Source organism: Mauremys reevesii, linkage group 5 (assembly GCF_016161935.1).
Source record: "Mauremys reevesii isolate NIE-2019 linkage group 5, ASM1616193v1, whole genome shotgun sequence".
In the NCBI taxonomy this organism is placed as follows: Eukaryota; Metazoa; Chordata; order Testudines; family Geoemydidae; genus Mauremys; species Mauremys reevesii.
Genome location: NC_052627.1, coordinates 34148220 through 34633758, shown reverse-complemented (window position 1 = coordinate 34633758; position 485539 = coordinate 34148220). Strand labels below are relative to the sequence as shown.

Below are 485539 nucleotides of genomic sequence, written 5' to 3'. Positions count from 1 at the left end.
GGGATGGATCACATGATGATCACCTGTTCTGTTCATTCCCTCTGGGGCACTTGGCATTAGCCACTGTCAGAAGACAGGATACTGGGCTAGATGGACCTTTAATCTGACCCAGTATAGCCGTTCTTATGTTCTCTAGTAGTGTGGGTCTTATTGATTTGGGGATGGGGCTTCCTGGTACATTAAATAAAAAAAAACATTAAAACTATGCCAATATTGGACAATTGCTGGGCCTGACCCTCACTTTTTTTTTTTTTGGTAAAGTGAAGGCCAAGGAGAGAGCACTACTTTAAGAGACTCTTTAACTGATACAATGAATCCTGTACATCCAGATAGTCATACAAAAATTATTTGAAAATGATAATGTCTAAGGAATTTGTAATGCATCAATGAATGCATTCAGGAAACTCCATATGCATAGCCATACACTTTATCACTATCTCTGAAACTACTGGTAAAATTAGCACAACCTATGAAAAATTACAGCAACTTCTCTGTAAGTACAAATATGCATGTCCCTTATACACAGAGCCTGGACAAAATGATCTGCCCCTAGATACTTGTATATTTATTTCACAGCTGTTAAATTCTCTCAACCATTCCTGCAGAACCCCAAAGGTGAAATATCTAAAATCTATTTCAAGCAATATAATGCTGATATGCCTTTTCCTGGAGATGAGTGACATAATGGAGCCATTAGTGCTGCATTTGAATTTATATTCAAGTTTTCAAGACATGTGCGTTCAGAGTTCATTGAATGGAACTCTACAGTGTCCTGCGGTACTGTATGTCTAAAAGTTACTCAACTGCAACGTAATAAAGCTTAATAGGCCAGTGAAGCATAAATGTTTGCTTTGTTAAAATTAGCTCTTTAAAGCAGGATAAAATAAATGGCTAGTTGCTCAAAGAAACTCACCTACAGTGTCGGAGGATCTGTTCAGCTGTAAATTGATTGAAGGAGATTGTCTTAGACATCAGTATATTACAGTGATTCTATTCAACAGCTGAATTCTTCAATTTTATTTCACTGGGGATGTTAATCAGTTCCTTGACGTGATATTAGTTACATTTAAACTGAAAGGAGATGGATTCAGTCAGACTTACATGGCTAACTCTGTTAAGACCTCACTGAAAGAACAGAAAAATGAACAGCTAGATGTTAATTGGATCACACAACTAGCAAAGGCCATGCTTTTAGATAGACTTTATTATAGATATTTTTGGACCATGAATTAATGTTAAGGCTGTGAACAATAAAAGCCAGGAAATGGAAGGATGACACTTCTCTTAACTTACACTTAATGAAAAAGGGGAAAAAAAGACACAGTACCCTTTATTACATTTCAGTCCAGTATTCTGGTAGCTAGCTACCACATAAATCTCAGTGATATCTAAACAACTTCAAACTTTACCATAAGCAAGGACCTGTATATTCCACAAATTCATGGATGCATAATTTGTCACATATTTTACCAGCACTGCTCTTCTGAATCTCAGCTTCATCATATTGTTATTATTATGGGAAGAATGTGACAAAGAGTCATTGCAGTTTGTCTTGAAAGCTGTGAAGTAGAAAACCATTCCTTACTCTAAGAAGAAGGCTCTGTCTCACCTCCATCACTGAAAGTTCCATTGTTCTTGAGTAGAGTGACCAGATGTCCTTATTTTATAGGAACAGACCGATATTTTGGGGATTTTTTTCTATAGGCGCCTATTACCCTCCTCCCCCGTCCTGATTTTTCTCAACTTGCTGTCTGGTCACCCTATTCTTGAGATCATGGAGGGAGAGACAGTTTCTGATATAGTCTGGAGCTGTACAGATTAACACAACAAGATTTTAAACTTCATGCAATGGGCAGCCAGGGATGTGGTCAGAACACCAGAATGATGTGCTGTTCTTCATCCATAACTGTCAGCAAAAGCCTGCTGCATTCTGTACCAAGTGGAGTTTCATAAGGGTTGATAGCTTCAATCGTAGGATGGTGCATTTATACAATTAAGCCTGGAGATAAAAAATGCATGGATCACTATGACCAAAACTGCACTTGACAGGATAAAGCATAACCCTCTTTAAGGCTTAAGATGGAAAGCAAATTTGTCTGCCATTGCTTCTTCAGAACCAAAAATAAGGATTTCAGTCATAGTACATACCTTGAAAATAATGCAGTTTTGCATCTGATACATCTACTAGTCAGCCAAAATTACTTGCCTGCAGTTTGCTTTCAATATCTATCCCTTAGTCAGTTTGCAATTATTATTATTATAGTAAACGTGAATTCTATCAATCCAATTTAACACTTGTTTGTCTGGAAATTTAGCAACATTCAAGACTGGAAGGTGGAGGTAGGGGGGAGGGAGAGAAGGGGAAACTACCTGGACTGCTAACCCAGATCAGTACAGTGAAAAACAGGCAAATAAAAACATTCTGTTCTACTCAAATAGCTCACTTTCCTGTTACCTACATTGGTATTCAGTATTTCATTGCATGTTCATTTCTAGTTTTAAGTTTGCTCAGAATATGTAACTCTGGGACTCCACCTCTTGGATAGTATTCTACACTATGGTCAGACAACTGTAAGAGTTCTCCCTCCGCTTTTGTTATAAAGGAAGGCACATCACAGAGTACTTTTATAGCTGCACTACAGTGTATGCCATCACAATGCATTTATTTTTTTTTAATGTCTTCCCTGATATGATGTGAAAAACTATCTTTAGAGAGGTACTCCATATGCTGTGCTCAGTAGCCATTTTTTTGCCATTGAGGATTCAATAATGCTATCAGAGGTTTTCTGTCTATTTTCTTTTCCTCTCTTTCTTCTACTAAGAAGCTGCACAGAAGCTGAGCTCCCAGGAAGCTATAGAATATCGTCATTACTAGAGCTGAAGCAAAAGAGGGGAGGTATTTTTGGGGAGCCAACTGAAAACAGCTGCCACAGCATAGCATATTGTCCATATGCGGGAGCAGGATCTGTACCAAAAACAGAAGACTGAGACTTCCTCCCTCTCTCAAGCTGCTGACAGCAAACAGTGAGTGATCAAGCTGCTAAAACTCCATCTAACTACTTAAGAGGCACTGTCAAAGAGGAGTTATTTTATATTCTTGAAGCCTATAAATTTCATCTGCTCTGCAAGGTGAATTTTAAGAACATTGAGTTAGTGTAAAAGAGACTCTCCCTTCCTATACTAAGTTTATATTTGTTTAAATAACTTGAACCAGAGAAGATATTATGATGCTTTCAGCCCTTTAATTTAAATAGGGGATTGCAACTTTGTATAAACTGGCATTTTAACCGGAGTTTAAGGAAAAGAACTGTTGAAAACTTGAAGCTTGAGCTGGGCTTTGATTGAAAATTGCCAAGGGAAAGAAAAGCCTGAACTTAATCAATGTATAATATTTTTTTTTAGGCCAGAGCCAAGGGAGTTTCTTCACCAAAGTGCAATTCCACTGCAGTTACTAGAATTACACTGATATAAAACTCAGAGTAACAGAGTGATGAATCAATCTCGTGAAATGGGAAAATATTGCTAACAGATGCAGGGGACACTCCACTAATCAAACTACTAGGACACTGGGTGCTTGCAATGACACCTGGGTTGACTTGCCTCTACTCAAAGGACCCCTGGAACTTTATAATGAAGTGACTTTGGATGAAGATCAATGTCCGCTATCTGACAGACACATCTACTTGCTGTAAACAGATGAAAACCAGCCAAATATGAGAAAAGTGATAGTACAATGTGTAACCCTTCTGCCAGTTGGATCCAGCAGCAACAAGTGTCATGTTTAGTATCTAGGGGTTCCTTTTCAGCAATACAACAAAACCAGCTAACCCAGTCACCTCTAAGAGGCAGTACTTCCCTTCTCGCAAGCACAGGGTTTGAGTGTAGAAAATAAACTTTTAATAAAAGGATGGAAGTAACCCAGTATTAATTTGGGAAAATGCCACCAGCAGGATTCATAAACATAAAACCATGAGCAAAAGACCAATCCCAGAGTACGTTGGACTGTGTCCTTTTGCCTCAGGTTCTTAAATCTAGGAACCAAAAGTTTGCTCCACCGCAACCCGTTCACAGTTGTCCTTGGCCATTGAAGACCCAGAGTTCAGAGGTGCATCTGCATGAGCTTGCCTCCCACCCTGTGGTGGTGGTGGTGGGGCACCTGGCATGCTCTGCTGTCCAGGCATTTGCTTTAGCATCAGTTGTCTTGACGGTCACTCACCACTCCACTCTGCTGGCTGGTCACCACTCTGTTCCACTTCCTGCCCTGCCGGCGGCTCACCTCCACTCTGTTGACTGCCCTGCCGGCGGTTCACCTCCACTCTGCACCCTCTGGTATGTCTTGAGGTCCCACCAATTCATACAGCTCTCAGTGATTTCAGCAGTTAGTGGGGGAGCCTCACTGCTAGTGCAGACTGGGCAGTCTCTTACATCAAAGACACTCCCCTAAAGCACAGGGCTGCCTGAAGGATTCAGGGGGCCTGGGGCAAAGCAATTTTGGGGGCCCCTTCCATAAAAAAAAAGTTGCAATACTATAGAATACTATATTCTTTGTGGGGGCCCCTATGGGACCTGGGGCAAATTGCCCCACTTACCCCCCCTCTGGGTGGCCCTGCCAAAGCAGGCCTCAAAGGCCTAGTTACCAGTGATTTCAGCTCTATTAGTGTGCAACAAGACTCTGAATTGAATCTTAACCAGCTCTCTTATTACACAGTGGAGAGAGAAGGGGTCAAATGGTGTCTAGGACTCTTAGGCAGGGCCCACAGCACCAAATACACATACCTGTCCCCACCTTCTCTCAACTCCACTGGACTTTGGCACCCATGTCTCCTGCTTAGCAAGTGCACTTTAGTTGAGGGTGAGTCCCTCAGTCAAGGTATGCGAAGCACAGTTCTGCTTCCCTTGATTCACACAACAAGGATACACAACCCTTTAGTACCATTGCCCCAATAACAAAATAACTTGTGAGCCAACACCAGCCAAAAGTGATAATTTGGGCAAAGCAGTCCCATCATGGTGAGCACCCAGGAAGGGTGGGTGTGCCCATGCAAACAAGGTCGGCTCCTGAAGTCCTCTTCCACAGCTCATCACTAACTCTTTACATTTGTAAGCAGGGTCTGAATGAGCTCTTGCCCTCCCCGGGAAAGCTCATTCAGACCCTGCTTACAAATGTAAAGAGTAAGCCCAGATGATGCAGGGTTTATCATTGTAAGAGTTAGATAAATCTTATAACAGTATGTGTCTTGGTAAGGAATGGGGAGAAAACTGCTAAGGGCTGATTTTTTTAAAATAAAGTTACTCATTTTTCTCACCCACTTCTTTGATAAAAGAAAATGTCGATTTTTATTCTGCACTTCTATCATCTTTCCTGAGATCTGAACAAACCTGTGGAAAGGGAAATAAAGATTATGAACATTCCACTTAAATCTAAAGTTCAGGAAATTCCTAACTATTCCACAAGTCTGGAACTATTTATTTAAGTCTTGTATTTCTTCCCACAGTGGATGGTATCCCTTCATCTGGCTAGTAACCAGCCAGGCTTCCTATGGCCCAAATCTTGGTGTAAGCAACTATTATAACTCTTATCTGTGTATTATTATTTATATTACAGTAGCACCTAGAGGCCCCAACTGTGTGCTGGGTGTTATACATATAAGAACCACTCTCTAACTAGACATGATGGAGTGGGAGGACTCCCCATTTTACACCTGAGGAACCGAGATACAAAGGGATTAAGTGATTTGCCTAATTATGTCTATGGCAGAACTGGGAACTGAACACAGGCTGCCTGAGTCCACATTTTTCCAGACTTCTGAAAGTCGGGGCCCCTTCAGGAAAGAGAGAGAGAGACACACACACACACCCCTACCTACCTACCTACCTCCTCTCTTTCCCTCCCTCCCTCCAATCATACACTTGTTCTTTTCTTCTTTTCCTTAATTTAAAATAAGACATCCACACCGACTTCCATCTGTGGGAGCTGCTCTGGGGAAAACACTGAATCAGGGCATCTGGCTCTGCCGACCCTTATCATAGCCACACATGCTTCCTAGTCAGGAGTGAGCTTTTATGGGTACTGGCGGCCTTTTCTGAACGCCCAAGCAGAGAGAAGATTATAATCACTTTGTACCACTACTGTCTTCTGCCTGGTGGACTTTGTAGCTTGGGGGACTATGCAGTTTGGTTCACTCTGGTAGCTTGGGTAAACTTGAGCTGAATCTGAACCATCATCTACACCATAACTTTTGTGTGTGTTATTTCTTGAACTGAATAAATAAAGTTACTGCTACTAATGTCCATTGCAATAGATCTGTAGATCACCATGCTTGGTATCTGCTTACGCCAGTGATATTATTTGAATACCTCTGTTGAGACGTGTGAGCAAGTTCTGAGACATTGTTGCTAAGGAACCAACCTTCTTTGTGTTCAGTATTTCAGTATCACATTAGATGTAATTGTAAGTGTGCCCTGGGCAAGTCAGTATGCCCAGGAAGTATGTGTAATGCAGACATGCACACACTTGCAAGTCCAAAGAAACTGATTTTTCTTCAAAGATTGTATCAGTACTGTCTATTTTGTGGCTGTTTTCATGTCCCCATACATATTTGTGAAAGCAGCTACCCTGCAATCATGTGTCATATCATTATATGTCTCTACAACCATACAATTTTACACCAATCAGTGAGCTGTGCTTTGATTTTCTAGCCATTTTCAAAAATGAGTATAAATGGACTGATACTCAATCCCTGGTTCTGAATTCTCACCAAGCTGTAAGCAAAGATTAGATGCAGGCTAAGAGCTAATGCAAACTTCACAACCCCCTAATACTTCTATATCAGGTCAAACAAAAAGACTGAATTTAAAAAATCCCTGAATTTTGGGATAGTTCTGCTCTGGAACTAATCTCTCCAAGTCTGGCCCATCTGGTATGCTGTTCTATTAGCATATACATTTAATGGGACTACTCATGCTCTGATGAAGAGAGAGTTATGGATGAATCCTTAAATATGATTTATGACTTTTTACTTTTTTGTTGGTCTAAATCAAAGTTCTAGTCTCAAACATGCCATGGCTGCAATTTCCCCTTGCTCTGGCCTCCAAACACTACTTTGGCTGTGCATAGGGGCCACAAAGGAATTGCAAGAAGCCAGGAGGGAATACCCTGGCACAGAAGCTGAGTAGGGCTGACAGAAGAGGCCACACAATGTGATTGGAGTGGAAGGAATATGTTGGAAGAGTATAACATAGCACTGAGAACGACGTGGGTTTCTGGGCTGTTGGACATTCCATAGGCATTTCTGTGAAGTCTGGTATATATTACTCGTAAGCACCCCATATGGTAAAACTGTCCTTGGCTTCACTAGGAGTATAGTCTGATCACCACTGAGCACTTCTGAAAATCCTTCCTATTGGCTACAGTGGGGCTCCATGTGGATGTACGAGTCTGTCTGCATGGAGTTCTTTGCAGGATCGGGCCCGTACTTTGCAAATCCAGACTTCTTCTGATTTTAATTGTGCAGCCTTATGACCTTAACATCTTTTTTGTATTTAATTTGTCAAATGTTATTTCTTCACATTTCACATTACGTAACAGCAATAGTGCACATACTCAAAAATACTAGTTTTATAGATTTTGAGTAGCCTCTCCCTGCAGCCATGCTGATGTAAAAAGGAATACAAGCAAAGTAATAAAGTCATAATAAACACGAGTCAGGCACTTTAAGAAGGTACTTAAGAATTTATTGCCCCAATCTTGCAAACAGATACTATAGTAACACAGGTGCTTAACTTTATACATGTGAGTACTCCAATTGAACTCAATTAGACTACTCACCTGTATAAAGTTAAGCAGCTGTGTTTACAGGATCTGGTCCTTAGTTGGGTCTTTGTATTTGAAATTTGTAAAAATATAATTTTCTAGATCCACACACATCAAGGGCAAACCAGTAAGAAGTGTGCAAGCTGAAAAAATGTGATTTATAGTAATAGACTGCAGCTACCTGCTGTTTGTGTTAAATATGAATCATTACACAGCAGCACCATTGGTTATGGAACCAGATGAGAAACTGATTTTTTCTGATCTCCAGAGCAGGCATAAATGACCAAAACATATGATATATTTGTTAATTAAAGTAGTGGCAGAATTCCGGTAGGACTACTCTGATGTTTATTATAAGCTGTGTTTTGCAGTCTAGTAATGAACGGTAACTCATGTCTCTTTACCCAGTTTGTTTAAAATATTTTTTCTTTTATTACTGAAATATGAGAACATTTTCTGGTGTTTAATATTTATGGATAAAGAATGAACAAATCTTCTGTATCTTGTCTGCTTGTTTATGAAATATAAATTGAAATTTTAAAGCTTGTTACTGTTTATGATGAATTGTCCTTTTTTGTATACTTATTCAGACCCTTGTGTATGTAAGTATAGTTCAGTGTACGTGAAACCTTTTAAGGATTCACTGAGGCTGTAAATTCATTTCTGTGCATGGAAAAAAGACTAGAGTAACAAAGATGCACATTGGGTAGCTGTCCGTGTACACTTCAGATATAAAACATGCCTTCATTAAGCAACTGTTTAACAGATTACCCATACAGCTTTTCTGGGGGGTCGTTTAAGTTTGTTTTCTTAACTAAAGAGAAAGGACTCGAGCTGAAACTGTTTTTTTGAATTGATCGAATAACCTTACAGCAGCCATCAATAGTGTAGGATACAAGAAAGCAAAAATGGTATTGCCGATGGTTTAGTTACGTACATTAGAAAAGTGGTCAATATAACCATTTAGGCTTTGACTCAAATTACGCAGCCACAATAGAAAATACTTATACTCTGTTACGATCTCAGGAAGGTGAGTTTGTTTAGAGTGTTGACTAAGAATCCCTCTGAACAGGGCCTCACTAGTGACAATATCAGCTATGGTGTTGCTAACACAGGGGAAAAAACAATTCAAAGCCGGATCATAAAACAATTTGATCAGTTACCTACATGCCAGTTTTACAAGGTTTCCTTCGCAATAGATCTATAGCCGTCAACCCTTTTAACCTACTTCCCAATGAATAATGTTAGCCCCAGGATCTAACACTCCTAACTACCTAAAAATAAATGCCTACATTCATGACAGACTGTATAGAAAGAGTGCAGTAGAAAAAGCTTGACACTTGGTCTCATTTTCTGACTGTAGAACTTGAAAGGCAGTATGAAACCATTAACTATTGTACAGTTCTACAATCTTAGTTAACCACAGTAACTTGGTTGGTTTTAAAGCTACTGTACAACAATTTTGACCAGAATCTGTTCCAAAATAGAGACACAAACAGCAACTCTGACAATATTTAGAACACATATACAAGTGTGTACACTTCCTTACTAATTAGGTATTCAGTTTCAGGAAGTGGTGAATTGACTGATTTGGATGGTCTGCCAAGAGCAAATTTGTGTGTTACTTATCAGCTCAGCCATCAGCTTACAGCTCAGCTATGTTTCATAGCAGGAATTGCACTGCAAACACAGGTAGAGTGAAGGACGGACACACTTTCCCCAGCAGGTTTGTATAATTTTTGATGGTGCCCAGAAAGGGTCCAAGTCCCCCCGCCCCAATACACACCTGCCTAAGGCCGCTGGGAGGGAGTTTGGGTGCAGGAGGGGGTTTCGGGTGCAGGCTGTGGGAGGAAGTTTGGGTGCGGGGGCTCTGGGATGGAGTTTGGGTGCTGGGTGCAGGCTCTGGGCTGAGACAGAGGGTTGGGTTGCAGGGCATGGGGCTGGGTCAGGGATGTGGAGTTTGTGGTGCAGCAAGCAGGCTGCCCCAGGGCTGGGGGCCAGAAAGAAGGACTCCCAGTCCTCCCAGTCCTCTCCTCCCTGGCAGCAGCGAGCTCGAGGGGAGGGGGCCCCCTCCCCAGCCCCCCTAGCATTACACTCACCCAACCTCCCTGAAGTTGCTGCTCAGGAGGTCCAGCCAGGAAAAGGCCCCTCCCCTGCTCAGAGTCAACTTGGAGTCGCCTGCCTGGAGGATGGGGGAAGGGCTGCCATGTGCCTCCCCTCCCGTCCTCCCTCTGCAGGTGCAGCAGCTGCCTCAGCCTGCCCCCGGCACCCCTCCCTTGCAGCCGGCTATGGCAGCAGCTGGTGAGGGAGCACAGTGCAGAGCTGCAGGGGGCAGCTGCCCAGTGCCTAGGGCAGGCAGGGACGTTCGGGGGAGGCGTGCAGGAGTGGCAGACGAGGCCAGAGGAGAGACCCAGCCCCAAACATTGGCGGAGCCGGGCCCCCCGGGCCCTGAATTTGTTGGAGCCCAAGCTCCACGGAACCATATAACTTGCCGCCTCTGTTTCCTAGCAGGCAATCCAAGTTTCTGGAAAACAGAAAGAAATAGACACTTGCTATTACCAGAGGACTCCCAGATGGTCAGCCCAGGACCTCAATCTTCTCCCTTTCAGGTGTCTTTGGCTTTCAGGAATTATTGTGCTGAAGGAGATAGGCCATTTTATTCTGTTTCTGCTGGCTGGTCCAATTCGGTTCCTCAATCAGAGAGTGACCCATACTTCTTCCAAAGATTTGAAATGTACAGCCAAAATGATAGCTGTCTTCTTTCACTATTCAATCAGAGAATGAAACAGCAGCTTTTCAGTTTATAGATTCCAAAGCCAGAAGGGACCATTGTGATCATCTTGTCTGACCTCCTGTAGAGCACAGGCCATAGAACTTCCCCAAAATAATTGCAAAAGCAGATCTTTTAGAAAAAAATCCTATCTTGATTTAAAATCTTGAGTTCTTGCAACTGGGACTAGAATTTTTCATTCTCTTTGTGTAACACATCCTGCCACATCAGCTTGTGTAAGACAAGTTGTGTGATAACTGCTGGTACAATCATCATGGGACATACTTTAAACACTAGTTGGTTTGCACGGGTCAGAAACTTACCTCTGCTAGTTGCTTTCTACAGGTCCCTTTGTCATGCATCCCTTGGCCAATTTTGCATTTATGCTGGCTCAAATTGCAGTTCCTGTATCAATACCCTGGTAGGTGCTGAAATGGCCACTTTAAAGTTCATATAATTTATACAAAGTTCATCCATATTCTTTGATACTCTTGAAATTTGTTTTAACAGTCTGTTATACAATGCAAAGTCACTTCAAGAACTATTGTTCTCCAGCAAGGCAGAACTGCTATCTAACTCTTCTATTTTTGTTCTCCTTGATTTAACAATGGTAGGACCTTAGTACATCTCACTGAGCTGAGTCTGTGCATTATTAATCAAAGAGTTACATTTCCAATTATTCCACTCAGTGGTCAAGTGTCCTTATAAACACACTGTTTGATTTCAGTTCCTTTTATTTACAACCTCTTTCAGCTCAGGTGTATTTCATTAACTTATACCATATGAATGCTTGATTGCAAAACGTAGCCTGACTCCACTTTATCGCTTAGACTAAAAGAAATCAATATGAATGCAACTTCTTTCTTTCCTAACTGGATTGCCTATGATGTAAACCCTGTCACTAAAGTTTATAAAATTTTGCCCAGTGCTGTATCATTTATAGTTAACTTCCCTTTCACGCATTTTAATTACAATATTAGATTCCATCAAGTTTGCCATTTTACAACTGTATCTGGTAAACTTTATAATATCAATGTTTGATATTAATTTAATAGTATTTTTTATTAATTCACAGACAAGGAAAAAGGGGAAGTCTCTTTAGGTCAGTGGTTCTCAACCCACGACCTGTGGGCTGCTTGCGGCCCAATCAGCACACAGCTGTGGCCCATGTGACATCCTCAGGCTTATACAGGTAGTATATATAGTGTGTGGATGTGGTCCATAGAGAGCTGCATATGCAGCCCACAATGGTAAATAGGTTGAGAACCACTGCCTTAGGTGCACCAGAAGTAGTTTCTCACAAAAGGCTGCAACAGCTGTGAGTTTCCTCAGACTATTGAAAAAAATCCAGCAGATAGACCTTGGGTTTTTATTCTCGCAGCCTCTGTCCTATTTTTTTTAAAAGGCAATGCTGGCTTGGCAATTGTTAAGTAGTCATAACTCAGACTTTTAGGGCCTTAGTTACTACATCAGGTATGAAGCTGAAGGCTCAGTGCTTTAACCACTCAAAAAGTGCCCCAGTTTTACAAGTAGTAATGCAGGTGTACACTTGCAATTGATGATTGCTACCAAAGTATGGATCATTCATTTTCAATTTAATTGCCCTGGACACTTCAGGAAGACAAGACACTGATTGTGGTTTAACTTGGCTGCAGCTTTCTTAACACATGGGGAAAGGTATCAGGCAGTAACTTGTCCAGTGCAGGCCATCCTTCTAATTTATTCATGCCACCTTTGGGAAAAGCTGCCCTCAGCCTTGCTCCCTTTCACACCATTAATCTGGACCCAGCACCATTGCTGGAAACCCACCACCCTCCCATCATACAAGGCTTAAGGGTATTTAGAAAATAGGTTGGCCACCTCATTATACCAGACATCAGGAACCTCTCTGTCTTCCCCCGCCTTCTTTATTTATTACAGCTGCATTAAGATGTTGTGGTGGCAGTCTCTCCTTATGTGTTTTGGGAGGTGTATTTTTCCATCTTCTCAGTGCTGTGTAAGCTGTCAGGCTAACTTGCTGGTCAGGGCACCAAAGAACTTTCCAGCCACACAATTCCCCTCTGTTATTCAGAGCTTAGTTTTATTTTTTCAAAATAAAACTATGTAACAGGAGATCAGCATACTAGTCATGTCCTTTCCCCTTGATCTCAGGTTGTCTGCAGGAGACTATCTACTCCCTACTGGATTACTCTCTGTCTGGGATTCAAGGCAAGCATCTCTTCTCCCTTCTTTCTAGGTTGTTCCCTGCAGTATTACACTCTACAGACCATTGGCCTGAGAATTATAAGCTGAGTTTTCCCTTGTTCTAGGGCAGCAGTCCTCAAACTTCTTTGCACTTCTGGCAACAAAAATTACATGACCCCAGGGAGGGGCCAAAGCTGCACCATCTTGGTGGGGAAGCCGAAGCGGTTCAGCCCCAGGTGGGGGGCCTGTAAACTGAGCCCTGTCACACACAGCTGAAACCCTAGGGTTTGACTTCAGCCCTGGGCAGTGGGGCTCAGGCTTTGGCACTGGGGCCCAGAAAATCTAACACCAGCCCTGGCGACCCCATTAAATCCACTTTAGGGTCCCAAACCACAATTTGAGAACCACTGTTCTAGGGTCTCCTGGAGGAGCTTTTCTACTCCCTGCAGTTCTCCAGTTCAACTGAGCTACTTACTGGCTGAAGACCAGGTGATTTTCAATCTAACATCTGATCTGTGGCCTCACAGCATCAACTGAGAGGCAGATGATTAGGTTACAAGTGTGGTTGGGCCCAGCTCCTCTTAAAGGGACAGTAACCCAGAGACATGCTGATTTAAGAGTTCTCTCAGTTCATTTTATATGTTTCCACAAAACAAAAGAAACGGAATCCACACACCCCATCACTTGCTGAACATCACTCACATACCCTCCATGGTATTGCTCAGGAAACTTGTACTCAGACAAGTTGCGTGAAGTAAACAGACCGTGTGCCTGGTAAGAAATACATCTGACCTGCCAGTCATGCTGGTTGGTCCTTAGTGTACTATTATACAAAAAACCTAAAAGCCACCTTTTGTGACCATAATCTTTCCATTCGTGCTTGGACACGTGAGTTTTGAATTGGTGTTGGACATTTCCAAATCAGTTCAGCAAGATAAAGGTTTTCAATCATTTTCTAGTTTCATTAATACCTTATAAAGGTATTATGACTGTGATTGACAAAATACTACATGCCAACTATTTGCTGAAAGTAAATGCTTAAGCTTCCAGGCTTTTATTGATTGTTTTCAAAGGCAAGTTATTTAACAAGTTATTTAAACACATCTAGGGCATGTAACTCGAAAAATTAGACCATCTACTGTGTATTAAGAGTTGATTCATAACCAGGGAGCTTTTACATTATGCCACCTGTTAACTATCTAGCTGGATACTTACATGGCCCTTACCATTATTTGAGCACCTTCCAGGTATTAAATCTTTATCTCCTCAGAACAGCACTGTAAGATAAAGAAGTATTCTCCTCCTCGCTCTACAGATACAGAATTGAGGGACAGAGGAATTAAGTGACTTGCACAAGAAGTCTATTGCAGAGCCAAGAACTGAACCCATATATCCTGAGTTCCAGTCCAGCACCTTACCTTCTTAATCACTTGATTAGCACTTAATCAGCTCTTTGAAAGAGATGTAGATATTACAGTGCTGACCTTTGTGGCACCTAGAAAAGTCACAGGAACAACACTTCAATCCACATAGCCTGAGTTAAGCTCCACAGAAAGCGATTCACACAGCCAAGTATGCTAGGCAGGAAGCAGCCTAGCATACTGTGCACTATCACAGTTTTATATCCCTACATCTTTCAGCCCTTATTTTCTAAGACCCCAGGAGGAAGAGAGATCTCCCTCTCTAGGGAGCTCTTTCATTCTTAGCTCAGCAGCAGCAAGTTGTTGTTATGGGGAAAGCAGTGGACACAATATATTTTGACTTTAGCAAAGCTTTTGATACAGTCTCCCACAGTATTCTTGCCAGCAAGTTAAAAAAAGTATGGATTTGATGATTGGACTATAAAGTGGATAAAAAGCTGGCTAGATTGTTGGGCTCAATGGATAACGATCAATGGCTCGATGTTTAGTTGGCAGCCAGTATCAAGAGGAGTGCCCCAGATTTTCATTAATGAGCTGGATGATGGGATGGATTGCACCTTCAGCAAGTTTGCAGATGACACTAAGCTGGGGGGAGAGGTAGATACATTGGAGGGTAGGGATAGGGTCTAGAGTGACCTAGACAAATTGGAGGATCTGGCCAAAATAAATCTGATGGGGTTCAACAAGGACAAGTGCAGAATTCTGAATTTAGGATTGAAGAATTCCATGCACCGCTACAGACTGGGGACCGATTGGCTAAGTGGCAGTTCCCCAGAAAAGGATCTGGGGATTACAGTGGACGAGAGCTGGATATGAGTCAACAGTGTGCCCTTGTTGCCAAGAAGGCTAATAGCATATTGGACTGTATTAGTAGCAGCATTGCCAGCAGATCAGGGGGAAGTGATTATTACCCTCTGTTTGCACTGGTGAGGCCACATCTGGAGTATTGCATCCAGTTTTGGGCCCCACACTTATGGAAAGGATGTGGACAAATTGGAGAGAGTCTAGCAGAGGGCAACAAAAATTATTAGGGTGCTGGGGCACATGACTTACGAGAAGAGGCTGAGGGAACTGGGCTTATTTAGTCTGCAGAAGAGAAGAGTGAGGGGGGATTTTATAGCAGCCTTCAACTACCTGAAGGGGGGTTCCAAAGAGAATGGAGCTCAGCTGTTCTCAGTGGTGGCAGATGACAGAACAAGGAGCAATAGTCTCACGTTGCAGTGGGGGTGGTCTAGGTTGGATATTAGGAAAAACTATTTCTCTAGGAGGGTGGTGAAGCACTAGAATGGGATACCTAGAGAGGTGGTGGAATCTCAATCATTGGAGGTTTTTAAGGTCAGGCTTGACAAAGCCCTGACTGGGATGATTTAGTTGGTGTTGGTCCTGCTTTGAGCAGGGGATTAGACTAGATCAGTGATCCTAGAGGATCTCCCAGTCAATCGTGATCTCTGGTTGTGTAATGAGGCTGCTGCTAAGGCAGGCTCCCTGCCTGCTCGAGCTCCACACCGCTCCTGTAAGCAGCCAGCACGGCCCCATGGCTCTGGGTGGGCAGGGGTCTCTCTCTGCGTGCTGCTCCTGCCTGCAAGCCCTGCCCCCACAGCTCCCATTGGCTGGGAACAGGGAGCTGTGGCCAATGGGAGCTGCAGGGGCAGTGTTTACAGAGAGGGGCAGTGCATAGAGTCACATACCCCCACCCCCCTCCTCCGGGGCCCATTGGCCCCTTCTGGGAGCAGCATGGGGCTGGAGTAGGCAGGGAGACCACTTTAGTGGCAGCCCTGTTGCACCGCCAACCGGGAGCCACCGGAGGTAAGTGCTGCCTCTCCTGCAACCCAAGCCCCAGCCCTGACCCCCTCTCAGAGCCAGTACCCTGTATCCCCTCCTGCACCCCAACCTCCTGCCCCAGCCCAGGGTCCCCTCCTGCACCCAAACTCCCTCCCAGAGCTTGCACCTCTCACTCCCTCCTGCATCCCAACCCCCTGCCCCAGGCTCAGCCTAGAGTCCTCTCCCACACTGCAAACCCCTCAGCCACAGTGGGGCTTTGGGGAAGGGGCAGGGTAGAGCCTGTGTTGCCCTTAAATTCAAAAAGTGATTTTGGGTATAAAAGGGTTGGAGACTATTAGACTAGATAACAGCCTGAGGTCTCTTCCAATTCTATGATCATGTGCCCCTTATAATACTTCCTTCCCAGCTTTTATCAAGTTAGTCAGCTGAGCGCTAATTAGTTCCTTACCTCCCCAGCCTCTCCTTCTGATGACCCACCTGTCACATCTCAGCACTCTGTCACAATAATCTACCCTTGCAACTCCCACAAATCAGACCACTCCCTGTACATAAGCTCCCACAGCTGCTAGGGCATTAAGGATTTTCTGCTGCCACTGTCCAGTAAGCAGAGGTCAGTTGCAAGAAGCTAGAGTATCTATTGGTCAGTTACAGGGCATAGGCTCTGATCTCACTGAGATTGGGGGCTGAGAAACTGCTGCTGGATCTGCCTATCCCAAAAGGCCAACTCCACAAAACAGCTCAGAGTCTGGAACTGCATTCTTTTGTGGAGCACCATAAACTGCAAATTTTGAAGTTTGAATAGCAAACCTTTAAAACTCATAATTCCTTGCTATTCTCTTCCTAGTGCCCAAATACGTTGATGTATTACAGCTGCAAAATACATGCAATGGATTATATGCTGACTTAAAGCTTTTCAGTCTACAACATGGACTCTTGAAAAGATCAAAGCAATTAGTTTTGAAACTGCTTGCAAGCGTTCATTTATTTTTCTATCTCAGTTTTCCTGCTGTTACTGATACTTTTGATGTGGCTTTTCCCTCCTCTCTCTCCTTTCTACCACTTCTCCCCTCTGAGTGAATAGAAATGGCCACACAGTGTTTCCTTTAAAAAAGCTTTTACATAATCCAGATAAGAAGAGAGCTTTCTTCAGTCTAACTTTTATACAGGTTTTCTAATCTCCACTGAGAATTAGTTTAATATTAGATTATTAAGGAAAACATGCTCAGTATACCTGGAGACTCCAGTTTGAATTTGATTTAAGTCACAAGTGCAGTAAAATGAATATATTGTTTCTGACTGAGCTGGAGTTGATAGCATTCTCTCTCTCTCAAACAATATGAATTAGATACAGTTCTTTCACAATAATATTTTTTTCTGTTAGAAAGAAGAGGAGATTTGAAAGTTTACTAAAAAATATCAACTCTTCAATTGAATATGAAGACCTTGGGATGATTGACAGAAGTCAGATTTCTGTAGTTTTGGCTCTGGCAAACTGGTGTTTGTTTTCCTACACAAGAGGCTTCATGGAGCCAAACAAAACTGGGAACAGAAGGAACCACAGTTGAGCTTTTCAAAGTTGATAACCATTTTTTTCTTAGGCCTTCTAAAAGCTAAATGTGTGGGATTCTTCCTTCCAAATTTTATTTTAGGCTAAACATTAATGAGTTTGTTGATATGAAAATGCAAATCTCATTGACAGAGCTGTGGGTTTGATGCAAAGGCCATTGAAATCAATGGGAATCTTTTCATTGATTTTTATTGATCTTTGGGCCAGGCTCTATGTGGGCGTGTAGCTAGGGTATCGAGTAGGGAATTGAGGGTCCTAATAATTGTTCATATTCCCTTCTTCATTTTAAGGAAAGGAAAAGTTGCAGGTAAATGAACTAGAAAAGAAAGGATACTCAAAATTGAGGAAAAACATCTATACACAACCCATCACACTGTACCTAGGTATTGCATTGGTTTCCAAACAGTTTGTGAGCTGACAGATTCACAGTTCAGCCCAAAATCTATGACACCTTGCTAGGTTTCTTGTGAACAAAAATCTCATAGACAGTATGTTATAAAATGATTATAATGTTTCAAAATTGTATATTGCCATGATATATCATAATATACAGTACATGGGAATTATTTTGCTTGAATATGAATCATAGACCAAAGAGCAGACTACAATCCTGAGTTTTTCATAGCTCAGATACTATTTTGATATTAAGAAGAATTCTTGTAAATTATATCTGATTGCATAATCTGACAGAATTGAAACCATTTAAACCACTTAACAAATATGGAAAATAATATCAGAGAGAGAGTATATTGCATTGTATCTAGCAGTCTGGGCTTTCTTTTCATACACATCCCATGACCTTAATTTGATACACTGGGCCAAATTCAGTCCTGGTTTAAGAGGGTGCATCTCCACTGAAGTCAGTGAAGTTCCCTCTATTTATATTAGTGCTGAATTTGTTTCCAGATAACTCACACATGATGTAATATATCATATTAAATAAATGTATTCAGTACTCCAGATGAATGAAAGAAGAAATTAACACCAGTCTTTGCTCTTCTAGACAGAGTAGTAGTGTCTCCTTCACTCTTATTTGCTGCATAGGGAAAAAGAGCCAAATCACCGGGATTCTTTGCAGGTGTCAGAACAGCAGGATTGAGCTTGCAAATCCTGAACTGCTGTGTTGGTATAGTAGAATTCTAAACAGTGTAAAAGCTGCATTTTTAGCATGGAGGCGGACCAAGTAGAACCATGTCCTTTAAAAGTACTTCATAGATCCTGCTTGCAGTGGATCTGATCTCTTTGTCAGCCAATACATAGGTATTAGATATAATATACAGAACATTAATGGCTATTATGTGCACAGTGTGTGTATATGTATATTTATCTATCTATATATTAGGCAGTATGAAAGGGGAGGATTTATTACATTATACATCAAGAAAATATACACTTATTCTAAGGTCCAGCTGATTGCCGCAGGCAGGAGGCTGGGGAGGAAGAGGGGAGGAGCAAGGACGTGGTGTGTGGAGTAAAGGAGGAAGGGGGAGAAGAGGCGGGTTAAGGGTGAGGACTTGGGGGAAGGGATGGTGTGGGTGGGCCAAGGGTGGAGCCGCCCCGCCCCTGGTGCTTGCAGAGTAGGGGAAGCTGCCACTGCTGCTGTGCAACATGCTTCTCCAAGCCTACAGCACCTTCAGCCTCCTTGCCTACCTCATTGTCTCCAGTGCCAGTGGGCTGTGCCTGTGTGGGGTAAGGCAGGGGCACCTCCCGCTATAGTACTGTACTGTATGGCAAACAAAAAAAAATTCCCTTGAATCTAACCCCCTCATTTACATTCATTCTTATGGGGAAATTGGATTAGCTTAACATCGTTTCACTTAAAGTCGCATTTTTCAGGAACATAACTACAGTGAGGACTTACTGTACTGTATCCAGGTCTGGATGCTACACTTTAGGAAAGATGTGGACAAACTGGAGAGAGCCCAGAGAAGAGCAATAAAAATGACAAAAGGTTTAGAAAACCTGTGAGGAAATGTTTAAAACACGCAACTTGTTTAGTCTTGGGAAAAGAAGACTGAGGGGAGAACATGATAACAGTCTTCAAATATGATTAGGACTGTTATAAAGAGGATGGTGATCAGTTGTTCTCCATGTCCACTGAAGGTAGGACAAGAACTAACAGGCTGAATCTGCAGCAAGGAAGATTTAGGTTAGATATTAGGGAAAACTTTCTAACTATAGGGATAGTTGAGCTCTGGAATAGGTTACCAATGGAGGTAGGGGAATCCCTGTCATTGGAGGTTTTTAAGAACAGGTTGGACAAACATCTGCCAGGACTGGTCTAGGTTTAGTTGGTCCTACCTGAGCACAGGGTATCTCTTCCTCCACCAGTCAGTAGCTGTTGCCACTCCTCCCTCTTCTTGACCACCCCCTTGTTTTGTGGTGCGGGGGGGAGGAGGGCGAATCAGCTGTAATGATGAAAGTACACTCAAGTGGTGGCAAAAGGCTGAACTGCACTGAGAGCTGGCAGCTGAGGATCTGAGCCTGAGAGTACAAGTGCAGCAGCCTAGTAGTGTCTCAAGCTCCTTGTCCATGGAAGCACATAACTCCTAGGGTGCATTTTACCTCTCCAATCCTTCATGTAGGGCCATTCTTGTCCCTGGTGCAAAATACTACAATGTTTAGAAGAGATAAGTCTGTCGGTCTCTCCATGTGATAACAAAATGCAGAGTGTTCGCCTAGCTGTAAGGATAGATTCAATCTTGTGGGCTGCAGAGAACCGAGAGGGGAAGATGGATTGACTAAGAAAAGGGAATAGTACAGCATGGGAAAGTCGTCTACCCAAGGGCAGCTTGTGACAGCTCCTTGGGGTACTTTATTCTTTAAGCTCCTGCAGCAGATTGAGATTCCTTGTGAATTGTTTGGAAAACTGCAAAGCCAATATACGTGGCCTGTGTGGATTACACATTGGAAATTATTAATTTATATGGATTGACGCACAGACAATAGGTCAAAAGGCTATGGAGATCTTCAAAGGTACTTAGACACCTAACGTCCCTGTGCCTAACTATCTGAATACCTTTGAGGATCTGGGCCCTGCTGCTTGATAGGCCCCTTATGCTGCATAATCATAAAAATTATGAGCATCAATTTTGCGAGTAGAAAAGAAACAAGATGGTTTATCCCAGTTAAATTACTTTTCTTCATATCTGAACAATTTATTGGCATGGATAGAAAGTTTTATAGGTTTTTGCTTGTAAGACTGAATATTCTTCCTGTTATGCCAGCCAAGACAGTATTTACAGTGATTAAAAAGTATCCCTAGGTAGGATTCATTCTTAAAATAGGTACAGGGCCTAAACAATTATTGGATTTCAGTGCATCATTTTTATATATATAGTAAATCTAAATTATGGTTTGAAAAAGATATTACCCATTTTGGAACTGTAATAACAGAAAGAGAGATGGTCTGATTTTTCTGACTATAAGTAATAACAATAGCATAATCCAGCACCCATTGAAGTCAGAGGAGAGGCTTTCATTGTCTTAAGTGGGAATTGATTAGGCCTTAAGAAGAAGAATATAAGAAATGAATCATGCTTTGCTTTTGATCCTTGATGAATTAATTTGTTAAATTACCAAATGCTAGAGATGAATAGCACAATACTAGAAGTAGAAAATATCTTGTAAAAATGAAAGAAGCAACCAAGAAGGTATTTTGGACCAGGACTGAAATAGCTAATGCTTACAAAGCACTTTTCACCTCTAAGTTTCTAAATACTATACAACTGAGAATAAGTATCATCCTACTTTTCACTTTAAAGAATACTGAGGCAGAAGGAAGCGAAATGGCCACGAAGCTAGTCTGTGGCAGGAATAAGATGAAAAGCCAAGTCTCTCAATTTCTGGTGCCACGCCCTATCTACTGGGCCAGGCTGCCAAATTCAGGGTAAATTGATTTCTAACTTGCAATTTTGTACAAAAAAGAAAGATGCAATTAAGTTGAATTCAGAACTATATTATCTTCTATGAATTCTGTACAGAGTGGGCTTTACAGAAGATCCAGAGTTTTGGGGGAACTGTGACAACTATGGTGCTGTCTAATATTACAGGATTGTTGGATCACTGTAAGAGAGAACAGGTCTGATCCTGTAATACCTTCAAATTGACACCGCCTCTGAAATCAACTGGAATTTAGTACAGGTAAGGTTTGCTGGATTTGGACAAAATAATTGCTTCTAAGGTAAGAATATTAAAATACATACTTTTACATGTATTTGTAAATAGCATAAAAATGTGATCTACAGTCCCTGAAGATCGTTTTCTAATGAAGGATATTTTCACAGATTTACCTATGTACAGTCTTAACCTAGAGAAGAAAATAGCTTTTCAATACTAATTTCTCTTGAACAGCCCATGGTTTTAAAAGACGCAGACTTATCTGTTACAGATGGAAAACACCCATTATTTTAATTTTGAGCACATAGGCAAATATATAAATTCTAGAAATAAGGAACAATAATTAAAACAAAAAGAAGTTGTGAGCCTGATGAAGAAGTTATTGGCTGAGGTCCTTTTGCTTGCATTATGCAGGTCAGACCAGATGATCATAATGGACCTTTCTGGTCTTAAAAATATATTAATTTGTCCATCTAAATATGAACAATGCACTATGAAGGATTGGCGTCATCTGCAGTATCTGGAACTGGATGTGGAGTAGCGGAGTCAATGGCAGGATGGTTTTTGAAAGGGGCTGTTGATGGAAAAGGGTCAAGTAGCTCCATGATGTGCCAGAACGGAAGCAGATTTTCCTGCAGATCCGTAGGCTGTGTGCTTTGATGGAGCTTACCCATCCTACTTCTCCATTGCTGCATAATATTTCCCCCACAGGGAACAAGTAGCCTCCATTAACATAGTACACTGCTCTACAGCCAAAATGCTTCTGAAATAAATGTAGTCAAACTTTACTAATTCTGGGTCACTGAGAACGAAAATGATGCTTAAAATTGTTGATTGGCTCTAGTTTTCAAGTTATGCTATTGGGTCAGTATATACGACCCTTGACTTGGGAATAGCGGAGGATAAGTGCGTTATAAAGGGAAGGGATCTCAATTTAAACCAGAAATGACTAAAATACATCTTTGACTGGATCTATGAATAAATCTATGACTGGGTTTGGACAGTACTTGCTTTTTAGGCAAAACAATGAATGATATAATCTGAAGCTGGTATTGCATCATACATGATATGAATTGCATCACGTTATTCCTAGAAGTCATGGATGATGCAATCATAACGAAGCTTACATCACTCTGCTGAACAAATTGCCCTATATCAGCTCTAGAAATCATACAGTGTCGTGCTCTCTTATTTGTCAGTGTTTGATTTTGCAAAGGGACACATTTCTGTTTAGCCAAAGTGAGCAGAGATGCCTCGTACTTGTGTGAACAGTGCAGATAACTTCTGCTATGTTTGTGGTGAAGTGACTTTTGCATCACAAAAGCGCAGTATAACCACTATGGTTAAGAAAGCCTATCACCTTTATTTTGGCTGCAAAATTGGAGATCAGGACAAGAGATGGGCCCCACACATATGCTGCAACACTTGTGCAACAAATCTTCGCCAGTGGTTGAACAGGAAAAGGAAATCTATGCCTTTTGCAGTGCCAATGATTTGGAGAGAGCCAACAGATCATACCAGCAATTGTTACTTCTGCATGGTGCCTCCAGTTGGGAAAGGTGTGTCAAAGAAGAAAAAGTGGACTGTGCATTATCCAAACATTCCATCAGCTATACGCCCAGTACCCCACGGAGAAGGACTGCCGGTTCTGATGCACCAGAATCATTCTCACTTGAGTCAGACGAGGAAGAGGATGAAACTTCTGGTCCTGAACCATCAATGTCACAGGACCCACATTTTCTCCCATCCTCCTCCTCTGAACCACACCTCATAACACAAGGTGAACTGAATGACCTTGTCAGGGATTTGGAACTACCCAAGAGTAAGGCAGAGCTGTTGGGCTCCAGACTACAGCAGTGGAATCTCCTGGCAGGTGATGTTAGGGTTTCCATGTTCCGTGACTGTCAAAAGGATCTTGTCCCATTCTTCTTCATGGAAGGTGATCTTGTAGCCTGCAACAACATTGATGGTGTGATGGCAGCCCTCAACATCGTTCACGATCCAGATGAGTGGAGACTGTTCATTGATTCATCGAAGACGAGTCTTAAAGCTGTTTTACTGCATAATGGCAATGTTTTGCCATCAATTCCAGTTGGTCATGCAGTCCATATGAAGGAAACCTATGACAACATGAAACAACTTTTGAGGTGCATAAACTACCCACAGTCATTGGAGCCTGGGAGGAAAAGTGTTCAGCATCCACCACTTGTTGAATCAAGGAAGATTTTGTTACCACCCTTACACATCAAGCTGGGTCTGATGAAGAACTTTGTCAAGGCCATTGACAAAACACAAGCAGCTTTCAAGTACCTCCGTGGAAAATTTCCAAGGTTCAGTGAAGCTAAGATAAAGGAAGGTGTCTTTGTTGGTCCTCAGATTCGTGAACTTCTTCGAGATGATGCATTTGACCATGCACTGCGTGGCAAGGAAAAGACGGCATGGAAAGCCTTCCAGTTAGTGGCAATAAATTTTCTCGGAAACAACAAGGCAGACAACTACAGGTTGTTGGTGGAAAACCTCCTCAAGGCATACAAAAGCCTTGGTTGCAACATGTCACTAAAGATACATTTTTTGCACTCTCATCTAGATTTTTTTCCACCGAACTGCGGAGCAGTGAGCGGCGAGCGATTTCACCAGGACATTGCAACAATGGAGAAATGCTATCAGGGCAAATGGAGCCCATCAATGCTTGCAGACTATTGCTGGACAGTGACAAGAGATGCTCCATTTAATGAATACAAGAGACAAGCCAAGAAGCGCCGAGTAGACACGGAATAGGACTAAACTATGTACATAATAGTTTTTTGCCTTTTGTTTCATAATACATTTTATTTATATAACCCTTTTGCTGATTTTTAAAGTGTTACATAAACAGGACAGGTGAAATATTATCATGTAAAGCAACCATAAACACATGAAAAGACCTAGGTTTACAATTTATGATTAAAACTCTACTATCTACACAATATACATAGACATAAAATGTAAAAACTTACATAACTTAGAAACAGTAGCCAATCAGTTGTTTTAATTGTCATATTTGAATTCAGCACATCAAAATACATAATAAATAGCACATTTTATCTCTGAAGCAGACGACTTCTCAAAAATTGTAGACCAGTGGTATCTGACCAGTTCAACCATTAATGAATTTATCTTTAAAACCACCTTGTGATGGAGGGAAGCATCATTATCTGTGTTTTATAGACAGAGCACAAAGTTTCTTATTCCATGATTTGCCTAAAGACACACAGAAAGTAAGGAGCAAAACTGTGAACTGAACACATTTCCTGAGCCCCAATCCTGTGCCTTAAGTGCAAGGCTATGCAGTAGGCCTGCTAGCTCAGACCTGTGGATTTTGGGAATACTTTTTGCTCACCCATTCTATTTTTCTGACAGAAGAGAAGGTTTAACCCCAGGTGATTAATTAGTTTCCTCAGTGGGGATGGTGGTTGGGAGATGAGAGAGTGGGGAGAGAAGACTGAGAGATAATGTCACAATCCTACAGCTCCACGATAAACTGTGGAGTGACTGGAAAGGGAGAAAGATAAGAACAACATTTGACTGTGTGGTCCAGTGGAGCTGCAACCTGACTGGGAGTCAGGAGACCTGCATTCATTTTACAGCTCTGCTATTGGAGTAGATGATCATATTAGTCCTTTACCATTTCTGAAGGAAGGAAAGCAAGAGAGAACTACTAACTGTGCAAGTGTTCAATTGGGCTAATGGCCAGTATATCCAATGATATCCAGCTGAAGTGGGGAAAAAACTAGGCATTTTTTTTAAAGAACAACATTCTCCTTTTGTTCGCTGATGTAGCTGCTAGGTTCCACCTAGGTTTGTGAAAATCTGTCTATTATTGCCAGGTGTTAAAGTTCACCACCCAAAGAAGCCCATACTTTCTTGTGAGTTTTAGAAAGACCATGAGATTGACAAAGGAAAAATTATTTAAATATTTATGTATGGACTGTGGACCACAAGAAAAGTGCCTTGTGTATTTGTGATGTTCCCCTGGTGTTATCTGGACCGGTGATCTGCTATGTCACTCCAATCCTCAACTCTGGGAGCCAGCCTTACCCTGCTCTGCTGTGAGAACCCCCCACTCCCGCTCTGTTCACACACAGCCTCTAGCATGTAAGCTGCTCCCAGCTACGTGAGTGAGCACTTTTGGCCAGCCATTGCTTGGATTGTGCAACCGAATGACACTAGCCAATATCTCCGGTCCCAGACACAACCCCAGAAACCTCCGTCTTGCAGTGTCCAGTTATGCCCGCTGGATGCTGCAAGCTTATATGAGTTCATCAGTTTAACAAAGAAATTGATATGTACCAGGCTTGTTATCCCAAGGGAAGTCGCTGACATGCTTCAAACCAAACGCACTGCTTCAGGTAGAATAAACAAACAAATTTATTAACTACGAAAGATAGACTTTAAGTGATTATAAATCAAAGCACAACAAGTCAGATTTGGTCAAATGAAATAAAAGCAAAACACATTCTAAGCTGAGTTTAACACTTTCAGTGCCCTTCCAAACTTGGATGCTTCTCACCACAGGCTGGCTGGTTGCCCTTCAGCCAGGCTCTTCCCTTTGATCAGTGCTTCAGTCGCTTGGTGGTGGTGTTTGTAGATAGAGGTGGAAGAGATAGGATGAGCATGACAAACGTCTCTCCCTTTTATCATGTCCTTTCTTTTCTCTTGGCTTTGTCCTCCTGCCCTTCAGAGTCACGTGAGCATTACCTCATCATAGTCCCAAACTGACCAAGGGAAGGGAGGTGACTCACTCGAGAGTCCAACAGATCCTTTGTTGCTGACTAGGCCAGTGTCCTTTGTTACTGTGAGGCTGGGCTGGATTTGTCCCATACATGCCCTGATGTGGTGTGAACACCCCTCTGTTCCTGGAGTGTTTTCCCTGAGCTTGTTTTAAACCACAAGGCACATTTTCAGCCTCATAACTATATACATGAAATTACAACCTATAACCTTACTACAGCTCAGTGCATCATGAGCCTTCCAAATACACCCAACATGACAAACTTTGCATTGGATACCACACAATCATTTTATAAGGATGAACATGGGGGTGTTCCCCCGAGGTACAGAGTGTCACAGTATTTCATAGCAAGTTTTTACATGAAGCTGCATGACAATCAGGCTTGATTTTCTGTTTGTTTTATTTCTTGAACATGGAGAAGAGAGAGAGAAATATAAGGATAAAGTGCATGGAGGCAGCAAGACAAGTGCTAAATTACAATAATCAGGTAACTAGTCAGAATTAATATAACAAGATTAAAAAGGGTAAATAGTATAAAATAGTAATGGCTGATTCATTCCACCACTTTGTTTTTATATTGTGCCTGATCTAACTCCCATTGACCACAGTAGGATTTAGATAAGGTGCTTAGATTAGAAATTCTTTGGGAAAGAGACTGGTCTTATTTTATGTCTGCATGCTATATAAACAAATAAAAAAGTGGAACTTTGAACCATGTCCTACAAACAGGTCTGTGAAATGTCAAGCTGAAATTTATTAAATGGATAAGATTTATGAAACTCTTCTTCAGAACAAATTATAAAATTTCCTCAGGTAACTATATTGGAAAAAGATCAAGGAAGCATCTTGCTAATCATATAAACTTAAACATTGTTATTCTAGTAACCGTAGACTTTTATCCAAAAGTCATAATGGGGAAAAAATGGGACCTGGATTCTGTACCTGAGCCTATGGGGATTCTGGAGAACAAAAAGACACCTGGGCCATCTATACAGACCACAGGTCACCTGTACTGTTAATAAACAGGTACCTATCAGGGATCCCATATCCAGCCTGTGGCTTCTGTGCAGTCATATGAAGTCTAGTGTGTAGAATTTCTTCAAGTCTAGAAAAATAACCAGTGGCTACTAGATAAGTATGTCCCTTTTCTTCACACACATCTTGTGCTATTCTTTTCCAAGGCCTCTCAGTGAATGCTGTGGGTATGAGAGGTTTGTTGAGTTGTGTCATGGACTTGCATGTTTTCACCTGGCACTTTAGGACCCGCCCTATGCTAGTTCATCACAATCACATTCAGGCTCACTCCCAGAATTTTGTGAGGTCCTGAGGTCCTTCATTTATATTTTCTAATATTTCATCCTTCAGGAACTGTGGGATGACAATAGAACTGTCACAGATAATCAGAAAAATTGTCACAGGTCATAGAAACATTATAAGGCATGGTTTCTCAATTTAGAAGAAATACCCACTGAAATGGACCAGTTTGCCAGTTATGAATTCCAAGCTTTTGGGATACTATATAATTTAAAGCATATGTCTTCTGGTTCCTACCAGCTACAAAAGAATAGACTAAAAGAGCAGTACTAAGTGCTAAGAGAAGTCTACCCCCCCAAAAAAATTCCTACACTACCTCTTACTAGCTATAGAACAACTCCCGTTTGAGTATGACCCCCATGTGAGTGACTGGAGTAGGCTCAGCTTAATTGCTTATGCAGCATTGCTAACTCATGAGTTTATTGCAAGTCTTGCTATACTTGGGGTTTTTCTTAAAGCTTCAACTCCTAGTATTTGTAGACTGCATAAGAATAGCAGCTTTTTTTAAAGTATGTTTCTAATACTTATGGTGGCACCCTAAAGGTTCAGAAGCCAAGAATCCAGCTGTGACAGGGTTTCCACCCTACATTCACCCTGAAGGGGTTAATGGAGGCCAGATGGGCCAATTAATCTATTAGGCTGAAGGCTGAGAGGAAAGTCTTTATTAGGGGAAGCAGGAAAAGGCAGGGCTTCTATAAAATTAGGGAGGTAGTCTGCAGTCACTCCCTGGGAGAAGGGAGCTGTGTTTGGGAGCTACAGCAACAAATAGCCTATGGTTGCTCACTGGACGGAGGGAGTAGAAAGGCTGGCAAACCCCAGAGAGGAGTGAGTGCTGAGCTAGGAAGCGACCTAGGGAGTAAGCAGCACGGTTGGGGACCGAACAGATCCTGGCTGTATGTTGTAGGGTTCCTGGACTGGAATCTGGAGTGTAAAGGGCAGGGCCTGGTTCCCCTACCCACCACTGAGGTAGTGGCACTGGTGGGGCAGTGAACTGAATAACTGCTTGGGTCATTGTGGGAGCGACAGAGATTTTGAAAGACTACACCCTGGAATGGGGGAACACCACAAAGAGGATGCTGTGGTTCCTGGAGCACGAAAGGGGCTGCAGACCAGAGAGTGAGAGAGATGGAGTGATGGTGTGCAACCGCAGGAAGGGTTTGTTGATCTCATTAGCTAATCCCAAGAGCGGTCTGGAAGAGGTGCCAGCCTAGCAGTGAGTGGCGTACTCTGTGACACCAACATTTATTGATATTATTTTTTAATTTCACAATTTTTAAGTCAGTCTCATGATTTTTGAACGTTGGGGCTGGTGATACTGCTTATGGGTCAACATATCAGAACAATGCTGACAGCCTCACAGATAAATATTCATTCTCACAGGGCCCTAGTAAGGATGTGATGCTGAGAGATGCCAAATCTAAGATGTCTCAGGGTTTCTTCTTTAACTATGGGAATGAAGCCCTATGGCATCACAAGCATAAACATGGAGACCAAGTCTTCTTAAAACTGCATGAGGAAAAATATCGATACCATCGGTTGTCAATGGATGTAGTTCCATGTGAAGTCCTTTCATGGCCGAGATGAATTCAAGTACTGTGTACAGAAGAGACAAGTGGCATCTTCAGCTGTTGATAAATCCTAGTAATAAAAGTACTCACAGCAGCTTTGGTGAAGGAACACGATCCTGTTGAAAAGAGTCTTAAACCTGTTGAATACAAGTCTATATCTTTGGGGTCTGACAACATGGCCCTGTAGTCCCATTATACAGTGAAGAACTAATGAGTTGCATAGTTTGGTGTCTGTGTGGCCACATGAATAGATGTACATGTACATACAGGATGCAAGCAACAACCTCTCATCTACATGCTCCTTTGTGCAGCTGCTGTGTACCACAAAATCCCTCTATTCGCTCCTCTGTATCAAACAGACCATTGAAGTGTTTGCCCTCTATTTATTTATTTTTCCCCAACACAAAACATTGTAAGTGAAGCTCTCTTGATCCCTACTATGTAATATAGGTTTTGGAGCCTACTTGCTTCACAGCTGTCTTGATAAAGCAGTGCAATCCACTTATAATAAAAGCAACAGCTTTAAATGAAAAAAAAGGCAAGAAGTTAATTGAAAAACTTATTAACTCAGCGCTTCAATTTCATATTCGTTGGCACTTGTCATGTTTGTATAATCAGATTATCTCTTGGGCCCTCCAGCATTTTCACATTATGAATTTTATTGGTAGCTTGAGGTTCAGAATGGAGTTTTTAACTTGAGTGCTTGACTTTGCAACTTTCTGATCCTTAACACTGTATTGCCTAATATTGTATGGTTTTGTTTATTGATGAAGTAACCTTAACTAACATTAAATTATTATTATTTTTATTTATTTGTTTTTTGTGAATGTATCTGTAAGAGAATTGCACATTTGTGAGGAGAGAAGTAAACTTTTCTAACAGGAGTGAGATTTTTGGAGGGGAGGGATGGTTCTGTTTAGTTTTTTAATGGCAAGTCTTTGAAGCTCCTCCAGAGGTTTAGTATGTTATAGGTAGCCAAAGATGCATTATAAATACAATTTGTCATATGGCTCTGATAAATATTGTCTCAGAATATGTGGCCTGTAAATACATGATGGTGTATTGTGATATGAAGGTTTTTTGGTATGAAATGGGGATTGCAACATTACTCATGCATAGTTAGGTTATCACAAATGACTGCTAATAAAACTATTACACTATATATGCCATGTATTTTGCTAAACTACTTCAGAAATGTTTTAAACTTAAAGAATTTAAAAAAGATGTATTAGTCCTTTTTTATTTTGCATCCTTCTGCCGCTAAAGCCAGGTGGTTCAGTTATCATAGGACCAAGGGTCTGATACAAAATCCACTGCAGTTAATGAGTGTCTTTCCACTGATTTAATTTGGGCTTGGCCAAATGCGATGGCCTCAGAGGGAGAGAAGAATGACTGACAAAAATTTTACAAGCCTCTAAAAGTGATCCACAATAGCATTTTCATACATACTGTCATGATTTTAGGTCTGCTATCTGTAGGTCTTCCAGAGCTAGAGACTCTGTGTCCCATTGAAGAGGTGGGACTCGTCCCTTTCCAATGGTATTAGCCAACCACTAGCTCATGAGAACTGGATGAAGAAGCTTCACCTGTAGGCAGGCTATTCCATTACATTGTTTCTTGCACCTTCCTCTGACGCAACTTATTCCTGATCAGTCAGAGGCAGGATATTGAATTAAAGGGATCACTGATGTGATCTGGTACGGCCAGTGTCTAGCCTAGATGGTTCACAAGAGATCAGTTTGTACAGTAGTCACTGCTCAGATCTACATATTCCCCATTCTGGATCTCAGAGTTGTAGAACTGGGGTGAGGATGGAGGAAAGGGAGCAAAGGGGAGGAAAAAAATCTATAGCTGATTAATAATAAAAAGTGGTAGGTGTTTAAAGTTGCTCAGAGTCATCCCAGTGGAAGTGGATTAGAAGTAGAATGCCATTGCGGTGGTCATGAGGCATAAGAAATACATATTACCCTTTGGCTGTGTATTTTATCATATTCCTTCAACATACGTTGACATCTAGCTATCTGTCTTTATACTGAAATGTATACACAATACATATATGATCATGATATCGATGGAACAAACTCCTTTATTTCGTCAACTGTTATAAACGGTAGAAGCAAATAATGGACTGCATTTACTTTGCAACTTTTACTACATCACTTGCATTATAACCACTAATCCATGTGAGCTGGGACTGCCTCTAGTATTCTGAGCTCTGAGCCCCTTTTGCACAGCTGCAGCTGAGAAGCATTCTGCTGCAGTAGTATTTCCAAAATCTGTTTTCAAAATGAATTTTTAGAAAACCAACTCTAAAGAGCTGCAGTATGCTAATTTGTGCGACATCACTAGTGAGCAGTACAGAATATATTCTGAGCATGGGAACACATCTAAGAAAAGTCATTAGTGCCTGTGTACTCTGATTTCAGATCTGCATATGCTCCAAAAAATTGAATAATTTAGGGATTTAAGGGAATATTGGAACTGGTGTGTGAGGAGTCAATAGGGAATGAACAGAATCATAGCTCCATTCCTACTACTTTCTGGCCAGCACATGTTAGCTGGGTGCATCACGATTTGCTGCTGGTATAGGAGCAGCAAATTACTATCCCTACCATGGAGCAAGTAGGGGTGGAATATAGAAACTGCCATTCTGGAACAGACCAGTGATCCATCTAGTCTGTTATGTTCTCTCCAACGGTGGTCAGCATTATAGCTTTTAAATGAAAGTGAAAGAAACTCAACAGCAGTGGGTTAAACTGTTACCATTAAGGTATCATCCTAAATTCTAATCGTTCTGTTTAAATCCCGAGTCATAACTTTGATATCCCTTCCACAATTTGTTAGAATTCACTATTATAACTCTGGATATTCTTGTTATCCATACAGATGTCCATGTGGACGAGTGGACTCATGGCTAGAACTCCTCTTCACAGCTGGGCACAGCATAGCCAATCTGTCCTGCCTAGTACTCCCTTGCCAATGGTCACTTCAGTCCTGCAGTGGTCCACTCATTTTGTAATTCACCTCTCTGGCCAGGTCACAGATTAGTTCCATCCCTTGCGGGGTAACAAATTCCCACAAATAAGCTCTCCAGTGCCCGTACAACAAGTCTTTGATCTTCTTCCTTGTGCCCTCTTAGTTTAAGGCTTTGATGTCCTTGTCCCCTTTATCAGGGCTTCACACCACCTTCTCCGGTGGCTGGTAGGGGAGCCGGAGCCCACTTTCTATACTGGATTCCAGCCCAAGGACCCTGTAGTGAGCAGGCAAGGTCTGTCTATTCCGCTCATCCCTCCTACCTCCCTGGGCTTCTTCCTACCGTGGCCTTTTCACTAGGTTCACTGTTCTCTCAGGAGCAGGACTCACAGGGCTCTCCCCTGAAATCCTCCAACAAAATCTCAGACTGAAAGTAGAAGCATAAACCCAACTTTTGCCCTCCTCACGATTGACCTCTCATCCATCTCTGCTGCTCTGTTTCACCTGCTTTGTTCCTCAACTTGAACACATCCCAGGGCTCTTTCCCTGGAAGAGAAAATTCTGCCCTTTTATCAGGCCTCACCACCAGAGGCTGCTCCACCCCAGTGACTGTTCTGTGTCACTTCTGGCCACCTGACAGCCTTCTCTACTCATCTGAGGAGCCCAGAGTTTGTTCCCTCAGGCTTCTTCCTTGATCTTTCCCATCTGTCAGCTCTCCAATCCCATAGAGTGACTGTAGAGTTCCAGTCCATTCTCTTCTGTTCCTCACCTGCCTGCAACTCCCTCTGCTCTAAACTTTCCTTCTTTATAGTCACCACCCAGCTCCTTCCCCAGATGGGGCTTCACCTTTAATTAAGCCTGGCCCACCATCCAAGTGCACCTAGGCAGCATCATTAACCTCTCAAGTCCACATTAACTCTATCCTTGCCTGTGTGGGGGGACAGTGGTGGGGTACTGTGTGACAGTACCCCACCACTGTCCAAGCAATCTTTGAGTCTTGCTAAGTTCTTTGCCTCAATAACATCTTGTGGCAATGAACTGCACAGTCTAATTATATGTGTTTGAAAAGTATTTCAGTTAATTGTAAATTAACAGTGTGTCCAAATCACAATGGTACTACTGGCTTGTGCTGTTATTGTTTGTTATTAGTATAGCAACAACTGAGATCATGGCTCCATTGTGCTGAGCACTGTATGAACACATAGTAAGAAACAGTCCCTGCTGGGCCTTGATTGGTAGCTTACACACATACTCTTATTCAGGGCTGTGCCTAAAATCAAAATGTAGCCCTATATATACACTTCATATGAATATATATATTTTATAACTATATAAGCTGGAATCTCATCCTATTTTTGTGCACTATAAGTATGCATTTTGGTTTTTCCTGGGCAGAAAAAATAATAGCACTAACAAGCTGATAGCTAACTAAGTATAGTATCATTTATATGCCACAAAATTACAAAGCTTCCTTTTGGAAACTTTTTGTCATTGTCACTTTATATTCAAATGATTCACATGCACCTACACTGCTCACAATATGGGGACCAAGTTTAGCATCTCCCAGACTTCTGAAGAAATAAACATGGTTAAATAAAAAATATATAATCAGTCTGGACAATGGATGTTTTAGGACTACTGAGCTTTATATCATTAGTGGATAATCCTACTGGCTTTAAACTAATTATGACTATTTGGAAAACATGATTTTACAAATCTCAACAGAAGTATTTAAATAATTTCTAATAGAATCCTTGGCTGTGAGGAGACCAGATGGCACAAAGGATTGGTAACAGGTAAAGGCTGAATTTTGTCATAATTTCTGAGAGAACTAGATTTTTAATATAATATATGGAGATATACCTATCTCATAGAACTTGAAAGCTCATCAAGTCCAGTCCCCTGTCTTCACTAGCAGAACCAAGTACTGTACATGGCACTTATTTTTTTTTTTAATCCTAGATCCCTAAATGGCTGCCTCAAGGATTGAGCTCATAATGCTGAGATTAGTAGGCCAATGCTCAAACCACTGAGCTATCCCTCCTGGCAGATTAATTACAGATTTAATTGAATATGAGTTTGTTTTTTAACTCTTTGACCTTTGCTGTTTTAGGATTTCTGAGTGAGAGAATGACTGATGGGTGAATGTGTTGTAAAAAAGTTGATCAGAGATCACTGAACGCTGCAAAGTTAAATGCTGGGCTGCATAGGTTAACAGAGAGATGAGGCTCACTAATGACTGTACAGCAACACAAAAGAAGACAAGAGGCCCCAATTGGTTTCATGCAGACAGATACTATATCCTGAGCTCCACAAGGGTCTTTCATTGCAGATATGGTTGCAGGACTGGGGCCGTAACAGGAATTGAATTCCCTATAAGGAGTTAAGTTTCACTTGTCATAAAGAAGGTATCATGTGTACTGTGGAAGAATTTTATTCCATGTTCAAGGCCTTTCATATTATGAAAAATTACTCATTTATTGTTTTTAATTTCCTTTTTTCCATGACTTTTCTATGCAGACATAGACCAGCAGACATGTATCCTTATAGAAACAGACCCCTAAGCACTATCTTGACTATGTGCATTACAGATGAGTGGGAGAAGCAGTTTGCCTTTCTCTAAAACCTCAGACTAGAAAGGCCAGAGAGCTGCTCAAACATATCAACTCCACTTTTCAAAACTGGCCATTGTTTATAAAAGCACACACACTTTTTTATTTATTTGTCCTTGCATGGGATTAATAAAGATTATTTTGGAGGAAATTTGTTTTTTACATTTTTATAGTATTTCCAGGGATTTTGTTATATTTCTCTTTAAAATGGTCATAATCAACCATATCTTTAGGAATGCAATACACAGCCTTTTCATCTCTTGGTCTTTAGTTTGAAACCAGTCCAACTCAATAGTGATTTGGAAGTATATGACAACCGTTTGGTAGCCCTAGAGTATGTGAAATGAGTTGGTTATCTCAGTCGGCTTCCTAACTCAGGTGCCCCACCACAGTGATCATTATTACAGTAAGTGCTAAGAGGCATTTTTGTTGGCAGGCTCAGCAGAGAGGCCAAGGCCATAAGTTCAATCAGGGTCAGTGTTAGGTGCATTTACACAGCATTCTGGGATGATTCTAACATTGCTACTTTTACTGTGCCTGTTTTGAGGACAAGAGGACCGCCATAGCTGTCAGTGCAGCACTTTTAGCAACCTCTAAATCAACTTTCTCTAAGAAAATAAAAATTCTACAGACTTGCATCCTAGCAGCCATCCCAGCATGGTTTGACACAGTAAAAAAGTCCTTTTCTTCTTCACATGGTTTTCAAGAAGTCGTGATGGGCTTATTCAGCTAGAAGAGAATTAATTTGGATATTCCTGTGATGACCATTCATACACACAGGAGCCAATTCACTACAATGTGTCCGCATATAATGAGTGATTCGGTGAGACAGTTACTTCCAGGACAGAGAGCATTACAAAACACAACAGTACTCTTTTTATTTATTTGAATCTTCACTTATTCATAATTGCACATCATACTATAATGGTTATTTTAAAAACCAATTTACTGACTAACCTCAAAACAGATGGCACTCATTTTACCTTCTCACCACTAATACAAAATTAATGGAAATCATTCACATTTGCCGGAAGCAGATTCCATGGAGTGAAGTATTTATTATAAATGGGTCAAGATGCTACTAAGCATACAGATCCTATGTCCTTCCCTCTGCTGGAAGACGAGTATTGAAATGTCCTTTGCCTTTTTTAACTAATAAATACTTAATACTGTTTTATTAGTTTTATTTTTTAGACCTCTGTCATTTCAATCAAACTTGCAAAAAAATCTACACAAAGAGTTTTTCCCTTTTTCATCTGCAACTTAATTGCAAAAGTCGTACACAATGCTTAGAGCGAAGCTTAAATTTCCATGCTGTAGCAAAATCCAGTAAAGAAAAAGTTGCAAGGTACTGTAAACTCTTCACATACACAAGAACAATTCTTGCCTCCTCCTTTAATCTAAATCTTTCTTCTCTTTTCTCTTTTTTTAGGTGCATTTTATGGACTTGATCTTGATTCTTCCTCTGGCAAATTTCCCACTTGAGTCAGTGGGCGTTTTGCCTGAGTAAGGAAGGTGGGATCAGATCAATTTTGAGACATAAATAACTTCTAAAACAACCTCCCTAATTCTAAACAGAATTTTGGGCTCATTCCTCTGAGACACAGAGCACCCTAAACGTCTGCTGAATTTTGCAGGGTTTGAGGGTGCTGAGCCCCTCAAAGAATCATGTTCCTGGCTCCAGAGGAACAGCTTTGGCTATGTCTGATGGTTAACTCCCAACTTAGTCTGCAAAGTGTTATTTTGTGTTTTGCATTTGCTTGTATCTGGCAATATCTGCCATTCTTTTTGTGTGTGGTTCATACCCCTTTGTAGGAGATGCATAGCATGAATGAGTCCAACAGTAAAAACAAAGTTTCTATGTGATAGAAAGAGTTTTTGTACTAAAAAATAATACATGATATATACTACATCAGCAGGTTTGGGAGCCTCTGTACTCTGAATACTTAAGGAGTTCAATATGTGTTTAAACAAGTATACATTGAAGAAATGGGCAGCATATTTGCAGATTGTTAAAATGTGACTATTTGCTTTAATTATATCTTCTTTTACATGATGAATTTAATGCTGCCTGATGATTTGAGCACATCCTCTTCAGATTACAGTACAAAAAACCCCACTGGCAGTCGGCATTCCCTTAGTACACACTTTAATACTGCTCTATAATCACTAACCAACATCTTAGCCAGCAATGAAAGTCTGTTGACATCTTAACATAAAAGAGCATAGTAGCTGACTGTGGCTTGCAGGTTTGTATGCTTTGTTATGTATCTCTTTAATTTTTACTTCAGAAGCTCAGCTATAAGGAATATCAGATAATTATGATTGTCTTCATCAGCTGTCCTCTGAACCCCTACGTAGGAAAGGATCTAATGGGGAGCCACAGAATCCATAAAATACATTAAAATCTATTGTAAAGAAAAAATATCTCCTAGAGCAGTATATGACATTTGAGAAATTATATAATGCAGAGACAATGTGATACAAATGTTTCTTCTTTTCCTTGGTAAGAAAATTAAAATATCAATTTCACTCTTGTCCAGTCCTCAAAAGCAAGCAACTGCTGTCCACTGTGGTGAAAGGAGGTGCTGGACATGTCATATATTGAAATACGGCCAAAAGTGACAAAGCACAGTTTTATCGCATTCTGTCAACTGCTATTTAATTCCCACCGTTACAACATGTACTCAAGTGGCCTAGATATCTGGGTGTATCTTGAGCATAGATGAAGATCTTTAGCTTTTAATTAATAATACATAGCTGCAGAATCTAAAAGGCTATGTATAATTTATATATCAGTGTCTCAAAACTAGTCATTCATGCATTATATATTCTGACAGAAAATTCTTTTTCTTTTATTCTAAGTTATTTTTTAACAGAAAATGTATTAAGATGTTATCATGCATCCTCTCAAACTGAACAGAGCTACCCGCAGTTTCACACTTCTCAAAGATGTCTGCTTGCATCGCATACTCAGCTAAATGTTGCAGAAAGAAATCTCTGTCAGTGCTCTTTCTTTTTCTTGAAGGGTTTTTAAAAGTGATGAGACCATTTCTTGTGTGGGTGTTAATTTACTTCCAGAAGTAAAAATAATTGAAAGAAAGAGAGTTTAAAAAATATGGACAGACACATTCTTCAATTATTTACCTGGGAGGTTTCTGAACTGTGCTGGTGAAAATGGAGCAGGATTTTATAACACTGAGGTCTTGTGAAAAAAATCCATTTTCATGCAGCACTTTATGTAAAATGCTTATAAATTATGTGTGCAGTGGCATTGTAGTTGTGTTGGTCCCAGGATATTAGAGAGACAAGGGGTGTGGACCAACTTCTGTTGGTGAGAGACACAAGCTTTCGAGCCACACAGAGCTCTTCTTAAGGTCTGGGAAAGGTACTGTGAGTGTCATAGGTAAATACAAGGTGGAACAGATTGTTTAGCATAAGTAGTTAGCACGTATTCTATGGGACCATTAAAGATAGAGTGGGCAGTTAACATCTCTGCAGTCATAGCACATAAAAAAAAGTGTGTGGGGGGGTGCGAGTGTATTACAGATTGTTGTAATAAACCATAAATCCAGTGTCTCTTAGTCCATGATTTGCAGTGTCTAGCAGAGTTATGAATTTAACCTCTCAGGCTCATCTTTTGAAAGTCTTGTGTAGGTTTCCTTTGAGGAGCAACAGATCAGATATAGAGCAATTGCTCTGTGAAAAGTGTTCACCCACAGGTTATAGCAGTGGTTCTCAAATTTTTGTACTAGGGACCCCTTTCACATAGCAAGCCTCTGAGTGCGACCTTCTCCTTATAAATTAAAAACATTTAATATATTTAACACCATTATAATTAAATAATAATTATTAATTATAATGGTGTTAAATATATTAAATGTTTTTAATATATTTAAAAACAGCTCATGACCCCCATATAATAACCTCACGACCACCTGAGGGGTCCTGACCCCCAGTTTGAGAACCCCTGGGTTATAGGGTGTTTTTGTCTTTTAGCATTTTCCTGTGTGAAGTTAAATACTACTGTGGTGGGTTCTTTGGAATTTCCCCCCCTGCAAGGATGTTAAATTTAATTACATGATGGTTGCTGTGTCCAAGTGGTTTAGCTATATTCACTTGTTGATCCAAACGCTGTGCTTCACTTAGGACTAAATCAAGAATTGCCTCCAGAACAAGCAGTTCCAGGTCCAGCTGCTCCAAGAAGCAGACATTTAAGTTGTCTAGACATTTTATCTCTGCATCCCATCCTGAGGTGATGTATAACCAGTCAATATGAGAATAGTTGAAATTCCTCATTATTATGTCATTATCTGCCTTTGTAGCCTCTCTAATCTCCCTGAGCATTTCACAATAACCATATCATCCTGGTGTGGTGGTTGGTAGTATATTCCTAGTGTTATACTCTTTTTATTCAAGCATGGAATTTCTATCCATAGATAATCTAGTGTACTTTTTGATTCATTTAAGATTTTTTACTATATTTTTATTCTATATTTTTCTTTCACATATAGTGCCACTCCCCCACTAGCACAGCTTATTTTGTCATTCCTATATAAATTTGCAACCTGGTATTACTGTGTCCCATTGATTATCCTCATTCCACCAAGTTTCTGTGATGCCTTATTATATCAATATCCCAATTTAATTACAGGCACTCTATCTAGTTCACCAATCTCAGTATTTAGACTTCTAGCATTTGTATATAAGCACTTGTACATTTTGTCAATATTTAGTTGCTTGCCTTCGTGTTATATTTAAATGGAACACTTTTATGATTGATTTGTTTCTCACTAGCTTTTACCTGTACTTTACCAACTTCTTTCTTATCCTCTTTACTAAGAATAGAGTTTTCCCTTCAATAAATTCATCCCTAAGTGTTGCCTCCGCCCATACTGAGTGCTCCTTGGCACCTGTCAGCTTTCTCCCAGCCATTCATTTAAAAAATCTTCTGCATTTTTTTTAAATTTACATGCCAGCAGTTTGACTTCAGTTTGGTTTCTTCCTGTTATACGATCCTCCTTTCCCAAAAGGTTCCCTAGTTCCTAATAAGCCTAAAACCTTCCTCTCTACAGCATCATCTCATAAACGCATTGAAACCCTGCAGTTCTGCCTAACTTTTTGGCTCTGCACATGGAACTGGAAGCATTTCAGGGAATGTTACCATGGAAGTCCTGGACTTAAATCTCTTATCTGGCAGCCTAAATTTGGCCTCCAGGACTACTCTCCTACCTTTCCCTATGTCATTGACACCTACATGTACCATGACCATCAGCTCCTCCCCAGCACCGCACAGACATCTGTCTAGATGTCTAGTGAGATCTGCAACTTTTGCACCCAGCAGGCACTTCACCATGCAGTTTTCCCAGTCATCACAAAACCAATTAGGAGCAGAGATGTTATTTTACCTCTATATTTAGCACTGGTGCAGCTGCTGCTGGAATAGTTTGTCCAGTTCTGGTGCCCACAATTCAAAAAGGATGTTGATAAATTGGAGAAGATTCAGAGAACAGCCACATGAATGACTAAAGGATTAGAAAACAGGCCTTAGAGAGAGTGACTCAAGGAACAAAATCTATTTAGTTTAACAAGAAGGTTGAGGGTGACTTGATTACAGTCTATGAGTATGTATGTGGAGAACTAATATTTAATAATGGGTTCTTCAATCTAGCAGAGAAAGGTATAACATGATCCAGTGACTAAAAGTTGAAGTTATACAAATTCACACAGGAAATAAGATATGCATTTTTGACAGTGAGGGCGATTAACCATTTGAACAATTTAAAAGTCATTTCCAGCATGTGCTAATTTCAGAGTGCCCACCTGTTTCTGTAACAATTTACCAAAGGCCAAGGTGGATTCTCCATCACTGATAATTTTTAAAACAAGATGGGATGTTTTTCCAAGAGATGTGCTCTAGGAATTATTTTGGGGAAGTTCTGTGGCCTGTATTATACATAAGGTCAGAGTATATGATCACGTTGGTCCCTTCTGGCCTTGGATTCTGTGATGGAGCAGATCTTGAATACAGTAGAAATAAAAATGCTAAGATGGATGCTTGACTTTATAAGGATAGACCATGTTTGGAATGAATGAATTAGGGGAAGTGTGAAGATGGTACCAATTATAGAAAAGCCAAAGGAATCCAGGCTTCAGTAGTTTGGGCATGTGAAAAGAAGATAGGAAGAATATATAGGAAACAGGGTATTAAACTTAGAAGTGGGGGAGGGGGTAAGAGAAGTGTTGGAAGACCCAAATCTAGATGAATGAATGTTATACAAAAGGATTTGATAGCTGCAAAGTTTCTGAGGAACTGCTTAAAACAGAGTGGAATGGAGGAGGAGGACTAAAAGAGCCAAGCCCATATAGATGGAACTAAGTCTAGAAGAAGAAGATCTGCAGGGATCAGGCTATACATCTGGGGAGGGAACAAGCTGGAAGTTTGGCCAGGAAGACAGCCATACTTCATGTCATTGCCCCTTCCTTCAGCCAGTGGTGACCTGTTGATGCTTACTAGACCAGCATTATATTATGCCATTCTACCACAGACACTGAATTATGTTCTCCCCATATTGAACTAAATACATCATGGATTATTCATTTGTAGAGGCAAGGGAATGCTGCCAATCTACACTGGTGATATTACCTGGACTGCTTTTTTGGGGGGATGAGTTCCCCCACCTCAGAACAGGAAGAGAGATCAACCCAAAGAATCTGAAGATCCTTTTAGATCTCTGTGCTTCTTGCAGGATTCAGCATAGGTGAGGGCCATCAGTTTGAAAGCCATTTTTCTGCCCTACCTGCCTGTTTTCTCTGGCCCATAGCTGTCTCCATGACAGCTCTGCTGCCCTTGGAATCTCTCACAGGATGGGGAGCACAATCATGTATTGTGGGAAATCCTTCCCTGGATGAATTCTGAAATATTTTATCTCAGTATAAATTGGTTGTCTCTAGTTACCTGCTCATGGTATCTTTGGTACTAATTTCTTGTTCCTGTTCTGTATATTTGCCCTGGTAGTTATTTAAAAACATCCTCCCATGTTTTTTCTCTTGTCACTCTAATGACAACTTGTAATATATGTGAAATTATCTTTGTCTATTATGAAATTAATGAGAATCCCAAGAGAATTATTGGCCTGGGTATTAGTCATTCTGATCTGGAAAACACTGAGTGTACTCAGGTTGAGGCAGATTATTGAAATATGATTTTAAACTGGTAATTGCAATTATTTGGCAATATAATATTCCAACATGCTTTCACAACTAGATCATAATATTTTGTGCATCTGTTGAGAAAAGTAAAATACTGGCAAAGTAGATTATAAAATTACAAACAGCATAGCAAAGACCTCTTAGGTTATCCAATCCATTCCCCTGCCATATGGTGGTTTATACTGCTCATTCTGAAATGTTTTGTCCAGTCTAGTTTTGCGTAATTCTAGTAAGAGAATAGTAACAGGATAATTTGTTTATAGTTTATCAGCCACTTATTAACAACTTCTATTTGAAAACTATTCCATATACTTTTTGTTATTTGAAAACATTCCCTAAAGTATAAATGTTTTCATGTGATCCTATCTTATTGCTTAATAATAACTGTGTACTGGCCTAAATACATTCCAAAGTATACCCTCAACCATTGGCTTATTACTGAATTAAAAGGGAGTGTCTGTATATACTTGTTCTACTGAAATGTGTAATCAATAATCTTGCTATGAAAATTTCCCTTTTCTTTGATTGGCTACTGCTCACACCAAAAATGGCTACCATTCTTTCCTTTCAGTAAGAGTAATTTCTTTTTGATAACTGTACTACTTCATTGTACAGTGGTCAACCTTAAAAGAATGAAAACTTTGCCTTATTCAGATAAGCCTTCACATACCTAGAAAATTATTTAGAAAATACTAAAAATAGTGTAGTAACCTTAAGGAATACTGCATCTATTTATTAAGAAAAAAATTGCAGTTTTTTAAGAGCAACCACTAGTTTTAATATCTGGGGTTTGGTGTCATAAGAGGATGAAGAGGTGGGCACAAGCTGCGACTGACATGTTTCTATACATAGTGGATGCAAAATTCTGAAGGCAAAAGAGTGATTTGATTTGTATGGTTAAGGAATAATAGTACAATGATTATAACAATCTCTGTCTGGAGTGGCTAAAAATGGTCCTCAACAAATCGAAGTTTAGAGACTTATATGCAGTATGGCTACTGAGAAGAAACATACGTATTGATGACAAATCAATCAGACCTCTCAACCAATCAGAATTCAGGGGCTTTCATAACTGAGAAATAAGTGGTGGTTATAGTTCAGTACTGAACAGCATCCCTGCTTTCTGGCTGAAACAATTACATTTCATTTACAATTCTGGTTCTCTCGTTATGCCATCCCAAACATTACTCCTCATTGTTGTTTATTTCTGTCTGTTGTTCCACTCCTAATAAGGGAGGGAGGAAGGGAGGGAGAGCTCAGTGATTTTGAGTTTGGGCCTGCTAAACCCAAGGTTGTGAGTTCAATCCTCAAGGGGGCCATTTAGGGATCTGGGGCAAAAATCTGTCTGGGGAATGGTCCTGTTTTGAGCAGCAAGTTGGACTAGATGATCTCCTGAGGTCCCTTCCAACCCTGGTATTTTATGTGCTCTTGCATTTTCTTTTTCTGTCTTCCCTGTCTCTTCAAGCTGCAGGAATGGATCCCTGAACTGTTGACCAGTATGCTGCTCGCTCTGACCAACACATCACAAGTGGCAGTGGAGTCATTCCTTAAACTACAAAGGCAAGAGGAGTGCATCATTGATCTTGCCACGTGTACTAGCTATGACACAAGATTGCTTGTGGCATTCACAGAGGTGCTGACCACAGTGGAATGCCGCTTTTGGTCTCAGGAAAGAAGCACTGAGTGGTGGGATCACATCATCATGCACATCTGGGATGATGAGCAGTCACTGAAGAACTTTCGGGTGAGGAAAGCCACATTCATGGGACTGTGTGATGAGCTCACCCCAGTCCTGCAGCACAAGGACACAAGAATGAGAGCTTCTCTGTCACTGGAGAAGCACGTGGCGATTGCACTGTGGAAGCTGGCTGCTCCAGACTGCTACCAATCAGTCGCTAACAGTTCAGAGTGCAAAAGTGGATGGCTTTGCACAAATGGGCTTCCCTAACTGTGGAGGGGCAAAAGATGACACGCACATTCTAATTCTGGCACCAGACCACCTAGCCACTGAGTACATTAATCGCAAGGGATCGTTCTCAATAGTTCTCCAGACTCTTGTGGATCACTGGGTGTTTCACAAACATTGACACAAGCTGGTCCGGAAAGGTACATGACACATGCATCTTTCAGAACACTGGCCTGTTCAAGAAGCTGCAAGCAGGGACTTTCTTCCCAGACTAGAAGATCACCGTAGGGGAAGTCGAAATGCCCATTGTGATCCTGGGAGACCCTGCCTACCCCTTAATGCCATGGCTTATGAAGCCATACACAGGACAACTTGACAGCAGCAAGGAGTGGTTCAACAACAGGCTGAGCAAGTGCAGAATGACTGTTGAGTTTGCTTTTGGCCGTTTAAAAGCCTGATGGCAATGCCTTTATGTGAAGCTGGACCTAGCTGATGACAATATTCCCTTGCTTATAGCCGTGTGCTGTACGCTCTATAATATTTGTGAAGGTGGAAGGGTGAAAGCTTCACTCAGGGCTGGACTGCAGATGCTCAGTGCCTGGAGGCTGAGTTTGAACAGTTGGAGACCAGGGCTATTAGAGGGGCCCAGCGCGGGGCCATAAGGATCAGGGATGCCTTGAGGCAGCAATTTGAAGCTGAAAGCCACTAATATTTGTTGCTATGCTCAGGACTGCAGTGCTTGTAATGCTAGGTGGTGATTGGTGCACATGATGCAATAAGGGGGTTTAACATAATTGTATGTTGCTTTGCAGAACTCTTTTTGTTTTCAATTAATAGAATAAAGATTGCTTTCAAACCAACACAATTCTTTTATTAAAAGACAACAACCGGAGGAGAGAGTCAAACCAAAAAATACGTCAGCAGGGAGGGGGATGGGTGAAGGAAATGTCCCTGGAGGAGAAGGGGTCCTGGGATGGCTAAAGATTTGTGTATGTCTAGGGATCATATCCAGCCTTCTCCTTTGGAGTACAATGCAGCGGGTACTGTACTTCAGCAGGGCAAACAGCAGAGAGATGGGTGTTGAATGCAGTGGCTAGTGGGAGTCCACAGTGCTGGACTGTGATGGGGAGGAGTGGAATGCTGCGGGTAGAGACTGGAGCCAGGAGGTTGATAAGTGTGTGTTGGCGGTGTCTGGCCTGGGGAGCACATGGGAAAGAGTTTTGCGACAACAGCTGCAGGGGAGGGCAGGCACGGAGCTGATCAGTTTGAAGAGTTAGTAGTGCCTGGAGCATGTCTGTTTGGTGCTTCATAACATTTAAGAGCCACTCCATGGATTCTTTCTGGCGTACTGCATTCTCCTTTCAGTCTCTCTTCTTGCTGTCCTGGTACTCCTTCAATTCCTGTTTTTCGGCGGTGGAGCACATCTAACCTCATGCAGAAAGTCCTCCTTAGTTCTTCTTGGCTGCCTTTTATTTCTGCGAGGATGTTCTGACGCCAATAACAAAGAGGGAGGCTGGGCTCCCAAGCTCATCTCTGTGAAGTTTAAATGCAACATTTTACAGAAGCAGTATTGTTTGCAACACACACAATACTGATTCAGTGCTTTAAAACACAGCCAGTACTCACACACCTGTCACTAGCTGGCAAGCACACATGAGCCACAAGCAGGGGCGGCTCTAGACACCAGCGCGCCAAGCAGGCGCTTGGGGCGGCCGTTTCCCGGGGGGGCGGCATTTGGCTCCGGTGGAGCTCCCGCCGGCATGCCAGCGGCAGGTCCACCGGAGCCCGGGACGAGCGGACCTGCCGCAGGCATGACTGCGGCGGGTCCCGTCTTCCCGCGGCTCCGGTTGAGCTCCCGCAGGCATAACTGCGGCAGGTCCGCTCGTCCTGGGCTCCGGTGGACCTGCCGCAGGCATGCCGGCAGGAGCTCAACCGGAGCCGCGGGAAGAGGGGACCCGCCGCGGGACCGGGGAAGGGCGGCGCAGCGCTCCGCGCTGCTTGGGGCAGCCCGATTTCTAGAGCCGCCCCTGGCCACAAGACCCCCAAAATTGTGAGTTTCCGCAGGGGCAGGGTAAATCAGTGTTCCTGGACCCTGCTGTACACTGGGCACATGGCTCTTGGGGAGAGCCAGCACTGGGGCAGAGGGGAGGCTTATAATCATTCCTGTCCCCACAATTTCCACAGGCTGTGTTAATTATAGAAGATATCTCGCTGTTGAGGGTGAGCAGGGAATCAAGGGAGGGTCTTCTCCAAGACTGCGGCTTCCACCCTGACTCCTATGCGGCTCGACTGTGTGCAACAATTGTCCCTCCCCACCGTGACAGCGCAGTGGCATGGGAAAGTTACCATTAATGGGGAAAGAAACAAAGCAGCTCTGCTGAAGAACCTGAGTCAGTGGATTACCCAGGATCTCCACAAGAGTTTCCTGGAGATCTCTGAGGGAGATTCCTGTGAAGTGAGGGAGTCAATCAACAGCCTGTTCCACCACTCAGACTAGGCATGCAGTGGGAGACGAGCCTGCTTTCTGCAACCCTACTGCCCCCAACAACTCACTTCAGCAATTTCCAAAATCAGATCCACTTACTAGGGGCCTCCTCTCCTGTTTGCGCTTCACCAAGATCCGACTGCTGTGACTGACTAGGTTCCTCCGGGGTAGAAAAGAGCTCCTGGCTGCATGCATCTCTGACCTCCGAGTCATCCTCTGCCTCTGGGTCCCCCTCCCACTCGACATCCTCCTCCAAGATTTCCTTCTCCTGGCTCAGTCCACTCTCAACTGGCACGTAAGCCAACGAAGTATCCACAGGGGCCTTTGCAGTGGAGGTGGGGTCGCCACCGAGTATCACGTCCAGCTCTTTGTAGAACCGGCAGCTCATAGGTGCAGCACCAGAACGGCGGTTTGTCTCTCACACCTTGTGGTAGGCATTTCGCAGCTCCTTCACTTTGACCTTGCATGGCAGTGTGTCCCAGTCATGGTCCCTTTCTATCATGTATAGTGAAATCTGTCTGTCATAATTCCTATGGCTGGAGCGCAGCTGGGACTGGACAGCCTACTCTCCCCAAATGCTGATGAGGGCCAGCAGCTTGGTGTTGCTCCAAGCGGGGGAGCTCCTGGTGCGTGGAGCAGGCATGGCCATCTGGAAAGATGCGCTGAGACCACTGCATGCATCACTGAGCAAACAGGAAGAGGACTTTCAAATTTGCAAAGGAATGTATGGGGTGGGGCTAATGGTTAGTCACCTGAGGGCAGGGCAGTACAGTTCAAACCAAAGTCCAGAGAGGTGAGAACAGGCATTGTGGGACACCTCCTGGAGGCCAGTCGCAGCGCTGTAATCGCCACAGTGTCTACACTGGCACCGCAGCGCTGTAGCCTTGGTGCAGAAAGCTCTATGCCTCTCGGAGTGGTTTTCTTAAAGCACTACAACTGCACAGTTTCTGTGCACTAATTGGCTTGGCAGTGTGTACACCTCGGGAGTTACAGCGCAGAAAGCTGCTTTACCGCACAGAAACTTGCCAGTGTAAACATGGCCTTAGATGCATTGCCACATATCTATATCTATTTTATGAGCTTTTCATATATGTGATGCATAATAATAATTAGCCTGTCAATTAATCGCAGTTAACTCACGCAATTAACTCAAAAATTTTTAATTGCGATTAATTGCAGTTTTAATCACACTGTTAAACAACAGAATACCAATTGAAATTTATTAAATATTTTGTATTTTGTATTCTGGGTTATAACTGATATTATTTTTTATTACAAATATTTGCACCTTAACGACAGCCCCGCTGCACCGCCAGAGATCGTGTTCGACTGGGAGATCCTCTAGGATCGACCAATAAATCGCAATTTACCAGTTGGTGACCACTACTTGTACCAGATAATCTGATCTAGATTGTCAGATAAATGCATAAAGCAACAGAGATGGCAGCCATATAAAGTTAATATTTACCAACATTTACTGTGTCAGCATCTGAACTACAAAAGATATTACCTTTTCTGAGGATATGGAAATACTTTGCTATATCACATTCCATACTGCACTAACTGTCTTTTTAATAGTCACTACAGTGTTTCTGTATTTACCTAGTGGTACTATGTTACTCACAATTAGAACTGTGAAAATAGGGGATTTTTCTGTTTATTGGCAATTCCAGAAAAATCAAAAAATTGATTCAGGTCAAAACCAATAACAAGATTTTCAAAATGTTCAGACAACTGGTAAGTTGAAAAATTGTTTTGGATTAAACAAAACTTTTTTTTTTGGACCCAAAATGTGTTTTCTATTTTTAACATATTTAACAATTAAAAAAAAATAAAGACATTTCTAAATAAAATGTCATTTTGAGCCAATAAATATAAATATTTTATTTCAAAAGAGACGGTTACTCACCGTAGTAACTGTTGTTCTTCGAGATGTGTTGCTCCCATCCATTCCAGTCAGGTGTGCGCGCTGCATGTGCACGGCTCTTTGGAACATTTTTACCCTAGCAACTCCGGCAGGCCGGCTGGCGCCCCCTGGAGTGGCACCGCTATGGCGCCTGTTATATACCCCAGCCGGCCCGTCCGCTCTTCAGTTCCTTCTTGCTGGCTACTCCGACAGTGGGGAAGGAGGGCGGGTCTGGAATGGATGGGAGCAACACATCTCGAAGAACAACAGTTACTACGGTGAGTAACCGTCTCTTCTTCTTCGAGTGATTGCTCCTATGCATTCCAGTCAGGTAATTCCCAAGCCTTACCTAGGCGGTGGGGTCGGAGTGAGACATGGCGGAGTGTAATACCGCGGAGCCGAAGGCTGCGTCGTCTCGAGACTGCTGCACCAACGCGTAGTGGGAAACGAAGGTGTGTACAGAAGACCAGGTGGCCGCTCTACAGATGTCCTGGATGGGGACATGGGCCAGGAAGGCAGCCGACGAGGCTTGTGCTCTCGTGGAGTGAGCGGTGAGGTGGCATGGTGGCACGCGAGCAAGCTCATAGCAGGTCCAGATACATGCTGTGACCCAGGAAGAAATCCATTGGGAGGAGATCGGCTCGCCTTTCATGCGGTCAGCAACCGCTACGAACAGCTGGGGCGAACGCCGGAAGGGCTTCGTCCGCTCGATGTAAAAAGCGAGCGCCCTGCGGACGTCGAGGGTGTGAAGCTCTTGCTTCCGAGGCGAGGCATGCGGCTTCGGGAAGAAGACCGGGAGGAAGATCTCCTGGTTGAGGTGGAAGGCCGACACCACCTTGGGGAGGAAGGCCGGATGTGGTCGAAGCTGCACCTTGTCTCGATGGAAGACGGTGTATGGTGGACCAACCGTTAGAGCACGGAGCTCCGAGACTCGTCTCGCTGATGTAATTGTGACGAGGAAGGCTGTCTTCCAGGAGAGGTAGAGCAGGGAGCACGTGGCCAAGGGCTCAAAGGGGGGACCCATCAGCTTGGCCAGGACGAGGTTCAAATCCCAGGTCGGAGTAGGACGCCGCACCGGCGGGTACAAGCGGTCCAGGCCTCTAAGGAAGCGGGAAACCAGCTGGTTGGAGAAGATGGAGCGACCTTCCACAGATGGGCGAAAGGCGGACAGTGCTGCCAGGTGCACCCTCAAGGAGGAGACTGCAAGACCTTGCTCCTTAAGGTACCAGAGGTAGTCCAGGATGGTAGGGACAGGGACTACGAATGGATTGAGTTCTCGTTGGTCACACCAGAGCGCGAACCGCTTCCATTTTGCAAGGTAGGTGGAGCGAGTGGAAGGCTTTCTGCTCTCTAGCAGGACTTGCTGTACTGCTGCCGAACAGCCCCTCTCTGCGTGGGTCAACCACGCAGGTACCAAGCTGTAAGATGAAGGGACTGCAGGTTCGGATGGCGGAGTCTGCCGAAGTCCTGGGTGATGAGGTCCGGCCATAACAGAAGGGGGATGGGATCCTGAATGGAGAGCTCGAGCAGCAGGGTGTACCAATGCTGCCTCGGCCAGGCCGGAGCCACGAGTATGACGCTGGCCCTGTCCCTCCGAAGCTTCTGTAGTACTCTGTGCACGAGTGGGAACGGAGGGAAGGCGTAGAGGAGGCGATCCGTCCAGGGGTAAAGGAAGGCGTCCGACAGGGAGCCTGGCGAGCGACCCTGGTACGAGCAAAACAGGTGGCACTTCCTGTTCTCCCTGGAGGCGAATAGGTCTATCTGGGGAAACCCCCACCTCTGGAAGATTGTGTGGACGACATCTGGACGGAGGGACCACTCGTGGGAGAGGAACGACCTGCTGAGATGGTTGGCCAGCGTGTTCTGCACTCCCGGAAGAAAGGATGCTTCTAGGTGAATCGAGTGGGTCACGCAGAAGTCCCACAGGAGCATCGCTTCCTTGCAGAGGAGGGTGGAGCGGGCCCCGCCCTGCTTGTTCACGTAGAACATTGCCGTTGTGTTGTCCGTGAACACTGTCACACAGCGGCCTTGCAGGCGGGTGCGGAAGGTGTGACACGCCAAACGGATCGCTCGCAGCTCGCGGACATTGATGTGGAGAGCGAGCTCTTGGGGCGACCAAAGGCCTTGGATGTGAAGGTCGCCGAGGTGAGCTCCCCAACCGAGCGCTGAGGCATCCGTGGTCAGAGTGGCGGATGGGCGAGGAGGGTGGAACGGGACTCCCGCACACACGACCTCCGGGTCGAGCCACCAGCGGAGGGACTCGAGGGTCGGCTTGGTGACCGTGACCACCATGTCGATGGGATCTCGATGCGGCCGGTACACCGACGCGAGCCAAGACTGGAACGGGCGGAGGTGGAGCCGCGCGTACGCGGTGACATACGTGCATGATGCCATGTGGCCCAGGAGGCGGAGGCAGGAGCGCACCGTTGTGGTCGGGAAGGTGACGAGGTCCTGGATGATGGAGACCATCGTCTGATGCCGAGATTGCGGTAGGCAGGCTCGGGCCAACGAGGAGTCGAGGACCGCTCCAATGAACTCCACCCGCTGCGATGGAATCAAGGTGGACTTCTCGGCATTGATGAGAAGACCGAGTCGCTGAAAGAGGGACAGGATTTCTGTCATCTGGCCCATTACCAGCTGTTGAGACTGTCCGCGAACCAGCCAGTCGTCGAGATACGGGTAGACGTGTATATGATGACGGCGGAGGGCTGCGGCAACCACTGCCATGCATTTGGTAAACACCCTCGGTGCGGTGGAGAGCCCGAATGGTAACACGGCAAACTGGTAGTGGGCGTTGTTGACCACAAAACGGAGGTAACGTCGATGAGGAGGGTAGATCGCGACATGGAAGTAGGCGTCCTTCATGTTGAGGGCGGCAAACCAGTCTCCTGGATCCAGAGAGGGAATGATGGTCCCCAGGGTGACCATGCGAAACTTGGGCTTGAGCAGGTATTTGTTCAGCTCGCGAAGGTCCAGGATAGGACGTAGCCCTCCTTTCGCTTTGGGGATGAGAAAATATCGGGAATAGAATCCCCTGCCCCGCCTGCCTTGAGGCACTGCCTCTATGGCACCCACGCTCAACAGAGTCTGGACCTCTTGTAAGAGGAATTGCTCGTGAGAGGGGTCCCTGAAGAGGGACAGGGAGGGTGGGTGGGAAGGTGGGGGCGAAACAAATTGAAGGCAGTATCCCGACTGGACTGTTTGAAGCACCCAGTTGTCTGTTGTTATTTGGGACCACGCCGAAAAGAAATAGGAGAGGCGGTTGTAGAAGAGAAGGGTAGGGAGAGTGATGGGCCGTCCTCGGGCGTCCCATCAAAAGGCCTGCTTGGACCCCTGAGGAGCCTTGGAAGGGGCCTGGGCCTGGTTGCGCCTGTTGCCGGATGGTCGACGGCGATTCGGGCCTGGTCGCCTGCTGTTGTACGGGCGGTACCGTTGTTGAGGGAAAGACCGGGAGGGTTGTTGCCGGAAGGACCTGCGCTGAGGAGCTGGTGTGTGCATCCCGAGGGTGCAGATGGCGATGCGACCGTCCTTCAGGGTCTGGATCCGGGAATCAGTTTTCTCGGAGAAAAGACCCTGAGTGTCAAAGGGCAGGTCCTGCAACATATACTGCACCTCCGGTGGCAGGGTGGAGGACTGCAGCCAGGAGATGCGCCGCATCGTCACCCCTGAGGCCAAGGTCCGAGCTCCTGAGTCCGCAGAGTCAACGATTTCTTCCCCTCCTGGACGATTTCTTCCCCTCCTCCAACAACGCGGAGAACTCCTGGTGGGAGGCTGTTGGTAGGAGCTCTGTAAATTTCGCCAGGGACGCCATGATGTCATACACGTACCTGGCGAGGAGGACCATCTGGTTGGCGATGCGAAGTTGCAAGCCGCCAGCCGAGTAGACCTTGCGGCCTAACAGGTCCATTCGCCATGCGTCCTTTGACTTTGGCGCAGGGGCAGGTTGACCATGCCTCTCCCTGTCGTTGACCGACTAAACGACCAACGAGTCCGGGGTCGGGTGAGTATACAGATACTCGTAGCCCGTGTGGGGGACTGAGTACTTGCGCTCAACCCCACGGGCCGTAGGAGGGATGGACGCAGGCGTCTGCCAGAGTGTGGTGGCGTTCTTTTGTATCGTCCGAACGAACGGTAATGCCACGCGCACTGGAGCCTCCGCTCCAACGACATTTGTTATGGGGTCCTCGTCCTCCTGGACCTCCGCCACGGGGAGAGCCATGGCCGTCGCCACACGGCGAAGCAGGTCTTGGTGCGCCCTTAGGTCTATCGGCGGAGGATCCTTGGCAGATGCTCCGGCCACCGCCTCGTCAGGTGAGGACGACGAGGACAAGCCCTGGACGACAGCCTCCATCGATGGACCTGCTGACTGCTCGTCGGCTGGGCCGGGCTGCGTGTGCCTCTGGGGGTCAGGCGGTATGGAAACCGCGCCCGGTGGCGAAGGGGCCGGTGGGCTGACGGTCGCCTCTGGTACCCTGCGCTCGGAGGCAGGGGCTCTTGGAGGGAACGGCACCCCCTGAGTCTCATACTGGGCCCAGGGAACCCAGAAGCCCCACTGCTGTGCCCCCTGAGGTTGGCCTTGTGGGGTAGGTGGCAGGTGGCCGTTACTGTCTGCCCCGGAAGCAACCGACGCGGGGCGGGATGGCCATGGAGGTGCCGAGGCGCTGACGGATTGCGCCGTCGAATGAGGCAGTCTGTCCCCGGACGGTGCCAAGGATCGGTGCCGGTCTGCACGGTACCGGGATGGTGACGGAGACCAACATCCGCTGCAGTGCCGGGAGCTCGACCAGTGCCGGGAGCTCGACCGGGATCCGGACCTGCAGCGCCGGGAGCGGCTACGTGAGTCGCGGTGCCGGGAACGGTGCCGGGAAGCAGACCTCCGTCGGTGCCAACGCGAAAGCGATCGGGACCTGGAGCGACGCCGGGAGTGCGACCGGTACCGCGATGTTGAACGGTACCGGGACTGTGACCGGCGTCGGGACGGCGACCGGTACCGCGATGGCGAGCGGTGCCGAGATCTCGAGCGACGGGACGATGACCTGCGGCGGGACCGGGAACGTGACTGGACCGGAGCGTCCCGCGTGCCTGTCCGGAGAGGGGGGCCGTATCATCATTGCCGGCTTTCCCGCCGAAACGACAGCCCGCACTGGCGGTGCCGGGGGCCGGAGGGTCGGTGCCTCTGTGAGCTCTATGAGCTTGCGCGCCGTGGAGAAAGTCTCTGGCGTCGATGGCAGCCGGAGCTCAACCGCGGTCGGTGCCGGGGAGCATGGCGGTGCCGGACTCGACGGCCCTTGCGGCGCCGGAGTCAACAGCCCGGTGCACGTCCTGTGCACAGCCACAGCGGGGACCGCAGGTGGCGCAATTGTCTTGGCTGCTGGGCCCTCAGCGTGGGACTTGGCACCCGCTTTCGCCGGATTGCGCTTCCTTGATGGCGACAGGGAGCGGTGCCGGGCCTTCGGTGCCGGTGGCTGAGGTCGCGGAGTCTCGGTGCCGGAATGGCCCGGGGCCAGCAGTGCGCTCCGTACCGATGAAGCCTTCGGCACCGGCGCGGACGGTGCCGGGGGCTGGAGCGAAGCCTCCATGAGGAGCTGCTTTAATCTTATGTCCCGCTCCTTATGCGTCCGGGGTTTGAACGCGGAACAGATAGGGCACTTATCTGCCCTGTGACTCTCACCGAGGCAACGGAGGCAGGAGTCGTGCGGATCCCCTACTGGCATAGGCCGCTGGCAAGATGCACAGGGCTTAAAGCCCGGTGCCTTGGGCATGAGCCTGCACCGGGGGAGGAAAGGGAGGGGAACCCCCCCTTAACCTTATCCTAAAAACTGTCTAACTAACAGAAACTATCTATACTAATCACTAAACAAACTATATACACGAAAAAGTAGCGAGAGCTAGGGTTGTGGAGGACAGAGAGCACTCCACAGTTCCAACTGGCCGTCACGGGCGGTAAGAAGGAACTGAGGAGCGGACGGGCCAGCTGGGGTATATAACAGGCGCCATAGCGGCGCCACTCCAGGGGGCGCCAGCCGGCTCGCCGGAGTTGCTAGGGTAAAAATGTTCCGAAGAGCCGTGCACGCGTGGCGCGCACACCTGACTGGAATGCATAGGAGCAATCACTCGAAGAAGAATGAAATGTTATGACTTTGGTTTTTTCCACACAAACAATTCAGCAAAACCAACCTGAATTCAAGAAACATTTTGGTGTTGCCAAATCTGCATTTTGTCAATAAGGTTTGGGCTGCAAAATTTCACCCAGCTCTACTCATATTATTAATTCATATTGTAGTTGTAATTCATGTTCATTTGTTATTGATGGTTTAGATTTCAGCCACTTTGAGGATTATAGTTATCTGAAGTCTACTAAAGGGTGAGTCACAATGACATGCAACTCTAAAACATTAATATCCCATGGATGAGGGGTAGCTGCAATGAAGAAAAAAATCTATGTTTCTATCGTATCTTCTGAGGGACTGAAGATGTTTACCTATCTTTTGGGTTCTGTTTTTACTAATATGGATGTATGTTTGAAGTAAAACTGTTGCAACTATTTATTATGAAAGTTTACTTGCTGTGACTAAGAAGAGCTCTGCAGGTTATAATAAGGAGGAAGTGAATAATGCTTTGTTGGAAGAATGAAACTGAAGACTGATGCAAATCTTTTTTTGTTGCAGTCCATCTATATGATATCTGTTGGATTCCTGGCATTCTCTAATTTTATTGTATTTGTACTGAAAGAGGCTAATAGGTTTGTCTGGTGTGGACTACTTTCCATAAACTTATGTTGCTTATTGTTTATGGTATTATTATACACTTGGTGTTTGCAGATTTTTCCCTTAATATTTATTCCATTATTTTAGTAAGCATGATGTTAAACAAGATGATAGTCACAAAGACCAAGTTCCTCCTTTTTAAAAACTGTTACATTAATTCATTAGTGCTTCTCCAATCCTTTGGTATCATCTGTCAGCTATCTGTCTCTCAGATACTTACATGGTCTCCACTACCATAGTATCTGAGCACCTCACAATTTTTAATGTACTTGTCCTCACAACACTCCTGTGAGGTAGGAAAGTACAGTATTATTATCTTATTTTAGGGATGGGAAGCTGAGAAACAGAGGCTAAGTGACTTGCCCAAGGTCATACAAGATGTTTGTGGCAAAGCAGGGACTTGAACACTGTTTTTTTCACAGTCCAAGCTCGTGCCCTAATCACTGGACCATCCTTCCCATCCTCTTTACATGGGACCTGAACAAAATCTAAAAATAGATAATCCATTTCTATTTCTCCTAACTTCCACTACAAACATGCAGACTGAACACACAGTGTCACCAGTTTTATCTTCTATTATAGCATTAGAATATGTTGTGGTATCTGATATCACAATGAGATAAGCATGAATAGATGTAGACATACTAATAGTGACTGTTGTATGCATCTAAAACCAAAAAATAAACCTGCATAATTTCAAACCAAGTCCTTCCAACGTTGTGTCAATTGTTTGAACTGTACCTGTGTGATTTTTACAATGAAGGCTCTTTGAGGCAGGTACTGTCTTATTCTAGGTTTGTACAGTCAAGCACACTTTTGTCTCATAGTAACAATAATACCTGGAAAGCTATGGCTTCAAGATAAGAAATGCAGTATAAACAATAAAATGTGGAGAATTTTCAGAAACATTTGTAGATCTAAAATATTCTACAAGTTCAGACTATTAGCAGAAAATCTTGTTTTGAACTTACTGGACTTCTAGTAGGATACACAAACTTAATATGTTCAGTAATATAAATACTGAAATCATGGGTAATTAAGGCAATCCAGTGCATATTTATTATTATTATTATTTTATTAAATACTTTACATGTCTAAAGCACCCATCTCAATAGTGTCTAGGCACTGTATAGTATATATTGGGGCAGGAGGGAGGGAAAAGTTAGGATGAAGTTAAGGTTCAGAGCATATATCAGTAGTTAAGGATAAAAAATATTTCAAGGATATGTAATAGGAAATTTAGAGTTGATGTTACACTTAGAAGAAATCCAAGCAAGTTAAGGTAAGAAATAGACAGTCAAGGCACTGGAACCACTTTAACTCTTCACACTAGTGATGTTATGCAATAACCCTATGATGATCATTATGACATTTTAATGTTTGTGGTCCTAATTTAATATGTCTTTATCAGTTTCATCTAGATTTTTCCACATTATTCCCCCTCATGCCATTAACACAGGGAAGAGTTAAGGTTGGTGACATAACTGTTTTTTTATGCAACATTTCTGAATTTCTTTTAAGCATAACTTTAAATTTCTTGGGCTTATAATAAACTCAAGGTTTGACCACCAGGCCAACCAGATTTCCCTGCAGTTGTGCTTCCATAAGAGAACAAGCACTGGAGGCACAGCTAGCAACCTAATTTCACAGTATGAGTTCCTAGAAGGGAATACTAGTAGTATGAAATAACTAGTCAAACTGACCTTTTACATTTGATTCCTGGAAGAGTTTGCAAGTGTGGTGAGAGGCTAAGACTGGATAATATAATTGAAAAAGGAAATAACAGGCAGGAAACTCAACTTTTTTGTTCCTGGAACGACTGGCTTCTGGATGTCCAACTCATTTTTGCTCTTTGACTCACGGCTGCAGCTAGATCTTTCTTTTTCCCTGGATGCGAATGGTACCTGGGAGGCAACATACAATTTTGTTGTTCTTACTGGGACTATGGAGGTCTGAACTGATCTTCCTCATTCATTATTGAATTATTTAACAACATAATTTGGCTTTTATTCTTTGTGATGTGGTCTTCCCATGATTTAGCTCACAATCATAGTGTGGACTACCCCATCGTCTTAACCATTTTGTCTAATGTTTTAGTTTATAAGATGAAGTAAATGTTGCTGCTATTTACAGAAAATAAACTGGACAAATTATGTTAATTTCTATCACTGACATGTTCCTCCCCTCTTATGTGATATTATCCTCTCCTTCCATCTCCTCCCTGATTATTCCTTCTCTCACTCTAGATTATTTACCAATGCACTGAATCGTTGCCATTAGCTTGGACCTCCATTAGAATGCAGTGATCTTGTGGACTATGGTCACTCAAGAATGAAACACCTGCAATTTAGTGTTACCTGATACCTATGATTTCAGAAAATGGAAACAATTTAAAAACTGACACAAAGGAAAGGAAAACAGTAATATGAACCACATCCCAATCTCACAGATGTAAATCCATTGCCTTCAATAGTGGTGTTTTGGATTTTCACTATGTAAGATCAGAATTGGAACCCCCCGCCCTCCAAACGGCAAAAACAACCTCCCACCAAAACATTAATTTGAAAAACAGCTACACAAACAGTGGCAGCAGTAACAGCCCATGGTTCAGTTCTCCATTTGGTCTTTATAGCATGCAGAGAACACTTAAAAATGCTTTTTACTGACACTTCCCCCGCCCCCCAATGCTATCAATTGACCATTATCTATGAAGCTTTTCAATGGTTCCAGTTTAGGTCCCAGTCCTGCTCCTACTGATTTAAATGGGAGTTTGGCCTTTATTTTGGTAAGGTTCAGACCTGATCCAATGCCTATTGAAATCAATGGAAAATGCCCTCTTGATCGATGGGAGTTGGATTGACCCCTAAAACCATTTTTAACTGATGGTGCACTTAAGGAGAAATAGCATACACTACTGCCCGTACAGTCTGATATTTCCAACATTTTTCACATTTTTTGTCTGCCATGTCAATAATTAATATAAAGCATAATAGGGTGGGGAAGTTAAATCGTTGTGATTTTGAACACTTTCCAAGCAGGGAATTAAAACCGTATTGCTACATAAAGATTTCTGTATGAGGGGGCACATTTCCAAAGTTCCCTTCATTCAGTGTGTTCTTTAAATAATGTAACAGGCTGGATTCCTTGGATTCATGAAAGTTGGGCCCCTTTAAAAATAGATCTAAAACGTCTGCAGATCTAGAAATTATTTTGATTTTTTTCCCCCCTTGAAGGCCACAGCTAATGAACGTTGCTGCAGTTAAGGGGCTCTTCCCCAGCGGAGAGACACATTAATCCAGGTATCCTCCCCGACCTTTCCACCCTGCAGCACACTGCCACAGTCATTTGAATCTGGTCTACACACTCCTGTGGCCCCGTGTGTGTTCCCCGCGTGCCACAAGCTACCCCTTAAGCTGAATGGGAGTGCTGGGGTGTGAGGGATGGAAAGCAGGACCCGTTGCAAAAACCGGTGCAGCATCCCGTTGGCGGGGGCCGGCCAGGCTGCAGAGCACTTCGGCTGATGAAGGCGATTCTAAAAGGAACTCGCCTTTGTTTTACGAGGAGGCCAGCGTGCGCCGGGCCGAACCCCACCCCGGCCTCACCCTCTCCCCTTGCCCCCGGCGGGGAAGGCGAGCGGGGCGCACGGCCCTAGGAAGGGCGCCGTCTCCTCAGCTCGACAGGAGGAAGCAGGGCCCGTGTCCTGGCTTAGGCTGGCGCGAGAGGGGGGGGGGGGAGCAGTTTCACTTCTGCAGCGAGAGCAGGAGCCGAAGTTCCCCCAGAGGAAGAAGCGGGACCCGCGCCAGGGAGGGGGCGGGCGGGGGCTGCAGCGGCAGGTCGGCGCTTCCGGACCTGGCGGCAGCAGCTGTAGGCTCCGCGGTGGCGGTGGCTAAGGAGGGGGCGTCTCTGCTCCTCGGGCCGGAGCGACCCTGCCGGCTGCGCTCGTCCCCGGGCTCCACCTGCCCTGCGGAGAGGGAGGCAACGGGCCGCGCCCAGCAGGGGGACGATGACGAGCCCCTCAGGTGGGTCCATCGGGGCTGCTGCCGGGATGGGGTGGGGAGTGGGGAGGGAGCTGCAAAACGCCGTGGGCTCTTCCTTGCCCCGCCACCCAGCTTGTCTTCCCTGGGGCTGGGGGGGGGGTCCTTCCCTGCCCCCACACCGGCCTGAGAGAGGAGGGGGAGGGAGGGAACGAAGGTGCTGGAACTGGGGGTGCTGCTCCGGCTCTTCTTCGAGCCCCCCAGCCCAGGCTGTAGCCCACCTGACTGTGCCCTTTGGGTCTGGTGGACACCGAAGGGGAGAGAGGGACCCACTTCTCTTCATGCCCCCCCCCCCCCGCCACTTGCTATTCCTTAAAGTTACACTATTATGACCCCCCAGTCCTGCTAATGGAAACTAAAGAGCATGACCCAACCCATCAAATATTGCCGGGCTGGGGGTGATGCTACAAGAAGAGTGAAAATATGCGTCGCTGGGGATCTCTTACTTTGCTTCCTGAAGCAAAGGATGGGTAGAGGAAAGCCTACATTTTTATTTTGCAAAGTGTCTGATGTAGGAGTGAAAATGTTAGACAACTTTTTTTTTCTTTTTTCTTTTTTTAAACGGGATTTGTAGTAGAAGACTTTTGGAAGAGTTCTTGCATAGAGGAGTAGCTTAGCTGTAGGGACCATTGCTTATTTACAAAAGAGTAAGTTGTTTCCTTAAACAAAATGAATGCAACTGGTATATGCGTTGTTAAATGGTGAACAATAGTGTGATTATAACCTAGGATTTCTTTAGTGAAATATAATTGTAGACTTATGGTTTGGAAATATACAGCCCCTCCCATTTGAGCTCCTAACATCATATCTAGCTAAGTACAACGACTTTTAGGCAAAGCGGGTGAGATAATATCTTTTTTTGCACCAACTTCTGCTGGTAAAAGACAAGCTTTCGAGCTACACGGAGCTTTTCTTCAGGTTGTATTGAAATGAAAAACAAGATCTAATGCCTGTAAAAACTGGATAGGGTTGCCAGGCATCCAGTTTTTAACCAGAATGCCCCATCAAAAAAGGGACCCTGGCGGCTCCAGTCAGCACCGCCGACCAGGCTGTTAGAAGTCTGGTTGGTGATGCTGAGGGTCTAAGGCAGGCTAGTCCCTAACTATCCTGGCCCTGTGCTGCGCCCTGGAATCGGCCAACGGCAGGTTTGGCTCCTAGGTGCGGGGTCCACAGGGCACTGTGCAATGCCCCCATCCCGAGCACCGGCTCTGCACTCCTACTGGTCAGGAACCACAGCCAATGGGAGCTGGGGGTGGTGGTGCCTGCGGGCGAGAGCAGCACGCGGAGCCTCCTGCCCCCCACCCCCAGCTAGAAGCTGGACCTGCAGGCCGCTTCTGGGACACAGGGCGGAGCTAGGACAGGCAGGGAGCCTGCCTTAGCCCCACTGCGCCACTGACTGGGAGCTGCCCGAGATAAGCACATGCCCCAACCCCAAGCCCCCACCTCTTGCCCTCGTCCTGAGCCCCCCAAACCCAGAGCCCCCTCCTGCACCCAAACCCCTCATCCCCAGCCCACATCCTAACCCCCTGCCTCAACCTGCAGCCCTCTTCCATATTCCAAATCCCTCGGCCCCACCATCTAGCCCAGAGCCCCATCCTGCATCCCAAACCTCTCATCCCCACTCCCACCCCAGAGCCCTCAGCTGGTGGGGGAGAGCAAGCCACTGAGGGAGGGGGAATGTAGTGAGCAAGGGGCGGGACCTCAGGGGAGGTGTGGGGCAGGGGGTGGGACCTTGGGAAAGGGGTGGGTTTAGGGTGTTCGGTAGACTTCACCTTGTATTTCACTTGATTCCCATGAATATTTTATATATATTGTTTTGGACATTTTAATTTGTTAGTGCCATTTATCTGAGTGTTTTATATGACAAACTAAATTTTACTGATCACTTACTGAAGAGGACTACCATTATTATTCATAAGTGTTTAGCACCACAAGCCACACCTATAGTTTTATATAACTGCTCCCCCCAAAATATCCATCAATCATATGTTGGTTCAACTTTAAACCTATGTATAATTACATACCAAAAAATACATAAAAAATGTTATTTAAGGTTGCAAAGTCAAGCACTTGAAAGTTAGGAAAGGCTAGAATTAAGGTAGAATGGGCAATTTAAATTCTGGTCCTTTGGAATGTGGATTGTCACATACTTTTTAATTAGATGATCACATGCTATTTTTTCCATCTCATTCAATACACAGAATGGACTGTGTTCAGTGAACAAGGCAGCTAATTCAGTATTTCTTTTTATCTTCATAATTCAATGTGTGATCTTCAGCCTTATTTTCTGCACACCATCCAAACCCTGCACTGAATACAGAATTATTCATTTTTTCATGGTCTTTTTTATGGGGTACATTGCCATGGCATCCAAGTGCCTTACAAAAATTAATGCATTTTTCTCCCAAACTCCCTTGATATAAGAGTATTATTATTTCCATTTTACAGAAGAGGAAACTGACACAAAGAACATAGTAAATCAGGGTAAGATCCAGGATTAGAATTTAGGACCCCTGGACTCCCAACCTTGACCACACTGCTTTACTGAGGAAGGCACTGAGTATTTACATCTCCCATTGACTTCAGGTGGAGTTGAGTGTTCAGCTGCACTTCTGAAAATGAGGCTCCAGGTGTTTTAAATTGAGCACCCAGAAAATGAGAAACACATGATTAGTGACCACTTGCCAAAAACTGGGTTTAAGTGACTTGCTTGATATCACATAGTAAGTCTGTGGCAAAGGCAGGGATCTATTTTCATAACTCTAGGAGACAGAAAAGTATTTTTACCCTCATCTTACCTATGAGAAAATACATATGAAGGCCAGAATTTGTAAAAGTGTCACTATTTTCAGTGCCAACATGATTGGGCTCTGCGTGAGACACCTAGGACTTTTTATTTTCTTTTTTCCCCAGTATTTTTAGGATTTTATAGCACTTTCTATGTTCAATACACTAACTGATACTCACAACCCCCTTATGAGGTACAACAGAACCTCAAAGATATGAACATCAGAGTTACAGCCTTACTGATCAACCAGACACCATGTGGAACTGGAAGTAAGTGGAGACCAAAAAAAAAAAAGTCAGCAAATACTATATTGCAATGGTCATCAACCGGTCGATTGCGATCGACTTGTTGATCCTAGAGGATCTCCCAGTTGATGGCGATCTCTGACAGACTTCTTTATGCAAATTCCACTAAACATACTGTACCAACCGTAGATAAAGCATTCATGAATGGCCAGGGGTGAAAGTGAGCCAGTACGGGCCAGTACAGCATACCGGTAAGAACCTGAACTGGCCCATACGCAACCCACATTAAAGTGGTGCCGCTGCAGTGCTTTAATGTCCCCGCCCCTTTTGCCTCCCCTGTTGGCAGCCCTGCCGGAAGGGTCTGTACCGGCAGGGCCGCCGACAGGGGAAGCAAAAGGGGCAGGGATGTTAAAGCGCTGACATGGCAGCACTTTAAGGATGGTCCTTTGCCGTGGCAGTGCTTTAACGTTGCTGTGCCCCCCCATCGGCGGCCCTACCAGCTGGACCACCAATGGGGGCGGGGGAAGCAGCAATGTTAAAGTGCTGCCTTGGCAAAGGACCCTGCAGTGCTTTAATGTCCATGCCCCTTTGGCTCCCCGTCGGCTGCCGACAGGCTGGGGGGCAAAGGGAGCAGCTGCCCTGGGGCCAGCGATTTAAAAGGGCCCTGGGCTCTCCGGAGGCCCGGGCTCTTTAAATCGCCACTGGAGCCCTGGATGGTGCGGGCCAGGAGGCCTGGAAGGGCTGGCTGGGGGATGCTAACCCCCCTGCCCCATCCCTTCCACCCAAGGGCCCACTCCTTCCGGGGGCTGGAGCTGGCCCTGGCCTCGTACCGGTAAGTGTCTGGAGTTACTTTCACCCCTGTGAATGGCAGCTCTTTTATGACATCTGTCTTCACTTGTGGAATAATCCACTAATGGTGATGCCATACTTGAGTTATAACTCTTCTCCACATTCATGAAGATAAATGTCATAACAGAGATTAGCCATCATGTATTCTTTATTTATATAAAGTGCACTTCTTGTCTCCCACTTGACAGAAATAAGTCATTAAAATTGATTGTGTTTGAATTGAATGTGTTAATCCTACACGGGAATCTAGCCAATGACTAGACTTGGAAACATTTGATTTTTATATTTCATGAATCAGAGAAAACAGCAATATATATCCATTATTTTAATTTTTTTAAATTAATTTAAATGTTTGCATTAATAGGAAGTAAATAATCCTCAATGCTTGACTTAATTCAAAATATAATATGTAAAGAGTGAGCTTTAGAGAAGATTTAGAAATATGTGATAATCATATTTAATATCTTCTCAATATTCCTTTGACTATAAAGAAATACTAACTTTTTTACAAGATCCTGTGGTGTGCATTCACACATGCACACAATCGTGTTAGACAAAAAGGGTTTTTTGTGTATTAAAAATGCCCTTTCTATACATTTTGCTTATTAATGATGAAAACATTTTGATAGTTTTTTTGGATGAAAGGAAAATTCTAGTATTACTGAGATTTAAAGATTGAAATCTAATTATTCCAAGCTCAATACTGAAAGTCGAGGCTGACCATTTCATCTCCATCCAAGATGCCTTCCAGCTGCCAGTGTCTTCAAACCACCCCTACTGGCTGGAAACTTAACTTCCCTTTTTAAAAAACATTCATCATGGTCGTGGAAAGGAAAACATTTTCCATTAAACATTAAAATATCAGGGGTCATTCTCAGGCGACTATTAACAGCTTGATAGGAATGAAAGACAATAGGTAGGGTGGGGATTGACTATGAAGGGCCTTAAAAATAAATACAAGCAGCATATGTTTGATGCAATAGAGAAGGGGGAGTCAGTGGAGGGTTTCAATGAGAGGGTCCATGGTCAAGGCTATGGACTAGGAAAATTATCTTTGCAGCAGTATTCTGAATGGCTATGAGCAGGGCAAGCTTGCATTTCTCAAGGCCAGAGAGAAGAATGTTGCAGTAATCAAGATGTGAGATAATGAAAGCTTGGATGTAAGTTTTAGCTGTGTGGCTGATTTGGAAAAGCTGTATGTTAGATGTGATGCAGAAAGAATTGGCACAATTCAGACATAGCCTGGATGTGAGGACCTAGTGCAAGGGTGGGCAAACTATGACCTGGGGGCCACATCCGGCCCTTCAGATGTTTTAATCCGGCCCTCTTCTGCCGGGGAGTGAGGTCTGGGGCTTGGCATCATAAACTTTGAGCAGAAACAAAGGGGGGCTATTTTCAAAGATATTTGAAAATCATTGCTGAAAATCTTCCCTCCCATAATGATTTTTGTTTGTAACTTGCAGCTGAAAAAAGTAAGAGTTCTATCAGAATTGAACTCACCGAAAGCAGTTTCCTTTCCTTTCCTGAACTTTTATTCCTCTCTCCTGTCTCTGGGTGCGTGGTCATCTCATATGCTCACTTAAGCTTAAAATAAGCAGTAGATTACACACATATGTGTTTCATTGGCATTGAAAAATTATGTAACTGAAGCCACAGTACAGGCAAAAGAAAGGGCAACAGTCTCAATTTCTAAAAGGAGGAGCATCTGTGTCCAGGGGGATGGGAATCACAATATAAACACAGTTCTTCTACTCTCCTGTCTCTGTTTCTCTGGGTGCTTGTCTCTTGAGTACCTGGTAAGCTTACATACTCCTCTATTTTTACACGGACAGTAAAAAAACAAACAAAATTTAGAACATTTGAACATAGTGCTACAGTAGGCAGTACGAGGTCAGAATTTATATCTGTATAGGGGACCCATTCAATTCTGATTATATTACTAGATAATCTGTTTAATGTAAAAGTAGTAACAGATTTTAAATGACATCTGAAGTATTTAAGCATTTTCTAAACAAATCCACATTTGAAATATTCCAAATAGCCATGCAGTTAAGAAAGGAACAACGAATACGAGGTCTGAAAGTCAAATACAGATTCATATTATTTCCTAAGACAATATGGATCCTTATTTATCATCTGATACCTCCCTATTTAGAAATGAAACAAAGCTCTCTAATTATTCATAAAGTCACGCTTCCATTGGTTCTGATATTTAAGGCAAGCTAATTTTAGATTTTTTTTTCAAAAAGTCATAGTTATGTAGTTCTGCAAATTTTCTGAGACTGTATAATCTTAAAAAAATCAAAGACATATATAATATGGATATGTTTTGGTATGTGAGTATTTGCAATTGCATAGCTGAGTTTGGAAAGCACCCTTTTTGCTCTTAGATTACGTAGTTAGCAGCTGTAACTGACTTGAAACTTTATACAAGTACTTATTAATAGCAAGAATTTGTGGCTTTGATTCTCTCCTTATTAAAAGTTGGAGTGTGATGAATAGTCATTTTCATTATATGGCCAAATACCAAATACTGACTTCTTATGTTTAGCCATGTAATGAATATCGTCAAAGAACCAAATTGTATAAACTGTATTTTAGCAGTGCTAAGAAATAACTTTCATGATAAAATAACTCAGAGCATCCGTAGGAACTATTACATAGTTATCTACTGAATATAATCTATGTGAAAGATAAGTACAAATAATTGTACTACTTTTGTCATTCAATAATTACATATAATATTAGCACTCAATACAAGTTTGGATTCATAGCACTGTAATACTAAAGTAAGCAATACTCTGAATTTTCTCTTACATGGTAGGTTTTAATCTTTAATATAGTTTAAAAAATAAAGCCTTATTAAACAGTTATTTTAAACACTCTCTTAATAATAGTATGTCTGCACCTCACAAACAGAAAGAAACTGGATAGGTACTTAAATGAAGTGGACAGACTTTCAAAAAATGCTCAGTACACCATATCTGCTGAGCTCTTTTGAAAATCTGGTCCAGAGATTAAGGCCAAATTTTTCAAGTGGCGACTTGTTCTGTGTGACTGTGTGTCTGTGTTCCTAGCCTTGGACACCCTGGGCCCAATCTTCAGACGTGCTAACCAATCATTGCCCCCATTGACTTCAAATGGATTTGTGGATCCTTCTGAAAATCAGAGTCCGAAGTGGATTAAAAAAAGGCAGGGGAAGGAGGAGGGACAATAAGTGGCCACTTTGGATTCCAAGTTTGAGTTGACCTTTTATTTAAAATAAATAAATAAATAAATAAATACGGGCACAAGTTCAAAGGGCTGACTCCTTAAAGACTGCCACCTTTGCCTTTCTTTTCTTTCATTCAGATTCCCATCTCCTATAATGGAAAGAGAGAGAAAAGGACCTTTGTTTAGTTTGTCTTGCTTAGAGAACCCCTCATATGCTATGAACTCGGAGGGGGACATTATAAACAACTTGAAGTAGGATCTGGTGGGGACTCAGGAGAGCCCCTAACTCTCCCACATTTTGAAATGCTGAAAATGTGTTAATGTTCATGTAGGCATGAAATGTGTGCTTGCTATGTAATGAGAGTGCACAAAACAACTTATAGCAGTGTAACAAATTGTCTTGAACAAACATTATGTAAGTATATATATAAAAAAACCCAGATGTTTTAATTGGTGAAATGAAAAATTGGAACATTTCCGGCATCCTGAGAAAATAGTTATCAGGATAGTATAACACCTTGCGAAAAACTATGACTGTGCTGGTTTAAAAAAAGAAATGACATTCTTACCTAAATGATTTGTCCAAGATCACACAGGAAGCACGGGACAGCTAGGAAGAGGACCCAGAATTCCAGTGCAGCGCCTTAATCAGGAGACCATAATTCCTACAGATAATAATTAGAGTACAAACATATGCTGTAAAAATCATTCAGGGGTCTTACCACTCCTTGAATTTCTGTGCAGAATCCTGACACAGTGGCCATGATTGTGATCCCTTAGGGAGTGCCTACAACATGCTCATGTGAAGGCATGAGGCTACAGTGGAGGTGGCTCTGTGAGGGAGCTACATTGTACTTTTCCGATGGTGGTGACGCAGTGACTAATCACCTCTAGGCTGGGGTCATGGAAGGAGTGTATTTGCCTCAGGACTACTGCCTCTGGGGTCTCTAACTGGGTGTTTGTGTCTTCCTGCTGCTTCCTGCTGTGGTATGAAGCTTAATTCTACAGCTGAGCCTATAGTTTGTAGCAAATAAAGACCCAGACATTAATACTTGAAATTTGTTGGTAAATGGTACTTTAAAAATAAAGAAAACAAACCAAGAAAACCTCACAAAAACTCAGCTCATTGATGATTTGTCAATATTTTAAACACTTACTCAGCAGCATTTAACATTCTATGTACTGGTGGGGGCACATTGTGTGAATGCTCACAAAGAAAAGGGGTTAGGGACTGTGGAATCTGTAACTGTTTTTTCTTACTTAAACAATTGTACCAAATCTGCAGATCCAGACTGACAATAGTATGAAATTTACTGCTTACACCTCAGTGCTGAATGTTTTGATACATTAGCTACTTTGTGCTGATTGAGAATCCTGTGGTGACAATAAATTGCTTCTACTGAGGAATCAGGATGTTTTCCCTTTATCACAAGTCTGTCTGCATTGATTCACAGCTTCCCAACTTCCTTCAATATCAGAAAAACTCTAGCCACTCTATCCCCAGCTCACTCATTAGTTCCCAGACACATTTACTATTATTATTCCCTTTGTCTTTCATGGAACTGGCTCCACCACTTCCAAATGTTGCATAGGAGTTTGGGGAGGGATGTGCAAAGAGAGAGAGAGAAAGTTGCATATTGAGTCTTTGCTCTTGCTCACAGAGGATCTGATCAAATGGCTCCACAAAGAGAGACAAATTTTCTTGAACTGATTCTATTAAACAAAACCAGTTTCTCATAACTTTGGAGGAAGTAAACACCATCTAGCAAACAAAAAACGAACCAATATTAACATTAGCCAAGAACACTAACAATCTCTCCTATACCCAAAGACATAAAGCAGAAGACACTGAGCCTCTCCCCTCCCCACTCTACATTTTTTGTATCTGTCTGTTTACATCCATGATTCTGCAAACACTTACGCATGTTACTTTATGCCTATGGTTAATTGCCTTAAGTTCCTTGGTACAGGGACTGTGTGAACTTCTGTGTATAGTACAGAGCAAACACCGTGGTAGGCACAAATAATAATGATAGCTCCACTTGCTGGATACCTGTATGTTTAATTCCACAAAAAATAATACTGAATATCAGTATATCACAGCATTCAGCTTGAGTGCTCCATGGAATGGAGGAAGGTTAGTTGGTGTATTTAATAGTAATAGTACTCAAGTTGATTGCTAGTTAGTCAAAGGTAAATGTTTGAAAAATACTACTATTTGTTAACAAATAGAGTTCTCATAGGATATAGATCACATCCCTATCAACATTTAAAATATTAAAGTGATAATGTCTTTGTCAATGTTCAAACCTTTTAAAGATTTTACTAAATAGAAAATGAATCAATGGACTTAAATTTTATAGAATTGAAATATATGTAAATCATGTTTTCATATCATGTATGCTTATTATTGTTTTGATTTACCCATTAAACATTTTACACTTGGTTAGTTGAAGGATGAAAAAATACAATTGTATGTCTGCAACAAGTTCAACAAGAATAGCTGAAAACTATTTGAGGACTGAAGTCAAAAGACCCAACCTTTAAATAACATTAGTTTCTTCCTTAAAAATAGAAGCCTAAAAAGAGTACAGGACTCAATTAGTTTAACACTAAGGCAATACTGAGCGGTAAAAGCAAACAAATACTACTCCTATCAGCCAATACAAAATGTGGCATCCTGAAGATTGTACTGAGGTTTGTATTAATTCAAAGATCAGTCACAACTGTTCACTCGTTAAACAAGTCATAATATGCTTGAGTGACAGAAACTACATGTTAAGTTAACAAATCATACATACAGTAGAACTGTCAGATACCGACTTCTGGTTCTGTTGATCTTTCCTTTTAAAATGTATAATATGTGCTAAATCTGGTAAATACTGTACTCACTGTTAATCAGTCTCTACAAATATATTCAAATGTACCTGCCCTACTGTGCAATTTGGTGTAATTACCAGAAGTAACTCCTGATGGTGTTTTTTGTAGGAACAGAGCCAATGTGTTAGGGTTCCCTCCACCCTGAGGCTTTAACGTTGTTTTCAGTAATGTCCAAACAGCCAGGGCCAGATCCTCTTCTGTGGCCGAGGCACATGCAACATCAGTCAGGAGTGTGTGTATATGTGCATGCACACGGAAAGAAGCCCAATCAGTTAATCATAATCAAGTAGTATAGAACTCTCCAGAACACTTTCATCCTCATGTAGGGCCCAGTTTAGCCAAGTGCTTGAACATATACTTAGTTGAATTGGAGCTTTAATTTTTTATTCAACTGTGCAGTTGACTTGAACATAATTTTTAAAAAATCTATCTTTAGTCCATCCAAGTTCTGCTAAAAACAGAACTGAAGTATGGTACCCTAATGATTTAAGGTTTGATCCAAAGCTCATTGAAGTCAGTGGGAAGACTCCCATTTACTTCAGTGGATGTTCGTTATGTACCTAAGCAACACAAATGAACCAAAATCATATTTTATGAGCCTAAATGGCTTTACCTGCATCTAGAGAACTACATTTTGGGGCGTGCAGGCCAGAAACTTGGGGAGGGTATCATAATATTACGTTTTAATATCCAAACCCAATTTGTATCTCATTCACACACTTATATTGATCTGAAAGTCAAAATAAAATTTCTAGCACAAAAAATAGGGCTAGATACTGTAGAATTTAATAAAGATTTAATTAGAATACACAACAAATAAACCTAGCTTGGAATGGGATTTCAAATCTAGCAAATCCAATAAAAAAATGCAAAAAGCTCAATACCTCCCATATTTTCAGGAATCCCAATAATTCTACTATTATAGTCTTTCAGAAAATTTCCCATAGCTTCAAGTTTCCTGCATACAGAAGCACTGGGTCAGTTTCCCAGCTGCTGTAAATCATTATAGCTCTATTGAAGTCAATTGCAGAATGCCAAATCAGGATCTCGCCCACTATCTTTAATCAAAATTCCACTTAAAGATTTCATACTAGCATTCTGTGTTTGTAATTCGCTAATCTTATCAAAAGCTTCCAAAGGTTTTCTTCCCCCAAGAGATTCTGTTCACTGTTCAAGATTAACCATTTTAGAAGAGGCCAAATCTAATTTTGACTTGAATGCATCAAACCTAGTCTGTAATGATTGAATTGGAGAAAAAATATTTTCTGCAGAAGCTTTTGTAGTTGCTTTTACATTTGTCAGTTTAGAAACCAAACCCTTTCCTGCTAACACAAAACATTCAGGTCAATTTATTTTTAATTTTCTTGTAGAGGTCCTGCCCAATTATTGTCATCTAGTCTTCTACCAGAGCTTAAAACAACTCTATTTCATTGACAGACTCTTTGCCTATTTTTCGCCATCTGAGAAGGTGATATAGTTCATTAAAATGGCATTCCATATTCTTATATTTTAGCTTTTCAGATATATTGTATATATCTTACATTTTGTACTCCCACATGCCAGAAGGCCCTTGATCATGGTGACCCATATATATAATCCTTATTGTGAATCTCACACACGAGCCCTACCTAAATCATACTCTAGATCACATGCCCCCCTCACCCCCGAAAGTAGAACTGTACTCAACCTTACTATTGACTGGTGACCTGCACATTCATAATGTTTGAAACATAGAGCTTTTAGACAACAATTGATTAGAGAAACTTTGATATGAGCAGGAAGTTGGTATGATGTTTGAATTTAAGTTATGATCTGTCTTTCAGATAGAAGAAGGTGATAAGAAACTATGAGTCCCTTTAAATACTAAATATGAGGACAAGAGCTGTACATCTAATACACAATAGTGAAAAGTGGTCCAAAGTCTCATTTCACAAATCAAAACACTGATGAATTGACTCCTGATTTTTCAGCTCTTTTTGTAAAAGACTGATCATTTTTTCCAGGAGCCAAGGGGCAACTGTAGAGAATATGTGAGATATTTTTTAAAATAGAATTTTACTGGTTTTTTTCCCCATAATTATCACAGATTAAATTTCTGAAATTTAACTTCCCCAAATTCACATTCTCACAAGAATAAACTCTTATGTTTTGCCTCTGAAAATTGGCAAGGCAAAGACACAAGCAGAGTTTCACATCGTTCTAGAAGGGACATTACTGTACATTTAATAATCCAGAATTGGATAATTTAGTTAGGTTTCTAAAGCCATATTTAGAACTCTAAATGTTTAGAGGCCATAATATGGATGTACAAACCTTACTCATGGTACTCAGATGTGAAAATAGTGGCCTATGAATTTATTATTCTACCTTGTCTACAAACAATTCAGACATTAGTATTTTTATTAGGCAAAACTGAGGCTTTTAAAAACTATTATTAAAGTGGGGTTCTTTTCTGAAAATGAGTGTAAACTTGTTGCTTTCTTACTCTACACCTGTACATTAAGAGTCTTAGCTGTTAAATTTAGTTATAGGAGAAAACATAAATGTTACTGTTTCTATTATCCCTGCTGATCTAACTCAACTGAATATGAGTGAATTATATTCCTTGTTATGCCTCATGAACAGAATTATTTAAGTTCCAGTTATAACTGTGCAAGTTCATAAAACCAATGGGATTCCACAAGTGCCACTTGAGGACCTACTTTGGTTACATTGTGCTAAAATCTTGTAATGATGGCAATGAGTTAATAAAATATATTACTAAAAAGAAAAAAAAGTAGTAGAACTGATAGTCTCAAGATGTAACCTTTCCTTTTATCTTTCTAATTGGCTAACCATTCAAGGAGAAATGAAATGAGAAGCTTGTTTTAATATGCAACTACGGTGAGATGCAGAGTGTCACCTATGAGGTCATAAATGTTTTCCAGTGCCATTGACTTCAGTGGGAGGAGCAGACACTCAGTACCTCACAGGATTGGCTCTCTGGTGGTATTTAGACAAAGAGTCAGGGCCGCCCAGAGGGGGGGCAAGTGGGCAATTTGCCCCAGGCCCCGGGCCCCACAGGGGCCCTGTAGTGAGGTGGCTTGGATCCTAGCCACCCTGGAGGGGGACGAGCCCCTCCAGATGCCAAAGTGGGCGGAGCCCACCCCCGAGAGGTCAGGACACAGGACAGGAAGTACAAAAGCCCAACCCCAGAGCTCACTAGAGGCCTGGCCGCCGGAGAAGCCAGATGCCTGTGGCCTAGCTCCTGGTTGGGAGACTCCTGCAGCTTGCGGCCGATCCGAGGACTGGCTAGATGCCAACCAGACCCGGAGAAGCTGGTAAACCTGCTGCTGGCAAGTTCCCCAGAGGAGCTGCCAAGCCTACCGCTCGCCGGGTACCCAGAGCAGCCCATGGTGCTTGACTCCTTGGAAGACTCCGTCCAGACGCAGGTACCTATGGAGGGGGAGGTAGGAAGTAGCCCGGGGGCAGCTGACCCTAGTCTGGCTGCAGCACACCCAGAGCCAACGTCAGTGTGTTGCGGTCCAGTTCCCCGCTGACGCACCAGTGGGTCGTCTACCGCTGCTAGGGCCCTGGGCTGGGATGCAGTGGAGTGGGAGGGCCTGCGTCGCCCCGCCACCCAAAGTGCGGGTGGCAGTCTCCCCCTCTCGCTGGTCCTTCGGAGCTAGGGCCTGGGCCTGTTATTGAACTGTTTGCTCAGCCCCTGCCTGAGGGCCTGAAACACTGACTGTTTGTTGCCTTGCCCGATCCAGGGCCGGAGCCTTGCTAATATTAAACTGTTTGCCCACCAGGGCCTGAGCTGGTGACTGTTTGCCGCCCAGCCCGGCTAATTCCCCTGATTCAGTGGACCTAAGTAGTGAGGCGGCCTGGTTCCCAGCCGCCCTGGAGCCGGGGGGGGAGCCCTGGCCAAACCCCTACAGGCCCCCACAAAAATATAGTATTCTATAGTATTGCAACTTTTTTTTATGGAAGGGCCCCCCGAAATTGCTTTGCCCCATGCCCCCTGATTCCTCTGGGCAGCCCTGCAAAGAGTGCAAGTACTGGATTAAAATCTAATGTAGTACTGAAAGAGTTTGTTGTTTTACTTTTAATTCCTATACATTTCTGAATATGTATGTATGTATTTATGCCCCTAAACAAGCTATCCAGGCCTTCTTGGTACCTTGAAGCTCCTAGAATATTTTTTGTTTTTCCCCTCTCTGTTATTTGCCATTGATGGTTGTGGACTTTAGTGCAAAATATTTTCTTTTTTGCTTCTGTATGTTAAATAAATCCCATGAGTTGTTGAAACTTATTATTTCCTATCTCTGAAAAATACAGCTTTGTTTTGAGAGCATATTCCATGAATTGAGAATTAATATGATTTTAGTGCTATTAGTTGTAACTGATGCATACCTGGTATGGAGCATGGAAAGCAAGCCAGAGGTGTAGTGAGCTGAACTATTTCTAGATATAATATATGTCTAGAAATATATGTATATTATATATATATATAATATCTAGAAATAGTTCAGCTCACTACAACTTGTCAAGTAGTATGCAGCTGCAAAGAAAAATACAAGTTTAGAAAATCTAGACTGAGAAACAGAAAGTTCTTCTCTCTACATAGGAAAGTTGAGAACTAGTCAACTCAATACTTTGGGTTAGAGAAAAAGGTGTTTACATTTTAAGAGGATTATTTGGACAACAATGTGTTGTCCAATGATTTTTGCTGGTTCCAGTGACCACGTTCAGAGGGACAACCCTGAGACAGTGATAGAGAAGAGAGCTGAAAACCCTGCATCTCCAGTCACCGTGGCCGGTTCCTGGAAAGCAGCCAACCACACAAACTGTTTCCTTACATCTTGAAGTTTAGGACCTAGTTGGAATAAAAGTCTACTTTAATATCCAAGTCAGAATTTTTTTTGACAATTACATATAGATATTCAGGGTCATGTCCTGCAAATGCAGCAAAGAATCCTGTGGCACCTTATAGACTAACAGACGTTTTGGAGCATGAGCTTTCGTGGGTGAATACCCACTTCGTCGGATGCAAGTAGTGGAAATATCCAGGGGCAGGTATATATATGCAAGCAAGAAGCAAGCTAGAGATAGCGAGGTTAGTTCAATCAGGGAGGATGAGGCCCTGTTCTAGTAGTTGAGGTGTGAAAACCAAGGGAGGAGAAACTGGTTTTGTAGTTCGCAAGCCATTTACAGTCTTTGTTTAATCCTGAGCTGATGGTGTCAAATTTGCAGATGAACTGAAGCTCAGCAGTTTCTCTCTGAAGTCTGGTCCTGAAGGTTTTTTTGCTGCAGGATGGCCACCTTAAGATCTGCTATTTTGTGGCCAGGGAGATTGAAGTGTTCTCCTACAGGTTTTTGTATATTGCCATTCTTAATATCTGATTTGTGTCCATTTATCCTCTTCCGTAGAGACTGTCCAGTTTGGCCGATGTACATAGCAGAGGGGCATTGCTGGCATATGATGGCATATATTACATTGGTGGACGTGCAGGTGAATGAACCGGTGATGGTGTGACCTTCCAGAAAATACCATCCTAGCCACCATGGATGTAGAGGCTCTCTACACAAACATCCCACACACAGATGGAATACAAGCTGTCAGGAACAGCATCCCCGATAATGCCACAGCACAACTGGTTGCTGAGCTCTGTGCCTTTATCCTCACACACAACTGTTTCAAATTTGATGACAATATATATCTCCAGATCAGTGGCACCGCTATGGGCACCCGCATGGCCCCACAATATGCCAATATTTTTATGGCCGACCTGGAACAACGCTTCCTCAGCTCTCGTCCACTCATGCCCCTTCTCTACATTGATGACATCTTCATCATCTGGACCCATGGGAAGGAGACTCTGGAAAAATTCCACCATGATTTCAACAGCTTCCACCCCACCATCAACCTCAGCCTGGACCAATCTACATGGGAGCTCCACTTCCTAGACACCATGGTGCAAATAAGCGATGGTCACATTAACACCACCCTATACCGAAAACCTACCGACCGCTATGCCTACCTTCATGCCTCCAGCTTCCATCCCGGGCACACCACACGATCCATTGTGTACAGCCAAGCACTGAGGTACAACCGCATCTGCTCTAACCCCTCAGACAGAGACCAACACCTACAAAATCTCCACCAAGCATTCTCAAAACTACAATACCTGCACGAGGAAATAAGGAAACAGATCAACAGAGCCAGATGTGTACCCAGAAGCCTCCTACTGCAAGACAAACCCAAGAAAGAAACCAACAGCACTCCACTGGCCATCACATACAGTCCCCAGCTAAAACCCCTCCAACGCATCATCAGGGATCTACAACCCATCCTGGACAATGATCCCACACTTTCACAGGCCTTGGGTGGCAGGCCAGTCCTCGCCCACAGACAACCTGCCAACCTGAAGCATATTCTCACCAGTAACTGCACACCGCACCATAGTAACTCTAGCTCAGGAACCAATCCATGCAACAAACCTCGATGCCAACTCTGCCCACATATCTACACCAGCAACACCATCACAGGACCTAACCAGATCAGCCACACCATCACTGGTTCATTCACCTGCACGCCCACCAATGTAATATACGCCATCATATGCCAGCAATGCCCCTCTGCTATGTACATCGGCCAAATTGGACAGTCTCTACGGAAAAGGATAAATGGACACAAATCAGATATTAGGAATGGCAATATACAAAAACCTGTAGGAGAACACTTCAATCTCCCTAGCCACACAATAGCAGATCTTAAGGTGGCCATCCTGCAGCAAAAAAACTTCAGGACCAGACTTCAAAGAGAAACTGCTGAACTTCAGTTCATCTGCAAATTTGACACCATCAGCTCAGGATTAAACAAAGACTGTAAATGGCTTGCGAACTACAGAACCAGTTTCTCCTCCCTTGGTTTTCACACCTCAACTACTAGAACAGGGCCTCATCCTCCCTGATTAAACTAACCTCGTTATCTCTAGCTTGCTTCTTGCTTGCATATATATATCTGCCCCTGGATATTTCCACTACTTGCATCCGACGAAGTGGGTATTCACCCACGAAAGCTCATGCTCCAAAACGTCTGTTAGTCTATAAGGTGCCACAGGATTCTTTGCTGCTTTTACAGATCCAGACTAACATGGCTACCTCTCTGATACTTGACGTCCTGCAAACGGATCCTCACAGGTGCAGGTATGATGATATCACTGGATTAATAGCATAAGAATGATATACAATGGTCCGTCTAGCCCATTATCCTGTCTTCCAGCAATGGCCAGTGTTAACTACTTCAGAAGGAATGAAAAGAACAGGGCAATTATTGAGTGATACATCCCCTGTTGTCCAGTCCCACCTTCTGGCAGTCAGAGGCTTAGGGGCACCCAGAGCATGGGATTGCATCCGTGATCATCTTGGCTAACAGCTAAGATTAAGATTTTGTCACAGTTATTTTTAGTAGAAGTCGTGCACAGGTCGCAGGCAATAAACAAAAATTCATTGACGCCTGTAACCTATCTGTGACTTATATTTAAAAAAATAAATATATAATGGTGGGGGCCTAATGGGCAGAGTGGAGGACTGAATCCTGAGCCCTGCAGGTGGGGAGGGGAAGAAAGCCCAAGACTCACTGCAGCGGGTGAAGAGTCTAGCACCCCCCCACAGTGGCTGACAGCTCTGGGTGCCCCCACCGCACCCCAGTGACTCAGAGCTCTGGTTTCCCCAGCAGCAGACCAATGGCTCTGGGTGCCCCTGCCATCCCAGTGCTGAAGCAGGAAAATGTCCCTGAAGTCTCTGAAATTCATGGAATCCCTGACTTCCATGATCGCCATGACCTAACCTAATCCTTAGTAATAACCATTGATTAACCTGTCCTCCATGAACTTATCTAATTCTTTTTTTGAGCCCAGTTGTACTTCTGGCCTTCACAGCATTCACTGGCAATGAGTTCCATAGGTTGACTGTGTGTTGTGTAAAGAAATATTTCCTTTTGTTTGTTTTAAACCTGCTACCTATTAATTTCATTGGATGATCCATTGTTATGGTGTTATGTGAAGGGCCAAGTAATACTTCCCTATTCACTTTCTCCACAACATTCATTATTTTATTGACCTCTATTATATCTCCCCCTTAGTTGTCTCTTTTCTAAGATGAACAGTCCCAGTCTTTTTAATCTGTCCTCATATGGAAGCTGTTCTGTTCCATACCCCTATCATTTTTGTTGCCCTTCTGTATACCTTTTCAAGTTCCACAGTATTCAAGTTGTGGGTGGCATAGATTTGTTTAGCTGCATTATGATATTTTCAGTTTTATCTCTCTCTTTCCTAATGGTTACTAACATTGTATTAGCTTTTTAGACTGCTGCTGCTCACTGAGCAGATCTTTTCAGAGAACTATCCATGACTCCATGATCTCTTTCTTGAGTGGTAACAGCTAATTTAGACCCCATCATTTTGTATGTATCATTGGGGCTATTTTTTCTAATGTGCATTACTTTGCACTTACCAACATTGAATTTCATCTGCCATTTTGTCTTCCAGTCACCCAATTTTGTGAGACCCCTTTGTAACTCTTCGCAGACCATTTTGGACTTACTACTTTGAGTAATTTAGTATTGTCTGAAACCTTTGCCACCTCGCTGTTTACCTTGTTTTCCAGATCATTTATGAATAAGCTGAACAGCGTATGTCCCAGTACAGATCCTAGGGGGACCCCGCTATTTACCAATTTCCATTGTGAAAACTGACCATTTATTCCTACCCTTTGTTTCCTATCTTTAACCAGTTACTGTAGATCCATAAGAGAACTTTCACTTTTATTCCATGACTGCTTAGTTTGCTTAAGAGTCTTTGGTGAGGGACCTTGTCAAAGGCTTTCTGAAAGTCCAGATACACTATATCCACTGCATCACCCTTGTCCACATGCTTTTTGACACACTCAAAGAACAAGATAGATGTTTTCAAGTTACCAGGGCCTGATAAAATACATCCTAGAATACTCAAGGAGCTGATTGAAGAGGTATCTGAGCCTCCTTAGCGATTATCTTTAAAAAAAGAACAGGAGTACTTGTGGTACCTTAAAGACTAACAAATTTATTTCAGCATGAGCTTTCGTGAGCTACAGCTCACTTCTTTGGATGCAAAGCTCATGCTGAAATAAATTTGTTAGCTATGCATCCAAAGAAGTGAGCTGTAGCTCACGAAAGCTCATGCTGAAATAAATTTGTTAGTCTCTAAGGTGCCACAAGTACTCCTGTGCTTTTTGCGGATACAGACTAACATGGCTGCTACTCTGAAACCTATCTTTAAAAAGTCACAGAAGATGGAACAGATTCCAGAGGACTGGAAGAGGACAAACATAGTGTCCATCTATAAAAAGGAAAATAAGGACAATCCAAGGAATTACAGACCAGTCAGTTTAACTTCAGTATCCAGAAGGATAATAGAGCAAATCATTAAGCAATCAATATGCAAACACCTAGAAGATAATAAGGTGTTAAGTAATAGCATGGATTTGTCAAGAACAAATTGTGTCAAACCAACCTAATAGCTTTCTTTGACTGGATAACAAGTCTTGCGGATAGAGGAAAACAGTAGATTGGTATATCTTGACTTTAGTAAGACTTTTGATGCTGTCTCACATGAGTTTCTCATAAATAAACTAGGGAAACACAACATAGATGGACTACTCTAAGGTGGGTATATAACTGGTTGGAAAACCATTCCCAGAGAGTAGTTATCAGTGGTTCACAGTCAAGCTGGAAGGTTATATTGAATGGGGTCCCATAGGGTTCAGTTGTGGGTCCGGTTCTGTTCAATATATTCATTGGTGATTTAGATAATGGTATATAGAGTACACTTATAAACTTTGCGGACAAGAAAAGCAAACGTCATTTTGGGATGTATTAGCAGGAGTGTTGTAAGGAAGCCACAAGAACTGATTCTTCTGCTCTACTCCATGCTGATTAGCTTCAGCTGGAGTACTGTGTCCTGTTTTGGGTGCCACATTTCAGGAAAGATGTGGACAAATTGGAGAAAGAACAGAGAAGAGCAACAAAAATGATTAAAGGTTGAAAAAGACATGATTTATGAGGAAAGATTGAAAAAATTGGGTTTGTTTAGTATGAAGAAGAGAAGACTGATGAGGGACGTGATAACAGTTTTCAAGTATATAGAAGGTTGTTACAAGGAGGCGGGAGAAAAATTGTTCTTGTTAACCTCCCAGGATAGAACAAGAAGCAGTAGGTTTAAATTGCAGCAAGGGCGGTTTAGATTTAACATTAGGGAAAACATCCTAGCAGTCAGGGTTGTTAAGCACTGGAATAAATTGCCATGGGAGGTTGTGGAATCTCCTGTCAGGGATGGTATAGATAATACTGTACTTAGTCCTGCCATGAGTGCAGGGGACTGGACTAGATGATCTCTTAAAGTCTCTTCCAGTCCTACGATTCTGTGATTGATTAGGTCTTTGTTGGGGGGATGTGAGGTTTGCTGGCTGGTGGGCAGTAATAAAAATAATATCTAGGTTATTATATGGGTGGAATCCTGAGTCCACTGTCTTAAGTGACTGTGCGGGGACACTAATTAATTTGGGCTTTTGTGTAGGAAAGTCTGCTTTCTGATAAAACTGTTAAAAAGTTTAACAAAATGCTTGTTTAACTTGGTTTTCAAGTGAGCACTAGACTCATTATTGCAATTTTGTTAAACTGAGTTTTTGTTTTCTTTGGTTTACTGGTAAACAAGATTCTCCTGTCTCACTTACGTCCTTCTTTGTGCACGACTGTCATTGATGATGTCAATAGAGCGCAGCTGTAGGATAGGGTTTAGCTAACTTGTGCATCCTTCACTGGCAATAGAAACAGCATAGACTATTAGAGAGTCCTGTGGCACCTTATAGACTAACAGACATATTGGAGCATGAGCTTTTGTGGGCGAATACCCACTTCATCGGATGCATGCATGCATCCGACGAAGTGGATATTCACCCACGAAAGCTCATGCTCCAATACGTCTGTTAGTCTATAAGGTGCCACAGGACTCTCTGCTGCTTTTACAGATCCAGACTATTAGAAGTACTATACATAGACACTGACTAGTGGTTTGATTTCCCCCCGTCCTCTGTGCTAGTGGGACATTTGAATGAGGGAGTGGGGTGGGGAGGATATTTTGAATCCAGAGGATCTTCCCTACTACATTAAAGACGTATCATGTACTGAACATAAATTACTTTTCACTGTCCTTTTAAATGCTGATAGTGAAAATTAATAACATCTAAAAGAGGACAGACAAAACCAACAAATAAGGGTGGATTCAAAGCCAATGTACAGAAGTAGATGAAGATCATGCAAAAAGGTAGCCAGAGCCTTCTTGCCTACCCTGAGGATTCTCTATTGACTTCTGACAAAAATTAAAACATATTTGGCAAGAAGTTTTATGGCAGTGAGGACATAAGATTATTATATTAGAGGTTGTGACTGGACTAGTATGAATTCTTTTTCTAGGGGAGTTCTACTGTGTAGATGTCCTGTGTCAGTGATTGTGTCTTTATTTTTCTTCAGAATTGTTGTAGTGTTGTCATTGGTTAATACAGCACACTTGGCCCTACTTTATAATGAATTGAAAATAGAAATTGCTTTGAGCAGGAATCGCTGTAAGTAGGGGTTATTGCTGAAAAGTGAAGGATTTGTTTCTGGAGGTACTTAAGAGATCTCACTCTGCAGGAAGCAATGCACTGTTTTACTGTGATTTCTGGATTCTTTCAGTTTCTAACAATTCCACGCACACAGGAAATCTAACTGTTCAGTGATTAAGCCCCAATCACAGAATCCCACATGCAGCCCCATTTAAATTAATGGGGCTTCGTGGGATCACAGCAGGCTGCCTGGAAGCTGTCAATTTCTGGATTGGGGCCTTACATTGTATGTATGTATGTGCCATTTTCTTTGGGCATGTTCTCAACTGTGGGAGAGAAAAGCAATTTATTTTTTATGACAAAATTCCCATAAAAATGTGTGCGTTCTCACACTCTTGAACTTTATAGGTCAGATTCTCATATGAGATCTAGCCCCTTTGCACTACCCAAGCAGATAAAGGAGCTGCGTTCTGATTGTTACTGGCCAGGTGAGAATTCTGTGGGTAGGAGGATGATCTTCAGCTGCCACAGAGCCGGTGGTTCCAGCTCCTGCATTAACTGCTTCCTTGATCCCCACCCTGGCTCATGGGATGCATAGGGGATGGAGAGGGTGTAAACCCTTAGCTGTGAATCTGAGCAGCATGATATGTGGGTTTCACCTGCCTTCCCTTCCTGCTCCAGGATTTGAGGGTGGAAAGACAGTGTGGTTGAAGGAGGAAGAAGAGGAAGACTGTGCAAGATACTGGTGGCAGCATGACAGGAGACATGAAACTGAGGGTATGCAAAAGATAAAGGGAGTAATAAAGTGAAGAGATTGGAAGGAGTGCAGGGAGTGAGGTGGGAAGTAGGAGGAAATGAGATCAAAATTATACAGGGTCTTGAAGAGGATGAGTAGCTTGTATGTGATGCACTAAGATAGGCGGCTAAAGAAGAGCTTCATGGGAGGAGTGGTTTGGCTAGGGTTTTGGAAGGGGAAGATGCATTTCTGGTGGAATGTTGTAGGGAGATTTGAGAAATGGGAAGGTGAAAGATGAAAAGATTATAACATTTAAGGCAGGAAATGTCCAGCAGTGGACTTTGTGGTTTGAGTAATAGGGAGAGCAAGCAAGGGCAACTTGTGATGATATTGAACTTAGCAAAAGACTAGGTATGGGATGGGGTAAGAGGAGAGAAAAGACTCAAAGGTGACATTGAGGCTGCAAATCTTAGAGATGGGGATAGAGCCACAAAGGGACTTAAGCTCAGCACTACAACACCTAACTTTCTGCACTCTGAGTTAGGTACCCAGGCATCCTATACAATGCACTGGAAGAGTTAGGCACTTACAAATGGGATCTACAAAAGCCATGAAGCTGAGCTGGGGGCTACCTAAACTAGCCACAAGGAAACATCAAGGAGACGGATGTGGTCCAAGCCCCCACCATGAACCCTCCCCTGGCATTAGCCACCTAAGCCCTTTTTTGCAAAAAACATGGAGGAGGAGGAAGTTAAATAAATAAAAATAAAATAATAATAATTGGAGATATACCAATCTCCTAGAACTGGAAGGGACCTTGAAAGGTCATTGAGTCCAGCCCCCTGCCTTCACTAGCAGGACCAATTTTTTTGCCCCAGAACCCTAAGTGGCCTCCTCAAGGATTGAGCTCACAACCCTGGGTTTAGCAGGCCAATGCTCAAACCACTGAGCTATCCCTCCCCCGAGTTGTGTAGTGTGTCCTAACCCACTGAGCTGGTTGATATTTTCAGGTGTCTATCTCAGTCTCTCCTGTTGAAGCCCTTCCATTTTAAATATTCATTGGGCCAGAGAGAGTGACTCTATAGCCCAGTGGTTAGGACATCAACCTGTTCTAATGAATATTTAATTAAACCATTCCACTTTGTATAAGTAATTAACAGGAGAGATTGGGATGTTTTGGGGTGGGTCTCTCTCAAAGTCCAATGGTTAGGGCACTCCCCGGAGAGATGAGATGTCAGTTCAAATTCCTGTTCCAAATCAGGCAGAAGAGGGATTTGAACCCAGGACTCGTGCATCATAAGTGAGTGGGCTAACCATGAGGCTTATAGTTATAAGTCTCATACACAGCGGTGAAAGTAACTTAAAGGACTTATCGGTACTCCGGAGTCCTGAGCAGGGGGCGGGGCTCAACTGGAAGCAGCAGGGTCTTTAGAGGCTCTGGGCTCTGGCTGAAGTAGTGGCGGCTGGGGGCCATGGGCCCTTTAAATCACTGCCGGAGCTACCAGCTGCAGAGGCGGCTGGGAGCCCCAGGGCTCGGGGGCCATTTAAAGGGCCCAGGTTCCTGCCGCCGCTACCTCAACGGAGCCCTGGGCCCTTTAAATCGCTTCCTGAGCCCTACTGCCAGAGCCCCGGGGTAGCAGCGGTGGCTGGGGGCTGCAGCGGTGATTTCAAGGGCCTGGAGCTCCCAGCCGCCACTACCACAGTGGCGCCCTGGGCCCTTTAAATTGCCAATGGAGCTCCGGTGGTCCTGGCCACCTCTGCTACGCGGGGGCTCTGGCAGCAGGGCTCTGATGGAGATTTAAAGGGCCTGGGGCTCCAGCCACTGTTGGGAGCCCCAGGCCCTTTAAATTGCCGCCTGGGGAAGCCGGTCCGGTCCGGCGTACCGGCTTACTTTCACCTCTGCTCATAGACTTTAAATTCAGAAGGGACCATCGTGATCATCTAGTCTGACCTCCTGCACATTGCAGGCCACAGAACCTCATCCACCCACTCCTGTAATAAACCCCTGACCGCTGGCTGAGTTACTGAAGTCTTCAAATCATGCATTAAATACTTCAAGTTACAGAGAATTCACCATTTACATTAGTTTAAACCTGAAAATGACATGTGCCCTTGCTGCAGAGGAAGGCAAAAAACTCCCAGGGTCTCTGCCAATCTGACTTGTGTAGGAAGAAAAGTAAATATGGCAGGCAACCAGCTTGGCTTAACGGTGAAATCCTTGCTCGTCTTAAACACACAAAAAAACAGCTTACAAGAAGTGGAAGATTGGACAAATAACCAGGGAGGAGTATAAAAATATTGCTCAGGCATGCAGGAGTGAAATTAGGAAGGCCAAATCACACTTGGAGTTGCAGCTAGCCGGAGATGTTAGGAGTAACAAGAAGGGTTTCTTCAGGTATGTTAGCAACAAGAAGAAAGTCAAGGAAAGTGTGGGCCCCTTGCTGAATGAGGGAGGGAACCTAGTGACAGAGGATGTGGAGAAAGCTAGTGTACTCAATGCTTTTTTTGCCTCTGTCTTCACAGACAAGGTCAGCTCCCAGATAGCTGCACTCTGCAGCACGGTATGGAGAGGAGGTGACCAGCTCTCTGTGGAGAAAGAAGTAGTTCGGGACTATTTAGAAAAGCTGGACGAGCACAAGTCCATGGGGCCGGATGCACTGCATCCGAGGGTGCTAAAGGAGTTGGCCGATGAGATTGCAGAGCCATTGGCCATTATCTTTGAAAAATCATGGTGATCGGGGAAGGTCCGGGATGACTGGAAAAAAGCTAATGTAGTGCCCATCTTTAAAAAAGGGAAGAAGGAAGATCCAGGGAACTACAGGCCAGTCAGTCTCACCTCAGTCCCTGGAAAAATCATGGAACAGGTCCTCAAGGAATCAATTCTGAACCACTCAAAGGAGGGGAAAGTGATCAGGAACAGTCAGCATGGATTCACCAAGGGCAAGTCATGCCTGACTAACCTAATTGCCTTCTATGATGAGATAACTGGCTCTGTGGATGAGGGGAAAGCAGTGGATGTGCTATTTCTGGACTTTAGCAAAGCTTTTGATACAGTCGCCCACAGTATTCTTGCCAGCAAGTTAAAGAAGTCTGGGCTGGATGAATGGACGGTAAAGTGGATAGAAAACTGGCTAGATGGTCGGGCTCAACGGGTAGTGATCAATGGTTCCATGTCTAGTTGGCAGCCGGTATCAAGTGGAGTGCCCCAAGGGTCAGTGCTGGGGCCGGTTTTGTTCAATATCTTCATTACCGATCTGGAGGATGGTATGGACTGCACCCTTAGCAAGTTTGCAGATGACACTAAACTGGGAGGAGTGGTTGATACGCTGGAGGGTAGGGATAGGATACAGAGGGACCTAGACAAATTAAGGATTGGGCCAAAAGAAATATGATGAGGTTCAACAAGGACAAGTGCAGAGTCCTGCATTTATGATGGAAGAATCCCATGGACTGCTACAGACTAGGGACTGAATGGCTGGGCAGCAGTTCTGCAGAAAGGGACCTAGAGGTTACAGTGGACGAAAAGCTGAATATGAGTCAACAGTGTGCCCTTGTTGCCAAGAAGGCTAATGGCATTTTGGGTTGTATAAGTAGGGGCATTTCCAGCAGATCAAGGGATGTGATCATTCCCCTCTATTCAGCACTGGTGAGGCCTCATTTGGAGTACTGTGTCCAGTTTTGGGTCCCACACTACAAGAAGGATGTGGATAAATTGGAGAGAGTCCAGCGGAGGGCAACAAAAATTATTAGGGGGCTGGAGCACATGACTTACGAGGAGAGGCTGAGGGAACTGAGATTGTTTAGCCTGCAGAAGAGAAGATTGAGGGGGGATTTGATAGCTGCTTTCAACTACCTGAAAGGGGGTTCCAAAGAGGATGGATCTAGACTGTTCTCAGTGGTAGAAGATGACAGAACAAGGAGTAATGGTCTCAAGTTGCAGAGGGGGAGGTTTAGGTTGGACATTAAGAAAAACTTTTTCACTAGTAGGGTGGTGAAGCACTGGAATGGGTTACCTAGGGAGGTGGTGGAATCTCCTTCCTTAGAGGTTTTTAAGGTCAGGCTTGACAAAGCCCTGGCTGGGATGATTTAGTTGGGTTTGGTCCTGCTTTGAGCAGGGGGCTGGACTAGATGACCTCCTGAGGTCCCTTCCAACCCTGAGATTCTATGATTCTATGACTTGGGGGGAAATTCCTTCCTGATCCCAAATGGTCCTGGGCATGTGGGCAAGACATGTGGCTCTGTGAATATGGGGAAAGCAGTGGACATGATATATCTTGACTTTAGCAAAGCTTTTGATACGATCTCCCACAGTATTCTTGCCAGCAAGTTAAAAAAGTATTGATTGACTGAATGGACTATAAGATAGATTATCAGGCTCAATGGGTAGTGATCAACGGCTTGATGTCTAGTTGGCAGGTGGTATCAAGCGGAGTGCCCCAGGGGTCGGTCCTGGGGCTGGTTTTGTTCAACATCTTTATTAAAGAGCTTGATGATGGGATGGATTGCACCCTCAGCAAGTTCGCAGATGACATTAAGCTGAGGGGAGAGATAGATACACTGGAGGGTAGGAATAGGGTCCAGAGTGACCTAGACAAATTGGAGGATTGGGCCAAAACAAATCTAATGAGGTTCAACAAGGACAAGTGCAGAGTCCTGAACTTAGGATAGAAGAATCCCATGCACTGCTACAGACTGGGGACCGACTGGCTAAGTGGCAGTTCCCCAGAAAAGGATCTGGGGATTACAGTGGATGAGAAGCTGGATATGGGTCAACAGTGTGCCCTTGTTGCCAAGAAGGCTAACAGCATATTGGGCTGTATTAGTAGCAGCATTGCCAGCAGATCGAGGGAAGTGATTATTACCTTCTGTTTGGCACTGGTGAGGCCACATCTGGAGTATTGCATCCAGTTTTGGGCCCCACACTATGGAAAGGATGTGGACAAATTGGAGAGAGCCTAGCGGGGGGCAACAATAATGATTAGGGTGCTGTGGCACATGACTTACAAGGAGAGGCTGAGGGAACTGGGCTTATTTAGTCTGCAGAAGAGAAGAGTGAGGGGGGATTTGATAGCAGCCTTCAACTACCTGAAGGGGGGTTCCAAAGAGGATGGAGCTCAGCTGTTCTCAGTGGTGGCAGATGACAGAACAAGGAGCAATGGTCTCAAGTTGCAGTGGGGGAGGTCTAGACTGGATATTAGGAAAAACTATTTCACTAGGATGGTGAAGCATTGGAATGGGTTACGTAGGGAGGTGGTGGGATCTCCATCCTTAGAGGTTTTTAAGGCCCGGGTTGACAAAGCCCTGGCTGAAATGATTTAGTTGGTGTTGGTCCTGCTTTGAGCAGGGGTTGGAGTAGATGACCTCCTGAGGTCTCTTCCAACCCTAATCTTCTATGATTTTATGATTCTAATACCCACCAGGCAGATACTTGGGAAAGAATTCTCTGTAGTAACTCAGAGCCCTCCTCATCTAGTGTCCCATCTCCTGCCATTGGGGATTTTTGCTACATGCAGTAGCCAATAGGCCACATGCCATTGTAGGCAGTCCTGTCATACCATCCCCTCGATAAATTTATCAAACTCAGGGTTGAAGCCAGTTAGGTTTTTTGCCCCCCACTCCTCCCCTTGGAAAGCTGTTCCAGAACTTCATTCCTCTGGTTAGAAATTTTTAGCCTGAACTTGGTGATGGCCTATTTATATCCACTTGTTCTTGTGTCCACATTGGTGCTTAACTTAAATAACTCCTCTCCCTCCCTGGTATTTATCCCTCTGATGTATTTATAGAAAGCAATCATATCTCCCCTCAGCCTTCTTTGAGTCTTCCATTCCTCAGATCATACTTGTAGCTCTTCTCTGCACCTGTTTCAGTTTGAATTCTTCTTTCTTAAACAGCTCTAGCACCTATTCCTCTGGCACCTTTTTTGTGTGTGTGCCAGACCCAATCTGTTACGCAACCTCTGAGAATGTCTAGTGGATAAGGCCCCACAAGCTTGACAGATGGGGGAACACTTAGTTTGAAGATCCCCTCCCAGGTTTAAGCATAAGACAGGACTTATGTGGCTGTACACATTAGGCGGCTGCTCACTGGAAGATTTTTAGGTGCCTATGGGGACTTTAGCAGCTGAAACTTAGGCACCCAGGGATTTTAGATGGCATGCCCTTCCAGCTTGACTGTGAGCCACTGATAACTACTCTCTGGGGACGTTTTTTCAACCAGTTATGCACATACCTTATAGTAGCTCCATTTAGGTTGTATTTCCCTAACTTGGTTATGAGAAGGTCATGCGAGACAGTATCAAAAACCTTACTAAATATCACTGAATGCAACAGGCAAGAGGTGAAGGCTAATTATGTACAGTAAGAGAAGGCATTTACTTACACAAATATCATTGGAATTAGCAATTGAAGGCAAAGAAATGCAGACAATGTACCGTACGCATTACACAATAGTTTAATAGAAATTTGAGAATACAAATACAATCACCGAGCTAGTTTGTGTGGTGGTGGCAGAAATGCCCTTCCTCTAAGATAATTGCTTTAACTGAAACAGGTGTGCCCACTGCTTTGCCACATTTTAGGTACTTCATGATCTCACTCTAAAGCTTATAAGCAAATAGTTGTAATCTTCATTTCCATTAGTGGCAAATCTCTGAGAAGCAACATGGGAAAACATTTTCCATTATCCAAGCGTAGCTCTAAAGTGTTTTCTGGTGTCCCTCCCACACAAATCTATTTTGGCTTGCTTCAGGGGATTTGCCTTGAGGTCTAGCAGGTCAGAGATAGATGCATAGTGAGATATGTTACTGGATGTGTGCCAAGTACTTTGGTGAATTCACTTCTGATGTGGGAGGAGAGAGTTAATTATCTCAGGGACACTGATTAACATTACATTTAATAGTCTCATTCGTTTTTCACCAAAAAAATTACAGGGATTGCTTTGGTTTCTGGTGGAACTTTTCTAGAATTCCATAGTATATTATATTGTCACAGGAAGGCACATGTACAGATTAATGGCCATATGTTACTCTTTGTGGAGAGTTAGAGTCTACGTAGGGGCCAGGAGACTCCAGAGTTTCATCTTGTCAAGTTTCATCCTAATTGCTCTAACTAGGTGATCCTGGTGGTCAACCTTCTCCTCTCATCCTCCACACACACAGAACTGAGAGGGATTTTATACTGAGGAGAAATTCTATATCTGTGGTGAGCTGGGGCTTTCGCATGGAGACCAGTGCCTGTGCACATCTCTCCATCACACTCTTGTCTCATTATAACATGGTTCCTGACTAGTGACTAATTTCTCCTTGGTAGGCAGGATGGGCAGCATGCAGAAATGACAGGGTCAGCATTATTTTGCAACCTTTATCCCGGTAAGTTCAAGAGGGGATAAGGCAGCAGAGAGCACCCACTCCCAATAACACTCTTCAACCCCAAGCAGCTCTCCATTACTGCTGAGTCAGGACCCTGCAGACTAGGAGGGAGGGGTTTCAGTGGAATTGGGGATAGTGGGAGAGCATGCCACATCTTCACCTAAGATGGCATTCTGCTTAGCTTCTCTGCCAGTGGAAATCCAAGTTTAAGATAACAATATAGGTGCATATTTGACTATTAAAAGCCTAGCACTTCCCTGGCCCCATCGTTCTGTTCCGGAGAAAATATGTGGTTATTTTTTGTGATTTTTAGCATTGGCGAAAAGTACTGTATTGACAACTATGGAAAATGAAGTCCACTATCAACCAAAGAGTTATAGCCTAGGCGACATTCATCCAATCTTCCTCATTTCATTTAGAACTGTAAAAGATATTCTGCAACAATGTCCACTCTGTCCTTGGTGCCTCTGCTGAGACAGCAAACAAGACTGCTTGGTTTAGAGGTTTATGGGTCATGGACAGCTGTCTACTAGACACAGAGCACCAACTTGCTTCACACTGGTCACTGAGCAGAGAGGATGCTTTAAAATGGCTTATGGACCTGACTAGTGACTGCTCTAATTTTATCTATAGAGTGTTGCTCTGCAGATGCCATACATAAGAGGGAGAAACTGAGCAGCTGTCATAAGGCAGCATCTTGTCATTTAGATGACCAGTTTTTCAAAGTGAAAAACTAGGGACTCCTTGAGTGGGGGAGATTTGGACAGCTAAAGGGTTGGTAGCCGATCTCCCTTCCCCATTCCAGACTGAAAAAAGTGGGGCAAATATAGCAAATGCTAGTGTACCCAGAATGATATGCTGATCAGGATTCTTCTAAAATTGGGATAAAACCTTAGTTTTATTAAAACAGGATGAGAAAATGGAATTGTCCCAAGCCATTTTTAACATGGTTAGATCCTGTCTATGCTATCCATGGAAGCTCTGTTATGCCCTTTTTTTGGCAAATACCTTATTCAAAGGCAGCTGTCTAGAAAGTTGGAAACACCATTTCAAATTGCTGTGTAGAAAGAGCTAAATAAAACTGTGTATTCCTGTAGGTTGCCAAAGATCTCCTTTCATCAGGGAGAAGAGCTAAACATATCTTATTAAATTCTTTTTAAATTCAGGAAAATGTATATTGTAGAGAATATAATGGAATCTGTGCAAAGGCCCTGTTTTTGTGATTCTGTTTTGATGTTAACCTGAAGGATCAGTGACCCTGAAGCCTGGTCTACACTGGGGGGGGGGAATCAATCTAAGTTATGCAACTTCAGCTACGTGAATAACGTAGCTGAAGTCGATGTACTTAGATTGACTTACCGTGGTGTCTTCACTGTAGGGTGACCAGATGTCCCAATTTTATAGAGACAGTCCTGATATTTGGGGCTTTTTCTTATATAGGCTCCTATTACCTCCACCCCCGTTCCGATTTTTCACACTTGCTGTCTGGTCACCCTACTTCACTGCGGTGAGTCGACGCCTGCCACTCCCCTGTCGACTCCGCCTGCACCTCTCATGGCAGTGGAGTGCAGGAGTTGACAGGAGAGCGCTCGGAGGTGGATTTATCACGAGACGCGATAAATCGACCCCCGCAGGATTGATTGCTGCCCACCAATTCGGCGGGTTGTGTTTTTTGCTTAATTTGAAATGAAGAAGAAAGCAGAAGCTTGTTATAAATCAGATTAATAGAGAAACTGATTATCTAATGTACATGCTTAAAAGCAGTTAAAAAACACTAAACATTTTAGATCTTCCCCTGCCCAGATAAATTTGTTTGGTACACCACACACTTCTCTAAAGTAATTTTCTCTTCAGTTTTCCAATTATTTCCTACTCTCTTTTACTCTGTTTTTCTTCATAATCCCTTCTAATCCTTATCTTGGAAATTCCACCCTCCCGCCTGCAAAAGTTCCTGATTTTCCTCTCTACAAGCAAAAAAACATTTTTTTTGTTGTCTCTCCTGAAGCATACTAGATTAACATTTTTCTTTTCAAACCATGGTTTAGAGGGCACGTTTTATGGCAGTGTTGTGATATGCTTTTATGGGTGACCACACATCAGTAACCTACAGAATACTTTGGCTTGTCAGAAAAGTCCTTTCCTGCTATGGATGACTACATAAACTGTCCTACTGTTTCTCATTGCAGAATTAATAATACATTTTATTTCTACCTTTGACTCTGCTTCCAAGTATGAACAGTTGAACCATAGCTTAATTTTATCAGGTGGTGATAGTTTCTATTACATTAATTTTTGCAGGAACAAAATTCTTCTCAACTTGCATTATACACAAAATGCAATAACTTCAAAGAAAAATAGTGAGAGATAAAAACAGTAAAGGGAAAATTCTTGCTCAAAAGTGAAATACCTGCTATTCTGTATTCACCAGTGAGAGCTATTGAATTATATCTGGACTTCATCTTTTTCTGTACCCTGTAATAATTATTTTACTTTGGGGAGTGAGGGTGGAGATCGAAGTCTGGGTGTAATGTAGTTTTCAAGTAAGTTTCCTTAGAGAGTTGCATCTATATTTTAAAGAGAAATATTTCTACAGGGAAAAATAATATTGTGATATACAAAGATGAATGTTTGGGGCATACAGTAGGTTTTTGGCTTTGTAGAGGCTTTTAACTGTTGCTTGGTCTATAACTAGGGAGTTGGTGAACAGTTGCAGAACCTTTTATCTCTAAGAAACTGTGTCAAAACCAGCCTAGGTGAAAGAAACAAATAAATCCTATCTGTTGAGTGTTATATGTGAAATACTGGCTTCACTGAAGTTAATAGCAAAACTCCCTGCCTTACAAGAAATAGACTGGTGGTCTCTCCTTTTTTGAGTGATGGATGGTTGTGACAGCAGTACAGGGTGCAATGAGGAGTTGTGTCACTACTTGCCCTGCAACCCTGGGTGTCTCACAATGTTTATGCTGTAGCTGCCAACTTGGGATGTTCACAACAAGCCCACAAGCATGCAAGTCACACTCTGAGTGTCTGTGTGCTAGGCAGACCTGGTTCAGTAGCTTGAACCCCAGCAGCCTATTTACAGACCCACAGCCACCCACTGGCTTGCAGCAGCCTTGGTTACTACTTGCAGGGTAATACACACTCCCAATCCCAAATTTTCCCCAAACCAGGTGCTCTGTAATATCCTTCCCACCACTGGACAGTTCAGAGAAAAAAGGTTTGTTCTTGTAAAGAGACAAAAGCACATAACAGTTTAAATACACTCTTCCATTTAAACACAGAAGTGAGTTGGTTTATAATGGAAAAAATGAAACATATTTATTAGCAATTGGACATAGGCTAAGTGATGCCAAGTAAAAGAAATAGTTTGAAAGGTTTACAGGCAAATAAAAGTATAAACATGCATCAAAATGTCTAAAGCTTAATCTAGCAAGGTACATTCTTTGCGTAAGTAGGTTTCTCATCCATGTTCAGTTCCCGGAGACTGAAAAGTGAAATACTTGCTATACTGTATTCACTATTGAGTTCTATTGAATTATATTTGGACTTCATCTTTTTCTGTACCCGGTAATAATTATTTTACTTTGAGGAGTGAGGGTGGAGGTGGAAGTCTGTGTGTAATGTAGTTTTCAAGTAAGCTTTCTTAGAGAATTGCATCTATATTTTAAAGAGGAATATTTTTACAGGGAGTATCTATCAATCTTTGGTTGAAGGACCCATCTTTCTCAGCTTGCAAGAGTTCTGGCCTCTTGTGTCTGTTTAGTGATGGATGCCAAAGATGTCACCTGTCCTTGCTTATCTCTTCCAAATTTCAATGACCTTGCTTTAAGAGGCAGGAAGACTTCATGCTGTTTTTTTCCTTCCTGTTGGCTCCCCATCCCCTTGCATGTAAAGTGAGGCTTCTGTTGTTTTGATTCCACCATGCTTAATTTGCATAAGAGATAGGTGAATAGCTGCCTTCTCTCTCGTCTGGGAGAGCATTTGTTTCTTCATGTTTGGACACAGACTTTAAAACATAATATCACTAAGTATCCATATTTCCTCATATAGTGTTAACACAGACATTTCACAATGCTGTGACTTCACTCTATACACTTTATAATAGAGTAGTATTGTATAAATTAGTTGGTTCAATTGCTTATTCTTGAGGTTCAGACCCCTTGTCTTTATAGACCAATAAACCTTTGAAGCCCTTCAAAGTAAAGTTTATGAGAAAGGGAACCCTGAGTCTGATGAAGGAAGCTCCATGCTCTTTCTTCCCCCATTTGTATTTGCTGAAATGCAAATTGTTCTATTTCCTGCCATATCCTCCCGCAGCTGTCTTGATGTTCCTGTTTACTGCTTATCTGTAAATTGAAGTAAACAATAGACCTGTTTTAATAAGTCCCTGGCTATACCTGGCTTACACATACTTTAGTCATAATTCCAGAATATATTCATAACTCTTAATATACATCATGTACATGCATCAAGCAAGAATATTAATGACCAGAGAGTTGTTACTTTTCATATGATAACTTACAAGGCACATTTTGTACAAAGATTATTACAATAGCATGGAGGGTGTGAATACAGGAATACTTAGTGGCACAATGGGTCGTTGAATCTCACTGTGGCAGGGGAAGATATCTCACCTGATCACCTTCCTGTAGGCTCCTTGCAAATATTCGAAGTAACGGCAATTTTTTGCTCACAGTTTATATTGTAATTCTATAGTCATTTCACTGACTTTAATTAAGTTACTTTGGATAAGTAACTGTGAGTAGCAGTTAGCCCTACATTTGATCACCTATGCCACTTTAACAGTGATTCCTGCCAGCTTTATAATAAATGTAATGTGGAAAGGCACCAGTCTCACCAGCCTCAGCTGTTTTTTGCCTTGGTGAGATGGGCTTGGTCATCTCACCAAAACAGTCGCTCTTGGCTGCACAGGGGCAGTCCACCCTTCTCTCAGCCAGTGTTTTGGCCTGTTTTTCTCCCTTATGGGAGAAAATGCAGCCTCTCCTCCTGGAGAAGATTGCTCCCTTGCTGCTACTCCTATAGCTTGACACTCTCTCTCTCTCTCCAAAGGGGAGGGTTTAAAAAGGTCTCAGGCAGCCCTTAGTTAGAATCAGCTGATCCTAATTGACCTCAGGTAACTCCCTCTCTGCTGAGCCTGATTGACCTGTAGTCACCCCTCCTCAGCTTCTGGGACCGTTTTCTACCCCCTACAGCGGTCTGTCCTGAGTTTATCACAGTAATTAATAAACACAGCTCTTACATTTATTATTAACAAAAAAATGTTAAATCAAGACTGAGAAGAGTATCTTAGAAAGCAACAAATCAAATGGCACAAATTAAAAAAAAATAAGAGAAACACAATGCAAAACAAACCCACTTTGTCTCCCACCTCTAAATCAAAGACAGCTGTATGTAATTTAATAGCACTTGCCTTCTTATTTAAACAATAAACATTTCACCAAACTGCTGTAATGAAGTACCAATCCTATGAGTGTCCCCATAAATAAAAGATCAGGAAAGAAAAATGCCTTAAATTAAAGTTTATATGATACATGTCTTAGATCCCTTTCTCCAGCAAATGTATAATAGATACATCTCACTCACTCCCTTTCCTTACATAAATACACCATTGTGTGTTTTCTCCCTTTAAAAAACATCAATATTGCAAAAAAGAGATATAGCCCACCTCTCAGTAAACAACTTAAAACTTTGAATATTAATCTGATCCTTCATACATAATAAGTAATGTATGATGTAGTCTGTGAAAATTTTATTGTAATTTTGCCTTAATAAAAATCTTAAACCTTGCCCTCCCCCAAACCACTACCCTTTTCATCCTCACTCAACTGAGGACATAGTCACACACTCACAGTGGAATTTGGGATTTTGTATTCTGTCACGAGATCCCCGGGGTGCAGCCTGGGACAGTGGGACTGCTGTGCCCCCTTAATTCTCTCCAGTTCTTTCACAGTGCTTTGCTAGAGACCAGCAGCAAGCCCCTCCACGTGCTGTGATCACTCAGCACAACAGTATGCGGAGCCCCGCACGCAGCTAGATTGCATGAATGCTCCCAGAGACACTCATGAATCACACACAGAAAAGCACCAGCCTAATCCCCCCAACTCCCAGCACTGCACCTCAGGAATATACCATCTTGCACTGCTCAAGATGAGCAGTTCAAATTTATTAATTGGTTCAGCACTTCATCAATGGAAAGTGGATATACACCAGCCTTTGCAATATCTGAGCATATTTGCCACACACTTCATACAAACTCACTAGTAAAGATAAACTGTAAAACAGATTTATTGATTACAAAAGATAGATTTTTGCTATTAAGTGATAGGCAAAAAGTCAGTTAGTTACCAAAATAAAATAAAATATAAGCACGCAGTCTAAATGCTCAACCCTATTAGACTGGGCAACAACTAGACTAAACAGTTTTTCTCACCCCACTGGATATTGCAGCTCATAGTACTCAGATTTCCACCTCGAAATCTGGGCCAGTCCCCTTAGTTGGAGTCTTCAGAGTGGCCTTCTTGCTTGCAGCATAGATGGGTGAAGGAGAAAGGCCAAGTATGTGGCCACTGTGTCTGTTTTATACCCTCAGTCCTATGTGCTTGGGGAGCGCAAGTCCAGGCATGTCGGGGGGCATTGCTGAGTCTCCAGGCAAGGTTGAGCAATTCCTCTGGTGTGGCCTCATGCACGTGAGTCATTACATTGTAGCTCCCATGCTGGACAATGGCTGCTGATGGGTTGTTTGACACCTCTCCTGGGTGTTGGTTACTTTCCTGGCTATTGCCTCTGGGGAGCTAATATCTGGCAGATACCCCAATGTACAGCATGTTTTAGTGACAACCATACAACACAATTCTCATAACTTCATATGCATTAATGATATACACATATGGATAGAGAAATGACTTTCAGCAGATCATAACCTTTCCCCTGATACCTTACAAGGCATGCTTTATAGGTAAGATCACAATTATATTGAAATGAGGAATATGGGGATTACAGGATACTCCCCCAAGGTATAAAATGTCACATGTTCCCAAATCACTTAGGCTCTTTTGAGTATGAAATTTCTATCCAGGTATATCATATCCACATGTGGTCCAGTTGTTTGCACAATCTTTTAAAACAAAAACATGCATTTGGAAAAATATAAGGCTTTTTCATATTTCATACCTTCAAGGCAACTTTCCCACCATTCCTTCATCTTCAGACTACGACTTCTCTTAACTCTTGGACTGAGACAGTGCATAACCTTTCTGATGTCCCTCTGCACAGATGTGAATTTCACCTTTTGTGTATAAGATTTATATTTATGTAACACTAAAAGAATCAGAAGCACTTTGCAGACATTTCTAGCCATGGGTTCAATGCTGCATGTCTGCCATGCATAGAACTCTTGCTGAAACCAACTTCTCTTCTCTTCTCTTCTCCAATTACTGGAAGACTGTGTCCAGTTCTGATGTTCACAAAAAGGATGGTGAGAAACTGAAAGGGATTCAGAAAAAAGTTACAAGAATGATTTGAGGTCTGCAAAGTCTATCCAACAGCAGGCTGAGAAGTCACTTGATCACAGTCTAAAAGTACCTACATAGACTCATAGACTTTAAGGTCAGAAGGGACCATTATGATCATCTAGTCTGACCTCCTGCACAATGCAGGCCACAGAATCTCACCCACCCACCCACCCCTGTAATAAACCCCTAACCTATGTCTGAGTTATTGAAGTCCTCAAATTGTGGTTTGAAGACCTCAAGCTGCAGAGAATCCTCCAGCATGTGACCCATGCCTATGGGAAAGAGATTTCTGATAGTAAAGTGTTCTTTAAACTGCAGAAAAATGCAGTTTGGGAAACACTGGTCTCTCCCATGAAATCTGTATAGTATAGGGCAAAAGTACACAAAACAACAGATTTCATGGGGAGAGACCAGATTTCACTGTCTGTGACACGTTTTTCATGGCCGTTTATTTGGTAGGGCCCTACCTATAGCACTTAGTTTTAGCTCTAAGTAAAATGAGAAATATAGTATTATAAAACACTTTTTATTAGAATTGCATTTTAAAACAGGGATAGAGAGCTATCTTGCATAAGGTTGATTTCACATTTTGGCCATGTGGGGGCCTCTATTTGAAAATGTGGGGGCCTCTATTTCAAATATATTTTGAAAATTTTCAATCACCTCTGGTTTGAGAGTGAGCAGCAATTCATTGTCAACCATTCTGGGATGCATTATGTACTATCAGGGGCGGCTCTACCTTTTTGGCCGCCCCAAGCAGTCATGCGCGGGAGGCGCACTGGAGCCGCGGGAGCAGCGGACCTCCCGCAGGCATGACTGCAGAGGGACCGCTGGTCCCGCGTGGCTCGGCTGGACCTCCCGCGGCTGCGGACGGTTCGCGGGTCCGGCGGCTCCGCTTGAGCTGCCGCAGTCATGCCTGCGGGAGGTCCAGCCGAGCCGCGGGACGAGCGCCCCCTCCGCAGTCATGCCTGCGGCAGGCCCAGTCGTCCCGGGGCTCCGGTGGACCTCCCGCAGGCATGACTGCGGCAGGTCCGCCGGCCCAGCCTGCCGCCCCCCCCGGCAGGGGACGGGCCGCTCCTCGGCTCTCAGCGGCAGGATGAGCTGGGGCCCCAGCCTTTTGCCGCCCCCTAGATTTTGCCGCCCTAGGCACCAGCTTGTTTTGCTGGTGCCTAGAGCCGCCCCTGTGTACTATACTACACCTCTACCTTGATATAATGCTGTCCTTGGGAGCCAAAAAATCTTACCGCGTTACAGGTGAAGCCGCGTTATATCGAACTTATTTTGATCCACCAGAGTGCACAGCTCCGCTCCCCCCGGAGCACTGCTTTACCGTGTTATATCCGAATTTGAGTTATATTGAGTCATGTTATATTGGGGTAGAGGTGTATATATAAAGGATGAATGATTAGAGCAGGTTGGCAACCTTTGGCACATGGCCCATCAGGATAATCTGCTGGTGGGCCATGAGACATTTTGTTTACATTGACCATCCACAGGCACAGACCCCCACAGCTCCCAGTGGCTGCAGTTCGCTGTTCCCGGCCAATGGGAGCTGCGGGAAGTGGTGCAGGCTGGAACTGCAAACTGCGGCCACTGGGAGCTGCATTATTATGTATGACTGTGTTCTACTCCACAATGGAGGGTTAGCAAAGCTTCTCTAGGAACTACAAATGGTAGGAGGGAGTAAGGTGAATTACTAAGACTAACCAACTCTAGATGTACCATACCCTGGATTGCTTTGCATATACTGGTTTAAGGTGGGTTTTCCAGCGACCAGGGCTTTTGGCAGACAAAGGGCTTTTGGCAGAAAAAGACTGCAGGTAAACTGACTCAAAGCCTTTTTTTCTGATCCAGCAAACGGACAGAACCTTCTGTCCAAGGGAGAAAGGCCGATGCTTGCCAGAGTTGGAAGGACTTTGACCTACTAAGGCCCATAGATAATGCTGCGAGTCTGTCACAGAGGTCACAAGTCATCTCTGTGACTTCTGCAGCGGCTGGTGCGTCAGTCTCGGGCAACTACGCCTTTCCCCCCCCCCCAGCAGTAATGGGGGTTCCCGGGCTGCGTGCCACCCCCGCCACCAGCAGTAGCGGGGGTCCCGGACCATGCACTGCTGCCCCTCCCAGCAGCAGCAGGGGTCTCGGGCCGCAAGCTGCCAGCCCAGTCCCAGAGCACCCAGAGTGCCTCCGGGCCGCCCCCCAAGCACCCAAGATTTAGTCAGGAGTATATAATACAAATCATGGACAGCTCATAGGCCATGAATTTTTGTTTACTGCTCCTGATCTGTCCATGACTTTTACTAAAAATACCCGTGACTAAAATGTAGTTTTACAAGAATGATTTGAGGTCTGCAAAGTATGTCCAACAGCAGGCTGAGAAGTCACTTGATCACAGTCTAAAAGTACCTACATGGGAAAGAGACTTCTGATAGTAAAGTGTTCTTTAAACTAGCAGAAAAAGGCAAAAGGAGATACCATGAAGAGACAAGAAGGTGAAGATTTTAACAATGAATACTTAACCAGTGGAATAATTTACATAGGAGTATGGTGAATTCTCCTTCACTTGAAGTCCTTAAATCAAGACTGCATGTCTTTCTAAAAGAAATACTGTAGCTCAAACACAAATTATAGGCTTGATGCAGAAATTGCTGGGTGAGGTCCTTTGGTCTGTGGTATAGGAGATCAGACTAGATAATTATAAGGGTCTTTTTCTATCCCTACAATTTGTGAGCTTCCTCTTCTGATATTCCTTATGTAACTCTGTCTAATAACATTTTTTCTTTTATCCTTTTCTCCTGTACAATTTACCAAAATCAAGACAAGGATCTGGAAAAAAAAAAAAAGCCTCACAGCCACTCCTCTTTCTTAAACTACTGTAAAACTGAAACCATTTTGCTTAGCCCAGTGTCCTATAACTAGGGCCATACCAAATTCACGGTTCATTTTGGTCAATTTCACGGTCATAGGATTTTAAAAATAGTAAATTTCATGATTTCAGCTATTTAAATCTGATATTTCACAGTGTTGTAACTGCAGGGGGCCTGACCCAAAAGAGGAGTGTGGGGGAGTTGCAAGTTTATTGTAGGAGGGTTGCAGTATTGCCAATCTTATTTCTGCGCTGCTGCTGACGGCAGTGCTGCCTTCACAGCTGGGCTGCCGGAGAGTGGTGGCTGCTGGCATGGCACCTAGCTCTGAAGGCAGCAGTGCAAAAGTAAGGGTGGCAATACCATACCATGCCATCTTTACTTCTGCGCTGCTGCTTGCAGGGTGTTGCCTTCAGAGCTGAGCGCCTGTCCAGCAGCCACTGCTCTTTGTCCACCCAGCACTGAAGGCAATGCAGAAATAAGGGTGGCAATAGTGTAACCCCCCTACAATAACCTTGCAACTACCCTGCCTCTTCTTTTTGGGTTAGGACCCGTGACTAAAATGTAAGCTTTTTGCATGTGTATACGAATTTTTGTTGTGTCCTTATGTTTTCTCTTGTGTAATGCCTTTACCTTATGTAATGCCTTTACCTTAAGAATAAAGGTGCTTGCTTAGAAAAAGCAGTGTGGTAACTTGTAACTGCTGGCAGTATGCTGATCATAGCCCTTGGAGAGAAAGCAAAGCGCAGGTGCTGACCTTTCAGTAGGCTGGCTTGCTGGGGATATCACAGTGTAAGGCAGGGAACTGTGCAGGCTTAAAAAACCCTGGTCAGAAGACAGTGTATAAGGGTCCCTACACGGAGACAGGTGATTGTGGGAAACTGGAGACCTGACTGGGAACACCTGGAGTGTATCACAGAAGTGGGGACACAGCAGCAGTTACCCTGAAATGGTGATATTGCTAATCTAGGACTCTTTAGATCTGGGCTTTCTTCCCTGCTGTGCCCTGTGTGACTTTGGACAAGTCATTTAGTCTCTCTGTTCTTTAGATCCCGATCTGTAAAATGGGAATAATCTCAACAGGGTGTTGTGAGGCTCTCTCTTTCTCTGAGTGTATATAATAAAGATTGTGAGGTGCTCAGTAACTATGGTGATGGGGCCCTATAATTACCCAAGTTAGACTTTAAGATTTGACCTGAATAGACTCTGCAGAAAATCTTCATTACACAAGCATCATTTCTTGCACAAAGGGTCATGTACTTATGCCACTGTTCTACTGCACATGTAATATATAAATGACAGACGATGTTTGATTTATGAATTTTTAATTCTGTAATTGGTTAGTATTTATTGTTGGTGTGTGCTGTTGTGTGGTATATGTTTATATGCCTATATGAGCTATGCAGCTCCCATGGCTAAGCTTTGTTTGTTTACAGTATTTTAAAAAATCAAAATAACTAGTGTATAGTGGGATAGAAATGAACTTTCTATTCATTTGGTGCTTTCTAGTAAGAGAAATCTAAAACCGGAGCTTTTAAATTAATATAATTATCAAATGTGTTGGGCCAAATTCTGTTCACACTTAAAATGGCATAAAGCAGGTGTAATTTCGTCAGTGTTGTTACTTCAGACTTACATCATTATAACTGAGTGTCGACTATGATCCATAGCATACAAACCTGTATTACTAAGCTAAAACTATGTAGTCTGTGGATGCTGTTGCTTAGAACCAGCTGTGATTAACTTTGTGACAATTGCTATTAGAATATATTTCTATAATCCTTACAACATAAGAGAGCTTAAAGGGATAGAACTCTATTAATTCATTTGATGTCATATTGTATTTTGCTGCATACTGTTGTTGATCAATATATCAGTGGTGTCAATGGCATCCTATCATCTATAATGTCAGCATCATGGGTGTGCCTTTACCTACTTTATGTGACATTTCCTTTTGTTTCTCTAGCTGTAGCAACTTGCCAGATGCTGAACTATTCCCATTTTTATTAGATTAGCATTTACATTAATATTTTAAAATAAATATATAGAAAAAACAACCAACCCAGTTCCCAACATGTCAATTGTTGTAGTGCATAAAATGACATATCAATCATATATGTCAAGTCATGTCATAATATGGTATGTCATATTAGGAGGACAGAATATACTCAAAGTATTCTATTATTTTTTAGATCAAAACACTTTCTTATTTTCTAGATTAGTGTCTCCTATTCAAGTTGTAATTAAACAGTTTGACACTTTTAACAATTATTTTCTTGTTGAAAGTGTCAAACTACTTCATTACATCACAAACAAGAGACATTTTCAACAACAAAATAAGGTGCTTTAATCTGTATTAAGTAACAGCTGCCCCAATATTTTTTTGTAAATAAAACATAAAAATAAGAAAGTAATTGTTTTGAATATTATACTTTGTCTGCATAATATGACATGATCTGATATATGAGATGTACTACCACTTCTACTAATGAGACATAATGAAACATAAAGACAATAAATAATGTGAAAAGGAAAAAATTAAACATATTTTGTTTTGAAACAATTTCAAATAATTTCCAAACAAAAATTTCAAAAGGGATATTTATGTTCAGAATTTTATCAGAAATTTTATCAGAATTTCTATTCCATAGGAAATTTCAAAAATATTTATGTTCTAGTTTGGAACATAAATTTCATTTTTTTCTGAAAACAGTTGAAAATCCAAATGTCTATCTCTACCATTCTGTTTCAGATTACAAAGAGAAAAAAATCTAACATGGTAGCTGTGGATATTAGATAAAATGAAGGTTAAAAATGTTTTCTTTCCTACAGAAAATACAAAGGACATTCTGGTGATTTATGAAGAAGAGGCAGAAGAATGGGCTTTGTATTTAAAATCACTTTTCAAACACATTATAAAGGAAGAAGGAATCTTACTTTACAACCTAGAGACTTTATCTTTTCAGCATCTGGAGTCACACTCTCTATCATGTTATAGATGTAAACTGATCATACTATCAAATGGACTTCTAAAATGCCTGGATCAAAAGAGAAGATATTTCTTGGTCAGGGTCCTTGAGCCTCCAGGTAGGGTAGTGATTCTACTTTGTGGGGTGGAGAACTCAGACGTCCTACATGAGATACTGACTTTAGACCAAAGAAGCCAAGAGATCTCCACCGATCAGGATCCCGAGGAATATCTCTCCATTGTTGCTGGTGTTATTCAACAAGGTAATTTTAAATTTTAATCCTGCTGATGATATATTTGTCACGTAATTATGATTAAAGTTATCCTACTCTTAGATCCAGAGAAAGGAGTATGTAACTTTGGAAAGTCTAACACTTCAGTGAATGTTCTTCAGAAGCTGTCTGATGAGCTTAAAGGGATGATATACTCTTGTTTCTCTGACCCCTGGATTCAGATAATTATATCAATCTAATGCCTGCCATTAGTATGGCTGAAAAATGTGTATGCATGTCTCATAACTTTCAGTAAAAACAACAAGGAATCCTTGTGGCACCTCAGAGACTAACAAATTTATTTGGGCATAAGCTTATGTGAGATATAACCCACTTCATCAGATGCATGGAGTGGAAAATACAGTAAGCAGGAATAAATATATAGTACATGAAAAGATGGGAGTTGCCTTACCAAGTGCGGGGCTAGTGCTAACGAGGCCAATTCAATTAGGGTGAATGTGGCCCATTCCCAGCAGTTGACAAGAAGGTGTGAGTATCAACAGAGGGGAAATTATTTTTCCACTCCATGCATCTGATGAAGTGGGTCATATCCGACGAAAGCTTATGCCCAGATAAATTTGTTAGTCTCTAAGGTGCCACAAGGACTCCTCGTTGTTTTTACTGATACAGACTAACACAGCTACCCCTCTGAAACCTGTCATAATTTTCAAATTGTCTTAATTTCGTAGTTCAGAACTTCTTAGGCAATGAGCTAATATGGCAAATATGCCATCCACAAAGTTTGGGCTCACTTCAATCATTCTTTTTCTCTCCAACGCACACACAAGCTGAACAGTATGCTAATCTTCTGCACCAGCTGAAACAAGAAGTTTCTGCAAAATAGAATTGCATCCTGTATATGTTTGTTACATGACTGCTGAGGCAGATCAGCACTAGCAGGAGGTCAACATAAGAGTTATTTTAAGAGCTTAAGTAGTGAATAGTCTTGTGCTGGCCCATTGCACAGGGTTGAAATTCATTTTCTAGTACTTTACTGTGCTGTAGAAATGGAACTGAGGAGTCACGTTGTACCTAGCACCATCTGTAGTCAGTTTTGTAGGAAGACTGTATCACAATCAATTTGGGGAGGCCACTCCAGTAATATTATCACAGGCTCCACACACATCACCCGATGTGCACTCCTGACAGGCATTTGCTGCTGCTGCTTTTTCATAGCCTCTCAGTCCTCTGTCTGCTCCCAAACTCCTTCTGTTTTGTGTGGTTATATTACTCACACACACTCTTGCCCCCATATAAGTTAGTTTTTTGTTACAGCTGCTGTTCGAAAACTTTCATTCAGCATGCAAAGTGCATATTCAGTGAAGCAGGACATGAGCCTTGACCTCAGAAACTGCACATTATGTGCCGGGTAGAATGTTGTGTTGCTATCTAGCAAGTAGCTCCACATCAGAGTTTCTTTTCTTTTACTTTCCAAAAAAAAAAAAAGAGGAAGGAAAGTCCATCAAAAACTTGACATTAAACATTTGAAGGTTGGAAAATGAAGTACTCAAAAAGTCAGGGAATATGAATTAAAACATAGGGTCTGATTTTTTCCTCACTCTCTTGTCCCAGTCTTATGCTAGAGCAACTCCACCAAAGTGCTGTCATGAGGTGGAGTTGCACCAGCATAAAACTATGTCAGTGGTGTGGAGAAGTAGACCCACAGTCTTTAATTACATGAACATGGGGGTTTACTCTGCAGTAACGCTGGTGTGTAACTGAAAGTATGTTGAGACCCAAGTGAACAGACACGACTGTACTTACAAACAGAAGTCCTAGATCCCCTCCTCTGCATAAGCTTTCTGCACATTTCCTGACGATTAATATTTCTCCCTATAGGACAGGGGTAGCCAAACGGCATCTCACAAGCCACATGTGGCTCTTTTAGAGTAAAAGTGCAGCTCATGGAGCCTCCCCCCCATTCTCCACCTGCCAGATTGGGGTGGGGGGAAGAGGAAGAGCTTGGGGCTTCTGCCCTGTGGCAGGGTGGTGGGACTAGGGCCTTCTGCCCAGTGGGGTGGGGGTCTAGGTGCCTCAGCCCTGCATGAGGCACCTGCCCTCTTGCTGAAGGCCTAGGCCCCGGCAGGCGCCCCACCACCCTGTCGAAGGGCAGAAGCCCCAAGCAGGTGCGCCTGGCTATTGAACTTCTGAAGATTATCATATGCATCTTGGAGGATCAGTAAGTTCGGCCATCTCTGCGCTAGGAGCTCCTACCTTTCCCTCAAGGCCTCTCTTTCCTTTCATGTTCTGGAGTAAAGCTAATCAGAGTCACCCAAATTGGCTTCCAGAAGGAGTCATCAGAAAAGTTCTGCACCTTCCTACAGTGCATTACTGATGCTTGACTATTAAATAGGAAAGAGCTCTTTGGCTCAGTAACCTTGTCATTCATGGGAATGAAATCAATGGGATCACATGAGTATAGCTAAGAGGAGAATTTAGCACAGGGACTGTACTTCCACATCAGTGGAAACTGCAAACAGGAAACTGCAAACGTTTATTAAAAAAACAAATACAGTTTCTTAGAAGAAAGTTGTTTCTTCATTTTGGTCAGAGTCACAAAGCATTTGTTTACAGTATCAGACTGCAGACTATGACAACGTAAAGTGACAAGGCACCCACAATATCCTGTCTTTTAATAGTGACCAGTATCAACTGCTTCAGTGGAAGGTGCAAAAAAAAAAAAATGCTGTAGTGGACAAATATGAAAATCACTTGATTACAATGAAAGTTTCTTCCTAATCTGTATCAGTTAGTGGTATGCCCTGAAGTATAAAGATGTACATCTCTTATATTGTTTACTTCTGTCTAATGTAGCTGTGGATGTTTGCATTATCCATATAAATCTTTTATTTAGAATCCTGCTAAGCAGTCTCAATGATAACCTGTGGTAGTGATTTTCACAGATTATTTACGGATGTTGTAAAACCTTTTTTTCCTTTTATCAGTTTTAAATTGGTAGCTTTTCAATGAAAGGACAAGAAGTACCTTTTGTATACCAATGTTTTGTATGCCTCCATCATGTCTCCTCTTACTCTTCACTAAGCTAAATACTTTCAAGGTTTTCAGTCTCTCTTCATGTGGTAGCCTGCCCACACCTAGGTGACCAGACAGCAAGTGTGAAAAATCAGGACGGGAATATGGGGGGCGGGAGAGTAGGGTAATTGGCGCCTATATAAGACAAAGCTCCAAATAGCGGGACTGTCCCTATAAAATTGGGACATCTGGTCAGCCTACCCACATCTCATTTTAATCTTTACACAACTGCACAGTCAATCTGTGGAACTCTTTGCCAGAGGATGTTGTGAAGGCCAAGACTATAACAGGGTTCAAAAAAGAACTAGATAAATTCATGGAGGATAGGTCCATCAATGGCTATTAGCCAGGATGGGCAGGGTCCATCCATAGCCAGGATGGTGTCCCTAGTCTCTGTTTGCCAGAAGCTGGGAACGGATGACGGGGATGGATCACATGGTGATTACCTATTCTGTTCATACCCTCTGGGGCACCTGACAGTAATCACTGTCAGAAAACAGGATACTGGGCTAGATGGACTTTTGGTGTGACCCAGTATGGCCATTCTTATGTTCTTATTTTCATCACCTATCTCTTATCCCCTCTGTTTCTGCAACAACTTTTGACATAGTGACCAACAGAACACAAAATTGTATATATTTTACTCCTTTCTTTTCCATTTTCTCATAACATTATTAATTGCTGCTAATTTGTTCAGTCTGCACATTTGTACCACCTTGCACAATACCTCTTATGCCTCCTAATCAATATTGATAAAACTCTCCCATTCTTCTCCTTAAAACCCATGTATTCCATGGCACATTTCAGTATTAAATATCTGACACCACAGCATCAGTTCTCTGCAGCTGAGTTCCATTCATTTCAGGGCACAGGAGGCCATTTGGCAGCTGATTTTGGCTCCATGATTCAGTACTGGGCTAGTCCTAGCATTAGATAGAACAGAAGAGGGCCTGTTCTGGTTTATATCACTGGTTTACAAACTCTCAGACTTTACATCAATGTAGATTAGGTGTTAAGAAACTCTGCCGTGCCATGCCACTACGTCAGAGTGGGTGGCTGGCACAGAAGCAGGGTTTTCTGGCTTTACGCCTGGAGGGAGTTCTGGGCAAGGGGATTCTCTGCTAGTTAATTTCCAGCGGGACTCTATTCTCTTTGTGCTGTCTGAGCAGCATGAAATGGATAGAATGGACCAAGAAATCCAGCTCCATATCTCTTCATTTGGCTGAAATATCCTTTACCACACCAGATTGTGCCAACTTCAACCCTTTGGCACTGCTCTCCAGCTGTGTACTCTTATTGTGCTAGCTAAATAAATAATACTAATTAACATGCACACTTCAAATAAAGGTGTTAGTTGATAGTTAGATAATGTACCCACTAGAGATCCAGTTCACAGCATAGCATGATTCAAAGAAAACCTAAAATCAGGAGGGTTTGCTGTCTGTGGTTGAGAGCATACATAGGGGGAGCAAATGAGGAACTGAGACTCAGAGATTATGCTATGTAACATATGTTTCCTGGATGGTGGCAGATTTTACTATGTTCCTATTTAGTGCTAGGAAGAATGCAAATATTTTTGCTGTTAAGAGATTGGCATAGCAAGACTTCTTAAAAGGCGTGAGAATTTTTACAGTGATGTCTCTTGAGCAGCTCAATTAAACCTTTTCTTCTGTTTTTTTAACTGCCTGAATACGTGTCATTAGAAATATAGGCTGTACAGAAAACTTAGGACTTAGGAGGTTGTATTTTCCCAAGCTAGCAACTAAGATTCTATTTACTCTTCTATATAACCGTGTGTTCAATTTTAATGCAAAGTGACTCTACTAATTTAGTATTTTGACTTTTCTTTGCCTCACCTTTTCTTAATATTGATGAAAGTACAGATCAACACTGTGTTTTACTCTATGCCTTTCCCCCTTCTCTCTTCCCCTCCACCCCCCGCTTCTCACCACTCTAGAGTAGCTGTCAACCTGACACTGCAGACAGCCAAGATTCTAGGCATGTACTTTCTCCTAGATATTATGGTTACTATTATATATTCATTAAGAAAGAGATCCTATTGGCCTGGTTTTTCAGCCTAGACTTAATTGGGCCTCTGGTTTTATTCCCGCGATCATTTGTAGGCACAATTTAGACAGATGCTACAACTAAGTACAGTAATTGATTTGCATGTGCAGTTAGATACTTAGATCTCTAAATGCCATGAATTGTTTCTGCAGTTATTTCTGTCCTCATCTTGCAGATGCAAAAAGGGAGGGTAGATTTTGAAAATTTTAAGCTCTATAGATACCTCTCTGGTAATGTTTCTAAAATGAACTTATTATTTTATGAGACTGTTTGGTAGGACTTTGAATCTATCTAGGACTTGGGAATCTTAGCATCTAGCACTCTCTTTAATGGCTCTATTTTATTTGATGGTGTTGACAAAAATAAACACAGCAGTCCTTTTCTCTTCTTCTACCAGCCTGTTCCCAAAGAAAAAGAGAGCCCTTTTTTCATGATACAGGAGAAATCCATTTATTTAAAATTGAGCACTTAAATAATGATGCCTAAAGCTACATTTAGCCACTTACATCAGCCCCATAGATACCTAAACGAGGAATTAGGTGACCGTGATCAGACATGCCCCTATCCCAATGACAGCAAGTCTAACAACCATTCCTGCACTCAGGCAGTGCCAATTAGGCACACCTGCAGAGCATGTGCTACTTGGAGAAGGGGAGCTTTAAAAAGGTGAAGCTGGCCGCAAAGCAGTTGCCTAAGAGGAGAGGCTACTAGCATGTCTAGGCTGAGGCAGAGAGTAGACTTCCCTTTTTCCTCTCTTGTTTAGGGTAGACAGACAGGCACTGCAGCCCTGAGAGAGGGGCTCTGGAAGTCCGCGCTTTGACACTGTCCTGTAGCTGGACCTAAGGAGCAGTGCCAGGGACCAGAGGTAATTGGACTCAGAAAGGACTCCGAGAGTGAACTCAGCTCCTGTGGGGCAACAGTAAACTTGGCAGGTGCTGGGGTTCCAAAGGTGACCCAGCACAAGAGATGTGAAGAGATGACAGCTGAGCCAAGGCTGAGAGCAGGCAGACAGCAGTGATCAAGGTTGAAAATTGTACCCATACTCTCCATTGGCCTAGGCAGTGAGCCTCACAAAATGAAAACATATCTTCTGCCTGAAACAACAATATGCCATTGACTTCCAATCCTTGACTAAAATGTAATGAGTATACTACCACACATGTTGTCCGTGTAAGAACAACATTAGAAAAACTGCTTTTGCATCAGTTAACAGGATGCAGCTCTGAAACACTGCAGTATTGCAAATGTATGGTTGTCATATAACTAGTAGTCCAAAATGCAAACAAGCTGAGGCAAATAGAGCTTAAAATAGGCAAAGATTCACACCAAATTCAAGTTCATTGCTTACTACACTTTCTCAGGGCAGAGGAAAAAAATTAAACCCCTGTATTTCTACTGAGCCTCTTGTATCAGTTTCCTGATATAAAGATGGTAACATTCATTTATTGCTGGTGTAAAGACGCTGATTTCACTGGAATTGCACCAGGGATAAATTTGTCCCAAATGCTCAAATACCTATTCTACTGAGCATTTTGAATCCACTACGACATATATTATGTAGACCCTTCATAACATTATAAATCTTATTTGACTACAAAGTCCAATTCACACCAGTGCTGGACTATAAATAATTAGTAAAAATTTGAACTTTCTTAAGCAAACAGCAGGCCACTAGTGCTAAATAATTTTTAACAAGGGGGTGAAATCCTGGCCCCAGTGAAGTAAATAGGAGTTTTGCCATTGACATCACTGGGGCCAGGATTTCACCATGTTGACAATAGCAAGCAGTCTATCAAAAAAACAAAACCCCAAAACTGAAATGCTAAATGATACTAATATTCAGCTAGAAAGGATCCACAGTGAGAGAGCCCCTTTGTCTGAATGGAACGAGGCCTTGGGAAAACGCTGACCTTTCTTGTGGACACCACTCTAAGTGATTTAAGTCAATGAAACATTGTACTCAGTGAGTAATGTCTCAAATGCCAATTAAATTTTCTGTTTTAAAATAAAAACAAACTGGGTGAGTTTATTACTTGTGGAAGGGGCTTTTGGAGAACTGAAGTCCTCTCTTCATCCAGACTCAAACAGTAAGCTTTTCCATTTTGCCTGCCAATATATCTCAGAACTATTCTGAGGGGACAACTCCTAGGACTTCCGGAGATGTTCATCTCCATGATATGTCAAACTTTAGCTTCGCAGACTGATTACAAGGATGCCACTGTGATGGTGGCATTGTATTTGTGATGTGGATATTGTCTTGCTCACTGTCACTGACTCATTTCATATGGGGCATGATAATTTTTATGGATGTTTCTAACAAGGACTGGAATTGAGCTGGATGTGAAAAACTCTATAGCCAATAACCCAGCTCCTGAGCCTGCCAGTCTCTTGCTAATTAAACTTCTTGACTTCCCCCTTCTTTTCTTAATCCTGAAAAAGCCAGAGGCCTTTCCTCATCATATAATCTGATTTCTGTAACTTTTTTGGCAGTTTGGGTTTTGATGTGTCTAACCATTTGTGATGACCTGTGCCCTTGGATAATGAAGTATGTATAGAGTATGCAATGTTTTCCTCTTCTTTCAGACACTAATTGGATGAAAACTGCTTACACCTGGTAAAGTGAATACACTGACATTTTAAAAAAAAATTCTCAGCTAATAGGGCAAGTTTATAAAGAGTTTTACTGATGATATATCTCAAATGAATAGAAAATTAAACGTTGCTGTCTTATACTGTATGCACTAAATCTAATGAACAGATTTAGATTACTAACTGTTGTTTATATGGGTTTATGCATTTCTTACTTTTTAAATTAATTAGTGGTTTTATGATTATTTTCCCTCTAAGTCCAAGTTTGTTTGCATTTAGAAACGAACTGTATAGTGTAAAGGAGGACAGCCATTAGTTAATATTTAATTACAGACCTGAGAGGTTTTTAACTCTTCCAAATAGCAGGGGCTTAAGATTTCCAGCAAGTATTTTGAGAGGTTATAAATCTAGGGCTATACAATGGTGGTGTCTATCCTCCTTGTAAGATACTACTGACATTTTTCTGTATTATATTTTAATCATTTTTATTAATTAGCTAAGAATTATTAGCTCAGAAGAACATTTGAAATGCATTCTTTGTGTACTTTTGGCACACTATTTTGACTGCAACCTTAAACATCATTTGTAGTCTTCATGGGGAAATTAGGAAAAATAAATGTCATTATGTTTCATTTAATGAAAAAGTTGTCATGGGTGCTTAAGACAATACTAAAGACAATCAACCTTTAGGATACCAAAGTACTGGTGTAACTGAGAACAGAATTTCACTTCGTGTTCAGTGAAATTACTGCATCACACCCAACCACCACCACCCCCACACACCCTGTGTTAAAATAAACATTATTAAGGTTACAGAGTTAGGCAAATCAAAAGTAGGAAATGCCAGTATTAAGGGTGGAGTTGGGGGGAGGGGAGGGGCGCGAGCACCCACTGGTACCAGGGAAAGTTGACGTCTGTATGCCCACCATTTCTGCAAATTGGACCCCAGGATTTCAGGTTGGATACTCACCAAATGAGGAACACACAATTAGTTGACTGTCTCTGAAAAGCTTGGTTTAAGTGATTTGCCTAGTATCTCATAGGCACTATGTGGCAGAGGCAGGAATAGAATTAGAGCTAAGCAAATAACTGATTTTTTTTTTTGCTTCATTGGCAGTTTTGAGAAGTTGAAAAATAAAATACTTTTTGGGTCATACAAAATGTTCTTTTTGACCCAATATGAAACATTTAGTTTTAGATTTTGAGCATTTTAAAATATTTTTGATTTGTTAGAAAATAAAGAAAATTTTGAAATGAAAAGTCTTTTTGAACTGAAAAATTGAAATGTTTTGTTTTAAAAGGTCAAATCAAAATGTTTTGATTTTTTTCTCAGAATATTTTTGTTGTTTCTATGCAAACATTTTGGCAAAACTGACAGGAATTCATGAAATGTTTGGGGATCACCGAATCTGCATTTTTTAATTTTTTTTGCCAACAAATTTTGGTAGAAAAATGTCATTCCGCTCTGGATAGAATCCAGTTCTTCTGAACAGCACTCAACTGCCTTAACCACAAGAACTTAACTATGAGACTATTCTTTCTCTTTTTGCAATCCCAAGCCTCACTAACCGCACACCTTCCAACTTCTGTAACAAATGAGGCAGAGGTCCTACAGACAACAACCTCCTTCACTACACAGCCACAAATCACCTCCAGAGCACGTCCATCCTCCTAGGACATAAGGAAAAAATAGTATGTGATTTTTGTAATTAATGCACATGCACAAGAGGGCTAAATTAAAGTTGCACAGGCAATCTCAATTCTGGCATTTCCTAATTTTTGAGTGAGAGATTCCATCATGTGGCATCTAAGTAATGTCTTATTTTCCACCCTCCCTTTTTCCTCTCCAGCAGCCGCTGATTTTTTTCTTTTACCAAATGCTGCTCAGGACTTCTCCTGCTGCAGGGAGAAGCAAGGAGACCCTCCTCATAAAAGTTTACTTTCATTTGCAAATGAATAATCAAACTGTGAAACAAGCTTTGTATTGTGCCTGCCAGGCTCCTACAGCAGCATAGCTGGTACGCTACTCATTTTGGTGATGGAGTGCAGAAGAATTTTGGGGTTAAAGTGACAGGTAGAGACTGTGAAGACTGAACCACTGACCATATGGGCTTAGAGTGGCAAAGCTTTGCATTTCATAGTATAAACTGTGCCAGTATAGTTTTCTTTTCTCACTCATGCTATCTTATTACCTATTCCACATAGTAAAAAAAAAAATTACTAATTAACTAACATCTAATACATTACTCACTCCTAGTATGTAAGTTGAGGAATGTAGCTGAATAAGAAGCAGGGTTTAATATTTTTAGGAAGAAAACCTCTGTTGTAGCTTCAGTTAAAAGAAATCTGTAATATATACTGCTAAGTAAGTTGTTCCTACAGTAGTTCTCATCCCACCAATGGTCATCAGAACTGTCCTTGCTAGAGTACAGAATTAAACATTTAAAGAAACAACTTAAGAACCAGTGGGAGGCTGGCCAGGGAGATGCCCATTTCAAGATTTTTCAGGGAGATGTCATCCATTAAAGGATCTTTCTTTTCTTAGATGAACCACAGGATGAAGAAGTCGAGGAGTCACTGTCTTGCATCTATGAAACAGTTCTTGCAGATGGTGAGTTTGAAATTCCCTAAACTACATGAAAATAGAGCAAATAGAGTTAAGTGTTTTTATATCTTGTGTGTCCTGAAAGGAAGTGATCTAATCTTTCTAGAATGTGGAACTACATAGAGGAACTTGTCTTGCACTTACATATCTACCCGCCCATCCCTCCATGGGGTTCCAGAAGAGGAAAAGGAGTGACAGAACCATTCATAAAATATCAGGGTTGGAAGGGACCTCAGGAGGTCATCTAGTCCAACCCCCTACTCAAAGCAGGACCAATTCCCAAACAGTTTTTTATCCCAGTTCCCTAAATGGCCCCCTCAAGGATTGAACTCACACCCCTGGGTTGAGCAGGCCAATGTGCAAACTACTGAGCTATCCCTCCCCCGCATTGTGTCCCACCTGTAGGGCAGAGGAAGGACTTCCCTCTTCCATGCTGGTGGGGAGGGAAGGATCTTCCTGTAGAGAAAATGAAGTTAATATTAGTCTTCCAGTTTGTACAAGTACTTTTTCTTTGTCTTTGGGAATTCCTGGCTTAGCACCTCCATCTTGCTGGACTCATGGCAAGGTATGAGTTTCCCTGAGGTTAGTGGATCAACAGTTCTGCCTTGTTGGCATGATGTCAGAGCACAGGATGCTGTGAGCTCATTGGCTGTGAACTTCTAACTTGCTAGACTGTATTTAGGTCACATATCTGTGAGTTATCTAGTTCACCATTTCTGGTTTGCTGGGCTCGTGTCAAGATACAGGTATCTGTGATGTCACTAGCTCAACACCTCAATTTTCCTGGTCTGATGTCAAGCAGCAGACCCCTGATGTCACTCACCATCTTGGCACCTGTAGCTGACTGGGCTGATGTCAAGAAAAAGGGAATTCTGAATGACTATGGACCTCTGTCTTGCTGGTCAGGGAGAAGGCTTTTCTGAAGTCACTGGTTCAATATGTCCAGAACACTGGGCTGAAGTACAGTCTCTTTGAGGTTACTGCCTCATCCCCTGTAACTGAGTGAGCTAATGTGGAGTGGAAACATCCTGGGAACATACTGGCTAAGCACCTCTAACTTGCTGGCATGATAGGAGGAGGAATAGACAGGGGTGTGAGGAGGGAGAGCTGATCTCCCTGCTCAAGCCCAAGAGAAGAAAATAATTAGGAGCTGCACTTCCCTGTGCTCCCTCTTACTTTGCTCCCTGACTCTGCTATAGCCCTGCCTTCATCCTGCCCACTTTGGAAAGTCATTAGTCTCACACAGTCGTTGCATTCCTTCAGCAGCAGTGCAAAGGTGAGAGGTTTCTTGCACCATATTCTAACTTTGGTAGCTAGAAAAATCCTTGGGGAGTCACCTAGGATGTTGTATAATCCCTAATGTATGGCACTTGGGAATCCCCAGTGTTTCCCCAGTTACCTTGCTACGCAATCTATAAGGCTTCCCCTGTAATCAGTGTAGAAGCTGGCTGCAATGAAAGTGTTTCCGTTTCTCCTCTCCTGTTTGGGGAGCAGGCTGCTTCCTGAACACATTTTGGGGATCAGGGCTGCCTCCTTGATGTTGTTGCATTAGGAAATAGCCACTTGACATCCCTGGAGATCCATGGATGGGGGAACCTGGCCCAAGAAGGAAGAGGGAATGGGATGTTTGGCCACTAGCATGTCAGTGTCTCAGAAATCAGGCAAGATAAGGTGCCAAGGGGCAGCTGGTCATGCCCTTGAAGAAGTATGTGAACCTCACAAACTAACCAGCATGGTTTGGCTAAGTGGTGACAGTTGCAAAGTGAATCCTGTACCTTTGCTTATCTCTAATAAAAAGGGAGCTTATCCAGTCACAATTAATGTATAAAGCCTGTGCTACATAGGTGCCAAGGAGCTTCCAGTTTACCATAGACAAATATGATCTCTGGGATAAACAGCTAAAACACAAGTAGTTGTGGAGACGTTATCTGAGAGAGAAACCTGGGATGATATAATGAAAGAACTAACTTTTAGGGAAGGATTTAAAAGGAGGTAGTCTGGCCCACTGGAAGTTGGACTCTCTCTCTCTTTCTCTCTCTCTCAAGAGTACAGTCTGGCACAGAAAAGGCACAAACTAAGAGTAGGATAATTTAGGCTTTAGCTGGAATGAAAGGTGAATGGATCAAAAGTACAAAGCTTAAATGAGAACTATGAGGCAACAGTAGTGGAAAGAACAGCAAGCAGCTGACAAGACAAATGGAAAGAAAGCAAATCATGTATCTAATAAAGCAAAGATAGATGGGGAATGAGTGAGACCTAACAATCAATAAGAACTGATTGACTAAAGTGAATTGTGTAAGTCCTTAAGGGAAAAGGTGAGAGTGTACATTGGAAAATGGAAAAAAACAATATGATCTCCGAGATCCTTTAGGGAAATATGAGTTGCAAGCAGATGTGAAAACAACTGATTTGTTAGTACCTGGGAGTGATGGAAAATATCCAGTGGTAGAATGCTAATCATAATAATGTGAATTTATGAAGGTTCATTCCTGTATCTGATAATTATCAATATCAATGATTTTAGCCACTCACAACTATTCTTATATATTTACTTTGTTTCATTTCAGTGTTTTTATTCCATGTAAGAAAACAGACCAAGCTATATTTTAAAAAAAATTTCAAGATATCTTATAGTTCTTGGAAAAAATTTCCATTTTTTCCACCCTGCATAGCCATTATGGCAATTTATAAACTGAGTTGGAAAAAATGAAGTAATCTTGCTAGCTTCCAGGTATATTGGTTATAATAACCATTTAACCATGCAGTTGAAAATGTTTATGCATCATTGCTGAACTAAGACAAGGTGGGAGAGGTAATATCTTTTATTTGACCAACTTTTGTTGGTGAAAGAGACAAGCTTTCAAGCTACATGGAGTTCTTCTTCAGGCCATTGTTGAACTGACATTAATTAATTTACCCCAAAATTAGAGCTACCTAAAATTAAAGTACAGACGCTCCCCAACTTATGCAAGCGTTCCGTTCTGGAATCCCTTGTGTAAATCGAATTTTGCATAAGTCAGGAACGTATACCGACAATTACGTGCAAAAAAAAAAAAGCTTATGGAACTTACGGAACTTTTTGTTTAAGTCGGGTTTGCGTAACCCAGGGAGCGTCTGTACACATTCAGAATAATTAAACAGAGACTCTTCCAGTTTCATATTACAATTTTGCCTTTTTACCATTGACCTATTCGACCTGTATTGAGTAAATAAAGAGATTAGTTCTGGGAATGATGTTAAACTGCATCATCCTCTGCCTTGTGGATACTTGTTGGTGAAGAACGGCTAAAGGATCTCACCCTGACTGAATAGGTGCTCACACTGAAGTGATAGACAGCTAGCAGTTCTATCTGGGTTGGCTCTGGCAGACACTACAACCTTTGTGTCACTGAACATCCAGACTCACGCTGGCTTTTAGATTCTGGCTCAGTGATCTAAAGGGGGGACAACAGGTCTATGGCGGCCTCCGCTTCTCCATAATTTTGCCTAGGCATGTCCACTAAAGGTGTTAGCAAGATTGTTGCAAGGATCCGAGAGAGGCATAAGGGCCCTGGGGCAACTCCTAGGATTTCTAAGCAGCCTTGTTTAGGGATGGCCTGCTTGCCTCCTGTGAGGGTGTTTCTAGAAAAGTTGGATTAAATAAGCCCTGACTCATTGTTTAAATCCTGGCTCAACTGTTTTCCAGAATTGCTTGCTGAAGTATTTGGAGTTTGTCCTCTGTGTACAACTTTGATCTGAATTCAGAAAAAAGCAATGTTGAGTAATGAACTTGCATGTTTCAGAACTGATATTGCAGCTCTTTTTGGAAATTCAGGTTCTCAGATACAGGCTTCATAAAGGAGAAGGACTACACCATTTACTGGAATGGCAAACCTGGAGGAGTAAGGAGGAGTATGATGAAGGTTTTGCTATCAGAAATGAACTTATGTCATTTTGTGAAGCTCCGATTGCAGTGTCCTTACATATCATGACACTTTGAGTTAGTTTACAGAAGGGATTCATCAACCTGTTCAGTGTCTATGCTCCATCTCTGCAGGCTAGTGGTGAGGAGAAGAATAGCTTTTACCAACAGCTAGAAGAATTGATTGGCGGGAATCCATGGAAGGAACCCCTCCTAGTATTTGGAGACTTCAGTGCAAGTAGTGGGTCCAATGTTGAGATCTGGCCTGGGATTCTGGGTAGGCATGGCACTGCACATATAAATGACGATGGCCAGTGAGTTCTCGAGATCTGTGCCAGTCACGGCTTATCAGTGACCAATACCTTCTTTGCTGGTAACATCAGAAGAACATCATGGAGACACCTGAGGTCCAAGCACTAGCACCAGCTGGACTTGGTACTGAAAAAACATACATATTTGAAAGATATCTTACATATATGATCCTTCTAAAGCACAGACTGTGACACAGACCACTCTCTTGTCTGCTGCAAAGTGAAATTTCAAGCTAAGAAGATCCACTGTAACAAAACTGCTGTACAACCTTGTATTGACTTGTGTCATATCAATGATTCTGTCAAGAAATGGCTTTTTAATGAAGAAGTAGCAAAGATAGCTGGAACGAATGAAACTGCGTCAGATGCATGGGAAGTCATGAAGACAAATATGTACAATGCGGCAATCAAGAGCTTTGGAAAGAGTACTAGGAAAAATGTTGACCATTCAAAGATACTGCTGCCAGTCATTGAGAGGAAAAGATCTGCCCTGATTACCTACAAGTCTACTATTACTGCTTTGTTCAACAGCCTAAGAGAAGCTTGTAAGGTAGTTCAAATAGCTTCCAGGAAGTGTGCTCAAGAATTTTGGCTGGGTCTTTGTGTCACGGACTCACAGATCGTGCCCACTCTTGGCCCTGTGCAGTCCGTGGGGGATGCCCCTTTCAGTGAGACAGCCCTTCTCAGGGGTCCACTCTCTCTCGGGGTCAGGCCCCTCCACCTCCTGGAGCCACACCTCTCTGAGCCTTAGCACACCTGTTTCTCGCCATGGGCCCCCTCAGGGAGTCCACACGCTCTGGACCCCCTCGGGCCTTCTCACCCCCGAAGGGGTTGATGCAACCCTGTTCTCTAGACCGGAGTGACTCTCAGCCAGCATAAAACAGGCAGGTTTTTGAGAATTGAACACAGCACAGGAAACTCTCAGGGCCTCACGCCTGGCCTCCCTCAGCACAGCACATCCCAGTCCCCCTGCATCCAGGTGGGCTCTGCCTGCTCCCCCTCTCCAGCCCAGAGCCCCCCTGCTTCCCAGATGGGCCTCCGATATCCCCAGCCCCGAGCCCCCTCTGTCCATTGTCTTCTCTCCAGGTAAACAGTGTCGTAAACAGGAAGGCCTGGGTCTCCTCTCCTCTCAGCTGTCCTCTGGCCCCCTCTGGCTGGAACTGGCTGGTCAGGTCACCGGGGTCCTCTCTTCACAGCCCATTGTCCTCCCACTGGCCAGAACCGGCTGTGACTCTGGGTGCCTTGGAGATGCAGCTCAGGTCACCAGTCGCTGGGGTCTCCATTCTCCAGGCCCTCGGCCGGGGTCCCAAGTTCCCTCTCCGGTCCTCTGTAACAACAAACTCCCTCTCCCCTCACCTCGTTAAACCAGTAACACCCGGGGACACTGAGTCTCACTCCCTCTGCATGCAACCCACTGGAAAACACAGAAAACCCAAGAAAACCCCCCACTTCGTCACACTTTGCAACAGAATTCAACAGTCAGCTGACACAGCTGACAGTCAACAGTTGTATGAGGGCATTAGAAAGGCCATTGGGCCAATATAGAACAAGACCGCTCCACTGGAAGATCTGGATGGCAATATTATAACCGATAAAGGGAAGCAACTGGAGAGGTGGATTGAGCAATATGGAATGATATACTCAAGGGAGTCCGTAGTAGACCAATGTGCTGGACGAATTGCCTGAGTTTGAAGTTATGACTTTGCTGGATGCCAAATCTACAAAAGAGGAACTTGAACAAAGCATCAAAAAGATTTCCAACAAGAAAGCTTCAGGATCTGACTATTTACCTGCTGAAATCTACAAATGTGCAAAGACTCGCTGCAGATTGCATGAGGTATTGCTACTCTGTTGGAAGGAAGAAACTGTTCTGCAAGATTTTAAGGAAGCAAGTTTCATCCAACTCTATAAAAACAAAGGAGACATGTGACTGTAATAACCACAGAGATATCGCTCTTCGTAACATCTTGGAAAAAATCTTAAGTCATATTCTTTTACCTAGATTTCAAATTTAGCTGAGAGAATCTGTCCTGTGAGCCAGTGTGGCTTCTGCTTGGGAAGGACCACCATATACATGGTCTTCTCTGTAAAAAAAAACTGCAGGAAAAGTGAAGAGGGGAGTGTATTCCACTGTACATGGCTTTTATAGATTTAACAAAAGCCTGGTCAGTCGGGGCTTTACATTGTTCTGAAGAAGCTTGGTTGTCCACCTATATTGCTAAACCTTGTGGAATCCATACACGATGGCATGAAGGCAACTGTAATGTATGAAAACCAAGAGTCTGACTCATTTGACATCAAACAATGGAGTGAAGCAGGGTTGCATACTGGCTCCTACATTGTTTAATTTACTTCTTATTCCTGCTTCGGTAGGCATTCCATGATGTTCAAGAGGGTGTCTGTCTTAGCATGAGGCATGATGGAGGTTTGTTTAACATCACAAAGTTCAGAGCTAAGGTGAAGGAAGTCATTGTAAGGGACCTGTTGTTTGCAGATGATGCAACCCTTGTGGCTCATAATGTATACAAAATCTACAACATCTTATTACCAAGTTTTCTGATTCATGCAAAATCTTTGAGCTAGCAATAAGCTTAAAGAAGACTGCTATCATGCACCAAGGATCTTCAGAACCAGTTCCAGATATCAGCTTACATAATATTCCTCTAGATGTTGACCAGTTTTGCTACCTCGGCTCTACTGTTACCAGTAATTTAGATCTTGATGCTGAGCTTAATAGTAGAATTGGCAAGGCAGTCAGGAACAGAGCACTATATTGCAAGACAGTGCCTGGAACAATAACAAATTGTCAACTAACGTGAAAATCTGTATTTATGAGGCATATTTTATCCGCTTTTCTATATGGCTCAGAAACATGGATGACTTATACCAAACATACCAAAAGACTAAACAGTTTTCATATCAGATGTTTGCAAAAACTTCTTCTAAGAAAATGGCAAGACAGGGTGACAAATGTGGAAGTGTTAAATCATACTGGTATGTCATTCATGGGAACATTGATTTGTAAAAAAGACTCAGGTGGCTTGGACATATCAAGTGGATGCCAGATTACAGGATCCCCAAAAGTGTGCTGCTGTACTCTGAAACTCACAAAGGGTCTAAAAGGGGAGGCAGATGGCTGCGCAGATTTCAGGATATTTGCAAAATATGATTTAGTATCCGCTGAAACCTCTGAGGATGATTGAGAAAGGAGTGCGGAATGCCACTCTAGTTGGCAGAGTCATCTTGTAGATGGAGTGAGGCATTGTAGATGGAATGAGGCAGACTGGATCAAGCTTTGTGATGACCAGTGTTAGAGGAGGAAAGAATCTGTTGCTCGGATTCAGAGCATTGCTAGTGCATGGGAGTGTCCTAACTGTGGATGGAACTGTCACTCACGCATCTGACTCAGCAGCCATCAAAAAACTCATCCACGCATACACTATGCACTGTAAAGAGTGACGGTGCCATTGAAGTAAAGTGCTGGATAAACTGGGCATCACAGGATGACATTGATACCTAATGGCTGACCACTAGAAACTTTAACTTCAGATATATGTGTCTGCTCAGAAATCTGATCTAACCATGAGCAGCATGGTTTGTTCAAGGATAGGTCAGAGCTCCATAACAAAATTGATGGTGCAGCTTCTGAAGGTTAGGCAGAAGAGCTCCCAGACCACCTCTGATCAAAGTAGCCCACACTGTAGCCTGATGGGTTTTCTTTATAACCCCTTTTGATAAAAAATGCCTATCCCAGACTCCAGGCACTATTGGCATAATTAAAAATATGATGCCAAAAAAGCCTGCAGCTTACTTTCATCCCCAAACCAGAAAATAACTAACAATACTAACAAACAGTATTCTGTATGACCTAGAGACAGCAGTCCTTATTGTATCCCTAAGTAAAGTGATAGGTCTTGTAGCATACTGTACAAGTCAACAAGTTTGGGCTATTTCAAACCAAAGGTGAGAGTGAATTCCAACACTGTCCTCAGTCCTTCTGATGACAGCCGCTGTGGACAGTATAGCATGAGGAGAGATGGTCTCTCAGGTTGGCAATGGGTCCAAACCTGAAGACCTTACTCAGATAAAACTTCAGTGACTGTAATGCTGGTAGCTTATGGTTCCTTAATATTATATTTCAGCTGAATAGCTGGGCAGGTATCCCCTTCACGTAGAGAGGCTGGAAGATAAATTCTGACTTCTTGAAGTACTCCTCTCTCCCTACTCCAGGCTATGTCACCAAGTAGAGGAGGACCCAACATGGTTTAGTGGATAGGAAAAACTGGACTGGGACTCGGAATACATGGTTTTTATTACTAGTTCTGCTACTTACCTATGTGACCGTGGGCAATTAGTCACTTTACCTTACTGTGCCTCTGTTTCCTCTCCCACAATTGGTCTATCTTGTGTGTCTAGTTTGTAAGCTCTTTGGGAGAGGGGCTGTCTCTTACTATGTGTTTGGTACAGTGCATAGTATTTTGATCACATGATTAATATTAAATTAGTGCTTGGAGGCCCCAAGAGTGTTAAAGACTTGTGAGTGACTGTAATAATGTAGCCATGTGTACATGCATTTGGTAGTGCATGCACAAAGTATGTATGCAATTGTGTATGCAGACTTCAGAGCTGGAAATCTCACCCTTATTCTAAAGCCACAGTCTGGTTGGTAATTTCAGTCTTTTGATGTCACGCCCATAGACTGGTGTGTGATCCGTGTGTGGCTGGCAGTCAACAGTGAGAAACCGTATATAGTAAACTGTGTCTTGCTGGGAATTTTATGGCTTTTAAAGGAACTGTGTGTCTGATGCTTACTTTATTTTTGGTGAGCAACTTTTCTTTCAGACAACAGGACCATTTTGGATTCATAGACAATACTGACCAGTTCACAGATAACACACACAAACATTAATTTTTGATAGAAGAGCTCAAGCATGGAAGTAGAAAATGGGATTGAAAATGATTTTGAGCAAAACAAACCAACCCAGATAGTGTAACACAGGCATTCAAGTATGGCCTCTCCTTTGTTCACCTACACATCCGATAAATGTCAATGGAATTGTCATGTTGCTCAGATATCAGGACTGCTTCAAAGGAAGGTCAGTATTTTTGGCATAAGGATCATAAAGCTTTGGGGGAGGTTATTTTTTACAGATTAGGAATAATTTATGTTAATATGCAGCGCAGATTTGGATTTGCACTTGAAGTGCTTTAAAATGGAGAGTTTCTCAGGGCCTCTGACCATTAACAAAAGAAGTCTTCCTTCTCAACAGAGCAGAAAGAGTCAGGCTAGTGATAGTCCCAAAGAAGTGAAGGGATTGGCTTTGAAATGATGTGATTGCAAGAGACTTAGGTTACATATAGGAACCCCTCCTGCCTCCATGTCCCTCTCAGCCCTCCCCTCATCAGTAGCAAAATGGCTCACAGAGTTGCCATGTTGTCATTTGTTTCCACCTAGCAGATATACCCATGTGAGCCCTCTAAAGGGGCAGAGAACATTTAGAATTAGTTATCCCTGCTCCAAGCAGCACTAGCAGGCATATTTACCTGGCATAAATTTATGCTAGATTATAAAGGGAACACAAAGTGTATAGAAATGATTCCTTGATTCCTCCACACTCCAACAGGCTATGAATTATTTTTCCACAAAACTACACTGAGGGATTAAATTCCCAATCCTGAAAATCACTTGCATGTGTGCTTTAGGAGGCCTTTGGTGGATTCAGTAGCACATGTAAGCACATGCAGATCTTTACTCACATGAGTGATCCCATTGAATCTAGTTGTACCACTCACAAGCCTAAAGCTAAGTATTCGCTTAAGAACTTTGCCGAATCAATGCTAAATACAGTGGGGCTGAACACATCACAATCTGAAGGACCCGTATTGCATAAACACCTTTCCAATCTGTATTGCTTTCTTAGCCCAATGCATGATTAAGTCACTTCCAATCCTCTCCATTGCTACATGATGTAAGGGGACATAGGGACCTTGTTCAGTAGCTGAACATACACCTTTGCTCTTCAATTAAAATTGCTGTACCACTTTCAGTTCTCTACTGAGCACCACAAGGAGGTTCGTATGTGTAAAGGCTGAGTAAAAACTGAGTCGGGATCTCAGGCTTTGGCCATGAGCCTTTTACCATGGTAACCTTAGAAAACATATGCATGTTTCATTAAGTTGTTTTGCTGTTTTTAACACCCAGAGCCTATCACACACATTGTTGATTCAAAGTATATAATGAGCATCAAATATCAAAACAGAGATCATTTGTGAACCTTGTAGGCTGCAATAAGGATTAAATAGAGTACATTTGAAAGGTTAGAATTCATTTTGGGCAGGAAGTTGGATGTCAAGTATAGGTTGTCAGGAGCTGTGGTAAGGCATTCATCAAAAATTCTGTTTATGAAGAGGAATACAATTTCAAAGAAATTTCATAAGTTCACTTGAGAATGTGGAATTGAAAGCTATAATGCATTCCAAAAGGTTTTGCATAAAATATACTGGAATAATATGTCGCATAATATGAATTAGGAAGAAAGATTGAAATAAAATTGAAAGCATCAGTGCAGAATCCAACTAAACAAATAACTCTTAAAGTGTATGTAACAGATACATAGCTAATATTTGGTTACTGAGTTATGAAGCTAAATTTTTTATATTAATCCTTTTTAAGTATGAAAAACAGCAATAGATATTTGTCAAAGCGTGCCAAAGAAAGCAGCCTGTGAGATAGAGCATTACCTTCTATAATGGACTATAATTCTCAGGAGTAACTTAAATACCCAAAAAGAACAGGAATACTTGTGGCACCTTAGAGACTAACACATTTATTTGAGCATAAGCTTTCGTGGACTACGGCCCACTTCATCGGATGCATAGAATGGAACATATAGTAAGAAGATATATATACACATACAGAGAACATGAAAAGGTGGGAGTTGCCCTACCAACTCTAAGAGGCTAATTAATTAAGATGAGCAATTATCAGCAGGAGAAAAAAAACTTTTGTAGTGATAATCAAGATGGCCCATTTTGGACAGTTTGACAAGAAGGTGTGAGGATACTTAACATGGGGAAATAGATTCAGTGTGTAGTGGCTCAGCAATTCCCAGTCTCTATTAAAGCCTAAATTGATGGTATCTAGTTTGCATATTAATTCAGTCAGATTTGCATCTATTTATTCTTTTGCGTAGAGACTGTCCAGTTTGGCCAATGTACATGGCAGAGGGGCATTGCTGGCACATGATGGCATATATTACATTGGTAGATGTGCAGGTGAACGAGCCCCTGATGGCATGGCTGATGTGATTAGGTCTTATGATGATCCATCAGCTATGCCATCAGGGGCTCGTTCACCTGCACATCTACCAATGTGATATATGCCATCAGATGCCAGCAATGCCCCTCTGCAATGTACATTGGCCAAACTGGACAGTCTCTATGCAAAAAAATAAATGGACGCAAATCTGACATCAGGAATCACAACATTCAAAAACCAGTAAGAGAACACTTCAACCTCTCTGGTAACTCAGGGTACATCTACACTGCCCACCAGATCTATTGGGGATCGATTTATCGCGTGTAGTGTAGACACAGTAAATCGATCCCCGATCACTCTCCCTTCAACTGCTGAACTCCAGCTCGGTGAGAGGCGGAAGCAAAGTTGGCGGGGGAGGGATGGCTGTCGAACTTGGCGTCCTCACGGCGCGGGAAAGTGATTCTAAGTCGATCTAAGATACGTCAACTTCAGCTACGCTATTCTTGTAGCTGAAGTTGCGTATCTTAGACTGACACCCCACCCCTCCCCCAGACCAGGCCTCAGTAACTGACTTTAAGGTGGCAATCTTGCAATAGAAAAGCTTCTCCAATGAGAAACTGCTGAACTTGAATTAATATGCAAACTAGATGGCATCAATTTAGGCTTGAATAGTGACAGGGAATGGCTGAGCCATTACACACATTGAATCTATTTCCCATGTTATGTACACCTCTACCCTGATATAATGCGACCCGATATAAGGCGGGGTTCGCATACAAGGCGGTAAAAGTTCTGACACGCTGCTCTGAGCAGTGTGTTAAGGGTGCTGGGCCAGGCCGGGGGGCCGAGGGGTTCGATAAGGGGCAGAGGGTCTCAGGGGCGATCAGGGCCCCCTGCCAGGGTCTGGGGAGCAGGAGCTGTGGGAGGGCACTTTTGGGGACCCCGCAGTCTCAGAGTGGCCTGGGGGATTAGCAGGGGATCGGGAGCAGCCCGCTCTGCTTCCCTCGTCCCGGCCCCAACCGTGTCAGTCGGGGGAGGGGGCTTGGGGGAAGGGATCCCCCCCAGTACTCACCCGCAGTGGTGGAAGCAGAGCAGCCCAGCCCCAGCCCATTCCACTCCACCAGCTCGCAGCCGCAGTGCTCCGCCTCCTGACGCAGGTGAATATGGGGGAGCGTCCTTTACCCAACCTCCGCACACTCACCTGCGGCAGGAAGCGGAGCACCATGGCTGGGAGGTGGCAGAGTGGAGCAGGCGGGGACCACGTCGCTCCGCTTCCCACCGCAGGTGAATGCAGAGGGCATCCTTTCCCCAACCTCCCCGCACTCACCTGCCGCGGGAAGTGGAGCAGCCCAGCCCCAGCCAGCTCTACTCCACCAGCTCTACTTCCCACCTGGCAGGTGAGTGCAGGACCTTTCCCCAGCTGCCCCCCAGTGACACGGCTGGGGCCGGGTCAAGGAAAGCGGAGCGAGCTGCGGCCGCATCGCTCCGCTTCCCACCCCAGGTGAGTGCGGGGGGCATCCTTTCCCCAACCTCCCCGCACTCACTGGCAGTGGGAAGCAGAGCACCGCGGCTGGGAGCTGGCGGAGTGGAGTGGGCTGGATCCTGTCAGGGGGCGGGTGGTTGTGGTGGTGGTGGATAGGGGTCAGAGCAGTCAGAGTACAGGGGTTTGAGTAGGAGGTGGAGTCCTGGGGGTGATTAGGGCTGGGGATCTCTGGAGGGGGCGGTCAGGGAACAAGGAACGGGGGAGGCAAAGCAAGTTTGATATAACGCACTCTCACCAATAATGCGATGAGATTTTTTGTCTCCCGAGGACCACATTATATCGGGGTAGAGGTGTATCCTCACACCTTCTTGTCAAACTGTCTAAAATGGGCCATCTTGATTATCACTACAAAAGTTTTTTTTCTCCTGCTGATAATTGCTCATCTTAATTAATTAGTCTCTTAGAGTTGGTAGGGCACCTCCCACCTTTTCATATTCTCTGTATGTGTATATATATCTTCTTACTATATGTTCCATTCTATGCATCTGATGAAGTGGGCCATAGCCCACGAAAGCTTATGCTCAAATAAATGTGTTAGTCTCTAAGGTGCCGCAAGTACTCTTGTTCTTTTTTTGGATACAGACTAACATGGCTGCTACTCTGAAACCTGTCATTAAATACCCAAGGGAAATTTTTAGCTTTTTTTAACTAAGTAAGCATCATTAGATATTATTAATGATTTCTGATATTTAGATCCTTCAAGCAGGGACCCATTTTTATTGATCCATTATTTAAACCACTGTTCCTCCAATGCATACACTCACATAGGTCACTGCAAAAGAAAATATTTGAGTTCATTGAACAATAAATATTGGAAAACAGTACTTCTCCATTAGAAGCTCAGATATTATGGTGAAGAAGGGCTAAGGATATTTGGATGTTCTCTAGCTAGCAGAGTTATTTTTGATGGTATGCAATTATTTAAGTAATGTCAGGCATGATGAACAGTTTGGTTTGGGTGACATCGTTTTTAAAAGTGTTTACACTGATAGATCTCAGAGCAATGAAAAAGTGAATCCTGCCAAACATAGTCATCAAACGCATTTGTGTTTGAGGATCTGATGTTAGGATCATGTCACTTACATGCCAATATGCACCTACAATCGCAAAATCTTGTTAAAAGAGCTTAAACTCCTGCAAGGCTTGCAGAATAGCTGACTTCCTAACTGTGACTTCTCTGGTAGAGGCACAGCCATTTCAGCAAATGGGAATCACAATCAAGGGTTGAAAAAACCCAGTCCTCAAAAGACCTATATGACAAACACAGCCTAATCTCAATAGTTGGCATTATTGTAGTGGAAAACTCACAGAAAAGGAGCATCTCACATGTCAATGCATATTCTGTCTTTATTAGCAAAATTTCACCATTCTAAGAACATTGATGTTAATCCTTTACACATCACGTATTATAGCAAATGCCTAGAACAAAAGGTTTACTGAATCCATCCCCTATCACCCAATCTCATAAAGCAGGTAGGGTGATTGTTCAGAATACAGCAATAATGTGTTTGTTTCATGACATGTTAGGGACAGTGGTGTTGGCACTCATAGTGAAAATGTGAATATTGGGAATTATGGTTTTGGGGCTCGTTTAGAGGGAAGGAACACTATTAAATATAGGGTGATGGTACAGGCCACCGTTATCCTTGGATTGCAATGACAGATAACATCTTTTTAAATTAATAGCTATATAATGTGAACATGAAATTTATTGGGGGAATCTTACCCGTTGGCTTTCAGTAATTGGCATACAGCTACGTACCGCCACTGCTTTCCATTCACTATCAACAGGGAAATCTTTTATTCTTACTGTCATAGAGTATGCAGACCTCATACTTTTCAGCTGCTAAAGGGTTAACAGGGAAACTGACTGCTCAGCTGGGGCTAATTGGTGGCCTCAACCCTGTAGAGATAAAAGGGCTGTACAGCAAAAGAGCAGGGCAGCTGAGGAGCCAGTGGGAGCAGGAGCCTTCAGCAGTAGACTAGTTAGAAGCCACCCAGGAAGCTGGACTTCTAGGAAGCGAGGACTCCAGGGTGTGACTCTGAGGAACAGCCTGCAAGAGAGGCGTGATAAGAAGTAGGCAAGGAAAACACTAAGGAGAGTGGTACCAACCACATTATACAGAGTCCCTGGCCTCGACCCAGTGTAGCGGGCAGGTGGTTTGCCTACCAAAACCAGCAAGGGGGTTATTAAGGCCTTTTACAAGTGAAGCATTCTCCAGAAGACCTGTATGCCCTTTGTCTCAGGCAATTGGCCTCCTGACATATTGGGCTCTTTACCACACTCCCAGGAGAAAGGACTACCAAATGACTCAGCCAGTGGGCCAGGGTGGTTACAAAGAAACAAGTGTCTAGATGGCAATCAGTCCATCAAAGAAAGAAGGAAGCTGAAGCAGAGTCTTTGAATTGCCTAATTTTGCCACAAAGATTGGTGAATATTAGAAGATGGGCTCTGACACTTGGCTATTAAGTTCTTTAGATCAAGGACCATATTTTTTGAGTTTATACAGAGCCTAACACCATGAACTCTGGTCCTGATTCAGGTCCTCTAGGTGATACTGCACTATAAATAATAAATTAAAATAAAAAAATTAGCTGTTAAACTTCATGCTAATTTGTCAGTTGCATAGCTCTAACATGGACTATATTACTAGGCAAAATACTAGAGACACTACACGATGGCACCAACTACTCTAAGTGTTGATAAACAAAGTAGAGACTATGTAAATAAAGTTATGGTGAACTTCATATGGGTTGGCAAGTGTCCACAGAGCTCTCAAAGGATGATAACTAGAAACTGGCATCTGACAGGCCTTACCCTGACAGATTTTTTTATATAATCTCTCCTTTCCATTTTGTCTGATGGTGAAGTGGCTCTTGTCTTTGCAAGAATAAGGACTTCTCTTGAATTAATGCAGTGAAGGACATGACACCCCTTAATTCATTGTTTCAAAGCCTGTTATAAGTAAATTAAATGCTGTTTTCACTATAGAAGAAGGATACACTTAACACTGTTTGGAGTATTCTGAAATAAATTCCAGAAGTTTCTAGATAACATATATGCAGTGTCCCAGAACACTAATCTGGAATAATCCTAAAATTTGCCTCAGAACAAAGTAGATTGCTAATCTAGGTCTGAATGCAAGACCATAAATCCAGCAGAACCACAACTGATTTGTTGTATAATGGTTCAGGTCACATAAACCCCCTCCCTCGATGTTCTTTCTCAAGTGCAAAGGAAGGGTTTGGAGGGTGTAAGCTAGGGCGGCATGGGAAAGTGGAACTATTTAATTGCAAACACCTAAACCTCCTGCATAGAGGCTGCAGCTGCTTCCACATACCATGGGCTATAATGGCAGTGGAGCAGTTGTGCAGTTATGCTACATCAAGGTATCTAATTCTGGTTAAGGTTGTCTTCACCCAACATCTTGTAGATCCTCTGAGCAAAGGCTTTACCTATGTAGTCAGATGACAGAGCAGAATCTATTCTTTTTCCATTTTAGAGAATAACTTGCTTTATTTGAGTCATCCGATCAGTAACAAAGAACACAGAAGTCTAGAGAACCTCTGTTTAAAGTGTGTCCATACCTAGTCTCCAAGTTCCTGCACTATATTGTATAAGTAGTGATTTACTTTATTAAGCAAATATTATGTTAGGGATTGAAATGGGACAAAATTGTTTTGCATTTGAAAAACTATGATATTTAAAGCTCTCAAACATTTTGTAACTCAAAGTAAATTAAGTCCAAAGGAGGAGAATTAATTGGATACCTGATGCTGAATAAGAAAACATTTGGTCATGTGTTAGGAGTACATCCAACTCTCAACTCCTCAGCTTCTTCTAAAGCAAAATTTGTAACAAAAAATCTAGGAGTCTGAAAGATATTAATTTTTTTCTCATATAGAAAACATGCTGGTAGTACCAATCCCATACAAGCTTGGAGCATATAACAAACACTGTTCTTGTATAAAAGGGCAAGAAAGTGACATATGGATATTGCTCAGAGTGGAGAATATCATCTAAAAACTTGTTTTAATGGGTTTATCATGAGGCACTAGACATGTGACACTACCATTCATTTTGAGCAAAGTGTCATAAGAACATAAGAATGGCCATACTGGGTCAGACCAATGGTCCAGCTAGCTCAGTATCCTGTCTTCTGGTACTGGCTGGTGCCAGATGCTTCAGAAGGAATGAACAGAGCAGGGCAATCATCAAGTGATCCATTCCCTGTCTTCCAGTCCCAGCTTCTGGTAGTTAGAGATTTAGGGACACTCAGAGCATGAGGTTGCATGTCTGACCACTTTGACTAATAGTTGTTGATAGACCTATTTTCCATGAATGTATCTAATTCTGTTTTGAACCCATTTATACTATTGACCTTCACAACATCCCCTGGCAACAAGTTCCACAGATTGGCTGTGCGTTGTGTGAAGAAGTACTTCCTTTTGTGTTTTTTTAACCTTCTGCCAGTTAATTTTGTTGGGTGACCCCTGGTTCATGTGTTATGTAAGGGTAAATAATCCTCTTATTCACTATCTCCACGCCATTCATGATTTGTAGACCTCTATCATATCCCTCCTTAGTAGTCTCTTTTCTAAAATGAACTGTCCCAGTCTTTCTAATCTCTCCTCACATGGAAGCTGTTCTATACCCTTAATCATTTTGGTTCTCTGTACTTTTTTCCTATTCTAATATTTCTTTTTTGAGATGGGTCAACTAGAATTGCATGCAGTATTCCAGGTGTGGGCATGCCATTGGTTTATATTTTGGCATTATGATATTTTCTGTCTTATGTATCCCTTGCTTTATGATTCCTGACATTATTAGCTTTTTTGATTGCTGCTGCACATTGAGTGGATGTTTTCAGAGAACTATCCATAATGTGACTCCAAGAGCTCTTTCTTGAGTGGGGTAACAGCTAATTTAGGCCCCATCATTATGTATGTATAGTTGGGATTATGTTTTCCAATGTGTATTACTTTGCATTTATCAGCATTCAATTTCATCTACCATTTTGATGGGTGACTGGTCAGTTTTGTGAAATCCCTTTAACTGTTAGCCAAGTCCAAAGCTGATTGCTTTGACCTGAGTCATTTTCAAACTTTGTCACCTCACTGTTTACCCTTTTTTCCTAGATCACTTATGAATGTTGAATATCACTGGTCCAAGTAGAGATCCTTGGGGGACCCCATTATTTACCTCTCTCCATTGTGAAAACTGACTATTTATTCCTAGCCTTCTTTTAACCAGTTACTGATCCCAAGTGGACCTTCCCTCTCTTCCCATGACTACTTAGTTTGCTTAAGAGCCTTTGGTGAGGGACCTTCTCAAAGGCTTTCTGAAAATCCAGTTATGCTGGATCACCCTTGTCCACGTGTTTGTTGCCCCTACCAAAAGAATTCTAATAGCTTGGTGAAGCATGATTTCTCTTTACAAAAGACACGTTGACTCTTCCCAAATACACTGATTCATCTATGTGTCTGATAATTCTATTCTTACTGTAGTTGCCAACCACTTTGCTTGGTACAGGAGAAGGCTTACCAGCCTGTAATTGCCAGGATCGCTTTCAAAAAAAGTTCTCTAGTTGCTAATAAACTTTAATCTTTCCTCTGAACACCATCATCTCATCCATGCATTGAACCCCTACAGTTCTGCCTGCCTAACTGGCCCTGCTTGTGGAATGGGAAGCATTTCAGAGAATGCTACCACGGAGGTCCTGGACTTCAATCTGCTATCTAGCAGCCTAAATTTGGCCTCCAAGACCTCTCTCCTACTTTTCCCTATGTCACTGAACCACGACCACTGGCTCCTCCTCAGCATTGCACATAGATGTCTCGAGAGGCCCTCAGCCATCACACACAGCAGGCAATTCACCATGCGATTCTCTTGGTTATCACAAACCCAACTATCCATATTTCTAATAATTGAATCACCCATTACTATTACCTGTCTTCCTAATAACAGGGACCTCTCCAGGGGAGAGGTATCCTCAGTGAGAGAGGATACCTTGACATCATCTGGAAGCAGGGTCCCAATTATGGGATCTTTTCTGTCCTCTCCATCTTGATGTTTTCCTTCCAAAGACTCTCTTCCTCCTCATCAGTAGAGGCTGTCAGCCTGGGGGTGGGACTGCTCTACTGTGTCCCTGAACATCTCCAGTTCAGTCACTCTGGTCTTGAGAGCCCGTACATGGTCTCTGAGGGCCAAGTGCGACTTGCATCGAATGCATTGTGACAAAGTTCCTCCTCTACCTTGGTGGGTCCTGTGCTTATTGGCAGATTTGCTCACCTCACAGATTCATCATGTGGGTCAGGAAACAGCCCAGAGTCCTTCCCCTCTGGTAGAAGCCACAATCCAAGTCAATTCCTCCTGTGTCTGATCAGGAGTTGGGAGGTTTGGGGGTAACCCGGGCCTGCCCTCTACTCTGGGTTCCAGCCCAGGGCCCTGTGGACTACAGCTGTCTAGAGTGCCTCCTGGTACAGCTGCGCAACAGCTACAACTCCCTGGGCTACTTCCCCATGGCCTCCTCCCAACACCTTATTTTTCCTCACCACAGGACCTTCCTCCTGGTGCCTGATAATGCTTATACTCCTCAGTCTTCCAGCAATATGTCTTCTCACTCTCAGCTCCTCGTGCCTCCTTCTTCCAGCTCCTCGCATGCACGCCACAAACTGAAGTGAGGTCCTTTTTAAACTCAGGTGCCCTGATTAGCTAGCCTGTCCTAATTGATTCTAGCAGTTTCTTAATTGGCTCCAGGTGTCTTAATTATCCTGCCTGTCTTAATTAGCTCTAGCAAGTTCCTGATTACTCTAGTGAAGCCCCTGCTCTGGTCACTCAGGGAACAGAAAACTACTCATCCAGTGACCAGTATATTTGCCCTCTACCAGACTCCTGTACCACACTGGTCTGGGTCTGTCACAGCACACATATAGCACCTGCCCACAAGACAGATAATCATGCATATTGCATTCAGTGCAATAAGATGGGTAGCTCCCAGTCTGCTCCTGGACTTCCGCCTGTATTATTTTTACTCTTGCATGTGTGATGGTTTTTTTACAGGGTATGTGTGTGTGTGTGGGGGGGTTATTGGCCAAAGTTTAGAGAATATTTATTAGGTACATCTGGCTTTCACAATCCCTCGTTGAACTCCCCTACAAAAGTCCCCTGTTTGTTTGCTAGCTCCTGATAGCATCTGTGTTCATTTGACATCACTCCAAACACTGTTCATCACACTGAGTGGTCATTCACTGGCTTGTTTGTTCCTGGTAAACTCAGGGGAAATTCTACTTCGCATATAGCAATATGTCTTAAACAGACATTATGCAATTTACAAAAATCAAACATTTTGATTGATAACATGAAAAATCAGGGATACTTCACTTGGAATCATGGAATCATAGAACTGGAATCATAGAACTGGAAGGGACTTGAGAGGTCATCTAGTCCAGTCCCCAGCACTCATGGCAGGACTAAGTATTATCTAGGGGTATCTGGGGTAGGCAACCTATGGCACGCGTGCCGAACGCGGCACACGAGCTGCTTTTCAATGGCATTCACACTACCCAGGTCCTGGCCACCAGTCCGGAGGGCTCTGCATTTTAATTTAATTTTAAATGAAGGTTCTTAAACATTTTAAAAATCTTATTTACTTTACATACAACAATAGTTTAGTTATATATTATAGACTTACAGAAAAAGACCTTCTAAAACGTTAAAATGTATTACTGGCACAAAAAACCTTTAATTAGAGTGAATAAATGAAGACTCGGCACACTTTTTTGTTCAACCTACTCTTAAAAATCCCCAATGATGAAGATTCCACAACCTCCCTAGGCAATTTATTCCAGTGCTTAACCACTCTGACAGGAAGTTTTTCCTAATGTCCAACTTAAACTGCTCTTGCTGCAATTTAAGCCCATTGCTTCTTGTCCTATCCTCAGAGGTTAAGAAGGACAATTTTTCTCCCTCCTCCTTGTAACAATCTTTTATGTACTTGAAAACTGTTATCATGTCCCTTCTCAATCTTCACTTCTCCAGATTAAACAAACCCAGTTTTTTCAACCTACCCTCATAGGTCATGTTTTCTAGACCTTTAATTATTTTTGTTGCTCTTCTCTGGACTTTCTCAAATTTGTTCACATCTTTCCTGAAATGTGGCGCCCAGAACTGGACACAATACTCCAGTTGAGGCCTAATCAGTGGAGAGTAGAGTGGAAGAATTACTTCTTGTGTCTTACTTACAATACTCCTGCTAATACATTCCAGAATGATGTTTGCTGTTTTTGCAACAGCGTTACACTGTTGACACTATTTAGCTTGTGATCCACTATGACCCCCAGATCCCTTTCTGCAGTCCTCCTTTCTAGGCAGTCATTTCCCATTTTGTATGTGTGCAATTGATCATTCTTTCTTAAGTGGAATACTTTGCATTTGTCCTTATTGAATTTCATCCTATTTACTTCAGAATATTTCTCCAATTTGTCCAGGTCATTTTTAATTTTAGTCCTATCCTCCAAAGCACTTGCAACACCTCCCAGCTTGTTATTGTCCGCAAACTTTATAAGTGTACTCTCTATGCCATTATCTATATAATTGATGAAGATACTAAACAGTACTGGACCCAGAATCGATCCCTGTGGGACCCCACTCATTATGCCCTTCCAGCATGACTGTGAAACACTGATAACTACTCCCTGGGAATGATTTTCCAACCAGTTATACACCCCCTTTACAGTAGCTCCATCTAGGTTCTATTTCCTTAGTTTGTTTATGGGAAAGTCATGCAAGACAGTATCAAAAGTATTATACTAAAGTCAAGATATACCACATCTACCACTTCCCCCACATCCACAAAGCTTGTTACCCTGTCAAAGAAAGCTATCAGGTTGGTTTGACACGATTTGTTCTTGACAAATCCGTGCTGACTGTTACTTATCACCTCATTATCGTCTAGGTGTTTGCAAATTGATTTCTTAATTATTTGCTCCATTATCTTTCAGGGTACGGAAGTTAAGCTGTCTGGTCTGTAATTCCCCGGTTTGTCCTTATTTCCCTTTTTATAAATGGGCACTATATTTGCCTTTTTCCAGTCTTCTGGAATCTCTCCCGTCTTCCATGACTTTTCAAAGATAATTGCTAATGGCTCAGATATCTCCTCAGTCAGCACCTTGAGTATTCTAGGATGCATTTCATCAGGCCCTGGTGATTTGAAGACATCTAACTTGTCTAAGTAAATTTTAACTTGTTCTTTCCCCATTTTAGACTCTGATCCTACCTCATTTTCACTGGCATTCACTATGTTAGACGTCCAATTGCCACCAACCTTCTTGGTGAAAACTGAAACAAAGAAGTCATTAAGCACCTCTGCCATTTCCACATTTTCTATTCTCTTCCCCCCGCCCCCCATTGAGTAATGGGCCTACTCTGTCCTTGGTCTTCCTCTTGCTTCTAATGTATTTGTAGAATGTTTTCTTGTTACCTTTTATGTCTCTAGCTAGTTTGATATCATTTTGTGCATTGGCTTTGTAATTTGACCTAGTTTCCACTTTTTGTAGGACTCTTTTTTGAGTTTTAGATCATTGAAGATCTCCTGGAAGAAGATCTTCCTGAAAGAAGTTTGTGGGACACTGGGAAATCAAATGACTAACAAGGGTTGTCCCAGTAAAACCGGGATGATCTTTCTTATGTTTGTACAATTAGATTCTTTATATTATGAAGTCAGTGTATTTTTAATGGGCTTGTTTTGGTCAATTAAAATGCTTTTTCAGTTAAAAAAAATAAAAATAGGTGAGTTAACCTAAAATTTTGCATTGTTTGAATGGGAAATGAGTATCAGAATGTCTTGGTCTAAATCAGAAGGTGACTGTAGACTAAGTGTTAGTATTATTATGTAATCAGCTCACCATGACAAGAATAAAATACAGTAGAACCTCAGAGTTACAAACACCAAAATTACAAACTGACCACTCGACCACACACTTCATTTGGAACTGGACGTACACAATCAGGCAGAAGACAAAAAAAAGAGGCAAATACAGTACAGTACTGTGTTAAATGTAAACTACTAAAAAATAAAGGGAAAACAGCATTTTTCCATCTGTATAATAAAATTTCAAAGCTGTATTAAATCAATGTTCAGTTGTAAACTTTTGAAAGAACAACCATAATATTTGTTCAGAGTTACGAACATTTCAGAGTTATGAACAACCTCCATTCCTGAGGTGTTCGTAACTGAGGTTCTACTGTATTGAGATGAACAGGAAGGGATCTACTTCCAAGGGATTACTTTCTCACCCCTTCTATTCACTGTGTAGATTGACAAATTTTGGTCTGAAGTTTTCTTCATATACTGATAATAGCCAGCTCTGTCTCTTTGTAATTGAACCTTCTTTCTATACACTTTCCCAGTATCTCTCTCTGATATTCATTAGGTTAGGGATATTTCCAATACCAGTCAGCAATGTTAGGGGCTGTAGAGCAGGGCCGGCTTTAGGAAGTGCGGGGCCCGATTTAGATACCCAGCGGCAGTCCAGATCTTCGGTGGCACTTCGGTGGCGGGTCCTTCACTCGCTCCAGGTCTTCTGCGGCACTGAAGGACCCGCTGCCGAAATGCCGCCGAAGACCCAAAGCGAGTGAAGGACCCGCCGCTGAAGTGCCACTGAAGACCTGGACTGCTGCTGGGTGAGTAAAAATTAAAAAGTTAGGCGCTCTTCTTTAGCGTGCGGGGCCCTCTTAGGCACGGGCGCGGGGCCCTCTTAGGCACAGTGCCCGATTCAGGGGAATTGTGGGAATCAGCCTAAAGCCAGCCCTGCTGTAGAGTAGACAGCTTGCCACATTCCTTCACCCCTTAAAACTCCATATTGATTAGTTCTTGAATGACAAAAGTATATATTAATAATATAATCTGTCAGCTATAATCTGACTTGATAATAAATGTACAGTATTGTTTTACACAGTGGTAACATGTGCGCAAGTTGTTTTATGACTATCTGTTCACTGTGTCAGTCAGAATTCTCTGGGTCATTTATGATACAGGGGAAATCCTGCACCTGTTTTTGTAGTGAAACGCATGGCTGCCTGCAATGAAATCCATTGTGCAGAAGTTTGAGGAGTTTGATTTGGAAAGTCCTTGACGAGGTCTTGCACCCTGTACAGACTGTGGAGGATGGGAAAAGGGTAGGTCAGGGGAGGAGCTGGAGCTGGGTTTGTGATCTGAAATTATGTATATCCATTGGTCATCACTCCTTATCAAGCCAGGGCACAGCAGTAGCAAAAGCTCCTGCATCCACAGGGTTACAGTAGCAGCAGTGTTGTGGTACAGGGGGAAGACATCTCCTTTCCCATGGAAGTCTCTGCATGCAAGTCTGGCTACACAATTTGTGTGAGGAGAGAGGGGGCAGATTTTGCCCATGGTGAGGACCAATATTTGAGCTAAAACTGTATAATAATTACAAAAATAATTTCAATGTTGTCACAGGCTCAATGTCTCCCACTTTGAAAGCAATTATTTCGGATTCTCTCAACACAGATATTTATATAGCAGTAGTAGGGCTTTACAATGTGAAACTGACCCAAGAACTTTATTCTTATCTGTATGTAGAATGTTCTTTATCCACAGTACTCTCTTTCTTTTCTTTTTAATAAATCTTAGATTAGTTAATAAGAATTGGCTGTACATGTGTGTTTGGGTAAAATCTGAAATATTCATTGACCTGGTGGGTAATGTGTCCTATGCTTTGGGATTGGTAGAACTTTATATATGATGAATAAGGTTTTAGTAATCCTCATCATATTTGATTTGGCTGTCTGGGTGGGAGCCCAAGGCTAGATTAGTTAAGGGAGACTATTTTGGGGCTTCTTGGTAACCAGTAAGGAATTATAGAAGCTGTTTTGTTGCTGGCTTCGTGACTCTTATTATTAGAACAGACCACCAGTGTTGGGGATCATCTGCCCCATTCTTTGCAGTTTGCCCTGATTGAGCAATCTCAGCATGGCCCCTCTCCAGCAATCACGGTCACAGGCTACATGGACTTTCTGGCCTGCCTTAACCCTTTCTGGGCAAGTGTGAGGAGGACACCCCATCAAACACCTTTAAGTCTTATCTGAACCAAACTAAATTCCCAAAATGTTGAGGTCTGCCCATCACGAGTTTGCACCTCAGTGTTGTCTGGGTTCTTGACTATAATTGACTGAGTGTTCCATAATTTACAGTAATACAAAATATTTTGGTCCTCTGACTGCTCACAGAATCCTGACTGGCTGATGAGAAGCCTGAAATATCATTAGACTACATTAAATGTGCTGCAGAATATTGGATAATCCTGCATCATTACGAATGTGCCGCTATCCTGTGAGATGAGGTGGTGAGACTGTTTAACATTTCGTACTATGGCAGAGCTAGTCAGTAGAGTGGAGTAATAATGATAAAGCTGAGAAATAGCAGGTGTGAAGAACGGCTTTTTCTAAAACACAGTTCTGGAGAGGCAATTGCCAATTCTTCTATGTTTTCACATTAATATTCTGAGATGGGATGAAGGGCTCATGCTACAGCTCTTCTAGCTGTACTAGGATTGTGGAATGAAGAAGAAACCCATCACTGTAAATTGCACAGCAGACTAAATGGGATGGTATCTTATTTTAAAGTCAGAACATTATCTTGCATAGATAGTGTATATGTTTAGGATGCTGTGAGTCCAACTTGTTAGATGTGAATGACGGACGAAGGAGCACTAGCTCTGCTGCTCATTACATCCACTACATATTTATGGCAAAGACCTTTGTCATATGCCAGGGATTTTCCCTGGTTAGATCCATCAGTAGCAGCTCGCTAGTGTAGCTGCCCCGAGGCAAACCCCTACTGTAGCCAGACAAAGCTGCAATTGGTCAGGCCACACATGTGAATGAGAATAGGCACAGAGGTGGATTTAATGGCTGAACACAACTCCAGTGTCATCTGCCCTGTTTCCCCTGACTCATGTGTATCAGACATTTAAATGGGTCAAACAGGGCTCCCACCACAAAGAACATAACGCAGAGTAGACTAACCTCAGCCTATCCCTAGGTTTCAGCTCACTCTGGTGTATTTCCTCACCCTCCCCACTCTAATGGGGACAGACAGTACGAAAAGAGGGACCTCAGTCTGCAAAGACTTCAGGTCTCCCTTTCTCCCAAAAGCACAAGTCCACCAGAGAAATCCCAGGTCTCTTAACTTCAGGGAACTGGCCATTTTGGCCTTTTTATCCACACTGGACACCAGCCACAAGTTATGACAAACTAAACATTCACACAAGTTACTAATATTTATTTCTAAGTCCTACTGCTATTTAACATAACTGTCTCCATGGGTCTGTAAGGAAGGTGAAAAAACCCCAGCAGGCCCCTCTCCATTTTGCACCAATGGGAAAAGTTCCTTCCTAACATCCCGAAAGAGGCAATTGGTTAGACCCACAAATACTAAAATACACAGCTTGTATCCTAAAACTACAGAGGAGGAGAGGAGGATAGCTAAAATGGAGTGAGAAGCTCCAAAAGACCTGGGCAAAGGTTTATATTAATGGGGTGGGGAGAAGAAAGGAGCCAATCACCTCCCATCTCCCTCTGGCTGGCCAATGGGAGGCAGAGAAACCCTGGAGGAGAAAGGTCCCACCTTTTGTGTTCTGGTATGTGTTCCCTCCCGCTGCCCTTTCCCCGTGGCTGTCTGCCCCAGCAGGTCCTATAAAGTTTCCTACCTGTTGAGCCAGATGAGTGGCATTTGTATCAGTAAAGCTTAGCTCTGTTTGAAACAAGGATAGATTGCAGTGGTGAAAATCATTGCTTATCTCAGTTTACCCTGCATAGACTGGGGTTTGCTCTGTTGCAACTACACTGGTGGCAAATCCTCACTGTAGACAAAGCCAAATACTTTTGACCTCATGTGAGCAAAGACTATCAAGATGAATATGGGTTGTGGGATCTTTTGGACAAGGACACTGGATGAAATCCATTGACTTCAATGGGGCCAGGATTTCATCTACTTTATTTTATTTCTTCGCAAAACACCATGTACATTAGTAGCATTTTGTAAATAATAATTGTCTAGCCGTTTTCAGACCATCATGTTTTATTTGTGTGGGATGAATAACAATACATTTCACTCAATATTATATCCTGCAGATTACCGAGATAACTCTGAAGTTAACTTGCAGTTGGATGAAGGAGGAGTATCAGTGAAAACAGATGTGAGTTTGGAAACTGAGGTAGTTTCTGAAACGTTGGAAACTACAAGACCATCAGTATTGGTGCTACCAGGAAGGATATCATGTGAGGTAAGACGTTTCAATGCTAAAAAGTTAGGGATAAGTATCAATCCTCTCCCCTGCCCCTGCTACAAGCTTCTTCATAGCACATCAGTTCTGTGGGGCAGATCACTACTCCGGAGCACAAATGAGAGTTTACCTGCAGTGGGAGTTATGCTGCCTGTGTGTCACATTCAATACAAACATCTTCAGACTAATATGGATTTGGGACAATCACTGCAGGATTTTACTTCTATTAAAAATTGTTTGGCAAATTGGGTCAGATATAATTCTGCTTCAACATGTTTCATTGCAACGTAAAGGAAAACTGTAGTGAGGAACTTTTTCATAAGATATGAATTGCTTCTCAGTAAGAATCAGGTTTGGGGTGGTAGGGGTGTGTGTGTGTGAGAGAGAGAGAGTACGCAAACATATGAATGCTCATTTTTAAAAATCAACACCGTATCTGAGAAAACACAAAAGCATGAAAACTGTGTAAAGAGTGCAACATCCGAAGCCCAACCCAGTAGCCCTTAAACAAGTGAGTGGCCACAGTCATGTGAGGGCTGAAGAATCAGGCTAATAATGGCATGGCAGAGAAGTGGAAGGAATGTCGCACAGTTTTGTCTGCTATGTTACAAATAGGCTATTCCATGCCACTGAGTAGTAGTGGTTCAGCCACCCCTAGGTTACTGATTACAGCTGAAAATCAGATGAAAGACATGCGTATAGAATATATTTAGCTTAAAACTTTCATTGTGTTGGAAAACTCTTTCAGTAATCAGCACTGATGAAACCAATAGGACTCTAGACAAATTATGTTAAAATCTATAGAACTGAATAAAGAATTACAGTTAGTATGCTTTAAAATGTGTACTTCTGAGAAATACTGTTTTTCCTAACTGGAAAACCCCATTATGAAGATTGAGAGTATTATTCTAAACAGTAGAAACTTGCAATAGAATTTTAACCCAACACATTGAATTTAATAATGAATATTCCTTCTATAGAATTCGCTAGGTTAGTTCAGATTTTTTTTTTGGAAGAGTTGTCAGTGTCTGTTAAATTCTGTGGGACCTTTCCATAATATGAATTAGGAAATTATTATTTTGGGAAGGAGAGTATGCTAGAAAGTATAAAACTGCTTCTCTAAACAGTGAAAGGCTAGGACTATAACAGCGTTTAAAAGAGAACTGTATAAATTCATGGTGGTTAAGTCCATAAATGGCTATTAGCCAGGATGGGTAAGGAATGGTGTCCCTAGCCTGTTTGTCAGAGGATGGAGATGGATGGCAGAAGAGAGATCACTTGATCATTGCCTGTTAGGTTCACTCCCTCTGGGGCACCTGGCATTGGCCACTGTCGGTAGACAGATACTAGGCTAGATGGACCTTTGGTCTGACCCGGTATGGCCGTTCTTATGTTCTTATGTTATGAAACATATATGGTCCCTTTTGACTTTTGGGAAATCTTTCTGGTTAAAAGATAAGAAAAACAAGGACCTAGATTATCCCCCTGCCCCCAGATTTTTGTTCTGAAGGATCTCTTCATGCATGGATCACCCCATCACATTTAGAAGTGAGATTATGTAGTGATATAATGGTATACATTTTGTTTTGAAGGACTAATAAAGAGATTAAGGGTGAAATTTAGTTGGTTTTAGCTGATCTGAAGGGTGGCAAATATACCTCAGTGAATTGTTCATAATGAATGATTGTTCTGACTCTTGTTCTGTTATTCAAAGAAACTAGCATGTGTGTATATTTTCCCAGTGAAAATATATAAATTTGTCACAAATCAGTGGGCCAAGTTTAAAGGTGTTGAACAGTGCAACATTACAGACCAGTAAGACAGGGGAGTCAGCATGAGTGAGCATAAACTGGTGTCACTTGCATACAGAGACGGTTGAACAATGCATGGGGAACAACTCAGGGGTGGGTGCAGGAAGGTGTAAGATAAAGTAGTCAGCTTGTTTTATCTTGTACCCTCTTGTTAGCTCCTTGCCTTACTATAATTCTGCCTTTAGTATTTAAAATGCACCAGCGTACCCCTAAAACTGAGATGCAGTTTTACACCACCTCTGAGATGCAGCTTACTCCATCTAGGTCACCTTTGAATTTGGCCCATCATGTACTGTAGCTCACTAATGTTCTCTATGTTGAAATTCACCCTTGCTCAGAGGGTCTGTAGAAGACCATTATACCACTTAAGTTCCTTACCCATGAATCCAGTTCTGAGGGTTTAAGTGTGTCTTAAGTAGTGTAGGGGTCCCCTGCATGAGGGGAATTTCACTCTTTGTGTACTAAAAGTGAATATATGATCTTAGCCTCACAGTGAAAAGAATTTCATTATATATGGTTTTAGTAAACAGAGTTCAAACTATTATAGTAATCCTGTCAATTTTTTACTTAGAGAAACATAAAAGATAACTTAATGGAATAGCATCGCAGCTGTAATATAACAGTATTTCAGGATATAAAGCTATTGGTAAAAGAACTTTTCTTGCAACTTACATTAAAGCATATGATTTACATTTTATGGTTTCAGTATAATTTGGTGAAAGGCTAATGGGAGCATATTTCTAACTTTATAGAACCCTGGTGAAATATTCATTCTTTTGAGAGATGAAATAACTGAAACTGTAGAAATTGAATTCATAACAGACAATCAACGAATTAGGACACAGCCAGCCTTTTGGAATCAGAAGGTCAGATGCATGAAAGCTTTAGGTAAGAGAACATTGCTGTAGCTTTAAATAAATAGAAAATTTTGGTCCTGGACTCTCTTCACATGTCTTACAATAAGTATTTTCACTTCCCATCAGAATCTATTATTATTTTGTAAGTGTTTCCTGTGTATGGGTTTTGCATACAGAGCATTATCCTTTTTATTAATACACCAACACAAGGGCTTGTGATTTATGGGAAACTGGATTTTATTTGGTTGTTTTTGTGTGGTTAAATGGCAGGTGGCAGGCTTTAAAATGTCATTGATTAGTCACAGATTAACATTCTTAATAAATTCCTGCTATAAAATGCAAAGCTAATATTCTTATTACTGCGTTAGGTTTAACAAGATGTTTTGTCTCTTATTTTATTCAGTGAAGTTGTTTTTTCTTTTTGCCCATATGCCTGTCTATAATTCTTACTGACATCTGAGAACATTTCCTTTCTTTGCTGTGATTTCATATCCATCCCGTTTCTCTATATTACTCAGTCTCCCTTGGTTTTTCTGGGTTTTGTCAATCACTTTATCCATAATATTAGCTATTCTATTTTCTTATTTTGCCTGGAGCACGATAAACAATACAACAACATTTTTCATTGTATGAGCTTCAGAATGCAGAGGGAATAGCCATACCTCCCTCGCAGTTATTGGACTAGAGGTGTGATGGAAATATTCAGCTAAGAGTTCAGGATTCAATTTGCCTCTCTGTAGCATGTTGTGAATTCCCAAAGGGTAGTATATAATATTTTATTTTTAAAAACCATGGTAATACCACATCATTTAAGAGGAAAACACTTAAGCTACAGTTTTCAAACTTGGTCGCCTGAAGTTAGGCCCTAAAATCCTATTTTGGCATCTTTGTTTTGTCGATGAAAGCTGACTTTTGTCACCAAAACTGTGTAGTGTAGACAAGGCCTAAGTAAGTGGCTTAATTTTTTGGGGATGCTAAGCTCTAGCAAATCCCATTGTTCCTTCTTAGGCATGTGTGATCTGTGGGTGACAGAAGTGAACATCAGCTTCTCTTTACTCCCATGGGAGCAGCAGCTTTTTCTTGTATTAGTTTTTCTCAGATCATCTCCTGTGGGAGGCTGCATCTCTCTTTGCAGGGAAGAAGTTGATCACAATCACTGACCTCATTCCTCTTCCCTTAAAGGAGCCACCACTGGCTCCCTCTCACTGGGGATTATAGGTGGCTTTTATAGTAATAGTTGTACTTAACAATTCTATGGTGCATTCAAAGGACTATATGGACACTAATTGATCCTTATGATGCCATTGTGAGGTTAGATGAGTAGTATTATCCCCATGTTGCAGATGGGGAACTGAGGCAAGGAAGTTGTGATTTGACCAGGAAAACATGACAAGTCAGTGACAGATGGGATTAGAACAAGAGCTCCTGGGGTCCACCTCTCTATTAAGTCCATTCAAGTATGGAGGCACTCAAAGGTGAGGTTGCAAGTTGCCTGATTATCCATATGCTTGAGAGTTATTCATTACCAGGATGGCTCAGTGGGGAGGTAGGTGGTGATTTGAAATGGCTATGCTTGGCCAGAGGAAGATCTTGGTGATGAGGCATCTTTCAGAGAAGGCAAACTGAAATTCCCATTGACTCTGTTGTGGGGGCTCCTCCAGGCATATCTTCTGGGGACATTATTGGGCAGGGCAGATAGCCATAAGGGATATAGATTAGTAAACACAAAATACAAAGCATAACTAATAAGTTCAGTTTCTTTTTGTCCCAAACCAAGGATAGTTTTTTGTTCCATTGGAGCTTTTAAATAAAAAGTGTTTGGCATTCCAACAGAAGCACTGGTTTCCCCCCATCATTGTTAAATTTAGCTTCTTTGTTATTTGTCCCATTTCCACACACACCCCCAGCAAAAACCTAAAATAAGTAAAGTACAGGAATGCCCATTTGGACAAAGGATCCAGCTGATTTCATTTTAACAAAGAAAAGTAAAACTAGTTTGTGCTTGTTGTCATTTCAGTGAATTGAGATACTGATTTCTATTAATCTTAGTTTCATTGAGTCTCTATTTCTTCTCTGTCTTCAATTTTGTCCATTTTTAATTCTTTTGTGAGGAGAGCTAGAATTTTAGTTCTGCCACTGGTAGGTACAGCAGGATTCATGGCACAACGAATACTAATGAATTATAAAATGTACTCATAAAGAGGGCTCATGCTGCATACATGGAGCAAGTTGTTCTAAAGTAACAGAGTATACAAATACCTCCTTCCTCAGCTTTCAGTAGATAAACAACTGGAATGGAAGTAATTAAACTGTAATTTCTACAAAACTCAATTCTGAGAGGCTTGTCTGCAATTAAGAAAAATGTTTCAAAAGATGAATAGTAAATCTGTAACTTGTAATAAATGACTGAACCTTTACTTAATCTGTAGGCAGAAGGCAGCTGATTATAGAGCATCAATCCATCAAAGGGAAGGTTGAAATGTGAAGCATTCTGTTTTCATCTAGTTTCTAATTCATAGCTATATTTTATAAGAATTTACAGATATGTATTTTTGTTGCATTTTTGTTTTAAACTGAAGGACTTGGTTTAAAAATTATTGCATTGAAACATCTGTGAAATGAAAATCTTATTTGTTACTTTTTATGTGGTTTTTGTGATATTTCTTTGTTCTTTAACTTACTCCCTGAGATCTCCAGTCTGGCATTATAAAATGGTTTCAGCTGCCGTTTTTGTTTGTGTTTTATAAGATTTTCCTGCTGGCGCTGTAAATGTAAATGTCTACTGTGGGGGAGTCATTAAGGCCGTGACACAGATTGAATACTACACAGCAATAGAGGAGATTGAACGCATTTTTAAAAAAGTGGCTGATCCAATAGCTTTTGCTTGTCAGGTAAGTTAACATCTCCATTAAGTTAATAAAAAAGCATAAAAGTGCCAGTATAAGATAAGAGAACGTATACTGTGCTATAAAGGCTATTTTGATAGAATAATAACGAGCAATGGATCAACAAGAGTGGAAAGAAGCCAGTCTTTGAGATGTCTAGTTGTAAACAAATCAGACAAGTAAAAACTAATTATCTCCATTGAGCTATTATTAGTTGTGTTGTTATTTGTTGTTTATTGTTTACACGACATAAATTTGAATGATTCTCTACAGTCATAGACTAATGTCCCTGCCTCATAGATGAAAATAATAATAATTAATTTCTATCAATCGCAAAAAAGAAACTGATGAGTCTATTCTGAAACCAAGGGAAAATGTCCTTAAATCACACAAGTGTTTGGGGGTTGGGGAGGGAGAGATTTGGATCACAGTATATCCATTCAGCAGTAAATCCCTTCTTTTGGGTTGGTACTGAAAACTGAAAGCATTCTATGTATGGAAAACATTAGCTTACTATGCATATATAGACTGTACACAGCTATTCAGTTATAACTCATGAGGTCTGCTGGTTGCCATGCAGATATTTGCATGTGTTTAGAAGAATTCAGGCTTTGAAGCTAGACTTCATACTCAGCACTGCAGACTGCAGTATAAAGCCTCTGCAGCATGAAGTATCCTTTACCAGCAACATGTTAAAAACAGCAGAAAAAGAAAGCAGTCTTTAGAATGGACAGAATATCACTTGTCCAAGGATTGGTAGTTTGAGCATATTTGACATGTCTGTATTGTAATGACAAAGAAAGAACAACAACAAAAAAGTCTTTGTGTAACATAGACAAGTCTCATTTTCCTGTGACAAATATACCTTATCTACCACCTAAGGCATTACACTCATAACAAAAGGATTAATAAAAAATGATATATTTCATTATTAGTATTCTGTTTAAACATAGTGGTAGATTCCTTCCAAATACAATTCACGTTTGTTCCTGGAAAATAAAATAAAATAAAATAAAGTGTAGCTTATCCTGCCAGTGCACCTCCTGAAGTCTTTACAATATCTGATCATTCTTAAATCTCTAGATTAAAGGCCATCTAAAATGACCTTGATCTGGATTTAACAAAATTTTCTGTTGAAAGGTTATGGTGTGAGACTGAGTTTTAAAAAAAAATAGTGAGCTAGCAATACTATGTCTGTCTTAAATGTCTATAGGTTATTAGATTCTTTTGTTCATTAGGTTGGCCCCTCATCTCAACAATGTGACTAAAATTCAGTAAGTAGGACATATACAATTTTAAATAATATTCAAGTACAAATTGCAGAATTTTTCCATGCAGAACAGTATGTGCACTAGGAAATATAGTACTAGTGTTTTGAATGTCAGGCATATTTTAATGATCTCCTAACCTTTACTCACCTGAATAATAAATGGGGGTATAAATTTGGAGCCACTGTAGGTCTGGCTATTTAGTTTTATTTGCTCTGGGTTAGTATAGGAAACATAAGTCACTGCCAAGAGACTTTCTCATTATCAATTAAATGGTCCTATCCACACAGCATGATGGCTGTTCTGTGGGGAAGAATGGTAATGGGAAATCCATTTTGTGTTGTTATTTTTAATGATGAACACCAAGCCATGGAGCAATGTAACTGCACTAGCTAAGCTATTTCCCTCAATTTCAAACTCCTTTAACCTCTTATTTTAGCAGCAGAGCAACAGCCTTGTTATACTTAAGGTTGAGATGAGCTTTCTGTTTAAAGCTTGACTCTTGAGTTTTGATATGCCTAATGGGAGCGTGGGTTCTGTTAGCGGTCCAAATTTGAGGACATTTGAACAAGGGGTTCCTGAGATAAAGCCGCTGGAAAATAAAAACAGCTTTTCTTAAAGTTCAGAGATTCTGATAACCTTCTGAGCTCACACATAAAAGCCAATCTAGGGCTCAGACAATTGGACCAGGGTCTCAAATGCTCAAAGTTATCCCAACAGAGTGCATGGCACCAACCAACCCTTTGTGGGAAATCAGATGAAACCATTATTTGAAAAAGATGTTGCTTCTGCAGTTAGGCTTCCTGGAAGCCTCGTGTGCTTATTTTCACTCCTAATAGAGTTCACTGAACATGTGCAAACAGAGGTGTTAACAGGATTGTTAGCCACTGAAGTTTCATGCCAGTTGGTTAGTTCAAGGGGAAAAGTAGTGGTTCTTTGAATCTGGCCCACCATCTAGAGTCAGTTTGAGCCCTACCTAGGGCAGAAATCTGGAAAAGGGAGAGAGGCTTATTACTAAAATCTGTTTGTCAGGATTTTTTAAAAAATTATTATTTTTTAAAGTGAATGCTCGTTGGCAGGGCAGAGGTATTTGAAGGGGTGGAGGAGTGGGGGGAAATAGGATGAGAGGAGTTTGGGGCTGCAGCAAGGAGAGGGGGATAAATGGGGATGGGAAGTAGTGGAGGTGAGAGGGTTTGGGGGACTTAGGTGATGGAGAGGGACACTGGGAAAGAGATAGATGGGAGTGGCAGGTAAGGAGAGGGAGAAGCCTAGGAGCACCCATCAGCCCCATATTTTCCCTTTCTCTATATGGCAGGATCAGGGCCGGCTCCAAGTTTTTTGCTGCCCCAAGCAAAAAAAAATTTCCCGCATCCACCCCTTCCCCACCCCATTCCAACCCCTTCCCCAAATCCCCAGCCCTGCCTCCCCCCCAAGGCGTGCCGCATTTCCTGGGAGAAGTGGAGCGGCAGCGCACTCGGGGGAAGAGGCAGAGGTGAGCTGGGGGGGGAGCGGTTCCTGTGCCTTCCCCAGGGTTACTTCCTGCAGCCCTCCCCGTGCCCACCTCCACTCTGCCTGCTCCCCTGAGCGTGCTGCCGCCACTCCGCTTCTCCCTCCTTCCTCCCAGGCTTGCCACAAAACAACTGAATCACACGGCAAGAAGCAGAGCGGCGGTGTGCTCGGGGGAGCAGGCGGCAGTAGAGTGGTGGTGAGCTGGGAGGTGGGAGAAGTTCTCTGACTCCCACCTCCCCCGCCAGGTTACTTCCTGCCTTAGTTCTGCTGCACCACTGACAGGGAGCCGCCTGATGTAAGCGCCGCCCAGTCGGAGCCTGCACCCTGAACCCCTCCCACTCCCCAACCCCCTACCCCAGCCCTGAGCCCCTTCCCATACCCAAACTCCCTCCCATGCCCCCCCACACCACAGCTCACCTCTACTCAGGGCCGGCTCCCGGCTTTTTGTGCCCGAAGCAAAAAAAAAAAAAAAGAAGCCTTGGAAAGTGACTCCCCAAGCACATGCTTGGAGCGCTGGTGCCGAGAGCCGGCCCTGGGCAGGATCTGGGGATCTGAGCATCCTTCTCTGCCCTCCCACCCTCCATGTGGACTTGTAGTCCCTTCCCTCTGTTGGTGTCTGAGCCATAGTCCCTGTCCAACATGTGTGACAGGATGTGAGGGACCCCACTCTTCTGTGGAGGGAAGTTAGAACAGGTATGCTTGCAGCATGCACCAAGAACAAGTGGCTGATATTGGAATAGGGTCTGCGAAGGGGTATGCTTGACACACATCAGAAATTCTCCTCCTGCCCTGGGGAGAGGGGAAGGGAACACCCACTGATATGAATAGATCAGTTCACACATTTCAGGGCTATTGTTTTAGGCTATATTCATCCACATTGAGTAGCCTTTCATCTGAGAACATCGCATTGAGATGAATGGGCTACTGCACACCTCTTTGAGCATTCAACTTTTAAGAAATCTGGGCCGAAATCTGAGAATGAACTGTAAGCATTTGGGGAAAATCTGCTTTTGACAAGGTTTTTTTTTTAGTTAACCTCCTCCCCGCCCCCCCAAAAGAAACCATCATCTGAGTACAACAGAATATTCAGAAGGTGCTGAAACTATTTTTGAAAAGAAAATAAATTGCACATGTGAATTCTCATTGGAGGGGAGGAATGAAGAGGGGTTTGTATCTTCAGTGAGGGATGGGTGTATATGGGGTCCTAAATGGAAATGGGTATTAGGGGAGAGAAGAGGGGTTGGGAGGCTCAGGTGAGGGGGAGGAGAATATGAGGGGTAGCAGAGGAAGTTAGGGGGTTATGACTGGTGGGAAGACTACTGCCAGTTCTGAATTTTCCCCTCTGCAAGGGTCTGAGCCCCTCTCCCTGCCTATTATATGTTCTGAGATGTGGGGGATACAGCTTCTCTGGGGGGTCTCTAAGCCCCTACATGTGAGCTGCGATCTGGAGTGGGGGAACTGAAATTTAAATATCTGAAATCCAGAAAATGAATAGGTAAGATACACATCACCCCACTGGGGATTGGTCCTGAGATCTGGCCATTGTGTGGGGGAGGGGCAGACTGGATGGACCTGGGGCATGGCTGGGGAAGCAAGCTGAAGCAGTGACAGGATTCCCAGCTAAGGGTGGGTAGCAGGAGTGAGGAGCCCAGCCCCGTGTGCATCTCAGATCATGTAACCAAGGTAGCCTGTAGCTTTGAAGTAAATTGCTACCTGTGATGTGTACACACACAATAGGGTTGCCAACTCTCCTGGATTGGTGGGAGTCTACCGGAATTGGCATTGATCTCTCGGTGAGTACTGTAAGCAATCTGAGAGATTTTAATAGGCTGCTAAAAGTTGGTCAGTGGCGCAGCGGGGCTAAGGCAGGGTCCCTGACTGCCCTGGCTCCGCATAGCTCCTGGAAGTGGCTGGCATGTCTGGTTCCTAGGCATAGGGTGAGCCAGGGGGTCTCCATGCACTGCCCCCACCCCAAGTGCTGTCTCCGCAGCTCTCATTGGCCAGGAACTATGGCCAGTGGGAGCTGCAGGGGTGGTGCCTGCAGGCATAGGCAGTGCACAGAGCCCCCTGTCCCTTCCACCTAGGAGCAAGACATGCCAGCCGCTCCTGGGAGCCGCATGGAGCATGGGCAAGCAGGGAGCCTGCCTTAGTTCTGCTGCACCACTGACAGGGAGCCGCCTGATGTAAGCACCGCCCAGTCGGAGCCTGCACCCTGAACCCCTCCCACTCCCCAACCCCCTACCCCAGCCCTGAGCCCCTTCCCATACCCAAACTCCCTCCCAGAGCCCGTACCCTCTCCCGCACTCCGAACCCATCGGCCCCAGCCTAGAGCCCCCTCCTTCACCCTAAATCCCTCATACCTGGCCCCACCCCAGAGCCTGCACCCCCAGCCAGAGCCCTCACTCCCCTCATACCCTAACCCTCTGCCCCAGCCCAGTGAAAGTGAGCGAGGGTGGGGGAGAATGAACGACGGAGGGAGGGGCATGGAGTGAGTGAGAATGGGGCCTCGGAGAAGGGGCGGGACAGGGGCAAGGTTGTTCGGTTTTGTGCAATTAGAAAGTTGGCAACCCTAACACACAGCCGCATAGGAAAGAGACAGCAAGGAGAAACTTTTTTACATATTAATGGTTTCTGCAGTGACAACTAATGACTCAATGGGATGGGAAGGGGAGAGGGAACTGGAAATGTTGGCAGGGGAGCTACATGTTGCAGGAAGTGGTGTGGCAGAGGATGGAGAAGAAAGACACACCAGGATTCTCTCACACCCTTAAAGTTATTGTAACAACCATGTAATAAAATTGACAAGTTTTTGAGACATAGACCAGAGATTTCTCTCACTGGTTCTCTTAGCAACTACACATTGTAAGCATTTCAAAACCTGACCATTATTCCCATTTCACTGGAACAAAATGTCCATGAGGGGGCAGGAGCACTGAGAAATCCCATAGCAACCATGTGGCCTAATGGAAAGACTACTGGACTGAAACTATTTGTAGTTTTGCCACAGGCCTGCTGGGTGTCTTTGGGCAAGTTACATCACCTTTCTGTGCCTCAGTTTCCCATCTATAAAATGGGGATAATGTATAAGGCTAAAAAACACTATATAAGACTAGTTTTTTTTATTATCTAGCCACAGTATCATATGAACTGTAAACCTAGGTGAGAATTACAGCTGCCTAAATTGCCACTACCTCCTGTCAAAAAACATTTCTCTTTCTATTTAAAAAAAACCTAGGAAATTGAATGGCAAAATCTTTAACACAGAGTTAAGGTTGCCGAGTGATAGCTCATGCCCTTCCAGAATGTTGACTTAGCAAAACTGAAACTTCCGAAAACCAGGAAAAACAGAGTAAAGGTAAATGTCCATCCAACCTTAGCCCTCTTTGTGCCATGCCCTGCAATGCCCATAATACTCTGCCTTTTCACTGTGATGGACAGGCACTGTTTGCACTTGCTGTATGTTCAAACACTGAGCCCATCCCCCTAACAGAATCCTACACTTGTAAAATTCAGCAAAAACTTCATACAGTACCCTTCTGCAGCCCGTTCACACTTACACACAGGATGCCACCTAAACCCATGCTTTACCCTCCCCATCATTACATTCACAGATTGCTTTCATATTTCATATTTCACCTCACCACTGATAGTACCAATGGCAAGAAGACCCCATTCCCTGCTGCTGCTGATACAGTCTACACAATTCTATGTTGAAATGATGAAGACTGGAACCTCAAGGTACATATGCATCTCTTTCCTTTGATAACACACATGGGGATACTCAGAGGCAGATCTCCTCATATCACAATCACAGCTCTTCCAAGCTGTTCAAACCTATTCCTCCACCAATTCAATACAGCTAAACCTAACCCAATGAATGCTGCTGGAATGTGTGCAGATAATTTCCAGTGGCTATTGCCAGCTCTAGGGGGACAGTTATGGTTGCATGGGTGTTTACCATAACTCTGTATTTCCTGGTTTTCAGAAGTTTGAGTTTTGCTGAACTTGACATTCTGGAAGGGCACAAGCTGTTACTAGGTGACCTTAGCTCTCTGCTAACAAAGTATAGCAGCAGGATACATTGTAAAGGCTCAGTTAATGGAACATCATCTAAATGAGCCTTAAAAAGAGATTCACATAAGGAAAACCAAAACACAGTTTAGGAAGATCATTAGAATTCCCATTAAGTAGAAGGAATAGCAGTAACTTCTATTTAACCAGTATAATTAAAACCTTTGAGACTAGCATTTTATCTACAAAGGTATCCTGGGGCAACAGCAGTTTATGTAGAGTAACAATTAGACACAACATAAAACAAAATTAAAGTCAAATACAAATGCTTACAGCAATTATTGATCAAAGAAACAGCATTCTGTGATTTTAAAGAAAAGTTCAAGTTTCTTGCAATCTGAGATGCTTATTAAAATCTCTTAATGAATGCAAATTAGTCCAATAAGACATACCAAGAATGCCATGTGTGATGGGGCAAGGCCAGATGGCTACAATAAAGTAGTGAGGAACATGTTTGGATAATATACCTTTAAGAGATTGTATCCTCTGTTGTTGACCTTTCAAATTATTTGTTCATTATGTGCATTAATGTCCACTAAAAAAAATAGAGTTAGAGTGCTCAGTTCATTATTTTATTATTATTATTATTATTATTTTTTACTGTTGGCCAATTCAGGATGTAGTCGCCAGAGATGACAGGTTTTAGTAATACTGTACCTCTAAACCCAATTGATTCACTTCTTTAGACTGGGGTCAACAGCCAAAATTAGATTTGATCAAAAAAAATTTAACAAAACATTTTAAATCTTAAAATGATCATTTTTAAAAATAAAATGTTTTGTGCGAAAATGTGCCTTTTTCCATTTGTTTCTGAATTTTTTATCAAAACATCAAAATGTTTGCCACAGAGGTTGCGGAAAATCATGGATTCTGTGACTTTCCGCGACCTCCATGACTTCTGCAGGGGCCAGCTGGCTCGGGGACCAGCTGCTTAGGTGCCCCCAGGGACAGCCTCACCAGCTGCTGCCTGGTGGCCCTGGGCAGCTGGCTCCGGGGACTGCCTGAGCAGTGGCCAGTGTGGCTGGCCCTGGAGACTGGCTGAGCAGCGGTCCCCAGGTGGCTGGTGCAGCCGCTGCGGCCAGCCCCCTGTGGCGGTCCCCAGGCTGTCGGAGCAGCGGCTTCCGCAACAAGCCCTCAGCAGCAGTGCCTGGGTGGCCAATGCAGCCACTTCCCCTGGCAGCAGCTCCTGGCAGCTGGTGCCATGGCTGGTCCATGCCCCCCACCCCCCGCCCTGGGAACATCAGCCCCACCAAGGCGTGCCTCTCTCCCGGCTTGCCCCCCAGCAGCGGCCCCTCCAGGTGCCCCCCCAGCAGCAACCCCCTTAAGGTTTAGTCAAAGGTATTTATAGTATAAGTCATGGGCAGGTCACAGGCCCTGAATTTTTGTTTATTGCCCATGACCTGTCCTTTTACTGGAGTGCTGAAAGGACTTGGTATCGAGATATATGGGAGGTGAGGACTGCTAATGGTTTAATTATAAAAGTGGGAACAACAAATGCATATAAAACTACATCAAAAAAGCTCTCCTAGGAACATATTTTGTTATACTGACTCCTTATGTAGAGACAAGATCATATGGCTGTTATGCTTCATAATTAGAGTTTTGTTCCTATTTCATTATATACTTTTCTTTAATTTATGATTTCAACATTGTGTTATACAGCTTATTGGTTCTTCCTATGAGATTTTCCACTAATACAAATATTGATCTACTTATTTAGATATTTTATTTTAAGATTTCCTTTTGATTTCAGAATAAAGATGGAAACCAGTTGCAGGTGCTTAATATTAAAATTGTAATGCTCCTGTTAATTAGAGTGACTCTGAATATCTAGAGAGGTTTAGGGAATCTTCATATCAAACTCTTTTTGAATAATATTTTGAGACATTTGATATATCAAAAGATGTTTTTATCATACACATTAAACATGATTCCAGTTACAGTATGTAAAGTTTGGGGGGAGGGAAGAAGAGAATTAAATCCAGCCTTCTCTATAAAAAGTTATATGAAATAGATACCACGTACATGCTATTGTCTATATGATGAATCGCAGAGTCTCACATGCAGGCTGCCTATGAATCCATTTCCTTTGGGACTAATTTTATTATTTGGCCTATATAAACAACTTCAACAGCTACCATTTAAAAATGTTTCCTTCTCTTCCTCCAAATGTGGAATCTCTGCCCAAAATTATGATAGCCCAGAATGGACAATGGGTAAAATTTTCACAAGTGCATAAGTGATTTAGGAACCTAAATCCTATTTTCAAAAGTGACTCAGGCACTGAAGAGCCTAAGTCTCATTGAAAGTCAATGATACATAGCAGGGTGTAGCCATGTTAGTCTATATCCACAAAAACAACAAGGAGTCCGGTGGCACCTTAAAAACTAACAGATTTATTTGGGCATAAGCTTTTGTGGGTAAAAAACCTCACTTCTTCAGATGCATGGAGTGAAAGTTACAGATGCAGGCATTATATAATGACACATGAAGAGAGGGGAATACCTCACAAGTGGAGAACCAGTGTTGACAGGGCCAATTAGATCAGGGTGGATGTGGTCCACTCCCAATAATAGATGAGGAGGTGTCAATTCCAGGAGAGGCAAAGCTACTTTTATAATGAGCCAGCCAGTCCCTATTCAAGCCCAAATTAATGGTGTTAAATTTGCAAATGAATTTCAGTTCTGCTGTTTCTCTTTGAAGTCTGTTTCTGGAGTTTTTTTGTTCAAGAATAGTTACTTTTAAATCTGTTATAGAATGTCCAGGGAGATAGAAGTGTTCACCTACTGGCTTTTGTATGTTACTATTCCTGATTTCTGATTTGTTTCCATTTATTCTTTTGTGTAAGGACTGTCCAGTTTGGCCAATGTACATGGCAGAGGGGCATTGCTGGCACATGATGGCATATATAACATTAGTAGACGTGCAGGTGAATGAGCCCTTGATGGTGTGGCTCATGTGGTTGGGTCCTCTGATGGTGTTGTTAGAGTTGATATAGGGACAGAGTAAGCAACGAGGTTTGCTACAGGGATTGGTTCCTGGGTTGTTGTTTCTGTGGTGTGGTGTGTAGTTGCTGGTGAGTATTTGCTTCAGGTTGGGGGGCTGTCTGTAAGCGAGGACTGGCCTGCCTCCCAAGGTCTGTGAAAGTGAGGGATCGTTTTCCAGGATAGGTTGTAGATTGTTGATAATGCGCTGGAGAGGTTTTAGCTGGGGGCTGTATGTGATGACCAGTGGTGTTCTGTTATTTTCCTTGTTGGGCCTGTCCTGTAGTAGGTGATTTCTGGTACCCATCTCGCTCTGTCAATCTGTTTCCTCACTTCCCCAGGTGGGTACTGTAGTTTTAAGAGTGTTTGATAAAGATCTTGTAGGTGTTTGTCTCTGTCTGAGGGACTGGAGCAAATTTGGTTGTATCTTAGGGCTTGGCTATAGACAATGGATCGTGTGATGTATGCTGGATGGAAGCTGGAGGCATGTAGGTAAGTATAGAGGTCAGTAGGTTTCTGGTATAGGGTGGTGTTTGTGACCATCACTTATTTGCATGTTGTGTCCAGGAAGTGGATCTCTTGTGTGGACTGGTCCAGGCTGAGGTTGATGGTGGGGTGGAAATTGTTAAAATCCAGGTACAAATTAAGGGTCCAAATCTATTAACACTTATTACTGAGCACAGGCTGTGATTCAGGAAAACATGTATACATCCCTATTCCAAGAAATACTTAAGCACATCCTTAACTTTAAGTATGTGCTTAGCTTCCATTGACTTCAATCAGACTTGAAGTACACACTTAAGTTAAATATATGCTTAAGTGCTTTCTTGAATCAGGACCATAGTGCTATGGGATTTCACATGGTAGTAAGCCCTAAAAACCATATCCTGGGGCATAACTAATTGGTACACTATACATGGTAGAGGGCTCTGTGCAAAAGTGTCTGGCCAAGAGCTGCAATAAATCAAACTGGTAGCAGGGATTGGGAGTGAGGGGAGAGACCCTAAATTGAATCTTTGCCACTGGAAGGTGACCTTTACATTTGTTAGGTTGGCTTTGGAAACATATTCTGATAGCAGTGTAGTACTACTGGCCTCATCATACTATTGAAACTAGTCCTACCTTCAGAAGTATTTACAGACCCTAAGCAGTGGGTTTGGGCATGATGGAATGAGTTTTTAAAATATCTTTATAAAAATAAAACAGTTATTAAATGTACAATCCTAGTAAGTTATGTAAAGGGACAAATTCTACACATAAACATGTGGGGCTCAATAGACTTCAGTGAAGTGTTGCTAACTTGCTTTATTTTTTCAGTTGGTTTTGCAGCACATTAATTATCTTTTCTGCTATATTTTGGTTGTGTATTCCAACTTCTGATTCAGAACAGTTAATTGATACCTTATTTTCCATGTACAGGAATTAATTTGTAATAATTCAAAGCAGTAGCTTATAAATTCAAATATATCCTTATAGTTATATAGTTAAATTCTTTTTATCCGGTATTGTATGTGAGTTTTCCATTCTAAAACAAAAATCAGTGTCACTTTACAAGGAAACCCCCCTCCCCCCCAAAAAATGGCGGCACTGCATGGCCGTCATGATAAAGTATGGAGATCTCTCTGGACTAAGTACAGTATTTTGTAGGATCGTTTCGGAACTGCAAAAAGTTGGCTGCTACTTTAGTTTTGCTTCTTCTGAAGAGGTTATCTGTGTGGCTGGTCTGCAGTCAGTGTTTTCAATTTTTGTTTTCATTTATTAGTGCATATTTTTATGTACAGCAGGGCGTGCTCAGAAATGTTCCCTCAGTAAAAGATTCCTCAACTGCCATGAGTCTGCGGGTGTATCTGTACTACAGTCAGAGGTGTGATTGCAGAACAGGCTGGCATAACTTGCGCTAGCTTTAATTTAGCTGGCATGCTAAAAACAGCAGTGAAGCTGTAGCAGCACAGACTTTGCTTTGGGTTGTACAAGCACCCTGGGGACTTTTGCTACATAATCACCTTGCTAGCCTGCATTGAATCCTGTACTGCTACATCTTTACTTTTAGCCATGCTAACTAGATTAAAGCTAGTGTGGGTATGCCAGCTGGTGCTGCAATCACACCTCCAACTGCAGGGTAGACATATCCTGATAAACTTACAAAGTGATAGCTCAATATGTAAATGTCACCCTTCAAAACCTTTGTTGTGTTAAACATTATATCATATACTGTAAGCCTCTTTGTTTCAAACTCTTCTCTCAAGATCATTTTAGGATAGTAATACAGTCAAACCCATTTATCTCGACCTCGTTTAACTTGCCAATCCTATTAAGTCGACGTTTTAGAAGTGGAACCGCCAAACTCCCTCTTTGTCTTATCGGTTTCTCATCGGTTATGTCGATTCTTTAATCTCGCCGAACCCTAATATCTCGAGCACAGAAGAGCGCCGAATTTGCCACTTACCGGCAAACTACTAACTCCGGCGGCGGCCCTGCCCAGCTCCTGCCGCATCCCTCCCCGGCCACGCGGCTCCTGCCCTGGCCCCGCATCCCCGGCCGCCCGCTCAGCCCTGCGTCCCCAGCCGCCGGCCCCCCGGCCCCGGCTCCCCGCGTCCCCGACCCACCGTGTCCCCAGCCGCCCGCTCCCCGCGTCCCCAGCCGCCCGGTCCCGCGTCCCGACCCACCGTGTCCCCAGGCGCCCGCTCCCGGCTCCCAGCCGCGGTTCCCAGACGCCCGGCTCCCGCGCCCCTGGCCGCCCGGCTCCCACGTCCCGGCCGCCCGGCTCCCGGCCCGCGTCCCCAGCCCGCGGTTCCCGCGTACCGCCCGCCCGCCCCGCTTCCCGGTCCCGCCGCCGCCCGCCCGCCCCGCCGCCCGCCCGTCCGCCCGGCCCCGCTTCGCCGGTCCCCGCTTCGCCGCCCGCCCGCCCGGCCCCGCTTCCCCGGTCCTCGCTTCGCCTGCCGCCCGGCCCCGCTTACCCGGTCCCGCTTCGCCTGCCGCCCGGCCCGCTTACCGGGTCCCGCTTCTTTGGCTGCCCGGCTCCGGGTCCCCGTCCACGGCCGCCCGGCCCTGCTTCCCCATCCCGCTTCGCCGGATCCAGCCACGTGCAGGCACCGCGGTAAGGGGGCAGGGAGGGGGTGTTGGAGAGAGGGCAGGGGAGTTCAGGGGTGGGGGGGTGGATAGGGGTTTATCTCGATCATCAGTTATCTCGACGCTTTTTGGCAAACCCCTAGGCCGGCGACATAACAGGGTTCAACTGTAGTGACAAGCCGTTTTCTGGGGTTTGAGTTGATGGAGAGAACATGCAAGAAACTTTTGTGCAGCCCACTCTAGGGTTTGCCACAATTTCTTCTGCAGTCAGACTACTCTCCTTGGCACCTCAAAGGTGGCAGGGAGGAAATACTGCTATGGGACCTGCTGTTCCACCTGCTTTCCTAGCCCACAGAAGTATTAGCTGCATGGTGGAGAGCAGACTGCACAGTTCCCACTATGCACCAGGCTGCAATGAGGCACAGTTGCTTTTTCAGCCCTTTTGAGTGTGGTGCAGTGATTGGGACATTAGCTTGGATCATTGCAGCTAACATAACTTGGTTCTTGATATGATTCAGTGCAGTATGAGTGTCTTCTGTAGCTAATAAATGAGCCAATCAAATTGTTTTGCCATAAGACCACTAATACCTTCCACACAGTTACCCCTGATCCTCAGATATGTGTAGCTGCTTTACACTGTGTCACTGGTGCAAAGTAGACCTAAAAGGCGGCACGCGAGCTGATTTTCAGTGGCACTCACTCTGCCCGGGTCCCGGCCACTGGTCTGGGGGGGCTCTGCATTTTAATTTAATTTTAAAAGAAGCTTTAAAAAACCTTAGTTACTTTACATACAACAATAGTTTAGTTATATATTATAGACTTATAGAAAGAGACCTTCTAAAAACATTAAAATGTATTACTGGCACGCGAAACCTTAAATTAGAGTGAATAAATGAAGACTTGGCACACCACTTCTGAAAGGTTGCCAATCCCTAGTGTAGACCCAGGTAATGATACCATCCTCCTCACTTGGGTCAGCCTAGGTAACATCCTGCCTTGTGATCCCCAGCTGCAGTATTGGCCTCTTGGGTCGGTTGGCGGCTGGTATAAATTAGAATAATGCCCACACTGCTCTACATTAGGTCAGGATACTGGTCCAGTGCACTGCTGAGCCAAGAATAGGAGGAACACAAAGGTTTCTTAAAGGCCTTCCCCAATCCTTCTGAGTTTAGTCACAGCTAAGGCTTGGGGCCAAAATGTCCACTTTTCCTTATTTTGGTCAAATTATCTTGGTGGTCTTATGTCAGATTACTTCTCCTTTGTGGTCTTTCAAAAATAAACTAATCTTAATGAGACTGAGTTTATATTTATTTTGTTTAAATCCTTTGATTCACTGCCACTACAAGTACATGGTTAATAATACATAAGCACTACGTGATGTGAATTTTTCTCTTATCTGTCTTCTAAACAGGCTTTCAAGTTTTCTTCTGTGGAGAAGCTTGACAGTACTCTGACCTTCTTATTGAAAAGTAAGGAGTCTGCTTATGAATTCAGCGCTTTCCAAAATGAAGTGCACCATCAACAAGCTAGTGAGTACATTCTTATATGCATTTATTTGTACACTACTGTTGTAGCAATTGCCTATTTAAGACAAGTTTTGGATGTACATATAGTGGCTATTAGTGAAATGCAGAAGCCTACATTAAGGACACCAATAACCAGGAACATTTTAAAATAGCTTATAAACCACTGTCACATTGTTGACACATACATTATCTAAAAAATTGTGCATGTTGTTTGTGTTTGACCATGGCTGAGAGTTTAATTTCAAGCTATCGGTACTGTATATGTCATTGGAAAGACAGGCATTAAGAAATATACACCAATATTGAGGAGACAAAAGAGAGAGAGAGAAACTAGATATATATTTGCACTACTTTTTAATAATCATTCTCCTACATCCAGATTTTAATTTAATTTAATTATTGTTGGGATGCAACAGTTCAAAATGCAAAAAAGGTTGAGTGTCTGAAGAGGATAGATGTATTTGAATCTTAAAACTGTATTAAGTATCTATACTCTGTTGTAGGAAAATTGGGCTTAATAGTTTCCATTACTTTATTCTGGCAGAAAGGTAGTCCATAGAAAAAGCATCCAAACTCACCATAAAAGAGAAATATAAACTCTATGTAACTGGTTCATTGGGATATCAACACAAACTACTAATTAAAGCCCAAAATCAAAGTCTTGGTTGAATTCATTTAGCCATTTTATGTTCCTGACACATTTGAAAGTATATTGCAATAAACCGATGGTCTTTTCTCAGTTTATGCTTCTAAAGTGTCACGTGGGGCATTTGCAGGATGTCTGTCAGCCCTCAGTTTCTTCAGGGGCCTTGCTGCAAAGTTAGAAGCCCAGAAAATACAAGTTTTCCCTTTTCATATAACTGTCAGTTGTGTGGGGTATAAGTTTGAGACATCAAAATTACCCACAAGAAAGGAATGCACTTTGGAAAACATAATCCCAACTATACATATAAAATGATGGGGTCTAAATTAGCTGTTACCACTCAAGAAAGAGATCTTGGAGTCATTGTGGATAGTTCTCTGAAAACATCCACTCGATGTGCAGCGGCAGTCAAAAAAGCAAAAAGAATGTTGGGACTCATTAAGAAAGGGATAGATAATAAGATAGAAAATATCATATTGCCTCTATATAAATCCATGGTACGCCCACATCTTGAATACTGTGTGCAGATGTGGTCACCCCATCTCAAAAAAGATATATTGGACTTCAAAAAGGTTCAGAAAAGGATAACAAAAATGATTAGGGGTATGGAACAGCTGCCGTAGGAGGAGAGATTAATAAGAGTGGGACTTTTCAGCTTGGAAAAGACAACTAAGGGGGGATATGAAAGAGGTCTATAATATCATGACTGGTGTGGAAAAAGTAAATAAGAAAGTGTTATTTACTCCTCATAACACGAGAACTAGGGGCCACCAAATGAAATGAATAGGCAGCAGGTTTAAAACAAACAAAAGCAAGTATTTTTTCACACAACGCACAGTCAACCTTAATATATTTGAAGACAATTTTCTATTGTTTTTCATGTCCATTGAAGGTAGGACAGGAGGTAATTGGCTTAATTTGCAACAAGGAAGATTTAGGTTAAAATATTAGGAAAACTTTCATTCGCCCACGAAAGCTCATGCTGCAAAACATCTGTTAGTCTATAAGGTGCCACAGGATTCTTTGTTGCTTTTACAGAACCAGACTAACACGGCTACCTCTCTGATTTCTAACTATAAGGGTATTTAAGCTCTAGAAGAGATTCCAAATGAGGTAATGGAATTCCCCTCGCTGGAGGTTTTTAAGAACTGGTTAGATAAATGCCTGTCAGGGATGGTCTACATATACTTGGTTGTACCTCTGTGTAGGGGAAGAACTCAGTGACCTCTTGAAGTTCCTTCTAGCCCTACATTTCTTTGATTTTATGCCAGATCTCAGTCTACTCTATGCCATAATTGCTATTTTGCCTCCAAGGAAGAAAGAGAAGCACACATCCAACCTTAGTTTGGCGTGGAGAGAGTCCAGAGAATCTTTAATTGAGCCCTTCTGAGTCTGTTGCAGATCCCCCATCAGAGGAATGACTGAAGGGTATAAATGTGTTGAGGCCTGGGGCATTCAAATTGAGATCCTCATTTTGGAAAAAGTCAAATTTCTTTAATTATGGCTTTGTATTTTGCCATATCTATGTAATTTTATAGTAGCTTCTAGCTGCCACCGGCTCCTCCTAGGCACCCCCTCGTGGTCTCAGGGCAGCCCTGCAAGTGGTCCCTCACCTCAGTTTCCCCTTTGGATCCCTTGTAACTTCATGGAATCTTGTCCTCTAGTCCCAAAGCAGTTGCTTAACAAGTGTGTAAATATTCCATAACAAAAGTCCCCAAAACAGTCCATATCACCCCAGTGCATGTAGTCCTTAAGATCACAGATCCTCTTGGGCATTACCATAATACTTACCTAAGGCTGCGATGTTGGCATGGGTATTTTTAGTGAAAGTCATGGACAGAATGTGGGAAATAAACAATAAATCATGGAAACGTGCACAGGGCTGGCATTAGGGGATAGCAAGCAAACATATACACACCAATGAGTTACTATCTAAAACCTAAGAGAGACAGAGTTGTAATGATTGGTCTATTCAAAGTGTCTTTCAGCGCAGACCCAGAGGCAGCCCCTGGCGGTCTCTGGTTTCAGTTTAGAGTCTGGCCCTTTAGAGTTCAAACAGCCAAAAAAGATGAAGTTTCTTCTTGTCAGGGATTTTTATTCCTTTCCCCCAGAGTTCCAGATGATGGGACTAGTTCACATGCATGTTTCCTCTTCATGGGTGGTGGTGCTGATGAACAATCAACAGTTTTTTAGCTAATGCCTGCAGCCTTGGCAAGAGCTGGCATTTGGCCTGCCAGTGTTACAGCTTTACAGTTAGGAGTTATAAAGTGGTGGTGTGTATTGACTGTGGTAGGCAAGTAAATATACAGCAATAACTCACATATAGCCTTGCACATATCCATTAGAAGTTATTTTTAATCACAAGAAAGCACTGGGGACCAGATTTTCAAAGGTATTTAGGCCCTTAAAGAAGTAGATAAGCATCTAGTGGGATTTTTTAAAGAATCATCCTATTAGGTGTCTATGTGTATCTTTAGGTGTCTAAATATCTTTAAAAAACTCCCTTCCTTATACACTCTGTTTCCTACTCATGATCACTAGCTACCTAGTTAATACTCTACTAAGCTGGACATCTGCAATAGCTTTATGCTCTGATCACTGCACTGTTGCTTTTAACTTCCTTCATTGGGGAGTGATAATGGAAAGAATAAAGAGAGAGGCTTTCATCTCTAGGTTACCAAGTCAGGATTTACATTTTTAGTGACCAAAAATTGTTCCCATCCCGTCGATGTCCTAGCCTAACGTGGACACACAAGTAGTTCTTTCTGGCTCTACAGCTAGTAAAGATTTTAGAGATATTCCCTATACTTAGCTTCAGTATGACAAATCTGCAAGTTTAAAGATAGTTGTTTTCCTTCTAAAGCTTTTGTGTGTTCAAATAATTACAGTACTTTGCTAGCATATACAACATAAAACCTCTTTTGTCCCTCATTTTAATGTGTTAAATACAGTACAGTAGAACAATTCTTTACAGTAGAACATCTCTAATTTGAGCTAATAGGGAACCCATTGCAAATTACTGGATGTTGTGGATCAGCAATTAAGTGAACAATTACTATTTTAAAAAAGTAAGCTAAGAAGCAAAGTACATTTTGTGATGCATTATCCTTATTCACTTATTTTGACAGGTGAAGATTTAGTTTTTTATGATACTTCACAGTATAGCATATTTTATAACTATAAAAAATTCTCAGCACAAGAGATCTCACTATGGCACTCTGTTAAATCTCAGAGAAGGGAGAGTGCAGATTGTGTACATATTAGTGAAGTGCAGATAAGCAAGTGTCTACTGCACAGCATGTGATATACACATATATTTTAATAAAAATCTAGCTAAAATAGCATATTCAATGCAAGATGAAATCTCTAGATCATTTTAGCCAGCCAGTTGTTCTATATCATCTATATTATGACAACACACCATTAATGACATACCATAAGTGGTTGCTGATAGTCCTGTTCCCTCTTGCTTCAAGAACATTTGATCAGTCCAAAAATTCTCATTGTAGCATAATTTCTAATGGTCTAAGCAGAATCTTTGACTTCAAGAGAAGATTATCTTTATTTAAGGGGGAAAAACCCATATTTACTATTCAGATGTGGGTTTTCACCATGCCATTTAAATGAAAGGTGTGCGTAACAGGAGTTACTGGATACTGACTGTAGCAATGTGACATGGTATAAGCTTTTGTAACCCTGAACCAGTTCAGGAAGTCAAGACAGACCTTTTACCAGCACTCGTATGTGACGCACCTTTACTAAAGGTGGAGCTAAAATCATGCCCCCAAGAAAGTAGTTGGAGTCCTTTATAAACAGAATTTATTTTCCCTTCCTCACTGACTTTTGAACCAGATGCCATGAAAAACTAGGGAAGGTGGAAATATGGAAGACGCTTACTAGCACCTCTATAGTTCAGATCGCATGGAGATTTATATTTAAAGTGAGGATAAAATCCTCTAAATCACACTTTAACAATTGAATTAAATCGCTTTAACACAATAATGCTTCAAATTTTCTGCAGTATATTTTTGTGAGAGATTCAGTAATGATGGCAGAAATGAGCCTTTTCTGAAATTACTCAGAGAGTTCAAGGTGGTTTATTTTTTGGGCCCTGTATAGCTAAAACACCCATAGTCATTATAAACTGCAAACTTCATATACATGTATATTTTCATAAAATCTCACATATTAGTAGCACAGTTTTCAAAAGTTACATTAAACACAAACTCCTCTTAGTCATTATAATCCAATGTAGAGCCATAAACAGAGAAGCTGATGGAGCTGCCAGACGTGCCAGCTCCATCTGTTCTCTCATATAGGCCTGCTTGCCTCCTTGATTCCCCAGCTACATTCTGTGAATTCAGGATGTCATAGGATGGAGAGGAAGTGGGGCTGTGTCCAGGAGTGGGGAAGAATGATGTGATGAGAGAGGATTCTGCAGGGGGGACATGGTAAAGGGAAGATGCAGATGAGAGAAGAGCAATATTCCAACAAGTTGCTTATAATTTGTTGGGGGAAAAGCTGCATTCTTATGAATTGTAGGAAGTTTGTCAGATTGCAGCTCCTCCATAACCCAGTATGTCAAGTTAGCCCCTTCCCACCTCAGCCTCCCACTATGTGCAATCACTGCTAAAATGTGAAATGTAAATTCCTCATCCAGAGTTTCTGAAAGCTGAAGAATTAAGTTGTATGAGTGCTTTGCACCATGCTGAACTCTGTGTGTTCAAATAATTGCTGCATGTGTGTTCAATTTCTCTCAGTTGATACAGAAGATGTAGGTTTACAAGGTTAACAGTAGTAATTATCTGTAATCAAAATGTTGGGTTCTGGAAAAGGAATACATACTGCCCATTTAGTAAGTGATAACAGCAGGAAAACAGGCACGTCTATGTACATTCTATTTAATGAGTAAAACACGTGTTGGTTTTGAATTGATAAGCCAAAAATAGGTATAAAGGACATGTTTTGAATTGTAAACATGGGCATATGGCTCACAAGGCTTCCTGGAACTTGATATTTTTGAAACCTGAAAAGCATGGAGCCATGTACAAAAATGTGCATTAAATGTGTGTGCAGTTATCAGAGTTGCCAACACATTTCCTATCTGTGCACACAAATGGCACAGCATATCTGACAAGTGGCACATGCAAATACCTCATCGTTGCTATTGTTATCATCATCTATAAATAAAGCATACAGTTATTGCCCTTGCCCTGGCCTCAAATTTTCGAGTAGGCCCACACTATCTAAGGGTATGTCTCCACTGCAATCCAACGTGTGACTGCAGCTTGGATAAATGTATGTGTGCTAGCTTTACCTATGCTAGTTTGGCTAAATGCGTCACCACAGGCTTTAGCATGAGTTGCACAAGAAGGCTGGGATCCCTGTGTACCTGCTTGCATTGCTAGCCCACACTGAAATCTGTGCCCCACATTGTTAGCTATATTAGCATGGGTATGTCTATCTGGGCTTTAATCTCATCTCAAAGAAGATATAGTTTTAGTTGATCACCATACAGTGCCATCACTGGCTGTAAGAGAGATGAGCTCAGCGACAGACCAGCGTAAGGTTTTTTCACTCTGACGAGCTTGTTCATGTTTTGACAGGAAACTGTATATTACTTATTTATTATTTATAGTCAGATATATCTATTACGTTACATTACACTACATGCATGTGCACACAAAGTACATAGGGACATGTGGGTTTTGGTTCATTCTGAAATCTGGAGAGGGAAGCTTTTAAAATATTCATAACAATCTTGCTGAAATGCAGAACCACAACCACAAGTTGTAGTTCTTATTCCTTCTGCTTCCATTTTCCCATATAGTAGGTACACTTTTTCTAAACACTGCTGATGCCATTTGGATAACTTCTCTTATCTAGAATATAAACAAACAGAGCCTTGCCAAAGCATTTTGTTTTAAACTCCTAATCTGTACTGCTGTCTGGTTCTGCTGAAATTTAAATTTGGGTGGTGTTCAAATTAAGATGCTTTTTAACTTTCATTTTAGTTCTGATAACTCTAATCTTGTGTAATGTTAAGAAATGGTTTGTTCATAAAGTGTGATAATTTAAATCTGCACTGATTTCTGACAGGTTTTGACATTACAAATTTTTAATTTTAAGTAACCACGTTTCATCAAGATATGTGTATTTTTGGGAATTAACACTGGTTAGATTATTTTTCCCAAAGTACCTTCCAAGTTAATGACAACAGTCTAATAAAATGTGTAACAAATTTTTCCAATGCCTCTCTTTTCAACACACTGAATGATATTTTGGTGCGTTAAAATAGAATACCAGTTTGGGAAGGAGATGATGGACAGATGAATCTGAGGAACTGCTACAGACATTGGATTTTAGGAATTTTGCTTTGCTGGAACTGGAGTGTGTGAATGGAAGGGGAAGAAAAAATATTTTTACTTATGCTGGGCTACTGCATACTGTTGACAGGCTATAGAGTCAGAGAAACTGCAAATAGATATTGTGGGTGAAATCCTGGCCTCTTCTGGGTCAAGATTTCACCTCAGGGGCTAGATTCGCAAGCGGGACTGAACCACCCAGCTGCCCCTTTATATTTGTAAGTCCAACTTTTAGGTGCCACTGACATTCACAAACCCCAACTCAGATGCTGCCTGACCCTGTAGGTGGCTAAAGTCCCATAGTGCCCAAGTTCTGCCAGTAAAGTCCCAATGGCACCTACATTTCTTCTAGTAGGCATATGCAAATCTATGTCCTAAATGTGTTTAACTGCTTAGCACCTAAGCCCCAGTGAGATCCTCAAACCTATTCGTTCCCCTGCTTATGTCACCTTTGGGGCTTAATCCAGTAGGTGTGCTCTCAGCATGCTTAGCCTGTGGGGAGTTGCTGGTGCTGCCCCTGGGATGTGGGAAAACTAGGTTAATATCTCCACTCTCTCTGGTTTAGAGCAGGGACCCAAGTGAGTGCCTTAACCTCCTCCTCCTTGTTTTGTTTATTGCAAGGAAGGGCTGATCTGCCTTAGGTGCCTAACTCCAGGAGAGGGTTCATGGCTGTGAATCCCAAGCAGACAGAGGACCTCCTTGTGACCCAGAGTTAGAGGCTCTAACTCCCTTCTGAGAGGCTGGGCTTAAGTCAACCCTCTCCTTGTCATTTCCTACTGGTTGGTTCAGGCGGCTCCCTGCTCATCAAGCTGACTTCCATAAATCCCTTTTTAGGCACCCAATTCTCTGCAGGCATTGGCTAGGGAGCCTGGGCACCTAACTTGGGGTTGTGAATTCCACTGTGCAGCAAGGCACCTGAAAGTTAGGCGTTGCAACACTGAATAATGTAAGGCAAGTCCCCCCTGAGAAGCTAGTCCCTGGTGCCTGCATTCCTTCAGCACCCAAAACATCCCTTGAACTCAATGGCATTGTGCAGCAAATGTTAAGAATGATCCCTCGCCCCAAACAGCAGTGAAGGCACAACGGCATGGGCCTCAGTGCAGACTAGCAATGTGAGACATACCTAGTATTAGGGGAGGCTTGTACGCCCATGCAGAAGTCCATACTGCCCCAGCTTCACTGCTACTTTTAGTGTGCTAGCTAAAATAAAGCTAGTGCAGGTATGCAATCATATCTTCAATTGCAGTGTAACTATAACCTATATGTCATCAGTATAAAAGAATCATAAATAAATTTGCAGCATGAGTAACATGACTGATATACAGAATACACTATACTGAAACTTCAAAAGGCAGACTGGCCTGATTTACTATAGGTACCTTACAATCTCTCTCTTTATTCTGCCTTGTCTATCAGTGTTTTTAAATAACAAGACTCAAATAATCAAAGGGAATGAATGCCTTTACCATTGATAATCAGACACGTCACAGCACTTTAAAGTCTTTATTTCATCATTAATGTAAAACAATCAATAATCATTCAATTCCAAGTTGAATGAGATAGATGGGTTATGCAGCCTCGTTTTCAACTGTAAACAATTATTATGGTTTCTTTGTTAATGTTAATTGTTACAGATTTCATACATTAATATTAAACAAGAAACCCTTGGAGAATGCCACCTTGTGATATCACTAGCAAGCGGAATATATGTAATAATGATATGTACTATCAACTTTAATATTTTACAGTTTTTAACTTTTAAGGCCAGATACAGTCTCACTAATACAAGCTTGCTGCTTAAATTGACTCGGGTAGCACAAAGTTTCTGGATCATATTCTGGTCAATCTGTCCTTTAATTTAACATACAGCATAAGAATTTAATACCAGTATAAAGGTTGGATCCAATACAATGACCATTGGGAACTAAGTGACACTTTTTGTATAGTTTCCTTCACACACTGTCTCATTCCAACTACACCTCTACCCCGATATAACGCTGTCCTCGGGAGCCAAAAAATCTTATCATGTTATAGGTGAAACCGCGTTATATCGAACTTGCTTTGATCCACCGGAGTGCGCAGCCCCGCTCCCCCGGAGCACTGCTTTACTGTATTATATCCGAATTTGTGTTATATCGGGTCGCATTATAGCGAGGTAGAGGTGTAATAGAATTGTAGCAGGGAAAGTAGTTGGATAGAAATAGTAACGATTGGTTGTGTGACAAATGTACCTCTTTTGTCACATTAGGACTCAGTGTTTCTCACCTGGCATTGAGGAGCACCTGGGGTAAATCAGTCCTACTCTGCAGATTTAATACTTCACATTGGCTTATTTACAGGGTAGGGCTTAAGGTTGGCTCAAGAGCTTCTTTAAACAACGACAACAACAAAATTAAAATTTTAACTCCTTCTGGAGCACTGCCTCTTCTTCGGCTGGCTCCATCCTCTTTAAACTACTCTGGGCCCAGTTATGCTGGGAATCATAACAAACAAAGAAACAAAAATAAACACAAGATTTCCCCTTATAGGGTAAAACAGCTCTTGACCTAGCAGAAACATTTTTCCCTCACTGCACACAACCTTTCTGCAGCTTACTTCTCATTCCTCCTCTCCTTTCTCCCTCACTGGAAGAAGTTTTTAAAGATCACAGGCTGCCCTTAATTAGACTCAGGTGCCCCTAATTAACCTGAGATAACCTTTCAGTTAATAGAAAAAAGGGCTTTAACCAATCTAAGATGGATATACCTGCCTTCAACCACATCTCCAGGTCCGCTGGCTCCTTGGATGCTTGTGAGGAGCAGTGGGAGCTGTCCGGAATTCTCTGCTTGGTGTCCCCTTCTGGTTCCCTAGTTTTGGCCCTTTGACCCCCACGCTGGTTCCCATTATTGCCTTTGTTGTCCCCCAAACTTGGTTGGGTTCAGGGTTCAGTAGCTCCTCCCTAGGTTGGGGGAGGGACTTTTAGCAGTGGGTGAGCTAACGCCTGCCCACGTCCCGGTGCTCAAAAGGACCACACCTCCAGGTCCTCTGGCTCCTTGGATGCTTGTGAGGAGCAGTGGGCACTGTCTGGGATTCTCTGCTCAGTGTCCCCATCAGGTTCCCTAGTTTTGGCCCTTTGACCGCCACACCTGGTCCTGTTTTTTTTCTTCGTTGTCCCCTGACTTTAGTTGAGTTCTGGGCTCAGTAGCTCCTCTCCAGGCTGGGGGAAGGGCCTTTTGCGCCTGCCCACTTCCCAGCACCCAATAAGACCGCAACTCCAGAGTGGACAGGACTGCTCCAGTGCCTCTTTCTTCGGGGGAGGGCACTGGTGCTCAACCAACTGGTCCTGTCCATGCTCTCCCACCAGCTCAATGCCCTGTGCTTGACCTCAGGGTTCCTGGCCAGGCTCCTGAAGCTGAAACTGGAGTTCTTTTTGCCAGGACTGCACGGGGTCTCTGCAGGGGTTTGTTGTTCCCCGTAATCTGTTGAGTTTCCAGGCTCAGTGGATCCTCCCCAAAGGCTGGAGGAGAGTCCTTTAGCCATGGGCGGGCTTATGCCCGCCCACTTCCCTGGAATTTCAATAGGACAACACCTCCAGAACTGTCAGGTCTGACTTTTTGTCACAGTTGAGTTACCTATAATGTCACAATGGCTCCATTCAAGAGTGACATGAGCTAATAACCTGTCTCCAGTAGTCTATAATCATAACTACATGAAAAATGTGAAGATGTTATATTATTCCATAATTAAGATTGTTCAGGCTAAAATTAAAAATTCAACAACTATATAAGTTAAAATTCTTTAAAATATCAATTTTAAAATTTTTAACTAATAAACTTATTTATTTGTAAATTCTCAGAAATCATTTAATTACTCATCCTTTCTAATTGTGAGGATGTTCTATATTCTTTGTTCATGACAAAGAGATTGAAGTACTGCTTTGAGTGGAAAATTCAACCTTAACTTAGGAGTCTCAACCAGTGCCTCCATAAAATACTAAACTGTCACAGTTTGCATACATTATAGCATTTTGTTATGCGTATGTAGACAGTACTGTGACAAATGTGACACAAACATCTAAGTTCAGGTGCTGAGATTCCCTCACTTTCCTTTATGGCACTCTTTATGATGCATTTTGTCACTTCCTCCCATCTCAAGCAATGTGTGTGAGTGGAATTTATAAGATGATAGAATTAGGACTTATTTTGCATTCATGGCCAATTATATCTGGTTTAATTTGAAGGCATGGAGTTTTTCCTTAGAGCATGTTATTAACATGTTGTAAAAGTTTTTTGCATAAAATATTTGACCTCTTGAAGTATGCTTGCAAAACATAGGCTGGAAATTACATTTTTTTTGTTATCATATCCTCTCTAAAATTATCCTTGAACCTTTTTCAACTTTTATGTTGCTGCTAGACACCTCCAAAGGCAGATAGTTTAATATAGGCAACTCAGGGAAGAAATCTTTTTTGAGATGCTTTTGAAATACCAGTTATTTTTTAGACATTTTACTTGTAAAAGAATCCCACATAATGTGCAGAATTAGACCTAGCTTTGATGTTTTTGGTCTAGTTTTAAAAGTCCTTGCATATATTATACTGTTAGTGTGACATCTCCTGATAGTGTGTGTGTTTTCCCCAGAGATGTTTCTGCTGTGTGTGGAAATATAGAGAAATAACTAACTACATTATGGATTATGTTCACTTTTCTAGGGGAAAAACATTTATAGTTATTCTAATATAGAATCTAGACTATAGAGTTTAAATAAGAAGGCTGAGAAAAGGCAGAGTAAACATATACAGCAGCTATTTCTCACAAAGAAGCTTTAGATATTTTTGTTGCTGGAGCTATTTTAAAATTACAATTATTGTAGTTCTTAACAGACTTTTACTAAGAAGAATCAAAGAAATATAAAATTCAAAAAACCCCACATCTACTGTATGGATATACACAGGAAAACAAATATTTTCTTAACAGAGGCCCAAATTTTTGAAGCTGTGTGCCTATAAATAGATGCAAGGCTCCTGAATCTATTTAAATATTTATATTTAAGTGACTTGTTTTTTCAAAGGTGCTGAGCACTTAAAACCCCATTGTCCTCAGTTAGATTTGTGGGTGCTCCATACATGTGGAATTCAGGCCTTTTATATTTAGGTGCTCAATCTTAGGTGTTAGCATTGAAGTTTTTTGCCAGAGGTCTCTTTCTGTTTCTCTCTCTCTCTCTCACTCACACACACACACACACACACACACACACTTGCTTACTTATGGTGGTTGAAAACTTCAACATTATAGTCCACAGTACAAAGAGTGGTAACAGCTAGTTCTCCTCTCAGTATGGTATAGTACAAATATTTCTGGGTTTCTCTGTTCTTGCTTTCTTGTCCAAAAGGCAATCAAGTATTTAAGTAACTACCATACAAGTCCTTTTTGGGATCAGTAATTATTTTTTTCTATAGCAAGAACTTCCTATGTCTTTGCAATCCATCTTTCTAATGATGGTGAGCTGAGATTTTGCCATTCCATCACTACCATTGTATCATTGCTAATAATAAGTTCTGAAATAGTCGATTAATTTCAGTTTACCTCCCTCACTTATTCCTCAAAAGAGAAATACAAGAGACAATACAAATTAACGTCCCACTATTTCAGAACAATGGCTAAAAATCTGTTCCCCAAATGTAGCATTATTTTTAAAACAAAAAAGTGGGCCTGATTTTTAGTAAGTTGATAGGCACACATTTGCAGATACAATCTAGCTATATGAACATGCAAAACGGGTATTATATTACAGATATAGGAATATACTCCTCTAGAAATGTCATGTTCAGGACAGCTACAGAGATTAAAAAATGGCTTTAGAAAATTTTAGTAATAAATACTTATGAGACAGTATGCCTATACTGTAGAATTTTCTTTCCCTGGGGCAGTGTCCAGCTCTTATTTTTTATCAGTAGAAATAATTCAAGTGTTTTTTGAAATTCCATCTGTCAGAGAAAATGGGACTTCTCTGTTATGTTAAAGGAAGGTTAAGAGTCACCATTACTGAAATGTATGACGACTACTTGAATTATAAAACTTTTAGTTATAAGAATTTGCTCTCCGAGGACTAATTCTGCAAGGACAGCTTTCATAATAACACTACATATTATTGAACCCTGGAAGTTTGGTAAAGGAGGGTGATATGTTTTATCTATAAACCAGGGACTTTTATAAAAAACCTTTTCTTATTTCCATATACAGATTCCTATTGGGAAGAGCTTCCTACACTTCTCCACTGCGCAGCTAAATTTGGATTAAAGAACCTTGCTACTCTTCTACTCCAGTGTCCTAAGGCAAGTCAGGCTTGCAGAATAACCAACAAACATGGAGATAACCCAGCACATATTGCTGGAAAGCACGGGCACAACGAACTCCAAAAAATCATCCAAGAATTGTCAGTAAGTTTGTATACTTTTCCACAATTTATATAGAATATGTAAAACCAGCTGCCTACCAGTACTGTTACAGGATAGAATCTTCTTTGAAAGAGGTACTGATATTTGTCAAACCCTAATACTGTTGTCCTTCTCTTTAAAAACATTGTGTTGGATTCTGGCTGCCCCAGCATGGATGCATGACAGGTGGGGCAGGATACAAGAACCTTTCCCACTTTGTGCACTGATATAATGGGCAGCCAGAATGGCAGTGCTTTCAAATCCTTAGTGTAGTGGTATTGGAGGTGGAGATAAGATAGCACAGTGAGAAGTTGTGTCCATATGGTATGTCTAGGTATGTGCTGCCTGTAGAACAACAAGCAATCAGAGCTGTGGGACCTTGTACTGCTTCTCTAAAGAGAAAATAAGGAGATCTAAAAACTGCTTCCAAATTCTCCCCCCGGAGTCTTGAGAAGCATTCTGTCTGCCTTAACATTCCACAAGGAGAAATTCCTTTGGACACCTCTCTACTCTCACCTTGAGTATAGACCTGACTATAAAAGCCATTCCAGAGCCATAAACAAACAAATAGAGCCTGATTCTATCTCCCATACCCATACTAAGCAGCTCTTTATTCTACATGCTGTGCAGTGGAACTTCTTGTCAACAAGGCACTACTCCACATAAGCAAAAACGATACAAACTCCATGCTGGCCAAGAAACGGTTAATGAGAGGCTGTGATTATGTCTATATGTGCTGTACTCATACCTCTGACTGCAGTGTAGGCATACCCTAAAAGACGAAAAGCAGACTAAGAGTAGGCATAGGGATATGATACATAACCAGGTAAATATTGTGGAGAATTGGCTCAGCTTTGTGAGTTGTGTGGCTTTTTGTCATTGTTGATGCTTGTTCTGTTGGGAGGTAGATGTTGAGTGACAAATGGCAAAATTGGGAATGCTGGTGAGAAAGGAGATAAGAAAAGGAAGGAGGGACACTTGGGGCTTATCATCTGTCTAGCCATGATGATCAGGCAGGGTTTTATAGGCGTCACAGTAGATTCAAGTCTTAAAGAGGGATTTGAAGGAGGATCAGGTAGTGGCTCTGTGGATAATACCTGAGAGTTTTTTGCATGCATAAGAAACAGCATGGGAGAAAGCATGAAGGTAATTAAGGGAGCAGCTGACAGGTGGGTAATAAAGACTGGGAACACTGATGAAATGAAAGCATGGCTGAAGTCATGATAAGTTACTAGCAGTGGCGGCTCTAGGCATTTTGCCGCCCCAAGCACGGCAGGCAGGCTGCCTTCCGCGGCTTGCCTGCGGGAGGTCCCCGGTCCCGCGAATTCGGCGGCAGCCTGTGGGAGGTCTGCCGAAGCCGCGGGACCAGCGGACCCTCCGCAGGCATGCCGCCGAAGGCAGCCTGCCTGCCGCCCTTGCGGCGGCCGGCAGAGCGCCCCTCGTGGCTTGCCGCCCCAAGCACGCGCTTGGTGTGTTGGTGCCTGGAACCGCCCCGGTTACTAGTCTCATTTTCAAAAGTGACTAAGCACTTAGCAACCTAAGTCCTATTCAATTTCAATCTGGCCCTATGTGCCGAAGTCCCCTCTGAAAATGAGATTTAAGCTTCTTAGTCAGTTACACATAGCAACAGTGAGTGGAGCAATGCCTAAGTACCTTTACAAATCTGGGCCCAGCTCCTTAATTGATGTACACTGGCACAGCTCCCTTGACATCAGTGGAGCTGCATCCATTTACACCACCTGTGGATCTAGCTTATAATTTCAAATTCTGCAGCTGTGACTAGCAGTTTCAACCGTTCTCTCTCAGGGCCTCTCTTGAGATTAGGCGAGAAGTAGAATTTGACAATTCATAATATTCTGTCAGACCCTAGTTTTAGGACTTTATAATTTTGTACTATTCTATTCTGGATCACATTTTTGTTCTCATTTACCTCCTGTCATGCTGTCTGGGATGGCTCATGACTGTGAGTGCCTACATCAGGGCAGGCTATCAGAAACAGGGCAGACAGCCCAAACTGGTAGTGGGTTCTACAATTAGATTTCACCAAGCCAGTAACGCATGTGGACTCCTGGATCACTAGAACAGTCCTACCATGGAGTCACAGACAGTCCTCTTAGCCTCTCCAGTCTATCTTGCCAGCCAGGCAATCTGGACTTAGTGATAAATGGTCTCTTACACCAAAAAATCACACAATATTCAAAAAGAACGAGGAGTACTTGTGGCACCTTAGAGACTAACAAATGTATTTGGGCATAAGCTTTCATGGGCTAAAACCCACTTCACCCACTCCAGATCAACTGATATCCTAGATCTTACACCAAAGACAATGCCTGTAGCCAATCCTGTAATAAACTATCTAAAGTTTTATTAACTGGGAAAATGAAATAAGAGAGTTATTTACAGGTTAAAGCAAGCAAACATATGCACACAAATGAGTTACTGTCTAGATCCTAAGAGTGATCTATCAATTCAAAGTGTCTTTCAGAGCAAATCCAGGAGGTAACCCCTGGGGATCTCTGGCTTTGGCAATGTCTACCCTGCGCACCATACTGCTGCAGCCATGCCGTTGTAAGGTATGCTGTGAGGTCGCTCTTTATCCCCGGGAGAGCGCTCTCCTGGCAACAAAATAAAACCACCTCCAACAAGATACGGTAGCTTTGTTGCCGGGAGCGCGGCTCCCGCCAACATAGCGCTGTCCACACCAGCACTTTTTGTCGTTAAAACTTTTGTATTTGGGAGAATGTTTTTTTCACACCCCCGAGCAACCTTCAGTTTGGTTTCTCTGGCCCCTTTTGGTTCAAAAAGCAGAAGGGATGAAAAATCTTCACATCAACTGTTTTCATTTCCCTCCTCCAGCATTCACAATGTACTTCCCCATTGGTAGATGGGGGCAATTAACAAAACCTTTGTTTTATAATGGCCCAGTTAAATATTGATAGTCCTCCTGAATGGCTGAGGAGGAGCGGGGGTTTTGCGAGGTAGGGAAACATGGAGGAATGATTCCTTTGCCTGGGATCAGCAGTTCAGAGCAAACATTTTCAGTTATAAAGCAAAACTTACACATTTTCTTATAGCATGGAATACAGATATTACAAGTGAGATTAATATATGCAGCAACTTACAAGCATTTCATAGAATCTAAACACTAGCTACATTCTTATAAGACTAATACCTATTTTGAGCAAAACTAACATACAGGTGAACTGGTCTTGTCTCCACCTCTGAGTTTTTCGTTCTTAGCTAATGCCTTCAGTCTTGGCAAGAGCTGCACCTGCTCACACCTCCAGTATACATTAAATGTGGGCAAAACTACATTACAGCAACCATATGAATTAGTGAGACTTGCCAGTACCTGAGTGAGAGCTAGCTTGCAATTTATTCACAGTATCCCAGCTTTTTCTCCAAGAAGATAATTATGTGACAATGAGAAAATATTGCAGCTTACTGTGTTTGTTATAACAAGTTACAGCAATAAGAGTAAGCCAACTTTAATTGGTTATTGTACATTTCATTATGGATACTATATGTGGTATAAATTATTCTAGAAAATCAGCAAGGAACCTGATTTTAAATGTGTTATGAAAGATTTACATCATGGGATGCTCTTTTTTAAATTAAAGCAGCTAATGGAATACAGCCATATATCCCCCACGATCACTGTCAAAGTACTATATTGTATTTACACTCAATGTGGGACAGGAGATTTGAGAGGACTTATAGTGGGGGGGGGCGATGTCTTTCATCTTACAACACTGATTCAAATTCAACTCAGGTCAATAGGTTGCCGGTCTCATGTCAGTTATTAATATACAGATGCCCACTACCACAGTCTCAGTAAAGAGGCTCAGTGACTGAAAGGGACTGATTAGCTGTTTGATGAACACTGTCACCTGTACAAGTGGTCCCTATGGAATAAGGTTCAGAAATATCTGTGAAGTACTGGTGAGAAGCATATTCAATAGATATAAAATAGGCTTTGTCTGCACTAGCACTTTTGTTGGCATAACTTATTTTGCTCAGGGGTGTGAAAAAACAATACCCCTGAGTGACATAAATTACTATCCACACTGGACAGAAGTGCCAGTGTGGATAGCTCTCTCCTGTACATCGGTACAGCTATGCCACTGTAAGGTCTCTACTTTAGACATGGCCTTACAAGTGCTGTATGTGGAGACAATAAAATTGTCCTGCTGTATCTGTCTGTATACACCTTGCTAGAGTACCTTTTCTGGGGTGGGTAGTGGGAGGGGGGCATAATAACCCATAATAAGACATTTGCAAGGGTGTTTTATTTCACTATTCAGTAATCAATTTCTCTTTCCAAAAGAGATTTGTAGCTGTGATCCTTCTTGGTTGGTTTAGCAATTATCTGAATATAATTTTTCAGCTGATGCCACAACCTGAAAATGCAATTTTAATTAAAACCAGTGTGCAACACAACACCAGCAAGCATGAGCTCTGGTAGCATGTTGCTTTATGGAAATCAAACATGCATGTTATCTGATATCTCACTTGAGCAAAGTCCAAACCTAGTTTATCCCCTGATCCTCAGTATATACAGCAGCAGCTATATAGCTTCAGATCATAGTTTGAACAGAAAAGAAAATGGAGGACATAATTAGTGACCTTAAACATGCTCCAGATAAAAAAGATCACTGCATTACAGTAAACACAGAGACAGAAACAGGTGAATTTGACTCAGGCGGGAGAGGGGAGCATCTATGTGCCTGCTACAGAGAACTTAAGATCACCGTAATAGTGTCAAATGCATTTGAAAAGCAGGATGCTTTCTTCAATAGCCAATAGATCAGAGCCTCAGGTGCATCAGAAAAGTGTTTGGTGCACCTTGGAGTAAGAGCATAGGTAGCTTTTTAACACCTTTTCTCCCCACCCCCAAATCCTGAGGGCAAGCAGGCTATCATTGCAGCTGATCTGGCCTAGGGTGACCATACGTCCCGTTTTGGCCAGGACAGTCTCAACTGATCAGTTGGCAAGAACAAATCAGACAGATGCCTGCTTTTGCCGCCCCCCCCCCAACAAAAGAAATGGGGCACGTGTGGGGTGTGGGGAGGCCAGTGGTGGTGCCAGCCCTGCAGGGAGGCGGAGGGGGAAACAGGGCTCTGGTGAGCAGTGACACTAGTCAAACAGTGGGGAGGCAGGGTTTGGGCAAGCAGCAACAGCTGTGCAGGAGGCAGGTAGGATATGGATGAGCAGTGACACCAGCCACATTGGAGGAATGGGGGGCAGGGCTTGGACGAGTGGCTAGGCCAGCCCCATGCAGTGTCCTGTTTTCCCTTTGGGAATATGGTCACCCTAATCTGGCCCAAAGATTCACTAACACTTTTATCACACAGACCTTTCTGGTTCATTTGTCGCAAGCCTTGTGTTTGCTTTTTTTTGCTCACATGATTTAGTTGTTTTTTAAATGAGAAATGTATGAATAGAAATGAAATAGGGAAGGTCCAAATAAGTCACCGAGATAATGTGCAAGCCTAGAAAATGATAATGCAAAGACATTGGTTGTCATACTTTGCTGAAATGCTATCAAATTGAAATGTTCAGATCCAAAATCGTCAAGAAAAAATCCTTATGTGGTATCAACAATAGTTTCAGATAAAAAGCTCTGTATACCTCATTCACAGAATGTCCAGTTCTGAGGCTGGCAAAACTCCTCCTAAAAATTCAAATGGAGTTTTGCCTGCCTCAGCACATAGCTCCAGCCTGACTCATACTACATCTCCTGAATTCATAGTTGCTTTTCCACTTATTTTTATGACACATTCAGACTAAGGTCTCATGCAGGTCCCGTGTTACATTACATAGCTACATGCTTTTCAATTTGCAGCCAAGTACTCTATCAGACATATGATTTCTGGCTGCAAATTGAGATAGATATTTTAGTCACAAAAGGTATCGAGTGAAACAGTGGAGTTCGATAACAATCAAACATTGTACTTCCTAGTATATCAGGCACTGCAGGAAGAAAGATAAGACACCAGGAATGTGGTTTAACTCAGCTGCTACTTTATTAAGAAAGACATGTGGGAACTATCTGACAATAACTTCTCTGGTGCAGGTCATTTTGCCTATTGTAATCCCTTCCATCTATTGGAGAGCTACCATCAGCTCCCTACCCCATTAACCTGATCACGTATGGGATCCATGAAGTCTTGGTTGACATCTTTAATTCATTCTATTTGAAGAGCAAATGCTTTCAGTTGATTTCACAGCCTTGAAACTTTGCTATTACACACAGTCAGTGTTCAGATTAGCTGCTGTAACAGGAAAGGAAGTTTCAAAGCTGTTAAATCAAACTATGGGGATCTCACACCTTAGATGATGGGAATCCGAGATGCTATCTCCATACATGCTTTTTAAATCTTGATTTCCCAATTTCAAAAGTCAATTTGAACATTCAGTTTGCTCAAGGAAGTTTTTTAAACTGGAATAAAAGCATGGAAATTGATCTGTCTATCAATAAGAATGTGTAACTGAATTTTGTGACTATTATTATGAAATATCCCACAGGAGATGTCTCGCACTGAAAACTATGATACTGTATCACATGACACATTATTGTAGCAAAACCTCAATGCCTACCCCCTCTGAGCAATGGCCAGACAAAAGCTTTATATAAAAGACAGAATGACAGTGTGGATTTTTACCTTGTTGGGATAGAGAAAAAAGCTGTCTGTCATACAACGAAACAGCAAACATCTTAATGCATAAAATGCAGTGCTATTTACCACATTGTTAAAGAGATGGCACTATATTGAATGTTAAAGCCACCCTCATCCCAAATTTTCCCTGAAAGAAGCCAATCGCCATCAAATTTTACATATTAGTGTATCTCACGGTATGATTTTAGAGGATATTTATAAAAGCAATTAGAAAAGGAATATTAAAGTTATGACATCATTTAAACCATTTCTTCATCATTGGCATTTTGAAAAATTTCCCAACTTTTTTGGCTTGTCTGTATCTCCAGAATGGCTTTAAATTGTTGTTTCATTTTTCATCCTTGCTTAGATGTCATGTTTACTGTGGGTTTGTTTGGGTGCGGGGAATAAAGATAGTGATAGTGTGTGCATAACTCATATGGAAGTAGACAGAGAAGGGGTTAATTATGAGCTCATTAATAGAGCAGATTAGAAGCAGGGATACTTTTTGTGAGAATTGTGTCAACAGTTTCCTCCAGTTATTTTTCATATTTTGAAATTTCAACCAGTTCTATTCATTAGGACTTCACGGAGACTACTCACATGCTTCAAGCCAAGCATATAGATCAGGGCCATAGAGATTGGATTTACTCTTGCCTGGCCCAGCAAGGAATCAGAGCCATGAGGCTCCGGAGCATGATGGTTAAAGAGGAGTTTAGGTTATGTCTGCACTACAGAGCCTATGCTGGCATAGCTAGGCTGACATAGCAGATGCAGTGTACACTGACAGAAGGAGTTTTTCTGCCATTGCAGGAACACCATCTCCCCAAATGATGGTAGCTACATTAACAGAAACACTCATTTGTTGGCATAGCTGCATCTACTCTGGGGTTTTTGTCAGCACAGCTGTTTATCAGGGGTGTGTTTTTCACAACTCAAACCAACATAGCTATGCCAATATAACTTTCAAGTATAGACCAAGCCTTACATAGGACTATATTGCTTGCAAGAGACTTCATAATTAAAGGACTATTTGTTTCCTTTCTCCCCCACCTCCCTTACTGGAAGAAAAAGCCATTTTAGTTGGCTGTTTTGCTTTTGCTTTTTCTTTTTTTTTTTTTTCTGTGTCCAGGCTGAAGAAAGCCCTAGTTCCAGCTCTGGGCCATATTGAAGAAATGCTTTGTATAGAAGTGTGGGTGCCCTGGCGTGGCTGGACAGAGTATTTTAGCTGTTATTCCTTTATCTCTTCTCCCTTTTTCCTGTGACTCACAAGTACACCTGAGATACATATTCATACAACAGTACCAAAAGCAATGTTGAATAATTTTTGTTAATAAGAGGAGTTGAGCTTTTATAGAGAAAGTGTATGTTTTCTGGTAGAAGATGGAGAAGGAAGTTGAAAATTGTTGTTTATGTTCCACTGAAATAGAATTTCATCCTGGACCCTTTTTTTAAATAGGTGGCCAGATTCTGCCACCCCAAGTCATGTTGAGTAATAGTTTACTCCATGAGCAGCCCTGTTTAAGAAATGGAAACAAGACACTGTGCTGTGAAGGATGTGTGAAATCAAAGGAACTACTTGTGGAGTGAGATACTACTCAGTGTGAGGAAGGATGGCTGAATCTTGCCCAGAGTTTTGTTTGGGAATATATGGTTAAATATGTTGACTGTGGAGAATATTTCAATGTCCCAGCTGTCAAATCTTCCCTACTGGGCAGTGTACTCTCACAGGTTTTGGATGTTTACATTTTAGCAAATTGTGCAGCCAGTTTATCTACAACATCCTGTAGAAGATGCAGGGATGCAAATTGAAGTGTGGGAAGAGGGAGAATCAGGATAGCACTCCATGTCTGCTGAAAGATTTAATGTGTAATTTTAGAAGTATTAGATCAAACCCAAGAAAAAATGGCTAATTAATGCTATCGGTATTAGTGCATTTAGAACACAAAACACTCTTCTTTTACTGCACTTCTCTAATGGATGAAAATACAGTCCTATGAAAATAGTGGTTAAGTATGTTGATTGAGGAGCTTCCAAATTTTGCACAAAAGGAAACAGACTTCTCCTTGTATTTTGAATGGTCATTTCTGGGGTATTAAATACAACAGAAATAACACATACTTTCTAATCCTGCATGTCAACAAATGGGAACTGACTGTATTCTCTCTCAGCACATCACCTATGTATTTTTAAAGTTCCTTGAAGATCTTCTTTCATGTCTTGAGGAAATCTTAACATCATGTTTTGCTAAGATTTTATACTTTTTTTCACTTTTCTTAGGTGGATGTAGTCATTGTCCCTAAAAAGGCTTTCTTTAACAGCCTGAAATGATCATTATATAGCAGGGATCGGCAACCTCTGGCATGCGGCTCGCCAGGGTGCTTACCCTGGCAAGCCACGTGCCCGAGGTTGCCAACCCCTGTTCTATAGTTTAGTCCCAAGTATGCCAGCAATTTTAATAAGAATAAAGAATTTGTTATTTTAAGCAAAAAGTGAAACAAAATCACCTGAGAAACACTCTCTTACACTCCCTGCATATTTCATTATAATCTAGATAAAGAAACTTCCTCTTCTTCTAGTATAATGAGGTTATCACATAACATTATCTTTGCCCTGCATTATCACTTTGTTGCCAGTAGCCTCACTTCAGATGTGAATGGAGTGCCTGGGACTATCTGTTCAGACTCTAAACACTTACAACAACCAGGGATCCAGAGGCTTGGATTCCCTTTACAGCAGTCTGGTGGACTGCTGACAGAAGAACCTGACTGAATCACTGACACAAGGTACAAATTAAAACCAAAAAATAGACGAGGAGTAACATTTTTAGAAGCTCTTAACTTCCATTTCAAAAGTGGGTCTAAGTCTCACTGAGAGTCTTGGTCTTTTATGTCTTATTATGGACAAAATTCCTCCTTCCAGCATTAAGGGTGTTCTGCTGCTCCATCCATTTGTATTTAATAGTTGATACTGATTATTACATGGGCCATAATCAGAAAATATATATTATATCCCACTTGCATTATATTCCACAGATTCTGAGAAAATTCCAATTAAAAGGCTGTTTTATTGATTACTTAATGCAAATAGGCTTACTGATTGTTGGATTTAGCCCATTAGTTGTATGAGTGGCATCAGTACCATTTTATACAATAATTGCAATATTCATTTTTTTTGTGTTTTGTGTCTAGACTGTGTGGTGGCAAAATATTTTTGTTTTTAAAATATTAAAATGATTTTCATCATTTCAGGCTTGGTTGCCTAATTTTGATGAATAAAAAACAGGTTAATTGATCTTTTTTAATCCATCCAAATACCATTCTGAATAATGGAGTGTAAAAACATTTTGGATTTTTGTCTGCAAATATAATTTTATGTGTCTCCCTGCTTAATGAATCAGACAAGACTGAATTTATATATTGAGAGTGGTATACGTATGTGTTACTGAGCTGGTATAAGTCCTGAATGAATGTGATCTTTAGCAGCTATTGAAATGCAGTAGGGGCTTGATCCTTACCCATCTGCAAAATTCCTATTAACGTCAGTGAGATTAGAATCAGGCCTTAAGTGAATCTGTGACTGCATTTGTTCTCTACAAGACCCTTATTCATCAGCTAGGTACAGTCACATTAATTGATTATATCAATTGACATGCTAGAATCTAGAATATTGTTGCTAATTGCTGAGGTTGCAGTTGTTAACTACTCCAGATGTGTCCTGATTAGTGTATAGACATTGGGAACACATCTGTGTTTCCGCAATTATAGATGAGAATTGTTTTCTGAAGGAGGGTGTGTATATTTAAATGCCAGGAAAAATCTAAAATGATGGCATTTTTTCTGAAAGCAAGACCAGTTTCTTTAACTCTTTAACCAAGGATGAATCTAAAAGACAATGAATTGGCAAATTCTAATCAGTCCCTCCATTAGTTAATGTAAACACAGGGGATTCTGACATCCCTTTCACTAAAGCTGGTGCTCAGTTAAGCTTCTCTCTGGCTGCATTGGTCTGGGCCCATCCTTCCTGCCTGCCTGCTGGCCCAGCTCCACATTCTCATCTTACCCAGTTGGTCATCTCAGTGACTCCCTATCTGCTCATGATAGGCTACTCTCAAGTACTTCCCACCCCACTCATGCAGTTAAAGGAAGGAGAAAATCACCCCCTCTCCTCACTCTGAGGGCAAAATCAATCCCCTAACTCAGATTCAATATATATCACCCAGCTTCTTCTCTGGGAGCAAAATTGACTCTGCCCCCTCTATTGAGGCTGGAAATTGCCCAGCTATTGGAGATTAGGGATGCAGAAGAAACTTGAGGTTGGGGAAGAGAAAATTGAAAAGGGAAGAGAAACTCTCTTAAATTGAAGGAGGATGGAAATCCTACTCCCATATGCTGGCTTGAGATGTGGTGGAGGGCGGGGGGAGGGGAGGAAGAGAGTGAGAGACAGAGCGCAGTGGAGTCAGTGGAATAGTTACTGGGAAACAGACTGAGGATAAGAAAGGAAACAGACTATTAGAGAACACAAAGGAAGTACTGTAATGAAAGGCTCAGAGGGAAAGAACAGAGTGGGGTAGGAGAATACAGTGAGGGAATTGCGAGAAATTGTTAAGGCTACCATCCATTGCCTTCTATCATCTCCCTCTTTATTTGCTTACTATATCCCAACTCTTAAATCCACCCCTTTCCACAATTAATTAGCGGTGCATTCCACAATTAAAATCCTGTGAAGTATTCAAGTCCAGGACTGGGTGCTGCTGATCCTGCTTCCTTTTGGCTCAGTTGTGCAACTCAGGTTAGTGAAAAGTTACAAGAGAGTAGTCCCATTGACTTCAATGGGACCAGAGTAAATGCTCCCCAATGTAAGGGTTGCACAATCAGGCTCTTTATTTATTTGTAACTCCCGCTCAAGTCAATGAGACTTTTGCGTGTGGAAGAAATGTAGGATCAAGCTTGGTGAAGGGGAGAAATTCTGTCCTCAGATGCCATGTCCAGTTCCCATTTAAATTCAGTGGGAGCCAAATCTGTGCATCCAAGGGAAGAATTTGAAGCTCAGCTCTACATCTTACACTATCTGGTGCAGAGATGGGGAGTAGAGAGGTAGTCAAGAGAATCTTGTGCAATGGAAATTCTTCCAGTCTGGATGTTCTTTCTTACAAATAATTGTGCAGGAAGGCTTACTGAGATATGCTGCTTTCCCTCTGAGTAGGAGCAACCTTTTCTATACTGGGACTTCCCCAGCCCACCTCTCCCTCTTGCATTTAGTCAATATCTAGCTGAAATACCCCCTTAGCAATCTGAGAAGGGAAGGATGGTCATGAAGTGGGACTACCAAAAAAAGACACAGTCTGAGAATACCTGAAGGCTAGTGGATCACTTTTATATATTGTACCACCCTTCTACAGTCTAATTGTAGACTGTGTCTTTTCTTTTCAAGACTAATGTATTAATGTATTTATTTACCAGTATAAATTATATAGGCATCAGCCAGCTGCTGAGCCTGTGGAAAACAAAGTCATCTTCCTTTTTTTCATAATCATTTTGTTATTCCTGCATCTGACTGTATTGTAGCTCAGCCTTGTGCACCCCCAGAGGGATTCATTCCATTGCTCATATAATGGGAAGATCCCCAATTTAAACCCGTTGCTTCTTCAGTCAAGACATTATCTCCCTCCTAACATACAGTTACTTAGTGCTTGTGAGGAATCCATGCAAGAAGAGAAAGTGGAAAATATATTTTAAAAGAATTCTAAATGTGTTAAATTTGATTGCTATCAATATTTTGTTTAATTATCTTAAGTGCTGCTGCAATAACACTTTGGCCCATTGCTCATCAGCGTCAAGTAGCTGGGAGTGTATGTGAAAGAAAAGGATCAGTCAGATTTCTGGCATTTGTGCTATTACAACAGTGATAACTCAGCAAAACCTGCTGGGATTTTACTCTTTCAAAAAGATTTTAATATTCAGAACTGCTGTTGATGGTTACATGCATCCTACAGTACGTGGGAGTTACTAAGCTGACAGTGAATAAGATAATGTGATATTGTTAGATGTCTTTTAGTGGCTAGATATTTACAGCTCTTATGCAATTAAATCAGATTCTGAGCCCAGATTCACTGAGGATATTTGTACACTGCAATTAAACGTCCGCTGTTGGCCAGCTGACTCCAGCTTATGAGACTCAGGCTAAGGAACTGTTTAACTGTAGTGTAGGGCCCTGAGTGGTGGGAGGGTCCCAAATCTCAGGCTGCAGCCTGAGCCTCGAAGTTTCCACTGTAATTAAACAGCCCCGGAACCTGAGCCATGGGAGCCCAAGTCTGCTAGCACTGGCCAGCCATGAATTTTAAATGCAGTGTAGGCATAGCCTGAGAGATTTGTGAATTTGGGACAATGATTAGGCAACCTTGAGCCATGACTACACTAAAGAGCTTACAGCAGCACAGCTGTACCGATACAGCTGCGCCACTGTAAGATCTCCCGTATAGCCACTCTTATGTAGAGCTCTCTCCCATCAACATAATTATACCACCCCCAACAAGCGGCAGGAGAAGCTATACCTCTGACATAGCACTGTGTGCACACTATCACTTATGCCGGCTAAACTTATGTCAGTCAGGCAGGTGTTTTTTCACACCCCAGAGCAACAAAAGTTTTGCTGACATAAGTGCTAGTGTAGACATGGCCTTGATCCCATGATTTGGGTCATATATTCCATTCCACAGGATCTCTTTCTCCTAAACAGAATATAGAAGTGTTTTACTGATTCTGCCTTCCAGTGGCGCACTTGCTTACCCTTTCTCTCTCATAGAATCATAGAATATTAGGGTTGGAAGAGACCTCAGGAGGTCATCTACTCCAACCCCCTGCTCAAAGCAGGCCCAACACCAACTAAATCATCCCAGCCAAGGCTTTGTTAAGCCAGGCCTTAAAAACCTCTAAGGATGGAGATTCCACCACCTCCCTAGGTAACCCATTCCAGTGTTTCACCACCCTCCTAGTGAAATAGTTTTTCCTAATATCCAACCTAGACCTCCCCCACTGCAACTTGAGACCATTGCTTCTTGTTCTGTCATCTGCCACCACTAAGAACAGCCTAGCTCCATCCTCTTTGGAACCCCCCTTCAGGTGGTTGAAGGCTGCTATCAAATTCCGCCCCCCCCCCCCCACTCTTCTCTTCTGCAGACTAAATAAGCCCAGTTCCCTCAGCCTCTCCTCATAAGTCATGTGCCCCAGCCCCCTAATCATTTTTGTTGCCTTCCGTTGGACTCTCTCCAATTTGTCCACATCCCTTCTGTAGTGGGGGAACCAAAACTGGATGCAATACTCCAGGTGTGGCCTCACCAGTGTCGAATAGAGGGGACTAATCACTTCCCTAAATCTGCTGGCAATGCTCCTACTAATACAGCCCAATATGCCGTTGGCCTTCTTGGCAACGAGGGCACACAGATGACTCATATCCAGCTTCTCGTACACTGTAATCCCCAGGTCTTTTTCTGCAGAACTGCCGCTTAGACAGTCAGTCCCCACCCTGTAGCAGTGCATGGGATTCTTTCCTCCTAAGTGCAAAACTCTGCACTTATCCTTGTTGAACCTCATCAGATTTCTTTTGGCCCAGTCCTCCAATTTGTCTAGGTCACTCTGGATCCTGTCCCTACCCTCCAGCATATCTACCTCTCCCCCCAGCTTAGTGTCATCTGCGAACTTGCTGAGGGTGCAATCCATCCCATCATCCAGCTTTTTAATAAAGATGTTGAACAAAACCGGCCCCAAGACCAACCCCTGGGGCACTCCGCTTGATACCAGCTGCCAACTAGACATTGAGCCATTGATTACTACCCATTGAGCCCGACAATCTAGCCAGCTTTCTATCCACCTTATAGTCCATTCATTTTTAACTTGCTGGCAAGATTACTGTGGGAGATTGAATCAAAAGCTTTGCTACAGTCAAGATATATCACATCCACCACTTTCCCCATATGCACAGAGCCAGTTATCTCAACATAGAAGGCAATCGGGTTGGTCAGGCATGACTTGCCCTTGGTGAATCCATGTTGATTTGTTCCTGATCACCTTCTTCTCCTGCAAGTGCTTCAAAATCGATTCCGTGAGTACCTGCTCCATGATTTTCCCAGGGACTGAAGTGAGGCTGACCGGTCTGTAGTTCCCTAGGTTCTCTTTCTTCCCTTTATTAAAGATGGGCACTATATTTGCCTTTTTCCAGTCGTCCGGGACCTCTCCCGATTGCCACGAATTTTCAAAGATAATGGCCAATGGCTCTGCAGTCACATCAGCCAACTCCCTCAGCACCCTTGGATGTATTAGATCTGGACCCAGGGACTTGGGCACGTCTCACTCTCTCTCTCACACACACACACAAATACTCACTCTAATATCTTCCTGGAACACTCTGCCTTTTGTGGGATGGGCTGATGAATAACGCCTGTTCCTCCATACCTTTTAGTGTAAAGTGAGTCACTGACTGTAAGAACACAAGGGAGTTTGGACAGCATGGGAGTTAGGCTCAGAGGGGAGCAGACTGCTACATTAATTGTTAGCGGGCTAAAGTAAATAAAATCCATTAATTAAAGACAACTAAAAAAATTCTTAGCTGTCCACTTAAAGATAAAACCTTGTTCAACCTAATATCCAATCACAGATTAAAACCCCTCACATCAATTTTGGAGATTAAGTTTAACATCCTTGGAGAAGGAATTGTACCAAAAATTTGCAGTGTGAGACTAAAGTTTAAAAAGGGATATTTCACAGAAATGAGGGAGTAAGTAAAACACCAACAACAATCCTGAGATCAAAAGTGCAGAAATTAAAATCTTTACACTTATTCTGGAGGCTACTTACGCAACTAGGATAGGGTCATAAAAGCATGGACACATTTAAACAAAAGAGGAAGACAAACACAAATTAATAAATTATTCAAGAGGTTATTTAAGCCATACAGGTATCCTCAAGAAAAAGAAAAATCCAGCTGGAGTGAAAGGAACATAAACTATTGCAGATAATATGTAAGAAAATAACACTTCGTGGGCTAAGAGGGAAATTGAATGGCAATTAGCCAGAGACATTATAACAGTGAGAAATTCTTTAAGTCTGTCAGAAGCAGGAAGTGTCCAAAAGTATCAGTGGGTCCACTGGAGCACTTTGTGGAATAAAGGGAGCTATAAGGGCTGGATTCAAAGCTCAGTGAAATCAATGAAAAGACTCCCATCGACTTCAATGGGTTTGGGATCATGCTGTAAATGAAGATAAGGGAATTGTTGAGAAATTGAATGATTTCTTTGCATCAATCTTTGCCATGGAGTGTGAGGAGATACCTACTCTTTTCGGTGATAAAGATGAATTACTGTCAGAGAGCGAGATATCAAAAGAAGAGGTGTTTGAACACACTGATAAATGAGGACCTAATCCACAGGCCATTGAAGTCAATTGAGTCTTTTATTGACCATAATGGGCTTTGGATCATGCACTTAATTAGCTACAAGTCATCAGGCTTCTGAAGGAAGTTAGAATGAAGTGGCTGAGCTGCTAACACAAAATGCAGTCTCTCTTTTAGAACAGCTGCTGTTTCAAAGGACAGAACAGTAGAAAATACTGTGCCTAGCTTAAAAAAAGGCACTAGCAATGATACTGGGAATTACAGACCAGTACATGTAGTTTTGTTGTAGCTGTGTTGATCCCAGGATATTAAAGAGACAAGGTGGGTGACCTGAAGAGCTTTGTGTAGCTTGAAAGCTTGTCTCTCTCACCAACAGAAGTTTGTCCATTAAAAGATACTAACTCAACCCACATTGTCTCGCTAAGAGTACAACTTCTTACTTCTATACCAGGTAAATGAATTGAAATAATACTTAAAAATAAAATTATAAGTCACCTAGGAGATCTTGATTTGACAGTGACAAACCAGCATACTTTATGCAAAGGAAAATCATTCCTCTCTAGTCTACTAGTATTCAGTCAATGTTTCAGTAAAATTGTGGATAAAAAGAAATAACTGACAATTTATATGAACTTTCAAAAAGCCAAGTACCTCACAATGACTGTTAAGGAAACTAATTGTTTAAGGAGTTAGAAGTAAAATATTATCATGGGTTAGAAACTGGGGAAAAGACAAAAAGCAGAGAGTAGAAATAAAGGAAAAAATTTCAATATGGTAAAAGTTTAACAACAGGGTGCCCCTAGGTTCTGTACTAGGACTGGTGGTGTTTAATATGTTTGTTGTCAAGAGAGCAAGTAACTTCAGGAGGATCTAAAAAAATTTGGTGAATGGACAGCATGGAAGCAGATTAATCCCTCTGCTGAAAAATACAAAAGTATGCACGTTGAAAGGAATAATTTGAACCACTCATACGCATTTGCTGGGTTCTCAACTAATTGGAACCACTCAGGAAAAAAGACATATGCATCACTGTAGACTGTTCAATATTTAACATTGGTGAAAAAAGCAAATAAAATGTCAGTATGCATTTCAGTTCTGGAGACTCTATACCTAAGAAGATATAGCAAGAATAGCAGGTGTTCAGACTTGGATGGTGAAAATCATTAGCAGCATGGAGAGATTTTTCTACAAGGAGAGTCTGGAAATTTTGGGAACTGTTAAGGAGGAGGCAAATAATAGGAGACATGATAGTATCAAGTAGGCAAATCAGATGCTCCTGTTTATCCTGTCTTACAAGAACAAGGGGAGAATTAATGAAATTGAAGGGCAACAGATTTATAACTGATAAAAGGAAATACTTGTCCACACAAGCCATAATTAATCTGTCTAACTTGATTAATTCAAAATGTCACTGAAGCCGTGATCTTAGTAGGATTCAGTAAAGGATTAGATGTTTTCATAGATAATAGCAACATCTACATAAACCCTCATGCTTTAGGGTTTATGGCAGCCTACTAACTGAATGGCTAGGAAGAAACTTTCCCTGCAGGCGGTTATTTCATTATTGTCCATTAGGGGATCACCTGGCATCTTCCTCTGAAGCATCTGATACTGGCCACTGTCAGAGGAAGGATGCTGGACTACTAGTCTGATATAGTATGGCAATTTTTATGTACATATATTTTCTGATGATCAGGACACCCTCCTGACTAAGATGTAACTGCCTCAGAAGCATGTTAAATTGACAGAATGAGCAGCAGCAGGAAGATCCCAAACTATTCACTGGATCCTGCTTCTGCTGCAAAAGCCCCAGAATACACATTGCTGGAGAATCCCGGATTATGATCCTGCAGCAAGACAAGTTTACATTGCAAGGAACATTTTAGGCCTTCATTCCTGTCAAATGGGCCATGGGAAGCCTGTCTGAAGGAATTCTAGTGATTTTGAGAGGACAGACTTACCTCCTTGAATACAGGTGATGTGTGGAGTGTGCCAGCTGGTCATCTCCAAGAGATTTAGGAACCAGACATCTGCCACTCCTTACAAGGACATTGGATGTGAGTGGAGAAAGCACACCAATGTCATACCACTGCCTACAGAAAGCATCAAAGGAGCTGGGTCTTGTTGGGGGGGAGGAGAAGGGAAGCTAGGGAGAAAAGAGGTGGTCTGGTTTATGGTCCAGAGTATAAACCATGTAAAATTTTGAAGTTTTGGCTGAATTTCATTTTGGGGGTTCTTTGAACCCAAAACTCTAATAGAAACATGGGGGAGGAGATAAGAACCCATGCACGGCAAAGCCAGATAAAAGGCTTGCTGCAACCTCTCTGAATCAAAGGCCCAGAGTTCTGCACAGCTCTAGGAGTGACTTACCAGACTTTTCTACCAACTGTGATTTATTGCTTAATTAGGAAAATTGTCCGTAGGCACTACATCAATAGAATGACCATTAGAAAAAGACATTTTTTCAAAGCTACTGAGCCTATTATAAGAAACTGCTTTTTTAAAAATCTATTTCTGTCCTATATAGTGTTAGTTTGGTTTACCATAGCTAGTCGCATTTTCCTTTTATAATTCTGACAGTAGGCTGTGCACAGATGCCATGGTCACTTTTCTTTCCCCACCATTTGGTGGGTTGAATAATGGTAAATGATTCATTACTTCTTACAAAGTTTATAGAGTATTTAGCAATGATTGTTTGGCTTCCTCACGCCCTGTGCAGCCTGAAAAATGGTTTCTGGATTCTTGTACTTTTTAATACTCTGTCTAGCTCAAAAGAACAGAGTAGGAAGGCAGGATGCAGTAGAGTGACATGCATGCTCATTATCATGAAGAAACCTACTACCCTTGTTGAAGGGTTGCCTAGCAGGCTGCTTTCTAACTTAAGAATGCTGCAAATTTTGTTTAAAAAGAACAAATACAATAGTTTTTGATTCATTCTCTCTCTCCTTCCCTTCTCTCTCTCTCTCTCTCTCTCTCACCATCCACTCTCATTTTATAAAGAAAGGAATTTTTGAACTTCTTGATGACTTACTCCTGAAAGCTGACAGCATTATCACAGCTATGCAGCTAGAAGCATTACTGATGTTTCTACCCTGTATTGACTGGAAATGCTGCTTAATCAAACAAAAATTGGGAGTAGCGTAATAGCCATGTTCCACAAAGAGTAAGTTTGGACCAGTAGTTAGGATACTGCTTATGGTTTAAAATACCTTGTTTCAGTCCATATCTCTGTCACAGACTTTATATGGGTGAAGTAATAACTTTTATTGGACCAACTTCTGTTGGTGAGATAGACAAGCTTTCAAGACACACAGAGCTCTTCTTCAGGTCTGGGAAAGGTACTCCAATAGTCACAGCTAAATGCAAGGAGGAACAGATTGTTTAGCGTAAGTAAAACCAGACAACCATTGCGCTCTCCCAGACCTAAAGAAGAGCTCTGTGTAGCTTGAAAGCTTGTCTCTCCAGTCTCACCAATTGAAGTTGGTCCAATAAAAGTTATTACCTCATCCACCTTGTCTCTCTCATATCCTGGAATTGACAAGGCTACAACTACACTTCATACAGACTTCCTGTGTGAGTTTGGGCAAGACTCTTTGTACCTCAATTCACTCTGTTTAAAATAATATATGAGGCTGATAGCACTTCCCTACTACAGAGGGGCATTGTTAAGTTAAATACATTAAAGATTTTGAGGTGATCAGATGCTACAGTAATTGTGGCCATCTGATAGATAAAGTCCTCACCTTTTGCTTGTAAATGATAGGATCAAAATGGCTGGTGTGTATTCAATGAGCCATTTGCACACCTACAGCATGACAGCTGAATCAAGTTATGCTTGTGCTAAGTCAAAGTATCAAGAAGTGATAATGGTGTCCTTGAAGCTAAATTCTACTAGTTGGCTCAAGCATCAACATTTGGATCCAGATCTGGGCTTGGATTTAAAACAGCCCCAAAGTTTGGGAGTGTTTGAATTAGGGTTGCCAACTGTCTAATCACACAAACCCAAACACCCTTGCCCTGCCCCTTCCCTAAGGCCTCGCCCCTGCCCTTTCTTCGAGGCCCTGCCCCGCTCACTCCATCCCCCCTCCCTCCGTCGCTCACTCTCCTCTACCCTCACTCACTTTCACCGGGCTGGGGCCGGGGGTTGGGTTGCAGGAGGGGGTGTGGGCTCTGGGCTGGGGCTGAGGAGTTTGGAATGTGGGAGGGGATTCCGGGTTGAACCCGGAGCAGGAGATTGGGGTGCAAGAGGAGGTTCAGACTCTGGGAGGGAGTTTGGGTACAGGAGTGGGCTCAGGGCAGGGGGTTGGGGTGCAGGAGGGGATGCAGGGTGCAGGTTCTGGGAGGGAGTTTGGGTGTGTGAGGGGGCTCAGGGCTGGGGCAGGGGATTGGGGTGCAGGAGGGGTTGCGGTTGCAGGCTCTGGGAGGGAGTTTGGGTGTGGGAAGGGGTGCTGGAGGGGTGAGGGGAGCAGTCTCCAATTGGGTGGTGCTTACCTCAGGTGGCTCCCGGGCAGTGGCGCAGCAGGGCTAAAGCAGGCCCCGCGTCGCTCACGGAAGCAGCTGGCACGTCCCTACCTCAAAACACCACCCCCGCAGCTCTCATTGGCTTCAAAGGCAGAGTGTGGAGACCCCCGTCCCCTCCTACGGGCCACAGGTACGTGCTGGCCGCTTGCCGGAGCGGCTTGGGGCCAGGGCAGGCAGAGAGCCTGCCTTAGCCCCGCTGTGCTGCCGGACTTTACGTGGGCTAATATCTCCTGGATTGGCGTCAGAAGCCTCCGGGAGATAGAGCTGGATTCCAGGAGACTCCTGGTGAAACTGGGAGGGTTGGCAACCATAATTTGAATTCAGGGTTGTGGTTCAGACATATTTTTAGAGAAAGTTAATCAAATTTCTTATTTTGAAATTTTAAAAACCTCAGATTTACAAGGCTTTATGGAAAGAATTACCCTTCTTGGGGGATTACAGAGAGAAGTTACTTTCATGATATGTTGTTTTCAGGGCCGGCTCCAGACCCCAGCGCCAAGGAGGTCCACTGGAGGCCAGGCAGCTCCAGTGGACCTCCCACAGGCATGCCTGCGGGAGGTCCACTGGAGCCGCGGGACCAGCGGACCCTCCGCAGGCACGTCTGCAGGAGATCCACTGGAGCCGCGGGACCGGCAAACGCCAGAGCCCCCCCCCCGGCATGCTGCCCTGCTTGGGGCGGCACAAATCCTCGAGCCGCCCCTGGTTGTTTTGAGGCTGTGTTGGTTGCTTGCAGGCCCTCTGCTGCAAAAGAGGTTGTGGCCACAATTTTCCCCCAGTGGTGGACTTTCCATAAAGGGTACCCTCTGCCAGGCACTTGCACTGAATTTGGCCTAGAGTCTATTGCAGTTCTTCTCAGAATCATCTAAAAGCTAGTTGTCCCACTGCATTCTAATCCCAAAACACTAAAGCATCAGCAGAAGTCTGAAGAACAAAATCTAGTTTTTACTGTGATTCCTCCCAACCTAATTCCTGTATGTAATTCATTCTTCCTTTAACAGCTAAAAATGATTTCCCACACCAAAGAACAACACTCTTATCTAACTGCAATGCCAGACTCAATTCCTGTTTCAAAATAGTGTTTATTCTGAATTGTGCTACCCATCATACTGTTAGGAGTGTTATGTGAATTTGGGAGGTTAACAGAGGAAGGTTGTAGTTAGAGATAGGCGCTCTGCCATGAAGGCTACAGATGCAATAAATGAATTATCTTAAATGCATCTCAAAGATGGGAAAGAAATGTATCATAAATGTTTTTGTCACAAGACTCCAGATTCATGAATAATCAGTGAAAAAGCACTATTACTATATACACTGTATTGTATTATTTATAAGTTCAAATGATCAAATTCTGCCATCTTTGAATCTATTTGCTTCAGTCATCAAATCTTTGGGAATGTTTGCCAGCCTAACATTTCTAATTCCACACTTCTTTAAATATCATCAATTTGATTTTTCAGTACCCTACAATCATTTACACTCTCAGTTTAAACAATATTGGGGCATTTTAGTCATGACTTTCTGCCTTTAATTTTTTCTCAACTTTCTGCAGTCTTGAAACAAAGCTTTCAAGCTTATTATCCATTACAAACATTGCAGCCTGCCTATTGCCAATATCTGCTACGTTTAAATTTAATAAATCTCTTATTAAAAATATCATGTGTTTCTGGAAATTGTGAAGATGAAAGCAGGCAAGGATGTCTCCTACCAAGTGGATTCTAGAAAGAGAATTGTACAAGTAGGGTCTGTTTATTGTACTTACATGTGTTTCCAGGTATTGTATCTATATCATACATGTAAATAACACTAAACTTTCATTGTTAATTAGATCTCCTAAAGCCTCAATGATCTGTTTTGTGAAGCATGTGAAAAAAGCTGCCCATAGACAAAATCTTATTTTATTTTTAAAAAGGGCCAAAGAATGTGAATAAAATAATCTCGAGAGCAAATATGACACCTAGCAGCTTTTCAGATGCATAAAAGTCAAATATTGTGTGCAGTAAAGGTCAAAGTTGATGAAATCCCTCACCGATATACAGATCAGTTGCATGTAGCAAAGCCACAACCTAATCCTAGCCAAGTTGTTACTGACTCCTCCACACCAGCAACAGAGTTACAGCAGAGAAATGTAGTGATGTTTATAGATTCTACGCTATGTGAGGAAGTAAAGCAAGAAATAACTATGGACATCCCAGAACTGACAATAGTTGACACAGTTCATCAGGATCAAGAAATTACATCTCGGTTATACACACTTCTGCGTCTGATGAAGTGAGTATTCATCCACGAAAGCTTATGCTCCAGTACATCTGTTAGTCTTTAAGGTGCCACAGGACTCATTGTTGCTTTTTACAGATCCAGACTAACACCCTCTGATACTTGACACAAAAGATAATTCAGGGACTTTTTAAAACAAATGCTACCTAACTAGACAGAGAGAGAGAGATTTGCCCATCCACCTTTAAAGTTATATATTAGTTGAAAAGGGTTAGATTGTACTTCTAATGTTTTTATTCAATAAACTATTAAACTTTCATGCATGTGAAGTAATGTTATTAAAGAATTTGCTAATCATATTTAGTGCAAATATTTTGTTAAAATTAGTGGATTTTGGGGGAAGCGGCTGTAATGTATTGGACTGAGTAACAGAGCACCCTGTAATGGTGTCTATTGTTATTACAAAATGTTCTCATGTATTGTTCTTCCTGCTTGTTGTTGGTTCAGGACTGTACTCAATGAGTGTGCCTCAGACTGTATATTCCACCTTTAATTTCTATGATTTGAGCTCTTTGTAGTAGCTAAGATGCCTTAGTTTGTTTATTTTTTCACTTCAGGCATACCTCCTGAAATCTTGCAAGATTTTAATTAATTTATCAACAGCTTTTGTGCTGTGTGAGGAGATAAATATCAAAATCCGTGATAAGCTGAATTTTTGAGCAAAGGAGAGAAACAGGTTAATCAGTCAGACAATAGTGTCCATTTGGTGTAACATTTTAAACTTAATTTCTTGAGCCGAGTTGTTGGCTGTGATTTTCTTTCTAGTCGTATCTATCTTTATTGATGACTAATTTGCTTTCTCAGTACTGTTTTGTGTGTTTATTCAAATCTGGCTTTCCTTGAAACATAAGTGAGCCAATAAATCCATTCCCTAAGTGAGAATTCTCTATTCAACAACCTCAGTAAGTTTGTACATGGGTGGGTGCATATATATAATATGTTACAGAGGTATCAGTAGCAGCTTCATAGTTAAGTATGTGATTAGGTTTGCAGTGATAGTGAAGGTTAAATTCTTTTGTTATGTGTTACAAAAATATGTATTAACCCTGAACTTACCACATTTGCTCTTTGGGTAGGTTAGAAGAATATATAATCAGTAGTTCAAGAGTCACTGGAGGTTAAAAATAACTCATTTATGCTATGTATCCTTGTAATCTAAGCTCTCCCTTGGGTCCCTCTAGCTAACAAAAATTTTAATTCTAACACTTCAAATGTTAGACCTATATAACTCTAGGCTAATTACAGACATAGATTTGTTATTGGGTACAGATTTATATTGCAAGAGCCTGATCCATCAAAGTCTCATTGACTTTAGTGCTGCTGGATCAAGCTCATCATGTGGTGGCATGTAGGATGGGAATGTATATTATGTTGATTGTGAAGATTCACAGTTTATGAATGATTTGGATGCTAATGTTTTCATAACTTGTGATTTCCTCAATCTTCAGTAACTGCGGTGATGGGAAATGTACCCAAGCATACTTAATTCTAAGAGCACGTCTCCGCTACAAAATTAAGTCAAACCCATCTTTTGACTTTGAGCATCTCTCTTTTTTATATTTCTGTCTCTTACCTGCACATACTCTACTTTTCTTCTGGACAGGGAATAGGTTGCCAATGGGATGTGGGGAGGGGAAGTTGATGGTAAATTGTCTGATACAGAGTTAGTACAAATTTTGTTCCACAGATTAGTCAAACGTAGCTGTCATGAAAAATAGATGTCATGGCAATAGCTGCACCACAAATAAAAGATTAATTAGAGATGGATCTGAAATGGAACCTCTAATCTGAACCTTTTAAATGTTGGGAACTTTTGAATCCAGATTTGGATTCTGATCTTTGTGGCTAGGACTGTTATCTGAAATGGGCTAGAATCTAGGTCCCCAAACTAAGCATTCTTGAACTGGGGGAAAGTTCAGATCCAGTTCCAGATTTTGTGCCTTGGATTAATAGTTGGTGCTGGTTTGTGGGTGAGAGGCTTGGTTTTTTCATTATATATTTTTTCATTAATTCTGTAGCTTCAAATATATACATTGTAGATAAGGCACTCAACTTTTTTCTCTCCAGAAAACAGCCCCAGGAATGTACTATATATCTTTAAAGTATTATTAACCATTTGGCCTCAGTTTCTGTGGAACAAGATCTCATGATTAATGCTACATTTTAGTCACGAGTATTTTTAGTAAAAGTAATGGACAGGTCATGGGCAGTAAACTAAAATTCATGGCCCGTGACCTGTCCATGACTTGTACTATACACCGTGACTAAATCGTGGCCTGGGGATGCCGTGGGTGCTGGGGAAGGTGGTCTGGGAGGGCACCACGGGTGCTGGGGTGGTGACCTTGGGGCTGTCTAGGGTGCTGGAGGGGCTGACAACCCCATTGGTGCTGGGGGGGCGGGGAGCAGACGGTGGCGCACAGCTCGGGACCCCACTGGTGCTAGGGAAGTTGGGGGGTGGTGCGTGGCCCAGGACCCCCACTAGTGCTGGGGAAGAGGGGCCAGCAGCATGCGACCCAGAACTGCACTGGTGCTGGGGCAGGTGTGGGGGATGGCCGGGCTGACAGGCTCCCTACCTGGCTCTGCGCCTCTCGAGAAGTGGCAACATCACTCAGCTCTGCGTGCTTCCCCCTCCCCAAGCGCTGGTTTCCTGGCCAATGGGAGCTGTGGGGGTGGTGCCTGCAGATGGAGACAGTGTGAAGAGCCTCCTGGCTGCACCTCCCCCTAGGAGTCAAGGGATGTCGCCATTTCCGGGAAGGTAAGCACCACCCAGGGCCCTCACCCCCTCCCGCGTCCCAACCCCCAGCCCTGAGCCACCCCACCCAAACTCCTGCTGCTGCTGGGGAGGGGGGCCCAGCCCAGATGCACCAGCTGCTGCAGAAGTCATGGAGGTCATGGATAGTCATGGAATCTGTGACCTCCATGACAAACTTGAAGCCTTACTCATGATGGGTCTTTTGGGGCATCATGAATTCTTCTACCTGAGTCAGGAGATATGACTTTTCATCCATTCTGTAAAGCCAAGGATAGTTAGAAAAGGATTGGAGGAAAGACGATTGTGTGGTTAAAACATTGGACTGGGTCTCAGAAGGGGAGGGGAATGTGAGATCGCATACTTGGCAAGAAGGGGGCTCCACCTCCCCAACTTGACTGGGGGGAAGCAAACTAGCCAGTTGACTCCTGCATCCCCTCCCCATCCCCTGCAACTCCATCTATTTTCAAAAGTCTCTTGCCTCTGTTAGCTGCCGCTTGACTCTTGTATTAGTCATAGCAGAAGCTGTGTTTTTGGGATACTGTGGATCTAACCAACAACTTGGGATCAGAAAGGAAAGGTAGAACTATGGCTGGTAGAAAAGGTAAAAGGGCCAGCTTCCAGAGATAAATAAGACCCAGGATGTTCCTGGTGGACCTTGTACCTAGAGAAATGGGGAGATCTCAAGTCTTGATAGACTGAGGTCCCCCTTGATAAGCTCTACCCACAATATGTCTGGGGGAAGGAGAGAGGATTCAGAAAAGAGCTGAGTGCTAGGGGTGAACCTAGGTGGGTCCATCCTGAGTTACTGGTTTTATGGTGAGAGGCCTGTAACCCCACACTAGAACCAGTTACATGTGTGCTGGTGCATGGCACCTTTCCCCAATTTAAAATTAATAAACTTGTGGCCTGCTGCTTAAATCCATCTTGTGTGTCTGTTCATTTGCCTGCAGATCCTGGTCAATCTAATCTGCAGAAAATAGTTTTTAATTGGCTACCAAAACATAGAAAATAATTATTCTGAAATGTTTTTCCATTCTAACATCTCTAATATACGTACTGTCTGAATACGTATATGTGTCTGGTCCTACGCTCATTAAAGTAACAGAGTCTGATTTGCTGTTATGCACCTATTCATTTATTCTGTGCCGGTGATGCAAGGCAGCTGCAAAAATCCATTTTAACACTTAAACTGGGTTTACAGCTGCTTTGTCTTCTTAAGTAGTCGAACACACCAATGAATCTGTTCCAATGACTTCAGTGGGTCCAGAACCAGGCACCTACAGTATGCAGTTTTAAACAGGATAACACTGTATTGGGTTGTTTTTTGTTTTTTTTTAATGGTTTGCAGCGTAGTTATAAAATTTGCCACTGTAATTACAGAAAACATTGTGAGGCATCAAAGAATCCTGTGGCACCTTATAGACTAACAGACGTTCTGCAGCATGAGCTTTCGTGGGTGAATACCCACTTCTTCAGATGCAAGAGGCATTGTGAGGCATCTGACACTTGTGTCAAAATATATATCGGTCTTTGATCATATCTGTACTCAAAACAAACTATAATAACGAAAATGTTAAAGGTTAGAAAATACAATATTTAATAAGGATCACAATTAGATCTCTAATTATGGAATCACTTAACAGATTTAATTTTGTTAGACGCATGGCATTATTTTTCATTTGATGAGGATTTCACGTTTGCCTTCCTTTGATTTCTGAAATAGTTGAGGCACAGAATGGGGTTTGACTAAGATTGTATTCAGATGCTGCAGTTTTAGGGATCAGATTGAATTTATACTACATTTTCAATAGAGCAGCACTTTGAAAACTTGCTGACTATGACTTGTAAGCTTTACAGTAAATGTTTTATATTACAACCATCATCAACAACAGGAGAACATGTTGCTGCTGACTACATATGGTGCCTTTCAGTAAATTTGTTACTGACTTCCAAAGGCTGAGAAATTTGAATTTTACAACATGCTATGGTTTGTCACCTCTTCAGGAAAGGCCCCTGCTCTGTTTAGTGAGCGCCTGATATTGCAGCACTTCTATGATAACATTAGAAGGGGATATTAGTGACTGACATAAACTCCAACCTGTTAGATAATTAAATTTTTTGTTTTGTTCAGCATAGTCAAGCTCTCAGCAGGAAATCTATAACGTTTAACCTCATATTTAGGATCATTTTGAACTTCTAAATCTAATATGGATATGATAATTTGATCTGGAAAAGCCACTAAATCAGGATTTTCCCTTCTAATAGAAACGTCAAGGCTTCTGATATTTTTGGTGCAGATCTGTTTTTTTTTAAATTATTTAATCCACCTGTCTAGCACTGCATTACATTTTACACATGGTATATAGTGACTCAAAAAAACTCTCACAGTCTCCCTCTGCATTGATGAGCAAAGGAACACTGTGACTGATGCAATGAGCTCTGCGCGACTAATAGGATTTTAGGCTTGATCTTTTTTGCCCTTTGTTCTATGTTTTGGCCATTACTTCTTTGTCTGTATGATTCATACTGAATCACAAAGTTGCTGAAGAGCTTCAAAACTTGTCCTAACAGATGTCATCAGAATTGTTTGCTGAAGAGCTCACCAGAAGCATGTCTTTACTTGTGGCTTCTAGGGTCTGACCCTAATCTTTTCTTCTGTTTAGTATTAAAAGAAAAAATACTATCATACATATTAAAGGCACTATGCATGATATAAATATAATTATCCTAATAACATAACAATGTTTTAAAGCTTATAATATCAAATTGATATGCCTGGTAGAATAATGTGATGGTGTGTTGAACATCCAAGTGATGGATTAATATAGCAAGGAACAATGTGAATACATTTATCTTTCCAGACAGTGTGTGTGTGTGTGTGTGTGTGTGTGCGCACACACACGCGCATGCTTTTGTAAGATGAGTCACTCGTATTTTATCTCAAAGTATGATAGATTTAGGTGGTAAAATACTATAAAGAGGAGGTTTAAAAGTGTTAAATACAAAAATAATCCTATAAGTCATGCTTAACAGCCTGTGAAGTTAAGTAGTTTCACTATAACTATGCTGTTTGCAGTGTTGTATCTGTGTTGGTCACAGGATATTAGAGAGAGAAGGTGGGTGAGGTAATATCTTTTATTGAACCAACGTCTGTTCATGAAAGAGACAAGCTTTTTTGAACTTACACAAAGCTCTCCTTCAGTCTGTGCTATTATTTACTTTGTGCTGCCTGCTTGGTTGGGAGAAAAACTTCCTGGTGTGAAAATGTGGTCACTGCAACCTTTGGGGTGTGAAAAAAAATGCTTTCTGTGATCAGAGAGTCACATCCTAGGTTGATTTGAAAATAATATCTCACATCACACCCTCCTTACATTTCTTCTTCTGCATCAGAAATGTGTGCTTAATGTTTAAAAACACGTGAAAACGCCAGTGACTACAGTGGACTAAATTGTGTCATTTAAGTGCTGAGAAGACAAGGGTGATGCCACGCTGGACAGCATAGAGGCAGCTCAGGGAAACATTGTGCATCAGGAGTTACAACTATTCCCCAAACTCCCTAGTACATGGGGGTTATATAAGCAACAAAGAGTCCTGTGGCACCTTATAGACTAACAGATGTACTGGAGCATAAGCTTTCGTGGGTGAATACCCACTTCGTCACATGCATCCGACGAAGTGGTTATTCTCCCACGAAAGCTCATGCTCCAATACGTCTGTTAATCTATAAGGTGCCACAGGATTCTTTGTTGCTTTTACAGATCCAGACTAACACGGCTACTCCTCTGATACTTGACACCATGCGGGGGTTATATAGTGAGGGAAGCCTGCTCCTCTGCTACACCAGCTACTTCAGCTGGCCCATCTGAAGTAGGGAGAAAGATGACCCATCCACTCCCTTTTGGGTGTTATGTGACCATGAAGGGCACACAAAGACAGCAGTCACTATACACCCGTGAGCGGAGAGACACAGGGCATTGCTTGAACTTGCCCCATCTCCCTTTCCATGTCCTCGTCCTCCATACTAGAGCAAGGGACAGCCTGCCCTTATATTTGCTGTTGGGGAGAAGAGGACTTCCAAAGCCTCTCAGTAATAAAGAGCTGTTTCAATCAGGACTTTTAAATGTTGTTTACTGTAGCTGATGATTCATCCACAGCTGCTTCAGTAGCTGTTACTGTAGCATGTACACATTTGTTCCTAAACTGTTAAATGAAATTTGGAAGGGACCCATTTCTAGGAGCTGTTCTTCTAACAGGCTGCACCTTGTGCAAGGCTATAAATTGTGCAACTCTTATCACATTGGTGAACACCATACGCTGTACTGACTTCAAAGAATGGCTTCAGTTCTCTTCTTTGTGGACTAGATTGTAGCAAAGCCACATGCCCTGTGAATGGGGCAGTGCAGGAAAGAGATTCAGTCTCCTTCCTGCTTCCTCCTTGCTCTAGGAGTGAGGGTAGAAATATCTTGCTGGTCTATGCCAGGCAGAGGCTCACTCATCAGCCACACCTAGGGTAGTAGCAGGAATGTAGCATCCATTTACTTCTCTGCATTTAGATGTAAAGTCTGTGTAGCCCACACAGGAGGCTATGAGGCTGTTCTTACTCCCTCTTATGGCTCATCAGGTCCACACAGCCCAAGTTACAATTTGGCACCAAATGCTGTAGCAGTTTGGTACAGCTGGATGATTGAAATGCATGGCAGATTTACTAAGGAAATTGTAAGGAGAACTACATGGAATTGGCTAGTTTCAGTTCACATGGGCTAAAACAAACATTTTTGTTGGTTCCAGTATGTGTAATTTCCAGCCTTTTGCATTTGATTTTGAGCTTCAGGGTCATTCAAATCCATTGCAGTGAGGATAAAATTTACGATAAAACAAGACAAGTTTTGTTACGCAACATACTGTTGTCCCTTTTGACTTGAGTGGCCAGCCAAAAATTTGTAGTTGTGTAGATTGTTCCAACTGTGAGGAGAAGTTGGTGAAGGAATCTGGTACCTTACATGCAATATTGTTACGTACAAAGTCCTTTATTAAAACAAATTTCCAAAGATAGGATATTATCCACTATGCTGACTGTATTTCCTATTCTTGCATGTTACTTGGTTTGAACTTTGAGCAGAAGTGTATAAGAAATGACAAAGTTAAAGATTAAGTTGTATGTAAGAGAAGATCTCAAACAGACCTAGGGTGGGATTTTCTAAAGCACCAAAGTGTCTTAGGAGCACGAGTCCCATACGTGTGCTTCTAAGTCACTTTGGTGCTTTTGAAAACCTCACCCCTAATATTCACTACATAATTATTTAAATACCATCTTGTTAGTGTTTGTGTTTCCCTGAAATCTCTGTGCTAGTTAACTTTTTGTGCATTAACCGAACTATACATGTTAGATGGTGAATATCAGAATAATTCAAAAGAAGGACAAACTCATTTCTCCACTCACAGTGATGTTTTTTCAGCAGATGTTTCTAGTTTTTATATTATGGATCTCAAATGAAGTAAGACTGACACCACTAATACACTAAAAGCTATTTTGTTATTTCCTGTGCAAATATTTTCTGATGACATATGCATGTGGGAAGCAGTTTTGTCAGAATGTCTCAAGCGTGACTGTTGTAAAGACTTGCATAGCAGCAGGTCACTATTTAGCCATCATCATTCATGGCTAAAATATATTTTAGAGCATAGATGTAATTTGACTTGACACTTGGCAGAAACCATCTGTCCTCTGTTGTTTTTATTGCTTCCTCCTTCTTGTACATATTTATAATAATATAAAATAGGCAATCTATATATGTTAAAAATATTCTAGCAAGAAAATATTACTTTTAACCTCCAGACCTTAAGCTATTTCCACTGAACTTTAACTCTTGATTCTTTTCCTTTTTAATTTTACTGTGCCAAACATTATTTTACTAAAAAATAATTACATTGTTTGCAGATCAGTGCAATCAGGGCCACACACATTTTTATAAAGGAGACACAATGTCCATGGTCCAAAATATGAATATAGTTACATGTCTAAAATTCCTTAAGTGATTACCCTGGCCTAAATTGAAAAAAAACTAACTAGTGACTTTCAATGCCTCAATTTTTGGGTGCCTGACTAGAGACACATTGAAATGACCTGATTTTCAGAAGGTTGAAGTTGAACATTTTCTGAAAATCAGGTTCCTTTAAGGTGGCAAAACCAGAGGCGTCAAAATCACTAGATGTTTTTGAAAATTTAGGCCCACGATCTTGGACCCCATCCTGCAAGATACTGAATGCTTCCAAGAGATGTTGAGATCACAGTGAACAACTCTTGACATTCCCTTCAGGGGTGGCTTAAAACACATTTAAATGTATTATGAAGGCCATTTTTTTTTAATTAAGTCAGTCCAATGGTCTGTATGCAAAAAATTTTGTGAAATCATATGGCAACATTTTGCCATACTGGGAATTAAATGTGTTCTACCTGAAATACAAGTACTCAGTACCTTGTAGGATCAGGCCTGTTATATACAAGTTGAGTGATTGCACATTTCAATGGCTACTTTGGTATGTTAATATCCCATTCCATGCCACATCAACTGATTGCATGGGCAAGTTACACAAGCATTTTTGCATTCGCAACTTGACCTGTTTTAATAAAAGGGTTCTTTCTAGAATAAATTTCACTGTAGTCACAGATACAGTGAAAAGTAGTGTAAAGCTGTTGCAAACCAGCTCTTACTAATTACATTTATTTGTTTCTTGAAGGAAATTTATCTAGGATTTTAACATGGGAAGGGAAAGTGTTGATTAGTCTGATCATACAGCTTGGGATCAATGTTGCTAGTGCAATACCTCTCATTCCACCAGACTGACTGGAAGATTAGCATTACTGCATTCCATTTTTTATTATTCTAGTAAACCATTGGTCCTATTTTTAGAAATAGAATGAAAGAATTTCACAGAAATCTTTAATGTTAACTGAAGATATTTTTCTTTGGCAGCTGAGGAAGTGCCTGACTTGTGCCAGAAGCTATCAGAGTAATAAGATTGTTTCCCTTGACCTTTGCATTGGTTGTAATATAAAAAAACCTCATACATCTGGTGTAGTACATAATACAGTATTGAAATGTAGATAGGATGTCAGTTTCTAGTTTAATGGGATAAGAAGTGAATAAGATCTTTTTGTTCTACTATATATGCATATTTATTGTACATACTGTATGTGCACTGCTCAATACATGAGTGTATTTCTGCATTTACTATAGTATATATTATGGTAATGTGTATTGTTGGAGAAGAAACGGGCCAGTTTCTACCCTCCCTACACCCTCTGAGGGATCACAGGCCTCAGACCCTGGCCCATGGGTCCCCATGTAACACTTAAGCCTTGACTGCCACCCAGCAGCTGAGAGGGGGGTGCGGGGAGTAACTAGGTGTGGGTCCAGGGAAGAGCTAGCTCGCAGAGGACCATGCCCTCAAAGCTCCTTATTGGGAGAAACATCCAGCTCCCCGATTGGCTAAGGATACTATATGAACCAGGAAGTTGTCTGAGCATCTAATGGAATCCTTCGCTGGCAGCTGCTATGGACCCCTCCTGCCTACCTAACTCCTGCATTCCTGCCTGCTGCTGGTTCCTGTCCTCCCATCCTAGATCCCAGTCTGCTTCCAGTTCCTGTTATCATGCCCTTATCCAGGCCCCTGCTCCTTCGCCTTACCCCTGATGCCGTCACCAGCTTGGACTCCTGGCGTGGCACCCGACTCTGTCTCCAGCTCTGACCTTAAGCTTCGTACCTGACGCTGTCCTTGGTTTTGACCCTCTGCTCTGACCATTAGGCCCGATTCCTGGTTAGGGTGTCCAGTTTTTGACCAGAACGCCCGACTGAAAAGGGAACCTGGTGGCTCCAGTCAGCATCTCTGATCAGGCCGTTAAAAGTCTGGTGCGCTACTAATCCTGTCTGCAAGCATTACAATCTGCTTATTCTTTACAAGCTCACACTAAGCTATATACAGTGATATGAAATGCAACATATTTATATAACTTTACAGAAAAAGTTTCAGTTAAAACACTGAGGTATACAGTCTAATTTATTTACAATCACATTGGAAGAGAAGCACAGAGAAAAGTATAGCTCCATTCCATTATATTTTTTGTAGTACAAAGAGCAAGTGAATTCTGACAAGAATAAATATTGCAAACGGAGTGTGAATGGTCCCATTAATTTCAGTGGTATTACTCAAGTTTTGCATATGCATAATTGTTTGCGGATGTGATATGAGTAGATTCTCTGGAATCTCCCATTGCTTCAGCAGGTGAGCATTCAGCTAGAAGTGAGTCTGATCCAGGATTTGAAAATATGGTTGCATGTCTTGCAAGAGTAGTCATTGTTGGGGGAAGTGTTTGAGGTGTTGGCCTTGCAGGATACTCTTACCTGCAGAGACTTCACATCCTCAAAAATGGTCCTGGCTTCATGGCACAGACCTCTCCTTCTGGGTATGTTGAGTGCAATAAGTTCCCAGGTTTTAATGTGCATCTTGCATGCTTTGAGGTTGGCCTTAAAGGTGTCTTTATATCTGAGGATGGGCCAACCCTTAGGGCGACTTCCTGTGCTCAGTTCGCTGTAGAGTACCAATTTTGGTATATACAGGAGACCTCCTGTGGACCACATGTCCAACCCTGCTAAGTTGAGCCCTGATGAGCATGCTCTCAATGCCAGGGATTTGGCGCCTCTCAAGGACTTCAGTTTTGGGGATCCCCTCCTGTTACTTGAAGTTGCAAATGGGGCTTAGGCAGCGAAGGTGGAAGCTGTACAGATGTTTGATGCAGCATTGATAGAGAGGCCATGTCTTGCAGCCATAGAGGAGTGAGGTGAGTAGAACAGCATGATAGATTTTTATCTTGGTTCTGAGGCAGATTCCATGCTCCCTCCAGAGTCTGTGGGTGAGCCTGCCAAATGTCAAGTTGGCCTTTGCCAGGTGCTGAATGATCTCACCATCCAACATGGCACTGTGGGAAAGTATGCTACCCAGGTAGCAGAATTTCCTGATCTATTAGAGGTTGTGTTGTCAGCTGTGATGATGGGATTATGGTGCTAGCAATGCTGATGATCTGCTGCTGGATGGTATCTGACCTTCATCTTTTTCAGGCTGATTGTGAAACCGAAGCATTTTGAGGCATCGGCAAAGTGATCTGCAATAAGCTGAATGTCCTCAAGTGTTTGTGCCATGAGCACAGTCATCAGCAAACAGGAGCTCTCTTGGTAGCTGTTTGATTACCTTGATGGGGGGCCTGTAGGTTGAATAGACCCCAATCCAGTCTAAAATGGATGTGTATGCCTCTGTCAAAATCCTGGAATGCAACAAAAGCATGGCTGAAAAGACAGTAGCAAAGAGGGCTGGAGCCATTACTCACCCTTGCTTGGTGCCATTGGTGACAGAGAACGCTTCTGGTGAGTCACCACACTCCATTAGTTTGGCCATCATTCAGTGAGGGGATGACAACAATTGTCTTTTCTGGGCAGCCAGATTTACAAAGGAGTGTCCATAGGCCCTCACTATCCACTGTGTCGAAGGCCTTGGGCAGGTCAACACACACCATGTATGGGTCCTTGTTCTGTTCACAAGCCTTCTCTTGTATTTGTTGGACTGCAGAAATCATGTCCATTGTGCTATGGCTAACATAAAAAGCCACACTGTGACTCTGGGTTCATCAAGTCCGCTAGGTGAGAGATGAGCCTATTGAGTTCAACCCATGCATGGATCTTCCCTACTATAGACAGCAGTGAGATTTCATGATGGCTGTTGTAGCTAGATATGCTTCCCTTCCTTTTGTACAGATAGACTATGAAAGCATCCTTATACTCCTGGGGCATGGTATCCTGTTCCCATATAATTTTGGAAAGGCTGGTGTTTCCTGACCAGGTGGAAGCTCCACTTTTGTACACTTCAGGGGGATTGCCGTCAGGGCCTGGAGACTTGCCTGTGGATAGCTGGTTGATGGCTTTAATAACCTTGTCTAAAGAAGGGTCCATGGACAGCTCCTCCAGGACAGATTGCTGTGGGAGTGAGTCAATGCCTTCATTGGACATAGTCTCCTGAACTGACAATCCACTATCAAAGTGTCCTGCCCAGCGAGAAAGCATTGCCTTTGTCTGTGAGCAGCCAGTTACCATCTCCTGTAAGGACAGGGATTGTACCATACATACACTGCACAGAGACCTTCATAGAAGGCCTTCATATCATGCTTGTCAACTTCTTCTTGCAGCTCAGCAGCCTTCTGCTCCCACAAGTGGTTCTTCATTAGCCTTAATTAGGTTTGTAGTGTATGTCTGGCTTCATGGTACCTGGCCATCTTCATTACTGATTTTTTGTCCAAGATGGTCTGAACCTGACAGTCTTTCAGGGCTGGTTTCCCTTTGGAATTGTACAGCCAGTTCATAGAAGGAGCGAAGGAGTCAGATAATTAATTTTCAAAACAGCATCAATAACTCCCATATTTGGTGAGATAAATATTTAGGGCTGATATACATGCTATTCTAGTAATCTAAGTATTTAGCTCACCAAATATGGGAGCTATTAATGCTATTTTGTTAGGTTCAGACCATCCCTCTCCCAAATATATGAGATTGGAGAAAAATGTCTTGTAATGCAGATATCAAATTACTTAACCTCTCTGTCTGATTAAAATGGTAATGTATTTTGCACAATCAATGCATAGATTCTTTGGTGATTGGCCTCTTATAAATACCTTAGCTCCATTAATTAATAGAAAGGTTTGTAACTTTGTTATTTGAAAACCTGACATGCTGACTATATAGGTTAACCATTCAAATCCAGCCAAAGTCAGCAGTGACTGAAAAAGGTTGTTGTCTGATGGCTGGAGTGTATGAAACAAATTTGGAACTCAGCCCAGTTCCTAGTGGAGAAGTGAGGAGCACAACCTTTAATGGAACACCACCATTATTTGGCACCCTTGCTGGCAGTCTCAGAAGAGAGGCCCAGGTTAAAATGAGCAGAAAAAATGAAGTATCCTCTTAATTCCTAGAGGTGAACCCTCTAGGTCAGGGTTGAAATTTATTGGCAGACCAGTGTGGAAAGTCTGTGCTTTCTTCTTCTGCATTTATGGCGTGGATAAACAAAGGGCTTTAGCCTAGAAGACTGATGGTCCAGCATCTTTGATGAGCAATCAGTGCCCTGACAACAACAACAACAAAAGATGTAAAAGGAAGAAAAGCATAAACTCTTTGAACTGAGACTAAGCATTCAGGTTTCAGCCCCAAAGGAACATTTTCTGTCGGGAGAGTTATGGTGAATGACTGAAAAATAGGAAGGATTGAATAGAATGTAAGCAAAACTTCACCAGGACACGATAGCTATATCCTCTTTTTATTAATATTTTAAAATATTTTCTTAGGATCTTAACCCAGTGGTAAGGTGACTGAAAGAAAAACTAGACTCGTTGCAAGATGGCAGAATTGTAGGGATATGAGGCAGAGCTAAGCAGAAGATATAACACTAAATGACAAGGATATATGGGAGAGTCTAATTTAATGGCCTGTGATATATAGGAAGTCAGACGAGATTATCTAATGGTCCCTTCTGGTTTTAAAATCTATGAATCTGAGTTGTCTTCTATTGACTTTGATAGTAGATTGAATTGTGAGACTCCTCTTATCTTGCGAAGAAGACCTGTTCCCCTACACTAATATTATTCACTAGAAATTTTAGTAACATTTTAGATTTGGGACTTTTTAATACGCATAAAATAAGACAGGCTGACCCTTTTACTTCTGCTACAATGTATCAATTTTTAAAATATGTTAAAGGAATAATAAAAAGCAGATTGCACTTAGTTTCAAGTGAGTTTCATGTTTTAAAAACAAGAACAGGAAGCAAGACTTTCAAGCCGTTAGCCAATAAAGGAACAACCAGAAGGGAAGCAACTCTAATGTTGTAGTTTTGATTCACACATACAGCAGTAAAGGGTATCTCACGTGCATTAGACAACAGACAATTGTTGCTGATTAGTAAATTAATGAAAAAGTCTATGTTATCAGAATTTAGGCTGAATACCATTCTCAGAGAAGAGTGATGCTGCTTAAAGTGAACCAAGAACTTAATTAGCTGATTCCAGCGCAGAGTATTATATTATTTTGACAAATGGATGATTTAAGTTATTGAGATAAGTACTCACAGTGAAGCTCTTAGTAGAAAGGGTTTTGTCATAGGGAAGCCCCACCTGAAGCACTCTCCAGTAGCAGGCTGCAGCAGAATGGGCATATCTGCCTCAGTTTCCCTATTTCAAAGTCCCCAGTAACTGCACACAAGCTTTTTTTCCTCAATAATATCCCTCCTTGGGGCCTGTTTATTTCAAATACATAGTGCAAAACAGTCCATAACAGGATCAAAAATTTTTTACCCCCCGTGCATTTACCTTAAAATCCGATGGCTTCTAGTCCCTCCACACCCTACATACCACACTCCAGCATCTTCCACCATATCCAGGCTCTTCACTGGTCTTCTCACCAAGTCAGCCACCCTACTCTTTCCAACAGGACCTCCCAGTCTCTCGGCTGGGAGTTCATCCTCACCAGGGGAGCATCCATAACTTTCCCTTTTACGTTAGCCTACCATATCCAGATTAGCCAACAGGTAAGCCCCTCCACTGCCTCCCTGCCTGTAGCCCTCTGCAGACCTGGCTCTCTGTCATGTGGAGAAGAGTGAGCAAACCCTACGGCTGCCTTTAGCCCTGCCCTGCCCCATCCCAACCCCAGCAAATACCACTTCCTTCAGAAACCTACAATCTCATGGTCTCTGCCTCTCTCCCCCAGGTGCCCCCTTTTAAGCCCAGGTACACTGGCCTCTTCCCTCTTCATGGGCCAGTGTCACCCAGTGACATAGTTAAACACAGGACTTTGTCTACAGGACTCCATAAGGGAGAGCTCTGACAACTGCACCTGAATGGGGATTATGCAGGTTTCTCTTGTCTAGATGGAGATTATCAAAGAAGCCAGCTCTAGGGGACAGTAAGCATAGTCATAACTGATTGTGATTTCCTTTTGTTGTGAAGCAGCTGAGCAAAAGAAAGTTTTACCTCCAGACTTACTGAAGTAGACCATGCTTAGCTTTGTGAACATGGAGCTTCATGCCTTCACAATCTAGGGATTTAAGGCTAATGAGTTTCCCAGGTAAAAATTTCAAGAACAGACAGGACATGGGAAGAAATAGTGTGTTGAGAGCAAATGTGAAAGACCCAGGGCCAGAAAAAAAAGAAGCTGCTTTTGGCTGCATAGTTAAACACTGTGGGCTAGATCCACAAAGGTATTTAGGCAACAAACTGCCACCTTATGTGCCTGAGTCCAAAATGAAGATCTTCAAACTCCTGCCTAGCTGTTGCCTAACCCCGCAGGCACCTAACTTTCATAGGTGCCTAAATTACTGCTGGTGTGCATGCACCCAGCCACTGAAATCCTGATGCCTTGCACCTAGTTCACATCTAAGCCCCAGTGGGATCCTCAAACTGAGCATTTCCTTCCTTAATTTTTTGCAAGAAAGGATTGATCTGACTTAGGCATCTGATTCTAAGAGGGAGGTTCGTGGCTGTGAATCCAAGCAGAGGGAGGCACCTCCCTCTAGTTTGGAGTTAGGTGCCTAAGTCCTTTTGAGAGAGCGGGGCTTAGGGTACACTTCCTCCTCAGCATTTTCTATTGGCTAGAATAGCATTTTCTATTGCCTAAAGGCAGATGCCCGTAGAAACTGCTCAGTGTGCTGGCTGTTGAGACTCCCATTCTTAGGCACCTCACGCTCTCCATGCATTGTACAGGAAGCCCAGGCACTTAACTCATGTCCGTGAATTTCAATAAGGCAGAAGGATACCTAAATGTTAGGCATTGCAATGCTGATAATAAGAGTATATCTACATTGCAAATAAACAACCACACTGGTCTGTGTCAGCTGACTTGTGGGGTCCCAGAGGTTGGGCTTCAGCCCAAGCCCAAATGTATACACCAGAATTAAACAGCCACGTAGCCCGAGCTCTGCGAGTCCGAGTCAGCAACACAGGCCAGCCACTGGTGTTTAAGTGCAGTGTAGACATATCCTAAGGCCCCTTTGTGGATCTAGACTAGCTTGTCTTAGCTGGAGTTTCTGTATATAGAAGTGCCTTTGTGCAGTTTTCCTGCTTCCTGGGCCATCTCTGTTCAATGTAAATAGAATTCCATGTAGATTTTGAAAATAAATAATTTATACTAGACTATACCCTGTATAGTGAGTCTGTATCACTAACTTCTCTTCCAGTGGGAGACTCACATGCTGCAAAGCTCACAAATCTGCTACTTCTTGGCAAAGAGACAGCAATTTATCACTCACCACTTTTTACTATATCTGTGAACCTTTATGTTGATTATATTAATGTGCTTTAACATATTGAAACTAATGTTAATAAAATGAGAAGAATGGCAACAGAAATGATGCATAAGTCAGATTTAACATGATACATTTCACTTAGATACCATTGGGATTTAAACTTGTCAGGTTTGTCTCTCATTTTCTTTCCTACATCCTCAGAGGATTTTTGGTTTTCAGCATAGTCTGCACAGAGCACTTATCTCCAGGCACTGAACAATGAACAGGCTGCTAGCAACTGGGTACTTCTAACTGTTCTTGATCACTGACTAACAATAACCCAGTATGCCATAGTTCCACATGCCGGGTTGGATTTGATTAAAGTGATTTAAATAGCTACTGGCATGCTGCTTTAAAATTTTTCTTTTCACTAGTTATTCTGTATTGTTTGCATTAGTTCAACTGGCAAATGGCTAATCAGTTATAAAAACTGAAAGTGACCCTCTATGAAAATACAAGCTGCCAGCTACCCAATGTTCTGTTTGTTGCAGGATTTTTTTTCCTTGACTGACTTATTTTGCTTAATACTTGACTAGTATAGTTTGAGGTTTCAAAATTGTATTTTAACTGTTGTCAGCATTTAATAAGGAGATGAGAAATTTCCACCATCACCTCTTTGCAGACTGCTAATCAAAACCCAATTTAATCTTCAAACAACAAGAATTTATTCAATTGTGCACAGTGTATGTGCCCGTAAGTTAATAATATGGAAGTATGCAGTGGTCTGCTAAAAAGGGTCATCCTCTGATGAATAGCATTAGCTCACCCATGCTATCTGAATAGGGAATTCCAGGACTACTGCTATTAAGGCACAGTCACTAGCTATCAAATATACTCTAAAACCTATGTTCAGTTCCTTACCTTAGGCAGTCTTTTGTTGGCTGAGCTACCAGGATTTCTGGAAGCAGCACATTTAAAACAAGATTTTAAAACTTGGGTGCCTAAAGTTAAGTACCTGAATCTATACCTAAAAAGTGGCATGATTTTCAGAAGGGATGAGTTCCTGTATTTTGCATTAATTTCTCTGGGAGTTGTAGGTGCTCAGCACTTCTGAAAACCTGGCCACTTTTATTTATGTGCCTAATGATGGATTTAGGCCCCCGATTTGAGGCACTCAGAGTTGAAAATTTTGGATTTTGCTCCTAGAAGGGAATGTTCCCTTCTGAATAGTGCTGAATAATGACTCAATCTGATTAAGGTGCTGCTTTGATGGTTGAGAAGGACAAAGGAGTTGGTATGTGGGTCTGAATTAAGTTTAGGTGTGTGTTCACATTTGAGGCCAAATTAGGGCACAGATTCAGAGTCAGTTACACCAGGTTCACAAGCTGGTCTCTGAACTGGAAGCATAAAAATATTCCTTTTCTTTCTGTACTTGTGTATCTGCTCCAAAACTTAAAAGGCAGGTCAGATTCAGACCTGAAGATTGGAACCCAACCTACTTGCACCTTGCATCTTGTTTTCAAAATAGTTTGGTTTCTAGTTTAAACCCAACTCTCACTGATAGGACAGTTTTTCTTTTGGAGATAATCTATGGATATATACATAGGGTGGAATCCTGGCCCCACTGAAGTCAGTGGCAAAACTCCCATATGAGCAGAGTGAAGAAAGCAAGGGTTGATGGATGCCCCATGTAAAGCAATGGAGTGTGAGTATTGGTTAATAATGGTGATAGTTTAGTAACCTTGTAGATTAACATATTTAGCTTACAGAAGAGCACAGAATTTGCCTTATTAAATCAGACCTTTGATCCACTATGTCCTGTATCTTTGCCATAATGCATTAATTACCCTTAGAGAAGCAGGTTTTTGTTGAATGTTTGTCTTTAGATTGAAGTGAGATAGGGAAACACATGAATGTGTGTAATTATAACTAATCATTTCTTAGTCCACTGCTCAATTCTGTTTTATTTGTTAATTTAGATTTTTCTAACACCTATCTGGGAATTTAAACTCAAACACGACCACTCATAGAATACATAGAGATCTAGTAATTTCTGAATATCTAACAAGGCCAGTTCAGACACATCGGAGGGGCCCACAAACCCACTTGATTATGTTCTCCCGCTGTATATAATATATTTCTCACACACAAACTTATTTATATCTGATGCCAATACTCCTATTCGTACCTTGAGTACTACTTTGAGATTTTTATTTGTATTTACAGTAAGTTGTAAGTATTGTTTTTCTGAGCATTGACTTGACATGGCAGGTGAGCATATTTCATCAGAGGGTGACAAAAACAAAGTATTTCTTTTGTCAGGAAATAGCTACATCAGCAATATGTAGGCTTAAATCATACCGAGTCATGATTGAGAGATCCCATTGACCTACACATCTCTGAGAAATGCTCTTTTGAGGGACTCTTGCATTTTGCCACTAGCTGGATGATTTTGAGAGATTGGCTCCGTGACTATTGAATTGGTCATGTTTGCTCTGGTTTTTGCCTTTACATATTTTTGGTAACCAATAGATTTTCTAATGTTTAATTTCTGTTAAAATGTATAGAAAATTATATGAAAAACAAAGTAATGAAACCCATTTCAACATCAAAGAGACAGATTCTCCTTTTACTTACACTGGTGTAAATTAGTAGTAACTCCGCTGATGTTAGTGTAATTACATGTGTGCAAGACCTGGATCCAAGATCCTGATCTAGCAAAGCAGTTTAGGAGGAGATTTATTTCAAAGGCACACACCAAAAAACCCCAAGAAGTTTGGTGTCCAACTCTTTTTTGTGCCATTGAAAATCTGGCCCTCACATGAGTAGTCACATTGACTTCAATGGGACCGGTCCCTTGTGTACTTAAAGATATGCATGTGCATCCATTCCTGACCTTGAGCCTGTGGGAGAGGAGGAGCAAGTCCTCAGAATTTGTCTTTTGAAGAATAAAAAAAAAATTACTTTTTCAAAGAATATCTGTTGTGCAAAAATAGTAAACTTGTTGGCTAAAAGAAAAATTACCATTTTAAATGAATGTGTTCATAATTTTAGCTTCTGTATACTAAGCAGAAAGACATATCTTTTGAGTCTAAATATGTTAAAAATAAGTGCCCTATTATATATCTATAATCTGATGGAAAAGGTTAGAATCTATAATGAAATGGTGTTCTGTGTGCTCTGTATTTATGTGCTAAGCAGATTCCTTATATGATATCTAGGAGAAAAGCAGGACACCTCAGATTGTCATCATAAGTGCAAAGTAAAATGAAAGACTATGCTTTAGAACTACTATAATTAAGCTATATATTAGAGAAACAATGCTACATGGTATAATGTAATAACTTTTAAATTGCATCTTCCTTTTTAATATATCCTGGTCAGTGTCATGGATTAACTTTTGAGTAGAGTGGGGAAGGTTTCAGTGGCAGACTAATTCCTGAAACCCACAGCTGAAAGAGGAACTGTGGGATTTGTGTTTGTTTATTTTTTGACTGCTTGTGTGTGGTGTAATTGCTTGGTAAGCAGTGCTGCAGAGTACATAAACAACTCTGATTGGAATAAAGTGGATGTTACATGCAATGATATTAACCTTGGATGGTGCTAACGCTATTTTCCTCCTTTTAAAATGTAAGGCCTTATTAAAAAAAAGGGGGTGGGGGAGGTGGGAGGAAATGTCATGAAGGCAAAACCATGTGTAAATGCAGAAAAGACTTCCACCCCATTTTGTTAATGACTAATACCACCCCCATATAAGACAGTGGCTCATTGAAGTGGATTAAATGAATGAGCTATAGAGTAGCTTGTGCATTTACAGATATCTCAGACAATACACTTATTTAAAGCACCAGAAAACTATGCAACATTATTGAATCAAAGCTTTAATGCTGTGCAAGTGGATATCTAATTTAGGGACCCTCTTGAATTGGGTCAGAAAGAAGTGGCAGACTGAAGTCACTCTCATTACTTACCCTTTTTAAATGGCTTTAGAACACTGGACAAATACTGAGTTCTCTAATGGTTTACTAATCTGCCATTGTTGTAATAACATTGTCAGTAATTCCCCACTGAATGCATGGGCATGACCTTTTCTTTTAACATCACCATTTTGTATAGTTTGAGACACTCAAGGTAATGTATTTTTTTAGTTAATTATTGCCTCACAATACACCTGAGGTATGTAGTAATCCTCCAGAAATGCACTGCCTGCTTAGTCTTTGCCTTGTTGCTTAGTTATAACAAATCCAAGGCATTGGAAGAAATTGCCATAGGGAAAGGTTTGTTTTCACAGTGTGTATTTTCTGATGGAAATTCTTTCTTCAGTATTCACTCTTCTTTTTTTCACTCTTTCCTACCCATTCTATGTGTAAGAGGAAAAGAAATGTATTTTTCGGTCATTTGATCCATAAGGCTGTTCATACTGAGGGACGTCTTACCCTAAAAATAAGTTAAAACAAAAGAAATGAGCTGCATATATTCTGTCAAGCATTCAACCATAGTCCTCGCTTTTTTAGAAGTGAAATGGAAGAAATAGGCAGACTTCCTGAACTCATTAAAAACTGATTGGAAGCACCCTGACTCCTTGGAACATCTGCTTGACAACCTGTGAGAATCATCTCAGCCCTTCATCCTTCTGAGACAGATAAATTGCCGATCATGCAGTTGACTGCATGCAGTTTTCAAAGAACCTGCCAGAGTGTGCAAAAATGAAAGACTGCCTGGCCCTTTTATAAGGGTAAGGATTTTACTCCTCTAGATTTGACCAAAATTTCCCTTTCCTCCCCTGTTCCTTTTTGTGCAGTGTGCTGTACACTAATTGATTGCAGACCTGCTATCCAAGATGTGCATTTCAGTAGTGCTGTGTGTACTGGTATACAGAGCCTGATCCTGCATTACCGAAGTTTGTAGGAATTTTGCCATAGACTTCAATGGAAGCAGAATCCAGTTTCCATTGCGCTCAGTGGTCTTTGGATCAACCTCTGTGTGTCATGGTGCTGGCTAGTTAAGTTAATATCTAATATCCTGAGCCAAAAATATAGAAAACTTATTGTCACCTGGCAGGATTTCACAGTGGGCATTAACCGAATGCAGGAGCGTATGCTACTACAATTAAAGCTATTGCCATTTTGAGTATTTCAAGAGCAAAATAAGTTAATCAGAGAAATACTGTAAACATGCTCCCCATGAAATCTAGGTAATATCCTCTGGAGCAGATTTTATTGGTCAGAAGGTGGCAGTGGGCCTTACTGTCACAAAAAATAGGACATTTAGCTAGACAGCCATGGGAAGGTGTTGCAGGGAAAGCACACCCTGTCCCTTCTGGGGTGGGTGAGGGTTATTATTTCCCCATGGCTGAGTCTGTACAATCACTCCTTAGACTCATAGACTTTAAGGTCAGAAGGGACCGTTATGATCATCTAGTCTGACCTCCTGCACAATGCAGGCCACAGAATCTCACCCATTCACTCCTGTAATAAACCCCTAACCTATGTCTGAGTTATTGAAGTCCTCAACAGGGCCAGCTCCAGGCACCAGCATTCCAAGCTGGTGCTTGGGGTGGCAATTTTCAAGGGGCTGCAGTCCCTGTTTTTTTGCCCCCAGCAGCGCGCCAAATTGCCGCCGCGTACGGCGGGGGCAGTCCATGTGCCCTTAGGACGGCACATGCGTTTCCGCGGTGGCGGGAATTCGGCAGCAGCTTCTATATTTAGCTGTCCGCGGCGGCTTCAGCTAAACATAGAAGCTGCCGCCGAATTGCCGCTGCCGCAGAAACGCACCTGCCGCCCTAAGGGCACACGGACTGCCCCCGCCGTCCTCGGCGGCAATTCGGTGCGCTGCTTGGGGCGGCGAAAACCGTAGAGCCGGTCCTGGTCCTCAAATTGTGGTTTGAAGACCTCAAGCTGCAGAGAATCCTCCAGCAACTGACCCGTGCCCCATTCTGCAGAGGAAGGCAAAAAACCTCCAGGACCTGCCAATCTGCCCTGGAGAAAAATTCCTTCCCGACCCAAATATGGCGATCAGTTAAACCCTGAGCATGTGGGCAAGACTCACCAGCCAGCACCCAGGAAAGAATTCTTTGTAGTAACTCAGATCCCATCCCATCTAACATTTCATCGCAGACCGCTGGGCATACTTACCTGCTGATAATCAAAGATCAATTGCCAAATTAATTGCCAAAATTAGGCTATCCCATCATACCATCCCCTCTATAAACTTATCAAGCTTAGTCTTAAAGCCAGATATGTCTCTTGCCCCCACTACTCCCCTTGGAAGGCTGTTCCAGAACTTCACTCCTCCGATGGTTAGAAACCTTAGTCTAATTTCAAGTCTAAACGTCCTAGTGTCCAGTTTATATCCATTTGTTCTTGTGTCCACATTGTTACTAAGCTTGTCTTGGGATAGCATGACAAAAGTCAAAGTGGCTGCCCTCTCTCAGGGCTGGGCAGCCCAATGGCCAGAGTCAGTATAACCAACCTCTCCCACCAGGGATGTGTGGCCTAGTGGCCAGTCAGGTGAGTGGGCCATCATCTAGGGGTGAGTGGCAGCCAGGTAGGGGGATGCAGGCCCTCCCTGCTCTACCGTGTCCCAGCTCAGGGCCCTGACAGTGGCAAGTATGCTCACCACTGGGTCAGCAGAAAATCCACCCAAAACACACTGACACCACCCAGTACAATGACTAGTCCCGCTGAGCTACTTCCTACCCTGTCCCTGGTGCAGTGGTCCTGGCATCTCCAGGCTCCTCAATCCATGCAGCTCTCAGCTGCTCCATCACACCTTGGGAGTCCGCCTAGGTCTCGGTGTCTCTGGCTTCCACTGCCTGAGGCCTCAGCAGCTCCCAGGTTGGAACCTGCAAGCATGCATCCTCCCTCTTCAGTGGTCCTGAATGAGCCGAGCTGCTCCCTTTTATACCTAGTCTCTAGCTGGAGCATGCCCAGCAAGGCCAAAGGCATAAAGTAGAGTGGCTTGCTAGAAAGAGAGATATTCTACCAAAAGGAGAAGTGGGTATTCACCCACGAAAGCTCATGCTGCAGAACGTCTGTTAGTCTATAAGGTGCCACAGGATTCTTTATTGCTTTATTGCTTTTACAGATCCAGACTAACACGGCTACCCCTCTGATACTTGATACCAAAAGGAAGACATCTGGTCAGCATAGTGTCGATAGCCAGCTTTAGCTGAACTCATATTGTGCAACCTTTTGACTGGCAGGAATTTTTCACCTCTTGCTATCTCAAAACTTACCTTGCAAAGGAAGGAAATGTGGAGGATTTGACTAGTTTCATTTGTTTCATATTTCTTCAGTGATATTGAGTGTAAGGTAGTTATTGTTCAGTTAACAAAGTTGTGGTGACCTAGGTCACTGGGGGTATGTATACACTGCATTGTAAACCTAGGTCTGGGATTGTGGACTGTGTGTTTCCAAACCTGTGCTTGAGCATCCATACTGCCTTGTAAACCTGGGTTTACAATTGTTGGACCTGGGTCTTACGGCCATGCTAACATGTCCATACTTCACTATACAGACCTTCTGATTCAGGTGTGTGGCTTAACTTGCATCCACACTTCAGAATGACAGGGCTTGGACCCAGGTCATAATGGGACTTGAGCTGTTACCAACCCCAGTAGCAGGATCCTAGGATCTGGGTCTTGAGTGTTTGCTGACCTGAGTCAGACTGATTTGTGTGTGGACAGAAGGTGGGCTGGGCTCAAACCTGAGTCAGAACGCAAGTTTAGTGTGCAGAGTAGACATACCCTGGGAATTCCTTAATGGCTTGATTGTGTAAGTTGCTGAGCAGTAGGGTCCTTATCCAGCAAAGGCTTTTGTACCATGCTGAATCAGAGTCTTTGGGCTCAGCATCTTGCAGGATTGAGTCCTAAATCTTAACACTAAAACTCCATAGTGAGATGCACCATATACATTGGATTGGATTTTCAAAAGCATCTAGTTGTCTTAAGAGCACAAATAATTTCAATGGGACTTGTGCTCCTCAGTCACGTAAGCCACAACACTGAAAATCCCACCCCGTGTCTGCTTTGTCTCACCTTATTTTTGGTTCTCATGTTAGGATTCTGGATTCTAAGAAATAAAGTAGTGCTATGTTAAACCTTCCAGAAAGAGAATGTATGTTGTTCTCTAACTTCTCTGTGTGTATATTGTGAACATAAGAAGAAAGCCATCCCTACAAAGTTCCCACATTTTCTAGACTTATGAGATGCGGGGATAGAAGTCAATACAGTATGACAGCTCAATAATGCAAATGGTTAGGGCCCGTGTCTGATCTCAGGACACTGATCTTATACTGGTATAACTCCACTGTTTACTCTGGAGCACAGGAGTTACTCAGAATTTACACCAGTGTAACTGAACTGAGAATTGGGCTCACAGAATATAAACACAATAAAACCACCAGTTTTGTTCAATAATATAAGCACCTGAACTGATTTGTCTCTGGCACAGTATTTCCATAGCAAAAATGTCGGTGCCCTTAACAAGGCATAGGATGGCATCACCTTTCTTGTAGTTTTAATTTTTTCCTTCAGTGCAACCATGGAAACACTGAGAAATGAATTCCAAATAGGTCCTGTAGAAGTACACCAATCAAAGTAGTTCTCTGTGTTTGGATTGCTTCATACCACTTGTTAAAATAATGAGTACAGTTTTCTGAAAAGTGTATAATATAAGGCATTTGATTTGGTTGTGTATATAGTGTAAAAAAGGTCAGTTAATCATTGGTAAGATGTAGTAGTGAAGGAGTATCCATTCTGACAAAAGTTATACTGTGCTTTTCTTTTCACAAAGGTTAGAAATGTTCCTTTTTTTTTTCATCTGTCATCAGGAAGGGTTTTTTATTATTATTATATCTGTAAAATAAGAACCTTGAAAATGGATATAGTTGAAATATGCTTTCACGTCTGGATAACTCAAACAGCAAGAACAATTTTTATGAAACTTTATTTTAAAATACCCACATATATTCTAGCCTGCTATAAAGTAGAAGAAGATTGTGCTCCAAAGGTAACTTTTTAGTAAGTTATGCAGTTCTGGAGCCTTAAAATTCCACCTGTCATACCGGAAGGGATGGTGTTATTTTTTCACAGAACCTTATAACACCATCCTTTCCAACAAGTCTCTTTCAGAACAGGAGTAATTCTGCATAAATACTTTCTGCATATATTCATGCTGGAAAGGGAGGAAATGTAATTCAAGAAACACCAAGCCTGAGTCTGTGCTCAAATCAGTTTTACATCATATGCTGTGTATTTATACCTCTCTACTGTATTTTCCACTCCATGCATCTGATGAAGTGGGTTTTAGCCCACAAAAGCTTATGCCCAAATAAATTTGTTAGTCTCTAAGGTGCCACAAGGACTTCTTGTTGTTTTTGCTGATACAGACTAACAGGGCTACTACTCTGAAAGTGGTGGCACTGAAATCACACATAATCCTTGATCACTCTTGGGCCAAGGCTGGTGCAAATCTATTGGAATAAATTCCTTTTAAAAAACTGAGCTGTAACCCAGCACATCGAATAGTAATGTAAAAACATGTTGTAAATTGCAGTTTGCGCATCATGGAATTCCATGAGTAAATAAGTAATAACAGTGGCTAATTTCTCTTTGATATAGTAGTTTAAGGAGACCATGTCAAGCCCTCACAGAAGGAAGATGTAACTGTAAGCACTGGAGTCAATAGCAAATGACAGGGATATAACTTTTTGTAACCCTGACCAGGGGTACAGCAAGGGGAGAGGGGAAACAGAGGGAACAGCCCCCTCATCCCCAGTCTTGATTGAAGCTGGAAATCTGGCTAGGTCGTCCCTCTATCATGACAGAGGGGCAGCTGGGCTAAATTTGAGAGGTGCTGCAACTCCATGTGCCAGGTCGCAATGACACTTAGTCCCTCACTCATATGTGAGTGACATTGTGACCCTGTGCATGTGCTTGGGTTCTCCCCAACCTTTGCCCCCAGGAAGAACTGGAGCAGGGAGTACCAGGAAGCCCCAGTCCCAAGAGGGTCAGAGGCTTTTGATGCTTCCTAGGGAAGCAGAGACGCAGGAGGAGAATGGGATCTTGGGCTTCCAGAACTGCCTGTCCCTTGGTGGGAATGGTGCACTTCAGCCAACTGCCTCTCTGAGTAAGACATTGGGGCTGGATGTGTGATGGGGAGATCTCAGGGTTGGGTAAGGGGCAATGTGGGAGGAAGAACATGGTGCAGGGTGTGGGGCAGCAGATAAGGAGACTCTGTATACAGCTAGGGATAGGGGAAGAGAGAGCTCTCTGGGCCCCCTCCTTAGGAAAATTCTGATTGTGTCTCTGCTCCTTGACACAGCACTGGCTCCAGGAAATAAAGTAGAGTGGCTTACCAGCACCCTGTATGTTACACTGTTTCAATATGGCCCAACATGTAAGTTCGTTATTTTTATTATTTGTATTATAGTACCACTTATAGGCCAGGGCCCCATTGTTCAAAGCATTGTACAAATAAAAGAAAGACAGTCTTTGCCCCAGATAGCTTACAAATTACATGCAAGACTATATACAATAGGTGGATAAAGCAAACAAAAGGCGGGAGCTCAAGGAAACAATTAATAGCTGTGAGCAACATAGTGACATCAGTTTTTAAGATTTCCTTGCTGAAATTTGCATATAAATCAATAACACAGTGTCACTTTATATTAGATACCTACCTCGCCACTAGCACTCTTCAGTGACTTGATTTTTTTTTGACTGAAGGTGTTTAAAGGTCCCCAGGTTTCTTCCATTCTTTGTACTTTAGTTTACTGTATGCAGTTTGCTGAAAAGCCAATAATGAAAAATGAGAAAATAACCATTGTAAAGATCAGACTGCAATGTTCCAAAGGTGGTAGATTTACATACCCACAATAGCAATTGGTTGGATGGACTTTATAGAGAAACAAGGCTCATAAAAAGCTGTGACAAATAGGCCAATTTTTATCTATGTGAAGAACTGGAAACACAAAACACAGGAAACATAAATTAAATGTAATGATCCAGATATCATCCATATCTTGTCTCAAAAAAGCTTATTTAAAACCAAAGTAATTTAGAGATGCTAATCAAAGTGGATCCAATCATCATAAGCTAGACTGTGAACCAGCCCAACGTGACCAAATAACCAAGTTTAGCTAAGTTTATTAATTAAAGGCAAAGCAGTGCAATAGAAAAAGAAAAGAGTTAATACTTTGCCGGTTCTGCATGGAAGCTTGTTTTTTGCAGAGTGCAGTTTCTTACCTAGAAGATGTGCTTTGAAATACACATCTAAGACTACCTATATTTATATTATAGTTGTTTATGAGCTAAAAGCAGTTTGTACATCAACCATGGGGTATGTCTACACTACCCGCTGGATCGGCGGGCAGCGATCGATCCAGCGGGAGTCAATTTATCGCGTCTAGTCTAGACATGATAAATTGACCCCCGCGCACTCTCCTATCAACTCCTGTACTCCTGCGCTGCGAGAGGCACAGGGAGAGTCGACGGGGGAGCGGCAGCAGTCAAATCACCATAGTGAAGACACCACAGTAAGTCAATCTAAGTACGTCAACTTCAGCTACGTTACTCACGTAGCTGAAGTTGTGTAATTTAAATCGATCCCTCCCCAGTGCAGACCAGGGCCAAGACTAAAATTTACTAATTTGCTTTTTACCATTTTTTTGGTACCATGTTGTACCTTTCCTTATTTCTGTTTTAGATACTACATTTCAGACCAATTACTTGTGAAAGTACCTCCCAATTTGTACCACAACATAGAAAGTATGTATCTTGTCTTTGACAGGTTTTGTATTTTCCAGTGCTAAAGCTGACTTCAGCTGTAGGGTATTATTGGCTATATATCTTGTACTCCTGAGAACATTCTGCACCAAAAAAATAAAATTCTGTGCCAAAAAAAAATTCTGCATACAATATTTTAAAATTCTGCAAATTTTATTTGTAAAATAAATGTGGAGGCTCCAGTATGGCACTGGGGAGCACAGGTCACTGGCTGCACAAAGGTGAGAGATCACTGTGCAGCTCCCCCAGGCCACAGACTCAGCGGTGAGGCTGCACCCAACCCTGACTCAGGCAAGGACTGGACCTGCCCCAGAAACACCCCGGGCCCCTGCCCCTCCATGCCAGGTGCATTAGATGTGGGCAGGCAGGCGCAGCAAGGCAGGATCCAAATGTGGAGGGGCTTAGTGTGGGGAGATCCAAGTGTGGGTTGAGAGGGTTCTCTGTGGAGTGGAGACTCAGTGGAGGATCTGGGGGGGGGGATCTGGATGCACAGGGGATTGTTGGAGTTTCTGGGTGCAGTGGTAATGGGACACTGCAGGGGGGGTCCAGATGAAGATGGTTGGGGCTCAGAGAGGAGGGGGGTCTAGGTATGGGGCGCTCAGTGGGGTGGGGATCCAGGTGCAGCTAGTTGTGGCTCAGTAGGGTGGGGATCTGGGTGTGGGTGGCTTGTCATGGTGGTGCAAGTGCAGGGGTTGTGGGACTCCTCAGGGGGGTTCTGGGTGCAGGGGAGGGGTGAGGCTCGGCGGGAGGGTCTGGATATGAGGGGGTCTGGATCCATGGGGTTGGGCAGATGGGGGAGCATCTCCCTCTACAGTGATCCCTCCCCCTGCAGCTGAGGAGTGATGAGTGCAGGAAGCGCAGGAGGGGGAGAGTTTGCAGAGCTTCCTACAGTTGGGGAGAAATCTGGGGGTGTGTCTGACCTGGCCCCAAATGCCGTGTGGAGAAGAGGAAGTCCCGTCCTCCCCATCCCAGCTGGGACTAGCAGCTGAGCTTGGCGCAGGGTAGGGAGTCACTAGCCGGGTCTTCCTCAGTCCCGATCCCTGCCCCACAGTGATTTACCTCTCTGCCAGCTGCCCTGGGCACGCAAAACATACTGCTGGGTACGTTCACATGACCGCTCTTGTGGCTTCCCTTTGCTTCCCTGTCAGATAGTCATTTTTCTGCAGGGAAGCAAAGAAATCTGTGGGGGACATAAATTCTGTGCATGTGCAATGGTGCAGAATTCCCCCAGGAGTAATCTTGACATGAGTAAAGAGAAGTGAACAGCACTATGGGAAAGATGTAATATCATTCACTTAACATAATTACCCACATACTGGATATAATACAACATTAATACGGTGTGCACTATGCCTAACATACATATATTGGCTAACAGCCCTCTGCTTGGCATTATGATAATTATTATATCAGGGTGACACCTTCGCTAAATGGATATGTGAAGCAAAGTCAAGAGCATTTATGTAAAATGTATACTGGTTTAACTTACTATGTAAGCAGCAGTATGTGATTAGTACAATTAAATTAATATTTGTTGTAATGCAAGCAAAGCTTTGTAAGATGGGAAACTGAGACATGAGTTCACCCAATTTAGGCTTAATCAATTTTTCACCTTTATTTATATATTTTCAGAATCGCTGTCAGTTATAGTTTCTGATCATATATGTATGACAGACAATAAGATTGATAAGACAGAACAGATAGGGGCCTAAATTACCTTAGTTTTTGGAGTTCTCCAACTTGGGCCCTTGTTCACTTATTTTTTATATATTAATTAGTCTTTCTACATCATCCAACAGCCCATATATCCAGTTATATGTTTAGCCAAACATTCATAATTTGTTTTTTCACTAAAGGTAATAATTGGAGATATACCAATCTCCTAGAACTGGAAGGGACCTCAAAAGGTCATCAAGTCCAGCCCCCTGCCTTCACTAGCAGGACCAATTTTTGCCCCAGATCCCTAAGTGGTTTTCTCAAGGATTGAACTCACAACCTTGGGTTTAGGAGGCTAATGCTCAAACCACTAAGCTATGTAGTTCATTAATAGATGAGCACAACTCAATTATCCTTTAACCATTCAACATACATTATCATTTCCTGTTAAAATTAAATTAACAAAATAGAGCCTATATTTTTACCATTCAGCAATTTGTCATCTTTTAGTATCATAGTTCAGTACACATATATCATCCTAAATTACTCATAATCTTATATTTTCCAAACATAGGTTTTCAGTGGACTTTTTGCTCAAAATTTAACATCCATGCTTATAAATCATTAGAAAGCCTTGTCAGAAGTTTCACCTGTTACATTTTGAAGTGCTTATACATTTGCCAGTTATCGAGGGCTTAGGTGTGTAATTGTTCCCCAGCCACTTTAAATGACATTTTTATTTAAGTACCATAAATTATTATTTTCAAATTACCATTATAGATAAGGTTATTTAGGGCTTCTTTTACTGTATGCATGTAATTGCTCATTTGAATTATGTGAGTGCTTTATGATTTAGTAATATTTTTAAATTTAAGGTTAGTGGATCAATATGTACATTAAAAACTGGTATGTATTTTCAACTTTCTCCTGATGCTGGGATTCAATTTGAATTATGGATTTATTTTGAAAAACTGGAATATGTATTATCATAGTACATAAAGAGTAAAACAGAAATTTGGAGTAGTGACATTACAAGTCAGGTCATTATATACATATTTTTTAATAATTAGTTACTACACAGTACTTTCTATTCATATTATAGGCTACCATTACTGCTGTGAATTGCCAGTTGGTGAGCTTTACTGGTCAGGAGACAGGAGTAACTAACTTTCTGTTTTGTTATACTGGTCCAGGGCAGTGTGGCCACACTCAGGACTTGTGATGTTAAAAACATTACATCTACACATATACTGATATTCCTTAATGGAACAACAGGCCATGTTGGGTGCCTTCCAAGTTCACGTTGCTGTTTGATAGAACAGTAGCTGAAGTAGATTTAAGCATTCCTTTAAGATGTTGTTTTTTAGGTGACCTTCCTTTAAGATGTTGTTTTTTAGGTGACCTACTGAATGGACAGTAGCTAATTTATTAAATACTACAGTGTTACAATGCAATATTGGTAAATATACCATAAAAGAAATATACCTGGAACCTGGGCACTGAGCATCATTGCTTGGAACAACATGTGGATTGATTTGTATGCGGTGTCACTGATCCCACATTACAAATTTTGCTAAAGGGAATTTTGCAGGACTGGACTCATTGCCAGTTTACAAAAGCCTTTGATACGTGTTGAGGAAAGTACCATTTAGTTAATTGCTTATTATTAACAACATTAGGCCATTTTCTTTTTTTGATATTGCCTAATAAACTGGTTATGATTATTAACACATAACCCCCATAAGTAGTGCAAATAATTTTTTTACCTACACAATTTTTCCTTGCTTTCTCATTATTTTGGTGATTACATTTTGCCTATATTTGGTTAAACAGTTTAGCAATCATCATGCATATTAGATACTATACTATTTCATAGCAGCCAGGACTCTCAGTGCCATGGATTATGTGTAGGCCTCCATGTCTATCACAGAGGTTGCGGAAGTCACACATTCCATGACTTTCCGTGACTTTTGCAGCGACCTGTGTGGCTGACCCCAGTGCCGCTCAAGCAGCTGGCCCCCAAGACCAGCTGCTCAGGTGGCCCCGGGCCAGCCACACCAGCTGCTGCTGGAGTGGCTCTGCAGCCAACTGCACTGGCTGGTGCTTGGGCAGCCCTGGGCACCTGGCCCCGGGGCCAGCCCAAGCAGCAGTCCCAGGTGCAGCGGGAGCAGCAGCGTGTGGGTGGCCTTGGTGACTCCTGGCAGCTGGTGCTGCTGGTCCCTGGCACCCCTCCCCCTCAGTACTATCCCCCCCCCGCAGCACCCTCCCCTTCAGCAGCGGCACCCCCAGACCCTCCCAGAGCAGCACACACACCCCACTCCCAGCTAAGATTTAGTCAGCGGTATATAGTACAGGTCACAGGCCGTGAATTTTTATTTATTGCCTATGACCTGTCTATGACTTTTACTAAAAATACCCATGTCTAAATCGCAGCTTTAATTATGTGTTTAGAAACAGTTTCCACTGCCTGTGCTCAAAATAGTTAATGTGCCTTTTCATATTTTTTCAAATCTGCCCTGTTGCAAATGGACATCCCAGATCCAAATAGTCCCAAAATAATTTCATCTAAATGTTGGCGTCACCTAGTTTTGAAAAATACCAGACTACAGAATAGATTTTGCCCAGCTATTCGATGCTGTGCACATTTTTGAGATGATGCTATTATATTAATTAACAAAGAAATATACAATGCATTTGCTTTTACACAATAACTAAATTTAGCCATATTCCAATGAGAGATTTAAAAGATATATATGCATAAAATGTACATTATTAAGCAAAGTTACAAGTATGGATATAGCACTTAAACCACCAGTTCTATCTTGGGCCACCATAACATTTCTGTAGGTGATTGCATACTGAATAGTGCATATAGGATAGGTTGAAATGCAGTTGACCAGTCTGTTGTTTGTAGGTTTATATCAATGTGGTTTGCATTACACCTAACATATATGTATTGGCTAACAGAGCATTATGGCTTAGGCAGGAAAGGGGCAGATCCTTGGCTCCATCTCCTCAACGTGTCAGCCAGTGTTGCTGAGCTGATATAAGGGGAAGGTTAGCTTCACTTGGTAAAGTACTACAATAAAATACACTGCTTACCCTCAGAGAGAGTCACGGTTTCTTACCAGATCTCCTGGGACTGTGCAGCTGTGCAATACCTTTTACACACGGCTGAGCCTAAAAGTTCCATCCAGCCCACTGAAATCAAAGGAGTTACTCCAGAATTTATGCCAATGTTACTGTTGCAGAATTTGCCTGTATGGCTTTACCTCATAAAGATAGTTGGCTCAGTCCACAAAATAAAAGGAATTGTAGACATCAGAAGAACAGAGGAGAAGAACAGAATTAGGCCTGTTGTTTAATTTTGATGGACTACATGGGCTCGAAGAGTCAAAGGTGTTAACATGACTCTGTCACTGTCCAGCATTAAACAAGGCTTGGTATACAGAGACCTTAGCCTGCTTAGTATCATGGCAAGCACATTTTTATTAAAGAGAGAAAAAAAAGAAAAACAGAGCATTTGAAATGTAAAAGTATTACAACGTTTTTTGTTCCTTTTTTTTAAATCAAAGAGAGTTTTGAGAACTATGCCCCCCCTTGTTTGACAGTCTCTTTCTTGTCCCTTGTCTTTTCTTTTTGCCCCTAATCGCCGCCCCCCCTCTGCAGGATGCTGGCAGGGGTCTGGAGAGTGGAAGCTGTGATTTTGCATAACAGCAGAGATGGTTACCAGCCATATTGTACCATCAACCATACCATAAATTGGTAAAGATGTGGTAATAAGATGGGCATTACCTGTCTAATTAGATGCAGGAGTCTCGGCGAGATCACCCTGAGAGAGGTCACTGAAGAGAATAGAGAGTGAGCTGCTCAAGGATGATTTCTGTTCTATCCCCATATCTAGAGAGCCTCCTTTTTTCACAGTCAGATTCCTGTTATATTAAGATAAAGTTACAAATGTTACAGCACTACACTTTGCCTCTCCTTGATTCAAATGAGATTCTAACTGTCCAGACAGGAAAAGGAATTCAAATTTTCCCGGGTCCTTTCCTGTGTGGGTGGTCACATCAGATCAGAAGTTCTTAAACTGGGGGTTGCGCCCCCTGGGGGCAGCACAGAATGTATTCGGGGGGCAGGAGGCACGAGAAACTTTAAGGGGAAAAAAATCTTACTATGCATGTTTTACCCCAGCAATGAATAACTAGCTCCAGACATATCAGGTCCTCAGATGGCGCTATGCATCTGACTGTAGATGGCGTTGTGCATTTTGATGGATTTCTGTTAAGCTTGCATAGCATTACACAAAGTCGTTGCCATCTGTATGTTAATCCATTTGCTATGATGCGATGTGCACCTTTAATTGTAAGCATCAACTACAACTGCAATTTTGCTTTGCTGTTATTACAATGGATCGTTTGCTCTGTTTGAATCAATGCCTTACTGTTTTTAATATTTAGTGAGAGTTGCATGTTGTTGTTTTTTTATCAGTATATGTGCTTGTTTGGTGGGAGTAGATGGTAGTAACTGTCTTTTTGGAGAAAAGAGAAAAAGTTAGTTGAGATGGGCAAGAACTGTTGTTGCTGTTATTGTTAAAATCCAATTCCATCCCTGAAGACAAAACAAGGCACACACATTGAAGAGGGGAGAGATGAGAGAACAGCAAAAATAGAAAATGCAGCTTCTGTCTCTAATGTTGACTCTCACTTGCAACCTCACGGCTGGAAAAACAAGGGCACAGCACACAGCCTTATTAGCCACTCTGAGACCAGGGAAACTTGTACCATCATAGGGCTGTTGGGGCATTACTTTCACCTGCATTTCCGCTTACAGCAGCATTGCAAAATATAGGGTCTTGGCCGATTAAGCAGACTCTTAACATAAGTCAATAGACAGGGATAGGAAAAAGCAGCAATAAAGTGGGGAAAGAAAAGAACACACGGAGGAGGGAGGAGACAGAGTCTCAAATCCCAGGTGGGGGTTGAGATTTAGTGAGAGGTGGCAGTGTCATTTGAGCCCCTCTCTTTGGCCTGATCTGGTTAGGACATCTCTCAGGAACAGGACAAGAAGGCACAATAGTGTCACACAGTCAGAAATTGTTGCATTCGTCTTTTTCTGTCCATATTTTCCCCAAAAACCATTTTTGATTTTTAAAAAACCTCAAAGGGGGTAATGGATGGAATAACCCATCCCCTCACTATTTTGTTTACCAATGAAGTTTAATTTTCGACACTACAATTTTGGTTCTTTAATTTTCAGTCCCACGCTTTACTTGTTTACCTGGCATAGTTTTAACACAGTCCTTGAATTATATTAGTAGGCCTTTTGATTTGGACTAATTCAGTTTATTTTGTCTTCATTTTGCATCTTTTCCCATTAACATTTATTGCTGTAGGTTATTGTGACACTTTATAAACTTTTTTTTTTACGGTTGAGCTTACAATTAGGGTAAATTTGTGGGCCCAATTACCACAAAAGACCTAATGTATAATGTCACATTTTGGCCATAAAAACAATTTTCCTTGAATCAGTCGGCCAAAGATAAATGCTGTTTGGAGAATTCCATAAAGTAGCAATGCAATCTTACATACTTAATTCTTTTTCCTATTTAATTCAACAGATAGCTACTTAAACTTATTTACTGCATCAATTTGCTCCCGATGCTAAGATCTTGCATGGCTTTTCTTCTTTGACTATATACCAGAGTAAAGGCTAAAGCAAGACACACGGTAATGTCAGAGACAATCAATTCTTGCTTAAAAATGCCTTCTTTACTGCGGAGGGTTTGCTACTGCAATACTATTTCTCCTTCAAAAGACTGTGGTTATATATTACCATTATTGTTGTTTTAACTTAATTATATTACTCTATTTCTTCTTGTTGTCTGTTATTTCTGGTAGGTCTGTCAGATTCCTAGATTAGTATAGCCTATTTCAGCTTGCATCCTTGTTGTTCCTGATCGTGTTCTGCTACTTGTTCTATTGTTTCTGCTAATTTATCATGATATTTATCTTCTGACATTAGGAAAGTCCTATTACATTTTAAGCCCACATCTGCCATTACATATCCTACTCTTGTTATACCTGTATAAAAATACTCCTTCCTTCAGAGTATTACATATATGTAAGTCAGCAACAGCCTGAAAGAGAGTTAAGAAGACTTGTGTTATCAGTTGGTGATATAAGCACTGTGCTTTTCCATTATTTCTGCAGAAGACCATTTTGGGTCTTGTGTGAAGATCAGGATTTGCATTTAAATGGGGGAAATCCTGAAACACAAGAACCTGTCAGTGCCAGATTTATAATTTAACAAGAAAGCATTGTTCACAATATAGAGTACTTTATTCAAAGAGCTATTGATAACATATCATAGAGACAGGTATGTGCTTTACATTATCACCAAATAGACACGCACACATGTACCTTCTGATTCTTTACATTTTCCACCATATAGTTTGCTTGAGCAAAAATGAATGAAAATGGTAGAGATTATTTACTGGATTTATACTACAATCCTAAGAGATCATGACAGCATCACAGCTTTGATTTCGGAGAACAGAGCAAGTGCAGAGCTGACTTGAATTTTTGTTGGGAAGTGATTAGGGTGAGGCGGTAACATTCCCTTGCACAGTTATCTGACTCAGCCTCAAAAATGAAGGAGCAGATTCGAACTCCTATTCCTTCTCACAGTATTTCCCGATTTCTGCTTCGCCCAGTTTCAGTTACCATCCTCCCTATTCCCAGATTTACTTTACTGTAGTGCACAAAGATTAATCTTTTGGGGGGAAATTTGAAAGTAGATCCCCTTCTCCAACCCCAAGCCTGTGTTTGTGTGTGGCTTCAAAAAGAAAGTACTTCTTCCCTTTCCACAGTTCTGGGCAGATCTGAGACAGCATAGCCTAGAGGAATGGAATTTCTGACTCCACGCCATGTTCGTTCCTTCAGAGTATATTGTCTTAGCTCTATCCTGAATTGGATCGTGTTGAACTATAATATAGAGGGAAGCCCCTTTTCCTTTCAACCCCACCTACTATACCAGGCATAGAAAATGTGTAAATGTGAAAATAGCTGGGATGACTTTATGCTGGGAAGATACTCCCATGGATATCTATGTCAATTTTAGGGCCACTTTGTACTCATTGAAGTATTGGAGCATAAGCTTTTGTGGGTGAAAATACCCACTTCATCAGACGCATGTGGTGGAAATTTCCAGAGGCAGGTATAAATATGCAGGCAAGAATCAGTCTAGAGATAACGAAGTTAGTTCAGTCAGGGAGGATGAGGCTCTCTTCTAGCAGTTGAGGTGTGAACACCAAGGGAGGAGAAACTGCTTTTGTAGTTGGCTAGCCATTCACAGTCTGTTTAATCCTGAGCTGATGGTGTCAAATTTGCAAATGAACTGAAGTTCAGCAGTTTCTCTTTGGAGTCTGGTCCTGAAGTTTTTTTGCTGCAGGATGGCTACCTTTAAATCTGCTATTGTGTGTCCAGGGAGGTTGAAGTGTTCTACAGGTTTTTGTATATTGCCATTCCTAATATCTGACTTGTGTCCATTTATCCTTTTACATAGGGATTGTCCAGTATGTGGCTGCTGGTGAGAATATGCTTAAGGTTGGCGGGCTATCTGTGGGTGAGGACTGGCCTGCCACCCAAAGCCTGTGAAAGCGAGGGATCATTGTACAGGATGGTTTGTAGATCACTGAGGATGCGTTGGAGAGGTTTTAGCTGAGGACTGTAGATGATAGCCAGTGGAGTTCTGTTGGTTTCTTTCTTGGGCTTGTCTTGCAGCAGGAGGCTTCTGGGTACACTTCTGGCTCTGTTGATTTGTTTCCTTATTTCCTTGTGCGGGTATCTGTTGTGTTAGTCTATAAGGTGCCACAGGACTCTTTGTTGCTTTTTATGGATCCAGACTAACACGGCTACTTCTCTGATATTTTGTACTCATTGTTCAGTGCAAAACAGCCCTAGTGCTTGGCAGAACCTAGCCAACCATTTTATTGACAAAGAAATGCATACTTCATCATGCCGTTTCCTTGATACTTGTGAACTAATATCAGCAAAAGATGACATTGTTACTACCCCCTCTGAGCTTGTATGGGTCCACTTCCCCCAATCCATTGAAGCAACAATTTCTGGCAACTGGGAATAGGAGTTTGATTGAACTATGTATCCGAAGTGCAGTAGCTGAGTAAGAGGAAACTTGGAGACCAAACAGAAGATAGGGACTGTGGTGAATATAGCTATGAAACAGTGAGACCTTTGTTTTCTTTAAGTTTCTAAAAACGCTGCCTATGGACACACTCAGCAACCATCTTGTTCTGAGAGTTGCTGCAGCCTAGAGGAAACAGAAACTGTGATCTCTCATGGAGACATTACCTTTGTTCTTTCTTTCTGTTTTTTTCCGTGTTTTAAAATAAGTCAGACTGAAAATATATGGTTTCTCTTTGGGAACAGAAAAACATAACAGATTTGACTGAAAAACACTAATATAATGAAATAGCTAAAAACAAACAAACAAGCTTCATTAAATCTGGCGTGGAGACTCCTTCATGTTACTTAGCCACAGGCAAATGCAACATTGTGCATTACATTGTGAAAATGACTGAAATAGTTCACTGAGTAGAATCAGTGATCTTAAAACTTACTTAAAAGCTTCTTTAATAATAGAATCTAGAGTCAAGAGGTAAATGTATGTGTTGGTATTCATAGTTTAATGTGAGACAGAAACTCATGGGGCAGGTCTTCAGCTGGTGTAAATCATCATAGTTCCACTGACATCATTACCATCTATGCCAGCTAACTATCTGCCCCACAGAATCTCATAAAGGGAAGTATTACATGTTCAAGCACAACATTCAACATTTTAAACTAAAATTATTGTTTGAGAGATCTATTGTTCTTATATTTTTATACTGCCACTCATCATTATAGTATCTGAACACCTTACACTAAAATCAATAGCAAAATACCTAGTGGAGGTTTTGTTTGTTTTGTTTTTGTTTTTTTGTTTAGATTGTATTAATTTTTTCAAGTGATTTGTTTTAGGGTAATTTTTTTGTCTGGTTGGTTAGATGTTTTTGTGTTGAAGGGGGTGCATGCAACTACCAGCATAAGATTCTACAGTGAAAGAATCACACAAGGAAGCAAAAATTTGTGGAAAGTACATAGTAAAAACTGTAATCAAAGACAAAATTGTATGCTACAAATGAAACAATGTTCTATGCATGCTGCTAAAAACCCAGCCACCCTACACTTCAAACCCCTGTCCTTTCCATACCATATTTATTTGAATTTACTTTATATGACTTTTGTGTATCTCTAGCCATTGTAATTTCTTACTTGAAGCCAGATTGTGATTCCCTTACTTACTATGAGTAGTACCTCATTCCAAAAGTAGTCCCATTGGAAATAAATAGGGTTACTATTGGAGTAAGCTACTACTCAGTGTGAATAAGTTTATCACAACCTGTCCTCATGGTAAAAATCTGTGTTAGTGACTCTTCAGCTAGAATTCTGACATTGCTTGCTAAATTCAGGGCCACCCAGAGGGGGGGGGCAAGTGGGGCAAATTGCCCCAGGGCCCGCAGGGGCCCCCACAAGAGTTTTTCAGGGCTCCTGGAGTGGGGTCCTTCACTCGCTCCAGGGGCCCCGGAAAACTCTTGTGGGGTCTGGGCCCCCAGAGCTTCTTCCGCTCCGGGTCTTCGGCGGCAATTCAGCGGCGGGGGGTCCTTCCGCTCCAGGACCCGCCACCGAAGACCCCAGACCCCCTGAATCCTCTGGGGCGGCCCTGGCTAGATTCATAGGTTTTATTTACTTTTTAAGTTCTTCAAATTGTATTTTATTATTTTAGTTCCTCAAATTATGTTATTTCTTCATAACTCTTCTGTACAACCCAGCACGATAAAATGTCTTCCCAAACTTTAGGGGTAAGATCCTGGCCCTATTGAAATCAATGGAAGTTTTCCTATTGACTTCAATGCAGTCAGGATTTCACCCTAGATCTCTACCAGTGCATCTGCCAAGATCAATTTATATCTTTGTTTCATAGTCTATTGTGTGCAGATACTGGAAGATGATATTTGACTCAGCTGGGAAAGAATGGAAAGATTTGTGACTAATATATGAATAAGTCTCTGCTGACTAGCATTTCTGCAGCTGCTCCATAAGGTAAACTGGCAGAATGCCGGTGACCTAAATTCTGTTTTTACCACCCATGTTTGGCAAAGGTCAATGAATGGAGAAATACTAAAAGTAAATACAGCACTTCTTTGTTCTGTATTTGTGCAATTCATTGCCAGAGGAATCCATTGAGAAACATAGTGTGGGTGAATTTTAGAAGTAGTAGATTATTTCACAACCTCTAACAACCTCTGCAGTTATGCATGCTGAGACAATGATATAGTGCTAATCAGATCTCATGTTTTAGGATAATAATTGCTTACTTGTAATAGGACGAAAACTTTTCTACTTTGTTGGCCTGATTCTCTTCTCACTTACACTTGATTAAACCAGTAGTAAGTTCATTTAAGTCAGTGGAGTTATGCTGGTATACAACCACTGTGAGATAAGAATGAAGATCTGCATCAACAGATTTTGAAAAAAGGAGGTTTGATCCGAAGAAATATGGGAGTAGTCATTGTAAAGTCAAAATCTGGTGGATATACATTATGCCGGAAAAGACAGAGCAAGTTACTGTAGCAAAATCCAGTTGGCACAGTTAGAAAAGTTCATTTTTTTAAACTATTATTTTCAGCAATATTCCTAACAATATTGTACCAGTAGAAATAAATTCATAGATTCTAATGCCAGAAGGGAACATTTTGATCATCTAGTCTGACGTCCTGTAGAGCACAGGCCATAGAACTTCCCCACAATAATTCCTAGAGCATATAGTTTAGAAAAACATCCAATCATTAATTGTCAGTGATGGAGAGTCCACTATGACCATTGGTAAATTGTTCCAATGATGAATTACTCTCTCTGTTAAAAATGTATGCCTTACTTCCAGTCTGAACTTGTCTAGCTTCTACTTCCAGCCATTGGCTCTTGTTTTACCTTTCTTCGCTAGATTGAAGAGCCCATTATTAAATATTTGTTCCCAATGCAGGTACTTAGAGACTGTAATCAATCATCCCTTACCTTCTCTTTCTTAAACTAAATAGATTAAACTCCTTTAGTCTATTGCTGTAAGGCATGTTTTCTAATCCTTAAATCATTCTCGTGGCTCTTCTCTTCTTATCAACATCCTTTTTTAATTGTGGGCACCAGAATTGGATACAGCAGCGGTCACACCAATGCCAAATACAGAGCTAAAATAACCTCTCTACCGCTACTCACAATTCCCTGTTTATGCACCCCAGGATATCATTAGCTCTTTTGGCCACAGTGTCACACTGAAAGCTCAGATTCAGCTGATTATCAACCATGACTGCCAAATCTTTTTCAGAATCACTGCTTCCCAGGATAGAGTCCCCCATTGTAAGTATGGCCCGCTTTTTGTTTTGTTCCTAGATGTATACATTTACATTTAGTCATATTAAAATGTATATTTTGTTTGTTTGCACCTAGTTTACCAAGCAATCCAGATCACTGTGAGTCACTGACTTGTTTTCATTATTAACCACTCACCCAGGTCTCTTCCCTTTGAGTTTGGCAACATCACTACAGCCAGCCCTCAGGAGTTCGGAGTATAGGTTAGTTCATCTCCACTATCTGCTACCCTCCTGAGGTGGGCTATTCTCCTTTTGAGCTCCTCCTCCAAGCTATGCATGCTTTGTAAGTGTGATGGAGTGGGACTTCCTGGGCCCAGAGCAGCTGCTTAACCCCTTCCTTACAGAGTTCAGTAACATTTTTAAATTATCATTATTAAAACGTATCATTTTCTTGAAATTCAGAACATGATTTTTTTTATTTGTAAATGGCACGTTTTGTTGATCAATCCCATAAATCCCTGTCGTAATTTTAAAAACTTCAGTTACAAGTAGGTAACTTTTGGGAATTATTCCACATTTCTTAATCTTCCTTCATTATTCATTTTGTGGATATTAGAATATTTTGCAATTTAGTTATATTTTACTTTGAAAATGTTGGGTTTTATCTTTTGGCAATAATCTAGCACTTTCTCTTGCTATGGCATTTTTAGTGAATAACCTTCAGTGTTGGTATTTTTGCTGGTGGTGTTTTTCTTTATCTCAACATTGCTTTATTTTGTAATGATTATTCTTTCCATTCTGATTTACACTCCACTTAGGGTGGAATTATCTAAGGGCCTGAGACTATACCATTAAAGTCAATGGGAACTTTGCAGGAGGGTGCAGGATCAGACCCTAAAAATGATGCACAGCTGGGATAATTGTACTATGCATCAGTCACGTGTGTATTGGAGCCGAGGAACAAAATGTTCAGTGCCAGCTTGCAGGAATAGCTACTGCTGCAGCCATATGCCTGTTTGTGAACCAGGGGATCAACATACTTGGCAAACTCATTGGCCAGACTTCTAGCCTATTCTCAGCAAGTTTTCATCTCCTCTGTTTAAGACCCAGTGCAAATAGGCCATTGTGGAGCTCGGCTTTGTGACGTACAAGGGGCAGAATATAAGCAATCTCTCTGCATCTCACCTTCTTGGGCAAGAGAACCATGCTAATGGGCCTCTGCATTTTTCCAGGAGTTACTGTGGTGGTGCTAATCCTCTGCTGTATATTTTGTTATTTATGCCGGTTTTTTGGTTTGGAAAGAATAACAGGACAATAATGTTTGAACTGCAAAATTCCAGTATTTTGTATGTTTCTCATGATATTTTGCGGGGCGGAGGGGCGGGGGAGAAGGGGGAGGAAAGATTTGTCTGATAGCTATCCTTTGGAGTTGAAGCAAAAAGGAACTAGTTCAGTAAGGAACTAGTTCAGGCAGGATGTGTCTAACGTACAAATATTTGCAGAAAGATCTGATAGCTCTCTTTGGTACTGTAGAAATGCATTTATACTAATTAGTAAGTTTTAAGGAGGAAGTTCAAGTACCTTTTGTGAGTAATGAAAAGCAAATAAAGCATAAACAAATACCAGACTTCAGTAAAGATAGTTGATGCTTCAGAAAAAGATGCTTCAATAGATTTTTCATTTATCAAATGACTCAGATTTGCTTTAGAATTTAATCTCAAAATCCGTGTAGTCTCTAAATTTTACAACCATAATCATTTTCCTCAAGTTTTCTTTAATTTGTGTTTTCTAATGAGTACAAGTTGAAATTATATACTCTTGAGTTTAAATGATGAAGCCATTAATTGTGGCCGAGGAATATGTGTAAAAAAATCATTATAAATGACTGTTTCACTGATATTAGAGAGACAAGGTAGGTGAGGTAATATCTTTTAGTGGACCAAGATATTACCTCACCTACCTTGTCTCTCTAATATCCAGGGACCGACACAGCTACAACAATAGTGTATACAACATGTTTCACTGATACTTGACAGCTTCTCCTTTAAAGAAAATGTACAAAGATGTGTCTTACAACTGTTGGTGAGAGTGTGGAATAAAAGGTACCTTTATCCATAGTTGTTGTGAATGTTCAAAAGTGTAGAAATACTATATTTTAAATCTCAGAATGGATAAAGCAGAAGTGAAATTGCTAATGGATGCAATGGTCGTGCTTTATTGCGTCCCTAATCAAAATACCTATCCACTTCATAATACAAAATTGCTCTTGCACCTCCTGATAGAATTACTGTGGGTTCTGGCAGAGTTTTGCAAGGGGAGGAGGCTCCCTAATAATGTTTTGTGGCTCAGAAGATCTAGGATATTTTTACAAGGGAAAAGCTCACATACGATATGAGAGTTGTGGGGAGCTACAGATATCCCGACCATTTCTAGAATATGAAAATGATAAAACAAAAGAAAAAGGGAGAACAAAGAAATACAGACATATTCTTTTACTGTAAAATATTTAGTCTTTAGCTTCTGGTCTAGTAATATATGGAATTAATAGAACTGAGTATGTTAAACATCTTCTTCTGTATTAGGTGTTACTCCAGATATCATTACAGTGCTATAATATTATTTGAAATATAACCATGATAAGTTCAGAAAAAAATGGATAAGGTATCTACACTTAAACTAACATTGATTTTCTCCTCCAAAGTGGAAATTGTTTCCAAATTTTTATTGGAAGTTTGGCATTTAAAATTAACACCACTATAAAATGCTACAGCACAATATCTGCAACTACGAATGGATGTTATGCTCGTTTAAATAGTAGAGAATTAGGCCCATTGTTTAGTTTCAGCTAGGTGCTTCAATTAGGGCCTGATTCAGATCTCACTTAGGGCTTGTATGAAATAACTAAGTTGTTTTAAATTCACACCTTTTGTTATTTTGGTCAAATCACTATGTGGACACTCTTATTTCACATTAAGAGTGTCCTATATTGATTAACCTTAAATCAATAAAAAGCTGGTGAGACTATTGAAGAACATATGAGGTGAGTGTTAGAGATGGGCATGGATGGACAGTGATTTATAACCCAAAAGACTTGTATAAAGGATTTGTGTCTAAAGAGTCCTGAAGTTTAATTTTTTTTCTGGGAATACATGACATTAACAGAGATTTCCACTAGGCCAGTAAATCATCTTCTAATGTATTAATTAGCTCACAGACATGAGATACTTCTGTCTTTCAAAATTTATCCTAAAATGATAAATGAGACAAGAAATAATTCATCTTCTAAAATATATTGCTACAGCTCTTGACATATTTTATTCCTTTCCTTTATTTTAACTGAAGTTGTTCACACAAAATGCACTTATTTGATGGTGCATTAGTTTCCTTCAAAGGGTTGCTGACAGAGAGTTTAGGCTCAGTCCTGCAATGTTACCATGTTAAGTTGTTACATTTCAATACATTTAAAAGTTTAATATCAACCATGTTAAGTTGATGAAGCTCCACATGGGAACTGGGTCCTCTTGCACCAAATTCATTGTAGGTTTAGGGGCCTTAGGTTTTTCAAGATCAAATTTTAATATAAATATTTTCATAATTTAAAAAAATATATAAATGAAAAAAGGGTTTGTTTTTTTTATTTAGACATTCCCCATTCTACTAATTGTAGTGCTTGCCCTTCATGCGTGACAATACTTTACTAGTGTCTGAGAATCAGAAAGGGAAATTGACTGGAAACAATGGACATTTGGCTTGACTGTTTTCACTGGCCAAGCTGCAAAATATGCACTGTAAAATAAAGTGAAATAAAATAAACTATATCCATAAATTGAGAAATGTAAATTAAAGTTTTTAAAATCTTTTACATTCCAATTTTAATAATGTATAGTGATATGTTGTTTCAATATAGTGATATGTTGTTTATATGATTATTTTGATGATGAAAATGTTGAGCTGCACAGGAGAGAGGGAAGATTTTTCTGATTTGTTTGTTTTATGCAAAGGGCAACACACATGAGACATGCATCCTTGTGTGCCATTGAGCCCAGGTCCATGAGGGCAGCACACATTGGGTGTTATCAGACTTAGACAGACCTACAAAGGAGAGGATGAGACCAGAGAATTTGCTTCTTCTTGGATCCTTCCCTTCTTCTCTATGCGGGGACATCATCCAATAATGAGTGTGATATTTTTGAATGTGGAATCAGATCTCATTTCTTTGATATTTTCTTTCTAGAAGAACTAGAAAGTGTTTTTATTTTTGTCTTCACTATAGCATTGAATGTAAATAAAGCATTTAGTGGATTTTGTATAGTCAGCTACAGTAGTAAAATATATACCATTAGAGTCAATGGCAGAAGAAAGCAATGAATCAGAGGTTGTTCATTAACCATTAGTTCTTCAACATTTGTTCCCTTTTCCAATTCTTTGTACTGAAGCTCATTTAAATAATATGCAAAAAATTAGTGTAATACAACTTGCAGCCACTGTAAAAGGTGAAGTACTAACGACAAATAATTGGTCTGGACTTCTGCAGTGCTGACTTGACCAGATTTCTACAGATTTCTACAACGTGAAAGCTTGATATATTATATGTTGAATCAGGCCCAGTTAGCTCTGTCCTTTTCGGCTTTAGGCTATTAATTATTACTCTGTTTGTTCAGCTAGAGCCAGATCCAAGGGGTTTGGAAGTCGCTTTAAGTCTCCACTGCCTCTTGGATCAGGCCCTGTTTTCCTTGTTTCCTTGTTCCTTCTTTTATTCATTTCTGTTACTGCCTTTCCATCTGTGTGCTTAGTTAGGGGCGGATTGATAACTCACCAAAATCACTAGTCACATCATCATAGTTAATCTATAGGGTGTCTTTAGATCTCTCAGTTCTCTGAGGAATGTCTTGGTTTTGTGGGAACATTTCCAGCCAAGTCTGTTGAACAGAATTCTGTTCAACAGAATCCCAGGGTACCTTGCTCTCTGCTTCCCCACCCCTCCGTTACTTCAGTGGAACTGTTGGGCTCCTGCAGTACAATGGCACCTCCAAAGGAACAACTCCTTTGGCCATTCTCAGAAAGAATGAAAAAGTCAATATTAAATGCTCTGGTGTTATATATTTTTCATATCCTTCCCTTCTCTCTTCCTCATAGTTTCTACTAAGGCCTTCTATTAACAAATATATTGGATATTAAGGTTACATATTTACTCAGAGCTGTGGAATAAGCACAATTACATCACTGGATGCTCTAAAATTGCCAAAAGTGACAATAACTAACCTCCTTTTAATAGTAAACGAAGTTAAACAAGTGTTTCCACTTTCCACAACAAATCCCATTTCTAAACTTTCCTAGCACCACCTTCTACTAGATAAAGTGATACATACAGTGAGACTGTTCAGTGAGACATGAATATCCAAGACTCAGCCATCACAGGAATTCTGTGATACAGTTTATATGCATTTAGAGTTTCTCAAGAGTTAATTCAGAGTAACAGTTGGAGAAATAAGAAGGCTGGCAAGATTTTCAGCAGTCCACTGAAAAACAATGTAAGTGCTCTGTGGTGAACAGTTTTTACCATCTAATCTTTACTCTTCCATTGTGGCTCCTGCCTGCCAGGACATGTGTATTTAATAGCTGGTTAGCTGTGACAAGTGAACCAACGTGACAGTTGGGTAGCAACAGCAGTGGCTTTGTCAAGTATATTTCCACGACCCAACTATTATAGATTCAGTTTATATGCACTTAAAGCAGGAATTTTGGAATTTCTTCCTACCTACTGAATGTACTTAAATAAAAAATTAAAGGGGACAGATTCTTAGATGGTTAACACTTCAGTGAGCCCCAGATAATTTACACAGCAGAAGATCTGCCCCAAAGGTGCTAGTCCATGGGCATATATTACTATTGAGGAAACAATACCTGCATTACTAAATCATATTGCGGGGTATGGGAGGATACAATTACTATGCATTCTGTTGGGATATATTAGGCTATATTCGAGTAATGTAATAAAGTAAAAGGATGGAATATTATAATTCTGTAGTATTGTGCCTACTTTTGTTGACACATCTCTCTGCTGCATAGATGGTGTTTTATGATCACTATAATTGATAACGGTGCTGACAAATAATCTAATAGGTGCGGGAGTGGGCAGTACCAACCCACTCATGGATTATATCTCAGATTCATGAGCATGTTTGATTCCAATGCAGATATGTCTGCCAAATGCAAAGTTTGACCCACCACCCTAAATTGGAAAGCTCACAAAAAATGCATCCAGGTTCTGACTCTGAAGGAAAAATTTAAGAGATAGCAAAGCTACTTGTAGTAAAATATTAGTAGTGGTATTAAATTACTAGTAGGTTGTATGCCTGATGCCAAATGTGTATTATATTTTCTCCCTCCTTTTCTGTCTCTTTTTGTTTGTTTGTTTGTTTGTTTACTCTTGTTTAATACTCTTCTTCCTTTTCCATTTGATTTTATTCTTTCCTCCTCTCTGAATAGCTGCTAGTGGTCTTCTTGAAAAAGATAGTCATTGAGGCCCACTGAGTTAGCAACAACTGTCCTCAAAAATTGTTATCAAGTATATTTCTGATAGAACTGTGCTTGGACACCATTTAATAATGTTGTTTGCTGTATTGTTGTAGCATTGGCAGTCCCAGGATATTAGAGAGATAAGGTGAGTGAGGCAATATCTTCTTGTATTGGACCAACTTCTGTTGGTGGGAGAGAGAAGCTTTTGAACTTACACAGAGCTCTTCTTCAGGTCTTTTTGAGTTGTAGTTAGCATCAGTGCATAATTTGTGCCAGGGCTTGTCAGGGCTGAGTCTGCCACCTCTAGTCTTGGCAGTTCATAGCCCTGGCACCTCTGGGCTTGCTGCATAAGTTATGAAAGTAAAAAAATGGCTTGATCCCTGGTACCTAATTGCTTGAGCCCCAGGACATCTTTCATTACTAATTAAGCACAGGCTATCATGGTTGTAGGCCAATTACCCAGTCCTGTTTTGATGATTTTTTCCTTTTAAAAATACTTCAGACTCTATGCTAGGTATTATATAGAATAGTATCTGAACACGGTTATAACATGATTTTTTATTGTATTAGCCCTGAAGCTATAATAGTGTTAGGCTGCAACCATGTTTGAAAGTTGTTGCAATCATGGTTACAAGCCATAGGGCCACTCTAAACTACAAATACAACTGTGTAATTGGACCGAATCACTATTGTCCCCTAATTGGATATATCTGTTTCAATAGGATGTGGAGCTGAGACTTTAATAGTATTTCATAACCAGGAAATTCTGGTGAATTTAGCAAATATTTAGTAGTTCTTTACAAATATTAAGTAATTATAATTTCATCAAAGCTAGAGGGATGTTTCTTATTTCTTATTTGTTTAATCCCTACTACAACAGACTGCTCTTAACTGAGTACATTGGGCTGTTCAACTCTGTTTCTAAAACAGAGAAGGGATGGAGCCCCCATATTACAGAAATTCAGATGCTTATGATGTTTATAAGGGAAGCTGTGTCCCAGGAGCTCCTAAAACATAGGGCCCTGATTCTGTAAGAAGAGTCACACAGGCACAAGGTCCCTCGACACAATTCATCTTGCAGGATTGGGGCAAAATTCTATTAAAAGATACAACACATGCAGCACAATAAACCTACAGTTCAAGATACAGTTTGACAAAAGCACAAAGTATTCTGTCTTCTGAATTCCAGCGGTGCTTCTTTTGTGTGAGTTTATAAACTCAGATTTTAAAAGGAAGAAAGAAAATTCAAATTTAGTGTTCTTCTTTCTGTACTACAGTGTGAAGGTGCTTTGACATATAAGTTATCATGTAGGAAAATATAGAATCAGGGCCGGCTCCAGGGGTTTTGCTGCCCCAAGCAGCCAAAAAACCCGTGATCGCAATCTGCGGCAATTCAGCGGGAGGTCCTTCGCTCCGAGTGGGAGTGAGGGACCCTCTGCCGAATTGCCGCCAAATATCTGAAAGTGCCACCCCGCTCCAGAGTTGCTGCCCCAAGCACCTGCTTGATGAGCTGGTGCCTGGAGCCGGCCCTGTATAGAATGCAAACTGTTGTGAAGGTGATCAAAATGTAGTGTGTACTGAAACTGGAAAACTTTGTGGAATAGATGGGAGATATTTTTGACCTCAGGTCAGAGTCCTACATTCCCCTGAGGCCTGGAACAAAGGAAGTTGTCAGGAGAGAACTCCTACAGAATCTCCTGTATCTGAAGAAGCAAGAGATTGTGCAGATAGAGATAGGAGTTAAAATGTAGGAAAGTTTCATGTTATGGGATTCCTTGAAGGACATGAAAAAATGCTCAGACTTTACACCAAAGAATGGCAGAGATTCTTGAGGGAGCATTCAGAGTACTAGAAGTTTAAGATACAGTGGCATTCTTGATGGATTGGAAGACAAATAATATGAGGGGAGAGACAGTTAGAAAAGAGGAAGATGTTGTAGTCAACTTGACAAGCTGATAAGTCAGACAAAGCTAGGGAAGAGGTCACCACATTGGAGGGGAGGAGTGATTCTTTCAGAGAATCCCAGAAATGTAGGGCTGGAAGGCACCTCAACAGACCATCTAGTCCACCCCCCTGTGCCAAGGCAGGATCATGCATGCATTCTAATCAAAGGTCAGGTGAAAAAATCAATTGGACGTAGGAGGAAGTCCCCATTTATAAAGGAAGGGAGTGTGAGTCTGGTATATGCACACATTTTAGAGCCCTTGGCTAACAGGATTTAAAGTGACAGGTGATACCAAATGGTGAAAATAATGTGGTGGTGCCGTGTTGAGAAATATTTGAAATCAGTAATGTGTCCAAGTTTAAAAAACAACAACAACAACACACACAATCAAGAATGTAAAAAACAAACAAACAGTTTTATAAGAAATGTCAATATTAAGCATTGAAATACTGGTGGCCTTTTTAGCCATAGTTTTATCTCTTACAAAATTAGTATGAATGTACCTTTAACTTTTTATCCCCAAAAGAGACGTTCAAATGAAATATGCTGTTACTGTCTTATAAATATAGTATATAACAAAACACTTGAAAAGAGTTAAAAAACGTTGTTAGTTCTTTTAGTTCCATGTATTGACTTTAAACAGCATTGAAATTTGAAATTTTCCCTCCCTTTTTCCACTCCTCCCAGCACCCTTCCTCCCCTCCATGACTAGGAGTATAGGCTTTTGTTGGGTTGTGGAAGCCAAAAAATATGAACTTTATAAAGTCTGCATGTTGAATGAAAAACTGACCAGAATTGCATAGAACGGGTTTTTTTGCCTCCCCCGCTTCTTAAATAAATACTGAGTGCTTTTCTGAATTAATTGAGTGCAATTTCCAAGTGGTACATACTGAATCCAACTTACTTTTCCACTGTGTGAAAATGAGTGCTGCTCAAAATGCCTCAAAGTAATGAAATGTCTTAAGTGAAAACTAGCTGTCTTAAGAGTGATATGTAGACAGTTGAGTAGACTACTCATTGAAAGTATAGAATAGTTCACTGGGTGGTTTTTTTCTTTGAGGTACAACTCAACAGGAGGCAGACAAATGTCTCACCCACACAAAATCAGTGTCAAAAAATCACACTCTATATCCCTGTGTGTGGTTCTGAAAAATCCTAAACTAAAGGGAATGTGTTGCAGAAGCTGCAAGAATAAATATTATAGATTCATAGATTCCCAAGGCTAGAAGAGCCCATTGTTATTATCTAATCTTACCTCCTGTATTACAGGCTGTACAATTTCCCAAAATAATTCCTAGAACAAATCTTTTAGAAAAACATCCAATCTCGATTTAAAAATTGCCAGTAATAGAGAATCCACCGCAACCTTTGGTAAATTGTTCCAATGGTTAACTACCCTGCTAGTGAAGGCAGGGGGCTGGACTCGATGACCTTTCGAGGTCCCTTCCAGTTCTAGGAGATTGGTATATCTCCAATTATTACCCTCACTGTTAAAAATTATTCCTTATTTCCAGTCTGAATTTGTCTAGCTTCAACTTCCAGCCACAGGATTTTGTTATACTGTTCTCTGCTAGATAGAAGAGACTATTATTAAATATTTGTTCCTCATGGAGGTACTTTGAGACTGTAATCAAGTCATCCCTTAACCTTCTCTGGCCTTGTCTTCTGGAATCAGTTTAGCTTAGGTCAACTTACTGTGGTGTCTACACCGCACTGCATTGATGGGAAATGCTCTCCCATCAACTTACCTTAATTTTCTCATTCTGGTGGAGTACCAGAGTCAACCGGAGAGCACTCTGTGATCGACTTAGTGGGTCTTCACTAGACTGCTAAATTCTCCCCCTCTGAATCGATCACAGCAGCATCGATCCCCAGTAAGTGTAGACATGGCCTCTGTCTTACATTAAATAGATTTGAGTTCCTTGAGTTTATTACTATAAGATATGTTTTCTAAACCTTTAATCATTCTCATGGCTCTTCTCTGAACCCTCTCCAATCTATCAACATCCTTCTTGAATTATGGACACCAGAATTGGACACTGTTCCAGAAGCAGTTGCACCAGTGCCAAATGTAGAGGTAAAATAACCTCTCTACTCCTACTCAGGATGCCTCTGTTTTTGTATTCAAGGATTGCATTAGCCCTTTTGGCCTCTGCGTTTCCTGGGAGCTCATGTTCAGCTGATTATCCACCTCTACCTCCAAATCTTTTTCAGAGTAACTGCAACTTAGAATAGAGTTCCCCATCCTATAAGTATGGCCTACATTCTTTGTTCCTAGATGTAAATATGTACATTTAGCCATATTAAAACACATATTGTTTGCTTGTACCCAGCTTACCAGGCAATCCATATCACTGTGTTTTAGTGACCTGTGCTCTTCATTATTTGCCACTTCCCTGATTTCTGGGTCATTTGTGAATTATATTTTCTTCCAGGCCATTAATAAAAATGTTAAATAGCTTAGTGTCAAGAACCAGTCCCTACATGACTCCACTAGCAACATACCCACTCAATGGTAATTCCCTATTTACAGTTACATTTTGAGACCTATCAGTTAGCCAACACTTAATCCATGTTAATTTTGTATCACTCTAGTTTTTTAATCCCAACGTCATGTGATACAAAGTCAAATGCCTTACAGAAGTAGTGTATTACAGCAACATTATTACCTTTATCAACCAAACTGGTAATCTCATAAAAAAGATACCAAATTAGTTCAACAGGATGTATTTTTCATAAATCCCTGTTGATTGGCATTAATTACATTACCTGCCCTTTAATTCTGTATTAATCAAATCCTGTGTCAGCCATTTCATTGTCTTGCCTGGGATCAATGTCAGACGGACAGGCCTATTATTACCCAGGTCATCCCATTTACCCTTTTTAAATGTTGGCACAACATTAGCTTTCTTCCCGTTTTCTGAAACTTCCCCAATGGTTCAGGAGTTATTGAAAGTCAATATTAACCATCCAGTGAACTCCTCAGCCAGCTACTTTATAGTTCTAGGATGCAAGTTATTAGCTGCTGATTTACAAAAAGAAAAGAAGCAAACAACAAAAACTCAAAAGAGGTCCATATGTATATGTGACATTCTTCTACTGTATGTCCCAACTTTTTCACTTAGGTCTGCATCTAATGATAAACTGGTATCTCTTCAATGTCAATTTTAAAGTCAGATCCATAGTATTTAGTAACTATATGTTACTGGAATCCGCTTCCAGTCAAAATTTGAAAAGCTGATTCTGATCTGGCTATTCTAATTGAAAGAAAACACTGTTCAATATTTCTTTTAGTTATCTTTTACAGCGTAAAGACTCCTAAGACTATTGTGAACTATGCTATACAAATGCACATTGCTGGTGGAGAGGAGCTGAAAGAAGCTCCACATGGCACCTGCTCCAGGTTAAATTCTGGGAGCTGAGCAATGCTGGCCAATTAGAACCTCTCCCTCCCCAACTGGCCAAGGATGCCAGAGACTCAAAGAATGGGGAGGAGTCTCTCCCTCCCTCACAGCTGGAGCAGTCCACTTGCCAGCCCCATTAAGGTCTTCCGCCCATTGAGGTGCGTGGATGACATTTGCAGGATATGGATGTATATTTCAACAAAGAGGGTAAGTAATATGGCTCAAACTCTAGTAAAAGATTCTGTTGCTTTGGGGCATATGGCTATATTTTCTGTCTCGTCTTCTGAATTATATAATGAAAACCGAAACATCATCTCTTTGTTACCACCAATTTCATTAATATGTTTGTAATTTATTATTGTTTACATTTTTTGCAAAAAAAAAAAAGACTGAAATTCAATTGAATAATTCAGAATAAAGGCAAACTTGTGAAATTCAGCAAACCGGTATGAAACTGGGCAGTGGAAAACTTTTGTGCAAAATGCAAATATGTTTTGATGTTCATTCGAAGAGGTTAGAGCTCTGCTTTCACTAGTTGGTAACCTTAGCTATGTTGTTGAGGTGCTCAGTCAGTGTCCAGCTTGCTGCCTTCTTGCTTGTGAGCTGTTGTGGACTTTAAAGTGTGGCTGTAATGAGATTATCATTGTGTTTCTACCACAAGAGCTGTTATATTAGAGAAATGGGATGGCTGGTTCAAATGTATTCCTGAATTACATATCATTCCAAAGAGGATGATGGAATTTCATGGCTTTTGGTTCTACTATTTTTGTAGCATTGACCTCAGTGGATTTTGGCAATAACATCTGCACACACAAGGACATGGAACAGTTCAGTGTAGTATATAATTATAGTAAATATAACATACCCAAGCTAAAAGGAGTTACTCCTTTTTCTCTTCTTTTCTCTGTACTATGTCTCTCTTCACTTGCCCCTCCACTGTCATCCACCATTTTCTCCCTCCCATCTGTTGCTTCCTTTCTGACTTGTTTATTCATCATGCCTTCATTTGGTTTCATGGCACATGTGGCTACAGCCATATATTTGAATAGTAAATGTTGCTGTATTCACACAGTGTTCCCGAGTATGCAGCAGTTCTTTTAGGGGTATAGAGCATGTGAATCTCGGACCACTCTGTGACTGCTGAGATTAGCAAAGGTACACAATATCATGGTCCTTACATTGATACACTGGGTGAAATCCTGGTCCTATTGAAGTCAATAGCAAAATTTCCACCGCTTTCAATAAAGAAGGCAAGATTTCACTTCTGGAGCCTGGCAGCACAACATTTTTGATAGAGTCCTCGAACCTGCAATTTGCTTCCCACTTTCTGTTATTAGAGAGGAAATCTACTGACTTTCAGGGCATTTTGCATGACTTACTCTGGCTTTTAATGAGGGATCCGTGGAATGGGGAGACTTTCAGATTTTGCAGGTTATGGAGTTATTTAGTTGACATTGTGTCAGTTCAGTTTTATTTATGATATGTATTTAATTATAAATTGTGTGTGTGCCTTGAGCATTTTTGACAGTTGCATTTTATAATTATTATTTTGATTTATGTTGATATTAAAGAGATATAGAAACACTTTACATTTCTTTTCAAGGATCCCAGAACACTTTAAAAACATAAATGAATTAAGCCTCAAAACATCCTTGTGAGATGGGTAAATGTTGTTATCCCATTTTACAGAAGGGAAAACTAAGACAGAGAGTTTTTGTCACCTGCTTAAGATTAAACAGGGATCTTGTGGCAGACCGTGGACTTGAGCCCCTGATTCACCATCCTTTGCTTTAATCCCAATACCAACCTTCCTTTTGTAAATGAAAATATACCTGAACTGGAAGAAAAATGCAGGATATATAGAACTCATTTTAAAATGAACTTTATGCAAAAAAACAGCAAACTAATTAAAGTAATGTGAATTTTAGGCTGCATTAATTCAAGTGACAGTTGTAAAGGATGAAGAATAAGGCAGCATCTGCAATAATTGTGTCATGCTTTTAAAAAGATGCATATTGCCTACGCTTATGAGGCAATGTTCAACATGTTGCCAGCTCTGCCTCAAGGCATTCTCAGCAATTTTATAATATTTGAAACTAAAAGCAAGTATTCACACAAGCAAATGTTGGTGCATTCAGAATTAAGAAAAAAATAAGAAAAATCTTCTTTGGCCTTTGAAAATTAAATGCCCTGCAGGATATAGCAATAATTGTTTGATTGACAAGAGATCTAGAATAATTGACAGGAAACATATTGCAAGGGAGAAAAAACTGTTTCACTGTATTTTTTTTTTATTTCAAAAGGAAATTTCATTTTAAATCTATCTTTCTCCAGAAAAATGTTTGTTATGATAACTTCCAATGCTTTATGTACACCTAGCCTGAGGACAGAAATACAGTAGCTTTTAACTGGTATAGTTCAATACAACAGAAATTATGGCTAAAATCTTCAAAGAGTCCTACATTTAGTCTCCTAAATCCATATTTAGGCACCTGAATAACTTCTATTTTAGCTAGTATTCTTATTTCTTATTCTTATTACTCTTTGGAAACATAAATATGGATTTAAGAGCCTAACTTTAGGCATCCAGTTTTGACAATGTTGGCCATTTCAGCGATACCAAAGCACTTTACAGACTTCAGACCTATCCTGCTCCCATTTAAGTCAATATATAAAAATCTAAACTAGAAGCATGGCCTAACTTAATTTGGCTTCTATTTCTCGGGAGCAGGATCAAGTGCATTAAACAACACAGAGAGTTCTTTATTAACCACTGAAATGCAGCCACTTCGGGGATGAAACATAGCATCTGTATAATATTGCACAGCAACACTTCACTATGTCTAAACATTGTAAATTCTTTTTTCATAACTGTAACAGGATAAACCACCTCCCGAGCACCGTCTTATGGCTCGGAGTGGGGCTCTGCCTCTGTTTCCCCTTCTGCTCAGGCCCCTTAAAAAGTCCATAGTACAGATATTCAAATAATTCCCCTTTTGGGGTCCAATTTATTAAATCCTACATAAAGTCTTTCAAAATAGAACTTAAGCCTATGAAAGTCTTCACACCAATTTCATATGAGCACAGCCCCACGCCTTGACAGTCTATCTTCTCTTTAATGGTCCTTCTTTCTTTCTCCCCAGTTGCAAGCTGTCTTCTTGCTCTTCCAGGAATTATTCCCTGGAATTTGCCTTCTACACAGGCCTCCTTCCTAATTGAGGTCTCCTCCCACTGCTGACTCAGGGCCTGGTAATATCCTTCTTACTCTCTGTGCTGTCTGCAGGTTTCTGCCCACACCTACCTGCAATGCCGTCTCTCCATGCCTCTTACTTATCTTCTGCAGGCCTGATTGGGTCATCTAACCATCCTCACTCTCCCCATCTGAGGAGAAAAGTTGGTTTGTGACAATAACCCTTCACAGAGATGACCTTTCCTATCCATCAACACAGCTAAAACTCTCCTCCAAGCTCTCATTATCTCGCGTTTCAATTATTGCAATATCCTTTCTCTGTCCTTGACAAATGCAGTCTTGCTCCAGCCATATGCATTTAGAATGTTGCTGAAAAGATTGTTTTCCTAGCTCATTACTTTCACCATCTCACATTTCTCTTTGCACCTCTCCACTAGCTTTTCTCAAACATAAGCTGCATGTCTTCATTTTCAAGGCCCTTCGCAGCCTATCCACATCCTATGTATCCCTGCTCTCATTCCCTCTTGAAATGTCAGCTTCCATTTCCAATCAGCCCATGATACTAGCCTCCATTGCCCACATCTTAAATTTTCAAAGAAGCACTTTCATCATTTCTCCCATGTTGCCCCTTGTGCTTAGGAGGAACGCCCCATAAATATCTGCAAAAGTAAACATCCACAAAACTAACTCATTAGCTGTCTTCAAAATCATCGTCAAAACTCTGCTTTGCTGTGATGACTACAAAAAAACTTGACAGTGATTAGGTTGCTGGTGTGCTGATACCACTGCATGTCATGCTGACCAATACTGTCTCATTGTTTCCCTGTTTTCGCCCATCTATTTGTATCCATCTGTTGTCCTTGGTGCATGGACTGTCTTTTTGTCCTGTGTTTGTCCTTTGCACAATGGGGTCCTGATCCATGACTGGGGCTCCTAGACGCTATATTAAATATAAAAGTATAGGACAGAAACTGAGAAATAACAATGTAACTATGGAATTAATTTACAGTCTGTAGTATAGGTTGATTGCCCTGTCACTTGAACATATGCAACTCATGCTGAGTCCAGGGAAAGTTGTATACTTTTAACTAAAAACCTAATCAGATCCCTGAAATCTTGAAATGTGCCCTTCTTGCAAGACAGGAGTGGAGGTTGTTTTTTTTTTACAGGAACTCAATTCTATTCAATAGTATTCATCATGCAGGCAGATGGAATTGTAAAATTCCAGGTCTGTAGGTAGGCAGAATATTATTACTCAAGAACCCTCATCCTGTCCTGTTTCTTTCCTGTTGATCATGGATATCTTCACTAGTAAAATTTCTTATTAAATACACAGCAACTTGTTTTTCATTTTAAAGTATGAGATCTTCAAATGTTCCATAAAGCTTCCTTACAGGCTGGTTTTCCCTTAATCAATGACCCATTCAAGCTCGTCTTTCATCTCATTGTTTAACTACTGTACTGTACACCTGCAGTACATGAAGCATTCATATAGCCAGTGCAGCTCTGATTAAAATTATGGTCATCTAAAGCATAATTATGTTTTATGAAAGAAAATCTCTCATCCAGCAGCAGTGATAAGATGGCAAGTAAGAGAGCCAAAGGAAAAAAGATGCCTAAGGGCTGAGGGGCTTATATTCACCTGGAATTTTTTTTTAACTTACCCAGAACCCTGCAAGTTTGGAAAAAGAAAGTAAAAAAATGTTGGGACCAAACTTCTGCCCTATTCTGCTCCCTGCATGGCATTCTTCTTCTTCTTCTTTCGTATGAAAATAGCAATTATAAGTTAATAGAAAGGTTTGAAATCCATTCAAGGGCTTCAGGAGAGTGCGCATTTACTAGACCTCATGGATGTGAAAAGATGGGGCAGTGTGTTCACAGTGTGTTCAAGGATTTGGAAGTCTCTGTGTGACAGGTTGGATCACAGAAACCCCCTGGGGGCTGCCAACTGATGTGCCAAGACTATTTCTGTCCCTGCTTTCCCTGCCCTCCCAGCTTGGGATGTCAGTGCCCTGCCTGGTTTGAGCCAGACCTGCTAGCCTGCTGCAAACCCAGACCCAGGTCTGAACCACCTCCCCTAACAGCTGTAGGCTTAAACTGAAAGCAGCTTAAGAAGTGTTCCTGCCTTTAACACTCAGATGCCCAATTCCCAGTGGGGTCCAAACCCCAAATAAATCTGTTTTACCCTGTATAAAGCTTATGCAGGGTAAACTCCTAAATTGTTCGCCCTCTATAACATTGATAGAGAGGCATGCACAGCTATTCACCCAGCCCCAGGTATTAATGCATACTCTGGGTTAATTAATAAGTAAAAAGTGATTTTATTAAATACAGAAAGTAGGATTTAAGTGGTTCCAGGTAGTAACAGACAGAACAAAGTGTATTACCAAGCAAAATAAAATAAAACATGCAAGTCTATGTCTAATACAGTAAGAAAACTGAATACAGATAAAACCTCACCCTCAGAGGAATTCCAGTAAGCTTCCTTTTACAGATTAGTCTCCTTCTAGTCTGGGTCCAGCAATCACTCACACCCTCTGTAGTTACTGTCCTTTGTTCCAGTTTCTTTCAGGTATCCTTGGGGGTAGAGAGGCTATCTCTTGAGCCAGCTGAAGACCAAATGGAGGGGTCTCCCAGGAGTTTAAATAGACTTTCTCTTGTGGGTGGAGACCCCCTCCTGTCTCCTATGCAAAGTGCAGCTCCAAGATGGAGTTTTGGAGTCACATGGGCAAGTCACATGTACATGTATGACTCAGAACTTACAGGTAGCAGCCATGGTTCACATGCTGCCTTGAACGTCCTCAAGTAGACTTCTTATGTGGATTGGACCCTTCCAAGATCCATTGTCCATTAAGTGCTTCTTGATCAGACACTAAACTTGCACATTCCTTTCTCAAGACGCTGACCAAATACATTACTAAGGCTACTTAGAAAGCAAGCATATACACAGCCAATATTCATAACTTCAAATGCAACAACACATGCATACAAATAGGATGAATAGATTCAGTAGCTCATAACCTTTACAGAGATATCTTACATGGCATATGTAGCATAAAATATATTCCAGTTATGTCATATATACATTCATAAGCATATTTCCATCAAGCCTTATGGGGTTCACGGTCACACTCTGCATTCACATTTTGGCGAATCCTTGATTTTCCATTTGTATATGAGATGCATGCATCTTCCATGTAATGCCCTAATATGGTACATGGGTTTCAGGTGATGCAAAGGGAGTGGAAACTGCTATTTGTCCCTCAGCTGGGGATTCCTTCTGGCTCCTCTAGAGCCCCTCCCTTCCTACACACAAATCTAGACTGGCAGATGGGATATGTCAGTAGTGGGAAGGAGGCATGGAACTTGCTGTGCTCCTGCAGTTCCCAGATGGAAGATCAATTGATGGAGCTCAGAGCAGCCTCAAGGCTGGGCTCAGTACTGGGAAAAGGGGAGGAGGTCTCCTTCTCCTGAGCCTGTGCTTACTTCCTGGCTGACACAGCCTGTGGTGAAATTCATCATTGTGAAAAGGTCCTATACACTGCTTAAGATCAATTTAAGCTCTCAAAATATATTTTAAGTGAGACTTAAGGGCTGAATAAGCTTTTTGCTGGTCCTTGGCGTAGGGGTGTGTTTCACCCATAATGTGACTCAGCTGTGGGCTGCAGGGAGAGGAATGGGGACCCACACAACCTCACTATGCCCACACCTACCCTGGACTCCCTCACCCTCTGCATAATGCTGTGCTGGACAGACCACTCTTATGGAGCTGGGTCTAAGCCTTGAAGGGTATGCAAACCCCTTATGTTCTTCCCTGACTCCAGCCTCCACTTTCTCCACCACCTATTGCACTGCCGGAGGGATCTCTGAGTGTTCTGTGACATCAGGGACTGAATGTAGTGTAGTTGAGTACACTAAAAGCTGAGCCACCATAATTGGCATAAGGCAAAAGAGAAATGCTCTGTGGGATGGCTATTCTTCAGCCCAGTTAAAAACTAATGAGGGGGAAGCAAGAAAATTTTTGACTCCACATGATTGCAAAATAACTTGTTGGCATGATGGAGGTGCTTTTGAGGAATTTGTAGTGATTACACAGCTTGTCAAACAGCAGTGGGTATTTTGTTCTGCAGAATTAGTGCTCTGTAAGATTTAGAAGTCTTTGAAAAAGTAGTATTGGGGTATGAAAAGTGAGGAAGCAAGAACAGTAGTCAAAGGAGAAACAACAAAAATGAATCTAAGGAGGATTGTTATTTGTGAAAGCTAGCTTGCTCGGAAGAGAAATCCCTTAGTATTCAGTTGTACAGAATAGCACAAACCAAACACTTAAAAAAAGAGAGAGGTCTTCAACCGAAGACTGAAGAACCTTCAGTAATTTAATAAAAAGGTCTCTCGATATTAGCATTTATGTGTGTAAAACTAAATTTATTTTACTGGTTCCATTTTCTTCTTTCTATCTCCAGTAGTAATGGTGTCAAAAACAAATCTGAGGTTATTTGAATGTCTGTACAATATAATATATGACCATTGAGAATGAAAAACAGTAATTCAGCTAAAATATATAAAGCAGTGGGAGTTTAGAGGTAAGTCATTTATGAAGAGCTGAATTGAAATAACAATAATGTTTTTGAGTTGGTTTTTTACCTTCCCCCCCCCCATTTAAAGGAACAGTTACAGGAAGTCGCAGAGAAATTTACCTAAGTGTTGTAGACAGGTACATAAAATACACATCAAGTTATACAAGATTAAATGGGAAAAAACTTCAGGTTTGCCCAGTGATGGCTCATGTCCTTACAGAATGTTAAGTTCAGCAAAATTCAAACTTCTGAAAACCACGAATACAAAGTTGCTATGTGATTCCTCAATACTTCTCCCTCCTCCTTCCCCCCCCTACACATTTTAGTATAGTGGAATGGGGATAATGGTCATGCTTTGAAATGTTCGCAATGTGTAAAATGCCACCATATCTAAATAGCAGAGAAAAAGAGGAGGTATGGGGCAAAAAGGCATCCTTTAAAAATTGACAGTCCAGTCCTAGTGAGGAAAATAGAAAGGAGCATAAACTCTGGCAAGTCAAGTGTAAAAGTACAATAAGACAAGCCAAGAAAGAATTTGAAGAGCAACTAGCTAAAGACACAAAAACTAACAGCAAGAAAGATGTTAAGCACATCAGAAGGAGGAAGCCTGCCAAACAGTCATTGAGGCCACTGGGCAATAAAGGTGCTAAAGGAACACTCAAGAAAGATAAGGCTGTTGAAGAAGCTAAATAAATTCTTTGCATCAGTTTTCACTACAGAGGATTTGCGGGGAGATCTCCACACCTAAACCATTCCTTTCAGGTGATTAATCTGAGGAACTATTCCAGATTGAAGGGTCAATAGAAGAGGTTTTGAAACAAATTGATAAATTAAACAATAAGTCACAAGGACTGGATGATATTTACCCAAGAGTTCTGAAGGAACTCAGATATGAAATGGCAGAACTACTATCTCCGGTATGTAACCTATCACTTAAATTGCCATCTGTACCAGATGACTGGGGGTTAGCTATGGAATGCCAATTTTTAAAAAAGACTTAAGAGGCAATCATGGCAATTACAGGCCAGTGAGCCTAACTTCAGTACCAGGAAAATTGATTGAAACAATAGTAAAGAACAGAATTACCAAATAGATGAATATGATTTCTTGGGGGAAGAGTCAACACAGCTTTTATAAAGGGAAATCATGCCTCAGCAATCTGTTAGATTCTTTGAGGGAGTCAACAAGCATGTACAGAAGGGTAATCCGGTGGATATAGTGTACTTGGACTTTCAGAAAGCCTTTGAAATGGTCCCTCACCAAAGGCTCTTAAGCAAACTAAGCAGTCATGGGATAAGAGGAGCAGTTCTCTCATGGATTAATAACTGGTTAAAAGATAGGGAACAAAGGGTAGGAATAAATGGTCAGTTTTTAGAATGGAAACAGGTAAATAGTGGGGTCTCCCAAAGATCTGTACTGGGAACATTGCTGTTCAACATATTATAAATGACTTGGAAAAGGGGATGAACAGGGAGGTGGCAAAACATGCAGATAATACAAAATTACTCAAGAAAGATAAGTCAAAAGCTAGCTGTGAAGAGTTACAAAGCAAACTCACTTGACAGGATGACAAAATGGCAGATGAAATTTAATATTGATAAATGCAAATTAATGCACTGTGGAAAAAATAATCCCAACTGTATATACAGAATGATGGGGGCTAAAGAGCTCTGACCACTCAGAAAAGAGACCTTAGAGTCATCATGGATAGTTCTCTGAAAACATCTGCTCAACAAGCAGCGGCAGTCCAAAAAGCTAACAGAATGGTATTTGTGCCTTTCTTAATGGTTCCTAATAAAACAGAAAAAAATCATATTGCTGCTAAGTAAACCCATGGTTTCCCCACACCTTGAATACTGCATGCAGTTCTAGTTTCTGCATCCCCCAAAAAATATATTAGAATTGGAAAATGTAAAGACAAAGGCAACAAAAATAATTAGGGGTATGGAACAGTTTCCGTAGGAGGAGAGATTGAAAAGATAGGGACTGTTCAGCTTAGAAAAGAGATGACTAAAGGGGGATATGATAGAGGTCTATAAAATCATGTATGGTGTGGAGAAAGTGAATAGGAAAGTGGGTCACCTGATGAAATTAATAGACAGCAGGTTTAAAAGTAAGAAAAGGAACTACTTCTTCACACAACTCACAGTCCAGGTATGTAACTCATTGCCATAGGATGTTGTGAAAGCCAAAAGTATAACTGTGTTCAAAAGTTGAGAACCTGACTCACCGGAGGGGGGCAAGGAAGGGATCATCACACTCCTGTAGACGTTCATGGCAGACACATAGGAGAGGACCTGAACCCCCAGCTTCTCTCCCCCGATTCCTACCTACTCTTGCACCCAGTCATCCACCCCTCCCAATGAGCATTTGCTTTTGAATGTTTTTTGTTTTGTTTTGTTTTAAAGTTTCAGTGCCTTCTAAATATTCTGCTGTACTCAGAGTACATTTTCCCCAAAATAAAAAGCCTCCTTTGATAGAGACATATTGGAGCAATATGCCTGCTTTTTTTCACAGTGCCTGGGGCGGTGCTCAAATTTGGTGGCCATGATATATCCTCAGAGCCACCCACATCATGGGATGAAAAGGTAGTTTTCTAAATAGTTACCCTCTTTCTGTGCATGTTTAGTGTAATCCTTTAGGCATGTGAGCCTCAGTGTACCTAAATGGAGAAGCAAACTCTTTTTCAAATCATGTTTTAATTTACTTTCCCTCCAAGGGCTGGTTAGTGCCAGGCACTCTGGTGGGGTAGCCCTTGAGCATTTGAAACCCGGGTGTAATGATTTGATCTCAATCTGATTAACTGTACGGTTTGTATAGTCAACCTTAAAACAGAAAGCTGGAGCTGGTCTTAACCTAAACTGTAGCAAAGCTGTCACCTTGCTATAATAGTGCTGTAAAGAGGGATCACAGCCTATTGTTCTGCTGATATTTGGTGCAATGCATCAGTTTGTAAATCAGTATCAGGTAGCTATGCATGGGAGTCAGTTTATATTCAGAGTTTGTGAGGTGATCTGTACCTGGGTAGGTAGTTCAGATGTTTGTTAAAGCCATATCATATTTTCAAGGAAAGCCAGACTCTTTTAGTGCTGGTGTTTTAATATTTTGGTTTGAGGCCAAGGGTGTGTATCCATTGCTGACTTTTTGTTTGTTCACTTTGTTGTTGTTGTTTAATATGCTGTGAGTGGTGTGTTAAGAACAATATTCTCTCAAACTGGTTCTGAGATCATTGGATTTGGGCTGTGATTTGTTCCATATCTCATATTCCTTGTTCTTTTCTAATCACATCTCTTTTGTGAGCCAGATCATGGTGATATAATTCCAATCAGCTCCTATTAAAATTTGAACAGATTTTGTTTTCTTAAATTTCCCAGAAAGTATGGTAGTGCTTGGGATTTTTAGCAAACTGTGTGCTGAAGGCATTTTGTAGGTTGATGTGAATGTATCACCTGAAACATGGCTGTTTAAGCCTCAACCACTAACTTTTAAATGGCAATGGGTCTGATTTTCTTCTCTCCCTACTTTTATACCGGTGTGTCATAATTGATTTGCACAACAAATAAATCATGAATAAATGCCGTAATTCATTAACTCACAATGAGGCACTCCTGATTTACAGAAATATGAGTGAGAGGAAGCAGGGCAATTACATATTGGATGACCATATCTATTAATAAATAAATAAAAAGAACACATTCTAAGGAAACATGATAATATGCAGTGTATGTGAAAAAGTGTGTATTTGAAAAATAAAATTATGTATAGCAGTAATGCTGTGCTTATGTATTACTGAAAAGCAACAACATTGCTGCTTTTGTTACCTCCAGCAGCAGTGTAAACAGAGATATTAGAAGTTAGAAAGTCAGCATAGTATTACAGTAAATTATGACTACAGACTACTGTGAGAAGCATCTCCAAGTGATGGTTTTCCCTCAGTGTCAACAAAATCATCAAAATGATCAGCTTCATTCAAAAATACTATTATTTTCTAATCAAAAATACTGATCTTAAATACTGGTCTTTTGCTTTCTGACTTGTGTGGCACAGCTTCAGGCCAAGCACTTCTAGCTCACCAGGCTAACGGATGCTGGTTGCACCGTGGAAGCTGGCATCCTTTACCTGAGATCACAGATCTTATTAGGAGATGGGAAGTTATAAGAAAAAAATGGAAAAGAAAACAAAGCAGCAGAAGCACCAATATGAAGGAATAGGAGAACTCTTTCCCTGCACCTGCTCTAAAATTTAAAACCAGTAAGGGGGAATATGTAGGGCCTAAAACTTGATCCAGCTAACTGTGCTTGATACAGGTATGCCAACTATACAGCTCCCTGATCATGGGCTCAGCTAGAGGTCAATATGTCCCCTGGTGCATGTTTGAGTAGGCTTAAAGTCAGGGATCACTATGTTTCTGAGGCACTTTCCCTCCCTGCAGGTTTTTTCCTACAAGAGGTGAGCCTTGGGTTCTTAGCAGGGGCGGTTCTAGGCACCAGCAAAACAAGCAGGTGCCTGGGGCAGCCCATTTGCAGGGGCGGCAGCTGACAGGGATACAGCCTGGGAGGTGAGAACCAACAGGGGGCCCTGGGAGCTGTAGTTCCTTGGTTAGCTCCCTGCCTATAGAGCCAACCCTGGAGCAGGGAAAGAACTACATTTCCCAGCATTCCCTTGGCCGCTATCAACAGGAAAGGGAGGGGGAGGGAGTATGGTAGCTGAAACCTCATGCTGCAGCTTGCTGTGAATGGAGAGTTCACTGCTAGAGCGGGGTGGCACTGTGAATGGGGAACAAGTGTGCCCAAGGAGTAGAAGGCTTTGGCCCAGATATCCCTTCAGAAGATATCCCCAGTCTGGATTAGGGATACTGGTGTGACCTCACCTTGCAGCCCCCAAAGAAGGAATTGGGTGGACTAAATGGACAGTGCCTCTCTCTATCTGAAGCCTAGCAAGGGAGGTATGTGGATCCCACTAGAATTTAAAATGAAAAGTAAGGGAGGGGAGGCTCTACTGAGCCTGGGCAACTTTAGATACAGTACCAGCACATAGAAGGATTTCCACTTCTGAGCCATGGAAGCAGAAATTGACTTTTCCTTTCCAGATGTAGCTAATATTTAGAAAGGGGATCTAGCATCTGCCTTCCAGATTTGAACACCTTAAATTCAGGAGTGCTCAAGCTCAATTTGGGCAGCTGTTACTTCATTTCTCCCAAATCAAATATACTGATCCACTGTAATTTGCTGTAGAAAAAGTAGGATAAAATTGAGCAAGAAATGCTTCCCAGTGGTTTTTAGGACTGGAATTGCTATTTTCAACAGCCACTGCCTTTTTTTTTAAATTTTATTTGTTTAAAAGGAAGACAGTGATATTGCATTGGCAAATTCCCCATAGAAACAAAGAGTGGAACAAAAGAATAATAAAGGCACCTCAACTTTTCCTCATTTATGGAGTACAAACTTTCACTAACATCAACAGAGTGTCTATCCTGTCTTTCTCGTAACAAGAAGACAATAACTTTAAAATAGATCATGTAGGAAAATCCATGTCAGGTTATCATGAGCTTTTTTGCTAGTGTGAACAAACAAAATCAAACTCAAATTAGAAGGCAGTAAAATACTTTAAATAGATCATACTGATGAACAGCAGTGCTGATTCTGTCCGTGTGCATGTAAGCAATTTTACGAATCTAATTTCTTCATTCATTTATCCAGGTACTCATACAGTTCTCGGGGGAAGAGAGGGGGGATGGATAATAAATTACTTTTTGAGTATTTTACATTGTTGTCTAGCTCCTTCTCCAAGGTATGGATCAAGCCTCCTCCCTGGTTCTTGCTACTTCAAGTGTTTCTTCTCTCTGCTCACAAGGGCTGGGTCCTGAGTCCTTTTTTGAGCTGCCTGGTGTCTCCACACCTTGTGCTGTCCTTTGAGAAAATGAATAATGCTACCACCGCTGGCAAAAAACCCAGTACATCCCCCCACACACACACACACAAAAACAACAACACAGACCCCAGCAAAGAAACAACACCCTCTTCCCAAATAACAATATAACAATGGAGGACTTCACTGGGAGCAGGAAAAGAGTATATGGGGAAGAAAGTGTTGGGTTGACTAATAAATACTAACACATCCAAAAATCAGCAAATTTCCCACCTCCCAATACTCCCAACTCTTCCCAACCCCCAGATCCCTCCCTGGCATCTTCCCAGGCAGATGGTATGCTGAAGGTGAGCCCAGAGATGAGTGTTGCAGTGCTGAGAATGTTGGCCACCTTAAACAAACAAAGGGTCTTCTTACAATGTCTTCACTCCTGGGTGGAGTAGGTTCCTCTCCTGGATCCCTAGTCTGGGAATCCTGTGGAGGGCCCAGTTGGCTCTTGGAAGTCAGGTTGGCTCTCTGTAGCTCTGGTTGGTCTCTACAGGGCTGGAACTTCCTGACTCATACAGTTGATCCCAAAGCAGTTCAGAAACTCCCTTTGTGGGGTGGTTGAGTTAATCAGAGGGTCCCTGAGCTGTTTTGCTTCTCTCTTCGCTCCCAAAAGCTCAAAACAAAAAGTAAACCTAATCTCTTTGTCTCTGAGTTAAGTTGTCCCCTTGGACCAAGGGGCTGAGCAGCCCTGGCTCATCTTTGGCCCAGCAAACTCCTTGTCCATATCATCTCATGCAGAAAGCTCCCTACTGGCTTCTGCAGGAGTTTCTAATCCATTCCTGATTCCAAGTAGAAATAGTGACAGAGGGCTCTGGTAGCTGGTATTGTTGTAATCCCATAGGATAGGACCACCTAAAAGCTCAGTCTAGGTTTTAGGAACTGGCAAACTCCAAATGAGGATTACAGTAGATTGTATGAATAATAGTAACATTAATGCAAAGTGGAGAGTAAGAACAATTTTTAGAACCAAAATGCCTGGTTGCTAGGTTACAACACAGAGATATGGGTGGTATTTAATGAAAGAGAATATTTATGAAACTAACTGCTTGCACTCATGCAGCATGGACAACTCGAATGAAAAGGTACTGTGGGGGAACATGCAGCCCTCACTTCTGCAGCTGGGAGAGGGTGGGGGACAGAACTAAGATGGTCTGTGCAGAGGCTGCGCATCCCATGTGCTGCACAGATCCAAGCTCCATGACAAATCTCTGTGTGGCAGAGTGTAAGGCAAGGGTGAGCTGGGAGAGGTGGGGCTAGAGAACATGCCCACCTCTGAGCTTCCTACCAATGAGTTAGAGTCCTTTTGCTGATGTAGCCTCCACAGAGTGGTTCTGCAGCTGTTCCACTGCTTCCAGGGAGGAAGCATGGGGAAAGGATTTCTTTCTTTCTGCAGAAGCACCCAGCACACAACTAAAGTTAAGTGCTGGGTCCTGGGATTCTGCCATATGAAAACTGCAGTGTATTATCATTAACCACTCATGAAATTAAATAGCCCACTTTGTCAGCACATTCACCAAGTACAATATTTTACATTTAGGCAGCAGAGCTTTAGTGGCATTATTCTTTTAAGGAAAGAACCTATGGCAACAGTTCTCAAAGTGGGGTCTGCAAACAAATTGCTGGTCTTCTGTGCCGAGTGGCTGTGCAGGGATGGTGTTCAGTCACCTGTGGGAGAAAAGGCTATCCGCATACATGGGAGGAGAAGATGGTCCACCCCTATTTAAATGTGATTCAAGCTATAGAAAAGCTTGGGAAGCCCAGATATAGACTAAGACTAAAGGCAAAGACTAAACTCAACATATAATGGCGTGCTCTAAACTTCAGAGATGAGTGGACAACTTACAGCAGTGGTCTCCAACCTTTTTAAAGAGACAAGATTACTTTTAGAATTTAAGTGCAATCCAGGATCTACCCTGCCCGTTCCCTGAGGCCCCGCACCTTCCCTGAAGCCCCACCCTGCTCCCTCTATCCCCTCCCCCGTTGCTCGCTTATCCCCACCCTCATTCACAGAGGGTTGGGGTTCAGAAGTGGGTGCAGGCTCTGAGCTGGGGCCGAGGGATTCGGAGTGTGGGACGGGGTTCCAGGTTGAGCCTGGGGCAGAGGATTGAGATGCAGGAGGGGGTGAGGCAGTGCAAGCTCTGGGAGGGAGTTTGGGTGCAAGAGAGGGCTCCAGGCTGGGGAAGAGTGTTGGGGTGCAGGAGGGGATACGAGGTACATGAGGAGTATGGGAAGCTGGCTGTAGGAGGGGGCTCAGGGCTGGGGCAGGTGTTGGGGTACAAGAGGGGGTGCAGGCTCTGGGAGGGGTTAGAGCAGGGGGTTGGGGTGCAGGAGAGGGCATGAGGTACTGGCTCTGGGAGAGGGCTTAGGGGTGAGGGTTGCGGTGCGGGCTCCCGCCAGGTGGCACTTGCCTTGGGCAGCTCCCAGTCGGTGGCTCAGTGGGTCTAAGGCAGGCTCCCTGCCTGCCGCCGTCCCATGCCACTCCCAGAAGGGGCCAACACGCCTCTGTGGTCCTCAGGGTGGGCATGTGGCTCTGTGCCCTGCCCCTCTCTGCAGGCACCGCCCCTGCAGCTCCCATTGGCCACAGTTCCCAATTCCTGGCCAATGGGAACTGTGGGGGCGGTGTTCGCAGGCAGGAGCAGAGCACAGATACATGTGCCCCTCTCCCGGGCCGCACAGGCATGCTGGCCACTTCCGGGCTGGGATACTCAGGGAGCCTGCCTTAGCAGCAGCCCCACTGCACAACTGGACTTTTAGTGGACGGAGATCGCAATCAACTGGGAGAGTCTCCAGGATCGACCAGTCAATCACGATCTACGGGTTTGTGACCACTGACCTACAGTCTTGCCAATAAAGCATTTCATTCTTACTCATGCACATAATGTCATTAACTCCAGATAGTGGGGACTGCTTACAAAAGTACATTTGCAGAATTAGGCCCTTACAAGTAAGAAGTGTTTGTGTCATCCAGATACAATTAAAATTAAAATTTGAACAAAACTGTACATTAGATCATAGAAAGCCCTTGGAAGTGGCATAGAGGTGATAAGTATATGATGACAAAGTTTTAGTGCAGGATATGGAAAAGACAGAGTTTCCAAATTAGCCTGATAAGATCAAAACCAGTAACTGGTTCAGTAATGAAACAGGACCTTGTGTGAAATCTTTTTAGAGATACTTTTCTGTTACTGACAGCAGGGTCATCCATGTGTAGGTCTTGGAATGCAAAGTGCAGCACTTACCCAAAGAATCAGTGTAGGAAGCTTTAGCATGTGCTTTCTATAGTCTGACTTAACCTGGCACCTAGGCCATATGAGGAAGTGGTTTTTGTTTGCAGTCTAGCTTTTCTATAGACTTCCTTCCTATTGTGCTAAATTATGAGAGGTAATTTTAAGCTGTCAACTATTTCCTAATGTAGATTGAGAAGTGACTGCCAAAGTCCCCATTAGGTCAGGAAGTCACATAGACGAAGACCATGAATTTATCAAGCAGTGGTATTATTTTAGAAGGCTTTTTGTTTTCTTTTTGAACTACATGGAAAAGACTTCCTTCCTCTCTACGGATGACCATTCCTGCCATTGCTATAATTGTTGAGAGAGGCGGTGGAAAGGGTAATCAAAATTATTTTACTATCTTTGTTTTTGAAGAAGTTGATCTTTTTATAAGAATGACATCTATGCAGAGACATATTTTATTCATTGGAATCAAGCAAGCACAGTTTATTTTGACACCAGTTCATATCATTTCTGTGGAGTGAATAGATGAAATTCCACCCTCCGCAGATGGATTAGAGAATCTTTCCCGATCATGTTTGAGTTTTAATAAAAATTAGACACTGTTTTTATAGCTACTAATTTAATTCCTTTTGTTCTCCCCAATCTGAAGGGTTGTAATATTCTGCAGGTAACTGAAATTCCCCTATGACAAGTTAAATGCTAATGGTATTCATGCTCATCTTTATATATCTTTGTCTTGACCAGGATTCTGTTGCTCTTTCAAGGCTAATCTCAGGGATCATACCATATAGCGGGATCAGCACCAGCCATTTTAGCTGAGGTTACAAAATAGTTTCCATTCTAATCTGTTCTTGGCTGCTCATAACTGCAGACAAGTTAGCTTTGTAGTTAAGTGCCCCATCCCCTGAGTTTTGTACCTAAGGTAGGTTTTACTGTTGATTAAAAATAAGTTGCATATTGCATGGCTGCTGACTACATTATCAAAATATATGGCACAGAGATTAGAGAAATTGCCATATAAAAGTCTGAGTCAATAAATATATTCAAGATGATCAGGGGAATGAGAGGAGACTAAAGGAGTGTGGCTTGTTTAGTCTAGCAAAACAAAGGCTAAATGTGACTATGATTGCTCTCTATAAATACATCAGAGGATAAAGATCATAAAGGTAGGAGAGCTATTTAAACTAAAGGACAATGTTGGCACAAGAAAAAATGGGTATATACTGGCCATGAATAAATTTAGACTGGAAAAGAGAAGATTTCTAACAGGCATGGAGCGAGCATCAGGTACAACCTTCCAGTATGAGTAGTGGAGGCAAACAACCTAATTAGTTTTAAGATGGCAGCTTGATTCATTTATAAATGGGCTTATATGATGGAGTTGCCTGCAGTATTAGTGGACTGGAGTCGGTGACCCAGGAGATCCCTTCCAGTCCTAAATTCCTATGTTGAATCCCTGTGACAAGGAGAAAAAAAAAAGAATGAAAACAAATACAAGATCAACACAACATATGTGCCGCATAGACTGTACAACAATGTATATTACATTAAAGTGTATGATCTAAAAACAGCATGTGATCATATAATTAAAGTCTATGTCATAATTCAAATACATGCAAAGGCAGAATTAAGCTTATGCATAGAAATTTACCTTTGTGATTTTCTAAAAATTTTTGTGTTTAAACATGTAACCTTAATGTACTCTTAAAGTGAGACTGTCTCTTATCCAGTCTGCCTGTGCAAGGGATAAGTGAGTGTAATGAGCCCCTTTTCTTCGCTATGCAGGCTACACTTATCACATGTAGCAGCATCAGAGAAAGAACAGCCTTTCCCGCGGGGGCTGTTACACCCTACACTGGGGAGTGGATGGGGCTTTGGCTACACCCCTTGCTCTTCAATGCACTGTCCAGCACAGCTGAGCTGACCCAAAGAGGGGAGCAATCTGTGCCAGGTATAGGGCTGGCATAGATCACTTCTCCCCTTTGGAGCAGGGGAACTAGGGAGTAGATTATGAATCTGAATCACAATCTGACCTCTGATCTGCTTCTGGGTCAATGCAGTTGCCCTCCGCCCCTTAAACACAATTCATCCATTAATATAGTTTTTAATAGATGTTTTATATGAATCTGTCTCAGTTCTGTTGCAAGGATCCACCATTCAAATTAGCAAATTGTAATACGAACTATAAGAAGAGTCTTAAATCATTAGGCTCTGTTCCAAGTTACAATAAGTAGTGCAATACAATGAGAATTCCAACAGAGCTACAACTGCATTAGGTAGATGCTACTGCAGTTAAATCCATGAAGGTCTTAGTGAGTTTAGAGTCAGCAGAGTGATACCAGATGGGGCAGTGTCTCGCTGGAGGCAAAAATGATGCTAAAAAGCTGTTCTGACCTCAAATGGCCATATTTCAATCACTTCCTTTCTTATTTGGAATCCCAGGTAAATGTAAAACAAAAACAAACAAAAAGCCCAAACAAATAAAACATTCTCCACTAAAATATGAATGGATTTAAGAGGATGCAGCTGTCTTTAGAGATTAGACTATTCCAAACAGTGGAGCCATTTGCTGTCTACAAAGATAAATCTTGCACTCTCATATGAGCTGCTTAATGCTTCATGTACTGAGTCGGTACCAATGCATGTCATAAATCCTTGACGGGTTAGTAACCCACTTCTAGCTAACACTGGCTGCCACAGCATATCTTTTCTCCTATGTGGTCAGCGTCAGGGAATTAGGGCAAATTTACATTGCTGAATAACTACCTGTTTCTAATTAGTGATCAAGAGTAACATCCCTGAAGACTTGCCATGGTGTCTTCAGCTCCATTGCAACTGGGAATGTAATGTAAGTGGAATAATGAACTCAATGGTGAGGAGTGCAGTTATGTTACTAACAAGAAATGGGTTGGCATATGTCAAGAATTTCTGCTATGAAGCAATGCACTTTCCTGCTCGTTAGGATGTGTTTATAACACAGCTAAGTTCAGTAAATCACCTAGGCCACATGGGGTTCACCTAAGGCTTCCGGAGAAACTAAAATGTGAGATGGTTTGAGATACAGACAATATGCAGAAAATAATGCATCTCTCTAAAATATAGTTGTCCAAATTCAGTCCTCAAGTGAGCAAGCACAATTCCTTTAAAAATGAAGCTTCAATTTGTCCCAGTATGTATATCCCTAAAACAGCTATTGTTTCTGAAGAAAGAAAAATAGACAACTAACAGAGTATGGGATGAAATACTGTTATGTATTGAAATCTGGCTAAGCAATAGGAAAAAAAGAGTCCATAACGAATGTCAGCTCCACGAAGTAGCTCAGGGATCAGAGTTCTTCAATATATTTTAGTGTTGGAAAATTAAATGGACAGTGAGGTGGAAAAATGTAACGGTGATACAATGGGCTCAGAAAGCTTGGGTTTAGGTTTTGGCAAAACATCAGTCAACATGGTTTGGTTTATAGGCTAGAGGAAGATGTGAAAGACCGTAATCCTTGTTAGGCAGACATAAAAAGAAAGGTATTACAATTATCTTATTTGAGTAGAGTTGTTTGAGGATTTATGCCATTCACGTGGTAAACTCCAGCCAGTTCTAAATTCCGGTATGAGACAGAAAGTGAATGAAAGAAGTGAAATAATAATCTATTAGAACACGCTGAAACGTACCTTTGAAGTCATTGACACAGAAGGGACAGTGAGAGTGAATGACACTCAGTATAACATGGCTGAGTTTAGTTAGGTTTTATGCAAAAGATATCCACAGACCCAGATAAACATTTACCCCAAGGCTGGAAGAGTGAGTCAAACTCTGAAACAACTTTCACAACAATCAAAAACATACACAAACCTTTACAGAAGGTACACTCTGCCTGCCATCTACTGATGCAGAAGGCCATGATGTGACCTAGAGACCTCAGTTTAAGTATATAATCTCTACATCCCAGAACCACAACCCCAAATGGATGAGATTTATGCTTTCTTCTACAGGTTTGGCATAGGGAAGGAGTTGCAAAAAACAGCATACACAAATCCCATACCTCAACCATTTATTGAAAAATTGTTACAAAAGAGCATATTTAAAATACCATCTCTCCCTAGAAGAATACATGATTCCCTGGATAAGAAAGAACATCTGTGTCCTAATTCAGCTGCTGTATTTCTTTGGCTACAAACAGGATTATTTTAGTAACAGCAAGACTTATTGTATTGTTTTGGTTTGGTTTTTTGCTACTGACAACTCTTTGCACAGCTACTACAGTCCACTTTGCTGTGCACTTAATCAGTTCTATCAGTTTTATTTACTGATTTGTCACAGAAATGGTATTGCCTCAGTTAAATAGCTGCCAGTTAAAGAAGTAAAGAAAATGTCTGCTAAGCATAGCTTGGGACCTCATCTGCCAGCTATGCAAACCTTAGTACTATTGTTCTGTTTGCAAAAGAATAACCCTTCTTAGAAAAGCACATTAAAGCAAAATTCTGTTCCCACTCACACTGGTGTAAATCTAGAGACATTCCCTTGATGGTCCTGATGTTAGAACAGAATTTGGCCCTCTTTGCATATCAGCCAAGGCTACCAGACCTGCAGCCCCCTGGTTCTCACAACAAAACAATGATGCCTGGCACACCTATTGTTGAATCCCCAAAGACAAACATGGAAGTGGCATAAGCAGTGGTAGGGCTGAAGGTGCTCAAAGGAGTACAAAAGGTTAGTATGGTGAGGCGTATGACTCTGTCGTCTCTTAACCTAGTAGTATCTCATTTATAACACTGATCATAGATTTGTGATCACGTACGTACAATTTTGGTATCCTCCCAGGATCCTGAAAAAACTTATAAAGTCCCCTTTGGTAATCACAAGTTTTGAGGAAAGCCTACTGAAAAGTTTTCTTCCTTTTGAGCTAAAGTTTGCATTTGTGCCTAGATAGTGTGGTGACAGGCACACTATAACTGCATAAATTTAGATTAGGATTTAAGTGAACTCTACTGTGTTCCCTTCTTCCAAGGAACACATTGTAATATCTTAAAACAGAAGAACAGCCCAGAAAAATGGTTTGCTGTGAAAAGTTCATTACAACTAGAGTTTGGAAATAAGCATTGTTTGTGCCTTCCATTACTTTCTGTAGCAGAGATAAATCTATAGAGATGAGGGGGTGTAAAACTTGGGAATCTGTGTGTTCAGAATTAAAACCAAACTAATTTGAGCCAAACTCCTGAAGGAGCCAGTGAAAAACAGAAAGTCCATTCACAGCACAATCGTTTCTAACTGCCCTTATTGGCATTTATGTCAATATGCTGTCATATGGAACCTCAGTGAAATAACAGTGAAACAGCACAAAGAATTTGATTCTGTGGATTATTGCAGAGTTTCAGTTTTGTTTCCAATGAGATCTGTTTACTGGAAATGTCCATACTCTTACACAAAACAAATGGAGCAGTCCAAGTAAACAAAAAGCCAAAAAAAGGTATGCCCAACATTCAAAGTGAGACTGAAGGTGTAAAAGATTAATTCTAGTTCTAGAGAGAGACCAGTTTTAGCTGTATTATCTAATTTCAGTACAGGGAATATTGCGGGAGCTAGTAATATATCCAGTCTGTAATGAATATTTTAAGCACATCCACTGTATGTGCCTATGTTGCATACTGTCTCTTTTTTTTATTTTGGTTGTTTTCATCCCATGGAAACCAGATGTGACTTTGGAGGGGAAAGGAGTCAGTTACTGGAATAATACTAGTCAAATAAGTCATCCCTGGTCTGAATCGGAAAGATGCGTTTAAAATGCTTTATAGGTTGCCTTTCACACTGAGGTTCTTCCATGATGCTCCTTAACCTTATCCATATTGTTCTGTGTTGACATGATGACCCCAGGATGATGGTAGCATCAAGCTTATCTTCTCTTTTCAGTTTAGGTGCAGTATGTTTGTTGCATCCAGGTCTATACTGTAATTGTAAACATAGAAGGGGGAAAATGTCTGTTCTCAATTCAGCCTGCAAGACTGTTACTTATTTCAAATGGAAAGCTGTGGGTTTAACTGGATTTTCATCTCTACTGCTTAATCAAAGTCTCTTTTTAATGGAAAAGTTTTCTTTTAATCTCAGCCTATTTACATGGACCAGCTAGGGTGGTATGGGTGTAAGTGAAGGCAGAATTTGACCCTATAATTATGTGAGAAAAGTAATTCAGAGACAATATGAACAAGAAGTGCCTGTCTGTTTGTTCTACCAGATAATGCTTATTTTCCAATAGTAATGTAGGGTAATCTTAGTGGGAAATTGCTGGTTTTGCATACAGGGTCCTCTGTTTACAGTTTGGATGAGATCACAGAAGCCAGCTGCTTCTTTGCCATTAAACAAATGAAATGTCCAATATCTGTGACACAGTGACAATCCTAGTGCTTCATTACCACGCTTGGCTTCTTTCATTTGATACTGTTGGATACATATTCAAAGCATCTCTGGCTCAGGGACAAGGGAAACATGGCCTACCAGTAATGTAGAACAAAAACCTGTCCACCTTTGAGCCAGCTCTAATTTGGCATCTTGGAAACAGGCTTGCAAAAGTGATAAAATCATATAATATTTGGATTCCATTCAAGATTTTGCATTTAATTGCACTTTAAGCAGAACCATGTGTATGAATTACTGAAAAGAACAGAGTGCGATTTTTGTTTATGGGCAGTTTGCATGCACTTTTTTCCCAAAACTTTACAATCTTCTTTTTCTATTAACTTTTGAAATTTATACTATGCAAGACATGAATATAAACAAGAATGATAAATGTTAGGCTAGTCTGTAGAAAAAGACACTTGTCATACCATCAGATTATTGCAGAGAATGTATGTTCATGAGAAGTCTATAGTACCATATTGCAGTAAAATACTGAATAGAACTAAATTGTTACACGCTGTCTGGTTTTTGCATGTGCCAAAAATACTAAAATAACAAATTTTCAGACTAAAAGATACAAACTCGTCAATTTCCCAAAGAACATCCAAACTGTAATGTAGCTGGGCCATCATTATTCTGTACCATCCTTCATTTCAAAATCTGCTTGCTCATCCCATATTCCAGTCTTTTATACTTATGAACAAGTATCTTCTGTGTGGTTCATGCTCTTCCCAATTACCTGAACTTCTTGTAGCTTGATTCTCCTCTCATTTATATCACATTTACAGCAGTATAACTAACAGGCCAGATTCTCAACTGGTGTAAATCAGCATAGCTCCATTGACTGTGGTGGCACTAAGCCACTTTACACCTGCTGAGGACCCAGCCCATTGACTTCCATGGAATTACATCAGATATATACCTCTGTATAAGAGAAGAAAGTCAGTCTCATTATAAAATATATGCAGTTGCAGAAAGGCCCATAAGGATATTCTGACTATCAGCATATTCACAAAGATTGCATCTCTGATTTTGCTCCTACTTATATCAGTTTTACAGTGGGATAAATCCATTGACTTTACTGGCATTACTGTTGGTTTATGTTGATGTGAAAGCTGACTCTCCCCTTGAATGTCTGATCATAAACCAATGCCTGATTTCACTTAAATATGTTTTGTTGTTAAGGCATATGGTCAAGATGTGAAGTTCAGATCCACTTCAAGGTTTGAGTTCCAAGGTGTGCATCTGGAGTTTTGGTTTGACCCACTGTAAAGATAGGGGGTCATTTGCACAGTTTGCACCCAAATTCAGCTCTGGATTTCAACACCACAAAATTGGGTCACATGCACAGTTTTCATTCACAACCATTTCTAGAATCCACCTTTGTAATTAAAACAAGATCGTTTTCGGCACCCAAGCAGTGTGCACTGACTGCAAAATATAATCGTATTATGAGCAGACTGTCATTATGACCTCTTCCAACATCAGCTCCTCATGCCCACAAAAAAACAAGATGAATTACCTTTTGTGAGGTTTATTGCTAGCTAATATTACATTATTTTTATTAATTCTTTACTGACAATATATGATTTTTGAAAGCCTGCTGCATGAATAAATGGCTCTATATTATTCTATATGTAGCATATCTTAACTCTTCCAATATATTGCTAAAGTTAGCTTAATGTCATATTATGGAGTCAATTTCTTAGGTTATAACTCAGTTTTTATTCACTCCTTACTAAATTAAACCTCTCACGGAAAGAGTCAATGAGAATTTTACATAAGAATTGTGTAAAAACTGAATGATAACTAAAGCTGGGCAAATAACCAATATTTTGGTTTGCTGCCTATTGTGGGGAAAAAATTGGGAGTTCAGATCAAACCGAAAACAACATTTTTCTGAATTTTTGATTAATTAAAAAAGTTGGAAAACATTTCTTTCAGATCAAGCAAGGTATTTTGTTTGACCCCAGACTGACTTCTATTTTCAGGCATATTTAATCTTTATAAAAGCAAAGGAAATGAAAGGCTAGATGCACAAAACTGAAGAGGAGGAAGCGGTGGGCATGCGTGTTGTATTCCCAGTATCCCATTCCACTTGTACAAAATTCTTGAACAGTACTCATTTCAATATTTCCCCTTTTTTTTCTTTTTTTCATTTTGATTGAAACAATTTACTGAAGTCAACATGAGTTTGAGAAATGCTTTAGTTGACCCAACCCTGCATTTTTCAGCAAAAAAAGTTTCAAACAAAATATTTTTCCTAGGTCTAATGATGACTTCGGTATTTGTTCCAGGGTGCATTTTCATAATTGCCACAATTTAGGGAAATTTGGGGACTATTATTGAGCATGAAGAATTCCATAATTATATGTAGAAAGAATAGCTGAGGTTTGAAAGCCATTGAATGTTACATTTTTTTAAGCAATGCCAGTTTGATCACGTACAATAAACTGAAGCATGTGGGATTCTGGAAGCTATCATCAGAAGAAGTTTAATTACTCTATGGAGAGACTGAAAAATAATTGAATTTTCAACCTTGTTTGTAAATGCCATTTTTATAATGATTAATCAAGGAACAGGATAATTGGTAGTACTGAGCCCAACAGATAAGAAACAATTGAATTAACCCTGTGTGTTCAACCAAACCCCAATTATTGTCCAAGGCCTAACTTAAACTTGAAGGGTTTGATTCTTCCAAGTCCTTGTGCAATGCACAAAAGGGAGTACAGACTTGTTGCCCTCCAGTGCCTCTCCCTGGTTTCTGTACAACAGGGGTGGCCAACCTGTGGCTCCAGAGCCACATGTGGCTCTTCAGAAGTTAATATGCAGCTCCTTGTATAGGCACCGACTCCAGGGCTGGAGCTACAGACACCAGCTTTCCAGTGTGCCGGGTAAGTGCTCACTGCTCAACCCCTGGCTCTGCCACAGGCCCTGCCCCCATTCCACCCCTTCCTGCCCCCTCTCCTGAGCCTGCCGTGCCCTCACTCCTTCCCCTCTCCCCCAGAGCCTCCTGCACACCACAAAACAGCTGATCGGGAGGAAGGGGAGGCTCTGACTGATGGGGCTGCTGGTGGGTGGGAGGTGCTGGGAGCAGGGTGGGGAGCTGATGCGGGGCTGCTGATGTATTACTCTGGCTCTTTGGCAACGTACATTGGTAAATTCTGGCTCCTTCTCAGGCTCAGGTTGGCCACCCCTGCGATACAGGGTTAAAAAAAAAAGTGAGCTTTTTGTGAGGTGAGTGGCCTTAGGCATGATCATCAGCATGTAAATTAGGTGCTTTGTTATGGGCTGCCCTCACTGGCTTCAAGGCAGGTGTTATGTGGTGGCAGCCAACAGTGCTTTCATTAATGCAGGATCAGATTCCATTGTGCTTCTTTTGTTCAGTTCATCACTGTTTGCCTGTGCATGCATGTGGAGGATCTAGCCAGAAGAAGCTTTCTCAACCATTGAGGTGGTCAGAATTTTTTGACCCAAGTGTTTGGGGGGGTTTTAAATGGGAAAATGGCCTTTTCTTGAAAATGAAAAAGTTTGCAAAAAAAAGTTGATTTTTTTAATTCCATTTTTCGTTAATTTTACTATGTTTTAAATTGAAATATTTATTGAAGACATTATCAAAACTCATCAAAATGGTTGTAAATTGTTTGATAATGGTCTTGATAACAATTTTGCTACAAAAATTAAAAATTTAGAAAAAATGAAAAAATGTGTCAGTTTCAAACCCTACAAAATAGAAATAATGTTAAAAAGTGGCATTTAACCTTAGCAGAAGTGAAAACAAAATCAAATTGTGAGGAAATAGGCCTGATTCCTCATTAAGGGAGCAATGGTGAGAATAGAACTATGTTTCCTACTTCTGAGACTCCAAATGGACTTCATTCTTCTCTCCAGTATAAAACAGGAGAGAATGCCACTGAGTTACACTGGGATAAGTTAGAGAAGAATAAGGCATAATATCTACTATTTATTTGTTTTAGACCACATCTAATATTATTTCAGTAACATTATTGGCTCAGATTTGCCCTCTGAAACCCAGCAGATGGGGAGACTTCTCTTCTTTGCCAGATGTGCCCAGAGCTCAGTCCTGAGGCAAACTAGGCCAACTCCTAGATTAGTGGTACCAGAAATGACAGGTGGCAGAGGTCAGATGAAGGTTAATAAATTCTCTAACCTGAGCAATTCAGACCTAGGGAAACTTTCATAATGGCCACAGTCCTCTTTGAAGGGAATTTGGGTTTCCTGAAAATATAGAAAAGTCTATATTAATCACATCTCCCATTTAGGCTTTCTGTGATTCGTGGGATTTCCTTCATCAAAAATTGATCCATAACAAATAAGTACCAGGAGTTAATTGTTGCTCTCTCCATCTCCCAGAGGCAATTAGCAAAGCTACTCCAACAGCTCCACTCCCTGTCTTCCCTCTGGGCATTCTCTATTAAATATGTATCAACAGGTGCTTACTGATTGCAAGGCTAAGGGTAATCAACTGGGAAGTGTTTCCCTTTTGCAGGTCTCCGACATCACGGAAGGGGAACTCAGTGTTTTTAGCACTCCGCCACTTTCTAGGCCCACATTGCACAGATCCTCAGGAGTCATATCTCAAAGTCATGGCTTCATGTTTCTCATTGCAGGGTCAGTGGGTCATGGAACTTGTCAGAGGCCCCTCTTTGCAGCTTATTGCTACTATTAGCACAAATTTTGCATATTAACACAGATTATAGCTACTTTGTATTCTAGAAAAGTCTCATTTCAGGGCTTCCATATACATGTTTTTTCAGACATCAGTGCGGTAGTGTCCTATATCGCCAAACAATGGGTAAGTTCTGCCAGAGCATAAGACTCTCCAACTGCTAAACACATTAGAATATAGGGCCAGTGCTTGGTTCCTGGGGACAGATGACCTGGACATATTCCTTAAATTGTGTTTACTGTTTGGAGTGGGCAAGGAGCCCGGGGCACTGGATCTGACATTCTTGAAATTGCCATACACAGCTGCAGCGGATTCCCCCACAGAAACCCACAATTTCTCATATTTGTTTTCCCTTTTGCCCTATACTTTACAGAGATCTGTCAGAGGTGATAAATGATGGCCCAGATTGGTGCCTCTTGATCTGCTCACTCTGAAACCCCCATAATCCTAGGGAAGTTAAGCAGAGTGACCCAGAAGCAGAAGGTCAGCTCTTCAGTCAAAGACTCTCTGCTGATTGCATATCTGCTCACAGTGATTCCTTGCCAACTGCAGGATTTATGGAGCACACTGTTAAATTCCTGCTTTCAAGTTGGTAGGGACTTTGTTGTGTAGGCAGAAATCAAATGCAGGGGATTGATATTCCTTTTCAGGATTCAAGTCTCTAATCAATAACTATTGAGGACTCTGTTGTGCCCTTTGGGCTCATGCTAGTAATACAGGTCCCAGGGAGTTCAAGCTACTGTGATGCTCCTTAAGATGCGAGACTCTAGACATCTCTAAAAAGTCCTGCTTTGTGCACTAATGACTGCTAGATAGATGCCTAAACAGCAGTGTGTGCATGTTAATCAGACAGTTGTGTATGTGCAATGGAGGCATATATTTCCATACACATCTTACTGAAAATCAGGCCTTGAAGGAATACAAGTTTCTTCTGTTGAGGACAACCAAAACTGACTGTAATCCTACTCTGCTTTGTCTGGTCAGAGATTGGCAGAAGTTAGTATATCCTCCTGCTTATATAAATACAGTGAAAAGGCTATGGGCATTGTTACTACAAACACTGGGCCTGAAACTCCTCCAACTGAGGTTAATTTGGACACTGCAAAATCAAGAGCTTTAATGTTTTTTTCAGAAGCACGATAGCGTAAGCACCTAGTGCTGCTTTGATAGTAAGGCAGACCCAGCTAACATACCTGCAGTTGTATGACTGGTCCTCTAGTCTCCTGTGCACACGCAGCATGCACTCAATGGTCTACTATTTTCAATTAGCCCTCCAAAGATTGTTGCACCCTGACCATTCTGGGCTACTCCACAGTGCCTCACAGACCCTCTTTTCATCTGTTACTGTCCACACCCTCCATCTACCCACCCACTATGCATACTTCAGAATTGGAAACTCTCTCACACACATACACACACACAGAGACACAGAGTAAACAGAGTTAGATTTATATATCACTACTACTATCTTGTCTCTGTTTTCTCCTTAGAAGGATTTTAAGGAATGTATCAGTAGGCATTAGTACTGAGGGCAAATGAACCTCTGCAAAATATGAAATGAGGGCATTTTACAGAGAACTGAAAGAAAATGATTTGGCTGTTTTTTCCCCAGGGCAATAGCTCTTCTCTTTTATACTGCACTGATGTGCTTATGGATAATATCACCAAAAGATTTGCTCTGCTTGATCTTCTTTCCAGATTAATACAACTGATAATGAAGATGGTGATCAGGAGAAGGAGGAGGAGGAGGAAGATGGAATTTATGTGGCCATGCTGAGCTCAGCCCCTCACATTACCTCTTGTAAGTCATATTGTCTGAAAGGTTTCAGGTACCATGTCCTTGATACTGTGTTGTATTAACTGAGAAATGATGATATCTAGAGACTGTAGGGGACTGTATACACACACACACAAGAGGACAAAGTTATGGTTAAATGCTCAACCTTAATTTGCAGATTTCCTGACTTTGTAGCACTTAGCTGTGTGACCTAAGGGCTCAGGCATTCCTTTAAACACTGGTCCATGGGGGAATGTACCTTTTTGCTACACTCTTTCAATGCTTTCCCCTTGGAGGCCACCCAGATCTGTGGGCTGATGTGGACAGTGGCAGACCCATTTCTCTCCACCCCTCCTGTGCTAAATCAGAGAGCAGCCCTTGTGCCAGAAGAGGGCAGTGCCTACAGTTGTCATTAGATCCTGCCTGGAAGCACAATTGAGAAGCTCTTTTTAGCTTCCTCTTCTCACATCTGTACAAACATTGACCTGGCCCTTAATGTTTCAGTAATGTTGGCTGAGATTTGCAAAGGAACCTAAGGGAGTTAGGGAAGAGCTGCAGGGTTTTTTGCATTTAGCAAAAACACTTATTCCACAGATCCATGGTAACTGTGTAAGAAAGGCCAGCCCATATCCTGTTCGTATTTTACTGGATACTTGATATTTCCCAGTTGTCTCACCTTCTGTATTAGATTGCTGCTCCATACAGGTTAAATTATGAGCCTCTTCCTCCAACACACCTAGACAGTGAGCAGCCATAATTTGACTTCAAGGGCTAGAAGTCTGGCTAGCACTGTTAGTGCTTACTGCCCTAGGTGGACACACAAACATTACCCTGCCCTGGATGTGGATATAAAAATGATGGTCCAGTTTACAAGTGAACTGAAGTACTCAGCACTAGGGACAAATCTTCATAACAGATCCTTCACAACTAAGGATCCTTTAATAAGGTGCAATGAAAGCTGCTTCTCCTTCGTGCCTCTGGGAGCATTCTGTCTTGTAGAGACGTAAAGCTTCCATTCACACCTCTCACATACTCCGGATGTTTTCCCCACTCACCCCCATTGCACTGACTCCGGGGACCATAATTTGGCCTTTTTTACGAAGAGAAAAAAATAGTGATGGATGGGTTTGTCTAATATATTTAGAAGCACTCATCTTTCTGTCATGCATGAGGCAGTGCAAAGTAGTCAGGTGTTTTGGGTGGGTTCTAGAATTTTTTTTGGAAAATACCAGGAATGGAAAAGAAAGAAAGAATTTATTGGAAAACTTCTATCTCAAATGCACCCTAAGTGAAACAGCTTTCTTAAAATATTAACATATAAATTGTGGATTAAAATTGAGAGGGCTGGCAGAAGAATAGAAACATATGTAAGTTAAATGCTTCTAATATTGGAAATAATGGAGAGTCTTCATAATGTTTATTAGATAATCCAGAAATGGATACAATTTTAAAAGGGGATGGAGGTAATAAGTTACATGGCTTCCCCTTGTTATTTTAGCTAAATCCTTATACTGTACATGGTGCTGGAAATTTACTGTTATGTATTTCTCCACTATATCCTTATTTTTGGTCCAAAGGCCACTAAAACCATAAAGCTCACTACAAACCACATATCCCAGGGGAAATATTTATTTCATTTTAAAGAATGTTAAATGATAAGCAGCCAAGCTACAGTATATTAAAAATAAGTGATACAACTGCATGAGTTCCAGCATATTTTACTAACTCATGTGGCCTGTGCTGCTTTGAAAATGAGACAGTACAGATTGTGAGGAAAGGGTAGTGCATGTGATTCCACTTCACCAATAACTCTGAAAAACCCTAATGTTGTTGTATACATGAATATGTTGTGTACTGAGGTAGCAAGATATAATGAAAGCTTCCACTGTTCATTTGATAAATATTTTAAAAGCCATTCAGAGTTATACATTTGACAGCTTTCCACTGTATTAGTTCATAAAAGTTTTATTAGCAGTGCTGGTACTTCTGTGGAAATCTGTGAAACACAAAATGCTTCCAGCTGGCAAATTTTAAATAAAACAATTCATTCTTTAGCATTAACAGACAGACAGAGCGCAGGAGACCAGTGTGGAGTCAGACAGAAAGCCTGGGAGGAATCAGGCAAGAGGGAAGAGAACAAGGAGGAAGAAAAGGAAGAGGAAGCTGAAGAAGTCAAGAGAGTGAAAGAAAAGAAAGATGAAGAAAATAATTCAGAGGAAAAGTCATACAGCTTTGATGACAACAATGACAATTTATATGCCAGCATACCTGATGATGATCCTGAAGTGGGTGGAAGAGACTCCTTTTTCCTGGACAAGCCACCCCTACCTCCTCGAGCTCCGTCTCCCACTATAAAACAAGATTATATTCACTACTTTTCACAAGGTATAGTCTTGACAAAAAATAATTTTTCATCATATGTGTAATACTTGTTAAATGCTGCTGTAGAGATTCTATATGGACGTGGCTAATGGTGGTTGGCTAGTCAGTAAGGCCCTGGTTCAGCAAAACAAACAAGTGCTTAATTGCATTGCTGAGTCAAGGCCTAAATCACTAAGTACTACAGATAGTGTAGTGATGGTAGACTGTGGAGCACTGGTTCCAGGCAGAGTTTTCTTCCTCCTCCCATCTCAGAGATCCATAAAATAATACATGTTGCATAGGATTATAAGGAAGGTTTTAGACACAATACTGAATTAAGATGTTAGTTAAGTTACATTTAAATCATTGCTTGTTTGCAAAGCTTGCAGTGCCACAGGTAAAATTAATAAAATTTACTTTATGCATTCTAATAGGGAAAAGTAACCCAATATTGTATTAAGTATAAGTTCTAGCTAGTATTATAGTAGAAGTGTAGCCATCTGTTGAATCATGGAGTGGACAATGATTTTGGTATTCCTGTTTGTGATGAATGGCTGACATCATGACCATAATGCACTGACAGGGCTGTCACATGGATTTTTAAAAACCTGACTCATGGAACAAAAATCAAAAATTAAATTTTGTAGTTTGCATTTCCCCTATGGAAAGGCAAAAAAAAAAAAAAGATGATGTGGTAGCACTTCTAGAAGGGTGATAATAGTTTTCCTATTGGAAAAAAATGGGAAAGAGCAAATCCTTAAATGCCAAATGTAGATGTTGAGCTAATAACAAAAATAAGCTTGCCCTTTACAGACACTATCTGTAAGTATCCAGATAAGTCCATTCTGAATTTGCTGCACAAATATTTGTCTTTAATAGTGTCCCTGCCTGCAGGTATATGGGATCTTGGGGACCAATTACCACACGGGTGGGGTGCAAAACAAACTTTATTAAGCAAATGCAAAAACAGGGAAAATTCAATAGTGAGGGGTATGGGGTTGTTAAGGTAGACAATTGGGGAGGGGTTTCTTTTTGGTGAACAGTAAGGGGGTTTCAATAGTGGGGTACAACACAGTAGGATACAATACAGTGGGTAATCAGTTAACACTGAGGTATAAATGTAACAGGTAGCTAGCGATTTCTATGTAAAAAAGGTGTGTCACAGCAGCATATAACCAACTAACAGTTATGGATAAAATATGTTAAATAACAAATAATTTTAGGTAAAAATGTGTCACAGTGGTGTAAATGTAGAATGTGAAGGGTATCAGAGAGGAAGAAAGTAACCAATGGGGTTTTATGCTAGAGATTTAAACTTAGTGAGACAGAACAAACAGGCTGCAAGCTTAAGCAGCAGAGAGAGTGTAACAAGGTAGAGAAGCTGGGGTGGGGGGGTTGCAGTGGGAAGACAGACAATTACAATTATACAGAACACAGCAAAATCTTATCTATGATCTAACTTAACCAAGACTACACAAATTAAAACACAATGCAACAATTCTCTAAGCCTAACTTACAAAGTATAATGCTAAACTTAACTTAATGGGTGCACCTTATGCTAAGGATAGTTCCAGAGGGCTGAGTGGTGTGTGTCCAGGACACAGCTCCAAAGAGGGGGGGGTGACTGCAGCAGTGGATACAGCTGAAAACAGTCCAAGGCAAAGCCCACAGGAGCAGAACTTAGCAGCAGCACAAACTTATTTTCAGTGGCAGAGTGCCACAGGGTTTAAGAGAGAGGTTTTAAAATGCAGACCAAGGTTTAGCTTGAGTCTGTGTGCTGGGGAGACAGAGCCAGCAGCCAGGATGGGGGTGTGTGTAAGAGAGGTTTTAGGACACAGACCAAGGTTTAGCTTGAGTCTGTGTGCTGGGGAGACAGAGCCAGCAGCCAGGATGGGGGTGTGTGTAAGAGAGGTTTTAGGACACAGACCAAGGTTTAGCTTGAGTCTGTGTGCTGGGGAGACAGAGCCAGCAGCTAAAATAATAAAATAAAAGTATAGAAAGTTTCACAGAGGGATTCTTACCATCCCCCAAGGCAGCAGCAGAGTCCGAAACAGCAAGCACATCAGACGGCTCGGTACAGTCTTGATAATCAGGAGATCTCTCAGGCAGCAATTCGTTCTTCGTGGGGGGGTTTTTCAAAAACGGGGGTACGCTCAAAAATAAAACGAGAGCGGAGAAAGGACCTCCAGAACCCCTGGTTGATCAGACCAGGCAGCAATGCAAGAACCTTTCTGAAGTCTGTTAAAAAAATGTCTGTTTTTAAAGGCAAACCCTGGCAGCTTCCCGCCAGTAACTCTGATTGGCTCCCCCTCTTACAGGGAGGAGGGAGGCAGAGAAAAACTGCAGGCAGCCACAGAGGCATGTTTGGACTAGCCCTGAGCCCAGAGGTATGACTCATGCCCAGGATCCTAAAAACACAATAGGTCTTGCAGCTCTGGACAGTGGCCACCCTACACCAAGCCCAGGTTTTAACAAGGTGATAACAGGACTAACCCTTTGAACAGGGCAGTGGTCCCACTTAGCATAAGTGGCCATCCCTTTGAGAAGGGCAATGGCTCTGGTTAGACAACTTAAGGGGCCCTCCCTTTGAGAAGGGCAGAGGCCCTGGTAAACAACTTAACAGCCAGAGAGGGGCGGCCACAGGAGGAAAACAAGAACAAAATGGAGTAAGGGGACAGCTGTAAGAACAAAATGGAGCTGTAACAGACAAATAGATGATGAAAATCTGAGAACTCTAACCATAATCTCTGATTCTTCTTTGAGTGCAAATCAGTGTAGAGTCCCCTGTAGGTGTGCATGCTCCCCAGGCATGCAAGAGCAGATTCTTTTTGCTAGCAATGTCCATTGGGGCTGTGCATGAACCCTGTACCTCCTCATGCTTCCATATGAGGACAGAAAGGGTGGGATGCCCCTGATGGTCTCTCATTTTCCTCTGACCACCCATGGCAATGAGACAGAACCTCATGGTGTCCTATCTGCTGACAACTCTATTATTATATCTTCATCTAAACTTCTTGAAACACTTCAGAGTGGCCTTCAGCCTCTTACAACATCTTGGACTGAATAATCCTTGGCTGGATATAAATTCTTCAACTTAACCCCTCCTGTATGAATGAACGAACAAACATACACACACACAACTCCCCTGTAAAAGGACCGTAACTTGATGGGTTCAAAACCTGTAGGCTTCCACATGTGCCCAACCAGTGATGGACTCATTCCACTTAAAGATGGGTACAGCAGGTGCCTTTTCTGCCAGGTTAAATTCCACATTCTGGTTTGCCTTTCTTTCGCTGCTTGAACCCCAAAATCGTGAGATGCAAAACTCAAACTCCATCTTTTACAACAATCCATGAGAGTGGCATTGGACTCAGAAGATCTGGGCTCAAACTCCTATAGTAGCCAAACCTTCATCCTCTTGTGCTCCGTCAAGGGGACAGATGATACCTAAGACTTCAGCAGAGAAGTCAGCACCAAGTGAGGAACCATCACCAACATTGACCACAGCACTGGCTACATCAACACTGACCAGAACTGCTGAAGCCAATGGACAGCAAAACCTCAGACATCAGAGCAGATCATTGAAAGAGGCCACCTAGAACACTGAGGCAGGAGCTTCAGGAAGAGTTCAGTGTCTTCTCATGTAGAGACACACAGGAAAGCATCAGGGATAAATCATCAAACTCTCCCAGCACTGAAGATGAGTGAAAAGGAGCAAACTACAGTGCGGCAGATTTCCTTGGTTCTGCATTTGGCCAAGAATATGCATCCCAAATGATTGGATCTGCTATCTCTATATCACCAGTGAGTGGTGTCTAATTGCCAGGCTCTCCTAGACAAATGAGAGTTTCTTACATGGGACAGAGCAACAAGCCACAAGCTCCCTCGCAAGACTTGGGAGGAGCTTAAAGACATTGGAAAAGATGGACAATTGGTGGCAAATATGTCCCTCAATCCACAATGGATACACAAGCACTGTGATGTTAGTGAAGAGGGCGTCCCGTCTCCAAGCTTAGAGAATTCCTCATGAAATGCAAGCCCTAACTGAGGATTTGCCATTCTCACTCTGGACATTTCCAGAGCCCTATTTTAATACCTAAAAAGGCGTAAGCCCTTCCAGCACTCTCCCTGTTTCTTTGTGTATTGAAAGGCGAGGTGATCTCTCCACAGAGACTCTCCAGGTGGATTACACGATGCATTTCCGCTTGTTACTGTCTGGTTGGTGAGCCTCACATGTGAACGTCATGACTCATCAGAGCTCAAGCGAGCAAGTCAGCATTTGTCAGAAATGTGCCGGACTCACAGAGCTGTAAGGCAGCTACATGGACAAACCCACTGACCTTCTTTAAACATTATGCACTTGACATGCAGCCAGGGCAGATGCCAAGTTCCAAAGAGCAGTACTTCATTTTTTATTTGATTAGCACAGATCATATTCCTCATACCCACTCAGAGGCACTGGAACAATTTGTATAGTGGGGGTGCTAAGAGCCATTGAACCAAACGGTAAACCCCGGATATAATGGAAACCACTTCAAGCCAGGACATACAGCAGTACCCCCAGCACTCTGAGTTCCAGTGCCAGGGTACCCACTATCCAGAAGAAGATACTGCTTGCCAGTCACACAGTGAGATTCACACTGACACATGCTCAAAGAAGAAAGAAATGAAGCTTACTTCTTTGAGGGAGCCTCTGCATATTCCCATTTGTGGGATCAAGGTGCCTGCACCACAAACTTCTGAACCTTCTGACAAGCAGTATCCATTGGGGGCCCCTCACTCCTCCCTTTTCCTCTGATTCTGGAGGGTTCTGATGGTGTAAAAGTGTGGAGTGGCCCCAACCACTTCTAAGCTCCTTCCACTAATATGGGAATTCTTAACCCTGAGACTCCCATGAAGCGGGGAAGATGGGCAGGGAGTGTGAACATGCAGAGACTCCTCTTATAGAACTTCAGTTACAGATAAGTAACCTTCATTTCTTCTTTGAGTGGTCTCTGCATATTCCCACTTGTGGGAGTTAACAAGCAGCACAACCCCTAGGAAAGTGGGCTGAGGAGTTCTAGGTAAACAAGGACTGCAGAACGGCCAGAACAAGCATCAGCTCTAGATGCCAGGTCAAGAGTGAATAGACTCATAGACTTTAAGGTCAGAAGAGACCATTATGATCATCTAGTCTGACCTCCTGCACAATGCAGGCCACAGAATCTTACCCAGCCACTCCTGTAACAAACCCCTAACCTATGTCTGAGTTATAGATCAATCTTCTCACTCCCCCAAGATATTTTTTTGCTAGAAACAACATATGTAGCTTCATATCTGTCATGCAGCATGGTGTGATGAAGAAAGCATATGGGCATGCTGTGAATGTGGCCTTTCTCCTCTCTCAGTGGTGCAGCAAGGGCACACACCCTCAGGCTTCCAGCAACCCAGCTGTTGCCTTTCTGGGTGGAGATCCCCATCTCTCTCCCTTCTGATTGGGCTGTTTCCAGACTGCACAGTTCCTTGCTTTCACAGTGCATTTTGCAGCACTGACAGGTTGCCCAAGGGCACCTGCTGACTGTCTCTTTAGACAGTCTACTTACCATAGGGTAAGAACTGTTCTTTATTTTTTTCTGAACAAGGACTTCAGGATTTTGTACAGTATGAATTAAACTCTGGCAATTCTACATTATGTCTGGTTATTGTATAATACATTTCCTGGTGATTGTGCAATAATGTTAGCAGCCATTTTAAGTTTGGCCTAGCTCCTTTCCACTGCCCAGACTGCCTCTCACCTCTAATTTTACAGATTACCTATTTCCTAGATTCTTACTTCCTTCACAATTTACACTCCATAGTCTCCCTACCCCACTCTACTGTATAGTCTTTGCTATCTAATCTATCCCCATCTTCATAGACTGTCAGGATTGGGAGGGACCTCAGGAGGTCATCTAGTCCAACCCCCTCCTCAACGCAGGACCAATCCCCAACTAAATCCCCAAATGGCCCCCTCAAGGGTTGAGCTCACAAGCCTGGGTTTAGCAGACCAATGCTCAAACCACTGAGCTATCCCTCCCCCCTATTCATGTCTGAGTGGCTATGTGTTTTATAGCTTGCTATTCTCCAGGATGTGGGTGTTTTAGTTTTTGTTTTTTTTGTTTCAGTGGGATTTCCTCCAGTCCTCTAACGTGAAAGAAAAAAGCTGGTTTCATGCAGGATGCTACAAGTTTATATGCATATATTAAAAAGTAAAGATTGCAAATGATAAGCACATCTACTTACCATGAAGTGATGAACTGCCACCATGACCCCCAAATGCCCCTTACTTCTCTTGCGATACCCCATGTTCTCAGTAGCTACATACACGAAAGGGGTAGGCTTGGAATAAAGAATTTCTCGGTATAAATTTGGATTAACCTGCATAACTCATATGTGGCTACATCATGCATTAATAATGCTTCCATCTCTGTCTGATGCCTATAAAACATAAATATGGACCTGAACAGATAGATAGATATAGACATACAGCACACAGATAGTTAACAACCTAGGGTTAATATAAGGTTCCTCTGAAACAATTCCTATATGAATCCTTCATTTAAAATGTGCTGTGTTTTCATGAAGTATTAGCCTTGGTTTCATCGTTAAAGCTTTCTGGGGAAGGGGGAAAGGAAAATAACATTTGAGGATCTTCTCTAAATTAGGATGATAGTTTCTTTTCAAAGAGAAACTGTAATGAGTCATCGCTACACATTTTTAGAGCCATTTACTGCAGGTATTGCTCAGGAATAGATAAAAGGCATTTTAGTGCTCAGCCCTTTTTCAGAGAGAGGGTTTTTTTTGCTGATGGCATAAGAGTGCCCCCTATTGGAGTTCCGAGAATGAAAATGCCCACTGAGACAGAAACATGGAAACAGACTATCTATTTCTCACATTAAGTATAGAATATTGCAGACTTTTTATCCACCACAAGTAGATGCTTTACAATATATTTTTATAGATAAGAAACCCAGAGTACACAGTAGATGATAATTATGTAGCCAGTTTACATGAACATAGTATCACTTTTAAAACTTACTCGCTTGATGGAGTCTCCAAGACCCACAAAATGTTTCTCACTCTAATCAGCAGTGGAAAGGTTTTAAGCATTAAGAGACATACACAGGGGATCACAACAACATAAAGGGAACCCCAATTCACTACTAAAACCTACTTAGGGGATCTTCTGTTTGTTTGGGGACAGTAGGTAGACAGCATTAGGCAAATGTAAACATTCGTCATTTCAGTGGCCTCAGAATCACTCATTAATAAATTGTGCTGAGTATGTTTGTGACATCTGTCCAAGTGTTTTTAAAACCACTGATTTAAAAATGAAAAGTCTACCAGCTGCTGTTTTTAATATCACTTTCTCTGCACAAGCTTCTAATATATTGCTGTCTAAAAAATTAAATCTGGGATATTACTAATTCTGCCTACAGCTTTTTAAATAGAAAGTGAAAGCTAAAAATGAATGCAATGGGCAGCCAGAAAACAATATATGGAATATGGGGAATATGGAAGGTGGAAGCAGAGGCCCAGGAAACCTTTTTTTTTTTTTTTTTTTTAACAAAATGAATTACAAAAGATGATATACAATGGAACTGTATGTCCTGAGCTGTAAAAGTACATCTGGGGACCCTTTCATCAGAGCTGTCCCTTGGGTATGGCGAATCAGGGCAACTGCCCCAGGCCCCTTGCTTTGGGGGTCCCCATGCTTTGGGGAGCCCCACGCTTCAAGAAAATCATGAGGAGCGAGCGTGGAGATGAGGCGAGAGATGGGTGGGTGAGCAGGGTGAGGAGGCGAGCCGCAAGTAGGCGGGGAGGGGCAAGAAGGGTCCCTCCTACCAGAACCTTCCCCCCCCCAGCGCCTCCTGCTCCCCAGTGGGTCCCACCGAGCAGCGCCTCCACCTCCTTCTCAGCACCTACCACCAGCCGTGGATCAGAAGTTTAGCTGCTTTCGCAGTGTCAGGAGGCGCTGGGAAGTGCACAGCACACTTGGGGGAGGGAGCAGAACTGGGTGGGGAAGAGGCAGGGTGGGGGTGGAAAGAGGCAGGATGGCGGTGGGGACGGGATCTGGGGGGAGCACCCCCTTAGGGATGGCCTTGACTTTCATGGTTTATAATATAGTACTACAGTACATCTTGGTCAAAGTCAAAAAACAGGTAGTGTTGCAGGATAGTTGTCCCATGAAAGGAAACTGGGCTTGGCTTTCCTGTTCCAGTCCAAGTGGATGATGATGAGGGCAGGGCAGCACCTGGGGACTATAAGGGTATGTCTACACTGCAATTAAAAACATGCAGCTGTCCTATTCCACCTGACACAGGCGTGTGGGGATTGGGCTGCAGGGCTGTTTTATTGCAATGCAGACTTCTGGGCTCAGGCTGCAGCCCAGGCTCTGGGACCCTCCCTCTTCATAGGGTCATAGAGCCTGGGAATCAGCCTGAGCCCGGACGTCTACACTTCAATGAAACAGCGTCCAAGCCCACAAGCCCAAGTCAGCTGGCACAAGCCAGCCATGGTTGTCTAATTGCAGTGTTGACATACCCAATAAGGTCTTGTGAGCAAGAGACCAGGAGTGTCAGAGGAGACTGGAAGGGCAGGAGATAAGAGCTGCCAGAGACAGAAGAGAGTTTCTGGGAGAAGGCTGAAGACAGGAAAGCAGCCAGAAGGTTTTGCTGGCTGAGAGGTCTTAACCCAGAGAGCCAGGGCTGGAGAAGGCTGAAGGTGACAGCAGCAGAAGAGGGAGATGCCTGCTGGCTCTAAGCCACAGAGATGGAGCCAATGGCCATAGGGGGCTGAAGGAAAGGGGAGCAGAGAGGGGACTTATCCACTGATGTCTCTTTGCTGGAGAGCTGGACCCTGAGGAACAGTGGGGAGTGAAGGCTGTGGGAGCTCCCGCTGGGAAGAAGAGGATTGCACCCATGAAGGAAGGGCTGGGCTCTCCTGGCAGAGGGATGGAGATGTGGCAAAAGACACTGGCGTTTGGTGAGAACAAAGCTGGATTTTTTAAGGACTAATTTCACTGGGATGACGTGCTGTGGGACATTTGTGCAATGTTTTGTTAATAAATGTTGATGGACTTGAGAACATGGTTGCATGGATTTGCTGGGGATCCAAGAAGGAAACTGAGGTGAGGGACCAGATGCACGGCTGCCCCTAAGCCAGGAGGGGGCACCTGGGAAGAGGCTTCATGTCTACAGAAGGCATGTGGAAGACAAAAGCTAAAATTTTCAAATATTGATAGGTAAAGTTAGACTACCAAGGTCGTATTTTGGCATATAAGTGAATTGATTTTCAAAAGTGCTGAGAACCCCACAGCTGCCATTTATTTTGCTTTACTATTAAGGATAAGAAACCTTTTATATTCAGTGGAAGCTGCTAGGTGCTCAGTATTTTTTAAAATAAGGCCATTTATTTAGTTATCTCATTCTTGGCTCCCAGTCTCAAAAAGTTTAGCAAAAACTATGAAGAAGAAATAAGAATGCAGTGCTTCCCCTAGAAGCCATCTGTATGGGCTTTAATAGGAGCTGTGGGAAATCAGGCCACTTTTATTTAGGTGCCTAAATTGAAAATCTTGGCATCAGAATGCAGCTTTTTGGAGTCTAAAGATTGAAAACAACTTGTCTATGTTGCAGCAAGGAAATGGGAAGAAGACAGAAAGGAAAGAGACGAGACTTCTGGTCATCTGGAAGTATACGGTGGAGAAGAGGATAAATCTGAGGACGATGAAGAGGATCCGTATACTTTTGCCGACTTGGATGACAGTGTGTATGATATGATACTGGCCTCTGATGAGGAGAAAAGAAAGCAACATGGATCCTTTATTATAAACCGGCCACCAGCACCTGCCCCTCGTCCCTTGAGTTCCCCTAAGGAAGAGAACACTCCCTACATAGTACAAGGTAAGGTTTGTTTAAAGATATTTACTGACAGATAAGTGTTGCTCCGGGTAGAGTTGTCTGTTGTGAATGATGAATATTAATTTTCTAAAGATTATCTTCTACTTGAGGCTGAGGTCCTTTGCTTATTAGTAAACTTGAATCAACCTATTCTCTCTTTGAAACAAACTGAAAAAGTATCCAAGTTGTTGCTAATTTCAATTTTGCATCTAAGAGGATGCTACTTTAAAAAAAAACTAATCAAAATTACTTAAGATAGTAACACAATATGATGGAAGATGAAAAATTACTAGACCAAATACTCAACTGGTGTAAATCAGTGGAGCTACATGAGTTTACACCACCTCAGGATTTGGCCTATTCTGTTCAGTGTGTCCTTCAAGCAATTAACCAAAGGGTGCAATATATTGCCCAAGTAACAATATAAAAAAAAAAGCTTTCCTTTCTCCAACCCCAGCTTCAGAGCTTTCTTTACCGTGGTTCTTCCCTTAAATCCCATTTACCCCATTTGGAGTTACATTTTGAGACCTATCATTTAGCCAGCTTTTAACCCATTTAATGTATGCCCATAATCTAAATGTTGTACAATGCCAAATCAAACACCTTACAGAAATCTATGTATATACACTCTTGCCTTTATCAGCACAATTTGTAAATCATCAATAAAAGACATCTTTAGTTTGACAGGATCTATTCTCTAGAAGCCCATGCTGATTGGTATTATTTACATTATCCTCCTTTAATTCTTTATTAATCAAAAGTCCTGTATCAGCTGCTCCATTGCCTGGGATTGATGTCAGAGTGACAGGCCTATAATTACCCAGGTCATCCTGTTTACCCTTTTTAAATATTGGTACAACATTAGCTTTCTTCCTGTCTTTTGGAACTTCCCCAGTGCTCTCAGAGTAATTGAAAATCAACAATAACTGTTCAGCAAGTTCCTCAGCGAGCTTCTTTAAAACTCTTGGAGGCAAGTTATCCAAACCTGCTGATTTAAAATTCTGTCCATTTTTCTTTCATCTATCACAAATCATCAGTAAACCGTGTTGAACTCAGGGGAAGAAGATGTGGAAAAGAGCATTTAGGAACTGATGTTTCAGTATCTATGATTAACATTTCTGTATCCGGAGCGCACACAGCATTTCCTTTCCTAGGAATCTTATTGTAGCATTAAATTAGCATTTTGAAATAAAGTATCTTAAAGGTTTTTGTGTGCACAAATTTTCATTGTGATAGTTAATGAGTGAACCTCAAAGATATAGAAGCTCATTTTGGTAGGAATAATTACACATAAATTAGGATGTGTATCTGAACTTTATCAAAGTGATCTGAAATTCCTGCTTCTGAAAAATTGGGTTGGAAATCTCATGGGAGCAGGCGTTCTGGTGAGATGTATAGTACTTCCTGCTTTTGTTCTGTCAGAAATACTGTGAGAACAGTGTTTCCTTTTCTCTTTGAATTACCTGAAAAAGAAAGAAAGATCAGTGAAAAAGTTATCCTGATTTATTTTTTTAATTAAACAAAAATCATACCAAGTTCAGTTTGAGCTTTGAGCCAAAGTTTGGGCAGGTTCTTAATTTATCCAAATCAGTTCATCCATCTCTAACAATTACAGAAGACATTATTCCACAATTGAAAAGCTCCTTTCTTCAGTTCAGTTTTATGTAAATAAGGATGAATCTGAAATATAAACTGGAGTTTAAACTACGCTGAAGGGATGGAAATGAAAGAGAAAATGTATACAGTAGCGTGATTGGTGTTTGGCTGGGATGGGGCTAAAACTCTGTCTCTAAAAAACAGAGTTACCTCAGGTGTCTCTACTCATTACAGTCAAAGCCAAATATGGTTGAATGTAGCTGGGCTCACTGGAGACCAGTTGAATTATGGGGCTGGCCATAGAAAGAGAGAGAGGTTGTTAAGAAGTGGTTTGTCAAATGTGCTGGAAGTGTAGTTTGTTTTGTTTGGGATTTATGATTTGATTATTAATACACAGACATTTTAATTTTACTATGGGTAGTTTGGCATATTGTATTTTGCTGGCCTTTAAGTGTTTGTCTCCTAACATTTCCACAGAAATCTTAAGTGCTGTATAAAGAAAAGCCATTTTGCTACACTGAATATTCTGCATCTGCACCACATTCGCCAAAAGGATCTTTTCTTTTACAGATCTATTATTAATGGTTGTTGGTATCATCAGCATAAGCTATTTCCCTCTAGGTTTCTCAGAATTTAGCTGGATGTAAAAGAATTGCACTAATTTCTTAGAAAGTCATCACTTAATTAGAAAACTAATTTTCTTCCATCTTGTATTCTCTGAGAAAGGACTTGGAAGATAAGACTCGTTTGGTATGTTTAATTTAAATTCCCCATTCTCTTTATTAAGGACATAACCTTGCATTTATCCAATAATAGCAAGAAAACCATAATAAATGTCATGCATTTCTTAAAGGCAGGGCTGGTAGCACCACCTCTTATTAAGATTATCTAACACTTTCCATTATAAGAATCTGATTTCAGTTTTTTGTAAAATTAAGCCAAAATGGTTCAGCTGTTTCGGAAAATGAGAATAGGGGAAAATACATTGTTTTGCCCATGTTGAAAGAGAGTTCTTTGAAGTGCTGTAGTGCCCCCATGCTGTGGAGTAGGGACTGATTGACCGGTGTCGAGTCAGTGAAGAGAAGGAATTCTGATTCATCCGATTCAAATGTAGAGGGGACAAAAACTGGATCTTTAGGAAGGGAAAGGAGTAGTTTGGGACCAAGAGTCTTGTGAGCCTGGGACTGGAGGAGGGGGAGAAATTGTGGCTGTGAGTTGGAAGGGGGAGGATTGGGACTGGCTAAGGAGAATGCAACTGGGAGCCATGTGGGGAACAACTGCTATCAGTTGCTCCATTAGCTATAATGGCAGAGGTTTGTGTGATGGATTAAAAGGTTCCAACCCTGCCGATGAACAGCAATGTGGGTATCAATATGATGTCGCAAGATGGAATTTGTTTTGTCAGTTGTTTTTTTAAAAAAAAACAAACAAACCTCAAACCTGTGTTAAAAGAACATTATTAATATTGTAAATTCAAGCACTCAAAAGTTAGGAAATGCCAGAATTAAGGTTGTCTGTAATTTGGCCCCCTTGTCCATATGCATCAATTAGACGATCACATTTTTTCCCCACAGGACCCCTGGGTGATTCAGTCCACAAGCCTATTTGGTCCTGCTCTTGGGATGAATCAAGATTGAATAGTGTTGTCTGTAGGACCTTTGCATCGTTAGTTGCATCAAGATGGAAGATCTGTACTGAATAAGACATGGGATTGCAGTAATAGAAGGGATGGTCTCATGTTTAACACAGTTGGATGCTATCCTGAAGAGCTGAATTCTATCCCTATTTCTAACACAGAGTTTCTGTGTGGTGCTGAGCAAGTCACTTAAACCAGACTATTCACAGGTGGTCACTAATTGTGTGTTCCTCTTTTTCTAGCCCAACTTGAGATCATGGGGCCTGATCTTCAGAAGTGCTGAATGCTCACATTTACAACTAAAGTAACTGGGAGCTGTGCTCTGAATGTATAAAGTGCTAAGTACTCTGAAAAATCGGCTCCTCGTGTCTCAAATTGGTGTTCAAATTCAGTGGATAATTTTGACCTTAATCTCTGTGCCTCCGTTTCCCATCTGTAAAATGGGAATAACACCACAGCTTACCTCACAGGGGTGTTGCATAGACAAGCTTCATTACAGCATCTCCTAACTTCTGAGTGCTTGATTTGGAAAGAATAGTAAGGTTGCAATGTATTTTTTGTGTGAAATTTACTAGGTAGACCACATTGGGGAACTTTAGCTAAAAGGTGTTATTTAAATGTAAAGAATGTAATTATTGCCAAGGCCCTGATCCTGTATTCTGGACTGGACAGATGTAGCCCAGTGGTGAGTCTGGGATAGTGGGGGCTTGTCCAGGTTTCTGAATTGTTGTGGCCCTCAGATGCTCAGGATGACCATCCCCTGTCAACAGGAAGTAGGTAACCTACTGGTCAGTGTGTATTGTCCTCTTCTATACCGCATCCAGAGAGGATACAAGTCTCTTACTGCTACCACTTACAGAATCTGCTTCTTAAGATCAAGCGGTGGAGATGCATGTGAGTAGCTTAGCAGATCCCCTCACATTCAGTCCTGATGCCAGCCAAGAGGGAGGTCATTTCACAAGTAGATCCTTCTTGAAGTCAGTAGTATTCCACGTAGGCAAAGGGTTATTCCCACAGGGCCTATTTGCAGAAGCAGGGCCCAGTTTCTGTTTATGGTGCTCACTCATAGAGAAATGATCAAATTGCATGTACTACCATTTATGTCTGTGCAAGTACAGCCTGGACTCCAGACTTTAAAACTGTTTCATGACACACTGCCTGCTGGGTACTTTGGCCAGTCTAAAATGCAGGGCTTGATTTCATAAAGTTTCTCGTGTCCAAGTTTGGGTTCTTGTGACAGGGTACTATGTGTAGCACCATGATCACTGGGTTTGCTTCAGCACTGGGAAGAGTGCAGGGTTCATTGAAGCTAATTATACACTTTCTATTGTGGGATTGTGCATAGCTGGTTGATAATCTCTGGGCTAATGAGGTAATTGGATGGAACAGGAAGCAAGGGGCATCTCAGAAGGGTTGCTCAGAGGGTGAGCCTGGGCTGAGGAGTGAAAGTGTCACGGAAGTCTCCCCTGGCTGTAAGCCTGCATTACACTCTGTTACTTTGTAAAAAAGAATAAATACACACCTTGGTGAAAGATAATAACCTGGTGGGTGTTTGGGCCCATGCGAGCACATAAACTGACCAGGCAGTGAAGTATACCAGATAGTGACAGCTCTTATGTCAAGAAATACATTAAATTCTGTGACCTTTGGGCTCACAGAAGAACCCATGCTCAAAGTCACTTGGTCTTCTCCAGCCCTTGCTGACCCCATCCCAGCCTTGGTCCACCGTGTCTCTAGATTTCCTCGAGGAGCTGCCCTGCTCTCATGGGTGCATGGTGGTGCTAGTCATGCTCAACCTCCGGATCAAGATGGCACAATTTGTTTCTGGCCACAAAATCCCTACCGCCCAGGAAAAAGTGTGCCTCTTTTCTAGTTCCATGGCTGCCAACCAGGATCGTGTCAGACGGAGACCCACACTTCATCTCCCACTTTTGGCATGAATTTTTTAAGCTCCTTAGCGTGGAGCCCCCTCCGGCTAATGGGCAGATGGAATGGGTCAATCATTTTTTGTGTGAAATGTGTCAATCATTTTTTGTGTGGAGCAGTATCCCTATTGTTCCCTGAACTACCAACAAAGTGACCCTATGTGGACTTTGCTTACAATAATTCAACCCAGGTCTCAGCACAATAGAGCCTGTTCTATGTCAGTTATGGCTTCCATCCACGCTTTCACTGAGCCTCACCCATAGGTTCCCCCATACCTGCAGCCATATTAAAAAAGCAAAACTTTAGAAGCAGACGGAAACAAGACTGTGACTCATTGGACCGGAGAAATATGTGACTAATCAGCTTTCCATAGGTCACCAACAATTTGACCACAATTTGGGATTTGTTGATTTAGAGGCAATGAACATAGGACCCCATGATACCATTTATACACAGCCACTTTTCAGAGTAGGACTACGCTTTGAAGGATGATGGTCAGATGCTCAGCTGGTGTAAATTGGCATCACTCCATTGACTTCCACAGAGCTGTGATAATTTATACAAGTTGAGTATCTTGGCCCTGTGTCTCCCATCAGATGAAAGTAAAGAGATCTGTAATTTAATACTTTTATGACCCTTCAGCTAGGAGACTCCCCTCATTATTTTTTTAAATTGTTATGAGTTCTAATAAGATTTCTCTTAATTTCATGTAATATTTTTGTCAGATTATACTGAACATGCAAACTTTTATACTGAACACTCCACTAAACGTACTGCATCTTTAATAAACAGTTGAGTGTATCCCTGCTTGTTGTTTAATGCACACCAGTGTAAATATTCTGTCTTTATATGAAAAGTTCATCAAAAGACGAAGCTGCAGAGTGGTGCCAAATAGCGCTTTGTCCAGATGGTGCGCATTCCCTGTGTGCTCCCTCTCCATTCCTTAAATTCTTAATATTCCTTACCAGGTTATTTCAATATGTTTCCAGCTATGTGCTGTCAAAACAATTGTTAACTAAATGTATTAAGGGATTTTGTTTTTATTTTACAGTGAAATTGCAATGTTCATTATAAGTGCCAGATTAAAGTCCTGGAACCCAATTTTCTCAATTTATCCTCACAACAGGTGCAAGCTTTCCCACAATGCCCAGCAGTGTGCCCCAACTCAGACTTTTGAGGACTGCCTCAAGGCTTGAGGGGATACATTTAGTATCCCTCATTGATCAGTCACTTACCTTCTTGCTGAACCTACTAATGAGGGTGCTAATTGTCATCAGGGTGCTAATTGTCATCAGTGTTGTTTGTTATGTGGACACCTGGTCCAGCAGGAACTAGAATGAAGCCACAAACTTGTTTCATATGTGTCGTTAAAGAGCTCTCAGGGGGCAAAGGCTTTTACTATTCTGCTTCAGCCAACCAGTGACATGCTGTAGTCTGTGTCTCATTACATATCCCTCGGGCCATATAGTCCCCCACAAGTACATGAAAACATTTTAGCATCTAAAAGTGGCTATCCCTGGGACAAATTTCAAGCCAAAAAGTCAGTAGTGGAACAATATTCCAAAATCTATTCCAGAACAGAGTACAAGTTGCACTCTAGCATCTCATCAAAACCATATGAATTTGCACCACATGCAGCAACCAGTGGGTGGGTTTTCGGGGAACAGAACTATTCCATATAAAGAATAGGCAGTGTTTACCCAAATGCTGTAAATATCCCTAATTTCCAGTGCCTTGGAGACTCAAGAAACAACAGATTTCTTGTAACTATAGCAATCAATTCCAGTGTCAGAGATCTCTATTATACTAAGCACCGAGATTGTTTAATGCTCTAGTAGTTTTACTGGCTAGAATGGGGATTTTTTATTCTGCTTGTAAACTGGTATGCTAACTTTATTGGCTAGATTGGTAAACTAAGATTAGATTTTAGATGAGCAAACTTTGGGGCATTAAGAAATCTACTGAAAAGGTGCAATGGGAAAAATATTTTTAGAATGCACTACTGTGATTGAAAGCTGAGGAATCCATCTGAGGCAAAAAAAAAAGGGTGCAGTTTTGTCAGTCCTCTGGGAGAAAAAATGCTACTTTGTATTAAATAATTAAATATTAATTGGGCTAGTGTGAGAAAGACACATAGCCCTGTGGTTAGGGCACTCGCATGAGAGGCGGAAGACCCCTGTTCAAGTCCCTTTGCCTCATCAAGCACAGTGAGGAATGGCCATTTTGAGTAGAGTTAGACATGCTCCGAGCACCCCTAGTGGATTGAGTCCCAGAAGTAAGATAGGCAAGGGGAAGGCCTATCTTGACCATCTTTGAAGATCGCGCTGGCACTTAGGTGTGAGGATAAATACGCAGACATCTGCCTCAGGCAGTAGGGTGCATGCCCAGAGGTGAAAACTTAGGTGCCCAGGGAACTTTTACAGTGGAAATTTAGGCAGAGTTAAGATAGCTGACAAGGGGAAGTTTTGTGAATTGCAATAGTACCTAAATTGGGGACATAGGCACCTAAACCTGGGGGTACAAGTTCCTAAGTCCTTTTGTGGCTCCATATCCCAAATAAGACATAATTTTGTTTTCTTTCTGATCCATCTGCAAATACTGTATGTCTTTAACTATCTCTCAGCAGAAGTGACCACATGCTAGCAATAATATTTGTGGAGAGGAATAGGAGTAATTTGAAACTAGGAATTGCTGAAACTTCCCATTTTCTCACTTTTTGAACTGCTTTGGAGGGTGTGATGCGGTGTGTACTCCACACAGGCTCTGAAGGGGTTAATGAGGGCCTAAGAGGCCAAATAACATACCTGGCTGCACCTGAGAAAGAGAGTGAGAGAGGCTTAATGGATGACCAAAGCCCAGCTGGGCTGGAGCTGGGTGGTGATTATAAAGCTAGGAAGTTTGTAGCACAAAGAGGCTCAGGGGATTTGGATAGATGTGGGTGGCTCTCTTGCTGGGGCTGAAGCGGAAAGCTGGTCAGGCTAAACTGCTGGTCAGGGGGGAGATGGAAGTGATAACAAATTATACTCAAACCAGGCTAGAAAATGTGGATAGGGAAAGCACTGAGAAAAACTGGATGAAAACAAGGAAAAATAAAAGGATAGATTCTTTAGAACCAGCAGAAAGAACAGCAAGTGGGAAGGCAGGAATGGGATGTGGGGGGAAATTATGTAACAGTAAAATCCCCACCTAAAGAGAAAGATGGGGTATGTCAACCACCTGATGATTGTTGAATGGTTCAAAAAAAGTGTTTGGCGATATAATAAGAGCTGGGAAACTACCTGGTGGAGTCTTGTTAGTGGAATGCAAAAACAAAGAACAAGTAGGGAAGCTCCTTAAGACAAAGGTGCTAAGAAAGCTAAATATGAACTGTTAGCTGCCTGGATTCCTAACTGAAACAAACAGGGTAGATGCTACAGGTGTCAAAGATTTGGTCAAATAGCAAATAATTGCAAAGGGAAATTAATGTGCAGCAAGTCTGGAGGAGACCATTCATGTAATAATTATGAGGAAGGGACAGAACAAAAATGTTGTAACCGTGAAGGAAAACACAGCTCAGCATATGGAGAATGTGCCAAGGCAAAGCAAGCTAAAGGAATATAAAAACAAAATCATCAACATCTCATATGCAGGAGCGTTAGGAGACAGCTGAAGGGGAAAAATAATACCCAGTTCGGGGCAGTGATTAGCAAGCAACAAAATACTGAGAAGAAAGTAATGAGTGCCACTGGGGTAAAATGAGATGATATACTACTTATAGAAAAAGAAATTGCATCTGTGACTGAAGTCATACATTGTACTTCTTTCAGACAGGAAAGAAAATAGAAAATGAGACTTGTAGTTAAAGCTGCTGAAAAGTACCTATGAACTAGCAATCTATCAGAGGAACATATCCATACTTTCCTAACTGAAGGAAGTATTGAAGGTTACAAGAAGGGGGGTGACTATTTTTATCTGGAATGCACATAGCCTTATTGCACATGGGCAGGAATTAAAGAAATGTTACTGATATGAAAACAAAGCCTGATATACTATGCATAAAAGAGATTCAGCTAGTAAAAGAACTAAAATCACACATATAGACATGCTAGAGAAATAGGAAAGGATGGGGGTGTCTGCACCTTTTGTTAAGGAGAATCTAAACTGCCTTAATTTAGAGTTAAAAAGTTAAATATCAAGTATTCTGCTGTTGAGATACTGATACAAAACAGCTATGCATCTCTCAAACTATATAATGTTTATAACCGTTGCAGAAAACTAGAGACTGTATAGAACTGATAGAATTAACTGCGAATGTTACATGCCCATACATTATCTGCAGTGATCTGAACAATCACAATAGACTGTGGGAAAGTTGGAAAAATTATAAGAATGGAAAATGTCCTAGAGCAATTTTTTGAAGATAATAATATAGTAATATTACGTGATGGAAGACCTACCAGGTTCACTGCAGCAGACTGAAGCCTTTCTTGCCGAGACCTAGGAATAGCTTCTAGTAACATAGCAAGCAAATGCATCTAGGAAATTTACAGAGAGGAGGGAATGGGTAGTGACCAGTTTCTGACATTCATTATATATCAAGGAAGAGGAAATACAAAGATGAGACTAATACACCCCCCACTTGGAACCTGAAAAAAATCAAATTGGAAACTTTTTAACATGAGGAACATGTGGGCAAGCAGTGTATAAGTGGGGATACTGAGGAATTCTGTAGTAATATTACTAAGGAAATTATAAAGACGGCCAGCCTAGATATACCTAGGATACCAACCTTTATAAAAGATAGAAAATCATACTGTGGTGGAACAAGGAATGTGACCAGTTCATTAAGGAAAGGAACAAGGCATATAAGAAGCAAGAACTACACTAAATGGTGAGGACTTAATGACGTTTTAAAAAAAAGTAAGGCACTTGCACGTAGCGCTATAAAAAGGGCAAAAAGAGAAAGCTGGAGGAGATACTGTGGGGAAATACATAAAGATATCAATACATCAGAAGTACACAAACAATTTCAGAAAATGAATGGAATAAGAGCAAATAAGAGCATCTTGAAAATGTCACCAAAAGAATCAACGATGCACTTCAGAGTAATTGAGAATGGGGAAACAGGTGGGGTTTCAAGTTCTTCATTGACAAAACTAAAGATATGATCTTCACAACTTGAAAGATTCAAAAAGAGATAACATTACATTATCTATATGACCAGCAGATAAGTATAATGAAAACATTTCTTAAGTGTGATATTTGATAGAGACCATATTGCAAATATTATAGGTAAGTCCAAAGGGGAGAATCAACCTACTTAAAAGTATCTCTGGAACTTCCAAGGGAGCAGATAAAAAAAACAGTGATAATGCTATACAGAGTGCTAAACAGACCTAATATTGAGTATGGCTGCCAGGCCTTCAGATCAGCATGAAAAACAAATCTGAGAAAACTAGACAGTATCCAAGAACAGGCATTGCGTATAGCATGTGGTGCCTTCATTACTACAGTTCTGTGTGCAATGCAGGTAACAGCCAGAGAAATGCCTATCACTCTTAGAATGAAGCTCCTAGACTTAAGCTTTTGGTGCAAAGTATTAGATGATAGTGAAGATAACTCTGCACTAATACACTGTTGCGGATTAACTGGAGACTGGGTAGGACAAAAACTCAAAATTCCTTGTGTAAGTAGTGTAAAGAAGTGGGTAAAGGACATCAGTGAAAAGAGAGGCTTAAGAAAGGCCAAAAACTATAGCGATGGGAAAATACCTATCACTGGAAATCCATCCCCCCCCACCCCCGAGATAGAAATGGAATTATATAATAAACAAAGGAGAAGAGTGATAAATGTACAAGATTTAGCAAATCAGTGTATCTGTGATAAGTGGAGACACTATTGTCAAATGTATACTGACAGCTCCAAAGAAAGAATGGGTGGAGCAGGAACAGCTTTCTGTGTGCTTGTCTTCAGAGTCAAGAAAGAGGTAAGGCTAGCTAATTTCATCCCTGTCTTTATGGGTGAGCTAACAGTGAATGGCAGTCATAGATTCGGGAAGTGAGTCTGCTGCACCACAAACTCAAGAAGTAGTTGTAGTCAGGGGCTGCAAGGAGCGTGTCTGCAGCCACTCTTGCGGGAGGTGGGGGATTAGAAGAAATAAGATGTGGTCCAGAGAGACGGGAAGGACTCTGAGGGAGTAGACCTTGGCTGCTAGCTACAAGGTCCCTGAACAGAAACCCAGAGTAGAGGTTCCCCTACCAGCCACCAAGGAAGGTGGGGTGAAACCCCCTGAGGTAAGGGATGTAATGACCATGGAGCCCAGAAAGAGGCAGACCTGCTCTATGGTCATTGGATTAATGATGGGTGGGACTCTGTTACCCTGGAGTGGGGTGACTAAAGCATGACCTGGCCAGAGGACCAAGTTGTGAAAAGAGAGACCATTGGTAGGAGGGTGCCATATGGGAAGACAGCCACTACACCACTTCTGGCCACAGGGAGGTGCTCCTGCAGTGAGTGAACTCCTTTACAGAGGGGCACATAAGAACTTCACTGGGGGTTGATCAGGTATTGAAAAGACTCCCATTGACTTCAACAGGCTTTGGTTCAAGCGCATATTGCATAAGGAATTTTGCCCTTACTGTTTGTCCTTTTGGAGTACCACACTCACTTTTTCTGCAGCATGCAAAAAAGATGAGCATGGTGTGGATATCACATTACACATGCACATACACAAATGCCCTTCTTGTGACAGGAGAATGAGACTTTTATTTTGCTAAAATTAATTTTGTTAATATATGTTTTGCAGAAGATTAGGTGTAATTTCCTCCCATTGTGTCGTCAATGTGCCATGCACCAGACAGGAAATTTCAGCCCACTGTGTTTTATTGCAGGACTGCAGTTTTTCAGACACTAGCAATGAAGAAGCTATAGGTGTAGATATACATAGAATAATGTTCAAAGCAAATTCATACAGTATCACTTCTTCTCTCTGAGGATAACAATGTGGATATGCCCTTTGAAAGCTCCGTACAACAAAAATGGGACTCCAAAGCCTAATGTATCCAAAGTTTTAGACTTATGTAATTGTTCTATTTTCATAATGAACCTAGTATTCCTGAGATACACTGTGAGAGGTCTTCCAACTTCTAACTATCATATGTTTACCTACTAATAGGGCATGGCTACACTTGCAGATGTAGAGCGGTTTGAGTTAAACCAGCCTTCGTAGAGCGCAATAGGGTCCACACTGACAGCTGTAAGCACACTGGTGTGGCCATATTGTCAGCTCTTGGAACCAGGGATTTGGAGCAATCAAATTTTTGAATTGCACCACTCCAGCTCCGCTCCAACTGGTCCGCGCTCCAGCTCCGGGCTCTGCTCCAAAGCCCTGCTTGGAATGGTCACAGAGAGCAGTGCATTGTGGTAGCTATCCCAGCATGCAAGTGGCTGCAATGTGCTTTTCAAATGGGAGGTGGGGTGGGGTGGAGTGTGACAGGGAGTGTGTGGTGTGTATGTGGGTGGAGAGAGAGTGGGTTTTTGGGGGCTGAGAGCATGTCAGCATGCTGTCTTGTAAGTTCAGACAGCAGCAGAACCCCCGTCTCTCTGTCCCTCCGTGTCTCTGTCTCACACACACAGCAATCCACAGTAATGGTTCCTTTGTCTCGGAGTAGATATGCATGCCAGCTGCCAGAAACGGAGCTTTCAAAGGGCATATCCGCTTTCCTGCAGCGATTACAAAACAATGGCAAGAGTTGCCACTTGACTTAAGGGGATTATGGAACGTTTCCGGAGGCTGATCAGAGCGCAGTAATGCAACACCTTGTTCATACTGATGCCTGGGCATTTCAGCCAATGCGCACTAAGCATTAATCTTCTCACCAAGGTGAAGTACCAGGAGCGCTCTAGCCCTGGAGTCAGAGCACTCTACGTGCCTTGCCAGTGTGGACAGGTAGTGAGCTAGGGCGCCCGGGGCTGCTTTAGGGCGCTCTAGCTTGCAAGTGTAGCCAAGCCCATAGAAGCTGCAGAGCAAGAGTTCTTGGGGTGGTCTCTTGCCTAGCAAGTAATTAGCACCCAGCAATTTAATGTCACATTCTGTTGATTAATCAGTCCACTTGACTGTTTTCCCCAGTATTCTCCTATTGCTGGAAAAACCCATACGCTGCTATTATATAAGCTTCTGGTAGTACTTTACAACCAAATTTGTCATCTTGTATCTGACAGATTCCGACGAAGTATGATAGCAAATTGGAAATAGAATTGCTAGTGAGTTTCGGATTAATGTTTTCACATTTGTCATTATTCAGTGATACACCTTTTAATATTTTTTATGCTTTTGATCTGAGAAAAACTAAGGATGCTTTTGACTAACTAATTACCTAGTTATATGAGACAACAGATGACAATCTGTGTAAGTTGAGATGAACAATTATGACACTATTTTTTTTCAGCAAGTGTGCTTTGGCCTTCTGCAAATAATATTACTGATATAGTAATTCTATACCGGATGACGTCTGCAACTATTTTGAAGATGTCTCTTTAGCTGCTTGAAATTCTGTTAATAAGTGGTTGCCAGACCAGTATTTATGATCTGTTTATTTTAAAGAAATTACTTATTTTTGTTGTGGATTCATATAGGGCTAGATTGTGTCTTTAGGCACAGTGCATACCAGCTGCAAATTGCATCCTCCCCAACCTGCTCAGCTGTCTTAGATAGTGTATTCGTTTTCTTGATGATTTATTCCTGTTCACTTGGATCCAAGGTCCAGGTAGCCTATGCAGGACTATGAGGGGGGATGCTGAGTACCCTTTATTTCTGTGGATGGGTGTGTCACCCAAGCAACAGTCTAGCCCTCACTATTCAGAACTTTTCATTCACCCTAGTTGATTTCTCTTTGTGAAAGCCAAGATTTTTAAATTTTTATTTTAATATTTTAAATGTGTGAATTTTCCCACTGGGTTTATCAATGTTAGAGACCTTACGCAAAATTCACTTTTTTTCGTTTAGCCTTCCACTGATGACCTCTACCCTAGCTTTCATTACAAGGCAGTGCTCCAAATGTTAATAACAAATGAAATATATGAAAGAACAAAACAAAAGAAACCAAAAATATCTAACAAGATATGAACATAACAGTCAGTATAACTCATGACCCCTAACTGTGTCAACCCTCATTCTTCCATATTCCCTGCTTGCTGTCCTCTGTTTATTGACATCCCTTGCTGTATTTTGTCTAATGTAGATTTTAATCTCCCCCAGGTAACAGACTTGTCAATTTTATTTTTCTAAATGCCATGCACACCTGGGATGATCTTTAAGTAATAAAATAATTACACTAAGTAAAGCTAGAAATAATTCTGTATATACATCTATCAGTGCACCATAACTCTGAGTTGTAACCTACCCCTACTATTTCATTCTTGGCCTTCTCCTCATCAGATTCAGTCATTGTAGTTAATTGTGTGATTGTTTTATGATGTGACCAGATATTCAGTAAGGATAAGTTTGAAACTAACAAACTTATTCCGATTGGTGACCTAGTTAAGATGTGAACATTGATATTAAGAAGAAAAATCCTGGTGTATAAATTAACTCTCACTATCATTGAGCCCTGTATCCCAGTGTAGAATTTTTTTCAAATTTTGTGATTAGTAATTGTCAATGTTTCCTAAGCAATGCAGTTCTTGTTATAGGTAGCCTGCTAAGAAGAGACTCAGTGAAGTTGACAAATAAATGCAACTTGAATAGCCATGATCAAGTGATTTCAGATGAGTGATATCCACCGTTCTGTCTCCTTCTGCTGCATCATGCATGTATTTTACTGAAAGTGTTGAATAGGTGACATTATGCTGATTTTCTGACTCAGTCACATTCATTCTCAAGAGCGCAATTTCACAAAAGTTGCTTCATTCATATCAATAATGGATTATTTTAAAAATCAACACAAATTGTGTACATGTCATCAGTGATTTTTTTTGTCTTTAGACATGGTGTTGCTAACACAACAATCAGTAATTTTCCTGTTTTAGCCTCCTGTTTTAGACAGCTAAAGAGGAAAATAAAATTAGGGGTAGCCCTTGCTATTTCCAGGTCTTTGTCTTTTAACTCCATTTGTCTCTTGTAGTCAGCCTCTCTGGCTTGTAGTAGCTCCCTCTCCCTCTTGTAGTTAGCTACCCTGGCTTGTAGTAGCTCCATCTCCCTCCAGTGGGTAGCTTCCTCCCTCCGGTGGGTAGCTTCCTCCCTCTCCTTTTCTGCCTCAAGTAATTGTAATTGCAATCTAGCAAGGTCCATTTTTTCAAGTGTATCACTCATGTCTGTGCCCTCTGGTGCTGGCCACACCCCTCTGCAGTCAGGGAATGTACTGTTTTGCTTGCTTCAGTTCCTAACCCTGTCTATGCTCGACTAAACAAAGAGAAATCAAATGTATTGTTTTGCAAATTGTGTTCCGCGGGAGTGACTGTTTACAGCCACTGACTGTGCTTTTGACCGAGAAAGAAAAAAAAATTTCCCCCTCCACCCAAGAGCAAGACAAACTGGTTTAACCAGTGTCTCTCGCCCTTGCTAAGTAGCTCTCAGTATGTGGTCTCCTGTAACGAAGCCTTGCCAGAAAACCCTCATTCCCTCCAGCCAATGTAGCTGAAAATTCCTTCTAACCCTGAAAAACTGCTTTAAACCCCCTTTGGTAGAAAAACCTTGCCTCTGTATGGCTCTCAGGTTCGTCACCGGTGCCAACCATGTCATAGGTCTCACCCCCACTTAGAGCTGTTGGGTTCCAAAATGGGGACCTGCATGGACTCCCCTAAACTAAAATCCTAGTTTAGATCTGGTAAAAGCTGCCACCACCCAATAATGTACGTGTATTGGGACACAGTCCTTCCCCAAAATCCTTAGGGATCCCAAGAGCCCCAAATCCATGGAGTTCTTACACCTAGGAGAAATAAACCATTCCCCCCTGCTTCCTCCCCCATCCCTTTTCCTAGGAGAGATACCGGGATCCAACTACAGAGGGACGCTTTCCTCCTCCCCCCTTCCCTTTCCCTGAGAATTCACCCAAGGAAAGATCAACCAAGTCCTTAACAGAAAAGATTTATTAAAGAATAAAAAGAAAGTAACTGTCTCTGTAATACCAAGATAGAACAATACCCAGGGTCTAAACTTATCAATTTTTTGAGAGAATTCCCCCTTCCTTCTTTCTCAGTAAAAGCAATAACAGTACAGAATTAAAGAAATTCTATAGCAAAACACAGAATTGCAAATACAGAAATAAAAGTATAAGAATACTAGTTCCTTACTAATACTCACTAGCTTGAATAGAAGAATTTATTGCAGAAACCTGGGAGGGCTTGATTAAGATGTCTGTACTCCCGTAACTCCCAAGAGAGACTCTCTAAAAAAAAAACAAAGAACAGAAAAAAAAACTTCCCTCCACAGGGATTTGAAATTATCTTGTCCCTGATTGGTCCTCTGGTCAGGTGTCCACGGGTACTGCTTGTTAACCCTTTACAGGTCAAAAAAAAACCTTAACCCTTAACTAACTGTTTATGACAGAGACATTTAACTAAATTCATCAAAGTTTACATCTCTCATAATGTTTTCAAGATGTCATCTCCAAGTAAATTTTTGATCTTTCAAAGTTCAGATGTAGTTGCCTATGCCAATTCCTTATTTCAGTTTTGCATTAGAAACTGAGCAAAGCTTAGGGAGCCAAATTCCAACTCCTTTAGTCTGCAGCCACTGTGCAAACAGAATACAATAACCAGGGTCCTGTGTATATTCTGCAACTCCTATTGGCAAAGAATTCACTGTGGAAAGTCCCCTTTGCCATAGAATTGTGCTGCAGAATCTCAGATTTCATTTTTAAAAGTATTTTCTAGTCTGTAGGGTTGTAGAGAGATGCTTGGTTCAAGTTTTCAAGGTTGAAATAGTGCATCTGCAGAGCCTGAAACAATAGCTTGAACACGTGTGAACTGTCCCGTTCATCTCAGTCAGGGTCCTGTGGATTCTGTAATTCTGCAACCCTGTCATTTGGCATTTTTCCAAGGTGTCACTGCAGTCATGCTTTGAAGTATTTGTTTTCTTCTTTCTCTTCCCTGCTGGAATCTGCCTACATCTGCTTTTTGCTCTCCAGCTTTCCTTACACGAGAAAGTTAATTGAATTACAGTGCATGCTTAAAAGAATGCCAGACATGTTGTGGAAATGCAGCTAGGGCATCTAAACCATTTTAACTGTCTTGTAGTGACACCTGGGGGCGGGGAGAGTTAAAACAAATATAATGTTTCTTTAGAGATCTAATCAGAGATTACAAACTCTGAAATGCCTTAATCATAAACATATGGTTAACGCATAATATGACTATAGGACAGAGTTAAGGTTATTTATGTATGCATTTTCATACTTACTATATTTGTATTTCTTTTTAAATTGAACCTGGAAAACTGAATTTTCAGGGTTTATAATGCTTTTGGTGGGGGTGATTATAACATTCCTGTAATGCATTGTACCCTAAACTAGTTACAGGTACTCTCAATCTTAACTCCATTTTGACATAGTTTTTCTCTGGGATATATGTATCTATGTATTGTATGTAAAGTGTATTGGTTTTTCATTTATAGTTTGTTGGATTTCTGTTTTTTGACATACATGCACCATACACATGCCTTAATCAGCCATAATATGAATATACATTGAAAAGGCCATCTTTTTAGTATTTTAGAGATAATTGTAGGTTCAGGTTGGCTAAATAAGTGTAATAGAAGTGCATAGCTTCATACTTGAATTACCCAAAGCAGAGAGGCTCAGAAAATAGAAACCTGCCTTGGATGGAAATAAATTGATATCTTGGCCATCAAAATGAGGGTTTGTTTTACTGATGCCCTTTGCACCTTTTTATTCTTCTTTATGTGGGAAAGGACAGAATAATCTTCCTATGTCACACAAGCAAGCCCTTTCCCACATAGTACTTCAACCATATACCAGATGTTACAACAGGGGTGGGCAAACTAAGGCCCGAGGGCTGCATCTGGCCCTCCAGATGTTTAAATCCGGCCCTCGAGTTCCCACCAGGAAGCAGGGTCGGGGGCTTGCCCCGCTCTGTGTGGCTCCTGGAAGCAGCAACATGTCCCCCCTCCAGTTCCTAGGCATAAGGGCAGCAAGGGGGCTCTGCACGCTTCCTCCACCACAAGTGCAGCCCCTGCAGCTCCCATTGGCCAGGAACCTGAGCTGCCTGGCTGCGCCTCCGTGTAGGAGCTGGAGGGGAGACATAGAGCTGCTCTGGGTGCTGCTTGAGATAAGTGCTGCCTGGAGTCTGCACCCCTGACTCCCTCCCCATGCCCCATCCCTGATTCCCCTCCCATCCTCCAAACCCATCGGTTCCAACCCAGAGCACCCTCCTGCACCGGCAACCCCTCATCCCCAGTCCCACCCCAGAGCCTGCACCCTCAGCAGGAGACACCCTCCTCCCCCACCCCACCCCGGACTCCAGCCCCCAATTTCGTGAGCATTCATGACCCACCATACAATTTCCATACCTAGATGTGTCCCTCAGGCCAAAAAGTTTGCCCACCCCTGTGTTACAACATATGAGTGGTAGAGCTTGATTCATCTCTGTACGTGTCCATTGTATATACAGCATTATGCTTAGACATCTTTTCAGTCATTCCAAAAATTGGACTAATTTGTTTTCACTTACTTCGCCCACACTGAGCATTTGTTGCCAGTTGAAATCATTTCAGCAAGATGCAGAGTGGTTTTAACGATTTTACTTTCAACAGCTGGAAGACTAATTCCATTTCTGATTACTCCAGCATTTCAAAGCTCAGCAGAAATCTCAAAGCCTATCAATTAAAGTACTTCCCAATCAGGGATATTGTCGAGAGTACCCATCCTGGACTCACTTCATTTCCCCTATTGATGATTTTGCTAGAAACTCTGCTCTTAATTCTCACACCCCAAGCTATTGATTTAACAATACTAGTAGAAAATAGAGTACAGATGCCTTTTTATGCAGTAATAATCACAACTTCACCTCTATATTGTGGTTACTCTATTGTCCCCTACTTTAAAAAGGAAAAATCCTTTGAACACCAATAACCCTAGACATACAAATGGGAGAAAACGCCCACAATGGAGAAAATACTGCAGTTGGACTAGGTGGGCTCTATGGAGGTAAAGGTGAGAGAGTCAGAGAGGTGAAATCTAACCCCCTAAACTGAAGCTAGGGATGGGTTTCAATAAGGACACTTCTAGGGTGGGCAAGCAGGGCAGTCGCCCCAAATGCCAACATTCAGGGGGCTCCATACTACTCAGCTGGGGGTTTGGTTTGGTTTTTCTCAGCAGGCTATTTTGGTTCATTTGTTTTTTGCTCAGCTGCTTGTTTTGGGGATGGCACCAAAATCCATTTTCTATCCTGGCTGGCAAAACCCCTAGGGCCATTCCTGGGCATCGGTCCAGTTTTTTAGTGTATTCACAGCACTTGTGCAGTGTGTTGCATTCCCCAGAACATGGAGCTTGTGGCCACTCCCTTGGCTGGCTTCCATCAGCACCTTCCTTACCATTCTGTGCAAGGTCAATCTGAAGACCCATCCTGCATTAGAGGCGCTCCCTTTATGACTTCCACTCCCCACACATGTGCAAAGACCAAGTCATGAGCTTAAATGGCACTGAGGCCTGGCCCGCTACACTATAAGTAAATGTCCCTAGTAAGAATAGATGCCTCTTAAATAATTCCATATGTTCGGTAACATAAAGATAACCCCACAGTAGCATGTGTAAAAGTTTGGGGACAAATTCTATCCCAAAATGCACATGCACAGATTCTATTTTCATCTATGGAAATGGTGCGCTTAATGCAAGGACATAATTTTTCACTTTTATTTGGACAAAGATAACTCCCTCTCCTCTGGTCCCTCCCCACACTTTATCCTTAATCTCATTCACAAACGAGGAATTGACATTTTGCTCCTCACAGGGCAAATCTGACAGCAGCAGCAAGAAACTGCAATAATTGCATTATTAGTGAGTAAGTTAGAATGTAAGTCATGAATGTAATGATCAAACATACTCAAGAGCAAGTTAACTTAAATAGATTAAAATATTATCCAATAAAGTTCACAAAACAAACATATTAAAGGTTAATGCTAGGAAAAGCCATACTTTAATCATCTTTGGTATAAGATACCTGAAAAAATAATAACAAAAGAAAGATAAATCAAGATGATATATAGCAAAGACAGTTAAACTAGGATACCCAAAAATCTTTGCAAAAAAAAACTTTAAAATCCATTGGGCAAATATATTTATATTAACATCTAATATTACCTCCTTCTGGAAAAATTACATGAAGCAAATTATGAGCCTTTACTGAAAAGATTTTTAAAATGTTTAATGGCAGAAATGACCATTTTGGTTCTTCTTTCAAATCCTTCCAATAGAAATCCCCATAAAGATATTAGAATATTGCAATTTTCTATTTTACAATATATTTAGTGTAATAAGATCATCAAGGTTAATTAAAGAAAATGATATAGTGCTGGTGGCATGTAATGTAATGGGCCTTAATAAGATTGTAAGATGGAGGCAGTCATGAACACCAGATGAAGGTTATAAAAGTTCCTTCACTGGAGGTTTTCAAAAGGAGGCTGGATAGCCATCTGTCTTCGATGGTTTAGACTCAACAAATCCTGCATCTTGAAAGGGGATTAGACTAGATGACCCTTGTGGTCCCTTCTAATCCTATGATTCTATGACTCTAAACTGAAGCTGGAAGATTTCAGTAACCTTTTACAATATATAATGTTCTTATTAAAATACCTGAAACTTGCTGAAAAGGGTCCCCATCCATTTTAAAATTCTGGGACTAGACAAGGATTCTTCTCTAACAGCAATTCCCCCCAGGAGATACTCATCCCATGTTTAACAAATGAGAAAAAATACCCTGTAAAACCATCAACCTGTAAAGAGGAGGGGAAGTAATTAGAGGGGAGAAAATAATGGACACAGAGATATTATAAAGAGTTTTCAATACAGATATGATACTAGTATCTAACTGTCACAATTCAAACATTTTATTTCAAATTCTTGACAGAGGTAGGCTTTAAGAGACCACTCACCAAGATTAAAAAGATTATAGCCTCCAAGGGCATAATTTTAAAACTATATGATGAACTTTTATTAAACTTGCTGTAGGGCTAATTAAGAAAATAAAAGAATTAAAGTTAGGTTTTTTGGTTAAGAAAATAATATATTCGCTTTATTATTCATCGCTAGTAAAGAAAAGTTCCCAATCAGTAAGTAAAAGAAGGTTGTGAGAATAATAAGACGTATAACCTGGCTGTTGCTTGTCATGTGGGAAGGATGTATGGTTCAAAAAGCAACTAATAAAATAAAGAGCTGCAGTAACAAGGCAAAGAAAAACTGTCTTAAAAGAAACAAGCACAACCCTTCCCACTGTTCTGCTGGTGAGCAAGAAGGGATGAGGAGATAAGAAAGGAAGGCCTTAGAGGAAGGAAATTGGGTTTTTGCTAAAGTCAGCAAGTTAACTGAAGGTACAAAGAGAGCTGTGAATCTGAAGGTTCTTTGTCAGATCCTACCTGGTCATGCTGGAGTTCACCAGGATGAGATGGTTTCCCCTAGCTCTGACCTATTTGTAAGTATAGTGATTGCATGCTTATGAATACTTTGTTACTGTATTGGGTGTAGTGACTGCTTATTTTTAAGCTGTTAGGCATGCCTATTGCAATTGCATAAAATACCATTTGGCCTTTGGCCTTAATAAAGGAATTCATGGTTAAATTAGTCGGGTGGTCTCTGATATTAATATAGTAATTTCAAATATTAATTTATTCCAACACTTGCCATTGAAGACTAATGTAATTATATTAATAAGTGGAGAAAGTTTTAGATAAGAAAATTCCCTGCAGTCTTGATTCAAAGCCCACTGATGCCAATGGTAATCTTTTCTTTGTCTTTATTGGTCTTTGGATCTCATCTGGCTGTGGTCTCTTATTTGCCATATAGCAGCTCCTCTTTCGTATGTGTAACTATAAAAGAAAATAATCATAAGTGCTATTAAAGTGGTACCTGACAACCTCTCCTTTAAAGGAAATCTACAGAGCTGTGTCATTGCCTTTAGCTATATTTGGTAGAAAAATTCCTAAGCACAGGAATATTAGTCAATTATCTTAAACTTCATCATGGACAGAACAAAAGAGAAATTACCAATGGATCTATTAGTAAAACTTTGGGGGCTTACAAATAAAAAGATCTATCCACTCCATAATAAAAAATTGCTCACACATTTTGATAGCATCAGATCTGCGTTTTGGCAGTGCTTTGAACAAGAAAGGAGCCCCCTGACAATATACTGCGTCTTAGAGTATGGGATAGTCTCATAATGGACAAGCTCCTGGATGATATAAGACAGGGGGAGATTAGATTCTTACAGGTTTGGCTATCAATTTCTAGAATATGAAAATAAGATGAAATAAATAGAGGCCTTGGAAATACAGAAGTATATTGACTTCAGTAGGAGTACTCATGCTTAAAGATAAGCATGTGCTTAAAAGCTTTGCTTCATAGGATCTGATCCTGAAAAGATGCTGAGCGCCTTCACTTCTAAGGCTATAGGCCCACAATTTAATGCACTATATGCACTTAAATAGTCCCACTGAATTCAATGCACATGAATAAAATTACTCACATGTTAAATGTTTGTAGGATGGAGACTCAAATGCTTTATCCTTAGAATTCTATGTGACTACACATTCTTTTTCATATAGTTGTATACATTATTGGGCACTGTGTAAATTGCAGAATTCATTTACTGCATCTTAATTTTGTTTCTGATTAAGAACCACCTAAATAGTAATTGCTGGTAATTAGGAAAGGACAAACAAACATTAGCAATTGCTATTAATTCACTTCATTTCGATTGCTTTCTTCTGTTTACTGTTATAAATAATAAACAACATTTATGTTAATGCTATGTACTATCTCCAAAATACTTTTAAAAATGGTTTATTTAATCATTCCAGTTCCCCATGTGAGGCAGCCAACAATTACGCCCTATTTTACAGGTTGGAAAGCTAAGGCAGAAATGTTAAACAACCTGTCCAGTGTAATAAATGGAATGTGTGCCAGAGATGGAATTAAAATTCAGGAGTTCCTTGGGTTCAGACAAGTTTTAAATGCTGCACTATACCTTTCACTCTTGGATCCAAATTCTGATCTTACAATGTTAACTCCATTGACTTCATTGGAGTAATTCCATTTGCATCAATAGAATGCAATATGTGCACCAGTTTAACTGAGCTCAAAAGCAAGCCCATGATGTTTAGCAATTATTTGTAAATATTGTAATACAAATTATATGTCACTAATGTGATAATGTGTCTATTTATTATTAATTATTGTTGTTTTGTTGTTTTCTAAAATACCCTTCACCATAATATGTGGGCACTCTGTGGCTGGCTAAAATCATGTCTCTCTATGCAACAAAACAACTTTACAAATTAAACCGCTCTACAGCCAAAATGCTTCTGAAATAAATGTAGTCAAACTTTACTAATTCTGGGTCACTGAGAACGAAAATGATGCTTAAAATTGTTGATTAGCTCTAGTTTTTCTGTTTAGCCAAAGTGAGCAGAGATGCCTCGTACTTGTGTGAACAGTGCAGATAACTTCTGCTATGTTTGTGGTGAAGTGACTTTTGCATCACAAAAGCGCAGTATAACCACTATGGTTAAGAAAGCCTATCACCTTTATTTTGGCTGCAAAATTGGAGATCAGGACAAGAGGTGGGCCCCACACATATGCTGCAACACTTGTGCAACAAATCTTCACCGGTGGTTGAACAGAAAAAGGAAATCTATGCCTTTTGCAGTGCCAATGATTTGGAGAGAGCCAACAGATCATACCAGCAATTGTTACTTCTGCATGGTGCCTCCAGTTGGGAAAGGTGTGTCAAAGAAGAAAAAATGGACTGTGCATTATCCAAACATTCCATCAGCTATACGCCCAGTACCCCACGGAGAAGGACTGCCGGTTCTGATGCACCAGAATCATTCTCACTTGAGTCAGACGAGGAAGAGGATGAAACTTCTGGTCCTGAACCATCAATGTCACAGGACCCACATTTTCTCCCATCCTCCTCCTCTGAACCACACCTCATAACACAAGGTGAACTGAATGACCTTGTCAGGGATTTGGAACTACCCAAGAGTAAGGCAGAGCTGTTGGGCTCCAGACTACAGCAGTGGAATCTCCTGGCAGGTGATGTTAAGGTTTCCATGTTCCGTGACCGTCAAAAGGATCTTGTCCCATTCTTCTTCATGGAAGGTGATCTTGTAGCCTGCAACAACATCGAAGGTGTGATGGCAGCCCTCAACACCGTTCACGATCCAGATGAGTGGAGACTGTTCATTGATTCATCGAAGACGAGTCTTAAAGCTGTTTTACTGCATAATGGCAATGTTTTGCCATCAATTCCAGTTGGTCATGCAGTCCATATGAAGGAAACCTATGACAACATGAAACAACTTTTGAGGTGCATAAACTATGACCAACATCAGTGGCAGCTTTGTGGCGATTTGAAGGTTGTTGCTCTCTTGCTTGGTCTGCAGACTGGATACACAAAGTACTGCTGTTTTCTCTGCGAATGGGATAGTCGTGCAAGAGATTCCCACTACATCAAGAAAGATTGGCCACTCCAACAGTCATTGGAGCTTGGGAGGAAAAGTGTTCAGCATCCACCACTTGTTGAATCAAGGAAGATTTTGTTACCACCCTTACACATCAAGCTGGGTCTGATGAAGAACTTTGTCAAGGCCATTGACAAAACACAAGCAGCTTTCAAGTACCTCCGTGGAAAATTTCCAAGGTTCAGTGAAGCTAAGATAAAGGAAGGTGTCTTTGTTGGTCCTCAGATTCGTGAACTTCTTCGAGATGATGCATTTGACCATGAACTGCGTGGCAAGGAAAAGACGGCATGGAAAGCCTTCCAGTTAGTGGCAATAAATTTTCTCGGAAACAACAAGGCAGACATCTACAGGTTGTTGGTGGAAAACCTCCTCAAGGCATACAAAAGCCTTGATTGCAACATGTCACTAAAGATACATTTTTTGCACTCTAATCTAGATTTTTTTCCACCAAACTGCGGAGCAGTGAGCGACAAGCTCGACGAGCGATTTCACCAGGACATTGCAACAACGGAGAAACGCTATCAGGGCAAATGGAGCCCATCAATGCTTGCAGACTATTGCTGGACAGTGACAAGAGATGCTCCATTTAATGAATACAAGAGACAAGCCAAGAAGCGCCGAGTAGACACTGAATAGGACTAAACTATGTACATAATAGTTTTTTGCCTTTTGTTTCATAATAAATTTTATTTATTTAACCCTTTTGCTGATTTTTAAAGTGTTACATAAACAGGACAGGTGAAATATTATCATGTAAAGCAACCATAAACACATGAAAAGACCTAGGTTTACAATTTATGATTAAAACTCTACTATCTACACAATATATATAGACATAAAATGTAAAAACTTAAACATCTTAGAAACAGTAGCCAATCAGTTGTTTTAATTGTCATATTTGAATTCAGCACATCAAAATACATAATAAATACCACATTTTATCTCTGAAGCAGACGACTTCTCAAAAATTGTAGACCAGTGTTATTAGTAAAATGACATAACTACAAAAAAGGGTTAAAAGAAAAATCATGATTAAATATAGACACGTACAAAAAAAATTTCTTCTCCACAGAGTTTCATAGCAAAGATCTGGGTATTTTTGTAGTCAGTAGCTGTATCGTCCAGTGCAAGCTAAATCCAAACTCACACAGAGGTACAGTTTTAAAACTCTGTTATTAGGAGAGCTGCAGTAGCTAACAGCTTGTGCACTCTCAATAGTTCTTGTGGCAGATTAACTAGTAGTGGTGCTAAGGTTCTCATATTGCAATACTACAGCGGTCTTAAAAAGAACAAATAACCCCTTTTCAATGCTTTATAAAGGCTATCTTCCTTCCAGCAAAGGCTAACGAAGGAATCCATAGGTGGTGATTTTGGTTTTTTTGTCATAATAAGCAGTGTTACTACACATCTATGGACATTCTTCATTGGTCATTCTCTCCTTACTCTGGTCACAATTAAAAGATTCCTTGCCCATTTGTGTTCAGGAGGCCTGCTTTTCCAAAGCTTTTAACAGCCTGCTATGATCTGGAATCATTTCATTATAAACAGGCTTTCTGTTCCTTTTGTGATTTTTATGCAACTTTTTCCACCATGAAGAACTAGCTTTTCTTTTCTGGTCTCTCTGAATGACCCTGAATGGAAGGCAGAATACATGTTTCTTCCTGGTACTGTCTTTTCGCTCTGTTACTGGCAAAGTTCATCCAAACATTCTCCGATAGACTTTTTTTTTTTTTTTTGGTTGTTGTTTTTTTTCCTGTGTGTTTTGCTCTTTACTTGCACTGAGTCGCTGCACATTTTAGCACCTTTTTAGTCTTCTCTTTCGTAAACATCTGAATTTGTTCCTGCACCGCCTTGTTCTTGCAAAAGAGTTCATTCTTTGGACTTTAACTACTTGAAGTTGATTCTGAGTCTTCCAACTACTCTATATTACTTTGGCATCCAATTTCCTTTCCACTGCATCGCTTTTTGTGCATTCTTCTTTCACATGAGTAAATTCCAGAAATGCTTCTGGTATACATTGAGAGAGAGATTTTTTTTTCTCTTCCACCTTGCTTTCAATGGTCCAAAATTACCTTGCAGGACACTGAAGTTCTGATGAGCATTGAGCTATCTCCTTATTGTGTAATTGTGACCAGCTTCCTAACATTTTTAATTTTGTTGCAGTGTTTCAGCAAAAGGGCACCAGAAGTCAGAGTGATAACGAGAAGATGTACTGTGCTTTCAGGAAGCAAGGTGTGGAACCTCTTTTTGCTATTTTAACTGTCTTGATGCTCCTTAATAGGACTATGAGAGTTTTGCTCTGGCTTGATTTTTTTTTGGATGATTTAATACCTTTTTTTTTCCTACCAGGATGGCCTAAATCCCCAATAGTACTTCAGCTTATAAAAATCAATTCAAATAAATAAAAAGTTATTATTTTAACAAAGCAAATCAGCGAGGGGCTTTATAAAAGCTTTTTTGAAACATATGAAATAGCAAAAATGATTTTGCACTTTTCTATCAGCTTTTGCTATAATGATCAAAACTAAAAAAGGAGGAACTGGGTGGCTCATGCGTATGCTGTGCACCCGTTCTAACCTGCCTGAGTCAATAGCAAGTGACCAAAGCTTATCTCTTGGGTGCTTTGTAACCCATGTAAAATGAGTTGCTGGTCCCAGCCCAATTGCTGTTTGAGAAGAGTCCATATCTCTAAATAACTACCGCAACTGGCATTAATTGGTATCCTAGCATAACTAGCGTTGTTACTGTTAAATGAATGAACATGGAGTAGAGACTGAATTATCCTTCCAGGAAATAGCCCCTCTAGGTCAGGATTAGGGCGTATTAGTTGCAGCAGAGTAGAGAAGCTGTATTGCAGTTGTCTGTTCAGTGAATAAACAGAGAACGCCACTTGCCAGTGCTGTCAGTGTCACTTTTTGCAAGCAGTAAATTCATTAAAAAAAATAAATGTTGAAATATAGGAAGTTTCTGGGTAATGATTCAATAACTGCAACATTTAATAATGGAGCATTGCTAGTGTATCCCTACAAAGGTTATTCCCATGAAAAGTTTTAGGTTTGATTTTTTTTCCCCCCGCCTGGCATCCTGTATAGTAATTTGCACTCTCTATGCACAAATGTAAATTATTATCAGAGATGGAAAGTGGTGGAGATTCATGGCCAACGTATGCTGGTTCATTATATTCTTGGAAAAGAGCAGAATGGGGCTCAATAATGACTTTTTTCTCTTCATCAAGGTATATTTCCCTTTGCACAGCAGGTCATCCCTCATGTAGAATAAAGGGATGTTGTGCATAATCAGACATAATCAATTAAAAGCTTACATGTAGGTAAAGAAAAATACTATGGCTCCAGTTCTGAGATTCAGTCTAGCTGCATCCTGTGTAGGAGATGAGGTGAGGGGACCAGCAGTGGCATTATGCCACCTTTTTTAGTTCCCTGATTCTGGGGCTGACAGAACTGTTTCAATATCCCTCAAAAAATCAGATCAGTCTCTGGGCTGCTTTAACCTACTCCCAGCTGCCTTTGCCCCCAAGCAGCCATTCCAATAGCTGAGAATACTAAGAACATATGGGCTAAACCGTGAGAGTGACAGCATTGAGCTCCATATTACGTCTCTTCAATTGCACACCTGCATAGGGATTAGTTACACTCTAGTCCTATGAAGCTACATAGAAATTATAAGAGTTCTTTTTGACCCTGCATATTTTCTGATCATTATAGCTGAGTGAATTATATGAAAATTCAAAACAGCTTCTAACCTACTCTCAGCACAAGCTATTGGGAAATATGATATGTGAATTTGGGGGGAGAGGAAAATGGATATTGATGGGAATTTGGGGAGTGAGGGAAATGGATATTAATGGGAATTTGGGATTTTCTACTCCTATCCCCATGTAATGTCATGGTTTATAAAGCCAATAACTTGGCATTGATATAATATGTCTACATATGATACAAATGGCTCTTAGCCACGATGATCAGGGATGCAACCCCATGCTCAGGGTGACCCTAAACCTCTGACTGCCAGAAGCCAGGAATGGAATACAGGGGTGGATCACTCCATAATTGCCTCGTTCTGTACACTCTCCGTGAAGCTCTTGTACAGGCCATGATTGGAGACAGGGTACAGGGCAAAATGGACCATTGTCTGACCCAATATGGTAAGTCTTATGTCAAGACTTCCTTTTGAATTCTGTGGAATTTCATAATTAATTAATGGTACGGCACTATCTCAAAAGAGGAGCTGCTATATAAACTTAATTTAATGAAGAGTGAACCAATCAGGCAAATGGCAATGAGTTTGAAAGTTTTGTTCACCAGGACACACTACTTCAAAAGATCACTAGCAAATAGCTCATTGCATTTTTCTCTATAGATCTTGGCTGTAAACTTGGTTAAGATGGTAAGGATTAATTGCCATCTCCTTACAGATTTGCTGCTCACATGCTCTTGCTCAAAATGAGCCTTCATTGAAAAGAAAAACAGTTTTAGAAATGAATTAACCGTCTGTGCCTTTTTTTTTTAACTCTTTACACTTGATAACTACAGACAGAGTTCGAACTGACACTTCCACCTATACCACTTTGAAACACAGCATCCCTTCTGGACAGGACGAACTGATCCTTTTGCAGGAACAGGTGAAGAAGGGAGCAATTACTGTGGATGAAGCACTTGAGAAATTTAAACAATGGCAGAATGAAAAAAGCAGATTAGAAATTCCACAGCAGGTATACTTCTGAAGGATTATGTTTGCTTGTAGGACATCTTGTCCAAGAGTTTCAAAAATACGTACCTAAATTTGGAGTCCTAAATCCATACTTAGGCATCCAAATAAGCGTACATCTATACTGCAGCTGTGATTCCCAGCACTGCCAGACAGACTTGCATGAGCTCTGCTTGAGCTAGTGCACTAACAATGGCAGCATGGACGTTGCAGTGCAGATGCGACTTGGGCTAGCCACACAAGTTCAGACCCAAGAGTTCAGCAGGCACAGACTCAGGCAGCTCTCAGCCTCCGCCTATGCTGCTACATCCACACTGCTATTTTTAGCGTACTAGCTCAAGCAGAGCTAGCACAAGTCTGTCTGTCCACACTGGGAATCTGGCCACTCAACTGTGGTATAGACATACCCAGGGGCCCTTATTTTCAAAAGTGTTGTGCACCCAGCAGCTGATTTCAGTGAGAGCAGGTGGGTTCTCAACATTTAATTTAGGTTGAGTATTTTGGTACCTAACTATGGATTTAGAACATAGCTTTTGCACCATTTTGTTGATGTTTTGTTTACTTTTTTAAAATCTTTTTCTTATTGTTTTGATCATCTATGAAAGCTGTGTAACACGTATGAAAAATGATTATCTTTGAATTCTTCTCCATAAGCCTTCTCTCATTGAATAAGCTGAACCCTTCTCAATTACTCGCAGGAGGGGAACCAACTCCCAAAATGAATAGAGCCAGCTAATGGAAGTTTTACCATTTCAGATATGTAAGACATTGTATATACATTACATAGGGTTTTACACAGGTCTCAAACAGCTTGCATGCAGAATTACGCGCTACAGTCTAGTATATACATATAGGGATCAATGTATTCCCACCCACCACTAAAATGGAACCACTTTTGTATTGCAGCAAAGAAATCATTATGCTGGCAGTAGCCCCACCAGCAATTATCAGAAGTACAAAGAAGTGAAGTGAAGAATAGGATATCTTCCAGATCCCTTAGACCATGATTCTATTACTGTATCAGTATTCATGCTGAATAGTGTTTTATTCTGCAAATAGCCCCATTAAAATGCCTGTTTCGATTTGCAGTTCACAAGTAATACATGGGCTGAAATTTGTTCACACTAAACATTTGTTTTAAACAGAAAATAAATATTTAAGACTCAATATGTCTTTGCAGACAATCAGTGGGATTACTTGCATAGTAAGATGCTACTTATCATGAATAAAGATGGTAGGATCAGGCCCTAAAGTTTCTTTCTACTAGCACTTTATTTCTCAATTGGCTAGAAAATTACTACCTCTTATTATGGCTACAAAGACCAATGCAGACTGTCTAAATCTATGTGGATATGAGTGTAACTGTCATCTAGCCCTAGATACGCTGTAACTTGCTGATGGTTTGGGGGTAAGTTCTGAAACTAAAAGGCTGCACCTATAGAGCAGCATAGCATTCTTCCTTGCCTTTTTAAATGATTTTCCTGTGGTGAGAAGCTAAACGTTCAGAATACTAAAAAGCCAACCTTTTCCAGCAATTCATTCATTATTTTTTACAATCAACCCTAGTTACTGATTTTTATTGTTGTTTGTGTGTTTCTTTTTAAGGAAAAAGTACGCCAACTCAGAGATAGCATTATTGGGAAGAGACCAGAAGAAGAAATTTTGTATGGTAAATTATATCTAAGTAGCATTTCAATACAATGAAAACATGAATTGTGGGATAAATATGCCATATCTCTGCTAAGGTACCAATCCAAATCCCAGGTTGGCCTTTAGATCAGGCCCTAGTGAGCACTTTGTGTATCTTGGTTTAAATCACAGGGATTATTTTAAATGCAATAAAGTCTTGATCAACTTTTAGGGTAAATCCTGACCCTTCTGAAGTCAATGGGAGTTTTGCCATTGACTTCAGTTGGGGCCAGGATTTCACCCTCAGTGTCTACCGCTCAGCTTGTCTGTAATGCACTGTTTTTCTTAATAAAGTGTTGGGACTAGAAATGGGCAATCAATTTCCTAACAACAGTTTATGTGGTGAATTTAGTCTTTTTTTTTTCTTGTTTGTGATTCATCAGTGAACACACATTGGTTTTTACAAACTTGTTCACTGTTCAAAAATATTCATATTTAGTGCCTGTGAATTGCTCAGGAACTGCTCACTGCAAGAGCTTTTTCACATAATTAGTATTCATTATTCATTATGTCAGCTGAGGTTTTTTTCCATTATTTAAAGTTATACCATATTGTTTTATTCCTGATGGGATGGCCTGCACTTTAAAAACTACTTGCATTTCTTCCCCAAACAAATTTCATTCTGTCTTGAAACTAAGTTTGTTTCACAGTTAGACAAATCTTGAGTATGAACCTGAAATTTTCCCGCAAATATTTATACAAACAAAACTCCATTCATAGAACATTTGTTAAAAATAGGATGTGAACACAGTCAATGCAAAATTCTATTTCTAAATCACAAAATGTTTGCAAATTATTTTTCTCTCTGCTCCCCTAATCAGGAAATCACCCACACTACTGTTTTCATGATTACATTGGAAAACAGTGCACTTACGTAGATTTGATGGTTAATGTGTTGTAGTAATTTGATAAAACTCAGTATTCATTGAGTACTCTTTGGAGTACCAAGGAGCATTTTTAAAGTAAATATAAAATAGGTACTTTTAAACAGGTAATCACTCAGGTAACTAAAAACTATTCCTAAATATTAATACTAATTGATTAAGTGGAGTGTATGTGAAATCCCATGGAAAAATAGTTCAATTTGTCCTGCTGTTTAATTTTGACAATTAGTACAGAATAGTAAACTGCTTAAAAAAAAATCTGTCCTTCATATATAGCTATAGGGTGTGTGTGAGTGTACAAGTGATACTATAGCTATCTATATTTACACACCTATATACTTATCCAATCCAAAGAGGGAAAATAACACACACACACACACTTGCACTGGAATGGGTTACTAGCACTGGAATGGGTTACCTAGGGAGGTGGTGGAATCTCCTTCCTTAGACGTTTTTAAGGTCAGGCTTGACAGAGCCCTGGCTGGGATGATTTAGTTGGGTTTGGTCCTGCTTTGAGCAGGGGGTTGGACTAGATGACCTCCTGAGGTCCCTTCCAACCCTGAGATTCTATGATTCTATTATTCTAATGCCAGAAAGATAGTAAAACAAATAATGCATTCTAACAATATTTTTTCCTCCTGGCAGACAAAATCACCATTGAACATCATCCAAATGGTAAGTGATACTAGCTTAATCTTAAAAGTTCACCTTAGTATAGGTACATTTCAGAGTGCCACCTCTGGCAAAAATTACTGCACAAAAATTCCAAGTTATATAGCTGATTCCTTAGATTGAAATAATGCATTTTGGTTAGCTGAGTGATATAGTAGTAACCTAGAGGATTCAGTCTGAAAGTCCCCACATTGCCAGGAGCTTAGAATATTGCACCTGTGAAATGGTTGAATCCCTATCAGGTTTCACAACAGAGCACACAGACCCTGAGTTAGTATTCAGAATCACTCCCTTCCTAGGGTTTGATTTTATTGGTAGTTCACAAACAAGTTACTTGATATGAACCTCAAACTAAGCTTTCTCTCTGAGCTTGGGTTGGCTCCTAGTGTTTCCCTCCAGGACCTCCTGTTCTCCTAGTTCTCTCTAGTTTCCTCTTTCCTGAGAGCCCCTCTCTCTCTCTCTCTCTCTCTCTCTCTTAATGAACCACACCTGCCACCTGACCTTCAAGGTTAACAGGAGAGCCCTGCCATTCTGGGTGAAGTTCTATTGTGTGCATTAGACAGGTCAGACTAGATCATCAGAATGTTCCCTTCGAGTTTTAACATCTATGAATCCTGCTACCGTGTCTTATATCGCTCTGACTTGAGTCTCTCTAGTTGGCATTCAAAATGGGCATAAGACAGAACTTCATCAACCCGTCTTGGGTGGGAATGACAAGGCAGAGACATAAAAGGAGGAGAAACTGGGAAGCTCCTGAAGGGATCCCAGATCCTTCTGAAACAGATTTTAACTACTGAGGCCCTAATCCTTGAGTTCCCACTGAGTTAGTTGTCAAAATGATGAGTGTAAGGCTGGGACATTAGAAGGTTACATCTCTAAGCACATTAAATCGGTGTGTGTGTCATGGTCCCGTGGCTAGCGTCGATTTCTTTGCATGACAGCAGAGATGGTTATCAGCCATATTGTACCATCTACCATACCATAAATTGGTAATAAGATGATCATGGTTACCAGTCCAAAATAGAATCAGTGCTGGTGTGATGAATTAATAAAGAATGCAGGAATAAGACACACTGACCAGACAGGACATTAAGCAGTGTGTATCTGCAGCATTCAGTAAAGATATCCTCCAGTCCATGAGCATCCATTTGATTCTTTGGCAAAGGATTCTGAATTTCATCTTCGCTGGGCAAACAGGAAATATTCCTCTGTCCACCCAACAGATGTTAATTCGTGGCTTGAATCAAAAATGACAGTAGCATATCTTCTTTCTTTAGTTTGTGGGGAAAGCCTTCATTTTAGAGACCTGCTGTACACCACACCATTTAAAAAACAGGTATGTATAGATATTTTCATAGCTCCCACATATGTTTGAATTCATTTGCAATTGAAATATGGAGATAACAGTTTTCAGACATAGACTCCTTAACCATATCTCCATATCCCACTTTTAGACACTCAGACTTGGATGTCCTATTCAGTAGCCACGTTTGAAGATTAGATTTAGCATGCACACTTATTATTCCATAAACATATTCAGGAAGGCGTTTAGTTATTTTTGTAAACGAGCAGGGGGATAACTGAATTTTGCTTTTTACGAAGTGTGATTTTGAATTTCTTGATATTGCTGCTGATCTTTCTCCCACTAAAGTCAGTGGAAACTGTGCTATGAACTTCAGTTTGAAGCAGGGTCAGGCTGAGTCTTCTACTACATTATCTTGCTATCTTTGGGTCCCCATGTAATACTTTATGTGGCTATTAATATATGATTTAATCGTAAAAAATATGCCTTTTATGGGCAGCAAGAGAGTTTATCTTGATTTGTTTTTCTGGAAAGGCAAGTGGGATTTATCTGATTTTAACAATTACTACTATTAAATAAGGAGTAAGTGTGTGGCATATGGATGCACTTGCTATTTGCTCAAGCACCGAATATGGACATAGAAAACACTTCGGTTTTAATAAAGCTGATTCTCTGATCACAATTAAAATGACGTTCGTTAAGGCATGGATATGATCACATGTTTGTTGCATTCTTATAGAACTGGAGACAAAAATGAATCACCAAAGAAAACCTCCTATGGTAAAGTCTTCAAAAATGCCTAAATGGCTTAGGAGCTGAAGAGCGATTTCCAAAAGTGATTTTGGAGTCTAAAAGTCCCACTGAGAGTCAATGAGACTTAGTCTCCTAAATGCCAGATTTTTTAAGGTATTTAGGTGCCTAAAGATAGAAAAAAGGTGCCTTAGATTTTCAAAACACATAGGCACTTAACTATCATTGAAATCAATGGAGTTAGGCTCCTTGGCACTCCTGAAAATCCCACTAAGCAATTATGCACCTGAGTATCTTTAAGAATCTGGCCAAAGGCACTTTTGCAACATTTACTTATTATCACATACAAACTGCCTTGAGTTTTGTGTGACATTTCCCATAATTTAAAAATCATCCACAATCATGTTCTAAAAATAAATATGAGAGATGATTCAAAGTGATCAGAGGTGATTAAAGAAAATAGTTTTGCTTGATGATGATATGAACTGCCTGTAAATTGTTGTTGTCTTCTGATGGCTCTTTGGTAATTTTTGTAGAATGAACTCTTCTCAGGCCAGTTCTGGGTGGACAAGTTTCCACATCATAAAACTTGCCATCAGAATTGAAATTACCGTAATTAGCAACCTCATTGCTAATCTTAGTGCCAAGGACTAGATGGGTATGTAGTACCATACTGAGTATCACTCAGTAATGCACCTATGTTTTAAACAACAGTAGTCTATTGTGCCCAGACAGCCAGTGCTGCCCCATGTGCTGACACTGAAAGCCCTGCCGCCAGTGATGCAGGAGTTTACCTGATCAGAGGTGCAGAGCCTCTGTCTGCAAAATGGAAAGGAACAACAGGGCCAGATAGAGGCTCCAAAACATCTGAAGTTAACATAAATTGTATTTGAAAGACCAAAAGGCCAGTATTGACCATTTATTCGGGGGGGAGGGGGATTATGTGTCATCAGTGTGCATAATTGCACTTTGAATGAACATAGGTCTCCGGAAACATGTCAGACTTATACACCTGGAAATTGTAGTCCTTTGGTCACAGTTCTGCCCCATGAATATGCCTCTAACATATTCTGCTGGAGCCACAACTGGGGTGAGACGGTAACTCAATCTTAGTGCCCATTCCAGCCTTGGCATCTTTGAGACCACCAATATGGGTGGAATGCTGAGGCAATTTTGATGGTTGTTTTGTCCTGTGGGTGCTTGTTCACTGGGAACTGGATGGAAATCATTTTACTTAGGCCATTCAGTAGCCAACACATAATTATGACTTCAGACACTGCTGACTTTTTAAATATGAAAGATGAAAGTGCATGTTAATTTATTCATTTCTCTGTGAGAAAAAGCTTTATCTCCAAGGACTATCTTTATTTCATCATGTGCTGCTATATTAAACATTCTGTCCTCTTATTGTTATAACTGCTCCAATACAGCTCAACTCCCCAACGTACTACACATGGCCAGGTCACCTACTGGAGTAAAGCAATCCTAGATTTCACTATCTGAACCTATGGAAGCGCATGGCAATAAAGCATATATGGTTTAATTAAGTTTGCCCAACTGTCTATCAAAGACCAAATTGCTTCCATAGCTTCATCCAAAAAGCCTTCAGAATAGCATTGAGCTTCTTTCACAAACTGTTAGTGCTCATAATCAATAAACTATCTTGATTACCTGGATGCATTTCCCTAGCCCTTCATCTCTCACCAGCATCTTGTTTCTATTCCCACTGCTGGCAGTTATCTCAGTAAACTCACGAACTTAATAATCAGTGGACTCCATTCTGATAGGGAAGGGAATGCATATACAAATATCCATAAGACAGATAATAAGTAGAGAGGGCCTAAACCATAAAATACACTCCTTTATTTTGAACACATCCACCAATTCAAAGTGTTCATGAAATATGGAGCCAGTTATTGGATTTCAAATCCTTTGCTTTTCCCTGTTACTAGAAGTGAAATAATTCAAAGTGAATGCTACTCAGTGGAAGAGCTCACAAACACATAGTGTTTCCTTGGAATTATCCCATAGGCAGGAATGGGAGGAGGCATCACTTAAGCTCCATGAAATGACCAAGACCCAAGATGTTAAAGACCATGGCTGGGATGTTCTTAGAGAGGCCCGGTGTCTTTACAATACTCCCCAACCTCTTAATCTCCCTCAGACACCACTCCATCCTTGCAGCTGCACATCCCCAAACAAAGAGGAGGGGACTCTTGCATAGTCAGAGGCAAGAGTCAGACCCACCCCAGCTCATTCTCCAACAAAAATGACCAATTTTTATAGAAGTTTCACAGTTTTCCCCCTTAGTATTTTCCATATTTAACACCTGGGAAGAAAAACATTACTTAAGTGGCTGCCAGAAATATAGAAAGGATATTGGAGAATTTAAAGGAGAATTTTCAAAATTAACATGTCACATTCTGTAAAAACAATCACGCACTCTAATTATAAACTTTGTGACCTTACTAGATTTTTCAACATTCTATGTTATCCTAACTGCTCATGTCACATTCATGGCTGTTTGTAAATTGTATACATCTTTTTAGTCTGCAACTCGAAACCCACCAGAAAAGGAACAGATGCCTAAAGATCATTAATGGAGGTAAGAGCATATATAAATTATTTATTTTTATATAAAACAATTTCTAATAATTGCTTCATATCCGTGATGCATGCTCTTAACCATGGAATAGAAGTGACATCTCAGCCGTAATCCTGGCGTCACTACTGCAATAAACAGAAATGCACATAGTGCTATAGTATGTAGTGTTATAAGTTATGGCCCTGATTTTTAGTCAGAGTTCAGTGTGCCCTCAGTAGTAGAGCGGCAGATTTGCACTGAGTCAGAAACACAACTGGCTTTTGTGTGCAATTAAACAGTGGGTGCAGTTGTAGGTACAACTAATAGCACCAGCAAAATTAGAGGCTTTGGGGAAATGTGTAGTCTGATATACTGAACAGATATATACTATCATACTATACATATACTGTCACAAAGGTATTGAATGAAAACCTGTGCTGCATGTAACTAAAAACCATCATAATCCAAATATGAGGTCTATTTCTGATCTTGCTCACATCTGTGTAAATCAGTAGTGACTCCACTGAAGTGAATGGTGGAGAATGCAGGGGTAAGAGTGGTGCGAGATCAGTATTAGGTGAGCTACCTAGACTGGACAACTGATATCTTTTTGTTCATTTCTAGAATCTTTGGAGACTTCTCTAGGTTGCCTGAAAGGGTTTGCATTTTTGTAGTAGGCTTGTGAACTGTACATCCTGCAAAGCAGTATCCAGAGGCCTTGAGACATGGGAAAGGGTATTCAGCAGAAATTAGTGAAGGCTCTCAATCACTGGGAAAGCCGGGGTACTGCTGCCCTGAGAAAAATAAGAAAATCAATGTACCTTTGCCCAGTTCTGTGTATAATTCACAGCTGATAATTTTATGTATGAGAGAGACAAGGGTGGTGAGGAAATATCTTTTATTGGACCAACTTCTGTTGGTGAGAGAGACAAGCTTAGCGCTACGAGATGAGGATTCCTATGCAGCAGTGGCTCTGGGTCTCCTTATTGCAAAGTACACCTTTCAGTAAGGGGATTTCAAAGCAGCAGTAGTACTTCATTAACCAGCCTCTCAGACACAGTGTAGCACTGAGGGGCACTTTCAAATGTGCCCTTTATTAGTGAACATATGTAATGGAATGAAGGGAAATTAGTATCCTAGCATGAACCTAAAATGCCTCACCAAGGACCACCACTGACATCAAAGCTAGCCACTGAGTACATACTGGCTCCCTATGTGCTAAGGACTACATAGTTGTACAGATATATCCTCTAGGACCACAGGTGCCTCACTTCTGTGGCAGAACTAAATCAATGCTGCAAATTATTTTCACGTAAGGGGAGCAACTTTAGATTCTAGCTGGGACACTGTGAGAGATGAAAGCTGTCCAAGGAATGCACTCAATCAAGCATTTTCTAGGTGTTCTGGACTCACCCCATCTCTGGCCAGCCTTACACACTTGTGGGTTACACCTGCACTTCCAGCCCCTTGGCAGAACAGGGTGGGTTCAGGTTGCTTGCACCTCTGTACCCTAATTTAGGTGCTCACAGCCTGTGTCTTGTCATAAGAAGTTGCTGGAACCCAAGGAGTAACCCAAGCCAAAAGTCATTCACTAACAGCGAAATATACAAATGTGTAGTAGAAAGTGTGAAGAACATGGGAGATATCTGAAATGTTTTTATTGCTATGCTGTGTACCTCTTCTATTGATTGCACCCATGTATTAGACAGCATGATAGTAAAGAGTTAACTCAGTCTTGGGTGGTTTTACACATCTGCAGAAAGGCAGACAATGGTTGCAAATCCTTGATACTTGACAAACAATATGGGTGTCAAAAGATGTTGCTCTTTTGTCACTATCCAAGGGGAGCACAACCACCACTAGCTAATGGCAGAACCAGGGCCCTACAGAGAGAAAATCGGAAGAAAGAATTTGGAAATTGTTAAAAGCACTGGCCCTGAAGGCAGAGGCGGGTCTGCAAAAAAAGATTGTAATCCAGTCCCCAGGAGAGTGGGGGTAAATTGGACCTAACTAAGGCTTGCTATGGAAATGCTATGCTTAGATAAGATGCCATGTGTGTGGACCTTTTGTTGTTCTAACCCTTGCCTGTCTGATTGATTTAGTACTATGCATGAATACATAACGTTTTGTTTTGAAAAAAATGGTCAAGATCACTGCCTTTTCATTTAGTCACAGGTTCCTGAATGGAAGCCTGTAGCAGGGGCCAATTATAGTTGGATCTGCTGGGGAAACACAGTTGGTAAACAGGGGTTTTGTAACCTGGGAACCCAGTCCTATAAGTGGGACAAATCACAGGATTCCACTCTGAGGTGTTGGCACTGGGTCTGGCACTTGGAAGGCTACCCATGAAGAGACAGAGAGAGCTCAGAGGTAGAGCTTATCCTGGAACAATGACAGCAGGGTACAAGAGGATGGCCTTATTATTTTCAAAGGGATTTCCCGTCACCAGAGAATTTGGAGCTGTCACTGAAAAGTTAACCACTGAGGTTTTTTGCTGTTTCTTTTTATACTATATTCTGTTTGTATGCTCTTTATTTCCAGCACCACAACTGGTTAATAAAGTGATCACTGAGGTAAAACATACAAAGGTATTAATGTAAGGAGGCTCTTCGCAAAGCAACACTAATTAGCTATCAGCTATAGCCATTCAGTAATCTGTCATTTAAATGATGAAAGGATTATGTGTATTTACTACTCCCGTTTTCAGCAGCAGCAGAGTTTGCTGATGGGCTTTGTTAATGAATGTGACCTTTTTACTTTGGGCATCTCATTATATCCTGTTGGAATATTAACTGTTCTCTAGTAGTTCACTGACAACCTATACTATTGCATATTGTATCTCAAGGACTCTGTTTTAATCACCAGTTGCTACCTGCACTTTCTTTTCTGTTCCATATATTGCTTTTAAAACTATTTTAAACATTGTATAATGATGAGAGTCATTAGGATTGATTGCTTAGAATAGGGGTAGGCAACCTATGGTACACGTGCCAAAGGCGGCATTTTGAAAAGCTGATTTTCAGTGGCACTCACACTGTCCTGGCCACTGGTCCGGGGGGGCTCTGCATTTTAATTTAATTTTAAATTAAGCTTCTTAAACATTTTAAAACCCTTATCTACTTTACATACAGCAACAGTTTTGTTATATATTATAGACTTATAGAAAGAGACCTTCTAAAAACATTAAAATGTATTACTGGCATGTGAAACCTTAAGTTAGAGTGAATAAATGAAGACTCGGCACACTTCTGAAAGGTTACCGACCCCTGGCTTAGAAGATATAGAGATAGATAAATAGAATATTACTGCATTTTTAGTCTTCCTGTCAATGCAGTCCTTGGCCTCTCTTCTGAGATTGCCAACAAGAGTGCCAGACATGATCCACCAAGACCTGAACTGAGACCACCAATTAATTTCACAAAATTTATCAATTACTTTTCCTTCATTCTGGACCTAAGGTGAATTTGAACCAATTGCCAAAAAATGAAAGTTGCTACATCCTGTTGCCAGCCCACTGAAGAACCCAGTCCATCTGAACAAGTTAACGAGTTACGCAGCCTTACACAGAGAAGAATGATCATGTCATGAAAGCATAGGGCTGAAAGAAGATCTACGTGCTGTTCCTGAAACTGCCACAGTCATAAGAACATAACATAAGAACATAAGAAACATAGAAGAGGGCGTGCAGACCAGACCAAAGTCCCCATCTAGCAGTCTCCTGTCTGACGACGAGTGGCCAATGCAGCCCCCCCTGGGAGGAGAACCTAACAGGCAATGAATGATCAATCTCTCTCTCCTCATCCATCCCCATCCTCTGAGACACAGAGGCTAGGGATCCCATCATTCTTACTCATCATGGCTAATATTTTATGCCACACCATATTCATCATTTCCTTTTATCCCTTATTTTTAGTCTTATAGTTCTCCTCCTCCTCAACCTCTCTCAGGTAAGGAGGAGTGTTGATTGAGCGTGCGCAAGAAGAAGAACTTATTTTTTTTTCCTTTTAAACCTGCCTATTAATTTTTCATTGTGTTTCCCTAGTTCTTGTATTTGTCTATAAGTAAATAACTTTTCCACTTCCTTTTCCTCATCATCACTCATGATTTTTTATATGATTCTATATATACTCCTTAGTCTCCCCTCTTTTTCTTTCTCAAAGCCTCCTTTCTCTCTTTCCATCCTCATCCTTCCTCTCCCTACCCTGACCCTAGTTGCTCTTTTCTTTTCTTTTTTCTAGCTTCTTACCTTTTTGAGATTCTTTAGACACATCTGTACACAGATATGTGATATGTATATGGGATGTATATATATATATAATATATTATAATATATATTATATTCTTCTCTATTTCCTTTTTCCCTTTTTCCTGTTTCTGCTTGCTTTTTTTTGCTTTTTGCTGCACTGCGTGGACCATCTTCAGAGAACTATCTATCAACGATAACTCCAAGATCTTTTCCTGACATCGTTGTATAATTAGCTTGTATCATGTTGTATGTATATTTGGGGTTATTTTTTCCAATGTATATTTTTTTTTTTTTTTTTTATTTTTTTTTCAGTTGTCATTTGTTTTTTTGTGAGATCTTTTGTTTCTTTTTTTTTTTCTTTTTCTTCTTTTTTAGTTGTTGTTTAGTCTCTTCTGTCTAGTTTAGTTTAGTCCTTTTTTTCCTCTTTCTCACCTAACTTTATGAATAAATTGAATAAAACTGAATAGATTGGTCCTGAGATTGAACACCACTGAACACCACTCTCATTTCCTCTCCATTCTCTAAATTTCTTCCTATAATTCCTCCTTTCCTTTTTTCTCCCTTTCTTCCCTTAACCAGTTCTCCCTTCCACCAAGACTTTTTATTCCTTTACGCCTTTGGTTAGGACCTTCTCATCACAGCTTTCTGGGCATCTAGTTACACTATGTCTACCATGATCCAACTTGTCTGTTGTTCTTTTGTTGACCTCTTCAAAGATTTCTAACTCTTTAAGAAGACATTATTATTTACAGAAACCATGTTGACTATTGCTCAAGAGTTTATGTTTTTCTATGTGTTTTTTCTATTTATTTTCAACTATTATTTTATCTACTTTCTTGCGTATTTACCGGTTGTTACGGGTTTAGATAATATGCCCGTCCCCTTTAAATTTTTTAAATATTGGATTGCCATTTTTTTTAGCTGTTGGGGTTACTTACGGTACAAGGTTTGTTTTACAGTTAATTACAATTTTTAAACTTCAAGTTTTGGTTCTTTCCATTTCAGTGAGACTTGAGAACTGAATGTTTTGACTCACATAATTTCTCTTTATCAAATAATTCCTTGAGAAATCAATTCCTAAGACAACCTCCTCTAGTGACACCTCAATTCTGTCCTCAGTCCTCAAGGTCACCTCACAAACTCTAGCTCAATCCTCTTGATCCTCTTAGCATCTCCTTATCCATTTTATCATCTCATAAAGAATCCATTTATTTTCTTTTTTTCCTTTTTTTCTTTTTTTGTATTTTCCTTTTTGTATTTTTCATACTTAAGGGTTGTCACTTGTTTGTTAAATTTTTTGTTTTAAAGTCTTTAAAAATTTTTTGTTTCTTTTTTTAAACTCCTTTTTGTTTTTTCTTATTACACTCTTGTCCTCCTTCAACAAGTCACCTGTGGCCTGATTTCATGCATGCTGGGCACCAGCAGCTCTTGTTGTCAGTGGGAGCTGAGTGTAAGCAGAAGCTCTGAAAACTGGAGCATTAATCTCTTGTGCCTCAGTCTCCCATCTGCAAAATGGGCTAATTATACCTACCTGACAAGGATGGTCAGACTTCACTTTAAAATGTTTAAGTTATAGAAGTGAAAAATATTACTATATTGATATATGATGATACATTAATTGCAGAATTATGTTATAATGAGGAGGAGATAACATACCCCTTTAACTAAAACTAATATTACATCTGTCTCCAGAAATAGGCTATTGTAGCCACCATTATAAATCTCAACTTTAGCCAACAGTTACCTTGCAATGGTATGTGAGTTATTCCGCTAAGCAAGGGGGAACACTGCAGTATACTATATTAGAACCACTGTATGGTAATGGGTGGCACGGCCTATTTTCAACACTTTAAAAATAATCTTAATATGAAGCGCTCTGAAACTTGCTGTCCTTCACTTAGATGAAGGAGGGTGGATTGATGGTGTTCCTGCTGTGTTTCCCGTTAGTGTCAATGAAACTGATGGATTTCCTGCTCTCTAAAGTGCAATATTCAGGCTCTTCCAAGATTGGACTGTCAGTCAGTTTCATGAACACTCTGCCACTGCTGCTGCTACAGCACATACGGCAGGGAAGTAACATGGGAAATGGGAGGGAGACCACCATACGGAGAATAAACAAACAATAGGGGAGACAGTTAACATATGGAAGAGAGATGGAAAAGAGACATTACAAGAAAATAGATCTTCCTCCTGAGACTAGGTTTTGATCACATTCTAATCTCTTCTTCTCCGTGGTGGTGTCACTGCTCCCTCTCTCCTGATAAGAAGGGGATGGTTAAAACATCAATACTTTCTGAGGCATGAAGATAGAGGCAATCATTATTCTATCACATTCTTTTCACTCATTTCCAGAGTGTACGTGAGGAGCGAGGTTGGAGAACTGGTTTGCCAGGAAGAATCTACATATTTTACAGGTTGCTGACAGTTAATGTTGGTTGAAGAAATTTTTACTTCTGCTCCTTGCTCTCTGAACCCCCTTAGAAAGATCACAGACTGAAACCATGAAATGGCCAGCCAGTGTATTGTGCTGCCATTGCTGGTGTGCCAGGAGACCAGTGATGATATAAGAAAGGGTGTGGGGGGATTGTGCTGCTGACTGAGATCCATAAGCTTGGGGCATTATTCTTCTGTGGCCTCCTGCCCTCTGCTTATATTTGCAGCACTTTTGCCTTTGTACACCTGCCAGTGCCACACCTCATGGGAAAGAAACCACTTCCTCAGTGAACACAGCAAAGCACCAAAGTTTTTATATTAGTTAGTTCCCTTCTGTACCCTTTTGCCCAGGAGTAGAATGTACAATATGAGCCAATATCGATAACAATGCCATTTATTCCCTTTGTTTATGCTTTTTGAGCCCTAATTTCTAAAACTCAGCTCTGTGCTTCATCAGTAATATCATTTAAAATATGACCTTTTTTTGACTCACTGCAGCTATTGCTTTTAGCTGAACTTTATCCTGTTTTATTGTTGCTTCTGTCATCAAACAGAGTGTTTATGTGCCTTTTGGGATTAAATGAGCCCTCAGAATTGTCTAGCCACTTCAGATCAGTGCCTTCACTTCCACACACCATCATTGCACCGAGAGACTTCTGAAGACATTCATCGCTCTTTCATGCAGTTCCCAGCTGGATGAGACTTTAAAGATGGGGGCTGAATATGCTATTCTCTACCTCCCGTTGTCCCCAGCTCTTGGGCAGGACAATGGGTCCACAAGTGTCACTCTGGGTGCAGAGCTTGGCCTATGGAATCAATATTAAATTCCCTCATTCTTTAGAGCTGGTAAAACATTGGTATTTAACAGGTTTGTGCAAAGTTAAAGGGCCAAAGTTAAACCATTCAGCTTTAAAAAGCAGTGACAGAAACAAATTTAAGCACCATCCCCTATGTAGATATCACAGTGTGGGGTGCAATCCCAATCAGTCAGGGTTGTTTCACCACCTGGCCTGCAACTAGGGTGCCTCACAATGCCTTGCTGTTGTAGCTGCCAACCTGGGCCTCTCACAAACAGCCTAACAGCATGCAGATCACACCCCGAGTGTCTGTGTATAGCTGCAGTCCTGGTCCAGCCACTCTGACCCCAGCAGCATGGAACAGGTTGATCCCCTTCCAGGACTTGTCTGGTAAACACATTTCAGTCGTAATTTCAGCTTCTGTTAAAAATGACATATAATTAGGGCCCTACCAAATTCACAGCCATGAAAAATATGTCACGGACCGTGAAATCTGGTCTCCCGCTGTGAAATCAGGTCTTTTGGGGGCTTTTACCCTATACGATACAGATTTCATGGGGGAGACCAGTGTTTCTCAATTTGGGTGTCCTGACCCAAAAGGGAGTTGCAGGGGAGTCGCAAGGTTGTTTTAGGGGGGTTGTAGTATGCTACCCTTGTTTCTGTGCTGCTTTCAGAGCCGGCTGGCCAGAGAGCGGTGGTGGTTGGCTGGGTGCCCAGCTCTGAAGGCAGGACCCCGCCCGCAGCAGCGCAGAAGTAATGGTGGCAATACCATACCATGCCACCCTTACTTCTGCATTGCTTCCTTCAGAGCTGGGTGGCTGAAGAGCGACAGCTGCTGATAGAGGGCACAGCTCAGCAGGCAACAGCATAGAAGTAAGGGTGGCAATACCATACCATGCCATCCATCCTTCTGCGCTGCTGCTGGCAATGGCTCTGCCTTCAGAGCTGGGCTCCCAGCCAGAAGCCACTGCTCTCCGGCTGCCCAGCTCTGAAGACAGGCTTTTCTTTGGTCCCCTGGACTGCTTGTACAGATTGCCCCATGCAGACGCCTCCCGGTTGGCCTCAGCAGGGGTTTCTAGTTCCATCTGTCCCTAACCCTGACTCCAAGTGGATGAGGTCAGAGGACTGGTGCAGCTATTTTAGTTGTAGGCCCTTTTTGTAGGGCCCCCTAAAGGCTCAGACTGGAGCTCCAGAAGCTGGCAAACTCCACGTGGCTGTTACATAGGACTCAGCATGACCTAAAAGTGAACAAATTCCAACTACTGCATTAAATACCTTGCCTCCCTTTTCAACATTTCAGGCCAGATCCTCAGCTGGTGTGAATGGGTATAGCTCCGCTGATTTCAGTGGAGCTATGCCAACTTCTACCAACTAAGGATCCGGACCCTCATCTCTACTGAAGGAACTACAGCTGGAGAAAACCATTTAAGATGAAAAAGTTTGTTAAAACAGTAGGTAAACTGAAGATTGCTAAAATGAGATGAATCATGCAGCGGGAGAACTCTGAATTAGCAAGTGGTGATCTGTCACTTTTAGAAAATTGCTACACCAGTAAGAGAGGAAAGGCTAGGGGGAGAGAGAGAAGTACATGTGGGAGAATAACTTACAAGATAAAATTTATTCAGCAAATTTTGCCAATGTTGTTGTTTATGACAGAATAGAGTGTCATGGACAAAATAGGTTGTCCCTTTCCTTCAAAAAACTGATTTAGTCGGAACCCTTCTGGTCTCGTCTTTGACAAAATTTGAGTTGGAGACCTAGCTCAAAGGAAAACAATACCACACTGGTAGTGGCCTGTGTTTTTGAAAAGCGGGACATGCTCATCGAGAGGCACATATGCCTGCTGCATAAAATAGAGTACTGCTACCTGTTGCACAAAAGTGGAATGGCACTAACAAGAATGACAGAGGAGTGTGCTACAACTTCTTCCTTTTACATCACATCTGGCCCTGCTAAGTTAACAGCAAGATATATTGGAAATGGAATATATTTTACATTCATCACGGAAGAGAAAATGCATTTACAGGGTGACATTCTCAAATCCTTTATAAAAACTGGATGGCTGAGCTTTTTGTTCCTGATTTAAAATCTATTGAAGTCAATGGAAAGATTCCTAATTTTTTACAACAGGCTTTAAGCCATTCTCTTTATGCATGTCTGACCTGAAACCAAAGTGATGAAATACATTTACTGATAGCAGTCAGATGAATCCTAAACCGGATTGTGTGTTTTTTGTTTAACTTTGACAAATCAGGCCACTAATGCAACAACATAGTAAAAGGAATTGGGGGAGATAGGCCTGTACCACTTAAGTCAATAGATATTTATTACTGTCTTCGGGGGCAGGCTCATCCCCTGCATCCCTGAAATAACTCTTGCTACTTTTTCTAACATCAGACCAGCAGCCTTCAAAGTGGAACAATCCTAAAAGAGAAGTAAATAGTTCCTCATACCATGACGTTCTTCCCAGCATTTTGCTATGAATTTTGAAGCAGATCCTCAGCTGGAGCAAATGTGTGTTGTTATACTGAAATCAGTGGATCTGTTCATTTTTAAACTAGCTGATGATTTGAGCCTTTTTAGTATGTTGTCTTGCAAGACAAGTGTGTGAAAACATGTCTTCATAATTTTACACTGACATTCTGCTATTGCATTTTTGCTGGGGCATGGAAAGGAAGACATATTTGAGTGTGAATCATAAAATACATGCATTAGTGAAATGCAAATTAGCAAGGCTCCTTGCACAAATAAACATTCAAAAGTACGCTTCTCTGGCCAAATTCTCTTCTGCCTCCAGCACTGCAGCTTTCATGTGGTGTTCACTCCTTTATCAAACTGAGTTCTGTGCATGTAGAAAGAGCAGAATTGAAATCCTGGATGTGGATCTGAAAGCAGAATTAATGCTCTTGATGCTTTATCTAAACCTTCCAAGAAATGTTGCATTTGATCATGTACCCACCCATTGCTAAAAGTTTATTCAATAATATGCATTTTTATTATTCCCTGCAGTGCACCTCTCCGTTCTGTCTTGCATCAGCTGCCTCTGTTCAGCATCCTACACACGTATCCAATCTACATCTTGACTTACGCTCAATCTACTGCACATATTGCTAAGAAAATGACCATGCTCTCATCACTGCAGTTTCTGCACCTTGGAATCGTATGGTTTGGGCAATCCTGGCAAAAGTCCAGCATTGCTGAAGAAAGCAGTAATAAAAATTTCTTGTCAAGTCAGCACTAAATTTTACACTCTTTCCTTGCTGTTTATTTCAGCTGATTCTCTAAATGAGAGGTTAAGAAAAAAACTGTGCCTTGTTTTGTGTGTCGTATTTTATACTCATTTCAACTGCTACAAAACTGTTAGAGAAGTGCAGCTAAAAAGTGCCACTAAAAAGCTGAATAAGATGCTTGATTTAAATGGACTCACATGCACACAACTGGTGAAGTTATAAATACAGAGAAGTTGTATGTTTTCCTTTCTGTTGTTTAAAAACATTTTTATACAAATTTGTAATATCTGTTTATACAGGAAACTTGCCTCTTTTGCCAGGAGGAATGACTGTGTTCTAATTAGAGCTACTTTCTAACAGCCATATCTTTGTATGTTAAGTTTGGAAGTAAATCAGCACGAGTTATCTGCAGCTATAAGCATGATTACAAAAAATAATGTTTACAAGGCAGGTTTGTGTTTGTTTGTGTATGTATGTTTAATAGTGTGCCTAAGGTAAACTAGAAACTCAGAACCAGGCTCTAACCTCTGGTAAACCCATGCAGTGACTGGCATAACCAAGCAGAATTTGACTCAAATTGTGGTCTGCATTCACATAGCAACATACTCTGAGATTGAAATGAGCACTCTCAGTTGTGCAGGAAAACTTACAAGATTTGAAGAAATGACCCTTCTTATCCACACAAGGGAAATGTACAGGTATGTATATGCAAGTTACACTCTAGCCAGTACTGTACCTGGAGATAGCACTCACACAGTGCGAGAACTGGTTGAAGTGTTTGTTGCCAGCAATTTAGTTGTTGGGTTTTCTATCTGAGAATAATTTTTGCAGGTCATGAATTTTACTGATTTTTTTGGTTATTTGTTATTGATTGGCAAATAATTTTTCTCAACACATTTAGGCCTGTGCATTGTTCATGCACTGTTCACAGTGAGTCATATCAGACATTCAGAATTCTCAGTCTGCCCTTTCAGCTGTGTAATTAGGCAACTAAGTCACCTGATACTGTTTCAGTTCCCTGACTGGATGATCTAATGTAAGCATCTCCAGTGTGAATATTCTTGTTAATGCACAAGCACCTGAATATGTTTGAATAAAAGTTCCTCCCTGGACAAAATACCAATGTCTATGGAAAAGAAAAGGCTCTGAACATGGTCAGATTGAGGAACAATTCAGGTGAGTGAACATGTTCACTAAGACTTTTTCCTACTATTTGCCCTGATTTAGCAAAGAGTTATTTGTGACAAGAAAGAGAACTGTTACAAAGAGAGATGATCTGAAGAGCCAGTGTTTGGATCTGGTTTAGATTTAAAGTAGAGTTCAGGTCTGGATTTGAGACCAACAAAATCTTGTGAGGTATTTTCATGAAGTTGTCTGCCACATCTGTTTATAATTTTAAGATGATTAGGGCTGGTTGAAAAAATTTCTGTTGAAGCTGTTTCACCATAGAAAATTGGGTTTTTACTAAATGTAATTTTTTTGTGAAAAGTGTCTGCTTTCTGTAGCAAATTTCTCATTTTCATTAAAATCCAAAACCTGAAAACTATTGGTTTTGGCTGGAAATGTTTGGTTTTACTAGGAAAAATCAGAATGTTCTGTGACATAAGGACAAAACAATTTTCTTTTCCTCCGGGGGGGGTGGGGGGGGGACAAAACATTTTCCCATCTGCTCTAGTTTGGACTGAAGGTTTTGATTCCAGCCTGTTTCTAGTTCTGCTCTTACTCGTAATCTGCTGCTACCCCTCTTAATACCCCCCCCCCTCTCTCTCTCTCTCTCTCTCTCTCTCACACACACACACACACACACTCTCTCTCTCTCTCTCTCTCTCTCTCTCTCTCTCTCTCGCTCTCTCTACCTCAAGTCATTTGCTTGCCTGGTGACATTAAGCCAAACTGTGTGGATTGCCAGGGTCTCCCTGAAGGAAGAGAGGCCTGTGGCATGTTTGGGCCTGTGTTTCTTTTCACCTGATCCCCGGAATGGGTGACCTCCAGCAGACCTGAGCCAGAAGGCTGACTTTCCATCTCCAGACCTGTACAGTGGACCACCTGGATGATGAGGGGCTGAGTGAGTACAGCACCCAGTCATGTCCTAAGAGGGCAGTGGGGAAAGACTAAGCCTTAATAGGCACACTGAGCTCAGGAGGAATTTTTTTGTTCTCGGAGAACAGTGTTTGACAAAGATCAGTTAAAACCCTTGAAAATAATATATCTTAGTCATCGTTTTTGCTTTTCTTCTGTTCAACTTGCTATTGCATGTCTCTTCCGTTCTTCCATGATTTATGTGAGGCTGTTACTTTTGATGACAAAAATATCATAAGAGCACAGATTTAGCTTGACATTGTCTCTGACTGGCCAAATTTTGTAAAAATATAGGCATTAATTCTTCAATCTTAACACAGGCACCAGACTCATACAAATGAACATCAATTTGCTATTGATTATTAGGTAAGTACTATATGACATAGCGTTTGCTCTGAGGGGCTTACAGTATAAATTGAGATGCTGCAAATCAGATGACAGTTCTCTGGTGTTAATAATTAGAATATTTTCGCTAGTTTCCTTCAGTCTGCTCAGACTATTGGTTGGTTTTTGTGAATATATAGATCTTGGGTTCTCAGCACGGATGTTGAAACCCCCAACAAGTGACAGGAGGTCACAACCACCCTGCCAGTCCCATATTGCTAAGGGGGGAGGGGCGTATATGTATACTAGCTAGACTAAGGAGTTCCATGTGCAGTATTTAAGAATTTTAGAAATTTTGCAGAAGAAACACCAGAAGTCCGAAGAACAGCAAGAGGCAATTATAGCAAGAAAACCACCCCAAAGGATGACATTCCAATTTGATGAGCTTTGGTTATTGGTAACTATAAAATCCAACCAGAATTGCTTCCACCGTTACATATTTTCTGGATGTTACTATCTTCAGTATTTTGTTATTTTTCAATTGATTTTTTTCAATCCAGTTTCAAATGAGTACAGTTTAGTGTATGGAAAGATAAATTTGGTGTTTTCATTGCTCTTTACTTACCAGTAAATCTTGTAGCACCTTCATGGGTGTGTTTTATACACTCTTATTACATGCTATGTGTTTGTACAGTGCCTAGAACAATGGTCCGTAATTGAACTTCTAAATTAATGAATTAAATAACAATACTAATAACAATTATTTTCTTACATATCCTTTTAATGATACACACTTAGCCAAAACAAATTCAAAGCCTTATTCTCTAATAACTTATTTGTTTATAGCTTATATGAGAATTACTAGCCCACCCTAGACATGCATATGGAAATGCTGCAGCAGACAGTAAAACAAGAGGATTATAATATTGCATTGCACACAAAAGAGGAGAAAAGCAGACATTTTTGCTTTTGGCCTTATGGTTATCCTCTATTTTCCACAGTCGTGAATTTCATCCAAATATCTGTAGCTTAGAAGCCACTAAAACCCTGAGGCATTATTCTCTTCGGAGGGAAGGGGTACTCATTAGTGTCCATTGGGTATGGGAAGGGGTGTGGCCTCTTAAACACATGGAACCTGAGGCTCTGCGGGGAATCCTACTCCCAGCCCCATGGATTTTGGGGTATCTAGAACAGGTGTTCATCAGTGCTTTGCTCTTTACCACGTGGCCAATGGGCTTGGTCTAAAGCCTACTAAAGTCAATGGAAGTCTTTCTATTGACTTCAGCGGGCTCTGAATCAGACTCTAATTTTGTTTCTTATAAGGAGAAATACTGAATCCCCATTTGCTGCAAGGCAAAACACAGAGAGAGAGACTTCTGAGAAAAGAAGGAAGAGATGACATCATTGCTAGAATGTAGACATGTCAGCAAGAAAAGCAGGACTAAAAACTCAGTCAAATTTAGCTCTCATATACTTGCGTACAACTCCCAGTGAAGTCAATGGAATTTGTAGGCACAAATCCTAGGACATAATCATTCTGATTCAGGAATGCAACAAAGAGAAGATAACCATGGAGCCACATTTTGTGTACTTTATGTAACTAATATAATTGACTTAATTTGGACTACTCACAAGCAGGATTTGGCCACTAAAGCCTTTGAAAGATGCTGATTGAACCATCTAATAAACCCAGTTTATCCACAGAATTCTTAGATCTTGCGTCTGTTGCTTTCATATAGAAAACCCATTGTGCTTGACGGATAGTGTCTCACTGTTACATAATGGAAGACATAAAGTAAAAGTAAATATTTTAAATTGCTGTAACTGTCACAGAAATAGCTTTAAACACAAGCCTTGTTGCGAGTGATATGGTAAAGGCAAAACAATGTTCTGATTTTTCTGCCAGAAGAACACTGATATTTTTCCCACTGTCACTGTGCTGTCCTACAAAATAATTGCATCCGACAGAGTGGGTATTCACCCACGAAAGCTCATGCTCCAAAACGTCTGTTAGTCTACAAGGTGCCACAGGACTCTTTGCTGCTTTTACAAAATAATTGTCTCCAGAGGAATCACTCACATTTTTAATGACTTAATGAGCAATTCGCACTGCCTGTCCACAGAAACTCTCCGGTGTTACCATGTGCAGCCAAACCCTGCTTGCCTTTTTTCATCTAAAACTTCCACTGAAGCAGGATTTGACTTGAACTGTCCAATATTCTCTCCATGCTCCCCTGTGCTTTAATATGGAATGACATGTCCTATCAATGTCATGCACACTTTTTTGTCCCAGCTCATCTCTAACGACCCAGCCCACTTTTGTGAGTGCCAAAATTCATATCTTATCAGCCATACATAGTCCTTAATAATGTAGACTTTGTGGAATGGAATCTTACAGTGCTCTGTCAACAAGCTGAGAACAGGAACCTCTATCTTGTTTATATTTAACATGCTCTGCGAAGCCAATAGCCAAAGTACCCTTTTTTTTTTGTCAGCACAATGGTTTATACAGTCTTCAGTGGGTATTCCTAGAAATCTTTGTACTTCAGCGCATGATCTGTGTGAGAGTTAGCAGTGAAATTAATTCTCCTTTCTGCTATCAACAAAAGCAAAAGTGTGTCTTTCTCATCTGTCATGCACTGCAATGGTAATCCTCTTGCATTACTGTCTGCTGCAGCATTTCCATGTGCACCTCCAGCATGTGCCACTAATTCTTGTATAAAGCTATAAACAAATAAGTTATTACAAAATAAGGCTTTCAATTTCTGTTGGCTAAGTGTCTTTCATTAAAAAATATGAGAACAAATAAATGAATTAAGTAAGACTAATACTACTAACAACAATTAACTTATTTACAGTATCACATAGAGGTCCAATGAAGATCAGAGCTCCATTGTTCTACGCACTGTACAAACACAGAACACGTAGTAAGAGAGTGAAAAACACACTTATGAAAGCACACCTGGCAAGCAAAGAGCACTGAAAATACCAGTTCTATCCTTCCATACACTGAAGTGTACTCCATTAAAACTGGATTAAAAAATAACAAAATACTGAAGACAGTAACATACAGGAAAAAATATAATGGTGGAAATGATCCTGGTTTTATTCTGTAGTTACCAATAACCAAAGCTCACCAGACTGGAATGCCACCCTCCGAGGTGGTTCTGCTATAATTCCTGCTTTCTGTAGCTCTGACTCACAGAGTTCCTTTTGCAAAATTTCTGCAATTCTCAAACACCTCACATGAGACCTTCCAATCAGTCTCCCACACCATCTGCATAGACTATCATTTTTACTGCATTGCAAGTGCTCAGGAATTTTTCCATTTAAAAAGCCTTCTCCAATCTCAGATATAACTCTCAGTTCTTTAAGGTGAAGAGTACCAATGCTGGAGGTCCAAACTATGAAGACCAGTAGCAGCTATTGAACTCCTATTTCCTTGTTGGTTTCCAGGTTGTCTTTTTTTTTTTTTCCATGCTGATCAATGGTGCATCTTTTGTAGAACTGAACAGAAGTGACTGTTGGATGTGGATCTGGTTTAGCTTCAGGATACAATTCAGTGTTCAGATTTGAGGGAGAATCAGGGGTAGAGTTTGGATTGAACAGTGATGAAATCTTGTGGGGAAACATGCCCTTTCCAGTTCTAGCTCTCACTTGGAGCCAAATACACTAGGCAGTTGAAATCCAATTTCAAACCTAAATGAACTTCAACCTCCCAAAATAAGCAATGGTTCAGATTTTAGGCTCACTTTTTCATTCACCTGTTGTCTTTTTTTCAACTTGACAATAGTTAGCTTTATATCCTTTTCAGTATTCTGACTTTCAACTTTATAGCTGTCCAACAGCAATGAATCAACTCAATCCATTTGTTGACTGTTTGTTCAGATTCCAACATAAATTTAGTACATGTAGCAGACCTGAAGGCAGTTGGCCTATCCAATGTATATTCACTAGTTAGGAAGGGTTATATTGTCGAGTGGCTCTACCAACCATGAATCACATGGACATATTCCATTCATTATCCCTGTGCTGTGTGTATAATGTGCCAGATTTATTTTATTAGTGAGGCTGGGACTCAGGGTATAAAATGTCAGTGCTGCTGAAGATTGATTTCAAATAGTAAATCTCTATCATTACAGGAGTAATAGCCAGATGATGAGAATTTTACTAACAGTCCTCGTGGAGGGGCACTAAGAATGTGTGGGAGAACCGTGGTCACACAGACTGACTGACCGGCCATTTACTATATTGTGACTAACACTCATTTTGACAAACTTCAAAGTTACTTTTCAATGGAGCTTCACTGAATAGATCCAGAAGTAGGCTAGGAAAGAGGCAAACTTTTTCTCCACCCATCCCTGCAGATAATTTGGGTAGCAGGTAGTCTTGCCTTTTCTAGCTGCAGACTGCAGTTACTGAGACTCTAAAACAAGAACTATATCAGGAAAGCAACGTTAGTTTAATGGGAAGGGAAAATAGTCTAAGGGAATGGTTTTGTGCTCCAGGCTCCATTTCCAGCTCTGCAAAAGACTTGTCACGTGACCTGGGATGAGTCATTTAATCTCTCTGTTCTTTGGTTTTCCCAGCTGGGTAAAAGCACCTAGACCTCAGACTAAATTAATCAAACATGTGTAAAGCTCTTTGGGAGCCTTCGGAGGAATGTGCTAGATATGTGTGAAGTGTCATCATGATTCTAATAGAGAGTGCCAATTATGGCCACTTCATTGGTGTGGTATTTCCATAAATCCCACTTAAAGGTGCAAATCCAGCCTGTGCCAAGTGTTGGCATTATTTTTAAAACTTTTGCATTGCAGTGGTATGAAGGTGCAACTAATACTAGATGTGGCACACAGGAATCAGCTTCTGAGATGTCTGCATCTCATTAATTGCTCCCACAGACTTTTTTGGGGGTTTTATTTTTTTGGAACCTGAAAATTACAGGTACAGATGGAAGAATTACAAGGGCAGAGAGAGCCCCATTATAACCCAAACCATCAAAACTTACGAAAATCAGGTCAAATAAAGATGAAATACACCAGGTATCATTTTTAGACAGCATGGTATTTCAATTAATACATTCATATAGACTTTAAGGCCTGTAGGGTCCATTACGATATGTAGTCTGACCTCCTGCCTAACACAGGCCGTAACATTTTACCCAGTGATTCCTGCATCATGCCCATAATGTCTGGATGAGTTATGGCATATCTTTTTAGAAAGACATCTAATCTTTATTTTAAAGACTTCAAGTGATGGAGAATCTACCAGATCACCAGATAAATTGTTGAAATGTTTAATTACCCTTTCTGTTAATTTTTTGCACTTCTAGCTTGAATTTGCTAGCTCCAACTTTCATCCATTGGATGACTTCTTCTGTTAGATTAAAGAACCCTCTGCTACCAGAAAACTTCCCCCTATCCATGTTGATGTTTATGATCAAAGTCATTGCACTTTAAAAAAAAACTTAATTGGGACAGCTGTTTAATTGGGATGACAAACACATCCCAGTTTTCCTAATGACTGTGAAGTTTACTGTAGTATAGAAAGATACAGTAGAACAATTCCACTTACAAGACATACCACTCCATTTTTGCATCCTTCTGAGTTGTTGCTGTTTGTAGTGTAGAAATATTTAGAGGGCCCAATTGAGATTAAGACTGTGCATGCACACAGTACAAAAATAGCCTGCTCCAGAGTTTACAGTCCAAACATGTGAGAGATAACAGGTGCATACAACAAATGGCAGAAGACAAGGTGACAGTGGATAGCATAATAAGCAACATCCTTATGGAGATGTCCATATCTTGATTAAGAGTAAGAGGCGCTATAGATAAGTATGGTGTATACTTTTAAAACAGCAGGGTGGATTTCATGGAGAATAGCACTGCCTTGCCTCACAGGGATATTGTGAAGATAAATGCAATAAAGATTGATAAATACAATAAAGATTGCATCCGAAGAAGTGGGTATTCACCCACGAAAGCTCATGCTGCAAAACGTCTGTTAGTCTATAAGGTGCCACAGGATTCTTTGCTGCTTTTACAGATCCAGACTAACACGGCTACCCCTCTGATACTTAATAAAGATTGAGGTGATCAGCTATGATAGTAATGGAGGCTATATCAGCACCATAGTTCTATTTAGGATCAATAGCAGGCGAGTTCCCCCACCACTAACTAATATACACAACTTTTGCATCACATGGTTTTATATTTTGTGGAGGGTTCTCTCATTTGACAGCCTCATTTCTTCCATCCTCTTGCCACAGGCTGATGGGCTACAGAGGGTTCTCTCCTTGTTCCATTTAGCAGATTTCAAATAATCTATGTTCTATATAATGCTTGCTTTAACTTCCCTAGCAAACAAAAAGGAGCCCAAACAAAAATATGATCTGCTTCTTGCAGACAAAATCCAGTTGATTTAAGAAGAATGATTTTTATTTGCATTAAAGAACAGAGGGTGAAAATGCCTTTGTTTATATTATTTCATTGCCGGTTTGAAAAAAGTCAGATAATGTATTGGTTATTCCTGATTGGTAGAAGGGAAAGCTGTGAGAAATGGAAGTTGAAATTAACTAGGTTTGGGCATATTACATCTTTCTGCCCTCCAGAAATGTTATAAACCTTACAACTTTCACTGTTTATACTTAGAAGTTTTCTTAATGGTATGCTATACAGTGAGGATATCTTAATTCATATACTGTAGTACTGTACACATTAGCTATGATTTGTTTAAATCTGTTGTGATACAGCAGGGCCAGAGAGCAGCAGGAGACTGGTCATATTGAAATTCCAGGGAAATGGGCAGGCGTAAGCCCACCCATGGCTAAAGGACCTTCCCCCAGCCTTTGGGGAGGATCCAGTGAGCTAGGGAACTACAGGGGACAACAAAAAAGAAAACAAGGGCAGGTGTGCAGGTCAGAGTCAAAAAGAGAGAACCTGAAGGGTACACTAAGCAGAGAACCGCAGACAGAGCAGGAGATTGGTCCTATTGAAATTCCAGGGAAGTGGCTGGGCATAAGCCCTAGGATGATCAAGGCCTTATTCCCTGGGGACTAGGAAAAGGTTACTACAGGGTAATTGGAGCACCTGGAGCCAATTAAGGCCCTGCCCAAGACCTAATAAAAAAAACCTGCTTCAGTCAGGCAGGAGGAGGGAAAGAGAGCTGACTAGAGTTTGGAGGAGTATTGCGGTTAACCAGAGGACCAGAGAAAGGGAAACCCTGCCCAATCGGAAAGAGGGTAAAAAGCCCATGAAGCTGAAGGTGCTGGGACCTGTAGTAAGGAGGCAGACCTGGGTCTCTGCCCCACTCCCTGACTCTCCCCCACTGGGGCACTAGTGGAGCCCTTGTTGCCCAAGAATAGGGGCAAAAGGTGGCACCCTGACCCACCACACTAACGAAAAGCATGGGACCCAGTACAGTAGCATTGGCCATTTGCCACCCTATTTTTCCCACAAAGGTCAGTAATAGCATCATATATTATAGCTCTGTTTGCTGACTTTAATACAAGTTCTATATTTTTTGCATATTATACATTTAGCTGCCAAACTCATGTCTAATCATAAATCCTATCAAAGAAATGTAAATTGAGTGAACTAAACATAAAGAAGTAACACCCCACACTGTTGAGCATTTCACAGTAGAAGCACATCGTGCTTTTATTTTTCATACAGTAAGTGAATGAGCTCTTCAGAGCTTGTGTTGCGCTCCCTATACAATCTTAAATAAAGCTACAGTTCCAATCTGTAATATCTACACTCCATCAAGTAGCGACTACTTTGAAAATAAACATTTACAGTTTTGGTGCCTCAGTGCTGAAGTTCTCAGTCAGGCAAAGCTCACGTTGATTTTAAATGGGAGTTTTGCCAGGGTGTATGGACTGAGGCACATCACCTTCTTTTGGCCAAGTTAAATAACAAACTCAATATATATAAACTATTTGCACCTCCAAGGGAAAGGGTTAGGGATCAGAGAGTTAGCCTCTCAACTGTATGGAAAGCCATCCCTACGCTTGCAGTATGATAGACCCCCTGGGTTCTCCCTTACAGCTAGTCCAGTTCAGTGAATGTGTGGTTTTGTTGAGACCCATGGTGCACATGCATTTATGAGAAGGTGGTGAAAAAACGCCATAACATATCTTGTCTGCTGTGGAAGAGGTGTAATCCTTCCTGACCCTTGCACTGATCAGCTCATACCATGAAACATGAGATTTGATTACTCCTATTTTATCATAACGTGCTCCATAATCTTTTAAATCCAGTTCTGGTATTGGACCGCATAACTTCTGTAACAGTGAATTCCAGAGGCTGACTAGTTTTATAATCTGACAAGGAATTCAAAGTACTTGTTTTGCACTAGGCCACCATTACATTAATATGCATATTTGTAAATGCAAATAACCCAAATGCTAGATTTTTAAAATAATCACTTTATTAACAAGGAATATCTTACTCACAGGTACCCTTGGTGCAACTCCACTGAAATCAGGGTAGTTTGGCAAATTAAGTAGACAGTCATCAATCTGACAGACTCCACTTCTCCAACTCCAGTTTATAAGCAATCCCCCTTTCCTGTTGTTTTGCAGCAGAACTTAGTTAAGGAGCCTGCTGACATCCCTGAGGTGAGTGAAGTGAATTAAGCAAAGAAGAATTTGTGTTTACTCCTGCAGCACTGAAAACATGATACAACAAAAAATTGCTTTTGCAACTGGAGGAGACAGTATAAGGAAAGAAGACAGTCTTAGTTTCAGTTTCCAAGATAATATTTCAAAGACTAGAGAGCAATAATAAAATCAAGAGTATATTTTTAAAAAAGGAATTGACAGGGCACCTATGAAGTGAGTTAGTACTTTTTTCAGTATACCAAGTTAGATTACATGAAAATCAAGGCACTAGTTAGATTAGATTAGACAGGACTAGACTGAGAAATTACCCTCAACTCTGAGTATGGGACAGTGTACATGTGCAGTGCCACGTGAGTTGCCACAGGAAGGAATTGTTACTCAGAGAATCCAATAACTTCCTTGTTCCCATGAAGAAATAATTTATTGCATCTCTATCAGGAGTATGTTTTACCATGCCTCCCACTCACTCCTTCCAACCTGTACTGGCTCAGCTGTGTTGGTTTCCAATTGGCTCTAATTCCTCAAAGTAGCACCCAGACCCCACCCCATCGCACCCCCTTGCTTATTAATGGCTGCCCGGAGACTACTTTCCCTACCCTGGTTAACCCTCTGCAAGCACACAGGATTGGTGGCCTTTATGTCCCCTTACTGCCCAGCAAGGCCACATAGGCTCTGTTACAACATAGCCCAGACAGAGAGCTGGCTGAATGTTGGGAAAGAATTCTCATTACATATTTCCTTGAAAAAGACCTAAAATTCACCAAATAAATTATATGATCAACAGACCAGTGAAATGAATGGATGGACAGATGAATCAACCAGGCAAACAACAGACAAAATATTTGTTGACGATGGAATTTTTAGAATGTCACAAAATCCACACAGTGAATTATTCAGCCAATCTTATGTGACCAGCTGTTATTACAGAGCGGTTTACCCAACAGAACAAGGCAGCATGAGAGCTCCATACCCACTAGCTGCAGTTTATGCATTCAGGAAAGGCAAGCATGTTCCTAAGAATATTTGCCGCATTCACATCCAAGGTATGTTCTCTGTACCTAAAAGAGAGCATAGAAACAAAAATATCCTCAAGGCAAAGAGGAAAGTGGGGGAGGGCAAGATTATTTCATCCTCTCCTCCCGCCCCACTTTGTACATGTCAATTTCAAGAATATTGAGGGAGTGGGTGAGCCAATAGTGAGCCTCTTCTTTCCACCCACAACCCTTACTGTGTTCACTTCTGTTCAATCATTCATTCATTCTCCCTCAGTTCCTCGCCCACACATTCCTTGCTGACAGCCCAGCGGCACATGTGTTAGGAATTACAGTAACTGCTTTTGCGATTTAACTTGGTATTTTAAAAAAGGAAGGGCGATGATGACCTATTAATTTCTAAAGACCATACAATACTCTCTGTTACGAGTTCAGATTACGTATGTGCAGTGTTCGAGCATTAGGCATGTGAGGCCTTTTAGGGAGTTCCATGCTTGTTCCTCAGCAACAGCCTCAATGGTGTAAGTTTGTTGCAAAACCTAGAGCTTCTGAATTTAGATCAGAAAGCAGTAACAACAGCAACCAAACACTGAAGCTGGGATTTTCAAAAGGGTTGAAGGGACTAAAATGTCTAATTGAAATTCAGTGTGAGTGAGGTGCCTAAATCTGGAGACGCTCTTAGCTGCCTCCGTTGTGCACTGACTTCTGTATCACCTCAGGTCCAGACAGATGAAAATTAAAGGGGAATATCTGTGAGGGCAATAGACTAACATCTCCCATGCCACATTATCCATCCTCTCCCAGCTAAGACCTTCACTCAGGTCAGTGCCTTAAATTTAACAGGAGAATCTTCTTTACTGAGTACTAAAGGAGGGTAATAGGTAATTAAAAAAAAAAGGTAATAATTGGAGATATACCAATCTCCTAGAACTGGTCATTGAGTCCAGCCCCCTGCCTTCACTGGCAGGACCAATTTTTGCCCCAGATCCCTAAGTGGCCTCCTCAAGGATTGAACTCACAACCCTGGGTTTAGCAGGTCAAGGCTCAAACCACTGAGCTATCCCTCTCCCCAGCCTCCAGTCATTAAGGGCTCATGCCTTAGTAATCTGCATTATATAAGCAAATTATTGAAACAATTAAATCTTAAAATTATTGGGGAAAACATAACTTCACTGGTTTCATAGTTATTTGAAAATCTTCCATTGGGGTGTGTAACCCTTCTGCCCCTCTGAGTTGGCAGCAACAAGGGCCGGGTTCAGTATCCAGGGGTTCCGTTTCAATAACACAATGCAAAACCGGCTCGAGCCCCCACCCAGTGACCTGGGACAATTACCTACCACCCCCCCGGGCGCCTCTAGGAGGCAATACTTAGTCTGAGTGTAGCAAAATCCTTTTAATAAAGGAGGGAAACAATGTGGCATCACGTTGGAGAGACACCACAAACAGGACTATACACAAACCATAAGCAAAACCCCCCTCCAAGTACATTTGGCACTGTCCTTAGGGTCTTAAGTCCAATCACCCCAAAGTCCAACAACCCAAAAGTCTCAGTCTCCGGTCAGTGCCACCCCAGAGTTCAAAAGTTTATCTGCAGAGTTTTACACCCCCCCCAGCCTGGGTGGAAATGGGGGGGGCACACACAGGGTGCTAGGGACACCTTACGTGGGCCAGGGCCGCCTGCCCCGCTTCTCCGTGGAGTTCTGCTGCAGCCTTCACCACGACTGGCTCCACTCCACCAGCTGTGCCGCTCCTCCAGCAGACCCGTGAACCACGTCAGCCGTCCCCCACAAACCGCTCGAGTTGGCAGCAACAAGGGCCGGGTTCAGTATCCAGGGGTTCCGTTTCAATAACACAATGCAAAACCGGCTCGAGCCCCCACCCAGTGACCTGGGACACCTACCACCCCCGGCGCCTCTAGGAGGCAATACTTCCCACTGTCTGAGTGTAGCAAAATCCTTTTAATAAAGGAGGGAAACAATGTGGCATCACGTTGGAGAGACACCACAAACAGGACTATACACAAACCATAAGCAAAACCCCCCTCCAAGTACATTTGGCACTGTCCTTAGGGTCTTAAGTCCAATCACCCCAAAGTCCAACAACCCAAAAGTCTCAGTCTCCGGTCAGTGCCACCCCAGAGTTCAAAAGTTTATCTGCAGAGTTTTACACCCCCCCCAGCCTGGGTGGAAATGGGGGGGGCACACACAGGGTGCTAGGGACACCTTACGTGGGCCAGGGCCGCCTGCCCCGCTTCTCCGTGGAGTTCTGCTGCAGCCTTCACCACGACTGGCTCCACTCCACCAGCTGTGCCGCTCCTCCAGCAGACCCGTGAACCACGTCAGCCGTCCCCCACAAACCGCTCCACACTGCTCACTGTTCCATGGGCTGCTCCAACGTGCTGCAAACTGCTCCGCTCTGCCAGCTGCTTGGTGATAGATCTTCAGGCTCTCCTACCACTTAACACAGCACTCAGTGATCTTAGCTTAGTAAGCTTAGCTCTTTTAGTGATTTCAACTTGTAGTAGGAGAGCCCCACTGCCACATGGCCCAACGTGAATTCAGGTCAGCAGCCTCTAGATGGACTCCTAAAGGATTCAAAATTAGCTCTGCTCTTTAACAGTGGAGAGAGGAGGAAGTGCAATTGGTGTTCCAGGCCCTCAAAAGGGGCCCATACCATCAGGTACACACACCAGTCCCCAGCCTCTCTCCCTTCACTGGGTTTTGGAACCCCTGTCCCTTGTCTGGCAAGTACTATTTAATGTAGGTTGAGTCATTTCTGTCATAAAGCAGTCTCATAGTTCCTCATTCACATAATTAAGGTAACAGCCCCTTTTTTTCCTTCCTGCCCCAATAACAAAGAAATTGGGGATTCCACAGTGTGAAAATAACCTTCCCATGCTGCTGTGTGTTATGCTAAGTGGAGTGGGTTTACCAATGCAAATGCACATTCCTAAAATTCCTTTGCCCACTCCTCATAATGTACCACCAGATGTCAGGGTAGGGCTCATCCTGACTCTGCTTACATCCTCCCCCCAGCCGAGAATTTGTCGTCCCGACAAATCACATTCCCTACTATACCAACTTACTGGTCCTCCAAAGGGCCTCAGATAGCCCACTTTAGCTTTCACAAACCTGTGTGCTAAAGGTATTGGCTCCTCACTAATCACCCCAGGTGCATCGTAAGTTAGCCGTTTCACTGGTCTTATTACTCTGTCTCGCCTATGAAGAAACTCTGTTGCTGTGGTAGGGGGGACATCCTCTGAGTGACGGATGGGGAGGTTTCCTGTGAGTTCCCCTCAGATACTGGCATAGGCCCCTGCATTTCTAGTTCTAACCGTGGAGGATCGAAGGTGCTTGGGACATCTTCCATCTGTATGTCGCCACTGTCCAATAATCTGTGTAAGTCATTACATGGGGGTTCCACCAGTGGCTCAGGAGTGTCAGGAATGGGCCTAAATACTTCTGCCATAGGGTTTAGGGCGGAAGAGGAGGTAGTCTCTTTTGATTCAGCTGATCGAGACTGCAATCTTGTCTTCATCCTAGGATACACCATGGTTGTGTCTTCCTCCTCAGATTCACTCTCAGATGTGCTGAGTAGGGGTAGGTTAGCTGCAGGAGGCTGGCTGTCCACGTTGGGAAGTGGCTTTGGTACAGCACCTTCGTTCTGCCCAATTGCCCTGTTGTGGCCCATCTCATAAGGGCTGCCTACCAATCCCACCAAAGGTTTCTATGCACGGTCTTTGTCTGCCCTGGACCCTCTTCAGGTTTGATCTTGTAGACCGGCAGGTCTCTAGCTTTTCCATCACCAAGTAAGGTATTGCCTTCCATCTGTCAGCTATCTTGTGTTTGCCAGCAATACCCAAATTTCGCAGCAGGACTCTGTCCCTGGCTGGAGCTCTTGCGAGGCGTACTGGCATCATATCGATGTTTGTTACGATCTGCATTCTTCTGAGCTGCAGATGCAGCTAAGTGGTAAGCATCCCGCAGCTTTTCTCGTAGTCGGGATACATATTGCTGATGGGTTTCATAGCTATCGCCATCCTCTGATACACCAAAGCACAGGTCTATGGGTAATCTTGGTTCTCGCCCAAACATCAAGAGATATGGGGTGACTCCCGTAGCATCATTCTTGGTGGCGTTGTAGGCGTGCACCAGAAATGCAACATGTTGGCTCCAGGTTGCCTTCTGCTCTGGCCGCAAAGTCCCTAACATATCCAACAGGGTTCGGTTGAACCTCTCTGGCTGAGGGTCACCCTGCGGGTGATAAGGCGTTGTCCTCGACTTTTAATTCCTGCTATCCTCAGCACCTCCTTCAGAAGGTGACTCTCAAAGTCTCGTCCCTGATCCGAGTGTATCCGGGCTGGGAATCCATAAACTGAGAAATATTTTCCCAAAGTACCCGGCGACAGTGGTGGCCCTCTGATCACGTGTGGGATATGCCTATAATGGTCGGTCACGACCAGAATGTTCCCAATATTCCTCTTGTCCACTTCTAAAGACAAGAAATCAATGCAAACCAGCTCCAGAGGTTTGTTGCTGGTAATGTTCTTCAGATATGCAGCCCTCGTGGGCAGAGTTTTCCTTTGAACACATCGGCAGGTCTCACATTTCCAACATCTTCAGCCATCCGGGCCAATAGAACCTACTTGGATAAGTTCCAGGGTCCTCTCCATCCCTAAATGTCCAAAATCATCATGCAGGGCCCTCATGGCCAGGCCTCTGTACTCTTTTGGCAGCACTAGTTGGTTCCGTTGCCTTTGTAGAGGGTCTGTGGTCACACGGTGTAGCACTCCTGAATCAGTTTTAGCTTGGTCCATTCTCTCAATAGTAGTTTGCCCTCTGGGGTAGGTGGGACAACCGCAGTTGGGCCTCGCCTCCCTTTTGGCAAGTAGCGTATCACGAATGTCAATATCTTGCAGCTGGGCTTCCTGCCAGTCAGCCGCATTGAGCACGGGCAAGGGAGATTGGTCCAAAGCAATATAGTTCACTGAAGCAGAAGGCACGCATTCAGGGGGCAGTCCCAAAGCTTCAGCAACGCATCCATGAAGGCTCTCATGGGCCTCTGGCTCTACACTGCAAATAGCTCTCACTCCATCCGTGGGTATCACAGCAACTCCTGGTGCTTGTGGACGCCTGGACAATGCATCTGCATCTACATTGCTTCTCCTGATCGGTATTGAATGCTGAAGTCATAGCTCACCCATCTTTGCCCTGTAGCATCCAGTTTAGCACTTGTTAACACATAAGTCAGTGGGTTGTTGTCTGTCCACACCTGGAACTGAGCACCATACAAGTAGTCTCGAAATTTCTCAGTGATGGCCCATTTCAAGGCCAAGAACTCCAGCTTGTGGGTGGGATAGCGTGTTTCACTATCAGACAGTCCTCGGCTGGCAAAGGCTACAGGTTTACGCGTGCCTTCCGCCCCTGGTACAGTACTGCTCCCAGACCCTCCAAACTGGCATCTGTATGCAGGATAAATGGTTTGCTTGGGTCAGCAAAGACTAGGACAGGGCATGAGTTAGGCAAGTAATGATTTCTCGAAAAGCCTTTTCACATCTCTCATTCCACCGTGGCCCAAAGGGTTGGCCATAGTGTCTCTGCACGGAAGGCCTTTTATTCCTGGTCTTAGATTTGTTCTTGCTGGACTGATATCCCTGGTAAGATCATTGAGGGTTTTACAATTGTAGCATAGTTTTTACAAATCTGCGTAGTAGCCACTAAACCCAAGGAAAGTCTTGAGTTCTCTGTAGTTGCTTGGACGTGGCCATGTAGTGAGTGCTTCTATTTTATCAGGATCAGTACTCACACCCTCTTGGGACACGATGTGGCCCACATACTTCACTGAGGTCCTGCAGAACTGGCATTTGTCAATTGAAAGCTTCAAACCATAATCCTCCAACCTATCAAGCACTTTAAGAAGTCTTTCTTCATGCTCTTCCAAAGTTCTTCCAAACACAATCAGGTCATCCAAATAAACTAACACTTGCAGTAAATTCATGTCTCCCACAACTTTCTCCATAAGACGTTGAAATGTGGCAGGTGCTCCAGAAATCCCTTGGGACATGCAACTGATAAAACCCTAATGGGCAGATGAAGGCTGTCTTCTCCTTATCTTCTTCACCCAGAGGGATCTGGTAGTATCCACTCCGAAGATCCAACACAGAGAACCACTGGCTTCCCAGTAAACAGTCTAAAGCATCTTGGACTCGAGGCATTGTGTACTGATCAACCACTGTGTTCAGGGTGCGGTAGTCAATACACATCCATTTCCCATTCTTTTTACGGACCACCACAATGGGTGAGGCGTATGAGCTGCGGGACTCTGTAATGATGCCATTTGCAGCCAGCTCTTGAAGATGTTGTCGCACATCTTCCATCTCGGAGAGCAAGCCTCCTAGATCTCTCTCGAAAGGTCGGGAGTCATGTAGTCTGATGTTGTGCTCTACTCCTTTTGCACATCCCACATCCCACTCATGCAGTGAGAACACCTTGGGTCTTTCACAAAGTTTCCTCCTCAGACGATCTTTCCACTCCTCCGACAATGGTGAATCTCCAAAGTCAAACTTTGCTGGGTCTATTGTCGGAACTTGAGTCTCACACTGGGGTGTCACAATTGATTCAGGCTCGAAGAGGTCTGCTATCTTTTGTCCTTGCTTCACAACAACATCTCGACTTGTTTCATTAGCAATCAGTATAGTCACCTTTTCCTGGGCTTCAGCAGGTAGGGTTATGACTCCACTGGGGACCAGCACTCCTTCCGAGCTCTCCTTCAACTGGCTGCTCTATCATTGCTAATGTCCCTTTACTGCCTTTCAGCCTGGTACTCATGACAAGCACCTCTTGCTCTGTCCTTGCGGGCACTACTGTTGTGCCCATGTACTTCAGTGCCCCAATCGGTAGCTCAGATGTCTCCGTTTTAGCACTCTCAATCTTCCTATAGGCTTCAGCACAAAGCGTATGGATCATCAGGGTACTCAGGTACTGGTCCCCAGCCCGTCGTCTGCAGTAATCCGCGAGCACCTTGAAGAGACTGGAGTTGGTCCCTATCAGCACAGACACATCAGAGGTCCCTTTAGGGTCAGGGCATATTAAGGCAGCTGTGTCTACCTCTTCCGTTACCCCAGCAACCTCCTCTGGGAATTCCAGGTGCACTATGACATACCCTTGGTAGGGGTATTCATCCATGCTGAGCCACACAGACCAATGCCAGTCAGTGGCTGTATAGGCAGGTGCCTAAGCATCTGTTGGTAGAATGACTGAAATATAATAGTCACTTGAGATCCAGTGTCAAGCACGGCTTTACACTCCACCCCTTCAATCCTCACCATGACCTCTGCTCGCGGCCCTATCAGTCCTGCAGGGATCCCAGCTGGACGGTCTCTTTTGGGGGAATCTTCAAATCCTGTAGGTCTAGGTGGTCTCTGTCCCCAGACCTTCCGGCCGCTACTGGGTCTCTCCCAACTGCTCCTCAGCCACTAAGGAGGGTTCTCTTCCTTATGGCAGTTAGTAGCACTGTGCCCATCCTGGCCACACCGATAGCAAAAGAATTGCCCTTTGTGGGACAGTGGCTCTAGATACTGACTTCTCCATTGTCACAGTCTGAGGCTCCTTATTCCTGGAAATCTTAGCTCGGTCAACGGTGCTTTGCAGCTCAGCTATCCGTTCTGTCAGGACCTGCATTTGTTGGGCAAGTTCCTCTGTAGTGCTCACCATCAGTACACTGGCCATTTGCAGTGGCGTTGTGCTGGCTGGTTCCAATGTTTGGGCTTCCCAACACTCGCTGGCAGCCTGCCTTTCTTCCTCTTCCTGACCTCCTTTATCAGCTGGGAGTAACTTGGGGGATGATCCTGCCGTTCTCTTAGTCGGAGATGAAGTAGGATCGGGTTCTGATACCAAGTCCCTCTTACAACTTGAGCCAGTCTGGTCTGATCCATCTGCTCAGCAGTCACTGCTCCCCTCATAACAGCTCTCTGAAGCAGTCTCTCCAGCCTCTGTATATAGGCTGAAATTTTCTCACCCCTTTCCTGTCGGGAATCAAGGAATTTACAGTAACTGTCTTCAGGGCTCTCTACGCTCCCAAAGGTATTATCAAGGGCCTCTAGGCAGTCCTTCACACTGACCTTAGGGTCAATGAGCTTCACATCTAATGCTGGGCCACTAAGGCTCTCTATTAGACACCGCATTTCAGTGGTATGCTCCAACCAGGGTTCAAACTCCTCTTCCCCAGCAAATAACCTTAACTTACGACAAGAGTTTGACGTAGCATAGGCCAACACAATCTTTTCCAATATATGCCCCAGTGCTTGTGCCCAATCATTGGCTGAGGCTGCCTGAGCTAGGGGCTGCAGGACTGGGGCCCAACAAATCACATATTAGCCATTATACAAACAGTAATTCCTCAAAATATAAAGACAATTGTTTCCCAATACAGTGGAACACTCAACAGGTGCGGATCCTGGACGAGCCCCCAAAATGTAACCCTTCTGCCCCTCTGAGTTGGCAGCAACAAGAGCCGGGTTCAGTATCCAGGGTTCCGTTTCAATAACACAATGCAAAACCGGCTGAGCCCCCACCCAGTGACCTGGGACAAAGTCTGAGTGTAGCAAAATCCTTTTAATAAAGGAGAAACAATGTGGCATCACGTTGGAGAGACACCACAAACAGGACTATACACAAACCATAAGCAAAACCTCCAAGTACATTTGGCACTGTCCTTAGGGTCTTAAGTCCAATCACCCCAAAGTCCAACAACCCAAAAGTCTCAGTCTCGGTCAGTGCCACCCCAGAGTTCAAAAGTTTATCTGCAGAGTTTACACCCCCAGCCTGGGTGGAAATGGGGGGTGCTAGGGACACCCTTCTCCGTGGAGTTCTGCTGCAGCCTTCACCACGACTGGCTCCACTCCACCAGCTGTGCCGCTCCTCCAGCAGACCCGTGAACCACGCCAGCCGTCCCCACAAACCGCTCCACACTGCTCACTGTTCCATGGGCTGCTCCAACGTGCTGCAAACTGCTCCGCTCTGCCAGCTGCTTGGTGATAGATCTTCAGGCTCTCCTACCACTTAACACAGCACTCAGTGATCTTAGCTTAGTTTTAGTGATTTCAACTTGTAGTAGGAGAGCCCCACTGCCACATGGCCCAACGTGAATTCAGGTCAGCAGCCTCTAGATGGACTCCTAAAGGATTCAAAATTAGCTCTGCTCTTTAACAGTGGAGAGAGGAGGAAGTGCAATTGGTGTTCCAGGCCATACCATCAGGTACACACACCAGTCCCCAGCCTCTCTCCCTTCACTGGGTTTTGGAACCCCTGTCCCTTGTCTGGCAAGTACTATTTAATGTAGGTTGAGTCATTTCTGTCATAAAGCAGTCTCATAGTTCCTCATTCACATAATTAAGGTAACAGCCCCTTTTTTTCCTTCCTGCCCCAATAACAAAGAAATTGGGGATTCCACAGTGTGAAAATAACCTTCCCATGCTGCTGTGTGTTATGCTAAGTGGAGTGGGTTTACCAATGCAAATGCACATTCCTAAAATTCCTTTGCCCACTCCTCATAATGTACCACCAGATGTCAGGGTAGGGCTCATCCTGACTCTGCTTACAGGTGAATCCATCCCACTGTGTGACAGATTCATGCCATGTCTCTCTTCTGTACCCTTTTCTATTAGCTTCTCTTCTCCCTGGGTAAAGAGCAGGACAGATATTGAGACAGGAGGTTTTTGCCCGTCTGGAGCTACAGAGAATTAGTAAGATTTTTTTTTTCAATGAGAGGTACTTTTTTGTAATGTGGCCTTCATTTGGTGCAACCACAGTAGTGGTCTTTATATATGGCTGACATTTTAACCAGCATTTTAGGCTGTCCTCAGCCTGTCTTCTGTTAGCAGAACTGGGTCTAACATGACTTGTTATATACAAATGCAAGGGGGAAATGACATACAGATATTGCATATAACAGCAAGAATGGCCTAATTTTCTTACTGTAGCTCGGTGCTATTAAAATATAAATGAATAACAGTAATAGCAGTATGTCTGTCTCCTGAGACAATCCCACTGGATCTTGTGCCAAGAGACAATTTTACTCCAGTTCCTGACTCTTTGCTTACTCAGAATTCCTTAGGCACTTCTCCATTGGGGAGTTGCTGAACTAGTTGTTCAGGTTTCAACTCGGTCATCTGTACTGGCTTTTTTATTTGTTTCTTCTTATTCTTCTTTACTACTGCCAAAAGTTCCATGTCTGTGTATATTGGTTTCAAGAAGCAAGTTCACAAAATGAGCAGACAGGGAGATTTTCTCTGTGTTGGCTTGTAATCCAAGATGGGCCTTAACTACAAAACTCAAATCTGGATCTGGATTTTGACCTTCCCTCTGCCAAAGTTCAGGATTGGTTCTAAGGATTTAGTTCCGGCCTACCTCTAGCTGCAATTATTTGGACAATGGGATTCCTTCAACAGAGCACATGCTTGTGTTCCTACGTCATCTCATCATGCAGTAAACAAAATGAAAAGTAACCAAGAAGGCACAAGTCTGTCATCAGTGAGTGAGTTTTTATTAATTTAAAAATAAATTAATTCCTGCATCTAATGGGCTGGGGAAAATGACGGTGCAAATACTAGAGTTATTTTCATTCTGATTAAAGGTACTTTGAGCCCATCTTTTAGCCAGCCACATCTAGGGCCTCCGATTTGATTCTTGTGAAACACTTGCAGACACAGAATTTAATACAATGGTTGAAAATTTGATTCTTAGTGTACAATTGTAATGAGTTATTTACTTGGCTGTTTCATTATCAGAAGGTGTAGCATCACTCATGTAGTTGCTGTATGCCAACGGGAGAGAGCTCTCCCATCAACATAATAAACATACCTAAACAAGCGGCAGTAGCTATGTCAGCAGGAAAAGCTATGCACACGAGCGCTTATGCAGGCAAAATTTACATTGCTCGGGGATGTGGGTTTTTTTGGGGGGGAGGTTCCCCCCACATCCCTAGGCAACATAAGTTTTGCTGACATAAGTGGTAATGTAGACATGGCCTTAGTTTCTAACTTGGTTTCAAGTATGGTATTTATCATATGTTACTTTTTAGCACTAGGTAGTAACATTCATGACTAGTAAGGTACTACTCAGCCTGAGTTACTAAGGGCCATCTTTAAGCATATTGAGGCGTACTTTACCTTACAGTTACCCCCATTGACATCAGGGGGTTATTTGCAAGATAAGGTGCTATTCCTTGTGAATAAGGGTGATAGTAGCTGGCCTTCAGTAAAGAACTTAGGCTGTTCCAGTAGCCTAAGCAGAGCATCATTAAACTGTAGTAAGGAAAACATGCATTTTCATGCATAGGATCTGAAGAGACATTATGGCATAATGTTGGCAGATTCTAAAGTGTCCTCCCAATGTCCTTGGCCAGGACAGTGGGCTGCAATGTAGAGTTTGAAAGCTGAGGAGTACTGAGGGGGAAATAGGGGAAGGGTCCTTTTTCACTTCATTTGGATCATTCATTTTTGACCTAATTTGATTGGATGTTGCTGGAGTGCATGAGCTGCATTCCACCCTAGAGATGGCTGCATTCCAGTGGTGGATAATGGATTATATTATCTATGTCTAGTACAGCCTCTTGGAGTCCAGGTCATCTTTATGAAAGGCACTATGTGAATGTGAGACATTATATTTTGAGCAGCAGCAGCAGGGGAAGAAAGTAATTGGAAGGAAAGTGCTTTTCAGTTGTGTAACGTGGTTAAAGAAATGAGGAGGCTTAAAAGCCATTTATTGTGAACCCACCGCTGCAATTGATTAACAAACTCTAAAAACCCGGACTTGTGGTGTTCTCTGGCTTTTGGGCATACAGAGGAAAATTACATTAACCTTCACTGTGTTTGTTCATATTTCTAAGCTGAGATTTCATAAACTACTTTAGGTACAGGATTCTTTGCAGGTCTGACGTCAATGTGTTTGTTTCTCCAGATGTCCATAATCCATGGAGGACAAGCTTTGACTTATCTTGCCTTAAACCAGGGTCCTTCTCATTGCAAATGCTGCCAAGTGTGAATTAATTGAGTAAATCAGCAGCTGTGCTAGCAAACTATTTTATAATCTAATCATATTGTCAGGAACCCCTGTTGTGTCCCTCCCTCCCATGTTCAGACACCAGCCTGGAGTTCTGCAAATCTTGGTTGATTTAATTGGCAAATACTTCAGTGTTGAAAGACATTTGAATGACTGTACTTAACTCAGACACTGTTTGTATTTCATTTAAAGAGAATTCAGGCTTATTATATAATACAACTGTAGTGTAGGGAACAATACTCAATTGGTGGGGGCAACAGAATGGACAAAATGACTTAAGTGGTCTTCTCCATCATTAACTTCTATAATGTAAAGTCTAGTGAGTATTCAGTTGTAAAGCAGTACAGAGGGTAGGGTGATGAGGTAACAGCTATAAAAAATCATGACACTTTCTTTTGGGGAGGGGGGTTTTAGCTGCATATATAAAACAAAGTCCCTAATACCAGGATGGTCCTGATAATATTGGGACATCTGGTCACCCTAACAGAGGATTCCATGCAGTAATATCTGGTGCATTTCAAAATCTGTCCTGGCTACTCATCAATATTAAAGCTGAGAAAATAATTAGTATTGAAATTTTATCTGTCAAATTTTGTCTTCTTCTGTTCAGTAATTGTCCATGAGCTGTTCATAATTTTCTTGACTGTATCAGTTGTTCAAAATCACTTGCGGATTAGTTTGAACAAATCATTCTTGGTCTCTAGAAATGGCCTCCCCTTACCTAGAGTGAACTTCAAAAGGGTGGTGACTGCACAGTAAACCCCACTATCCCCTCCTATTGACATTTTTGTTGAGGCAAATAGATTATTTGCTCCTCCTTCATGGATCTTCAGGCAGTGACCAAGTAGCCTCTGACATTCAAAATCTTAGTGGATGATGCAAAATTCCTTAATTACTACAGTCTAGAGGGGGTTGTGAGGAACTCCAAAAGGATTTGACAAAGGGAGGTGAGTGGGCAGCCTGATAGCAGATTAAAGTCAGTGCTGACATGCACGTGGTAATGCATGTCAGAGAGAACAATTTGGCTATCCACACAGTCTGATGGATTCTAAATTGACTGTAACCACTGAGGAGGAAGACCCGGGTGTCATTGTGAATAGCTCGATGAAAGCTTCTGCTCAGTGTGCTGTTGTCGTCCAAGCAGCAAACAGAATGTTAGGCTGTATTAAGAAAGCAAGAGAGAATAAAACTGAAAATATTATAATGTCATTATATAAATCAACGGTTCACCCTCACCTTATATAATGTGCTGTTTTACACATGCACCCATTCACTCACCCAAACACACCAGTCTTCAAAAGGATATAGCAGAAATAGAAAAGGTCTAGAGAAGGCCAACAAAAATTATTGGAAGGATGGAAAGACTCTATTGGGGAAGAAATTGAAAAGGCAGAGAATGTTAGTGGGGACATGATTATACCAGAATAATGAACACTATAGAGATTGTAAATTATTTACATCCTTGCCCTCATAATACAACAAGGGGGCCTTCTGTGAAAATCAAAGGCAACAAATTTAAAAATTATTAAAATTAAATACTTATCATGAGGAACTCATTGCCACAAGATGTCACTGAGGCCAAGAGCTTAGTAGAATTTAAAGAATGTATTAGATGTATGTATGAATGCTAAGAATATCATCTACAGATACATAAGATGGATATAATGGGCGCTTCTAGCTGCAGGGGATTAGAAAGAAGCTTCAAATGAGGGCAGGTTGCTGCATAGTTGTCCATTACGGAGGTTTTAAACTTTCCCCTTAAGCATCTGGTACTGGTCAGATTCAAAGAAATAAAACCAGACTGGATAGAGACAGCTATTGGTCCCACTAGCACTGCCTGCATCCAGTCCTTCCTATGTCCTGAGACCTGATACATCTCTGAATGCACTTGGGAATAGAGAGTCCTGATTCTGTTTAAATTCTATTGTGTTCTGCATTGAATTGCTTAAAAGTAGGGAGAAAAGAGAGCTTGATTAATATTGTACATTCAATTAAACAATTCAAAAACAACACTGCATGCCATGATAGCCAGTAAGGTGCTTTTCAGTGCCCCTTGGAAATCTATCTGAAAGCAGGAGATACAGCACTGCTTTGTTGTCAGGCCTTAACGACAGGAATAACATTTTGAGACCAACCAGGGAAAGCAGGTTATAATCACCAAGGGGCTTTCTTTCATTGGTATCAGCCCTGCTGGGCACAGGCTGTGGTGGGAAACTGCTTCTTTGGAAAAAGCTTTTTGCAGAGGGAAGAGCACACAGCTGCAGCATTGCACCCAGCTAAGCTGTGACTCACCTATGTTGGTAAGGCTGCTGTACTTTGAAAGAGCAAATCGGCTACTGAACCTCTAGATAAAATCAAGCAGCTGATAAGTAAACTAAGAAAAGACTGAGCAGAGGCACTCAAGCAGCTCCCATTCAAAGCAAACTGCAGAGCTGAAGAGCTGTTTGCCTCCTACACTGACTGTTTTATAGTTTGGAAGATGTTAACATTGTGATTATTTGCTATATAACTTTTTGGGTTTTGTCCCAAAGGCAAGTTAAACCGATTTATGATCACACTATAACTATTTACAGGATAACGCAGTTAGGCTATTTTGTAGAGAGTTGCAACAGAGTTCCTGTTAACTATTAAGGTTCAGCTTCTTTTTTTCTTTATTTTTTACATCCTGTAAACGGTATCCTGTTAGCCTCTGTCCTTTTCCCCAAAGGTGAGTTATCTCAAGGAGCCACCTTCATGCTGTCTTAATTAAGTGCAATGTGAGGCAACTTGTGGCAAGAGATTTAACATGTACTGTGGCTGGATATAGTTGTGATACTTGCAGTAGATGCCTGATGGATGTTCTTTTACTTTGGTGCAAGGGCTGGCCTGAGAGGACTTCTTTCCAGACAGCTGGAAACAGGGAGGAAACACAAGCTATGAGTTGCTTCCTTGTCCTCTGCTTCTTCAGAAAGTGATACAGGCACCCTAAAAGTAGCAGACCCCGTTTGGTGGGCTGGGCTCCAAAAGCTGTTGCTTCATTTGTGTTTAAGGCTGATTTTAACTGTAACTTGTTTTTTTCTTGACTGCCATTAGTCCTATCTTATTATATAAAATCAATCAAAAGAGTGTCTGTCTGATGTTCATTTGAGAGGTAAAAGACATCCACCTGTCATGCATCTTTTGATGAGGTGGAAAGAGAGAAAGTGGTCAATAACAACAAAGGCTTAGCTGGATACTTGCAGTAGGTCAACAAATCTTCATTTCTTAAACATTATAAATAATGTATTTCTAGATTGGGCCTGATTACAATTTAAAAAATACAGAATTAGTGCCCATATCTTTCAATTCGTTTTCACTAATGCTTTTTCTGTAGATTCCCTTATTTTTAATGTTTCCTATATTGTGTAATTGCCTTGTAATCTTAGGGTATGTCTACACTGCAGTCAGGAGGGGTATGTAATTGCAACACTTAGATATACCAGAGCTAGCTGTCATCTAGCCTAGCTCATGTGTTGATCGCAGTGCAGTACGGCACCATGGGCTTCAGTGCAGGCTGGACAAGTCCACCTGGGACCCTGGGTCGCCCAGTGGATAGCCCGCACTGAAGTTCCTGCTGCCATAGTTGGTTTCATTGCTATTGGTATGGGAGCTAGCTAGATTACAGCTAGCTCAGGTATTTCTGCATATGCTACAATTACACATCCACTGTACCCAGTGTACACGTTCCCTTAGTATCTGTAATCTTCTCAGTGAATCTAGGGTGACCAGGTGTCCAGTTTTCGACCAGAACACCGCTCGAAAAGGGACCCTGGTGGCTCTACTCAGCACTGCTTGCTGGGCCGTTAAAAGTCCAGTCGGTGGTGCTGCAAAGCTAAGGCAGGCTAGTCCCTACCTGTCCTGGCTCTGCACTACCAGCAGGTCCGGCTCCTAGGTGGGGAGGGGGCACGGGGCTCCATGCACTGGCCCCGCCCCAATCACTGGCTCCGCACTCCCATTGGCCGGGAACTGTGGCCAATGGGAGCTGCAGGGGTGATGCCTGCAGGCGAGAGCAGTGTGCAGAGCCACCTGCCGTGCCTCCACATGGGAGCAAGACCTGCTGCTGGCTGCTTCCAGGGTGCAGCTGGTCTGCAGCCTGCCTTAGCCCCCCTCCTTGCTGTGCTGCTGACTGGGAGCTGCCAGAGGTAAGCCCATGGTCCAACCTCCTGCCAGCCCTGAGCTCTCCCCCCTCCAAACCCAGAGCCCCCTCCTACACCCCAAACCCTCATCCCCACACTCCCCAGAGCATGCATCCCCAGATGGAGCCATCACCCCACCCCCCGGCATCCCAACCCTCTGCCCCAGCCCAAAGCCCCCTGCCACACCCTGAGCCCACATCCCCAGCCCCAATCCAGAGCCCACATCCCCAGATGGATCCCTCACCCCCCACCTCAACCCCTGGAGCCCTTACCCCCTGCACCCCAACCCCCACCTCAACCCCTAGAGCCCCTTCCTGCACCCCAAACCCCTCATTTCTGGCCCCACCCCAGAGCCAGCACCCCCAGTTAGAGCACTCCCCCCTCCCACACCCCAACCACCTGCCCCAGTGCAGTGAAAGTGAGTGAGGGTGCGGGAGAGCGAGCCACTGAGGGAGGGGAAATGTAGTGACTGGGAGATAGGCCTCGGGGAAGGGGTGGGGCTAGGGTGTTCGGTTTTGTGGAATTAGAAGGTTGGCAACCCTAAGTGAATCTCTATGAGCCTTAATGCTCTCCCTCTCTCTCCCCTTCTTCTGCCAAGAATACATGTAATTCATTATCTGTATCTTAAGTTAGAAGAACAGAACTCCCTAAAAGGCACGTTACCAGCACAAGTCCATTACAGATGGGTCTGTCCGTCATTAGCTGGTACAAATAGGAAAATGTGTAATTGCAGCCTTAGGGCCAGAATCTCCTTGCCTGGCACTTTGTGTAGTCATTCAAACCTGTGCAAAATGTGTGGGTGTAAAATGCTACCACCCATGTAAATGAGAGGAGGCTTCTGACTATGTATCATTTTATATCCCCTTTGCACAAAAGTGAATGTCCAGCACAAGGCAGTGGATAATCCAGGCCCTTAGTTTTCAGAACATCAGTTACAAGTGTTACGATACATCATAATGTTGCTGTGTAGGAAAGTCAGGTTGAAACATCAGAGAGAGGAATCTGTGGAACTATATGAACCAGAAATGCCGTGGAGGCTAAAATGTTGCATATTTGTACCAATAAGCTGGAGATCCAACCCACTTTAATCATCAGAAGAGGGAAATGGGAATCATAATACTACTTCTGATCATGGTTCATGATTTCTAGATCCCCATGTTTGCCTCCTGTTCTATAAATGGTTTGGTTTTGATCTGAATGTAGAGGGACCAAGTTCCTCTCCCTGACAAACATAACATCTAGTCACATCTTCCTTTGTTTCATGGGATCTCACTTATGAGTTGAAGCTTTGTAATCATCTTTTGTCATCCACTCCCTTTGCAAAGTCTGGCCCAGAATGCAATCCATGTTTATCTGTAAGTTTTTCTCGGTTCCTTTTCAGGAATAAAATTGAAAACACGTTGAAAAGGGAAGAAAATAATTAAATGCTCTCAAGTAAATTTTCAGTTAGCAACCAAATTGTTGTTCCCAACACGATTATCACTTTAGCACTATGTTATTCAGCTTTTTTCACATACTGTACAATAAGGTTTGTTTTTCTTTCTTAACTCTCGTAAGTGGCCATTGTGTAGCAGTAAAGGCGTTGGAGAATGGAGGCACAGGTTGCATTGAAGGTGGATGAACTGAGTGGTGAACTTACCAAACAGGTCAAATATTATGTTCTCTGAAGATTCCAGAGTGCATTGGGCTAAAGGAACCCCCGGATATCACCTCAAAGTAGGGTTCTCCTTAACCCACTGCAGTCTTGATATCTCAGAGACAGACATAAGGGCCCAGTGTATGCGTCAGGATTCCATTCCTACTGCCACTGAAGTACAGAGAGAGAGACAGGCTGCTCTCTCTCTAGAAGATGTCAAAACCTAGGATGTTGAAATGGGGCATAATCCTAATAGCTGGTACCCTCAAACAAACAGAATAAGAGTGGGCGGGCCAACCAGCCAGCTCTTGAAGACTGTCATGAGGGAAGAGAAAAATTTTGGACGGATGGATTGTGTCCCAGACCTGTACATTAGACTGAGATTTGGAGGGTTTGTGTATTTTTGTGATTCAAAATTCCTGAATGTTAGGACTTCCGGATTTGAATAATAGCTAATCATAAACCTCTAGTGCTTTTAACCAGTAGAATCAGAGACCTCTAAGAAGCTAGACTGGGGCAGGGTGACGGGGCAGGTAGGACTTTATAAACAGGATTCGGCCTTTTAGTGCAGTTTTTAAATTCCTAGTAAGCTCTTTTTTTGTTCTTGGGATCTTTCGATTATTTTTTTTAATGTTTTTACCGTCTTTATTTCAGGTTGAAGAAGATAAAATTGAATAATGGGTGTATATGGGTAGTCATGGCCCATTACCTAAGGGTTTTTTTCTTTATACATTGTTACAAAGTTTGAGTAATTGTCTTGGTGGCCATGGAATGCTAGAATGTGTTTAATTACAGAGAGGCCATCAATCATTTTTCCTGGAGTAGTTTTTGGCAGCATGTCATTATATTATAGCTATTTCTATATTCATGTGTTTGTAAAGTTTTTTGGTTTCAATTAAGCTTTTCACTGTGGCCGTGAGATGTGCATACTAATTTTGCTGCTTGGTGTGATGTATACTAAGCTACTTATTAATCTTTGACAGTGTATGAAATGTTTCACCTTCCAGTGAAAACCATCCTTTTACACCAGATAAATTTTGCTGTGCAAAGACTTAATTAATACTGTTAAAGTGAACCACTAATTGGATAGAGGCCTTTGACTCATAATAATACAAGGTTGGATTCTGCTACCCTGACTCAAGATGAGTTGCACCTTTATTTTATGAGTAGTCTCACTGATGTAGACTGGTCATAGAGTAAGGTACTGGTCATAGAGTAAGGTACTCTTCACTGAGAATAAGAATCGGACCTGTGGGGAGGAGACAGAGAACAAGTTACAGGGTGAGTATGGGATGGAATATGGACAATATTCCATACTAAATTAAGGTGTTCAGAATTGAAGCCTAACTATGTACAGTCTAGTACCCTGTCCCGTTCGTCAACATTTCTGTTTCTGGCAATCACTTTTATGATAGGGTGGAAGTAGGGACATAAATGTGAGCCGCTCAGGATCACAGAGCTACTGAGAATGTGTCTTCTTTATTCATTCTTTCTCTCCCTTCACTTCCTCATGTCAGTGGTGCTGGAACACTTTTTAGAGTGGGGGTGCTACACCCCCCCTTACCTCTGTCTGCACCCCACATCACTTCCTAAAGCTGGGGCCAGGAGCAGGGCAGTGGCTCTGGGATGGGAGGAGGATGCAGACAAGTAAGGAGGCTGAGGCTGGAGCCACAGCTGGGGGCAGGTGCATAGCCCTGGGCGCAGGACTGGCAGCCGGGACCTCATGTAAAACCTGGGGGTGCACCCCCAGTTCCCGTGCCTATGCATCATATTAGTGAGCTTCCTTTCCCTAATGCAGGGGACTGGAGAGGCCCCAAGGTCTATGAAATGTTAATTACGTTAGAAGAAAAAAACCAGACCATGTTTGACATTTGAGTTGGACTTTGTTTGCTTTTGTTTAGTTTTTATAGTTCGTAGTAAAATGATGTGACTGCAGCAACATTACATACACTATAAGACCTGTTCAGGATCATGTTATCCCTGTGGATGTCTTCAGAGTCAGATTCAGATTCACCCTGGACCTTGCATGTGTGTATGTGAAAGCACAAGGAGCTTTCCCTTCCTTGCATGCCTTTCCTGAGCAAGTCACACCCAGAAAGCAGAAGGCGCTGAGGGAGGGAGGGAAGATGATGGTCTGAAACACAATTCCTTCTAGAGCTCCTGTTGTGGAGATGTAGCTGCCCGTACATCCCACCATGAGTCTGTGCCTTAAAGCCATAATCTGAACATAACAGTTGCCAGATTGTATCAGACCCAAGGACCATCTAGTCCTGTATCCTGTCTCTGACAGTGGCCAACACCAGCTGCTTCACAATAAAGGGCAAAAATCTCTCTAGTGGGCAGTTTTGGAATAATTTCTTCCTAACCCCTGGATTAATTACAGGTTGGTTTATGCCCTAAGTGAACTATCAAAGTCATTGTGATGCCATTCTGCAAATGACCTAAATGTTTGAAAAATAAGTTATTTTGTATTACAGAGCACCCAATCAAGATCAAGGCCCCATTGTGCTAAGCACCATACTTACAGAGAGCAAGAGACAGTGCCTCCCCCAAAGCTTACAGTGCAACCAGACAAGACAGGGAGCGTGGGAGAAAGGGAGTATTGTTACCCCCGGTTTATACATGAACAACTGCAGTAAAGTTCTAATCAAACCAAAGCTGTTTAATCTTTGCTGAAGTCGTGCATGTAACCAATTCTTTCTGGTTCAGTTAGACTTGCCCTTACCAGTGTCATGAGGAGACTGAACAAAATGATCAAGCTATAATTCTAGCTACTTAGATTCTAAAGGAGTAAGGCCTGGATCCCCAAAGGGACTTAGGCATAGCAACACTCAGTGTCATAATGGATGATTTTTAGACCGAGGTAGGCAACCTATGGCACGGGTGCCAAAGGCGGCATGCGAGCTGATTTTCAGTAGCACTCACACTGCCCGGTCCTGGCCACCAGTCCGGGGGGCTCTGCATTTTAATTTAATTTTGAATGAAGCTTCTTAAACATTTTAAAATCCTTATTTACTTTACATACAACAATAATTTAGTTATATATTATAGACTTAGAGAAAGAGACCTTCTAAAAACATTAAAATGTATTACTGGCACGCGAAACCTTAAATTAGAGTGAATAAATGGAGACTGGGCACACCACTTCTGAAAGGTTGCCGACCCCTGTTTTAGACACTTATAAAATCACAGGACAACAAGTCCACAAAGCCTGAATGAGGTAGCCAGGCTCCCTTTACAATGAATGGGGAGAGTTAAGCACCTTAGAATAGTCCACAAGAGCCAGCACACAGGGTAGGAGCCGCCTAAGCTAGCCAATGGGAGATCCTGACAAAAGTAGTGTGTGATAAACCCTGCCCCTTTCACAGAGATAGGCAGTAGGTCGAGGCTGCAGGGAGATGCTGTCTCTGCTTGTGATCCATGAACTTGGGGAAGATAGCGCTCCTTTGGCTAACTCGTGTGTGGGGCCTGAGCTGGTAGGTGTGCTCAGAGCATGCTTAACTATATGCAAAATACTGGGGGGGGGCAGCAAGAAGGAGCTCCCTTATAACCTTCAGCCCAGTGGCTATGGTACTCCCTTGGGATGTAGGAGACCACTGATTCAAATCACACCTCTGCCTGATGAGGAGAAGGTATTTCACCACCTCTGAGGCATGTTCCCTCACCACCAGACTGTTGGATATTCTGAGCTTGGGCTCCCAATCTCTCCTATTCAAATTGTTCCACTTTAATTGCATAATTAAATATTAATTGGGCCAAAGAATGAGACTCACTCTCTATAGCCCTCTCCCCTCCCACTGTTGTGTGTGCAGTTAGGAGGTATCTGAGGACGCCTACTGGCTTGGGCCTCATATGCAAGTTAGGCAGAGGAGTGCCCATCTTCCCACTCCTTGAGCAGCATGCATGCCCAGAGGCAGAAACATGGGATCTTTTTACTGCAAAACCTTAGGCACCAAGTAAGTTTAGGCGCCTGCTGGACTAGATGTTTGCTATGGGGACATTTTGTGAATCACAGTGGAGCCTAAAAATGGGACATAGACACTAAGACCCTTTGTGGATCTGGGTCTTACTCCCCAATAAATTTTCAAGCTACATATTATGGATGCTGACAGCCTAAATGTTCTTCAAAAATTAGCTCAAGCTGGCCTTCATGTGTAATTTACAGTTATTTTGTATACAATTTGTATTAAACAGCATGGAGAAAAAAGCTACAACAGTCCTTTGTACTGAAGCAAAATACCTGTTTTAATCCATACTGGTCTCAGGGACCTGGAACGTATGATAAAAAGGCATTGTAGTGTCTAAAAGCCAACACAAAAGAATACAAGTGAATACAAGAATACATATAAAAACTAATCTTCTTCTGAACAGATATGGAGCCAGACAAATGTAAATCCACCAGCTTTAACAGAATCACACCAGCGTAACTGAGATCACAATCTGTCACAAACACTCTGTCTAGAAGCTTGTGATCATATTTGTATACAGTCAATACTCGACATAGTTTACTGTTTGAGGGGTTAGTTTTATTTTCTACATAAATTTTGTTTTGCAAATAATTGTTTTTATTTTTATTTTATAATGCTTTTGTATTGTTTGCCAGCAAGAAATAAAATATTACAGTAAGAGTAAAGAATGGAAAGCATATTGAAAAATATCCAATGAGGAAAAATTTCACACTTAGTATGTACTGAGGATGAGATTGGTACAGAGTCTATATTTATATACCGTGATCTCATTGAACATAAAATCCAGCATCTCCATTGAACCAAATAAAAAACAAGAGAGGTGTAAAATAATGTCAGTGAAGTCTTTAAGGGCCAAAGGTTGAAACCCCCCCATCAATTTTCTCATAGGTGTAGAAGGTACTAAATCCAGTACTGTGGATCTCTGTTTCATGTTGCCTCTCTTCATGACTGAGCAAAATGGATCTGGAGACATAATGGGGGTAGTCCAGAGAGGGATAGAAAAGTGGCTATTGGATCTATTGCTACATGGTTCAAAAAGCCTAAATGCCTCTTCAGATGAGGTATGCAGAGACCCGAGTTGCTACTACAGGCCATCAACTGTAGTTGATGCAGCAATGTGTAACTGCTGCACACCAAGCTGTAAGGTTAGGTGGGAAAGCTTCCTTTCCCAGCAACCCCTCTTTGATCCCCTGCCCAGAGCCTATTTACTCAGACTTTGCACATGAGAGCATTTGACCCTAATGCCTTTGTGTCACCAAGGGCTCATGGCCCTGATGTCGTTACAACACATTGGGGTTGGTGGTAGTGCTGTTGTCCAATGTTTTTATTAGTCAATTATGTAACTTCTCGCAGTAGATATTATGGTAGCTAGTTGTGAATTTATGTTTTTCCCTTTTCAGTTCCTGTACAAGTCTATAAAACAGCCCATCTCATAATTGGAAGGTTTCTATAGGAGTCACAAATTTGTGACTTGAAATGCCATCTGCTCTGTTTTAATCTTGCTGGTCCAAATTCATCCTTGATGTAATGCCACTGAATCCACAACCTCTAACAACACCTACTCCTTGTGAGCCATCTTATTCCAGAATTCTTGGCTGTCATTATAATCTCAGTTGTTAAGTAATGTTCCAAAGTCAACAAGAATATAAACGACCCCATCTTTTTTTTTTTTAATGGTTGCAGGTGTGGCTTTCCCTTTTTTTCCAACTGGAGGTGGGTCACAAGCTACAAAATTCAGATCTAGATCAAAGTTTGGGAGCATTCAGATTTAAAGTGCTAGCTCATCCCCATCTCTAGAGGCAATTGTAAACCCTTTCTTTAAAAAAAAAAGGGCAATAGAATTTCAGAAGTTTCTAAAAAAATTACTCCTTGAAATGACTGATAATTATTTAATTGATAACACCTTAAAATGCTCTTCAACAAACTCTAACTTTAAATAAATCATCAAGTCAAAATGATTAAGTAATTTTATTACTAGACTTGGTTTGGACTTTGAGTAATTTTTTACCAAGACATACAAGTAATTGTGTAATTAGTAATAAGTGTATCACTCCTGTAAGTGGTTTTCTTAAGAGTAATAAATTACAAGGTTTTCTTCTTTCCTTTACTTCTGCAATCCCATCTCTTTCATTTGTATCTCTCCTCCAAGTTGTCCCATTAATTACAACTTTAGGCACTAGAGAACAAAAAGATGTATAGTAACAAGTAAGATCATTGGTCCATTTAGTGCGATGTCCTGCCTGCTGCAGCTGCCAGTGTCTGACAGATCATTTCTGAATGCAGCACTGCACTCACTGTGAGACAAACTTGAGAAGAGACTTGTTTCAGAGACTGAAACGATCACTCTCTTTGTTTGCCTGATTCGATAATAGATTTGAATTAGAGAAGCCAAAAGTCTATTAGATTATCTACAGTAGTTGTAGTATGCGTGAGTGAGTAATGTCACCCACTAGTGACTGCCTTGAGAGACTCTAAGTGACCTGCTACTACTAGCCTCTAAAGGAGTTTTTCTTTATCATTAGTGGGAGAAGCTTGTGATTTTGGAGCTGAAAGAACCAGCGTTCTAGACATGGTTTCTGGTGTCTGTATGATACAGTAATTTTATCTTATCTACAGTGCATGTGTCTCTTACAAAGGCCATCCTGTGCCAATGCAAGATTGTTCCCTGCAGCATATTGTTCAGACCATTCAGGGAGAATAGAAATCAATGGCCTTAGGCCCATTGACCACATCAGAAAATGTGGTCCCTTGAGGTTTGTTTTGTTAATGAGTGGGCTGCCTGTTCAAAGTGCTTTACAATCATTAACAAATCCTCAACACCAGAGAGAGTTAAGTGGGTGAGAGCCCCACATTCAAACAAACCCAGAAATTGGTTTGTTCTACCTGAAACCACAAACCGACTCAGATTCACGTAGCTTATAGTGAGATTGGACCAAGTGCTATTTGCACTCATGACAAGGTTCACAAACTTTCCAGTTTGTAACACTTCTAAACCTAAACCCAATCAAGTTTCACTAGCTTTCAGGTTCTCCTACAAAAACTTCCCACAAGAACTTCAGCTTCCAGTGGACCAGGATCATGGCTTATTCTACAGCATTTGCATTGGGGTTCCATCCTGCTCCCACTGACATAAACAAAACTTCAATAGGACTACATACATGCTCTACATTAAGCATGTGCTTAAGTGCTTCACTGGATTAGGGAAAAAAGCAGCAGGGAAAAGAAGGCAGAGTCTATGGGACAGTCTAGGGAAGGTTTTATAAACAAAGTCCGTTTAGAACTGGAGCCTGGAAGAGAAGAGAGTCACTGAAGTTAATTAGGGCTGACGGTTTATATAGTGACAAGTTTCAGAGTGGTAGCCGTGTTAGTCTGTATCAGCAAAAAAAACAACAGCAAAAAATGAGGAGTCCTTGTGGCACCTTAGAGACTAACAAATTTATTTGGGCATAAGCTTTCATGGGCTAGAACCCACTTCATCAGATGCATGAAGTGAAAAATACAGGAGCAGGTATAAATACATGAAAGGATGGGGGTTGCTTTACCAAGTGTGAGGTCAGTCTAATGAGATAAATCAATTAACAGCAGGATACCAAGGGAGGAAAAATAACTTTCGAAGTGGTAAGAGAGTGGCCCATTATAGACAGTTGACAAGAAGGTGTGAGTAACAGTAGGGAGAAATTAGTATTGGGGAAATTAAGTTTAGGTTTTGTAATGACCCAACCACTCCCAGTCTTTATTCAGGCCTAATCTGATGGTATCCACTCTGCAAATTAATTCCAGTTCTGCAGCTTCATGTTGGAGTCTGGTTTTGAAGTTTTTTTTTGTTGAAGAATTGTCTGTTATTGAGTGACCAGAGAGGTTGAAGTGTTCTCTTACTGGTTTTTGAATGTTATGATTCCTGATGTCAGATTTGTGTCCATTTATTCTTTTGCGTAGAGACTGTCCGGTTTGGCCAATGTACATGGCAGAGGGGCGTTGCTGGCACATGATGGCATATATCACTTTGGTAGATGTGCAGGTGAACCAGCCCCTGATGGTGTGGATGATGTGGTTAGTTCCTATGATGGTGTCCCTTGACTAAATATGTGGACAGAGTTGGCACCGGGGTTTGTAGCAGGGTTTGGTTCCTGGGTTGGTGTTTTTGGTGTGTGGTGTTTGAGTATTTGCTTCAGGTTCGGGGGCTGTCTGTAAGTGAGGACTGGCCTGTCTCCCACTCTGTGAGAGTGAGGGATTGTCCTTCAGGATAGGTTGTATATCCTTGATGAGGCGCTGGAGAGGTTTTAGTTGGGGACTGTAGGTGACGGCTAGTGGCGTTCTGTTACTTTCTTTGTTGGGCCTGTCTTGTAATAGGTGACTTCTCGGTACCCTTCTTGCTCTATCAATCTGTTTCTTCACTTCACGAGGTGGGTATTGCAGTTTTAAGAATGCTTGATAGAGATTCTGTAAGTGTTTGCCTCTGTCTGAGGGATCTGAGCAAATGTGGTTGTATCTTAGAGCTTGGCTGTAGACAATGGATCATGTGAAGTGGTCTGGATGAATGCTGAAAGCTGGAGGTGTGTAGGTAAGTATGGGGGGAAGGGATAGCTTAGTGGTTTGAGCATTAGCCTGCTAAACCCAGGGTTGTGAGTTCAATTCCTGAGGGGGCCATTTAGAGAGCTGGGGCAAAAATCTGTCTGGGGATTAGTAATGTAATAAGTGGAGATATACCAATTTCCTAGAACTGGAAGGGACCTTAAAAGGTCATTGAGTCTAGCCCCCTGCCTTCACTAGCAGGGCCAATTTTTTTTGCCCCAGATCCCTAAGTGGCCCCCCTCAAGGATTGAACTCACAACCCAGAGTTTAGCAGGCCAATGCTCAAACCACTGAGCTATCCCTCACCCCCCACTTTGAGTAGGGAGTTGGACCAGATCACCTCCTGAGGTCTCTTCTAACCCTGATATTCTATAGCAGTCAGTAGGTTTCCAGTAAAGGGTGGTATTTGTGTGACCATCACTTGTTAGCACTGTAGTGACTCTTCCTTTTAGGTGTAAAGTCAGAAAAAGCATTCCTCGCATTCTGGAAACTAGAGAGTTGAGACTAGGGGACGGAATAGACAAGGGCATTGCAATGGTCAAGAGTAGAGGAGGTGATGGTGAGAATGAGGATTTCAGCAGACATGGAGTTGAGAGAACAATAATAATATTCACATTTCTATAGTTCCATTCATCCCAAAGTGCATTACAAATATGAACTGCATCACTTCAGCTATCACTATGGAAATGTAGCCCTTTCTGATAAGAAATGTAGCAATGGTTTCAGAGCACATAGCAAATACTACAAAAGGAAAAAGAATGTAATAACCACTTGAGAGTATAAAGACATTTAGACAGGCAGAATGTAATTTCCCAAATTAAAATATGGACTGAGGGATGTTTCCCAACTGCAAAAAGTGCTGTGGTATTGGCACAGTCAGTCACAAAACAGAAATAACTTCTCGTTATAATTTTTCCAATTAAAAAAAATGCTTGTTTACCATTTTCTGATCATTTGGCATGTGACATTTTTCACAAGCATTTTCACTGAAATTTGGCTTCCAGTTTTCTGACCAGCTTGTGCAAGTGGTCAGGATCATATCTCATCCACACAAAGAAGGGTAAAATCTCCAACAGCCCAGTGCCCCCTAGACACTTCTCAGAGCAACTCTTCAATATGAAGTCCTTTTACAAAGGGAAACTGGAAAACAGATGATCAGAAAATTTCTGACAGAACAGTGTTTCAGCCTGTCTGAAAAAGAACCATTCTTTTCATGCTTTCCCTGTTCTGTACAATATCACTTTCGTGGTTGTGGCACCATAGATAGATAGTCCTGAGACATTAGCGGCAGTCCTAAGGGTCTGAGGCTCCGAAAGCCTCAGTCTAGGAAGCATGTAATAGGGAACAAGAATTACCATACTGGATCAGACCCCAGGCCCACCTACTCCAGTATCCTGTCTCAGACACTAGCCAGTGCCAGGTGTTTCTGATGAAGTTTTTAGAGGTCTGCAGTAGGCAGCTGTGAGATAATCTGTCTGTGATTGGGTGTGCAAACCCTGCAATAGAGAGAAGGGGGTTAGGGCCCAGGCAGCTCCACTGTGCCACACCTGCAATCCATGCATAGGCTGGGGAAGGAGCTTACCAGGGGAGGGTAGACAGGCAGTGAAGGTGGATTTCTGTGCTGAAACTCTGCAGAAGGAGCGCTGTAAGTGCCCTAGCGGTGGGGCTGGGCACTGACTATTGTTGATCTACTCTATCCTACTGAGGGAAAAGGACTCTGAAGCTCTGCCAGGTTGGAAATGGCTTTGATTTATTTTGTTTGTATGTCTTTGCTTTTTTTCTCTTTTTTGGGGGAAGATAGTAGGAGGCAGCTGTATAGCACTCGAGGATGCAACTGCCTACCTTCAGGCCCTGGATTCGAGTTAGGTGGAGGGAGAGAGTAGGCCTGGATTCAGCCCCTGATGGGGCTAGAGGTGGTTGGGTTTGTTTGTTTGTTTGTTTAAAAAAAAAAAAAAAAGCGGCCGTATCCAATACTAGACACTCAGGACTAGCAGGACCCCACATTCTAGAGAGTTCTGCCTCTGGAGCATGAAGCCCCTCATTGGGCAGTGGAACTAGCCTTTGTTAGACTCTTTATGCATCCTAAAAGGGTTGGACACAATCCGTGACCTGCCAGAGGGCTGAATTCCAGAAGGGAACAGGCTACTGCAGGGTTGGAGATGGGGCGCTGGAGCAATTTGTATAATGGGGGTGCCGAGAGCCATTGAACCAAACTGCAAACCTGGTATCTAATGGAAACCAGTTCAAGTAGGGGGTTGCAGCACCCCTAGTTCAAGCACCTATGGGTTGGCGTGGCTATCAACAGAGGGTGCCAAGGCAGAGGGTGCTGGTCATACCCTACCCTACCCCAGGGCCGGCTCCAGACCCCAGCGCGCCAAGCACGCGCTTGGGGCGGCATTTTGCTGGCAGGGCGGCAGGCGGGTCCAGCGGACCTTCCGCAGTCATGCCTGCGGGAGGTGCACTGGAGCTGCGGGACCAGCGGACCTCCCGCAGGCATGACTGCGGAGGGTCCGCTGGTCCCGCGGCTCCAGTCGACTTCCCGCAGGCATGACTGTGGATGCTCCACCGGAGCCGCGGGACCAGCAAACCCTCTGCAGCTGTGGGAGGTCCACTGGAGCCGCGGGACCAGCGGACCCTCCGCAGTCATGCCTGCAGGAGGTCCGCTGGTCCCGCGGCTCCGGTGCACCTCCCGCAGGCATGACTGCTTGGGGCAGCCAAATTCCTAGAGCCGCCCCTGCCCTACCCTGACCACTAGGCAGTACATGTGGGGAGCAGATCCCTTCACACTACCCCCACAGGTCTCATCCTGGTCTCTAACAGTTAGAGAGTGGCTTAACCCCTGAAGCACAAAGCTTAGCATGCCTCTCTGATGTTGTTTTAATTCATTATGATAATCCTGGATTCTCTTGATCTGTATAAATGTCCAATCTTTTCCTGAATCATGTAAATTCATGAGGTGAACCACTTCCTGTAGCAATGAGTTGTGCAGTTCAGACACGTGCACAGAGTAGCAGAATCAGTCCTTCAGTAAATACGCCACCACCTACTAAATCACCATTCCTGCAGCACCCTGGATTTTTCTAGTAGATAACTAATCCTAACACTGACTGCTTAATTTAGTAGCATTGATAACATCACACCTAAACCAGGCACAGCTTCAGGCAACCTTTCCATCTCCATTGCAGTCACGACCAAAACTTCCATTTGTGTCAGTGAGAACCAAATCAGGCCCTAAATTATTTCTCTTGTGTGCCATTTAGACACTTGTTCTATAAATATCCAGGAATAAGTTCTTCTCGCCTTGTATAGACACATTCTCAATGGTTGCTGAGCTCCTTTAATATAGATGCAATATTTAAAGCATGGGTCGAGAAGATAGTATTATACAAACTATTTTGTTAGGTGATTTATGATAGTTTATATGGTACTTAGTAAACCTGTGATTAGTATTGCTTTTACTGCCTTCTGACGGAGGACTACCAAACATAATAATTAAAATCCTGCAGGTTTGCTATGGGGCTTAATTGCAAATTCATTGTATCTGAACACAATGAAATAAAAAGCAACAAGTTACATTCTTTGTATGAACTAAGTTTGCTGATCAAAATCTTCCACCAGATCTATGTTACTATATTTCACCTTAGACTATTATACAGTTCTAATACTTTATTTCTGTTTTATTCTTTTAAAATAAGAAAGTGGGTGGGGGTAAGAAAATGGATAATATTGTAAGAAGGTTTCAAATTATAGGCAGAGGTGGTAATGCCCCATACACTTAGGTTTGCCTGACACTCCTGATTATAAAACCCTGTTTTCAGTTGCTTATAACTTTGTCAAATTTTAACTGCATTAACTGAAAAGCCCATGAGGAAGTTAATAATTCCATATTAAAACCAGAGTTTAGATAATATGCAGTAAATAAAGCCTAGAGTCACACACTGAACAATGAGGATAAAACAAAATACTGAACAGCTGATTATTCCATCCTGTGCACTGAAGGAGGCAGGAGTCCTATGGAGAAAAGTAGTATATGATCATGTCATAAAACTGTATCATCATGCATGTGTTCAAGGGGGATGAATTGAGGTTGCACAGACAAAATTAGTTCCCACATTTCCTAACTATTGACTGACTGACTCTGACCTTAATGTTCTTTTAACATAGGTTTTGGTTTGGTTGGTTGGCTTGTTTATGTAAGAAATTGGCATAATAAATGGCCTGAATGCAATTCAGGTCGAATCTCTTATCATTTTGGGTGTTGATCTCCCATTAATGTGAATACAAGTCTCTCTTGAGCAATGCTTTGGCTTTAAGACCTTTCTAAAATAGTATATTTTACTCATCATTGTGCAACAGCTCCTGCAGAACCATTACAGATAATAGGAAAATACATGGTTACTGCGTATTTAAAACCTGATATCTTGCTCAACAGTCTTTCATTGCCACCCCCTTGTGTATAGGCACTGCTGTTGTCTGAGTGCAGAATGTTAAGTATAATATGTATTGCTGTCGGAGAGATCCAGACTACAATAACAGTTGCATGCTCTAGAACTTTTGGGAAGTTCTCATTTGGCTCTGAATGTAATGGCTCAGATTCACCTGTCATTGCAATTCGTATGCATGATTACAATGAAATGCAGTGTTGCTGACTCTTCTGATTTTTAGTGTCTCACAACGTTAAGTGTTTTTCTTAAAGCCCCTGCTACTGGAGTCATGTGATCATGTAACTCAGCTGTCATTTTAAAACAAGCAAGTTTCTAGCCTTCATTGCTGTAGAGAAGTTTGAAAACATGACCCAAGTACGCTGCCAAGGTTCATGCGCCAAAAGGCAAAAAACACAATGTATTTTTTGTGGGGCGAGTCACATTTCTTTTGAGTCACAGTTTGTGCCTCATGTAAACTTAGAGGGCTTGATCCTGTACAGTGCTGATGTCAAGTGTAGTGCCTATTGGTACAAGGCAAAAACGGGTGAGCAGGGCCAGGAGCAGAGGAGAATGTGATCCAACATCAATGAGTGCCACTGCAGGGACACTAAGTTACCTTGATTAGTAGCAGGAGAAAGGAGGGAAATGTGTAGGTATGCCTTCTTAGTAGGGTGCTAGTCTTACTTAAGCTCTTGTCTTCTCAAATGCAGATAGATGTTCTCCACCTACCCCTCCTCTTTCCTACCCTGTGCACTTCCAAGTAAGGTACTGAAATTGTAGATTTTAATTAGATCAAAACTTTTCCAGACACCATCTGCTAAACTTTCAAGTTAAGCCACATGATACAAAATGAAGTCAAAGCCACAATGTTTATTCCCCCATGAAAACTTTTTTGTAGCGTTTAGGATCTAAAGAGGTAAAGTAAAGGGGAATGGATGGCCAGAAACAGATACCCCATTGTATCCAGCACTTAAGAATCTTGCTTTGCATGCCAGTAGAACCTAGGTTCTTGTCAGTTTCTCCTTCTAAATGCTGCTGCTGTTTTTCTGTACTTTAAACAAATGCCACTTCATTTTAAACACAAACTGTGATTCCCTTCTCATATCACCAGGAGAAAACTACTTAAGCAGTGTAAAGTTTTAAAGCTCATTTTCCAGTGTAAATAACAATTTGCATGGGTGTTAACTGCACAAGTGTCCAGGCAGTGGAGAATCAGGTACACAAGTTGTAATGTACAGGAGTTATTCTCTTACCTGGCTAGATTCATGGTGGTACTCATTCAGTTATGTGAGTAGTCCCATTCACTTAATGGGATAGCTTGTACACCCACATGAGGCAAGGATGGCCACTTCCTTCATAATCACTTAATACCTGCGTAATTGTTGGTATTTGAAACAAACCAAGAATAATTTCTTAGATTACAGTTGATCTCTAAGTAGGACCCAGAGAGCATGCATGACTTTGGGGAATGGGGCTTCTGGCCAGATAACCATATTTGTAGCCTAGAACGTCTGAGGATTTCTATTCAATGGAGATGACGTCTTACAAAGATGTACAGTTATTTCAGTGTCTTTATTCCAATCTCAGTTGGGGTTTGGTGAGGAAAGTGGTTAGTCACTAGCAATCAGTATACCACATTCATTACATTTTTTAATGTCTTTTTGAATCATACCCTGCTATAAACAAATGTAACTTGTTCTATAGGGAGACCCCAGTCTCAGCAGTAAAGCTATGGTAGGCTAGGGGATGACTTTGTTGATTGTGATAAATGTATAATAGCTCCGGGCTTTATTTTTGCCTTGAGAAGAAGCTAAAGTGCATCTCAGTCCTGTAATTAGTGTCTGGTTTTTTAACCCTGAGTTCTCCCACATTGAAGAGTAGTGTTTTCTCCCAGTATGAAAGGGGTCTGATTTATTTGGTGTGGAGTGCTGAATGCTGGTTCTTTACCAACTCAGAAGCTGTTTTCCCCGCAGATCTAGCCATGATTTCATTTGCTAGCAATTTGCTGAAACGTTACAACAGGCAAATTTCATAGACCAGAGCAAATTATGGTGGATAATTCATTTTCATGGATCTCTAAAGTGTGAATTTCAGCAGAGTTTAAGCAAAACAAGTCGCTGTACGTGATCACAACAAAATTCCTCTTTCTGCATGTAATGTAAAGAGAGAAATTTGGTCATACATTTGCCAATGAGAAGGATGAACTAGCTTTTACTTCAGGCAATGGTGCTCTAGAGACAGCAGTACAAGAGAAGTGATGGATAGTGCCAGTGTGAACTAGCCAAATTTCTCAGCCTTGGTTTATGACAAACACACAGTTAAGTTAATGACTATGGCCCTACCAAATTCACCACCATGAAAAACACATCATGGACTGTGAAATCTGGTCTTTTGTGTGCTTACCCTGTACTATACAGATTTCACGGGGGAGACCAGCATTTCTCAAATTGTGGGTCCTGTAGGGAGTTGCAAGGTTATTTTAGGGAGGTTGCGGTATTGCCACCCTTACTTCTGCACTGCCTTCAGAGCTGGGTGGCTGGAGAGTGGCGGCTGTAGGCCGAGCGCACCGCTCTGAAGGCGACGCCCCACCCAAAGCAGTGCAGAAATAAGAGTAGCAATACCATACCATGTGGGCTGCTAACTGAGGGCCCGGCTCTGCAGGCAGCAGCACAGAAGTAAGGGTGGCAATATGATACCATGTCATCCTTACATCTGTGCTGCTGCTGGTGGTGGCTCTGCCTTCAAAGCTGGGCTCCCATCCAACCACCATTGCTCTCCAGTCTGCCCAGTTACTATTCCCTCAAAGGGCATCAGTTCAAGAGGAAGGAGCTTCACGTAACTGGGCTGTCTCCCACAAATGGCTGTTGTCTGTTCCCAACCATTGCAGTCCCAAATGCTGTCATCCCCAAAGGTGGAGAGGAGGCCCCTATTGCAATCTCCCTCCCAGAAGCAAATAATGTCACCTCCACTACTAGGGGCCTGGCTGATAACAGCTTTCGGGTGGGAGGGGAGGCAAATATAGCTTTGGTTCTTTTTACAGGATGGCTATTAGATTTTATTTGTTGAGTTGGTTTAATTTTATCTTGCTATAATGGTTCCAAAATTATGAGTAAATCATTAGAATCTTTGTAAAGGCAGTCTGGTTGTAGCAGGGGAGGGAATATCTCATGGAAATTCCCCCATATGCTTGGTTGCATTATTCTGGGGAAATTCTTTATGAGCATATGCATCTTCAGATACTACGTCAAACATGGTCAAGATGGCCATTGACGCTATGGAGCAGAGATATGATTCTAGGTTAGAATCACTGAGTCCCCAAGACTAAATAAGAGAAAAATCTAGTGTGTCTATAGAGGTGAAGAATGGATGAAAATCTTCTAGTTCTGGTTGTACAGTGTTGATGAATCTGATCCTATTAGCCTAACATTTGTCTCTGCTACGATAAATAAAGAAAATGCTGAAGGTTATAAACTCTAAAATCTAGAAGGAGGAGCATCATGATGGTATGTCTTTAGGATGTTGATGGTAACCAGAATTCAAGATACTGAATCACTTTAGACTAATTTGATTTTTAAAACTTGCAATACAATTATAAAAACACTGAAAAATAGAAAGCTCTTGGGTGGGGAAATTTTTAAGTTAATTGTTTACCAACGGACCAAACAACCAAATAACAGACACCTAAAAATTATTGGTCCAAATCCTCTGTTGGAGTAAATCAACTGAATTGGAGTTCTAGTGACTTACTCCAGCTGAAGATCTGCCCTATGATCTCCACAGATAGCAAAAGTGAAGACAGACCCATATGGGAAATCCATGGCAAACTTTGTGAAACAACTTGCTTCCTCCTTGACCTTCCTTGCACACTACAAGTAGCTAAATATTTTTTTATCATTCTGTTTGTTTCTATCTTGCCATGAGGTGGCACTATCTCCACACTTTGCTTCATCAGATGGAGATTCTAGGGGGTGGGAAAATCTCTTGCTCTTTGATGGAATCAATTTATAACTTACCAGGAAAGAGTGTAGGGAATCTGAGTGCCTAGTCCCCCATCCCTAAGTAAATTCAAATTTACCTTTTAACATTCACTACCAACCTGGCCTCTGTATAGTCCTCCAGGAGCCATTTTTCAGTAGAAATCTTAAGCAGTGGGTTTTCTTCTTTCCCTCCCCACTTCAGTCACTAGGAAGTATATGTATTAGGAGAGGAAAGGGAGGTGGCAGATGTAGTGAAGCCTGTTTATCCCCCTCTCCAGGCCTCTGTTCAGCACTGTCCCTGCTGTTGCTCCTCCTCCTCCTCCCAAGGTGCTTGATCTTCAACTCTTGTCTCCTCGTTCTCTCTCCCTATTACGCACCCCATTCCCAGAGGTGAAAGTAAGCTGGTACGGTACGGTGTACCGGCAAGAGCTGGTACGCCGTGCCGGACTGGACCGGCTTCCCCGTTGGTGATTTAAACGGCCCAGGGTTCCAACCACTGTAGGGAGCCCCGGGCCCTTTAAATCACCGCCAGAGCTCCGGCAGCAAGGTTTGGGCAGTGCTTTAAAGGGCCCGGGGCTCCCCACAGCGGCTGGAGCCTCTGGCCCTTTAAATCACCACCAGAGCTCCGGCAGCTGGGCTCGGGCAGGAATGTAAAGGGCCCAGGGCTCCTGCCGCTGCGGGGAGCCCTGAGCCCTTTATTTCGCCCCACAGCCCTGGGGCTCCCAGCCACCTCTGCAGCTGGTAGCTCTAGGGTGATTTAAAGGTCCTGGGGCTCCCAGCCACAGCCCCAGGGCCTTTCGGTTGAGGTCACGCCCCCACTCGGGACTCTGGTGTACTGGTAAGTCCTTTCAGTTACTTTCACCCCTGCCCATTCCTCTTGCTCATTTACAGAAACAAATTGACGAGATGTTGTTGTCCTTTTTAATGCTGAGTCTTTTTGTCACTGATGACAACTGCCCATCTGCTAGCCCAGGACGTTCTTTTCTTTTTATGCATGTGTGTGTCCGTGCACGTGCACACATTTGTTCCAAGAAGCACCATACAGCATTGATTTCATCTCAGACTAACAAATTATTTAAAGTCACATCCGCCCATGATTTCACTGGTGTGTCAGGCTTTACATGAGTGGTACCACTCTTGTGCTTAAAGCTAAGGGGGTATACAAGTATTTGAGCAATCAAGACCAAACATTTTTGTCTTGTTATGGTTTAAATGTTGAACTTTTTTTTTTCATCAGACTTCCTCTTCATCAGAAACTCCAACATACTACATTAAATTCAGCTATAGGGTAAGCAGGTACAGCTCTATTGACTTCAGGGGAGGACTTATTTACACCAAGATTGTTTGGTCCATTCACACTAACCACATTAATTCAAACTAACAGGTAAAGAGCCGATGAAAAGGTTTTTTGTGCAGTTTGCCTCTGGGGGAAACTATATTGGCTATATGAAAGTGCTGTTCCATGGAGTCTCTTCACAAGCATGTCTTCAATGGAAGATTGAAGAAATCAGGTCACTCTTCTTTGGGTCTAAATATGGATTTTTGGAGCCTATTCTGATTTGGAAAACTGGCTCTTTGTAATTCACTACAGTAACTGTTCACTTTCCAGGATTAAGTTAATGAATGGAAGTCATAGGAATGAGTTAAAAGAATGGGGAAACCGTCAAAGGCACAAAGTGCAGTTAGGTGTCCAGTTCCTACTGACAGTCAGTGGGAGCTGGGTGCCTCCTGTTTGGGCCCTCTGAAAACTTCCCCACCATGAATATACTGTTCTAATTGCTTCAGTGAGAGTCCTAGGTTGTAATGCCAGAAAACTGTTAGAACAGCTTGTCAGATCTCTTGTAACATAGGACATAGAATTTAATACAAATGGACTGCACATCCTCTCGAATTCACTGAGTTAATTATATCTTATCTAGCCACATTTATTTAGTTTTATGTTCAGTCCTTTAAAAATGAAATAAACATTTTATATTAAGTAAAAAGAACACAGAAACTGCCTAACCCGGGTTGCCTTAGACTAAACCTGGTAATTAATTTACATAATCTTGTAAACTGATTATTTACCATTTTGTCAACGGCTAGCCCCAAGTGCTATTTCCAGTTAAGCCAGCCTGGAGAGAAACTGCTGACTGGCTGCTGCTATCATAGTAAATGCTGCTCATCTTACTTCTGGGAGTAGTCCCAATGAAGTCAGTGGGAGAGCTCTCAAGAGTAAGGAGAGCAGGATTTAGCCCATCATGTACTGTGCTCTGGTGGCAACACTGTACTTCTGAGTGTGAAATGGCAACTTTGCTGTCACTGTATCTGAGGGACAGCTGTGGATGTGAAGTCAGATCCGTGGGTTTCAAGCACAGCCCATTTAAATCCATATTGCTATGTGCACTAAAGCAATGGTTCTCAACCCGAGGTATGCATACCCCGGAGGGTATGCAGAAGTCTTCCAGGGCGTACATCAACTCATCTAGTATTTGCCTAGTTTTACAACCGGCTACATAAAAAGTACTTGCGAAATCCATACAAACTAAGGGTATGTCTACACTACAAGAGTAGTTCGAATCAACTTAAGTCGAATTTGAAGAATCGACCTTACAAAGTCGAATTTGTGTGTCCACAGTAAGGACACTAATTCGACTTTGTGAGTCCACACTAACGGGGCAAGCGTCGACATTGGAAGTGGTGCACTGTGGGAAGCTATCCCACAGTTCCCGCACTCCCCGCTGCCCATTGGAATTCTGGGATTTCCCCCCAATGCATGCTGGGGGAAAAACTGTGTCGAGGGTGGTCTTGGGTAACTGTCAGCATTCAACCGTCACTCCTGCCAGCGGGAAATCAGTTCGCGCACTTTTCCTGTTAGTGACAGCGCGGACGCCACAGCTCGCCACTGCGATCATGGAGCCCGCTGCGATCATCGCTGCACTTATGGCCGTTGTCAACTCCTCGCACCTTATTGTCCACCTCTTCAACAGTCAGATGCTGAGAAATCGGGCGAGGAGGCTCCGGCAGCGCGGTGAGGACATGAAGTTTCAGAGTGGCACAGACCTCTCAGAAAGCACGGTACGCCGCGCCGTGGAGATCATGGTGGCAATGGGTCATGTTCATGCTATGGGACGGCGATTCTGGGCCTGGGAAACAAGCACGGACTGGTGGGACCGCATAGTGCTGCAGGTCTGGAATGAATCACAGTGGCTGCGAAACTTCAGGATGCGTAAGGGCACTTTCCTTGAACTCTGTGACTTGCTGTCCCCTGCCCTGAAGCGCAAGGACACCCGCATGCGAGCAGCCCTGACTGTGTGCAGAAGCGAGTGGCCATAGCCCTCTGGAAACTTTCAACGCCAGACAGCTACCGGTCAGTAGCGAACCACTTTGGTGTGGGCAAATCTACCGTGGGGGTTGCTGTGATGCAAGTAGCCAACGCAATCGTTGAGCTACTGCTCTCAAAGGTAGTGGCCCTGGGAAACGTCCAGGTCATCATAGATGGCTTCGCCGCGATGGGATTCCCAAACTGCGGTGGGGCTATAGATGGGACTCACATCCCTATCCTGGGACCAGCCCACCAGGCCAGCCAGTATATTAACCGAAAGGGCTACTTTTCAATGGTGCTGCAAGCAGTGGTGGACCATAGGGGACGTTTTACTAACATCAACATCGGGTGGCTGGGCAAGGTTCATGACGCGCGTGTTTTCAGGAACTCTGGTCTGTTTAGACTCCTGCAGGAAGGTAGTTTCTTCCCAGACCACAAAATAAGTGTTGGGATGTGGAGATGCCTACAGTGATCCTCGGGGACCCAGCCTACCCGCTAATGCCCTGGCTCATGAAGCCCTATACAGGTGCCTTGGACAGTGACAAGGAGCTCTTCAACTACCAGCTGAGCAAGTGCAGAATGGTGGTGGAGTGTGCTTTTGGACATCTCAAGGGGAGATGGCGAAGCTTACTGACTCGCTCGGATCTCAGCAAAAGCAATATCCCCATTGTTACTGCTGCTTGCTGTGTGCTCCACAATCTCTGTGAGAGCAAGGGGGAGACCTTTATGGCGGGATGGGAGGTTGAGGCAAATCGCCTGGCTGCTGATTACGCTCAGCCAGACACCCGTGCAATTAGAAGAGCCCAGCAGGAAGTGCTGTGCATCCGGGAGGCTTTGAAAGCTAGGTTCCTCAGGGAGCGGGGTAACCTGTGACTGTTCAGTTTCTTTACAGAGAAGCTGAACCTGCCCCTGCTTCAGTTACTGTTGACTTTCTTCTGCGGTTACATACCCCATTCACCACGTTTTCCCCCTTCCAACACACGTTTAAAAATAAAGTTAATGGAATATTGTTAATTAGCAACATTTTCTTTACTAATGAATTCGTGTTAAAGGGTTGAAACAGGGACGCAGACTGTGGTGGGTAGGGTGTGCAGTGATGTACAGACCGCTTCTACACTCGAGGAATGACAGGCTCCTGCCCTTAGAGCGGTCTGCACTGCCGGACTGGTTGTTTCAACAGAGACTGCCATCCCTCCTTTTCAGGACTCTGTGTGCAGGGGCTATGTGGCCTTGTGGCGGGGGAGGACTGGGGGCAGGACATTTACAGGTGGGTGTGCAGGAAGGGGTGAGGGGTGCAGGCTCTGGGCTGGGGGTGGGGGCGTAGGAAGGGGTGAGGGGTGTGTGGGAAAGGGGAGGAGGTGTAGGGGGATGAGGGCTCTGGCTGGGGCTGAGGGTTTGGGGCATTGGAGAGGCTCAGGGCTATGGTGGAAGGGCAGGGTAAGGGCAGCCTGCCTTGCCATTTGTGGGTGGCAGGCGCTAGGACCCTGGGACACCAGACAGCATTTCTGCGGGGAGCCGCTCTACTGTCAGGCAGATACGGAGCACGGCGGGGCGGGGGGAGACCCGTGGGGGCCAGGGCCCGATCCAGGCAGGAGCGGGGGAGAGACCCAGCTCCAAATATAGCTGGAGCAGGGCACCTTCCGCCTATGCACAGAACATGAAAAACACCTCCCAGACTGACCAGGGTGCTTAGTGACTCCACTGTGTGTGTGACCTGCTGTAGATCCTGCCCCCGTGTATGTATCCAGGTAATGGTGACCATCCTATGCAATTACCAAACCTCTCCCCCCCTTCACACAAAGTCTTCTGTAAAGAAACATGACAGAAACAGTAATGAACAGCAAACTATTTTTAATAATCAACTACACAGTGAGGGAACGAAACTGGGATTTGGGCTTGGGTGATCCAGGAAGGGAAGGACTTCTCAAAATTTAGGGAATGAGAGCTTTTTGGTACTTGAGCACTCTGCTGGGGTGGAGTGACAGTTTTCCCGGCCCCTGGCACACCCCCTTCTTGTTGTTTTGGGTGAGGGGGGTATAGGACTTTGTGGCGGGGGGAGGGCGGTTGCAGATACACTGCAGGGGGGCTCTGTCCTCCTGCCTGCGGTCCTGCAGAACATCCACAAGGCGCCGGAGCGTGTCCGTTTGCTCCCTCATTAGTCCAAGCAGCGTTTGAGTCGCCTGCTGGTCCTCCTGACGCCATCTGTCCTCCCGTTCGCTGCGTGAGCGCTGCTGCTGAGAGAGGTTCTCCCTCCACTGTCTGCTGGGCCGCCTCGGCTCGGGAGCAGCCCATAAGTTCTGCGAACATCTCGTCCCGTGTCTTTTTCTTGCGCCGCCTAATCTGCGCCAGCCTCTCTGAGGGGCATGCTGGAGCAGGTCGGGATACAGGTGCAGCTGTGTGATGGGAAAAAGGGATTGACTTCCTTATAAAGATACATTTCTGCAAAGAGGAAACATAGTCTAGTCAGTCTCTGTGAACAAGACCATGCACAGCACTCACTCAGGGAAAGTTTGAATTTTCGGAATTCGCTTTCATTGCCTGGGGGATTGCACTGCAGACCAGACAAGGGGGGCGGGACAGCAGAATCCGTGGAGCAGCCAGGCATGGTAAGCCAAAAACTTTTGGCTGCTTAAAAGTCAATGTATACCACTGTCCTCTTGCTACAGGCAATCCTGAAAGCATAAACTCTGCCCCTGTTGCACCCCCTCGCATCTGTTCCCTGGGAAAGATCCCTGTATGATGTCACTCTGCAGCCTCCACCACGTGGCTGTAAAGTGACACTCATTGTTATGCAAAGGAACAGTGAAGCACTCCCAATACTAATAGTACACAAATTACTGTAATTAAATGCAGGAGTCTCCGAGCGAGATCACCCTGAGGAGGGTCACTGAGGCAGATAGAGAGCGCACTTCTTCGGATGCATGGAATGGAACGTATATTGAGGAGATATATATACACATACAGAGAGCATGAAAAGGTGGGAGTTGTCTTACCAACTCTGATAAGACAACTCTCAGAGTTGGTAAGACAACTCCCACCTTTTCATGCTCTCTGTATGTGTATATATATCTCCTCAATATACGTTCCATTCCATGCATCCGAAGAAGTGGGCTGTAGCTCACGAAAGCTTATGCTCAAATAAATTTGTTAGTCTCTAAGGTGCCACAAGTACTCCTGTTCTTTTTGCGGATACAGACTAACACGGCTGCTACTCTGAAACCTGAGAAATAACTGACAACCACAATCAATCAAAGTTTGGTTCTTCTGTTCTTGTCCAGGATAGCATTTCTCCCCCTGGTTTCAGAACCACTATTTCTCTCTTTACCATCTCACATACCCTCTTTTTCTGTCCCATTTCACATATTTTAAATGATTTTGGGGGACAAATCTCAAATATTTTTTCAACATGCATTCCCCAGCTCACCTAAGCTCTTCTCTAGTTTGCTTTCCTCTGTGGTTTGAAACCTTACCAATATTCCCCTTTGCTGATTTGTTAAGAACATCACAGATGCTCTCCAAATCAGAGAAGTGCTCCATCTAGTCCAGCATCCTATCTCTGACTATAGCTAGTACCAGATGCTTCAGAGAAAGTACAGAATATCTTAGGGTGAACAATGACATTTCTTCTTAACTACATCTTAACTGCTGTTGACGTATTCCTAGAGGCATACAGTATGCTACGATATGCCTTAACTTACATAACTGTGGATATTCTCATTATTCATATAAATACCTAATATTTTTTAATCCTCCTATGGTCTCAATTGTATCTTGTGGCAATAAGTGCCCCAGGTTAATTATGTGTGGGTTTTTTTTAATAAACAAATCAGTTTTAAATATCATTCTTTGTTCCTTTTTTGTTCTAGCACTTAAGCAAGGGTGGATAAGAATGCCCGATTCAGCTTCTCTTTATCATTGTACACTACTATGCTGTCTCCTGAGTCTAGATCTGTATACCTCTGCATTATCTGGCATGCTCCTTCTGTCATGTTTTCCAAAGGTAGCCTTTTTTTAGATATAAAAGCTGCTGGATTAGTGACAGCAATGGAACATGAGCCACAGGCATAAGCAGCAAAACACGTGGCAACAAGTTCTTTCTTTCTGATTCTGTGAACAGCTGACTGTCTTTTAGGGTTTTGTTTCTTGGTGCACATCTACACTGTGTGGGGTGGTTTTATTTTTTAATTAAAAAAACAAAACAAGGCAGCAGCACATGTGAGCCCAGGTCAACTGACTTGAGCTCCAATTACAGGACTAAAAATAGTAGTGTAGATGTTTCCATTCAGGGTGAAGCCTGGGCTCTGGAACCTGGTGAGGTGGGAGAATCTTAGAACCTGGCCATTTATACTATTTTAGACCCAAAGCATGAGTCCAAGTCAGTTGACCTGGGCTCTGAGACTCATTGCTGCAAAACTAACTTTTTCTGTCTTTCTTTCACCATAACTTTTGGTGCTTCAAAATGAGGGCCTGGGCTAGGGGACAGCTCCTGTATTCCTTGTTTGCAGTTCACTTATTGTTCCTAGTGCTGTTTGTCAAGAATGGGCATTTTACTAACAGTCAAGTGAGAACTCTTTGGCTGGGCACATCAGTGGCCCAGTATAGGAACTGATTTGGGCAGTGTCAGAAGCAGCGGTGTGATCCTCACTTTAACTATTGAAAGCAAGCTTTGATAGTTTGGGGAGAACTCATTCTCCGGAGCCTAGAGTGATTCTAGCTGCTTGCCCCACCATTGGCTTCACTTTTGTATTTGTTGGCTGGAGAATTTCACTGTAGATGCACCAGAGTGGGTGCCTCCCCATTATCCCAACCTACAACTGCAGCACATCAGTCAACCTTTACAATGCTCCCACTGCCTAGTTCCACACTTGCATGGCTGCTGTGTAGAGCCATGTACAAAAGGGATTGCAGAGATGCTATTTTCAGGGCTATTTATTTATTCAGAGAGCACAAACTGGAAAAACATTAGAGCTTTAGACCATACTTATCAAGAGGAAAAACATCATTTCTGCTCCTCATGCAGGAGCAGTAATCCTTTAAGAAGGAGAACTCCTTCCTATTGTCCCTTGCAGATCTGTTCCAGGGCTGCCAAGCATCATACATTTTATGTGACATTTAGTCATTATTCATCCACCCAGATGTGAGCATGAGGCGCAGTTCCCAGACCAGTCACCAGATGCTTCAGCCAGCATCTCTGGCTCCTATATCTCCACTGGCTTGTGGGAGGGGAAAGGCCGGTGAGAGAGGGAGTCTGGAAGGGGGCTGGGAAAGTAGAGAGAGTGGGGGTCATGGCCTGAAAAGAGACTGAGGGAGAATGGAGCAGTGTGGCTCTGATCTGTCATGCCCAGAACAGCCCTCTTAGGCTCCCCCAAAGCCTTTGAGCTCTATCCTTTCCTCCCTCTTCCAGATTCTCTCCTCCCAGGAACAGCCTTGCATCTCCCCCTAAGTGCCCTGGTTTCCCATCAATTATTCTGTTACCTGTGGGTTTCCCTAACACGCGCCCCTCAGGGCTTCTGGTTCTCTGAAAGCCCTTTCATGATTCCTTTCTTGGGTCCCCCCCACCTTGTTCCAAGGGGAAGTGGTCTGGGCCAGCTCTTTTCCATGCCCTCCTATACAGGAGAGGAGAAACAAAGGCCCCCCTCCAAGCCCACTCTTCCTTCTGTACACACAACATTCATCTAGGTAATCCATGCAAAGGAAGGGATGGGGGGTGCTAGTTTCCTGCTGTGGGCTAGCAACCCACATACAGATGTGGGGTCCCCAGCAGACACCTCGTGCGGCAGCTATCTCATGCTGCCACATCTTCACAACTATTGCCACCCATGCTAGCTAGATTAAAGGAAATGCAGCTCTGCCTCCCTATGTACAACTGCACATTAATTTGTGATGTAATTGCAAGATCTGGAGCAGGATCTTGTCTTTAGCTTTTTCTGTTTAGCACCTACCACTCCTTTGGGCACCCAAACATAATAAGTAACAACTTGGGGAAGAAAAAGACAAGCCCAGGAAAATCACAGACAGTACAACTGCCTGATTGCACCAGCAGTGCGTTCTTACTGCACTTCTGTCCTTCCTTCTGCAGCTGAAAGATGGTGTTTTTCCATCATTACTTCAGGTGTGAAAGTATAGAAGTAATTCCTTAGCCATGTTAGGAGAGAAGTAACTGTTCTCAGTGCTAGGGAAAGCTCTGCTTGAATCATCTTTCTTTTCACAAACTACAAATCACAGTGTGTCCAAAATGTTAATTACAGTATTTAGCACAGAATTTATGTAAATAGAAGTAATTACAATAATTACAGTTACTGTGGTGCAATTATATTGGTAATTGTGTCCTGGGAAATAATGAATTGTCCTGACTTTCGCTTCTGATGTTGTTGTCTGTCCCTATATGTCTTTTTGCTCAGAGGGGAGAAGAAAAATAAAATTCAATTACTTTAGTCTTAATCAGCATTCCTTAAACAGTGTTTCACAGCCTATTGCCATCCGCTAATAGTAAAATTGTCATCTTGGATCTACTAAGTATATAAAAACTGGAATGTTAGTGTAAACTTGCTAGGCTGTCTATTCAGGACACAAACATTGCAGGCTTATAGACAGCACGATAGCTATGTTTAATATTAATAGACATAGTGAAGAAGACTGTTCCCCATGAGTTTCTTCCTCAGGCTGTGGCTGTGTGGCTCAGGGGAGAGGGCACTAGGCTTGTAGTCAAGAGAGATGAGTGCCTTCCCACCTGTGACCCTAATGTGATGTATGACAAGCTAAGCATAGCTGAGGCTGTAGTCCAGCTGGTGAGAAACGTTCTGTGAAAAGTGATGGCTCAATCGGTGGTATTACAAAGTCTATATTAAACCAGTACCACATTATACTGATGTGCCTTATCCTGCAGTGGGCTTTATGAAAGGCACATTGCTTTTTCAGGTGTGAAGATGAGCACGTATATCTTTAGGGACCAATCGTGCATTTCCCTGCACCCTCAGAACTCCCACTGAAAAATAGTTTTGCTGAAGTAAAATTGCAGATTTAGGCCCTGCACTGTTGGCAATATATGGAAAAGCTCCTTTCTGCCAGCATATATGGGCTACTAGGTGATGGTAAAATATGGTAAGACAAACAAGCATAGATTTAGTAATCCACTGAAAGAGTAAGTGTCACAATGGGACTGCAAACAAAAGAACTTCCACAGATTTGTACTCTTTCAGATTAACTTGATAAAAACAAAGTCCGGGCGAAGAATGTACACCTCACTTACTTAGCAATTCAATAGCAGCCCTAGCTTTGATTTCATTAACACAAGCAAGGTGAAAAATTATAAAAGCTCTGGTGAACATAGGGTGATTACTCTTTTGGCACGGATTAACTAAATATCATCATGTAAACATTAATCATGATGGATTCTTTCTCTGCATCTGGTCTGATGCATGTAGTAAGGATTTTCAGACAAATGGCACTACATAATTTAGCTTTAATTAATGCTTAGTTATTGTAAAGTGTTACAAGCATTTTACAACCAAAAGGCTGGGCAGCTGTGTTAGCCTACAATAGCTCATTAAAATGGTCCAGACTAGCTAGTCCATTAAACTGAAAGAAGTATTTAGAAAACCAGGGGTGGGTGAGTGGGTAGAAAGAGACTGGGAGCTAGTTGGCTCACCCTGAGATTGTTTAGATTAATCAAAGGAACTGATTTCAATAAGTAACCTGAAAAAGGAGTAATACATATATTTAAATCTGCTTCACACAAACACAAATAACTACATTTATTTCACTATCAAACATGAAAGAGAAAAATGACGGATATTGCAGTTACCTGTAATATAACTTAAAAAGCATATTGAATTAACCTTATCTATCTCTAGGATCCTTTGTATTAAGTGAATGACTAACGTATTATTGTGGGCCTGGATAATCAAAGGACTGTATTGAATAATGTGACAGACAAGAATGGACTTTGACAAACAGTGTCAATTGGGTATCTCTAGTGGTAGGTAAATGCAAATTCCCACCTCTGTTTATGCAAAAACCCAGCCTTGTGACACTTATCTCCTAATTACCTGTTCCCAGAATCTGAAGATCTAAGGCCCATGCTGTATAAAGGAAAGACTGATTCATGGTGTGCTTGTTCTGAGCTAAAGCTTTTATGAAATTAGAACCACTGAAAAACCTGTTTGTGGTGTTTGAAGGACTGACTCCTACCAAAGCCCGTACTGGAGTTGGGGGAGGTACAGGCAGAGGTATGATCTCTCAGAAGCCTATTAGCATCCATGGCTTGCCAATTACAGAACCAGTTTCTCCTCCCTTGGTTTTCACACCTCAGCTGCTGGAACAGGGCCTCATCCTCCCTGATTGATCTAATCTCGTTATCTCTAGCTTGCTTCTTGCTTGCTTATATATACACACCTGCCCCTGGAAATCTCCACTGCTTGCATCCGAAGAAGTGGGTATTCACCCACGAAAGCTCATGCTGCAAAACGTCTGTTAGTCTATAAGGTGCCACAGGATTCTTTGCTGCTTCTATAGCATCCATGTAGGCTTTTATTATTTTTAATGTTTTCTCTATAACCCTTTCACCTCAAGAATAAATGCGCTTGCTTAAAGAGCTAAGTGGTGACTTTAACTGTGGGCAATCACATTGTTTATAGCCTTCAAAGAGAGCAAAGTGCAGGTACTAGCGTGTTTAGGCAGTCTGGTTTGCTGGGAATAACGGAATGGACAGGAAGGAAAGCCTGTGGGGAAAACCCTGGCCAGGAGGGAGGGAGAGAGGTCTTCACCCAAGAGCGATGACAGCTTAGAAGTGGGGAGCATTAGAGTCCTGACTCAACTAAAAAGGGGGAATACAGGTTCAGTTGCCTGGAACTGTGATGAGATGTATAGGTCTGAGTTAGCCACAGTGGTGGACAGGCATACAACCAGATTTTACTAATGAACATCAGTCATGACCTGAAGCTGCTGGTGAAATTCTCCTCCAGAGGGGTTGCTGATCATGTTGAATTGTATGGTGTTTATTTTTAACAAAAATCTCTGCACTATATTACTATGGATTAAAATGATTTCTGTAGTAAGTAAATACACCGTATACTTCTACTTTTGGCTGAGGGCTACTGTCAAGGCTGGTAATGCTTCCTCTGTCTGGAGACACTAGCAGAGCTGAGTGATGTACAGTAATGTTAACTCGTAGTTCAGGTGCCTGTATATCTGTTAGAGGGGTCTCATGACAAGTTAGGAGCTTGATTTTTTTCAGAACTACTGAGCACCATCACTCCTGTTGACTTCAGCTGGACATGCAAGTGCTAAGTAACTCTGAAAACCAGCCGCTAACTATTTGGGACTGCATACTACCTCACTATCTCGAAATGTATTGGAAGAAAATGTACTACTTCTGTACTCAAAACAGAATCCACATTTGTAATGTGCCCATATCACTGCTCCCCTTCCATTTTTTTCAAACCATAACTTATTTTTTTCATGGGAGTACCTTGAATTTGTGAAGACAAATTATAGAATACTTGCTGTAAACAAGTTAACTCTTTTTTTGATATATACTTAATACAAAAAGCATAGAAAACAGTGCTGCTCTAACCTATCAAACAGTAGTCATGGGGTGAGAGGGGAGACTTTATACTGCTTCCAGTGAAGTGAATTTCAAAGCTCTCATTGACTCCAGTGGGAATATGATTGGGTCCCTCTATAGCTATTATAGTACTTTACAAATAGGCCCAACTTAGGGTGAGTGCCCCAAAACTTGAAGTGTTGTGAAAATACAATAAAACAGTAATATTGCTTTTAATTTTCCAAGTATTTTGCAAACAAGCTGATTACTTGGTAATGGAAACTCGATATAAAAGTACATTAGGCCCCAATCCTGCAAACCCTTTTGCATGGGCTAATTACCAAGACAACTGAAAATCTTCAACACAAAACATGAATTCAGAGAAAATTCCAAACAAAACCAGCTGAGATAACAAAGTGCTTTCATTTTTATTTTCCAATTCTCCTACTTTCTACGGCAGCCTGTTTTAACAACTTGCAGGATGAGGTCCTAAAAACTCTCCCCTCCCTTCTCAAAGAGGGGTAAAGGGTGCTCAGCACTTTACATGAGCAGCGAATTTCAATAAGACTGTCAGTTGTCTTGGTAGTTAGCCCATTTCACAGAGGACGAGGGCTTAGAGGCATTTCTTCCATTCCCTCTGTGATATCAAAAACACACGCATGAAGCATTTCATAGATTTTTTTTTTAAATATATAAGCTGTGTGGCAAAGATATTGAATGCATAGATATAAGTAATTACATACTGTTTTAAAAAAACAAAAACCAAAGCTCTTAAAATTCTCATTTCCTGAATGCTTTGTAGCAGATTGATGGAACGAAGGCTAGGTCAGATTTAGGGCCTTTAAGCTTGCCCCCTAAGAGCATGGAGCTCTAAGCTATTGCTGGAGCATTGGAAGGGTGTAAGAGGAAGTTCATGGAAGAAAAAATCAGGGCGAATTTCCAGGGGGATGGGGCTTTGGCTGCAGGGAGTCCTGACCTGCTCCACTCCTCACTTTTGGAGACTGTCTGATCATTTCCCAAATATATACTTCCAGCTTGGAGTGACTTATACAGGACTTGATTTATTAAAGATTTAAAGGAGTATAATAAAATTAATACCCATCAATGTGGATTCATGGACAATAGATATTTGAGAAAAATTACAAGTTGGATTGATTAAAGGTAACTGTTTGAGCTAATACTTCTGTAAGGCACTTAAGTTGTCATGCAGAATCAAGTTTTTTTTTAAAAAACTGCAATGATGTAAAATTAACATGCTACACATTGAATGGATTAAAAACTGGCTAACTGATAGGTCTCAGTGTAAGTATGAACAAGGAATCATTGTCAAGCAGGTATCTTTCTAGTGGTGTCCTGGAGGGATTGGATCAGGGTCCTATGCTATTTAACACCTTTATTAATGACCTGGAAGGGAAAAAAATCATCATTGGATAAAGCTTGCGCATGACACACAAATTAGGGAGTGGTAAACAATGAAGAGGACCAGTCACTGATTCATAGTAGTCTGGATCATTTGGTAAACTGGGCATAAGCAAATGCATATTGTTAAATATGCCTAAATGTATAAATCTAGGAACAATAATAGGCCATACTTACAGGGTGGGGGACCCTATCTAAGCAGCAGCGACTAAAGAAGATTGGTGGTGGTGGAAGACTATCAGCTTAACATGAGCTCCCAGTGCAACACTGTGGCCAAAAGGGCTAATGCAATCCTTGAATGCATAAATAGTAATAGTAGAGAGGTTATTTTTCTCTCTTATTTGACACTGATGCAACTACTAATGGAATTCTGTGTCCAGTTCTGGTGTCAACAATTCCAGAAGGACGTTGATAAATTGGAGAGGGCTCAGATAAGAGCTGCAAGAATGATTAAAGAATTAGGCTGTGCCTACACTCGACACTGTAGCAACACAGTTGCACCACTGTATCGTCTCCTGTAGCCGCTCTATACTGATGGGAACACTCCCAACAAGCAGTGGTAGCTATGTCAGCAGGAGAGCGTCTCCCGCCAACATAGCACTGGCCACACCGCTGCTTCTGTGGGTGTAATTTATGTCAGTTAGAGGGGTGGGTTGTGTTTGTTTGTTTTTTCACACCCCTGACTGACAAAAGTTTGACAAAAGTGCTAGTGTAGACATAGCCTTAGAAAACATGCCTTATGATAGAGCACTTTGAGTCTGTCTATTTAGGGTAAGGGGTGAGTTGATCAGTCTAAGTACTTACATGGGGAACAAATATTGAATAATGGGCTTCTCAATCTAGCAGAGGAAAAGTAGAACACGTGCCAATGGCTGGCAGTTGAAGCTAGAAAAATTCAGAGTGGAAATAAGGCAAACTTATGAATGAGAGTAATTAACCATTGGAACAACTTACCCAGGGTTGTGGTAAATTCTCCATCACTGGCAATTTTTAAATCACCACTCACTCTTTTTCTAAAAGATCTGCTCAAGGAATTATTTTAGACATTTTATGGCCTGTGCTACACAGGAAATCAGACTAATGGTCATTTCTGGCCTTGGAATGTGTGAATCAACTGTTTGAAAATCTGCTCCTGCAGTATGTAATCGGAATGTACATTGAGCATTTATTGCACTAAACAAGCATGTTTTCCTAATTTGTTGACTTCAGTAGTCTCCCTAGTATATATTCAATCAGATGGGCCTGTTGCCTGATACAAACCATTGTGCATCAGGGATTGTTAAATAATCAGTTTTAGCCCCAGTTCCACTAAATAGATTTGCCCACCCTATTCCAGGGAATTTTTCTTTCAAATGTTGTGGGGAAAAAAATTAGAAGGGGAAAAAGCCTAATGCTGGCAACTGTGATCTTGAACCTGATGATACTATAAACTAAAATATGGATAATCACAGGCCTTTTGATTTCAGGACTCATTACCTCAAAGAGCAATTCTGCAGGCAGAATGAAAACATTGAACCAGTGAATGGCACATCTCTGAGCTTAATATCTATCATTTTTAAACCACAGGTCAGGGAGTCTACAAATTGCATTTGCATCTCAGATGTTCTGCAGCACAAAAACAAATGTGGTCTAGTGGTATATGCCATTTGTTTCAGCGCACGATCCTCTTCAGACCTAACTATAAAACTAAGATTCCAAAATACAAACACAAATAGAACTGAGGTTCCCTTTGGTCCTGCTAACAGAGGAGCCAAAGCAGAAGACTTGGGGAGGAAGCAGTGGTTCTGCTGTATCCTCTCCCTGGCCTGTCTCTGCAGAGGACAGCAGTAAGGGGTTTGCCTGTGAGTCAGGGGCACGTTCATTGCAGACAAGTGGACTTCACATCCACAAATAGCATATAGTCATTGGGCCTACATAGCCCAGAATTAGTGTAGGAACCAAGCAGGGCCTTAGTGCTATTTTGCAGTTGAAGACTCCACCTCATTGCTCATTTCATCTTACAGTTCCCCCAGCTACAGCGGTTTTGCTTGGGCTTTGTTCACACAGGACTTAACTGTGGCATTTAGCCACTAATGCAGTGCCTGGGAGAGATGCCAGTGCCTGGCCCGAGTGATGTGGTGAGCAAGGGAACTGTGAAGTTACACTATACTCTAGCGTACATAGCTTGTTCCCGGCCCTACACCTTGCCTCTTACACAGATTGGCACAAAAGGATGTGGGATCACTGGGAGACGTTGCACTGCTGGCATTACAGGGAGTGCAGTTTCTGAGCTTCTTGAGTGCAGAGACTGCAATTGTGACAGGCCTTTTGTACAATCCTGTGCTGAGGGACATGGCCTCTTACTCACCCCAGCACCCTATCTAGCCATGTATGGTCCCATCTGCCACAATCCAGCCCCTTTTCCACACCAATCTTGACAAAACTGTTGCTGCTATTGTGCTCAACACCTACCTACACATGGGGTTAAGAGGGATGTGGAACTGTTCCTTTCATTCTCTTCTGTACATTCTACACAGAAAAATAGCCATTCTGGATTGTGAACTAAAAGCACTAGGAAAGAAAATAAACTTACTTTTCATGGGCGTTCATCCTCTAGGTCAGGTAAACCCAGAAGATTAGATTCAAATTAATTTAAAGTCTGGCATGAAGACTACGAGGTGCAAATCCTCAGCGTTCAAGTGTGTACAGAAAACAGGAATCTATCTGACAAACCTGAGCGATTTGTTAGCAATGTGGTAGTTACACTGAGGTTATGTCTACACCAGCAGCTCACACTACAGCAGTGTGAATTGCTGCATGTGCTAGCATGCTGCACTATAACTCCTCTGTGTGGATACTGTGGGCATAAACGGAAAGGTACCTAGTTACATTAACATAGTCCTGTTTGCACCCGCAGTGTCCATGTGGAGTCTGAACTATACACAAGCTGTGCATTAAATAGGGCAATGAATAAATAGTTCTTGGATATCTGTAATTGGCGTTAAACTAAAGCAGAACTTGGCCAGTTGATTAACTTTTTCAGATTTTGAAATTAATGATTTCAATAATATTCCCAATATTTGGAAAAGTTGACAATATTCACAATTTTCCCACCCCCTGCTTTTCAACCAACTACAGAGCTGGGTTACAATAAAAAAATAACTCCAGTTTAGTGATAGTGGTACTGAGAATAAAAACACACAAGTCAGGGGGTCAGCACTGACGTTGTTTTCAATGTCTTAGTTAGGAAACTGTTCTGTGTACAGATTAACTCTGTCTTCTGTTTTTTTAAATTGTTGCACCTACTGTGCAATGGGAACTGCAGTAGTTTTGACCAGTGGATTGAAATAACAGGAGTGAATTTAATGTAGCTTCTGTAGCCTTTGCATACAACCTATTTTATAAAATTGCATAAAAACTTTCCTTTGCTAGCTATGCCTGATAAGAATCCTGGGGACATCTAATATTATTGGACTATTTTTCTCGTGGAAGAACGTCACCATTGCATAGCTTCCTCCAAAGAATCAGTCCAGGTGGAGATGGCATAGGATGTCTATACTTTAAATGACTGGCTGCATTTAATTCTGTTTCCAAAGTCTGAGGCACTATGACATAGCTACCTACTCTGTGTTCAGCAAAGCAAAACATCTGGGGTGGTAATCCTCTTTAAAAGCATTTATAGAAAAGCCAGTTTTTCATAAAATGAGGTGGGATTATCAAAAATCAATAGTATTATGTGATTGCTCCTCTGCCGGCAGTGTTCTCCTAGCATTGCTAAGGAATGCCATCCAGGCATCTGATATTCCTTTCCTCCTCCCCAGCACTTGCTAACAGCATGAGTAGCGAGTGGGAATGGAATGTGTGGCTGCTGCTCAGCCATGAGTGACGGATGAAATGCCAACAAAAGACAGCCAGCAGCAGGGGCGGCTCCAGACATTTCACCGCCCCAAGCACGGTGGCATGCCGCGGGGGGCACTCTGCCGGTCGCCGGTCCCGCGGCTCCAGCGGACCCTCCGCAGGCACGCCTGCAGGAGGTCCACCAGAGCCGTGGGACCAGCGGACCCTCCACAGGCACGCCTGCAGGAGGTCCACCAGAGCCATGGGACCAGCGGACCCTCCGCAGGCATGCTGCCGAAGGCTGCCTGCCTGCCGCCCTCCCAGCAACCAGCAGAGTGCCCCCCGCGGCATGCCGCCCCAAGCACGCGCTTGGCGTGCTAGGGCCTGGAGCCGCCCCTGGACAGCAGCACTGAGAAGTTGTAGATTTAAGGAGTTTCCAACCTAAACCAGGAGTCATTCAGAAATTATAAGCTTTCCCAAGTATGGAAGGACTGGATTTTATCATTGGAGAATGACATCTTTCACTACTGTAAAGCAATGGTATTTGATAGATATGTGGCTCCTACTGCCATCAGTGTCAGTTGCGGGGAGTGCTTTGAGAGAGTAAGATGACTAACACTAGAGAAAGGGAAAAAGTATTTGACCGATGTTACTTTTGGGGCTGTTCCACTTCATAGATGGTCTAGTGGGTAGAGCAATTGAGTGCAGTCAAGAAACGAGCATTCTGTTTCCAGTTCTGCTGCTGGCCTGTCACCTAGGGAAAGTCATTTCAGCTTTCTGCTGCCATTCCCCTCCCTGTGAAATGGGGTTAATGGTACTTACCCTCCTCTATGCATTTTAATTTTTTTAATCCTATTGATGAAAAGAACTATATATAAAGATCTGAGTATTGTCATTATACAAATTTTGGTACCAGAATTGTATTCATAGTGGATTTCACAAGGACAATTCCAACAGAAATATTTTACATGTAAAGCACAGGAAGGAACCAAATCTGAAAGCAAGTTGGAGATTTTTTAACTTGAGTGGGTTGTTGCTTCAAAATCAAGCAAGGATATTGGCAAATATCCCTTCCCCCATACAAGACTGGATCACAAGATAAACAACTGGATACAGATGCCATTATCCGACTAGTTACTAACAATCACTAGTTTAAATTCTGAGTACATTTTCCAGACCCGAAGAAGAGCTCTGTGTAAGCTCAAAAGCTTGTCTCTCTCACCAACAGAAGTTGGCCCAATAAAAGATATTACCTCAGCCACCTTGTTGCTCAGTTAAATTTACACAAATGTAATTATGCCACATTCTTTCTATGGATTGCAATAAGTGTAAAGATACTGTATAGGTATAAGAAGGTAAATGTATTGGGAATGAAATCCCAAACACATTGTGTAACTAAAGTGTGGGCAGATGCTGCTTTTGTTGTATCTATCTCTAGCTGCCAGGAGGCCTTCTGTCTGCTTTTGATTTTAGCCATGGTCATTTAACTTGTCAAACCAATATATACTGAATTGTGAGATAGTAGAGGGAGTTTCCGCTAAACTCTACAGAGAGAATGAGCATCAGGTACTGCCGGAGTTGATAAGGCAGCTATGCTAGTCTGTGAATCTTGTGGCTCCATTATAATGGAGCCACAATCTGCCACTAGGTATAAATGTACACAACTCAGATTGGAATCAACAGGGGTATGGTGGGGTAGGGAGTATTAATGTAACAAAGAGCTAGATTTGGTCTTCTCATACTGTGTAGATTGGTAGCAGTTTGTACACTGACAATCAAAGTTAGTATCTCTCTTCTCAAATAACATGTTCCTGTAAATAAATGCTTATCTAAGGGCCAAATCTTTCCATCTTTATTCAGTCCTCACTCCATTGAAGTCAATGGGAGCAGGCCTAAGTAAAGAATTCTGAGTAGAATCCTTAGCAAGCGACCAATCAGCATGTTGTCCTGTCATGACACTGGTGTTTTTGCTGTAAGTGGTGGTGGTTTGTTCAGCCCAAACATCTGAGGTTGATCTGCCATATTTAGTAATCATCCTAGATCAGATTACCACTCATCTGTAGAGGGGGGCTCCTTTGCCTCTCTCATTCATGTTCTAAATTGCTTACTGTCTGCTTTGCAGACAAACTGGATTCCAAGGCAATTCTTGGATTGTTTAAAAAGCTGTTTGACTATTGTAAGGAACAATTTGAATTCAAAATGTCTGTTGGACATTTTAAATACCAACTTAATGACCAGCTTTAACAAACATGTACACAATCATATAATACCAAATTAAGTTACAGTAGCATATCTGGGGCCGAAATACACTAGTGCGACCCTGTTGACTTCACTGAATTTTCATTTCATTAGGATTGCACAGGTGAGAAACTTGTCCCTTTTCTAAAACTTTTGTCCCTGCTAAGATTTATGAGAATTCACACAACTCAAAATTCATGATCAGGCAAAACTAGAAACTTTTAATAGTGTGTAAGACCTCTAAATATGTAAACCTATTAGTATATCTAAAGATGACACCACCAGCAGTTTCAATAGGAAAAGCTTTGCTGTCTGAAATGTACTTTTGTATTAGTATAAGTGGTACACCTCTACCCCGATATAACATGGTCCTCGGGAGCCAAAAGTCCTTATCGCATTATAGGTGAAACCCCGATATATCGGGGTAGTGGCAGCAGGGCTCCAGTGGTGATTTAAAGAGCCCGGGGCCTTTAAATCACCACCTGAGCCCCACTGCTGGAGCCCCGGAGTAGCAGTGGCAGAGCTCTGGCTGCTGCGGGGAGCCCCAGGCCCTTTAAATTGCCATCCGAGACCTGCCACTGCTGCTCTGGGGTAGCAGCGGCAGGGCTCCAGCAGTGATTTAAAGAACCCTGGGCTCCGCCTGCTGCGGGGTGCCCTGGGCCCTTTAAAGTACCGCCTGAGCCCTGCTGCCAGAGCCCCACGGTTACTATGCTATATGCGAACCCGTGTTATATCAGGTCGCATTGTATCGGGTTAGAGGTATAGGAACATAGACATGCTTAATCCTCCACTTACCTGAGTGAGAGAACACTGAGTAGACAGGTGACCATTCATTGCCCAAATCATGGTAGCACTGATCATGATTCCATAGTTACGGTGGAGTCAAAAGTTCAGTTTAACAGGTGCATTAAATGAATTGGTACAGAAAAAATAAGTTCAAAAATCTCAGACTTTTTTCCACAGGCTTGTCACGCTTTCTTTGTACTCCTATTGGAGGAAATCTGGGACCTGTCTTTTGTCCATATTGTTGCTTCGCACATGCCAGTTGGTAGTGTTTGTCTGCGGAGCCTCTTATAGCTTTTTAGCCATAACTGTGAACATGGCAGCAAGCTGGATCCACATATCTAGGGTAGTGCCAACACATCATGAGAGAAACATGCTGAGGCCACTGTCAAGGTGGAACATCTTAGGTGGATGGATTGTGTGACAGATGTACTGATCTGTTGACATGTGATATAAAAGCATACGAGGTCACTGTTAAGGCTTTGTATTAGAAGTCAGGTTTGAAGCTGAGGTACATATTGTTTTCAGGTATCTGTTGGACCAAGTGAAAGCTTTTAAGGAGCATTGGAGTGTATTATTGACAGTGTTGTAGGCAGTATGTAAAAGTGGAAAGAAATGTACAAGTCTCGTCCCTTGATTTTATTTCCATGTTTCCAACATGATGGTTAATGGGGAGTGTCCATCCACAGTCTTAAATTGTCAGCTTTTGTTTAACATGTACCTGTATCAAATGACTAGCCCTGCTATCACACAGAACTGAATTAAATCAAGCCACTTGGTTAAGTTGTTATATTCCAGCTGTAGGCAGTAGGGTGGTTCAGTATATAGGCCATACTTAGCAGAAGTGGGGGTCCCATTCTAGAAAGCAGTGACTGAAAAAGATTGTGGGGTCTTGGTGGATAACCAGCTGAATATGAGCTCCCTGTGCAGTGTTGCAGACACGAGGCCTAATGTAATCCTTGGATGCATAAACAGGGGACTCTAGAGTTGAAGTAAAGGTTGTGTTTACCTCTTGTTTGCCCTTGGTGCAACCACTGCTGGAATACTGTGTCCAGTTCTGGTGTCAACAGTTCAAGAAGGATGTTGGTAACAGAGAGAACGATTATAGGATTAGAAAAAACATGCCTTACAGTGATTATGTTAAATAGCTTGAGCTCTTTAGGCCTAAGGAAGAGAATGTTAAGGGGTGATTTGACTACAGTCTAAGTATCTACATGGGGAACAAATGTTTAATAGCATCTTCAATCTAGGAGAGAAAGGTATAACATGATTCAATGGCTGGAAGCAGAAGCCAGACAAATTCAGAGTGGAAATAGGGTGTACATTTTTAACAGTGAGAGTAACTAACCATTGGAACAACTAAGGGTTGTGGTGAATTCTCTCTATCAGTGACAACTTCTAAATCAAGATCAGATTTTTTTCTAAAAGATATGGTCCAAGAACAATTTTACAGACGTTCTATAGCTTGTTATACAGGAGATCAGACTAGATGATCAGTGACCCCTTCTGGCCTTGGAATCTATTAATCTAGGCTGTAAGTCAGACCTGGATCTCTTCCTGGCTCTGCCATTGACTTGCTGTGTGACCTTCTGTTACCTCACCAGTAACATGGAAACAGTACTTAATCTCCTTTGTAAAGTGTCTTCGGCTCCATGGATGAAAAGTGCTACATGAGCATATAATTTGATCAATGTGGAATGATCACCTGCATAAAAACTGTAGCTGTTCCAGGGACTGATCACTATGCAGGCTTGCTCTGTCTTGTCATCACACACAGTAGAAGGAAATAAAACCAAAAGGAGCCAATAGATTGATTTAAAAAAAACAAATTGAGAGAGAATATTGGGTGATGTCCAGAGACCTGAAATTTGGATGGCTGATAAATACAGTTTTTTTTATAGCACACTGTACAAAATATTTATATTGTATACATATTTCTAAAATCAAGCCTAACCAATAACATTTAGCGTTCCCATGCAGTTTGCTTTAAACTTGTTCCATCTTTCAGCAACCTTGAAATATAACATTTATATAATGTCATTATAAACCAAGATACAATTAAAATATTCAAATCAATTTTATTGCCTCAAAGATATATTTTAACAAATGGGGAAAGTCCAATCTCTACATGTAGGAAGTGAAGTGGGAAAATCTCCAACCCACAATACCAGGCCAGTTATGTTGTTTGGTTTTTTTTAAAAAATGAGTTCTTGCAAGCATGATTTTGGAAAACTGATGCAATAAAAATTAATGTTTTGAGAGTCCAAGGAATGTAGGATTGGTCCTTCAAAAATGTATATTTTCCTTGCTACACTGAACTTTTGTACAAGGAAACTACTCATTACAGAAACCCTTTGATTGCTGACAATGGTGGTAATGAGACCTTACAAAAGTTAAACCAAAAATTGATTTCCCCCCCCCCCCCCAGAGTTGGTGGCGGCTGTAGCCATTTCGCCGCCCCAAGCATGGCAGCACACCACGGGGGGCGCTCTGCCGGTCGCCGGTCCCGCAGCTCCGGTGGACCTCCCGCAGGCGTGCCTGCGGATGCTCCACCGAAGCCGCGGGACCAGTGGACCCTCCACAGGCACACCTGCGGTAGGTCCACCGGAGCCGCCTGCCACCCTCCCGGCGACCGACAGAGTGCCCCCCGCAGCTTGCCACCCCAAGCACGTGCTTGGCGTGCTGGGGCCTGGAGCCGCCCCTGCCCAGGGTAATATCTATGGAACTTGATATATATCTGAATATAAAAAACAAACATTTCAAGGCAAAGTATTTGTAAAACTTAAAATACACAATCTTTTTAAAACTTTATAGAATTCATAAATTGTCAAATTTAATACAAAGTTTACTTCTAAAAAATTGTTCTCAAAATAAATCCACAATCTCTTAGTGCACTTAAAGAGAAAAGATCAAAAGCATTACTGCTATCTTTCCTTCCAGTGTTAATTAGAATTTAGAATCATTTATATCTATTCTGAAATCATTTGGGGGTTTTTTATATGCTTACAGGGAAACCCTGCAACACAAGTCATGAAAGCAGGCAATTTCCAAGCTGATTTAATTTTAACTGTGATGAAAACTAGAGTATGAACCTTACTATTTTCTTTTGTACTAATTTCCATCTTGACGAACTTTTTTTTTTAAAGTCCAAGTCATATGGAATACATATAGCTGCCGCCCGCTTCATTCCACTGAATGTAACATCCTCTTTTTACCATTGTGCAGGTACGTCTGACACCTTCAAGTGTTTGAATCCATTGCTTGTAATACTCAGAAGTTAATGGCCCATTTTATAGGACTGATTTGGGAACCCTAAAAGAAAAGGCTAACTTTCTGTGATTTGCAGAAGAAAACAGGGTCATTGTTTTAAACCAGGTAGATTAAATTAAAGTCCCTTTATGGATTTCAAGAGTTCTTCCATTTCTAATTTACTAATATCCTTCATTATCAGTGCCATCTTCAGAATCTCATTATTCCAACTCAATGTCTCCTGCATACACGGTGATCAGCAGTATAGCAGCAAATCCTGTTAGTAAACCAGCATTCTGAATGAGGAAGAAGGTTAAATCTGTTCTCCTTCCAGTCACTTTCTCCCTCAGCATGTCGCTCATCTCTGGGAACTAGGAGAGAGAGATTTATTTTTTAGGTAACTGTTGCCATCTTGTGGTAGAATATGTAATTTAGCATCTTGATGGTGATTTTTATTTTGTACTTTATAGCTGTGTTTGGATCTTAAACCTAATAGAAAGGAGAGGTAGTGGTAGGGATAGGTCAAAGGGCCCATTTCACCAATGATGGGAAAATTGAAATGGTGGTCAATTCTCCTGTACTGTAATCTAGAGATGTTATCCACATCTGAATCATATGACATCAGGAATTAATGGGGATCCATCTACTAGGCCAGATGTTAATACAAGCAGCTGCTGCCATCTTGCCAAGTTACACAATTAGAATAAAAAGAGTGTTGTGGTCTGTCATTTCAAGCACTGCTGCAGTCAAGCACCTCTCTAGGCTCTTTTGAGGAATGCAAAATAAGGCTTCTGGGGGCACAGCTACAAAATCACACATCCTTTCAGAACTGGAACACCTAAGTGAGCGTTTAGGTGCATTGATAAGCTGGTGGTGAATCAGGGCAGAAAGGGCAATGACTCTGGTGAGATTTATCCCTTCACCTAAGGTACAAATGCACTACAGGGACAGGCTCTAATAAAAGATGTATTTTTAATCAAACAGTTTCATGTAACCATAAGAAAGTATGGTAATTCAACAGAAGACTGAAGCAACATACTATAGAATTAGTTGAGTTTCCTAGCAGTCAATGAAGACTGTCATCAAAGGTGACAGGAGACCTTAACACCCATGTCAACACTCCCTTTAACCTAGAGCTCCTCACATCCATGTTATCACCTATAGGCTGTTCTCAGGTTCCACCCACTTGTGGCCACACATTGAATATAAGGTTCCATGTGAATATGTATAAAGCCAACACAAAAATGATATTGCTACCATGTATGGACCACCATCTATTGCTAATGGTTACCAGAACACTTCCTCTTACATAACAAGGCCAAGCTTTCTTAATAAGTTTCCACTGTATTCTTACACAGCCAGATAGTCAAGGCACTGATGACCTAATACGATGCTATAATCACAAAATATCCACTGCTAGTGATATTGGCTTCTAATCAGCACCTCCCTTCCTACGCATTCACACTGCCTCCACTGATCTCCCAGGTTCTCAGCCCAAATACAGGAACTGTTGAAGGAATGAGACCAAGCAGCCACTAGCTAAAACACACCTGAAGATGAAGGTCTCTGGGACAAGAAATTCCTTCAGACTTGCTCCAGTGTCCTGTAGAGACAGCCACTTTCTCATCAGCCATAGCTAAATCAAAGTCTATGTCCAGCTGAGCTGGAGTGTACATTGTTTAATTTAAACCTGTGGTGTATTCCAGAACCCCCAAGCTCCTCCACAAACTGTTGAAGAAGGATCCACCTTCTCTGACCAAGTTGTGTGGAAGAAACAAATAAGCATGGAATAGATAATGCCATGCCTCCCTTAAGGACCATTCAAACAGCAGGAGATCCTGAACATAGTTCCTTCCCTATGAGCCACTCCCTATAATTCTGAATCATACTTCACAGCTGTGAACATTTAGGCTCTCTAATAACACAGGCTATTAACTCCTTCTTTGAAAAGTAGGCTACTACCTACCTTGAAAAATGTTGTTGTTCCAGAACCACTCCCAACTGCACTGCACTGCACTGCACTGGCAAACTACAGGCAAATAAACTCTAACTTCCCTTTCCTTGGGATGGATTATTTCTAAATTGATCAAAGGCAGCCTCATATCACCTAACAAGAGCTAATTTCCCAATCAGGCTTCAGTTGAGAGTATGACATGGAAATGATACTGGATGTCCCGATGAATGTCTCTCTCTCCTGGCACTGCCAGTCAAACTTTTTTTTCCTCTCTCTCTCTCTGCAGCAATTGAAACGTACATCATGAGATACTGCAGGACTGGCTTAGTGGCAGTACCCCCAAACGTTTTCATCCTTCCTAACAGACCACACCCAGAGGATAGCAAAGGTTAACAGCACTTCTGCAACCAAGGGCCTAGTTTCTAAAGTTCCACCACGCTCCTTTCAACCTTATGGAATGTCTAGATTAAATCCCTAGGGGAAGATTATCAGATGCTATTGCTTTAAATGCCAGGAGTATGTGGATGATACTGGGCTATTTATCCCTTTCACCTCCCCTATAAACTATACCACCTCCAGCTATCCTGCACCTGAACAACATCAGATCTTAGATGAGGAGCAGCTGGCTGAAGGTGAACCCAGGGAAAAAACCCAGGACTAATGCTAGTGGGGTACAGAGAGAGACTTCTTAGAACTAGACAACACCATCAATACGGGGTGCCTACCCCACCATGCAAAGTATGCAACCTACAACGCTGCATGGAATTGATACAAGACACCAAAATAACGGAAAAGCTTATTTAAACCTACAACATGCCAGGAGACAATGCCCTATCCTGTTTGTCCAGATGACCTTCTAGCATGTCAGACACAAACCTCTAACCACAGTGATCCATTCATTTGTGACTGCCAGGCTCACCTATTGCAACCTGGGTAGTTGGAAATAAATCCAAAATCACTAAACTTCAATGGTGCAGAATGCAGTTCACTTGCTGACAAAGACAGCCCAGCAGCTGCTGCTTCTCATCCCATCCTCAAATCATGGCACTGGCTACAGTCAACTGTTGAATCAAGTTTAAAGTTCTAGTCTTGGTTGGTTGTGGTGTTTGTTTTCTGCAAAACTCTCAGTGGGGTGATATTAAGTAAGCTCAAACTGCCTCTCCCTTCATGACCTCCCAAGGCAAGTGCAATCCCCTCAAACAGGTTAATACTAGTGGGAGCAGAAGACAGTCTTCTCAGAAGTAAGCCCATCACTGTGCAAGTCCTTCCCCTCCCCCCCACACACACACACTTGTGCTCTCTCACCCACACGTGCAAGTCACTAACAAAAGCTCTGCTCTGCCTGCTCTCAGAACAGGGGAGAGAAGAACATGAAGAGAAATGAAGTTCTAATTAATCCTACCTGCTTCTAGACAGAGGAGTGTGAAAATCAGGAGAGAAGTGGAAAATCAGACCTCTGTATAGAGCACCCACATATTTTTTTTTTCAGATACAATTGTAACAGACAACCTAAAAACAGAAGAGCAATGGATATGGAGACAGGGTGTTCTCTATATAATGGGTTTAATAACAATTGTTTTAAGTTGAGCTACTCTAAATGTAAGGACAATTCATGAATTTTTGCATGATATTCATGTTACATGAGTACTTACATTTATGATCTCATATCAAGGAGCATTTGGAGTGAAATTAAACCATTTCAGGAGTTAAATTGTTCTTGTAGAGGTTACTAAGCTATTGTGAGTTTGAAGGACTCTTGGTGTGCTGGTTGACTCTAAAATGGCCTCAAGTGCTACCTGTGCAATCATATCTTGTTGGGCTGTAGCTGGAGGTGGACCAAAATTGTCACCTTGCTCTGAGGCCCTTCAAATTCTGGGAATTTGGAGGAGCTTCAGGTTTGAACTCTGGGCTGTGAACCTGCATGAACCAGATGTGGTTCAAAAATCAGTTCCATTTCAGGAGAATAGCTGGTCTAGCAAGATTTGAGCCCAAGATAGTGATGTTTATGAATGGTAGTTAACAAGATTTCTGAATGTTGTGATTTAAAATCTCATCAAGGGCAAATCATGCCTGACTAACCTAATTGCCTTCTATGACAAGATAACTGGCTCTGTGGATGAGAGGAAAGCAGTGGCCGTGTTATTCCTTGACTTTAGCAAAGCTTTTGATAAAGTCTCCCACAGTATTCTTGCTAGCACGTTAAAGTAGTACAGGCTGGATGAATGGAATAAAAGGTGGATAGAAAGCTGGGTAGATTGTCAGGCTCAACGGGTAGCGATCAATGGCTCCATGTCTAGTTGGCAGCCAGTCTCAAGCAGAGTGCAGCAAGGTCAGTCCTGGGGCTGGTTTTGTTCAATATCTTCATTAATGATCTGGAGGATGGTGTGGACTGCACCCTCAGCAAGTTTGCAGATGACGCCAAGCTGGGAGGAGTGGTAGATACCCTGGAGGGTAGGGATAGGATGCAGAGGGACCTAGACAAATTAGAGGATTGGACCAAAAGAAATCTGATGAGGTTCAACAAGGACAAGTGCAGAGTTCTGCACTTAGGACGGAAGAATCCCATGCACTGCTACAGACTAAGGACCAAATGGCAAGGCAGCAGTTCTGCAGAAAAGGACCTAGGAGTTACAGTGGATGAGAAGCTGGATCTGAGTCAGCAGTGTGCCCTTGTTGCCAAGAAGGCTAACAGCATTTTGAGCTCTGTAAGTAGGGGCATTGCCAGCATATCGAGGGATGTGATCATTCCCCTCTATTTGACATTGGTGAGGCCTCATCTGGAGTACTGTGTCCAGTTTTGGGCCCCACACACTACAAGAAGGATGTGGAAAAATTGGAAAGAGTCCAGCAGAGGGCAACAAAAATGATTAAGGGGCTGGAGCACGACTTAGGAGGAGAGGCTGAGGGAACTGGGATTGTTTAGTGTGCAGAAGAGAAGAAGGAGGGCGGATTTGATAGCTGCCTTCTGCTACAGACGCTCCCCGACTTACACAAGCGTTCCGTTCCGGAACGCCTTCTCTAACTCAAATTTTATGTAAGTCGGAAACATATACCCAACAATTCTGCACCGCCCCCCCCCCAAAAAAAAACCCACAACAACCTATTTCTAGCTTGCAGAACTTTCTCTGTAAGTGCGGATTTGCATAACCCTGGGGGGCATCAGTACCTGAAAGGGAGTTCCAAAGAGGATGGCTCTAAACTGTTCTCAGTGGTGGCAGATGACAGAACAAGAAGTAATGGTCTCAAGTTGCAGTGGGAGAGATTTAGGTTGAATATTAGGAAAAACTTTTTCATTAGGAGAGTGGTGAAGTACTGGAATGGGTTACTTATGGAGGTGGTGGAATCTCCTTCCTTAGAGGTTTTAAAGCCCTGCTGGGATGATTAAGTTGGGGGTTGGTCCTGCTTTGAGCAGGGGGTTGGACTAGATGACCTCCTGAGGTCCCTCCCAACCCTGATATTCTATGATCATAATAAAAGCTCACATGACTTTGATGCTAATGAGTCCAAACTGCAGCTCTCAAACACAAGCCCCAGTCTAAAACTTATCTGTCTCCCCAGCCTCAACACCTTATTTATGAAATAGGTAGGCCACGGAGCCTATTATGAAGGCGAAGGTTAGTACATTTGTACTGAATCAGCAAGTACAGAAGGGAGGGTCTTCACTCATGGCTGATGTTTGCTTTTGTGCCATTCTTATTTTTTTAGCTGTAGTAGTTACAAATAAGTGGGCTGGGGAACACTTCACTATCAAAGCCCTAAACTGAATAAAAAGCACCTCAAAATGCAACAGGTGAGATTATTGACAAGGCTTTTTAATAACTTAAAGCATGATGCTAGAGTTGGAATAAAAAGTCCCCTGGAAATGATAAATTAATGCTGACCTCAAAGGTTATTGTTGCTCATAACTTTCCTATTCAACTAACAGTTAATGAAAGATGTAGGATAATATTCATGATATACACAAACTTGTACTGAAATATAAAGAATTGTTGAATAGTTAAAAAAGGGGGGGGAGTTGTGTTTAGTTTAATGTTAATAGTTTGATTATGTATAGTGAATGAGTTTGTATAGTACCTCTGCTAAGGCTTTGGCCTAGCTTTTGTCTTACCAATCTTTCTCTTACCTAGACTTCTTTCAATAATGCTTACAGCTGACAGGACAAAGGTGGTGTTGTGTTGGAGGACTTATGCTAATTAACTTCTTCTTACCTGATACACACAATGTAATGCTAAGTCCCTATATTGGAAAAACACGAGTAAGATAACGAAGACATGAAAACAGTATAGAGAGCAAAAGTTTTGTAAATTGAAGCTTGCATGTGCATATTGTAACAGTTACATAAGACAATGCTTAATGTTGAGTGAAGGAAAGCTAAAGAATATGTAATGTGAAAAGGTACAAGTGAACAAGGCTCAAGTCTCAGAAATACCAGACCAGAGACTTGAGACAACCATCATGAAATGCAGAAAGGCCTCCTGGTACCCTGGAACTCAGTAACTTGGGCCCCTACCTATTCCACCTTATCTGTTTTTTGTCTGGCATAAATATGATCAAATTATAAGTGACAATAATTCTGTCTCAATATGTATAAATTTGGGTGGATTTGTACTGTTTCCAACCTTACAAGAGGATTTTTTCTTAATACAGATTGCTGCTAGGGTAAGAGAATTTTTCTCCAGTCATTTAGTGTTGCACAGTTGGTTAGGAGCACTAAGAAAGTTTTCACTTTGATATATTTGCTGTGACATTCTGTGCCCCAAAGCAATATCCTGACACCCCCATAATTTTTACCATGGTGATATAATTGATATGTTTTGTGCAAACTATGCCTTGCAAGGTATCATTCTAAAAGTCTTGATCTGTTAAACATTAATATCCTGTTGGATTGTATGTGCTGTCATTGTATCTAAAGCTATTAATATTGACTATGTACCAATATTTCAAATGTGTTTGCTCCGGGAATGACACCCACAAAGCAGTTTTATATCCAGACTAGCCAGCACATTGTGGAAGAACCATCCAAGGTAATTGCCCATTAAGAAACACAATAGGCCATAAAAAAAGCTTATGTTCACCTGATGGTCTTTCCTGTGGATGCTTCAGCCAGTATGGGGGTAATGGCTTTTCTATGAGTCACTGAAGCATGCAAGGGCATGTGACTAGATCATGTGATACTGGACTATCTTATGCTTGTACTTTTCCATAAAGTGGGCTGGGGACTTTGCTTGGAACAAAAGTTCTCCCCACATGACGGAAGCTATAAACAGAGGAAGTGACATCACTTGGTCTCACTCCCCTTACAAGTGAACACCTGGAAACCCCTTAGGAACAAAGACTGAACCAGGGATATAGTCCCAGGCTGAAGGAAGGGATTTCTAGCCTGTGTATGGAAAATTTGTGAAATGTTTGCACTATCAGGGTGAGACACTGCTTGCTTCAAATCTTGTCTAGTGTTTAGAGCTTAGACTGCGATTTTGTTTTATTTCTTGGTTAACAACTTTGATCTGTACACTCTTACTTATAATCACTTGAAATCAATCTTTCTGTACTTAATAAATCTGTATTATTTTTTATCTAAAACAATGTGTTTGAAGTGCAAGGGGAAATCGGCTCAGGAACAGGGGCTGGTGCATTGTCCTCTCCACATTAAGGGAAGGGTAGACTGGGAAATAAATTTATACTGGTCAGGCTTTTGACCAAGGCAAGACAGTACAGCTCTGGACTCCTACTCTGGAGGGGAACTGGTCAAAGCCTCTCTATTGTTAGTTCATGAGTTGCTAGGAGAAGCATTCATGTAACTGCAGGTGGGTATGTCTCTGCTTGTGTAGGGCTGTGTAAGTGCAAGACCTGGAGAGAACTGCAGCTTGTCATGACCTCACAGCTTAAGAGGGGGGCCAGGTTAGTGAGACAGAGCTCAGCAGTACCCCACTTCCCAGTTGCACCCCAGGGAAGTCAGTCACATCCCCTATCAGGTTCAGAGGGCAAAATACCAAATTGTAGTGACTGAACCATTATTTAGTTCCCTAGTGGAAATTCCTATATTCTTATGCATGCATAAATAAATAAAATGAAATTGTATCTCACCATATCTGCCAGAGAAATGTAGAGGAACATACCGCCAGCTATTGCAAAGATAATGTTAGGAGCAAAGTTGCTGCCCACTAATATACCAAAAGCCAGACCAATGTAGCAAGAACATGCCGAAATAAAGTTGAAAAACAGAGCCTGGTAGGTGCTCATTCCTGCATTTAGCAAAATGACAAAATCCCCTGGGGAAAAAAAAGGGGGGGTGGGAGAGGATGTTCAGTGATTATTTTCTGAAGGTTTGAAAGGAGATTTGTAACTTGTATGAAAGTTATAAACCAGCCCTCTTTCGTGTAAATACTGAAGAACATTTTCAGTCAGCATTAACATGACTGACAAGTCAGTTAATGGAAATATCTTACCCAGTTCATGAGGAAACTCCTCACATAAGATTGCTATAGATGTACTAAGTCCCTGAAGCAGAGACAGGGTGAAGGACGCACCAATTGCCAGACCATCAATGAAGTTGTGCAAGGCATCACTCAGCGTGATCATCCAGGCAATTGTTCCAATCTCTGACAATGTGGGTCCCTTTAAACAGTTACATAAGCAGCTTTGGGTTTTCTCTTCCTGCAGAAAGAATGTAGCAATTATGTGAAGCATTAAACAGCTGCAAATAAGCCAATGGATTTTTCCCTTTTTTAATGTAGCGCTGCTACAAGGTAAAGTAATAATTGTTATGAAGACCAAAGTTCTTTGTCCCCAGAGCTGACACTGAACAGGTACCAGCTGCACACACTTTGACCCAAATGGGGAGGGATCACCACTCTGACTGTGAAATGGCATCTCAGTGCCCATTTAGCCCTTGGTTCATCTGAGACAAACACCAAGGGTGAGAACTGGGGTAGTGGATTTTACAATTCACATACCAATCCATGAAAAATTAGACAGAATACAAACTTGGTGTTCACATAGGGTACTAAAAGCCATCACTCACTCTCACTTCAAACCACTTAATTTGAAATGAAAGGGGGCTATCATATTACCAGTCCCTGTAATTCTTACTTGGGCATTCAGATACCCTGCTGATGGGCACCTATATAAAACCTAGATAGCCATCCAGGAGCATCATAGATTGTTTCACTTGTAAGTTTGGGCCCTGCAAGTCACGTCCTGGGGTTAAAATCAGTTTCTAAGGGGGGCATGTTCAATATCATTGCCAGTAAGTAATTTTCACTGTGCTGCTGAATGGTTCTAAGTTTAAAAAAAACAAACACAGCTTAGTGCAGAGCTGCTGAGTATGAACATTTAGGACCCACTCCTGTATCCCAGAAGTAGAAACAAAAGTCTGGCACCATTTAGTAATGAACCCCTTCAGGTAGATAAAGCATAAAATGAACTGTCTCCTTTGAAAAATTTGTGGTTTCCTAGGTGTTTGCACATACAATTTACAGTAATTGTGCTACTACATTTATAAACACAACATTTGTACATAAAGGCTCTTGGAAATCAATTAACTAGTGGCTAGTGCTTGAAATGGATAGTTCAATATATATTGAAGTTACAGAAACACCACCCTTTCTCTTTAGCACACTCCGTATACATCAATGTAATACCATATTCCTCTGATTACAAGAAAACTACAAAAATAGTTGTAGGAAGTGTTTAATTATAAACTATTTAAAAAGGGGGGGGTTGCTATGTGAAAGATAGAAGCTACTGAACAATTAAAATTTGTTGTTAGTAAATGAGAATATAAAATACTGATTCAGATCTTACCTGTGCTGACATTGCCATATGTTAGTGTTGACTTGGCAGCTAACAAAGAGAGCATCACTGACTCTGCAACCTTGCCAAGATAACTTTCATATTGCTCAAGTGAGTTGTGAGCTAGCAGTTTATAAAAGCTTCTCTCTTCTTCCTAGATAAGCTTATATAACCAACTGAGAAACATTGTTTTATTTAATGTTCGTACCTGAGCAGAGACCACACTAACTGTGTCAAAACTGAGGTTTCCATTAGGCTCTATTATGGCCGGATTTGCATAGCATGTTATCCCATTATTAGATTTCAATGGTATGGGTGGATTACCCTTAGCCTGAGGAGGATTCTGTTCATGATTTTCAAAATGAGTGTGGCCAGTCTAAATGGGGAGAGAAAAAACAAAAAAACCATAAAAATACAGACTACAAAATAGGAATGTGTCTAAATACACTGTTCAAGAAAAATCAGCTTGTCCATTTGGATGGACATATAGATGTCTCTGTGTTTATTATACTGTTGGGCAGAACTTCCCAAACTAGTCAGAAGACCACTGGTAGTCCACAGAGCATTTGCTGATCATTAATGGAAAGCTTGCTCTTCACAAGGCGGTGCTTTTTCTCCTCTCAATTCCAGCTGTTAAGTTGCACTAAAGACAACTAAAAATACATTAGCAAGTACTGAATGTTCCTGTTCCATGTATGTAATCAGTAAAAATTCCACAGGGATGTTATGCAATTGCATGGACCATCTCCCTGTTGTAATTTTCAACAGCAGGGGAGATAGGGCTGAGGGATCTCCCAGGGAGAAGAGGAGGCACACCAGACAGTTGAGGTGTGATTTTAAACTCTGAACAAGTCTGAGATGCCCTGCTCTGAGAGACATCCTGTAGACAGTACGTGAGCACACAAGACAACAAATACAGTGTGATAGGGGGACGAAACTGAGAGCCTGTGCAGAACCCACAATTCCTGTTAAAGTTTTTGCACTGGAACATGGAGGGGATGTGGGGATATTGGCAGTGAGGTGAAAGCACAGTCAGTGTAGAGTCACTAGGCCAAAACCTTGATGGGTGGGAGTGTCTGGCTGTATCTGCTTATCCTCCTTACACCCTACAATATCTGCATGAGTGCCCAAGGGAGGGCTCCAGGGTAGAATGCCCTTATGTATTTTCACCAGGCAAAACCCATTCATTCAGGCTTTGCTCACCGGATTTGGTCCTTGAGGGTGAATAGAGTGTGGCCTAGTGATTAGAACAGGAGATGGGAACTCAATTTCTGGGTTCTTTTCCCAGCTCTGCTTGTAATTCTCTGCGTGAGCCAGGTTCGGTTACTGAGCTTCCGTTTAACCAAGTATCTCAGAGGGGTCTTGTAAGACTGAGATCCGTGTAAAATATTGTATATCATCAAACTACCAACTATCAAATAAAAATGTAACAGCTGTTTCAAACCAAGGCTCAATTCTGTAATATAAAAAGCCTACTGGTAATGTAACTTGCTGAAATATACCAAAATACATCGGTCCAGTTAGCTACCTGGCCATAGGTCTTCAGTATCATTTTAAGAATCCTTTCCACAAAGAAGAGAATATAGAATCCACCGAACACAGCTACTGCTTTCTCAACATAGTTGTCCGTTTTAGGATCAAATCCAAATGCCTAGAACAGCAATTCAGGTTAATCAATCTTAACACACTTTCAAGAAAAAAAAAAATACACTAGTTGGACTGGATCCTGTGAAGGACTGAGTGTCTCCTACTACCCATTGGCTTTAATGGGTCCTAAGTTATTACTCAAACCTAAACTTTTAAGTTAGGCCATCAATAGTTGGGCTGATGTATTGAAATGGTGCAATTTACAGACAGAGTGTAGAAGTCACTCACAAAAGTCTCTCCATTTACTTCAATAGGCTTTGTTCCCAGCAAGCAATATTTACTGTCCTAGAACCATTATATATTTGCCAACTATTGCTTTTGTTTTGGATGCTGCATGCATAGAAAATAAATCCTCCCCTTCCAAATACTAATTTAGGTACACGATAGTCATAGGTTAAAATGAAATAATGACAAGTCACTTTAATTACTAGATGGTAGAATGTTGCAAGAACAAAAATCCCAAACACAATCCAAATGTGTGGAAAATTATATATAAATGTGTCTGTTTCTATAACCTTTTTCCACAACAGGTAATTTAAATGTATTTCTCTACATGTGCAATTTTGATATTGGTTTGCCTTTATTTGATCTAAGTTGAGTCTCTTGACCCATGATAGTATTTGAGGAAGAAACAGGTATTTCCCTGACAGCTAAAATCCCCACTAAAACTGAGCCAGGAAGAAATTCTGTTTTTTAATGGTTATTTTTATGGGGGAGTGGAGGGCACAAGTCTGCTTGCATGAGGACCTGTCAGGATACAGACTTGAAGGGGAATTTTACCGGCTTAAAGTAAGCAGAATTTGGCTATAAGGGCCTAATTTAACCCTCAAAGATACATGTGCAGCTCTCATTGCCACCAGTAGTAATAGCATGCATTCTGAGGACCAAATTCAGTTATAACACTTTAGCTTGCCCAAGGGATCTGAAGTAAATGCAATAAAGTAAAAATTACCATGCTGACTTTAACACCTAAATTACTATTGTCAAAAATTGAATCAAGTGCCTAGGAAAATAAGGCCCCAAGTCTGAGTTTCACTCCTAAGTGCATATGAACTTTTCCATATGCCTGATTTAGATGCACAAAATTTACTGTGCTGGCATGTGCACTTAGATATCTACACCAGGCATACACAAAAGTATCTGTACAGTCAGCAAAATACCTATTGGAAAATGTAGGTCCAATATTTTAAAAAATGCAGTGTTAACCATTGGTTTTTTTAACTATTGTATAAAATCCCTTGATTCAGATTAACTTTCCACTAATATTTATTCAATGAACTGAAATAAGAACTGCAAGCACTTTGATAAGTGACAGTAAAAGTTGCCTGTTTTCCTGGTGGATACCTCTTGGGTCTGAGACTGCTAACACTAACTTGAGTAGACCCCTTTCTGTCTGTGGGACTGATTGTCTTACAAACTGTTGTTAATGCAAAGTTCCATTATTGTTACTTCTTGCAACATTACTACACAATGAACTACAACAGACATTCCTAAGCCTTCTACCAGTATAGTCACAATACAAAACAGAACTTGAACAAATTGCTGACCGTTGTAATTTTGTTAACTTCAGAATTACAGAAAGTATAACTTAGGGGAAAATACATTAGACCATTCTCCAGTGATGGAAGCATAGTGTAGTACAGTGGTCCTCAATCTCTTCCAGGCCACACCCTCATGTTACAATAAAGTAGGGGGGTTCCCCACCCATCTAGCCATAAAGACAGATGGTAATCAGGCCCCCCTGAAATGTGTTCACAATTCCCCTAGGGGTCATGACCCACATATTGAGGACCCAGGCTATACTGCACTTCAAAAATGACAACACTTTGGAAATGGATAAGTGCCACAGCCAGAGAATGAACACCCTTCCTTACCTCTGGAATTAGCTGGAAAATCGCATTGGAAAAGAGCGTCCCAATGGCCAAGCCCACAAAATAGGTTAAAATCTTGGGGAAATATGGCTTCTTCAAGAGAGGAGTTAAAACCAATCCAAGGAGTGATGCCAGGTTGATGATAGTCACAGCAAGGAACCCATACCCCCAAACTGTGAATGAGAGCACAGCAGAAATACCAAGTGTTTTAATATGATATACAACGTATTTTTAACAGATGAATTGACATGAGTATAAAAATCATGTTTGAACTGCAATTGATTTTAGAACTTACAAATAGAGAAATCGTAAAAAGTACAGTGTGACTTTAAAGGACCTGACCTGAACTCTCAAAAACAAGGAAACCAAAACACTAGAACTAATTTGTTCCTGTCTGGAACCAGTCACATCAAGGATTGAAAACACACTGGGGTCTGAAGTCCAGGATTTGGTGGGCCAGATTGTCAACTGATGCAAATCCACTTTATTCTGAAGTAAACAGAGAATCTAGCCCTGCTATATTTAATCTGGGACTAATGCTTAAAAGTGAAACCAGAGGCCAGTGTAGTCATGACATAGGAATAAGACTATCTTGCTAGCCACCATGGCTACATTTGAATATCATTTGCCATTGGAGAGCTGAGAAGCGGCCAGAACACTTGTAGGTCCCTTCCTCACAGATCTCTAGGGTTGGAAAGCTGCACTGCTTGATTCTTTATCCCATAATCCTTTCCCTCTGAGGGAAAGATTTGTAGGAAATCCCCAGTAGTGGGAACTTGCAGCTCCCTTCCTCTGTTGACTCTCCCAAGTTCCTGTATGGGGAGCATATAGTAAGCTTCTCTGAAATGGTTTCTGCATGTCAAGTCCTACCTGGAAGTAGTATCTAAATATCTCAGAATGGAGCATATGTATCAACATTTGTATCTCTCTATCCTATCCACCACACACAGAGAATGGAACAGGGCCATGACGGAGAGTGGGGTGGACAATTTTTTTTTATTTTTAATTTCTTGTGAGTAACTGTCTCTGTGGTTGATGCCATTCTCTGTAGACATCCAATGTAATAATGAAATAAATCAAGGAAGGTGCAGATTCTCAGCTTGTGTAAATCAGTATTATTTGTTCAAATTAATGAGCTATGCTAATTTACACCATCTTGGGAATCTGGCCCTGAAAGTATTGAATATTTATAATTTACAAAAATAATCTTGTGCTAAGGCCTTGTATAACTGGAGCAAGTTTAAGTGAACAGCATATTTACACAGAGAAGGTTTAAACTACTCCTAAAATAGGTTTCATCAGATATTAACATATTGTCTGTGTGTGAAGCACTTTGGCCCTATTAACCCATGCCCCACACCCACATGAGGGAAATTTACATGGAAAACACCATGTGGTTCATGGTGTGAAGTTTCCAATGCATTATTCCCTTCTGAAAGGCAATTTGACTTACAGAAGGGAAGAAATCTATGAATCTCTGAGGAATTCATGCAGAGAGCCAGCCGGTCTCTTCTCCTCTACAACAGCACAGTACACTTATGGCCATGAGCTTACCACCCTGAGCAACAGGAGATAGTACCACGTATAGCAGCTGCCTCCACAGAATGACTCTTTGGCCTGATGCCAATCCTGAAACCCATTGAGGCCTCTAACATGCAGTGTTCGTGTGGAGAGGCATCTGTGCATTCAGAAAGAGGCGAGATATTTTCAGGTGGACTCTGCTCCCTCCCATCAGCTATTTTGTGGGAAGGGATTTTTCTGGCAGAGATTCTGCTTCTCTGACACCCTCAGTGCTATGTAGCTGAAAGCTAATGGGGCTATCTAAACAGAAGTGCAACAACTCATACGAAAATGAAAAGGGGAAAAGCCAGACAAATCTCAGACATTCTATATCAGTAAGAAAGTGACACTAGCAGGTGGAAAAGAAGATGGCTCATTAGTGACAGAGAGAGAATTTCAAATAGTTCAGAAAGTAGTACTAGAGACTCTTGAATAATGCAAAAATTGTGCATGAGTAAAGTGAGAGGAGCCTCTTTTAAAGACAGATAAGGGTAGAATCAGGCTCGGAAAAGCTCAGTCCCATACACCATGAGCATAATTTCAGGTGACAAAAAGCAGTGCCATAAGTGTTCCAGAATCTGCACTGCAGATTTTGTTATATGCAATGTGAAATTGTCAAAATTGAGGTTTATTGTCCATGCGTATCAAAAAGTTTTGCCTGTACACAAACTTGCCTCTTACCTCACCTTTAAAGAAGTTCTACAGTATAACCACAATCAGTTTTCCATATAAACTGCTAATTCTACCATAAAATCATCCACAAACAATAATCACAGTCAACGTTATGTTGGACTATATGAGAGCAGCAGGATAATCCAGAAAACTGTACAGTATAAAAGTTTCTTTGAGTTCTTCTTTGCACTGCTGGAGTGATAAAAAGATGACTTAGCGTAGGCCAGGGGTTGGCAACCTTCGGCATGCAGCCCATCCGGGTAGTCCACTGGCGGGCCACGAGACATTTTGTTTACATTGACAGTCCACAGGCATGGCCACCCCGCAGCTCCCCGTGGAGGCAGTTTGCCGTTCCTGGCCAATGTGATTAATTGTCAGCCCTAATATGGAGCCGAATCCCTCACTGCACTGGAGTTGCACCAGGCTGAATTTAGTTTATTTTGCCTGTGTGGTGTCAGTGTCCGAATTTTCAAATGGAAAGGAATGTACATAATGTTATGAGAGGAAAGTGAAACCTTGTGCAAACAATTTAAAAACCTAAATCAATATTAACTAAAGCAGGGGTCGGCAACCTTTCAGAAGTGGTGTGCCGAATCATCATTTATTCACTCTAATTTAAGGTTTCGCGTGCTAGTGATACATTTTAACGTTTTTAGAAGGTCTCTTTCTATAAGTCTTTACATACAATAATAGTTTTGTTATATATTAAAGTAAATAAGGTTTTTAAAATGTTTAAGAAGCTTCATTTAAAATTAAATAAAAATGCAGAGTCCCCCGGACCGGTGGCCAGGACCGGGTAGTGTGAGTGCCACTGAAAATCGGCTCGTGTGCCGCCTTCGGCACCTGTGCCATAGGTTGCCTACCCCTGAACTAAAGCTTTGATTTTTATCTGTACTAAAAATAAACAAACATACATTTGGGTTCTGTAATTACCACAATCCACACAACTTTTGCTTTTACTATTTAGAATCATTATAAAACTGTGCCTTTTCATTTTGTATATTGTCCGCTCTCTCCATTATCCTGTGCACTACAATTATTTTAAAGCAGATTTTTTAAAAATAAATTAAACCTGTTTTCAGGTCTTAAAGAAACTGGGTCAAGAACTCTAAAAACCTTGATCAAGACACATTAAATTAGGACAAATTTTAAAATTAGATTGTTTTTAATTTAATACTATTAATTTTGACAGCAAAAAACAGGATACATATTAATATCTACAAGTCAATGTAGAAAGACAGCAGAAAAACCGAGGTCAGAAAATATAAGAAAATTAGGTTAATGCCAGATTGCTAGAAATGGGCTGACTGTAGAATAGTGGTCCCCAACCTTTTCGTCTGGCAGGTGCCAGACGAAGGACCACTGCGGCGGTAGAGCACCCGCCGAAATTCGGCGGGGACGCCTCTCAATGACGTCGCTTGTCGACGGCAAGTGGTGTCATCGAGAGGCGTCCCCGCCAAAATTCAGGGGCGACACCTCTCGATGACATCACTTGGGGACAAGAATCGTCATCGAGAGGCGTCCCCGCCGAAATGCCGCTGAAATTCGCGCTGAAATGCCGCTGAAATTCGGCAGCATTTCGGCGGGTGCTCTCCCAGGGTCCAGAATGCGGGCCGCATTGGGGACCACTGCTGTAGAAGATTCTCCATGGCTAACCAATGTATAATTGAAGTCAGGCAAGGAGAGAAATTTATGCCATCTGTTGGCTGCAAACTTCTCATTGGCATTATGGGAGACAAAGGGCAACAGCTAGAATATCCTGAGCTCCCTGCCTGAAAACATGATCCCACCAGTCAGCGAGAGCAGTGATTCTCAACCTTTTCATTTGTGCACCCCTAAAAAATTTCAATTGCTGCTGGGGACCCCTTTGGAAATCTTAGCCATGCTTTGTGGCCTTCCAGGGGTCTGCAGACCATAGGTTGAGAACCACTGAGCTAGGGAAGATAGCAACTAAAATTTTAGGACCTTAAGCTCTTTTAACTTAAGTCAGGGGGTGAAGTATAAGGGACTCTTCTCCCTGTAACAAGGAGATTCTAGGAATGTATTTAATGGACACTCTGCCTATCTGAAAAGGCAAATGGTTATCTGTGGTTATCAGCTGGTGCAGAGTGTGCAGATCTGCTCTGAAGAAGCAAAGGAGGGGGCTGCATATGATGCCTTGGACAGGCAGAATGCCTCAGAGCAACACCAGTTGGCTGCTGCAGTTCTGCAGCTCTCCCCGCCATTACTCCTCAAAGAGGCAAGAACATGATTTTGCCCATAGTGTAACATCAAATAGCTATATGTGCAGTACTATTTATTAAGCATGCAACCCATATGGAAAATAGATGTGTGTTACATGCTGCCTTTTAGCATTTCCTCTGTTTCCAAAGCAGCATTTTCATTCTTAGTAATTACTGAGTTACGGGCTTTGTAGTGAATTCTGGAATTTAAAAAAATATTTGGGCTTCTAAAATGTTCTGTATTTCAGGCCCCTGTAATACAGGGTAGGGTAGGAGGCCCCTGAAAATTTTCTGTAGTTCTCAGGGGCATGCTGCCTCTCTTATCTTGTCGCTGGACACTGTTGATGAGTTGGCAGAGTCAAAAGAGAGAGAGAGAGAGAGATGGTCACAACAGCATAGATGTCAATTATGGGTCACGCTTTAAATGTACAGGCTACTTAACCCACACAGAAAAATAATATACTTCCTCTGCTCTCTGTCAAGATCCTTAATGGCCCTTATCAAGATATCTGAGATCCTACTGTGTATGGCATATAGTTTTTTATTTATTATTATTATTATTTTATTATTCAATAATGAAGTTCAGTAACATTGTCCAACAGCCAGAAAAAGAGGCAACATTTTCCAAGTACAGAAAAAAGCCTGTCCTCAGACTCTGACAAGTAGAAAATCCAATATAAGTTTGACTAAATATTTACATTTACCTCTGCCCTTGGTCATGGTAGGAGAAAAAATTATTTGGTTATTTCAATAATGCCACTATTTTATGTAAATATTTTGTTGATTTGAATTATTCTTTGCTCCAGTTTTGTGTGTGTTTATTATTATTTATATTATGGTAGCATCTAGAAGACCTGACCAGGGCCCCATTGTGCTAGTCATAGTACGAAAAATATCACAAAGATAGTCGCAGTACTCACAATCTAAGATTATAAGAGGCAATGGCTTTACTTTTTAAGTAAGTGTTAAAAAATTAATATTCTTTCCATATGAAAAATTAAACTTGTTTTGTTAATTGCATTATAACTAAGACAAAATGTCATAGTAAATGGAGATCATGGATTTAATGAAGTCCTAAGCAGCATTAGTCAATGTTCATTTTATTTATTTTCTTTTATAGCACCCCTACAAAGCACCTGTAATTCAGAATTACATATTTTTAACAGTATATATTAACAACATTAATAAATACTGTCATGGGGCTATTGATAAACACTATCATTGGCCTGATCCAGCATTCCTTGTATGCTCAGAACTCCCACTGAGCTCACTGGATGTTTTGAGTATGTGAGGAATGCCAGAACAGACTTGATATGGGGTTTACAAAAGAACGTCTGGGAAAAAAAACCAAAACCTGATGAATTTCAGAAAGCCAATATGCAGAATTTTGTGCAAAAGGTACTGAAAATCTGAAAATGCGTACAATTCTGCAAAAGTAAATGTTCTTTCTAAAGCAATTAGTTTTTGGTGTAGACAGATCAGAAGGAGTTAAGTGGGCACAAAAAAACCCCATTGCATTATTGTTCACTATTTCATGCAGTAAGAAAAATAAATGAAAAAAGAGTAAGATAAAGTTAGCAACAGAACCCAAAGGAAGACTGTCAGCGTGAGCCATTGGTATAAAAAAAATAGCAAAGTGATCAAATATATTCCCACAGGTAGAAAGAAGAGACTGAAATCTAGCAAATTCTTATGGAAAAGTCTTTTTGAATTCTCCCACCATTAAATTTTCAAGTTTTACTGCAAATCTGCACAGTGTTGCCTGATTTGGGAAGGGTTAGTAGGGACAGTGGAATTTATCCACTTAATTTAGGTTTATTTAATAATTAATTTTCTAATTAATTAAGAATGTTAGTAATAATTAATAGATATTAATAATATGGGTATGGCTCGCCAATATGTGTGATCAGAAGATAAAAGTTCGTCTTGAATCAGGCTTCACAGAATTTAATACCAAGGAGATTGGGGTATAACAGGAATTACACTGAGACAAAGTTTAGTCAAACAAGACCTTTTATATAAAATCAATGAAAAAAAGAAAAAAAAAAAAAATAAAAAAAGTAGTATGATACAACAATCACAATTCTTCTTAAGAGATATAATATGATATATATACAGTCCTAAAAATCTGCAGCAAAAGAGTACTAAGTAATTTCTACACTAGAGGAAGAGAAGTATAGTTAATAAAAAACTGGTTGTAAATTAAACCCTTCTTTCTTAGAGTAGATGAGGTGAAGTTAGAATTTAATTTAATTTATATACTACTCAATTAATTACTACTACGAGCATGACAGCTTTTAGGAGAAGGAGGCTTCACAGCAGGTTGAGACGACCAGGAAACAGAGAGATGTATCGCCTGCCCTAGTGGTGGATTATCACACCTTTTATAGGTAAAAATCCTTCCCTTTATGCCCAAATTTGTCTTTCCCCCATGAAAAGGTGAGGGTACCTGTTTTCATAGGCTGACCTTTGTATACGTACTAATGACAACTATTTACGTATCTTGTGGTAGACTTGTTGTATTTTGTGGGCAGAAATACCCTACTTTTGCACCTAACTAGGTGAAAGGTTAGCAGATATTCAGAAAGTCCCTAGACAATTTGCGTAGGTTTGTTTCCTAGTATCACTTTTCTGAGTAAGGGTCTTAAAGGTTGCTTTCAGCATCACAGAGGAAATAGGCCAGGATGTCTGGTTTAGAAGCTTCTAGGTATCTTGCATTTATAGCTATTGCAAATTCTATTAATCTATGCAGCCTACACACTTTTATCAAAAAGACATTTTATACAGACCAACAGATTAATCCTCAGGGCTACAACAGACGTTCCTACCATGTTTTAGTAGACAGCACTGAATAATAGCAGCTTTTAAGATGGTGAGCCACAGCAGGCTGAATGGCCAGAATTGAACTGATATGGTTAGTTCACATGATTTTAAGAAGAGAAGTAAGGGAAAGGTCCTCCCTTAAAGGGCCACTCAAATGGAAACATCTCATAAAATGGGCAGCATTCTATTGGGTCAGAGTAATGGATGTTACACCCAATGGCAACAGTTGTGGTAAACCAATAACAAAGTTACAAAATAAGAAATATAACAAGAACAAAAAAGTTGGGCTCTTCTACCCATTCTTGTAAACCTAGAAACAAACAGTGACAGCAATAAGATCTATATACCAGGGTTAGCTAAAGCCTGGCCCAGGGGCCAAATAAAACTCCCCCTTGTTATATGTCTCTCATAATTGACCTCAGGTTTGGTATGGAGGCATGGCACACAGAATCTGCTGGTCTCAGCATGCAATGCTCCATCTTGATCCAAGACGGCCAGCAATCCATTCTACCTCATAAATTAGATCCAGATTTGAGACTCCTGGCAAGTCGTCAGTGTGGACCACATCTAAGCAAAGTATGAACACTTTGTAAACTCTTTCAAACTTGGGTGCCTATGTCTGCACTTAAGCACCAGAATAAGTGGCCTGATTTTAAGATGTCACAAGGGTAATGGGAATTGTGGGTGATCAGCACCACTGAAAAACAGAGAATTCATTTAGGTGCTTTCATATGGATTTAGGCACCCAACTTTAAAAGGATTGACCTTTGTTGGTTTGGCTTTTGTTTCAACTCACAAGCAATCTCAACCAAGGAAAGAAACTAACAATGAGCTATGTGGTTAACAGCATACCTGCCTCTGCCTTGGACTCATAAATTATGATGATTTGATTGGGAAAACCTTTTCATTCTAAATTCTTTTTATTAAATAGCTACTAATGCCATCAAAATTACCATCAGCAGTGATACTAGTGTTCAGCACAGCACAAAAGCCTGCAAGAACAACAAATTACTGCATAGCACTACACATTATTTTGCACTAACACCATGGTAACGCCTAGGACAGTTGTAAGTTCATTGGCTGCTTAAGAGAAGATGGAATTTTCTTCCATAGAAGTGCAATGTGGGTGCTGCCACAGAAACTATTGTGAAAAGGTTCTGGCTTCTCTCTCTATCACTGTTTGTTATTTTTTAAGAGATAAAAAGTGTGCTAGGTGCCTACACAACAGGATATAGGCTCTTACCCTGAAGACCTTACAGTCTGAATACAACAATGGGGGTTATCAAGAGACACAAAAGGAGGAGGAAGGGAAGAGGAAAGAGATAACACTAAGATCACACCCTTACTCAGTAAGACATTTACACATCTCCGCCTCAATTCTGCAGACACAGATGTTCTGCTTTTCAAAGCTACTGAGCACCCAGAGCTCCTGCTCACCGATGTGGAGTTGCAGGTACTCTGCCCTTTTTAAAGAGAGAAGGCCTTAAGTATTCTGGAAACATCACATTGATTTTGCTATGTCAGGATCAGGGGCCATAGTTGATTCCATGATGATAGCTGGTTTTGCACTTATTTCCTTCCCCCTTACATTTCTATGTATTATAATTATTAATTTCAGTGTCAGAAAAAGAGGGATTTAAGAACAGGCTTGAGGAGACATTCCATGCACAGTGGGCAGCATGGAAGAAAGCACAAAAGCAGGAATAGGAAAGGGACAGATACAGAAAATTTTCCTGGGAAGGATACCCACTGACTCCCCTAAAATAGCTTTGTTTCCCTGACCCCTATCTGCAAATGACAATTCAAATGTCGACTCCTGTAAATCTTAATAGGATTAAATCTAAATCTAAAATCCATCTAAAATGCAACACATTTAATATTCACCCTGTAAAGTAGGATTTCTCCCTGCAGTCACCAAGGCCATCTTCTGTGTCAGAGAGTTATTATCAGTGAAACGGCTCTTATGCTTTAGTGCATAAGCCACCCTCTAACAGAGATGATTAGGAAGAAGAAACTTCTCTCTATGTGCAAGTTATTTCATAATTGCCTACAGGAGGGTTTCTTGCAGTTTTCTCTGAATGTATCCATAAATTAAGCAGAAACAAATGGACACAATTCATCTCAGCAAGTCCTACTCCTGTTCCATTATGAATGAAAGAATATTAGCTACCTTCTGAAGGAGTCGGTTTAGATTTGTTCTTGTGCTTTGATGAACTATCACAAGGGTGAAAAATCAGCTGTTGTAAGACAGCCGGACATATTGCAGAGAAGCTGGGATTTGTTATCTGGCTGTTGTTTGGAAAACCATGAAGTGAAAAGATGTCCTCACCAGACATGCACTGAAAATAAATGAATAAAGATTATTAAGATGACATGAAATTAAGAGGTGACAGATGACAAATAACTGCTACACTAAAAACATTAGTGTTATGCAGTGAAAATACAGGGTGGGATTTTCCAAGTAGCATACGTTGCACATTCCTAATTTGTGCATGAAAACACCACGACTGAGTGACTTGGGACCACAATTCACATTACAAATCAATGGAACTTGTTTCTAATTCACCTAGGTGCTTTTGAAAATCTTGACTTCTGTGTATTTATGACCAGTTAGCTCATAACTTAAAATAACATTGAAAATACTGGCTCACGTATATAAAACTAGTCTAACAACTAAATAATTAAATCTAAAAATATTTAGGATACCATTAAAATCTCAATGACAACATATCAACAAATGATATTTACGTGAATAACAGTTGAAGTAACGAAATATTTCAATCACATGCTGTTTTATTTGTTTCGATAAACCTGAATTAGACTGCCCTAAGTGGTCCTACTGTACGTTGTATCCAATGTTTTTTATCCATTTCATAGCACTGACTGTTACAGAACAAATCAGAAAACATTTACTTTAAAAAAGAAAAAGATTCCATTAAGACCAGTACCTCTTGCTCATCAGCCCCTTAGCTTAGGACAAGCCAGTAGCTCCTGTGTTAGCATGCATATATTTTGTCTTAGTATGTCAAGCCAGGAATTATTTTCAACGTTCAGCTAATGGACAGACATCTTGATTTAAGTTGCACAGATGTGTAATGAATAGTTTGACAGTACACAAATAATTTATAATCCCTTTTTATTCACCCATTTTTCTATAATGACCAATACGTGAAGTAGTTCTTCACTTGAGTATACACATGAAACAAAAAGTTTTCACATACCAAGGACAAGTCGTGAGACAACAGGTGAAGTCAAGTGTTCATTCCATAAAAGCATTGCATAATAGTCAACCTAGAATATCTCAGTGTTGGGGCTTAGGGGCATTTTAGGAAATGTATATTAAGGGCCATTCCCCTGCTCCTGTCAAATAATTTTGTTTAATTCTCTGCTCAAACCATAACAACTACAGAATGAAATAATGAGTCTTCAGGTTAACATGGCATTGCTAGAATAATTTAAGATAATGGGCCAGATTTTATGCTGGGGTAAATTGGAGCTGGTCCTAATCATTTACTTCAGTAATGCTGCATTCATTTACACTAGCAAGGCATTTGGCCAATAGTATTCAAAAGGTGAAAGACTTGTACACACAACTGGAACGTGACTATTTCTGATTAAACTTGCAGCAATGAAACCCTCAGACCAAATTCAGTCCTGGTGAAATTCTCATACTTTAGCAGAAGTACATCCACAATATTTTTGGCCGTCACACCTAATAACCCAATTAAGGAAAGCATCCTTACTGAGGACAGCACTTAAGCACATGGCTAAATCTTGTTGAAGTCACTGAGGCTTAAGCACAATCTTAAACACATGCTTTAGGTGTTCTCCTTAATGAGGTGGGTGGGTGTGCGAGAGAGAGAGAGACTGACTGACTGACTTAAGGAAATGCTTAAGAACTTTCTTGAACTGCGGCCTAAAATTAGTCTTTCTAAAATGACTTTCTGCCAATGCATTTTAGAGACCGTATTTTAAGAAAGTAAAACAAAGTTTGCTGGTTGTGTAGACTTTATTATTATGACATAAATAAATCAAGTATTGCCCCATGGAAAAAATAAACTAACATAAACTGTACTTAAAACTATTTATAGTTTTAATCATAATTACATCAGGGAATTAGCCTTGGAAACAAGTTTGTCTGGTTTGACTGGGTTGTTGTAGGACTGCAAGATTTCTTCTCAGTCAGTGTTAACATCCTAGTTCCCATGATTATAATAACCACAATTCAGTGACATTAAAGAGTTCTGCCTTAGCATTTTAATGCCTGGTGTTACTTTTGATGTTCTCACTCATCTCAATGGAATTATTGTACATGATCAGCCAATATTGTATGTGGTCATTCACAGTACATCTACACAGCCCACAGCAGCGAGTCTCAGAGCTTAGGTCAACAAACTTGGGCTCCTGCTCCCACGCTAAAAACATCTGGGTAGATGTTGCAGTTTGGGCTTTGAAACCCACCTCCATCCTCAGGCTTCTGAGCCCACATTCCAGCCCGAGCCTGAACATCTATACAACTGTTTGTAGTGCTGTAGCATGATCCCAAGTCTATAAACTCAGGCTTGCTGTTTAGATGTTCCCTATGGGTTCAATCTTTTTAGAGTGAATCTCTCTATTGTGTAGGCTGCACTGGTTCCATGCTTCTAGTGTGCACTCCTCAGGCTAAAAGAGTGCAAAATACATGACAGGTATTTACAACATGTCAGAGAGAGGAGTGTTTTGGTGTAAAGTAGTGGTTCTCAAACTATAGTCTACGCCCACCAATGGACTACAAAGCCCTTTCTGGAGGTCTGCAGCATGAAGCATTTGGAAAACCAAACAGGAGAGCACTCAGGTTTGGGAGAGTAGGTATCCATTAAGAAGAACACAGAACTAAAATGATGGATAACCACTGGCTTGAAGTATTATAGTGATCTCCACAGAAAGCACATCATGTCATGTTACTTAGGACAGCAGGTGAATCTCTCTAGCTCTACAAACTGCTTTAAGGGCATCCTTATAGTAATAGTGAAACTAAACTACTTAATATCCATTATGAGGTCATGAATTTTAACAGGAAGTTTCCCTAACAAAATGAAAGCTTTCAGATTTCCCTTCAAGGGAAAGTTGCTAATTGAAGCATACTGTTTTTGTCACAGTGACACAGTACCTAGGGACATTATTAAGGAGATGCTGTAAGTAGGAAGGATTAAATTTTTGGTAAACATCAATTTCACCACATATGCAAAAACAGATAAAAAAATTTCCACTGATAACTGAAATTTATAGATAGGCAATAAGAAATGTTACATCAAACTCTTAAGCAAGAATATTTACTGTGTATTTTGACATGATGTTGACAATTTGTATTTTATGAGTTATAAAGCTAACTTTTTGAATCTCAACATCTACTGTAATTTAAGTATTATTGTCTCATCCTCTCCCACAATTTCCCACAACTGTGAAAATTTAAATTGATAAAAATTGAAAAAAATGCTTAAAAATTAAACATTGATATCTGTTGAAATCATAAAAAAAATCAAATTCTTGCAAGCCTCATTATAAATTAGTAAGATTAAGGCTTGGAACTCTGGTTACATGTGATTAAAAAAGCAAACAATGCCTTTGGCTAGTGGTAATTTAAATGTAAGGGGGAGATATAAGTAGGAGAGTTTTTATTTGTTTTTTTAAAGAGACAAACAAATATGCAGTATAGTTGCTCGTGATTGCTCTATCCCCCTCCATCCTGTTTGGTGCCCTATGCATGCACTTCACTCTTGTCAATAATTCCTACAGACATCAATGATCTCACACAACTTACATGAGTTCATTTACATCATAAAAAAGGATTAAACCTTTTGGAAACCTTGAAATGGGACCACCCTTGTTTACACACTGCGAGACTCCAGATTTGTCTTGGGTGGATAAATATGCTGAGCCAACCAAGTTATTGTATAAATATGAGTTGTTGAATTTTGTATGAGTAACATCCTTGAAAACAGATTTTTTTTAAAGAAAAAGTACTTTAGTCTAGTGCTAGGAGCACGGGACTGAGTCAGGACACCAGAGTCCTTCTGCCATTGATTTGCTCCAAGGGTTTGGGTAAGATCTCCATATAAGTGCAAAGTATCGTTATAATTTATTATAGTAGAACCTCAGAATTATGAACATCAGAGTTATGAACTGACCGGTCAACCACACACCTCATCTGGAACCAGAAGTACGTAATCAGGCAGCAGCAGAGACAAAACAAAAACAAAAAAGCAAACACAGTACAGTACTGTGTTAAATGTAAACTACTAAAAAATGAAAGCATTTTTCTTCTGCAGAGGTAAAGTTTCAAAGCTGTATTAAGTCAATGTTCACTTGTAAACTTTTGAAAGAACAACCATAACATTTTGTTCAGAGTTACAAACAATGTCCATTCCCAAAGTGTTCATAACTCTGAGGTTCTATTGTAATTAGAAATAATTCAAGCAGGGACATCATAAATAAAATGCAATAATTTTGAAAACATGAAAATTTATCAAGGATTCCAAATCCTTCTTGCTGAGCAAATGTCTCAGCCCTAGTGATATTCTGTAAGTCATTAAAAAGATGTCATAGCCTTATCAATGGACTGAAGATCTCTCTCCACTATTGAAAATAACGATGATGTAACACCCAAACTCTTAAATCTTGGTGATGGCATCAAAAGAATACCATTTAAAGAAATTGTCAGATGGGGAGGTGGAGATATCTGTCAACAAACATTTACAACAACTAATCAAAACTTTTGTTTTCTTCATATTCGGGTTCAAATAATTATGTGAAGGTTACTTTTTAAGATTGTTTAAGATAGACCTATATATTTCATACCTGAATTCTAAACTACACTACAAATGTACTTAACAGTAATATACAGCTTTTCATTATGCTTCAGTTATATATTCTTTGGATATCACTTTTTGTATGGCTGCATTTAACAGATTTAGATGAGAGGCAATATTTCTATATCTATTGAACCGGACTTTCTGAAAAAGCCTGTACCTGATCAGAAGCATGTTAGTGAGGACTCTGTCTATACTAACAGATTTATTTGGGCATAAGCTTTTGTGGGTAAAAAAAACCCCACTTCTTCAGATGCATGGAGGGAAAATTATAGATACAGGCATAAATATACTGGCACATGAACAAAAGGGAGTTACCTTACAAGTGGAGAACCAGTGTTGACAAGGCCAATTCAGTCAGGGTGGATTTGGTCCACTCCCAATAATTGATGAGGAAGTGTTAATACCATGAGAGGGAAAATTGCTTTTGTAGTGAGCCAGCCACTCCCAGTCCCTATACAAGCCCAAATTAATGGTGTTAAGTTTGCAAATGAATTGTAGCTCTGCAGTTTCTCTTAAAAAAACTTCAAAAATAGACTTTAGTTGAAGGATGGCTACTTTTAAATCTGTTATTAAATGTCCAGGGAGATTGAAGTGTTCTCCTGATGAGTTTTGTATGTTACCATTCCTGATGTCTGATTTGTGTCCATTTATTCTTTTACATAGAGACTGTCCAGTTTGGCCAATGTACATAGCAGAGGGGCATTGCTGGCACATGAAGGCATATATCACATTAGTAGATGTGCAGGTGAATGAGCCGCTGATGGTGTGGCTGATGTGGTTGGGTCCTCTGATGGTGTTGCTAGAGTTGATATGGGGATAGAGTAGGCAACGGGGTTTCTTACAGGGATTGGTTCCTGGGTTAGGGGTTCTGTGGTGTGGTGTGTAGTTGCTGGTGAGTATGTGCTTCAGGTTGGGGGGCTGTCTGTTTGCTTCAGGTGCAGGGGTGGCCTTGTCAACACTGGTTCTGATATTTTGAAATTTTGTTTCCATCTCGAATAGGGATAAAAAGTCAATATAGTGACATTTTTCACAAGACAAAGTTCCAAATCAACTTTTTTAAATGTTGAAACATAATGACATTCCTGAAGCAAAGTGATTTGTTGAGGTATGTTGAACCAAAGCAAAAATGTTTCTTTTCAACTCAATTCAACATTAAAATTCACTTCAATGGAAAATTACTAACCTACTCTTATTAAAGTCTCTATTATGTGTGTATTCTTTAGGGTATATGTCTCTCTGGCCTTGGCTACACTGGCGCTTTACAGTGCTGCAAGTTTCTCGCTCAGGGGTGTGAAAAAAACACCCCCCTGAGCGCTGCAAGATACAGCATTGTAAAGCACCAGTGTAAACAGTGCCACAGAAGCTAATCCCCACGGGGAGGTGGAGTACGTGCAGCGCTGGCGCTGCAGCCACACTCACACTTCAAAGCGCTGCCGTGGGCTTTGAAGTTTCGAGTGTAGCCAAGCCCTCTTAGAGGATGACCCTTCTGAGACTTTCCCGCATACTCACTTTGAAATTAAAGCAGTTCCTTCTGAGCAGCTATAAAGTACTGTAAGCAGGAAGCCTACACCTGTGTATTAAACTTGAATAAACATGTTCCTGTTTTACCTAATCCTGGATCTGTAACGTCTGTTTTTCTACTAACACAAAGAGACACCTTTGAGGAGAAAAATGACCTAAGCATCTAGCCTTTTTGATTGCAAAGCAAACATTTCAAATGCAGTGTTGGCTTTCTGAATCTGCTGTCAGACAGGCTGAAACAATAGCTCTAAAGAGAACTGCCCCCATTCACTTCCATAGGCTGTTAGCTCTGAAGACCAATAAATGAACATCCCCAGAGGCACCACTTAAGGGGTTGGGGGAGCTTCTCCCCCCAAGTTTCATACAGGAAGTTTGCTCATGGCACACATCCTAGCCCCAGATGCAGCTCTTAACTGCAGCACAGCCTGAGTGTGGAATGTGAGTTCTGCAGAGGAGAGGCACTGCTCCCAGCTTATGCCCCTGGGGCAGGGAGTCAGTCTTTTGTTTATAAACAGAGGCAGGGTGATTAAGATAAGAAAAGGACTGGTAATTAAAATAAGGATCTGGATGTCATTAGATGAGCCTGGAAAACAGGAATCCCTCTGTGGGGGCGGGCGGGGATTGAAGGCAGAATGTAGGGGACTCAGAACAAATACAGCCGAGGTTACATGCAGAAAAGAGAGAGATGTGAAAGGGATAAGTGAAAAGAAGGAGCCAAAACCAAGGGAAGGGATAGCAAGTAGCCCCATCGCTGTTGCATCTGACTGCCTCACAGTGTTTAATCTATTTCTCCTCAAGCCCCTCGGTGAGGTAGAGCAGTGCTGTTATCCCCATTGTACAGATGGGGCACTGAGGCAGAGAGAGACTAAGGGTTGGATTTTGAAAGTTTTTTTCAAAAGCGCTTAGAAGGTTAGGTGCTTTGCAGGGCCGGCTTTATGACCCGTGGGGCACAATTCCAATACCCGGCAGCAGTCTGGGGCTTCAGTGGAACTTCAAGGAAGGGGGGGGTCCACTCTGGGTCTTCCATGGCACTGAAGGACCCCCCCACCACTGAAATGCCACCGAAGACCCCCAGAGCAGGGCCCTCTTAGGCACGGGGCCCGATTCCGGGGAATTGGGTGAATCGGCTTAAAGCCAGCCCTGGTGCTTTGTAAACCCCACTAGGTGCATCTTTGGGTGCCTAAAAACCTACTGCAAGACAAGCCCAAGAAAAAAACCAACAGAACTCCACTGCCCATCACATACAGTCCCCAGCTAAAACCTCTCCAACACATCATCAAGGATCTACAACCCATCCTGGACAAATATCCCTCACTTTCACAGACCTTGGGAGGCAGGCCAGTCCTCGCCCACAGACAACCCGCCAATCTGAAGCATATTCTCACCAGTAACTACACACCACACCATAGTAACTCTAACTCAGGAACCAATCCATGCAACAAACCTCGATGCCAACTCTGCCCACATATCTACACCAGTGACGGAGAAATGGCTGCTGTGCAATTTTTCATTGTAACTGAAAACCATTTTGCTTTGCCATTTTTTTCCTGAGGCTGTGGCTACACTTAGCGCTTCAAAGCGCTGCCGCGGCAGCGCTTTGAAGCGCTAAGTGTAGTCAAAGCGCCAGCGCTGGGAGAAAGCTCTCCCAGCGCTGTCCGTACTCCACCTCCCTGTGGGGAATAACGGACAGCGCTGGGAGCCGCGCTCCCAGCGCTGGGGCTTTGACTACACTGGCGCTTTGTAGCGCCGCAATTTGCAGCGCTGCAGAGGGTGTGTTTTCACACCCTGCTGCAGCGCTGCAAATTTGTAAGTGTAGCCAAGCCCTGAGTTTCCTGAGGAAGGAATGAGAAAGTGTTGTATGAGTATCAGATGTTTATGCCTCAAATTCTTAGAGTTTCAGCTATATCCAGGCCAATTTCAGAACAAAAAAGAAATTGCATCCACAGTGTCCATAAAGTTGACTATTATCATGATTTGTATTATTCTATGCTCAGCACTGCTCAGAATATGCCAGGAAATGTAATCCCTGAGCCAATGCATATAAAATGTGTAGCCCTGGATAAAAGTAAAAAAATGTATAATATTAGGTGGATATTTCAAAGAGGATTTAAAAACAAATGAACAAACAAAAAAGCTTGCTACATTTCTGACTAACAGCATTTCATAACATATTAACAGCAACTTTCACCTGTGAAAGTAGAATGAATTATATTGTAAAAATAAGAATGGATTAAAGAAATGTTGTATGTACCTTTAAGCAGAAATAAGAAATGTTGAAATACAGGTGCCAGGAAAAGAAACATTAGGCATAAACAATGGTGCTAATGGCGAAACATTAACAGAAGATCCGTAATAGTAAGGAAATAAGATATGCATGCCTAGCCCAGGTAAACTTATCTGATTCTGCTTCCTTTGTTATCTTGTTAAGTTCTCACCCTTTTATCTGTATAAATAAGATAGTTTGTGTCTTGCATGGGGCTCACATTATCTGGGTGTTATTAGCAGAAGCGCTGTGCTAATAAAACAGAGTGGTCTGACAAACTGTGAGTCCTGAGTCTAACTTTGACACACCTCTCTCTCTGTGCTCCTCTCCCTCCACAAAGATTGGTTCCTACACCTTTGCTATGTTTATTTTAGCGTGTAGCTCCTTTGCAAATCACTAAGCTAAGTCAGTGTTTTAGCAGTAGTAATAAGTGGTAGTACTATCACTTGTGGTAGCACTAGGCTTTACAGATGTTCTCACTTGAAATGCTAACCTCAGCTGTCAACCCAAATGAATGCTGAACAGAGAAATAGGTAGTGCACTAGGGGCTGCAAAGGACGCATGTACTACATGCCCATCTGATATCCTTTTTAACTTAGCCTAAGGTTTGGGATAGAAGAAACACACAAAGACAAATTAACATTTTTCCCAGCAACTAACTTAAGGATAAATTGAGTTTTCTCCTCCACTGGTGAAGTGTTTTCCCCAGACAGTGGAACCAGCCTAGTTCCCATGCAAAAAGGAGAATTGGATGCTGGAGGGGAGTGTGACAAAGACATGCCAATATATGCCCAGGCATGTCCTGGAAGTATATTACATCTGTGTCCAACCATCTCCTTGATATTTCACCACTGAGGGTGTATGGTCTCTATCAAGAGCTAAAAACGTAGCTAAGTATCATGGTAAGTATGGGTTTCCAGAACTGGAGGAGGTGAAACTTGTCACTTGAAGTCAGGGGCGGCTCTAGGCACAGCGCGGCAGCGCCGCCCAGCAGCGCATGGGGGGGGGGCGTTTGGCCCCCCCCGTGGCCTCGCTCCCGGTGCGCCTGCGGTCGGTCCCACGTGCCCGTGGGACCGCCGCCTGCCGCATGCGCGCGGCGGTCCCGTCTTCCCCGGCTTCGGTTGAGCTCCGCCCGCATGCGCAGGCGGCCGGGCCCCGCTCCCGTGTCCGCGCGGTGGGCTCCGGCGGACATGCGCCCCCGCCGAGCCCCCAAATGCCGCCCCCCAGGAGAGGAGGAGCCGGAGAAGAGGGCGGAAGACTGGGGGGAAGGGCGCGCGCGCGCGCGCGCTCGCGCTGCTGTGGGTGATTGTAGAGCCGCCCTGCGCTTGAAGTGGTGTTGGTCTCAGACCTGACTCACTCAACACTGAAAACAGCTGACATCTGTCAGTTCAGCCAGCACTGTGTTTACAGTCCGAAGCAGTTGCGGACTTGAGTGCTGACAAACACAAATGTCAAGGACTGTATAAGAGAAGAGAAGAGTGCACAAGTGTCATCCATTACAGAGGCAACAGTCTGCCAGCAGGAGTGTCTCATGAAAAGTGGATCCCAGCTCTCTGGACTGGACAAGTGCTGTAAGGACTAACCTTTGGGTGAAAAATACCTTATTAGACAGTAAAGTAAGTTGTTAATAAGCATAGCCTCTAGATTGCATTTTATATTTGTCTTATATCTGTAACCTGGTGTTTCCAATCCTTTTACTTGCTTTTATTTAATCTTTAATTCAAGATGAGTTAAATAAACTTCAATTTGGTTTTACTATAGACACATCTAAGGAGAGCATTGCTCTGAGGTGATGGTGGTAAATGGGGCACACGGCTCCTACAGAGGCTGTAGATTGAGTAAATTGCGGGTGTAGAGAAGACAAGGGATTCAGTACTCACAGATTCCTATATTCTAAGGCCAGAAGGGACCGTTGTGATCATCTAGTCTGACCTCCTACATAACACACGATACGCTTGAGTGGAACACAGTGGGGTGTGTAAGGGTACGTCTACACTATGGGATTATTCTGATTTTACATAAACCGGTTTAGTAAAACAGATTTTATAAAGTCGAGTGCACGTGGCCACACTAAGCACATTAATTCGGTGGTGTGCGCCCACGGTCCGAGGCTAGCATCGATTTCTGGAGCGTTGCACTGTGGGTAGCTATTCCGTAGCTATCCCATAGTTCCCGCAGTCTCCGCCGCCCCTTGGAATTCTGGGTTGAGATCCCAGTGCCTGATGGGGCAAAAATCATTGTCGCAGGTGGTTCTGGGTAAATGTCGTCAGTCACTCCTTCCTCCGGGAAAGCAATGGCAGACAATCATTTTGCGCCCTTTTTCCCTGGATTGCCCTGGCAGACGCCATAGCATGGCAACCATGGAGCCTGTTTTGCCTTTTGTCACTGTCACCGTATGTGTACTAGATGCCGCTGACAGAGGCGATTCAGCAGCGCTACACAGCAGCATTCATTTGCTTTTGCATGATAGCAGAGATGGTTATCAGCCGTTCTGTACCGTCTGCTGCCATTGTAAATTGGCAATGAGATGACGGTTACCAGTCCTTCTGTACTGTACTGTCTGCTGCTGTCATGGGTGCCCCTGGCTGAGGTCGGCCAGGGGCGCAAAAGACAAAAATGGGAATGACTCCCCGAGTCAATCCCTCCTTTATGGTATCTAAAAACAGAATCAGTCCTGCCTAGAGTATGGGGCAAGTGTACTAGAGAACCAGAGAGCACAGTCGCTCCGTGTCAGATCCCGCAGAAATGATGAGCTGCATGCCATTCACAGGGGGTGCCCCTGCAACAACCCCACCTGTTGCTTCCCTCCTCCCCCAGCCTTCCTGGGCTACTGTTGCAGTGTCCCCCCATTTGTGTGATGAAGTAATAACGAATGCAGGAATAAGAAACAGTGACTTGTTAGTGAGATAAAATGAGGGGAAGGCAGCCTCCAGCTGCTATGATAGTCCAGACAGGACATTAAGCAGTGTGGGGGAGAGGAGCCCAGCATCCCGCTGCTATGATAGTCCAGGCAGTACAGAATCTTTTCTTTACACATGAAGGGCGGGGGCTGATGGAGCTCAGCCCCCTGTTGCTATGATGAAGATGGTTACCAGCCATTCTGTACCATCTACTGGGAATGACCGGGAGGCTAGCCAGGAGCACTCATGGTCTGATGATGAGGATGGATACCAGTCCTTCTGCACTGTACCATCTGCCACAAGGCTGATGATGATGATGATGATGGATATCAGTCATATTGTACCATCAGCCACCAAGGAGGCGGGGGGGCGAGGATGCTGCAGTTCACTGCCGCAGCATCGCTTCTACCAGCAGCATTCTGTACACATAGGGTGACATTTAAAAGAGTCAAGAGATGATTTTTTTCCCTTTTCCTTCTGGGGGTGGCGGGGTAAATTGACGAGCTATGCCCTGAACCACCCCGGACAATGTGTTTGACGCTACAGGCATTGGGAACTCAGCCAAGAATGCAAATACTTTTCAGATACTGCAGGAACTGTGGGATAGCTGGAGTCCTCAGTCCTCCCTCCCTCCCTCCATGAGCGTCCATTTGATTCTTTGGCTTTCCATTACGCTTGTCACGCAGCAGTGTGCTGAGTCCCTGCTGTGGCCTCTGTCTGGAGATTTTTTAAAAATGCTTTGGAATTTAGTCTTCTGTACCGGAGCTCTGATAGAACAGATTTGTCTGCCCATACAGCGATCACATCCGTACAGTCCATGCTGGAGCTCTTTTTGGATTTGGGACTGCATCGCCACCCGTGCTGATCGGAGCTTCACGCTGGGCAAACAGGAAATGATATTCAAAAGTTCGCGGGGCTTTTCCTGTCTACCTGGCCACTGCATCTGAGTTCAGATTGCTGTCCAGAGCGGTCACAGTGGTGCACTGTGGGATACCGCCCGGAGGCCAATACCGTCGATTTGCAGCCACACTAACCCTAATCTGATATGGTAATACCAATATTAGCGCTACTCCTCTCGTTGGGGAGGAGTACAGAAACCGGTTTAAGGAGCCCTTTATATCGATCTAAAGGGCCTCTTAGTGTGGACGGGTGCGGCGTGAAATCGGTTTAACGCTCCTAAAATCAGTTTAAACGCGTATTGTAGACCAGGCCTATATTGCTGGCTGCAGAGGGGAAGAGCCCATCAGTGCCCACATTCACCAAGGCCTGAGACATACAGAAAACGTGAAGCGTAAGATGCAGGATGCAACTGCATATCTAAGTTGTATGCATACTGCCCCTCCCTACACTGCCAAGATAACCTGAAGGGATGGTCAGAAGGCTGAGGCAACAGGCATCATTCTGCCTTAGAGGATACAGATGTTCACCCTGGCTATATCTTACAGGAAGCAAAAGTTTACAAATAAAGACAGGCTACAGAAATTAGGTTTTAGTGTTACAAAAATTAAATAAATAAATAAATCAGATGAGTTCATATCCAGCTTCCTTTTAATCCAAGCTACTGAAATTTGAGGGAATCCGAATAGTAGGTTCCTATTGTGGACCATCTCTGGTTAGAAACTACTTGTTCCTAAAGAAACCTAACTGACATTATTATTTAAACACTTTGAACATATTACATTGTTACAATCTTCAAATGCTTCATCTGGTTTTACTATGTTCTTTTTCTTTATAAAACATTTAGCTATGATAGAGTCAATCCATAAAATCAGTCCCAGCATTTGAAATACAATTCTCACATCTACTGATTCCCCCATCTGTGATTTTGAGGGATGATGTTACCAAATTTTCTTCCCCCACTGTCCAACTTCTTTGTAAGCACTCTTGTTAATACAAAGCAGTGGTCACCAACTGGTAGTTCACAATCGACTGCTCGATCCTGGAGCCTCTGACAGTTGATCGTGATCTCTAGCCACTAGAAGTCTGGTGGTGCAGCAGGGCTAAGGTAAGCTCCCTGCCTGGCCTGGCCCCGTGCCACTCCAGAAAGCCACCATGTCCCTGAGGCGGAGGAGTCTCCACACGCTGCTCCTGCCCACAAGTACCGCCCCCGCAGCTCCCATTGGCCGGGAACAGGGAACTGCAGCCAATGGGAGTTGCAGGGGAGCTGCCTGAAGAGAGGGGCAGTGCACAAAGTCGCATGCCCCCTCTCCAGGGGCCACAGGAGCATGATGGCCGCTTCCAGGAGCAGCATGGGGCCAGGGCAGGCAGAGAGCCTGCCTTAGCCCTGCTATGCTGCCGAGCGGGAGCCACCTGAGGTAAGTGCAAGCTGGAGCCTGCACCCCTCCTGCACCCCAACCCCCTGCCCCAGCCCTGAGCCCCCTCCCAGAGCCAGCACCCTGAACCCCCTCCTGCACCTAAACTCCCTCCTAGAGCTTGCACCCCTCACCCCCTCGTTCACCCCAATCCCCTGCCCCAGCCTGGTGAAAGTGAGTGAGGGTGGGGGACAGTGAGCTACAGAGGGAGGGTGGATGGAGTGAGCAGGGCGGGGCCTTGGGGAAGGGGCAGGGTAGATCCTGGGTTGCACTTAAATTCAAAAAGTGATCTTGTGTGTAAAAAGGTTAGAGACCACTGCTATAAAGACTTGTAAAGAGAGCCTGTATTTTAGTCCTCCAACACTTATATCTGAACAATCATATTACTGTGAACCTTAGGAGATAAGATTAGGTGTGGTTTAATTTTGTTATAGTGTTAAAGATAGTTGCACATGTGTACTTTGTATGTTATACTGAAAATGTTATTTTGTATTAATATCTAAAGATCCGTCAAATGAAAAAGAAAGTGTTGATTCAGTGTCTGCTAATTTTGTTGATTTCAGTACTCTGATAAGTCTTTCCTAAACTTTATTTTCATGACTTATCACTATAATGTTTCCTCATTTGGTTTACGAAGAGAAAAGGTGATGAGAAAAAGATTACGATTAAGTGAAATAAAGAGAATTTCAAGGAAAAGTGAGAAAAAACACATCAAATAACAGGGGCAGATGTATCAAGAAAAGGGTACTTATTTAAGACAATGAGCTATTTGATACTTGGCCTAATGATTTTCCTTGTGTTTCTCTGAAAATAGATGTGTTTCCATTGACATCACACATCAGTCACCATAAGTGGCTGAATACAAGTATTCCTTCAAGCTCCATCACCTTTTGTTTTGCCCTGGACCTGATCTTCTCAAAGTTATCCAGGGGCACAGAAGCACAGTATCCTTTTTCCTTGGGCTTGCATATCCAAAACTGACTCAGATTTTGAAGAAAGCAGGACAACTCCTAGCTTCACCTCCAGTTGTTCAGTGTCAGGGCTTGGGATATATTCTGGAGGTTTAGGGGCCAGATGATTAGCAGGGCTACTAAAATGGTTACTGTTAGTGTAGCAGCAAAAATAGACTAACACTGGGAGAATACTTACAAAGATTGTTCATACCCAAGTTTGGAAGTACCATAGGTATCAGAATAGCTGTCCAGGCAGGATCAATTTTCTCCTCAGGGGGTGGCTTGTGCTTGGGAAAGGGGATATTTTTATGGAGAAAAGGGGCATCTTGACTGGAGCAAACAGCTTTAGTTTCCTGGGCTCCATGTCTTCTATCGTAACTAGTGGAAGTTCCAAATTGTAGACACATGAGCACATGTTAAGAGCGTTTGCATTCTAAGATGCTTTTCAGGAAAGCCAGGACTGAGAGTCACCTTGTTACCACCTGCCTCCAGCATGAGGGAATCTAGCTGAGTGTTAACTCCGTAACAGGAGCAGCCTGCTGTCACCCATCAATCACTCTCCTCTGGGCAATACCAGTCCTGTCTGTGCATTGCAGATTGACAACAGATGTAACCCAGCTTCCAAGTCCCTTTAATGTGTGTTCTTGTGGCATCCAACCCGATCACTGGATATGCACTGGAAATACCCACATTATGTGTTCCCAAAGAAACTGTCTCAGTTTACTCATTTCACCATAAACCGCTGCCAGGGCCAGCCTTTGGGGTGGGCCATATGGGTCCCAGCCCAGGGCAGCCTGCCCAAGGGGGCGTCATGTGCAGGGTTTGGATTTGCACCTGACCTGCTGCCGAGAGGCCAGCTGGGCTGATGGAGGCAGCAGGGTAGACAGGAGAGCAGCGGGGGAGAGACAACTAGTTGCCTGGCTCTGATGGCTCCTCCACCCTGCTCCATGTGTGCAACTGATGCTGTTCCTGTCCCCCACCCCGCCCTCCCTTCATCCCTGGAGTCACCCCTGGCCACTCTGCACTGGGAGTGTCCTCCTGTCTGCTCTGTGGAGGGAGCTTATGGCAGGGTGTCCCTCTCCTCCCACCCATGTGCCTGATTTCCACTAAGCTGGGGTTATGGCACAGGGAGAAATCTGTGTGTGCTGCTGCCTCTCTGGGTCCAAGAGCTGCTAGAATCTGAACAAGCCTAGTTCAGGCTCCTGACCCTGAGTGCTTTCTTAAGGAGACAGCACACTCACTCACGCAGGCACAGACATACTCCCCTCAACACATGCACACACACACACACACCCCATCCAGGTCACTTCCCCACCTGGGTTGTGCTGAGGCATCAGCAGCTGCTGCTCTCCTGCCCTCCCCTTACACAGCCTGCAGGGGAAGTGACCTGGCTGCAGGAAGCCCTGACATCGCTCCTTACTCCCCCCATCACAGCCCCGTAGGGCTGCAGGTGGGGGGGGGGGGGAGACAGAGGAGCAGCAGTCCAGTGGGGGAGCAAGCAGCAATGCCAGCTGCTTTGTGCATCCAGGTCAGTTTCCCAGTGTGGGTGCAGGAGGGGGATGAAAGGGTTAGGGCACGGGGCAGGGGTCAGGAGGGAGGTGCAAGGGGTAGGAGTGAAGGGGCACAGTGCAGAGGGCAGGTGTTGGGATGTAGGGTATGCACTGTGCAGGGGTTGGGGTACAGGAAGGGCAGGGGTTGGGATGAAGGGGACACTGCAGGGTTAGGGGCACATGAGGGGGCAAGTGCAGGGGTTGGGGCTCAGGAGGGAGGTGCAGGGGGTAGGAGTGAAGGGGTACAGGGATTGGGGCATAGGAGGGGAGTGCAGGGGTTGGGATGAAGGGGCACAGTGCAGGGGGTAGGGGCACAGGAGGGGGCAGGTGTTGGGGTGCAGAAGGGGGCAGAGGTTGAGAGTAAAAGGGGTGTAGGGATTAGGGGTACAAGAGGGGGGAAAAGCATTAGGGGCAAAGAGGGCACAGTGCAGGGTCTAGGGGGGAAGACAGGGTGGTAGCCTGGGGAGCCCATGGAGGACCAGGGACAATGGGGGGGATGCCACACCCACAGAGGCCGGGGCACCAAAATGCACCAGAATGCAAGTTTGCCTAGGGTGCCATTTTCCCTAAGGCCGGCTCTGAGCTCCTCTATTATGCACAGCACTTGAGTTCAATTATAAAACAAAAGGAAATTCATTTAAGACAGAATAGAGATTCAAATAAAAGCCAGTGAGAGAGATGGGAACAAATGATTACATATAAAACAACCACATGCATTCTAAAGTCTAAATTTCACTCCTCCTATCTAAAAGGGTTTCTCACCCAAACTTCTCTTCACGGTTTTCAACCAAGCCTGGTTGAGATCCCTTTTTCCTAATGCAGATTTGCTGTCTTTTACTCCCTAGGAGAAAGATGCCAGGGTGTCTTTGCACCCCTAAATATACAAGAACAGACCTCTGATGTTCACCTCAAGATAAGGTTCCCCTCTGTTTACCTCTTCCCATTAATTTCATACTCAGGTCTCATCAGCTCTTTGTTAGCATTTTACTTAGAATGCTAATAGACTTCTATTAGAGAGACGAGCTGGATGAGGTAATAACTTTTATTGGAACAATTGATTTTGGTGAGAAAGACAAGTTTTCAAACCACACAGAGTTTTTCTTCAGGTCTGAGAAATATGGTGTCTCACCAAGAAGTTGGTCTAGTAAAAGATATCTCACCTACCCTGTCTCTTTAATATCCTGGGACCCAGGTGGTGACAACTACACTGCCTACAATAAACTCCTACTGAATGACATACAATGCACTATCATCTCTAAGGGGGGCGGGGGGGGTAAGTGTCTCCCATTCCCTGCTTGGAAGAGTTTGTCTCAAGACTAGGTACCTTCCGAGTGACTGGTTTTTAAACAGACAGAGTGTAAGAAGAATGTGTGGAGTCGTGTGCTTATATATAATAAATAAAAACACACAACTCCTCACATATTCTCCATAGACATCTCACAATGGTTATTATGTCTAATGTGATACAGGCTTCCAAAAGAGATGTTATATAACATTCTTTTAGTGAACTCAGGGGATCCCTCTATACCCCAGCAACCTCTGCCAGTTGCCATCCAGTGGTTCTTCAGTCACACATGCAATCAGCACACTTTGTACAAAAGCCCGAGTTGCCAAGCATACGTATATATTTGTGAGGACACCTGACAACAGGCTTCTGTACACTGGTGTGAGACAACAACTGAATGCAAATATACTGAGGGGGTCTATTGGATTGGAAAAACTATTATACAAAGAACAGATATTGCTAACTGCTCAGACTAATAAATACACTCCAAGGTATGTCCAGAATTTTCTCATCTAAATCAAATAGAGAACCCAGCCTATGTAACATGGCTTCCTCTCACTAAAATGGACTTTCACCAAACAGAATGTAGAAGCAGCATAAGTCTTTCCAGTTAAGGTTCAAATGAGTTATGATAGATGTGCACAAGGGCAGATATTTTTAAAAAGGGACAACACAAATTTTTCCCCTAGTACCCTGTGCCATGTGACTGCGGAGGAAAAGGCTGGAGGACTGGGGAAATCCAGTCATTTCTTTTCTTTTTTTAAAGAAAAGCATTTTCACAACCATAACCAAAACTGCAGACTTATATTTAGTGCACTTAACTGGTAACATTCACACTTTCTTCCTTTAAAAATATACAAAGCATGCTGGTACAGTGTTCATCTTGTGAAATTTGAAATAGGTTGGGAGAAGTGAAGACCTTGGGCCCAATTCTATCCCTCTTATAGGGTGACCAGATGTCCCAGTTTTATAAGGACAGTCCCGATTTTTGGGTCTTTTTCTTATATAGGCTCCTATTACCCCCCACCCCCATCCCGATTTTTCACATTTGCTGTCTGATCACCCTACCCTCTTATGATGAGTTCTACCTTGTTTTCAGTTAGGCTAATTGCAGAGTAATCATCTACTCAACATGAGTAAGGATGGCAGAACTGTACCCTTTATAAACTACAGCCTTTATAAGGAGATATGGGAAGTATACACCCTGTTTGTTTTTAATTTTTATATACACACACACACACACACACACCCACCCACCCCCTACCTCAGTCTGGTACATACAATAAGCAAAAGATCTGCTCTTCAGAATTACACTTAAAAGTCATCCCTGGCGGGGATGGCTCAACTGTATCCAGAGAGGGGTTATACAGTAAAATTATTCTAACCCAACCTTCAAATTGGTGGCAGTTTTATAACAAGGGGTTCTTGCCGGCCCTCAAGATTCCCCTTCACCATCTCAATTAAACATACTATTCTGAGATATTAACCATGAAAGTTTATAGAAAACTGAAACTAAGATGACTTTAAAGGCAATACTGAGTCTAAGGAGGAAGAGATCTGAGTTGTGTATAGCTGGACTTAGAGGGGGGGGAAGTTATATTCCTAGACCACCACATATATCCCTATGGCATCTAGCCAGAATATTAACAGATTTATTATCTGATGTAAACAAACAGTTAAGTTCCACTCTTTCAGAATTCTTCATATCTTTTCTTCTTACAAAGGATCTCTATACAGTGGATCTTTTAAAATCAAGTAATTCCCCCCTCCTACCCCCCACAGGACAACTTCACTGTAGGCCAAATCCTAAGGTTCTACTTACTCAGTTTGGTAGGATTTGACCCTAAAAACACCCATTGACTTTTGTCTGTTGCACCGCTGCTATTATCCAGGAAACTTTCCTGCTTCAGGACAGAGTAAGCAACCTCAGGATTTGATCATATATACAAAATATCACAACTTGCATACAAAAATTCACTGATAATAGTCATGGTTTCCGTCCTTCACTAGAAACAGTTTCACTCTAATCTGGTTCCACTGTATGAATAACTTTTGTAAGTACACTGCATGAAGTGAGTGCCAAATAGTGCAACAGACCTTTGGTCAGTCTACCCCCCACACCCAGGCAGAGGATATAACCAGACACAATGCTGTGGGAAGATACAGCTGTGATGAGCTTCAGACAAATAAAATGTAATGTCACCTACTATGGAAGAACTTGTGGCAATTAGTTTGCAAGATGTTTTTAAGGGTCTGTTTTTATTATCTTATTACAAAAATTAAAAAGGAAATAAAATATTTTCCAAATTAAATGGATCCTTTTGGATGGCATCTTATGCACACCTGTGATATGCAACATGTACACATTTTGGATACTTCTCTATTAATTTCTCATAAAGCTCTATAAACCATCTAGCTATTTACATCAATATTTCGATCTCTATATTTATATCTGTAACTTACACACCCTAACTCACCTGTCTTTCAGCACTTAGCTAGACAAGTACCATTTGCCACGCATGGTTAAAACGTTCCTACCTTGAATTCCCCTGGCAAAAGAAGAACTGCACCGTTATGCTGATCACAGAACCGATATTTCGATGTGGTTTTATTTTATTTCCACCTAATTTTTTGAGGTTCTCTACCTGCCTATATGTACCTGCAATTGCAAAGAAATAAAATGGGTGGGAAATCAGCCGCGGGTGTCAGCGGCCCCATCAGCGTGAATTCTCACTGTGCCTGTTTCAGGGCTCCCCCATCACCATAGTGCCTAGGCTCCCCCTGAAGCAAACCTGGGCTCTCCGCAGCGCCTGGGGCGGCTGCATCCTGGAGGGCGTCATTTGGGACGGAGGGTTGCTCCTGCCGGCTGTGCCAGGGGGCCGCAGGAGGAGAAGCCCTGCCAGGGCCAGGGGAAGGCCCGCTGGCGCGGCGCGGGCGCGCAGTACCTCGTTGTGGTGCAGGTGGTGCTGTCCCTGCAGCGCTGCCCCCTGCTCCCGCGCGGCTCCCAGCGTCTGCAGCAGGTGGTTGAGCTGGGCGGCCGAGAGGCTGCGGTTCTCCCCGAACAGGCTCAGCAAGTCCTCGGCGAAGCCCCCCCTGGCCGCGGGGCCGCCCTGCTGCGGGGCCCGCGCACCCGCGGCCAGCGGGCCGAATGCCGCGGCAGCTGCCAGCACTAGGGCCGCCACCGCCACCCGGGGCATCCCGGCGCCACCCGGCGCTGCCGCAGCCGCCGGGACCGAGCGCGGGGCGCTGCTCGCCGCTGGCCCCCGGGCTCCGCGCCGCTTCCCACGGGCTCCGTCCCGGCTCCGCTCCCGCAGCTTCCCCACGCTCGCGGCGTCTCCACGGCCCCCGGCGGGAGGCGGGTAGGGGCCGGCTGCAGCCTCCGCGCCCTGGACGGAAGAAGCGACGCCTCGGCGCGCCTGATAAGAGAGCGCAAGAGACGGGGCGATAAGGCAGCGCGCAGCTCCCAGCGGGCTCGCCCCGCGGAGCCAGACCCGGGCGAGGCTCCGCCGCACACCCCGCAGCGTCCCGGACTCTCCGGCGCGCTCAGCGGGAAGCCGCCGCCGCCGCTCCCCAGAACGCTCCGAGGAGGAGCAATATTTTCAGCCTCCTTAAAAACTCGCTCCCCACTCACAGCCCCCTGCCCCCGTCTTGCAGTCCCGCTGTCACACACGCTGCGCGACCCCCAGCGCCGCTCATCCCGCCTCACCCGCTCTCTCTGCCTCCGTCCCAGCCCTGCCTCTGCCCAGATAAAGGCTAAAGGAGGGGCACGTGCTGCAATTCCACCGCCCCGCACGGGTACGTCGTCCGACCCTTGCACTGGCTCCGGGGTTAAAGATCGGTCGTGCAGCTCAGCGGCTTCGGCATCTAACTTCCCCCAGCCAGAGAGCCGTCGACGTGAGCTGGGTTAGAGACTAGATCCTGCTCCCTAGGTAGCCGCCCCGCATGCTCCCTAGCAGCGTGTGGCTGAACCGAAGCCTGGGCTGGGAAATAACCGATTTATAGGTCAAGCTTGGCAGGCACGGAGAAGTGGCGCTAGTTCTCCCATCCCAGACCAAAAGACTCCCCCTCCCCTTCGCTCCTCAGAGGTGGGTCTCTCCCCCGCACGCCTGACCGTGTCCTTTTCCAGCTGGGGTTGAAGTCAGAGATAAAAGCGGGAACACCACAGCTGATTAGAGCCAACGGAATGTTGCGGGATGAGTGTGCAGGGCACGAATTCTGGGCGAGTGCTCCGTACCCAGAGTGCCAGCTGCCTCCCATTAGCCCTACCGAAAAGGTCTCCCCTTCTAATATGTTGTTATTAATATCTATCAGCGCTTCACAGCTGGTTTTTAATTCCAGGGAATTCCTTGCTCTTCAACTACTCTTGCTTTAAGAGGTAATTTATTATTAACGGAGCTGTGAAGCTCATGACAAAAACCAGTATTATTGTAAGCCTGCTATCCCCACAATATAGCAAAGGGCTAGACTGTGTCACAACCACTTAACCCATAGAAGGGGTCTGATTGTTATGCCACCATAGGAGCACCCCAAGTTAAAAATATGACTCAAGAAGCCATAGGGAACCCAAGGAGCCACAACTCATTTGATTCCCACCCCCTTGCTCCAGAGTAGTGGTTCTCAACCAGGGGTATGGGTATTCCTTGGGGTACACAGAGGTCTCCCAGAGGGTACATCAACTCATCTAGTTGAGTTTTACAACAGGCTACATAAAAAGCACTAGCAAAGTCAGTACAAATTAAAATATCATATAGTCACTGACTTGTTTATACTGCTCTCTATATTATACACTGAAATGTAAATACAATATTTGTATTCCAATTAATCTATTTTATAATTATATGGTAAAAATGAGAAGGTATGCAATTTTTCATTAATAGTGTGCTGTGACACTTTTGTGTTTTTATGTCTCATTTTGTAAACAAGTAGTTTTTAAGTGGGGTGAAATTTGGGAGTATGCAAGACAAATCAGACTCCTGAAAGGGGTACAGTAGTCTGGAAAGGTTGAAAGCCACTGCTTCAGAGGTTAATAATTTGCTACTGTACTTGGCTCTGCTAAGAGAAATTACTACACCTCCTCCTCCTCTTCCTCCTCCTGACTCAGCTCTGCTGGCTGGCATGTTGTGGGTTCTGAACTGACTCTGTTCCCTGTTCCACCCTCTGTCCACTCCCCACATACCTGTCTTGAGGTCTGAGGAGGTGGGAGGAGGGAAGGAAGCCATTTCCCGGCAGATTTTTCTTATGAAGCACAGCACTGTAAATTAGGGTTTGTCTGCTCAGGGAGTTACTGCAGGATAACTCCATGTGTGGACACTCTTGTTTTGGAATAAAAGTGTCTTGTTCCTATTTAGCTTAACCCATGTGGCATCCCCCGTTTTCAAGCAGGAGTCATTCAATGTTGATAGCACTTGAGTCTGCTGACACAGCTTTCCAGATATAGTCTCTCCACTACAAAAGTGCATGTCAAGTTCCTGCCACAAAATGGGTGATTTAATCCACAATTATGGGTGTGATTACAAATAGTGTTCATAAAACCAAACAGAATCCATAATTGGACACAGATATATTCCCCCAAACTGTCACATTCATTATTTAGATCAGAGGTGTTTAAAAAAAAATCTTAAGGATATAAACTCTCATGCTTCAGGACATCCACCAACCACTAGGTGCCTCAGGTTAGGAAGAAATTTCTCCTATAAGTAAGTTATTCTATAACTGTATATTATGAGGTTTCTTGCACATTCCTTTAAATCATTTGGTATTTACCACAATCAGAGGCAGGAGACGGGTCTAGATGGTTCACTGGTCTGATGTGGTATCACAATTCCTATGTGGCAATAAAACCTGTGTCTCATCAAGATGTAGGTATTAAGGGGGCACATCACCAACAACAGAGATAAATCATTGTAGCTCTCTGGAGCTATGTCGCTTTAGCTGAACTGATGATCTGGCCCTAGCTATGTGTTTGGCCCAAAACTTCCTGTGGCTTGAAACCAAAGTTTTACATTCTGAGGACCTTGTAGCCTGGATAACAGAACTGTGATGGAAATGTGGTCAAAGACACTTTATTCACAAATAAAACTTCTTAGTATAAATTCTATAAAAACAATTTCAATGTGACAAAACATCATGAAGCAAAGAAACTGTCAGTGATGTCACTCGCGAGCAGAAAAATACACAATGAGAACTATATTTATACAAGTTCTACTCTACCCTGCCACTCCCATAGTTAGATGTCCTTTTGCCATTCCTCCCTGCAGTCTACACTGAAATGAAAGGTGTAGGTGACAGAGAGCTGACTACACTGGCTTTTTGCAACACAAGGTTTCTACTGTGGCAGAAAAAAACCTTGGCTCCCACTTTCTTTAGGGTACTTTCCAACTGCTATGCACCGCTGAGGCGGAAAACAGGAGGCAGAACTGGGGCCTAAGATGCTTTCTGCTTCAATGTATCCATCTGTAAGATGGATGTAGTAATGTCTAGTTAGGTGTAGCAGGCGCTTTGGAATTTAAGATTTGCAAATGCTTTCAGATGAGTGGATGAACAGTGCTAGATAACTATAGACTATTAGTACATTTTTGTCAAAACCATACATTGATTGAGATATAGACACTCTCAAAGTTGTGCTGTCTTTGTTTTAAATTGCAGAATTTATTAAAGTCCTCAGCAACTATATGTAAATGATAATAAAAACAGTATAATTAAATAAACAAACTCTTATTTGCATTAGAGATTCAGCCCATATTTGCATAATGCTGCGAGTTCAAGGAATTCCTGGGCAATTCCAGTGGGAATTATTTTCTGTTACCAATCCTCTACAGAATGAAAATCCTCCTCTGCTTGGGGGATAGCCAAAGTTGTTTTTTTTCCTCATGGAGTGATACATTCTTACTCTTTTGGTTAAAAGAGCTTCTAAGCTGAATATTATATGAAAAGACCATCAAAGAGCTAGAAAGTAGTATTAAGTAAGATCAAATGGGTCATATATGTTTAGAACTATTTGTAGAATTGAAGGGTTAATTAAGATTGTGTGTGTGTATGTATATATATATAATCTTAATATATGCCAAATATAGTGTTTGTTCCTTAGATAACGAATCAAGGAAGTAGTTTCCCTTGCAGTCAAGTCTGGCAATGAATCTAACCAAATCTTGTAGAGCCACTGAGGTGAAAGAACAACATACAACATTACTCTTTTGTATTCCATGGTCCGATTCAGCACTTTCTTGCATCTTCTTGAGTTATTTTCACCTGTACAATGTGAGGGCACATCGGGCAAGATAATGGAAAATCATGCCTGTAACTAGCAATTCAGTTCTTCATAGAGCACCAAACCCAGCCTTGGTGTGAGTGAGTGAATCTTACTGACACCCACTTACACCAAAGGTGGATTGGCTTGTACTGTTTTTTATTATTTATTAGATATCTCAAATTCAGATCTGTATGAATGAAATAAAGAATCTGATTGACCGAAAATTATTTTACATTCTATAGTTTGGTGGATAAGATGCATATATCCCTCACACCAACATTTTTTCCAGGATACTTCATTCAAGTAATTTGTTCTTAAATGAGATGTGAAAAAAGTATTTAGGTGGTAGTTACTGTAAATTACTTTCCTTTTAAAAACTATAACCTGTAGTTAACCACCCAGGAATAAAGCAATCCATATAAATGCAGTTGGATATTTCAGTGTAAAAATATTGGGCAAACATCTATTGCATCTTCCCTTAATTTTTATTTTCCAAATTGATCTACTCAGTTGTTACTACTGGACTTCCCACAGATTTTTTTAAAGTTAGTTTGAGGGATTCTGGCATTTTTTGGAAACACGGTCATGATTGTTCTAGGTTCTACTGCCTGGTAATCATAACATTCAAAGAGATAAACAGTATACCAGCCCAGATCCTCAGCTGGTATAAACTGATTCAATTCAGTGTTGCCAAATCTTGAATCTTGCGTTATTTGGTGATTTTCTTAAATCCCTGGCTCTTGGTGCATGTAATTAGGTGACAATATCGGGTTTTATTTTTATATTTTAAAGTAAGTTTGAAGCCCTCATAGTTGCCTAGAAAAGCTGGAAAATATGACCCAAGTGTACTCTAAAGACTCAAAAAGCAGAAGGCAAATAAAAGGCATCTATAATTTATTGCCCAGGATTTTATAGAAGCATCTCATCTCTACTACCTGTATTTTCCATTCGAGTTTCGTAAAATCCTGAGCATCTCCTACTTTGACCATATCACTAATGAAGAGGTCTGCAACATCATCACCCAGTGCGCTGGGTCATATGAAGACCTCCTTATGACCCTGAAGAAGCACAAGCTGAAGTGGTACGGCCATGTAACAAGATCATCTGGCCTATCTGAGATCATCCTCCAAGGCACAGTACAGGGGAAGAGAAGAAGAGGTAGACAGAAGAAGAGATGGATTGACAACATAAAAGAGTGAATAGGAATGGACTTCGCGGAGATTCAAGCACTGTCACACAGTTGTCAGGGGTGGAGACAATTGGTTGATTGCTCATCGATGATGGTGCCCCAATGACCAATGCGGTTATAGGAGTGATGATTATGATGATAATTTATTGGGTTTTTAAACCTCAAGATTTTTAAGACAAGCTCATGATTTTGGGAGGCCCGACTCATGATTTTTGAATGCTTGGAGTTGGCAATATTGCTGCAGAGCTAATTTATCTCATCTGAAGATAACAGTTAAGAGGAAAGTTATAGAAATATAAATTGATTGATGTTCTAAGGTATGTTTCTTAGGAACAAGGAATTGCTCTGTTTAATGAAGACAATGGGAGTTCTGGATTTGCAAGAAAACAGAATCAAGCCTCAATTTTTTAAAGAAAAAGTGGTTTCTTATAGGCCATCATATGCCAGCAATGCCCCTCTGCTATGTACATCGGCCAAACTGGACAGTCTCTAAGGAAAAGGATAAATGGACACAAATCAGACATTAGGAATGGCAATATACAAAAACCTGTAGGAGAACACTTCAACCTCCCTGGCCACACAATAGCAGATTTTAAGGTGGCCATCCTACAGCAAAAAAACTTTAGGACCAGACTTCAAAGAGAAACTGCAGAGCTCCAGTTCATCTGCAAATTTAACACCATCAGCTCAGGACTAAACAAAGACTGTGAATGGCTTGCCAATTACAGAACCAGTTTCTCCTCCCTTGGTTTTCACACCTCAGCTGCTGGAACAAGGCCTCATCCTCCCTGATTGATCTAACCTCGTTATCTCTAGCTTGCTTCTTGCTTGCTTATATATACACCTGCCCCTGGAAATTTCCACTGCTTGCATCTGAAGAAGTGGGTATTCACCCACGAAAGCTCATGCTGCAAAACGTCTGTTAGTCTATAAGGTGCCACAGGATTCTTTGCTGCTTCTACAGAACCAGACTAACACGGCTACCCCTCTGATACTTGGTTTCTTAGTGACTGTGAAGTGGGTAGAAAGATATTACTGAGGTACAAGAAAGAATTAAAAACTGTAGAGGGCTATTCTGATATCACACAGTGTTACATTGGTATAACTGCTTTGAATTCAACTCCTAATTTACTCTGGAGTAAGTGAGATCAGAATCAAGCCCACTGTTTGTGTGTGTATATATATATATATACACACACACCTCTACCCCGATATAATGCGACCCAATATAACACAAATTCGGATATAACGTGGTAAAGCAGCGCTCCGGGTGGGCAGGGCTGCGCACTCCGGTGGATCAAAGCAAGTTCTATATAACGCGGTTTCACCTATAATGCGGTAAGATTTTTTGGCTCCCAAGGACAGCGTTATATCGGGGTAGAGGTGTGTGTGTGTATACTTTGCAACTCAGGTAAAAAAATGAATATATGCTAGAAGAAATATCTGGTATTTTGGCTTCCTTTTCATTTCTATCTGGGCAAAAGAATGTATTTGGTACGAGATTGTCACTCTGTAACAAAATGATTTTTATAGTGTGATGTATTGATATATTATGTACTTTTTCTAAAAAAACCCAGCACATTATATGTAATGTTTCATCAGAATAGTTTTCCATTTGCTGTTCTTTGTGTATTTTTTCTTGTCTTCTTTTTTAAACTTAATAAACAATTAAAAAGTTACACATCACAGATATTAATGAAGGATTCCGTGCTAGATCCTGCTCCTATTGGAGTTAGTGATAAAATTCCCATTAAGTTCCAGGGGAGCAGGATTAAGCTTCTAAAGAATTGTATTCCACTTGTCCCCAATATTTTCCCACTTTACATATCAAACGCAGAGAGTTTCATGTTGTGATGTCTTAGGCAAATAACATGCCAGCCTTAGGCCTGGTCTACACTGCTGGTGGGGGGGTGGGGAATTTGATCTAAGTTACACAACTTCAGCTACATGAATAATGTAGCTGAAGTCTACGTACTTAGATTGACTTACCGTGGTGTCTTCACCATGGTGAGTCAACTGCTGATGCTCCCCTGTTGACTCCACCTGCGCCTCTTGCGGTGGTGGAGTATAGGAGTTGACGGGAGAGCGCTCGGGGATTGATTGACCCCCGCTGGATCGATTGCTGCGGGGGTCAATCCGGCTGGTAGTGTAGACATACCCTTAGAAGGGCTGCTTTCCTAATGCTGCACTGTCACAGTTTGCAGAATAGTATTGCTGTGGTAATCAATCATAACGTGTGTCATCACTGAGGTATTTTTTATTAGCTGTAATATCCCATATGTAGTTTGCTATACTGAGAACAAGGAATCTTGACTCATGTAAAAAGTTACATTATGCAACAAGTTTCAGCCAGCCATATAGGTGTTACTGGTTCTACAACTCCCTTTTTACAAGTTAAATAGTTCTTTCTCTGGGAAGGCGTAAAATTGTTTATCTGAAGCGGCATATGCAATCCTATATACAGTTTGCAGATACCTATCCAATGTGTAAGGAAATATATATTTAAAAGCAATGTCTCCTAGCCAAGCAGAGGCTATCTCAGTACTAAAACACCCAGGCCAAGCACATATTCACTGACACTGTTTTCTATATTCACTTGCAATGCTGCAATATACATGCACTTTGCCATAAGGTGGATGTAAAAAAAAATTGACTTTTTTGGGCAGCCATGAAATAATCTCATTAAAAAGATGTATTTTAATAAAGGATGAGTGTCTGCTTTCAAAACATTATCTAAATGGATTTCAACAGATGAAACATGGACAGGTCCTCAAAGCAGTATTTGACAGGTCTTAGTAAAATATAACATAACTGCATACCATGCTCTCTAAAGGGTAACATGGACTGCACATTAATTCACTTCTTAACTTTGCTTAACACCAGAAACTTTCTCCTAGCCTCATTAGACTCACCTGAAACTGTGTAATACAACTGTAAATCAGGCAAACTCATGCATGGAAATACTGACCCCTCTTTGTTTACAGAAGACCCATCAATGGGCTTTGGTTCAGATTCTAGAACAGGAACACTTTCTATGTTCTGGGGTGTAGGATTTGGGGGTTCTGCAACTCTATGGGCTGCACAGCATAGTGGTGTGGAGGTTCATTGCACAGGGGGGAGGGGTTGTGGAAATAGATTGCAAGGGAGGAGAGGGTGAGGTTTGTGAACCTACAGCTACACAGGTTATTACTTTTATTTATTTTATTATAGTAATGCTTAGGAGCTTCAATAAAGATCCAAAGCTCCACTGGACTAGACACTATACAGACACACAATAATAGACAGTCCCATTCCCAAAGAGCTTGGAATTTAAATACACAAGGTTTTGAAAGAAGAATTGCCATCTTCATTTTAAGGCCATGGAGCTGAGACACAGAGAAATTAAGTGATTTTCCCAAGGTCACATAGGAATTCTGTGCCAGAGCTAGCAATCGAATCCACATCTCTTGAGTCCCAGTCTAATGGCTTAAGCACAAGACCATCCTTCTTCCATCTGGTTCAATTCCTTCTTCCCACTACAGAGAGGAACTCTGGGCCTACTGTAGCCTTAAGGCCACAGTAGAAGCTGCAGAGTACAATCTAGGGGGAAGAGTCCTTCTATCCATCCGCTCCACCAGCCCAACTACAAATGCTCAATGCACAGCTCATTTATTTGGGCTCTGCGCTGATACTAGGATTTGATCCTTAATATTAAAATCCCTTTATTTCTATGTTTTCCACTGGTAAAACCAACTTTCTGGTTAAAATTAAGATTTACTTTACAATCCCATTGTTATTTTGTGAGGTAATGCATCAAACCATTCCCAAAAGAGAATTACTATCTGTCTTCCTTCCAAAAGAAAAAGAAAAGTGAATGGAACTTCTGGGACTGCTGGGTGTCTCTAAAAAAAGGCTATTGGGTCTAGTCCTATCCCAAGAAATTGCCTGTATAGGGTCCAGAAAGAGGACTGAGCATAACAAGGGCAGAGACCAAGAGGAAGTCAGCACTGTACTTTTTCCCTCTCCCTCAGAGGGAGGAAGGATGGGGAACAAACTGGATTGTAACAATAGCTGAACCAGAGGAACCAAGTTATACGCATCTCCCTACCCAGAAAGTATGTCAACAAGGGAAAGAACTGGATGGTTGCAACAGCAGCAGTCAATGCAATATTTTTAGTACAAATTGACCGAGGCACAAAGTTAGGATCTGAATCTGAATTTCCCCAAAGTTTCAGGATGTTTAGATCTGGGACTTATTTTCATTGGAATGTTGCAGAGAGCCATTTGCTATAATGTCTTTTGAATTACAAATACTGTAACACATATAATAGAAAATGTGAATGTTAAAGGTTTTGGAAAATTCTGTACATTATCAAGTAAGAAGGAAAAAATGCTCTGTTGTAATTTATATGGGCCAAATCCTATGGAAAAATGGGAGAGTATGTGAATAAGGATAAAGGAAAAATGAAGAGGAAATTGATTAAGAATCTCAGGATTTTATCCTAGGGTATAATAAGAGGGTCATGAAAAGTAGCCAGAAAGAAGAGGATACAGAAATGAATAGACGAGAGAGTAATGTAGCAGATTTAAGTGTACTGAATTACAGAAAGTCGCCTAATTACAGTGTCACCATTAAAAAGTCAGCATTTACAATACCATGGTATCACACTGTGGTATCTGAAATAGCACAGTATTGCCCTGTATTTAGAATAAGAAACAGCTTTGCTATTTCAAATATTATGGTGTGGTAAACATTGCCATTTTAATTATGAACATGATAGATACTGGGCCAGATCTTCAGATGATGTAAATTGGCATGGCTCTGTTGGTTTCAGTGGAGTGAGTCAATTTGCACCAGTGGAGACTCTGGCTCATTAATTCTTTAAATGAGTTTACAGAAGTGGGAGTAGAGAAGATGAGTGCAAAAAGTAGAGAAGACCATGCTGCAAGATTCTAAAGAGGGCAGATGTTAGCAGTAGGAATAACTGTTTGGAAAAAAGTTCAGTGGAACAGTTTTATGTCAAAAAATGCAGCTTGATTGAAAATGAAAGATTTTGCAAAACTGTATCAATTTAACCAAAAATTTGTTTCAGAGAAAACAAAGGGGAAAAGTTCCAAAAATGCCAAAATGAACCGTTTACATTTTTCATTTAGAAATATATTTTAATTTCAAAATTTTAAGTTTTTAAATTAGATATGTATTATAGAATAAACTTTTTTTAAAAAGCAAAATCAGTATGTTTTGATTTTTATCTGAACAAAATGTTTCAGTCAATCCAAAATGATTTTTTTCTGGCTTTTCTTTTGCAGAGGATTTCAAAATTTCCAAATTGGAACAAAACCAAATTTTGAAACATAAAAATCCTGTGTGAAATGGAATTTCCATTCTTTTCAGAGCTCTAGAAAAAATCCTTCTAAGCTATGGGCCAGGTAAGAGCTTTAAGACTCTGGGTATGTCTATACTGCAACATAAGCCTATGTCTGACCCCTTTTGTCTCTGCACTGCAATTGCACTAACTCAGATTCAGGGTCCTAGGACCCTCCTGCAGGGCTGGAGGGTCCAAGCTCAAGTTAAGCTGGAACCCAGGGGCTGAGCCCTATTGCTTTGCAGTGTAGATACAGCCCAGCTTGACTGGGGTCCTAGGAGTCACCTGGAAGTATCCCACAATTCCATGGGACAACTTCCTTAGTCCTTTCTATCCCAACAATCTGCAATCCGCTCTATGGCAAATGGAAGCTACACCCCTGCTTTGAAAACAGCAGCAGCTCAGTTCAGCGTTAACCCGTTCTCTTCTGCCAGCATACTATCAGAGAAACTCCTGGGTTTGCAATAAAGCCTTTTGCAAAGTGAGCTGCTTCAAACGTCCTATAATGTGTGTAGGGTGGGCAGCAAAGTTTTCCCACAGTGCACCACAGTCCTAGGACTAGAGCAGCCACATTTTGGGGTGGGGGGGCACTAGGAACTCTGGGATATGATTACTTTGACACAGATCTACGCACTGCAGTGTGGACACCAAAGCCCTAGGTTTGAGCATGGGTTAGAAAAGTTGTAACATACAGTTAAAATTCAGTGCAGATGCTCAAGCCCAGGGTTCCCTAACATGGGTCAGCTGACTCATGTCCCACTAACCCTGGGCTTACATTGCAGACGTACTCTCAGTGACTGGTTTAAGTTAGCAGGAACTTTGTAAACATGTAGAGGAAGAGAAAGTTCTGAGAAGAAATAACTGGACCATGACAACTAAAAGCTCCAGTTAAATTGGATTTATCTGTTGGTTATGAGAGAAACAGAAGGAAAGGAGTGCTGATGTGTCAATATTAGTCTGACTAGCTAGGTATGTTAGTCTCAGAAGGTTTGTTTGATGGATAACGTGTTTGCATTGTGCATTATGGGCTTGATTCTGTAAATGTGCAGATGATGAAGGTTGTGAAACAGCAATACTAATCCACCAGCAGAGCTAGGGGCATGATGCTTTGTTACTCACAATCCAGTAAAGTGGAGTAAACTGAAAAGATTGGGTGATACAGGTTGTTAGGCTGGTGAGAACACTGTGTCCAGTTCATATTACAGCACTGTGTGAGACATTGTTTTCTTGGACACATTTCTGTGTTAATAACCTGCTAATCATGCTTGAGTGAGCCTCTAACTACTGGAGCCCGAAGGGTGAAATCCTGACTCCACTGAAGTCAGTGGGAGTTCACCTTAGGGTTTGAGGGACTGGGAAATCTACATTGGTGATATAATGGTATAACCTGGGAATAGGAGAACTCAGGTTAAATTTTAAATGTCTGGTGCCAATTTACATACATGGGGGGAGGGGGGGAAGAGTGTATTTCTGAAAAATGCTACTGATAGACTTTGACTGTTGACCTGATTCTTGTTGCACCAGGGTTACACAGCTACACTTCCACCAGTTCAGGATACACTGGCATAAAACTGGTATAGTAAAGTAGAGACTCAGATCCTATATCTCTAAAAGTGCAAACTGTCTGCCTTAAAACAAATATCTGCTGCACATACACAGTACTCAGTATTTTAATTTCAGATTAATTACCAGAAAAAATCCAGTCACGTATGAACTCCTCAGTTAGTACTAACAGCATACCAACTTTCCAATTTAAAAGTTCAGCCATTTTTGGTGTTTTCTGAGTAATAAATGCAAAACGGCACTAAAAACACCACAATAACTTTAACAGCACACTCCAAGGTATTTTGCTCATATCACTGGCACAGTGCTAAACAGCCTGAGTCAACAGATAAGATAATTTGATTTGAGGGATGGTCATGTGGAGTCCTGTTGTGGAGTCCTATGGATCTGAGAGGTGGTCATGGGATGCAGAATTACCATGTGAACACACCAGTTTTGTGTGTTGCGGATGAGAGCTTTCACATTACTTGAACATTTGTGGCTTCCTAACTGCACCATTGGCTAGTATTCGAAACCTAGCTCCCTTTCCCTCTGTCTCTCATGGAAAACAAGAAAAAATTCTTTTTCCACACAGTACCTGTGGAATTCATTGCCAGAAACTGTCTTTGAGGCCAGATTGGACATTTATATGGATAATGAAAATACAGTTATATTAGATGGGATTTTAAAAAATAAAATTGGAAGGGATATGAACCTTCATGCCTAAATGATGGGGATTAGACAAAAACTTGCCTATGGGCAGATGATTCAATAATTTCCCACTTTGGGGCTTCTTGCACCTTTAACTGAAGCATCTAGTGCTGCTCACAGTTGAAGACATGATACTGGACTAAATGGACCACTGGTGTGATCCTGTAAGGTGATTCCTGTCCTCCAGTAAGATTTATTTAAATTTAAATCACAACTGGCTTAAAAAAAAAAACTATAGACTTCACTTATTGTGAACTAGCATAAGTTTCCATTTCTTTTTCACTGAAACACTTGCACTTGTGCATAAGCAAAAACAAGAGCACTCTAAATACTTCCCTACCTGTAAATAATTTACAACAAAAATATTTAATATATGCAGTCAAATGCACGTGTAGACTCATTGGCTATGTACACTTCTTGAGAACTGCTATGAAAAGAGTCCATTATTTTCAGTAGTAAAGAAAGTTAAAGAGAATATTCCATTTACAATGCCACTGAATGTAACTTGTGAATTTAAGTTTCACTAACTTATATCCTTTTTCACCACGTGAAGCACCTTGTTATTAATTTCTCAAGGTTCTTTCCAAATTAATGAAAGAGGGAAACAGGTACAGTTCAAAGAAAATGTAAAAGACTCAACCTTTTGGGTGCTGTGTGTGTACACTAATGGCTTGAGCCAAAGCCCTCTGAAGTTACTGGGAAGACAGTCATCAGGCTCCTAATATGTTGAATATAGTAATATTTCCAGACACATGTTTGTACACTGCCATATTCACAGTGAGGGTGGTGGTTTCTTTCTGACATTCATTCTCCCATCTAAGTTCTACCACTAGATGCAATCACTGCATCATGCAGTGCTCTCCCACCCCCATTATGCCTCAGTATTACATGCTATTTCTCTCTTAGCAAAGACTAAGGGAAAATATGAGATATGAAGTTCCTATGCTTCCCTGAAAATCTCATTTAATGTAGTTTTAATAGACGATAGACTGCATACTTGTGCCAAAGTGTTTCATTGTTTTTTGAATGACTTGTCTTGTATGGTAACTGGGAGGCACTATCAGTGTGGTATGAAATGTAAATGTGCTTCACTTAGCTTTTACTACTTTTATGACTATTAAAAATAAGTATGGAATGATTTTTCTGGCACTTACTGAAAGGTCTTTATATATTGTACAATTTCTATAGTTGCTGGATAGTTATTTTCAAATTGTGCATATTTTTATTGGAATTTGAGGAATTTTAGTGAGAAATTACTGTTTCCCATGTATTGTCGGTATGGTAGAATAGCAGGAAAAAAAATATTTGGGCACATTTGTTTTGTGAATTTCTCTTGGTGCTCCAGTTACAATGGTACCTTTGCTTGTGTGACCTTTTCTGAAGTAAAGAGTTTACAGTCAGACCCTAAATTAGAATTATAGAAGATTAGGGTTGGAAGAGACCTCAGGAGGTCATTTAGTCCAACCCCCTGCTCAAAGCTGGACCAACACCAACTAAATCATCCCAGCAAGAGCTTTGTCAAGCTGGGCCTTAAAAACCTCTAAGGATGGAGATTCCACCACCTCCCTACGTAACCCATTCCAGTGCTTCACCACCCTTCTAGTGAAATAGTGTTTCCTAATATCCAACCTAGACCTCTCCCACTGTAACTTGACACCACTGCTTCTTGTTCTGTCATCTGCCACCATTGAGAACAGCTCACCCTAGCTCCATCCTCTTTGGAACCCCCCTTCAGGTAGTTGAAGGCTGCTATCAAATCCCCCCTCACTCTTCTCTTCTGCAGACTAAATAAGCCCAGTTCCCTCAGCTTCGCCTCGTAAATCATGTGCCCCAGCCCTCTAATCATTTTTGTTGTTCTCCACGGGACTCTCTCCAATTTGTCCACATCCTTTCTGTAGTGGGGGGCCCAAAACTGGACACAATACTCCAGATCTGCTGGCAATGCTTCTACTAATGCAGACCAATATGCCATTAGCCTTCTAGGCAACAAGGGCACACTGTTGACTTATATCCAGCTTCTCATCCACTGTAATCCCCAGGTCCTTTTCTGCAGAACTGCCGTTTGGCTAGTAGGTCCCCAGCCTGTAGCAGTGCATGGGATTCTTCCATCCTAAAGTGCAGGACTCTGCACTTGTCCTTGTTGAACCTCATCAGATTTCTTTTTGCCCAATCCTCCAATTTGTCTAGGTCACTCTGGACCCTATCCCTACACCTCCAGTGTATCTACCATTCCATCAGTATTCAATTGCTTTTTCAGTTGGAATTTTACAGTTCCTTTTAGATTACACCCACCTCAGCTCATTAAACCAGAACAATAGCCAACTCAACGGTGAGATTCTTGGGCACATGTATATGTATACTTTTTCTGAAATGACTGCTGCCAAGACTGAAATGACTGGCGCAAACCTCCACTGAAGTGAATGGGAGTTTTGCCATTGGCTTCAGTAAGGACAGGATTTCACCATACATTTTTAGCCTAGCCTTAGCAAGGAATGTGTATGTGTGTGTTTGCACGTGTGCAGTCATGCCAGTAGTGTATACAAACCAAAAAAATGGAAGGGTTTTTTTTTGTGATCAACGGCTCCATGTCTAGTTGGCAGCCGGTTTCAAGTGGAGTGCCCCAAGGGTCAGTTCTGGGGCTGGTTTTGTTCAATATCTTCATTAATGATCTGGAGGATGGCGTGGACTGCACTCTCAGCAAGTTTGCAGATGACACTAAACTTGGAGGAGTGGTAGATACCCTGGAGGGTAGGGATAGGATACAGAGGGACCTAGACAAATTAGAGGACTGGGCCAAAAGAAACCTGATGAGGTTCAACAAGGACAAGTGCAGAGTTCTGCACTTAGGACGGAAGAATCCCATTCACTGTTACAGACTAGGGACCGAATGGCTAGGAAGCAGTTCTGCAGAAAAGGACCTAGGGGTTACAGTGGACGAGAAGCTGGATATGAGTCAACAGTGTGCCCTTGTTGCCAAGAAGGCTAACGGCATTTTGGGCTGTATAAGTAGGGGCATTGCCAGCAGATCGAGGGACGTGATCATTCCCCTCTATTCAACATTGGTGAGTCCTCATTTGGAGTACTGTGTCCAGTTTTGGGCCCCACACTACAAGAAGGATGTGGAAAAATTGGAAAAAGTCCAGAGGAGGGCAAAAAAAAATGATTAGGGGACTGGAGCACATGACTTATGAGGAGAGGCTGAAGGAACTGGGATTTAGTCTGCAGAAGAGAAGAATGAGGGGGGATATTTCAACTACCTGAAAAGGTGTTCCAAAGACGATGGATCTAGACTGTTCTCAGTGGTAACAGATGACAGAACAAGGAGTAATGGTCTCAAGTTGCAGTGGAGGAGGTTTAGGTTGGATATTAGGAAAAACTTTTTCACTAGGAAGGTGGTGAAGCACTGGAATGGGTTACCTAGAAAGGTGGTGGAATCTCCTTCCTTAGAGGTTTTTAAGGTCAGGCTTGACAAAGCCCTGGCTGGGATGATTTAGTTGGGAATTGGTCCTGCTTTGAGCAGGGGGTTGGACTAGATGACCTCCTGAGGTCCCTTCCAACCCTGAGATTCTATGATTCTATGAGTCAGCACTAATATCATTACATTGCTCAAAGTGATTTTCAGTATGCTTGGATGATCTTTAAAAAGGAAAGAAAAAGAAAATAACCTTGCTCAAAGTGGTAACATCAGAAGACTTCTCAGAGACAGCTATCTTCAGGGCAGTGAGAACAACGCACTTGTTGCATTAATGCCCATTGTTGGGAAAATAACATTACTTGATCAGGTCCAATCAAACCTGCTGGTAACTGCCATTTGACCTGCTGATATGAAGCTCCCAGCAGTAATCATGCACTGCCTCATTCTGCCAAAATCTCCACAGTACCATTGCCAACAGTGGAGTTTGTGCCACCTTGCTGGTACATCTTGCAACAGTGGCAGGTATAAAACTGGTAGAGAAACTGAACAAAGACTGTCTAAATCAGGGGTGAGTGAACTTTTTGACCTGAGGACCACATCGGGTTTCTGCAATTGTATGGAGGGCTGGTTAGGGGAGGCTGATTATCCCATGTTTCCAGTCACTGAGAGAAGAGCTTCAGGGTCCTTCCAGTGACAAAGGAGGATGCTTTTAGTAAGTTCTACAGCTGTTAACATGGGAATGGGGTGGTTTTAAAGAAAATGTGGAATGAATGTCTAATCTACCTTCACTTATATGCTTAACTCACTTAATATGGAGGAATCAAAGACTGTAGAGATTACATATTTTGTTAACTACGGTGTGAATATGAATACTTTGACTGTGTATTTAAGGAAGGTATCTGTTACCTCCTTTTATCAACTCTTGAGAATAGGCCACTTCCACCTTAATTGAATTGACTCGATAGCACTGCCCCCCAACTTGCTAAGGCAACTCCCATCTTTTCATGTGCTGTGTATTTATACCTACCTACTGTATTTTCCACTCCATGCATCTGATGAAGTGGGTTTTAGGCCACAAAAGCTTATGCCCAAATAAATTTGTTAGATTCTAAGGTGCCACAAGGACTCCTCATTGTATCTGATTAAAAATTCTCCCATTAAAATATTACTTCCCAAATACACTGTCTTCCAACACATTTATAGTGGAAGTCTCTTCCCAGTTTTCCCTTTACTTACTTGGAGATGGGGAGCACTCACCTATATTTGAAAATAAAACATAAACAAACAAGGATTAAAAACAGATTGTTTGTTTGCATAGAGAGTGAAAACCAAGAGATACAATTTGCCTTTGCTAATGCTATGATTAGCCAAACCCCAGACTAAAGTGTAATAATCTCAGGAAACTGTCCTGAGGATGCCAGCAGAGACTGGCCACTCCTGATTTTGTCGGTGTGCCCCCCCCGCTCCCCTCCAAGTAGTCAAAGTTACCAGGAAGTGCGAGGGAATAACAGCAGTTCCTGTGCTGAATTCTGGTCAGAGTTCCCAACTCTTCACTGTTCAGCCAACCAAAGAAATTATTTCCAGGCTTGAGAGGTGCCAGTGACAAACTCGATTGTTTTCCTCCTTTGAGAGAGGGCTATGATTTTTATTGGACACCAGGGTTTGGGTGGGGAGGTGTTAGGCCTTACTGTGGAGTAAATTCACAGAAGGAAGTAGTCACAGACTTTGGTTAGAAGGTTCAGAGGACAAGTTAACCTCATGGTTAATATTGGGTTATTTGCAGTCTGTGAACATAACTGCCAAGATGAACCAATTAAACAAAGCTGTGCTAAGTTGCTACCTCTCCAAGAAATTTGTTCATAGTAAATACTCATAAGATTGGAAAGCTAATATAGCAGTTTAGTACGTTTCCTAGGGCTTAAAAATGGGGCAGGTGCTCTCATTTATAAAAGTATTCCACATTCCAAAGGTGAAAACTTTTAAGATTTTAGATAATGCTAATTTGAAACTACTAGAGTGGCTGCTGTATAAAATCAGTGCAATCATAGCGTTGTTGCTGGTTATCACCACTGGCAACACTTATCAGATATTCAAAATTAAATTGAAACTTACATCGATTTGTAAATAAACAAATCAAGCAGGCCACATAGACAGCAGCATCTTGATTGATACATCTGCAGGTCTAGTTGCAGAAACTTTGCTGTTGAATTTTGCAAGACTCATCCAGACCCAACAAACTCCCAACCAAACTTGTCTAGGAGGTATAACCTCAATGAGATGATCTTTTGTTATAGTTATACAAAGATAAGGTATATCCTGGTAAGGTTGTGCTTTCATCTATCGTAGGTATGGAGTGATGATCACCCAGCTTCCTATGTTATAAAGAAAAAGCAGTTAGTTAATGCTTGCCCTTGTAATAGAGTAATCGGACTGTTTTGCTCTGACAGCTGCACAGTTTCCTAGTCAGCAGGAAGTTAATCTCTTGATAAGAGAAGATGGTACCTAGGATGTAAAATGTAGATCCTGGTTCAGGCCCAGAATTTGAATACCCCCAAATTTGTGGGGCAGGGGAAGTTCATATTTGGTTTCTAGTGTAGTTCATTATAGTGTTAGATGACAAAAAAAGAAAAGAGGCATCCCTACTGTATATCCAGACCCCAGGAGTACACTCAGAGGATATAGTTCAGCAAGATCTCAACCCAGCCTCCACTTACACTTGTATGTTGCATGTGCACCAGAGCAGGCTTCAGGCACCAGCATTCCAAGCAGGTGCTTGGGGCGGCAATCTGCAAGGGGCAGCAGTCCGTGTGTTTTTGCCCGCAAGCAGCGCACCGAATTGCCGCCGCGGACGGTGGGGGCAGTCCATGTGCCATTAGGGCAGCACGTGCGTTTCCGCGGTGGTGGCAGTTCGGCAGCAGCTTCTATGTTCAGCTGTCCTTGAAGACAGAAGCTGCCGCCGAATTGCCGCCACCGCAAAAACATGCGTGCCGCCCTAACGGCACATGGACTGCCCCCACCGTCCACAGCGGCAATTCGGCGCGCTGCTTGGGGCAGCAAAAACAGTAGAGCCGGCCCTGATGTGCACATATCTACACACTAGCAGCAACACCAATGTGTGCTGGTGATACAATCTGTATTTGTAAAATCCATTGGGAGAAAAAATGGCTTTGCACATAAAGTCTATCAGTGTGTTAGAATCAATGAACAGATGTTAATACAAAAATATGTGTGCAAGTGCATGAGGTGGAAGCAGGGGTCTGCTAATCACAACATTCAGGTAAGTGTTAGCAGAATACTTCAATCCCCTCTTCTCTGAGAAAACAATCACATTATTTTCTTGATAAACTAGAGCTGTAAAATATTAGCTGAAGTTCTGGCCTTGTGCCTGGCTGTATATTTGTTTTTATTGAATCAGCCTGTCTACATTGTATGTTTTATAAGAAACATACTGTACAGGGATAATTTGCAACAACTTCTTTAGCTGTTTGGACAGCTGAAAACTTGGCTGTCCCTGTTATGGCCTTCTCTCCAGACATACACAGCACCTTTGACAGTGGCAGATTAGCCGCTGGGCCAATGGGGCCCAGGCCCAGGTCCCTGGACAATTGGAGGGCCCCTGGAAAAATGGGAACCCCCATGCCCCAACCTGTTCTACCTGGCACTCGTGCTGAGGCGCTGGGGCGGGGCACGGGGGCTTGCGCTACTCCACCCATCCGGCGCTCTTGCTGGGGAGTGGGGGAAGCCCCCACGCCTCAACCCCACTCCCTGACAGGAGCGCCGGGCAGACGGGGAAAGCCCCTGTGTCCCAACCCCATTTCCCCAGCAGGAGTGCGGGGGAGGGGGAGGGGAGGACTGCAAGCAAAAGGGGTGAGGTGGGGCCCCACTTGCTCTGGCCCAGGGCCCCACAAACCCCTAATCTGCCTCTGACCTTCAATAGGATAGAATGGGGATATATATTCTAAAGCTTGCAAGGCATTAATAGCTTCTTAATGTGGACACACCTTTTCTATACTAACCTTATGGCATCCTCGTCCCTGAGAGCATAAAGTTATGTTGTTTGCTTGGGTTACTTTACACTCTCAGGGTTTCAGGCAAGGGTGCTCTTCATTTCCTCTCCCCTTCCTACAGGGGCGGCTCCAGGCAGCAGCGCAGCAAGCGCGTGCCTGGGGCGGCAAGCTGTGAGGGCGGCAGTGAGGCAGCCTTCGGCAGCATGCCTGCGGGAGGTCTTCCAGTCCCACGGCTTCAGCGGAAATTCGGCTGCCTGACTGCCGTGCTTGGGGCGGCAAAGAACATAGAGCTGCCCCTGCCTTCCTATTAATTCAGATAGAAAAATTCTATAGTGTAAGAAATACAGGGTCATATGCAGTTCTCAGCAGCTAAACTGTGACTAAGGTATGCAACTGGGTCCCAGCTAGACCCAAGAGAAGGTGTAACTTGAGAGACAGGCTTCAGGGGTGAGGGTATAACTTAGTCTAGGTGTAGAGGATCTTTTGTAACTCATGGTGTGGGGGGAGGTACTATATTTGCATAGGACTCTCATGCAGCATAAACACCTCCAAGATGATCCTCTGTGTACTTTTGATAGCAAGGAAAGGTAGGGAAACAAGGACAGAGTGCATGTAAGGGCATATTGCAGGGGCCAGATCAGTAAAGAAATGACTTTGGACTTCTCTTGTAAGCTCTCTCCAGAGGCAGCATCACACAGCAAGAAAACCTGTGGTTGGATTAGGTGTCTTGGAAGGGTCAGGCTGTGCTCCCTTCCTTGTCTTTGAAAAGGTATACAGAAAGTATCTTGTGTCCTTGCCAATACAGAGCAATTGTTTTATTTTTCTTTGGACACTGTGTACAGTGCAGCCTCAGAACACAGGATGGTAACTCAGAAAATGAAATCAGCTGCCTAGTAATGGAAAAAACTAGAGGGCTGAGTTTATATGTAGGCCAGTTCTGTTTGGTCAGTTGACAACACAGTTGCAGTTGCTGGTCAAAGGCCTACCAGATCCTTTGAGTGGTGTTTGCCAATGAAGAAACAAGTAAAAAAAAAAAAAAGAAGAATTCATCAACTTGGAGATGAGAGAAGCTGGTCCATGTTTCTGCAGTACTAAGACTGAATCCAGGGACAGAGACTTCCAGTCCAGTCCCCTCTGCTATAACTATGCCTGAGAATAGAATCTAGGATTCCTGACATCCACACCACCTTGCTGTAACCACTAAATAATATCTTCCCCATTCCCTTCCCCCGCCCCCTTTACCTGGAGACAGGAACAGCATGTATGTGTGTGAGGGATCTCTGCATGTGTTTGGGGACCTGGAAAGCAATGGACAATGAAGAAGCAGGAACAATGTAAGCAGGAGCGCCACCAGCTTTTTTGGTGCCCTAGGTGGCGGAAGGTCCCGCCCCCGACAGAGGCAGCGTACAGTCTCACCCCCGAAATACTGCTGCCGACTGGGGCGGCCGCCGCCCCCCAAATGTTAGCGCCCTAGGCGACCGCCTAGGTCGCCTAATGGGTTGCACCGGCCCTGAATGTAAGGCCTTTAGTGCTCCCTGGCCTGTTTCCTGCTGAACCATCACCACCCTAATACTTTGCCCTCCTCTCCTTCTCCTCCCCTTCAAACAAGCAGGGATGCAACTACCTACTTCGCTGCTGAAGAAAGGAACAAAGCACTCTGCAAACCACCTTACTTCCTGTGACACATGCAGTTAGGTATTCTGAAAGGTAGGGGAGGGGGGCTTCAGCCTTTGTTGTTCTACACTCACGTATCACAGGAAAAGGGTTGCTGAAAGGCTTTTATTACTATTTTTGTCTTAAAGAGTATTAGATTCCTCAATATAAAAGGGTAACATGGACTAATCTCTTGTACATTCTCATCTGTGAAGTACTGTCATCTTCTAGTGGGTACAGCAAGGGACTAAGATTGAAAACTGCTGAATCTGATTCTTGGATCTGCATTGATTCACTCTGTGCCTTGGCCACATTGCCCGGGACCTGATTTTCAAAGATAGTGAACACTCACAATGTCAGCTTCAGTCGATATGAGCTATGAGTACTCATCGCCTTTGAAAAATCACTTTACACATGAAGTTTACCATTACATTAGTGTGCCTCAGTTTTGCCACTAGATTGTTTATTTTTCCAAAGAGTGCAAGTAAAGCCAATATGTACATTAATGGGTCTATTTAGAGTTGGTGAATGAGGAGTTAAACATACAACTTCAATTAACGGGAACTGCGAGATCTGGGCAAATATGGAGCCTCCCCCACACTTGAAATGAGTTCCTGCAAGACCGGTATTGCTTCTCACAATGTAGCAGGGCAACAAGCGCTAAGGGTTCTTGTTAGTTGTGTGCTGGGAAAATTATTTTCACAGACCATGAAAGTCTCATTGATGCTTGTTTGGTGATATGACCACCATGAATTTAAAATGAAAGGAGAACCACAAGTGGATGCAAAAAGTGCTAGTAATTAAAAGAAAATGCAGTTTAACTAATTTGTGCTTGCATGTGGTAATATATGTCTGATACTTGGTAGAGAGAGGAAGTTGTTTCCCTGTGGATCCTTGTAAATGGGCTCCAGCATAGTAAAACTTATTTTAGTTATCGGTACTTCGCCCATAAAATATTTATAATAATATAGACAGGCTTTTGTTTGGGAAGAGGCACTTGCACAAGTAACTTCTAGTTTTGCATATATAATCTTGCAATAACATTGTGAAATTGCACAGGTGTTTACCAAAGGAAATTGGAACAAATCCAAACCTTGGGCAATGCTCAGAAAATAGCTTGTTTTCAATTGGCATGAGGAGTTTCCACTCTTGCTCATTCCTTACACCTCTTCCACTCCTCTTGGGTTTGAAAAATCCAAAGAGATGATGACAGATCATTCCTTCTAGTTTTAACTACCCACATTTCTTTCCATTCCTTAGCCCTGGTCTACACAAAGTGTATGTGGGGGGGGCGATCTAAGTTACGCAACTTCAGCTATGGTCGACGTACTTAGATTGACTTGCTGTGGTGTCTTCACTGCGGTGAGTTTGCCGCTCCCTGTCGACTCTGCCTGTGCGCCTCACAGCGCTGGAGTACAGGAGTCAATGGGAGAGGGCTCGGGGGTTGATTTATCGCATGGATCGATCGCTGCCCGCCAATCCGGCGGGTAGTGTAGCCATACCCTTAGTACATGCAGCCTAATCAGGGCTCACCACTCAACCTATCTCTGACATCTCATTTCATCCTTTCTTCTTCTGTCAGTGACAATGCTAGCTTACATTTGGGTTTCCAAAATAAAACAATTACACTCATATCGTATATCCATAAAATCCTATTTTTAGGCTAAACCAGTTTTCCCTACATACATGCCCGAGGTTGGGAGATCTGAAAAGGCCATGTTAGAAACTTCCTACCTTTGCAAACCATTAGAGCCAGAGACAACTACAGTGCACACACTCCATCTATGCACAAACTTGGTTCTTTCTGCAGTTTTGTCACAGGGTACAGTAAATTTTGACTGGTTAATAGTGACTACTGTAATACAACAGCTAATGTTGCTCACATACTTTTAAGTGAATATATGTTGCAGACTGTAGTGGACTTTAAAAGGATTAATTATTTGATTGCATTGTTGGTCCTTTACTTCATATGAATGAAAGTACACACTGTGTACTTGGTTTCGGGTTATTTATTAAATAGTAGTTTTGATTGTCATTAAAGTTACTGTAATGTTTTGGTGTTGATTCAGCAAAGCAACTAAAAATGTGCTTTACATTAAGCATCCATTAGGCCATCACTAGTAAGTAAAGCACTGAAGTGCTTTGCTGAATTGGGGCCTTAGAACAGAGCCTCTCCAACAGGCATGTTTAGAGTGAGAAGTTTCTCGGGTGAATATCTATTGATTCTGAATGGCTCTTACTGCATACAGACCTCTTTAAAAGTTTCATTGACCTATAGGAAGCATGCAAAATCTGAATACTCTTAACTTCCTTGCCAGCATATAGCAATACATATCTTATTTCTCTGTCAGAGAGGATTTAAATCACTTTTGGAAAAGCACCTTTAAGGCTGTGGGTGGTGTTTAAAGCATGCTAGTGCAGTCCAATCCTTCCAGCTGTGCTCCTTCTAATCAACACACACTGTTTATCCCTATCTTGTTCATTGTATTTGCAATCTCATGCCACTGGAGCTGTATAGACTATATACACGGCACCTGAGCAAACAGTAATTTGCAGCCCACAACCAGGATTGAGAGCTTTGAGATTTAGGGAAGTTGCCTTTTTTGCAGAGAAGGTGAAAAAGAAGCGTTGTGTCCCCAGTGTTTTCGTCCCACTCCAAATGACCTGGTACAACCTCTGTCTTTGTTTCATGCTTGTAAATGTGTGACTACCTTTTCAGGTGCCTCTTGGGAGCTATGATTTCTATATAGTTTTGGGGATTTTTTTCATTATTTCCCTTTTGAATATAGCACTCATAAAAAGTGCTGTATTGACAATTTTACAGCATGAATTCTTCTAACTATACCAGCAGCAGTGTGTGAATTTCCTTCTATTGCTTCCACAAGATCTACTTCTCTTTTTGATCAATATTATTTTAGAAAGTCTCTAAAGAGCAGAGGGAATTACCTTTGGTTCTTGATTTGGATTTTGCAATTAGCTTGGATTGCCACAAGAAGATCTGTGTTGGAAGAAGGAAACACATTTCTTTAACTGACATTAAAAACCAGCTGTAAAACCTTTTTGTGCCATCTTGATAAAGTTTGCAGCAAATATTTAGGTTACATAAGGATACTGATGTCACATTATTAATGGATCTGTAGCTCTCAACCACTTTGTCACTTGTATTTCTCAGAAATATGCTTGCAACTACGCTTGGGATACTCTGTGAAGCTCAAGATAAAAGTCACTCTAAGTGTGGTGATATTACATAGCAGTAAATATCAAGATGAAGAGCACTTCCCGGTGATCAGGATCTGGCTTATCCAGTCATTAATCCTGGAAAAAATACCCTGCCTTACACCAGCATAGTAAGGACTGTTAAAAGATGCATTTTAACAGATGCATTCCTAGTTTTGCCACAACATGCACCTTGCATGTGACGTCGCTGTACATCTGCACCGCACTCAGAGGTGCGACTAAGACACATGTAGACGTACCTTCTGAGCTAGCTTTGATCTAGCTCGTTTGAATAACAATAGCAGTGACGCTGTGGCAGCACAGGCTGTACATCCCCAACCGGGCACCCTGGTTATGTACTCCAGCTAGTGCGCGTTGTTACTGAACGAGCTAGATCAAAGCCAGCTCGGGAAGTACATCTACAGATGCTGCAGTCAGACCTCTGAGTGCTGTGTAGAGACACTCTCAAAAGCCTCTCTCATTTCAGAGAGCTGCTGCCTCATACATTAGCTGCAGCCTTCTTTTTCTTCTTAGGCACTGCTTCAATAGAAATAACTAGAAGTCCTAGACACAGACTAGGACCGCATTGTGCTAGTGCTGTGCAAACACACAACAAAAAGGAAGTCCCTACCCCCAAAGAGCTTCCAATGTAAGTACTTTGTATCACTCGATCATGACATCCATCATTACATCATTACATCACTTATAAATAATACAGATTAGAATGCAAAACCCTTATTCACACTGGTAAGCACTTACCCACGTCATCCCACGTGACCTCCTGATCCTGGTCTCCCTGATGCAGTGTTTGTGTGTAGATCATAAGTGCTGGAACTAGAGGTTCTGGGAGTGCTGCCATACCACCTGGCTTGAAGTGGTTACCATTATATCTAGGGTTTACAGTTTGGTAAAATGGCTCTCAGCACCCTCACTATACAAATTGTTCCAGTGCCCCTGGTAGCAATAAGCTATACCAAGGTATGTATCAATAGGCTATTGCAAATGCCTTGTGACGGGTTAGATGAGACAGGTTGACAATATCCTGTAATATCCTGAACAAACTTTGTCTTGTATCAGAGGGGTAGCCGTGTTAGTCTGGATCTGTAAAAGCAGCAAAGAATCCTGTGGCACCTTACAGACTAACAGACGTTTTGGAGCATGAGCTTTCGTGGGTGAATACCCATCGACGAAGTGGGTATTCACCCACGAAAGCTCATGCTCCAAAACGTCTGTTAGTCTATAAGGTGCCACAGGATTCTTTGCTGCTTTTACAAACTTTGTCTTAATTCCATAAAGATTTGCATTTGTTATACAATGAGCTCCAAAGGTGTTAACCCTCATTCAATAAGGTTTAATTGAATTCAGTAAAGTTTGTCCTATTGTGAGATTATATGGAATGTCTTTAGTAGAAAAACAAGATTAATGCAATTTCTGGAAGTTCAAAGATCTTTTAGGAACAATACATGTGAAGTGGATTTCCTCGGGAAATACCTTGAAGTGAGGGGAATGCAAATTCTTCCCCTCTGAAGCCAAACTTTTGAAGATATGCCCAGGGAAGAGAGACCCTTTGTATACTAACTAACTGCTTCTGGAAACTCCAGTTCAAAGACCCCTGAACTGTATAAAAAGGAAACTGAACATATTATGAGTGTGCTTCTTCCGAGCCGAAGCGCTGATGAACTTGTCACAGAAGGATGCCCCTAAGGTGGAGTATTAAAAGACGGCACTTGCCAGAGCCATGTGAGCATTGAGCTGAACTCTGGTACGCTTATTAGCAGGAGTGCAGGTTTTTATTTTCAGTATGTTTCCTCTGTAATGTTGCCACCTTCAAAATAAAGCAGGCTTGTTTAGAAAGAGCTGGACGGTAACTTGTATCTGTAGCGGTTACATTGCTAGCCGTCTCTGAAGAGAAAGCAAGCAGGAGTCATAGGGCAACACATCTGTGCTGGGAATGATACTAAAGGCAAGAGACCAGTCCAGCCTGGGAATATCCCAGTCAGAAGGGAGAGTGATGTGGGTCTGCCCCAAAGAGAGGCAACAGCTAGGGAACTGAAAGCCAAGAGTGACTGAACCACTGAGGGGAAATGCAGATGCAGTTGCCCTGAACTGTGACACACCTTAGTCTTTGGCTTTGTGCTTGGGGAGTTGGGGTTGCTCAAGAAGTGCATCAGTAGCATACTAGCACACCCCCTAGTGTGGCTTTCTGCTATTAGCGTGTGGCACCTTTGGCTTTAAATAAACTAATTTTGGGATAGGGTCAGGGGTGTCACACACCTCCTGGCACACCCTTAAGTATAAACAGATTGCTACATGTTGCCTTTACCCAGTAGTGTCTCTTCTGTAAGTCAGTTAAAGTGTATATCTTTTGATTCCACACTTTAGGAGTTTCCTAAATGAAGAAATAAATATTGTACATGATTCTGTCTGAAGCTATTTCCTGCCAAGTCTGTGCTAGATTTATCCAGCTAATCACCTCTTACAGTTTAGACCTGGAGGAAATCCATGGACTTTCCAGCTATGAACTCACAATCTTGAAACAATTAAAACAATCTCCTAAACATTTTTCAGAGCTAAATCATTCTTCAAGGAACAGAAACTGATATGATCATCCCCAGCCTAATGAGTGTTATTGTCTTTGATAAAGTGGAGCGGGTGCCTGAAGTCGGTGGGGCACATCCTCAGCTGGTGTAAATCAGTGTAACTCTGTTGGAGCTATGTCCACCAGCAGAGGATCGGTCTCAGGTTGCCTGGGTACAGCGCAATGCCATTATACCTTGTGGGTATATAGGGACATTGAAAGATGCTCTTGGTTTCCCTTTGAAGAGCTGAACCTAGCACAGACATGGGGCACTATCTGGTATGCAGGGGGCTAATGAATCATGGAGATGAACACAGGATTAATGCTTAGACAGTAGCAGGGCCATGGTCAAGCCCCTGTCTCTTCCAGGGCTTGATCACACTAGTGCTTACTTTGGTATAACTTAACTCACTCAGGGGTGTGTGAGAGACGTAAGTTACACTTAAGTGCCAGTGTGGACAGCACTATTTCGATGGGAGACGCTCTCCTGATGACATAGCTATCACTGCTTGGGGAGATGGAGTAATTATGCCGATGGGAGAGCTCGCTCGCATCAGCATAGAGCGTCTGCACTAGCTGTGCTACAGTGGCACAGCTACATTGGTACAGCTGCAAGCACAGTGGAAGTTTGGAATTAAATTATAGCTACTTTCAGTGTGGGTACACTTCGTGGGAGAAAGGGCTCCTTATGCCCTTTCTAGTTCACCTAAGCTGGGGAGGTATAACTGAGTCCTACCTGGACAAGTCATGATAATGCCAACGTTAAGTGGGAAAGTATTACTAATCAGTCTTCTACTCTTCTATAAAAGAAGCCCCCAGACCATAAAGTTACTTGTATTAAAAGAAAGGTTAAGATCAGGCCGAATAAGAAGAGAGTGTGTGGTGTTAGTGGCAATGAAGGTGACAGCAGCAGCTGTGGTGGTTTGCCTGCAGACATCCACAGCATATAATACATACACACATTCTCACATTCTTAAGAGGCTCAGAACTGGAACCGCAAATTGTGTTCTCAAGGTGAGATGCAATAGGAGAGCTTTGGATGGAAGCTTTGCATGGTGTCAGGCCTATTGGCCAGAATGTGCATATGATGATAAATAAACTACCAAAATAGTAGACATGTATTGGATGCTTTTATTATTATTTGCATTTTAATAGACCCTAAAGGCACCAACTGAAGTTGGGACTCTACTGTGTGAGGCACTGCACAAACATGTAGTGAGAGACAGTCCCCCAGAGCTTGAAATTTAAACAGAGCTGATAAAGAGTGGGAGAGGAAATGTTTGTGTCATTCATTCCATAGCTCCAGAATCTGAGATTGCTAAGAATAAGGGTTTCTCTTACTGGGTGTCAGAGCATTGAAAGACAATGTCTCCTCCCTACTGCCACACACAACTAATGGCCTTTGGGGCTGGTAATGGAGCCAACATTGCATCTCTAAAACATATGACACATTGTTTATCTTTGAAAAAATTGTTCTAATTTGTAGCATTCAGAAAGAAAATAAGCTTGAATCAGATTTTGTTTTTAAAATAAAACATTGCCAGGAAAGAACATTATTATTAAAAAAATAATCTATGATATGAAAAAGGCTAGATTATGTCACATCAGTCATGATGCAATTCTCCAGCTAAGGGAGAGACCTCTCTCCATCCATGAAGAATTCACAATGCAAATAATAATTGAAGATAAAATAATAATTACAATTCTGGTCTTAAAGCTTGTGATTTAATTACCTCATCACAAAAAATAGGATGACAGAGAATAACAGGGTGGATGTTAAGCACTTTAGGAAAATGCATTATTAAGTTAGTGTGAATGTGCGTATTATTAGGTTATTGAAATGCTCTACTAGTATACAAGCAGTCTCAATTAAGCACTCTAATTTTCTTTTTATCAGTCACTGTCTAATGCAGTTTTAAAGAAATTATATTTGAAAACCTCTCATTAATACTTTCTTCTGGATTTTCTTTGTCTAATTTTGGTTCTGTTTTATTTTCTCCCTCCTGGACAATATCTTTGAATGCTAAGCATTTTTTTTTTATTTAAAGTGAAATTACTCAGTATCTTACTGACAGCAGATGGAATGTGTATTTTGGTTCATGAACATACATTATATGTGAAGGCAAAACTCTAATAGCTAAACAAATATGTTCTTTGGCAGCATGCATTCAGTGAGAATATTCACATACTGCAACCATAAAAACACAAAGATAATACAAGTACACAAACAAATCTTGATATGCCCTCAAGAAATGAGATAAATATAATAAATTAGCTACTTTAAACATTAAAAATGAGATATTTGCTTAATTGTTTCCTCTGGCTCCCAGAATTGTCATTCAAATTGCCAGCCAAAGAAAACCCTGACATTCTAAAAGGGAATGTAACCTACCTGAAATTTCCCACTTGTACCTGCAACTGCTACCCTCCTTATGAGTGACAGCTACTGAAGCCAGTCACTGGATCTGTGCCTTGCAATGACTCAGTCTGGCAGGCTAGGGATCTGGATTCATATTCGTAGAGAACAAGTTTTTTGGAAGACATGTGAAACCCACTGTAAGAAATGTGAGGAACCTGGAATTCTCTGGATTGAGTCGCAAAGGTTCCAGCAGCTGGATACAACATTAACAATGGAGCTGGTGAACATTTTTCCAACTGAACAATTTTCTATTGCAAAATACCATTTTGTCGGCACTGAAATGTTCCACAGGAATGAGTCAATATAGACAAAATCTCATTTTGGAACAAAAAAGTGTAAAAACATTCTGTTTCAATGCTTTTGGAACATTTTGATTTTTTTTTTGGCTTTGAAATGACTTTCAAATGTTACTCTTTTATTAAAAATCAATGTTTTCTTTAATTTCAGTTCATTTAAAAATTCTTTGCTTTTGTTCCAATTTTAAGTGGAACG

General features: G+C 42.0%; 2 protein-coding genes and 2 long non-coding RNA genes across 10 annotated transcripts; 2 read left to right on the top strand and 2 right to left on the bottom strand.

The window, feature by feature from the left end:
- Window positions 1-984: 984 nt before the first annotated feature.
- Window positions 985-59131, bottom strand: LOC120406780. The gene is made up of 3 exons (XR_005599578.1): window positions 59020-59131; window positions 56874-57074; window positions 985-1071 (listed from the first exon to the last, which is right to left on the bottom strand). It is a non-coding gene; the product is annotated as an uncharacterized LOC120406780 (long non-coding RNA).
- Window positions 15882-30571, top strand: LOC120406778. Of its 2 annotated transcripts, none has more exons than XR_005599574.1 (4): window positions 15882-15994; window positions 21521-21680; window positions 26846-26914; window positions 29122-30571. It is a non-coding gene; the product is annotated as an uncharacterized LOC120406778 (long non-coding RNA). The 2 variants fall into 2 exon arrangements; XR_005599575.1 differs by lacking the exon at window positions 15882-15994 and adding an exon at window positions 21300-21426.
- Window positions 59001-341847, top strand: BANK1 (B cell scaffold protein with ankyrin repeats 1). 3 transcript variants are annotated; one of them, XM_039541894.1, is made up of 18 exons: window positions 59001-59189; window positions 102132-102530; window positions 112774-112839; window positions 140002-140153; window positions 142717-142852; window positions 145570-145712; window positions 160019-160136; window positions 173363-173559; window positions 279885-279987; window positions 282019-282348; window positions 291978-292244; window positions 319235-319303; window positions 321622-321800; window positions 323402-323465; window positions 325015-325044; window positions 326319-326377; window positions 329644-329699; window positions 340164-341847. In XM_039541894.1, exons 1-17 carry the CDS (start codon window positions 59174-59176, stop codon window positions 329692-329694), a joined length of 2379 nt encoding a protein of 792 aa, XP_039397828.1. In that variant the 5' UTR covers window positions 59001-59173; the 3' UTR covers window positions 329695-329699; window positions 340164-341847. The 3 variants fall into 3 exon arrangements, with proteins under 3 accessions (XP_039397828.1, XP_039397831.1, XP_039397829.1); XM_039541895.1 differs by lacking the exon at window positions 59001-59189 and adding an exon at window positions 87950-87971; XM_039541897.1 differs by lacking the exon at window positions 291978-292244.
- Window positions 341848-411679: 69832 nt separating this feature from the next.
- SLC39A8 (solute carrier family 39 member 8) lies at window positions 411680-479802 on the bottom strand. 4 transcript variants are annotated; one of them, XM_039539899.1, is made up of 8 exons: window positions 479781-479802; window positions 434259-434427; window positions 424815-424984; window positions 422822-422944; window positions 421502-421669; window positions 419949-420156; window positions 419587-419771; window positions 411680-411919 (listed from the first exon to the last, which is right to left on the bottom strand). In XM_039539899.1, the coding sequence occupies exons 2-8, from the start codon at window positions 434422-434424 to the stop codon at window positions 411770-411772; spliced, it is 1170 nt and encodes a 389-aa protein (XP_039395833.1). In that variant the 5' UTR covers window positions 434425-434427; window positions 479781-479802; the 3' UTR covers window positions 411680-411769. The 4 variants fall into 4 exon arrangements, with proteins under 4 accessions (XP_039395833.1, XP_039395832.1, XP_039395835.1 ...); XM_039539898.1 differs by lacking the exon at window positions 479781-479802 and adding an exon at window positions 454669-454935; XM_039539901.1 differs by lacking the exon at window positions 479781-479802 and adding an exon at window positions 454516-454539.
- Between the last annotated feature and the right edge of the window lie 5737 nt (window positions 479803-485539).

Coding starts and splice junctions, on each gene's coding strand:
- BANK1 (XM_039541894.1), top strand. Junction 279,988..282,018: donor AGCCCCTCACATTACCTCTT/GTAAGTCATATT, acceptor TTCATTCTTTAG/CATTAACAGACAGACAGAGC. Junction 292,245..319,234: donor CACTCCCTACATAGTACAAG/GTAAGGTTTGTT, acceptor ATTTTGTTGCAG/TGTTTCAGCAAAAGGGCACC.
- SLC39A8 (XM_039539898.1), bottom strand. CDS start 454,920: ATGCCCCGGGTGGCGGTGGCGGCCCTAGTGCTGGCAGCTGCCGCGGCA. Junction 421,670..422,821: donor TACTGAAGACCTATGGCCAG/GTAGCTAACTGG, acceptor CTCCCCATTTAG/ACTGGCCACACTCATTTTGA. Junction 411,920..419,586: donor ACATTTCTCTGGCAGATATG/GTGAGATACAAT, acceptor TCTCTCTCCTAG/TTCCCAGAGATGAGCGACAT.